At 58.3% G+C, this 559,270-nt stretch overlaps 13 protein-coding genes and 1 long non-coding RNA gene across 32 annotated transcripts in view; 6 read left to right on the plus strand and 8 right to left on the minus strand.

The window, feature by feature from the left end:
- Window positions 1-61,453: 61,453 nt before the first annotated feature.
- On the minus strand, window positions 61,454-64,201 carry LOC114815178 (histone H2B type 1-N-like). 2 transcript variants are annotated; one of them, XM_029076004.2, is made up of 3 exons: window positions 64,074-64,201; window positions 63,159-63,300; window positions 61,454-61,721 (listed from the first exon to the last, which is right to left on the minus strand). In XM_029076004.2, the coding sequence occupies exons 1-3, from the start codon at window positions 64,075-64,077 to the stop codon at window positions 61,508-61,510; spliced, it is 360 nt and encodes a 119-aa protein (XP_028931837.1). In that variant the 5' UTR covers window positions 64,078-64,201; the 3' UTR covers window positions 61,454-61,507. The 2 variants fall into 2 exon arrangements, with proteins under 2 accessions (XP_028931837.1, XP_028931838.1); XM_029076005.2 differs by having other exon boundaries at window positions 63,155-63,300; window positions 64,074-64,200.
- Window positions 64,202-69,506: 5,305 nt separating this feature from the next.
- Window positions 69,507-329,858, plus strand: MYO1D (myosin ID). Of its 4 annotated transcripts, none has more exons than XM_029074920.2 (22): window positions 69,507-69,621; window positions 142,494-142,702; window positions 146,264-146,357; window positions 147,814-147,979; window positions 152,956-153,009; window positions 154,346-154,441; window positions 156,517-156,633; window positions 161,111-161,314; window positions 162,641-162,786; window positions 162,995-163,109; window positions 165,084-165,254; window positions 173,326-173,396; window positions 176,987-177,061; window positions 178,090-178,222; window positions 190,153-190,319; window positions 195,240-195,447; window positions 219,210-219,433; window positions 220,793-220,937; window positions 222,654-222,758; window positions 239,070-239,183; window positions 249,093-249,247; window positions 327,592-329,858. In XM_029074920.2, exons 1-22 carry the CDS (start codon window positions 69,527-69,529, stop codon window positions 327,746-327,748), a joined length of 3,021 nt encoding a protein of 1,006 aa, XP_028930753.1. In that variant the 5' UTR covers window positions 69,507-69,526; the 3' UTR covers window positions 327,749-329,858. The 4 variants fall into 4 exon arrangements, with proteins under 4 accessions (XP_028930753.1, XP_028930754.1, XP_039769343.1 ...); XM_029074921.2 differs by lacking the exon at window positions 327,592-329,858 and adding an exon at window positions 282,111-282,460; XM_029074923.1 differs by lacking the exons at window positions 69,507-69,621; window positions 142,494-142,702 and adding an exon at window positions 144,057-144,126.
- Window positions 242,898-254,389, minus strand: LOC114815038. The gene is made up of 2 exons (XR_005660510.1): window positions 254,166-254,389; window positions 242,898-243,101 (listed from the first exon to the last, which is right to left on the minus strand). It is a non-coding gene; the product is annotated as an uncharacterized LOC114815038 (long non-coding RNA).
- Window positions 329,859-332,632: 2,774 nt separating the features above from the next.
- CDK5R1 (cyclin dependent kinase 5 regulatory subunit 1) lies at window positions 332,633-333,632 on the minus strand. The gene has a single exon (XM_007660365.3). The coding sequence runs from the start codon at window positions 333,604-333,606 to the stop codon at window positions 332,713-332,715; it is 894 nt and encodes a 297-aa protein (XP_007658555.2). The 5' UTR covers window positions 333,607-333,632; the 3' UTR covers window positions 332,633-332,712.
- Window positions 333,633-340,631: 6,999 nt separating this feature from the next.
- PSMD11 (proteasome 26S subunit, non-ATPase 11) lies at window positions 340,632-357,668 on the minus strand. Its single transcript, XM_029075525.2, has 14 exons — window positions 357,543-357,668; window positions 352,852-352,953; window positions 348,272-348,396; window positions 346,087-346,158; window positions 345,832-345,889; window positions 345,179-345,373; window positions 344,938-345,082; window positions 344,594-344,654; window positions 343,339-343,401; window positions 342,356-342,481; window positions 341,965-342,000; window positions 341,724-341,775; window positions 341,046-341,188; window positions 340,632-340,913 (listed from the first exon to the last, which is right to left on the minus strand). Exons 1-13 carry the CDS (start codon window positions 357,631-357,633, stop codon window positions 341,046-341,048), a joined length of 1,269 nt encoding a protein of 422 aa, XP_028931358.1. The 5' UTR covers window positions 357,634-357,668; the 3' UTR covers window positions 340,632-340,913.
- A 4,843-nt stretch (window positions 357,669-362,511) lies between these two features.
- Window positions 362,512-380,566, minus strand: LOC100080776 (ADP-ribosylation factor 2). Its single transcript, XM_029075929.2, has 6 exons — window positions 380,514-380,566; window positions 375,436-375,502; window positions 371,158-371,323; window positions 368,198-368,308; window positions 367,470-367,594; window positions 362,512-364,011 (listed from the first exon to the last, which is right to left on the minus strand). The coding sequence occupies exons 3-6, from the start codon at window positions 371,303-371,305 to the stop codon at window positions 363,850-363,852; spliced, it is 546 nt and encodes a 181-aa protein (XP_028931762.1). The 5' UTR covers window positions 371,306-371,323; window positions 375,436-375,502; window positions 380,514-380,566; the 3' UTR covers window positions 362,512-363,849.
- Window positions 380,567-391,973: 11,407 nt separating this feature from the next.
- Window positions 391,974-397,892, plus strand: SMARCD2 (SWI/SNF related, matrix associated, actin dependent regulator of chromatin, subfamily d, member 2). The gene is made up of 13 exons (XM_029075753.2): window positions 391,974-392,433; window positions 395,148-395,332; window positions 395,515-395,557; window positions 395,681-395,803; window positions 395,958-396,116; window positions 396,224-396,319; window positions 396,491-396,592; window positions 396,686-396,847; window positions 396,942-397,039; window positions 397,135-397,270; window positions 397,365-397,487; window positions 397,581-397,682; window positions 397,769-397,892. The coding sequence occupies exons 1-13, from the start codon at window positions 392,185-392,187 to the stop codon at window positions 397,820-397,822; spliced, it is 1,632 nt and encodes a 543-aa protein (XP_028931586.1). The 5' UTR covers window positions 391,974-392,184; the 3' UTR covers window positions 397,823-397,892.
- An 832-nt stretch (window positions 397,893-398,724) lies between these two features.
- PSMC5 (proteasome 26S subunit, ATPase 5) lies at window positions 398,725-406,991 on the minus strand. The gene is made up of 12 exons (XM_029075754.1): window positions 406,888-406,991; window positions 402,770-402,841; window positions 402,214-402,283; window positions 401,310-401,407; window positions 400,803-400,859; window positions 400,464-400,694; window positions 400,255-400,381; window positions 399,498-399,688; window positions 399,318-399,416; window positions 399,132-399,242; window positions 398,965-399,051; window positions 398,725-398,845 (listed from the first exon to the last, which is right to left on the minus strand). The coding sequence occupies exons 1-12, from the start codon at window positions 406,909-406,911 to the stop codon at window positions 398,792-398,794; spliced, it is 1,221 nt and encodes a 406-aa protein (XP_028931587.1). The 5' UTR covers window positions 406,912-406,991; the 3' UTR covers window positions 398,725-398,791.
- A 173-nt stretch (window positions 406,992-407,164) lies between these two features.
- On the plus strand, window positions 407,165-417,015 carry FTSJ3 (FtsJ RNA 2'-O-methyltransferase 3). The gene is made up of 20 exons (XM_029075752.2): window positions 407,165-407,306; window positions 409,429-409,534; window positions 409,657-409,703; window positions 411,874-411,953; window positions 412,160-412,259; window positions 412,355-412,549; window positions 412,657-412,773; window positions 413,145-413,251; window positions 413,395-413,495; window positions 413,618-413,698; window positions 413,801-413,974; window positions 414,100-414,235; window positions 414,345-414,520; window positions 415,014-415,161; window positions 415,266-415,555; window positions 415,901-415,983; window positions 416,067-416,166; window positions 416,253-416,436; window positions 416,537-416,631; window positions 416,729-417,015. Exons 1-20 carry the CDS (start codon window positions 407,240-407,242, stop codon window positions 416,919-416,921), a joined length of 2,580 nt encoding a protein of 859 aa, XP_028931585.1. The 5' UTR covers window positions 407,165-407,239; the 3' UTR covers window positions 416,922-417,015.
- Window positions 417,016-417,522: 507 nt separating this feature from the next.
- DDX42 (DEAD-box helicase 42) lies at window positions 417,523-447,077 on the minus strand. Its single transcript, XM_029076121.2, has 18 exons — window positions 446,972-447,077; window positions 438,865-439,097; window positions 437,658-437,856; window positions 434,765-434,826; window positions 433,005-433,041; window positions 432,030-432,179; window positions 430,689-430,793; window positions 429,097-429,216; window positions 426,699-426,875; window positions 425,510-425,638; window positions 423,245-423,344; window positions 422,529-422,576; window positions 421,625-421,722; window positions 419,794-420,070; window positions 419,393-419,619; window positions 419,158-419,268; window positions 418,532-418,630; window positions 417,523-418,203 (listed from the first exon to the last, which is right to left on the minus strand). Exons 2-18 carry the CDS (start codon window positions 439,083-439,085, stop codon window positions 417,523-417,525), a joined length of 2,841 nt encoding a protein of 946 aa, XP_028931954.1. The 5' UTR covers window positions 439,086-439,097; window positions 446,972-447,077.
- Window positions 447,078-454,332: 7,255 nt separating this feature from the next.
- Window positions 454,333-479,076, plus strand: CCDC47 (coiled-coil domain containing 47). Its single transcript, XM_029075561.2, has 13 exons — window positions 454,333-454,531; window positions 462,466-462,758; window positions 464,867-464,974; window positions 466,811-466,985; window positions 469,039-469,160; window positions 469,788-469,853; window positions 470,625-470,726; window positions 471,932-472,042; window positions 473,567-473,652; window positions 475,933-475,991; window positions 476,153-476,262; window positions 476,819-476,986; window positions 478,529-479,076. Exons 2-13 carry the CDS (start codon window positions 462,480-462,482, stop codon window positions 478,607-478,609), a joined length of 1,467 nt encoding a protein of 488 aa, XP_028931394.1. The 5' UTR covers window positions 454,333-454,531; window positions 462,466-462,479; the 3' UTR covers window positions 478,610-479,076.
- A 9,323-nt stretch (window positions 479,077-488,399) lies between these two features.
- Window positions 488,400-517,914, plus strand: STRADA (STE20 related adaptor alpha). 14 transcript variants are annotated; one of them, XM_029075463.2, is made up of 16 exons: window positions 488,400-488,492; window positions 490,561-490,689; window positions 491,747-491,829; window positions 497,190-497,276; window positions 501,706-501,763; window positions 506,701-506,729; window positions 511,378-511,452; window positions 513,085-513,187; window positions 513,573-513,694; window positions 514,101-514,209; window positions 514,325-514,448; window positions 514,924-515,095; window positions 515,921-516,025; window positions 516,176-516,417; window positions 516,789-516,831; window positions 517,059-517,914. In XM_029075463.2, the coding sequence occupies exons 4-16, from the start codon at window positions 497,241-497,243 to the stop codon at window positions 517,212-517,214; spliced, it is 1,374 nt and encodes a 457-aa protein (XP_028931296.1). In that variant the 5' UTR covers window positions 488,400-488,492; window positions 490,561-490,689; window positions 491,747-491,829; window positions 497,190-497,240; the 3' UTR covers window positions 517,215-517,914. The 14 variants fall into 14 exon arrangements, with proteins under 14 accessions (XP_028931296.1, XP_028931299.1, XP_028931301.1 ...); XM_029075466.2 differs by having other exon boundaries at window positions 497,190-497,252; XM_029075464.2 differs by having other exon boundaries at window positions 488,409-488,492; window positions 490,594-490,689.
- A 5,704-nt stretch (window positions 517,915-523,618) lies between these two features.
- LIMD2 (LIM domain containing 2) lies at window positions 523,619-526,165 on the plus strand. 2 transcript variants are annotated; one of them, XM_029075519.1, is made up of 5 exons: window positions 523,619-523,662; window positions 524,618-524,686; window positions 524,918-524,965; window positions 525,071-525,210; window positions 525,347-526,165. In XM_029075519.1, the coding sequence occupies exons 2-5, from the start codon at window positions 524,645-524,647 to the stop codon at window positions 525,507-525,509; spliced, it is 393 nt and encodes a 130-aa protein (XP_028931352.1). In that variant the 5' UTR covers window positions 523,619-523,662; window positions 524,618-524,644; the 3' UTR covers window positions 525,510-526,165. The 2 variants fall into 2 exon arrangements, with proteins under 2 accessions (XP_028931352.1, XP_028931354.1); XM_029075521.1 differs by having other exon boundaries at window positions 523,648-523,662; window positions 524,615-524,686.
- A 2,391-nt stretch (window positions 526,166-528,556) lies between these two features.
- The window catches only part of MAP3K3 (mitogen-activated protein kinase kinase kinase 3), a 33,541-nt gene continuing 2,827 nt past the window's right edge, over window positions 528,557-559,270 (minus strand). The window contains exons 2-17 of the mRNA XM_029075573.2: window positions 555,675-555,793; window positions 553,090-553,182; window positions 552,857-552,897; window positions 548,686-548,785; window positions 547,680-547,793; window positions 543,329-543,449; window positions 539,230-539,363; window positions 539,047-539,120; window positions 538,239-538,306; window positions 537,713-537,805; window positions 536,936-537,127; window positions 535,496-535,644; window positions 533,449-533,580; window positions 532,399-532,528; window positions 532,125-532,302; window positions 528,557-529,431 (exon numbers count right to left, since the gene is read on the minus strand). Of these exons, the coding sequence (XP_028931406.1) occupies window positions 529,203-529,431; window positions 532,125-532,302; window positions 532,399-532,528; window positions 533,449-533,580; window positions 535,496-535,644; window positions 536,936-537,127; window positions 537,713-537,805; window positions 538,239-538,306; window positions 539,047-539,120; window positions 539,230-539,363; window positions 543,329-543,449; window positions 547,680-547,793; window positions 548,686-548,785; window positions 552,857-552,897; window positions 553,090-553,182; window positions 555,675-555,793 (1,967 nt within the window). The 3' untranslated portion in view covers window positions 528,557-529,202. The remainder of the gene's footprint in view (window positions 529,432-532,124; window positions 532,303-532,398; window positions 532,529-533,448; window positions 533,581-535,495; window positions 535,645-536,935; window positions 537,128-537,712; window positions 537,806-538,238; window positions 538,307-539,046; window positions 539,121-539,229; window positions 539,364-543,328; window positions 543,450-547,679; window positions 547,794-548,685; window positions 548,786-552,856; window positions 552,898-553,089; window positions 553,183-555,674; window positions 555,794-559,270) is intronic.

A 559,270-nucleotide genomic window follows, 5' to 3' on the forward strand; every position in this document is an offset into this window, starting at 1 on the left:
GACGACCTAATCGAAAAGAGTCTCTGTCACCCACGCGGCTCCCAGGGGGAGGGAGAATGGGTATTTAATAATTCGTAATAATTAGGGCGTTTGTTAAGCGCTTAGCCTGCGTCAAGCGCTGTTCTAAGCGCTGGGGGAGGTGCGAGTTAATCAGGTCGGATACAGTCCAGGTCCCACGTGGGGCTTACGATCCAAGTAGGAGGGAGAACGGATATTGAATCCCTACTTTACAGACGAGAAAACTGAAGCACGGAGACATGAGGTGACTTGCCCAAGTCCACAAGGCACGCAGATGGCAGAGCTGGGATTAGGATCTGGATCTTCCGAATCCCAGGCCCGGGCTCTTTCCACTAGGCCAAGCTGCTTCCTTATATCAGCCCCATTTTATAGATGAGGAAACCAAGGTCCGGAGAGGTTAAGTGACTTCCCGTAGGGAAGTGGCAGGGCTGGGATTAGAACCCAGGACTCCTGACTCCCGGCCTTTCGCTAATTCTTTTAGGCCGCCCGCTTTCTGGGTGCAGAGCATCGTACCAAGCTCTCGGGAGGGTCCGAGGGCTAAACGCGATCCCTGCCCTCGAAGAGCTTACAGTTTAGTCAGTCCATCGAGAAGCAGCGTGGCCTAGTGGATACAGCACGGGCCTGGGAGTCAGAAGGACCCGGGTTCTAATCCCGGCTCTGCCTCTTGCTTGCTGTGTGACCTTGGACAAGTCACTTCACTTCTCTGGGACTCGGTTTCCTTAACTGGGGATTTAATACCTGCTCTCCCTCCTACTTCATTCATTCAATCGTATTTATTGAGCGCCGCGTGCAGAGCACTGTACTAAGCGCTTGGGAAGTACAATTCAGCAACAAATAGAGATAATCCCTGCCCACAACAGGCTCACAGTCTAGAAGGGGGGAGACAGACATCAAAACAAGTAAACAGGCAACAGTAGCATCACTGTAAACAAAAAGAATTCCCATCATTTTAAAAATAGAATTATAATTGTAAATATATATATATACACACAAGTGCTGTGGGGCGGGTGGGGATAGAGCAAAGGGAGCGAGTCGGGGCGATGGGGGTAGGGGGAGCAGAGGAAAAGGGGGGTTTTAGTCTGGGAAGGTTTCCCGGAGGAGGTGAGCTCTCAGTAGGGTTTTGAAGGGGGGAAGAGAGGGAGTTTGGCGGAGGTGAGGAGGGAGGGCGTTCCGGGACAGCGGGAGGACGTGGGCCAGGGAACAATGGCGGGACAGGCGAGAAGGAGGCCCAGTGAGGAGGGGAGCGGCAGCAGAGGAGCGGAGCGTGCGGGCTGCGATGGAGAAGGAGAGAAGGGAGGTGAGGTAAGAAGGGGCAAGGTGATGGACAGCTTTCTGTGAAGCCCACGCGAGACAGGGACTGCGTCTGACCCATTTAATTTGTACTCTCCCAGTGCTTAGAAAAGGTGTTTGAAACATAGTAAGCGGTTAACCAATATCATAAACAAAAACATACAAAATAAGACTACTTATCCAGCGCCTTCTGGGCATACAACACTGTACTGTTCATTCCAAGCGCTTAGTACAGTGCTCTGCACGTAGTAAGCGCTCAATAAATACTATTGAATGAATGAATTAGGTGCCTGGGAGAGTACCACAGAGCTAGTGAAGACGCTGCCTGGCCTCAACGGGCTTCATTACTTTTTTTAATGGTATTTGTTAAGCACCTAGTGTGTACCAGGCGCTACTCTAAGCGCTGGGGTAGACACAAACCAATGAGGTTGAATATAGTCCACGTCCCTATTCGGGCTCACAGTCTCGATCCCCATTTTCCAGAGGCGGGAACCGAGGCCCCGAAAAGTGAAGCGACCCGTCCGAGGTGACCCAGCGGACAAGCGGCGGAGCCGGGATTAGAACCCAGCGCCTTCTGAGCCCCAGGCCCGGCTCTATCCACTAGGCCACGCCGCTTCTCAGTCCGCCCCTCCCTCTGCTGACCCCCCGAGTCGTGGGCAGAGCCGTCCGAGTCCACTGTCCCCTCACCCCTCGGCCGGACGCTCACCAAACCAGGCGGATGACTCACCTTCTAGAGAAAGTAATATGTTCACCTAAGCAGAGCTGTGTGGAATATGACTAAGCCTCATATCTAATTCCGTCCGGGAAACACACCAGCTACTTGGCTGGGTTCGAGCTCTCTCCCCTCGTTACCTCTAACTTACAGTCAAGTTTGGGAGCTGCATACGAAAATGAAACCACCTCAGAGCTGAACTGAGCTCAGGGCAAGATTCTGATATCCGGTGATCTAGTTTTTTCTAAAAACTAGATTCGCTTTAGAGATGACTGGCTAGGTGTCTCGATCAGTTTCCCCCAGTAGAAAACAAAATGTTGTTTAAAGGGAATGTCGGCTCGGTTGGGTCAGATATTTTGGTTTAGGGGAAGGAGTTTTTATAAATTAATGTGAAACCGAAATATCTGCTTCAGTGGGTTTTTTTTTTTTTTTTTTTTAAAGAGAAATGTTCATTTAAACCTCGCTGTGGGGATTTGGGGCTTAGAAACCCTGCCCCAGGAATCAGAAGGGAATGGGGGTGGGGAATGGGGGCACGCTGGCAACAATATCCATGGATTACTCTAAATCTTTATGCCAACACAGTCAGAGAGAGAGAGAGAGTGTGTGTGTGTCCCCTTAGCGAACTGAATAATCCACCAGTTTAAAGGACTCTGAGCATTAAATCTCCTTCCATTCACCTGTAAAGATTCAGTCAGACTTACTGGATAAATGGTCATCATCAATGGTAATTGGTTAATATTTATTGAACATACACTAGGTACAGAGCACTGTCCTAAGTGTTGGGAGAGTAAAACAGAGTTGGCAGACTTGTTCCCTGCCCATAACGAGTTCCCAATCTAGAGGGGGAGATGGATATTAACACAGATAAATACCTTTATGATATATAATTTAAAGATATGTACATAAGTGCTGGAAGGCCGAGGGTGGGACGAATATCAAATGCCCGAAGGTCGCAGAGCCAGATGTATAAGCGATGCAGGAGGGAGAGTGAGCCGGAGAAAAGAGGCCTTAATCAGCAAGGCCTCTAATTAATCATGTTAATGATGGTATTTACTAAGCGCTTACTATGTGCCAAGCACTGTTCTTAGAGCTGGGGTAGATAGGCGGTCATCAGGTTGTCCCATGTGGGGCTCACAGTCTTAATTTCCATTTTCCAGATGAGGGAACTGAGGCACAGAGAAGTGAAGTGACTGTTCTAAGCACTGGGGTAGATACAAGGTCATCAGGTGGTCCCTCGTGGGGCTCACAGTCAATCCCCATTTTCCAGTTGAGGTAACTGAGGCCCAGAGAGGTGAAGTGACTTTCCCAAAGCCGGCATTAGAACCCGCGGCCTCCGACTCCCAAGTCCGGGCTCTTTCCACCGAGCCACGCAACTTGCCAACTTCAGACTCAAATAATCTTGCCTAATTCCTTTTACTCAGAGCACAAGGAGAAGCCCAAGCCCCCATAAGCAACATGGCCCAGGCCTGGGAGTCAGAAGGACCTGGGTTCTAATCCCGACTCCGTCGCTTGCCTGCTGCGTAACCCTGGACGAGTCATTTAATATCCACGGGCCTCAGTTTCCTCATCTGTAAAATGCGGATGAAATACCTGTTCGCTTTCCAATTTAGACTGGAAGTCCCGGGGGGGGCAGGAACCGCGTCAGACCTGATGATCTTTCCCCTATTCCAGCAGAGAAGCAGCATGGCCTAATGGCTAGAGCCCGGGTTCTAATCCCGGCTCCGCCAATTGTCTGCCGTGTGACCGTGAGCAAGTTGGTATTTTTTGTTAAGCCCTTACTATGTGCCGAGCACTGTTCTAAGCACTAGGGTAGAAACAGGGTAATCCGGTTGCCCCATGTGAGACTCACAGTCTTAATCCCCATTTTACAGATGAGGTAGCTGAGGCACCGAGAAGTGAAGTGACTTACCCAAAGTCACACAGCTGACAGGTGGCGGAGCCTGGATTAGAACCCATGACCTCTGACTCCTAAGCCCGGCCTCTTTCCACTGAGCCCCGCTGAGCAAGTCACCTTCTTCCTCTGGACCTCAGTTACCTCATCTGTAAAACGGGGATTAAGACTGTCGAGCCCCACGTGGTTCAAGGACGGTGTCCAACCTGACTAGCTTGTCTCTCCCCCAGCACTTAGTACAGTGCCCAGCACATAGTAAGAGCTTAACAATTACCACAGTTGTAATTATTATTACCTGGCACACAGAAAGCATTTAAATACCGTTATTATCATTATCATCATCATTCCTGGAAACAAATCCCAACTCCCTGTTCTGATCAGATCCTGGGGGGCGGGGGGGAAGCGTCGGGACACCGCACGCTGACGTATTTGCGGGTACAGGTTGAAGAACATCTTCAAGGGCCTCACTGTGCCCTGAGCACGGACTGATTTCTATTCGTAGATGGACCGTGTGGACCGAAAGGGGTGGCCACGGGCCCCATTCGGGGACGGCAGTCTGGCCCTGCTCGCTGCCGGTTGTGTGACTTCGAACCTCTCCGGTTATTTTTTTGTTTGTTTCTTTAACGGTATTTGTTAAGCACTTACTACGTGCCAGGGACGACACTAAGTGCCGGTAGTCAAGTTGGGCACAGTTTCTGTTCCACATGGGGTTGACAGTCTCCACCCCCATTTTAAGGATGGGGAAAACTGAGGCCCAGAGGAGTTAAGTGACTTAATAATAATGTTGGTATTTGTTAAGCGCCTACTATGTGCCGAGCACTGTTCTAAGCGCTGGGGTAGACACAGGGGAATCAGGTTGTCCCACGTGGGGCTCACAGTCTTCATCCCCATTTTCCAGATGAGGTCACTGAGACACCGAGTAGTTAAGTGACTTGCCCAAAGTCACACAGCTGACAAGAGGCCGAGCAGGGATTCGAACCCATAACCTCGGACTCCAAAGCCCGTGCTCTTTCCACTGAGCCACGCCGCTTCTCGACTTGCCTGAGATCAGCCGGCGGACACGGGGCGGGGCCAGGATGAGAACCCAGGTCCCTCCGCCGGCTCAGACTAGCCCACCGGGAACACAGGCACGACGACGGGTCCCCAGGGATCTGCCCGGGACGAGGCTGATGGAGAATCGCAAGATGTGGGTCTTGGTTTGGGCTAATAATAACAATCATTACTATTGTGATGGTACTTGTGAAGCACTTACTAGGCGCCAGGCACTGTTCTAAGCGCTGGGACGGATACAAGCAAATCGGGGTGGACGCAGTCCCTTTCCCATGTGGGGCTCACCGTCTCAGTCCCAATTCGACAGATGAGGTTAACTGAGGCCCAGAGAAGTGCAGCGACTTGCCCCAGGTCCCAAAGGAGACAAGTGCTTAGAGAAGCAGCGTGGCTCAGTGGAAAGAAGCGGGGCTGGCGAGTCAGAGGTCATGGGTTCTAATCCCGGCACCGCCGCTTGCCAGCTGTGTGACAAGCTTTGGGCAAATCACTTCACTTCTCTGGGCCTCAGTTCCCTCATCTGGAAAATGGGGATTAAGACTGTGAGCCCCACGTGGGACAACCTGATCACCTTGTATCCCCCCAGCGCTTAGAACGGTGCTTTGCACATAGTAAGCGCTTAACAAATACCACCATTATTATTATTATTATTAAGTGGCGGAGCCGAGATTAGCACCCATGACCTTCTGACTCTCAGGTCCGGGCTCCATCCACTGCGCCACGCTGTTCCAATAAGCGGTCCTGGCGGCAGAAGGAATTAAGCGGTCGTTTGGGCCGACGCACCGTGCTAGGGGCCGGAAAAAACAAAACAAAGTGACGTCTCCATCAGCTCGGCCGTCACGTCACCCTCCCTAAGCCCCTTGACTGCTCTGTGCCTCAGTTACCACATCTGCCAAATGGAAATAAAAAAGCCTGGCCCATCCAGGCCCTTCGGAGGTCTTTTAAACTATAAGCTCCCTGTGGGCAGGGAATGAGTCTACCACCTCCGTTAAACTGTACTCTCCCAAGCGCTCTGCCCACAGTTAGGGGCCCAATAAATAGCTCCTCGTAAGGAGGGAACGGGCCTCTTAACTCTGTTATATCATACTGTCCCAAGCGCTTAGTACGGTGTTCTGCACGCAGTAAGCGCTCGATAAATACCACTGATGGATTGATGGGGGTGAATGGGGTCATCAAGGGAACTGCATAATAACAATAACAATGTTGGTATTTGTTAAGCGCTTACTATGTGCACAGCACTGTTCTCGGCGCTGGGGTAGATACAGGGTCATCAGGTTGTCCCACGCGAGGCTCACAGTCTTCATCCCCATTTGACAGGTGAGGGAACTGAGGCTCAGAGAAGTGAAGCGACTCGCCCACAGTCACCCAGCTGCCAAGTGGCAGAGCCGGCATTCGAACCCATGACCTCTGACTCCCCAGCCCGGGCTCTTTCCACTGAGCTATAACTTGCCTCACGGACAGGCGTTCTTATGGTGTTTGTTAAACGCTGCCAACGTGCCGAAACGCCGTACTAAGCGCTGGGGAAGATTCAGATCGTCAGGCCGGAGCCGGTCCCCGTCCCACCTGGGGCTCGCAGTCTAGGCGGGGAGGAGAGCTGGGTTCCTTCCCCCATTTTACAGATGAGGTCACTGAGGCCCAGAGAAGTGAAATGACTTGCCCGCGTTAATACAACAGGTGGGTGACTGAGCCAGCATTAAAACCCAAGTCTCCCAACTCGCAGGCCCGGGGTTCTCGCCTCTAAGTGTGACATCATTTCAACAGACAAAGCAGCGTGGCCTAGTGGGCAGAGCCCGGGCCTGGGAGTCAGAAGGACCTGGGTTCTCATCCCGGCCCTGCCCCTGCTCTTTTGGGTGACCTGGGGCGAGTCACTCCTCTGGGCCTCAGTTCCCTCACCTGTAAAATGGGATTAAGACTGTGAGCCCCGTGTGGGACAGGGGTCCGACCCGATCACCTCGTACCTACGTAAGCGCTCAACAAATCCCGCTAGCGTTCTCCTTATTATTATCGATTATTCGGGTTGGGATGGAGAAGAGCGCAGAGGAGAGCACGAGGAGGAAAGAGTAACAGACGGTCCGACTCCGTCACCCAAGAGCGGCTTCTTTTCTTTAAGGCAGCATGAAAATCAGGCCAAAATAAAAGCGGCACATCGCCGACCCAACCACCAGAACCCCGATATCCTGCCTGGCTCAAGTCAAGCGTTTCCCCGTGACAGACCGGTCGGGTCCCCCCGGCTCTGCCGTTCCCCATTCTGGGCCTTCCACCACAAACCGACGCCCGAAGTTCAGGACTCCCGACGGCCCGACCCCGGGGGCCTCCGAGCGCCGACGGTCCCCTTGGGTGAACCGCCCCGCTTCCAGTTTAACTGAAATATTAAAATGAGGCCGACAGGAAGCATCTAAAACAACTGCGGTGGTGACTTATTAATCACGAAAGCGGCGCGCAGTTGCATTTTAAGCACAGCCAGAAAAATGCAGCTTTCATTCGACAGGGCGCCGTTGCCGGAGAAAAGCGCCCTGTTGACGAGCCGACCGAGGTGAACTCCAACCTCGACGTGGCCTGCATCTGGACCCCGAGGTTCCCTTCCGGCAAACCGCCACCGGCGGCGGCCGCCACCGGGCCGGGTCTCTGGCGAGGCCGCGTCCGAGCCGACGGGCCCGCTGGCTACCGCTTAAAACGATAAATATCCTATTAACCGTAACGGAGACGGGGGTGGAGAGGCGAAGGAGACGAAAGAGTCCCCGGCCAAAGTGTCGGACGGGAGCCGGTCCGCCGGTGTCAGAGACCTCCCTGAAGCGGCAGATCTCTTCGCCGCCTTCCCCTTCCCTCACCAGAACATCCACGGGAAAGCAGCCAGGCTCCGTGGATGGGTGACCTACTCTAATTCGGGGCCGGGACGCAGCAGTTGGACGACTAATTTAGCGAGCCTTCCCCTCCACAAAATGAAACAAACACCCCGGGCAGATGAGAAAAACAGTCAGCTTCTCAGATCAGACTCAAAATGAGGAACGGACCTCCAGCCGGCACGAAAAGTCACCTCGATCGGACATTTTCAATATGCCGGGGCGGGCGGAGAGGTTGCCTGTCCGCAACGACGCTCCCGCAGAACTTCACCCTCGACTCCGAGCCGAAAACCTCTTCACGATCTTCACGAATGAATTAACCACAGCCCCAAAGGAAATGATTTGGGGAAAGTAAAGCCTTGCCACAAAAGGCTAGCAACCGATCCCACTTCTACTTTCTGAGATTGTGTCCTATCCACCCTCCAATCCCAGGTCCGGGGCCACGTCCCCTTCTCCGCCGCCCGGGGAAGGTCCGTTGGCTCTCGCGCCGAGGAAACGGCGGGGCTCGTCGGATGGATGAGACCATGCTCCTGGAATTTTAGCTCCGTGCTATCTCCCACAGAGTTTTTGGGAACGGGCGCTGCCCCAGCCGAGGGAGTCTCGCCCTCTTCCCCGGGACCGGCGCGAAACCGACATCCACACCATCACGGTGTGGGCGGGTGGGGGTCCTCCCGGGGTACCGTTAGCGGAAAACGGCAGAGCTGGAAGGGGATGCCGGGGACCTTTCCTTTTTTTAAAAAAAAAAAAATGGTATCCGTTAAGCATCTACTTCGTGCCAGGCACTGTACTAAGCGCTGGAGTAGATACAAGCTAGTCAAGTTGGACCCGGTCCCGGTCCCACACGGGGCTCTCGGTCTTAATCCTCATTTTCCAGCTGAGGTAACTGAAGCACAGAGAAGTGAAGGTCACACGGCAGACTACTGGTGGAGTCGGAATTAGAACCCAGGTCCTCCTGACTCCCAGGCTCGTGCCCTACCTACTAGGCCACGCGGCTGCTCCTTCCGGTCCAGCCCCCTACCACCAGGCAGGTGAATGCCCTGACTAATAATGATCACGACGGTACCTATTCAAGCACTCATTAGGTGCCAAGCATTGTGCTGGGAGCTGGGCTCAGTCCAAGATAATCAAATCAGACACAGTCCCGGGGCTCATCCTAAACTTAAGTTCAGATGAGACCCCATTCCCGTCTTCGCGACTTCACTGTCTATCCAAGAAACGTGTCTGCTGTCCTCGCCCACAGTGCGCTGCACACAGCAAGGGCTCAATAAATGACCGACAATCAACCTGACATCCTGAAGTCTCCCTCCTGTCCTCTCCCGAGCGCTCAGTACAGTGCTCTGCGCGTGATAAGCGCTCAGTAAATACGACCGATGGATGTCCACCTGCGCTTACATCTACTGCGGTTTCAACCCGTTTTCTCTTGGGTGGTCCACTCCAGACACGGAAAGTTGGTCAAGATTTCCTTCCAACACCTTTTCGGGCGCATTTATTCCCTCAGCTCGTAGACGTCTCCGGTCCAGGCTAAATCACTCCGATCCCTTTTATTCAGCCAAGATCAATTCAGTTACGCACGAGCTTCAGTAGCAAACGTGGGTATAGATTCCGAAATCCGCTGACCATTCTCATTACCAGTCGACCGGCGGTATTTGTCGAGTGCTTGTTGGGAACAGAACACCGTACTAAGCGCTTTTACAATATGTATTTAAACAAAATATTTTTGTCACCTTTAAGATTCTCATTGGCCTTTCTGGTCCCTTCCCGATCATTCCCCATTTCTTCGCACGGTTCTTGATAAGGGCTTAATGTGTGCCAAGCACCGTACGAAGCGCCGGGGCAGATACAAGATAACCGGGGTGGACACAGTCCCCGTCCCACATGGGGCTCACAACCTGAGTAAGAGGGAGCGGGATTTAAGCCCCATTTTCCAGATGAGGGAACTGAGGCCCAGAGAAGCCAAGTGACTTACCCGAGTTCACAGAGCAGACGGATGGCGGAGCGGCGATTGGAACCCAGGGCTTCCGCCTCCCAGATCCGTGCTCTTTCCTCTAGGCCGCGCTGCTAGGCAGCTTAGCTCAGTGGGAAGAGCCCGGGCTAGGGAGTCAGAGGCCATGGGTTCGAAACCCGGCTCTGCCACTTGGCAGCTGGGTGACTGTGGGCGAGTCACTTCACTTCTCTGTGCCTCAGTTCCCTCACCTGTCAAATGGGGATGAAGACCGTGAGCCTCACGTGGGAGAACCTGATGGCCCCGCATCTACGCCAGCGCTTAGAACAGTGCTCTGCACATAGTGAGCGCTTAACAAATACCAACTTTATTATGTTCCTCCCACGGTGCCGGGGTTGTCGGACGCCACTTTAGCCCACCTCTGGGAGAGCACTTTTCAGAAACCCCCCGAGCGTGCTGTTGCTCCTAGACCACGGAGGGGGAGATGCCTGATTTCTCCAAAAGCTTCCTCTGAAGACAGCAGGGGCGGGGACGTCTAGGTGAGGATGGGGAGGGCAGTGTGGCTCCGTGGAAAGAGCCCGGGGCTTTGGAGTCAGAGGTCGTGAGTTCGAATCCCGGCTCTGCCACTTGTCAGCTGTGTGACTGTGGGCGAGTCACTTAACTTCTCTGTGCCTCAGTGACCTCATCTGTAAAATGGGGATGAAGACCGTGAGCCTCACGTGGGACGACCTGATTCCCCTGTGTCTCCCCCAGCGCTTAGAACGGTGCTCTGCACATAGTAAGCGCTTAACAAATACCAACATTATTATTATATACCCAACCATCCAGCTCCAAACCTCAACCTGTCTACCCCTCTTCATGCCACGTCCCTTGAGGGCCGAGACTGTGCCCACCAACCCTGGCACTTGCCCAAGTGCCCAGTACGGTGTTCTGCCTGCAGCAGGTGCTCAATAAATCCTAACAATTGATTGGCAGGAGTGGGGATGGGGGATGAGGGGGAAGGTCCTGCGACTTGGGGTGGGATGGGGAATTAAAAGGGGTCTTCTGGCTGAGAGGGGTGAGATTATTGTCACAGTATCTGTTCGGCGCCTACTATGGATCGAGCACTCTAAGCTCTGTGGGCAGTGCTGCACTCTCCCAAGCGCTCAGTACAATGCTCTGCACCCAACGAGCGCTCCATAAATACAAACCCCGGGGTGGATACAGATGAATCGGGTTGGCCGCAGTCCCCGTCCCACAGAGGGGGTCGCGTCTAAGTGGGAGGGAGAAAGGGGACTGAATCCCCATTTTACAGCTGGGGGAGACTGAGGCCCAAGGACACACTGCAAGCTTTGGGCAGACCCAGCCCGGGCTCTTACCACTAGGCCATGCCGCTCGAAGGAGGATTGAGGAAGGTTAGGGAGGGCTCCTGCTTAGGCTGTGAACCCCTGAGGGTCAGGGGCCGGGTCCAATGCCCAACTGTGGCTTCTTCCCCAGTGCTCAGTACAGTGCTCTGCCCTCAGTAGGCGCTTAATACATAGCGTTACTCCCACTCTGGCGGATGCTACTATTCCGGGGGAGGGAGGGTCGGATGAAAAAGGGGGTGGGGCAGCGTCCCCCGGCTGGGGATGGGATGGGGAGTTAGAGGGTGGGGGGTCAGGACGGGAAAAGAGGATAAAGATAAGAATTTGGGGATGGGGAATGGGAGTGGGGAATTGTCTGTAGGGGGACGGGAATGGCAGTTTGGAGGAGCAGGGCAGGAGGAGACGAGCCTGCAGCTCCGCACCTAGTAGGCGCCCAATAGATACGACTGATCGATCGACTGATTGATGATTGATTGATTGACACGCGCGGGGGAAGATGCTGGGCGCTGAAGAGGGAGAAGGACGGACCCCCACGCGGGACTGCCCACCTACCGGCCCCGGCCGTCCGGTCCTCGCCGCCCCCGCCGCTGCCGCTAAACGCTCCGCTCGGCGCCGCTCCGCTCCCCGGCTCCGGGCTCCGGGCCACGCCCCCTTCTGTCTTCGGCTCCCGGGACACGCCCCTTTCGAACGTCGGCTCCCCTGACCACGCCCCGTTCGAACTTTGGCTCCTCTGGCCACGCCCCCTTCGAACTTCGGCTCCCCTCGCCACGCCCCCTGCCGGTTTCGGCTCCCCTGGCCACGCCCCCTCCGAACTTCGGCTCCCCCCGGCCTCGCCTCCGATTGGCCCTCGGCGCCCCCGACCCCGCCCCTGATTGGCCCCCGGCTCCCCGGCCGCGCCCCCTCCCGTCTTCGGCTCCCTCGCGCCTCTCCGAACCCGCCTTCGACGGCGCCCGGCCGCCCGACTCCCTCGACCAATCGGACGGCCGGCAGTCTCGAGTTCTTGGCGGCCATTGGTCGGCCTCCTTCCCCCTCCCGCCCCCCGCCCCTACCAGAAATGGGAAAGGTTTCCGGCCCGCGCTTAGAGGGAAGAGGATGGGGTCGGCGCATGCGCGGTTGGCCGCTCGCCCTCTACCGGCCGCCGGCCTCCAGGGAGGTTACGGGAAGAGGCGATGGCAACGCGCATGCGTAGGGGCTCTTCGGCCGCTTCGGAGGCCTCGGAGGCCACGTGGCGGGGGGGAGGCCGAACCGAGCCCAGGCCTCATAGGCCCCAGTCATCATCATCATCATCAAATTATAATCATTATGATGATAATAATAATACTGATGCTATTTGTTAATAATAATAACAATGTTGGCATGTGTTAAGCACTAACTATATGCCCAAGCACAGTTCTAAGCGCTGGGAGAGACACCAGGTCGTCAGGTTGGCCCACATGAGGCTCACGGTCTTCACCCCCATTTTCCAGATGAGGTCACTGAGGCCCCGAGAAGAATAATAATGATAATGTTGGTATCTGTTAAGCGCTTACTATGTGCAGAGCACTGTTCTAAGCGCTGGGGGAGATACAGGGTCATCAGGTCGTCCCACGTGAGGCGCACAGTTAATCCCCATTTGACAGATGAAGGAACTGAGGCCCAGAGAAGTGAAGTGACTCGCCCACGGTCACACGGCTGACAAGTGGCAGAGCCGGGAGTCGAACCCATGACTCCGAAGCCCAGGCTCTTTCCACTGAGCCACGCTGCTTCCCCATGGAGGAAGCGTGAGGCTCCTATGAGGCTCACAGTCTTAACCCCCATTTTCCAGATGCGGTCACTGAGGCCCCGAGAAGTGAAGTGACTTGCCCCAAGTCACACAGCTGGCAAGTGGCGGAGCCAGGATTAGAACCCTTGACCTGTGGCTCCCAAGCCTGGGCTCTTTAGTGAGCCCTTACTGTGTGCCGGGCACTGTACCGAGCAACTTGGGAGAGTACACTATAACAAAATCCCAGACTCATTCCCTGCCCACAGCAAACTTACCGTCTAGAAGGGGAGGCCGACGGTGATATAAAAGTGCTGAGGGAAGTTGAGGGGGTGATGAATAGAGGGAGCGGGTCTGGGTGACGCGGGAGTGGAAGAAAGGGAAATGAGGGCTTAGCCGGGAAAGGCCTCTTACAGAAGGCGCGATTTTAATAAGGCTTTGAAGGTGGGGAGAGTGATTGTCTGTCGGATATAATAATGTTGGTATTTGTTAAGCGCTTACCATGTGCAGAGCACTGTTCTAAGCGCTGGGGTAGATATAGGGTAATCAGGTTGTCCCACGTGAGACTCACAATCTTCACCCCCATTTTACAGATGAGGGAACCGAGGTACAGAGAAGTGAAGTGACTTGCCCACAGTCACACAGCTGACAGGTGGCAGAGGCGGAATTCGAATCCATGACCTCTGACTCCCAAGCCCAGGCTCTTTCCACTGAGCCATGAAGGGGGAGGGAGTTCTAAACCAGAGGGAGAAGTACGGACGGGCGTGGGGAGAGACAGGAGGCGGGGAGGTCGGCAAGGAGGCCGATGCAGTAGTCACGGCGGGAGAGGATGAGTGTTTGGCTCAGCGCAGTAGCGATTTAGATGGAGAGGGAAGGCCGGAGTTTAGCAATGCTGTGAAAGTTGGATTTGGTGACAGGCCGAATATGTGGGTTGAGTGAGAAAGATGAGTCGAGGATGACGCCAAGTTTGCGACCTCCTGAGGATGATGGGGCTGCCTACGGTGACAGAAAAGTCAGGGGGAGGCCGGGGTTTGGGTGGGAAGATGGCGAATTCTGCTTGGGACACGTTCATTTTGAGGTGACCGTGAGGCATCCAAGTAGAGGTGTCCTGAAGGCGAGAGGAAATGTGAGACCGTGGAGAAGGAGAGAGATCAGGGCTGGAGAGGTGGATTTGGGAATCATCTGCTTAGAGAGGTAGTTGAAGCCGTGGGAGTGAATGAGTTCCCCAAGGGAGTGGATCTAGGTGGAGAACGGGATGAATAGAATCGTCAATCAAGGGTATTTATTGAACGGTTATTACATACAGAATACTGTACTAATCGCTGGGAAAGTAATAAGAATAATAAATCATAATAAATTCGGTATTTGTTAAGCGCTTACTATGTGCAGGGCACTGTTCTGGTTGTCCCACGTGAGGCTCACATTTTTTAATCCCCATTTTTACAGATGAGGGAATTGAGGCACCGAGAAGTGAAGTGACTTGCCCACAGTCACACAGCTGACAAGTGGCAGAGACGGGATTCGAACCCATGACCTCTGACTTCCAAGTCTGGGCTCTTAAGTGCCATACAGAGAGTTAGGAGGTGCAATCCCTGCCCACTAGGAGTTTACAGTCGATAGTACAGCGCCCCGCACACGGTGAGCGTTCAATAAGTACGATTGAATGAATGAATGATAGGGGGAGGCAGATATTAAAATTAATAATGCTCCACGCAAACCAGTGTCACCCGGTGGAAAGAGCGTGGGCCTGTGAGTCAGGGGACTTGGGTTCGAATCCTTCCTCCGCCACTTACCTTCTGTGTGATCTTGGCCAATTGACTTTGCTTCTCTGTGCCTCGGTTCCCTCCTTTGTAAAATGGGGGTGAAGGCCGTGAGACCCAAAGGGAACACGGACTGTGCCCAATCTGGTTACCTTCTATCTACTTCAGTGCTTAGTACGGTGCCCGTAGGAAGCGCTTAAGGAATATCATAAGAAGCGTCATCCTTCTAAAAACCTCGTGAACGATAGACCCTTTCTCAATCATTCAAGCAGTCGTGTTTATTGAATGCTTACTATGTGCAGAGCACTGTACTAAGAGATCCCTGTAATTCAAGAATTCTGCCACGTGACCTTAACAAATATCTTATTTTTTTTTTTAATCATCTGGCAGGAGGAGAGGGTGACCATTCCGACCCCCGTGTATTTGGGTGGGGGGGGGCGGAGATAAGGAGCAAGGCTTGGAATGTTTTAACCCAGGACCGTATTTCCCCAGCGTCCGAGTTGTCGGCATCCGCCTCCGGTCAGCAACGTAGCAGAATTCCTGCGAGATAACCACCCCCTAAAACAGAAAGAGCCCGCCCATCCCCTAGGTTTAATTTCAACCCAAGAATGAGATGGTACGTCAAGAGGGCCAAACTAATACAGTTTTCCGGCTCACCCCGCATCACGGCCGCCCCCCAGCCCCTTTTCCAGCCCCTCCCACAAAATAAGCATAATAACTATGTGCCAAGCACTGTCCTAAGCGCTGGGGTAGATACAAGGTCATCAGGTGTCCCACGTGGGGCTCGCAGTCTTAATCCCCATTTTACAGACGCGGTAACTGAGGCAAAGAGAAGTGAAGTGACTTGCCCAGAGTCACCCAGCGGACAAGTGGCGGAGTCGGGATTAGAACCCACAACCTCTGACTCCCAAGCCCGGGCTACTTCCCCGCCACGGTGGACTTCCTCACGTCTGACGTCACTCTAGGCCACCTGGGCTGAGTGGGACATATTACTCTTTATTCTCCTTCTCGTCTGGACTGCAAGCTCGTTTCGGGCCGGGAACGTGTCTGTTAATTCTCTTGTAGTGAACTCTCCCAGGCGCTTAGTACAGTTACAAAAGCTGTACAAATGTACAGCTTAGTACAGTTCTCTTAAGCGCTCAATAAATACCCCTGATTGATTGATTCCCTGAGAGCCTACTATTTGCAGACTTCTGTCCTGACTCTTTGGGAGAGTACCAGAGTGAGCAGTAATGGTATTTATTAAGCACTCACCATGTGCAGAGCACTGTACTAAGCCCTGGGAAAGAGGACCTAGGTGAGAAGTTAGGGTGGCCTCAAAGAGCTGACCGTCTACCGTCAGGGAAGCAGTGTGGCTCAGTGGAAAGAGCCTGGGCTTCGGAGTCTAGAGGTCATGGGTTCGGCTCCCGGCTCTGCCACTTGTCAGCTGGGTGACTGTGGGCGAGTCACTTAACTTCTCTGGGCCTCAGTGACCTCATCTGTAAAATGGGGATTAACTGTGAGCCCCACGTGGGACAACCTGATTACCCTGTATCTCCCCCAGCGCTTAGAACAGTGCTCTGCACATAGTAAACGCTTAACAAATACCAAGATTATTATTACTGTGTGCTGTGTGCTGTATTGGGCGGGTGGGGAGACGACAGTAGAGTCAACACCGTCGCTGCAGGGAGCAGGGTAATAAAATAATAATAATAATCTTGGTATTTGTTATGCGCTTCCTATGTGCAGAGCACTGTTCTAAGCGCTGGGGTAGATACAGGGTAATTAGGTGGTCCCACATGAGGCTCACAGTCTTCATCCCCATTTTACAGATGAGGTGACTGAGGCACCGAGAAGTGAAGTGACTTGCCCACAGTCCCACAGCTGACGAGTGGCAGGGCCGGGATTCAAACCCATGACCTCTGACTCCCAAGCCCGGGCTCATTCCACTGAGCCACGCTGTTTCCCATTCAGGGAATGAAGAGGGCAAGCTGGGGTGTGGTGGGGGAAGAGAGTGGATAAGGAAGCGGGAGGGAGCTGAACGAGAACCCCCTAAACCCAGCTGCAGGAAACACAGACTGTCCTGAAACTCAACCCACTCTGGAAAAAATGGTCCCCCCGGGGGGTAGATTCACAGGATTCCGTCGGCAGGCAGAGGCCGAGCTTGAAATAAAATAAATGAACTTTTACAGGGTGACTCATGTCCTGGAGAGGTGAGCCAAGCTCCGTGCCTGGAGATTTTCACTCTCGGGCTAGGAAGGCTTCTCTCTTCCAAAAAGTCTCCCGGCTGTTTGACGTACGGATTTCCAAAAGTAGATCTTCCAACCACAGAGAAGTCAGTTTGTCGGCCGGATCGATACCGAGCCGCCTCGGCTAGCCACGGCCCGACGCCTGGGAATAAAAGAATGATAATAATGACGGCATTTATTAAGCGCTCGCTATGAGAAGCAGCGTGGCTCAGGGGAAGAGCCTGGGATTGGGAGTCGGAAGTCATAGGTTCGAATCCCGGCTCTGCCACTTGGCAGCTGTGTGACTGTGGGCGAGTCACTTCGCTTCTCTGGGCCTCAGTTCCCTCATCCGTAAAATGGGGATTAAAAGTGTGAGCCCCACGTGGGCCAACCCGATGACCCTGTATCTCCCCCAGCACTTAGAACAGTGCTCTGCACATAGGAAGCGCTTAACAAATACCAACATTATTATTATTATTATGAGCTGAAAACCGTGCTGGGCGTTAGGGTCGTTGCATGAGGGTCGGTTAAGACAAGGCCCCTGACCCATACGGGGCTCACAGAAAGAGGGAGGGAAAGGGGAGATTTTTATCTCTTTCATACAGATGAAGAAACCGATGTCCAGAGAGGCTAAGTGACTTAATAAGAATGTTGGTATTTGTTAAGCGCTTACTGTGTGCAGAGCACTGTTCTAAGCGCTGGGGTAGATACAGGGTAATCAGGTCGGCCCACCTGAGGCTCACAGTTAATCCCCATTTTCCAGATGAGGGAACTGAGGCCCAGAGAAGTGAAGTGACCTGCCCACAGTCACACAGCTGACAAGTGGCAGGGCCGGGAGTCGAACCCATGACCTCTGACTCCCAAGCCCGGGCTCTTTCCACTGAGCCACGCTGCTTCTCGACTCGCCACGGACCACACAGCGGGTAAATGGAGAGCCAGGAGTGGAGCCTAGATTTCCTGACTCCCAGGTCTGTGCGCTTTCCACTTGGCCCCACTGCCTCCCCAGTGGGAATCCATTTCAAAATTTCAAATCCGAACCTATTGTCTAAATCCCTCTCCGTCCACTAAGAACACCCATCTGCACCCCCGAACGTTTTCCGCCCCATCACTCTTTCCATCCCCCGTCCTCTTAGGTTTCAAACCAAGGAAATGAAAACGAAAACTCTGTGAACATCCAACTGAAAGTTACATAATCCCTCCCCGATCTTTCCCTGGGTCGGCAGCCTGGCGATCGATCAATCGATCTCATTTATTGAGCGCTTATTGAGTGTAGAGCACTGTACTAAGCGCTTGGAAGGGTACAGTGCAACAGAGGTGGCAGACACGTTCCTTGCCCACAAGGTTCTAATCCCGGGTCTGCTGTGTGCCTCGGTTCCCTGTCTAGAAGCAGCGTGGGTCAGTGGAAAGAGCTCGGGCTTGGGAGTCAGAGGTCGTGGGTTCGAATCCCGGCTCTGCCACTTATCAGCTGTGTGACTGTGGGCGAGTCACTTCACTTCTCTGGGCCTCAGTTCCCTCATCTGGAAAATGGGGATGAAGACCGTAAGCCCCGCAGGGGACAACGTGATGAGCTTGTCTCTCCCCCAGTGCTTAACACGGTGCTTGGCACATAGTAAGCGCTGAACAAATACCATCATCCAGTAGGATAGTTTTAGTATTAGTAGTAGAAGCAGAAATAGTTATAGGAGGGAGGGGGCTCGGGGAGGGGCAGGGTGTAGCCTAAGGAATAGAGCCGGGGCCTAGGTGTCAGAAGGACCTGGGTTCTAATCCTGGCTCCGCCACCCGTCTGCTGTGTGACCTCGGGCAAGTCGCTTCACTTCTCCGGGCCTCTGTTACCTCATTGGTAAAATTCATTCATTCAATGGTATTTATTGAGCACTTACTATGTGGCTCAGTGGAAAGAGCATGGGCTTTGGAGTCCGAGGTCACGGGTTCGAATCCTGGCTCAGCCACTTATCAGCTGTGTGACTTTGGGCAAGTCACTTCACTTCTCGGTGCCTCAGTTACCTCATCTGTAAAATGGGGATGAAGACTGTGAGCCCCATGTGGGACAACCTGATTCCCCTTTGTCTACCCCAGCGCTGAGAACAGTGCTCAGCACATAGTAAGCGCTTAACAAATACCAACATTATTATTATTATGTGCAGAGCACTGGACTAAGCGCTTGGAATGGACAACTGGGCAACAGATAGAGACCGTCCCCGCCCAGTGACGGGCTCACGGTCTAAAAGAAGCAGCGGTCTATGAGAAGCAGCGTGGCTCAGTGGAAAGAGCACGGGCTTTGGAGTCAGGGCTCATGAGTTCGAATCCCAGCTCTGCCACTTGTCGGCTGTGTGACTGTGGGCGAGTCACTTCACTTCTCTGTGCCTCAGTTCCCTCATCTGTAAAATGGGGATTAAGACCGTGAGCCCCACGTGGGACCACCTGATTCCCCTATGTCTACCCCAGAGCTTAGAACAGTGCTCGGCACATAGTAAGCGCTGAACAAATACCAACATTATTATTATTATTATTATTAAACGGGGGAGACGGACGGCAGAGCAAAAGAGAACAAAACGAAAACAAGACAACATCATCAAGATAAATAGAATCAGGGGGATGTACACCTCATTAACAAAATAAGTAGGGTAATAAATGATATGTACAAATGAGCACGGCGCTGACGGGAGGGGAAGGGAGGGAAGCAGAGGGGGGAAGGGAGGAGGAGAGGGTGAGCAGAGGGAAAGGGGGGCTCAGTGTGGGAAGGCTTCCCGGAGGAGGTGAGCTCTCGGTAGGGCTTTGAAGAGGGGAAGAGAGTGAGTTAGGCGGAGGTGAGGAGGGAGGGCGTTCTGGGACGGCGGGAGGACGTGGACCGGTGGAAAATGAGACTATGAGTCCCTTAATATCCGCCCCAGCGCTTAGTACAGTGCCGGGCACATGGTAAGCGCTTAACCAATACCACGGTGATTATTATTATTAGTGGTACCAGTTGTAGCAATAGTCGCAATTGTATTATTGTATTGTATAATTGTATTATTATTTGAGAAGCAGTGTGGCTCAGTGGAAAGAGCACGGGCTTTGGAGTCAGAGGTCATGGGTTCGAATCCTGGCTCGGCCACTTGTCAGCTGTGTGACTCCGGGCAAGTCACTTAACTTCTCGGTGCCTCAGTTCCCTCATCTGTAAAATGGGGATTAAGACTGTGAGCCCCACGTGGGACAACCTGACAACCTGTGTCTACCCCAGCGCTTAGAACAGTGCTCGGCACATAGTAAGGGCTTAACAAATACCAGCATTATTATTAGCGATTAGAGTAGTAGGTTTAATAGTAGGAATAGGCATAGTATTAGAAATCATAAATGATAATTAGAGGGGAAGCAGCGTGGCTCAGTGGAAAGAGCCCGGGCCTGGGAGTCAGAGGTCGTGGTTTCTAATCCCGGCTCTGCCGCTTGTCAGCTGTGTGATTTGGGCCAGTCACTTAATAATAATAATAATAATGATGATGGCATTTGTTAAGCACTTACTATTTGTTCTAAGCCCTGGGGGGATACAAGGTGATCAGGTTGTCCCACGAGGGGCTCACAGTCTTCATCCCCATTTGACAGATGAGGCAACTGAGGCCCAGAGAAGTGAAGTGACTTGCCCAGAGTCCCACAGCTGCCAAGCGGCAGAGCTGGGATTCGAACCCACGACCTCTGACTCCCAAGCCCGGGCTCTTTCCACTGAGCCACGCTGCTTCTCTTCACTTCTCTGGGCCTCATCTGTAAAATGGGCATTAAGACTGTGAGCCCTAGGTGGGACAACCTGATTACTTTATACCCACCCCAGCGCTGCTTGACACATAGTAAGCGCTTAACAAATACCACAATTATTATTAATTTTTCCAGCGCTTAAAACAGTGATCAGCACATAATAAGCATTTAACAAATACTAGCATTATTATGATTAGTATCTGATAAACACTTACTATGTGGGGAAGCAGCGTGGCTCAGCGGAAAGAACCCAGTCTTGGGAGTCAGAGGCCATGGGTTCGACTCCCGGCTCTGCCACTTGTCAGCTGTGTGACTGTGGGCGAGTCACTTAACTTCTCTGTGCCTCAGTTACCTCATCTGTCCAGTGGGAATGAAGACAGTGAGCCTCACAAGCCGATGACCCTGTATCTCCCCCAGCGCTTAGAACGGTGCTCTGCACATAGCAAGCGCTTAACGAATACCAACATTATGTGCCCAGCACCGTTCTAAGCGCTGGGGTCGGTACAAGGTAAGCAGGATGGCCCGCGTGGGGCTCCCGCTCTTCCTCCCCATTTTCCAGATGAGGTCACTGAGACCCGGAGAAGCGAAGCGGCTCGCCCAAGGTCACACGGCAGACAAGGGGCGGGGCCGGGATTAGAACCCAAGACCTCCGACGCCCAAGCCCGGGCTCTTGCCGCTGAGCCACGTTGCTTCTCGTGTAGTGGTCGGAGTCATAGTTGTACTAGTGGGTATTAATAGTGAAAGTTTTAGTATTAGACCGTAAACTTGTGGGCTGGAGACATCTCTACCACCAGGGTTATATCGTCCTCTCCCAAGTCCTGAGCACAGTGCTCTGCACATAGTAAGGGCTCAATAAATACGACTGACTGGCGCTAGGATTAGCTGTAATCGTAGAAGGAAAAGAAGGAGTTGGAATATTATCGATCAGCGCTAAGCCCGTCGTTGGGCCGGGATGGTCTCTATCTGCTGCCGAAATGTTCATTCCAAGCGCTCGGTCCAGTTCTCTGCACACAGTGAGCGCTCGATAAATACGACTGAATTTATTAAGTGCTTACCGAGGGCAGAGAACGGTCCGCGGTGCTGGAGAGAATAATAATGACGGTGTTTGTGAAGTGCTGACTACATGCCAAGCACTAAGCGCTGGGAATATAATGCGACAGAGTTGGTCGACACGTTCTCTGCCCACAACAAGCTAACAGTCCAGAGAGTATTATTATTATTATTATTATTATTAATAGTAATAGTAGTTGTTGTAATAATATGGTGTTTATTAAGTAGTACGTGCCAAGCACTGTACTAAGCACCGGGGTGGATTCAAGAAATCAAGTTGGACACAGTCCCTGTCTCACGTGGGATTCTCAGCGGAAATAAGTGGGGGAACATTCATTCAGTCGTACGTATTGAGCGCTTACTATGTGCAGAGCACTGTACAGTTTTTTCATCCTCTTTTTACAGTGGAAGAAAATGAGGCACAGAGAGGCGAAGTGAGTTAGCCCAGGTCACACAGCAGGCAGGCGGCAGATCCAGGATTAGAACTCAGGTCCTCTGACTCCCAGGCCTGTGGCTCCTTCTACTGGGCTTCCCTAAATTATTATATTTTACTCCCAAGAGCTGCATACAGTGATCTGCTCCCAGTAACCGCTCAATAAATACGACTGCCTGACTGGCTGACCGGTAGTATTTACTGAGCGCCTTCTGCGTACAGAGTGCACTTGGGAGAGCACGGTAAATAGTCGCAAACTCTGATTGATTGAGAATATGAGCTTGGGTGTGATGGGAGAAGAGAGAAAACCATGTGGCATAATTCATTCATTATCCAGTATTCAGAACAGTGCTCTGCACCTAGTAAGCGCTTAACAAATACCAAATTATTATTATTATAATTATGTGCCGAGCGCTGCCCTGAGCCCCGAGGTAGACACAAGCTAACCGGGTTGGACACATCCCAAGTCCCACAGGGGGGCTCGCGTTCTTCATCCTCGCTTTACGGATGAGGGAACCGAGGCCCAGAGAAGTCAAGTGACTTGCTCAAGGTCACACGGCAGACAAGGGGTGGAGCCTTAATGAGAACCTAGGTCCTTCTGACTCCCAGGCCTGTGCTCTAGCCATTAGGCAGCGTGGCTCAGTGGAAAGAGCACGGGCTGTGGAGTCAGAGGTCATGGGCTCGAATCCCGGCGCTGCCACTTGTCAGCTGTGTGACTGTGGGCGAGTCACTTCACTTCTCTGGGGCCTCAGTGACCTCATCTGTAAAATGGGGATGAAGACGGTGAGCCCCACCTGGGACAACCTGATTCCCCTGTGTCTACCCCAACGCTTAGAACAGTGCTCTGCACATAGTAAGCGCTTAACAAATACCAACATTATTATTATTATTATTATTATTAGGCGATACTGCTTTCTCTCTTCAGCCACTACACCCCAGCTCATATTCTCAATCGATCCATCAATCAAGCAGATATCGATTGTGTTTATTTACTCTACTGTGCTCTCCCAAGCCCAAGTGGGAGGGAGAATGGGTGGTTCATTCCCATTTTGCAAATGAGCATAACTGAGCCGCAGAGAATAATAATAACGGTACCCGTTACGGGCCCGTACTATGCGCCAAGCACTGTCGACGCACGTTAATCAGGTTGGACGCGGTCCCTGTCCCACATGGGGCTCCCACTCGTATCCCCGTTTTACAGATGAGGTGACTGAGGCCCAGAGAAGCGAAGCGACCTGCCGGAGGTCACGCAGCGGCAGAGAGGCGGCCGGGAGCCCTCCGCCCTCCCCTCCCCGGACGAGTCAGTGGGCCGGAGGAGGAAGTGAAACGGTGGGCGTCCGGAGAGGGGCCGGAGTTCCTGGAATTCTGGTCGGCCGGAGATCGGGGCGGCTCCGGGGGTCGGTTCCCACTAAAGGAGCGGTCGGTCGGTCGCTGGGCAGCCGGGGGAGGAGAGGCAGCTCGTAGTCACGATGATGTTGGAAAAAACTTTCCTCCCCCCAAACTCCCACTTGAAGAGTTGGCCGTCCGCAGCTCATCGGGCATTCGGGGCAGGGAGCAGGGAGGGCGGGTAGGGGCAGGGCCTTCTTTTCGTATTTTATGGTACTCTGCCAAGCGCTGACTCTGTGCCAGGCACTGTGCTAACGTGCTGGCTTAGATACGAGCCTATCTGGTCGGCCATTCCTTCGTTCCTTCATTCGATCGTATTTATTGAGCGTCTACTGTGTGCAAAGCACTGTACTAAGCTCTTGGAAAGTACAAAAGAACAATGAACAGACACATTCCCTGCTCACAGCGAGCTCACGGTCTGCAGCAGAATGGCCTAGTGGACAGAGCCCGGGCCCGGGAGTCAGCAGATCATGGGTTCTAATCCCGGCTCCGCCACTTATATTTTAGCGTGGCTCAGTGGAAAGAGCCCGGGCTTGGGAGTCAGAGGTCATGGGTTCGACTCCCGGCTCTGCCACTCGTCAGCTGTGTGACAGGGGGCGAGTCACTTCACTTCTCTGGGTCTCAGTGACCTCCTCTGTAAAATGGGGATTAACCGTGAGCCTCACGTGGGACAACCTGATGACCCTGTATCTACCCCAGCGCTTAGAACAGTGCTCTGCACATAGTAAAAGCTTAATAAATACCAACGTTATTATTATTATTATTATATATACATAAATGGCATTTGTTAAGCGCTTATTATGTACAAAGCACCGTTCTAAGCGCTGGGGAGGATACAAGGTGATCAGGTTGTCCCACGTGGGGCTCACAGTCTTCATGCCCATTTTCCAGATGAGGTCACTGAGGCCCAGAGAAGTGAAGTGCCTTGTCCAAAGTCACCCAGCTGACGAGTGGCAGAGTTGGGATTCGAACCCATGACCTCTGACTCCCCAGCCCGGGCTCTTTCCACTGAGCCAGTGGCAGCGGCAGAAGATTAGAACCCACGTCCTCTGATCCCCAAGCCCGGGCTCTTCCCACTGAGCCATGCGACTTCTGCGATAAGTGCTCGATAAATGCCATTAATTGATGGTTCTAATGGGGGAGGCGGGCAAGAATTATTTACCATTAGCGGGAGCAGGAGGAATGATAATAATAATAATGTTGGTATTTGTTAAGCTCTTACTATGTGCAGAGCACTATTCTAAGCTTCGACTACCATCTCTACGCAGATGACACGCAGATCTCCATCTCCGCCCCCGTCCTCTCCCCTTCCCTTCGGGCTCGCGTCTCCTCCCGCCTCCGGGACGTCTCCGCCCGGATGTCGGCCCGCCACCTGAAACTCGACGTGAGCGAGACCGAGCTCCTCGTCTTCCCTCCCGAACCCGGTCCTCTCCCGGACTTCTCTATCACCGTGGTTGGCACGACCGTCCTTCCCGTCTCTCGGGCCCGCGATCTCGGTGTCATCCCTGACTCGTCTCTCTCGCTCTCTTCTCGTTAGAGAAGCAGCGTGGCTCAGTGGAAAGAGCACGGGCTTTGGAGTCAGAGGTCATGGGTTCGAATCCCGCCTCGGTCACTTGTCAGCTGTGTGACTTTGGGCAAGTCACTTCACTTCTCGGTGCCTCAGTTCCCTCATCTGTAAAAGGGGGGTGCAGACTGTGAGCCCCACGTGGGACACCCTGATTCCCCTGTGACTACCCCAGCGCTTAGAACAGTGCTCGGCACATAGTAAGCACTTAACAAATACCAACATTATTATTATTATTATTATTATTATTATTATTCACCCCACGCGTCCTATCCGTTACCGAGACCTGCCGGTCTCACCTCTACGATATCGCCGAGATCCGCCCTTTCCTCTCCACCCAGACGGCTACCTTACCGTTACGGGCTCTCGTTATATCCCGGCTAGACTACTGCGTCGGCCTTCTCTCTGACCTCCCTTCCTCCTCTCTCGCCCCGCTCCGGTCTATTCTTCACTCCGCTGCCCGGCTCATCTTCCCGCGGAAACGCTCTGGGCCTGTCACTCCCCTTCTTAAACAACTCCAGTGGTCGCCTATCGGCCTCCGCTCCAAACAAAAACTCCTCACTCTAGGCCTCGAGGCTCTCCGTCGCCTCGCCCCTTCCTACCTCTCCTCCCTCCTCTCTTTCCAGCGCCCACCCCGCACGCCCCGCTCCCCCGCCGCCCGCCCCCTCGCCGTCCCCCGGTCTCGCCCGTCCCGCCGTCGACCCCCGGGCCGCGTCCTCCCGCGGTCCCGGGACGCCCTCCCTCCTCGCCTCCGCCGGACCGATCCTCTTCCCCTCTTCGAAACCCTACTTAAAACTCATCTCCTCCGAGAGGCCTTCCCAGACCGAGCCCCCCTTCTCCTTCTACTCCCGCTACCATCCCCCCTTCACCTCTCCGCGGCTTAACCCTCTCTTCCCCCCATCTCCCTCCGCTCCTCCCCCTCTCCCTTCCCATCCCCTCGGCACCGTACTCGTCCGCTCGACTGTATATATTTTTATTACCCTATTTATTTTGTTAACGAGATGTACGTCGCCTCGATTCTATTTAGTCGCCATCGTTTTTACGAGATGTTCTTCCCCTCGACTCTATTTATCGCCATCGTTCCCATCCGTCCGTCTCCCCCGATCGGACCGTGAGCCCGTCAGATGGCAGGGACCGTCTCTATCTGTTAATAATAATAATAATAATGTTGGTATTTGTTAAGCCCTTACTATGTGCCGAGCACTGTTCTAAGCCCTGGGGTAGACATAGGGGAATCAGGTCGTCCCACGTGGGGCTCACAGTCTTAATCCCCATTTTACAGATGAGGGAACTGAGGCGCAGAGAAGTGAAGTGACTCGCCCACAGTCACACAGCCGACAAGTGGCAGAGCTGGGATTCGAACTCATGAGCCCTGACTCCAAAGCCCGTGCTCTTTCCACTGAGCCACGCTGCTTCTCAACTGTTGCCGACTTGTTCATTCCAAGCGCTTAGTACAGTGCTCTGCACATAGTAAGCGCTCAATAAATACTATTGAATAAGCGCTGGGGGAGATACGGGGTCATCAGGTTGTCCCCCGTGAGGCTCACAGTCCTAATCCCAGCTCTGCCACTTGTCAGCTGACTGTGGGCAAGTCACTTCACTTCTCTGGGCCTCAGTTCCCTCATCTGTAAAATGGGAATGAAGACCGTGAGCCTCACATGGACGACCTGATTACCCAGCATCTCCCCCACAGCTTAAAACAGTGCTCTGCACATAGTAAGCGCTTAACAAATACCAACATTAATATTAATCCCCATTTTAAAGATGAGGTAACCGAGGCCCAGAGAAGCGAAGTGACTCGCCCACAGTCGCACAGCTGCCAAGTGGCAGAGCCGGGATTCGAACCCATGACCTCCGCCGACTCCCAAGCCCGGGCTCTTGCCACTGAGCCACGCTGCTCTATCTGATTAGTATTATTATTCTATTATTATCATTATTGTCTCTGGCCTGTCAGGGGACCCCCCACCCACCCACCACGGGCCCCTGTGTCCCCCCACAGCTTTCGGGCCCCACCATTCTTGTCCTGTGGTCAGGTGGGGGGACGGGGGGGGGGTTGACCCAAGCCGGGAGAGGGTGATTCCCACGGGAAGGCCGGGGCTGGTGCCGTCCCCCAGCCGCCGGGACCCCGGGGGCCGAGGCCACCGAGCTCAGTAGCCTCGGCCCCGTCACCGACGGGATTGTTAAATGGACGGGAGATGCCCGCCCCCGGCCACCTAAGCAGGCTTGGTCTGCCGGGGCCTGGCTCTTGGGGATATTCAGGGATCCCAGAGGAATCTGGGAAACCCCAAACCTCGGGAGGTGGGAGAGGGGAGAGGGAGTCCGACTTTTCTCTCCCTCTCTTCTTCTGGGATGCTCCATTCCCCAGGAAGACCACCGGGATTCGCACTTCCGGCCAGGACCTCGGAACAAGGCAGGATTCTGGGAGGATGCTGGGGGCCAAAGAGGAAAGCAAGATGAAACGGAGATTCGATCCCCATCCTCCCTCCCACTTCTACTGGGAACCCGTGGGGGAACAGGAACTGGGTTTGACTCGATGATGTTGTATCTTCCCCGGAGGAGCGGTGTCTTGCCCCTCTTGAAGGCCCGTCTCTTCCAAGAAGCCTTCCCTGACTGCGCCCTCCTCTTCTCCCACTCCCTTCTGCGTCGCCCTGACTCGATCCCTTCATTCGCCCTTCCTCCCAGCCCCAAAGCACAGATGTATATATCTGTAATTTATTTATTCATCCATTTATCTATTTATGTGTATTAACGTCTGACCTCCCCTCTAGACTGTGAGTTCGTTGTGGGCAGAGGATGTGTCTGTTTTATTGTACTCTCCCACGCGCTCAGAACAGTGTTCTGCACCCGGTAAAGGCTGAATAAATACGACCGAATGAGAGAACGAATGAATAATAAAATAGTTGTGGGATTTGTTAAGCATTTAGGATGTGCCAAACACTGTACTAAGTGCTGGGAGGAGATATAATCAGGTCAGACACAGTCCCCATCCCACATGGGGCCTACAGTCTTAATCCCCATTTTCCAGATGAGGGAACTGAGGCCCAGGGAAGTGAAGTGACTTGCCCAAGGCCACAAGGCAGGCAAGTGGCAGCGTAGCCCAGTGGAAAGAACATGGGCCTGGAGTCAGAAGAACTGGGATCTAATCCCGGCTCTGCCAACTGCTTGCCTGGGGGGCTGGGAGCGGGGGATGAATAAAGGGAGCGAGTCGGGGCGGCGCGGAAGGGAGTGGGAGAAGAGGAAAGGGGAGCTTAGTCGGGGAAGGCCTCTCGGAGGAGATGGGCCTTCAGTTCGATTTTGGAAGGGAAGGGAGTCATGGTCTGTGGGATATGAGGAGGGAGGGCGTTCCAGGACAGAAGCAGGAGGTGGGCGAGAGGCCGGCGGGGAGATGGGCGAGACGGCGGTGGAGTGAGAAGGTTGGCATTAGAGGAGCGAAGTGTGCGGGCCGCGTTGCGGTAGGAGAGCAGCGAGATGCTGCTGGGGCCCCACCTTCCATCCCGTGCTTCTCGGCCACGCCGCTTCTCCGGGCGGTCCGAGCCTCGGTCCCCCGCGGTCCCCCCGACAGCCCCGGAGGAGTGACGGGTCCGGACGGTACGGATCCCCGGACACGCGGGCCCGAGGACGAGTTCGGGCAGGTGTCAGTCCCGGGCAGCCCGCCACGGGGTTAAGAAGCCGGGGAGGAGGACGACGCCCTAGAGCGCGTGTGACCCGGGAAGGAGCCCGGGATGGGATGGGATACCCGCGGGTGGGTACCCTCGTGGGGCACCCTCTCCCTATCCCGCCCCGCCGGCGCATTCCTCCTGGCCGGGGAAAGCGGCGCTGGGCTCTGGGCCGGCGGGGGCGGCGACGGTGGGGGTCAGATGGTGGTGACTCACCCCGCTGGCAGCCACCGGGCACCCAGCCAGGCCGGGGGCGCTGAGGACGGAAAGCCACTGCAAGCTTTACTCTGGGCACAGACAGGGAGAGGGACGGTGGAAGGAGCCACGGGGGGGGGGGGCCCGGCCGCAGCCCGGACCCGTCCGTCTCCGATCCCCCTGCCCTGGGGGCGGCTACCGGGGCCGCCGGCCACCTGTGCCGGAGCAGAGAGGCCAAAACCCAGGTGGGGCCCCGACGGAGCCGGGACGGCTTGCGGGCGGCCGTCGGCCTGGGTTGAGGAGAGGAGAACCTCGGGGGAGAAGTGGGTGTCGTCCCAGAGCTTCGAGGGAGAGGCGGCCACCGGCCCAGGGCCTTGGGGGAGAGGCGGCCGCCATCGCAGGGCCTCGGGGAGAACTGGCCGCCATCCTGGGGCCTTGGGGAGAAGCGGCCGACGTTTCAGGGCTTCAGGAGAGAATCGTCCCCGTTCCGGGGCCTCGGGAAGAAGAGGCCACGGTTCCGGGGCCTCGGGGAAGAAGCGGCTGCCGTCCCTGGGCCTCTGGGAGAAATGGCCTCCGTCCCGAGGCCTCGGGAAGAAGGGGCCATCAGCCCGGGGCCTTGGGGGAGAAGCGGCTGCCATCCCAGAGCTTCAAGGAGAAGTGGCCGCCGTCCCACGGTCTTGGAGGAGAAGAGCTGCCATCTCAGGATCTTGGGGAGAAGCGGCCACCGTCCCAAGACCCCTGGGAGAAGCGGCCGCCGTCCCGGGGCCTCGGGGAGAACCGGCCGCCATGCCAGGGCCCTGGGAGAAGCGACTGCCGGCTCGGCGCCTTGAAAGAGAAGCATCTGCCAACTCGGGTCCTGAGGGAGAGGTCGCTGCCATCTCAGAGCCTCGTAAAAGAAACGGCCGCCGTCTCAGAGCCTCGGGGAGAGCAGCCCGAGTTGCCCCTTGGCCCCGCACCAGGCCCGGGTCGCCTCGACTGGCAGCGTTTAGCGAAACCTTCCGGCTCTCTGCTCCATTTACGACCCCGGCTTCCCGTGCCGGCGTCTCAACCCCACCTCGTTGGATGGCCTGGTCCCACCGACTTGGATTTTTTTTTTGAATGGCATTTGTTAAGCGCTTAAAATGTGCCAGGCGCCATACTCAGCACCGGGGTGGATCCAAGCTAATCGGGTTGGACTGAGTCCCTCTTCCACATGTCTAAATCCCCATTTTACAGATGAGGGAACCGAGGCACGGTGAAGTTAAGGGAGATGCCTAAGGCAACACAGCAGACAGGTGGCGGAGCCGGGGTTAGAACCCAGCTCCTCTAACCCCCGGGTCCTTGCTCCGTCCACCGGACCACACGGCTTCTCCAAGGATTTAACCTTCGGGTTCTCCCTCTCCACCCCTCACTTAGACAAGGGCCAACTGGGAACCCAGTCCAAGGCTCCCGCACCCTCTGGGTCCCCCCTATCTAACGGGTGCATTCGTTCATTCAATTGTATTTATTGAGCGCTTACTATGTGCAGAGCGCTGTACTAAGCGTTTGGAAAGTACAGTTCGGCAGCAAATAGAGACAATCCCGCTCCAACAGTGGGCTAGCAATCTAGAAGGGGGAGACAGACAACAAAACAAAACAAAAAAACAAGTAGACAGGCATCAACAGCATCAACATAAATAAAAAGAATTATAGAAACATACACATCATGAATAAAATAAATAGAATAATAAACGTACATTTATACGAGAAGCAGCGTGGCTCGGGGGGCTGCGGAGGTCATGGGTTCGAATCCCGGCTCTGCCACTTGGCAGCTGTGTGACTGGGGGCAACTCCCTTCACTTCTCCGTGCCTCAGCGACCTCATCTGGAAAATGGGGATTAACTGCGAGCCTCACGCGGGACAACCTGATTCCCCTGTATCTCCCCCAGCGCCTACAACAGTGCTCTGCCCATAGTAAGCGCTTAACAAATACCAACATTATTATTATACACAAGAGCTGTGGGGAGGGGGGCAGAGCAGAGGGAGGGAGTCGGGGCGATGGGGAGCGGAGGAGGAGCAGAGGAAAAGGGGGGCTCCGGCTGGGAAGGCCTCCTGGAGGAGGCGAGCTCTCGGGAAGGCTTGGAAGGGGGAAACGGCGCTATTTTGGCGGATGTGAGGAGGAAGGGCGTCCCAGGTCAGAGGTGGGACGTGGCCCCGGCCCGTGTCCCATTGTTCCACCCCGATCCCGCGCCCCACCGGGAGCTTCCGCGGGCCAGGCCGGGCCGGGCTCCCGGCCCGCTCGGTGGGAATCCCCCACGCGGCTTCCGCTTGGCCCGGACCTTGGTGCTGGGGCTTCGGGCAACTCGGGCCAGAGGGAGGCGGGCCTTATTTCCAATCTCTCTGCCAGGCTGGCGGTGGCAGAGCCCGTCTCCGGCTGCCCTCTGGGTCCCCAAAGAGCCCCTGGAGAGGTGAAAAGCTGAGCTTCTGGGCAGAGAGCCAAGAGGCTGGTGGGAAAGGGAGGGAAGGACGGAGGGAGGGAGGGATGTCCACTCTCTCCTCCTCCCCCTTCCCCCTTCCCCTCCCCTCAGCTGAGCCCCCTTTCCCTCTGCTCCTCCCCCTCTCCCTTCCCCTCAGCACTCTGCTCATTTGGATAGATTATTTATGACCCTGTTTATTTTGTCAATGAGGTGTCCATCCCCCCGATCCCATTTATCGTGACTACGTCGTCTCGTCGTTGTCCGACCGTCTCCCCCGATTAGCCCGTGAGCCCGTCGTCGGGCAGGGATGGTCTCTATCTGGCTCAGTGGCAAGAGCCCGGGCTTGGGAGTCCGACGTCATGGGTTCGAAGTCCAGCTCTGCCACTTGGCAGCTGTGTGACTGTGGGCGAGTCGCTTCACTTCTCTGGGCCTCAGTTCCCTCATCTGTAAAATGGGGATTAACTGTGAGCCTCACGTGGGACAACCTCATCGCCCTGTATTTACCCCAGCGCTTAGAACAGTGCTCTGCACATAGTAAGAGCTTAACAAATACCAACATTATTATTACCTGTTACCGAACTGTCCGCTCCAAGCACTTAGTACAGTGTTCTGCACCTAGTAAGCACTCAATAACTACTAATGAATGAATGAATGTGTCCAACACTCTGGATTCAGATGGGGAAGACCGGAGGCCGGCCCTTGGCCCGGTTGGAGCCCAGAGATGCTGCCTTCGTTCTACCCCAGCCATACACCCCGACCAATCAGCCAGCCAGTCAATCATATTTATTAAGCACTTTCTGAGTGCAGGGCACTGTACTGAGCAATCGGGAGAGTACACCGTAACAATATAATAGACGCATTCCCTGCCCACAACGAGCTTACATTCTAGAGGGGGAGACAGACCTTCTTAGAAATAAAGAAATGACAGATCTGGGCATTAGAAAAGCAGCACGGCTCAGTGGAAAGAGCTCGGGCTTGGGAGCCAGAGGTCATGGGTTCGAATCCCGGCTCTGCCACTTGGCAGCTGTGGGACTGTGGGCGAGTCGCTTCACTTCTCCGGGCCTCAGCTACCGCATCTGTAAAACGGGGATGAAGACTGGGAGCCTCACGTGGGACAACCCGATGGCCCTGTATCTCCCCCAGCGCTTAGAACAGTGAAGCGGCGTGGCTCAGTGGAAAGAGCACGGGCTTTGGAGTCACAGGTCATGAGTTCGAATCCCAGCTCTGCCACTTGTCAGCTGTGTGACTGTGGGCAAGTCACTTCACTTCTCTGTGCCTCAGTTACCTCATCTGGAAAATGGGGATTGACTGTGAGCCCCACGTGGGACATCCTGATTCCCCTCTGTCTACCCCAGCGCTTAGAACGGTGCTCGGCACATAGTAAGCGCTTAACAAATACCATCATTATTATTATCATCGTGAGCGAGGAACGTATCTACCAACTCTGCTGCACTGTCCCCTCCCAAACGCTCAGTACAGTGCTCCGCGTATGGTAAACTATCAATAAACACCATTTGATTGATTGAGTGCTTACTGTGTGCAGAGCACTCTAATAATAATCATCATCACAATGGCATTTGTGCAGCGCCTACTCTGTGCCAAGCACTGTTCTAAGCACTGTATTAAGTGCTTGGAAAAGCACAAGAGTGGGGAGACTGGAGCCCTGCCTTCGAGGGGTTTCTGGTCCAGCGGTGGCCAGCGAGGTCACTGTCTGTGCCGCTGGGTGAGGGGACGGGACCCCCAACCCCCACCCACCATCCACAACCACCGCTCGCTCCCTTTATTCATCGCCTGAGAGAAGCAGCGTGGCTCAGTGGGAAGAACCCGGGCTTGGGAGTCAGAGGTCATGGGTTCGAATCCCAGCCCCGCCGCTTGTCAGCTGTGTCACTTGGGGCGAGTCACGTCACTTCTCTGGGCCTCAGTGACCTCATCTGTGAAACGGGGATGAAGAGTGTGAGCCCCACGTGGGACAACCTGATGATCACCTTGTAGCCCCCCTCCCAGTGCTTAGAACAGTGCTTTGCACATAGTAAGCGCTTAAATACAACTATTGTCACTATTAGGGATTGTCTCTATTTGTTGCTGAATTGTCAACAAATGCCATCATTATTATCATTATTATTATCCCTCTCCCAGCCCCAAATCACTTCTGCTCGTATCTGTCATTTATTTCTTTCCTATCTGTCTCCCCCTCTAGACTGTAAGGATGCTGTGGGCAGGGAATGTGTCCGTTTAGAATCATCCTGCACTCGCCCAAGCGCTCAGGACAGTGCCCTGCCCGCAGTAAGCGTTCAATAAATACGACTGAATGAATGAATAAACTGTCTTTCCTCTGACCTAAATCCCTCTCCCTGCCGGCTAACGGGGTCCTTTCCGCTCCAGTTTGGGTGGAGCTGAGGAACGGCCCGCTCTCCGGTAGCCCACCTGCAGGTGCAGAGGGGGAGACGGGGTCTCTGCAGGGTGGGATTGGGTGGAGCCGGGGGGCGCCCGGGGGAGTTGGGGACTCTTGCGGGGGCCCCTGTCGGAGGCACCAAACACCCCAGACACCACAAGCCCCCGACAGCCCCGATTGGGATCTCCGACCCGCTGGGGGTCTCTGAGGCCCCAGGCCGGGACCCCCGGGGGCCCCCAGAGGGTGGCGGGTTGGGGGGGGGGACGGGACCCTCGGGTGGGGCTGATGGTGAGGGTCCCCGCTGGGCCTCTCCCCCTCCACCATCACCACGGCACCTGGAGGCCCACAAAGCCCCGGCTCTGGAACGGTGGCGGGTCGCGGCCTCCCCAACTCCAAGCCCCAGGTTGTCAGTCAGTCAATCTTACTTATTGAGCGCTTACTACTACTAATAATTATGGTATCGTTAAGCTTTTACTATGTCCCAAGCTCTGTTCTAAGCGCTGGGGTAGATACAGGGTCATCGGGTCGTCCCACGTGGGGCTCACGGTCTTCATCCCCGTTTTACAGATGAGGGAACTGAGGCCCAGAGAAGCGAAGAGACTTGCCCACAGCCACACAGCTGACAGGTGGCGGAGCCGGGATTAGAACCCACGGCCTCTGACTCCCGTGGCCTTTCCACTAAGTCGTGTGGCTTACTGTGGGCAGAGCGCCGTACTGAGCGCTTGGGAGAATACAATAGAACAATAAACAGACGCATCCCCTGCCCACAGTGATCTTACAGTCTAAAGCTCCGGGATGGATCGGAGAAGCAGCGTGGCTCAGTGGAAAGAGCCCAGGCTTGGGAGTCAGAGGTCACGGGTTCGAATCCCGGCTCTGCCCCTTGTCAGCTGTGTGTCTGTGGGCGAGTCACTTCACTTCTCTGGGCCTCAGTGACCTCATCTGTCAAATGGGGATTAAAAGTGTGTGAGCCTCACGTGGGACAACCGGATGACCCTGGATCTCCCCCAGCGCTTAGAACAGTGCTCTGCACCTAGTAAGCGCTTAACAAATACCAACATTATTATTCTCTGGGCCTCAGTGACCTCATCTGGAAAATGGGGATGAAGACTGTGAGCCTCACGTGGGACCACCGGATGACCCTGGATCTCCCCCAGCGCTTAGAACAGCGTGGCTCAGTGGAAAGAGCCTGGGTTTGGGAGTCAGAGGTCATGGGTTCGAATCCCGACTCTGCCACTTGCAGCTGTGTGACCGTGGGCAAATGCCTTCACTTCTCTGGGCCTCAGTTCCCTCATCTGTCAAATGGGGATGAAGACTGTGAGCCCCACGTGGGACAACCGGATGCCCCTGGATCTCCCCCAGCGCTTAGAACAGTGCTCGGCACAGAGTAAGCGCTTTACAAATACCAACATTATTATTAGTAAGCGCTTAACAAATACCAACATTGTTATTCTTTCAGCGCTCCTTAAATACGATTGATTGAATGAATGAATGAATGAGGAGGCCCTCTTTCTTTCAGACTCGGGTGGGGGGGAAGGGAAGCAGGAATCCGGGCCCCTCGCAGTTTGGGGCGGAAGACGATTTAATCGCGGAGGTTTCCTCCAAGCCCTGCCAGGGCGGGCGGGAATGGCCGCCTCCCTTCCCTCAGGCGAGGCCCCCGACGTTATCGCCAGGAAACACATGGCCATGGCCGCTCCCGCCCCCCACCGCCCCCCAACCGAACCCGCGCATGCGCCAACTCCCCCTCTCGCCCACCCGGCCTTCCCGCCTCACGTCCCCGGCGTGCTCGTCCCCGCCCGGCTCGTCCCCCCTCACGTCCCCGGCGTGCTCGTCCCCGCCCGGCTCGCCTCCCCTCACGTCCCCGGCGTGCTCGTCCCCCCCCCCGTTCGCCCCCCTCACGTCCCCGGCGTGCTCGTCCCCGCCCGGCTCGCGTCCCTGGCGTGCTCGTCCCCGCGCCGGCTCGCCCCCGACTCCCGTCCCCTGCGTGCGCGTCCCCGTCCTGCCGTCCCCTCAGAGCGCGCGTGCCCGTCCCCAACTCGGGCCCGGGTCGGGCCCGGCCTTGTTGGCAGCGCGCTGACCCAGCGCTTGGCGCAGAGTGAGCGCTTAACAAATACCACAGCCCCTCCACTTGTCCCCCCTTCTAGACTCTGAGCCCGGCCTTGGGCAGGGATGGGCCGCAGGGGCAAGAGCCCGGGCTGGGGAGTCCGAGGTCACGGGTTCAAATGCCGCCTCTGCCACTTGGCAGCTGGGTGACTGTGGGCGAGTCACTTCACTTCTCCGGGCCTCAGTGTCCTCATCTGGAAAATGGGGATTGACTGTGAGCCTCACATGGGACAACCTCATTACCTTGTGTCTACCCCAGCGCTTAGGACTAGACCAGAGGTCTAGAACATGCCCCAGAGATCATGGGTTCAAATCCCACTCTGCCACTTGGCAGCTGGGTGACTGGGCAAGTCACTTCGCTTCTCTGGGCCTCAGTCACCTCATCTGGAAAATGGGGATGAAGACTGGGAGCCTCACGTGGGACAACCTCATTACCCTGTATCTCGCCCAGTGCTTAGAACAGTGCACATAGTAAGCACTTAACAAATACCAACATTATTATTATTATTGTCTCTATCTGTGGCCCACTTAGACTTCCAAGTGCCTAGTACAGTGCTCTGCACACAGTAAGTGCTCAATAAATATACTTGAATGAAGACAAATACATTATTTATTTTCTATTCATGTCTGTCTCCCCCTCTAGACTGTCAGCTCATTGTGGGCAGGGAATGGGTCTGTTATACGGTTGCAATAATAATGTTGGTATTTGTTAATCGCTTCCTATGTGCCAAGCACTAAGTGCTGGGGTAATGATAATATTCATTCATTCATTCAATAGTATTTATTGAGCACTTACTATGTGCAGAGCACTGCACTAAGCGATTGGAATGGACAATTCGGCAACAGATCGAGACGATCCCTGCCCACTGATGGGCTTACAGTCTAATCGGGGGAGACAGACAAAAACAGTAGCAATAAATAGAATCAAAGGGATGTACATCTCGTTAAAACAATAGCAATAAATAGAATCATAATAATAATAATGTGGGCATTTAAGCACTTACTATGTGCTTAACTAGGAAGCAGCGTGGCTCACTGGAAAGAGCACGGGCTTTGGAGTCAGAGGTCATGGGTTCGAACCCCGGCTCTACCACTTGTCAGCTGTGTGACTTTGGGCAAGTCACTTAACTTCTCAGTGCCTCAGTTACCTCATCTGTAAAATGGGGATTAAGACTGTGAGCCCCACGTGGGACAACCTGATTCCCCTGTGTCTACCCCAGCGCTTAGAACAGTGCTCGGCACATAGTAAGCGCTTAACAAATACCAACATTATTACATTATTATTATGTGCCAAGCACTGTTCTAAGCACTGGGGGTATACAAGGTGATCAGGTTGTCCCATGTGGGGCTCACAGTCTTCATCCCCATTTTACAGTTGAGGGAACTGAGGCACAGAGAAGTTAAGTGACTTGCCCAAAGTCTCACAGCTGACAAGCGACGGAGCCCGGATTTGAACCCATGACCTCTGACTTCCCAGCCCATGCTCTTTCCACTGTTGCAATAATAATAACAATGTTGGCATTTGTCGAGCGCTTCCTATGTGCCGAGCACTGTTCTAAGCACTGGGGTGGATACAGGGAAATCAGGTCAGACCACATGAGGCTGACAGTCTTAATCCCCATTTTACAGATGAGGTCACCGAGGCACTGAGAAGTGAAGTGGCTTGCCCAAAGTCCCACAGCTGACAGGTGGCGGAGCCGGGATTAGAACCCATGACCTCTGACTCCTAAGCCCGGGCTCTTTCCCCTGAGCCATGCTGCTTCTCTATAAGCGCTGGGGTAGATACAGGATAATCAGGTTGTCCCACGTGAGGCTCACAGTCTTCAACCCCATTTTACAGATGAGGGAACTGAGGCACCGAGAAGTTAAGTGACTTGCCCACGGTCATACAGCTGACAAGTGGCCGAGCCAAGATTAGAACCCACGTCCTCCGACTTCCAAAACCAGTACAGTTCTTGGATACTGTACCAAGCACTCGGGTAGGTACAATTCAACAATAAAAGAGTGGCAATCCCTTCCCACAACGAGATCACCATCTGGAAGGGGGGAGACAAACATCAATACAAATAAATAAAATGACAGATATAGACATAAGCGCTGTGGGGCTGGGAGAGGCGGGAAGAGCAAAGGGAGCGAGTCAGGGAGACGCAGAAGGGAGCGGGAGATGAGGAAAAGTGGGGCTTAGTCTGGGAAGGCTTCTTGGAGGAGGTGGGCCTTCAGTAAGACTTCGAAGCGGGGGAGAGTCGTCGTCCGTGGGATTTGAGGAGGGAGGACGTTCGAGGGCAGAGGCGGGACGCGGGCCGGGGGTCGGCGGCCAGGCGGGCGAGACGGAGGCCCAGAGAGGAGGCGAGCGGCGCCAGAGGACAGCGCGGCTCGGTGGAAAGAGCGCGGGCTTTGGAGTCAGAGGTCATGGGTTCGACTCCCGGCTCGGCCACTTGTCAGCTGTGGGACTGTGGGCGAGTCACTTCGCTTCTCTGCGCCTCAGTTCCCTCATCTGCAAAATGGGGATGAAGACCGTGAGCCCCACGTGGGACGACCTGATTCCCCTGTGTCTACCTCAGCGCTTAGAACAGTGCTCGGCACATAGTAAGCGCTTAACAAATACCAACGTTATTATTATTAGAGGAGCGGAGCGCGCCCGCCGCGATGGAGGAGGAGGGAAATGAGGTGAGGTAGGAGGGGGCAAGGGGATGGGGTGATACCTCTAAACTGTGAGCTCCTTGTGGGCAGGGAACGTGTCTGTTGTACTTTAGTCTCCCAAGCGCTTAGGAGAGTGCTTGGCACGCAGTAGGTGCTCAATAAATACAACCGAATGAATACCGTGCTTCACCTCCCTCTCCCAGGCCCTCTCCCAGGCCCACCCCCCGCAGCTCAGAGGGAGGGATGAGAGGGAACGGTCATTTAGTCAATCATTCATTAAATCGTATTTGTTGAGCGCTTACCATGTGCAGAGCACAGTACTAAGCGCTCGGGAAAGGACAATACAACAATAAAGAGTGACAATTCCGGCCCCCGACAAGTTTCCGGTCTAGAGGATGAGATTACAATCGTGTCTATTGATAGCTTACTACGGACAGACGACACAGACCGTAAGCCCGTCAAACGGCAGGGACCGTCTCTATCTGTTGCCCACTTGTTCATTCCAAGCGCTTAGTACAGTGCTCTGCACATAGTAAGCGCTCAATAAATACTATAAATACTACTGAATGAACAGACTGCTTGGGAGAGCGCCACACAACTATATAACTGACAGATTCCCTGCCCACCAGGAGCTTACGTCCTAGAGGGGGGAGAGAGACATTAAAATAAATCAATAGATTGTGGATATTGTCGTAAATGCCTTTGGGACCTAGGTCCTCTGACTCCTAGGTCCGTGCTCTTTCCACTGGGCCACACTGCCTCTCTGTAGATCTCCAGTTTGGCCTGGAGCCGGACGGCACGCTTCCTCCCCACTGTTGGAGCGATCAATCGACTGTAGTTGTTGAGCGCTTACTATGCGCAGAGCCCTGCGCGATTACTAAACAGTTGGGATTATTAGTAGTAGTAGTATTATTTTGAATCCCACAGAATCGAGGTACGGTGAGTAAATTGGCATCGGCGAGCACGTTGGGGTGTCGTAGGAGATTATATCGGGGCAGAAAGGAGGGAAGAGCGGTGATGGGGTGGTTTAAAGCCGACGGGGAGGCGTTTCCGTTGGATGCGGAGGCGGGTGGGCGGCCGCTGAAGGTTCGTGAGGAAGGGGGAGACTTGGACTGAGGTTTGGGTGTTTTTAAGAAAAATGATGCGGGCAGCAGAGTGAAGTAAGGACTGGAGAGGGGAAGGACAGGAGGCTCTTAAAGTAGTCGATGTGGGAATTACTGAGTGGTTGAATCCGCGTGATAGCAGTTTGGATGGAGAGGAAAGGGTGGGTCGTGCAGGAAGAAGCAACAGGATCTGGCCTCTCTGCCCCTTCTTCACCTCCCCTCAGCTAAGCCTCCTTTCCCCCCGTTTCCCTCTGCTCCTCCCCCTCTCCCTTCCCCTCCCCTCAGCGCTGTGCTCATTTGGATAGATTTTGATTACCCTATTTATTTTGTTAATGAGATGTTCATCTCCTTGATTCTATATATTGCTATTGTTTTTGTCTGTCTGTCCCCCTCCCGATTAGACTGTAACCTCGTCGATGGGCAGGGATCGTCTCTATCTGTTGCCCGATTGTACACTCCAAGCACTTAGTACAGTGCTCTGCACATAGTAAGCGCTCAATAAATACTATTGAATGAATTGAATGAATGAATACGAGGATTGAATGAGGGGAGGAAATGGAGGATAATGCCAAGGCTGTGGGCTTGTGAGATAGGGAGGATGGTGGTGGGGTCTACAGCGTTGGGAAAGTCTGGAGGAAGACAATATTTAGGCGGGAAAATGAGTTCTATAGATGCTCAATAAGTAGTCAAATAAGATCTCAAATAGTCATCTAGCCCGTCTACTTGCCTTTGCCCCCCACAACAGCCCCTATATATATATATGTAATAATGATGATGATGATGGTGTTTAAGGGCTTACTATGTGCCAAGCGCTCTTCTAAGCACAGGGGTAGATACAAGGTTATCAGGTTGTCCCACGTGGGGCTCACAGTCTTAGTCCCCATTTTACAGATGAGATAACTGAGGTACAGAGAAGTGAAGTGACTTGCTCAAAGTCACCCAGATGACAAGTGGCAGAACTGGGATTCGAACCCGTGACCTCTGACTCCCAAGCCCATATTCGTTCCACTGAGCCACGCTGTATATAGCTATTACTCTATTTTTACTGATGCCCGTTTACTTGTTTTGATGTCTGTTTTCCCCTTCTAGACTGTAAGCCCGGTGTGGGCAGGGATTGTCTCTCTTTATTGCTGAATTGTACTTTCCAAGAGCTTAGTACAGTATTGAGCACACGGTAAGCGCTCAATAAATACGATCGAATGAATGATCGATCAAATGCAAGATTGAACCGACGTAGGAAGAGAGGGGAGGAGCTTACCGCTTTGGTCTAGGGAAGCGGTGTGGCCTAGTGGAAAGAGCCCGGGCCTGGGAGTCCGAGGACCTGGATTCTAAACCTGGCCCTATCACTTGTCTGCTGTGTGACCTCGGGCAAGTCACATCACTTCTCTGGGCCTCTGGTCCCTCATCCTCAAAATGGGGATTCAATCCCCGTTCTCCCTCTTTCTTAGACTCTGAACCCCCTGTGGGATCCGATCATCTTGTATCTTCCCCCTCGCTTAATACAGTCCTTGGGACATAGTCATATTTACTGAGCGTTTCCTGTGTGCAGAGCACTGTACTATGCACTTGGAAAGTACAATTCAGCAATAAAGAGAGACCATCCCTGCCCACACCCGGCTTCCAGTCTAGAGGTGTAAGTGCTTAACGAATACCGAAGCCCGTTTACTTGTTTTGATGTCTGTCTCCCCGCTTCTAAACTGTGAGCCCGGTGTGGGCAGGGAAGGTCTCTCTCTATTGCTGAATTGTACTTTCCAAGCGCTTAGTACAGGGCTCTGCACACAGTAAGTGCTCAATAAATACGATTGAGTGAATTAAGGCGGATGCATCCCCCTCTTCCCCAAAGGGGCAGGGAGGTGCAGGGTTGGTTGGGTTGTTATTTACGCAGGCTCTACTAAAAGCCCACAATCTCAGTGTCATCCTCGACTCCGCTCTCTCATTCAGTCCACACATCCGATCCGTCTCCAAAACCTGCCTCTCTCACCTTCGCGACATCGCCAAGATCCGCCCTTTCCTCTCCATCCAAACGGGTACCTTGCTGGTTCAGCCTCTCATAATATCCCGACTGGATGACTGCGTCAGCCAACTTTCTGATCTCCCGTCCTCCTGCCTTTCCCCACTTCATTCTATGCTTCATTCCGCCGCCCGGATTATCTTCCTGCGGAAACGCTCTGGGCCTGTCACTCCCCTCCTTTAAAACCTCCAGTGGTCGCCTATCGACCTCCGCAGGAAACAAAAACTTCTCACTCTAGGCCACGAGGCTGTCCATCCCCTCGCCCCCTCCTACCTCTCCTCCCTTCTCTCTTTCTCCTGCCCACCCCGCACGCTCCGCTCCTCTGCCGCCCACCTCCTCGCCGCCCCCCGTTCACGCCCATCCCGCCGTCGACCCCCGGCCCGCATCCTACTGCTGTCCCGGGACGCCCTCCCTCCTCACCTCCGCCAAACTCAATCTCTTCCCCTCTTCCAAGCCCTACCGAGAGCTCACCTCCTCCAGAAGGCCTTCCCAGACTGAGCCCTCCCTTTCCCTCTGCTCCTCCTCCCCATCTCCCCGACTCCGTCCCTCTGCTCTACCCCCTTCCCCTCCCCACAGCACTTGGCTATATTTGTACATATTTACAGCTCTATTTATTTTATTAATGGTGTGCATTTATCTATGGTTCTATTTATCAATTTTGATGCTATCGATGCCTGTCTACTCGTTTTGTTTTGTTGTCTGTCACCCCCTTCTAGACCGTGAGCCTGTTGGTGGGTAGGGAATCGTCTCTCTGTTGTCGAACTGTACTTTCCGAGCGCTTGGTACGGTGTTCCGCACACAGTAAGCGCTCAATAAATACGACTGAATGAATAAAAGCCAAAGAAAGCCTCCTAGCCCCTTTCTAACCGCGCCGCCCGTCGGCTTCGGAGCCTTGGTCCTTCCACCCGGCCCGGCGGCCGGCCGCGGGGCCGGGGATGGAGCGTCGGCCCCGTGGGCCCCGTCTGACCGAGACGGTTGCCTGGCCGGGAGGGGCAGGTGGGGCAGAAAGGCAAAATTCCCGGGCCGGTAAGGTGAGGCAGCTCCACGCCCGCTGCCCACGCGTGCCAGGAGAGCCCTCACGCTCTAGCCCGGATGTCGCTGCCTGCAGGTTTCTGGAAACCACGGTGCCGGGGCCGATGCGATCTGCACCGTGTCAGCCGCCGGTTCGACCACATCCTCTCGGCAGAACCCCAGCCGGGCCGGCCGCCGGGCTAGACCCAGGGGCTGTGGTGGGGAATGCCCTAGGGCCTGCCCCGCCCCGGCCCCGGCCCCCACCCCCGCTCCTGCCCCACGGGAGGAGGAGTCGGAGGCCTTCCTCCCCCAGGGCAGAGTCTCAGCCGATGAACCCAAGGCCCTGGGGGCTTCTGGAAGAGGGAAGGCAGCAGGAAGGCCAGATGGAGGAGACGGGGAGGGAAGGAGGAAGAGACCGAGACAGGAAGGGGGAGAAGGGGAGAGAAGATTGAGGGCCACCTGAGCTCTCCGTTGGCATCTAGAGAAGCAGCGTGGCTTAGTGGAAAGACCACGGGTTTGGCAGTCAGAGGTTGTGGGTTCTAATCCCGGCTCCGCCACTTGTCAGCTGTGTGACTTCGGGCAAGTCGCTTCACTTCTCTGTGCCTCGGTTCCTTCATCTGTAAAAGGGGGGATTAAAACTGTGAGCCCCGTGTGGGACTATCTCTCCCCCAGCGCTTAGAACAGTGCTCTGCGCATAGTAAGCGCTTAACAAATACCAACATTATTATTATTATCTCTTCTTCCCTCCCTCCCTCCCAACCGGGGACCCCAGCGGGCTCCTGCCCCGGCCTGGAGCGGGCAGCCTGGTCCCCCGTCACGCCACCCTACTCCCCGTACCTCGACCTGTTGCCGAACCGTCCGTTCCGAGCGCTTGGTCCGGTGGTCTGCACATAGTGAGCGCTCAATAAATACTATTGAATGAATGAATGAATGAATGATCTCGTCTATCTCACCGCCGACCGCTCGCCCACGTCCTGCCTCGACTAGAGGGGGAGCGAAGGAGGGAGATAGTCGGGGGTTGGCGACCCGAGACGTCGCCGGGAGCAGAACCGTTCCAACATCCCAGGCTCCAGCACCTAGTCTTCAGTCCCCAGTCCGGCGAGGGCTGCTCTGAGCCCACCCACGTGCAGGCAGGGGGCTGGACCGGTTGACCTCTTGCGGTGCCTCCAGCTCTAAGAGGTTGGGATCCCGACCTCGCCGGGGCCTTCCCGCCCGGCTCCAGGGCTCGGGGTGGGTAAGGCTCCGGCCCCGCCGCCCCGGGCCTCCCCCTCCCCGGGACCTCACCCGGGCCACGGGGCCGTGAGCTCACGTCTGCTCAGGCCGGGCTCCCGGCCAGGGACCGCGCCCTGGACTCACGCGGGGGCGGTGGAGGCAGGCTGCCTGTAGTAGGAGGCCCCTAGGCTCAGCTGGGGCCGGGGGCAGGGGTCCCGGGGAGAGCGGAGGGGCAGGGGTCACGATTTCTCCTCGGGTGAAGGGAGTAGCGAGGAACAGCATGGCCTGGCGAATGGAGCCCGGGCGTCGGGAGGACCCGGATTCTAATCCCTGCCTCTGCCATGCGTTGGCTCTATGACCTCGGACAAGTCCCTTCACTTCTCCGGCCCTCAGTCACCTCATCCGGAAAATGGGGATTACGACTGGGAAGGATTGGGCCAGGGACCGTGTCCGACCTCATTAGGTTGTATCTACCCCGGGCACGTAGTCGGCGCCTAACGAATACCACAGTCCTTAGTTTTGGGGGGGGGGGGCAGGCGGCAGAAGGGAGGGGGTCGGGGCAGCTCCCGGGGTTCCGGCAAAGCCGGCCGGCCGGACCCGGGAGGCCTCTAGGTCCAGCCGGCCCGGGGGCGGTTTTCGGGGGCGTCCCCGGGGTGCTGGGTTGGGCTGGGGAGCCTTTCCAAACCGGATAGCGCTTTCTCCCACGTGGAAAGAGAAAGCCAAAGCCAGCTGGAGTGGGGGGCGGGGAAGGGAGGAGGGAAAGAGGGAGGGAAGGAAAGAGGGAGGGAAGGAAAGAGGGAGGGAACTTCCCCAGAACCAAGTCTGGCCCTTCCCCGCCCCAGCTCCAGCTGAATAATAACAAGAATAAGAATGAAACTAATTGGGTTATCTGTTGAATGCTTATAATGTGCCAGGCACCGTATTAAGCGCCCGGGTGGATCCAAGCAGATCGGGTTGGACACAGTCCCTGTCCCACATGAGACTCATTCATTCATTCAAGAGTATTTACTGAGCGCTTACTATGTGCAGAGCACTGTACTAAGTGCTTGGACGGTATAATTCGGCAACAGATCGAGACAATCCCTGCCTACTGACGGGCTTACAGTCTGATCGGGACTCATAGTCTCAATCCCCATTTTACAGACGGGCTGACTGAGGAACAGAGAAGTGAAGTGATTTGCCCAAAGTCACGCGGCAGAGAAGTGGTAGAAACGGGATTAGAACCCATGACCTTCTGACTCCCGGGCCAAGGTTCGATCCACTATGGTCCACACGGGCCTGGGAGTCAGAAGGTCATGGGTTCTAATCTTGACCTTGGGCAAGTCACTTCACTTCTCTGGGCCTCAGTTCCCTCAATTGTAAAATGGGGATGGAGACTATGAGCCCCAGGTGGGACGGGGACTGTGTCCAACCCGATCTGCTTGTATTCCCCCCAGCACTCGGTACAGTGCCTGGAACGTAATTAAGGGCTTAACAAATGACATAATAATAATTAGCATTATTATTATTAACTCCACCCTGGAGGGGAGAGTTCGCGAAGGCTTTTCTAAGGTAATGGTGGGCACAGCTGGGTCACAACTGGCACGACTGGCATGACTATTTACTGAGGACCTAAACTGCGCTGAGCAATGCCTTGTGCCGAACCGCACTGAACCCTGGAATTAGGATCCATCAATCAATCACTCGTATCTATTGAGCCCTCACCGTGTGCAGAGCACGGCATTTAGGCCTGGAATTCGAATCAATCAATCGTAAACTGTCCTCTAGACTTCAAGCTCCCTCTAGGCAGGGAATATGCCTGCTAGTTCTGTTGGTTTGTACTCTCCCAAGCGCTTAGGACAGTGTTCTGCACATAGTAAGTGTTGGATAAATATGACCGATCGATCGGCCTGCCAGGGACCCCCAGCCTGGCGTTAGCAATGCCCACGATGGGCCTCCGCCGCTCTCCCCATCCCCTGGTCCCCAAACCCAGCTGTCGGCCCTGGCGTGCCCGTCTCGCAGCTGCTCATTCGATTCATTTAATCATATTTTTGAGTGTTTACTGTGTGCAGAGCGCTGTACTGAGTGCTTGGGAGAGGACAACGCAGCGATAAGCAGACACGCTCCCTGCCCACAGTGAGCTTGCAGCTTCTCCTTCAGGGGGTCATCTTAGACCCCCATCCCAGGAGGCCATGTGACCCCTCTCCAGGATCAGGCCTCCCCCATCCAGGACCAGGCCCCTGCAACGAGGAGCAGGTGCGCCCCATCCAAGGCCAGGCGCCCCTATCCAGGGTCAGACACCCTCATCCAGGACCAGGACCCCCCCAATTCAGGGCCAGTGCTCCCCCAGTCCAGGGCCAGGCTTCCCCCATCCAGGACCAGGCCCCCCCCAGTGAGGAGCAGGCGCCCCCCCCCCCCATTCAGAGCCAGGCGCCCTCATCCAGGTTCAGACACCCCCACCCGGGACCAGGACCCCCAATCCGGGGCCAGGGTCCCCCAGTCCAGGGCCAGGTCTCCCCCATCCAGGACCAGACTCCCCCAACGAGGAGCAGGTGCCCCCCATTCAGAGCCAGGTGCCCCCATCCGGGGTCGGACACCCTCATCCAGAACCAGGACCCCCAATCCGGGGCCGGGGCCCCCCAGTCCAGGGCCAGGCCTCCCCCATCGAGGACCAGCCCCCCCCCAGCGAGGAGCGGGTACCCCCCATTCAGAGCCAGGCGCCCCCATCCAGGGTCAGACACCCTCATCCAGGACCAGGACCCCCAGTTGAGGGCCAGGGCCCCCCCAGTCCAGGTCCAGGCCCCCCCCATCTGGGACCAGGCCCCTCAACATCCAGGGTCAGTCGCCCCCCTTCCAGGACCGGGCGACCTCATCAGGACCAACTCCGCTGGGCTTCCACCGCCACCTGCTGGCCTTTACCTCCCGCTCCCTCGGCTCACCCGTTCTTCATCCTACTTATTGAGCGCTTACTGGGTGCAAGGCACTGTATTAAGCGCTTGGGAAAGGCGCCAGACCATCAAACCCATTCCCTGCCCGCAACGAGCTCACAGTCTAGAGGGGGAGACAGACAGTGATAGAAATAAATCGATAAATCGATTAGACTGTAAGCCCACCAATGGGCCGGGACTGTCTCTGTTGCCGATTTGTACATTCCAAGCGCTTAGTACAGTGCTCTGCACCTAGTAAGCGCTCGATAAATTCTACCGAATGATAAATAAATGAATAAACCACAGATCTCTACCTATGCGTCGTGGGGAAAGGACAGAGGGTGAACCAAGGGGAGAGTATGAGCGGCTCAGAAGGGAGCGGGAGAAGAGGAGAGGAAGGCTTAGGCAGGGAAGCCTTCCTGGAGGAGACGGGCCTTCAGTAAGGCTCAAGTGGGGGAGAGCGATTATCTGTCTGATAGGAGGAGGGAGGGCGTCCAGGGCCAGAGGTAGGGTGTGGGCGAGAAGTCGGTGGCGAGACAGACGAGACGGACGTACAGCGAGAAGGTAGGCATTAGAGGACCCAAGTGGGAGGGATGGATCGGAGTAATAATAATGTTGGTATTTGTTAGGCGCTTAATATGTGCAGAACACTGTTCTAAGTGCTGGGGGAGAAACAAGGTCATCAGATTGTCCCAAGTGAGGCTCACGGTCTCCGTCCCCCATTTTACAGATGAGGGCACCGAGGCATAGAGAAGCGAAGTGACTCGCCCACAGTCACCCAGCTGCCAAGTGGCAGAGCCGGGATTCGAACCCATGACCTCGGACTCCCAAGCCCGGGCTCTTGCCACTGAGCCATGTTGCAAGGGAACAGAGCCGAGTGGAAGGGTGACACAGGCAGGAGAGGGAGGAGGGGAAATGAGGGCTAGTTCAGGGAAGGCCTCTTGGAGGGGATGGGAGTTTTAATAACGTCCTGCGGGTGGGGAGAGCAGCGGTCTGGAGCGTATGGGGTGGGGTATCCCAGCGCTTAGAACAGTGCTCGGCACATAGTAAGCGCTTAACAAATACCGTCATTATTATCTGGGCCAGAGGCAGGACGGGGAAAGGGGTCGGCCCAGAGACTGGCAGAGATCAACGTCTGCCTCCCCCGCTATAGACGGTAAGCTCGCTGTGGGAAGGGAACGTGTCTGTTGTTCCACGGTCCCCTCCCCAGCTCCCAAGCGCTCCGTACAGTGCTCTGCGCACGGTAAGCGCTCGATGAATACGATGGGATGAATGATGGGATGAACGTAGGGGAAGCACCGTGGATCAGTGGAAAGAGCCCGGGCTTGGGAGCCGGAGGTCATGGGTTTGAATCCAGACTCTGCCACTCGGCAGCTGTGGGACCGTGGGCAAGTCACTTCACTTCTCTGTGCCTCAGTTACCTCATCTGTAAAATGGGGGTTAACTGTGAGCCCCACGTGGGACAACCTGATGACCCTGTATCTACCTCAGCGCTTAGAACAGTGCTCTGCACATGGTAAGCGCTAAACAAGTACCAGCATTATTATTATTATTATTATTATTATTATTATGAGTGAAGATAGACCAGATGAAGGTGTTGTGAGTAAGCTGTTGCCAGAGGAGGGAAGTGCGCGGGCCGGGCTGGAGTTGATCAGTGCGGGAAAACACGAAGGGGGTGAACTGATTGAGTGCCTTAAAGCCAAGAGAGAAGCAGTGTGACTTACCGGCAAGAGCCCGGGCTTGGGAGTCAGAGGACATGGGTTCTAATCCTGGCTCTGCCACTTGTCTTGTCTAGAGAAGCGGCGTGGCTCAGTGGAACGAGCACGGGCTTTGGAGTCAGAGTTCATGGGTTCGAATCCCGGCTCGGCCACTCGTCAGCTGTGTGACTTTGGGCAGGTCACTTCACTTCTCTGTGCCTCAGTCACCTCATCTGTAAAATGGGGATGAAGACTGTGAGCCCCACGTGGGACCACCTGATTCCCCTGTGTCTACCCCAGCGCTTAGAACGGTGCTCGGCACATAGTAAGCGCTTAACAAATACCAACATTATCATTATTATTGTCTGCTGTGTGACTTTGGGCAAAGCACTTGACTTCTCTGGGCCTCAGTGACCTCATCTGGAAAATGGGGATGAAGACTGTGAGCCCCACATGGGGTAACCTGATCACCTTGTATCTACCCCAGCGCTCAGAACGGTGCTTGGCAGATAGTAAGCACTTAATAGATACTATTATTATTAATCCTAGTCAGGAGTTTCATTAATGACGGTCAGGAGTTTCTGTCTGATGATGATAATATTAATAATGATGGCACATAGTACGCGCTTGCCGAGTACCGTCATTACTATTATTGTTAGACAGAAGCCCTAATGAGTTAGCGGCTAGAGAACCAGGGTGCAGGGGGGATTGGGAAGGCTTTGGGGGGCGGGGGGCGGGCAGCCTGTCTCAGTCATCCCCGGAATATCAGGAGCCCACCCAGGGCGGGCCGGTGGGAAAAGCCGGAGCCCAGTGGCTGTGAGCTTGTCCTCTAGATGGTAAGCTCATTGTGGGCAGGGGATGTGTCTATCATTGTATTGTCCTCTCCCAAGGGCTTAGTACAGTGCTCTGCCCACAGTAAGCGCTCAATAAATACGACTGACTGTCAAGGGCAACCAGCAGAACTTCCTCTGCAACTTCCATAAGGGCCAGAAACGGCAGGAAGACCCCTTCCACCGTCTCCAGCAAACGCTTCTCGTGGAGTTGGAACATCTCGGCCTCATACTTGACGGTCTGGCTGAGCCCGCCGTCTCGGAAGAAGACGTGGCAGTCGTCCACGTCGCCCACGACGCCCATCTGGAACTGCGGCTCAAACAGAGAGTACTTGGAGAGGCTCCCCGACGGAAAGAACCCGTCTCTTGGCTGCTCGGGGAGTTTATTAGAAGGAAGCTCTCTTTCCCCCCGGGGGGCTCGACAGCAAATCGGTCTCTGAGCCAGCAAGCACTTCCACCTCCCGCGTCCTCTCAGGTTGAGGAAGTCCACATGGAACTTCCCCGGGGGACCTCGGCTGGCACCATTCGTCCACGTGGGATGCTGAGTTTCTCGAGAACTTGGGGTTTCTCCGAGGAGGATGCTTTCGATTACGGGGCGGCCCTTCGGATCCACAGTCGCTGGCTCTCCCGGCCTCTTTGGCTGTCTCCTTCTCCTCCTCCTTCTTCCGGGCCGCAGGGCCCCCCTTGCAGAACAGCAACTCCTGGACCACCTTAGAGATGCTTTTGGCTCTCTGGCCCCAGCGGACAGTCTGAAAGTAGCCCTCCAGCACCTTGTCGGTGTACGACCTGTAAAACTGGGGCGGGGGAAAGGCCAGCTGGGATTTGAGCCTCCGTGGAGGCAGGTCTTTCCGCAGGCCGTCCGGGGCCTCGGGCTCCTGCTGCGGTTCCAGCTGGCGGATCAGTTGCTCTTCGTTCTGGCCGCGGTTCCAGCTCCGACGGGCCACACCCTCCTGGGGACGGAGCGAGGCAGGCCGTGTCCGAGGAGGGAAGGCCAGGAAAACCGGGAAGGAGCGGGATACGGAGGGGTGGGGGAGGACCGGAGAGGAGAAGAGATGGGCCACAGAGGGGAGGGATCAGTAGAAGGAATGGAGGGGGACAGGGCAGCGAGGGGAAGGGGAGCAGGTCAGGGAGGGAAAAGGGGTCAGGCCAAAGAGGAGAGGGAACAGGATGGGGAGGTTCAGCAGTAAGCAACCAGAAGAGCAGACTGAGATGAACCGGACTGGTCCCGCCCCGAACAAATTACTCAGAGGGTCTGGATCTTTCAGCAACTCTCCCTCCCGTCCCCACACTGAGGCAGTGGCTGGTCTTTCCTCCCCTGAGGGGAGGATCCCTCCCTGGTGGCCCACCCATCCCCTCTCCCCACGCGATGGGGACTTCGGGGGCTCCCCGGGCGGAAGCCCCTCCTGCCCGGCCCTACCGAGGTTCAGCGGTGGGGGCTCATCCGGCTGGCCCTCGGACTGTAGACTTCCGCTCTCTAAACCAAACAGGCCATTTCAGGGCCGGGGTGACGAGTCCCCGTCAGTGGAAGTGGAAGTGGCATCGGGGGTAGGGGGCGTGCACTTACCTTGAGGGGTGGTGGGTGGATTCGAAAGGGGTGCTGGGATTTGCGGGAATCGGCTCCCCCCCCGGTGACCCAACCAACCCTCTTCGGCCTCTTCCTACCCCTGGGGAATAGGGTGTCGTATCTGTTCCGGTCATCGACTTTTAGGAGTTCCAGGAAGCTTGTGCTCTCCTTTGTGACACAGCTCCCTGAGGAAGTAGAGGGCTCTATTGTCCGAGGTCGTCTCCGAAACCAGGTGTTTCACCTCTTCCCCCTTCAAGACCTTCTCCTGCAGCAGGTGGTCGGCGATTCCCTGGATATTGGCTTCCCTGGGCCAGTCAGAGAGTTCCCGCCTCTTGTCCTCGATGGTCTCTGGGTTCGGGGTCAAAGGGCAGGGCAGAGAGAGACCAGTGTGCAAGGCCTTCTCTTCCTCTTCCTTCCCGTCTTTTAATGGTATTTGTTAAATGCTCACTGTGGGTCAAACACTGTCCTAAGTGCTGGAGTAGATATAAAATAAAACAAAATAAATTTTAGTATTTGCTAAGGCGCTTACTATGCGTGAAACACTGTTCTAAGTGCTGGGGGGATACAAGGTGATCGGGTTGTCCCACGTGGGGCTCACAGTCTTCATCACCATTTTACAGATGAGGTCACTGAGGCTCGGAGAACTGAAATGAGCTGCCCAAAGTCACACAGCTGACAAGTGGCGAAGCCGGGATGAGAAACCACGACCCCCGACTCCCAAGCCCGGGCTCTTTCCACTGAACCACGCTGCTTCTCTAATTAGTATGGTTACAGTCCATTCACTCATTCAGGCGTACTTAACGAGCGCTTACTGTGTGCGGAACACTGTACTACGTCTTGGGAAAGTACCACATAACAATAAACGGGCACATTCCCTGCCCACAGCGAGCTGACGGTCTAGAGGGGGAGACAGACATTATTCCCTGCCCCCTTAATGATTAATAGTAATTGTGGTTTTTGTTCAGTGCTTACTAAGTGCCAACCACGGCTCTAAAAACTGGGGCAGATTCAAGATAATCAAGTCCCACATGGGATTCACTGTCCAAGTAATAATAATAATTGTGGCATTCGTTAAGCAATGAGGCAAGTGCCATTCTAAGCGCTGGGTGGACACAAGACAATTGGGTTGGATACAGTCCCTGTCCCACCTGGGGTGCGCAGTCATACATTCATTCATTCATTCATTCAATAGTATTTATTGAGCGCTTACTGTGTGCAGAGCACTGTACTAAGCCCTTGGAATGGACAATTCGGCAACAGATAGAGACCATCCCTGCCCGACGATGGGCGCACGGTCTAATCGGGGGAGACAGATGGAGAAAAACAGACAACTTAATCATGATAAATAGAATCAAGGGAATGGATACCTCATTAGCAAAAACAAATAGGGTAATAAAAATATATCCAAATGAGCCCAGTGCTGAGGGGAGGGGAAGGAAGAAGGGGAGGAGGGGAGGGAAAGGGGGCTTAGCTGAGGGGGGGGTGAAGGGGGGAAGGGGGAAGGAGCAGAGGGAACAGAGGGTAAAGGGGAAGCTCAGTCTGGGAAGGCCTCCTGGAGGAGGTGAGCTCTCAGAAGGAGAGCTCTTAATCCCCGTTTGACAGATGAGGTCACCGAGCCCCAGAGAAATGAAGTGACTGGCCCAAGGTCACACAGCAGACCAGAGGCAGAGCTGGGATTAGAACCCAGGTCCTTCCGAGTCCCGGGCCCGGGCTCGAGCCACTAGGCCACGCTGCTTTTCCCTTCCCTTCCTTCTCTTCCCACCTCTCCCGTCCAGCTGGGCTGCCGCCCCACAGCCCTCTCTGGGCTCCCTCAAGGGGAGCAGTGTGCGACCTCGTAGTCCCTGAGGTCAAAACTCCCTTATCCAGGCTCCTTCACTCTGGGGACCCAGACAGGGGTTCATTCATTCATTCATTCGTATTTACTGAACGCTTACCGTGTGCAAAGCACTGTACTAAGCGCTCGGGAGAGTATAATTCAACCACAGATAGACACAGTCCTGCTCACAACGACTCAGTCTAGAGGGGGAGCCAGACATTAATAGAAATAAGGAGAGTAAATAAATTGATAAATTACAGATCTTTACATATGTGCCGTGGAGATGGGACGGAGGATGAATGAAGGAGCAAGTGAGAGCGATGCAGAAGGGAGTGGGAGAAGAGGAGGGGCGGCTTAATCAGGGAAGGCTTCTTGGAGGAGATGGGCCTTCGATAAGCTTTTGAAGTGGGGGAGAGCAATTATCTGTTTGATAGGAGGAGGGAGGGCGTTCCAGGCCAGAGGGAGGATGTGGGCGAGAGGTCGGCGGCGAGACGGACGAGACGGACGTACAGTGAGAAGGTTGGCATTAGAGGAGCCAAGTGGGAGGGCTGGGTTGGAGTAGGAGAGTAGCGAGATGAGGCAGGAGGAGGCAAATTGGCGGAGGGCTTTAAAGCCACTTTAAAATGCTTTATGTACTTAGTGCAGAAACTGTCTCCATGACTCCTATCCAAGGTTCCTCGTAGGCGGCAGGGCGGCAGACCCTTCCACACACCTGGAAACAATCAATTTATCACCCTTACTGAGTGTTCAATCAATAATTAATCATATTTTACTGAGCGCTGCGTGCAGAGAGCCGTCCTAGGCGCTTGGGAGAGTACAATTCGCCAGAGTTGACAGGTTCCCTGTCCACGATGAGCTTACACTCTAGAGGGCAGGGAGCGAGGGCTAGCGTTCAATAAATACGATTGAATGAATGGATGAATGAATGAAAGTCCTTGGGAGAGGACAGTAGAGTTAGGTGGCAAAATTCCCGTCCCCAAGGAGCTCACTGTGCCCCGAGCACTGAATTCAGAGTTTGGGAGAGTCCAATAGTTAGTAGACACGATCCCTGCCCTCCAGAGCTTCCAGTCCAGTCTGTGCCGGACGCTGAATTGAGAGCATGGGAGTCTATCTGGGAGTCAGAAGGCTGTGGGTTCTAATCCTGACTCTGCCACTTGTCTGCTGTGTGACCTCGGACAAGTCACTTCACTTCTCCGTACCTCAATTACCTCATCTGTAAAATAATAATAATAGTAATGTTGGTATTTGTTAAGCGCTTCCTATGTGCAGAGCACTGTTCTAAGCACTGGGGTAGATACAAGGTAATCAGGTTGTCCCATGTGGGGCTCACAGTCTTAATCCCCATTTTAATAATAATAATAATGTTGGTATTTGTTAAGCGCTTATTATGTTCAGAGCACCGTTCTAAGCTCTGGGGTAGATACAGGGTAATCAGGTTGTCCCACGTGAGGCTCATGATCTTCATCCCCATTTTACAGATGAGGTAACTGAGGGGCCGAGAAGTGAAGTGACTTTCCCAAAGTCACACAGCTGACAGGTGGCGGAGCCGGGATTAGAACTCATGACCTCTGCCTTCTAAGACCGTGCTCTTTCCACTGAGCCACGTTGTTTGTCTAATAAAATCTCTAATCTTCTCTAATCTTCTCTAATCTCTAAAATGGGGATTAAGACGGTGAGCCCCATGAGGGACAGGGATTGTGTCCAACCCGATTTGCCTGTATCCACACCAGCGCTTAGTACAGCTTCTGGCACAGAGTAAGTGCTTAACAAATATCAGAATTATTACAGTGGGAACAAACACAATCCCTGCCCTCACAGAGGTTCCAGTCCGGGAGTCGGTTGCGGGGGAGATAAGCTTCCAGTGGGGCCGCTCCCTGTTTCAGGGGGAGCAGAGTCCCCCAGATCGGGTGATCAGCCAAGTGGCACAACAGCACGATCAGTGATAGAGCCGCAGATATCCCGCCCCGTCTCCACCACCTTCTGACCCAAAACGGCGCGCCAGTAGCTACGGTGGCCCCCACGGAAGCCCAGGGCGGCCTCGGGGTTAGCTCGGGTCGCCCCCCGCACTCCGGGCCTGCTGTCTGTTAACTAGAGACGAATCCATCTCGTCTCTCTCCTCTTGGGGCTAGTCATTCATCCATCCATTCATTCATTCGTATTTATTGAGCGCTTCCGGTGTGCAGAGAACTGTACTAAGTCCCGCAGGAGAGTACAGTACAACGATATAACAAGGCCCACAGTGAGCTTACAGTCTGGAGGGCGAGCCCATCGCTGGGCGGGGATTGTCGCTATCTGTTGCCAAACCGTACATTCCAAGCGCTTAGTACAGTGCTCTGCACATAGTAAGCCCTCAATAAATACGATTGAATGAGTGGAGGGTCTAGTGACCAGGGGCTCAGCAGCCTCACTGGCCCTCACTGATTCCTGGGGGGGGGGGGCACAGAGAAGCGGCGTGGCTCAGTGGAAAGAGCCTGGGTGTAGGGGTCAGAGGTCGTGGGTTCTAATCCCAGCTCCGCCACTTGTCAGCTGGGTGACTTTCAGCTAGTCACTTCACTTCTCTGGGCCTCAGTGACCTCATCTGCAAATTGGGGATTGAGATTGTGAGGTCCACTTGGGACAAGCTGATAAACCTGTATCTCCCCCAGAGCTTAGAACAGTGCTTGGCACAGAGTAAGCACTTAACAAACACCAACAGTATCATTATTATCACCCTCCGGCCACCTGCCTCAGAGGTGGAAAAGTAGGAGTGGCTGTCGATTGAGGCAGGGACTCTACTGCCCCCAGGTCTCACCCACGTTTTTTAAATTTTGAATGGTATTTGTTAAGTGCTTATTATGTGCCAAGCACCGCTCTAAACACTGGGGGAGATACAAGGCGATCAGGTTGGACTCAGTCCCCGTCCCACACGGGGCAAACGGTCTCAATGCCCATATTACAGAGGAGGGAACCACGGCCCAGAGAAGTGAAGGGACTCGTCCAAGGTCACACAGCAGATAAATGGCGGAATGGGGATTAGAACTTGGGTCCTTCTGACTCCCAGGCTCTACCCACAAGGCCATACTGCTTAATAATAATAACGATAGTAATAATTACGGTATTTGTGAAGCGCTTACTATGCGCAGAGTACTGTTCTAAGCGCTGGGGTGGATACAGGATAATCAGATTGTCCCACGTGGGGCTCACAGTTTTTAATCCCCATTCTTACAGATGAGGTCATTGAGGCACAGAGAAGCAAAGTGACTTGCCCACGGTCACCCAGCTGCCAAGTGGCAGAGCCGGGATTCGAATCCATGTCCTCTGACTCCCAAGCCCGGGCTCTTTCCACCGAGAAAGAGTTACTTCTCATTTCTGCAGCGGAGGCTGAGGCCGGGGGCGGGGGCCGGGGCAGGGGTCAGAGGTCGGGGTGAGGGCGCGGGCAGCGGCCCTCTTCCGCAGCCTTGACGTCTGCTTCGGAGCTCAGCCTATGGCCGTGTTTGTTTTCCCTCTCCGAGTGTAAGTTTGCCAAACCCCTTTCCCCTACTGGGCTCAAGTACAAAGAGGTTGGCGCCGGCCCCAGAGAAGAGCCCAGAGGGCAGTGAGTGCATGCGTGTGCTTGTGTGTGTACGTTTTGCTCACGCGTGTGTGTATGTGCGTGTTTGTCTTTCTGCACGCTTGCTTATTTCTCCCCCAGAGCCGGCTGGAGGTTTACGTCCCCTCGATTCTATTTATCGGGACGATGTTGTCTTGTTTTCGTTTCCTTCTGTTCCGCTCTGCCGTCCGTCTCCCCCGATTAGACCGTGAGCCCGTCACAGGGCGGGGATCGTCTGTGTCCGTCGCCGAATTGTCCATTCCAAGCGCTTCGTTCAGTGCTCTGCGCATAGGAAGCGCTCAGTAAATACTACTGAATGAAAGAAGGAACTCAGAAGGTGGTGAGACCATGGACACTGATTGACAGATTCATTCATTCGATAATAATTGTGGCATTTTTTAAGCTCGTACTCTGTGCCTGGCACTATCATAAGCGCTGCGTTGGATATAAGCAAATCAGGTTGGACACATTCCCTATACTTCCCCCCTTTCCCTCTGCTCCTCCAGCGTGGCTCAGTGGAAAGGGCCCGGGCTTTGGAGTCAGAGGTCACGAGTTCAAATCCCAGCTCTGCCACTTGTCAGCTGTGTGACTGTGGGCGAGTCACTTAACTTCTCTGTGCCTCAGATACCTCATCTGTAAAATGGGGATTAAGACCGTGAGCCCCACGTGGGACAACCTGATTCCCCTGTGTCTACCCCAGCGCTTAGAACAGTGCTCTGCACATAGTAAGCGCTTAACAAATACCAACATTATTATTATTATTCCCCTCCCCTCAGCACTGTGCTCGTCCGCTCATTTGTATATATTTTTATTACCCTATTTATTTTGTTAATGAGATGTACGTCCCCTTGATTCTATTTATTGCTATTGTTTTTGTCTGTCTCCCCCAATTAGTCTGTAAGCCTGTCGAGGGGCAGGGATCGTCTCTATCTGCTGCTGAATTGCATATTTCGAGCGCTTAGTACAGTGGTCTGCACATAATAAGCGCTCAAGAAATACTACTGAATGAATGAATATACCAAGTACTAAGCGCTTATCCACATCCTACTCAGCCTGGATACATCTGCACCCCATCCCCAACCGAGGCAGGGAAAGAAGGGGTGGAGCTGAAGGGGGAATTTTCAAGCCCTTTCCCCCATCTAATCATTCATGCATTCATTCAGTCGTATTTATTGAGCGCTTACTATGTGCAGAGCACTGTACTGAGCGCTTGGAATGGACAATTCGGCAGCAGAGAGACCATCCCTGCCCAATGACAGGCTCCTTGCCTTTCCCAAGAATCAACGGATCAGTGGTATTTTTTGAGCGCTTACGGCGTGCAGAGCACTGTATTAAGCACCTGGAACGTACAGTTCGGCAACAGACAGAGGCAATCCCAGCCCAGTAACGGGCTCCTTGCCTTTCCCAAGAGTCAACCGATCAGTGGTATTTTTTGAGCGCTTATTGTGTGCAGAGCACTGTACTAAACGCTTGGGAATAGTAAAAGAGTAAAGGGACACGTTCCCTGCCCACAGCAGGCTAATATCTAGAGCAGAGATGCGGTCCCTGCTCACAGCGAGCTTACAGTCTAGGGGGGAGACAGCACTCATATAAAGAAATAACCGTTAGAGACATAAGTAATAATGATTAATAAAAATTATGGTATTTGTTAAGCGCTTACTACGTGCGGACCACTGTTCTAAGCGCTGGGGTAGATACACGATACTCAGATTGTCCCACGTGGGGCTCACAATTTTTAATCCCCATATTTGCGGATGAGGGAACTGAGGCCCAGAGAAGTGAAGTGACCTGCCCAAGGTCACTCAGCAGACAAATGGCGGAGCTGGGATTAGAACCCCCGACCTCTGACTCCCCAGGCCGGGCTTTTTGCACCGAGCCACGCTGCGGGGGGTCGAGAGAGGGGTGGAAAAAAAGGGATCAAATTCAAGCGTATGGGTGACAGAGAAGGGAGTGGGAGAAGTGGAAAGGGGGCGGGGGGGGGCGCCTAGTCTGGGAAGGCCTCCTGGAGGAGACGTGACTTCAATAAGGCTTCAAAGGTGGGGAGAGCGATCGTCTGTCGTCCGCGAGGCGGGAGGGCGTTCCAGGCCAGGGGCAGGACTTGGGCTAGAGGTCAGCTGCGAGACAGACGGGATCGAGGTACAGTGAGAAGATAGAGCCCGGGCTCGGGAGTCAGAGGTCATGGGTTCTAATCCCGGCTGCGCCGCTTGTCAACTGTGGGCAAGTCACTTCACTTCTCTGGGCCTCAGTTCCCTCATCTGGAAAATGGGAATGAAGACTGTGAGCCCCATGTGGGACAACTGATCACGCTCTATCCGTGCTCACAACAGTGCTTTGCACATAGTAAGCGCTTAACAAATGCCATCATTATTATTAGCATTAGAAGAGCAATGTGATAATAATAATAATGTTGGTATTTATTAAGCGCTTACTATGTGCAGAGCACTGTTCTAAGTGCTGGGGTAGATACAGGGTGATCAGGTTGTCCTACGTGAGGCTCACAGTTAATCCCCATTTTACAGATGAGGTAACTGAGGCACAGAGAAGTGAAGTGACTCGCCCACGGTCACACTGCAGACAAGTGGCAGAGCCGGGAGTCGAACCCATGACCTCTGACTCCGAAGCCCAGGGTCTTTCCACTGAGCCACGCTGCTTCCTTAAGAGGATTGGATTGTAGTAGGAGAGCAGAAAGGTGATTGAGTGCTCTAATATTAATAATAATAATGTTGATGTTTAAATGCTTACACATATAAATATATATATACACACATATATACATATACAGACACACACACATATACACACATATATACATACATACACGGACACATACACACATACATATACATATACACATTTTTATATATATATATACACACACACACATACATATAGACATATACACATTTATATATATATATACATATACACATACATACATACACATACATACATACACACACATATACACACACATATAAACACACACGCATATATTATGCATATACACATTTATATATATATATATATACACATATACACACATATACATATACACATTTATATATATATATATATATATACACATACATATATACATATACACATTTATATATACACACACACACATATACATATACACATTTATATACACACACACACATATATATACACACACATATACATATTTATTGATATATATACAAACATATATATATACACACATACATCACATACACACACACACACATATATACATATACATATACATATTTATTGATATATATATACACACACACATATATATATATATTCACACACACACATACATGCACACACACATATATATGTATATATATATATTATATACACACATAGCCTCTTTATTTCTTCTCTCTCTCCCTCCTTTTATAAAGAGAGAAGAAAGAAAGAGGGTATGCGTGTATATAATATCTAAAAGAAAGATGGCAGTGGTCTTTCAGATACAAAGGCTGGGAAGGGAGTTCATTCATTCAATCAGACTTACTGAGCGCTTACTCTTTGCAGAGAACTGTACTAAGCACTTGAGAAAGTACAATAGAGCAATAAAGAGAGATATTCCCTGCCCACAAAGACAGGCAAGATGGGACAGAGAGGACATTGCTTGACTGGAGCGAAGAGGTTGAGCTGGAGTGTAGTGAGAGAAGAGGGTGGATAAGTAGAGAAGCAGCGTGACTCAGTGGAAAGAGGCCGGGCTTGGGAGTCAGAGCTCATGGGTTCGAATCCCGGATCTGCCACTTGTCAGCTGTGTGACTGTGGGCAAGTCGCTTCCCTTCTCTGGGCCTCAGTTCCCTCATCTGTAAAATGGGGATTAACTGTGACCCTCACGTAGCACAACATGATTACCCTCTATATACCCCAGTGCTTAAAACAGTGCTCTGCACATAGTGAGCACTTTATACCGACATTATTATTATTATTAGGAGGGCTGATTGAGGGTCTTAAGGTAGCCATCAGGAGTGTCTGCTTGATGGAAAGAGGAATAGGCAACTGCTGTGGGGAAATAAGTGCAGGAGATTTTAGAAAAGTGGTGGGAGCAGGAAGAGGACAGGCCCGGGAGTCAAAGGACCTGGGTTCTAATCCCAGCTCCGCCACTTGCGTGACCTTGGGCAAATCACTTCCCTTTTCTGTGCCTCCATTTCCTTAACTGTAAAAATGGGGATGAACTACTTGTTGCCTCTCCAACTCAAACTGTGAGTCCCATAAGGGACAGGGACCGTATCCAACTCGATTACCTCTATCAACGCCAACAGTGCTCAGAATAACGCTTAACAAGCGGTTAACAAATATAGTAAAAATTAATCCAAGAGAACGGTAGCAGGGCAAAGGCTGGACTAGTGACTCCCCTCTAGGTGGTAAGTTCGCAGAGGGCGGGGAACTTGTCTACCATCTCTCTTCTATTGTGCTCTCCCAAGGGCTAGTACAGTGCTCTGCACACAATAAGTGCTCAAAAAATACCACCGATCGATTGAAAGCGGGACGCGTCATCAAGACCAGGGAGGAGGCCACAAGGGAAGTTCCGCAGGGAAACAGCGTGGCCTAATGAAGGAGTCCAAACCCGGGAGTCGGACGACCTGGGTTCCAGTCCCTGCTCTGCCCCTCGTCTGCTCCGTGACCACGGGCAAGTTGCCTCACTTCTCCGCGTGCCGGCTACCTCCTCTGCCAAATGGGGATAAAGACTGAGAGTCCTTGTGGTGCAGGGACTGCGTCCAACCCCATCTGCTTGTATCTACCTCAGCGCTCAGCACAGTGCTTGGCGCACAGTAAGTGCTTAAATGCCGCAATTATGTTGAGGTAACAGAGGCCCAGAGAAGCAAAGTGACTTGGCTACGGTCACACAGGAGACAAGTGACACAGCCGGGATAAGGATCCAGGTCCTTCTGACTCTCAGGCCTGTGTTCTATTCACTAAGCCCCCGGGGCTCGAACCCAGCACCTTCTGCGTGTCCAACCTGATGGTCTTGCATTGACCCCAGAGCTTAATACAGGGCCGGGCACATAGTAAGCGCTTAAATACCATAAAAAAAAAAAAGATACCATCACCCCTCCCAGGCTCTGGAGTAGGTGCCCAGGGCTTACTTGGGGATTAAGACCGAGCCCCACGTGGGACAACCTGATTACCTCGTATCTCCCCTAGCGCTTAGAACAGTGCCTGGCACACCGTGAGTGTTTAAATGCCATCATCATCATGATCCCCTTCCTCCCTCACTCCCCATTTGTGAAACCAAGTTTTCAAATGGGCAGGGAATGTGTCCTCTGGTCATACTGTACTCTCCCAAGCATTTAATACGGTGCTCCGCACACGGTGAGCCTCCAGTAAATACGACTGAACGGACAGTTCACTAAAATGCCAAGAGCTTTATTCAGGAGGACAGGGATAAAGTGAGCGCCGTTAAGCGTCCCTCGTGGACAGCCGTTTCTTACTCTTCGACCAGCTCCGCCAGGACCAGTTCCAGAGCCCCTCGCACCTCCCTGCTGGTGACCGTCCTTCGCCGCTTGGAGTGGGTGAGTCTGACGGCCTCCCCGGCCACCCGTTCCAGCAGCTGGCCGTCCCGGGACTCCAGGTTGCCTTCCGCCCGGCCCCACCCACGGGGTTCGGGTTGGGTCTGCGGGAGAAGCGGGCGTGAGACGGCAGCCGGCCCCCGCCGCCGGCGGGTTGGTTCCGGATCGGGGTGAAATCCAGCTCCTGAGGGTGATCCGCCTCCCCATCCCGCAACTTTTTAGATTGAGCCCCACGAGGGACAGGAGCCGAGGAGGAGCGAACTGGAAAGAGTCCGGGCCTGGGAGTCAGAGGGTCATGGGTTCTAATCCCAGCTCCTCTTGTCTGCGGTGTGACCTTGGGCAAGTCACTTCACTGGGCCTCGGGTACCTCATCTGGAAAGTGGGCATTGAGACTGAATCCCACATGGGACGGGGCCCGTGTCCAACCCGATTTGCTTGCATCAACCCCCGCCCCTTAATACAGTCTCTGGCACATAGCAAGCACTTAAAATTCCACAATTATTCTTTATCCCCACCGCTTAGTGCAGTGTTGTGCCCACAGTAAGCTTTTAATAATATTCAAATATTAAATATTAAAATAATATAACACCTCTGTACTCACTTCTCTCAACCACCTGTCTGTTACCAATTTATACATTCCAAGCGCTTAGTACAGTGCTCTGCACATAGTAAGCGCTCAATAAATGCTATTGAATGAATGAAGGCCTTATGGACACATCCTCCCTCCTCTCCTGACACACTTTGCTTCTTCCTCTTACCCAGAAGGAATTTCAGCCTCCATCTCCCCCGCTAGACTGGAAGCCCCGTGAGGGAAGGGAATCATGGCCGCCCACTATTAGGGGGGCAACTGGTTGGGTTCGAATCGTGGCTCGATGTCGCTTGTCCGCTCTGTGACCTGGAGTACATCACTCAATTTCCCTGGGCCTCCGTTCCCGCATCTGAAAGAGGGGGTTTCGGTATCTGTTCTCCCTCCTGAACTGTGAGCCACACGTGGGACCTGATTATCTCCCAATTGCCTCAGAGCTTAGTACAGTGCTAAGCACTCAACCACCTTACTCCCTCCTAACCTCCTCATCTCGGCCTGCACGCTCTGCTCCTCCAACGCCAACCTTCTCACTGTACCTCCATCTCACCACTGACCTCCCTTTTCATCTCCGACAGACGATTTTATTCTCCCCCCTCCTTTAAAGCCCTACCGGAGGCCCGTCTCCTCCAGGAAGCTTTCCCTGACTAAACCATCCTTTCCTCTTCTTCCACTCCTTTCTGAGCGGCCTTGACTGGCTCCTTTTATTCACTCCCCCCGCCCATTCCACCCCTACAGCATTTTTGTTCAAATGTCATCTGTTTATAGTAACATCTTTCCCTCCAGACTTCAAGAGTGTCGCGGTCAGGGAACGTATGCTATCTTGTACCGTCCCAAAGGCTTAGTACGGGGCCCTGCACATAATACGATTGAATACGGAATAAAAGCAGTTGCGGAGACAGGAGCAGGAAGAAGCCTAGGGCCAGGGATCACCTCCCCGCTCCCCCGGCTCACTTGCTTGAGGACGTGAGCGATGTAGCTGGAATAAGCTTCCTTCTTCTTGCTCAGCGACGTCCTCACGCATCTGTACTCTTTCCTGGCTTCCACAGGGCCTTCCATCTCGGCTTCCGGGGCCACCGCTGGAGATTTCGTCTCGGTTTCTAGGAGAGAGAGAAAGCCTGGTCCAAGGGGACCACCCATCTGCCCCAAGTCTCCCACACCCCCTTCCTCCCGCGCTCCCAGGAGGTGCAGTTCCAGGCCGGCGATCGGGCAAAAAGAGAAATAAATGAAGAACGACCCCTCATCGACCGGGATGGGGTTTGGGAAATCAATCAACGGTATTTATTGGAATGGGCAGGGATGAAATTTCTCCTTCTGGGAGAGCATGATGGAATGGAAGAGGTCGAGTTCCGCACTACTGGAGATAGAGTTATCCGTAACTACCCCCGAACCACTAATTGATTGACCGGTCCCAGCTCTGCACCTGCCCTGCCAGGTGACCTTAGTGAAGTATGTTGGTATTCGTTAAGCAGTTATCATGTGCAGAGCACTGTTCTAAGCCCTGGGGTAGATACAGGGTCATCAGATTATCCCACATGAGGCTCACGGTCTTAATCCCCATTTTACAGATGAGGGAACTGAGGCACAGAGAAGCGAAGTGACTTGCCCACAGTCACCCAGCTGACAAGTGGCAGTTATTTCACCTCTCTGAAACTCGGGGTTCAACCGTAAAGCGGGGCAGATTAGATCTACCTCTCCCTGCCCCCTCAGAAATGGGAGACACTGTCTTAGAAGCACCTCAGAACCCGAAAGCCCTCGATGCACTCGAGGAATTATCGGGATGGCTCCAACGAGCATGAAATCGGCAACGTTCCTCTGCCCCGAGCCCCGATTCATCCTCCCTTCCTAGCCACCAGCACCCCCAAGAACTCACGCATTGGAAACCAGTGGCGAGGAAATTCAAAGGTCAGGTGCAAAAATCATACACAAGCTAAACGGAAGCCGGCAGAGACAGACGAGAACGAGTTCGAGCGGCACGGAGAGGGAAGGGGAGGTGAGTTAGCCTCAAATACTGCGGGGCTGATTGACCAAGTGGCTTCAGCTGACCATGGATCCTCCAAAAAGTCTTCCACCCCCTTAAAGAAACACCGCTTGGGGAGTCGGGAACGGGGCAGAACCCGCAGGAAGGGAAGAGAAGTGAATCAGAGAGGCCCAAAGAGAGAGCAGCAGAGGCAGTGTGCCCTAATGGGTAGAGCACGGGCCTGGGAATCAGAAGGACCTGAGTTCTAATTTCTGCTCAGCCACTTGTCCTCTGGGTGACCTTGGGTGAGTCGCTTCACTGTTCTGTGTCTCAGTTACTTCATCTGTAAAATGGGGATGAAGACTGGGCTGAATAATAATAATGTTGGTATTCGTTAAGCGCCTACTAGGTGCCGAGCACTGTTCTAAGCGCTGGGGGAGATACAGGGTCATCAGGTTGTCCCACGTGAGGCTCTCAGTCTTCATCCCCGTTTTCCAGATGCGGGAACCGAGGCACAGAGAAGTGAAGTGACTTGCCCACAGTCACCCAGCTGCCAAGTGGCAGAGATGGGATTCGATCAAGCCCGGGTTCTTTCCTCTGAGCTACGCTGCTTCTCTATCCAACTTGACGAGCAGGTTTCTGCCCCAGGGTTTAGTAGAACGCCTGGCACGTAGAAAGCGCTCAACAAATATCGGAAAGGAAAAGCAGCATATTCTTCTCCTCATAAAATAGAAATCCTTAGCTTTAAGGCACTCCATCCTCTGTCTGTTTCTTACCTCTCTGTGCCCAACCTGATTTGCCTGTAGCCACCCCAGCGCTTAGCACAGTGCTCAGTACATGATAAGTGCTTAACAAACACCCCAGTTACCCGGAGAACCAGCGTGGCCTAGAGGAAAGCGTACAGGTTTGGGAGTCGGGGGACCTGGGTTCTAGTCTCTGCTCTCCCGCTTGTCTGCTGTATGACCTTGGACAAGTCACTTCACCTCTCTGTGCTTCAGTTTCCTCATCTGTAAAATGGAGATTTGATATCTCTTTTCTTTATGTTATTTGTTAAGCGCTTGCTATGTGCCAGGCACTGTACTAAGCACTCAGGTAGGTACAACCTAGTCCATGTCCTACCTGAGGCTCACAGTCTTAATCCCCATTTTGCAGTAAAGGCCACTGAGGCACAGAGAAGTTAAGTGATTTGCCCAAGGTCACACGGCAGTCACGTGGCGGAATCGGGATTAGAACCCAGCTCCATCTGACCCGCCCAGGCCCGTGCTCTGCCCATTAGACCACCCTGCTTCTCCCTCCTACCTAACCTATGAGCCCCATATGGGACGGGGACCGTGTCCGATCTACATATAATAATAATAATGCTGGTATCTGTTAAGCGCTTACTATGTGCAAAGCACTGTTCTAAGCGCTGGGGGCATACAAGGTGATCAGGTTGTCCCCCGTGAGGCTCCCAGTCTTCATCCCCATTTTCCAGATGAGGTCACCGAGGCCCAGAGAAGTGAAGTGACTTGCCCACGGTCACACAGCCGACAGGTGGCCGAGCGGGGATTCGAACCCATGACCTCTGACTCCCAAGCCCGGGCTCTTTCCACTGAGCCAGGCCGACTCCCCGAATCAGCAGTGAGCAGGTTACCTATAGAGGAGCGAAGTGTGCAGGCTGGGCCGGAGTAGGAGAGCAGCGAGGTGAGGTAGGAGCAACGTGGTGTAATGGTTAGAGCCCGGGCCTGGGAGTCAGAAGATCGTTAGTTCTAATCCCGGCTCTGCCACTTGTCAGCTGTGTGACTTTGGGCAAGTCACTTCACTTCTCTGGGCCTCAGTTACCTCATCTGTAAAATGGGGAATAAGACCGTGAGCCCTAGGTGGGACAGGGACTGTATAATAATAATAATAATGTTGGTATTTGTTAAGCACTCATTATGTGCCGAGCACCGTTCTAAGCGCTGGGGTAGACACAGGGGAATCAGGTCGTCCCACGTGGGGCTCACGGTCTTCATCCCCATTTTATAGATGAGGTCACTGAGGCACCGAGAAGTGAAGTGACTTGCCCAAAGTCACACAGCTGACAAGTGGCAGAGCCGGGGTTCGAACCCAGGACCTCTGACTCCAAAGCCCGTGCTCCTTCCAGTGAGCCACGCTGCTTCCCTGTATCCAGCCCCATTTGCCTGTATCCATACCAGTGCTCAGTACAGTGCCTGGCACGTAGTAAGCGCTTAACACACTCCATAATCATTATCAATATTATTAGGGAAGCAGCGTGGCTCAGTGGCAAGAGCACCGGCTTTGGAGTCAGAGGTCATGAGTTCGAATCCCGGCTCTGCCATTTGTCAGCTGTGTGACCGTGGGCGAGTCACTTCACTTCTCGGTGCCTCAGTGACCTCATCTGTAAAAATGGGGATGAAGACCGTGAGCCCCACGTGGGACGACCCGATTCCCCTGTGTCTACCCCAGCGCTTAGAACGGTGCTCCGCACGTAGTAAGCATTTAACAAATACCAACATTATTATTATTCTTATTATTATTAATCCTGGCTCCGCCACTCGTCACCTGTGTGACTTTGGGCGAGTCATTTCACTTCTCTGTGCCTCAGTTCTCTCGTCAGTAAATTGGGGATGAAGACTGTGAGCCCCACTTGGGACAACCTGATAAACTGGTATGTCCCCCAGTGCTTAAAACAGTGTTTGGCACATAGTAAGCGGGCAGCATGGCTTAGTGGCAAGAGCCCGGGCTTGGGAGTCAGAGGACATGGGTTCTAATCCCAGCTCCCGTCACTTTTCTGCTGTGTGACTTTGGGCAAGCCGCTTCACTTCTCTGCGCCTCGGTTACCTCATCTGTAAAAATGGGGATTAAGACCGTGAGCCTCGTGTGGGACAACTCGATTATTCTATATCTATTCTACATCTACTCCAGTGCTTAGAACATAGTAAGCGCTTGACAGATACTATCGTTCAGTGCAGAGAACAGTGCTAGGGAAGTAGCGTGGCTCGGTGGAAAGAGCCCGGGCTTGGGAGTCGGAGGCTGTGGGTTCCGATCCCGGTTCTGCCCGCTTGTCACCTGTGTGCCTCTGGGCAAGTCACTTCACCTCTCTGTGCCTCGGTTCCCTCATCTGGAAAATGGGGATGAAGACTGGAAGCCCATGTGGGACCACCCGATGACCTTGTGTCCCCCAGCCCTCGGCACCTAGTGAGCTATTAAGAAACACCATCATTATGCCCTCATCTGTAAAATGGGGATGGAGACTGTGAGCCCCACGTGGGACCACCTGATGACCCTGTGTCGCCCCCAGCGCTTAGAACGGTGCTCGGCACACAGTAAGCGCTTAACAGATACCATCATTATGTCCTCATCTGTAAAATGGGGATGGAGACTGTGAGCCCCACGTGGGACCACCTGATGACCTTGTGTCCCCCCCCCCAGTGCTTAGAACGGTGCTCGGCACCTAGTAAGCGCCCTTAAGAAAGAGCCCGGGCTTTGGAGTCAGAGGTCATGGGTTCGAATCCCGGCCCTGCCCCTTGTCAGCTGGGTGACCGTGGGCGAGTCACTTCGCTTCTCGGGGGACCTCAGTCCCCTCATCTGTCAAATGGGGATGGAGACTGTGAGCCCCACGTGGGACCACCTGATGACCTTGTGTCCCCCCCAGCGCTTAGAACAGTGCTCGGCACCTAGTAAGCGCTACCATCACCATGATCATCATCACTATTAGTAGCAGCAGTAAGCGCTTGCCAAACAGCGTGGCTCAGTGGCGAGAGCCCGGGCTTGGGGGTCAGAGGTCACGGGTTCGACTCCCGGCTCTGCCCCTTTGTCAGCTGGGTGACCGTGGGCGAGTCACTTCGCTTCTCGGGGGACCTCAGTCCCCTCATCTGTCAAATGGGGACGAAGACGGGGAGCCCCACGTGGGACAACCTGCTTCCCCTGTGTCTCTCCCAGCGCTTAGCACGGTGCTCGGCACATAGTAAGCGCTTAACAAATGCCAACATTATTGTCATCATCATTATTATTATTATGGTTATCATGATCATTATTACTGTTCTGACTACCCTGCGGATGAGGGTGGCAGGAGCGGGCAGGGCCTTCCCGGCCGGTGGCGAGGAGCGGGGCCGTGAGCGGGCGGCCTCCAGGGGGCGCCGCCGCGCCGCTTCGACGCGCTCATTGCCCGGCGCGCGCGGCGCGTGTCCGCGCCCCCCCCCCTCCCCCCGACGCGCGCTCCCGGGCCCGCGGCCGCGCTCTGGGCCCGCCTTCCCTCCCCGCCCGCGCCTCTCAGGTGAGGAGGAGGAGGAGGAGGAGGGACAGGGGCAGGGGCAGGAGGAGGAGGAGGAGGAGGAGGGGCGGGGCGTCCCGGGGCGGGGTTGTCCGGGCCGGGGAGGGTCGGGGAAGGCGCCGCCTCGTCTTCTTCCCGGTCCTCGGCCCGTCCTGCTCCTGCTCCTGCTCCTGCCGCTCCCGTCTGCAGGCAGGTCCTTGCAGCCCGCTCTGCTCCTCCGAGCCCGCTCCTCACTGCCGCCTCCTCCTTCTCCTCCTCCCAGCCTCCTCTTCAGACCCTTCTCCTCCTCCTCCAAGCCTCCTTCTCCTCCTCCTCGGCCTCCTTTCCTCCAAGCCTCCTCCTCCTCGGCCTCCTCTCCTAACAACAGCCTCCTTCTCCTCCTCCTCGGCCTCCTCTCCTAACAGCCTCCTCCTCCTCGGCCTCCTTTCCTCCAAGCCTCCTTCTCCTCCTCGTCCTCCTTTCCTCCAAGCCTCCTCCTCGGCCTCCTCTCCTAACAACAGCCTCCTCCTCCTCCTCCTCCTCCTCGGCCTCCTCTCCTAACAGCCTCCTTCTCCTCCTCCTCCTCGGCCTCCTTTCCTCCCAGCCTCCCTCTCGGCCTCCTCTCCTCGAATCCTCCTCCTCCTCGACTTCTCCTCCCAGCCTCCTCTTCCTCCTCAAAGCCTTCTTCTCCTCCTCCTCCTCCCCTCAAAGCCCTCTCCTCCTTCTCCTCGGCCTCCTGTCCTCCCAGCCTCCTCCCCCTCGGCCTCCTCTCCTCGAAGCCTCCTCCTCCTCGGCTTCTCCTCCCAGCCTTCTCTTCCTCCTCCTCCTCTTCCTCGGCCTCCTCCTTTTCAGAAGCTTCTCCTCCTTAAAGTCTTCTCCTCCCAGCCTCCTCTTCCTCCTCCTCCTCCTCCTCCTCCTCCTCCTCCTCCGCCTCTCCTAAGAGCCTCGCCCTCCAGTCCTCGCAGCCTCCTGCTCCCCCTCGCCCTCCCGGGCCTCCTCCTGGTGCGGTCCTCGCAGGCCGTTCGTCGTCCTTCCGTGCCCGGTGGCCGGTACCTCCCCCGGGCCCCCCCCGGACCCCCCTTCAGGCCCCCCCCCCTCCCGCCCCCCCGGACCCCCAGGACCGGCCGGCGGCATGGCGGAGCAGGAGAGCCTGGAGTTCGGCAAGGCGGACTTCGTGCTGATGGACGCCGTCACCATGCCCGACTTCATGGCCAACCTGAAGCTCAGGTAGGGACGGACGGAAGGAGGGACGGACGGGCCGTCCTGGGGCTCCCCCCCTCCCCCCGCCCCCCAGCCAGGAGGACCGTCCCCGGCCCGGGCCTGGGGGGTGGGTGGGTGGGTGGGGGTGAGCGTGTCTGGGGGGGGGGGGGGGGGGGGGAGGTCGGGGGGTGGCCTCCCGGGCCGCCGCGCCGCCCCTCCTCGTTCCCTGTCACCTCCCGACGGGTCATTCCGCTCCCGGGCCCCTCCGCTTCCAGGCCCGCCCGCCGCCCACACTTCCCTCCAGACCTCTCTCCCCGTCCCGCCTTCCCTCCCTTCCTCTCTCCCTCTCCCTCCTTTTCTCTCTCCCTCTTTTCCTCCCTTCCTCTCTCCCTGTCCCTCCCTTCCTCTCTCCCTGCCCCTCCTTCCCTCCCTTCCTCTCCCTCTGCCCCTCCTTTCCTCTCTCCCTGTCCCTCCCTTCCTCTTTCCCTGTCCCTCCTTCCCTCCTTTCCTCGCTCCCTGCCCCTCCTTTCCTCGCTCCCTGTCCCTCCTTCCCTCCTTTCCTCGCTCCCTGCCCCTCCTTCCCTCCCTTCCTCTCTCCCTGACCCTCCCTTCCTCTCTCCCTGACCCTCCCTTCCTCTCTCCCTGTCCCTCCTTCCCTCCCCTCTCCCTGTCCCTCCCTTCCTCTCTCTCTGTCCCTCCTTCCCTCCTTTCCTCGCTCCCTGCCCCTCCATGCCTCCTTCCCTCGCTCCCTGTCCCTCCTTCCCTCGCTCCCTGTCCCTCCTTCCCTCCTTTTCTCGCTCCCTGTCCCTCCTTCCCTCCTTTCCTCTCTCCCTACCCCACCCTTCATTCCCTTCCTCTCTCCCTCCATCCTTCTCTCCCTTCCTTTCCCTCCTTCCCTCCCTCCTTCCTTCCTTCCTTCCCTCCCTCCCTTTTCTCTCCCTGTCCTTCCTTCCCTCCCTGCCCCTCCCTTCCTCTCTCCCAAACCTTCCCTCCCTCCCTGCCCCTCCCTTCCCCTCTCCCTGTCCTTCCCTCCCTCCCTCTAGTCCCTCTCCTCCCCTCCGTCAGTCGATCGACCCGTCCGTCGGCGAGACTTATCGAATGCCTGTGCGCGGAGCCCTGTGTTAAGCGTTGTGGGAGATGCAGTGCAGTAGAGTTGATTGACGAGAACCCCGCCCGCAAAGAATTCAGTCTTTCCATATGTCTTTCCTTTCTTTCCCCCTACAATCTTCTCGGACTTCCCAGACCCATTCCTGAAGGTGACGGGGGAGGTTACAGCACTTGCTGGGGTCGACGGGCCAATTGCGTTAAAGATATTATTAACGATCGTTATGATGACAGTAACAATCGAGGTATCGACACGCTCGGGACGTGACGATCGCTAGGGTTGGTACAAGTTAATCGGGTCGAACGCGGTCCCTCTCTCACGTGGGGCTCTCAGGTTAAATAGGAGGGAGGTCCCGTATCTTTACGGGAGAGGAGACCGCGGCCCGGAGAAGTTGGATGACTTGCCCGCCGAGGTCCCTTGGGGAGGCAGGTGGCGGAGCCGGGATTGGAACCCGGGTCCTCTGAATCCCGAGCCTGTGCTCTCCCCACTGAGCCACGCTGCTCGGGTATGCTCCCGCATACTGGCCGCAAAGGATTCGTTCAATATCTTTTGAGACGACCCCCTCCCCGAAAACTTGTCGCTCCTCTTCGGCCCAGATGGGATCTGTCCTGTCAACTTTTCAAAAAGGAAACCTTGGCTGGAACGCTTTTCCCTCCAGAACTCTAGATCGTAAACTCCTGGAGAGCGGGTATTTTGACCACCACCTCCCAGTGTGCTGTCCACGCAGTAGAAAATAATAATAAGAATGTTGGTATTGGTTAAGCGCTTACTGTGTGCAGAGCACTGTTCTAAGCGCTGAGGGAGATACGGGGTCATCAGGTTGTCCCAGGTGAGGCTCACGGTTAATCCCCATTTTACCATTGAGGTGACTGAGGCACAGAGAAGTCAAGTGACTTGCCCGCAGTCACACAGCTGACAAGTGGCGGAGCCGGGATTCGAACCCATGACCTGTGACTCCCAAGCCCGGGCTCTTTTTGCTCAGTAAAATACCACTGATGCACTGATATCTTTTTTTTTTTTTTTTTTGGAGAAGAAATTCTGACTTTCCTTTGCCCTATACAACTCTATCAGTACCGTTTCCCAAACTCTAGTCTCACTAGTGTAATAATGATTTTTTCGTTTTCATGGAATTACATCCCGAATGGGGCTGTCATCGCATTTTGAAACCATTCTGAATGGGGCATTTCGTATTGAACACTTGCAAAATGTTGAAATTCTCGCTGTCCCGCCTCTCCGTCCTGTTGAGATTCAAGAATCTGTGGCAAATACTTCCCTTTTTAATAAATCGAGCGAAACGTCGAGCCGTTTCGGGTCGCGTTTGGAAAATTCAAGTATGAGTAATACTGTGGTGAGCGCCTTGGGTACAGGGAACGTGCCATTTTTATTTTGCTCTTCCAAAACAAAATAAACGAAATAAAGTAAAAAAGAAAGTGCTCTGCGTTGAGAGCATTGAACCAAGTGGGCAGTCATTAGCATTCATTCATTCGGTAGTATTTATTGAGCGCTCACTCTGTGCAGAGCACCGGACTAAGCGCTTGGAATGGACGATTGGGCAACAGGTAGAGACGATCCCTGCCCAGCGACGGGCTACTCTGTGAATTGACGCGGCAGCCTGATCTGCTATATATTGCCACTCGAACTCCCATCTCAACTTTGTAACCGGCTCAGGGAAAATGGGGCATTAACCAAATTGCTACTTTAAAAGCTTAACGCTTACGAGATGAAAACAGATAGCTCGGCGGCGCTCGGCGGTGGAATTTGGAACGTACGGGCCGGGGTTTAGAGATTGCACGGCTGCTGCAACCTCTCGCGTCGGGTCAATCAGATTTACCGAGCGCCGACTGCGTACTGAGCAATTTACTGAGCGCTTGGGAGAGTGAGATATGACAGACACACTCCCTGCCTCTAGATCCTGAGCAGGGGGACTGTGCCCTATCGTTGTATTCTCCTAAACTCTTAGTACAGTGATCTGCACACGCGAGGTGCTCAATAAGCACGATGGGATGAATTGGCCACAGTGAGTTTACAGTCTAGAGGGGGAAAATAATTATGGTACTTGTTAATGATAATAATAATAATAATGTTGGTATTTGTTAAGCGCCTACTATGTGCAGAGCACTGCGAGGTCATCAGGTTGTCCCACGTGAGGCTCACAGTCTTCATCTGACAGATGAGGACGATGGCATCCGTTAAGCGCTTTCTATGCGCAAAGCACCGTTTTAAGCGCTGGGGAAGATACAAGGTGATCAGGTTGTCCCACGTGGGGCTCACAGGCTTAAATCCCCATTTGACAGATGAGGGAACTGAGGCCCAGAGAAGTGAAGTGACTCGCCCACAGTCACCCGGCTGACAAGTGGCAGAGCTGGGATTCGAACCCATGACCTCTGACGCCCAAGCCCGGGTTCTTAAGCACTTACTAGGTGGCAAGCGCTACTCGAAGCACTGAGGGGGATCCGGGTTCATCAGGGTAGACACAGCCCCTGCCCCACGTGGGGCTCACACTCGTAATCCCCATTTGACAGCTGAGTAACTGAGGCACAGAGAAGTGAAATGCCTTGCCCGGGGTCACGCAGCGGACTGGCGGCGGAGCTGGGATTAGAACCCAGGTCCTTCTGATTCCCAGGCCCGGGTTCCGTCACTGGGCCGTGCGAACGTGCTGCGGTAGATTTTTTTTATCAGAGTCTTTGGAGGGACGTATTGGCTGTCCCGATTCTTCAGATCCCCCAAATCCAGCACATGGCACAAGCCGGGTGCTCGAGTCGGATCCCCTTAACCAGCGCGGCTCAGTGGAAAGAGCCCGGCCTTAGGAGTCAGAGGTCATGGGTTCGAATGCCGGCTCCGCCACCTGTGTGACTTTAGGCAAGTCACTTCCCTTCTCGGTGCCTCAGCTCCCTCATCTGGGAGATGGGGATGAAGACTGGGAGCCTCCCGTGGGACAACCCGATGACCTTGTATTTACCCCGGCGCTTAGAACAGTGCCAGTGAGCGCTTAATAAATACCAGCGGTATTATTAACCACTTGGATACCTTGTGCTCCTCCACCCCTGGAGATAGAACAGGTGTAATTACTGCTAATCTTGTTTTCCAAGCAGCCCCGTGTCCTGAACATTCCCGTAGGCCAAGGTTCAGTCTGAATGACCATTAAGAGCTGTCGTTACCAGATCATCGGGCGAGAGCCCGATGAGGAAAAATCAGCCGCGGGGCCTGGCGGGGCTCTGGGACCTGGGTTCTGATCCCGGCTCGGCCCCTCGTCTGCTGTGGGACCTCGGGCGAGTCATTTCGCTGCTCTGGACCTCAGTTCCCCCATCTGTAAAATGGGAATGACGACTGTGAGCCCCAGGCGGGGCATGGACTGTGCCCAACCTGATTGCCCTGTATCTTCCCCAGAGCCGGGCCCAGAGTAAGCACTTAAGAACCATAAAAAAATAGGGTTTACAGCATGCCCCAAAGGTCATTCCTGTTGGCCTTTGATAACGTAGAAGAGGAAACTCTCTCCTTCCAAAACCCTCAGCGGAAGGAAGGGATGAACTAGAAAGTCTCAGTTTCGGGAGAAAGAGCAGACGGGATGAACTAGAAAGTCCGTTTCGGAACGATCAGGGGGATTTTTTCAGATTGCGATTGCAGCGTTGGGCCGACGACTGACTTTACAGATCTCTTGTCACGAGGATCTTTTCATGTCGAAAGCACTCCTGCTCCGTATCCGGCAAACCGATGCCAGGTCGTGGCATGGTTTCGGGACTGTTTGTAGTTCCCCGAAATACCGTCCCGTTTCTTCGAGATCGAATATGAATCGTTACGGGTTGGCCTCTCGAATTAAGGATCAGATGGCCCTTTCGGTACCCGTCGAGCCTTTCCGAAAGTGATTTTAGTAGGTCTGGGGTGATTCTGTTGAGGGTTACTTTCCGGAGAGAGCCGAAAAATAGCCGCCCACCTTTTGAATTCCGATTTCTCCTCCGCTGCTCACCTTCTCTGTGGATGCGGCGCGGCCTGAGTGATGGAGCCCAGCCTGGGAGTCAGAGGTTCTAATCCTGACGCCGTCACAGAACAATGATAACAATAATGTTGGTGTTCGTTAAGCGCTTACTATGTGCAGAGCACTGTTCTAAGCGCCGGGGGAGATAGAGGGTCATCAGGTTGTCCCACGCGGGGCTCGCAGTCTTCATCCCCATTTTCCAGATGAGGTAACTGAGGCACCGAGAAGGGAAGTGACTTGCCCAGTCACACAGCTGACAAGTGGCAGAGCTGGGATTCGAACCCGTGACCTCCGACCCCCAAGCCCGAGCTCTTTCCACTGAGCCACGCTGCTTCTCTGTAAGAGAAGCATGTTTGTCTCGCCACCCCCGGCGAGTCACTTCCCCGGGCCTCAGTCACCTCATCTGTAAAATGGGGATTGAGATTGGGAGCCCCATCTGGGACAGGGACCGCGTCCAACCCGATGAACCTGGATCTACCCTACTGCTCAGTACGGCGCCCGGCACGTAGTAAGCACTTAACGAGTACCGTAAAACGAGTCCCGCGGGTTTGCAAAGCCATCTGCGGAACGGAACGCTCATCCTGGCTCCCGGCTAAGCCCCCCTAGATCGGAAGCTCCCCGGGGGCAGGGATCCCGTCTACCAAATCGTGGCGAGCGTTCAGCCCAGCGCTCTGCCCGTAGTTAGCGCCCAATAGATACCCCGGATCGATCGACTGGTAAAACCGGCGTCAGGAAGCAGAAGCGGTGCGGGACTGCTCCAGAGCGACGTTAACCCCAGCCGGATTTGCCCGGGGCCTTCACCGCCGACGGTTCGGTTCTCTGGCCGACGTCGGATGGAATCTGCTGCCGAGGGTCCTCGGAGGCACTGAAAAATCGGCAGAGGGGAAATTGCCCGTCTGACTTGTGTGTCTCAGACGGGGATTAAAATGGAAATCGCTTTCAGAACTTCCATTTGGAGTGGCTCGGCCCCACCCTCCTTATCCCCGTTCCGCTCCGTGACAGAGTTCCAAGGCTATTTTTACGCGGGGTCATTTGTTTTCCCTGGCGGACGCCGCTGGATTTAGCTCCCAGATTGAGCCAGATGTGGGTGGAGGGGAGACGCTTGAAACCTTTTTTTTTTTTTTTTTACGGTATTCGTTAGGCGCTTACTCTGTCAGGCGCTGTACTAAGTGCTGGGATAGACGCCAGGTCATCAGGTTGGACACCGTCCCCGTCTCACATGGGGTCGAGTCTTAATCCCCATTTGACAGACGAGAGAAATGAGGCTCAGAGAAGTGAAGTGACTTGCCCAAAGTCCCACAGCAGACAGGCGGCGGGCCGAGAGTAGAACTCGGGTCCACTGACCCGCATTCTTTCCACTTGGCCACCCTGCTTCTCTGTGACGTCGGGTTCGTAGAGGGTAGACCTCCCTCATGGACGAGAGGGACATAATGATAATTAATAATGATTATGGCGTTTGTCAAGCGCTCACTACGTGCCGGGCGCCGTTCTAAGCACCGGGGGAGATGCGAGGTCGTCGGGTTGTCCCACTTGGGGCTCACGATCTCAGTCCCCGTTTTACAGATGAGGTCACCGAGGCCCAGAGGACTGAAGTGGCTTGCCCGAGATCGGCCGGGTGGCGGGGGCGGGATTGGAACCCATGACCTCTGACTCCCAAGCCCGGGCTCTTTCCACGCAGCCTTATGGGAGAAGGAGAAGGAAGGGAAAGGGGCGTTGGGAGGGATTGAAAGCGTTCGTAAATAGAGGCGCGACAGCAATCATCTTTTTCCCCCCTCCGCTAGTCTCCGGGACTCTGAAGCTCTCCCCGTGTGGTATTTGTGGCTATGGCTTCCTTTTCCGGGGGGTGACGGTTTTATTTCCCGTGGGAATGAATGAGGCTGTAGGTATTGCCGGTCCCTTTCAGGCAGGATGACTTCTCAGTGGGAACGACCGAGCTCACTCTTTAAGTAGAAAACACCTTGTTTCCGGTGAGGCGTGGAGCTACCTGGGCGTCACAGGTGCGTCAAAATAACGAGAAACCGATGGCTTGCCGGGAAGCCGCTTCGAGCTCGCCGAGCCCGTGAGGTGTCTCGGATTTCACCACGGCGGTGCTAACATCTGGATCCCTGTTCTCCGTACACAACTGAGGGTGTTGAAATGAAGGGACGGAAACAGCGTGGCTCAGTGTGGAAAGAGCCCGGGCTTCGGAGTCAGAGGTCGTGAGTTCGACTCCCGGCTCTGCCGCTCGTCGGCCGTGTGACCGTGGGCGAGTCGCTTCGCTTCTCTGGGCCTCGGTCACCTCATCTGGAAAACGGGGATGAACCGCGAGCCTCACGTGGGACGACCCGATGACCCCGTATCTCCCCCAGCGCTTAGAAGGGTGCTCTGCGCGTAGTGAGCGCTTAACAAATGCCAACGTTATTATTATTAAACGATAGCTTCCCGGATCCCCGGAGCTCCGCTCTGTATCGGGTTCGGAGACGGTGGGGGGAAATCACTCCGACGGGGAGCAGGTGGTCTGAGATTCACTGGAACGGTTAGAAGCAGCGTGGCTCGGTGGAAAGAGCCCGGGCTTGGGAGTCAGAGGTCGTGCGTTCGAATCCCGGCTCCGCCGCTTGGCAGCTGGGTGGCTGTGGGTAAGTCACTTCACTTCCCTGGGCCTCAGTGACCTCATCTGGAAAATGGGGATTAACCGCGAGCCTCACGTGGGACGACCCGAAGACCCTGTATCGACCTCGGCGCTTAGAACGGTGCTCTGCACGTGGTAAGCGCTTAGCAAGTACCAACATTATTATTATTATTATTATTATGAGTGAAGATAGACCAGATGAAGGTGTTGTGAGTAAGCTGTTGCTAGAGGAGGGAAGTGCGCGGGCCGGGCTGGAGTTGATCAGTGCGGTAAAACACGAAGCTGTGTGACCGTGGGCGAGTCACTTCACTTCCCCGGGCCTCAGTGACCTCATCTGTAAAATGGGGATTAACCGTGAGCCTCACGTGGGACGACCCGACGACCCTGTTTCTCCCCCCGGCGCTTAGAACGGTGCTCCGCACGTAGTAAGCGCTTAACGAATACCAACATTATTATTATTATAATTCTTGTTCTGATAATCACCGTTAAGCCCTTACTATGTATCAGCCACTCTTCCGAGCTCTGGGACGGATACAAGATAATCCCCCACAGGGTTTGCGGTCCCAGATGAGGAAACCGAGGCGCAGACAAGTGAAGCCACTTGCCCAGGGTCGCGCAGCGGACAGGTGGCGGGGTCGGAACGAGAAAGGTCAGCAGCGTGGCGAGCGGATGGAGCCCGGGCCTGGGAGTCAGAAGGTCACGGGTTCTAATCCCGGCGCTGCCACTCGTCTGCTGTGTGACCTTGGCCAAGTGGCTTCACCTCTCCAGTCCTCGGTTTCCTCGTCTGTAAATCGGGGATTAAGACCGTGAGCCCTATGTGGGACAGGGACTGTGTCCGACCTGATCATCTTAGATCTACCCCAGTGCTTAGAACAGTGTCTGGCACGTAACAAGTGCCATTATTAGTATTATTATTATTGTTGTTAGGTCCTCTGACTCCCAGGCCTGGGATCTTTCCTCTAGGCCACCCGCTCCATCTCCTTCCCAAGTTGTTGCTCTTCTTTGTACGCTTTGCCACCGTGAATTTTGTGTTTGCTTGCCTTCCCCGTTAGAGGAAGTTCTTAAAATATAATAATGATGACGATGGTATTTGTTAAGCGCTCACTACGCGCCGAGCGCCGTCCTAAGTGCTGGGGTAGATACGGGGTCGTCGGATTGTCCCACGTGGGGCTCACGCTTTTTAATCCCCATTTTTACAGGTGAGGTCACTGAGGCACAGAGGAGCGAAGCGACCCGCCCGAGATCACACAGCGGACAAGTGGCGGAGCCGGGATCAGAACCCGTGACCCCCGACTCCCAAGCCCGGGCTCCTTCCACCGAGCCACGCGGCTTCTAGTTCGTTACGCCCTGCTGACCCGCTGCCGGTAGTTAACCAGTGGAATTGAACGAGCGCTCACTGCGTGCGGAGCGCTGCGCCGAATCCCTGGAAAAATGATAATGACGGTATTTGTTAGGCACACCGTACCGAGCCCCGGGGTGGATAGAAGCAAATCAAGTTGGACCCAGTCCTCGTCCCGTGTGGGGCTCATAGTCTCCATCCCCATTTTCCAGACGAGGTAAGCTGAGGCCCAGAGACGTTAAGGAACCCGCCCAAGGGTACGCGGCGGGCAAGTGGCGGAGCCAGGATTAGAACCCGTGACCGTCTGACTCGCGGGCTCCGGACGACCCTCTCGGTGGGGTCCTTTCCCCCGGCGTGAACGGCGGGGGTGGGAGCGGGCAGCGCTCCCCGATCGGATGCCCGATCCGGCCGGCAGACGGTCGGCAGCCGTGACCCCGACGCTCGCGGCGCGGTGGCCTGCCTGTCCCCGCGCTGCCGATTCACGGCCTCTGGTGCGAAGCGGCGGCGGTGGTATTTTGCCAGACCTGTAAGATGTTTTCTGTATGTCGCTGACTTCTCCGTGCCAAGCGGCGAGCTTCTTTTCTTCTCCCCCTCCCGAAAAAGATCGTATCTGTCAGTCGCTTCCCGTGGGCCTGGCTGAGCCGGAGGGTAGAGAGGATTTCATCAGGTGGGACGCGGTTCCTCTTCCACGTGGGGCTCCCACCGTCCATCCCCAGTTTGCAGATGAATAATAGTAATGTTGGTATCTGTTAAGCGCTTCCTAGGTGCAGAGCACCGTTCTGAGCGCCGGGGGAGATACGGGCTCATCGGGTGATCCCACGCGGGGCTCACGGTCTTAATCCCCATTTTCCAGACGAGGGAACTGAGGCCCAGAGAGGCGAAGCGACTCGCCCACGGTCACCCAGCTGACAAGTGGCGGATCGGGGATCCGAACCCGTGACCTCTGACTCCCCAGCCCGGGCTCTTTCCGCTGAGCCGCGCTGCTTCTCTGACGATGAGGACACTGAGGCCCAGAGAGGCCAAGCGGCTTGCCCGAGGTTACGCGGCAGAGAGGCAGCGGAGTCGGGATCAGAACCCAGATCCTTCTCACTACCCCGCCTGGGCTCTCTCTGCTAGGCCGTGCTGGTTCTCCAGCTTCATGCGAGCTTAATAAGAATAAGAATAATAATTACGGTATTTTTTAAGCGCTTACTAGGTGCAGAGCACCGTTCTTAGCACTGGGGGAGATACGGGATAATGATAACAATGTTGGTATTGGTTAAGCGCTTGCTAGGTGCAGAGCGCTGTTCTAAGCGCTGGGGGAGATACAGGGTAATAATAATGATAATGTTGGTATTGGTTAAGCGCTTGCTAGGTGCAGAGCGCCGTTCTAAGGGCTGGGGGAGATACAGGATAATAATAATGATAATGTTGGTATTTGTTAAGTGCTAACTAGGTGCAGAGCACCGTTCTAAGCACTGGGGGAGATCCAGGGTCATCAGATTGTCCCCCGTGAGGGTCCCGGTCTTCATCCCCCTTTTCCAGATGAGGTCACTGAGGCCCAGAGAGGTGAAGTGACTCGCCCACGGTCCCCCAGCTGCCAAGCGGCAGAGCGGGGCTTTGAACCCACGACTTCTGACTCCCAAGCCCGGGCTCTTTCCACTGAGCCACGATTGTCCCACGTGGGCCTCACATTTTTTAACCCCCATGTTTGCAGATGAGGTCCCTGAGGCCCAGAGAGGTGAAGTGACTCGCCCAGGGTCACCCAGCAGACCAGCGGCGGAGCCGGGATCGGAACCCACGACCTCTGACTCCCAAGCCCGGGCTCTTGCCACCGAGCCACGCTGCCCCTCGAGCTTGTTCGGTTACCCCACGTTGGAATTAGCTAAGCCGCTCGGGCCCCCGGCAGTTTGGCCAGTTGGCCTCCAACTCAGGTCAGTGTTTTATTTTCCAACGGTCCAACGGTGTCGCAAAGACAACGCTAGACCTTTTTTAACGCAAGCTCACGGTAGGCGGAGGTCACGGGTTGGAATCGCGGCTCTGCCGCTCGTCAGCCGGGTGACCGTGGGCGAGTCACGTCACTTCTCTGGGCCTCAGTTCCCTCATCTGGAAAACGGGGATGAAGACCGGGAGCCTCACGTGGGACGACCCGATGCCCCCCCCCCCCCCCCCGCCTACCCCGGCGCTTACGACGGTGCCCGGCCCGTAGTAAGCGCTTGCCGAATACCGACGTTATCACTGTCGTTAAGCCTCTTCGCCCTTGGGTGTCAAGACCTTCAGCCCGCCGGCTTTTCCAAGCCCGTAATTGCCGGTGACGTCGGTCAGTTTGTTTTTCGGGCAGGGAGCGGGCGGGGAGTTTGTTTCCCAGACGCCGACTTCACAGTAAAAACAATAACGTAGTCTTTTCGCTCTTTTTCCCTTCTGGCCTTCGTTGAGCGCTCACTGTGTGCCGGGCATTGTTCGCAGCGCCGGGGTTAAAACGAGCTCGTCGGGTCGAACGCGGTCCCCGGCTCGCGGTCGCGATCCCGCTTCTACGGATGAGGTAACCGAGGCGCGGGGAAGCCAGGTGACCCGCGCAAGGCCACGCGGCGGACGAGTGGCGGAGCGGGATTAGAATCCAGATCCTTGGACCCGCTGGCCCGGGCTCCGTCCCCTGGGTCGTGTACGCGTCTCTGACGGCCTCATCGCCCTCTGGACTGGAAGCTAGTTGGGGGGAGGGGACGTGTCGACCGACTCTGTCGTAGTCACCCCTCCAGCGAGCGCTCAGTAAATAGTACCGATCGGTCTTCACCAGTAACCCGCTTCCAGCACGGGGCCTTTCCGGGCGGTTCCTCTTCACCTTTCTCGTATCCTCCACCGCACGCCTAGCTCTGCAGATCACGCCACCGGTCGGGAAACGCGGTCCGTTTCCCTCGCCGTCCGTGAGGGAGGACGAGGGGCCACCGCGTCCCCGTTGTACGGCTGAGGAGACCGAGGCTGGCGGAAGGGATTTCCTCAGGGTCGCCCGGCGGGCGAGCGGCGGAGCTGGGATCGCGAACGAGGCCTCTCGGCAACCGGGCCCCGCCGCGTTCTCCGTTGCCCGCGTTCTCGATCGGTGGTACGTGCCGAGCGCTTACCACGTGCAGAGCGCGGGACCGAGCGCGTGGAACGGACAGTTCGGCAACGGATGGAGGCCATCCCCGCCCAGTGACGGGGGCGGGGGGCTCGCGGTCTAAGCGGGGGAGACGGACGGACACCGTCGCGATGAATAGAATCGAGGGGACGGACGCCTCCTTAACAGAATAAATAGGGTAATAGATGATCTATCCAAATGAGCAGAGCGCTGAGGGGAGGAGCAGAGGGAAAGGGGGGAAAGGGGGCTTAGCTGAGGGGAGGGGAAGGGGGGGGGCAGAGAGGGAGCAGAGGGAAAAGGGGAAGCTCAATCCGGGAAGGCCTCCCGGAGGAGGTGAGCCCTCAGTAGGGCTCGGGAGAGGGGAAGGGAGGGAGTTTGGCGGAGGTGGGGAGGGAGGCCGTTCCGGGACGGCGGGAGGACGCGGGCCGGGGGTCGACCGGCGGGACGGGCGGGAACGCCGGACCTGTCAGCCCTGTGACCTTGGGCAAGTTACTCCGCCTCTCCGGGCCTCGGTTCCCTCATCTGTAAAACGGGGATCGAGGCAGCGAGCCCCACGTGGGACAGGGGCCGTGTCCAGCCTGATTTTGCCCGTATCCGCCTCCGTGCTTAGTACAGTGCCCGGCCCCCGATAAGCGTGCAACATTATTATTAGCGACGGCGTAATAATACCGGTACTCGTTAAGCGCTTACTATGTGCCGAGCGTCGTTCTAAGCGCCGGGGGAGATACAAGGGGATTAGGTCGCCCCACGTGGGGCTCACGGGCCTGATGCGCGTTTTGCGGATACGACAGCAGTCCCCGGCCACGGTCAACTCGCCGCCGAGAGGGAGAGTGTCCACTCGGGCTCGCCACGCTCGAAAAAGGGACGTGGAGAATTATCCGTTCGGTCTCTCAGTCGTCTTTATTGAGCGCTTACTGTGGGCAGAGCGCCGTGCGCTTGGGTAAGTACAATATAACATTAAACGGGGACCTCCCCTGCCCGCAACGAACTCACAGTCTAGAGCGGGGGAGACAGACATGAAGACGAGAAAATCAGGTGTTCAGATGTGTACTTGATAGTAATGTTGGTATCTGTTAAGCGCTCACTATGTGCAGAGCACCGTCCTAAGCGCCGGGCGAGAGACGGGGTCGTCGGGTCGTCCCCCCGGGAGGCTCACGGTTAATCCCCGTTTGACAGACGAGGGAACCGAGGCCCAGAGAAGCGAAGCGACCCGCCCACGGTCACCCAGCCGCCGGGGGGCAGAGCCGGGAGTCGAACCCGTGACCTGTGACTCCCAAGCCCGGGCTCTCTCCACGGAGCCGCGCTGCTTCTCCACGACAGTAGCGTACAGACGGCAACGCTCCCAAATCACCCCAGATGGGAGGGCGAGTGTGTGAAATCAGTCGGTGGCAGTTTCTGAGCGCTTACCACGTGCAGAGCACCGTACTGAGGGGCTGAGAGAGCGCAACGCGACGGTGGCCGGCTTCCCTGCCCGCGCCGAGCCGGCAGTCGGGCCGGCGGCCTCGCTCCCTCTCTCAGTCAGCCCAGGTCTCCGCGCGCACCTCCCGCTTGAGCCGCGAGCCGGAGAACCTGGGCCCGGGAGCCGGAGGACCCGGGTTCGAATCCCCACTCTTCCCCCTACCTGCCGAGGGACCTCGGGAAGGCCACTTCAATCTGCCGGGCCTCTTCCCCCCTCCAGACGGGAGCCGCCGAAATGAGAAAGAGCACGGGACGCGGGTCGGACGAGCGGAGGCTAAAGGACCCGAGGTTCCTCGGCCCGGAGGAGGGAAGAGCGGGGGTTTTTTGGGTTTGTTTTTTAAAAAGAGTGCCGAGCGGTTATCGCGCGCCTCCCTAGGGGATCGAACGAGAGGAGGTAGACTTCCATCTCGGCGGGAGGAAGGCTGGTCCGAGGGAAGGAAGCCCCTGTTCGCTTTTTGACTTCTGGAGCGATAAAATCAGGCGGCCAACCGAGAGAGGGTTGGGGGCGAGGGGGGCTCTCTCCGTCGTCTCCTTCATCTGTCCTGACCGGGAGCCCCACGTAGGGACAACCTGACGACCCCGTATCCCCCCCCGGCGCTCAGAGAAGCGGCGGGGCTCCGTGGAAGGGGCCCGGGCTTGGGAGTCCGGGGTCACGGGTTCGAATCCCGGCTCCGCCGCTTACGATAATAACGAGGTCGGTGTTTGTCGAGCGCTCACTACGTGCAGAGCACTGTTCTAAGCGCTGGGAGATCCAAGGTGATCAGGTTGCCCCGCGTGGGGCTCACAGTCAGCCGCCCCCGTTTTACAGATGAGGTCACTGAGGCACAGAGAAGTCGTGACTCGCCCCAAGCCACCCGGCTGGCAAGTGGCGGAGCCCGGGATTCGAACCCATGACCTCCGACCCCCCCCAAGCCCGAGCCCTTTCCGCCGAGTCACGTGGCAGCTGTGGGACCGTGGGCGAGTCCCTTGGCTTCTCTGGGCCTCGGTGACCTCGTCTGGCAAACGGGGGTGGAGACCGGGAGCCTCACGCGGGACGACCCGACGACCCCGGATCTCCCCCGGCGCTTCGACCGGTGCTCTGCACGTAGTAAGCGCTTAACGGATACCAACACTGTTGTCATTCTCCCTTCCGCTGGGCGCAAGCCAGGCCCTGGCCTAGACAACCTCAGGAGGCCTGGGCTGGACTTGGCCAGACAGCGGAGTAGCCGGGCTCAAAAGAAATCCAACAAGAGAATTGAAAGGGAACTAACGAAGAGCACGTGGGATGAAGCCATCAAAATGTGCGGGGGCTTATTCTGAGAAGCGGCGTGGCCTCATAACAACAACAACGTTGGTATCCGTTAAGCGCCCGCTACGCGCCGAGCACCGTTCTGAGCGCTGGGGGAGATTCGGGTCGTCCCACGTGAGGCTCGCGGCTCATCCCCGTTTTCCAGACGAGGTCACCGAGGCCCAGAGAAGTGAAGCGACTCGCCCACGGTCCCGCAGCTGCCGGGTGGCGGAGCCGGCATTCGAACCCATGCCCTCGGACTCCCAAGCCCGGTTCTCTCCACTGAGCCACGCCGCTTGGGGAGCCCGGGTCTGCAAGGCAGAAGGACCCGGGATCTAATTCCGGCCCTGCCACCGGGCTGTTGTTCACTCAACGGAATCTATTGGGCGCTCGCTACGTGCAGAGCAGCGGACTAAGCGCTTGGAATGGACAGATCGGCCACAGAGAGGGACGGTCCCCGCCCTCCGACGGGCTCACGGTCTAATCACGGCCTTACGGTCTAGTGCTGTGTGACCTTGGGCCCGTCTCTTAATTTCGCCGGGCCTCAGTTACCTCATCCGTCAAGTGGGGAGTAAGACGGGGAGCCCCAGGTGGGATGCGGACCGTGTCCGAACTGGTGACGATGTTGTTAATGTTGGGACCCGTTAAGCGCCTACTGTGTGCCGAGCACCGTTCTCGGCGCTGGGGGAGACGCGGGGGCGTCGGGTCGTCCCGCGCGGGGCTCACGGTCTTCACCCCCATTTTACAGATGAGGGAGCCGAGGCACAGAGGAGTGAAGCGACTCGCCCACGGTCACCCAGCTGACGAGGGGCGGAGCGGGGATTCGAACCCGTGACCTCCGACCCCCAAGCCCGGGCTCTTTCCACTGAGCCGCGCTACTCCAGAGCTTAGAACACCTGCCGTGACCGCTTAAATCTCCTCCTCCTCCGCCTCCTCCTCCTTTCTCAGGCTCCGATCCCCCGGGGCTGTGAGCTCACTGGGGGCGGGGTACGTAGAGAGGCGGCGCGGCTCGGTGGAGAGAGCCCGGGCTTGGGAGGCAGAGGTCACGGGTTCGGATGCCGGCTCCGCCGCCTGTCAGCCGTGCGACCGTGGGCGAGTCGCTTCGCTTCTCTGGGCCTCAGTCACCTCGTCTGTAAAGTGGGAATTAACCGTGAGCCTCACGTGGGACGACCCGATGACCCCGTCATCTCCCCCGACGCTTAGAACGGTGCTCGGCACGCAGTAAGCGCTTAACGAGTGCCGCCATTATTATTCTTATTCTCTGCGCCTCGGTGATCTCATCGGGAAAAATGGGGATTCAACAACGTGAGCCCCACGTGGGACGACCCGATGACCCTCTGTCCCCCCCGGCGCTTAGAACGGTGCTCGGCTCGTAGTAAGCGCTCAACAAATACCAACATCATTATTTCTACCAACTCTGTGTCATACTCCCCCACGCACTTTCATTTATCCGGTCGTGTTTAGCGGGCGCTGACGGCGTGCGGAACGCCGTACCAAGCGCTTGGGAGAGTACGGTACGACAAACGGGCACGTCCCCTTCCCACGACGAGCTTCCGGTCTAGCGGAAGCTTTGGTGATGATGATGATGATGATAACGTTGGTATCCGTTAAGCGCTTCCTCTGTGCAGGGCACCGTTCAAAGCGCTGGGGTAGATAGAGGGTCATCGGGTCGTCCCCCGTGGGGCTCCCGGTCTTCATCCCCATTTTCCAGATGAGGGGACCGAGGCCCAGAGAAGCGAAGCGACCCGCCCCCGGTCACACGGCCGACGAGCGGCGGATCCGGCATTCGAACCCGGGACCCCCGACTCCGAAGCCCGGGCTCTCCCCGCCGCGCCGCTTTAGGCCGTGAGCCCCTCGTCGGCCAGGGGCCGCCCCCCTCCCTCGCCCAACCGTCCGTTCCGAGCGCTCGGTCCGCCGCTCCGCACGCAGGAAGCGCTCAATAGGTAGCACCGAATGGCTGAACGGCGAGTCCGGGGCCGCGCACGCAGTAGCGGCTGGGCAAATACCGCCGACTGAGGGGTCTCTCTCCCCTCTGTGGCCGAGAGCTGTCACGGAACGTACTAGGTGAGTCGACTTTCCTTTCCCGGCCAACGGACGGTCGGGTGTGTGGCCTTTTTTTTTTCCATTTCTTTTTCTCCTCTGACTACTCGTCCTGGGAGCGGCGTGATTCATTCCCGAGGCATCCCGAAGAGTTAAGGAGGTGAGGGATTATATTTCAAAATCGCTTCGGCGCTCTCGCCGGCCGGGCACTCCCGTGGTGGGAAGCGAATCCGCCCCCACGCGGCGACGCGCCTCTCCGCCCCAGCGGCGGAGGTCGAGGTCTCGCCTCGGCGATTTTACCAGATGATTCAGATTCCGAAGGGCCGCCCCGGGCCCGGCTACGGAACGAGTAGGACGGAACTCCCGTTTCGGGGGAGAACCGTGATTTCGGAGCGGCGTTCAGCCCAGCGCCTGGCCCCTAAGCGCTAACCAGATGCCGTAATCCTTCTCCTCATCGCCCGAGCGGGGACGTCTCCAAGGGAGCAGCAAATCTCGGCGGCCTCCTTAATCCTTAGAGAAGCAGCGGGGCTCGGCGGAAGGGGCCCGGGCTTTGGAGTCCGAGGCCCTGGGTTCGAATGCCGGCTCTGCCGCTCGTCAGCTGACTGTGGGCGAGTCGGCTTCACTTCTCTGGGCCTCAGTTATCTCGTCTGCGAAATGGGGACGAAGACCCGGCCCGATTTCCCCTGTGTCTACCCCGGCGCTTAGGACGGTGCTCCGCACGTAGTAAGCGCTTAACGGGTCCAAACGTTGTCGTCGTCGTTATCCCAGCTCGGCCACCTGTCGGCCGTGTGACTGTGGCCAAGCCCCTCAGCTTCTCGGTGCCTCAGTTGACCCCATCTGGAAAACGGGGATTAACCGTGAGCCTCCCGCGGGGCGACCCGATGACCCCGTAGCTCCCCCGGCGCTTAGGACGGTGCTCGGCCCCTAGGAAGCGCTTAACAGATACCGACGTTGTTATTATCGATCTCTCTAGAGAAGCGGCGTGGCCCGGTGGCAAGAGCCCTGGCCTGGGAGCCGGGGGCCTGGGTTCTAAACTCCGCTCCGCCGCCTGTCTGCCGTGTGACCCCGGGCAAGTCACTTACCTTCCCTGCGCCGCAAGCCCCTCGCCTCTAAATTGAGAAGCGGTGTGGGGTAGCGGATAGAGCCGGGGCCTCGGGAGTCAGGAGGTCACGGGTTCGAATCCCGGATCTGCCGCTTGTCCGCTGCCCCGGAGCAAGTCACTTGATAACATTCGCGACGCTGATGGTATTTAAGCGCTTACTTTGTGCAAAGCACCGTTCTAAGCGGGGGGCGGGGGGCGGGATACAAGGTGAGCGGGTTGTCCCCCGTGGGGCTCCCGGTCTTCATCCCCATTTTCCAGGTGAGGTCACCGAGGCCCGGAGAAGGGACTTACCCAGAGTCACACGGCTGACAGGCGGCGGAACCGGGATTAGGACCCACGCCCTCCGACTCCCCGGCCCGGGCTCCTTCCACGGAGCCAGGCTGCCGCTTCGCCGTGCCTCGGTGACCTCGTCTGTAAAAGGGGGATTGAGACCGCGGGCCCCAGGTGGGACCGGGGGACGGTACCCGCCCCGATTTGCCCGTATCCACCCCGGCGCTCGGTACCGTGCCCGGCCCGGAGGAAGTGCTTAACAGATCCCGGAGTTATCATCGTTAAATCGGCGATAAAGACCGCGAGCTCCAACCCGATGACCTCGCGCCTACCGCAGCGCTTAGCACGGTAGCCGGCGCTTGGCGGACGCTTCCCAGAGACCGTGAAAAGTGAGGATCCGACCGCTCCGATGTTTCTTTCGGCCCTGCCCCGCCTATCCTTCCCGGCTCATCTCCCCCCAGCGTGGCTCGGTGGAAAGAGCCCGGGCTTGGGGGTCGGAGGGCATGGGTTCGAATCCCGGCGCTGCCGCGTGGCAGCTGTGTGACCTCGGGCGAGTCACCCGACTTCTCTGTGCCTCAGTTACCGCGTCTGTAAAACGGGGATTAAGGCTACGAGCCTCACGGGGGGGGACGGCCCGATGACCCCGTATCCGCCCCGGCGCTTAGGACGGCGCCCGGCCCACAGGAAGCGCCTCACAGATACCGACGTTATTATGATTATTAGAATCCAGCCCACGCACTTGGCTCCCGTAACGCTAGACCTCGCTGGCCCCTCTGTCTCGCCTTGGGCCGATCCCCTGCTCCCGGTCCCCTCCTCCGGCCCGGCACCCCCCCCTTCACATAATGATAGTAATGGGAACGGTGGTATTTGCTAAGCGCTCATTCTCTGCCAAGCACAGTTCCGTGAGCGCCGGGGTAGATACAGGTTGATGAGGTGGGAGGCTGTCCCTGTCCCACCTGGGGCTCCCGCTCTTCATCCTCGTTTTCCAGATGAGGCAACCGAGGCCCAGGGGAGTGAAGTGACCCGCCCAAGGTCACACCGCAGACAGGTGGTGGAGCTGGGGTTAGAACCCCGGCTCTTCTCACCCCCCCCCCGGGGCCTGGGCTCTCTACGCCGAGACGGCCACTCTGCCCGTCTTCGAAACCCGGCCCCCCAATCCCGTTTCCTCCGAAAAGCCTTTCCCGCCCCGACCTCTCATTTTTCATTTCCCCCCTCTCTTCTCCCTCCCTCCCGCGTCGCCGGTGCGATTGGGTCCGAGAGGCAGCGCGGCTCAGTGGCAAGGGCCCGGGCTCGGGGGTCGGAGGTCGTGGCTTCGAATCCTGCTCCGCCACTTAGGCAGCGTGGCCCAGTGGAAGGAGGCCGGGCTTAGGAGTCGGGGGTCGTGGGTTCGAACCGCGGCTCCGCCCCTTGGCAGCCGGGTGACTTTGGGCGAGTCACTTCCCTTCCCGGGGCCTCGGTTCCCTCCTCTGTAAAATGGGGATGAAGACCGGGAGCCTCACGTGGGACAGGTCGATGGCCCCGCGTCTCCCCCAGCGCTCGGAACGGTGCTCGGCCCACAGTGAGCGCTTGACAGATACCACCGTTGTTGTTGTTGTTACTGCTGTGGGCAAGTCACTTCACTTCTCTGGGCCTCAGTGACCTCATCTGGAAACTGGGGATGAAGACGGTGAGCCCCACGTGGGACGACCCGATGGCCCTGCGTCCACCCCAGCGCTTAGGAAGAGTGCTCTGCACGTAGTAAGCGCTTAACACGTACCGATATTATTATTATCATCTACCCCTCACCGGCTCTCCTTCTCACCCCCCAGGTACCATCATTTATTATTACTTTTATCACCCCGCCCCCGCAGCTACGTCCAGTTCCTTGTCCTTTGCTATTTCCCCTACCTCTAATTTATTTTGACGTCTGTCTCCCCGACTGGATGATAAGCTCCGTGTCTACCTACTCTACCGTAGTATACTCTTCCAGGTGCTCAGTAGAGCGTCCTGCACACCGTTAAGCACTTAATCGGTCGGTGGCGTGTATGGACGATCCAGCAGAATTAACGGACACGGCGGCCTAGAAGGACAGACTGTGAGTTGGATGAGCGCGGTGGAAGGAGCCTGGGCGTCGGAAGGACCTGTGTTCTAATCCCAGCTCCGGAACCTGTCTGCTGTGTAACCTTGGGCAAGCCACTTCACTTCCCTGCGCCTCAGCGCCCTCGTCTGTAAAACGGGGATTGAGACAACGAGCCTCACGTGGGACGGGGACCGTGTCCGACTGGATCTGCTTGTATTTCTCTCCCCGCTCACCCCCGGCCGAAACACTCGATACGATGCTTGGCGTAGAGTAGGCGCTTACCAAATACCGCGGTTGTTTTTATTACAGGCGAGCGTTGCCGCGGTTCGGCCTGGAAGGTCGGACCCTCCGGCCGGCGACTGAACGTCGCTCCTCCGAGCCATCCGTGAATCCGTCTTTTTAGGATCAGGCCGCGGATCACCCCGGTGGTTCCGCACGACGGGTTGCGGCTAGAGGTTTACCGCGGAAAGAGCTGCTTCCCTCCCGTCCCGTGGCGCGGCTCTTGCCTGACGTCACCCTGGGGAGCCTTGGCGTGCCCTGAAGTGGAAGTCCGTTTCCCGACCCACTCCGAGGATGCCGTGGCCCGGCCTATATCCCGTTTCTCCGTAAAAACCGCTCTTCCCCTCGTGCGCTCCCCCGGGTTACTGCGTGGGGCTTAGTTCGAAGGGCGATTTAAATGTCGGCAAATATTTTCCCGGGCTTGAGGTAAGTGAGAACTGTAAAATTGGGAATCGGGTTAGCCCCGGTGCGTTCGGCCCATCGGACCTTTCAGCCGTACTAGCAAGGTGACCTAATTTTCCCGGGAACGCCGCGAAGTCAGACTTCCCCGGAATCGCTTAATAGTCCTCTCGAGGGGTCTTTGGGAGCCTGTTTTGAAAACGGGCACCTCCCACCCCGCTGAAACAAAACAAAAACCCCCTCAAGTCTGTCCCCCCCGAGCAACTCTGCGTGCGTGGCCTCTCTACCTTGGGGGTTCACATTTCTGTCGCTCGCGTTATACCTCTCCTCCTCTAACGGGCATGTCGAGTCATCACAAAGAGCCACCTGCCCCCGTTGCTCCCGTCTGTCACTTATCTCTCAATTAAACCCGCAGTTAGCGTTTCTCCTGGTATCGGGCCAAACTCGCAGATCGAATAATAATCACGGTGGTATCCATTAAGCGCTCACGATGTGCAAAGCACCGTCCTAAGCGCTGGGGGGATACAAGGCGATCAGATGGTCCCACCCGGGGCCCCCAGTTGGAATCCCCATTTTACAGATGAGGGACCTGAGGCCCAGAGAAGTGAAATGACTCGCCCCGAGGCCACCCAGCTGGCGAGCGGCAGAGCCGGGATGAGAAGCCATGACCTGTGACTCCCAAGCCCGGGCCCTTTCCGCCGAGCCACGCCGCTTCTCGGTAGCGTCTGTAGTTTTTGAATCCCGGAGCGTCCGTCGGCCGGCACCGAAACGAAATTCATTCAGTAGTACTTATTGAGCGCTTACTATGTGCGGAGCGCTGTACTAAGCGGTTGGGATGAACAAGGCGGCGACAGATAGGGACGGTCCCTGCCGTTTGACGGGCTTACGGTCTAATCAGTCTAAACGAAATTAGAGCACGGCGTTAAAAGCGGCGGATGCCTGACGAAACCTCTCGTCCTCGTCCCGTAATTCTCTTCGCTTCTCTTCCGAAGGAAGAGAGGGAATCGCCGCCTCTCGCTCTCTCCGCCCGCCGACCCCTCGCTCGCGCCCCCCCCCCCCCCCCCCGCCCGGCGGACCGCTGCTCTCCCCGTCTTCAAAGGCCTTCTGAAACGACAGCTCCCGCCGGGGGGGGAGGGGGGGTCTCCCCCCGCCTCTCTCTCTCACCCGCCTGCCCCGGCTGCCCCCGGCCTTCGCTTCGACCCTTCCGCGTCACCCGAGCGGGTCCCCCGCCCTCCGGCTTCACGCTCTTCCGGCTCTCTCCCGTCGGACATCTATCCCAACTGGTTTGACTCCCCCCCCCCCCCCCCCCCCCCAGACTGGAAGCTCGTCGTGGGCAGCGAATGGGTCCGTTCAGCGTCCTGTTGTACCCTTCCCGGTGCTGAGTCCGGCGCTCTGCGCCCAGTAGGAGCTCAATAAGTACGACTGAACGAATGAATGTCTGTTTCCCTCGCTGGATGGTAAGCTCTCGCCAGGGCCCGGCTCAGTGTCCTGCTGGCGGAAACGGCCCGGGCTTGGGAGGCGGCGGTCGTGGGTTCGAATCCCGGCTCCGCCCCTCGGCAGCTGTGGGACCGCGGGCAAGTCGCTTCGCCGGGCCTCGGTTCCCTCATCCGTCAAATGGGGATTAACCGCGAGCCGCGCGCGGGACAACCCGCCGACCCCGTATCTCCCCCAGCGCTGAGAACGGTGCTCTGCACGTAGTAGGCGCTTAACAGATACCGACGTCATCGTTATAAGTACTCTCGATGGAAGCGTCCGTCCTCCGAGCGTCCTCTAGTGATAATTCTGGTCTTCGTTAAGCGCTCACCCTGGGTCGGGCAAGTGCCGGGGGGTGGATCCAGGCCAACGGGGTCGGACACGGTCCCCGTCCCAGAGGGGGCCGACGGTCTCGATCCCCATTTTCCAGACGAGGTAACCGGGGCCCGGAGAAGTGAAACGATTGGCCCGAGGTGACGCAACCAGGCCAGGGGCGGAGCCGGGATCAGAACCCGTGACCGTCTGACTCCCGGGCCCGGGCTCCGTGTTAAGCGCTCGGTGTGGGCCGGGCACCGTACTAAGCGCCGGGGTGGATCCCCTGCATCTCCCCCGGCGCTTAGAACGGTGCCCTGCGCGTAGTAAGCGCTTAACGAATACCGACGGTATCATCATCATCATCCAAGCAGATGGGGCGGGACACGGTCCCCGTCCCACGTGGGGCTCACCGTCTCAATCCCGTTTTACAGGGGGGGTCACCGAGGCCCAGAGAAGCGACTGCCCCGGGGGGGGGGGGTCACCAGGGGCGGAGCCGGGACGGGAACCCAGGTCCCCCCCCGACTCCCGGCCCTCTGCTCCGTCCGTCGGGCCGTGCCCTTCGCCTCCCCCCCCGAGCGATCGTATCTGAGCAGAGCAAAGCGACCCGTTTTGAAACTGAAGATCAAAGTCACGGGAAGCTCTCACTTCCCCTCCCCGGCCGATTTACGCTTCCGATGGCGATTTTGGTATCCGAAGGCCACCGCTTCGGGACGGATAGGAGCAACCGCTCCTCGGAACGGTAGCGATTAAGTTCTGTGGAAAACTGCTTCGCCGCGATGAAAAAAAAAAAACGCTATCTGCGCCCCCCCCCCTCCCCCCCCAGGTTTTCTGTAACATAGAGGTCTTCTCTGCAAATGAAAGGCCAGTTTCGCCACAGAAATTTCCCCGAACCTCCGATAATTCAAAACAGGATTACTCACCAGTCAAAAACACAGGCAGATTAGCGAGGAGACTTTCTAAAATAAGCTCAGGGGTCAGACGTATAATTTGCGGGCGACGGGCTTCGTGCTCGGAGAGCAGAGCGTCTCTTCCTCTGGGGACGGAGCCCGGGCCTTAGGAGGACCCGGGTTCTAATCCTCGCCCCGCGTCACATCTGCCGGGTGGCCTCGGACGAGTCACTTCGCCTCTCTGGGCCTCAGTCGCCTCGTCTGAAAAGGGGGGTGAAGACCGCGAGCCCCACGTGGGCCGCGTCCGCTCCGCCCGCGTCCAGCCCAGCGCTCAGTACGGGCCCCTTTCCGCCGGGCCGCGCCGCCTCCCCGGATCCGTCGCCGCGGAGTCGGCGGGCGTGTTTCCCTGCCCACAAGGAGCCTACGGTCCGGAGGGGCGGGCGGACGGACGGGGACGTCTCCAAGGACGGGAAGGGAAATAATTCATTTCGAGGGCCGCCCGGGCCCGTCTCGGTGCCGAAGACGGAGCGCGCTCGAGACGGCCCGTGGAAAGGGCGCGAGCTGCCCTGCGGGCGGCCCGGCCCCGCTGTGCCCCGACAGTGATGGTTACGGTATCTCTACGGTGCTTACCGTGGGCGGGTGCTGTACTGAACGCCGGGGTGGGACACAAGTGAATCGGGACGGACGCGGCCCCGGCCCCCCGTGGGGCTCAAGGGCTCGATCCCCGCTTTACGGACGAGGGAACCCAGGGAGTCGTCGTCGTGACAGTTAACGGTGCTCGTAAAGCGCTCGCTACGTGCCGAGCACTGTTCTAAGCGCAGGGTAATCCGATTGCCCCGCGTGGGGCTCACGGTCGTCATCCCCGTTTTCCAGATGAGGTCACCGAGGCCCGGAGAAGCGAAGGGACTCGCCCGCGGTCGCCCAGCTGCCGACCGGCGGAGCCGGGATCCGAACCCATGACCTCCGACTCCCAAGCCCGGGCTCTTTGCACTGAGCCACGCTGCTTCTCTTGGCACGGACTCTGTGCTAAGCACTGTTCTGCTGTCCTCTCCCGAGCACCTAGGGCGGTGCTGTGCGCACAGTAGGCGCCCAGTAAATGCCACTGATTGATTAATACATCTGTATCCGCGGGGCTCGGTGGAAAGGGTCCGGGCTTGGGGGAGTCGGAGGTCAGGGGTTCGGATCCCGGCCCTGCCACTTGTCAGCCGTGACCTCGGGCCAGTCGCTTTGGCTCCTCTGGGCCTCGGTTCCCTCATCCGTAAATTGGGGGTGAAGGCCGTGAGCGTCACGTGGGCCGACCCGATGACCCTGTATCTCCCGCGGCGCTTGGAACGGTGCTCGGCACGTAGGAAGCGCTTAACGGATACCGACGTCGCTATTTTTATTAACGTACAATTCGGCGGATAGAGACGATCCCTGCCCAACAGTGGGCTCGCAGCACCGTGGTCTAGCGGGTGGAGCCTGGAAGTCGGAGAATAATAATAATGATCATAAATTATTATTAATAACGAATACCGTTATCATCATTATGGAATTTAAGTGCTTACTGTGTGCCAAGCGCTCTCCTAAGGGCCGGGGTAGATACAGGTTTCTCAAGTTAGATGGAGCTCGGGGTCTTCACCCCCATTTTACAGACAAGGTAACCGAGGCCCAGAGGAGTTGAGCGACTCTCCCGAGGTCACACAGCAGCCGGGCGGCGCGGCCGGGATTAGAACCCGGATCCCCCCGGCTCCCGGTCCTGTGCTCCGTCCACTGGGTCGCCTCCCTCCTCGGAGGCCCTGGGTTCCTATGCCGCCTTCGCCACCTGCCCGCTCCGTGACCTCGGGCGAGTCACTTCCCTTCCCCGGGCCTCCCTCGGCCGCAACAGCGGGGAGCAAAGCCGCGATCCCCCACGAGGGACGGGGGCCGCGTCCGACCCGATGGGCCGCCGCGTGCTCCGGTGCGTGACGCGGGGCCCGGCACGGCGCCCGGTAGACACGATGGAATGAGTGGATGAAGGGGAAGGAAAGGGGGACTTGGTCAGCTGGGAGGCAAGGGATACTGGAGCCCGCCACCGGGAACGGGATCTCCCCCCCACTAGTCGTCCGACCCCAGACCGCGGGGCGCCCGTCTGCGTGGGCCAGGCGGACAAAGGCCGCCGCTCGCGGGCTCCGGGTTCGACCACAGCGGTAACACAGCCGCTTTCCTCCGGCAGTGCTCATCGAGCGCCTGCTACGCGCAGAGCGCCGCACCGAGCGCTTGGGCCACCGAGACCGTCCCCGCCCGGCGGCGGGCTCACGTCTCATCGGGCAGTCTGACGCGCGTTGGCGGGGTGACCTCGGGCCGCCCACCTCACGTCCCTGAGCCCCAGTTGCACCCGATTAGCTTCTATCTACCCCGGAGCTCAATACGGTGCCTGGCACAGAGTAAGCGCTTCATAAATAGCATTAAAAAAACAGAACCCCCCCCCCCCCCCCCCCCCCCCGACCTGGGTCTCAGCGCCTCCCGAGCGGAAGCGGAGCGCGGAAGCGTCCTGGCTTCGGCGCTTCACGGTTTGCCGTCCGTCGGTCGACTCGGGGGAGAGGAGAAATTTCAACTCTTACACCTCCGACTGGGCCCTAGGAAAGCCGAACTCACGGGCGGGGCTCCGCGCGGGGCAAGCGCTCGACAAGTACGATGGAGCGAGCGAGGTGAGAGCAGCTAAAAGGGAAATGCGACTGTGGGCGCAGTCGCTTCACTGCGCCGGGCCTCAGTTCCCTCATCTGTGAAAATGGGGATTAAGATTGCGAGCCTCACGTGGGACGAGCCCCGTGACCCCGCGTCTACCCCAGCGCTTAGAACGGTGCCGTGCACGTAGTAAGGGCTTAACGGATACCGACGCTGTCGTCGTCACAGGGTCACCGGGTCGTTCCGCGTGAGGCTCGCAGTCCGCATCCCCATTTTAATAATAATAGTAATGTCGGTATGCGTTAGGCGCCCACCGTGTGCCGAGCACCGTCTAAGCGCCGGGGGAGATGCGGGGTCATCGGGTCGTCCCGCGTGAGGCTCACGGTCTTCACCCCCATTTTAATAACGATGATGATGATGATGATGATGATGATGTTGGCGTTGGTTAAGCGCTCACCGTGTGCCGAGCACCGCCTAAGCGCCGGGGGAGATGCGGGGTCATCGGGTCGGCCCGCGTGAGGCCCCCAGCCTTCACCCCCGTTTTCCGGATGAGGTCACCGAGGCCCCGGAGGAGTGAAGCGACTCGCCCACGGTCCCCCAGCTGCCGAGCGGCAGAGCGGGGATTCGAACCCGTGACCTCCGACCCCCCCAAGCCCGGGCTTGAGGCTACAACAAGAAACGCACACATTTCCCGGCCACGACCAGCTCACGGTCAATAGAAACGGATGACAGATACGGCCCTCCGCGGGGCCGGGAGAGGCGCGACTGGCTCTACCTGTTGCCGAATTGTCCATTCCCAGCGCTTAGTCCAGTGCCCTGCTCGTAGTAAGCGCTCAACAGATGCTTCTGAATGAACGAACGCCTACATGGAGCGAGCCAGGGCGACGCAGGAGGGAGGGGGGAGAGGAGGGGGTAGTCAGGGAAGGCCCCGAGGCGGGGGACGCTCGGTGTCCGTCGGGCACGAGGCGGGGAGGACGCCCCGGGCCAGCGGCAGCGTGTGGCCGGCGGGTCGGCGGCGAGGCCCGTCGCGTTAAGCGGAGAAGCGGCGCGGCTCAGCGGGAAGAGCCCGGGCTTGGGAGTCCGGGGTCATGGGTTCCAATCCCCGCCCGGCCACCGGTCAGCTGCGCGGCTGACGCTTCCCCTCTCGGCGCCTCGGTTCCCAGCCCGGGCCTGGGAGTCGGAGGCCCCGGGTTCGAATTCCGGCTCCACCGCGTCCCCGCCGTGGGAACCTGGGCCGGTTGCTTAACTTCCCTGGGCCTCAACTGCCTTTTCTGTAAAATGGGGATTCGACACCCGTTCTCCCCTTTCAGACGGGGAGCCCCACGTGAGACGGGGAACTGGGTCTGACCCGCTTAGTCCCTATCCGTCCATCCCGGCACTTAGGACAGTGCCTGGCGTTCATTCGTTCGGTAGTATCTACTGAGCGCTTCCTAGGGGCGGAGCACCGGACCGAGCGCTTGGAGCGGACGACTCGGCCGCGGACGGAGGCCGCCCCTCTGTGGAGAGGGGAGCAGCGTGGCTCGGTGGAAAGGGCCCGGGCTTGGGAGTCGGAGGTCGTGGGTTCGAATCCCCGCTCCGCCAGCTGTGCGACTGCGGACGGGTCACTTCACCTCTCTGGGCCTCGGTTCCCTCATCTGGAAAATGGGGGTTAACCGCGAGCCTGCCGGGGGGACGGCCCGATGGCCCCGTATCTCCCCCAGCGCTCGGAACGGTGCTCCGCGCGTAGTAAGCGCTTAACAGATACCAGCGTTATTATTCATTATTATCCCTGCCCAGTGACGGGCTCCCGGTCGAAACGGGACGGCAAAGCAGAACGGAGCGGAACGAAAACAGACGACGTCATTGAGCTAACATCACTGAGAAGCAGCGGGGCTCGGTGGGAAAAGCCCGGGCTTTGGGGGGGGGGGGGGGGGTCGGAGGTCCTGAGTTCGAATCCCGGCTCCGCCGCCCGTCGGCCGTGTGACCGTGGGCGAGTCACAACTTCTGTGCCTCAGTGACCTCATCTGTAAAATGGGGATGAGGACCGCGAGCCCCACGTGGGACGGCCCGATTCCCCCGGGTCTACCCCGGCGCTCGGCACGGCGCTCTGCGCGTAGTAAGCGCTTAACAGCTACCGACGTTATCGTTGTTATTATTAGAATCAGGGAGATATACACCTCGTTAATGAAATAAATAGGGTAATAAATGAAATATCCAAATGAGCACAGTGCTGAGGGGAGAGGAGGGGGGGGGGAGAGCAGAGGGTGGGAGGGGAGAGGGGGCTCAGTCTGGGACGTAGTAATAGTAGTAATGATAACGTTGGTATCTGTTAAGCGCTTACTACGTGCAGAGCACCGTTCTGAGCGCCGGGGGAGACGCGGGGTCATCGGGTCGGCCCACGTGGGGCTCCCGGTCTTCATGCCCATTTTACAGATGAGGGAACCGAGGCCCAGAGAAGTTGTGACTCGCCCACGGTCACACGGCCGACGGGCGGCGGAGCCGGGGTTCGAACCCGTGACCTCTGACTCCGAAGCCCGTGCTCTTGCCACTGAGCCACGCACTTAAATACCGTTATCACTAGGACGGGTTCGATTCCCGGCTCTGCCACCCGTCAGCGAGCCACTTCACTTCTCTGGGCCTCGGTTCCCTCATCCGGAAAATGGGGATGAAGACGGTGAGCCTCCCGCGGGACGACCCGAAGACCCCGGATCTCGCCCCAGCGCTCAGGACGGCGCTCTGCGCGCAGGAAGCGCTTAACAGATACCGCCCTTAATTCTGCTTTCCCACATCCCGCAGTCTAAATCCCCGGCCTTCCCCCCGACCGCGTCTCCCTTCTGCGTTGTCCAACGCCTTCGGATCCGCGCCCGTCCCTCGGCCCCGCGGCCCCTGGGTACGTAGCTCCAAACGACCTAAGGCTGTCGATCGTCCGTCTCCCGCTCTGGACCGGCGTGGCTCAGTGGAAGGAGCACGGGCTTTGGAGGCAGGGATCGTGAGTTCGAATCCCGGCTGCGCCGCCCGTCAGCCGTGGGGCCGTGGGCGAGTCGCTTCGCCTCCCTGTGCCTCCGTTCCCTCATCTGGAAAATGGGGATGAAGAGCGGGAGCCCCACGTGGGACGACCCGACTCCCTCGCGCGTCCCCCCCCCCCCCCCCCCCCCCCCAAGCGCTTAGAACGGCGCTCTGCGCAGGGTCAGCGCTTAACGAATGCCAACATCATCATCAGACCGAAAGCTCGCCGGGGGGCGGGGGCCGCGGCCGTCGGCCCCGTCGGATCACGCCCCTCCGGTCACTTGGTACGGGGCTCCGTAGATGCCGTCGGATCTGCGGATCCCCCCGGAGGAGCCTAACGAGGGGACCTGGCGGCCGTCGCCGGACGCTCTCCGGCTAGGAAGCGCCGGCCCGTTGCCTTCGTGGGTCGAGGATCGGCCGCGGTTACGCCGTCACACCGATAACAGTCACGTTGGTATCCGTTAAGCGCTCACTCTGCGCCGAGCACCGTTCCGAGCGCTGGGGTGGACACGGGGGGAATCGGGTCGTCCCGCGTGGGGCTCCCGGTCTTCATCCCCCTTTTACGGATGAGGGAACCGAGGCCCAGAGAAGCGAAGCGACTCGCCCGCGGTCACGCAGCCGACGAGCGGCAGAGCCGGGATTCGAACTCACGAGCCCCGACTCCGAAGCCCGTGCTCCTTCCACGGCGCCGCGCTTGGAGACGTTAATCATCTTTTGCGGGTGCCTCACGAGGAGACCGTTCTTCGGAACTCGCATCCGAACGGCCTGTTCGTCCCGCCGAGGTCACCCACGAGCCGGGGAAACATCTGGGGAGAAGCCGCAGGTGGCGGCGATAGCGATAATGTGGGCATTTGCTAAGCGCTCACTGGGTGCCGTTTTAAGCACTGGGGGGGGCACGGGGTCATCGGGTCGTCCCGCGGGAGGCTCGCGGTTAATCCCCGTTGGACAGGTGAGGTCGCTGAGGCCCAGAGGAGTGAAGCGGCTCGCCCACGGTCACACGGCCGACGCGCGGCGGAGCCGGGATTCGAAGCCGTGACCAGTGAATCCACAGGGGCCAAGAGGACGGAACGATGATAACCGCGGGATTTGTTAAACGGTCACTCGGCGCCGGCCGCCGGACCGAACCCCGGGGTGGACGCGGGCCGGTCGGGTCGGACCCGGTCCCGTTATCCGGATGAGGTGACCGAGGCCCAGAGAAGGGACGCGACTTGCCCCGGGGTCACGCGGCAGGCAGGTGGAGGAGCTGGCTTCGGAACCCCTCCCCGTCTGACTCCCAGGCCCGTGTCCTGCCCGCTGTGCCGTGAGGGACCCCCCCCCCCCCCCCGGGGTCACCCGCGGCTTGGAATGGGTTTGAGGGGGCGGGAGGTCGGGGTGGGAGTCCGTGCCCCCCCCCCCCGGCTGAACAACCCGCGCCGCCGGCCGGGGATCGCGGAGGTCTGACCGACGAGCCTCCGAAGCCGGCGCACGGTGCCAGTCCATCGGATCTAGTGATCCGTCAACGGTAACAATAATAACGATGCTGATGATATCGGTATTTGTTAAGCGCTTACTATTCTTTCATTCAGTAGTACTTACTGAGCGCTTCCTACGCACAGAGCACTGGACTGAGCGCTCGGAACGGACGGTTCGGCAACAGACAGAGACCGTCCCTGCCCGGTGACGGGCTCCCGGTCTAATCGGGGGAGGCGGACGGACGGGAACGAGACAGCGTAATGGCGATAAATAGCATCAAGGGGATGGACACCTCACTGACAGCAATAACAGTGTTGGCATCTAAGCGCTTACTCTGGGCCGAGCACCGTCCCAAGCGCCGGGGGAGATACGGGGTCGTCGGGTCGTCCCCCCCGTGAGGCTCGCGGCTAATCGCCATCTTACGCGTGAGGGAACTGAGGCCCAGAGAGGTGAGGTGACTCGCCCACGGTCACCCGGCTGACGCGTGTGAAGAGAAGCAGCGTGGCTCAGTGGAAAGAGCACGGGCTTCGGAGTCGGGGGTCGCGAGTTCGAATCCCGGCTCCGCCGCTCGTCGGCTGTGTGACCGTGGGCGGGTCACTTCACGTCTCTGGGCCTCAGTGACCCCATCTGGAAAATGGGGATGAAGACCGCGAGCCCCACGTGGGACGACCCCATTCCCCCGTGTCCACCCCAGCGCTCGGAACGGCGCTCGGCACACAGTAAGCGCTTAACGGATACCGACGTTATTGGGATTATTATTAAGTGGCGGAGCGGGGAGGCGAACCCGTGACCCCTGACTCCGAAGCCCGGGCTCTTTCCACCGAGCCTCGCTGACGAAATAAATGGGGTGATAAAAATACATCCAAATGAGCACAGGGCGGAGGGGAAGGGAGAGGAGCAGAGGAAAAGGGGGCCCCGTTGAGGGGAGGGGAGGGGGGGTGTGTCAAGCACCGTTCCGTACGAGTTAATCGGGTTGGGCGCCGTCCCCGTCCCGCACGGGGCTCGCCGTCTTCGTCCCCATTTTGCGGATGAGGGAACCGGAGCCCGGAAAAGTTAAGTTCCTCTCCCCAGGTCACGCGGCCGACGTGGGAGGAGCCGGGAGGGGAATTCAGGTCCTCCCGACTCCCGGGCCCCTTCTCCGTCCACCGGGCCACGCTGCTTCTCAGACCCGCCTCCCGATTCCCACCCGGACTCCGCGAGACAGTCGGGTAGCAATAATAATAATAATAACGTTGGCATTCGAACCCGTGACCTCCGACTCCAAAGCCCGTGCTCTTTCCACTGAGCCACGCTGCTCCTCTAGCTCCTGACGCCCTCGGCGCTCCGCACGGGGCTCCGCACGCGGTGAGCGCTCGGGAAGTTAACGATCGAACGGATAACAGATAAATAAATAAAAGGCCCAGAGGCCTAATGTGACTGACGTGGCTAACGTGACTCCGACCGGCGGGGTCCTGGGTCCTGACCACCCGCCTCATCCCAGGGAAAATTCGGGAAGTTGTGCGGCCGCTCCCTCTGGGTCCGCCGGTGACTCGTCCCGTGGCCTTCGAGCAGATCGGTTTCGGTCGTCTGCTTCTCCTTTCCCGGGTCGTCACAGGTTTCTCTGGCGGGACGGGGCTGCCGAGGCGGAACGGTCGGCAGCCGGCGTATCTGTCGAGCGCCTGCCGCGCGCGGAGCACCGTGCCGAGTACCCGGGACGGTCCCGCACAACGGCCTCCGCGGACGCGTCCCCTGCCCGAGGGGAAGTGACTCGTCGTCGTGTCTGTGAAAGCGCCAGGGGAGGTGCGGGTTGACCGGACTGGCCGCGGTCCCCGTCGCCCTCGGGGCTCACCGTCCGAATAGCGGGGAGAACGGGGATTGACTCCCCCTCTTCCGGTCGAGGAAACCGAGTCCCGAGAGAATTGAAGCGCCTTCGCCTTTGATCGCGCGGCGAACGGCCGAGCTGGGAGTAGTAATAACGATAGTGATGTGGGCATCCGTTAAGCGCCTCCTACGGGCCGAGCACCGTTCTAAGCGCCGGGGGAGACGCGGGGTCGTCGGGTCGTCCCACGTGAGGCTCCCGGTCCTCACCCCCATTTGACAGATGAGGGAACTGAGGCACCGAGAAGTCAGATGACGTGCCCAGAGTCACCCAGCCGACAGGTGGCGTTAGAACCCGTGACCTTTGACTCCTAAGCCCGTGCTCTTTCCGCTGAGCCACGCTGCTCCTCACCGTTAAATATGTCGCTATCTGTTAAGCGCTTACTGCGTGCGGAGCACCGTCCTCAGCGCCGGGGGAGATGCGGGGTCATCGGGTGGTCCCGCGTGGGGCTCCCGGTCTTCGTCCCCAGTTTCCGGATGAGGCCCCTGAGGCCCGGAGAAGGGAAGTGACTCGCCCACGGTCACGCGGCTGACGAGCGGCGGAGCCGGGATTCGAACCCGTGACCTCCGACCCCCCAAGCCCGGGCTCTTTCCGCCGAGCCACGCCGCCTCTCGGACTCCCGGGCTCGGGGGCCGGCCAGTAGGGAAGCAGGGTGGCCTAGCGGACCGAGGCCGGGCTGGGCGGCGGAAGGACCTGGGTTCTGAGCCTGGCTCCTCCGCTTGTCTGCCGCGTGACCTTGGACGAGTCACATCACTTCTCTGCGCCTCAGCTGCCTCGTCTAAAATGGGGATCGGTCCTCTGAACCCCGTGTGGGCCAGGGACTGTGTCCAACCTGGATTTGCTTCTATCCCAGCGCTCGGGGCGGTTGCCTGGCACCCAGTAAGCCCTTCAGTACCACTATTATTATTTCCGGTATTGTTTTATCGATCGCAGGAGAAGGGTATCGACTCACTGGAGGGCGTGATGGTAGTCCCATCCACCTCTTCCGCTCCGTTAAAAAAATCTGTCGCCCCTGAGATTTCACATGGCCGCTCACTTCGGAGGACGGAATCATTCACCGGGGGACTAGAAGGGAAGCGGCGCGCGGCTTTGCGGCCAGAGCCCCGGTCTGGGATCCTGCAGGATCTGGGTTCTGATTCCCGCTCTGCCCTCGTCTGCCGCGTGACCCTGGGCGGGTCGTTGCACTTCTCTGGGCCTCAGTTTCCTCAGCTGTAAAATGGGGATTAAGAGCGTGAGCCCCGGGCGGTCCGGGGGCCGCGTCCGGCCCGATTACCTTGGATCCACCCCTGTGCCCGGTACGGGGGGCCCGGCACGTAGTAGGCGCTTGAAAGGTACCGCAGTTCTCACTGTTCTTGTGGCCTAAAGGTGAGAGGGATTAGCGGCAGCGGGATTCAGGGTGTGCCCGCGGGCAGCCGAGAGCGAGTCGCAGCTGCCTAGGTGCTCAATGTGCTGGCCAATTTTCGTCGGAGCCCCCCCCCCCCCCCCCCCCCCGGGTCTCCCGCTGTAAACATTTACATTCACGCCTGCGACACTCCACAGTACAGGAAAAGAACATTCGAGTGGAGCTCGCACAGTTTGAAAATCCTCCCGTGGTACGGGGCGTTTCGGCCCCCGAGAAAACGGCGATAATTACGCCATTTGAGCGCTCACTCCGTGCCAAGATAGGTATCTCGGTAGGTCCAAGGTGATCGGGTTGGACACGGTCCCCGTCCCACGTAGGACTCCCCGCCTTAATCCCCATTTCACAGATGGGGGAACCGAGGCGTAGAGAGGCGAGGTGACTCGCCCGAGGTCACGCGGCAGCCGAGCGACGGAGCCGGGATTAGACCCCGCGACGTCCCGGCTCCCGGGCCCGCGCTCTAGCCGCCGAAATGGTTCGGCGTGCGGCGGAGGTTCGACGAGCCGAAATGTCGCGCGGGCCCCGTCTCTCCCCCGTGCCTTAGCCGTCGAACGTTGCGACGACGGAGCCGTCGTCTTCATTCGGCTAGGGACGAATCCTTTTTTGGAATCGTTGGGAGGGAAGCTCGGATGAGCGGTCCCCGGGGTAAGATCTGAACGCCTGAGGCCCCGATACACAGAACGCCAGGCGGCGAGGACCGGTCCCCCCCCCCCGGGGCCCGGCTGCAAGTCGAGCTTCCGTAGACGCGGAGGTCGTCGCCGTCCCCCCGGGATCTGAGCCGATTGTGCCTTTGTGGGGACTTGTTTGGGCTTGAATCGAACAGTCTCACTGGGCGGAAGCCGTTCCTCTCCTCTTTCGACGTTACTCTTACCTGTTTGAGGGCGCCAGAGAATTCCGGCCTCTCGAAATTGGTTGTCATTTCTAGTTCTCTGGTCCGGTCATCCCTTTTTTTTTTTTTAATGCCCCAATCTCTGCGGATCCTGACCGTACAAATAAGTCATCTCATCCAGCAGAGAAAGGACAGACCCAAGGCGAGCTCTCACCTCAGGGAGGTTCAGTCCCAGAGAAGCAAGGTGGCCCGGTGGAAAGAGCCCGGGCTTGGGAGTCGGAGGACCCGGCTCTGCCAGCTGCTCGCTCGGTGACCTTGGGCAAGTCGCTTCACTTCCCTGGGCCTCAGTTCCCTCGTCTGGAAAGTGGAGGTTCGCTCCCTGCTCTCCCTCCTATTTAAAACCGTGAGCCCCCGCCCCCCCCCCCCCCCGCCCGGGGCAGGCGCTGTGTCCGCGAACTGACTCAGAATAACAACAACGTTGGTGTTTGTCAAGCCCTTACTACGTGCAGAGCACCGTTCTGAGCGCTGGGGGAGATACGGCGTCATCGGGGCGTCCCGCGTGAGGCTCACGGACTTAATCTCCCTTTGACAGATGAGGTCGCTGAGGCCCAGAGAAGTGAAGCGACTCGCCCACGGTCACACGGCCGCCGAGTGGCCGAGCTGGGATTCGAACCCGTGACCTCTGACTCCCGAGCCCGGGCTCTTTCCGCTGAGCCACGCTGCTCCTCTACCCCAGGATCTACCCCAGCGCTTAGAACAGTGTTTGTCACATAGAAAGCGCTGAACAACTACTCTAGAGCAAACGAACGAACAACAGACAGCTTCGTTGGGGCTGATGGGGTGGGATGCGGGGGGATTCCTCGATTCCCACCCGTTAGGGTTGTCCAGTTAATAACGTCGGTGTTTGCTAGGCGCCTACTACGTGCCGAGCGCCGGGGTAGACACAGGAGAATCGGGCCGTCCCACCTGGGGCTCGCGGTCTTAATCCCCCTTTTACAGATGAGGTACCCGAGGCGCCGAGAAGTGAAGCGACTCGCCCACGGTCACACGGCCGCCGAGTGGCCGAGCCGGGATTCGAACCCGTGACCTCGGACCCCCCCCCCAAGCCCGGGCTCTTTCCGCTGAGCCACGCTGCCTCTCGAGGTTTGCCTGGCCCTCTTCAACAGCAGGCCGTGACCAAGCCGAACTTCCATTCTGGGGGCCTCCTCTCCACCCACGGGAGCCCCAGGTCCCCCCGCGCTACGCCGGACGCGGGAGACGGGCCGGAACGGGCAGTTGTGCGCTAACAATAATGACAGTCGTATTCGTTGAGCGCTTGCTACGTGCCAGGCACCGTTCTAGACCGTAAGATCGTCCTCTAGACCGTAAGATCATCATGGGCAGGGAGTGTGTCTGTTTCCCGTTGTATTGTAATAATGATAATAATTGTGATGGTTAAGTACTTAACAACGGGCCAGGCGCTGCATTACGATCAGACCGTAAGCCCGTCAGACGGCGGGGACCGTCTCTATCTGTGGCCGACTTATCCATTCCAGGCGCTTAGTACGGTGCTCTGCGCGTAGTAAGCGCTCAATAAATACTATCGAGTGAATTCGGCACGGGGGCGGGTACGAGCAAATTGGGTTGGAACATAGCACCCGTCCCCCCCACGGGGCTCACGATCTTAATCCCCATTTTACAGACGAGAGAACCGAGGCGCAGAGAGGTTCAGGGACTCGCCCGAGGTCACCCAGCCGACAGGTGATAGAGTCAGGGGCTAGAACCCATGACCTTCTGACTCCCAGGCCCACACCCCGTCCGCTACGCCGTGCTGCTTCTCGGTGAGGACGGGCCCGTCGCCTCGCTCTAGATCTTTCTCGGTCTCCGCTCGCTTTCCCGACTTGCCTCCCTCCCGGAAGTACCGCGGGCGTTGTTAATTGCACAGCTAATCGTCTCCCATTATGTTATTTCCCCCCCCCCCGCCCCCCAACACGACCTTCTGACCTCCGGTTCATTATGCTTTTCCCCAAATAAAACTCGATCACCGAATGAAGCGGCAAGCCGGGAGCCCTCCCCACCCCTGGGTGCCGGCCAGGACCTTCCGGGCCCCCGGGGGAGCCTCGGTGACGCGTGGGAGAGATCAGACCGCCCCTCTCATCACCAAGGTGACCGGGAAAAGTTTTTTAATTCGGCTTTTACCCGCAGCAAGGGTCCAGTGCCCGTCTGCGGTCGGAGGAGCCCGTTCTGCCGGTGCATCGTCCACGCGCTCCGCTCTGCGCAGAACTCCCAGCGAGAGTAACTGCCCCGAACCGCCGTTTGGCTGCCTTAAGCTCGGCAGCTGTGGCCCTACGTGCGAATCACCACTTGGTCCAGGCCCATTAATGGGTAGAACGGGGAGAGGACACGCCTCCCTCCCTGCTCCCGTCCCTCCCCCCCCCCCCCCAAAAAAAAAAAACCAGGTCGGCCATCACCTGTCTCAGGTGGAACCCATAAGTGGCTTCGCAAAAATCTCATCCTCGTTCACGGGATCGCGATGACGCTATTTATCAAGCGCTTCCTGCGTGCCAAGCGCCGCTCTAACCGCGGGGGTAATAATAATGACGTTGGTATTCGTTAAGAGCTTACTATGTGCAGAGCGCCGTTCCGAGCGCTGGGGGAGATACGGGGTCGTCAGGTTGTCCCACGTGAGGCTCACAGCCCATCCCCATTTTCCAGATGAGGTAACTGAGGCACAGAGCAGTGAAGCGACTCGCCCAAGGCCACACGGCCGATAAGCGGCAGAGTCGGGATAGATAGAAGGTCATCAGGTCGCCCCCCGCCCCCCCCCCCCCAGTGGGGCTCCCGGTTTTCACCCCCGTTTCCCAGGTGAGGTCACTGAGGCCAGAGAGGTGAAGCGACCCGCCCGGGGACCCCCAGCAGACGAGTGGTAGATAGAAGGAGATCGGGCCGTCCCCCGCGGGGCGCCCGGTTTTCACCCCCGTTTTCCAGATGAGGTCACTGAGGCCCAGAGAAGTGAAGCGACTCGCCCGCGGTCCCCCCCAGCAGACGAGGGGCCGGGGCGGGATCGGAACCCACACCCTCCGACTCCCAGGGCCCGGGCTCTTTCCGCTAAGCCCCGCTGGTTCGCATAAACGGTCGTTGATACGGCAGCTTGCCGTGAGCTCATCGCAGCCGAAAAGAGGATTCGAAAGCGGCTCCGGAAAGCCGTTCACCATTTTCAGTCCTGTATTCATCGAGCTCCTACGTGCCCGACGGGCTTTAGGGATACTGTATTGAACGCGTTAAGAAGACGTCACCTCTGTCCTCCGGAGGCTTGCAGGCCAAGTTCCGGTTCTAATGATAATAATGACGTTGGTGTCCGTTAAGCGCTTGCCGTGTGCTAGGGCACCGTTCTAAGCGCCGGGGGAGACACGGGGTCATCGGGTCGTCCCCCGTGGGGCTCCCGGTCTTCATCCCCATTTTCCAGATGAGGTCACCGAGGCCCGGAGAAGTGAAGTGACTCGCCCACAGTCACACAGCTGACGAGCCTTACTTAATTACCGTTGGTATTTGTTAAGCGCTTACCGTGTGCGGGGCACCGTTCGAACCGCCGGGGGAGATCCGGGGTCATCGGGGCGTCCCACCTGAGGCTCCCGGTCTTCATCCCCATTTTCCAGATGAGGGAACTGAGGCCCAGAGAAGTGAAGTGACTGGCCCCACGGTCACACAAGTGGCAGAGGCGGGATCCGAACCCATGACCTGTGACTGCGCAGCCCGGGCTCCTTCCACCGAGCCGCGCTGCTTCTCTAGTTCACGCGGCCGGTGGGGAAGCGGCGTGGCCTAGTGGGTAGAGCCCGAGCCTGGGAGTCAGAAGGATCTGGGTCCGAATCCCGGCTCCCGCCACCCGCGTGCTGTGTGACCCTGGATAAGTCGCCTCATTTCCTCTGGGTCTCAGTTACCTCTGAAGACTGTGAGCTCAATGTGGGTTAGAGACTGTGTCCGACCCAGTTATCTCGTACCTACCCCGGCGCTTACAGCCTGGCGCGTAATGATGTCGGCATCCGTTAAGCGCTCACTACGTGCCGAGCACCGTCCTAAGCGCCGGGGGAGACACGGGGTGGTCGGGTCGGCCCGCGTGAGGCCTCCCGGTCTTCATCCCCGTTTTGGAGATGAGGGGACCGAGGCCCAGAGAAGCGAAGCGACTCGCCCACGGTCACCCGGCTGCCGAGTGGCGGGGCCGGCATTCGAACCCGTGACCCCTGCCTCCCAAGCCCGGCCTCTTGCCACCGAGCCCGCGCTGCTTCCCTAAGAGAGCGTCGCGTTGGCCGGGAGTCGAACCGGGGCCCCCCGCGTGGCAGGCGAGAATTCTACCACCGAACCCCCCCCGCGCCCACGAGTGCCCCGTGCGCTTCCGTAGTAAGCGCTTAACTCACTGAGCTCAGAGAAGCGGCGTGGCCCGGTGGAACGAGCCCGGGCTGGGGAGTCAGGGGTCGTGGGTTCGAGTCCCGGCCCCGCCGGCCGCGTGCCCTCGGGCGAGTCGCTTCGCTTCTCTGGGCCCCGGTGACCTCGTCGGGGAAACGGGGATGAAGACCGGGAGCCCCACGGGGGGCAACCCGATCACCTTGTATCCCCCCAGCGCTTGGAACGGTGCTTCGCACGTGGTAAGCGCTCGACAAATACCACCGTCATCCTTATCATCGCTAACGAATGCGACTGCTGTCATTACGAATAACCCCTTCCTCGGTGTCTCTCAACGCCAGACGACCAACCGAGGCCGCCCCAGCGGGCGCGTGAATACAGTCGCCCATCCCCTCCCGCCGAGTTACCGGCTCGGCCTCCTCGCTGACCTCCCGGCCTCCCGTCTCTCCCCCCTCCGGTCCGTACTCCACTCCGCCGCCCGGATAGCTTCCTACGGAAACGTTCGGGACGGGTCCCGAGAGAAGCAGCGTGGCTCGGGGGAGAGAGCCCGGGCTTTGGAGTCCGAGGTCACGGGTTCGACTCCCGGCTCCGCCACCCGGCAGCCGGGTGACCGTGGGCGAGTCGCTTCGCTTCTCTAGCGCCTCGGTTCCCTCGTCTGGAAAATGGGGATTAACCGCGAGCCCCGCGTGGGACGACCCGATTCCCCCGTTGTCTACCCCAGCGCTCAGAACGGTGCTCTGCGCGTAGTGAGCGCTTAACGAATACCAACGTTGTCATTATTCTCCGGGCCTCAGTTCCCTCATCTGTAAAATGGGGATTAGGACGGTGAGCCCCGCGCGGGACAACCTGATTCCCCCCCGTGGCTACCCCGGCGCCCAGAACAGCGCTGTGCACGTGGTAAGCGCTTAACAGATGCCGACGTTATTATTGCTCCTCACCGTCGCCTTTAAAACAGTCCGGCGCCTCGCCCCCCTCCTACCTCACCTCGCCGGGCCCCCGTCCCGCCCGCCTGGCCGCCGACCCCCGGCCCGCGGCCCCCCTCTGCCCTCGAACGTCCTCCCTCCTCAAATCCCGCGGAGCCTTCCACCTCCTCCGAGAAGCCTTCCCTGCCCGAGCGCCGCTTTGTCCTCATCTCCTCATCTAGTACAGTGCTCTGCACGTAGTCAGCGCTCAATAAACACTACTGAACGAATCTCCCGCTCCCTTCTGCGTCGCCTTTCCTCCCCCTTGCTCTCCCCCCTCGCCGCCCCGCGGCACTGATGTCTATTTCTGTCATTTTATGGATTTGCCTCGATGCCTGCCTGCCCCCCTCTAGACTGTGAGCTCGTCGTGGGCAGGGGACGTGACTCTACTGTTCTGCTCTACTCTCCCAGGCGCTCGCCACGGGGCTCTGCGCGCAGCGAGCGCGCGGTCGATGCGAGCGAATGGACGGATGAAGTTAGTCGGGGGTGATGCGGATCGCGGGGATCGGGGGGTTATCATTTTTAATCTGAGATTTAAGTTCATTCGTTCGTTCGGCAGCATCGATCGAGTGCTCGCTACGCGCAGAGCAGCAACGTTGGTGTCCGTTAAGCGCTCACTACGTGCGGAGCGCCGTTCTAAGCGCCGGGGGAGATACGGGCTCATCGGGTCGGCCCACGGGAGGCTCGCGGTTAATCCCCATTTTTACAGGCGGGGTAACCGAGGCCCAGAGAAGCGAAGTGACTCGCGGTGGCGGGCCCGGGAGTCGAACCCGTGACCTCTGACTCCGGAGCCCGGGCTCTTTCCACCGAGCCGCGCTGCTTGCACACAGGGAAGGTGTCTGCTAATTCTGCCGTAGCGTACACGCCCGAGCGTTCAGTACGGTGCTCTGCACGCCGTAAAGCGCTCGATAGATGGCACTGACGGACCGCGGTTCGTCTGGATCCTCCGTCTTGGCACCGGGAAGGAGCCACAGAGGTGGAAGGGGCTGCGGATCCCGGGTTCAAATCCTCCTCTCCTCCTTCCCCCGGCGGCTGGGAGGACTCCGGGGGGCAGGCTTTTGGGGAATAGTATTCGTTAGGCACTCACTGGGTGCCGGACGCTCTCCCGAGCCCTGGGACGGAGACAGAGGAGAAGCAGCGTGGCTCAGTGGAGAGAGCCCGGGCTCCGGAGTCCGAGGTCACGGGTTCAAATGCCGGCCCGGCCATTTGTCAGCTGTGTGACTTTGGGCAGGTCACTTAGCTTCCGGTGCCTCAGTCCCCTCGTCTGTAAAATGGGGATTAAGACCGTGAGCCCCACGTGGGACAAGCTGATTCCCCCGTGTCCACCCCGGCGCTTAGCACGGTGCTCGGCCCGTAGTAAGCGCTTATCATCGTTATTATTATTACACAGAGTAACCGGGTTGGACGCGGTCCCCGGTTCCCCCACGGAGCTCACGGTCTTGATCCCCGTTTTACAGACGAGGGAACTGAGGTAGAGAGAGGGCAAGTGACCTGCGTGCTTCCAAAACGGAGAAGCAGCCCGGTGAGGGCCCGGGGAGTCGGAGGCCCTGGGTCCGAATCCCGGCTCCGCCACTCGCCTGCTGCGTGACCTCGGGCGGGTCACGTCACGTCCGTGGGCCTCGGCGACCTCACCGCTGGGAACGTGTCTGCGCCTGCCGACTCTGTTCTCTTGTCCTCTCCCACGGCACTAAGCGCTGTGCTCTGCAGACAAAAAGCGCCCGGTATTCATTCGTTCAGTGGGGTCTGTCGGGCGCTTGCTCCGTGCGGAGCCCTGTGCTGAGCGCTTGGACCGGACGGTTCGGCAACGGATAGAGACCCTCCCTGCCCCGCGCCGGGCTCGCGGTCGGGAAGCAGCGTGGCTCAGTGGAAGGGGCCCGGGCCTGGGAGTCGGGGGCATGGGTTCGAATGCCGGCTCCGCCACTCGGCAGCTGTGTGACTGGGCGCGAGTCACTTCACTTCTCTGGGCCTCAGTGACCTCATCTGGAAAATGGGGGCGAAGCCTGTGAGCCCCACCTGGGACCGCCTCGTTACCGTGTACCTCCAGCGCTTAAAACAGTGCTCGGCACATAGAGAAGCAGCGTGGCTCAGTGGAAAGAGCCCGGGCTTGGGAGTCAGAGGTCGCGGGTTCGACTCCCTGCCCCGCCACGTGTCAGCCGTGGGACCGTGGGCGAGTCGCTTCGCTTCTCTGGGCCTCAGTGACCTCATCTGGAAGATGGGGATGAAGACCGTGAGCCCCACGTGGGACGACCCGATGACCCCGTGTCTCCCCCAGCGCTTAGGACGGCGCTCGGCACATAGGCGGCGCTTAACAGATGCCAACGTTATTGTCGTTAGCGAGTGCTTAACAGACGTCATCGTCGTCATTCTCCGTCCCTCAGTTACCTCCTCTGGAAAATGGGGATGGAGCCTGTGAGCCCCACGTGGGACAACCCGATCACCTTGTCTCCCCCCCAGCATTTAGGACACATAGGAAGCGCTTAACAAATACCGTTATTATCATTATTATTATTATTATTGAGCCACGCCGCTTTTCCACTCGACAAACTCCTTCACGGACGCACTCTCCGAGGAGACCTCAGGGGCGGGATTGGCTGGGAAATTGTTGCTGTGTGGAGCGCCTGCTTGTAATAATGATCATCATCATCATGCCGGTATTTGTTAAGCGCCGACTGTGTGCAGGGCACCGTTCGAAGCGCCGGGGTAGACGGAGGGCCATCGGGTCGTCCCGCGTGGGGCTCCCGGTCTTCATCCCCATTTTCCAGATGAGGGAACCGAGGCCCGGAGAAGTGAAGCGACCCGCCCACGGTCACACGGCTGGCAAGGGGCAGAGTCGGGGCGGCGGGCGGCGTAGGGACGACGCGGAACGGGCCTCGCCCTTCCCAACGTAGCCCACCCTCGACGGAGACCCCTTGCAGTCGCTGGACAAACACTTCCCGATACGGGCCTTCCCGAATTCGCCCGTAACGCGACGGAAACCGAGCCCCCGCAGCCTCCCCGCTTCCGTTCTCTTACGGCGTCCGTGAGGAATCGGAGCGACTCAAGGCCGCGGGCCCGTTTCCGGCGGAAAAATACGAAGGCCGGTTGTTCTCTTCTCAGCGGACTCTTTTATGGGGATGGCGGCGGACGGCGGACGACGCGGCAGGTCAGAAGATGGTCAGTGATGTCGTGGAGGCCTGGGCGTTTGATAGCCCGGACCGTTGCGTTTGGGTCGGGGAAGCGGCGTGGCTCAGCGGCAAGAGGGAGTCGGAGGTCATGGGTCCGAATCCCAGCCCTGCCACTCGGCAGCCGCGTGACCGTGGGCGAGTCACTTCTCTGGGCCTCAGTGACCTCATCTGGAAAATGGGGATTAACCGTGAGCCTCACGTGGGACGACCTGATTCCCCCGTACCTCCCCCCAGCTCTCAGAACGGTGCTCGGCACGGAGTAGGCGCTTAACCAATACCAGCGTGATCACTATCGTTGTGCGGTGTGGTGTTCATTTGCGCGTGCGCGCACGCACGCTCGCGATGCCGATCCGGCGGAAGGCCCGCCGTGGCGGGAATTCGATGGGTCGTATTTGTCGAGCGCTTACTCCGTGCAGAGCGCCGCACCGAGCGCTTGGGAGGATCGGCGGGCCCGTTGCCCGCCCGTAGCTTCCGGCTCATCTTCCCGCGGAAACGCTCCGGGCCCGTCACTCCCCTTCCTAAACACCTCCGGCGGTGGCCCGTCGACCTCCGCCCGAAACAAAAACCCCTCACTCTAGGGCTCGAGGCTCTCCGTGGCCTCGCCCCCTCCTACCTCTCCTCCCTCCTCTCTTTCCAGCGCCCGCCCCGCCCGCCCCCTCGCCGTCCCCCGTTCGCGCCCGTCCCGCCGTCGACCCCCCCGGGCCGCGTCCTCCCGCGGTCCCGGGACGCCCTCCCTCCTCGCCTCCGCCGGACTGACTCCCTTCCCCTCGCCCGAGCCCTACCGAGAGCTCACCTCCTCCGGGAGGCCTTCCCGCGCCGAGCTCCCCTTCTCCCTCTCCTCCCTCCGCCGCCCCCCCCTTCGCCTCTCCGCGGCCTAACCCTCTTGCCCCCCCCTTTCCCTCCGCTCCTCCCCCTCTCCCCTCCCCTCCCCTCGGCGCCGTGCCCGTCCGCCCCGTTTGTATATATTTTCTGTTACCCTATCTGTTCTGTTAACGAGATGCGCGTCGCCTTGATTCTGTCTGTCGCTACTGTGTTAATGAGACGTTCATCCCCTCGGTCCTATCGATCGCCATCGTCCCCGTCCGTCCGTCTCCCCCGATCGGACCGCGAGCCCGTCGATGGGCGGGGGACCGTCTCCATCCGTTGCCGATCTGTCCGTTCCAAGCGCTCGGTGCGGTGCTCTGCGCATAGTAAGCGCTCAACAGATACCGTTGAATGAATGAATAGCGCAGTGCCCTGCTGCACAGAGTAGGCACTGAATAAACACAGCCGAACGAACGAGATTACAATTCCGTGTTACTTCGGTTGGGAGGCGCTCGGAGAACTTCGCTTCCGGCCTGGAGTTTGCTCGGGAGGTAGAGCGCGGGTGTTGGGCTTATCGCGGGCCGTTCTCCGCCGGGTCCGTGGTATTGTAGTCCCCCAAGCGCTTAGCGCAGTGCTCTTCGCGCAGCGGGCGCCCGATGAGCGGCCTGGCCTGGTGGAAAGAGCCCGGGCTTGAGAGCCGGAGCGCCGAGGCTCTAACGTTGGCTCCCGACACGCCCGCTGGGTGACCCTGGCCGAGTCGCTTCACTTCTCTGGGCCTCAGTTCCCTCATCTGGAAAACGGGATCGTGACCGTGAGCCCCGCGTGGGACGGGGACCGCGTCCAAGCCGATTTGCCCGCGGCGCTTAGTACGGTGCCTGGCACACAGTAAGGGCTTAAAGATAGCGGTATTATGAATTCTTCGCATCGTTTTGGAGCCGCCTCCGGCACCGGGCAGGTTGGGAAGGGGGCGGTCCGGGCCGGCGCAGGGACGGGGGAGGTCAGTCCTGCCGACTGGAAGCTCATTGGAAGCAGGCGTCGTGTTTGCTTACTCTCTTTCATTCCTTGGTCCACTCGGTCGTGTTTACTGAGCGCTCACTGGGTGCAGAGCACTGTACTAAGCGCTTGGAAAATGCAGTTCAGCAACCGATAGAGCTAATCCCTCTCCAGCAACGGGCTCTCAGTCTAGAAGGGGGAGACAGACAGCGAAACAAAGCAAGTGGAGACAATGCCTGTGTACCGTACTCTCCCCAGCGCCTAGAGCAGTTCTCTGCGCCCCGTAAGCGCTCGGTAAATACCGCCGATTGATTGATCGATCGATTGCCGGGGCTTTCGACTGCGGTTCGGGCCGGGGTTTAGACCCGGGGTTCCCGACGTCGGCCTAGGACGTCCACTAGGCAGCGAGGCCTAGTGGAAAGAGCCCGGGCTGGGGAGTCCGAGGTCGTGAGTTCTAATGCCGCCACTTATCGGCTGTGTGATCCTGGGCGAGTGCCTTCACTTCTCTGTGCCTCAGTGACCTCATCTGTCAAATGGCGATGAAGACCGGGAGCCTCACGTGGGCCGACCCGACGACCCCGTATCTCCCCCGGCGCTTAGAACGGTGCTCTGCACATAGTAAGCGCTTAACAAATGCCAACATCATTATGACTCTCCCCGGGGTTGGATGTACCCCGCACACGGTAAGCGCTCAATAGATACTATTGGTCGATTGTTAAAATTCATTCATTCGTTCGTTCATTCATTCAATAGTATTTATTGAGCGCTTAATAAATACTCGCGGTCCGATCGGGGGAGACGGACGGACGGGGACGATGGCGATCGATAGGATCGAGGGGGTGAACGTCTCATTAAAACAGTAGCGGCAGACAGAATCAAGGCGACGCGGGGGGCGAGCGAGAGAGCCGAGTCGAGGACGACACCGAGGTCGCGGGCCCGAGAGACGGGGAGGACGGTCGTACCGTCCGCGGCGACGGGGAAGTCGGGGAGAGGACGGGGCTCGGGAGGGAAGACGAGGAGCTCGGTCTCGGCCACGTCGAGTTTCAGGTGGAGGGCAGGCATCCGGGCGGAGACGACCCGGAGGCGGGAGGAGACGCGAGCCCGAAGGGAGCGGGGGGGGGGAGGACGGGGGCGGAGACGTAGATCTGCGTGTCATCTGCGTAGAGACGACAGATGAAGCCGTGAGAGCGGATGAGTTCGCCGAGGGAGCGAGTGTAGACGGAGAACGGAAGGGGGCCGAGAACTGACCCTCGAGGAACCCCGACGGTCAGAGGATGGGAGGGGGAGGAGGAGCCCGCGAAGGAGACCGAGAACGGGCGGCCGGAGAGGTGAGGGGAGAACCGGGAGAGGACGGAGTCCGTGAAGCCGAGGCGAGATGAGGTGCGGGGGAGGAGGGGACGGTCGACGGCGTCGAAGGCGGCCGAGAGGTCAAGGAGGAGCGCTCCGGGACTGTCCGTTTAATTTGAATGTCGGTCCCGTGATTCCGTACGTGACCTCGAATCACCCTTCCCCCTGGTTTTCATAAATTCTTCCGCGCATCTAGGCGTCCGACTGATTAAAAAGACGAGGGGCAGACAAAGAAATGGGCCGGCAGATGTGCCTATAAAACGGAAATGAGGTTAAGCGCAATGGTACCCCAAGTGCCGGTCTCATCGTAAAAGTGCCTTGGCGTGAGGAGATTATCCCGCTGAGAGGGAGGAATGTATTTTTTTTCCCTCCTGAACATCTGAGAAGCGGTGTGGCTCGGTGAAAAGAGCGTGGGCTTCAGGAATCGGAGGTCGTGGGTTCGACTCCCGGCTCGGCCGCTTAGCTGCGTGACTGTGGGCGAGTCACTTCTCCGTGCCTCGGTTACCTCGTCCGTAAAATGGGGATTATCCGTGAGCCTCACGTGGGACAACCTGATTACCCTGTGTCTGCCCCAGCGCTCGGAACGGTGCCCTGCACATAGTGAGCGCTTAACGAATACCAACGTTATCTTTAATAGCCACTGGCGGGAAGTGGAAATAGCTTTTCGATATCTCCCGTCTGCGGCTTCGGACCTGTCCCCCTTCAGGACACGTGAGGGAGAGAGGCTCCTCCCTTAATCTCCTGTCTCCACAGAAAGACCGTGCCCCCCCCCTCCGCCCCCACCTCCCATTCATTCGGTGGTAGTCACTGAGCGCTTACTAGGTGCGGGGCACTGTACTGAGCGCTTGGAATGGACGATTCGGCAACAGATGGAGACCGTCCCCGCCCATTGACGGCCTTAGTCACTTAGGCCGGCGGACATCTGGGATGTTTTCCCTATTAATCAAGGAAACATCGGGGAAGTTAGGAAAATGTGATTTTCAGTCTCTATTCGTCACGTAGTTTGGCCCGAAAAATCGTCTCCCTACGATTTAGTTTTCACATTGGCAAAGCGAGGGTCAAAGTCAGCTTTCCCGATCTTGGACACTCTAGCGAGCCGTCCGCGGCCCGAAGGAAGGCAGTTTGGAATCCTCGAATCCCACCTGTCTGAAGTCACTTCAGATCTCATAGCTGCAGAGCGACCCGATGGAAAGAACCCGGGCCCGGGAGTCACGAGGCCCTGGGTTCTAATCCCGCCTCCGCCGCTTGTCCGCTGCGTCCCCTTGTACCTGTCAGGGTCCTCCTCTGTAAAATGGAGAATCAATAACTGTTCTCCCTTCCCCTTGTCGCTGAGCCGCCTGTGGGAGCTCAGTGGAAAGAGCCCGGGCTTTGGAGTCAGAGGTCATAGGTTCGAATCCCGGCTCGGCCACTTGTCAGCCGTGTGACTTTGTGGGCGAGTCACTTGACTTCTCGGTGCCTCAGCTCCCTCATCTGTCAAATGGGTACGGAGACTGTGAGCCCCACGTGGGGCAACCTGTTTCCCCTGTGTCTCCCCCAGCGCTTAGAACAGTGCTCGGCACATAGTAAGCGCTCGACAAATACCGACGTTATTGGGAGACAGAGGTCGTGGGTTCGAAAGCCGCCTCTGCCCCTTGGCAGCTGTGTGACAGTGGGAAAGTCGCTTCACTTCTCTGGGCTCAGTGACCTCATCTGGAAAATGGGGATGGAGACTGTGGGCCCCACGTGGGACAAGCTGATGACCCCGTATCTCCCCCAGCGCTCAGAACGGCGGTCTGCACACAGTGAGCGCTGAACAGATACCAACGTTATTATTATTATTGTTATCCGACTGTGTTGTATCTGCCCCGGTGCTGAGAACGGTGTGTGGTACATTTTTTTTTTTTTTTTTGTGGTATTTGTTAAGTACTTACTGTGTGCCAGGCACTGGACTAATAAGCACCGGGGTAGATCCAAGCTAATCAGGTTGGACACCGTCCCTGTCCCGCTAGGGGCTCAAGGTCTTCATCCCCGTTGAACAGATGAGGAAACTGAGGCAGGGAGAAGTGAAGTGATTCGCCCAGGGCCACCCGGCAGACGAGTGGCGGATCCGGGATTAGAATCCGGGTCCTTCTGACCTCCGGGCCCGTGCTCTATCCGCTAGGCCACGCTGCTTCTCCGGATCCCACGGTATATAATCCGGCCCAGTCCTCTTATGAAATGCCACGGGATTAACCCCCGGAATACTCTTCGCCCTGCTCCCTTTGAAATTTCGGAAGCCACTCCGAATTCTTTTGGCCTTGCCCCAAATCCGTGACTTCTCCCTTTCCGCCTGTATTCTCGTACATAAGAATTGCCCTCCACGGGAAGGCCCAGTGACATAACTAGTTCTCACCTAGCAGGGTTTCAAAAAAGCAAAGAACAGTTTCTCCGCAGAGAAAAAAAAAAAATCCAGGTTGGCTTCCGCTGGGTTCTTATCTGTCTGCTGGGCGACCTGGGGCCAGTCACGTCGCTTCTCTGTGCCTCAGCCACCTCATCTGTAAAATGGGGGTTAAGCCTGAGAGCCCCGTGTAGGACAGTGCCTGGGTCCAACCCGACTAGCTCGTATCTACCCCGGCGTTTAGCGCGCGGCGCCTGGCACGTAGTAAGCGCCTAATAGATATCACAATTATCGTTATTCTGCCACCCTCGGCCACGGTGCCCCCGGCTTCCCAGGTGGCATCACTCCCTGGTCTAAGAGATTCTGGGTTGATGATCCAAGAGCCCCGTGGGCCTCTTCTCGGTCGAACGGTGCGTCCCTTCCGCTAAAGAGGCGTGACGGCCGGCGTCGGAGACGGTGGGTTGCGGTCGGTGTCGTGCGCAAGCTCTGATCTTGAAAAAGGCCTCTGGAAATTCTGAGATCCACCGCGGACTTTTCCGGGGGGAGAAATCCGTCCCAGTCAAGGGGACCCGTCCCGTTCCCCGTCGCCTCCTATCTCCGTCGAACTCTCCGCGGGCTCGTAAAACGCTTCCGAACGCTCGGAAAGGACCCTTCTCGAATTTCCCAACCTGCCGTTGTAAAGTCTCGTAGATTCCCTCTCGCTTTTCTCAACTGTACTGCTTAACAGACACAGTTTTCGCTCCCTGCCCTGGGTATTTAAGGGCTTACTCTGTACTGAGTGCCTGTCTACTCGTGTCCGTTCGATTTGGTTGCCCGTCTCCCCCCTCCTAGACTGTGAACCCGTTGTCGGGTAGGGATTGCCCGTCTTTGTAGCCGAATTGTGCTTTCCCAGCTCTTAGTCCGGTGCTCCGCACACAGTGAGCGCTCGGTAAATACGACGGAAGGAATGAATGAGTGAGAGAATCCACGGGTGGGCATCACCCGTGGCTTCTGCCCCTCGGGGGGGGGGGGGGGGGGGCCTACGATCGAAGAGGGTGAGTGGGGAGAGGGGACCGGAGGCGGTAAGGAAACGTTAAAACCCGACCCAGCAAAATACACAGAATGGAAACAGAATCGGCCGTGGCCACCGGAGAAGAATTTCAGGTTCCTTGGGACTCGGGGTGGCCCAGCGGAAAGAGCCCGGGCCCGGGAGTCAGAGGACCGGGGCCCCGATCCCGGCTCCGCCGCTCGTCCGCCCCGGGACCTCGGGCGAGTCGCTCGGCTTCTCCGGGCCTCGGTTCCTTCATCCGCGGATTGGGGGTTCCGTACCCGTCCTCCCTCCTGATTAGACCGGGAGCCGCGGGTGGGACCCGATCATCCCCTGTCGATCCCAGGGTCTGGTACGGTGCCAGGCATTTAGCGAGTGCTTAGCAAGCGCCCCGATTCCTCTTCTTCTTATTGTCAGTCGGGGCTATTTCATTCATCCGTTCGTTCGGTGGTATTTATCGAGCGCTTAACGATGTGCAGAGCACTGGACTAAGCGCTTGGAATGGACAGTTCTCAGAGAGGCAGCTGTAAGAGGTGTAGCTGGGGTGACGACGCTGCTCTTTGAGTGTCTTGCCGGGCCCTCTGCACCTGCCCTGGCCTTTCTTCTGGTCTTCGAGCGTAGGTGGCAGGGATAAGAATAATAGCATTTGTTAAGCGCTTACTATCTGCAAAGCACCGTTCTCAACGCTGCGGGGGCTACAAGGTGATCAGGTTGTCCCACGTGGGGCTCACGGTCTTCATCCCCATTTTACAGATGAGGTAACCGAGGCCCAGAGAAGTGAAGTGACTTGCCGGCTTAGAACCCGTGACCTCTGACTCCCAAGCCCGTGCTCTTTCCACCGAGCCACCTTGAATCCGAATAAATGACCTCACCTCTCACCTCCACCGGAACTTTGACACCGAAGCCGTCGTCCGCAGCGTCCCCGGGGTCTTAGGGCTCCTTGCCACCCGCGTCTGCGTGAATTCTCCTGTTTCTCCCGTCCGTATTATGATTTTATAAGAAGTATGGCGTTTGTTAAGCGCTTACTACAGGCCAGGTGTTCTCCCAAGCGCTGGGGCGGATGAGCAGCGTGGCTCAGAGGAGAGAGCCCGGGCTGGGGAGTCGGAGGTCGTGAGTTCGAAGCCCGGCTCTGCCACGCGTCAGCTGTGTGACCGGGGGCGAGGCACTTCGCTTCTCCGCGCCTCAGTTCCCTCGTCGGTAAAGTGGGGATGAAGACCGGGAGCCTCACGAGGGACGACCCGATGACCCCGTATCTCCCCCGGCGCTCAGAACGGTGCTCGGCACGTAGTGAGCGCTTAACAGATACCGACGTTATTACAGCAAGTCGGAGACAACCCCCGGCCCACGTAGGGCTGAGGGAGAACAGGTGTCAACCCCCATCTTTACGGCTGCGAGGAAACCGAGGCCCAGAGGAGGTGGGCGACTTGCTCCAGGTCACGCAGCCGGCGAGCGGTGGAGCCGGGATTAGACCCCGGGTCCCCCGTGCCCCGGCCCGGGGCTCTTCCTGCCACGACGCGGTGCTCCCGGAGACCTCTAGCTCCCCGCCCCAACCGCCGTGATGCCCCTACACCCTCCCCGCTTCTCCCTCCGCCTCCCAGTTCGCCGCGGGAGAGTGAGTTCTGGTGCTTTGTCGTGGCATTTTGCGGTTAGCGAAGAGGTCTTTTGGCCCGCCGTTCCATCCCGGCAGGATAACCGACATTGTCGCGGTCACCTCGTGGTGAATTCCAGGTTGAAGAATCCACTGCCGTGCCGTTCGTTCTTCGGCCCTTCTCCAGTAGGGCCCGGGGTGAAGAGCCCGGGCTTGAGAGACGGAGGGCGTGGGTTCGAATGCCGACTCTGCCCCTCGTCAGCTGGGGTGACTGTGGGCGAGTCACTTGGCTCCTCTGGGCCTCAGTTCCCTCATCTGGAAAATGGGGATTAAGCCCGCGAGCCTCACGAGGGACGATCTGATGACCCTGTATCCCCCCCCCCTCAGCGCTTAGAACGGTGCACGTAGTAAGCGCTTCGCAAATACCACCATTATTATTATTATTATTTATTGGACAATCAGATCCTCCCCGGATCTGAAGCCCCGTTTTCGTCGGCTCGACCGAATCCTTTCGCGTCCCCTGACCTTCATCACTTTGGCATAAGAGAAAATTCCTAGGGAACAGAGTCACCACCAACCATCCGGTCTGGGGCCGAGAAGCCCAAGGACGCATTTCTGAAAAACTTCATCCCCCCCCCCCCCCGTTTTCCTTTATCCCGGGCCGAGGTGAACTAGAAGCCCCAAATTTGGGCTGTGGACTGACCAGGGATGGGCTGTCCTTCCCCCAGTGAAAGGAAAACGAAGCCCGCTTCCTTTCATTTTTAAAAAATGGTATTTTTGAAACGCTATGTTCCGGGCGCTTTATTGAGCGCTGGAGTAGATGCAAGATGATAAGGTCGGACACGGGCCCGGAAGTCAGAGGACCTGGGTTCCAATCCTGCCTCCGTCACTTATCTGCCGGGCGACCTCGGGCAAGCTACTTGACTTTCCTGGTGCTCAGTTACCTCATCTGTAAAATGGGGATTGAGACTGTGAGCCCTACAGAAGAGAGGGACTGTTTCCAACCCGATGATCTTGAATCTAGCCCAGCAGTCAGTACAGTGCCTGGATTTAGTAAGCCTTTAACAAATACCATGACCCTCTTCTCTTCCCACCCCCACCAAAGACTCCCTTTTTAATTTGGGATTCGGCTCTGCCCTCACTTGTCCCTAGATGTGCCCATCTATCGCGAAGGTGCAGTCCCCTTGCAAGCCATGCGGGCGATAAAATAAAATCCACGTCCTCCTTTGCCCTCCCAGAAAAACGGTCTGTCACTCTGGGTACGTGGCCCTTTGCAAGGCGAGAAATACGATGTATGACTTGTGTTTTTTATTTTTATTTTTTAGGTATTTGTTAAGTGCTTAATAATAATAGTAATAATAATAATGTTGGTATTTGTTAAGCGCTTACTATGTGCAGAGCACTGTTCTAAGCGCCGGGGTAGACACAAGGGAATCAGGTTGTCCCACGTGGGGCTCACGGCCTTCATCCCCGTTTTACAGACGAGGTAACCGAGCCACGGAGAAGTTGAGTGACTTGCCCAAAGTCACACAGCTGACTGTGCCGGGCCCTGAACTGAGCACTGGGGTAGATATGTCTATAATTCTGTTTATTTATAGTGATGCTCTTGATGCCCGTTTACTGTTTTTCTGTCTGTCTCCCCGTTTCTAGACTGTGAGACCGTCGTGGGCAGGGATCGTCTCTATCTGTCGCCCCGCCATGTTCTTTCCGAGCGCTCAGCACAGTGCTCTGCCCGTAGTAACCGCTCAGTAAATACGCCTGAATGAACGAATCCCAGTTAATTAATCGGTTGGACACGGTCCGTGTCCCGGTCTTTAATCTCCTTTCTACAGACAAGGGAACGGAGCCCCAGAGGAGTGAAGCGACTTTTGCCCAAGGTCACACAGCAGACAAGTGGCGGAGCGCGGATTAGAACCCGGGGCCTTCTGACTCCCAGATCCGTGCTCCGTCCACGAGGCCGTGCCGCTTGCGGTCGTCAGACGTTTGGCTGTTTAATAAAGTGAACTACGGAGTTCTTTGTGTTTACCTACTGTGGAAAACCCGGATCTTGTCCATCGGTGGTATTTATTGAGCACTAACCGCTTGGGAGAGTTGAATAAATACCCAGAGTAAGCAGATACTTCCCCTGCCCACGATGAATTCACTGTGCAATTAAATTCTTTCTTTCTCTCCTTATCACTCTTCCCTCTACCTCGTCCTCGTCTCTTCCTCCGTGTGTGTCTCTGTCCTTTCTCTCCCTCCCCGTTCCCCCCCACGTCTCTCCGTCATGATACTTCTGGTTGTCGCCCGTTTCCCGGCCCCAGTATTTACTGATCCTCCCGCGGACGGGGAAATGTACTTGGCACTTGAAAACGTGCCACAGTAATCATAATAATGAGAAGAATTATGGTCTTTAATGAGAATGTCGGTATTCCTTAAGCGCTTCCTATGTGCAGAGCACCGTTCTAAGCGCTGGGGGAGATCCAGGGTCATCGGGTTGGCCCGCGTGAGGCTCGCAGTCTTCATCCCCATTTTCCAGATGAGGTCACTGAGGCGCGGAGAAGCGACTTGCCCACGGTCACACAGCTGACAAGTGGCGGGGCCGGCATTCGAACCCATGACCCCTGGCTCCCTAGCCGCTTCTCTTATTTACAATTATAATTCTATTTATTTCTACTAATGATGTGTGCAGATCTATAATTCCTTTTATTTATGACGATGTTACTGATGCCCGTTTACTCGTTTTGATGTCCATCTGTCGCCTTCTAGACTGGGAGTCCATCGTGGCTCACGCGGGGCTCTACTTGTCCCTGAATTGTACTTCCCAAGCGCTTAGTACAGTGTTCTGCACACAGTAAGCGCTCAATACATACGATGGAATGAACGGATGACTAATAATAATAACAGTGGTATTTGTCAAGCGCTTGCTATGCGCCAAGCGCTGTTCTAAGTGCTGTGGAGGGGGTTCAACGCGACGAGGTGGTCCCACGTGGGGCTCCCGGTCTCCATCCCCATTTTACAGACGAGGTCACTGAGGCCCAGAGAAATGAAGTGACTTGTCCAAAGTCACAGCCGACAACAATAATAATAGTAATAATAATAATAATGGGATTTGTTGAGCGCTTACTAGGTGCAGAGCTCTGTTCTAAGCACTGGGGGAGATACAAGGTAATGAGATTGTCCCACGTGGGGCTCGCAGGCTTCGTCCCCATTTTCCAGAGGAGGGAACTGAGGCCCAGAGAAGTGAAGTGACTTGCCCCCAGCCGTGGGCGGAGCCGGGATTAGAACCCACCGCCTCCGACCCCCAAGCCCGGGCTCTTTGGGCTGAGCCACGCCGCTTCTCGTCAGTGAAGAGTGGCGGGCCGTGTTCCCTGCCCACAAGGAGCTTATGGTGCAGAAGGGGAGTTTAGGGTCGCGCTTGTCCCCCTCAGACCCTCTCGCTATTCCTTTTTTTATTTCCAGTTGCTCCGGTCTCCCTCCCGCCTTTCCCGCTTCCCTTTTTTGGGGTGTGCCTCCACCCCTTCCCTCCCCAGCATCTCCGATACAGGGAAGCAGGGTGGCCTAGTGGGTAGAGCCCGGGCCCGAGAATCAGAAAGACCCGGCTTCTCGTCCCGGCTCCGTCCTCTGCTGCTTGACCCCGGGCAAGTTACTTCGCTTCTCTGTGCCTCAGTGATGTCATCCGTCCAACGGGGATGAAGACTGTGGCCCCCCTCCCCCCCGTCCCGGCTCTCCCCCTTGTCTGCTGGGTGACCTTGGGCGAGTCCCTCTGCCTCTCTGGGCCTCGGTTACCTCCTGTGTAAAATGGGGATTGAGACTGGGAAGCCCAAGTGGGACAGGGACCGTGTTCAACCCGATCGCCTCGTATCTACCCCAGCGCTTAGAAGGGTGCCTGGCACCTAGTAAGCGCCCAACGAGTACCGTAAAAAAAAAAAGAGGCCGGGCTCGGGGGTCAGAGGTCACGGGCTCGGATCCCCGCTCTGCCGCTTGTCAGCTGGGTGACCGTGGGCGAGTCGCTTGGCTTCTCTGGGCCCCAGTTCTCTCCTCTGTAAAATGGGGAGGAAGACCGGGAGCCTCACGTGGGACGACCCGATGACCCCGTGTCTCCCCCGGCGCTTAGAACGGTGCTCGGCACATAGTGAGCGCTTAACAGATACCAATAATTATTCCGATCGTTTACTGAGTGCCTATTGTGTGCAGAGCATTCATTCGTTCAATAGTATTTCTTGAGCGCTTACTAGGTGCGGAGCACTGTACCAAGCGCTTGGAATGGACAGTTCGGCAGCAGATAGAGACCGTCCCTGCCCACTGACGGGCCCACGGTCTAATCGCACTGTATCACGCGCTCGGGAGAGGACAGTACAGCAGAGTCAGCAGACGCGTCCCCCCGCTCCCAGTGAACTTACAGTCTGCGGGGGGGGGGTGGGGGGGAGACAGAGGTTATTATAAAGAAATGCTTTATGATCTACCACTGAAAGAAATGTACTGAAGTTGGTATCTGTTAAGCGCTTACTATGTGCCGAGCACCGTTCTAAGCGCCGGGGTAGACACGGGGCATCGGGTTGTCCCTCAAGTGCTTTGAGGTAGAGGGTGGGGCGAATGTCAGATGTTCAAAGGTCACGTCCAAGTACACAGACGGTGCAGCGGGGAGAGGGGGCCGGAGAAAAGAGGCCGTAAGCCCGGAAGGCCTCTTGGAGGAGACGTGACCGTCATCATTCATTCAGTAGTATTTCTTGAGCGCTTACTATGTGCAGACCAGTCTACTAAGCGCTTGGAATGTACAGATCGGCAACAGATGGAAACAGTCCCTGCCCTCTGACGGGCTTACGGTCTAATCGGGGGAGACGGGCAGACGAGAACGATGGCAATAATGATAATACCAACGTCGGTATTTGTTAAGCGCTCGCTAGGTGCCGAGCACCGTTCTGAGCGCTGGGGTAGACACAGGGGAATCGGGTCGTCCCACGTGGGGCTCACGGTCTTCATCCCCATGTTACAGATGAGGTCACCGAGGCACCGAGCAGCTGAGCGACTTGCCCGGAGTCACCCAGCTGACGAGTGGCCGAGCCGGGATTCGAACCCATGCCCTCGGTCTCCAAAGCCCGGGCTCTTTCCACCGAGCCACGCTGCTCAGTGGCAATAAATAGAGTCAAGGGGAAGAACGTCTCATAAAAACAAGCCGGGGAGAGTGGTGGTGGTCCGGCGTTTCTGGAGTCGGGGGGGGGGGGGGGGGTCCCGGGCTAAGGAGAGGACGAGGCCAAGGGGTCGGAGGCGAGCCAGGCGAGGAAGGCGGCGAGGAAGCTGATGGTGGAGGAGCGGAGCGTGCGGGCCGCAGTAGGAAAGAAAATCAGGGAAAACTAGGCCCCTCTCCCCGGGGGAGTTACGTAAATCGGCGTCCCGTCTCCGTGGGGGACGGGGGAGGATGGAGGAGAGGGGCCGGAGATCCAGAGGTAAGGGGAAAGGCCGGGCGGGGCGACGTTCTCTGGGGAATCCTCCGTCCGTCCATTCATTCGACAGTAATAATAATAATAACGTTGGCATCTGTTAAGCGCTTACTCTGCGCCGAGCACCGTTCTGAGCGCCGGGGGAGATCCGGGGTCATCGGGTTGTCCCGCGTGGGGCTCCCCGTCTTCGTCCCCGTTTTCCGGATGGGGTCACCGAGGCACCCGGAGGTGAAGTGACCTGCCCACAGTCCCACGGCTGCCAGGTGGCCGAGCCGGGATCCGAACCCCTGACCCCCCAAGCGCTCAGTTTTTTAAAAAAGTGTACGGTATTTGTAAAGCGCTTACTACGCGTCGAAGCCCCGGGGCAGATGTAAGTCGATCAGGTTGGACATCATCCCTGTCCCGCCCGGGACCCACGGTCCAAGAAGGGGCGAGGACGATCGACTCTCCACTTTACAGCCGAGGAGACTGAGGCCCAGAGAAGTCAAGTGACTTAATAACGGTGGCATTTGTTAAGCGCTCACTATGTGCCGAGCACCGTTCTGAGCGCCGGGGGGGAGACGAGGTGACGAGGGTGTCCCGCGTGGGGCTCGCAGTCGTCATCCCCATTTTACAGAGGAGGCCACCGAGGCACAGAGCCGCGAAGCGACACCCGGCTGACGAGCGGCGGAGCCGGCATCCGAACCCGCGACCCCTGACTCCCGAGCCCGGCCTCTTCCCGCCGAGATCGCCCGGCGGGCAGGCGGCGGAGCCGGGATTAGAACCCGGGTCCTCTGACTCCCAGGCCCGGGCTCTTTCCGCTAGGCCACGCCGCTTGCCGAGCGCTTAGTGCAACGTTCCGCCCGCGGGAAACGCTCAGTAAGTACCGTCGACGGTGAGGATGATCCGTCGGCTACGAAGGGGGTGGGAAGAGGCGGGGATTTCCGAGCCTCGGGGGGGAAGCGCGCGAGCAGGAAGGCGGAGAGAGGAGAGGGAATCGAAATCCAGCGAGGAGGTCGAAACAGGGAAGCTCGCGGGCCGGGGACGCGTCTACCCACTCCGTTACGTCGTAGTCTCCCAGGCGCTCAGTACGGTGCTCCGTACGCAGGAAGCGCTCGGGAAATGCCAGCGACTGATAGATGGGAACGAGCGTTTGTTGCTTACACCCCGTGATCGGGAATAATCCGGCCCCTCCCATCTAGCAAACTACCTCCTTCCTGTTCTTCGCAACGCAAAGTCCACCGCCTCTACTGGCTTCGTGTCCCGGCTCCGCCCCTCGTCGGACGAGTGACCTTGGGAAAGTCGCCTCGCTTCTCTGGGCCTCAGTCGCCTTCACTGTAAATGCACTTCACTTCTCTGGGCCTCGGTTCCCTCATCTGGAAAATGGGGGTGAAGACCGTGAGCCTCACGGGGGACGACCCGACGACCCTGGATCTGCCCCGGCGCTTGGAACGGTGCTCTGCACGTAGTAAGCGCTCAACAAACACCAACGTTATTATTAGAGAAGCGGCGTGGCTCAGTGGCAGGAGCCCGGGCTTGGGGGCCGGAGGTCATGGGTTCGAATGCCGGCTCCGCCACTCGGCAGCTGTGTGACCGTGGGCGAGTCCCTTCACTTCTCTGGGCCTCGGTTCCCTCATCTGTAAAATGGGGCTGGAGACCGTGAGCCCCACGGGGGACGACCTGATGACCCTGGATCTCCCCCAGCGCTTAGGACGGTGCTCTACTAGGCGCTTAACAAATACCAACGTTATTATCATTATTATTATTAAGCGGGAGGGAGGCCTTCCCCGATTAAGCCCTTTGACTCCCGGCTCCGGCTCCCCTCTGCGACCTTTGGACGTTGGATATTCGCCCCCCCCCCCCCCCCCCCCGGCACTTATTGATTTCAGTGACTTATTCATTCGCATTAATGTCTTTCTCCCCCTCTAGACCGACAGCTCGTTCCGGGCAGGGAACGTGCCCGCTAATCCTGCTGCGTTAGACGCTCTCAAGTGCTCACCGCAGGGCTCTGCACACAGTGAGCGTGCAGTGATACGACCGATTGATCGATAGATCAGGTGTTTGATCCGGCGTGGCTCAGTGTGGCAAGAGCCCGGGCTTGGCCGTCAGAGGTCTATGGGTTTGAATCCCGGCTCTGCCGCTTGGCCGCTGTGGGACCGTGGGCGGGTCACTTCACTTCTCTGGGCCTCAGTGACCTCGTCTGGAAAATGGGGATGAAGGCTGGGAGCCTCACGTGGGACGACCCGATGACCCTGTATCTCCCCCGGCGTTTAGGACAGTGCTTGGCACCTAGTAAGTGCTTAACAAATACCAACATTATTATTATTATTATTATTATTGTTAAAACCATCAGCCACCTTGAGCACCTAGGGGCCTTTAATAATAATAATGACATTTGCAAAGCGCTTACTACGTGCCAAGCACTGTTCTAAGCACTGGAGAAGATACAGGTGATCAGGTTGTCCCACATGGGGCTCGCAGTCTTCGTCCTTCATCCATTGCCTTACAGGTGAGGCAGCTGAGGCCCAGAGAAGTGAAGTGACTTGCCCCAAGTCACACAGCTGACCTATGGCAATAATAATGATAAGGGTGGTATTTGTTAAGCGCTCACTATGTGCCAAGCACTGTTCTAAGCGCTGGGGGGGGATACAAGGCGATGAGGTCGGCCCCCGTGGGGCTCCCAGTCTTCATCCCCGTTTTCCAGATGAGGCCACTGAGGCTCAGAGAAGTGAAGCGACCTGTCCAGAGTCGCGCAGCGGCGGAGCGGGGATTAGAACCCACGACCTCTGACTCCCAAGCCCGGGCTCTTTCCACCGAGCCGCGCCGTACCCCTGCCTCGTGCGGTCATCGTTACACATTCAGTTATACATCCGGGTCGTTCCGTCTGTCGGTCTTTCCGCGTCGATCTCCCCGCCTGGAACGTAAGCGCCGTGGCCCTTCTTGGTTTCACATTTCCCAAGCGCTTCTTTCAAGCCCGCCTCACCCCGCGAGACGCTATTTCTCGGAGTGGCCTTTCCTAAGACGCCCAGGGGTGGGTAGATTTCACTCTTTCCGCCCCTCGCCGGCCTCGACGGTCTTATTTTCCATCCCGTTCCTGCCCGACGCCGCGCGGTCCTTCCTCTGGGGTTTCGTCCCGCGGCCCCAGCCGAGATCCCGGCCTTCGAATGAGCCGCGGGGCCCGCTCGGCCGGGGAGGGAGGGCTCGGCCGGCGCCAGGCCGAGACTTTCGCCGCTGCCGCTTCCGTGCCAACGTAGCCGGGTCCAACTGCACAGGGTTTCCGTCGCCGCGAGCACGGCTTTCCATTTTCAGACGTGCTTCTTCCGTGGAAAGAACCTGTTCTTATCCAGGCCGGGCCTTCAGCGTATCGCTTATTTTCTTTCGTTCCACTTCTGGCTTTTCACTTAGGAGCCCCACCGAGATGTTTGCGCGGGCCGGGCGGAACAGCGGATGGCGCTCTGAGCGAGAGGGTCCGGGTCCGGGCTGTGTCTGCTGATTCAGTTGCTGATAATGTTGGTGTCTGTTAGGCGCTCACTATGGGCCGAGCACCGTTCTAAGCGCCGGGGGAGATACGGGGTCATCGGGTCGTCCCACGTGGGGCTCGCGGCCTTCATGAGGGAACTGAGGCCCAGAAGTGACTTGCCCCTGGTCACCCAGCTGAGAAGCGGCAGAGCCGGGATTAATGATAATAATGATGAGAATCTTGGTATTTGTTAAGCGCTTCCTATGTGCAGAGCACCGTTCTAAGCGCTGGGGGAGATACGGGCTCATCGGGATGTCCCACGTGAGGCTCGCGGTCTTCATCCCCCTTTTCCAGATGAGGTCACTGAGGCCCAGGGAAGCGAAGTGACTCGCCCCCGGTCACCCAGCTGACAAGTGGCAGAGAGCGGGGATTCGAACCCATGACCTCTGCCTCCCAAGCCCGGGCTCCTTCCACTGAGCCGCGCTGCTGCTCCTATAATTATAATGATAATCGCCGGATTTGTTAAGCGCTTACTGTACTAAGCTCCGGGTTAGATACAAGGTAATTGGGTTGGGCGCAGTCCCCGTCCCCTATGGGGTTGTGTCGTCCCCTCCCAAGCGCTTAGGACAGCGCTGCGCACGTAGTAGGAGCTCGGTAAATACGAACGACCGAGCGGTCGATCGAGCTGGGTCCGGAGGGTCTCTTCGTAGACCCCCGGGGGGTGATACCGGCCCGTGAGCGGGGACCGCTCCTCTCCCAAGCCCTCGGTCCGGTCCGGTGCACCCAGGAAGCGTTCAGTAAATACCAGGGGCACGGGACACCCCCTCCCTCCCGACGCCGGCAGGCCGGAGGTCCCCGGGGACCCGGAAGCTGGCCCCGAGGCCCGATGCGAAGTACATGCTGTGCACGCAGCAGGCGCACGGTAAATGCGATCGAACAAACGAGTAAATGGATGGCCGGCCCCTGGGAGCGCACGTGTCTTCAGCGAGCGCTCAGTAAATACGACCGGAGGAATGAGTAAGGATTGGAAGGTGGGGGGAGTCGCCGTCCGTCGGACGAGGAGGGGGAAGGCCGGAGGCGGGATGGGGATAAGATACCGCTCGCTCTCTCCATTTTCCATCGCCAGCCTCGTGCGGCGCAGGGCCCGTATTCAACCCGAGAGTCCTGTGTGTGCCCCGGTGCTCAGCCCTGAATCCCGAATCTAGAAAGCTCTGAATAATGAATGGTGATATTAATAAAATTACGGGACTGATTAAGCGCTTACTCTGTGCCAGGCGCCGTACCAAGCCCTGGGGCGGATACAAGCCAACCGGATCGGAACACTACTCACTCTGGACACGCTTACTGATAATAACGTTGGTATTCGTTAAGCGCTTACTAGGTGCCGAGCACCGTTCTAGGCGCTGGGGGAGATACGGGGGAATCGGGTCGTCCCACCTGAGGCTCGCGGTCTTCGTCCCCATTTTCCAGATGAGGTCACTGAGGCACAGAGAAGTGAAGTGACAGTCACCCAGCCGACAAGTGGCAGAGCTGGGATTCGAACCCATGCCCTCTGACTCCCAAGCCCGGGCTCTTTCCGCTGAGCCACGCCGCTTCTCTGCCCCGAGTAAGCGCTCAACAAATACGACGGATCGATCGATTTGGAAGAAACCGATTTCACTCCACGTTCAGGGATCCACCTTGCCCGCCTTTGCTCCGGGACGCCAGGCCGCATTTTTTCCCCCTCCCGAGAGGTCACTTGGCTCGACTTCGATTGAACCCCAGATTCTCTTGGCGGTAATTTTTGCGCCGGGCCTGCAGATGTCGAAATAGTTGTTCCGTTCAGCCAAACGGTTGCTCAACTCAGAGCTGAAGCAATCGAATTCTCACTTAAGGAATTTCCTCCGCCCCTACGGGCTGGACTGAAGTTGGAATGAAGGGCATAAATCTGTAGTCCTTTGGCTCTGACCACAATCAAATGTGGTATTTGCAGAGCGCTCACTCCGTGCCGAGCACTGTTCTAAGCACTAGGGTGTCGAACTCCCCGCCGCCCGCCCCCGTTCGGAGCCTTAGTGGAGGCCCGTCTCCTCCAAGAGGCCTTCCCAGGCTGATCTTCACTTTTCCTCATCTCCCACTCCCTTCTACGTCGCCCCGGCCCGCTCCTCTTGCTCTTTCCCCCTCCCAGCCCCAAATTAATAGTAATGTTGGTATCCGTTAAGCGCTTACGCTGTGCCGAGCACCGTCCTAAGCGCCGGGGGAGATGCAGGGTCATCGGGCCGTCCCGCGTGAGGCTCCCGCTCTTCATCCCCGTTTTGCAGATGAGGGAACCGAGGCCCCAGAGAAGTGAAGTGACCTGCCCACAGTCACGCGGACTGACTCCACACGGACAGGCTGTACATAGGTATATATCTATATATAGAGATAGATCAGAGAAGCAGCGTGGCTCAGTGGCAAGAGGCCGGGCCTGGGAGTCGGAGGTCACGGGTTCCACTCCCGGCCCTGCCACTCGTCAGCCGGGTGACCGTGGGCGAGTCACTTCGCTTCTCTGGGCCTCGGTGACCTCGTCTGGAAAACGGGGATGAAGACCGTGAGCCTCACGTGGGACCACCTGATGACCCTGTCTCTCCCCCGGCGCTTAGAACAGTGCGCCGCGCATAGCAGGCGCTTAACAAATAGCGACATTATTATTATTAAATATATCATATTAGAGAGGCGGACGTGAGTGCCGGGGGGCCGAGGGAGGGGGGAATGGAGGGGGAAATTCCAAGTTGCGTGGATGGGATCGGACACGGTCCCTGTCCCCCGTGGGCCTCCCCGCCCAAGTAGGAGGGAGAGGTCTTCTGGCTCCCAGGCCCCGCCGGACGAAATAAATTGCGGATTGCCGTGTGGTGCCGTGAGGTCTGTCCGTGACAGCTGATAAGCCGCATCTCGCACTGTCGGATTCTGTTTGCGTGGGGGGGGGGGGTGTGTGTCTGTCGGGAAAAGCTAGTAAACCAAAACTGGCATTATCAGATGCTATTTGTGTGTCTGTCCGGAAAAGCTAGTAAACCGAAACGTGCATTATCAGATGCTATTTGTGTGTCTGTCTGGAAAAGCTAGTAAACCAAAGCTTGAGAAGCAGCGTGGCTCAGTGGAAAGAGCACGGGCTTTGGAGTCAGAAGTCATGGGTTCAAATCCCGGCTCGGCCATTTGTCAGCTGTGTGACTCTGGGCAAGTCACTTCACTTCTCGGGGCCTCAGTGACCTCATCTGTAAAATGGGGATTAAGACTGTGAGCCCCACGTGGGCCAACCTGATTCCCTTGTGTCTACCCCAGCGCTTAGAACGGTGCTCGGCACGTAGTGAGCGCTTAACAAATACCAACGTTAAGTCTGTCTGGAAAAGTTAGTAAACCAAAACTGGCATTATCAGATACTATTTGTGTGTGTGTGTCTGTCTGGAAAAGCTAGTAAACCAAAACTGGCATTATCAGATACTATTTGTGTGTCTGGAAAAGTTAATAAACCAAAACGTGCATTATCAGATACTATTTGTGTGTGTGTCTGTCTGGAAAAGTCAGTAAACCAAAACTTGCGTTATCAGATACCATTTGTGTGTCTGTCTGGAAAAGCTAGTAAACCAAAACTGGCATTATCAGATGCTATTTGTGTGTGTGTCTGTCTGGAAAAGCTAGTAAACCAAAACTGGCATTATCAGATACTATTTGTGTGTGTGTGTGTGTCTGTCTGTCTGGAAAAGCTAGTAAACCAAAACTGGCATTATCAGATACTATTTGTGTCTGTCTGTAAAAGCCAGTAAGACACAACTGGTGCTGTTGGATACTATTTGTATATGTGTGCGGGTCTATCTGGAAAAGCTAGTCGGCAAAACTGGCATTTTCAGATACTGTTTGTGTTGTGTGTGTTTGTCTGGAAAAGCTAGTAGGCAAAACTGGCATTTTCAGATACTATTTGTGTGTGTGTGTCTGGAAAAGCTAGTAAACCAAAACTTGCATTATCAGATACTATTTGTGTGTCTGTCTGGAAAAGTTAGTTACCCAAAACTTGCATTATCAGATACTATTTGTGTCTGTCTGACTGTAAAATAATAATGTTGGTATTTGTTAAGCGCTTACTATGTGCAGAGCACCGTTCTAAACGCTGGGGTAGATAGTAATCAGGTCGTCCCACGTGAGGCTCACAGTTAATCCCCATTTTACAGATGAGGGAATCGAGGCCCAGAGAAGTGAAGTGACCCGCCCACAGTCACACAGCAGACCAGTGGCAGAGCCCGGAGTCGAACCCATGACCTCTGACTCTGAAGCCCAGGCTCTTTCCACTGAGAGCCTCCAAAAAGTCAGTAAGCCACGACTTGTGCTGTTGGATACTGTTTGTATACGTGTGCGTGTCTATCTGGAAAAGCTAGTAGGCAGAACTGGCATTTTCAGATGCTATTTGTGCGTGTTTGTCTGGAAAGGCTAGTAAGCCACAACTTGCATTATCAGATACTATTTGTGTGCGTGTCTGTAAAAGCTAGTAAACCAAAACTTGCATTATCAGATACTATTTGTGTCTGTCTGTCTGTAAAAGCCAGTAAACCACAACTTGTGTTGTTGGATACTATTTGTATACGTGTGTGTGTGTCTGTCTGGAAAAGCTAGTAGGCAGAACTGGCATTTTCAGATACTATTTGTGTGGTGTGTGTTTGCCTGGAAAAGCTAGTAGGCAAAACTGACATTTTCAGATACTATTTGTGTTGTGAACGTTTGTCTGGAAAAGCTGGTAAGCCACAACTTGCATTATCAGATACTATTTGTGTGCGTGTCTGTCTGGAAAAGCTAGTAAACCAAAACTTGCATCATCAGATACCATTTGTGTCTGTCTGGAAAAGCCAGAAAGCCACAACTTGTGCTGTTGGATAGTATTTGTATACGTTTGTGTGTGTCTGTCTGGAAAAACTAGTAGACAGAACTGGCATTTTCAGATACTATTTGTGTGTGTGTGTGTGTCTGTAAAAGCTAGTGAACCCAAACTGGCATTTTCAGATACTATTTGTGTGTGTGTGTGTGTGTGTCTGGAAAAGCTAGTGAACCACAACTTGCATTATCAGATACTATTTGTGTGTGTGTGTGTGTCTGGAAAAGCTAGTAAGCCACAACTTGCATCATCGGATACTATTTGTATGAGTGTGTGTCTGTAAAAGCTAGTAAACCAAAACTTGCACTGTTGGATAGTGCGTGTGTGTGTGTTTGTGTAACGTGTTTGTCTGTAAAGGCTAGTGAGCCAGAATGCGCATTATCGGATACTATTTGTGTGCCTGTAAAAGTAAGCCAGAATTTACATTATGGGATACCATCTGTGTGTGTCCGTCTGCAAGAGCTGGTAAAGCCACAGTTTGCGTTGTTGGATAGTGTGTCTGTGTGTTTGTGTCATGCGTTTGTCTGCAGAAGCTAATAAACCGAAACCTGCATTATCGGCTACTGTCGCGTGTGGGTGCGCGCCTGTCTGGAAAAGCTGCCGAGCCACAACTTGCGCTGCGGGATAGTGTGCGTCTGTGCGTTTGTGTCACGTGTTTGTCTGCAAAAGCTAGTAAGCCAGAATTCGCGTTAGCGGATACTGTCTGTGTGGACGCGTCTGTAAAATGTAGTAAGCCAAAACTTGCATTATCGGATACTGCGTGGGGGCGCGCGTCTGTAGAAGCTAGTAAGCCACAACCTGCGCTGCTGGGTGGTGTGTGTCCGTGTGTAAAAGCCAGCGAGGCGAAACCTGTCCCGTGGCCTACCCTTGGTGTGCACGTGTGCGTCTGTAAAAGCGAGTAAGCCGAAACCCGCGCCGTCGGCCGCCCTTCGGCTCCGTTTCATACGCCGCCGGTTGTACGGAATAGGAAATGCCATCGAACCGGCGGCCGGCACCACTCCTTTCCGGGACGGGGTGGGACCCGGGGCCAGGACGGGGAATAAGGAATCCATTCACGCGCGGCCTTTGCGGCGGCCCCCGTGGGGGACGGCCCGGGCTCACCTGGGAGAAGCCAACCCCCAGGAAGGGACGGCAGGATGATAATGATGATAATGTTGGTATTGGTTAAGCGCGTCCTACGCGCAGAGCACCGTTCTAAGCGCCGGAGGAGATGCAGGGTCATCAGGTTGGCCCTCGTGAGGCTCCCAGTCTTCATCCCCATTTTCCGGAGGAGGGAACTGAGGCCCAGAGAGGGGAAGCGACTCGTCCACAGTCACCCAGCCGCCAAGTGGCCGGGGTCCGAACCCACGACCTCTGACTCCCAGGCCCGGGCTCTTTCCACTGAGGGCCACTCATTCATCCGGTCGTATCTATTGAGCGCCTACTATGTGCAGAGCGCCGTACGGAGCACTTGGAACGTGCGGTTTGGCAACAGGAGAGAGACGATCCTCCACCCGCTCGGACCGGAGCGAAGAAGGCCGCTTTGCCATTCAGTGCTCTGAGCCTCGAGTGCCCGTCGTTGGGCGGGGGTGGTCTCCATCTGCTGCCGAATTGTCCATTCCAAGCGCTTAGTCCAGTGCTCTGCACAGAGTGAGCGCCTGACGAATACCAACATTGTTATTGTTATTATATTATTATTATTACTAAATGCGATCGAATGAATGAATGCGTGGAGGGCGGGGGCAGGAGAGACGCCCGCCGGACACCTCGTTCGACTCACGCGTATTTCTCGACCGCCCTACCGTGTCCATCCCGGGCGGATGTTTTGAGCCGGAAAGGAGCGCACACCCGTATTACCCGGGAAAGGAAGACGCAACCGCGGGGGTGAAGAAAGCGACGGAGCCACCGGGTCCGAGGGTCGGTTTCTCCGACTGTCTCGATCCCGCGGCCTCCCAGACCGGAGGCGGCCCCTGGGCAGGGCGCTCTGCGGTATTCCCATCTCCCAAGGGCCTTGGATCCAGCTCCCGAGTGCTCAGTACAGTCAGCGCTCAATAAATGTGATCGAACGCACGAATCGATCGAGCACTTACTCCGTGCAGCGCGGCTCGGCGGAAGGAGCCCGGGCTTGGGAGTCAGAGGTCGTGGGTTCGAATCCCGGCTCCGCCGCCTGGCAGCTGGGTGACTTGGGGCAAGGCGCTGGACTTGGCCGTGCCTCGGTGACCTCGTCTGCAGAATGGGGATTGATAAAGGATAACGACGGTATCTGTTAAGCGCTCACTAGGTGCGAAGCACCGTTCCAAGCGCTGGTGGGGATACGAGGTGATCAGGTCGTCCCACGTGGGGCTCACGGTCTTAATGCCCATTTTACAGATGAGGGAACCGAGGCGCTGAGAAGTTAAGTGACCGTGAGCCCCACCTGGGACAACCTGGACGCCGTGTAGCCGCCCCGGCGCTTAGAACGGCGCTCGGCACGCAGTGAGCGCTCAACGGTTGCCGTCATCGTTCTTATTATTATTACCAAGCGCTTGGGAGAGCACGAGAGAACATTAGCAGCGCGGCTCAATGGAAGGAGCCCGGGCCTGGGAGTCAGAGGTCATAGGTTCGAATCCCGGCTCTGCCACCTGTCGGCTGCGGGGCTGTGGGTGAGTCACTTGGCTTCTCTGTGCCTCAGTTCCCTCGTCTGTAAAACGGGGATTAACCGTGAGCCTCACGTGGAACACCCTGATGACCCCGTCTCTCCCCCGGCGCTTAGAACGGTGCTCTGCCCATAGTAAGCGCTTAACGGATACCAACATTATTGTTAGAGAGACGCATTCCCTGCCGACAGCGAGCCGGTTCGGGGTGCCGGGCTTCCCGTGACGGTGACCTCTTCTCCGTCGAGGCGTTGCCCGTTTTCGCCTCCCCGTGTGCCGTGGCTACAAAGGGGGAAGGCGAGAAGGGCGGGGGGGGGGGGGGGCGACCCAGTTTCTCTCGGGAAGAGGAGCGGGAAACCGAGGGTTGGGCGGAGGGAAGCCGGGGCCGGCGTCCTGGGCCATTTCATGATTCTCCGGGCAGCGGTGAGAGAGGAGGGGAGAGTCGGGTGTGCTTTGAAGACTAGCGCTCCAGATCCATCCATTCATTCGATAGTATTTACTGAGCTCTTACTATGTGCAGAGCACTGTACTAAGCGCTTGGAATGGACCCATTCAGTCGTATTTATTGAGCGCTTACTGTGTGCAGAGCACTGTACTAACCATTTGGAAAGTACAGTTCAGCAATAAGGAGAGACAATCCCTGCCCGGGCTCACGGTCTAGAAGGAGCAGCGTGGCTCAGCGGAAAGAGCCCGGGCCTGGGAGTCGGAGGGCATGGGTTCGAATCCCGGCTCTGCCGCTCGGCAGCCGGGTGACCGTGGGCAAGTCGCTTCCCTTCTCTGGGCCTCAGTGACCTCATCTGTCAAATGGGGATGAAGACCGTGAGCCTCACGTGGGACCACCCGATGACCCTGTATCTCCCCCGGCTCTTAGAACGGTGCTCTGCCCATAGTAAGCGCTCAATAAATACTCCTGAATGAAGGAATGACTCTCTCTCCATCCACTCGCTGGGGCCTTGAGCGTTTCCGTGGACGTGATTCCCGTGGAGCTCTCGTTATTCGTTCATTCATTCATTCAATAGTAATAATAATAATAATGTTGGTATTTGTTAAGCGCTTACTATGTGCCAAGCACTGCTCTAAGCGCTGGGTAGATACAAGGTCATCGGGTCGTCCCACGTGGGGCTCACGGTCTTAATCCACGTTTTACAGATGAGGGAACTGAGGCCCAGAGAAGTGAAGTGACTTGCCCAATGTCACACAGCTGACCAGTGGTGGAGCGGGGATCAGAACCCACGACCTCCGACTCCCAAGCCCCGGCTCTTTCCACCGAGCCACGCTGCTTCTCAATAGTATTTATGGAGCGCTTACTATGCGCAGAGCACTGTACTAAGCGCTCGGAATGTACAAACCGGTAACGGATAGAGACGGTCCCTGCCCTTTGAAGGGCTGACGGTCTGATCGGGGGAGACGGACGGACGAGAACGACGGCGATAAACAGAATCGAGAGGAATAGAATCACGAATCATTAGTTGCCCTGACGTTCATCCCGCCGCCCTGTGAAAGCCTAAAGCAGAAAAGCAGCGTGGCTCAGCGGAAAGAGCCTGGGCTTCGGAGTCAGAGGTCACGGGTTCGATTCCCGGCTCCGCCCCTCGTCAGCCGGGTGACCGTGGGCGAGTCGCTTCGCTTCTCTGCGCCCCAGTTATCTCATCTGTCAAATGGGGATTGACCGTGAGCCTCACGCGGGACGACCCGATGACCCCGGATCTCCCCCCGGCGCTTAGAACGGCGCTCGGCGCACAGTAAGCGCTTGACGAATACCAACGTTATTCTTGTCGTAAAGCTCCTCAAATCCGCCAGACAGCGACGCTCCCCTCCTTCGAAGCCTTATACGGAAGGCCCGTCTCCTCCAAGAAGCCTTCCCTGACTGCGCCCTCCTCTTCTCCCCCTCCCTTCTGCTCCACCCTGCCTCGCTCCCTCCGTTCGTCCCCCCTCCCAGCCCCACAGTCCTAAGGTCGACATCCGTCGTTTATTTATAGCGACGCCTGTCTCCCTCGCTGTCTTTTATTTATATTAACGTCCGTCTCCCTCGCTCTCGACTGTAAACTCACCGTGGGCAGGGAGCGTGTCTGTCGTTGCGCTCTCCCAATCGCTTAGCACGGAGTGAGCACACGAGAGACGCGATCGAGCGACTGAGCCGAGCGGATGCAGTCGGCGTCCTCCAAATCCCGTCGGATCTGCCTCCGTCGAACCTTCGGCTGAGCCTCTCGCCACCGCGTCGGACCCCTGGGCCCTTGGCGGGGCTTCGTTCTGCCGGCGTGCGACGGGCTCGCGAAAGATGGAATTCGTAAAGGTTTCAGGAAGTTGACTTAGCTGTGGTTTCCGGCGGGCAGGGAGCAGATGCACGTGATGATGATTCAGAATTCGGTCGAGTGGGGTCCCTACGCGAACCTTTGTTTTGAGAAGCGGCCTGGCCTAGGGACGCAGCGAGGACCTGGGTCCTAGTCCTGGCTCCGCCTCTTGCCTGCTCTTTGACCCCAGGCAAGTCACTTCACTTCTCTGAGCCTCCGTTTTCTTCTCTGTAAAGTGGGGCGTCGGTCCCTGGCGCCTCGCTTCTCCGAACCTCCGTTCTCTTCTCTGTAAAATGGGGCGTCGATCCCTGGCGCCTCGCTTCTCCGAGCCTCCGTTCTCTTCTCTGTAAATTGGGGCGTCGATCCCTGGCGCCTCGCTTCTCCGAGCCTCCGTTCTCTTCTCTGTAAATTGGGGCGTCGATCCCTGGCGCCTCGCTTCTCCGAGCCTCCGTTCTCTTCTCTGTAAATTGGGGCGTCGATCCCTGGCGCCTCGCTTCTCCGAGCCTCCGTTCTCTTCTCTGTAAATTGGGGCGTCGATCCCTGGCGCCTCGCTTCTCCGAGCCTCCGTTCTCTTCTCTGTAAAATGGGGCGTCGTCACCTGTCGCCTCGCTTCTCCGAGCCTCCGTTTTCTTCTCTGTAAAATGGGGCGTCGATCCCTGGCGCCTCGCTTCTCCGAACCTCCGTTTTCTTCTCTGTAAAATGGGGCGTCGATCCCTGGCGCCTCGCTTCTCCGAGCCTCCGTTTTCTTCTCTGTAAATTGGGGCGTCGATCCCTGGCGCCTCGCTTCTCCGAGCCTCCTTTTTCTTCTCTGTAAATTGGGGCGTCGATCCCTGGCGCCTCGCTTCTCCGAGCCTCCGTTCTCTTCTCTGTAAATTGGGGCGTCGATCCCTGGCGCCTCGCTTCTCCGAGCCTCCGTTTTCTTCTCTGTAAATTGGGGCGTCGATCCCTGGCGCCTCGCTTCTCCGAGCCTCCGTTCTCTTCTCTGTAAATTGGGGCGTCGATCCCTGGCGCCTCGCTTCTCCGAGCCTCCGTTTTCTTCTCTGTAAAATGGGGCGTCGTCACCTGTCGCCTCGCTTCTCCGAGCCTCCGTTTTCTTCTCTGTAAAATGGGGCGTCGATCCCTGGCGCCTCGCTTCTCTGAGCCTCCGTTTCTTCTCTGTAAAATGGGGCGTCGATCCCTGGCGCTTCACTTCTCTGAGCCTCCGTTTTCTTTATTGTAAATTGGGGCGTCGATACCTGGCGCCTCACTTCTCTGAGCCTCAGTTTTCTTCTCTGTAAATTGGGGCGTCGATCCCTGGCGCCTCGCTTCTCCGAGCCTCCGTTTTCTTCTCTGTAAAATGGGGCGTCGATCCCTGGCGCCTTGCTTCTCTGAGCCTCCGTTTTCTTCTCTGTAAAATGGGGTGTCGTCACCTGTCGCTTCGCTTCTCTGAGCCTCCGTTTTCTTCTCTGTAAATTGGGGCGTCGATCCCTGGCGCCTCGCTTCTCTGAGCCTCCGTTTTCTTCTCTGTAAAATGGGCGTCGATACCTGGCGCCTCGCTTCTCCGAGCCTCCGTTTCTTCTCTGAAAATGGGGCGTCGATCCCTGGCGCCTCGCTTCTCCGAGCCTCCTTTTTCTTCTCTGTAAATTGGGGCGTCGATCCCTGGCGCCTCGCTTCTCCGAGCCTCCGTTTTCTTCTCTGTAAAATGGGGCGTCGATCCCTGTCGCTTCACTTCTCTGAGCCTCCGTTTTCTTCTCTGTAAAATGGGGCGTCGGTACCTGTCACCTTACTTCTCTGAGCCTCCGTTTTCTTCTGGGGCAAAGATACTGGTCACTTCACGTCTCTGATCCTCCGTTGTCTTTTCTGTAAAATGGGGCGTCAATACCTGGCACCTCGCTTCTCTGAGCCTCCGTTTTCTTCTCTGTAAAATGGGGCAAAGATACTGGTCACTTCACTTCTCTGATCCTCCGTTTTATTCTCTGTAAAATGGGGCGTCCCAGACTTCAGCCCCATTTTACAGATGAGGTCGCTGAGGCCCAGAGAAGTGAAGTGACTTGCCCACGGTCACACAGCTGACGAGTGACAGAGCCGGGATTCGAACCCACGACCCCTGACCCCCAAGCCCGGGCTCTTTCCCATGAGCCACGCTGCTTGTCGAGACGCCTGGGCAGATGGGCGGGCGTCGTAGTTCTCCCAAAGCTGGCTCCCTTCAGTCTATGTACTTTCTTCTCGCCTCCCAAGGTGACTCATGCCGTGTTGTACTTTCCAAGCGCTTAGTACCGTGCTCCGCCCGTAGTAAGCGCTCAATAAATACGATCGAATGAATTCAGCATGTCCCAATTCGGGCGACGGTACCAAACCCACCCCAGCGCCGCCTGCGGGTTTGGAGGCATGAGAATGCGAGTGGTTGGTTCATTCCAAGCGCCCTGTACAGCGCGCTGCACATAGTAAGCGCTCATTAAATACTATTGAATGAATGAATGAACGAACGAACGAACGGTTTCTCTCCTCTTTCCCTCTCTCCGCGTTTCAAATCGCGTTTCCGGGGAACGGCGACTCCTGGGCCCCCGTGTGGGCCGGGGGCCCCCGTCCGACCGGCTCATCCCGCGTCCGCCCCGGTGCTTAAGCGCGCGATCGACCTCGTCGCCGTCCCCGAGTCCGAGGCCCCCGGCCGCGTTCCGTCCCACGGCGGGGGCGCGCGAGAAGGGAACGTGTCCCCTCCCGAGCGCCCGGTCCAGCCTTCCGCCCGGAGCGGGCGCTCGGTAGGTGCCGCCGATCGGTGGGCTGCCGCGCGGATTCCCGACCGAGTAACCTTTCCTCGCCGGTCGCGTCCGCGCAGGTTTGAGAAGGGGCGGATCTACACCTTCATCGGCGAAGTGGTGGTTTCCGTGAACCCGTACAAGACCCTGAACATTTACGGGAAGGACACGATCGAGCAGTACAAGGGCCGGGAGCTCTACGAACGACCCCCTCACCTCTTCGCCATCGCCGACGCCGCCTACAAGGCCATGAAGAGGAGAGCCAAAGACACCTGTATCGTCATTTCCGGTAGGCCGGGGAAGCTCGCTCGGGACTCTCTGATCGGGACCCCATTCGATTCCCTGATCGTAATAATAACGTGGTATTGGTTGAACTCCTGCTACGGGCCGAGCACCCTAGGGTGGCCGCAAGACGATCGGGTCCCGCCGGGACGGTCTCGGGGAGGAGGAAGAATTCAATCATTCGGTCGTAGTCGTCGAGCCCTTCCTGGGTGCGGAGCGCTGTACTGAACGTCCGTCACTTCACGTCCCTCATCCGTCAAAAGGGGATGAAGACCGGGAGCCTCACCTGGGACGACCCGACGACCCCGCGTCTCCCCCAGCGCTTAGAACGGCACGTAGGAAGCGCTTAACAAATATCAACGTTGTTATCTGTTGAGTACGATAGAACAGTAGAGAGAGACGGTCGCTGCCCGCAGTGGGCTTACAGTCGAGAGGTGGGGAGAGAGACGTCAAAGCAGGTCAACGGGCATCGATGTAAATGAATAATAATAATAATAATAACGTTGGTATCCGTTAAGCGTTTACTAGGTGCAGAGCACTGTTCTAAGCGCTGGGGGAGATAGGGGTCATCACGTCATCAGTCTTCATCCCCATTTTCCAGATGAGGGAACTGTGGCCCAGAGAAGCGAAGCGACTCGCCCGCGGTCACCCAGCTGACGAGTGGCAGAGCCGGGATTTGAACCCGTGACCCCTGACTCCCATTCATTCATTCATTCAATAGTATTGATTGAGCGCTTACTATGCGCAGAGCACCGGACCGAGCGCTTGGAGCGGACAGATCGGCAACGGATGGAGACGGTCCCCGCCCATCGACGGGCTCGCGGTCCGATCGGGGGAGACGGACGGACGGAGACGATAGCGATCGATAGTTTCGAGGGGATGAACGTCTCATTAAAACAGTAACAAATAAACAGAACCGGGGCGACGTACGTCTCGTTGACAGAATAGATAGGGTGACGGAGATCTGTACGGTCGAGCGGACGGGTACGGCGCCGAGGGGGTGGGACGGGAGAGGGGGAGGAGCGGAGGGAGAGGGGGGAGAAGAGGGTTTGGCTGCGGAGAGGCGGAGGGGGGGGTGGAGGGAGCAGAGGGAGAAGGGGAGCTCGGCGTGGGAAGGCCTCTCGGAGGAGGCGAGCTCCCGGTGGGGCTCGGAAGAGGGGAAGAGAGCGAGTCCGGCGGAGGCGAGGAGGGAGGGCGTCCCGGGACGGCGGGAGGACGCGGGCCGGGGGCCGACGGCGGGCCGGGCGAGAACGGGGGAGGGCGAGGGGGCGGGCGGCGGAGGAGCGGGGCGGGCGGGAGAAAGACGGAAGGGAGGAGAGGTAGGAGGGGGCGAGGGGACGGACGGCCTTGAAACCGAGAGTGAGAAGACTCCCAAGCCCGGGCTCTTCCCAGCGAGCCCCGCCGCTTCCAAATAAGTGGCATTCCAGATCTGTACGTAAGCGCCGAGGGATGGGGCGGCCAGGAGAGCAAAGGGAGGGGGTGGAGGGGACGCGGAGGGGAGGTGGAGCCGAGAATCCCTCTCCCCTTATCTCCGGTGTGGTGGGGAAACTCGCTTAGGACGCTTGTGTCTGGGCTGGGTTGGATTCTCTCTTCCTAACAGTAACGATCTCCACAATTTCATATCGTATACACTATACCTAATAGTGACGGTACCGGTTAAGCGCTCACTGTGTGCCAAGCACCGCTCTAAGGCCTGGGGTAGATACGGGGTCATCAGGTGGTCCCACGGGGGGCTCGGTGGCTCCATCCCCATTTTCCAGATGAGGGAACCGAGGCCCAGAGAAGTGAAGCGACTCGCCCGCGGTCACGCAGCTGACCAGCGGCAGAGCCGGGATTAATAATAGCGATAATGATAAAAACAATAATGTTGGTATTTGTTAAGCACTTACCGTGAGCAGAGCTCCGTTCTTAGCGCTGGGGGAGACACGGGGTCGTCGGGTCGTCCCTCGTGGGGCTCCCGGTCTTCGTCCCCCTTTTCCAGATGAGGGAACCGAGGCCCAGAGAAGTGAAGCGACTTGCCCGCGGTCACACAACTGACCGGTGGCAGAGCCGGGATTATTAATAATTATTAATAATAATAATAATAATAATGTTGGTATTTGTTAAGCGCTCACTACGTGCAGAGCGCCGTTCTAAGCGCCGGGGGAGATACAGGGTCGTCGGGTCGTCCCACGTGAGGCTCGCGGTCTTCATCCCCATCTGACAGATGAGGGAACCGAGGCCCAGAGAAGTGAAGCGGCTCGCCCACGGTCCCGCAGCTGACAGGTGGCGGAGGCAGGAGTCGAACCCATGACCCCTGGCTCCGAAGCCCGGGCTCTTTCCACTGAGCCGCGCTGCTTCCCATCCACTGTACGATGAGATCACTGAGGCCCAGAGAAGTCAAGTGACTTGCCAAGGCCACCCGGCAGAAAGGGGGTGGAGTCGGGTTTCGAACCCAGGTCTTTCTGACCCCCCGGGCCCAGGCTCTAGCCACTAAGCCGCACTGCTGTCGATGCCCGTCTACGTGGTCGGTTTCGTTGCCTGTCCCCGAATTCCGGACCGCGGGCCCGTTGTTGGGGAGGGATCGTGTCTATCCGTTGCCGAATTGGACTCGCCCAAGTGACTTGCCCGGGGTCACCAAGCAGGCGAACGGCGGAACCAGGATCAGAACCCAGGTCTTCTGCTCCCAGACCCGGGCTCTACCCGCCAGGCCACGCTGTTCCTCGGGGACAGGCAACGTGCCTCCCAGCTCTGAGAAGCAGCGTGGCTCAGTGGAGAGAGCCCGGGAGTCGGAGGTCGTGGGTTCGAATGTCGCCTCCGCCACTTGGCAGCTGGGTGACTCTGGACAAGTCATTTCACTTCTCAGGGCCTCAGTTCCCCCATCTGTCAAATGGGGATGAAGACCGGGAGCCCCACGTGGGACGACCCGATGACCCCGTATCTACCCCAGCGCTTAGAAGGGTGCTCGACACACAGCGAGCGCCTAACAAAGGCCGACATCATTATTAATATTGTTATTATCCGCGGGGTTTTCTCGGTGAAAATCCAGAAGCGGTTTCGCCCGTCGCCTTCTTGCGCTCCGTCCTCTTGAGTCTCCGCCCTCGACCCTCTCCCGGGCCCCCGCCGCCCGGCGTGGGGGACTTCTGAGCGAGCGCTCGGCAGCGTGGCTCAGTGGAAAGAGCCCGGGCTTGGGAGTCGGAGGTCGTGGGTTCCGATCCCGGCTCCGCCGCCTGTCGGCTGTGTGACCGCGGGCGCGTCGCTTCACTTCTCTGGGCCTCGGTTCCCTCATCTGTCCAATGGGGATGAAGACCGCGAGCCCCACGTGGGGCGACCCGACGACCCCGCGTCTCCCCCGGCGCTTAGAACGGTGCTCGGCACATAGTAAGCGCTGAACAGATACCAGCATTATTATTACCATGGATCGACTGGTCAGCTGAGGCGGGGCAGGCGGGGGCCGGGTCGATTCCGATCGGATGCCCTCGGCCTCTCGGGGTGGCGCTCGGCGGCCGGGAGACCGGTGGGGATTTCGTTCTTCTCTCTCACGATCGCCCCGACCCCGGAATGAGTGGCGTGTGTCGTTTCTTTTCAGGTGAAAGCGGGGCCGGCAAAACCGAAGCCAGCAAATACATCATGCAGTACATCGCCGCCATCACCAATCCCGGCCAGAGGGCCGAGGTGGAGAGGTGGAGTCTCGTCCGTTGGGTCCCCGGGGGATGGGGGAGTCGAGGGGGGCGAGGGCTGGTGGGGGGACGGGGGTACTGGGGTTCACTCCAGAACCCCCCAGGCCCGGCCGAGTAATGATGATAACAATAACGTTGGTATTCGTTAAGCGCTCGCTACGTGCCGAGCACCGTTCTGAGCGCCGGGGGGGAGAGACGGGGGTCATCGGGCCGTCCCACGTGAGGCTCCCGGTCTTCGTCCCCATTTTACGGATGAGGTGACTGAGGCCCAGAGAAGCGAAGTGACCGGCTCGAGGTCACCCAGCAGACAAGTGGGATGAGAACCCGCGACCCCCGACTCCCAGGCCCGGGCTCTTCCCGGTGGGCCACGCTGCCTCTCCTTTACTGTTGCCAGTAAATACCGATGGCATTCATTAAGCGCTCACTCCGTGCCGAGCACCGTTCTAAGCGCTGCGATGGATACAAGGTGATCAGGTCGTCCCACGTGGGGCTCACGGTCTTCATCGCCGTTTTCCAGATGAGGTCACCGAGGCCCAGAGAAGTGCAGCGACTTGCCCAAGGTCACCCGGCTGACTGTTACTGCTATTACTGCTGCCTCCTAACAATAAGAATAATAATAATAATAATAATGTTGGTGTCTGTTAAGCGCTTACTGTAGCGCCGGGGGAGATACAGGGTCATCGGGTCGTCCCACGTGAGGCTCCCGGTCTTCGCCCCCATTTTCCAGCTGAGGGAACCGAGGCACGGGGAAGCGAAGCGACTCGCCCACGGTCACCCGGCTGCCGAGTGGCCGAGCCGGGAGTCGAACCCGTGACCTCCGACTCCGAAGCCCGGGCTCTTGCCACTGAGCCGCGCTGCTTCCACCGGGCACCGTCCCGAGCGCCGGAGTAGAACCCGGATCATCAGGTCGCCCCACGTTCTTAATCCCCGTTTTCCAGCCGAGGGAACCGAGGCCCGGAGACGTGAGGCGGCGTCCCCCGGCTGCCAGGCGGCGGAGCCGGGATCAGAACCCACCGCCTCTGACTCCCGATCGCGGCCTCTTGCCGCCAAACCACGCTGCTTCCCACTTGTACCTCTAGAGGAGCGGCGCGGCGGAAAGAGCCCGGGCTTGGGAGTCAGGGGTCACGGGTTCGAATCCCACCTCTACCACTCGGCAGCTGCCTGACTGTGGGCGAGTCACTTCACTTCTCTGGGCCTCGGTGACCTCACCTGGAAAATGGGGGTGAAGACCGGGAGCCTCGCGTGGGACGACTCGACGACCCTGTATCTCCCCCAGCGTTTAGAACGGTGCTCTGCGCATAGGAAGCGCCTAACAGATGCCACCGTTATTAGTAATACTTTGACCGCCTCTCCTCCGCTGCTCGTCTGCGCGGTTTTTGCTACAGTTTCAGGGCCCTGGACGTTTGGACAGTTCAGTCTGTGACTGCGTTTCCTTGTCGTTCCCCCCCCCCCCCCAAAGAGTGAAGAACATGTTGCTGAAATCCAACTGCGTCCTGGAGGCCTTTGGCAACGCCAAAACCAACCGCAACGACAACTCCAGTAGGTTTGGAAAGTACATGGACATCAACTTCGATTTCAAAGGGGACCCCATAGGTGGACACATCAATAACTATTTGCTCGAGAAGGTAAAGGACGTTTGGTGGCCGAAGATGGTGCTTTCCGGCTCGCGTCCCTCGCCCTTCCTCTTCACCCGCGGCTTCCTCTGATCCCGTTCCCCCACCTCTTTTCCTGCCTCTTGGTAGCCACTCTGGAGAGGAATTTTCTTCCGTCGTCGTCCTCCCGCCTCTATTTTCTTCCGTCTGCCTTTTGGGGCCGGTCCGGATCGCGGCCGCCCCGCTCCTCCCTTCAGGCTGAATGGCTCCTTTCCGGGTATCGATCCATTCATTCGATAGTATTTATCGAGCGCTTACTGTGTGCAGAGCACTGGACTAAGCGCTTGGAACGGACAGTCGGGCAACCGATAGAGACCGTCCCTGCCCATCGACGGGCTTACGGTCTGATCGGGGGAGACGGACGGGCCAAAGCAATGGCAGTAAACAGAATCAAGGGGTTGGACATCTCATCAACAAAATAAATAGGGGAATAAAAATATATACAAATGAGCAGTAGTAACGTTGGTGTTCGTGAAGCGCTTACTATGCGCAGAGCACCGTTCTAAGCGCCGGGGGAGACACAGGGTCGTCGGGTCGTCCCACGTGAGGCTCGCGGTCTTCATCCCCGTTTGACAGATGAGGGAACCGAGGCCCAGAGAAGTGAAGCGACTCGCCCACGGTCACAGAGCTGCCAAGTGTTACCGGTTTGTCCATTCCAAGTGCTCAGTCCAGTGCTCTGCACGTAGTAAGCGCTCAGTAAATACTACTGAGTGAAAGGTGGCAGAGCCGGGATTCGAACCCATGACCTGTGACTTCCAAGCCCGGGCTCTTTCCACCGAGCCACGCTCGGATGCCAGTTCTTGGGTGACGCGGGCGAGCTTTCTGACTTTTCCGCGGCCGCGGGCAGCCGGCTCCCATCTGGAGGCCGGGTTCCTCTAGCGGTTCCTCCGGTCTCCATTCTCTCGGCGTTCCTTACTTCCCGCCGGGGTGGCCTCCCCCCGGAGCGCGTTTGCGTGAGGAAAACCCAGCCCGTTTTTCCACGCTTCCCCGCCGACTCCTTCCCCCGGGCCCCCGGTTCGGTCCCGGCCCGTTTCGTCCCCTCAGCCCCGGAAGGTAGGTTCATTCCTTCATTCCTTGAGCGCTTACTGTGTGCAGAGCGCTGTTCTGAGCGCCTGGGAGAGTCCGAGTCACCGATAGACACGTTCTCTGCTCACGGCGAGCCTACGGTCTACAGGGAGGTTGCGCTTCGGCCCCTGTCGCAACGACGTCCGCAGGGCGTACAGTCGGTCGGGCGTATTTAACAATAATAATAATAATAATAATGATAGTAACAATGTTGGTGTCTGTTAAGCGCTTACTACGTGCAGAGCACCGTTCTAAGCGCCGGGGGAGATACGGGGTCATCGGGTCGTCCCACGGGAGGCTCACGGTTAATCCCCGTTTTACAGATGAGGTCACCGAGGCCCAGAGAAGCGAAGTGACTCGCCCACAGTCACACAGCTGACAGGCGGCAGAGCCGGGATACGAACCCACGACCTCCGACTCCCAAGTCCGTGCTCTTTCCACTGAGCCACGCCGCTTCTCTACATTTAGTATTTAGGGAGCGCTTACTGTGTGCAGAGCACTGGACTGAGCGCTGCAGCCCCTCCTCCCCATGTGGCATCGGAGGTCAATTCCGATAGGTGCCGAGAGCTCGCCTCCTCCGGAAGGCCTTCCCAGACCGAGCCCCCTTTGCCTCCGCTCCTCCTCCCCTCCCCGTCGCCCCGACTCCCTCCCTCTGCTCTACTTCCCTCCCCCCTAACATATTTATTATTTTATTATTCTATTTATTTTATTCACGATGTGTATCTATTTGTATCGACGCTGTTGAGGCCTGTCTACTTGTTTTGTTTTGCTGTCTGTCTCCCCCATCCTAGACCGTGAGCCCGCTGTTGGGTAGGGATTGTCTCTCCCTGTTGCCGAAATGTACTTTCCTAGCGCTCGGTACAGTGCTCTGCACGCAGTGAGCGCTCAATAAATACGAATGAAAGAATGGGAGTCCCCTCTAGACTGGAAGCTCGTTGCGGGCAGGGAATGTGTCCGCTAATTCATTCAACAGTATTTACTGAGCGCTTACTATGTGCAAAGCACCGCCCAGTGACGGGCTCACGGTCTAATCGGGGGAGACGGACGGCAGAGCAAAAGAGAATGAAACGAAAACGAGACAACTTAATCACGATAAACAGCATCAAGGGGATGTACACCTCACTGACAAAATAAATAGGGTAATAAATAATATATGCTAATGAGCACAGTGCTGAGGGGAGGGGAAGGGGTTGAATTCTGTCGGATCGTCCTCTCCCAAAAGCGCTCAGTCCCGTCCTCTGCACAAAGTAAGCGCTCAGCAAATACCGGCGACCGATGGATCGATGGGCAGGCGAGCTGCGAGACGCCGGCGCGTCCGAGACGGGGGAAGGAGCGGAGGGCCGTGCGGGATTTGGTCCACGGTGTTTTTCCGCGGAACGGAACGTCCTCGATCGTTGGGTCGAAGGCTGCGAGGGAACCCGCGCACCTGAAAGCCTCTGGGTGGAATTAGAACGGGGGAGCTCCGACTGCGGACCAGTTGGGAAAAAAGAGTTCCAGATCCCTCCTTTTTATGCTTGACGCCACGGGTGAGCTCCCACGGGGCTCGCAATCTACGTAGGAAGGAGACCAGAGACCGATTCCTTATTTTACTGTGGAAGAGTGAGGCACAGAGGAGGCGTTCAGTGACAGGATAATAATAATAATAATTGTGGTATCGTTAAGCCCCTACTATGTGCCGAACACTCTTGTAAGCGCCGGGGTGGATACGAGGTAAGCAAGTTGGCCACGGTCCCTCTCCCACACGGGCCTCACAGTTTTAGAACCTACAACCTCTGACTTCGAGGCCCGTCCTCTTTCCACTAGGCCACGCTCCTCCCGCTGTTCCTTTCCCTTCGCCTCTTCCTCCTCCTCTTCCTCCTCTTCTCCTCATTTTCCTCCTCCATCTTCGCCCTGAACGCGTGAAGGTGGAGGGCAGGGAGTGAGAAGTCGGGCCCCGGGGGTGTGGGGAGGAGGCCTTCCGGGTGAAGCCTGGAGACATCGGGGGATTCACGCAGTTAGGAAGCGGTTGGAAATTCCTGCTGTGGTCTGTCACTTCCCGTTCCCCAGAATAACCTGGGATAATAATTACCGTAGTCGTCGAGCGCTTGAGTGCGAAACGCTGGGGGCGGATCCAAGCACGTGGGGTTGGACGCAGTCCCTGTTTCCCGTGGGGCTCACGGTCTCGATTCCCGTTTTACGGATGAGGGGACCGAGGCCCGGAGAAGTGAGGTGACTTGCCCAAGGTCACACGACACACGAGGGCGGAGCCGGGATTACGTGGGCGGACCCCTCCCGGCTCCAACTGGGTGGTCCGTGACACTGCCGCGTGGGCAACTGGTGATAAAGGGGATGTGCCTAATAATAATAATGTTGGTATTCGTTAAGCGCTTACTATGTGCAGAGCACCGTTCTAAGCGCCGGGGGGCTACAAGGTGATCACGTTGTCCCTCGTGGGACTCACGGTCTTCATCCCCATTTTACAGATGAGGTGACTGAGGCCCAGAGAAGTGAAGTGACTTGCCCAAAGTCACCCAGCTGACGAGTGGCGGAGCCGGGATTAGAACCCATGACCTCTGACTCTCAAGCCCGGGCTCTTTCCGCTGAGCCACGCTGTTTCCCGCCGCAGCCTGGGCTGCGGGTGGCTTGTCAGTCGTGCAGTCGTCGTGCAGATGATGATGATGATGATGATGATGATGTTGATGGTATTCGTTGCGCGCTTACTATGTGCCCGGCACTGTTCTGAGCGCTGGGCTAGATTCAAGCAAACCAGGTTGGACACAGTCCCTGCCCCACGAGGGGCTCACAGTCTTAATCTTAATGGGGATGAAGACTGTGAGCCCCACGTGGGACAACCTGATCGGCTTGTATCTCCCTCAGCACTTAAAACAGTGCTCTGCACATAGTAAGCGCTTAATAAATGCCATTATCGTTATTATGAATCCCCATTTTACGGAGGAGGGAACCGAGGCACAGAAAGGTTAAGCGACTTGCCCAAGGTCACGCAGCAGACAAGTGGCGGAGCCGGGATTAGAACCCACGTCCTCTGACTCCCCAGCCCGGGCTCTTTCCACTGAGCCACGGAGCGCTTACTGTGGACAGGACACTCTGCTGAGCACTTGGGAAAGTCCAGAACGACAGTCTAACGGATACATTCCCCGCCTCCGATGAGCTTACAGTCTAGAGGGGGAGACCGACATTAATAAATGAAATGAAATGAAAATAAATTAAATTACAGATATGGACATAAATTCCGTGTGGTACTTTGGTCTAGAGGAGCAGCAGGGCCTAGTGGCAAGGGCTTGGGAGTCAGAGGTCGTGGGTTCTAATCCCGGCTCCGCCGCTTGTCAGCTGTGTGACTTTGGGCAAGTCGCTTCATTTCTCTGAGCCTCAGTTCCCTCATCTGGAAAACGGGGATTAAGACCGCGAGCCTCACGTGGGACAACCCGATGACCCTGTATCTACCCCAGCTGCCTAGAACGGTGCTTGGCACGTAGTAAGCGCTTAACAGATGCCATCGTTATTATTATCAGAGTATCTTGCTTTCTTGAGTCGGGAGGTTCTCACCACAAACAGCCCAATCTGGGAATGAGCCCTGTGCTGCCTCCCCGTCTCCCCCATCCCCTCACCTTCTGGAGACCCTGCATTTTTGGCGGGGGGCGGGGGGGGGGGGTGTCTCAAATTTGGAGGCAGAGGAGGATTTCCAGACCGTGGCCCCCCCGTGTAACCCAGAGCTCGGAATGCCCGTTTGCCTCGGCCCCTAGATCTTGCCCCTGGACACCCCAAAATGTGTCCGGAATAGAATCAGGGCCCCGGAATAACGAATGAACATTTCCGCCTCTGGCCTGCAGCTCACCCAAAGGGAAAACCCCGCTTCATGCCTCTGCGAATGTCTGTGTTTTTCCTAGTCTCGGGTGATTGTGCAGCAGCCTGGGGAAAGAAGCTTCCACTCCTTCTATCAGGTGAGTTCTTCTTCTGCGATAAAAAATAATAATAGTAGTACGTGTTAAGCGCTTTTTTGATACCATTAAAGAAAATGACTGAAGACGAATGCGTTGGCATTGACCCTGGAGGCTTTTCCATCATTTTTCCAAAAAAATCTGCTCCCCCTATCCAAGAGCAGATGCACTGGAGAGCATTAACACAGATAAAAGTGAGTACAAGTGGCCAGAGGGTATATATTTTTATTACCCTATTTATTTTGTTAATGGGGTGGCCATCCCCTCGATTCTATTTATCGTGATTAAGTTATCTTGCTTTTTGTCCATCCGTCTCCCCCGATTAGACCGCGAGCCTGTCACTGGGCGGGGATTGTCTCTATCTGTTGCCGAGTTGTCCGTTCCAAGCGCTTAGTCCAGTGCTCGGCACATAATAAGCGCTCAATAAATACTATTGAATGAATGAATGAATGAATGAATAGGGGTGAATTTCTTGTAACTGTTTTTTTGTTTGGTTTTCTTTTAATGGTATTTGTTAAGCACTTACTCTGTGCCAGGCTCTAATAATAATGTTGGTATTTGTTAAGCGCTTACTATGTGCAGAGCACTGTTCTAAGCGCTGGGGGAGATACAGGGTAATCAGGTCGTCCCATGTGAGGCTCACAGTTAATCCCCATTCGACAGATGAGGTCACTGAGGCACAGAGAAGTTAAGTGACTTGCCCACAGTCACACAGCCGACAAGTGGCAGAGCTGGGATTCGAACTCATGAGCCCTGACTCCCAAGCCCGTGCTCTTTCCACCGAGCCACGCTGCTTCTCATGACGCTGGCATTTGTTAAGCGCTTACTATGTGCCGAGCACCGTTCTAAGCGCCGGGGTAGATCCAGGGACATCAGGTTGTCCTACGTTGGGGCTCGCGGTCTCAAGCCCCAGTTTCCAGATGAGGTGATTGAGCCACAGAGAGGTGAAGTGACTTGCCCAACGTCACACAGCTGATAAGTGGCGGAGCCGGGATTAGAAACCACGAGCTCTGACTCCCACGGCCCGGGCTCTTGCCACTGAGCCCCGCTGCTTCTCTACGAGACGCTGGGGTAGATGCCAGCTAATCGTGTCGGGGACAGTCCCTGTCCACCTGGGGCTCACGGTCTTCATCCCCATTTTCCAGATGAGGGAACTGAAGCCCAGAGAAGTGAAGTGATTTGCCCAAGGTCTTACAGCAGACAGGTGATGGAACCGAGACGAGAACCCAGGTCCCTCTGACGCCCAGGCCCGGCCTCTAACCACTAGGCCCCGCTGCTATTCGTGCGGCATAGTTCAACCTTTGACTCAGGAAATCCTTTGCGTTTGAATCTTTTCCAGCTTCTCCAAGGAGGTTCTGAGCAGCTGCTGCGCTCTCTCCACCTCCACAAAGATGCCTCTTCCTACAGCTATGTCCGAGGTGGAGCTCAGCTGAAGGTGAGGGTTGAATCGGTCCACATTCGGCCGGGAAGGAAGTCAGCCAGTGAAAGATGCCCCCTGGCTTTCCCTTACTCCTTTTAATTGTTGACTTTTCCCGGTCTGCGGTCATCTCTGTCTCTCTCTTCCTCTCTGTCGGTCTCGGTCTTCCCTGCCTCTCACCCCCTTGGATTGGCAGCCACTTCTGGGATCTCTCCTTCCTGTTCCTCCTCTTCTTTCTCCTTCTTTCTCCCTCTTTCACCTCCTCTTCCTCCTTCCCCTCTTCCTTCTTTTTCTTCTTCGTCTCCTCCTTCTCCTCCTCCTTCTCCTCCTCCTCTTCCTCTTCCTCCTCCTCCTCTTTCTCCTCCTCCTCCTCCTTCTCCTTCTCCTCCTCCTCCTCCTCCTTCTCCTTGTTCTCCTCATCGTTCTCCTCCTCCTTCTCCTTCTCCTCCTTTTTCTCCTCCTCCTTCTCCTGCTCCCCCTCCTCCTTCTCCTCCTCCTCCTCCTCGTTCTCCTCCTCGTTCTCCTCCTCCTCCTTCTCCTCCTCCTCCTCCTCCTCCTCTCCTCCTCTCCTCCTCCTCCTCCTCCTTCTCCTCCTCCTCCTCCTTCTCCTCTTCCTCCTCCTCCTTCTCCTCCTCCTCCTTCTCCTCCTCCTTCTCCTCCTCCTTCTCCTCCTTCTCCTCCTTCTTTTTCGTCTCCTCCTTCTTCTTTTTTGTCTCCTCCTCCTTCTTTCTCTTCATCGTCATCCTCATCATCCTGGGCTCCCTAGTCTCCCTGCCTTCCCTCACCCCCGGGGTCTGTAGTCCGGGCTGCTGCCCGAATCCCATCCCGAAATCTCTTGCAGCACCCGTCTCCCCCAGCCTGTTCGGAGCCCCCTCCCCATCAGCCCTATCCCTGTAGACTACAACTGATTGAATAAATTGACTGCAAGCTCATCGTGGGCAGGGAATGTATCTGTTTATTGTTCTATTGTATTCATTCAGTGGCATTTATTGAGCGCTTACTGTGTGCAAAACAATATACTGAGCACTTGGGAGAATACAATATAACAGATCCATTCCCTGGCCACAAGGAGCTTTCGGTCTAGGGAGGGAGATGGACATTGATACAGATAAATTATAGATAAGTGATGAATGCCGAGGGGCTGGGAGGGGGGGATGAATAAAGGGAGCAAATCGGGGTGACGCAGAAGGGAGTGGGAGAAGGGGAAAAGAGGGGTGAGGCAGGGAAGGCCGCTCGGAGGAGATGGGCCTTCGATAAGGCTTTGAAGCGGGGGAGAGTCGTCGTCTGTGGGTTATGAGGAGGGAGGGCGTTCCGGGCCAGAGGCAGGAGGTGGGCAAAGGGTCGGTGGTGAGGTCGGCGAGATGGAGGGATAGTGAGAAGATCGGCGTTAGAGGAGCGAAGCGTGCGGGCCGGGTTATAGTAGGAGAGTAGCGAGGTGAGGTAGGAGGGGGGCAGGTGATTCCCTGCCTAAAAGTCAACGGTGAGGATTTTTTGGAAACACGGTCCGAACGTTTTTCTAAGCAAATGATCCGGGCAGCCGAGCGAAGTACGGACGGGAGCGAGGAGAGACGGGAGGCTGGGAGGTCAGCAAGGAGGCCGATACGGTAATCAAGGCGGGATAGAGTAAATGCTTGGATTAACGTGGAATCAGGTTAGAGGGGAAGGAAAGGATGGATTTTATCGATGTTGTGAAGGTAGGACCGACAGGATTTAGTGATGGATTGCATACGTGGGTTGAAAGAGAGAGAGGAGTCGGATATTCATTCATTCGTTCGTTCGGTCGTATTTATTGAGCGCTTACTGTGTGCAGAACGCCGTACTGAGCGCTTGGAAAGTACAAGTCGGCAACAGATAGAGACTATCCCCGCCCAACAACGGGCTCACGGTCTAAAAGGGGGAGCTAACGCCGAGGTTACGGGCTTGTGAGACGGGAAGGACGGCGGTGCTGTCCACGGTGATGGGAAAGTCACGGGGAAGACAAGGTTAGGATGAAAAGAGAAGTTCTGTTTCGATCCCTAAGATACGGAAACTCCTTAACCAAAACGGGTTCCCTCTCCCCACACCGCCCCCCGCCCATCCTGTTTTCGATCTAGTCGTCCATCAACGATGGGGCAGAGTTCAGGGCGGTGGCAGAGGCTATGAAAGTGATCGGCTTCAAGCCTGAGGAAATTCGAACAACTTACAAAATTCTGTCTGCCATTCTTCACCTGGTGAGTACTCGACTGCGTATCCCTGAAAGCCGCCGGCCGGTATCGTGCGGGTCGGGCAGGGAGCCGAAATTCGCACCCGGACGCTGGGAGTCGGGATTTTTACTCTGGTATCTGTTAAGCACTTCCCGGGGGTCAGGTTGTCCCCCTTGGGAGCTCACAGGCCAAGGAGGAGGAAGAACAAGTACCGAATCCCCGTTTTACAGGTGAGGAAACTGAGGCCCATGAAGTGACTTGCCCGAGGTCACGCAGCAGACAAGTGTTAGAGCCAGGATTAGAACCCAGGTCCTTCGGACTCCCAGGCCCACGCTCTAGACGCCGCCGCTTCTGTAATCGCGGTTCGGCCACTGGTCCGTTGCGTCATCTTGGGCGAGTCACTTCACTTCTCTGGGCCTCAGTTACCTCATCCGTGAAATGGGGATTGAGCCTGTGGGACGTGGACCTTTTCCACCCTTGTGTCTGCCCCAGAGCTTAGGACAGTGCATAGTAAGTGCTTAACAAGTACCGTTAAAAAAAAAAAAAAAATCGATGTTGTTTTTGTAGCTCTTACTTTGCGCGGAGCAGTGTACTAAGCAGTTGGGAGAGGACAGCCAACAGAGTTGGTAGACCCGTTCCTTGCCCACGAGGAGCTTTCAGACTAGAAGGGGAGACAGATATTGATATAAATAAATGACGGATATGGATATAAATGCTCTGGGCCCGAGGGTGGGGTGATTAAGAGTGCAAATTCCGGAGCGCGGAGGGGAGAGGGAGAAGAGGAAATGACCCTTTTAAGTGTTGTCCTGTGTTATGAAAACAGATATTTTCCCTTCTGTACCCGGAGTCCAAACCTGCCCCACTCTGCATTCAAAAGGCATCCGTCCCCTCGACCCGGCTTCACTCTGAACTTCCAAAGGAAGTTCAAAAGGAAGTCAGTACAGCCCCCGCTACATAGTAAGTGCTTAACCAACACCATTAAAAGCAAAAAAGGACTCCCGCTTAAGCAGACATCCACCCACCACCCACCCCCACTGAACTTCGCCGGGGGTGTTTCGGGGAAATACTCTCCAGCCGCAGCCTAGGTTGGATTTAGGACGAGAGTTTTGGGGTGACCCTTCCGTTTCGATTTGCGGACCCCCACGGGTAACCCCCGTCCCGCCGTCCCCTCCGGCCTCCTCCGGGCTTCGGTGGGGTGAACGGGTGTTCCGGTATTCCAGACGCATCGCCGATTTTACGCCCCGCTCCCCCGGCCGACGGTGCCATGAAACGCTGCCTGTCTGGTGGGCTTGGGCGTTTATTTTTAACGTTTCGTTCTTTTCGATGGTATTTGTTAAGAGCTTCCCCTGTCGTTCAGTCAGTCGTATTTATCGAGCGCTTCCTACTGCTAATGATGATGGTATTTAAGTGCTCACTACGTGCCAAGCCCTGTTCTAACGCTAGCGTAGATACAAGGTCATCAGGTTGTCCCACGTGGGGCTTGCAGTGTCGATCTCCATTTTGCAGCCGAGGTAACTGAGGCACGGAGAAGTGAAATGACTTGCCCACGGTCACACCGCAGACAAGTGGCAGGACCGGGATTAGAACCCATGACCTACTGACTCCCAGGCCCGGCCTCTATCTACTAGGCCCTTATTGTGTGCGGAAGCAGTCGGGAGAGCGCAGAGAAGCAGCGTGGCTCAGTGGAAAGAGCCCGGGCTTGGGAGTCAGAGGTCGCGGGTTCCGAGCCCGGTCCTGTGTGACTTCGAGCACGTCACTTCACTTCTCTGTGCCTCAGTTCCCTCGTCTGTAAAATGGATATTAAGACTGTGAGCCCCACGTGGGACAACCTGATGACCCAGTATCCGCCCCCGCTGTGCTTAGCACAAGTAAGCGCTTAACAAATGCCATTATTATTATTACAGCTATTGATTTATTTCTATTGATCTCTGCCTCCCCCCTCCCCAGACTGTGAGCTCGCTGTGGGCGGGGACTGGGTCTGCCCGTTGTATCGGGCTCTCCCAAGCGCCTAGAAGAGTCCTTTCCCCACAGTAAGCGCTCAATAAATAGCACAATGTAGGAGACCCATTCCCTGCCCGCGGCAAGTCACGGCCTTAAGCCCTGGGCTAGATCCAAGCCAGTCGGGTTGGGACATGTGGGACACCGACGTGGGGCTCACAGTCTTCATCCCCGCTTTCGGGGTGAGGGATCGGAGGACCAGAGAAGGGAAATGACTCTGCCGAGGTCCACTTGCAAAGTAGCATCCCTAACGAAGGGGTTTGACCTCCCTGGGCCAATTAGCGGAGCCTCCGGAACAGCCTTCTATTTAGTTGCCCCTTGATTCTGTTTAGTCGCCATCGTTTTTACGAGACGTCCTTCCCCCCGACTCTATCCATCGCCATCGTCCTCGTCCGTCCGTCTCCCCCGATCGGACCGTGAGCCCGGCGGACGGCGGGGACCGTCTCTATCTGTTGCCGACTTGTCCATCGCAAGCGCTTAGTACAGTGCTCTGCACAGAGTAAGCGCTCAATAAATACGATTGAATGAATGACTAAGAAACCACCGCCCGGCAGGCAGTAAACAGGGTAAATGAGAGAGACCACGGCCAAGGAGAAGGAGAGAAATGGTAATAATAAATAATAATGTTGGTATCTGTTAAGCGCTTACTAGGTGCCGAGCGCCCTTCTGAGCGCCGGGGGAGATACACGGTCATCGGGGCGTCCCGCGCGGGGCTCCCAGTCTTCATCCCCGTTTGACAGATGAGGGAACTGAGGCACAGAGAGGTTAAGTGACTTGCCCAGAGTGACCCAGCTGACAAGTGGCAGAGCCGGGATCCGAAGCCGTGACCTCCGACTGCCAAGCCCGGGCTCTTTCCACCGAGCCACGCTGCCTCTCTAGAACCCACGACCTTCCGACTCCCAGGCCCGGGCTCTATCCGCCACGCCAGGAAATCATTTATCGCCAGCCCCGGTTGGAGATATCCAGGCCGTACCTCAGCTGCCACGCAGAGTACGGCGACCCGACCCACTTAAAGGAGGCGTGTGGAGCGTTTCCCCTCGGCTGAAGGCAGAGCCCTTCTGTGACCCCGGAAACGAAGAACGTTTGAGAAGCCCCGCAGTCGGAAGGTCTCGGGTTCTAATCCCTGCTCGGCCGCCCGGCCGCCGTGTGCCCCCGGCCAAGTCGCTTCACTTCTCCGGACCTCGTTTCCCTCATCTGTAAAATGGGGCCTAAGACCGTGAGCCCCCGTGGGACGGGGACTGCGTCCAACCCGATCAGCTTAGCGCGCGCTTAAGGAATACCGTGAAAATGCCATTTCTGTTGTTATTACCCCGTGCGATTGCTGCATCGAGCGCGGGGTACTTTCCAAGCTTTTACGTTTTTCAAGGGTGTCTCCTTCACGGGAGAAGGAAGAAGGGAACGTGGCCATTTTTAGCGTTAGCGGGAAGGCGCTGAGGGGCCCCGTCAGTTTGGTTCTGTGTTTGTATCCTGTGTTAGAAGCGGCGTGGCTCAGTGGGAAGTGCCCGGGCTTGGGAGCCGGAGGCCGTGGGTTCGAATGCCGGCTCTGCCACTTGTCCGCTTTGTGACCGTGGGCAAGTCACGTAACTTCCCCCATCTGTAAAACGGGGGTTAACCGTGAGCCTCACGTGGGACGACCCGATGACCCGGTATCTCCCCCAGCGCTTCCAACGGTGCTCGGCACGTAGTGGGCGCTTAACAGATACCAACGTTAATCAGTTACTTAATGCTTGTCGGCTGTGTGACTGTGGGCAAGTCACTTAAATGGGGATGAAGATACGGCAACAGATAGAGGCAGTCCCTGCCCATTGATGGGTTTACAGTCTAATCCGGGATAGGTAAATGCTAAACTGGAATGTTTGCGGCGGATGTCGAGAACCTTCTCTCTCTTGTGAGCGGCTGTTGTGTTCTGTCGCCCAAAGGCGACTCCCAGGGAATGGGATAATAATGATAATAATAGTGTTGCTATCTGCTAAGCGCTTCCCGTGTGCCGAGCACCGTTCTAAGCGCTGCGGGAGATACCGGGTAGTCGGGTTGTCCCACGTGAGGCTCCCAGTCTTCATCCCCATTTAAGTGACTCGCCCGCAGTCACACAGCTGACAAGTATTAAGTAATTAATTCATGTTGGTATCTGTTAAGCACTTACTACGGGCAGAGCACCGTTCGGAGCGCCGGGGGAGATACAGGGTCAGCAGGTCGGCCCACGGGAGGCTCACAGTTAATCCCCATTTTACCGACGAGGTCACTGAGGCCCAGAGAAGTGAAGTGACTCGCCCACGGTCACCCAGCTGCCGAGTGGCAGAGCCGGGGTTCGAACTTGCCACTGAGCCAGGCTGCTTCTCCGGGGCGGGCGGGGATGGTCTCTCTTTATTGCCGAACGGTCCTTTCCAAGCGCTTAGGAACGGTGCTCCGCACGCAGCGAGCGCTCGGTAAATGCGACCCGATGACCGCAGGGCGGGAAACCCGCTCGGAGCCGCCAGGCGACTCCTCTCCCCGTCTCGCGCCCCAGGGGAATCTGAAGTTCGTCCTGGACGGGGACACGCCGCTGATCGAGGACGCCCGGGTGGTGTCTGCCCTCGCCGACCTGCTGTCCACCAGGGCCGAGCTGGTGGAGAAGGCCCTCCTGTTCCGCACCGTGGCCACGGGCCGCGACGTCATCGACAAGCAGCACACGGAGCAGGAAGCCACCTACGGCCGAGACGCCTTCGCCAAGGTGAGCGCCCGCCTCGGCCCCCGCACCCGGGCCCCCGCCGCGTGCTGACCGCGAGCCCCGGGGAGAGCGCGGGGCTCTGCGGGGGCCGAGCGCTCGATAGGTGCGGCCGAAGGAAGGGGCGAACGGCGGACACGTCCCCCGCCCCCGCCGAGCCTCCGGTTTCGCCGGCTACCGTCGGACCCGATCCCGTCGCCGCCGTCGATCCGGCGGGTCGTCTACTGTGTGCCGAGCGCTCGAGAAGCGGCGCGGCTCGGTGGGAGGGGCCCGGCCTGGGGAGTCGGAGGTCGCGGGCTCCAATCCCGGCTCCGCCGCTCGTCAGCCGCGTGACTTCGGGCGAGTCACTTGACTTCCCCGTGCCTCAGTCCCCTCGGCCGTCAAATGGGGATCGGTAATGATAATGTCGCTATCTGTTAAGCGCTTACTCTGCGCAGAGCACCGTCCTAAGCGCCGGGGGAGATACAGGGTCATCGGGTTGTCCCACGTGAGGCTCCCGGTCTTCATCCCCATTTGACAGACGAGGTCACTGAGGCGCGGGGACGTGACAGACGCTCAGCACAGCGCTCCGCACCCAGGAAGGGCTCGACGACCGCGACCGAATGACCGAATTCTCCCTCCTACCCGAGACCGTCAGCCCCCGGCGGGACCCGACCATATCCTGTGGCTACCCTAGAGTGCGGTGGAGAGAAGCGAAGTGACTTGCCCACCGTCACCCAGCTGACGAGTGGCAGAGCCGGGATTCGAACGCATGACCTCTGACTCCCAAGCCCGGGCTCTTGCCACTGAGCCACTCCCGCTTCTCTAGACTGTGAACCCCACGTGGGACCGCCTGCTGACCCTGAATCTCCCCCAGCGCTTAGAACAGTGCCCGGCACATAGTAAGCGCTTCACAAGTACCAGCGTCGTTCTTAGGGGAAGCAGCGGGGCTCAGTGGAAAGAGCCCGGGCTTAGGAGTCAGAGGTCATGGGTTCGACTCCCGGCTCTGCCACTCGGCAGCCGGGTGACCGTGGGCGAGTCGCTCCGCTTCTCTGGGCCTCGGCGACCTCACCTGGAAAACGGGGATGAACCGCGAGCCTCACGTGGGACGACCCGATGAGCCCGTATCTCCCCCGGCGCTTAGAACGGGGCCCTGCACGTAGTAAGCGCTTAACAGATGCCAACAGCATCATTATCACTAGGCGCTTGGAGGAGCACAGGGCGGTAGAACCGGTCGGCACAACCCCTGCCCAGGTGGAGCTCGCTGGCCGTAACCCACGCTTCAGTTGTTATTATTCCGGGGTGGAATCCGGGCGGGACTGGAATCGGTCGGGTCTCCCCCCCACCCCCCAGGCGATATACGAGCGTCTCTTCTGCTGGATCGTCACCTGCATCAACGACGTCATCGAGGTGAAGGATTACGACAGCACGGTCCACGGGAAGAATACCGTCATCGGGGTCCTGGATATCTACGGCTTCGAGATCTTCGACAACAACAGGTCAGTCGGCGGGAGAGCGGAGGGCGTGGGCCCGCTCCCTCCGCCCAGGCTCCGGATTCGTCCCTCCGCCCGCCCGCCGGCGTCCGGCGACCGCCGGGCGCCGCGCCAGGTGCCTGGGGGGGGACGACGGGAGACAGACCCGCTGCCCGCCGCGAGCCGGCGGGTCCGGGGGGGGCGAGCGAACGACCGTCTCTCTCCCCCTCCGCAGTTTCGAGCAGTTCTGCATCAACTACTGCAACGAGAAACTGCAACAGCTCTTCATCCAGCTGGTGTTGAAGCAGGAACAGGAAGAGTACCAGCGGGAGGGGATCCCTTGGAAGCACGTGAGCCGGGGTCGGAGGGCGGGGGGGGGGGGGGGGGGCCGGCCACCCCTCGCCCACCTGAATCCCGATCCTTCCTTCTAAAGGGGGAACGCTTCCTAAATGCCCCGGCTCCAAGACGTCGCGGGGAGCGGGCGTCCGGCCATTCGGTCGTGGGTATCGAGCGCCTACCGTGGGCAGAGCGCCGTACTGAGCGCCCGGGAGGGGACGACGGGACAGTAGATAGGAACGGTCCCTGCCCACAGCGAGCTGACGGTCTGGAGGGGGAGACGGAAAGAGAAATCCAGAAATGATGAGTGGCGTGGGGTTGTAGGCGCTTAACACACACCAACATTATTTTGAGGAGGGGGAGGGTCGTCGTCTGTGGGATTTGAGGAGGGAGGACGTTCCTTCCCGGCCAGAGGCGGGACGTGGGTGAGGGGGTCGGCGGCCGGATAGATGAAAGGAGAGATTTCAGTGGCACATTTCCAAGTTTACCCACACCGGGAGACGGGAGGTGTCGATTGCTCAGTGAACAGTCCAGACTGGTTTTTTTATTATTACGGTGCGAGTAATAGTAGTAATGTCGGTATTGGTTGAGCGCCTACTCTGTGCGCAGCACTGTTCTAAGCACCGGGGGAGACACGGGGCCACCGGGTCGTCCCGCGTGAGGCTCACGGTCTTCATCCCCATTTTACAGACGAGGTCACCGAGGCCCAGAGAAGTAAAGTGATTTGGCCAAAGTCGCACAGCTGCCAAGTGGCAGCTCCGGAATTCGAACCCATGACCTCTGACTCCCAAGCCCGGGCTCTTGCCACTGAGCAGATACCAACATTATTATTATTCCTGGATAATCTCTGCCCTCCTCCTTGTCCGGGGATGTGAGGAAGTTCCTTCCCGGCTCGGCCCGGGCGGCTGGGTCAGACCGGAGGCGTTCCGCTCGGCAGTGAGGCCTAGCAGAAGGAGCACGGGCCTGGGCGACGGGGGATCCGGGTCCTAATCCCGGCTCCAACCCGTGCCCGCCGTGTGACCTTGGGCGGGTTCCCTGCTTCGCCGGGCCGCGGGGGCCTCAGCTGTAAAATGGGGATGAAGACCGTGAAGCCCCGGGCGGGACAGGGACCGTGTCCATCCCGACAGTCTGTGAGCCGGTCGTTGGGCGGGGATCGTCCCTTTTTGGGGTCGAATTGTACTTTCCAAGCGCTTAGGACGGTGCTCTGCACACGGTCAGCGCTCAGTAATGCGACTGAATGATTATCTTGTAATAATAATAATGTTGGTACGTGTTAAGCGCCTACTAGGGGCCAAGCGCCGTTCTGAGCGCTTGGGTAGATGCAGGGCGATCAGGTCGTCCCACGTGAGGCTCCCGCTCTTCATCCCCATTTTCCGGATGAGGTCACTGAGGCCCAGAGAAGTGAAGGGACTCGCCCACGGTCACCCAGCTGCCAAGTGGCGGGGCTGGGATTCGAACCCACCCCCTCCGACTCCCAGGCCCGGGCTCTTTCCAGCGAGCCACGCTGCCTAGCGCTTAGTACAGCGCCTGGCCCCGAGAAAGCGCTTAATGATGATAGCGTCGGTATCCGTCAAGCGCTCACTCATGTGCCGAGCGCCGCTCTAAGCGCCGGGGGAGACGCGGGGTCATCGGGTCGTCCCGCGTGAGGCTCCCGGTCCCCATTTTCCGGGTGAGGTCACGGAGGCCACAGAGAAGTGAAGTGACCCGCCCACGGTCACCCGGCCGCCGAGTGGCAGAGCCCGGCATTCGAACTCGTGACCTCGCCACCGAGCTCTTTCCACTGAGCCACGCCGCCTCTCGGTACGGTGCTCGACGCACGGCGAGCGCCCGACAGATACGACCGGACGATGGGCCGCCCCTTCTCCCGCTTAGACCGTGGGGCCCGGGTCGCGCCCAGGGTGACGGTCGACCCGGAGGGCCGAACCGACGGTGTGGGCGCCGCGGCAGGCGCTTAACAGACGCCGTCGGCGTCGCTCGGTCGCCCGCAGATCGACTACTTCAACAATCAGATCATCGTGGACCTGGTGGAGCAGCAGCATAAGGGGATCATAGCCGTCCTGGACGACGCCTGCGTGAACGTTGGCAAAGTGACCGACGAGATCTTCCTCGAAGCGCTCAACGCCAAACTGGGGAGGCACGCCCATTTCTCCAGCCGGAAGGTACGCGTGGCCCGGTACGGAGGGGGCGCGGGCCTGGGAGGCGGGAGGACCTGGGTTCTAATCCCGGCGCCGCCCCCGGTCCGCTCCGCTGCTCCGCACCTCGGTCCCCTCATCTGTCAAATGGGGATTGAGACCGGGGACCGTCCCCGACCGGATTCGCTTGTATCCGTTCGTTCATTCGTCCGGTCGTACTGATTCATTCGTCCGACAGCGTCTATTGAGCGCCTACTAGGTGCAGAGCACCGGACCGGGCGCTTGGAGCGGACGAATCGGTAACAGAGGGAGACGGTCCCCGCCCTCCGACGGGCTCACGGTCCGATCGGGGGAGACGGACGGACGGGGACGACGGCGATGGATAGAATCGAGGGGACGGACGTCTCGTCAGAACAACGGCACCGTGCTAAGCGCTTGGAGCGGGCGACCGGGCGACAGATAGAGACCGTCCCTGCCCGGCGAAATCCCGGCCCCGCCACCTGTCAGCCGCGTGACCTCGGGCAAGTCACTTCACCTCTCTGTGCCTCAGCTGCCTCATCTGTCAGATGGGGATTAACCAACCGCGAGCCTCACGCGGGACGACCCGACGGCCCCGTATCTCCCCCGGCGCTTAGAACGGTGCTCTGCACGGAGTAAGCGCTTAACGGACACCGACGTTATCGTTAGTAATAAGCGCTCGGTAAATGCCGACGTTATCTTTATGATCAATTAAAGGGGGAGACGGTCGACAAAGCAAAACGAGCAGACGGGCATCACTACCATCAGAATAGATAGATAGACTCAGAGAACTGTAGACCTCATCGGTAAAATAAACGGAGCGATAAATGAGATATACAGATAGAGAAGCAGCGCGGCGCAGCGGAAGGAGCCCGGGCTTGGGAGGCCGAGGTCGTGGGTTCGAGTCCCGGCTCCGCCGCTTGGCGGCTGTGTGACCGTGGGCGACTCACTTCGCTTCTCTGGGCCTCGGTGACCTCATCTGGAAAACGGGGATGAAGACCGGGAGCCCCACGTGGGGCAACCCGATTCCCCCGTGTCTACCCCAGCGCTTAGAACAGCGCTCTGCACGTAGCGAGCGCTTAGCAGATCCCGACATTGTTATTCTCCGGGCCTCGGTTCCCTCATCTGGAAAGTGGGGAGGGAGACCGTGAGCCCCACGTGGGCCAACCTGATGACCCCGTATCTCCCCCAGCGCTTAGAACGGTGCTCTGCCCTTCGGGAGCGCTTAACAGGTACCAAATCCCAACATGATTAAATAGACACCAGTGCTGTGGGGAGGGAGTCGGGGCGATGGAGAGGGGAGGAGGAGCGGAGGGAGAGGGAGGGCTCAGTCCGGGAAGGCCTCCCGGAGGAGGCGAGCTCTCGGCAGGGCTCCGAAGAGGGGAGGAGCGTTAGCGTGGCGGCCGAGAGGTATCTCCCCCGGCGCTCAGTGCGGTGCTTGGCGCATAGAGAGCGCTTAACGGATACTTCTCCGCCGGGCACCGGGCCCGGTGCTCCGTCCCGAGAAGCGCCGACGGATGGGTGGGGTGACAAGCCGCCCGTGCGCTCCCTCTCCCAGGTGCTCGGGACGGTGGTCCGCGCCCGCCGGGCGCTCAATAGATGGTCCCGGGTGTGTGGAGATTTCCGGGCTTGGGAGGGAGAGTCCAGGAGAGGGCGCTCCAGACCGCTTAATACAGTGGCCCCAGAAATGGCCGGCCTCAGTGTCCCGAAGCCATGATGTCATCCGGAACCAATGGAGGGCCAGCCACATGATCCCAGCCTTTGCCTCCTCCCTGGAATAATGCGGCGGCGACGGGGAAAATGGCTCACGCCTTCGCCCGCCTCCCCGCCGGGCGTGGCCGGCCCGGCTTCCCCCGCTCACGCCCTCGCCGGCCTCCTCGCCGGTCCGGTTTCCCCCGCTCACGCCCTCGCCGGCCTCCTCGCCGGGCCTCGCCGGCCCGGTTTCCCCCCTCTCACGCCCTCGCCCGCCTCCTCGCCGGGCCTCGCCGGCCCGGTTTCCCCCCCTCTCACGCCCTCTCCGGCCTCCTCGCCGGGCCTCGCCGGCCCGGTTTCCCCCGCTGAGGAACGGGCCCGGCCCGGAGGCAGGCCGCTTCCCGCCTTCCCACCCGAAGGCGGCGGGTGGCGAAGGGGTCTCGCCGGCGGGAGGGGATCGGTTCCGAGGGATTCCCACCCCGGCCGAACGAGCCGGAAGCGGAGACTTCGGCCCGGCCGGCGGCCGGCCCAGACGGGGCCCCGGGTCCTCCGGGGCCGCCGGGGGCGGCCCGACCGCCCCGGGTCGCCCCGGACGCCGTGTGGGCGTCCGCGCCACCCCAGCACGCGGAGCCGGGCCGGCGGGACGTCGGACCCCGGGGACCCCCACGGGTCGGCGGGGGGGACTCGAGAGGGAGAGCGGCTCGCGTGGGCCCAACCGTCTCGGATAATAACGATGGTGTTTTGCGAAGCGCTTGCTGTGAGCCGAGCACCGCTCTAAGCGCCGGGGGAGATACCGGGTCGGCAGGTCGTCCCACGTGGGGCTCCCAGTCTTCATCCCCATTCTCCAGATGAGGGAGCCGAGGCCCCGAGAAGTCAAGTGACTTGCCCGCGGCCGCGCAGCTAATCAGTGAAGCCGTGATTAGAACCCACGATCTCTGACTCCTAAGCCCGGGATCTTTCCACCGAGCCACGCTGCTTCTCAGATGGGCCCCAGGGGTGTCCGCTGTGACCCCTCATAGAGCCGGGGGGGCCGGGGACCCGGGATTCTAGAGAAAGTCGAGCCCCTTTCTCTCATCTTCCTCTCTTAACCCTTCTTCTCGCCCACCCCCAAACACACACAGAAACACTGTCATTCTGGCTGTTTGAACCTGCTCCATTTTGGGGGAGTCACGTGGAGCCCGGCTGCGCGCCTGCTCAGCTCTTCAACAGCAGGAAGGGGCTTGAGTAGCGGCGCTTGCCTTGTGAAGAGAGTAGATAGGACGTTTCTCATTTCAAAACAGGCAGTCGGGTCGATTCTGGCCGTTTCAGCCTCTCCTGCCATCCGGAACCGAATATTTGGGCCGGAAAGATGATAATAATAACGATGATGTTGCTATTTGTTAAGCGCTTACTATTCATTCGGAAGTATCTATTGAGCGCTTACCATGTGCGGAGCACTGTACTGCGCGCCTGGAATGGACAGTCCGGTAACAGACCGAGACAATCCCCGCTCGCTACGTGCAGAGCACCGTTCCGAGCGCTGGGGTAGATGCGGGGTCATCGGGTCGTCCCACGTGAGGCTCACGGTCTTCATCCCCGTTCTGACGGCCGAGGGAACCGAGGCCCAGAGAAGTGAAGTGACTCGCCCACGGTCACACAGCTGATAAGTGGCGGAGCCGGGATTCGCACCCGTGACCCCGGACTCCCAAACCCGGGCTCTTTCCGAGATCTCCGGGCGCGGCGGTTGGCCTCACCGTAGGACGGGCCGACGGGGACGCGAAACCGGGGTCAACGGCGACACGCCACTGGGGTGGAAGGTCACCCGCAGCCGGGGTCCGAGGGGACACGCGACCGCGGTCGGCGGTCGCGCGGAGCCGGGATCAACGGCGACACGAAGCTGGGGCGGGTGGTCTCGCCCGGCCGGGACGCGGCGTCACCTGCAGCCGGGGCTAACGGTCGCGCGAAGCTGGGGTTCACCCTTCAGCAGACTTCCCGGACAGTGTCGTACTGCCGGAAAAGGCCAACGTTGTCGGAGGCGTCGCTGATCTGAAGAGTGCCCGGCGCGGGGCCGTGGGAGAGTCTACCGGTGAACTGGAGGGGATTTATCCTTTGATCCCCGATCCGAAATAAAGGACGGGGCGGGAGCTTGCCGTTCTGAATTCCCTCTTTCTAATAACGGATTAGAGGAAGTCTAATAACGGACTAGACTGGGGACAGGCGCCGGCAAGCGGGGTGGGGAAGCAGACTGCAGCTTCCGAGCGTCCGTTTTAACGATGATGATAACGTTGGCATTTGTGAAGCGCTTCCTATGTGCCGAGCACTGTTCTGAGCGCTGGGGGAGACACGGGGTCATCGGGCGGTCCCACGTGGGGCTCCCGGTCGTAATCCCCGTTTTACAGATGAGGTCGCTGAGGCACCGAGAGGTGAGGTGACTCGCCCGGGGTCACCCAGCTGACAAGAGGCAGAGCCGGGATTCGAACCCATGCCCCCTGCCTCCAAAGCCCGGGCTCTCTCCACGGAGCCGCGCCGCGGCTCATCGTCAGGAATCCCGTCGAGTGAGGGGTCCCTTGAAGTAACGGAACTCCGGGCAAGGAGGTGGCACCGAGTAGGAAACGGGAACAGCGGCGTGAAGCGGCGTGGTCGGGTGGAAAGGGCACGGGCCCGGGAGTCAGAAAGACCCGGGTTCTAATTGCGGCTCTGCCGCGTGACCTCGGGCGAGCCCACTTCACTTCTCCGTGTCTCAGTTCCCCCATCCGGGAAATGGGGACTAAGACGGTGTGCCCCCCCCCCCCCCGTGGGGGACGGGGACCGTGTCCGACCCGATCGGCTTGGATCTAGCCCGGTGCTTAGGACGGTGCCCGCCCTATAGAGAAGCAGCGTGGCAAGAGCCCGGGCTTGGGAGTCAGAGGTCGTGGGTTCGAATCCCCGCTCCGCCACTCGGCAGCTGGGTGACCGTGGGCGAGTCACTTCACTTCTCTGGGCCTCAGTCCCCTCATCTGTAAAATGGGGCCTGCGAGCCTCACGTGGGACAGCCTGATTATCCCGTATCTCCCCCAGCGCCGAGAACAGTGCTCGGCACGTAGTAAGCGCTTAACGAATACCAACGGTATATGGCGCGCGCTTAACCAAGGGCGGTTTTTTAAAAAGAGGCGAGAAGGTAGTACCGAGGAGGAAGCGGGAACAGCGAAGGGTCCCACTTTATCGCTTCCGTTCACCTCGCCAGGATGGCTCTGAGATCCGAAGGTCAGGAATTGTACGCTCTTACTCGATATAGCGCCCGTTTTCCTCTGGACCCGTAGGTTGCAGCGTCTTCGGTCGGTCATCGCGTTCACTGAGCGCCTACGGCGTGCAGAGCACTGTGTTAACGATGGAACGCTGAAACAGAAACACACCCCGCCCTTTGCTGGTTCTCTAGGAGAGCGACGGCAAAGTGTTTTCACATTTAGGGCCGGTGGGGTGTCGGGGCGAGGAAATTGGAGCTTATTAAACTCCATTTTGAGGATCCTGCCCCTGTGTGGGAAGGAAACAGAGAAGTGAAATGATGCCGGCCCTTGGGGTGGGAGTAAACCGCGGCCAACGATTTTCGCCGTCGTCGGTCTTCCTGGCACTCAAATCCGTAAGTCGCTTGTGCCGTTTTGGCTACCGATTAGCCGCCGGTAGTCCTTCGTTCGGGAAAAATGGGATCCCGGGAATGCCTGCCGAAAGCTCAGAGGCTGGATTCGGAGGTTGGGGGAAGAAGGGAGGGAATCACTCGCCCGGGGGCACTGACTGAGCGCCTACTGAGCGCTCGGGAGAGTCTGATGCAACAGAGGTAATAAGGTTAATGATAATAATGATAATGTTGGTATCTGTTGAGCGCTTACTATGTGCCGAGCGCTGTTCTAAGCGCTGGGGTAGATACAAGGGCAATCGGGATGTCCCACACGGGGCTCACGGACTTCACCCCCATTTTACAGGTGAGGGAACTGAGGCACGGAGAAGTTGAGTGACCCGCCCAAGGTCACACAGCTGCCGAGTGACGGAGCCGGGATTAGAACCCGCGACCTCCGACTCCCGAGCCCGGGCTCTTCCCGCTGAGCCACGCCCACCCTCTCCGTCCACAACAAGGCTAAGGTCTAGAGGGAGAAGGGCAGGTATTCCGTGATCGGTAACATCTTCGTGTGTCTGTCCGTGTTCTGGTATTCGTTCGGGGGCTTCCTACGTGCCAGACGCTGTACTGAGCACTGGGGTGGGTACGAGCTGACGCGGTCCCCGTCCCCCTCGGCGCTCGCGGGTCCCCGGCGCCGTTTCGCAGCCGAGGCGACCGAGGCGCAGAGAAGTCTAGTGACTCTTGCCCCGGGTCACGCAGCCGACGAGTGGCGGGGCCGGGATTAGAACCCAGGCCCCTCTGACTCCCGGGCCCGGGCTCTACCCACCAGACCGCACTGCTTCTCTGGGTTTGGGAAACGAGAAGCGGAGGGCTCTGAGCTGTTCTTTGGAGGTGGCAGGGCAAGTCTCTGAAGGCTTCCTTTGTCCTTGAGCATTTAGCAATTAGCATTTAGCATTTATTCATTCATTCAGTAGTATTCATTGAGCGCTTACTCTGTGCAGAGCACCGGACTGAGCGCTTGGAATGGACAGGTCGGCAACGGATAGAGACCGTCCCTGCCCATCGGCGGGCTTACGGTCAGAGCATGGGCTTTGGAGTCAGAGGTCATGGGTTCGAATCCCTGCTCGGCCACTCGTCAGCCGCGTGACTTTGGGCAGGTCACTTAACTTCCCGGTGCCTCAGTTCCCTCATCCGTAAAATGGGGATGAAGACCGGGAGCCCCACGTGGGACGACCCGATTCCCCTGTGTCTACCCCAGCGCTTAGAACGGTGCTCGGCACATAGTGAGCGCTTAACAAATACCAGCATTATCATCATCATTATCATTATTAATCGGGGGAGACGGACGGACGAGAACAGTGGCAATAGAAAGAGTCCGGAGCACCTTCGGCAGAGGCGCTCGATAAAACAGTCGACGACAAGGAGAGCCTCTGGAGAGCCCGTTTGCTCTCCGGATGCCCCCCCTGGCGTTGGGGACTATTTACTAAGCACCTCTGCTCTCGCCCTCCCCCTTTGACGGAGCTCTTCCGGGCGTTTTCTTTCCAGAAAAAAAGAGCCAGAGTCATCGAGGGTTAGAAATCGCCATCCTCGCCCCTAGGAGAAGCAGCGTGGCTCAGTGGCGAGAGCCCGGGCTGGGGAGTCAGAGGTCACGGGTTCGAATCCCGGCTCTGCCCCTTGGCAGCTGGGTGACCGTGGGCGAGTCACTTCGTGGCTCAGTGGAAAGAGCACGGGCTTTAGAGTCAGGGCTCATGAGTTCGAATCCCAGCTCTGCCACTCGTCGGCTGTGTGACCGTGGGCGAGTCACTTCACTTCTCTGCGCCTCAGTTCCCTCATCTGTAAAATGGGGATTAAGACCGTGAGCCCCACGTGGGACCACCTGGTTCCCCTATGTCTACCCCAGCGCTTAGAACGGTGCTCGGCACTTAGTAAGCGCTTGACAAATACCGACATCATTAGTATTATTATTATTATTATTACTTCGCTTCTCTGGGCCTCAGTTCCCTCATCTGTAAAATGGGGATTGACTGTGAGCCTCACGTGGGACAGCCTGATTATCCTGTATCTCCCCCAGCGCTCAGAGCAGTGCTCCGCGCGTAGTAAGCGCTCAACAGACACCATCATTATTATCCTGTTTCTGACCAGATCACTGGTCTTTCAAGTGGTGACAACGCCCAGCGATGTCGGCGACTCCGGAGGAGAAACGGTCCACGGGGCTCCGGCTCTTTAGGGATCGAAAGGGATAAAGCCCCGGGGATCTTTTAAAAGTAACCACCAAAAAATCCCCGAACGCCCCCAGGGTGACAAGGGGGGAAGATGAGGGGAGAAGTCAGAAGGAAAACCCGTCTCTCTCGCCGCCCCCAGATCCCCCACACCCAAGAGGGACTTAACGTTGGTATCTGTTAAGCGCTCGCTACGAGGCCCGGAGAAGTGAAGTGACTCGCCCGCGGTCACGCGGCCGCCAAGTGGCCGAGCCGGGATTCGAACCCTTGGCCTCCGACCCATGACTTCTTCTCAAAACACTGACGATCCGTGAGCCGTCCGCCGGCGGGGGCGACCGGCTGCCGCGTGACCGCGGGCAAGTCACTTGGCTTCTCTGGGGCCCCAGCCCCCTCCTCCGTAAAACGGGGATGAAGACTGGGAGCCCCTCGTGGGACGCCCCGATCACCAGCTTGGCACCCCGTAAGGGCTTGAGATCATCGGCACCATCGGCGTCGGGCCACCCTCGCTAGTTTCCTATTGAGGAGGAATAGAAAAGGAGCCCACCTTGAGGAGAGTGGAAGGATGCGTGCAACGATAACGATCTCTGACGTCTCCTCCCAGCTCTGCGCCACAGACAAGATCCTGGAGTTCGATCGAGATTTTCGGATCAAGCACTACGCCGGAGACGTGATGTGAGTGCCCGCGTTCCGGATCCGCCCTTCCGACGCTCCGAACCTCGCCCGGGAGGATCCGGCCGCTAGGGGAGGTCTCTTCCAGGCGATCCCTCGGGCTGCTCCTTTTTTCCTGGATGACTCTAAATTGCATTTCTCCCACCATCGTGGAGAGACCTCAGCCTCCGTTCGGCCTTCCCGGGTGGGATTAAATACACAACAGGCTTATCCCACACTGTATCATTCATCGGGGCTTTAAAACCGGCACCAGTCGGCTTAGAAAGGCTCCCGGCGTAACCCGGGGAAACGATCGGTCGAAGATACCGGAAGCCGACGGCCGAAGCCCTGATAGCGACGTGTCGGGTAAAAACCCGCGGCCTCAAACGGCGCCGCTCCGAACGGCGAAGCGCGTAGAGCTCTTCATTCGTTCGTTCATTTAATCGAATCCACTGAGAGTTTACTATGTACTAAGCGGTTGGGAGAGGACAGCGTGACGATGAACGGACGCGTTCCCCGCCGGCTACGGGCCTGTAGTCGAGAGGGGGAGACGGACGGGATTGGGAATAAATAAATGACGGATCTGGACGTAAGCGCCGTGGGGCTGGCGGGGGCGGGGGATGGATAAAGGGAGCGAGCCGGGCGGCGTAGAAGGGAGCGGGAGGAGGAGGGCTTAGTCGGGGAAGGCTTCCCGGAGGAGAGGGGCCTTCAGTGAGGATTTGAAAGGGCGGGGAGAGCGAGCAGCGTGGCTCGGCGGAAAGAGCCCGGGCTTCGGGGTCAGGGGTTCGACCCCCGGCTCCGCCACTCGTCAGCTGCGTGACCGTGGGCGGGTCACTTCACTTCTCTGCGCCTCAGTGACCTCACCTGTAAAATGGGGATTAAGACCGTGAGCCCCACGTGGGACGACCTGATTCCCCCGTGTCTACCTCAGCGCTTAGAACAGTGCTCGGCACGTAGTAAGCGCTTAACAAATACCAACACCACTATTATTACTGTCCGTGGGATTTGAGGAGGGAGGGTGTCCCGGGCCAGAGGCGGGACGTGGGTGAGGGGTCGGCGGCCGGACAGAAGAAGATCGGAATTAAAGGAGCGAAGTGTGCGGGCTGGGTGGAGTTAATAATAAGAATAAGAATGATGATGTCGGTGTTTGCTAAGCGCTTACTCTGTGCAGCGCACCGTTCTGAGCGCTGGGGGAGATCCGGGGTCATCGGGTCGTCCCACGGGAGGCTCACGGTTAATCCCCATTTTAGAGATGAGGTAACAGGCACAGAGAAGCGAAGCGACTCGCCCACGGTCACCCAGCTGCCGAGTGGCAGAGCCGGGAGTCGAACCCACGACCTCCGACTCCGAAGCCCGGGCCCCTTCCACTGAGCCACGCTGCTCCGGTCGGACGATCGGCGGGGAGTTACGCGTTCCGGCATGAAACGAATTCATTCATTCAGTCGGATTTATTGAGCGCTTACTGTGTGCCGAGCACTGTACCGAGCATTTGGGAGGGCATAGTGCAGTGATAAACAGGCGTGTTCCCTGCCCACGGTGAACTTAGGGTCTAGGGTCCGGGGGGGGGGGAAGACAGATATCGATATAAATAAATGATAATAATAACGTTGGTATTTGTCAGGCGCTTACTATTCATTCAATAGTATCTATTGAGCGCTTACTATGTGCGGAGCACTGTACCGAGCGCTTGGAATGGGCAGATCGGTAACCGAGACGGTCCCTGCCCTTTGACGGGCTTACGGTCTGTGTGCCAAGCGCTGTTCCAAGCGCCGGGGTGGACGGGGTCATCAGGTTGTCCCACGTGAGGCTCACGTTTTTTAATCCCCACTCTACGGATGAGGCCGCTGAGGCACCGAGAAGCGAAGTGACTTGCCCAAGGTCACCCAGCTGCCAAGCGGCGGAGCCGGGATTCGAACCCACGACCTCTGACTCCCGAGCGCCCGGGCTCTTTCCACCGAGCCACGCGGATACGGGCGTAAGCGGTGCGGGGGGGGGGGGGGCAGGACGAAGGGAGCAAGTCGGGGAGATGCAGAAGGGAGTGGGAGAAGAGGAAAGGGGGGCGCTTAGCGCGGGAAGGCCACGTGGGGCCCGTGGTCCTCGTCCCCATTTTACCGATGAGGGAACCGAGGCCCGGCGGAAGTGAAGTGACTCCCCCAAGGTCACCTCGAAGACGAGTGCCGGAGCCAGGGTTCGAATCCAGATCCTCTGACTCCCAGGCCTGGGCTCCGCCCAAGGGACCGTGCCGCGTCTCACGCCTCTCACGAGTTCCCCTGAGGAGTGACACCCGCCCCGGCCCCGCGGCGCTTAGCTACGCTTCCTCATTCTAGACTCTGGGAAGCGGCGGGACCTAGCGGAAAGAGCGTGGGCCCGGACGTCGGAAGACCCGGGTAGCGGACGCGTTCCACGTTAGATTTCCGGCACTCTTTAGATGGTCAGGCCCCTGCGGGTCACGGACCGGGTCTGATTCCCGCCTCCGTCTGGTGCTCTGCGGCCGGGAAGCGCTTAGTACGTTGGTTCAGTCGTCTTCATCGAGCGTTGGCTGTGTCCTAAGCGCTTGGAAAGTACAACGCGGCGAAAGGTGGAGACGATCCCTGCCCGCCAACGGGCTCACAGTCTGTGATGATAACGATGACGTTGGGATCTGTGAAGAGCTTACTATGGGCGGAGCGCCGTTCTGAGCGCTGGACGTCAGGTTGTGCCGAGCTGGGATGTGGCCGGGAGGCTAGAGATACGTATCATCGCCTCCGCTTACTTCCCCTCTAGGCTGTGAGCTCGTTGCGGGCCGGACGTGTGTCCGGCATGCTGTACTCTCCCGAGCGCTCCGGACGGTGCCCTGCCCGACGGGAGCGCTCGGTAAATACGGCGGGGACTGTATCTGTTGCCGACTTGTTCATTCCAAGCGCTTAGTGCAGCGCTCTGCACGTAGTAAGCGCTCAATGGATACTGTTGAATGAATGAATAAATACGACCCGCCTGACCCGAGGGGAGGGGACTTGGGATTTTTGAACTGCGGCGTGCTGTCCGGAGTGCTCAGCTCGACGTTCTACGTGTAAAATCGAGAAGCGGCTCGGCGGAAAGAGCCCGGGCTGGGGAGTCGGAGGTCATGGGTTCGAATCCCGGCTCTGCCACTTGGCAGCCGGGTGACCGTGGGCGAGTCACTTCGCTCCCCTGGGCCTCCGTGACCTCATCTGGAAACTGGGGGTGAAGACCGCGGGCCCCGCGCGGGACGACCCGATCGCCTCGTATCTCCCCCAGCGCTTAGAACAGCGCTCTGCCCGTAGTGAGCGCTTAACCAACGCCCGCATTGAAAATGGGGAAGCGGGATGGTCTGGTGGATAGAGCGTGGACTGGGAGTCAGAGGGATCCGGGTCCTAATGCCTTGGGCCGGTCACTTCACTTCTCCGGCCCTCAGTTGCCTCATCCGTAAAATGGGGATGAAGACCCCGAGCCCCCTGGGGGACAACCCGATTATCTTCTATCTCCCCCAGCGCTCGGCACGGCGCCCGGCACGTGGTAAGCGCTTAACGAATACCACCGGCGCTATTAGCGGCCTCCCTGCCCGGGACCGACGAACCGCACCTTTGTTTCGCTTCTGCTTTTTTTTCCCGAATCAGCTATTCCGTCGTCGGCTTCATCGACAAAAACAAGGACACCCTATTTCAAGATTTCAAGCGCCTCATGTACAACAGGTGAGACGGGATTTCCGTTCCCTTCTCCGTCGGACGGGTCCCCCCCCGCCGCGGGTGCGGAGACACCGTCGTCGGCTCGGTCCGTTCGGCGGAGGGTGTGGGGGTTATCCGGGAGATTTGCTCCGTTCGGGCAGTCCGGCTGAATAATCCGAGGCGGGAAATCAACCCGGCGTTCGGAGTTGCCGGGGGGGGGGGGGGTGGCGAGAGGCGACCGGGCGGCAATCTCCGACGCGCGGTAACCGGAAGGAACCGAGTGCAGCCGGTGTCTCGGAGCGCGAGCCGTTTTTAAATCGAGGGCCATTTCCGGTCCACTGGGCCGCGAGTCGCTCCGGAGAAAGGTCTCTCGGGCGGCGGCGTGGCCTAGGGGAGGGAGCCCGGGCCCGGCAGGCGGAGGCCCCGGGTTCGAACGCCGGCCCGGCCCCTTACCGCCGTGTGACCTTGGGCGAGGTGCTTCGCTTCTCTGGGCCTCAGTTCCCTCATCTGGAGGCGGCGTGGCTCAGTGGACAGAGCCCGGGCTCCGGAGTCGGCGGTCACGGGTTCGACTCCCGGCTCCGCCACTCGGCAGCCGCGTGACCGCGGGCGAGTCGCTTCGCTTCTCTGGGCCTCAGTTCCCTCATCTGTAAAACGGGGATTAATCGTGAGCCTCCCGTGGGACGGCCCGATGACCCCGTATCGCCCCCGGCGCTCAGAGCGGCGCTCTGCCTGTAGTAAGCGCTTAACGAACACCGACGTTGTCATCTGCAGAGCGGGGATTCCGTCCCCGTCCTCCCTCCCGATTTAGAGCGGAGGTCCGCCGTGGGGCCGGGCCACCTCGGGTGGGATCGTGTCGACCCCGTCGTTTCGTACGGCGCTCGGCGCACGGTGAGCTCCTAAATACCGCCGTTCCTTCTCTGTTGTTATTTACGGAGCCACCGGAAGCCCTTCCAGAGTAGGTCTGGGGGATTCCGGGCTGCAGAACCGCCCGGGCCTCGACGGGGTGGCCGAGCGGTGGGGACGACCGGTCCCTTTTCCCTCCCTTTGCCTTCCAGCTCCGATCCCGTCCTGAAGAAGATGTGGCCCGAGGGCAAACTGAGCATCACCGAAGTGACCAAACGACCTCTCACCGCCGCTACCTTGTTTAAGAACTCCATGATCGCGTTGGTGGACAACTTGGCCTCCAAGGTAATCCGTTATCGCCCCGGATCCTGAGCGTCCGCCCGGCGGTGGGTTTGGGATGAGAACGCCGCCGGAGGCAGAGGGCCCAGGGACACCGGGGAAAGGGGAGCTCTACCTTTCCGGCCCCGGGGGAGGGGCCGGGTCCGTCGGGCGGCCGATCATTTACTGAGCACTTGCCGCGCGCCGAGCCCTGTACTTTTCACTTGGGTGAGCACGGAGAAGCGGCCTGGCTCAGCGGAAAGAGCCCGGGCTTGGCAGTCAGAGGTCATGGGTTCAGATCCCGGCTTCGCCACTCGACAGCTGTGTGACCGTGGGCGAGTCACTTCACTTCTCTGTGCCTCAGATCCCTACCCGACGGCGGGCTCATTCATTCATTCAACGGCATTTAGTGAGCGCTTACTATGCGCAGAGCACTGTACTAAGCGCTGGGAATGGACAGTTCGGCAACAGATGGAGACGGTCCCTGCCCACTGACGGGCTCACGGTCTGATCGGGGGAGACGGACAAAAACAACGGCAGTAAATAGAATCGAGGGGACGGACGTCTCGTTAACAAAATAAACGGGGCCATAAAAATAGATACAGATGAGCAGATGGAAAGCAAAGGACACCCGTGAAAAGGGACGAAGCGGGGAGTCGGACGACGATGAACTTTTCTGAGCTTCGGTTCCCTCATCTGTCAAATGGGGATTCAGACCGTGAGCCCCACGTGGGACAGCTTAATTACCCTGCGTCCACCCCGGGGCTTAGAACAGTGCTTGGCACATAGTGAGCGCTTAACGAATACCGGCGTCGTTATTATTCTCGGTGTCGGTCTGCGGTCAGAGGAGGCCTCTCTGCCGACGGTTCCGTCTGCTTCCGAGGGCCGCTGCCGTCGAGCGCTGGGCTCGGCGTGCTCCGGGCCGGCTTCTGCGCACGCTCGGGCTCCTCCAGGCGCCCCCGTCTTCCGGCGGGCCGCCCCCCCCCGGCCTTCGGAGGGGTCGCCTTCTGTCGGCCCCGGCGGCCGTGGCCCGTTGCCGGGTAGAACGGGGAGAGACAGGCATCCCTCCCGCCCTCGTTCCCCCCAGATAAATGGCCGGCCGTCGCCCGCCCTCAAGTAAGGCCCATCTGGACCTTGGCGGGGAATCTGGTGCTTGTTAATCATTCGGGGATTTTTACCGACTGCTTCGGGAAGCGGCGTGGCGCGGTGGGAAGAGGCCGGGCTTGGGAGTCGGAGGTCATGGGTTCGAATCCCGGCCCCGCCACTTGGCAGCCGGGCGACCGTGGGCGAGTCACTTCACTTCTCTGGGCCTCAGTCTGTAAAATGGGGATTAACCGTGAGCCTCACGTGGGACGACCCGATGACCCTGCATCTCCCCCAGCCCTTACAACGGTGCTCTGCACATAGTGAGCGCTTAACAGATGTGAATATCATTATTAAAAGATACAGATTCAAGTGCCTAGCTAACACTGAAGGGAGAGGGAGTAGAAATGAGAATTTAGTCGCGGAAGACCCCCTGGAGGAAGTGTGATTTTAGTGAGGGTTTTGAATCGAAGGTGGGAATCCCCCCCCAGGCTGTATCTACCCCGGCGCTTAGAGAAGCAGCGCGGCTCAGGGGCAAGAGCCCGGGCCTGGGAGTCGGAGGTCATGGGTTCGAATCCCAGCTCCGCCGCTTATCAGCCGGGTGACTTTGGGCAAATCACTTCACTTCTCCGGGCCTCAGTTACCGCCTCTGTAAAACGGGGACGAAGACCGTGAGCCCCACGCGGGACAACCTGATGACCTCGTGTCTACCCCAGCGCTTAGAACAGCGCTCTGCGCCTAGTAAGCGCTTAACGAGCGCCACAATTAATCTCCAAGCTCGGTAGCACTTCGGGCGGCATCCGAAGTCCCGGAGACAGACAGCGTGCAGAGGATCGTTCCCTAGTAACTCACCCCCGAGAAGCCATGCGATGGGGAAGCGGTGCGGGCTAGCGGCTAGACCCCGGGCCCCGTAGTCAGAGGGCCCTGGGTTCGGATGCCGCCTCCGCCGCTTCACTTCTCTGGGCCTCATTTTCCTCATCTGTAAAATGGGGATGAAGACCGGGAGCCCCCTGGGGGAGGCGGACCGGGTCCCACCCGATCGGCTCGTATCTACCCCGGCGCTTAGGACAGAGCCTGCCTGGCGTACAGCGAGGGCTTAACAAATACCGTTGAAAGAATAGCACCGTCCGAGAACGCCCCGCCAAACCGCCGGACCGTAGTTTGGGAGAACATCGTGCACGAGGCATTTTGGGATTTCCGGGTCTTTAAAAACCCGACTCCGTTCCTCCCCCGAAACAACCCCTGAACGCAAAACCCCGGCGCGTTTTCCCTCGAGGGCGAGCCTCTTCCCCCGGCGGTCTGAAAGATGCGTCCCCTTTCCGAACTCATTTTATTTTGCAACTGACTTTGGCTCCAAGACCCACGTTGCCAACGTATTTATTCCGCATCAACACACCGTCTTGGACCGTCTTGCCTACGCTGCGGTCTTAATTAGCTTCCCGCTTTATCACTCAGGAAGGTTAATTAGCTAAGTAGACCAAAGTGGAAACCAAGAACGGAAAACATAAACTAATATTTTTAAAGCCGTCGACTCGCCCACCCGAAGCCTAAGCGCTAGTTAAAGCGTGAATCGCAATCGAGACGGTGTTGTTGAAATAACGACGCCGACGTTCCGTAAGAAAGGGCTCTCATCGAGGCTATCGAGACAACCGCGACGCGACGGGGAGGATAGTGGTTTAGGACTTCAAAACGGCATGGTCTAGTGGACGGAGCCGAGGCCCGGAAGTCGGAAGAACCAGGTTCCGATCCCGGCTCCTCCACCTCTCTGCTGTGGGACCTCGGGCAAGTCACTTCACTTCCCCGGGCCTCAGTTTCCTTATTCGTAAAATGGGGATTAAGAGCGTGAGCCCCACGTGGGACAGGGGCCGTGCCAACCCGATCAACTCGTACCTACCCCAGCGCTTAGAACAGTGCTTGACACGTCGCGAGCGCGTAAGAAATTCATTCATTCGATGGTAACTCTTGAGCGCTTACTATGTGCAGAGCACCGGACCGAGCGCTTGGAACGGACAGATCGGCAACGGATGGAGACGGTCCCCGCCCTTCGACGGGCTCGCGGTCCGATCGGGGGAGACGGACGGACGGGGACGATGGCGATGGATAGGATCGAGGGGAAGGACGTCTCATTGAAGCGATGGCAAATAAACAGAACCGGGGCGACGTACGTCTCGTTGACAGAATAGATAGGGTGACGGAGATCTGTACGGTCGAGCGGACGGGTACGGCGCCGAGGGGACGGGACGGGAGAGGGGGAGGAGCGGAGGGAGAGGGGGGAGAAGAGGGTTTGGCTGCGGAGAGGCGGAGGGCGGGTGGAGGGAGCAGAGGGAGAAGGGGAGCTCGGCGTGGGAAGGCCTCTCGGAGGAGGCGAGCTCCCGGTGGGGCTTCGGAGAGGGGAAGAGAGCCAGTCCGGCGGAGGCGAGGAGGGAGGGCGTCCCGGGACCGCGGGAGGACGTGGCGAGACCGGGGGACGGCGAGGGGGCGGGCGGCGGAGGAGCGGGGCGGGCGGGGCGGGCGGTGGAAAGAGAGGAGGGAGGAGAGGTAGGAGGGGGCGAGGCGACGGACAGCCTCGAAGCCTAGAGTAAGCAGGCTTCTCACTACTATGTGCAGAGCACTGTGCTAAGCGCTTGGGATGTACAGATCGGCAACAGGGTCGATCCCTGCCCATTAACGGGCTCACAGTCTAATCGGGGGAGGCAGACAAAAACAATAGCGATAAATAGAATCAATCAATCGATCGATCATATTTATTGAGCTCTCGTGACATATCTTTAATTCTGTTTATTTTGATGCTACTGATGCCTGTCTACTCGTTCTGTTTTGTCATCTGTCTCTCACACTTCTAGACCGTGAGCCGGTCGTTGGGCAGGGATGGCCTCCATCTGTTGCCGAATTGCACTTTCCAGGCGCTCAGTAGAGTGCTCTGTGCACAGTAAGCGCTCAATAAATACGATTGAAGGAGGGAACGAATGAATAATAATGTCGGCATTTGTTAAGCGCTTACTACGTGCAGAGCACCGTTCTGAGCGCTGGGAGAGATACAGGGGAATCAGGTCGTCCCACGTGAGGCTCACGGTTAATCCCCATCTGACAGACGAGGTAACTGAGGCCCAGAGAAGTGACGCGACCCGCCCACGGTCACGCGGCTGCCAAGTGGCAGAGCCGGGAGTCGAACCCATGACCTCCGACTCCCAAGCCCCGGCTCTTTCCACTGAGCCACGCCGCTTTAGAAACGCCAACTGCGTCCGGGAGCCGGTGGGCCTGCCGGGCATTGCCGATGCTCTCCCTAGCGCTTAGTACGGACGGGGTTGGACAGGTAGTAAGCGCTTAAGGAATCGATCAGTTAGTCGGTCAGTCGTATTTATCGAGCTCTCACTGTGCACAGAAACGCCAGGTGCGTCCGGAAGCCGGCGGGCCTGCCGGACGTCGCCGACGCTCTCCCTAGCGCTTAGCACAGCGCTCTGCACGCAGTAAGCACTCGATAAATAGGACCGACGGACCGGTGCCTACGCTAGGCCCTTCCACGGTCCCGAGCCCCGAGCAGCGGGGTCGGGGGGGGGTGACCACCCCAATTTCCCTCCGAGCCTTCCCCGCAGGGCTCGCCCAGCCGCAGTCTACTCCGACGGGATTTTTCGCTCCGTCCTGACATTCCCCCGCGCTCCTCCCCCCGCGGCTCTGTCGTTCAGTCTCCGTAAGGCTCCGAGACGTTCCCGGGACGATTCCCAATTAGATGTCAACGAAATGAAACCCGGGGGAAAGTTTAGAAGCCGAAGATCTCCAGGGAACGCCGCGGAATTTCGTTCTGCAGCCTCCGAATACTCTGGAGGTTTGCCTTCTCCACCCCCTTAAGTCCCTTCGGAGACCTGCGGCCGCGCAGGTGAACGAGAGAGGAGAGGCGAGGCCTCGTGGAAGGAGCCCGGGCCTGGGAGTCCGAGGTCATGGGTTCGAATCCCGGCTCTGCCACTCGTCGGCTGCGTGACCGTGGGCAAGTCGCTTCACTTCTCTGCGCCTCGGTTCCCTCATCTGGAAAATGGGGATTAACCGTGAGCCTCGCGTGGGACGACCCGACGACCCTGTACCTGCCCCAGCGCTTAGAACACAGTAAGCGCTTAACCAATACCGACGTTATCGTTATTGTCATCCTGCCTTCGCCCCCGATCTGCTGTGCGACCCCAGACGAGTCACCTCACTTCTCTGGGCCTCGGTGACCTCATCTGGAAAATGGGGATCGAGACCGTGAGCCCCACGGGGGCGACCCGATCACCCCGTACCTACGCCCGCGCTTAGAACGGTGCTTACCGTAAGCGCTGAACAAATGCCATCCTCATCCTTAGGATTCCCGCTCCTTAGTATGAAGGGGGAGTTCCAAGGCAGAAGGAGGTGGCGGACAAGGGGTCGGCGACGCGAGGGATGAGCTCGAGGTAGAGAGAGTAGGTTGGCCTTCGAGCAGCCGAGTGCGCGGGCCGGGTCGTAGGAGGAAATCAGAGGGGGGGACGTCAGCAGGAGGGGGCAAGTCGATCGAGGGCAAATCAGAGGGGGAGATCAGATAGGGAGGGGCGAGCCCATCGAGGGCAAATCTGGGAGGAGATCAGATACGAGGGGACGAGCCCATCGAGGGCTTTAAAGCCAACGGTGAGGACATGCTGTCTGACGCGGAGGTGGACGGGCGACCGCCGGAGGTTCTCGAGGAGCGGGGAGACGTGGACCGGACGGTTCTGTGGAAAAAACGACCCGGGCAGCAGAGTGAAGCGTGGCCCGGAGCGGGGAGAGACGGGAGGCGGGGAGGTCGGCGAGGAGGCCGACGCAGCGGGCCGGACGGGGGGTAGGATAAGTCCTTGGGTCAGCCCGGTGACGCTTGGGATCTCAGAGCCCATTTTAGCAATGTGGCGAAGGTGGGACGAGCGGGATCGGGTGACCCATTGAACGTGGGGGTTGGGTGAGAGACGAGTCGAGGAGAATGCCGCGGCGAAGGGCTTGCGAGACGGGGGCGGGCGGGGTCGTCCGAAGTGACGGAAGAGCCGGGGGAGGACGGGGTGTGGGTGGGGAGGTGAGGCCTCCCGTTTCGGACGGGTCCGGTCGGAGGTGTCGTCGGGACATCCGACAAGGCTGGGGGGGCGGGGATGCGAGCCCGCAGAGGAGGAGAGAGGGCGGGGCCGGAGCGGGAGATCCGGGAATCATCCGCGTGGAGATGGCGTCGGACCCCGGGAGCCAATGACCTCTCCGAGGGAGCGGGCGTAGGCGGACAGGAGGAGGGGGCCCGGGACTGAGCCTCGAGGGACCCCCGCGACCGGAGGGGCCCCACCGAGAGACCGAGGAGGAACGGCCCGAGGGGCAGTGGAGTCAGAGTTAGCTGACGTTTCCGGCAGAAGGGGGCCGAGGGGGGCTAGGATGGAGTGGGGGCCGTTGGATTCGGCGAGGAGGAGGTCGTCGGCGACCTCGGAGGGGCCGGGTTCCGTGGCGCGGAGGGGGCGGGAGCCAGGCCGGGGCGCCGCTCGCCTGGTCTCGGGCTGCACGAGAAGCGGCCGAGAAGCCGTACGGCCTAGCGGGAAGGGCGCGGGCTGGGGAGCCGGAGGACCTGCCGTGTGACCTCCGGCGGGTCGCTTCGCTTCTCTGGGCCTCGGTCTCCTCACCTGTAAAATGGCCATTAAACCCCCCCCCCCCCCCCGCCTAGCCCGTGAGCCCCCGTGCGGGGGCGGAACCGGGTCCGACCTGACAACCTTCTCTCTCGCCCGATCCTCAGAACGGTGTTCGGCGCGTAGGAAGCGCGTAACGGATATGATGATGATGCAGAGGTACGTCGGTACGATTTGGGAACTTAAATTCAGCATTAAAGGACCTTAAGGCCAGCGGGCGGTTTGGGGGTCAAAAGTTGTTTACGGCTCTACAGTTTCCCTCCACTCGGTGGGCTAGAATTATAAAATAAGAATTCCCGCGTAACCAGGTAACCGTGTCCCCGGTTACAGGACAGCTGTCTTCCTATTCTTAATAAAACGTCGCGCAGCAGGCCAGCTCCTCCTCAACGTCTCCGTGCGTCTTCCAACTCCTCTCTTTTCGGGTTTTCTTTCTCGGTCACGTTGGCAGGTTTATCCGCGTCTATTCGCGTCGCTTGCCGTGTGACCTTGGGCAAGTCACTTCGCTTCCCCGGGCCGCGGTTGCCTCGGCCGGAAAATGGGGATCCGATATCCGTCCCCGCTCCTCCTTCGGACGGTGAACCCCCATGCGGGCCGGGGCCCGGGTCTGTAGGCCTCGTACCTACCCCAGCGCTTAGGACAGTGCTTGACACATAGCCAGTTCCGAACAAGTCCCGTTGATGATGATGATGATGATGATGATGTTGGTACCTGTTAAGCGCTTACTATGTGCCGAGCACCGTTCTAAGCGCTGGGGGAGATCCGGGGTCATCGGGTGGGCCCACGTGAGGTTCACGGTCAATCCCCATTTTACAGATGAGGTCACTGAGGCACAGAGAAGTTGTGACTCGCCCACACTCACACGGCTGACAAGCGGCCCAGCCGGGATTCGAACTCATGACCTCTGACCCCCGAGCCCGTGCTCCTCCCACCGAGCCACGCTGCTTCTACAGACAGGCGAGAATTCCCCAGAAGAGAGCCGGTGGTTGAGAAATCTGAATTTTTTCAATAAGGCTAATGGTGGTATTCGTTAAGCGCTTACTACGTGCAGAGCACCGTTCTGAGCGCTGGGGGAGGAGATACAAGGTAATGAGGTCGTCCCACGTGGGGCTCACCGTCTTCATCCCCATTTTCCAGATGGGGGAACCGAAGCGCAGAGAAACGAAGCGACTGGTCACACGGCTGACAAGCGGCGGAGTCGGGATTAGAACCCATGACCTCCGACTCCCAAGCCCGGGCTCTTGCCACTGAGCCGCGCCGCTTCTCCAACCGATTACGTCCCCGTTATTTATTCTAGTGCTTCATTTCTATTAATGTCTGCCTCCCCCCCTAGACCGTGAGCTCGTCGTGGGCAGGGAATGCGTCAGTGTATTGTTCCCTTGTACTCTCCCAAGCGCTTAAGCACCGTGCTTTGCGCACAGTGAGCGCTCCATCGGTACAGTCGAACTCCTGAGCTCCTGAACAAATAACCCGAGCGCTTAGTACAGTGCTCTGCGCACAGTAAGCGCTCAATAAATACGGTCGAATGAACCTTTTATAGAAATAAAATTAATAGAGGAAATAGTGAATCTGCCATCACCCCTTATCTCTGCAATTGATCTTAGTGCCCTTCTCCCCCCCCCCTCTAAACTGTAAAATCCTTGTGGGCGGGGGTCGTGCCCATCAAGTCTGTCGGATGGTGCTCTCCCAAACGCTTAGTACAGTGCTGAGCGCACAGTAAGCGCTCGGTAAATGCCCTTCAACGGTCACACGTGCCGCCGCGTGCTGCGGTGAGGGAACGAAATACACGGGTGCCGAGAGGATGGGGATTGCGGGGAACCGACCCGGCGTGAGAAGCAGCGCGGCCTCGTGGCTAGCGTCCGGACCCGGGAGTCAGAAGGACCCGTGTCCCCGTCCCGGCTCCGCCACCCGTCGGCCGGGTGGCCCTGGGCAGGCCGCTTCGCTTCTCTGGGCCTCGGTCCCCTCGTCTGGAAAATGGGGATGAAGACCCCGAGCCCGACGGGGGACCGGGGGGGGGGGGGGGGGGCCGGGGGGAGCCGTGTCCAACCTGATCCGCTTGGAACAGTGCCTGGCACGGAGGAGGTGCTTAACAGATACCAGAGTTATTATTGTCGTCGATCCGGGAAGGCGTTCCGGAGAGGGGGAGATTGGGCGGGGGCGGGGGGAGGATGGCGGGGAAAAGGGCCCACGGTCCGTCCGTTGGGGATCATCCTCCCCCGCCTCAAAGCCTTAGCGGAAGCACGCTCCTCCAAGGAGCCTTCCCTGACTGAGTCCTCCTTCCTTCTTCTCCCGCTCCCTTCCGCATCGCTCCCTCTCCTCATCGCTTACGTCCACGTCCGTCATCTCTTTCTATTCACGTCCGTCTCCCCGTCTAATAATAACGTCGGTATCCGTTAAGCGCTTACTCCGTGCAGAGCGCCGTTCTGAGCGCCGGGGGAGACACGGGGTCATCGGGTCGTCCCGCGGGAGGCTCGCGGTCGATCCCCGTTTTCCAGCTGAGGTCACCGAGGCACCGAGAGGCGAAGCGACTCGCCCACGGTCACCCGGCCGACGAGGGGCGGAGCCGGGAGTCGAACCCGTGACCTCTGACTCCGAAGCCCGGGCTCTTTCCGCGGAGCCGCGCCGCTTCTCACTGTATCCATTTATTGTTCCGTTGTCCCCTTCCAGCTGTTAGTACAGTGCCCCGCACACAGTGGGCGCCCAGTAAATGCGGTTGAATGAATGAGAGATCGCTAGAGTTATCGGCCCGTTCCGAGGCGGAGGGCTGGAGCTCACGGTGTCTCTGACTTCCGTTTGGCTCTCGGAGTCTCTGACCGACGGCAGAGGGATCCCTCCCTGTGGACCGAAGATCCGGGGTGGGAGTGGAAGATGGTAATAATGATAATATTACTAATATTCATTAGAACCCAGATTAATGATAATGATAATGGCATTTGTTCAGTGCCCTCTGCCAAGCGCTGTTAATGATCATAATAATGTCGGTATCTATTAAGCCCTTACCGTGTGCAGAGCACTGTTCTAAGCGCGGGGGGGAGATGCAGGGTCATCGGGTGGTCCCACGTGGGGCTCCCGGTCTTCGTCCCCGTTTTCCAGATGAGGGAACCGAGGCCCAGAGAAGTGACGTGACTCGCCCAAGGTCACACCGCTGACAAGCGGCGGAGCCGGCGTTCGAACCCGGGACCGCCGACTCCCCAGCCGGGCTCCTTCCGCTGAGCCACGCTGCTTCGTCTAAGCTCTGGGGTAGACGCCGGCCAGTCGGCCCGTCCCGCGCGCGGCCCACGGTCCTAATCCCCGTTTCTCGAGGTCACTGGGGCCCAGGGAAGTGAAGTGGCTTGCCCGAGGTCGCACAGCGGGCAAGTGGGATTAGAACCCACGTCCTCCGACTCCCAGGCCCGGGCTCCTTCCACTCGGCCACGCCGCTTCCCTCGACGGGGACGGCTCGAGGCCGTGCAATTAAACGGACGCTTAGCCTTTTTGGGCCGATCCCCCGGCGGGGTTCGGCAGCCCGCCCGTTTGTTTCCGAAGAAAAGACACCCACCCGCTCCTCGGCCGCCCTTCCCGCCCGGGGATACTGTCGGTCTGTGACTCACAGACGGTTAAACGTAAACATCTTGATGTCTGAAGACGCGGCGTTCGCCGACCGTGAGGACTTAGTCATCCGACCAGATTAGTCAGGGAAGAGAATTTGCCGAAACCCCACGGAGAACTCACGGGGCTCCCGCAGGCGCTCCCGGGCCACGTCGATTGCGCCGAGGGAGCCGGTACGCGCCGGAGACCGTGAGCTCGCCCGCCCGCGGGCGGGGAGCGTGCCTTCGGATCCGTCGTGGCCCACGGTCCGCGGCGCTCCGTCCGGGGCCCCGGCCGGAGTCGGCAACCCAATGAGCGCCGTCGATGGACAGGCGAGAGGTGCGATCTGAGCCTCGGTGAAAACCCGGGGGAGCCTCCCGTCGTCGACGTGATCGGACGCAGTCCCTGTCCCTCCTGGGGCGCGCATCGGGATGAAGCAGCGGAACGGATAACCCCAGTTTCTAGCGGAATAAAATGAATAAGGGCGCTGGCCCACTCCCCATCTCTGCAATTGACTGTAGCGTCCTTCTCCCCCTCTACTAATTATAATAATAACGATAATCACGGCGTCGGTCAAGCGCTCACTGTATGCCGGGCTGCGTACTAAGGCGGCGTGGTGGATGCGAGTAAATCGGGTTGGACACCGTCCCACGTGGGGCTCACCGTCTCAATAACGTGGCCCACGTGGGGCTCACAGGCTGGGTCCCCATTTTCCGGGCGAGGTCACCGAGGCACAGGGAAACCAAGTGACTCGCCCAAGGTCACGCAGCAGACGAGTCGGGGATTAGAGTTTATGACCTTCCGACTCCCGGCCCGGGCCCCAGCCCCTACGCCGCGCTGCTTCTCGAGACCGGGAGCTCCTCGAAGGAAGGGCCGGGCACGATCCTGTCGTGCTCTCCCAAGCGCCCGACGATGACGGTGGTAAGGGCGGGATCCGTTAAGGCCCTTCTTCGGGCCCGACGTTCATCCAGTCGTGTTTATCGAGCGCTCACCGTGCGCAGAACACCGTACCGAGCTCTCGGGAGAGCACGCTACGACGGCGGACGCATCCCCTGCCCACGGCGAGCTCACAGCTAGGCTAGACACGAGGCCGTCGGGTCGGAAACAAGCCCCCGTCCCACCTAGAGCTCAAAGTCGAAAGGGGCGGGGGGGGGGGGGGGAGACGGGCTTGCAATTCCCATTTCTCGGATGAGAAAACGGAGGCTCGGCCGACTTGGGGGACTCGCCCGGGGTCGCGAAGCCGGCGGGGGGCGGGGCCGGGATTAGAACCCGGGTCCCCGGGCTCCCAGCCGGCGCTCCTTCCGCTGGGAAACGCCGCTCCGGTACTTTCGAAGACTTCTCCGTCGACAGCTTAAGCAAGGGGATGTGGAGGATTCCCCAGGGGAACGTAGCCCGGGAAGGTTTCCTCCGACGTAGCCGGCCCCGCGGAGCGAAAGTGGGCCCCGGGGTGGACGCAGGCAAACCGGGCCGGCCGCGGTCCCACGTGGGGCCCCCGGTCTTAATCCCCCTCTTCCAGACGGGGGGAACCGAGGCCTCCCGACTCCCGGGCCCGTCCTCTGCCGCCGGGCCAGGCCGCCTGCCTCGTGGGCCCCCGGGGCGGCCCCGGGTGGGAGGCGCCGCCGCCCCTCGTCCCCCGCCCCCCTCCCGGAGGCTCACCGGCCGCGACCCCGTCGCCCGCAGGAGCCGTACTACGTCCGCTGCATCAAGCCCAACGACAAGAAGTCGCCGCAGCTCTTCGACCCCGAGCGCTGTCGCCATCAGGTGGAATACCTCGGCCTGCTGGAGAACGTCAGGGTGCGCCGGGCCGGGTTCGCCTACCGCCAGACCTACGAGAGGTTTCTGCTCAGGTGAGCGGAGGGAGGACCTTCCTTTCCCTCTCCGGCTTCCGTCTCTCCCGCCTCCTCCTCCCCGCCTGACCTGCAGCTCTCCGAGGGCGGGGATCCTCTCCGTTCTTTCGGTCGTATTTATTGGGCGCTTACCGCGTGCAGAGCGCTACCGACTCCGGTCGCAGGCGACTCCCCGTTTCCCCGACTTCCGACCTCCCTGCCTGCTCGCTTCCTTGCCCGCTTTCCTGCCTAGCGACCCGCCCGTTCGAGACCCGGCTCCCCTTCCCTCCTTCGGGACCGAAAGGGCGGAGAACCGTCGGTCCATGAGTGTTTATAATAACAGTAATAATGATAACGTTGGTATTCGTTAAGCGCTTATGACGCGCGGAGCACCGTTCTAAGCGCCGGGGGAGATACGGGGTCCTCGGGTCGTCCCGCGTGAGGCTCACGGCTAATCCCCATTTGACCGACGAGGGGACTGAGGCCCGGAGAAGTGAAGCGACGCGCCCACGGTCACACGCCGCCAAGTGGCAGAGCCGGGGGTCGAACCCATGACCTCCGACTCCCAAGCCCGGGCCCCTTCCACCGAGCCACGCTGCTTCCCTGTTTATTGAGCGCTTACCTTTGCTCGCTGTGAATCCTGGGCAGGCCATCGCCGGTGGACAGTAGTAAGCCCAAATCGTGGTTAGCCTTCCCCAGGGGCGTAGATGATGGTGTCTCTTAAGCGCTTACTCTGTGCCGAGCACCCTTCTAAGCGCCGGGGGAGGGACAGGGTCGTCAGGTTGGCCCACGTGGGGCTCGCGGTCTTTAATCCCCATTTTCCAGACGACGACGTAAGTGAGAGACTCTTTCATTATTTACACCGGTGGGATCATTTCACTCTGGTGAAATTGCTTATTACGCTATTGATTTCATCTGTAAATCTTATTCAGAGACCACATCCATCGCTATCGCGGGAGCGATTCGTTGGCCAATTCTCCGACGCAGGAGATTGCCCTGCAAGAGCCAACTTCAGTTGGCCGCTTTTCTCTTTTGACCCGAAGGCTCTGTTTCTTTCGCTCCCCGGGTCCCCTTTCGTTGCGGGCTGGGCCCGGCTCTCTTTACTGCTGTATCGTCCTCTCCCAGACGCTTAGGACAGTGCTCTGCACGCGGTAGGCGCTCGATCAATCCAACCGAACGAATAAATGAATGACTGAAAGGTCGGCCTTCGGAGAGCCCATTTAGCCTCGAAATTTGGCCGAGAAAGTCAAACCGCGCCCCGCGGTTTCCCCGGACGGACGGATACCGTCATCGCTGATTCTCCTATTTCTATTACTGCTACCGCTGCAGGGTTGGTTCTTTCTTTGGTCCTGTTTATCGAGCGCTTACTGTGCGCGGAGCGCTGTACCCGAAAGCTTGGAAAGTACAGTTGGGCGACAGAGAGAGACCGTCCCCGCCCACAGCGGGCTCACGGTCGAGAAGCGGGGAGACGGACGGCGAAACGAGTCAGCGGGCATCAACGGCATCCATATAAATAAATAGAATTGTAGATAGATGCACGTCCTGTAGGGGATAGAGCCCGGGCCTGGGAGTCAGACGGTCCGCCACCTGTCTGCAGTGTGACCTTGGGCAGGTCGCTTCGCTTCTCTGGGTCTCAGTTTCCTCCTCCGGAAAATGGGGATTGAGACCGTGAGCCCCAGGTGGGACAGGGGCCGGGTCCAATCTGATTCACTTGGATCTACCCCCTGCTTGGAACGGTGGGATGAGCGCTTAACGACCAGAATCATTATTATCATTACTTCCCTTACAGTTGTTATCACTGCCGTTATAATTATTATCATTATTTTATGCCTCGAGCCTCTACCTAAGCAGCGCGGCTCAGTGGAAAGAGCCCGGGCTTCGGAGTCAGAGGTCATGGGGTCGACTCCCGGCTCTGCCGCTCGTCGGCCGTGTGACCGTGGGCGAGTCGCTTCGCTTCTCTGGGCCTCAGTGACCTCATCTGGAAAATGGGGATTAACCGTGAGCCTCCCGCGGGACGACCCGATGACCCGGTATCTCCCCCGGCGCTTAGGACAGCGCTCTGCACATAGTAAGCGCTTAACCAATACCAAGAGTATTATCATTATTATTATTATTACTCCGTATCAAGCGCTGTTCTGAGGGCTGGAGGAGCTAGAAGTCAGGCAGATTAGACACGGTCCCTGTCTCACACGGGGCTCACGTTCAAGGCAGGAGGGAGAATGGATGTTTAATCCCCATTTTTCAATTGAGGAAACTGAGGCACAGAGAAGTTAAGGGGCTTGCTCAGGGTCCCCCAGCTAGTGGTGGGCAGAGCCGGGATTAGAACCCAAGTCCTCTGACTCCTAGGCTTGTGCTCAGTGACCTCGTCTGTAAAATGGGGAAGAAGACCGTGAGCCCCACGTGGGACAACCTCATCACCTCGTATCTATCCCAGCGCTTAGAACGGTGCTCGGCACGAAGTAGGCGCCCAACAAATGCCATCGTCGTTATTATTAATATTATCGAGCCCGGCCCCGGGAGTCAGAAGGGCCTGCGTTCCAATCCCGGCTCCGCCACAGGTCTGCCGTGTGATCTCGGGCAGGTCACTTCACTCCTCTGGGCCTCGGTTGCCTCATCCGTAGAATGGGGATTAAGAATGCGAGCCCCACGTGGGACGGGGACTGTGTCCAACCTGATTAACTTGTATCCATCCCAGTGGTTAGAACAGTGCTTGGCGCGTAGTAAGCGCTTAACAAGTACCATCGTTATTAGGATGGGTTTGGGCTTTGGAAAATAAAATTTTCCTTCCCCCTTCTGTCTTTAGGACTCCACAAACCAGCCCTTACCAGGGCGTATTAGCCGGGTGGGACGAAGGCATTCCGAATTTGAGACATTCCTGGTTCTTAAATATCTTCTATAAAATGTCTTCAGAGCTCCTCTTTGGTCCTCGTCCCGGGTGAAAAAATGGGAACGAAATGTCCCTCAGCCCCGTCCCCCCCCCCGCCCGTCACCCCGCAGTTCCCTGTCCTTGAATTCTGGCCTCTAGACTGCTAACTCATTGTCAGCGGGGACCATGTCTGTAATAATTAATAATAATGATGGTACCTGTTGAGCGCTCACTACGTGCCAAGCACTGTTCTAAGCGCTGGAGTCGATACAACTTAATCAGTTGGACACAGTCTATCTAATCTGTTACATTATAGGGAAGCAGCGTGGCTCAGTGGAAAGAGCCCGGGCTTGGGAGTCGGAGGTCGTGGGTTCTAATCCACTTGATGATGTTGGTGTCTGTTAAGCGCTTCCTATGTGCCGAGCACCGTTCCAAGCGCTGGGGGAGACGCAGGGGGAGCGGGTCGTCCCACGTGGGGCTCCCGGTCTTCATCCCCATTTTCCAGACGAGGTCACTGAGGCACCGAGAAGTGAAGTGACTCGCCCCAAGTCACCCAGCTGACAAGTGGCCGAGCCAGGATTCGAACCCATGTGACTTTGGGCAGGTCGCTTCACTTCTCTGGGCCTCAGTGACCTCATGTGGAAAATGGGGATGAAGACTGGGAGCCCCACGTGGGACGACCCGATCACCTTGCATCCCCCCCCCCCCGGCGCTTAGAAGGGAGCTTGGCGCATAGTAAGCGCTTAACAAATTATCATTATTATTATTATTACCCTCCCAAGTGGTTAGCCCAGTCCCCTGCACGTAGTAAATGCTGAATGAATATGTCTGAGGGATCCATCAGTGGTATTTATTGAGTGCAGACTGTGTTGGGAGCGCCGTGCTCAGCTCTTGGAGAAGTAGAATAATATAAAGGAGTTGGTAGACCCGTTCCCTGCCCTCCAGAAGCTTACGGCCCAAAGGGTCCTGGCCTGTGTGGTCTACAGTCTGGAATGATGGATCGATCGGCTCGTCGACCCGACCTGCTTTTGACACGGCGAGAATTTGGACACCCCTTGGACCCTAGGCTGGGATGGGAACGCGCCTCCCGGGAGCGTGAGATGAATAGTCATCACCATCGTCGGTGGTACTGTTTGTCCAACGCCTACTTTGCGCCCGGCACCTTCCTGAGCACCGGGGTGGATTCAGGCGAATCGGACGGAACACAGTCCCCGTCCCACCTGGGGCTCACAGTCGTAATCCCCATTTCACGGATGAGGGAACTGAGGGCCAGAGAAGCGAAGGGACTTTCATTCAATCGTATTTATTGAGCGCTTACTAGGGGCAGAGCGCTGGACTAAGCGCTTGGAACGGACAGCTCGGCAACAGATGGAGACCGTCCCCGCCCAGTGCCGGGCTCACGATCTCATCGGGGGAGACGGACGGACAACAACAAGACGACGTAGTCCCGATAAATAGAATCAAGGGGATGGACACCGCATTAACAAAATAAATAGGGTCATAAATAATCTATCCAAACGAGCGGAGTGCTGAGGGGAAGGGAGAGGGGGAGGAGCAGAGGGAAAGGGGGGAAAGGAGGCTTAGCTGAGGGGAGGGGAAGGGGGAAGCAGAGAGGGAGCGGGGGGAGCAGAGGGAAAAGGGGAAGCTCAGTCTGGGAAGGCCTCTCGGAGGAGGTGAGCTCTCAAGGTGACTTGCCCAAGGTCCCACAGCAGATCCCTCCGACTCCCGGCCCCCCGAGCTCTCTCCGGTAGGCCCTGCCGCTTCCCGGGGACGAGCGACGGAATGAATGAACGGGCGATAACGGTGTCTTGGGCAGCAGCGTGGCTCAGGGGAAAGAGCCCGGGCTGGGGAGTCAGAGGTCATGGGTTCGAATGCCGGCTCCGCCACTCGTCAGCTGGGTGACCGGGGGCAAGTCACCTCTCTGCCCTGGGCCTCAGTGACCTCATCCCTAAAATGGGGATTAACCGTGAGCCTCCCGTGGGACGACCCGGTGACCCTGTATCTCGCCCAGCGCTCAGAACGGTGCTCTGCACCTAGCAAGCGCTTAACGAATACCGACATTATTATTCTCCCAGATACAAGATGCTCTCCAAGTTCACCTGGCCAAATCACGACCTTCCTTCCGACGAAGAAGCCGTGAAGAAACTCATCGAGTGCTGTGGGTTTCAGGACGACGTGGCTTATGGGAAAACCAAGCTTTTCATCCGCACTCCCCGGACCCTGTTCACCTTAGAGGATCTCCACGCCGAGATGCTCGTCAGGATCGTCCTGTTCTTACAGAAGGTGAGCTTGGCTCTCCCCGGTTCCTCACTCGCCGGGACCTTCCGCGGAAGGGCCCCCCCCGCCCCGTGACCGCCGGTTCCGTTGCGGTCTCGGACGGTCCGTTCTCAGTCGCGATAGTAATGGCGCTGGTGTTCATTAGGCGCTTACTTTGTGCCAGACACTGTAATAATAATCGTAATGTTGGTATCCGTTAAGCGCTCACTACGTGCCGAGCACCGTTCTAAGCGCCGGGGGAGATACGGGGTCATCGGGTCGTCCCGCGTGAGGCTCACGGTCTTCATCCCCGTTTTACAGGTGAGCCTCACGTGGGACGACCCGATGACCCCGTATCTACCCCGGCGCTTGGTACAGTGCTTAGCTCAGTAGAGAAGCAGCGCGGCTCAGTGGAAAGAGCCCGGGCCTGGGAGTCAGAGGTCAGGGGCTCGAATCCCAGCTCCGCCGCTTGTCAGCTGTGTGACCGTGGGCCAGTCACTTCACTTCTCTGGGCCTCGGTTCCCTCATCTGGAAAATGGGGATGAAGACCCTGAGCCCCACGTGGGGCCACCTGATGACCCTGAATCTCCCCCAGCGCTTAGAACAGTGCCCTGTGCATAGTAAGCGCTTAACAAATACCAGCGTTATTATTATTACGAATAAAGGGAGCGAGCCAGGGTGACTCAGAAGGGAGTGGGAGAGGAAGAAAGGAGGGCTCAGTCGGGGGATGTGGAGAGAGCGGAAGGCTTAGTCGGTCGGGGACGTTTGATTCTTTGAGTTGTGTGGCTTTGTGTAGATCGATGAGTAAAACTCTGTACGAACGAGCTCGTGAGCGATTCCCCGGGTTGCAACAGGGAGTCATCGACTCTGTTAAGGAAGACGGAGAGCTCTTGTTGGTATTTGTTAAGCGCCTACTATGTCCGAGCACCGTTCTAAGCGCTGGGGGAGATGCAGGGTAATCAGGCTGTCCCACGTGAGGCTCCCAGTCCCCATTTGACAGATGAGGGAACTGAGGCACCGAGAAGTGAAACGACTTGCCCAGAGTTCTTCGTCTTTGCCGAGGGGTCAACGGGAAGGAGTGGAGATATCCGTCTCCCCGTCCCTCCCCAGACTGTGAGCTCGTTGCGGGCAGGGAATGTCACCGTTGATCGTTGTGTCGTGCTTTCCCAAACGCTCTGTGCGGTGCTCGGCGCACAGTTAGCGCTTAATAAATACGACTGCCAATGAATGAATGAAGGGCCTCCTGCTTGGCGTGAAGGGGGGCTGCTGAGGGAGGTAGTCAAATTGAATTCTTTTTTTTTTTTTAACGGTATTTGTTAAGCGCTCTCTATGTGCCGGTCACTGTTCTAAGCGTGGGGTGGATACGGAGTAATCAGGGTGTCCCCCGTGGGGCTCCCGGTCTTCATCCCCATTTGACAGATGAGGGAACCGAGGCCCAGAGAAGCGAAGCGACCGGTCCCAGGTCCCCCAGCGGACAGGTGGCGGAGCCGGGATTGGGACCCAGGTGCTTCTGATTCCCAGACCCGAGCTCTGGCCGCGAGGCTACGCCGCTTCTAAGGAGCGACGTCTGGAAAGCTTCCGAAAGGCTTTCACGTTGGTGGGGAGTTCCCTTTCTTAAATTACGCCCTTCTGTTGTATTGTTCCCTTCTTAAATTACTCCCCCGGGCGCGTGCAAGCGTTCGAGTCCTCGGATAAAGCTGTGAGGCATCAGTAGAGCGGGCGTGATTTGGAGTACGTCGTAGCCCTCGTCGATTTTCCCCCCTCCCTCCTCCTTCCTTTTGATTTCTCCTATTCATTCATTCATTCAGTAGTGTTTATTGGGCGCTTACTGTGTGCAGAGCACTGGACTGAGCGCTTGGACCGGACAATTTGGCAACACATAGAGACCGTCCCTGCCCGGTGACGGGCTCACGGTCTAATCGGGGGAGACGGACGGACAAGAACGAGACAACGTAATCGCGATAAATAGAATCAAGGGGATGGACGCCTTGCTAACAAAATAAACAGGGTAATAAGAAAGAGGGGCCCGATGGGCTAAAGGGAGAATTTGGAGGCCGAGAGATTCAGCGGAGAGCAGGACGTCCGGATGACGACGAAGGTATTCGTTAAGCGCTCGCTCTGGGCCGAACACCGTTCTAAGCGCCGGGGTAGATACAGGGTGATCAGGTTGTCCCACTTGGGGCTCCCGGTCTTAATCCCCATTTGACAGATGAGGGAACTGAGCCCCAGAGAAGGTGAGTGACTCGCCGCCACAGTCACACAGCTGCCAAGTGGCAGGGCTGGGATTCGAACCCATGACCTCTGACTCCCAAGCCCAAGCTCTTTCCACTCAGCCACGCTGCCGCTAACGTCTCCAGCGAGCTCCACGGGGGAAAGGGCGAGTCGATGCAGGGGGTTGGCGATCGGTAGCTGTTTCGAGTGGCCCGCCTGTCGAAAAGGTTCGGGCGTTTAAAAAATAATAATGATGATAGTACATTTTAAGCATTTAAGTGCGTGCCAAGCACCGTTCGAAGTGCTGGGGCACAAAGAAGGTAATCGGGTTGGATGCAGTCCCCGTCCCATGCGGGGCACCGCAGTCCTTATCCCAGTTCGTTCATTCGGTCGTATTTATTGAGCGCTTACTGTGTGCAGAGCGCTGTTCTAAGCTCTCGGGAGAGGACAGCAAGTAACGGAGACATTCCCCGCCCACAACGGAGCTTCCAGCCAGGAGGCAGACGTCAGTACAAATAATAATCATAATAACGTTGGTATTCGTTAAGCGCTTACTACGTGCGGAGCACCGTTCCGAGCGCTGGGGGAGATACGGGGTCATCGGGTTGTCCCCCGTGGGGCTCACGGTCTCCGTCCCCGTTTTCCAGATGAGGTGACCGAGGCTCAGAGAAGCCAAGTGGCTTGCCCGCAGTCACACGAGAAACGGCAGATACGTACCTAAGTGCTGTGGGGCCGGGGAGAGCGAAGCGAGTCAGGACGACGCAGAAGGGAGTGGGAGAAGAGGAAGGGGGGCCGAGTCCGGGAAGGCTTCCCGGAGGAGACGGGCCCTCCGCAGGGCTCTGAAAGGGGGCAGAACAATCGCCTGCGGGATTCGAGGAGGGACGGCGTTCCGGGGCAGAGGCGGGCCGCGGGCCGGGGGCCGGCGACGAGACGGGGGTGACGGAGGCCCCGTGAGAAGGGTGGCGTTAGAGGAGCGACGTGGGCGGGCCGGGCTCTCGTAGGAGAGGAGCGAGGCGAGGTAGGAGGGGGCGAGGGGATGGACGGCTTCGAGGCCAGCGGCGAGGGGTTTCTGTTTGCTGCGGAGGTGGATGGGCAACCCCTGGAATTTTTTGAGAAGCAGGGTGACGTGCCTTGAACGTGCCGCTTGTCAGCGGCGTGACTGTGGGCAAGTCACTGAACCTCTCTGTGCCTCAGTTCCCTCATCTGTCAAATGGGGATTAAAACTGAGCGCCCCACCTGGGACACCCTGCGCCCCTTGTATCCCCCAGTGCTTAGAACAGTGCTCTGCACGTAGCGAGCGCTTAACGAATGCCAACATTATTATTATCATTATGAAGAATCATCCGGGCAGCAAGAGTGAAGTAGGGATTGGAGTGGGGAGAGACAGGAGGTTGGAAGGTCAGAGAGGAGGCTGATGCGGTCATCCAGGCGGGAGAGGGTGAGTGACCCGTATTAGCGTGGTAATGGATAATGAGTAACGGTACTTACCCCTCTGTAAAAATCCCCGTTTTACGGATGAAGTGACCGAGGCCCAGAGAAGTGAAGGGACTTGCCCAAGGTCACGGCAAACAAGTGGCACGGTCAGCATGCGAACCCAGGTCCTCCTGACTCCCAGGCCCGTACTCCATCCACCAGGCCGTGCTTCTTCGGCGTGGCTCAGTGGAAGGAGCCCGGGCTTGGGAGTCCCAGGTCATGGGTTCTAATCCCGACTCCCTCACGTGTCAGCTGGGTGACTTTGGGCAAGTCACTTCACTTCTCTGGGCCTCCGTTCCCTCATCTGGAAAATGGGGACCGTGAGCCCCACGTGGGTCAACCTGATGACCTTGTATCTACCCCAGCGCTTAGGACAGTGCTTAGCACAGAGTGAGCGCTTAACCAAAAGCCAACGTTATCATTATTGTTATGTCCAGCCCAGTGCTTAGAACTGTGCCTGACCCATAGAGAGCGCTTAAATATAATAATAGTAATAACGCCAGTCCTTCCCGAAATGCCTTCCGGGAACAATACGGGTTTTGGAGAGAAGCGGCGTGGCTCAGGGGAGAGAGCCCCGGGCTGGGGAGTCAGAGGTCATGGGTTCAGATCCCGGCTCCGCCACCTGTCAGCTGTGCGACTGTGGGCAAGTCACTTAACTTCTCTGTGCCTCAGTTACCTCATCCGTAAAATGGGGATTAACTGTGAGCCTCCCGCGGGACAACCGTGTATCTCCCCCAGCGCTTAGAACGGTGCTCCGCACGTAGTAAGCGCTTAACCAATACCAACGTTATTATTATTATTATTATTATTGATTTTTGGCGTCCCGGCTCCTTCGTTTGATTTAAAAAAACAAAATCGGGGGCAGGTCCTTGCAAACGGAATCTCTCCGTGCTGGTCCACCCTCATCCAAAACGGTGGCGAGATTATCCCGAGGCCTGGAGTTTCGACCTTCGTTCCCCCTTTCCCCATTCCTTGCCGTCCGACTGTCTAGAGGAGGAGGCAGACGTTAATCAGTCAGTCCATGGTGCTTTTTGAGCGCTTACCTTGTGCAGATCACTGGACCAGATGTTTGGGAGAGCACCGTTGGTGTTCCCTGCTCGCAACGAGCTTACAAATAAATTCCGGAGATGTTTCCCCGAGCCCGGCGGAAGGGAAATAACCTCTTCCTCTCCGGCGGCAGTAGGTTCATTCGATGGTATTTATTGAGCGCTTACTATGTGCAGAGCACTGTACTAAGCCCTTGGAATGGACAGTTCGGCCACAGATAAGAGACCATCCCTACCCAACGATGGGCTCACGGTCTAGTCGGGGGAGACGGACGGCCAAAGGCAAGACGACATCATCACGGTAAATAGAATCAAGGGGATGGACACCTCATTAACAGAATAAATAGGGGAATAAAAATCTATCCACATGAGTACCGTGCCGAGGGGAGGGGAAGGGAGAGGGGGATAGCAGATGCTAGACGCTGAGAAAATGAAGAAAATTGCCATTGGCACCGACAAATACGATCGATTGACTGAATTGATTGATTGGGAGAGGAGCGGTTTCCATTCCGTCAAACGCCGTTCACCGGAGGGGCCTCCGCCTTGGGCCCAACCAGCCGTCCTTTCTCTCTCTCGGGACTCACTAAGGAGCAGTGACCGTCCCTCGGTAAAGTGATCATTCAGTCGTATTTATTGAGCACTTAATCCGCGCAGAACACCGCACTGAGCGCTTGGGAGAGTCCAGTATAACAGAGTTGAAAGACCCGTTCCCTGCCCACGGCGAGGTTACAGTCTTGAAGGGGAGACGGACATTAATGGAAATCGATAAATGACGGATATAGATATAAATGCTGTGGGGCTGAGGGAGGGGAGGATAATCCGAGGCCAGTTCTTCAGCATCAATGTCAGCTCGTTGCGGGAAGGGAACGGGCCTGGTTGTTGTTCTGTCGTACTCTCCCGAGCGCTCGCTACATTGCTCTGCACCCGGTGAAGCGCTCAATCAGTACGATCCAGAGGGTTTCCCGAAGGTCGGGGAGCCGCCGGAGCGACATTTTAGCCGCCAAATGTCACCACCTCCCTGCCCCTACCCTCTCCGGCTCCTTCCCACCATCTCCTCCTCGTCACGTCCTCCCCGGCCCCTAAGTAGTTGCCTTAAATAAAAAGGAAGAGCCACCGGGAGAGAGGCCGACACTCCGTCAGGAATAAGCGTTTCTTATTTCTCCTCTCTGAGCCGCCTCCTGTAATTTTGTTCTTTACCCCTTCTCCGAGACTCCCTCCTCCTCAGGTCGGAAGGCAAACCGATTCGCTGTCTTGGAAGCGGCAACCGGTTAGTTGCCCTGGCGATTTCTCATTACCAAGGCAACCGATCCGGGGCCTCAGTGTTCCTCCCGGTCGACAACCGAAGTGGATTTGAGGCCCAAGACACACACGGTTAGGCTCCGCTAATAGAAGCTCCGACGTGGGTCCGGAGGGAAGCCATTTGCAGGTGTGAGGAAGACGGTATTTTCGCTCCCGTCACCCTCGCCCCCTTCGGAGCCGGCCCGGGCCGGCCCGGTTCTCGGAGCGCGCCCGGTCCCGGACGGTCCCCCTCCGAGACCTGTCACTCGTCACCCTGCAGCTGTGGTCTCCATGGCAACAGTCTCTAGCCTCTCCCGGTGATACGGGGGCGAAAAAAGATGGAAGAGCCCAAGGCTGACGCGACACAATGTAACGTTCCGTGCTTCCTTTCCTCTCGTTACCCCGGGGTTTCTAGGGATTTGGTCAGAGAGGGCGCTTCCGTGGCCTAGCGGAAAGAGCCCGGGCCCGGGGGTCAGAGGATCTGACCTTCTCGTCCCGGCGGTGACCTTGGCCAAGTCACGTCACTTCTCTGGGCCTCGGAGTCCTCATCTCCGAACTAGGGATTCACTACCTGTTCTTCCTCTTACTTGGGCTGGGAGCCCCTCGTGGGACAGGGACCGTGTCCAAATTGATCATCTTGTGTCTCTCCGGGGCTTAGTAGGGTGTCTGACACATAGTAAGGGCTGAAGCCGTACCACAGGTATGATTACAGTGCTCTGCACGTAGTAAGCGCTCAATAAATACCTTTGAATGAATTATTAGACAGAAACCTGGACTCCGGTTTCCCGGAAGTATTTTTGCAGGAGCCCGGCCTAGTGGAAAGAGCCTCGGCCGCTTGCCTGCTCTGCGACCTTTAGCAAGACACTCGGGGATTAAATTAGGGATCCGATGCCTGTTTGCCATCTATCCATCAATCAAGCAGTGATATTTATTGAGCGCTTACTGTGTGCCGAGCACCGTACCAGGCTCTTGGGAGCGTCCGGTACAACAGAGTTAGCAGACACGTTGGCTCACTGTGGGCAGGGAATGTACCTGGTTATTGATAAAAATAAGAGTGGTGATGATAGTTGGTAAGCGCTTATTACGTGCCAGGCACTGTTCTAAGCACTGGGGTAGATAATCGGGGCGGACAAGGTCTCCGTCCCACTTGGGGCACACAGTCTTAACCCCCATTTTACAGATGAGGGAACTGAGGCACAGAAGAAGTAAATGACTTGCCCGGGGTCACACCGTAGCCTCCCAACTTTTTAATACAGTGCTCAGCGCACCGAAAGGGCGCATTAAATACGATCGAACGAATGCCCACAACGGGCTTATCGTCGAGAGGGGGTGACAGACATTAATAGAAATCAGTTATAGTACAGTACTTAAAAAAGATAGATATATATATATATAATTATGGTATTTATTAAGCGCTTCCTATGTGCCGAGCACTGAGCACTGTTCTAAGCACTGGGTGGATACAAGGTCATCAGGCGGTCCCACGTGGGGCTCACAGTCTTCATCCCCGTTTTACAGATGAGGGAACTGAGGTGCGGAGAAGGGAAGTGACTTGCCCAAGGTCACAGCTGGGATTAGAACCTGTGTCCTCTGACTTCCGAGTCCGGGCTCTTTCCACCAAGCCACGCTGTTTCCCATATATGTATGGGCAAGTCACTTCCCTTCTCTGTGCCTCAGTTACCTCCTCTGTAAAATGGGGACTAAGACCGTGAGCCCCACGTGGGACGACCCGATGACCCCGTATCTCCCCCGGCGCTTAGAACGGTGCTCTGCTCCTAGGAAGCGCTTAACAAATACCGACATTATTATTTATTCTTTAGCCCAGCGCCTAGAACAGTGCTTGGCGTATAGTAAGCACGAAACACGTACCACAATTATTATTATTAATATTTCTATTACTATGCCAGCGCAACATAGCTTTTTAGCTTCCCCCCTCCTTGGAGTCCTGGGATAAAGGGAAAGAAGAAAACAGCAGTTTTTTTGGTAAAAAAAAAAAAGAAGGTGGTCACCCATAGATCGGCCAGGGTTCCCCTGATTCCAACTCCCATTTTCAAGGGAGATTTCAGCCGGGTGTTTAATTTACGTTTAGCTATGGAATCTTTACTTTGAAGCGTGAAAGAGAAAATGGCCATTCTAAAGGCTGACTCGTCATAACGTAACGTTTCACCACTGCACAGCCGTTTGTCCCACACGTCTCTTTTTCAAAGAGAAATCAACTGGAGCACCGGACGTTTCAAAGTCGCGTTGAAAGGCCCCAGCCCATAAACACGATGCCCCCTCCGTCCACCGCCTAATGGTGAGGGCGCGACGCCCCACGTTTCTGAAGGCGTGAGGGTCGAGGCGCCCCCAGTAGCCACGTCCCCCGACTTTCTCTCTGTAACCGGCGTAAGTACCTTCCACCCAAAGGACAAGAACGCGGCAGAAACCAATCGTCTCCTTCGTCGCACGGAATTCGGGGTCCGTGTTCCCTTCGGGGCGACAAGCCGCCCAGGGAGATGAAATCAGTCCGCCGCCTTGACTACGCGCGGAGCATCGTCCTAAACACTTGGGAGAGTTCAGGATAACTATAAACAGACACATTCCCTGCCCACCACGAGCTTCCGGTCTAGAGGGGGAGCCGGACATCTTTGTTTCCCTCTTAATTTTATCTGTTAAACGCTTACTATTTGCCAGGCGTCGTAATAATAATAATGGGGCTATTTGTTGAGTGCCTCCTCTGTGCCGAGCACTGTTCTAAGCGCTGGGCTAAATAATAAATAATAATGTAGGTATTTGTGAAGCGCCTACTATGTGCCGAGCACTGTTCTAAGCGCCGGGGGAGGTACGGGGTCATCGGGTCGTCCCACGTGGGGCTCACAGTCTTGGTCCCCATTTCACAGATGAGGGAACTGAGGCACAGAGGAGTGACCTGCCCACAGTCACACAGCCGACAGGTGGCGGAGCCGGGATTCGGACCCACGCCCTCTGACTCCCAGGCCCGGGCTCTTCCCACTGAGCCCCGCTGCTCCTCTACCATACTAAGCGCTGAATATTCATTCAGTAGTATTTATTGAGCGCTCACTACGTGCCGAGCGTTTGGAACGGACAAACCGGTAACAGAGGGAGACGGTCCCCGCCCTCCGACGGGCTCACGGTCCGATCGGGGGAGACGGACGGACGAGAACGGTGGCGATAGATAGAATCGAGGGGATGAGCGTCTCATTAAAACGATAGCAAATAACTGATAGCTGAGTAGATACGGGCTTATTGATTTAGACCCGGTTCTTGTCCCAGATGGGGTTCCCGCAGCCTCAGCCCCCGTCTTACAGATGAGGCCACTGAGGCTCAGAGAAGGGAAGTGACTTGTCCAAGGTCACACGGCAGACAGGCGGCGGAGCCGGTCGGAGAACCCCGGGTCCTCTGACTCCCAGGCCCCGGCTCTTTCCACTAGGCTGCCCCTCTTCCCGATAATATCGATAAATAATTAGAGGCGCGTACTTGCGTGCCGAGGGCCCGAGGGTGGCGTGACCGTCAGATACCCGAAGGGCGTACCCATTCGTGTGTACGGACAGACTCTTGAACGTACAGAGAAAGCACTCCAGACACATCCGCTACTCCAGGAATTGAATTCGAGTGATGCGTTTGTTCTCTCCGCTCCCGTTGGTCGCTTTAGTGCCTGCCCGTGGTTTTGGAGAAGGTCAGTGGTCAAGATAATAATAGTAACTACTATTATAGTTAATAAGTGCCCAACAAGTGCCCTAATAATAATATTAACAGTATTATGGTACTTGTTAGGCGCTTATTATGTGCCAAGCACTGCTCTAAGACCCGGGGTAGATATAAGTCTTGGGAGAAGCAGCGTGGCTCAGTGGAAAGAGCCTGGGCTTCGGAGTCAGAGGTCATGAGTTCGACTCATTCATTCATTCGATAGTATTTCTCGAGCGCTTACTATGTGCAGAGCACCGGACTGAGCGCTTGGGACGAACAAGTCGGCCACAGATGGAGACGGTCCCCGCCGTCCGCCGGGCTCACGGTCCGATCGGGGGAGACGGACGGACGGGGACGGCGGCGACGGATGGAGTCGGGGGGAAGGACGTCTCGCGAAAACGATGGCGACCGAATAGAATCGAGGCGACGTACGTCTCGTTGACAGAACAGATGGGGTGACGGAAATATATACGGTCGAGCGGACGGGTACGGCGCCGAGGGGACGGGAAGGGAGAGGGGGAGGAGCGGAGGGAAAGGGGGGGAAAAGAGGGTTTAGCCGCGGAGAGGCGAAGGGGGGGCGGCGGAGGGAGGAGAGGGAGAAGGGGAGCTCGGTCCGGGAAGGCCTCTCGGAGGAGGTGAGTTTCGAGTAGGGTTCCGGAGAGGGGAAGAGGATCGGTCCGGCGGAGGCGAGGAGGGAGGGCGTCCCGGGACCGCGGGAGGACGCGGCCCGGGGGGGTCGACGGCGGGACGGGCGCGAACGGGGGACGGCGAGGGGGCGTGCGGGGCGGGCGCTGGAAAGAGAGGAGGGAGGAGAGGTAGGGAGGGGGCGAGGCGACGGAGAGCCTCGAGCCCTAGAGTGAGGAGTTTTTGTTTCGGGCGGAGGTCGACGGGCGACCGCCGGAGTTGTTTAAGAAGGGGAGTGACGGGCCCGGAGCGTTTCCGCGGGAAGATGAGCCGGGCGGAGGAGTGAAGAATAGACTCCCGGCTCTGCCACTCGTCAGCTGTGTGACCGTGGGCGAGTCACTTCACTTCTCTGGGCCTCAGTTCCCTCATCTGGAAAATGGGGATTAAAAGTGTGTGAGCCCCACGTGGGACAACCCGATCCCCCTGTATCTCCCCCAGCGCTTAGAACAGTGCTCGGCACCTAGTAAGCGCTCAACAAATACCAACATTATTATGAGTCAAGCAGCCGGACACAGCCCCTGTCCCACATGAGGCTCCCATTCTTTTTTTTTTTTGAATGGTATTTGTGAAGCGCTTAACTATGTGCCAGGCACTGTACTGAGCGCCGGGCTGGATACTGGCTCGGTGGAAAGATCCCGGGCTTGGGAGTCAGGGATCATGGGTTCAAATCTCGGCTCTGCCATCTGTCAGCTGTGTGACTGTGGGCGAGTCACTTCGCTTCTCTGGGCCGCAGTTACCTCATCTGAAAAATGGGGGTTAAGACTGTGAGCCCCCCTTGGGACAACCTGATGACCCGGTATCTACCCCAGCTTAGAACAGCGCTCTGCGCATAGTAAGCGCTTAACAGATAGCAACTTTATTATCATTACGCAAGCAGATCGGGTCGGACAAAGTCCCTGCCCCACATGCGGCTCACAGTCTCGATCTCCATTTTCCAGATGAGGTCACCGAGGCCCAGAGAAGTGAAGTGACTTGCCCAAGGTCACCCAGCAGACGAGTGGCACAGCCGAGATTAGAACCCGTGACCCTCCGACTCCCAGGCCCGGGCTCTATCCATCACGCCGGGCCGCTTCTCTCGTTAAATCCCCATTTTACGGATGAGGGGACCGAGGCCTCGAGAAGAGAAGCGACTTGCCCAAGTCGCTGCAGACGAGGGGCGGGGCCGGGATCAGAACCCGGGTCCCTCTGACTCCCAGGCCCCGGGCCGTGTTTAGTGAAGCGAGAAGAGATGTGGGGGGCACGACGTTTCAGAAAAACGATCTGGATGGCGGAGCGGAGGGTGGAACGGAGAGGGGGGAGACTGGAGGAGGAGGCCGATGCGGTAGCCGAGCTGGGGTCCGACCGGTGCTCGGGCCGGGACGGGGCGGGGAGAAACGTCCTGAGAGACCCGGCAGGATTCAGCCGTCTGTCACTCACTAAATAGCCGTGGTTGGGTAGGGATTCTCTCCACCTGTGGCCGAATGGTACTTTGCAAGCGGTTAGCGCGGTGTTCTGCGCCCGGTAAGTAGCACAGGTAGGGAGGCAGCGTGGCTCGGTGGAAAGAGCCCGGGCTTCGGGGTCCGAGGGCACGGGTTCGACTCCCGGCTCTGCCACCCGTCGGCTGTGCGACCGTGGGCGAGTCGCCTCACTTCTCTGGGCCTCGGTTACCTCATCTGCAAAATGGAGCTTGACCGGGAGCCTCACGCGGGACGACCCGATGACCCCGTATCTCCCCCGGCGCTTAGGACGGTGCCCTGCGCGTAGGAAGCGCTCGACAAATACCAACATCGTTATCATTCTTATTACCGTCGGATGACCGAGTGAATTGAAAGAGAAGGAAGAGTCTAGAACGGTGTTGACGACGTCGGTGAGGCCGACGGGGACGGAAAGGATGGGGGAGGAGCGGATGTTTGACGGGTAGACGAGGAGTTCCGTCGTAGGGGTGGCGAGAGCCGTCTTAGTGGGCTCGGGTTCCAGCGGCCTCATTTTCCTTCACAGTGATGATAATAATGGTAATAACGATGATGGACGTTAAGCGCTTACTACGTGCCAGACTCTGTTCTGAGCACGGGGGTTTCATCCACTGGCCCGCTCTTAATCCCCGTTCTCCAGACGAGGGAACGGAGGCGTGTGACGGAGCCGGGATTAGAACCCAGGTCCTTCCGACTCCCAGGCCCCACGCTCCCTCCGCCGAGCCACGCCGCTCCTCGCTCGCCCCCTCCAGTCCGCGGTCTTCAAATGCCACTGAGCAGCAGCTGCCTCGGTGGCTCTTGTGCGGGTCCTTAAATAGATCAGGACGCGGGAGCGTGAAGCGGAATGTAAACAGACCGCCGAACCACCGCCGGCGGCCCGGCGCGTGCCGTGCGAGGGCCCAGCCGGCTCTCCTACTTAGGACTCGCCAAACCGAACCGGGGGGCGGGCGCGGAGGCTGGGGGAGGGAGGGGGAACCCACCAAGGAGGAAGCCGGCGACCTTAGTTTGCTGCAGCCGACATCGTCGAAGACTCGGGCGGTTTTCGTAAGATGCGTTCGAGTGAATAGTGTAATAATGATGACGATGGCGTCTGTTAAGCGCTTACTACGTGCGTGGCACTCTTCTAAGCGCTGGGGGAGATAGGAGGTGATCGGGTCGTCCCGCGTGGGGCTCACGGTCTTAATGGTCATTTTCCAGGTGAGGTCACCGAGGCCCGGGGAAGCGAGGTGACTTGCCCCGAGTCACCCGGCTGACAAGCGGCGGAGCCGGGATTCGAACCCATGACCTCGGACTCCCCAGCCCGGGCTCTTTCCACCGTGCCACGCCGCTTCTGCCGGAGCCCCTGTTACGATAATCCCCTTAGGGGGGCTCTTGGCTTAATACGCCCTCAGCCCTTAGAGTGGCTCGTCGGCTCAGTGGTTCGTACCGCCCTTTGGCTCGATAGATTAAGCGCTTAGTACAGTCCTCTGCCCACAGAGAGCGCTCCAGAAATGCCACGGATCGAGAGGGCTTACTGAACCGTGATCTAACACGGGAAGGAAATCTCGGCGACGCCAATCCGGGGCTAAATCAACCCGGGTGTTTAGGAGTTTGTCCGGGAGTGAGAGGGTCGTGGGTTCTGATCCCGGCTCCGCCGCTCGTCCGCTCTGTGACCTTGAGCGAGTCACTTCTCCGGGCGTCGGTTCCCTCATCTGCAAAATGGGAATGAAGAGGGGACAGGGACCGCGGCCAACCCGATTGGCTCGAACCTGCCCCGGCGCTCAGTACCGTGTTTTGGCGGGTAGTAAACGGGCAACAAATACCATAATAAAGGTTTAAAAAGACCCGAAGGAGCCGAAGGGAAATTTGTCCTGCCGGGGACGGGAGCTGAGATCGGCAAGGAAAGCGGGGCCCCGGGGACTCCAAGCCTAGCGGGCTTCACCCCGAAAATGTCGGGCGGCTCGTCGACGGCTCCGAAGCCGCAGCGGCCCGTTTTCATCCGATACTGTTTACGATAATAATAACGTTGGTATCTGTCAAGCCTCTCTCTGTGCGAAGCACCGTTCTAAGGGCTGGGGGAGATCCAGGGTCATCAGGTCGTCCCACGTGAGGCTCCCGGTTAATCCCCATTTGACAGATGAGGGAACCGAGGCACCGAGAGGTTGTGACTCGCCCACCGTGACACAGCTGACAAGCGGCGGAGCCGGGATTCGAACCCATGACCTCGGACTCCCCAGCCCGGGCTCTTTCCCCTGAGCCACGCTGCTTCTCTAGAGCGCTTAGTATGTGCAGAGCAATGTACTGAGCGCTTGGAATGCACAATTCGGCAACAGGTAGAGACCGTCCCTGCCCAGTGACGGGCTTATCTGCGACGCAGCTCTTACGTGCTCGGGGAAATTATCTTTCTGTCCGAGAGGAGTGTCCACCTCGTGTCACATGGCTTTTCATTCATTCTTTCGATCGTATTCATTGAGCGCTCACTGTGTGCAGAGCACTGTACTAAACGCTGGGAAAGTACAATTCGTTTTCTCCCTTGTCGGTTGGCACGTTAGTAAATAACAACGATAATAATAGCGATGGCATCTGTTAAGCGCTTACTGTGTGCCAAGCACCGTTCTCAGCGCTCGGGGGGGGCGGGGAATACAAGGTGATCAGGTCGTCCCACGTGGGGCTCACAGTCTTCATCCCCATTTTCCAGATGAGCTCACCGAGGCCCAGAGAAGTAGACCGTAAGCCCGTCGCTGGGCAGGGACCGTCTCTACCTGTTGCCGATCTGTCCATTCCGAGCGCTCGGCACAGCGCTCTGTACGTAGTAAGCGCTCAGTAAATACTGTCGAATGAAGCGACTTGCCCCAGGTGACACAGCTGGCAAGCGGCGGAGCCGGGATTAGAACTCACGACCCCCGACTCCCAAGCCCGGGCTCCTTCCACTGAGCCACGCCGCTTCTCTTTAGAGTACTAAGTCAGCGCTTAAGGGATATCACAGTTATTCTTATCGATCATCATTATTATTATGAAATATATAATAACATTATCGATCGCGTGTTGTTATTCCCGCCTCCGCCACTTGTCAGCTGTGTGACTGCGGGCAAGTCACCTAACCTCTCTGGGCCTCGGTCGCCTCGTCGGTAAGATGGGGATTAACCGTGAACCTCCCGTGGGACACCCGGATCTCCCCCAGCGTTTAGAACAGCGCTCGGCACATAGTAAGCGCTCAACAAACGCCGACATCGTCATTATTATTATTACTTTTAGTCGGCCCCGACGCGCCGAAGCCCACCGGATTCCCCACTGGCTTTTTGAATAGCCGGGGGGACAGACGGTCCCGGGCCGCGGTCCCGGGCCGGGGCTCCTCCGACAAGGCTCCCTCTGCCGCCCGGGAAACGTCCCCGTCGGACGGGAGGCGACGAAGCCGCTTCCCTCCGGGAGACCCACGGGGCCGCGGGAACAAGAGTCCCATTGCGGCGTGGCCGCCCCCACGGAGCCCGGGGCGGACGGGGACGGGACGGACGAGCGGCGGGACCCGGGTCCTGATCCCGGCCCCGCCACCCGTCCGCGGGGGGGGGGCCTCGGGCGAGTCGCTTCGCTTCCGTGGGCCCCAGATCGCCTCATCCGGAAAATGGGGATTGAGACCGTGGGAAGAGGTCGGGCTTGGGAGTCAGAGGTCACGGGTTCGAATCCCAGCCCCGCCGCTTGTCAGGTGGGTGACTGTGGGCGAGTCACTTAACCTCTCTGTGCCTGTCACCTCATCTGTAAAATGGGGACGAAGACCGCGAGCCTGATGACCCTGTGTCTCCCCCAGCGCTTATTCATTCATTCATTCGATAGTATTTATCGAGCGCTTACTATGTGCAGAGCACCGGACTGAGCGCTTGGGACGAACAAGTCGGCCACAGATAGAGACGGTCCCCGCCGTCCGACGGGCTCACGGTCCGATCGGGGGAGACGGACGGACGGGGACGACGGCGACGGATAGAGTCGGGGGGAAGGACGTCTCGCGAAAACGATGGCGACTAAATAGAATCTTAGAACTTAGAACAGCGCTTAGAACAGTGCTCTGCACGTAGTAAGCGCTTAACAAATACCAACGTCATTATTATTATTATTATTAACTCGGGATCTACCCCGGCACCCACTATGGCGTCTGGCACGTAGGAAGCGCTTCACAGTGACCGCAGTGATTATTTTTATCACCGCTCTTAATTATTAAGCATTTTCTACCCGACCCATTTCCCCCCCCCGCGGCCGGGCCAACGGGCCGCTGCCGAGGCCCCGTGTTTTCGCGCCGACCGTGCTTCGGCCGACCGGTCGCTCGATCGGTGGTATTTATCGAGCTCTTACTCTGTGCGGAGCACTGGACTGAGCGCTTGGGAGAGCGCAGCGCAACGGACTTAGCAGACGTGAGCCCTGCCCACGCCGAGCCTAAGAGGGGGCGACGGACGTGATAATGTGGTACGTCCCCGGCCTTCCAGGAAATAGTGATCGATCGGCCGCCGTGTGACCGTGGGCGAGTCACTTCCCTTCTCTGGGCCTCGGTTCCCTCATCTGGAAGATGGGGATGAAGACTGGGAGCCCCACGTGGGACGACGTGATGACCTTGTATCTCCCCCAGCGCTTAGAACAGTGCTCCGCACGTAGTAAGCGCTCAACGGATACCAATGTTATTATTACACGTGCCGGACCACCCCTCGCCCCACCTTCAAAGCGTGGCTCAGTGGCAAGAGCCCGGGCTTGGGAGTCAGAGGTCACGGGTTCGAATCCCGGCTCTGCCACTTGTCAGCTGGGTGACCGTGGGCGAGTCGCTTCCCTTCTCTGGGCCTCGGTTTCCTCATCTGGAAAATGGGGATGAAGACCGTGAGCCTCACGTGGGACGACCCGATCTCCCCCAGCGCTTAAGACGGCGCTCTGCGCATAGTAAGCTCTTAACAAATACCGACATCATCATCATTATCATTATTAAGGGCACGCCTCCTCCAAGAGGGCTTCCCCGATTAAGCCCGCTTTTTTCCCAGCTCAGTCTCCCTTCTGCGTCATCCGTGCGCTTGGATCTGCGACCTTTAGGCGTTTGATATTCGCCCCATCCGCCGCCCCACGGCACTCACGTCCTCATCTTTAAATTACATATTCTAAATGACATTTATTCCCCTTAACGTCCGCCTCCGCCTCTGAGCCCGTTACGGGCGGGGAAGGTGTCTGACGATTCCGCCGTGATTGTATTATCCCAAGCGCCCGGTACAGTGTTCTGCACGGAGTAAGCGCTCCAAAAATCCCCTTGGTTGATGGGAAGGGGCCAAATGGGGAGTGTAGAAAGTCAAACCTGGTTATTCTGGCCAGTTCCTCCCCGTCGGGGTAAGATCCACGCAGCCGGGTTTGGTAGCCCGTGTGGTTCCCGGGAGTTTCTGCATTCCAAGAGAAAAACATAGACTATTAAACTATCCCTTTCAGCCGCAAAAATTCCAGGGGAAAAGAAAAAGGCGGTCTCGTGCATCCAAAAGATGCCCAGGATGAGATGGGAGGCAACTCTCCTGCCTCAAGACTTCAAAGTTACACGGTGGACCCGTGGGTTGCCACTTTAGTGTATGTAAACAGTGACCAGAGGGAATAATAACAATAATTATTATTATTATTATCATAATGGTATTTGTTAAGCACTTACTGTCTGTCAGCGTGGCTCAGTGGAAAGAGCCCGGGCTCGGGAGTCAGAGGTCACGGGTACGAATCCCGGCTCTGCCACTTGTCAGCTGTGTGACTGTGGGCGAGTCACTTCTCTTCTCTGGGCCTAAGTCCTCTCATCTGTCAAATGGGGCTGAAGACCGTGAGCCTCACGCGGGACCACCCGATGACCCTGCATCTCCCCCAGCGCTCAGAACGGTGCTCGGCACATAGGAAGCGCTTAACAGATACCAACATTATTATTATTATCCTCTGTAAAATGGGGATTGAGCCTGGGAGCCCCACGTGGGACAACCAGATTGCCTTGGATCTTCCCCAGCGCTTAGGACAGTGCTCTGCACATAGTAAGCGCTTAACAAATACCAACATTATTATTATTATTACTACACCGTGCCGCTTCCCGCGACCCGACTGAGCAGTCTCGTTTTCGCTTGCAAAATCGCCCGCTCGTCTCTACGAGTTCCTAAGTGGCACCTTTCCAAAATCCCTAAAAGGGTTCGAAAAGTGCAAGCCAACCGTTTGCCAGCAGGTCGGACTGTAGGGTGTCCGGCTCCCTTCCTTTGACGAAAGTGCGGTTGAAAAGAAGAAAATGGAATTTTTGGAAGTGATTGAATGGCGCGGACCTTCGGCCCCAGACTTTTGTGGTTTGGACGGTCAGAGAAGCAGCGGGGTTGAAGGAGCGGGACCCCGGCATCCGGGCGGAGAGGCCACCCACCCTTCCGCCGGCGACATCGGGAGAGAAGGGGCATCCGCCCCTCGGCCTAGATGTCGTCGGACGGCCGACGCCTCGCCGAGCTTTGGCCTTTCCTCCTGCGCGGCTCAGTGGAGGGAGGCCGGGCTTGGGAGTCGGAGCTCATGGGTTCGAATCCCCGCCCTGCCACTCGTCCACTGTGTGACCGTGGGCGAGTCACTTCTCTTCTCTGGGCCTCAGCGACCTCTTCTGTAAAATGGGGGTGAAGACTGGGAGCCTCACGTGGGACAACCTGATTACCCTATATCTACCCCAGCGCTTAGAACAGTGCTTGGCACGTAGTGAGCACTCAATAAATGCGATTGAATGAATGCGTCTTGGTGATCGGAGCTGTGGTTTGACTTCTACTACTTGGGAGAGTGCAATGTAGCGATAAACAATAATCGATCATTATTATTGTCGGTCTGCGGTCAGAGGAGGCCTCTCTGCCGACGGTTCCGTCTGCTTCCGAGGGCCGCTGCCGTCGAGCGCTGGGCTCGGCGTGCTCCGGGCCGGCTTCTGCGCACGCTCGGGCTGCTCCAGGCGCCCCCGTCTTCCGGCGGGCCCCCCCCCGGGCCTTCGGAGGGGTCGCCTTCTGTCGGCCCCGGCGGCCGTGGCTCCGCGCGGCCGTCGCTGCTTGGTCCGGGCCCGTTGCCGGGTAGAACGGGGAGAGACAGGCATCCCTCCCGCCCTCGTTCCCCCCAGATAAATGGCCGGCCGTCGCCCGCCCTCAAGTAAGGCCCATCTGGACCTTGGCGGGGAATCTCCCTTGTTGTTCGCGGGGTCACCGTCATGAATAAGGCAGCTCGCTGTGGGCTCCCCACAGCAATTCCTGCCTACAAGACGCTTACCATCTACAAGAGGGACAGACGTTAAATTACCAACAGGGGAAAAAATAGGGAATAATGATGGGATTTGTTAAGTGCTTACTATGCGCCATGCCCTCTTCTAAGCGCTGGGGAAGATACAAGGCAATCACGTTGGCCCACGTGGGGCTCCAGGTCTCAATCCCCGTTTTGCAGAGAATAATAATCATAATAATGTTGGTATTTGTTTAAGCGCCTACTGTACGCGGAGCACTGTTCTAAGGGCTGGGGGAGATAAAGGGTCATCGGGATTGGGCTCACAGTTCTTCATCCCCGTTTTACAGATGAGGGAACTGAAGCACAGAGAAGTGAAGTGACTTGCTCAGAGTCACACAGCTGACAGGTGGCAGAGCCGGGTTTCGAACCCATGATCTCCGACTCCCGAGCCCGGGCTCTTCCCACTGAGCCACGCTGCTTCTAGCAAAGTGACTCGCCCGAGGTCGCACAGCAGACAAGTGGCGGAGCCGAAATTAGAACCCACAACCTCCGACTCCCAAGCCCGGGCCCCTGCCACTAGGCTACGCCGCTTCCCTAATGATGATATTCTCCCCCGTTTAGTCCGTGAGCCCGTCGTTGGGCAGGGACGGTGTCTATCTGTTGCCGAATTGTCCGTTCCTAACGCTTAGTTGGGTGCTCTGCACATAGTAGGCGCTCAATAAATACTGTTGAATGAATGAATATTCACGTAAGCACCGCGGGGTCCGGGTGGGTATCAGACTCCTAAAGCTCCACTGGACGGTTGCGAAGAAGAGATCGAAAACTTCCTTTCGCTCGGGACGGACATTAAAATCAAGTATGGACAGGGGAGATAGTAGGGAATAATGATTTATTAATTGATAATAATTTACAAGAGCACCGAGGGACCCGGCGGGGTATCGAACTCCTAAAGCTACCCCTCCGCTGGAAGGTTGCGAAGAAAAGATGAAAACCTTCCTTTCGCTCCCACTCGGCAGCGGTAGGGAGAGTCGGGAAGAAAAAATGGGGGATATTCATTCGTTCGCTCAATAGTATTTATTGAGCGCTTACTATGTGCGGAGCACTGGACTAAGCGCTTGGAATGGACAGATGGGCAACAGATAGCGACGGTCCCCGCCGTTTGACGGGCTTACGGTCTGATCGGGGGAGACGGACGGACGAGAACAGTAGCAATAAATAGAATCAAGGGAATATGTGTCGCGTCCCCCCGCGGTCACCGATTCTGCAGGGGACGTGTCTGTTCATCGTCGTATTGGACTCTCCCAAGCGCTTAGTACAGTGAGCTGCACACGGTAAGTGCTCAGTAAACGCGATTAAATGAGTTGAACGCATCAGCCAGATCCGATTTGCCAAGGTTTCACTGCATCTCCCACGGCCCCTCCCCGGCGTGGGACGGTGTTTTGGGAACATCGACGGAAATAGGAGATTTACGGGAATGGGAAGGAAGAGAGGCTGAAGGAAGGGGACAATCCAAAGGGAGTTCCCAGATTTTGCCTACGATGAAGAAGACATAGCGGTAGGCCTGCGAGCGGCAGAGTGAGGGATCGGATGGGTGTTAGGAAGTCTAATCTCCCTTTCCTTCATTCAGTCAGTCGGTCGTATTTATTGAGCGCTTACCGTGTGCCAAGCACTGTACTGAGCGCTTGGGAGAGTACAGTGTAACAATAAATGCATTCCCTGCGCAAAACAAGCTCACCTTCAAGTTTGAAAAGCCTCACGCCTCGGGGAATCTGTCGACCCTGTCGTCCTTTACTCTCCCGAGAGCTCGGTACGGTCCTCTGCGCCCAGGCAGCGCTCGGTAAATAGGGAAGCAGCGTGGCTCAGTGGAAAGAGTCCGGGCTTGGGAGTCAGAGGTCAGGGGTTCGAATCCCGGCTCTGCCACTTGGCAGCTGGGTGACTGTGGCCGACTCACTTCACTTCTCTGTGCTTCAGTTCCCTCATCTGTAAAATGGGGATGAAGACTGTGGGCCTCACGTGGGGCCACGTGATGACCCTGTATCTACCCCAGCGCTTAGACCAGTGCTCTGCACATAGTAAGCGCTTAACGAATACCAACATTGTCATTATTACTATTTAAATACCATTGATGGGTCGGTTGACGCGGCCTTAGTTTGCTTGGGTGTCTGGGCGACAGTGAGGTGACAGCAGCCATCAGTCAGTCGGTCGATCAAAAGATGGTATTTATAAATCCATGGGAAATGCGGTAAAACCTTGGCAGAGCGGATCTGGCTGATGCATTCACTCATTCAGTCGTGTTTTCTGAGTGCTTACCACGTGCAGAACACCGTACCGAGCACTCGGAAAATTACATTAGAGTAGGTGCATTCGGGTTTGCGTCCTCTGTTCGCCCCTTCCTCAGTCCCACAGCATTCACGTACGTATCCGCGATTTCTTTCTTATATTCTAGACCGAAAGTTGGCTGTGGGCAGGGGACGTGCCCGCCAACTCTGTTATATTGTTCTCTCCCAGGCGCTTCGTACCGTCCCCTGCGCACAGTTAGCGCTCAATAAAAATCACCGGATTTTTAAACCAGTAACAATCTGAATAAAAATAAAGGATGGACAGGGGAAATTGTAGGGAATGATGATTTATTAATGAATATAATTTACATACGCACCAAAATGAAAAATTAAACTAAAACTGATAATTGAATAAAAATCCGGGAACTCCCTTTGGATTGTCAGGGCAGGGATTGTCTCCATCTGTTGCCGAATTGTCCATTCCAAGCGCTTAGTACAGTGCTCTGCGCATAGTAAGCGCTCGGTAAATACTATTGAATGAATGAATGGGCTTCCTTCAGCCCACCTTCCTTCCCATTCCCGTAAATCTCCTATTTCTTTTTGATTTTTAATGGATCGATCGGGTTCAACCCCTGCCCTCGAGGCGCTTACGGGCCAGAGGGGGAGACAGAAGTAAAATAAGTGACAAATGGATATGTCGGGAGGGCGGAGTGAAAATCAAAGCGCTGAGGGGTTACAGCCCCGAGCGCGTAAGGCTGCACAGAAGGGAGGGTGAAGGGGGGAGGCGAGGACTTCCTCGGGGAAGGCTTCTTGGAGGAGGTGGGATCTCAGTGATAATAATAATGTTGGTATTTGTTAAGCGCTTACTGTGTGCGCAGAGCACCGTTCTAAGCGCTGGGGTAGACACACGGGAATCAGGTTGTCCCACGTGGGGCTCACGGTCTTACTCCCCATTTTACAGATGAGGTCACTGAGGCGCAGAGAAGTTAAGTGACTCGCCCACAGTCACACAGCCGACAGCCCGGCAGCCCGACCGATGCTGCTTCCGGCTCGGAAAGTCAGAGAGCCAGGGTCGCTGTCGGGTGTCTTCCCGCAAGATGTAAATCTCCTCTCTTTGTCGCTCCCAGATATAGTCATTTGTGGGTGGTTGAGCAGTCCGCCAGAATTAAAGCAGAATTGTGAAAATGGAAAAATAACCTCGTCACCGGGCCCCGCGCCACCAAATTGCGTTCGTTCATTCGTATTCGTCGGGCGCTCACCGGGTGCAGGGCCCTGTACCGAGCGCTTGGGAGAGGACCGTGTACCGGTAAACGGACACGTTCCGAGCTAAGTTCTGGAGGCTGAAACTTGAAGTGTGCTTTCATGGGTATTGTTCGCTGAGCTACCTCAGCAAATGCACAAATATAAAAAAGCCAATGCACAGGAAAAGTCACCCGCTTCCGATTTCCCCAGTGTCTTTCATCCGTTCTGAGCTCACCAGCGAGATTCCCCGTCTGCTCCGATGAGACTCGTGTGTTTAAGTACGATTCCTTAAACACACCGATCTTTTTAATCTTTCAAAAGAAACTGCTTTTCGTTGTTCGAAGAGTGGAGTGTTTTTAGACGCCGCCCGCCCCCCCCCCCCCCCCCGCCTTCCAGCTGCGAGCTTCGTAAACTCCCCCAAAGCAATAATCCATCAATCAGTGGTATTTATTGAGCGCTTAATGTCTGCAAAGCACTCACACTTCTCTGCCGTGTGACCTTGGGCCAGTCACCTCACTTCTCTAGAGAAGCAGCGTGACTCAGTGGAAAGAGCCCGACCTTGGGAGTCAGAGGGCACGGGTTCGAATTCCGGCTCTGCCACTTGTCCGCCGTGTGACTGTGGGCAAGTCACTTGGCATCTCTGGGCCTCAGTGACCTCATCTGGAAAATGGGGATGAAGACTGGGAGCCTCACGTGGGGCAATCTGATGACCCGGTATCTCCCCCAGCGCTTAGAACAGTGCCCTGCACATAGTAAGCGCTTAACAGATACCAAGATTTTTTTTCCTCTGGGCCTCAGTTTCCACATTTTTGAAATGGGGGCGAAGACTGAGAGCCCCACGTGGGCCAGGGACGGCGATTATCTTGCGTCTGCCTCAGCGCTTAGAACGGCGATGGTGACGACGCTGATGATGGTGGCATTTGTTAAGCGCTTACCGGGTGTCGAGCGCCGTTCTAGGCGCTGGGGAAGATAGAAGCTGATGAGGTCGGACCCAGTCTTTGTCCCGCACGGGGCTCTCAGTCTTCATCCCCATTTCACAGATGAGGGAACTGAGGCGCAGAGGAGTGAAGTGACTCGCTCGAGGGCACCCGGCAGGATTAGAGCCCACGTACCTCTGATTTCCAGGCCCGAGCTCTGTCCCCTAGGCCACGCTGCTTCCCCGCCGGTGCTTGACGCAGAGTGAGCGCTTCACAGGCACCATCGCCGTCACCGTGCTTCTCCTCTGACGATGTCTCCCTCCTGCCGTGGACCAGGTATGGCGAGGCACCCTGGCCCGCTTACGGTACAAGAGGACCAAGGCCGCCCTCGCCATCATCCGCCACTACCGCCGCTACAAAGTCAAGGCCTACGTCCGGGAGGTGGCCCGGCGCTTCGACGGCCTCAAGACCATGAAGGATTATGGGAGACACGTCAAGTGGCCAACCCCTCCCAAAGTCCTGTGGCGTTTCGAGGAGGCCCTGAAGGCGATTCACCTCAGGTACCCGGACCCCTTCCCCCTGGCCTCTGGCTTGGCCCGTCCAACCCTCGAGACTATTAAGTCGCCGGAGCCGGGTGCGGTTTGCCGGGCGGAAGGGATCGGAGGCCGTTGGGGTTAGGTTCTGCTCGAAGTCTCCGCCGCGGTGACGGCCATTTTCTCGGGCACCGTCGCGTCACCGGGGCTTTTCCACACCGAACCTAGGCCGAGAGAGCCCCCCGAGACGCCGGTGGACTTCCCGGGCCCCGGTCGGCCTCCTCGGAGTCCTGAGGCCCGGCGGATCTCTCATTATTTCCCCGCAGGTTTTGGGGGAGTCCTTCTCACCGCTCCCCGAGTCCCTCCACCCCTCTTGCTGCCGCTATAATAATAATGTTGGGATTTGTTAAGCGCTTACTATGTGCAGAGCACTCTTCGAAGCGCTGGGGGGGGGGGATGCGGGGTCATCACGTTGTCCCACATGAGGCTCACGGTCTTCGTCCCCATTTTACAGGTGAGGTTACTGAGGCCCCGACTCGCCCACAGTCACACAGCTGACAAGCGGCAGGGCCGGGATTCGCACCCACGACCTCTGACTCCCAAGCCCGGGCTCTTTCCACTGAGCCACGCCATGGCTTCCGGCGTCTCTCCAAGGCGTCCGGGTCTATCAACCCTTGAGTACAGCACTGCGGCCTAAGTGGCCACAGCCCAGCCCTGGGAGACGGAAGATCACGGATTCTAGTGGCTCGGTGGAAAAGAGCCCGGGCTTCGGAGTCAGAGGTCATGAGTTCGACTCCCGGCTCTGCCACTTGTCAGCTGTGTGACTGTGGGCGAGCCACTTCACTTCTCTGGGCCTCGGTTCCCTCATCTGTAAAATGGGGATTAAGACCGTGAGCCCCGCGTGGGACGACCTGAGTCCCCTATGTCTACCCCAGCGCTTAGAACAGTGCTCTGCACATAGTAAGCGCTTAACAAATACCAACATTATTAATTCCGGCTCCCGCCGCTTGTCTGCTCTGGGACCTTGGGCAAGTCACTTTACTTCTCTGGGCCTCAGTTCCCTCATCTGTAAAATGGGGATCGAGACGGTGAGCCCCATGTGGGTCAGGAACTGTGTCCAACCCGATTTGCTTCTATCCACCCCAGCGCTCAGAACAGTGCCTGGCACCCACTAAGCGCTTAACAAATACTATATTATTATGATTATTACACAGAGATAAATATGATCTTTTCCAGGATGTAGCGCCTGCAGAGAAAGCTTAGAAAGTGGGGCTGTCCCCTCTTTTTTCTGCATCTACCTGATCCTACGGTCACTCCCGATCGCATCGCCTTGCAGATCTCCGGGGTTTCTTGCCTCGACGTCCACGTCTTCTGGTTTTCTTCCAGGTGGAGGGCAACTCAGCTCATCAACAGTCTCCCCCCCGAAGACCTGCCCCAAGTCAGGGCCAAGGTGGCCGCCATGGAAATGCTCAAGGGTCACAGGGCGGACCTCGGCCTGCAAAGGGCCTGGGAGGGCAACTACCTCGCAGCCGTGAGTGCCGGGAGATCAACTTCAACTTTCCCTCGTTCTCTTCTGCAAAGGGAATAGATGTGGGAAAAGCTGTCGGGAACGTGAAGAGGGAAAGGTTCGCCGAGCCTCCCGGCGGAAACTGTAGAGGAGCAGGGCGGTCTAGTGGACGGAGCCTTGGCCTGGGAGTCAGAAGGACCTCGGTTCTGATCCCGGCTCCGACACCTGCCTCCTGTGGGACCTCGGGAGAGTCACTTCGCTTCTCTGGGCCTCGGTTCCAAACGGGAATTAAAACCGGGAGCCCCGTGTGGGACCGGGACTCGGTCTAACCTGATTAGCTTGTATAATAATAATGATAATGGTGGTATTTCTCAAGTGCTTAGTATGTGCCACGATACAAGCACGACGAGTTGGACACAGTCCCTGTCCCACCTGGGGCTCACAGTCTCCATCCCCATTTTACAGATGAGAGAACTGAGGCACGGACCTGCTCAAGGTCACACGGCAGACAAGTGGCAGAGTCAGGATTAGGACCCATGACCGTAAATCCCAGCTCCGCCACTTGTCAGCTGTGTGACTTTGGACAAGTCACTTCACTTCTCTGGGCCTCAGTGACCCCATCTGTAAAATGGGGATTAAGACTGTGAGCCCCACGCGAGACAGCCTGATCACATTGTCCTCCCCAGCGCTTAGAACGGTGCTTTGCACACAGTAAGCGCTTAACAGATGCCATCGTTATTACTGTTAGTTAACCGATCCCGTATTGTAAAAAAAACCGAAACCCGTCCAGGAGGCCCCGATCAAGAACCCGTTGGAAGGAATTGCCCTTGGGCTGGTGGTTTGCCCGGGGCCGCTCCCTTGTCTCACCCCCGCGGGGGTGTCGGGGGGGGGGGCATCGGCGACCTCCTGGGGGTGAGGCGGGGGAGGGCAAAGCTCTCCGGGAGCAGGGCAGAGGTGCGGGCCTGGAGCCGAGAGTAGAGGTCGGGGGGGGGGGGGGGGCACGGACGGCGGACCGTGTTAGACACGGAGGGCCGGAGCTCAGTTGAGCCGTTCCGTGGGAGCGACGGGCCCGCTCATCCCTCGGAGGTGCCCGGGGCCCCGCTAGCCTGCCTGGGGAGGCCGGGGCCGGACGGGGGGGCCGGCGTGGATACTGGAATAACAATAATAATAGTGACGGTGTTTGTTAAGTGCTTACTATGTGCCAAGCACTGTTCTAAGCTCTAGAGTAGATACAGGGTCATCAGATCGTCCCACGTGGGGCTCACGGTCTTCACCCCCATTTTACAGATGAGGGAACTGAGGCCCAGAGAAGTGAAGCAGTTTGCCCAGGGTCACACAGCGGATGAGTGGCGGAGCCAGGATTAGGACCCACGACCTCTGACTCTCAAGCCCGGGCTCTGGCCACTAAGCCACACTGCTTCTCTTAGAAGGAGCCGCCCCGTGCTTATTCTTCCCTCATCTCGCGTAACCCTGGTCTGTATCCCCCCTGAAGGCCCGGGGTAAGGAGGGGATTGTCATCATCCCCCATCTTAAATTCAGACCGCGCCTCAGTTACGGACTAAGTAGCTCCCCTGTGGATTCTTGGAGGGGCCCATGGGATTTGGGCGAGTCATTTTTGTAAGACGCCCCTCTCCCCGCCCGCCCACGGGAAGCGCTCGATAAATGCGACCGATCGACCGGGCGCTGGAAGGATTCCCCTCGTCTCCAACGCCAGCCCACCCCCTTTCATTTCCCTTCCAGAAGCCGGACACGCCTCAGACCCCGGCCTCTTTCGGCCCCGTCGCCAATGAGCTGAAGCGGAAGGACAAATACATGAATGTTCTCTTCTCCTGTCACGTCCGTAAGGTAAACCGATGACGGGGGTGCCGGGTTCTAGCTCCGGAGGCCTAATTGAGTTTCCCTGGGGCGCGGGGAGTGGGGAGGGGGAGGTACGGGGAACCTCGCTGCGCCCCGAGGTTCGATCGCCGATCGCCGCCTGCGGTCCCGGACTACGACCTTAAGATGGATGGACATCACCGGCCTCTTTTTTATTTTTTTTATAGTATGTGTTAAGCGCTTACTATGTGCCAGGCACTGTACTAGGTGCTGGGGTGGAGAAGCAGCCTGGTCTAGCGGATAGAGCACCGGCCTGGGAGTCAGGCGGACCTGGGTTCTAATCCCGGCTCTGCCGCGTGACTGCTGGCTGACTTCGGTCAAGTCTCTTAACTTCTCTGTGCCTCCGTTAACCTCGTCTGTAAAATGGGGTGAATGATAATAACGTTGGTATTTGTTAAGCGCTTACTATGTGCAGAGCACCGCTCTAAGCGCTGGGGTAGACACAGGGGAATCAGGTTGTCCCACGTGGGGCTCACAGTCTCAATCCCATTTTCCAGATGAGGTGACTGAGGCACAGAGAAGTGAAGTGACTCGCCCACAGTCACCCAGCTGCCAAGTGGCAGAGCCGGGATTCGAACCCATGACCTCTGACTCCAAAGCCCGGGCTCTTTCCACTGAGCCACGGTTAAGACTGTGAGGCCCGTGTGGGACAGGGACCGTGTCCAACCTGATTAACTTGTATCTACCCCAGCGCTTAGAGCAGTGCTCGGCACATAGTAAGCGGCTTAACAAGTACCATCGTTAGTATTGTTCGGGACAAGGTAATCAAGTTGGAGAGAGTCCCTGTCCCACGTGGGAATCACAGTCGGGGAACTGAGGCACAGGGAGGTGAAGTGACTCACCCAGGGTCACGCAGCAGCAGGCACGTGGCAAAGCCGGGATTAGTACCCGGGTCCTTCTGACTCCCGGGCCCGGGCTCTACCCACTAGGCGACATTCCTTGGACCACCGCATGCTGGAGAGAGCACGCGGCCGCCCTTCAGTTTGGGCCAGTCCGAAGAGGGAGGCGAGATCTGGGGAGCGGGCCTATCTTTTCCCGGCAGCCCCGACGCCAGGGACAACTCGTTTCTTGTCCCCGGGTGCAGTTTGCCGTGCGGAAGGTACCGGAGGCCGTTGAGGTCCTGCTGAAAGTCTCCGCCACGGTGACGGCCGTTTTCTCAGGCGCTGCGGCGTTACCGGGGCTCTTGGGCGACGAATCTAGGCCGAAAGGGCCCCCCGAGACGCCGGTGGACTTCCCGGCCCCCGGTCGGCCTCCTCTGAGTCCTAAGACCCGGCAGATCTCTCGTTATTTCTCCGCGGGTTTTGGGGGAGTCCTTCTCACCGTTCCCCGAGCCCCCTCTCCCCTCTTGCTGCCGCTCCGGCTTAAGGTGTCTCGCCGAGGCGTCCGGGCCTACCGACCGACTCCGTTACCGACTCGGTCCTATCGTACTCTCTCAGGCACTTAGTACGGTATGTTTATTTATTCCTCCTACTGTCCGTCTCCCCCTCTAGACTATAAGCTAGCTGTGGGCAAGGAATGTGTCTCTTTATACTGTTATATTCTCCCAAGCACTTGGCACAGTGCTTTGCACACCATAAGCACTCAGTAAATACGACTGAAGGATGAATGATGTGGCTCGCCGCCCACGGCCGCCCATCCCCTAAAACCCGCGCTGGACCTCCCCCCTCGTTTTGGCTCACCCCAAGATGGAGAGAACTGCTCCTTCCAGCTCGGTGAAACGCCCTAGAGCTGGGTGTGATAGTAATAATAGTAAAAAAACAAATAAAAAAATACCTGAGATATTTGTTAGGCCCTTACTATGTGCCAGGCACTGTACTAAGCACTGGGCTAGATACACGTCGATCAGGCCGGACGTCCCCCGTTTTCCCGATGAGGCCCAGAGGAGTGAAGTGACTGGCCCGAGGTCGCACGGCAGACAAGTGGCGGAGCCGGGATGAGAACGCAGGGCCTCTGACGCCCGGGCCCGGGTTCTTTCCGCCGGACCACGCTGCTTCTGTGGGGTAAAATCAACTTCGACCTTCCTCTGATCCTCGGCAAAGGGAAAGACGTGAGAAGAGGCATCGGGAATATTAACGGAGTCTCCCGAGGGAATCTCTAGAGAAGCAGCGTGGCCGGGCCTGGGAGTCAAGTCAGAAGGACCTGGGTTCTAATCCCAGCTCCGCCACTTGCCTGCCGGGTGACCCAGGGCAGGTCACTTCACTGCTCTGGGCCTCAGTTTCCTCGTCAGGAAAACGGCGATTAAAACTGCGAGCCCCACGTGGGACAACCCGATTAGCTTGTATCTACCCTAGTGCTTAGTACAGTACTTGGATCTTAGAAGACTATTTAAAAATGCTGAGCTCTTGGGAGAGTAAAATGCCAGGGAGTTAGTCACGTTCTCCGTCCGCAGAAGCTGTGAAGCCCTTGAATTTGGGAGTTCAGTGATACAGAAATAATCTCACCGTTGGGCCGTCGAAGCCTTAGCTCTATTTCTTCCGTTGAACCCAAATCCGACAACCGTTGGGTGGAGCGGATAGGGAGGATTTTTTTTTTTCTCACAAAGATGCCGACGGAGTAAGGGTTAAAACGCCGTCATCGCTCCGAAGCCATTAGAATTTGAAAATTGTTCAGGGACGTCTTTTAAAGAGTCATTTAAGAGTAATTATAGATAAGTAGAAATTGTCAATTCGTTTCCTGGAAATTTTTCGCTGAAACGAACGATGGAGTCCCATTTCTTGGTGACTGGATTTTTCAGTTATCTTTTCGCCACTCGCTAAAAGGTCACTATTCCGTATCCTCGCCATTTCGATTGGAAGCCAGACTCAGGTTAAGAGGTGTAAGAATGGGAGCCTGTTTTTCGCTAAGTTTAATTTAGCTGAAGTATTTAACTTTGAAATTATTACATAAGTGCCTTCCTACTCAACTTGATTCATCTCTGAAGGACGAGCAGCGTGGCCTCCCGGAAGGGGTTTGGGCCTGGGAGTCGGGGATCTGGGTTCTAATTCCGGTTCCGCCGCGTACCTCCTGTGTGACCTCGGACAAGTCATTTAACTGTGCCTCAGTTTCCTCATCTGTAAAATGGGAATTAAGACCGCGAGCCCAACCTGATTAGCTCGCGTCCACCCCAGGACTTAGTACGGTGCCCGGCACACAGGGAGGGCGTAGCGTATATCATTTCAAAAAGGAAAAGGTTTAGGGGCTGGGACGGAAGAAATCCATTTTCCAAAATAGCAAAGAGCAAATACCGTGTTCTTTGCGGATGCCCTGGCGTCAACTGGGTACAGTTCAGATCCCCGTGCGTTCCGGAAGCAGCGGGGCCTGATGGAAAGAGCGTGGGCCTGGGAGCCAGACGACCTGGCTTCTAATCCCAGTCCTCCCACTTCTCTGCTGTGTGGCCCGAGCCGAGTCGCTTCACTTCTCTGGGCCTCGGTTCCTTCACCTGCCGAACGGGGAGTCGGTGCCTGTCCTCCCTTCCGCTTAGACCGTGAACTCCTCTCAGACCAGATCGAAAGAGCCCGGGCTGGGGAGTCAGAGGTCGTGGGCTCTAATCCCGGCTCCGCCGCTTGTCAGCTGGGTGACCTTGGGCAAGTCACTTCACTTCTCTGGGCCTCAGTTACCCCATCTGGAAAGTGGGGATGAAGACCGTGAGCCCTCCGTGGGACAACCTGATGACCCTGTATCTCCCCGAGCGCTTAGAACAGTGCTCGGCACATAGCACTTAAATACCAACATTATTATTATTATTCATTCAGTCGTATCTATCGAGCGCTTACTATATGCAGAGCACTGTGCTAGGTGCTTGGAAAATGCAGTTGGGCAACAGAGACGATCCCTGCGTAACGACGGGCTCACAGTCTAGAAGTGGGGAGACAGACGGCAAAACTAAACAAGTAGACAGGCATCAAAACCATCAAAATAGATAAATAGAATCATAGATATTTACACATATAGCTCTATATTTTAGAGAGAGAGAGAGAGAGAGATTTTGTATCTACCTCAGTTCTTTGTGCAGTGCTTGGCACATAGTAAGTGCTTAATAAATACCACAGTTCTCGTGGCTCAGTGGCAAGAGCCCGGGCTTTGGAGGCAGGGGTCATGGGTTCGAATGCCGGCTCGGCCGCTTGTCAGCTGTGTGACTTTGGGCAAGTCACTTAACTTCTCGGTGCCTCAGTTCCCTCCTCTGTAAAATGAGGATTAAGACTGTGAGCCCCACGTGGGACAACCTGATTCCCCCGCGTCCACCCCAGCGCTTAGAACGGTGCAAGGCACATAGTAGGCGCTTAACAAATGCCAACATTATTATTAGCAGTAATAGAAGTATTATCATTCTCACAGGGAGAATTGGAGTGAGCAAAGAGGTTGCCTTCCCAGGGTTACACCCGCAGATCAGTCAATCAATCGGTACTCAATAAGTGCTCAATAAATACCACCTCCCGTGTGCCGAGCACTGCGGGTGAACCCGGGAACCCCACTGGAAGTTCCGTCCGTGTGCTCCGCTGCATTTGACCCTCACCTTTCCTAGCGGCAAACTGTTCCATGAGAGGACGGAGCAGCTTCTTCACGCGCATTTTGTTTCGGACGGGGAGAGAAGCAACCCGGCCTGGTGGACGGAGGCCGGGCCTGGGAGTCGGAAGGACCTGGGTTCTAATCGCCGCTCCGCCACGTGTCCGCTGGGTGAACTCGGGCAGGTCACTTCACTTCTCCGGGCCTCGGTTCCCTCAGCCGGAAGAGGGGGATTAAGACTGTCAGCCACATGGGGGATGTGGACTGTGTCCAACCTGATCGGCTTGCATCTAACCCAGGGCTTAGTAAAGTGCCTGGCACGTAAAAACCACTTAACGAACACCATTTTTTAAAAACACACACACACACACACACACACACACAGACGGCGCTGGGTGGGGGAGAGTGGCGGGGCTGCTAATTCCGTGACTTCTTCGTAGCAACGGGAGCCGGCCGGCAAGACCGGAGGACAGCTGTTTGTCGGTATTGAGTTTCGATGCAAAAGCCTCTACCTTCATGGTCCATTTCCAACCGTTTGATGATGAGGTTGGGGGGCGGGGAGGGGTGGAATGGGTGGGGGTCGGTATTCCTTATCCCCCCCCCGACCCCGTTCCCAGTGAGAGCCACTGCGGGACAGCGACCCGCTGGCCAGGGCTGTTTGCGTGCAAAATTACTCCCGGAGAGTTTCGGTCATCTTCACCCCGCCTCCCTCCCTGTTATAATTGTGAATCGCCAGACTCTACCTCTTCCAAGCTGGAGGTTGGAACCCAAACCCTCCAAGGTGAGGGGAAAGAAAGGGAACCCCTTTCTGAAGATGCCCCAATCCCACAACGCTCGTGTAAATATCTTTAAATGATATACTATGAATGATTCATTGATCTCTATTAAAGTCTGTCCCCACCCAGCCCACTAGACTAAGTTCATTAGGAGCAGGGAACGCGACCGCTAATCCTGTCGTATCTCTCCTCTCCTCTGCTGCCGCTCACCTCCTCACGGGGCCTCGTTGCCCCCCGTCCCGCCGTCGACCCCTGGCCCACGTCCCACTTCTGGCCCGTAACGCCCTTCCTCCCCAAGTCCATCAATCCCGCTTCCCCCCATCGAAGGGGGGCCTCCTCCAGGAGGCCTTCCCAGACTGAGCCCTCAACTCCCCCTGCCCTCCGCATCACCCCGACTTACTCCCTTTGCTCTACCCGCCACCCCCCGCCGCCCCGCATCACTCTGGTAGATATGTACATATCTATAATTCTATTTATATTAATGCCTGTTTACTTGTTGGATGTGTGTATCTCTATAATCCTATTTACTTCTCTTGCTGCTATTTACACCTCTTTACCTGTTTTGATGTCTGAAGCAGCGTGGCTCAGTGGAGAGGGCCCGGGCTTGGGAGTCAGAGATCATGGGTTCGGATCCCGGCTCTGCCGCTTGGCAGCTGTGTGACCGTGGGCGAGTCACTTCACTTCTCTGGGCCTCAGTCACCTCATCTGTAAAATGGGGATGAAGACTGTGAGCCCCACGTGGGACGACCTGATCCCCCTGTGTCTACCCCAGCGCTTAGAACGGTGCTCGGCACATAGTAAGCGCTTAACAAATACCAACATTATTAGACTGTAAATCCACTGTGGGCAGGGATTGTCCCTCTTTATGGCTGAACTGTACTTTCCAAGTGCTTAGTACAGTGCTCTGCACACAGTAAGCGCTCGGTAAATATGAATGAACGAATGGACATGAGTGGTGTGGGGCTGGGAAGCAGGATGAATAAAGGGAGCAAGTCAGGGCGCCGCAGAAGGGAGCGGGAGAAGAGGGAAGCGGGCTTAGTCCGGGAAGGCCTCTTGGAGGAGACGGGCCTTCAGTAAGGCTTTGAATAATGTTGGTATTTGTTAAGCGCTTACTATGTGCCGAGCACCGTTCTAAGCGCCGGGGGAGATGCAGGGTCATCAGGTCGTCCACGTGAGGTTCACAGTCTTCATCCCCATTTTATTCAACAGTATTTACAGGTGAGGTCACTGAGGCCCAGAGAAGTGAAGCGACTCGCCCAAAGTCCCACAGCTGACAAGCGGCCGAGCCGGGATTCGAACCCATGACCTCTGACTCCCAAGCCCGGGCTCTTTCCGCTGAGCCCCGCCGTTTGAAGCGAGAGGGAGAGGAAGGAGGAGTCACAGCGCCTCTTACCCCAAACCCTACCCCCTCCTTTTCCTCCCGGGGAGTCTCCACTGTGGGCCGGAGGGAGGCTGGTCTTCCAACACTGAGCCGCAACCTTTCCCCTTCCCCAGCGCTTTCAATCAATCAATCAATCAATCAATCAATCAATGCTATTTATTGAGCACCTACTATGTGCAGAGCCCCCGTCCTAAACGCTTGGGAAAGCACAGTACAAAAGAATTAGCAGATACGTTCCCCGCCCTCAACGAGCTTACAGGAGAGAGGGGACTTATCGCCACGCTCCCTTTCGGCCGCCAGAACCTCCCGGAACCTTTCCTTCGGAGTCTTATTTTCCAGCCCTTTAATCTTCCTCGTAGGTTGTCTTGGAATCTTCTCCCGATTCCCCTCGTCCTTCTTGAAACGGGGAGCCCGTCAAAACGGGCCCTTCCCTCCTAACGGGATTTCCCCGGACTACGTGCGAAGATTCGGAGAGGCAGCGTGGCTCAGTGGAAAGAGCCCGGGCTTGGGAGCCAGAGGTCGTGGGTTCGAATCCCGGCTCAGCCGCTTGTCGGCTGTGGGACTTTGGACAAGTCACTTCACTTCTCTGGGCCTCAGTTCCCTCATCTGGCAAATGGGGAGGAAGACTGCGAGCCCCACGTGGGTCGACCTGATCACCTTGTATCCACCCCAGCGCTTAGAACAGTGCTTGGCACGTAGTGCTCTGCCCAGAGTGAGCGCTCAATAAGTACTACTGAATGACTCCCCTTCTCCCCTCCCTCTTTGCGGTCAGGGTTCGAGCCGGGTCCGGTGGGGATTCACAAAGGACGGGAACGCGAGGCTCTGGACCCTAAGGGGTTTGCCATCCGATCCGACCACTGAATTCAACTTTCCCGAGACTAAGTTGCCTGGGTGACTCCAGTTGAGGGGACTGTGACCTTTGTCTTTTTCTGTCCTCCCCTTTCCTGTCCGGATCCTAGAACCCAGAACCCATCCGAGAGCAGTTAGGATCCGTGGGGGACAGTTCAGTGCTTCGCGCACCGGAAGCGCTCAGTAAATACGATCGAATGAATGCAGCCTCGAGTAGTGGACTGAGGAGAGGAGTGTGGTTTTCAGTTTTACAGCGACGCTTGATGAGGAAGAGACCAATTAGTTTGCTCATTAACCGATAATAATTATTATTATGATTACGGTATCCGTTAGGCACTTACTGCGTGCTAAGCTGTGTGTCCTAATAGAGCCCAGGCCTGGGTATTTGTTAAGCGCTTATTATGTGCAGAGCGCTGTTCTAAGCGCTGGGATAGACACAGGATGATCGGGTCGTCCCGCGGGAGGCTCACGGTTAATCCCCATTTTACAGATGAGGGAACTGAGGCCCAGAGAAGCGAAGTGACTCGCCCACAGTCACACAGCTGCCGAGTGGCAGAGCCGGGATCCGAACCCATGACCTCTGGCTGCCAAGCCCGGCCTCTTTCCACTGAGCCACGCTCCACTGAGCCACGCTGAGGACCGACCTGGGTTTTAATTTCGGCTCCGCCCCCGTCTGCCGTGAGACCTTGGGCAAGTCACTTCACCCCTTCTGGGCAGAAGCAGCGTGGCTCAGTGGAAAGAAACCGGGCTTGGGAGTCAGAGGTCATGGGTTCTAATCCCGGCTCTGCCACTTGTCAGCTGTGTGACTGTGGGCGAGTCGCTTCACCTCTCTGGGCCTCAGTCCCCTCATCTGTCAAATGGGGATTAACCGTGAGCCTCAGGTGGGGCGACCCGATGACCCCGTATCTCCCCCAGCGCTTAGAACAGTGCTCTGCATATAGTAAGCGCTTAACAAATACCAGCATTATTAAAAGAAGCGCGTAACAACCAACACCATAAAAATTTAACAAAAGCATCACACCGAGCGCGGAAGGTTGATACAGGAGAGGCTGACGGGATACGGAGCCTGTCCTACGTGGGGCTCACGGCCTAAGGCAGGAGAGAATAGGTGTTTAATCCCCATTTTACAGAGGAGGAAACTGAGGCAAGCGAGTGGCAGACCTGTGATTTCTCCTCCAAGCCAGGCTGTTTCTGTGGCTTTGAGCCATGTGACCCTTTATTTAGAACCCCCATCAAGAGACTGCACCGGAAATGACAGAGGAAGTCAAACTCCGGGCAGTTTTGCTGGCGAAAAACAAACAAACGCAGCGGAGACGGTCGATTGAAACTGTTGGGCTTGAATGAAGTTTTTTAGTAGATGAATTTGTCTCCCAGTCCTTGTCCCCCATTAGCGCAATTAACCGATAGATGGCTAAGGTTAATTCTCTACTCATTCTCCGCCTGACCTCTTTTAAACTCATTCATTCAACAGTATTTATCGAGCGCTTACTATGTGCCGAGCACTGGACTGAGCCCTCGGAACGGACAAACCGGCAACAGATAGGGACGGTCCCTGCCCATTGACGGGCTCTACAGTCTGACGTCGGTATTCGGTAAGCACTTACTCTGTGCAGAGCACCGTTCTAACCGCTGGGGTAGACACAGGGGAATCAGGACGTCCCACGTGGGGCTCACACTCTTCATCCCCATTTTCCAGACGAGGTCACGGAGGCACAGAGAAGTGAAGTGACTTGCCCAGAGTCACACAGCTGACAAGTGGCAGAGCTGGGATTCGAACCCATAATCTCTGACTTCAAAGCCCTTTCCACTGAGCCACGCTGCTTCTCGGCCTGACTCGTTTCGGTTGCTCCGTTCGCTCGCGTGGCTGGGGCAGTGTCTCTCGTGGATTCACTTTTACCTTTTCAAGCTTCTCGCCAAGGATTTTTTCGCCCCGCCCGAAGAGAACGTTGACTTCACTCATTTCTGTCGCGACGGTTTAATTCTGTTCGAAACCAAAATAATCCTGTTGTGGCTGAAGATGTTTGGGGGTCGCTTTTATTATTTTTAGCCCTTCCTTTCCCCATCCTATTCGCCCTGCCCTCTGCACTGCCTGTGAACTTGGTCTACACCCTTTAGGCACTTTGGTTTTTTTATATATAGTAATTGTTGAGCGCTTACTATGTGCCAGGCACTTGACGGAGCACCGGCGCAGATGGAAGCTAATCCGCTATCCCACGTGACCCTCACAGCCTTAATCCCCATATTGCAGATGAGGACACTGAGGCACAGAGAAATGTGGTGACCAGCCCAAGGTCACACAGCAGACAATCAGACATAATCGGGATTAGAACCCAAGTCCTCTGCCTCCCAGGCCCGTGCTCTTTCCACCAGGCCATGCTGCTTTGATTCCTACCTTCTGGACTGTGAGCCCGTCGTTGGGTGGGGATTGTCTCTTTTTGTTGCCGAATTGTACTTTCCAAGCGCTTAGTACGGCGCTCTGCACACGGTAGGCGCTCAGTAAATGCGATCGAAGGAATGACTGACTGACCGAACGAATACCGACTTCCAGCAGTTCTGTCGGACTCCTTACGTCGTCGTCATCATCATCATCAAAGGTATTCGAGCGCTTACTGTGTACGGAGCACCGTACTAAACAGCACGGTCTAGCGGATGGAGCCCGGGCGTGGGAGTCAGCGGGACCTGGGTTCTAATCCCAGCTCCGCCACGTGTCTGCTGTGTGACCTTGGGCAAGTCACTACACTTCTCTGGGCCTCAGTTCCGTCATCTGGAAAATGGCGATTGGGACGGTGAGCCCCACGTGGGCAGGGACTGTGTTCGACCCAAATATCTTGCATCTACCCCAGTGCTTACAAGAATGCTTGGCACCTAGTAAATGCTTAACCAGCACTATTATCATTATTATTACTATTAAAACTTCCAGTTGGCTGACTAGAATGGCCCCAATTTTTCTGCTTTAGTTCTTCCCGTGCTCTCTTCCAAGTTTGTCCCCCAACCCTCTCTTCGTCAAGCGCCTAACAGAGGCAGAAGTGCTGAGGTGAGGATAATAATAATAATAACGTTGGTATTTGTTGAGCGCTTACTATGTGCCGAGCACCGTTCTAAGCGCTGGGGGAGATACAGGGTAATCGGGTCGTCCCACGTGAGGCTCACAGTTAATCCCCGTTTTACAGATGAGGTAACTGAGGCACAGAGGAAGTGAAGTGACTCGCCCACGGTCACCCAGCTGTCAAGTGGCAGAGCTGGGATTCGAACTCATGACCTCTGACTCCCAGGCCCGTGCTCTTTCCACGGAGCCATGCTGAGGATCTGGGGATGGGCAGCCAGAATTTTGACAAATCCAAATGGCCAAAGAGAATGGCCCCAGTTTTTCTGCCCTCATTCTTCTCGTGCTCTCTTGCGCGTTTGTTCCCCAACCCTCTCTTCCTCAAGCGCCTAGGCGGTGCGGAAGCGCTGAGGTGAGGATTTGGGAAAGAGCGGCCTGAATTTACAAATCCAAAACTTTCAAATGGCCAAGAGAATGGCCCCTATTGTTTTGCCTTCATTCTTCCCATGAATGATTAGTTCATTCCTTCCTTGGGATGCAGCATGGCTCCGTGGAACGAGCACAGGTTTGGGAGTCAGAGGTCATGGGTTCGAATCCCAGTCGCGCCGCTTGTCAGCTGTGACTTTGGACGAGTCACTTCTCCGTGCCTCAGTTATCTCATCTGTAAAGCGGGGATTAAAACTGTGAGCCCCGTGTGGGACAACCTAATTACCCTGTATCTAGCCCAGCGCTTAGAACAGTGCTTTGCACATAGTAAGTAAGTGCTTCACAAGTGCCATCGTTATTATTCATTCGGTCGTAATTATTGAACGCTCACTGTGTGCAGAGCACTGTCCTAAGCGCTTGGAAAGTGCAACTGGGCAACAGATAGAGGCAATCCCTGCCCAACGACGGGCTCACAGTCTCTCCGTCGGTAAATCAGCGGTATCTATTGAGTACTTACTGTGTGCAGAACATTGTACTAAGTTCTCGGGAGCATCCAATGCAATGAAGAACAGGTAGCTGGCCTACCTGAGAGAGCGACTTCCGCATAGAGAAGCGGCGTGGGTCAGCGGAAAGAGCCCGGGCTTGGGAGTCAGAGGTCATGGGTTCGAATCCCGGCTCTGCCACTTGTCAGCTGTGTGACTGTGGGCGAGTCACTTCACTTCTCTGGGCCTCAGTTACCTCATCTGGAAGACGGGGATTAACTGGGAGCCTCACGTGGGACGACCCGATTCCCCTGTGCCTACCCCAGAACGGTGCTCTGCACATAGTAAGCGCTTAACAAATACCAACATTGTTATTCTTATCTAATAATAATAAAGGAGATGATTATGGTACTGGGTGAGCGCTTACTATGTGCCGGGCACTGTTTCAAGCTGGGGGAGATGCAAGTAAATCAGGTCGGACGCAGTCCCCGTCCCACGTGGGGCTCCCCCTCTTAATTCCCATTTTACAGATGAGGTATCCGAGGCCCAGAGACGTTAGGTGACTTGCCAGAAATCCCACAGCAGACACGTGGCAGAGCCGGGATTAGAACCCAGGTCCTTCTCGTTCCCCGGCCACACTGTACCTCCCAGATTTACCGCATCTGCTCAGCGGGTTTAGCCCACCGCAGATAGATCTTTTTCACGGTATTTGTTAAGCGCTTACCAGGTACCAGGCACTGTACTAAGCACTGGGGTGGATACAAGCTAATCAGGTTGGACACAGTCCCCGTCCCACGTGGGGCTCACAGTCTTAGATTGGCAGCCAACAGGCAGGTAATGAACCTCTTCATTATACGTTCCGCCACCTCTGATGTACCGCGTTCTCCCAAGCACTTAGAACAGTGTACTGCACACGGTAAGCGCTCAGTAAATGCCACCGGTGATGACGATCCAGGTCCAGGGGATTTTCTGGTACGGTATTTAAGCGCTTACTCTGTGCCAGACACCGTACTGAGCCCAGGGAGGGACAAGAGCCCAACGGTCCGTTTCCGACGGGAGCCTCGCGGTCCTCAACCCCATTTTACGGATGAGGGAACCGAGGCCCGGAGAAGTGAAGCGACTCGCCCGAGGTCACACAGCGGACAAGCGGCAGAGATGGGATTAGAACCCGTGACCTCCTGATTCCCAGGCCCGGGCTCTATCCACTCCGTCGTGTTGCTTCTCTTGCGTCCTCCAGAGAAGCCTTCCCAGGACGAGCCCTCGTTCCCTCTGCCCCCTTTCCCTTCTGCGTCGCTCTTGCACTTGGATTCCCCCTTTTTTTACCCTTCCTTCACCCTTCCCTAGGTCCCTCAGCACTAATATCCAGATCTGTCATCGATTTATTAATATTAATATCCGTCTCCCCCTCTAGACTCTAAAGTCCTTGTGGGCAGGGAAATATGCCTGTTAAAATGTTAGATTGTCATCCTCCGAGCTCTTAATAGCGTGCTGTGCACAGAGTGAGCACTCCGTAAATACAACCGATTGACTGGGGGATCTCCCTTTGGGGGATAATAATAATTATTATTGTTCTAATAATAATTGCGGCGTGCTTACTCCTAGGCCAAACACTGAACATAAGTGCTAGGGTAGATACCGGATCATCGGGTCCCGCACGGGGCTCACAGAGAAAGTAGGAAAGAGAAAGGGTATCGAATCCTCATTCTGCAGATGAGGCTCAGAGAAGTTAAATGACTTGCCCAGGGTCACACAGCGAGTAAGTGGCGGAGACGGGATTATAAGCCAGAATCCTCCGCCTCCCGGGCCTGGGCTCCTTCCGCTAAGTCCGCGCCGTTTCCCAGCCCGGATCGGTGATATTTCATGGAATTCCACAGGATCTGTAATTGGCTTCCCAAATCCGAATCGGGAACTCTTAATTCGCTCCAACCAGAGTGGAAACCGACCGGAGTGGCATCTGCCAAATGATCGACTTTCCGTCTCACTGACTCCGGGAATTGTTTTGTGCTTTCCCCGGGCTTGCAGAAATAACACAAATCCATCCTGTAAATCGAGGCCTCCGTTCTATAAGAAATGGAAAAGGCAGAAGTCATAAACTATCAGAGGCTACATGCTTGCCAAGTAATCTGGTCTGTAAGACAAGCAGCGTGGCTCAGTGGCAAGAGCCCGGGCTTGGGAGTCCGAGGCCATGGGTTCGAATCCCGGCCCTGCCGCTTGTCAGCTGTGTGACTGTGGGCGAGTCGCTTCACTTCTCCGTGCCTCAGTTCCCTCATCTGTAAAATGGGGATGAAGACTGGGAGCCTCACGTGGGACGACCCGACGTCCCTGTATCTCCCCCAGCGCTTAGAACGGTGCTCTGCACGTAGGAAGCACTTAACATATACCATCATTATTATTATTACTATTATTTGCATTTTCTAGATTACCACTGAAGTCGAAAATGTCACGAGTCAAGCAAATGACTCCCTGTTTCGCAATGCGCTTCGAGGAAAATTCCAAAACCCCCCCAAAATGACCTTTATCCTGAGTCCTCGGGACCGGGCTAGGTAGCAGATAAAGGAAGGCGTCACCCGGCTCCGTTCTGTCGGCCTGTTGCCGAATTGTACATTCCAATCGCTTAGAACAGTGCTCAGCCCACAGTAAGCGCTCAAAAATACGATAGAATGAATGAATGACTCTCCCAGCTGCTTCGTACAGTGCTCTGCACAGTAAGCCCTCAGTTAAAACCAGCGATTGGCTGATGGATTGATCTTGCTCTGTGGGATAATAATAATCCGAATCAATTGTGCCGTTTCTATTCGTTAAAAATATTCATTGTTTTACTCAATCGCATTTATTGAGCGCTTACCGTGTGCAGAGCACCGTACTAAGCGCTTGGGAAGTAGAGTTCGGCGACGAACAGAGGCGATCCCTGCCCACAGCCGGCTCCCGGTCTAGAAGGGGGGGAGAGAAAATACGACAGACTCCCGACCTGTGCGATTTTCAAAGGGAGATAACATCGGCACCGAGAGTTGGATGCTGTGACAGACGTGGAGCATTTTTTTAAAAATCTTTGACTCCCTGGCCCATGAGATTTGCCAAGAGAGATAACATCGGCACTTCGGAGCATTTTTGAAAAAACACTTCGCTTCTCGTACCCTTTCCCCCGTTTGCCGCGGGTGACTTTAACTGGAGGAACATGTAGCTTCATGAAGGGGAAAGAAGAAAAGAAGGGCAAGAGGCCCCTCGGAGGAGGGGAATTGAAGAAGTCGGGAAAGGGGAGACGATAATCGGAGGGGGTGAGGCAATGGAGGACGTCGGTAGAGTCCCGAAAGGTGACCAGGTCCTGACCTTCCCTGCCTCCAACTTCCTCCTTTTCCCAGGGCCGAAAAGGCATCCGTAGGCTACATTCGTTCGTTCGCTCACTCGTTCAATCCTGTTTATTGATCGCCTACAGAGCCCTGTACTAAGCGCTCGGGAAGGTCCACTAGAGAAATAAACGGGGACGTTCCCCGCCCACGGTGAGCTTAGGTAGGTAGCAATCGTTCAATCGACGGGACTCCGTGAGCGCTTCGAGTGTGCTCTCGGGAGAGGACGGTACGATAGGGTTGGTAGACGCAACTCCCGCGAGGTTGCGCGCCAGTGGAATATTCACTTCCTCCTCTCCCCAACCTCCCGCCGTCCTACCCTGCCCCTCAATTCAGGCCCGGGCCCCCTCTTTCCTCGCCCTTCCCCGCTGCATTCACCCCCAAAATGAGTCCAGGTGTGGAGCCGATCGGTCAATTAACGGTATTTATCGGGCGCCTATTGTGTGCAGAACCCCGTACTGAGCATTTGGGAGAGTACGATAAGCCCGCTGCGGGCAGGGAACGTTCCTGCCAACACCGTTATATTCTGCTCTCACAAACGCGTAGTACGGTGTATTTCGCAGGGTGAGCCGCTCGGTAAATACCATCGATGGATTGATTGAGTTCTACAGTACGACAGAGTGGGTAGAAACGTTCCCCGCCCACCATGAACTTACAGCTTCGAGGGGCAGATGGATATTAATATAAATAATTTCATATATAATTTATAGATAGGATAATAATCACCTCTCGGGGTCACACCTGGAGGGTTTCCAGTCCTCTACCAGTCCCGACTACGGGAGGGAGAGTCAAGCGGAGGCCTGTCCAGTCCTTTCCCAGCTTGGGCAGTGGCTAGGGAGGGGGAGGCCGTCTGCTCCGGGTCAAAACTCACCCGTACTGAGCAGCAGCGGCCCGGGAGAGAGTCGAGGGCGGAGATTCAAGCTTACCGCGCGGAAGGAGGCGACGGTTACCGAGAAAACTCCGGATCCGCTACCGGGGCGATCGCAGATGGAGGTGGGGCCTTCTGGGAGAGATGCGCCCTCGGCGTCGCTATGGGTCGGACACGACTCGACGGCGTAAGACGACAACATAATGATAAGAATGATAATAACGGTATTTGTTAAGCGCTCACTATGCGCCAGGCACCGTACTAAACTCCGGGGCGGATACCAGCCAACTGGGTTGGACACGGGGCTCACCGGCTTAACCCCCATTTTCCAGATGAGGGAACCGAGGCCCAGAGAAGCGAAGCGACTCGCCCCAGGCCACGCCGCAGACACGGGGCGGAGCCGGGTTCAGAACCCACGACCCTCTGACTCTCAGGGCCGGCCTCTAGCCGCCTCACCGCGTACGTACGTCAGCGCTTTGGGGCAGAGAGCGGGGCGAATATCAGACGCCCGAGGGTCACAGATCCACGTGCGGGGACGGCGCGGAAGAAGCCGACGACGGTATCCCACTTTGCCCATCTCCGAGGGGTCGGGGCCGGAACGGTAACGGAATCCCTCCCGTTGTGTTCTAGGTCAACCGATTCGGCAAAGTGGAAGACAGAGCCATTTTTGTGACCGACCGTCATCTTTATAAGATGGACCCCACGAAACAGTACAGAGTGATGAAGACCATCCCCCTCTACAACGTAAGTACCGGGGCGGGGACTGCCAGGCGCCTCCCCACTCCTGCTCTCCCCGAACGATCGATCGAACGAACGCGTGAACGGATGGCTGAGTGATAATAATGTTGGTATCTGTTAAGCGCTTACTATGTGCAGAGCACCGTTCTGAGCGCTGGGGTAGACACCGGGTGATCAGGTCGTCCCACGTGGGGCTCACAGTTTTAATCCCCATTTTACAGATGAGGGAACTGAGGCACAGAGAAGTGAAGTGACTCGCCCACAGTCACACAGCTGACGAGTGGCGGAACCGGGATTCGAACCCGTGACCCCTGACTCCCAAGCCTGTGCTCTTTCCACTGAGCCACGCTGCCTCTCTGAGTAACGACGATGGGGTGTGTTAAGCGCTTGCTCTCTGTCAAGCACTGCTCTAAACGCTGCGTGGATACGAGCTCATCGGGTCGGCCACAGTCCCCGTCCCTCCTGGGGCTCACGGTCCTCGATCCCCATTTTCCAGACGGAGTAACTGAGGCCCAGAGAAGGGAAGCGACTTGTCCGTGGTCCCAGAGCAGACGAGTGGCGGAGCGGGGATCAGAACTCGGGTCCTTCTGACTCCCAGACCCGTGCTCTGTCCACGAGGCCACCCCGGTTCTCCGCGTGCTTGGCACGTAGTAAGCGCTGCATAAATGCTTGTTATTATCGCTCCCAGCCACCCGCTCGGTTAGTCAGTCGTATTTATTGAGCACATACTGGGTGCTGGGCACTGTACTGAGCGCTTGGGCTGGAGAGAGGGCTGTAGTTTGTATATCCGTCAATCAGTTAACCAGTGGGCAAGTCACTTCGCTTCTCTGTGCCTCAGTTCCCTCATCTGTAAAATGGGGATTAAAACCGTGAGCCCCACGTGGGACGACCCGATCACCCTGTATCTCCCCCAGCGCTTAGCACGGTGCTCTGCACATAGTAAGCGCTTAACAAATACCAACATTATTATTATGATTATTATTAGGCCAGGCACTTCATCTGCCAGTCTCGTCCCCCCACTCTACTTCCTGAAATCGGGACTCGGTACCCGAACGTCAATCAGTCGATCGGTTGAGCCTTTGCCGGGTGCAGAGCGCTGCTTGGGTGACTACACTATAGCCGAGTTGGTGGACGCGTTCCCGGCCCACAACGAGCTTACGGTCTAGCGGGCGAGGACAGACGTTAATGTGAATTAAGGAATCGCGGGGAGTAGGTGGGTGTTGTGGGGCCGAGGGAGGGGTGGACGAAGAGCGTGGCTCAGTGGAAAAGAGCCCGGGCTTCGGAGTCAGAGGTCATGAGTCCGACTCCCGGCTCTGCCCCTTGTCAGCTGTGTGACTGTGGGCGAGTCGCTTCACTTCTCAGTGCCTCAGGTCCCTCGTCTGTAAAATGGGGATTGACTCACGTGGGACAACCCGATTACCCCGTATCTCCCCCCAGCGCTTAGAACAGGGCTCTGCCCGTAGTAAGCGCTTAACAGATACCAACGTTATTATTATCATTATCATTATTAAAGAGAGAAGCAGCATGGCTCAGCGGAAAGAGCCCGGGCTGGGGAGTCAGAGGTCATAGGTTCAAAATCCCGGCTCCGCCGCTTGTCAGCTGACTTTGGGCAAGTCACTTCACTTCCCTGCGCCTCAGTTACCTCAACTGTAAAATGGGCTTTAAGACAGGGAGCCCCACGTGGGACAAGCCGATCGCCTTGTATCCTCCCAGCGCTTAGAATGCCATCATCGTTATTATTATTAAAGGGTGCAGACCCGAGGGCCAGGGCGACCCAGAAGGGGAAGATTCGGGCTACCCTCTTACGCCCTTTAAATCCGGCCTGCGGAACGGGCTGTGGCACCGCCTGGCCCCCGACGGCCTGAGGGGGTTTCGACCTCCCGTCGGGTCGAGGAGCCGGAAGGGCGTCGTCGCAAGGGTCGGCCTCCTGCCGAGGTAGCCGGTGGCCGGCGTCCAGCACGGGAGAGTCTCCCTCCGCACCTCCAGCTGAGGCTGTTGGCGGTTAAGGCCCAGGCAGATCAAGTCTTCCCGGAGGCCTAACAGACTCTCTCTTGTTGCAGAATAAGTCCGTTTCCCCTAGGGTCCTCGGCCGCGGAGAACAACTGTTTAGTGTCTAAGCCTCTTGCGAGCCCTTCAGAGACTTGAAAGCAGTCATTCAGTCACCTCTCAGCCTCCTCTTCCCCGGGCTGAACAACTCCGATGGATCCCTTCCGTCCTCCCTCAGCCGCCCCGCCTCCCGCGCCCCTCGACGACGTCCCTTCCCCTCCCTTTTCTGAGCCGGTGCTCCGGGTCCGGGGTCCCCGCTCGCCTTTTCCCGAGGTCCCGACCGGTTCGGCCGAAGGGAAGGGAAGGAGCAGCGTGGCGCCGTGGATAGAGCGGGGGCCTGGGAGTCAGAAGGAAAGCAGCGTGGCTCAGTGGAAAGAGCCTGGGCTTCGGAGTCAGAGGGCGTGGGTTCGAACCCCGGCTCTGCCTCTTGTCGGCTGTGTGACCGTGGGCGAGTCACGTCACTTCGCCGGGCCTCAGTTCCCTCATCTGTGAAATGGGGATTAAGACCGTGAGCCTCACGTGGGACAGTCCGATTCCCCTGTATCTACCCCAGCGCTTAGAACAGTGCTCTGCACGTAGGAAGCGCTTAACAAATACCAACGTTATTAGGGACCTGGGTTCTGATCCCAGTTCCGCCCGCTCCCGTCTACCCTGGGAACTTGGGCAGAGGATTTAGGGCAGGGGAGATGAGGATTTATCCATTGATTCATTCGATCATATTTCTTGAGCGCTTACCGGGGGCAGAGCGCTGTACTAGAGAAGCAGTGTGGCTTAGCGGAAAGAGCACGGGCCTGGGAGTCAGAGGGTGCGGGTTCCGGTGCTGGCCCCATCACGTATCGGCTCACAGCTGACGAGTGGCCGAGCCGGGATTCGAACCCATGACGTCTGACCCCTAGGCCCGGGCTCTTTCCACTGAGCCACGCTGCTTTCCTATCCAACGACGGGCTCACGGTCTAGAAGCGGGGAGACAGACAGCGAAACTAAACGAGTAGACGGGCGGATCAGTAGCAGCGCTCGGGGTGGATGGACGCAGTCCCTGTCCCACGTGGGGCTCCCAGGCTTAACCCCCACTCTACAGATGAGGGAGAATGAAGCAGAGAGAGAAGTGAAGAGACTCGATCGAGATCACGCAGCCCTCAGGTGGAGGAGACGAGATTAGAACCCAGGTCCTTCGTGCTCCAGCCAGTGGGCCTCGCCGCTCCTCCCTTCACATCAAGACAGTCCAGTTGTCTTCCCGTGCCGGGAGTGTCCCACCTCTCCCCCGATCAGACCGTGCGCCCGTCAGAGGGCAGGGGCCGTCTCCATCTGTTACCGATTTGTCCGTTCCAAGCGCTTAGTCCAGTGCTCTGCACCTAGTAAGCGCTCAAGAAATACTATTGAATGAATGAACTTCTCCGGGCCAGGGATTTCAAGGAGATAAAAATCAGGCTGTCTAATAGCGTGGCTCGGTGGAAGGAGGCCGGGCTTGGCCGTCAGAGATCATGGGTTCGAATCCCCGCTCTGCCACTCGTCGGCTGTGTGACTGTGGGCGAGGCACTTCACTTCTCTGGGCCTCAGTGACCTCATCTGGAAAATGGGGATGAAGACCGTGAGCCCCACGTGGGACAACCTGAAGACCCTGTATCTCCCCCAGCGCTTAGAACGGTGCTCTGCACGTAGTAAGCGCTTAACAAATACCGACATCGTTATTATTATCAATACTCTCCAGCTCTCCCTTTTAGCCGCCTGTTACTAAGCAGGTGGGCTCCCGTGCTGGATTAGAGCTCCGATTGCCGTCCTCTGGGAGTTTCGGAGAGGGCTCGGGGGTCCGAATTCGAAGGTCTGGCGAAGCCCGGAGGCTGAAGGCTCTTTGCGGATACGGTGAATGCTTTCTACTAGCTGAAAGCCAAGAAGAAAGATGAACAATTAATAGCATGTTGTTGCTTGTGTGGGCCTCTCAGAGTTTGAATCCCCTCGGGGAAATCCTCGAGAATGAACCAGAGGGACGCACCCCAGTACTGAGAAGTGCGGCTCAAATAATAGCCCGCGGCCCCGCCCGTTCCGTAGAGGCCTCGGCCCCGCCGAGCCCGGGCGAGGTGGAATCGATCGATCGTATTTATGGAGCGCTCACCGCGTGCGGAAAACTGAACTAAAGACCCGTACGATACAACGGTGTTGGTAGCCACGTCCCCTGCCCACAGCGAGCTTACCGTCCAGAGGGGGAGACCAACATGAATAGAAACGAATAAGTGACGGATGCGGATTTCAAGTTCCGCGGGGCTGAGAGAGGGGTGCGGGGAAGGGAGAGGATCGCCAGTGTTAGGGTTCGTTGGCGCCAACGTGAATTCTCTCGCGCGCCTTCTGGTCCGACGGGACTGTTCAAATTAAATCCCAGCTCCCGACCCGGACTCGGCTCCCTCGCGCTCTCCTTTGGCCCGTAATTCTGATTTTTCTTTAAAGACGGTGTTTGGGAAGCACCTGCTACGTGCCAGGCACTGTACTAAGCACCGGGGTGGACACGGGCTAATCGGATTGGACGCGGTCCGTGACCCACACGGGGCTGGAGGTCACGATTCCCATTTTCCAGATGAGGGAACCGAGGCAGAGAGACGCGAAGCGACTCTCCCCAGGTCCCAACGTCAGGCGAGTGGCGGAGCCGGGATTAAAACCCAGTTCCCCTCTCTCCCAAGCCCGGGCTCGATCCGCTAGGCCACGCTGCTTCTCTAAGTGTTTCACCTTCCCTTGAAGGGATGTGAAAAGTCTGCTCGTTAGCATTCGAGATGTGCGCGTCTTCTCAAATTCTGATCTAGGTGGCAAGTCTAGGAGTCCTTTTTATATCAGTAGGCACTGGATGGTTGAGGAAGGAGCCAATTAATTACACAAATACTCCTTTCTGTTCCGCGAAGGCAGGGGACGAGAGAGAGACGGACAGACGGACGGACAGTTATCCGGTCCGATAGGAATGTTCCGTGGCGGTAAATGGACGGCAATTACCCCGGCTGTGGCGCTTTATTACTCCATTTGGCGCGTCTCGCTCGAAAGATACGTTTGCGCCCGGGAGATGGATCGTCCTCGTCGTGTGTACGGGGGTGAAGCCTGCTGAAATTTATCTGCCTGCCAGCGATTCTCGCCATCCCCCTTTCTAAAGCGCCCTATCCACATGGCCGGATCCCAAGGGATGGGGTTTCCATGGTAATCTCGACGGAGACAGTCGGTCGATGTCTGGTACCGCCTCGTCTCGTATGTGCTCGGGAGAGAGCATCGTTTAGCTCGCTGGCTCTCACCCTCCCCTCAGCCTTTAAACTCTATTTATTACTCATCTAAAATGGGAAGTATATAATCCCTTAATGTCAGACCGATTACCCCACGGCAGGCCCGGGAAGCTGTATCCTTTTGAATATCTTCTGTAAGCGGGCGCCGAGATTTTGCCCGGCGTAACGGAACCGTTTACGAAAATAACCAACCTTCCGGAACGCTATTCTGGGGCCAATCGTGATGGGTTCGGTGGAGGGAAAGTGACGGGAACAAAGCCAGGGAAATTTAGAGGGGCCCGGGTGGCGGAGGCTGGAGGGAGAGGGGGCGGGGGGCTTCCAGGATCTTTTTTCCCGTTCATTTCGTGGGGAGCGGGGGGAACCCACTCCCTTTGGACCCCTTCCTCCTGAGGTTATTTTTCAAAGCAGCCATTTTGTGATTCTCGGGTGAAATGAGCGACGGGCTTTCGAAAGGCTCGTGGGGAAGCTGTCCCGGGCACTTGGCCTTTTCCTGGCCCCCGCTTCGTAGGTGGGGAAGAAAAAAAAAATGTTGGTATTTGTTAAGCGCTCGCTATGTGCCGAGCACTGTTCTAAGCGCCGGGGGAGTTACAGGGTGATCGGCTTGTCCCACGAGGGGCTCACGGTTTTAGTCCCCGTTTTACAGATGAGGTAACTGAGGCACAGAGAAGTGAAGTGACTCGCCCACGGTCACACGGCTGACAAGTGGCAGAGCCGGGATTCGAACCCATGAACTCTGACTCCCAAGCCCGGGCTCTTCCCACTGAGCCACGCTGCTTCTCAAGAAGAAGAGAAGCAGCATGGTCTAGTGGAGAGAATCCGGGCCTGGGAATCAGAAGGTCAGGGGTTCTAGTTCTAGGGACTAGTAAGCACTTAACAAATACTATTATTATTATCATTATTATTATTATTATTATTATTAAGCCCTCTCATTTGGCCAGACCACAAACGGCCAGTGGCAGAGAAAGGCAGAGGGTCTTCTCCTCCATGGGACGTTGGAGCAGTGAAGCGGTGTGGCTCAGTGGAAAGAGCCCGGGCTTGGGAGTCAGAGGTCATGGATTCTAATCCCGACTCTGTCACTTGTCAGCTGGGTGACCGTGGGCAAGTCACTTAACTTCTTGTGCCTCAGTGACCTCATCTGTCAAATGGGGATAAAGACTGTGAGCCTCACGTAGGACATCCTGATGACCCTGTATCTACCCCAAGCTCAGAACAGTGCTCTGCACATAGTAAGCGCTTAACAAATACCAACGTTCCCGCCCTCAGACCAAGAGGCTTTTCCGGGAGTTTCGGTTACGCTCAGTTCTGGGGCCGGTTGTCATGGTGAGCAATTACAACCGATTGGTGAGAAGCAGCGTGGCTCAGTGGAAGGAGGTCATGGGTTCTAATCCCGGCTCCACCGCTTGCCTGCTGTGTGACTTTGGGCCAGTCACTTCACTTCGCTGGGCCTCGGTGACCTCATCTGGAAAATGGGGATTGAGACTGTGAGCCCCACGTGGGATGGGGACTGTGTCCAACCCGAGCTGCTTGGATCCACCCCAGCGCTCAGTACAGTGCCTGGCACATAGTTAAGCGCTTAAAAAATGCCGTTCATTAATTCCAGGCTCAGCACAGAAGTTTATTTCGAATCAAAACAACCCCAGAGGTATATGTTATTTGAAGAGACTTCGCAACGCCCATTTTAGACAGCGCTCGAGCGTTGGTTTCTACCGTACTGCTGGCTAAACGGCATTCACGAGAAGATTACCTGTTTTTTGTTGGTTTTATCTGTTAAATACTTACTAAGTGCCAGGCACTCTGCTAAGCACTGGGGTAGATACAAGCCAATCAGATTGGATACGGTCCCTGTCCCACATGGGGCTCACCGTCTTAATCCCCATTAATAATGATGGCATTCGTTAAGCGCTCACTATGTGCCGAGCACTGTTCTGAGCGCCGGGGGGATGCAGCGTGATCAAGGTGGTCCCACGTGGGGCTCACAGTCTACAGACGACCCCATTGTACAGATGGGGGTCACTGAGGCCCGGAGAAGTGGAACGACTGGACCCAAGGTCACCCCGCAGACTGGTGGCGGAGCCGGGATTAGAGCCCCGGGCCTTCCGTCTCCCAGCCCCGTCTCTAGCCACTAGATCACGCTGCTTCTCGTCCGTTCTGGACGCCGCTGGCCTCCTACAGCAGCTTAGCTAATTAGCGATTTTTAAAATAGGCTTTTATAGAATTCAGTGACTAACTCGGCTTCGTCGTTTCCCCCCCACGCCGGTTGCGCACCGAAAACCAAGATAGCATCAATCGGCGAAGTCTTGCCGTGTGCCTCGAGTGATACTGAAGCATATGCACATTAATTCTGAAGGGTGTCGGGTGCCCCAGGAGAGAATACCACTTCCACCCTGTGAATCTGGGTGATTATGACTCGCAGATTTATCTTTATAAGTTGTTTTTTTTTTCGCAAGCAGTCACGGGACTGACCCGTCAAGAATACCGTACTGTATTTGAGGTCAGTGACGTGGCGGAGGCTTAGAGAATGATCTGACTCATATAAAACAATGTGACGCCCCGGATCTTTTTTCTTCCCTGAACTTTTTGGTGTGCGAGGTAGTCACGGTGCTTATTAAGTGCAGAGCACTGAACTGAACGCTGGAAAAAAGTACAGAATGATGTAGACACTGGGAAGACCAGAGACCACTGTAGCTTCTAGAAGGGATGCGTCTTCCCCGTCCCCCGCTCGCGAAGCCCACGAGAGCTCCCGCTTGGGCGAAATCACGGTCTGAGGCCACAGACTTCGCTCACGTGGCCACCGACCCTTTTTTTTATGGTATCTGTCGGGCATTTACTATGTGCCAGGCACCGGGGCCGACACGAGCCAATTAGGTCGGACGGAGTCCGTGTCCCACGTGGGGCTCACGGTCTCAATCCCCATTTTCCAGATGAGGTAACTGAGACACAGAGGAAGTGAAGTGACTTGCCCGAGGCCACGCAGCGGACAAGTGGTGGAGCCGGGATTAGAACCCAGCTCCTCTAACTCCCAGGCCCGTGCTCTCTCCACTGGGCCGCACTGCTTCGTATCTGAAAGACCATCACTTTCCCCACCTTCACAGCCTTATTAAATTCACATCGCCTCCGGGAGGCCTTCCCCGATTAAGCCCTCATTTCCTCTTCTCCCTCTCCCTTCTGCGTCGCCCCTCCTCTTGGATTTACCCGCTTTAATTCACCCCTCCCTCGGCCCCACGACACTTACGTCCATATCTGTAAGTTATCTGTAATGTCTGCTTTCCGTCCTGCCCCGTAAACCCGCTGTGGGCGGGGAACGTGCCTCCCGTCTCCGTTGTTCCGTACTCTTCCGATCGCTTAGTGGAGAGCTTGGCGCACAGCAAGCGCTCAGTAAGTACGATGGATTGATTAAGCACTTGCCATACGCAGAGCACTGCGCTAAGCTCTGGAAGAGAGTATAACTAGGTTTGTAGGGGGGATGCCTGGAGACCCACACATCAGGAGCGACGAAACAGTAAAGCGGCATGAAGGACAAGGAAAAATATATGTGCTCGGGTAATCTCAAGCTCTCAGTGCGGGGCTCGGCATGCGGAAACGTTCTGGGCACGTCAGCCCCCTCCTCAAAAATCTCCAGCGTTTGCCTATCAACTTTTATATCAAGCAGAAACTCCTCACTCTTGGCTTCCAAGCCGTCCGTCCCCTCGCCCCCTCCTGTCTCACCTCCCTTCTCTCCTTCCCCATCGCAGCCCGCACGCTCCGCTCCTCTGCCGTCGCTCGCCTCCTCCCCGGGTTTCGTTCTCACCCGTCCCGCCGTCGACCCCGGCCCAGGTCCCACCTCCGGCCCGGAAGGCCCTCCCTCCTCAAATCCGCCAAACGATCCCACTTCCCCCCTTCAAAGCCCCACAGAAGGCTCGCCTCCTCCAAGAGGCCTTCCCGGACTAAGCCCCCCCTTTCCTCAGTTCCCCTCCTCTCCGCGTCACCCCACCCCGCTCCCTCTGCTCTACCCCTCCACCCTATAGCACTTGTGTACATATGTACATATCTATAATTCTATTTATTTATATTAATATTATATATTTAAATTTCTAATTAATATAAATTCCTAGTATTTATTTGTATTCATATTAATTCTATTTATATTATATTCATTAATTAATTAATCGAGAAGCAGCGTGGCTCAGTGGAAAGAGCACGGGCTCTGGAGTCAGAGGTCACGGGTTCGGCCACCTGTCAGCTGTGTGACTCTGGGCAGGTCACTTCACTTCTCGGTGCCTCAGTGACCTCATCTGTAAAATGGGGATTAAAACCGTGAGCCCCACGTGGGGCCACCTGATTCCCCTGTGTCTACCCCAGCGCTTAGAACGGTGCTCGGCACATAGCAAGCGCTGAACAAATACCAACATTATTATTAATGCCCGTCTACTTGTTTCGATGTCCGTCTCCCTCCTCCTAGAATGTAAGCCCGGCGCGGGCGGGGATTGTCTCTCTTTATTGCTGAATTGTACTTTCCAAGCGCGTAGTACAGTGCTCCGCACACGGTAAGCGCTCAATAAATACGATGGAACGAATGAATGGATGGATGGAAGGAAGGCTCAGTAAATACGATCGATCGATTGCCGGTTTCTCTTTGCAGTTGACTGGATTGAGTGTCTCCAATGGGAAGGACCAACTTGTCATCTTCCACACCAAAGACAAAAAGGACCTGATTGTGTGCCTTTTCAGCAGACAACCAACGCATGAGAGTCGGATAGGAGAACTCGTCGGCGTCCTGGTGAATCATTTCAAGAGGTAAGATTCGACCCGGACCTCCTGAGGCAAATCGAACCCTCTTCCCCCTTCTGCCTCCCGGTGAGCCTGGTCTTCCGCTGGTTTTAATTGGTAAAATGGTTTCCCGCCGTCTGGGTGACTGGTTTCGGGGTAAGAAAGTTTCTCACAAAATAAGATCCAGGTCCCGCCCGCCGTCCCTGCAGACGGCGCTCCCGTGAATCGGCGGGGAATTTGGTCCCGAAGGCAGACGGCCGTCGCCTATAGTTTGTGTCTCAGAGTGTGTCCGTTCTGTTGTTGTGTCATACTCTCCCGAGGTCCGGGTCGCGGCGTTTGGTCTGAGTCGTTGTATTCGCCGGTGCGAAGTTGAGGGTTGGGGCTGATTTTCGGTACTTGGCATAGAAGAAAACCCCGGGAAGCCGTCTGGCCTAGTGGAGAGAGCACGGGCCCGAGCGTCAGAGGACCAACGTGTCCTCTAGGTGACCTTGGGCAAGTATTTTACTCAATAATAATAATAATAATAATAATAATGGCATTTAAGTGCTATGTGCCAGGCACTGTTCTAAGCGCTGGGGTAGATACGAGGTCATCAAGTTGGACACAGTCCCTGTCATTCATTCATTCATTCATTCATTCAATAGTATTGATTGAGCGCTTACGATGTGCAGAGCACTGGACTGAGCGCTTGGAATGAACAAGTCGGCAACAGATAGAGACGGTCCCTGCCGTTTGACGGGCTTACGGTCCCACCTGGAGCTCCCAGTCTTCATCCCCATTTTACAGACGAGGGAACTGAGGCTCAGAGAGGTGAAGCGACTCGATCGCACAGCAGACGAGTGGCGGAGCTGGAATGGAACCCGTGACCATCTGGCTCTCAAGCCCGAGCTCTATCCACTACGCCACGCTGCTTCCTCTGAGCCTCGGTTTCCTCAGCTGCAAAATGGGGATTCGGTACCCGTTGTCCTTCCTATTTAGACCGTGAGCCCCATGTGGGGCGGGGACTGGGTCGGCCTGATCTAACCCCACGCTCAGAACAGTGCTTGACACATAATAAGCGCTTAATAATGTTGGTATTTGTTAAGCGCTTACTAGGTGCAGGGCACCGTTCTAAGCGCTGGGGGAGATTCAGGGTCATCAGGTCGTCCCACGTGAGGCTCACAGTCCTCATCCCCATTTTACAGATGAGGGAACTGAGGCACAGAGAAGTGAAGGGACTCGCCCACAGTCACACAGCTGACAAGGGGCAGAGCCGGCATTCGAACCCGTGACCTCGGACTCCCAAGCCCGGGTTCTTTCCACTGAGCCACGCTGCTTCTCTAAGCATTTAAAAGGAGAAACAAAAAAGAGTTCCTCCTACTTCGTTTGGACCTGCAGAGGTTTCCACCAGCTGAACTTTCTCTGTTACCGTCCTCCACTTCCTACATACTAAAAGCGAGAGCAGGAAAATACTGCGTACAGTCAAACCGAGAAACTCAAATTTCCTTAAAACCTCCCCACCTCCCTCCCCCAAAAATAGTGATGGAAAGTGACGAGTGAGTCTGGGGACATTTTGGAAACCCACCTCCAGAACGTCCTGGTCGACCAGGTTTTTTTGTTCTGTCTTGTTTTCGTTTTTTGTCTTTTTTTGTTAAAAGCGCTTACTATATGCCAGGCCCTATAATTCTATTTATTTATTTCGATGCTTTCGATGCCCGCCTACTTGTCTTGTTGTCTGTCTCCCCCCTTCTAGACTATGAGCCCACTGATGGGTAGGGTTTGTCTCTATCTGTTGCCGAATTATACTTTCCAAGCGCTTAGTACGGCGCTCTGCACCCGGTAAGCGCTCAATAAATACGATCGAATGAATGAATGAACTATACTAAACACCGGGGGAGATCCAAGCTAATCAGGTTGGGCACAGTCCGTGTCCCGCATTGGGGCTCGCGGTCTTAATCCTCATTTGACAGATGAGGGAAACCGAGGCCCAGAGAAGTGAGGTGACTTGCCCGAGGTCACACAGCAGACCAGGGGCAGAGCTGGGATGGGAACCCAGGTCCTCCGACTTCCCAGGCCCGGGGTCTATCCAGCCGACCACGTTGCTTCTCTTGCTGGTGACGGGCGGCCGACCCCAAGAACCTGCACGGATAGAATAATAATTTGGTGTTTGTTAAGCGCTTACTGGGTGCCGAGCACTGTTCTAAGCGCTGGGGGGAGACAAGGCGATCAGGTTGTCCCACGTGGGGCTCACAGTCTTCATCTCCATTTTCCGGATGAGGTAACTGAGGCACAGAGAAGCGAAGCGAGTTGCCCACAGTCACACAGCTGCCAAGCGGCAGAGCCGGGATTAGAACCCACGACCTCTGACTCCCAAGCCCGGGCTCTTTCCACCGAGCCACGCTGTTTCTTGGATAGAAGCGGGGAGAGGTGGGGGACGCAGGAGGAACGCAGGTCTCAGTTGAGAAGCAGCGTGGCTCAGTGGAAAGAGGCCGGGCTTGGGAGTCAGAGATCGTGGGTTCGAGTCCCGGCTCTGCCGCTTGTCAGCTGTGTGACCGTGGGCACGTCGCTTCACTTCTCTGTGCCTCAGTTCCCTCATCCGTAAAATGGAGATGAAGACTGTGAGCCTCACGCGGGACAACCCGATGACCCTGGATCTCCCCCAGCGCTTAGAACAGTGCTCTGCACATAGTAAGCGCTTAACAAATACCAACATTCTCATTAACCTCCGGGCAGGGGTTAAGAAGAATCAATCCTTTGTCATTATGCTACTGGGTCACGAGCCTCTGCGTATCATCAGAAATGACTCTGAGGACGTTCGCTCATCATCGGGAAATCTGTCAGCGTTCCGGGCCGGGCGTTTATCTTTGTTCGGGGAACCTGTCAGGATGAGGTTGAAGCAGGGGAATTTGGGGAAGGGAAGTTAGAAACTGAAAACGGCGACAAGTGACAGCCAGAACTGTCGATGCCATTCGCCGATTCCATTTCCATCTGTACCCGGGAATAAAATTCCTTCAGCCCCTGGTGCTCACGAAGGGTCCAGCGAGGAGAAATCTGGGACTCGAAAGAAACCGCGCAGTAGGGAGAAGGAGCGGAAGAAGCACGGGCGCGGGAGTCAGGAGGACCGGAGTATGTACTGAGCGCTTCCTGGAGGCAGAGCACCGTACAGAGCTGGGAATTCGATGCGGTTCCTGCCCTTTTATCGGACTCACGGTTTCAAAAGTGCTCTATTCTGCTCGATCGTATTTATCGAATGCTTACTGTGTGCCCAGCTCTGTACTGAGCACTTGGGAGAGCACGGTATAACGGATTCCCTGCCCCCGGGGCGCTTACGGTCTAGAGGGGAAGCGGACCTGAACAGAAAGAAAGAGATGACAGATACGGACATAAGTGTTTGGGGCCGGGAGAGGGGATGAAGGGATGGTCTCTATCTGTTGCCGAATTGGACTTTGCAAGCGCTTAGTACAGTGCTCTTCATATAGCCAGCGCTCAATAAGTACGATGGAATGAATGAGTGAATGAAAGATGGAAGATTTAAAGGGGAGGCGGGCGTCCCGAAAAGGGTCAGAGGCAGGAGAGATGAGAGTGATGGAGACTGAGAAGGGTCTTTTAATAATAATAATAATATCGGTATTTGTTAAGCGCTTACTATGTGCAGAGCACTGCTCTAAGCGCTGGGGTAGACACAGGGCTATCAGCTTGTCCCACATGGGGCTCCCAGTTTTATTCCCCATTCTACAGATGAGGTAACGGAGGCACAGAGAAGGGAAGTGACTTGCCCGCAGTCACACAGCTGACAAGTGGGGCGTGGGGAGCGTAGACTGCGGGGGGGGGCCAGTGAAGAAGGCCGATGACTACGGAGACGGGGCTGACGGCGGTCTTTGAAGCCGCTGATCAGGGGCTTTGCAGAAGGGGAAGCGGGTTGTGGCCTAGGAGGTGGAGCCCGTGCTTGGGATTCAGAAGGACCTGGGTTCTGATCCCAGCTCCGCCACTTCATCTCTCTGTGCCTCAGCTACCCCCTCCGGCAAATCGGGATTAAGACCGCGAGCCCCATGTGGGACGGGGACTGCGTATCATCTCACTAGTTTGCCTCAGCATTGAGTACAGTTAGAGAAGCAGCGTGGCTCAGTGGAAAGAGCCCGGGCTTGGGAGTCAGAGGTCATGGGTTCGAATGCCGGCTCTGCCACTCGCCACTGTGGGCGAGTCACTTCACGTCTCTGTGCCTCCGTGACCTCATCTGTCAAATGGGGATGAAGACTGTGAGCCTCATGTGGGACAACCCGATGACGCCTGTATCTCCCCCAGCGCTTAGAATAGTGCTCTGCACAGAGTAAGCGCTCAACAAATACCATTATTATCATTATTATTATTATTATTATTACGGCGCCCGGCGCAGAGTAAACAGTGGGGGGTTGGGAGGTCTTTGGAGGTTTGGGGGCTGCCGAATCTCGGACAGAACGAGAGAGGAAGAGAAAACCGGGTGATCGTCTGCCCTCCCCGAGGGAGAACGCCCTCCCTCGTAGGCCCGCCCTTCCCACATCCCTCCCGACGGCATTCCGAGCAGGACGAGGGTCGGCGAATTGGATTCCGTCAACAATCCCCCCCCCCCCGGCTGAATCCCTTCCGTGTTCGCCGCGCTGAGCGGAGCGTGAAAACCTCGCACGATTTCTCCACCCGTCGCCCGCAAGGAACGTAACTCGTGGCCGGGACCCAGCGGATCTTGTGTACCTTTCTTGGTGAAACCCCCCCGCCCCGTGCCGGGAAGCCCTGGGGATGTGGACCGGCTCCAGAGAAAATCGTAACTGTGCCTCAGTTCTTCCGCACGCACACCCCCCTTCCTACCCGCCGCCTCTCCCCCTCCGTCCCTGCCAAAACTCCCCAGGGCTTCCCCCCGCCCGGCTCCGCCGCGCGCCGAAAACGTTCGAGAGAGGACTCAGGACCCACCGGCAGCCGGGGAATGAGTCATTACCTGCGCGTTGGACCGAAATGAACTTGGGGCACGAGGTCTGAGATCTTCTGGGGCCTCTGAAGAGAGTCGGGGATGATGGCATTTCTAGGAGACGGCAGGGGCCGCTTCGATTAGCTCACGCGTTTTCCGGCCAGATGGGTTTGGCCCGTCGTTAGGGTATCGGGGGGACATCGCTCTCTCCCCCCGCACCGCGGCTTGGCCGGGTGAGCTCGGCGCTGGCGATCTGAAAGGGCCAGAAACCCACGTCACCTCTAACCTGGAGTCATCCGGACTCCCGTAACCTTAGTGAACGCGTAGTGAGCTCTCAATAAATACGGCTGAATGAATGAACGCAGGAAGAGAACCTGCTTTCGATTCGACCGCTAATAATAGTGGTATTCCTTAAGCGCTTACTGTGTGCCAAGCGCTGCTCTGATCGAGAAGCAGCGGGGCGTGATGGATGGAGCCCGGGCCTGGGAGTCAGAAGGTCACGGGTGCTAATCCCGGCTCCGCCGCTGGTCCGCTCTGTGACCCCCCGGGCGGGTCACTTCACTTCCCTGCGCCTCAGTTACCTCATCTGTAAAATGGAGATTGAGCCCGCCGAGCCCCACGTCGGACGGGGACTGTGTCCAACCCCATTTGCTTGAATCTACCCCAGCGCTTAATACAGTGCTAGTGAGAGTTTAACAAATATCACGATTATCATTAGAGAAGCCCCCTCGACTGCGGGAGGTCCCCCTCCCACAGGCGAACGACAGCAAAAAAATAGGCATAGAAAACAACTCCCAACGGCGCGGGTTACAAATTCATTCGTTCATTCATTCAGTCGTATTTACCGAGCGCTTCCTGTGTGCAGAGCACTGTACTGAGCGCTTGGAAAAGTACAATAGGGCAGAAGAGAGAGACGATCCCTGCCCACAGGGAGCTCCCAGTCTGGAGGGAGTGGGAGACAGACATCAATACAGGCGAACAGACAGCAATAAGCAGCGTGGCTCAGTGGGAAGAGCCCGGGCTTGGGAGCCAGAGGTCATGGGTTCGAATCCCGGCTCTGCCACTTGGCAGCTGTGTGACTGTGGGCAGGTCACTTCACTTCTCTGGGCCTCAGTTCCCTCAGCTGTCAAATGGGGATTAAGACTGTGAGCCTCACTTGGGACAACCTGATGATCCTGTATCTACCCCAGCGCTTAGAAGAGTGCTCTGCACATAGTAAGCGCTTAACAAATACCAACGTTATTATTATCATAAAATTAGAGATCTGGACATAAGTGCTGGGGGGCGGGGAGAGGGGGAAGAGCAAAGGGAGCGAGTCAGGGTGACGCAGAAGAGAGTGAAGTCAGTGTTTTATCTGCAGATGGTAACCGCTTAACAAATAATTATTGTCGTTATTAATATTAATATTATTATTAATAAGAGCCCAGTTGTGTATAGGGCTGGTCCGGGGGCTAGGACGGTGCTACGTCAGGGGCTGGGTTTGATTGCGTTCTTCGCCCTCGTTCCCGACATTTCAGAGCACTTACTTCGGAGAAGGCACTGAACTTTCTTTTTTGCTCAGTATGGTATTTGTTAAGCACTTACTACATGCCGGGCACTGTACTAAACGCTGGGGTAGATACGAGCTAATCGGGTTGGACATAGTTCGAATCCCACACGGGGCTCACATTTTCCAGAAGAGGTAACCGAGGCGCAGAGAAGTGAAGCGACCCGCCCAACATCACGCAGCGGACGAGCGACGGAGCCGGGATTAGGACGCAGGGCCTTCCGACTCCCGGATCCTGGCTCTTTCCTCTAGGCCATGCTGCTTCTCTGGGCGCTGAGCTTTTATAAACAAAGGAGCAGGCCGGTTGCTGGAAAGCGAAGGCCTCCCCCTAAAGAGGAAAAAAAAAAGGAAACCATTATCTATCATCTAGAGAAATCTTCAAAATGTTATTTTCTTCTGCTGGTGATTTCCAACCCAGAATATCCCATTTCTTTCGCTTGGCATTCTTCACACAAGTGCGTCCTGTTGCTCCTAACCCCACATCAAAAATAGAAAGCGTTTATGTGCCGAACAAAGATGCCCATTCAGTTTAGGGGATATCCTTTTAAAAATAAACAAGGCATGTTTGGTTACCAGATAGCCCCTCCCGCTTCATTTCTCCATTTGTGAAAAAGCGAGAAACTGGCTAGGCACGCCGGCCGGAACCCCGTCCGTTTCCTCTTACCGTCCCGCCGGGAAAGAACTTCCGTGGACCCCGCGGGGGTTCCAACACAGTTACAACACAGTGTTTTGGCATGTCAGCTCTGTCTGATTTAAGGATGACTTTTCCTTTGTCCTGCTTTCTCCCGTTGAGGATTTCCTGCTTCTGTTTCTCAGCTCTTCCCGGCACCAATTCCTTGCCTTTTTTAAATAGTTTTACGATATCTGTTAAACGCTTTTCCTCTTCCCCCTTTTTCCTCAGCTCCTCCTCCCCTCCCCATCAACTCCCTCCCTCTGCTCTACCCCCTCCCCCGCCCCACGGCACTTGTGTATATATGGACGTATTTATTATTCTCTTGATTTTAGTCATGATGTGTATATATCTATAATTCTGTTTGTTTATACTGATGCCACCGATGCCCGTCTACTTGTTTTGCGTTGTTTTCTTGTCTGTCTCCCGGCTTCTAGACTGCGAGCCCGTCGTTGGCTAGGGATTGTCTCCGTTGCCGAATCGTAATGATGATAATAATGTCGGTATTTGTTAAGCGCTCACTGTGTGCCGAGCACCGTTCTGAGCGCTGGGGTAGACACGGGGGAATGGGGTCGTCCCACGTGGGGCTCACGGTCTTCATCCCCATTTTACAGATGAGGGAACTGAGGCACCGAGAAGTGAAGTGACTCGCCCACAGTCCCACAGCTGGCAAGTACTTTCCAAGGGCTTAGTACAGCGCTCCGCACACAGTGAACGCTCGATAAATACGACTGAATGAACGATTGAGTGATAGGGGAGGAGCGTGGCACAGTGGAAAGAGCCCGGGCTTGGGAGTCAGAGTTCATGGGTTCGAATCCCGGCTCCACCGCTTGCCAGCTGTGTGACTTTGGGCGAGTCACTTAACTTCTCTGTGCCTCAGTTCCCTCATCTGTAAAATGGGGATTCAAACTGTGAGCCCCACGTGGGACAACCTGATCACCTTGTATCCCCCAGCGCTTAGAACAGTGCTCTGCACGTGGTAAGCGCTTAACGAATACCACCATTTGAAACACTTACTATGTCCCAGGCACTGTACGAAGCACCGGGGTAGATGCAGGTTACTCAGGTTGGACCTAGTCCACGTCCCACATGGGGCTCATGGACCTGATCCCCATTTTACGGATGAGGTAACTGAGGCCCAGTGAAGTGACTTAGCTAATGCGAACCTTCTCACCGTGCCTGGACCTAGCTGATCTCGCTACCGACCCCTCAACCACGTCCCGCCTCTGGCCTGGAACGCCCTCCCTCCTCAAATCCCACAGACAGTGACTCTCCCCTCTTTCAAAGCCTTATTGAAAGCCCCTCTCCTCCAGGATGTCTTCCTAGACTAAGCCCCAGCCTTCCTCTTTTCCAGCTCCCTTCTGCGTCGCGGACTTGCTCCCTTCGTTCTTCCCCTCCGCCCGGCCCCACACCACTTGCGTCCATATCTGAAGAGAAGCAGCGTGGCTCAGTGGAAAGAGCACGGGCTGTGGAGTCAGAGGTCGTGGGTTCGAATCCCGGCTCGGCCACTTGTCAGCTGTGTGACTTTGGGCGAGTCGCTTCACTTCTCGGTGCCTCAGTCACCTCATCTGTATAATGGGGATTAAGACCGTGAGCCCCACGTGGGACGACCCGATTCCCCTGTGTCTACCCCAGCGCTTAGAACAGTGCTCGGCACACCGCGCTTCACAGATGCCAACATTATTATATCTGTCATTGATTTATTTCTATTAACGTCCGTCTCCCCCCCTCTAGACTGTAAGCTCGTTGTGGACAGGGAATGAGTCTCTCTGTCATTGCAGCGCACTCTGCCAAACGTTTAGTACAGTGCTCTGCACACAGTAAGTGCTCAATAAATACAATTGAATGCATGAATGAATAAATAAAGTCACCCAGCAAACAAGTGACGGGGCTGGAATTAGAACCCGGCTCCTTCTGCCTCCCAGAAGTGAAGTGACTTTCCCAAAGTCACCCAGCAGACAAGTGGGGGAGCCGGAATTAGAACCCAGGTCCTTCTCACTCCCGTTCCCAGGCCTGGGCTCTAGCCACTCGGCTTCTCCTGCTTGGGAGAGGATAATATAACAGAGTTGGTTGACACATTCCCTGCCCACGGGGAATTTATAATCTCGAGGACTCCTGCCCGCTCCCTAGGTGGTGGGAGATCGACACTAAACTAAATTACAGATGGGAGAACCTCCCCAACATCTCTATCCCAGCGCTCAGAACAGTGCTCGGCACAGAGTAAGCGCTTCACCAGTACCATAATTATTACAGAAAAACGCCTGATTTTCAGCCAGTAGTTTTCCCTCTCTTGGATCTGTGAAACAGAGGGACTTTTCTCGGCTGTCCCCCCGCACGCGCACCTTTCCCTTCCCAGGCGTCCAGGGACAGCGACCTTTTTCTCCTTTTCTTTTGAAAGGCGACAGGTCGCTTTGTCAAACTCAAAGCTCTTTTCCTGGCATTTCCTGGAGAGTGAACCGCGTTTGCCTCCCTTTCAACGCCTCTAAAGTTCTGGAAAAATTGCCCTGCCTGTAAATCACGCCGCACTGGGACGAATCGGAACAACCGAAAAGGGGTTGAGAGGAACTTAGGCCAAGGTTTTTTTTTTTTCTCTTCTAGTTGATGTTTTGTCTTTCCCGGCCAACTGTAAACACCTCTTCTTTGATCTCTCCTTTCAACCCGGAGGAAAACACCCCCACCCCCCCCCCCCGGGATTCTTGGATTCCTTTGGCCTGAAGGGATGTGAGACCCGAGTGGGGAATTCTCCTCTTTGAAGCAACGGATTTAGTGAATAATAAATTAGGGTAGTGTTATCTGGGGGGAGCCTGGGGCCTAGGGTCCCCCACCACCCCCAGCAGAAGATGCTAATGGCTAAAGTGAAGAAGGTGGAATAAAAGAGAGACGGAGACCAGCCAGAGAGGTTGGAAACCGTAATGAAACACATGAGGGGAGGAGAAACTTGGGTATAGAGCCCGAATAATAATAATAATAATCGTATTTGCTAAGAGCTTACTATGTTCCAGGCACTGTCCTAAATTCTGGGGCGGAACTCAATCCCACAGTCTCAATCCCCATTTTACAGGTGAGGTATCTGAGGCCCAGAGAAGTGAAGTGACTGATCCAAGGTCACACAGCGGACAAGAGGTGGAGCCGGGATTAGAACCCACAGTCTCCCGACTCCCAGGCCTGGACTCCATCCACTCCGCCGTGGCGAAGATGGGAGCAGTCTACAAAATAGATTTTTACGTTTGTCTCCCCTGTTATAGACTGGCTGCTCCTTGTGGACAGGGAGTCGATCGGTAGATCCATCGTCTTTACTGATTACTTAGTGGGTGCAGGACGTCGTCATCAGCCCTTGGGACGGTACAAAACCAGAAGAATGGGCCTTTTGTACTCTCCCAAGTGCTTAGCACAGTGCCCTGCACAGAGTAAGCGCTCGATAAATACGATGGATTGATTGTGGTATTTGTGAAGTCAATTAATCGATCAGTGGTATTGATTGAGCGCTTACTATGTGCCGAACACTGTACTAAGGGCTGGGGGGGGCGGACAAAAGAATTAGCAGACACGTTCCTGCCCCTAAGTTAAGTCCTTTATTCCATACCAAGCACTGTATTAACTGCTGAAGGAGCGTGGTTCCGTGGAAAGAGCACAGGCTTGGGAGTCAGAGGCCTTGGGTTCTAATCGCGGTTCCGCCACTTGCCTGCTGTGTGACCTTGGACAAGCCGCTTAACTTCTCTGTGCCTCAGTGACCTCGTCTGTAAAACGGGGATTAAGGCTGGGAGCCCCACGTGGGACAACCTGATTACCATGTATCTACCCCTGCGCCTAGAACAGTGCTCTGCACATAGTAAGCGCTTAACAGATACCTTAATTACTCATTATTAGACAAGATAATGAGGTCAGACTCAGGCCCCATCCCCTGCGGGGCTCACAGTTGAAGTAGAAAGAAGAACAGGTATTGACAGAGGAGGAAACTGGGGCACGGAGAAGTTAAGTGACTCGCCCAAGGTCACACGGCAGGCAGGCGGCAGAGCCGGGATTAGAATAATAATAAGCAGCGTATTATTATTAATAATAATAATAAGCAATAGAGAAGCAGCGTGGCTCAGTGGAAAGAGAAGGGGCTGGGGAGTCAGAGATCACGGGTTCAAATCCCGGCTCCGCCACTTGTCCGCTGTGTGACTTTGGGCAAGTCGCTTAACTTCTCTGGATCTCAGTTACCGCATCTATAAAATGGGGATTAAGACTGTGAGCCCCACGTGGGACAGGGACTGCGTCCAACCCGATCTGCTTGGATCCACCCCAGCGCTTAGTACGGTGCCTGGCGCATAGTTAAGTGCTTAACAAATGCCATAATAAAAATTATTATTAACAATAAGAATAATAAGAATAATAATTGTGGTATTTGTTAAGCGCTTACTATGTATCAAGCACTGCTCTAAGCTCTGGGGAAGATCTGAGTTAATCAGGTCAGATGCTTTCCCTGTCTCAGATGGGGCTCACAGTCTAAGTAGGAGGGAGAACAGGTTCTTCCCCTCGACTCTCTTTATCGCCGTCGTTCTCGTCCGTCCGTCTCCCCCGATTAGACCGTAAGCCCGTCAAAGGGCAGGGACCGTCTCTACCTGTTGCCGAGCTGGTTCATTCCGAGCGCTTAGTACAGCGCTCTGCACATAGTAAGCGCTCAATAAATACTATTGAATGAACAGGTATCGAATCCCCATTTACTAGATGAGGTAATGAGGCACAGAGAAGTGAAGTGACTCACCCAAGGCCCCACAGCAGGCGTGGGGCAGAGCCAGGATTAGAAATCAGGTCCTCTGATCCTCTCATGATATTAAGCCCGAAAGTCCTCAGACAGGAATGTCCACATTTTGTCAAAGTAGACACAGTTTTCATTCTCTACGAGAAGCAGCGTGGCCTAGGGGATAGAGCCCGGGCCTGCGAGCCTGAAAGACCTGGGTTCTAAACCCGGATCTGCCTGGCGTCAGCTGGGTGACCTTGGGCAAGTCACATCACTTCTCTGGGCCTCAGTGACTTCATCTGTAAAATGGGGATGGAGACTGTGAGCCCCACGTGGGACAGGGACTGCGTCCAACCTGATTCGCTTGTATCTGTTCCGGTGCTTAGAACGGTGCTTGGCACATAATAAGCGCTTAACAAACCATTATTGCTATTATCATCATAATTATTCTGTCCCTTTGTTTTCAGCTTCTTAAAAATGAAATGAGTTTCTGCACCCTGGCTTCTGGTGGCTCATAAATGCTATTTCCTCCTTCCTTAGTACTCAGGTGAAAATGTGTGGACTCGTTTATTTTGAGCACACCGGCTATAAATATTTTCACGTTCATCTCCCCCGTTGGAGTGGGTAATGAAGCTGTCAGATATTCCAGACTTCCCAAACGTCTAGTACAGTGCACTCTACCAAGTGGGCACGTGCAGTAAATCCTGCTACTACTCCTGGTAAATCTTAAATACTTTAAGAGCAGGAATCTCATCTGTTAAGTCTATTATACTCGCCCAAGCATATAAGTACGGTGTTCTCCACCCAGCAGGCACTCAGTAAATACTGTTGATGGATTAAGGGTGGATGATGGATGGAGTGGATTCTTTTTAATAGGAAAAGGTTTGGCCCAAGCAGAACTGGGGCACCGGAGCCTTTTCCAGCCACCGGGATGCCATCTCCCTCGTTTTATGGCACCCTTTTGAAGGTTCGATTCGAGCTCCCCTTTCAGAGAAGGACGGTCAGGAAGCGAAAGCCGAAGGGAGCGTACCAGCGACCTAGTTAAAATTCTCGCTCCTCTTCCCCGCTGAATGTGAATCCCGGAATCGGCTGCCTGTGTGTACCTCAAAGCCGAACTTCACAACTGCAGTTCCCATCACAGCCCCTCTAGACTGGAAGCTCATCGGGGGCAGGAAACGTTCATGCATTCATTCGATCGCATTTATCGAGCGCTTACTGTTGGGAGAGTACAACAGAACAGTAAACGGACACATCCCCTGCCCACAACGAGCTTACAGTCTCCGGCGGGGGCGTCTCTCCCATCTCCGTTGGATTGGACTCTCCCAAGCCCTTTAGTTCGCTGTTCTGCACATGGCAGTCACTCAATAAATACCATTGATTCATTGATTTACTGAATGATTCCTAGCCCTAACCCAGGCCCCTGTGGTTAAGAAGGTCTGCGTTCAGTAGCGACGGTTAAGAGTCTCGTCACAAGACTGGAGACTTGTTTACAGTTTACCACCAGAAGGCTTGATATTTCCTCTCATTTCAAGTTGTCGAGAGGACGGGAGAGAGAGAGAGAGAGAGAGAGAGAGTTACAGCCGAAGGTCTAAAAAGTGCAATTAAGTCCCAGGTCCTATTACTCTTCTGAGTCAAGCAGAAGTGGCTTTTTCAACACCTCATATATTAGGGGGTAATTGCTGAACAATAATGACCAAGGCCCAGGATCTTCCTTGAAAATAAATAGCAAGTCGATAGCTGTCCAAACACCCAGCCCAAAAGCATTTCCAAACTCCCCGGGGATGAGACGGGACATCGTCGTGACGGGTTATGGAGGGAACGTTCAGGATGAAGACGGGAAAACACGGGACATTAAATGATCAGCCCCGATATTTTAGGACGTCTGTCCGGAAGAACAACTCTGACAGATTCATTTAGGCTTCTCTGGGCCTCAGTTACCTCATCGGTAAAATGGGGATTAAGAGTGTGAGCCCCATGTGGGACAGGGACCGTATCCAACCTGATTAGCTTGGATCCACCCCAGTGCTTAGAGCAGTGCTTGCCACAGAGTAAGTGCTTAACAAGTACCACAATCATTATTATCGGTATTATTATTATTATTATGGGAGTCAGAGGACCTGGGTTCTGATGCCGACTCCTCCACTTGTCTGCTGTGTGACCTTGGACAAGTCGCTCTACTTCTCTGTGCCTCAGTTCCCGCATCTGCAAAGTGGGGATTCACCACCCGTTCTCCCTCCTTACTTTTAACCTGTGAGCTCCCTGTGGGACCTGATTACGTTGCATCCACCCCGGCGCTTAACGCAGTGCAGAGCACGTAGTAAGTGCTTAACATATACCACAATTATGATTATTATGCGTAGTTTTACACATACCTGCCCCTGTAAAGTGTCTTTGGTCAGAAAAGCCGAAAGCTCAGATTCTATCCTTCTAAATTCTATAACCACGGGATTCTTAGGACACAGCCTGGAGGAAAGATGACGATCAGTGGTATTTATTGAGTGCTTCCTGTTGTTTAATACTATGCTCTGCACACGGTAAGTGCTCAATAAATGTGATTAACTGATTGATGGATTACGGAACACTCCATTAAGCACTAGAGAGAGTACAATCCAACAGAGTTGGTAGACTAGTTCCCCGCCCACGATGAGCACAGTCCAAAGATGATAAGACAGCCTGGGTCCTCACTGCACGTATCTAGTTCCCAAAGGAATAATGATGGGCCATTTTGGATATTGTGGAATAGATGGAAGCTCTCATCCTCCAAAGAGAAAACCACCATATAGCATTGGAAGTTTCATCGTTTTGCGTTCCACATAAATACTTCCTTTGGCCCTGGTAGAAATGTCCAGATTTCGAGGTTGAAATCTGCAGCTTGTTTAGCCTCGGCTCGCTCAGCCCCGGGGCGCTCCTTACATCATCATTATTATCATCATTATTGTTAGCATTATCATCATTATGCTTACTAAGCGCTTACCGTTTCCAACTATTGCTAACTTTTTAGACTAACTTTCTTAGAAGCAAATCTCCCTAGCCCGTCAAGGGGTTTGGAGAGCAACAGACGGTTCTTCGTGGCAAAAAAACACTATAATGTGCTTGAGGAAGAAGCACATCCTTCCAGATTTGGGTCACCTGATTTTTTTCCAGACGGAACCTTTTTTAACGGTATTTGCTAGGCGCCTACGTGCCAGACACCGTCCTAAGCGCTGGGATAGAGACGAGATCATCAGGTTAGACACAGTCCAACCTGGGCTCACAGTCTTCGTCCCCACGGACGGATGAGAGGACTTAGCACAGTGCCCTGTACACGGTAAGCGCTCAATAAATACGATCGAACGAATGACCTGAGGCCCAGAGAACTGAAGTGACTCGCCCAAGGTCACACAGCAGGTGAGCGGCGGAGCCGGGATGAGAACCCAGGTCCTCTGACTCCCAGGCCCGGGCTCTTTCCACTGGGACACGCTGCTTCTCCTACTTGATCTCCTTGTTTGGTCTCTAAATCAAGACATTCTCGTAAAGGTGACGCATCATCTTCGTCCGAAAATGTCCCAGTTCCTTAGCCTTTGCCCATAAATCTGATTTTCCTGACCCTCCAAAGACGGGGCTCTCGTCTGAAAGGACAGTGGCCAGTTGACAGATGATATTGATGGTACAACTGGTATTTCCCTGGGTTCCTTTGCCTGGCACTCGCTCTGCGGTGTATCTTGCCGGGGTGCGTATGTGAGCGTGCGTGCGTAGGACGCTTTCCACCTGACTTCTGGATCGATGCCTTGGGAGGGGAAAAGATCATCACAGAAGGAAGACAATGAATCGCCACGTTTGGGTGTGCACCCGTTGCTCACTGTGTGGGAGGCGAGACTTTCCTACGTCGGGCCGGGAAAACTTTCCACCCGGCCTCCCCGGCTTCGGGCGGTGACTGTTGTCGGAAGCTGGTTGGGCGGGGAAGGAGCCTCAAGGATCCGTGGACGGGACGAGCTCCCTCGTAAAACGGGACGCCGCGGAAGGGTTGGCCTCTGCGGCCCACGGTAGCCTCCGGTGGCTCGAGGGCTCGTGGGTCTGGGGAGACCCGGCAGCTCGTTTAGCCTCGGCCCTCTCAGCCCGGGGCATTCCTGACGTCTTTATTATCATCATCATTATCGTTAGTATTATGCTTCTTAAGCCCTTACTATTTCCAAGCCCCGATCTGAGCACTGGGGTCGATACGGGGCCTTGGTCACTCTCCCACCTGGGGCTCGCCGTCTAAGTAGGAAGGAGCGGGTTTAACCCCCATTTTAGAGATGAGGAAACTGAGGCCCAGAGAGGTTAAGTGACTCGCCCAAAGTCACACAGCTGACAAGTGGCCGAGCCGGGATTCGAACCCATGACCTCTGACTCCGAAGCCCGGGCTCTTTCCACTGAGCCACGCTGCTTATCTGGAACACCTCGAGGTTTCCATGACGATAACAGGAAAGAGCCCGGGCCTGGGAGTCAGAGGATGGGGGTTAATAATGAATAACGATGGAGGTATTTGTTAAGCACTTACTACGTGCCAGGCACTGTTCTAAGCACTGGGGTGGATACGAGCAAAGCGGTTGGACACAGTCCCCGTCCCCTGTGGGGCTCGCAGTCTCCATCCCCATTTTGCAGATGAGGGAACTGAGGCCCAGAGAGGTGAAGTGACTTGCCCTGGGTCACACAGCAGACAAGGGGCGGCGTCTGAATTAGAACCCGCGACCTTCTGACTCCCAGGCCCGTGTTCTTCCCCCTATGCTGTGCTGTTTCTCGTCCCGGCTCTGCCACTCGTATCTACCCCAGGGGTTAGAGGAGGGGCTGGCATAGAGTAGGCACTTAACACGTACCACAATTATTATTGTTATTGCGATCGTTATTAATATTAATCATAATAACGAGGGTGAAGATGGTCCGCGGATCTCAAAAACCAAATCTCCCTCTCTGCCATCCTTTGGCAAATCTTGTGTGTGTGTGAGAGAGATGACTTTGAGAAATACCCTCTGGTCCAACTGAAATAGGTTCTGTTTATTTTGGGATAATAATAATCGCACTCTTTAAGTGCTTACTACTAATAATAATAATTAATAATTACAGTATTTGTTAAGCGCTTACTGTGTGCTGAGCACTGTTCTAAGCGCTGGGGTCATTCAGCAATACAGGGTAATCAGATTGTCCCACGTGGGGCTCACTTTTTTTTTTTAATCCCCATTTTTACAGATGAGGTAACTGAGGCCCAGAGAAGTGAAGTGACTTGCCCAAAGTCACACGGCAGACAAGTGGTGGAGACGGGATTAGAACCCACGACCTCTGACTCCCGAGCCTGGGCTCCTTCCGTGTGCCAAACTCTGTACTAGGCACCGGGGTAGATACAAGGTAGTCAGATCAGAGACCGTCCCTGCCCAACGGGGGATCCCAGTCTAAGTAATAGAATAATAATAATAATAATAATGTTGGTATTTGTCAAGCGCTTACTCTGTGCCGAGCACTGTTCTAAGCGCTGGGGTAGATACAGGGTCATCAGGTCGTCCCACCTGAGGCTCACAGTCTTAATCCCCATTTTACAGATGAGGGAACTGAGGCACAGAGAAGTGAAGTGACTTCTTGTCCACAGTCAAACAGCAGCCAAGTGGCAGAGCCGGGATTCGAACCCTTGACCTCTGACTCCCAAGCCCGGGCTCTTTCCACGGAGCCATGCTGCTTCTCTAATTATAGAAGTAATTATAGCAGGGGTTAAACGTTTCCTCGGTGTCAGGTACGACTTTAAGTGGTGAAATACGTAAAAGTTAATCGGGTCGGACACAATCCCTTGCCCTACGTGGGCTCACAGTCTAAGTAGATGGGAGAACAGGTTTTAAGCCCCCATTTTACAGGTGAGGAAACCAAGGATTCCCGGCAGCGAAGTGACTTGCCCAAGGTCACGCAGCAGGCACGCGGCAGAGCCGGAATTAGACCCCGGCCCTTCCGACTCGCCGGCCCGGGCTCTTTCCCCCAGGCCACGCTGCCTCTCCCTTCCTCGCGTTCTGTCTTCAGGAGAGATGGAGAACTCCCGTTCCCGATCCTCTGTGGAATAAACAGCGTGGCTCGGTGGAAAGAGCCCGGGCTTGGGAGTCGGAGGTCATGGGTTCGAATCCCGGCTCGGCCACTTGACGGGTGTGTGACCGTGGGCGAGTCGCTTCACTTCTCTGGGCCTCGGTTCCCTCATCTGGAAAATGGAGATCGAGACTGTGAGCCCCACGTGGGACGGGGACGGTGTCCAACCCGATGTGCTTGGATCCACCCCAGCGTTTAGTACAGTGCCTGACACATAGTTAAGCGCTTAACAAATACCATAATAATAATAATAAGTTAAGGGTGACAGGAAGGCGAAAAGTCCCTCTAGACTGGAAGTAGGGAACGTGTCTGCTGACTCTGGCGGATCGTCCTCTCCCGAGCGCTTAGTACAGTGCTCTGCGCAGAGTAAGCACTCAATAAAGACTATCGATTGATGAATCGATCGAAAGGACGCGGGAAAGAAAGTGTCAGGAAAGAGCCCGGCTTCCCCTTCCCAATTCTGCTCTCTCCCATGCTGGACTGAAAGCTCACTGTGGGCAGGAAACGTGTCTATTACTGTATTGAACTCTCCCAAGCTCTTAGTGTTACGCACACAGTAAGCGCTCAATAAATACGACGGAGTGAATGAACGAATCTCTCATCTCCCCTTCCCCAGAGGGCTCACTGAGGAACGAAAGAGCCTCTCCTCCATTTTGTTTTTTTTAAATGGCATTTGTTAAGCACTTACTACGAGCCGGGCACTGTCCTAAACGCTGGGGTAGGTAATAATAATGTTGGCATTTGTTAAGCGCTCACTCTGTGCAGAGCGCCGTCCTAAGCGCCGGGGGAGATACAGGGTCGTCGGGCCGTCCCACGTGAGGCTCACCGGCTTCATCCCCATTTTCCAGATGAGGGAACTGAGGCCCAGAGAAGTGAAGCGACTCGCCCACGGTCACACAGCTGACAAGTGGCAGGGCCGGGATTGGAACCCGTGACCCCTGACTCCCAAGCCCGGGCTCTTTCCACCGAGCCACGCTGCTTCCCGATCTAAGCGCCTGCGAGAGTATAACAGAACATGTCCCCGACCGCAAGTTTACAGTCTAGGGAGCCACACTGTACTGAACGCTGGAGTAGACACAAGCTAATCCGGTTAGTCGGCCCCCGCCCCACACGCGGCTCACGGTCTCAATCCCCTTTGTCCGGATGAGGTCGCTGAGGCCCAGAGAAGTGGAGTGCCTTGCCCAAGGTCACACAGCGGACAAGCGACAGAGCCGGAATTAGAACCCATGACCTTCTGACTCTCGAGACGCGGGGTCGATGGTGAGGGAGGCCTGGGAAACCCTCCAGAGGCTCTGACAAACAGCCGGGCTTGGGCCGGCCCTGCCCCCCCACCCCCACCCCCCCCGGCCACCGTTCCGGAGTCGGGGGACGGAGGTGACTCATGATGAGGTTTTGGGGTTTTTGGTTTGTTTGTTTTTTTCTGTGGTATTTGTTGAGCGCTCGTTAATAATGTTGGTATTTCTTAAGCGCTCACTATGTGCAGAGCACTGTTCTAAGCGCTGGGGGGAGATACAGGGTCATCGGGTTGTCCCACGTGAGGCTCACCGGCTTCGTCCCCATTTTCCAGGTGAGGGAACTGAGGCCCAGAGAAGTGAAGTGACTCGCCCACAGTCACCCAGCTGACAAGTGGCAGGGCCGGGATTCGAACCCGTGACCCCCTGACTCCCAAGCCCGGGCTCTTTCCGCTGAGCCACGCTGCTTCTCTCTGTGCCGGCCGCTGTACTAGACGCCGGGCTAGATACGTTTCCTCATCTCCCATTCCCTTCTGCGTTACCGTGACTTTCTCCCTTCGCTCTTCCCCCCCTCCCGGCCCCAAAGCCGTCGTGTACATATCGGTCGTCTTATTTCTCCTTTCGCTCTTCCCCTCTCGCGGTCTCCAAACACTTAGAGAGGCAGCGTGGCTCCGTGGAAAGAGCCCGGGCTTGGGAGTCAGAGGTCGTGGGTTCTAATCCCGGCTCCCCCACTTGTCGGCTGGGTGACCTTGGGGAAGTCACTTCACTTCTCTGGGCCTCCGTTCCCGCATCTGGAAAATGGGGATGAAGACTGTGAGCCCCAGGGGGGACAATCTGATGACCCTGCATCTCCCCCAGCGCTTAGAACAGTGCTCTGCACATAGTAAGCGCTTAACCAACACCAACATTATTACTTAGAGAGGCAACGTGGCTTAATGGCATGAGCCTGGGCTTGGGAGTCAGAGGTCACGGGTTCTAATCCCGGCTCCCCGACCTGTCAGCTGGGTGACCTTGGGGAAGTCACTTCACTTCTCTGGGTCTCGGTTCCCTCATCTGGAAAACGGGGATGAAGACTGTGAGCCCCATGTGGGACAACCTGAGTATCTTGTATCTACCCCAGCGCTTAGAACAGTGCTTGGCACGTAGCAAGCGCTAAACAAATGCCATCATAATTATTACTATTATTATGTGCATATCTACAGTTTTATTTATTCGTATTGATGTCTGTCTCACCCCCTCTAGACTGTAAGCTCGGCGTGGGCAGGGAGCATCACTGTTTACTGTTGCGTTGTACTTTCCCGAGTGCTTAATACAGTGTTCTGCACCCACGAAGTGCTCAATAATAATAACAATGGTGGTATTTGTTAAGCGCTTACTATGTGCAAAGCACTGTTCTAAGCGCTGGGGGGGGGGGGATACAAGGTGATCAGGTTGTCCCACCCTGCTTCTCTATAAATACATAGAGAATAAATGATTGAATGAATGAGGAGCAGCATGGCTCAGTGAAAAGAGCCCGGACTTGGGAGTCCGAGGTCATGGGTTCGAATCCCGGCTCCGCCGCTCGTCAGCTGTGTGACTTTGGGCAAGCCACTTCACTTCTCTGGGCCTCAGTTACCTCATCTGTCAAATGGGGATGAAGACTGTGAGCCTCACGTGGGGCAACCCGATTACCTTGTATCTCCCCCCAGCGCTTAGAACGGTGCTCGGCACATAGTAAGCGCTTAACAGATACCAACATCATTATTATTACCGATGAATGACTGAATACGAGATAGGTTGGACACAGTCCAGGTCCTTACTCATTACTATTATTATTATTCCTCTCCCAGGTGCTTAGCCCGGTGCTCAGCTGGGGCTCACGGTCTTCATTCCCCATCGAGGGAATCGCGATCCGGGTTTTTCGGCCCGAGACCCCCTCCGTGGGGTCCTCTGCCTATTTTCTCCTCCTTCCTCCACCCCTCTGTGTCCTCGGGATCCAGAGCCAGAAAACAGGCCGGGAGACTCTCCTCTCCCGCCTCAGCCAGCGCTGCTCTAAAACCCTCTTCCAGTTTCCCGGACCGGGACAGAGTGACGGAGTGGATAGAGCGCAGGCCCGAGTGGCAGGGGGTCATGGGTTCTAATTCTGCCTCTGCCACCTGTCCGCTCTGTGACCTTGGGCAAGTCACTCCACTTCTCTTGGCCTCAGGGACCTCGTCTGGGCAAGGGGGATTGAGACCGCGAGCCCCGTGTGGGACGGGGACTGGGTCCGACTTGATAAACCCGTCTCTGGTCTTTTACGATCTCTAGACCGCCAGCTCGCCGTGGGCGGGGAACGTGTCTACCCACTCCGTGGGTGGAAGCAGCGCGGCCCAGTGGGTAAAGCAAGGGCCTGGGAGTCCGCAGGATCCGGGTTCAAATCCCGGGCTCCGCCACTCGTCCGCTGCGTGACCTTGGCAAGTCACTTCACTTCTCCGGGCCTCCGTGACCTCATCTGGAAAATGGGGATGGAGACTGTGAGCCCCACGTGGGACAATCTGATGACTTTATATCTACCCCAGCATTTAGAACAGTGCTTGGCACATAGTAAAGGGAAGCATCGTGGCTCAGCAGAAAGAGCCCGGGCCTGGGAGTCGGAGGTCATGGGTTCCAGTCCCGGCACTGCCACTTGTCAGCTGTGTGACTGTGGGCAAGTCACTTCTCTGTGCCTCAGTTCCCTCATCTGTAAAATGGGGATTAAGACTGTGAGCCTCAGGTGGGACGACCTGATGACCCTATATCTACCCCAGCGTTTAAAACAGTGCTCTGCACATAGTAAGCGCTTAACAAATACCAACATTATTATTATTATCATATTAATGCCTCTCTCCCCCTCTGGACCGTCAGCTCATTATGGGCAGGGAGTGTGTCTGTTGTTACACCGTCCTCTCCCAAGCGATTAGTAAAGTGCCAATACGTAGAATGCCGGAAGTGCTCAATAAATATGACAGACTGACTGATCGACCGACTTCTCTTCTCCGGGCCTCAGATCCCTCATCTGCAAAATGGGGATTCAATCCCTAGCCTCCCTCCTATTTAGACTGTGAGCCCCACGTGTGACAGGGACTGGGTCCGGCCTGATTAACTTGGACCTACCCCAGCGCTCAGTACAGCGCTCGGCACAGGGTAAGCGTTTAACGGAGAACACAGGTATTCATTCATTCATTCCGTCGTATTTATTGAGCGCTTACTGTGTGCAGAACACTGGACTAAGCGGTTGGAATGGACAATTCGGCAACAGATAGAGACGATCCCTGCCCAACGATGGGCTCACGGTCTAGAAGGGGGAGACAGACAAAGCGAAACAAGTAGTCAGGCATCGATACCATCAAAAGAGATAAACGGAATCAGAGATATATACACATCATGAATAAAATAAAGTAATAAATAATACATACAAATATACACACACCAATGCTGTGGGGAGGGGAAGGGGGAAAGCAGAGGGAGGGAGTCGAGGCGATGGGGAGGGGAGGAGGGGCAGAGGGAAAGGGAGGGCTCAGTCTGGGGAGGCCTCCCGGAGGAGGTGAGCTCTCAGTAGGGCTTTGAAGAGGGGAAGAGAGGGAGTTTGACGGAGGTGAGGAGGGAGGGCGTTCCGGGACGGCGGGAGGACGCGGGCCGGGGGTCGACGGCGGGACGGGCGGGAACGAGGCCCAGTGAGGAGGTGAGCGGCACCAGAGGAGCGGAGCGTGCGGGCTGCGATGGAAAAAGAGAGAAGGGAGGTGAGATACGAGGGGGAGAGGGGATGGACGGCTTGGAAGCCAAGAGTGAGGAGTTTCTGCTTGATATAAAAGTTGATAGGCAAACGCTGGAGATTTTTGAGGAGGGGGGTGACGTGCCCAGAACGTTTCTGTAGAAAGATAATCCGGGCCGCGGAGTGAAGTATAGACTGAAACGGGGAGAGACTTGTCAAATATCTGCTCAGCCAAGATGGTGGTTGAGACCGTTTCTGAGGCCAAGCCATCACCCCGCCGAGGTGATCTCGCTCGGTGGGATTCCCTTCGTGTGTCGGGGGGTGGGACGGAGGGAGGCGTCTGGCCATAGTGTAACAATCTGAAAGCATTCTTACCGTGGTGCCTCGGTATCTCTCCGAGAGGCCTTCGGTCTGACAATTGACAGGAAACTCAGAGGTGGGTTTTTTTTCTTTTAAAAACAAAGAATGAAACAAATCTGGAATTTCCCCGCTTTAGAAGATACACTGGGGGTGGTTTCACATTGGAAAACTGGGAAAATTCCCCGAGCGGGAGGGGATTATGTAAGAGTGGGTGTTCTTTGGTCTTTTTTTTCCCACAATAAAATATATTGATGCTTTTTAGCTCAGGCACGAAGCCGAAAAATATCACTCGGTTAGGGGATTGGACTTCCAAGCGTTCTCTGAAAAACATGCCCCTCAGCATGGAATGATGAAATTATAGGCTTAGAGCGTACAGTAAATAGAGACCCAAATGCCCAGAATTAATCTGTTTGGGGCCGAGAGGGAAGGTGCTGTTCGTATCTTATGTGGCGCTAAGTTGAAAGGCAGGCGGCAAAAGGGAATTTGTCAGTGTTCTCCATCATTACTAAGTACGGGGCGTCACTCTGAGAGGGAGGGTGTCCGCACCTGACCTAGTTTTCTGAAAATGACGTTGTACGGGAGAGTGACCGAAAACCAGCGTTTCCGCTTCGCTTCCAGATTTTACCAAGTAGTCTGGATATCCAGATGAGGGATGAGGAGAGGGAAAGCACACCAAGCTTTTCTCCCCTCAGCCAATCCCACCATTGGATGGGAAGTGACGTTTGAACGGGAGAGTGACAGAAAATCAGCGTTTCCGCTTGGCTTCCAGATTGTTCCGAGAAGTCAGAATATCCAGAGGAGGGATGGGAAAAGGGGAAGCCTACCAGGCTTTTTTTCCCTCGGCCAATCCCACCGATGGATTGAATAAGGGCTGGCCCTCCTGATCCCATCACCCTAAAGTCCGTATTTTGACTGGGCTTTTGATGGTAGGTGGGAATGTTGTATGGTTTAAATGGGGTTCTTGGAAGCTAGTCGCTTCCAAAATGAAATTTCCAGTTCCTGGGAAGGCCATCCAGATTTGGCCCTTTCTAGAAGATCAGAAGGTCTCTTCAAATAAGAAATTATATGCTCAATGTGAATTGTTTTATAGTATTATTATCATTATTACTATAATAATAATAATAATAGTTATTTAGAAGCAGTGTGACATAGTGGATAAAGCGTAGACCTGGGTTCTAATCCCAGCTCTGCCATGGATCTGCTGTGTGACCTTGGGGAAGTCATTTCACTTGTCTATGTATAGATATATATATATATATGTATTTATCTGTTTATTTATATTAATGTCTGTCTCCCCCTCTAGACTTTGAGCTTGTTGTGGGTAGAGACTGTGTCTGATGTCATATTGCACTCTCCCAAGCACTTAATACAGTGCTTTGCATACAATAAGCACTCAATAAATACAATTATTAATAATAATAATAATAGTCTGTGCCTCAGTGACCTCATCTGTAAAATGGGAATTGAGACCATGAGCCCCATGTGGGATACGGACCGTGTCCAACCTGATTACCTTGTATCTGCCCCAGCGCTTAGTACAGTTCAAGGCACATAGTAAGCGCTCTCCCTGTAGAATGTAAATTCGCTACGGGCAGGGAATGTGTCTGCTATTTCTGCTGTATTTTACTCTTCCAAGAGCTTAGACCAGTGTTCTGCATAGAATAAATGTTCAGTAAATACCACTAATTGACTGGTTGATTAATAAATACCATAAAAAATCATCAAAATTACGGTATTTGTTAAGCATTTACTATGTGCCAAACACTGTACTAAGTCCTGGGGTAGATACAAATCGATCAGATCAGACCCAGTTTGATATCAATACCTAGTTATAAATAATACCTCAGAGATTTAATAATGTTGGTATTTGTTAAGCGCTTACTATGTGCAGAGCACTGTTCTAAGTGCTGGGGTAGATACAGGATGATCAGGTTAACGTTCGTCTCTCCCTCTAGGCTGTAAGCTTCCTGTGGGGAGAGACTGTGTCTTCCAACTCCGTTGAATTGTTCTGTCCCAAGCGCCTAGTACAATGTTCAGGACACCGGAAGCACTCAATAAACGCGATTGATGATGAGGATGCTGACGCAGTCCCTGTCCCCTCAGTCTGACTAGGAGAAAGAACAGATACTGAATCCCCATTTTGCAGATGAGGGAACGGAGGCACAGAGAAATGAAGTGAGTTGCCCGAGGTCACGCTTACTGGGTGCAGAGCACTGTACTAAGCCCCCGGGTGAGTACCACGCAACATTAAACAGACACGTTCCCTGCCCCCAACAATTTATTGAGTGCTGCCTGGGTGCGGAGCCCTGTACTGAGCACTTGGGAGAATACAATATATAACAGTCCGTCACATTCGTTCACTCAATGAATGAGACACACAGTCTTAATCCCCACTTGATAGATGGGGTAACTGAGGCACAGGGAAGCAAAGTGACTTGCCCAAGGTCACCCAGCAGATAGGTAACAGAGCCGGGGTGAGAACCCAGGTCCTTCTGACTCCCAGGCCCGGGCTCTATCCTCTAAATCACGCTTCCCCATTTTTTTTCTTTTCTTTCTGGGCCCTCTCCCATCTTTCTACTCCCCCACACGACCACCTCCCACCTGCCCCCACTCCCATCTAATAATAACAACAGAAGTCCCCTTTGAGTGCTTTCTACGTGCCCGAAAACGTACTAAGTGCCGGGGTAGACGGAAGATAATCAGGGTGGACCCAGACCCCATCCCACACGGAGCCGGCAAATTAAGGGGGAGGGGAGGTATTGAACCCCCATTTTACAGATGAGGCAACGGAGGCACAGAGAGGTTAAATGACTCACTCGAGATCACACAGCAGGCAAGGGGCGGAGGCGGGATCGGAACCCGGGACCCCGACTCCCTGGCCCATGCTCCTTCCGCAAGGCCACGCCGCTTCTCTAAAATGACGGGAACTAGGACAGGAGAGCCCTTCCTTTCCCCCTTCCCCACTCCTCCCCAGCCTCCTCACCTTCTCCCTCCATCCAAAGCAGGGTGCTTGAAGAAGGCACCGTTAGTGGCAAAATTCATCTCTGGGGCCGGGGTGGGGGGCGGCTGTGTCTGAAAATCTGTTGCTGATTTGTACATTCCAAACGCTTAGCACGGTGCTCTGCACATAGTAAGCGCTCAATAAATACACTTGAATGAATGAAAAAGCCAACAGGAGGGGGGAGGAGGGACGCACAACTCCAGCGACATTGTGCTCACACCTAGGTCGCCCTCTCTCACGCCGCCACGTTTCTTCATGGCAGCCTGGCGGTACCTGGGCTTCTGTCTCGTCGTGTCACGTTCCGTACGGAGCCTCCGCTCCGAAAGAGCCGGTCCTTTCCCGCCGGCAGGGTGCCAGGCTGGTCCGCCGGGACCAGTTTCCCGGATCTAGGCGGAGCCCGAGGCGTCATCGGAGGTGCTGCGTAGCGCGTCCTCCCGTCCCCCTTGCTTTCGCTCTCTCAGTTTGAGCTCGCCGCCGTCCAGCAGCCGTCCGGGCGGCCTGCCGTCGTCGCCCGTTCTCCTCTCGGGTCCGACGCCGCCAAGCTGGGTCGGGGCGCTCGTCGCTTCCAGGCCGAGAGACTGACCTGGTTTCCCTCTGATCGCCGTCACTTAACTCAGAGCGTGACCTGTAAGAGGTGCTGGTGAAACCACTCCAGCCTGATGACGGGGTAACTGTGAGAGGGGCTCGCAGCTGTTTGGGGTTTAATTTATGGCATTTGTTCAGAGCTTACTAAGGCTGAGGTGGATACAAGCTAATCAGGCCCAACACAGGCCCTTTCCCCCTTGGGGCTCCGGGTCTTAATCCCCATTTTACAGATGAGGGAACTGAGGCCCACAGAAGCGAAGTGACTTGTCCAAGGTCACAGAGCAGACAAGTGGTGTGTCGAATCCCAGGCCAGGGCCCCTTCCACTAGGCCCCGCTGGTTCATTCATTCATTCAATAGTATTTATTGAGCGCTTACTATGTGCAGAGCACTGTACTAAGCGCTTGGAATGAACAAGTCGGCAACAGATAGAGACGGTCCCTGCGGTTCTCGCCGTAGAGAGGGTTGGACAGCAGCACCGCTCCGTAGACCGGAGTTTGGTCTGGACCTTCCCCTATAGGACGTCCTGACCTTCTTCATTGGCTTCCCTGCCTCCTCAACTATCCTAATCCTGACCGTGACATTCACACGGGCCGGATTTCTCCTCCCCGGCAACAATTTCTACCCACTCTGATTAATTTTAACACCTGATTACAAAGTAAGCTTTTCTCTCATTTTCACTTTTTAACTTGTCTTTTTAGCCCAAAAAACAATGGAACCTAGAGTTTAGTGCAGATCATTTTAACAAAGGCTTATGACCGCTTCTTGTAGCTATTTCAAGATCATTTATGAATGGTCCTTGGTCCTTTTGACACTGGGCCCGCTTACTCAGTGGAAAGGGCCTGGGCTACGGAGTCAGAGGTCATGGGTTCGATTCCCGGATCTGCCACTTGTCAGCTGCGTGACTGTGGGCAAGTCGCTTCACTTCTCTGGGCCTCAGCTACCTCAGCTGTAAAATGGGGATTAACCGTGAGCCTCACGTGGGACAACCTGATCACCCTGTATCTCCCCCAGCGCTTAGAACAGTGCTCTGCACATAGTAAGCGCTTAACGAATACCAACATTATTATTACTTACATACATCATAAAAAAACACATACACATTCTTTCTCTCTCACTAATTCCTGCCTTCCCACTCTGATTTTTCTGCACCAAGCAGAAGAGTCCTCTAAAATGCAAGCTCACTGTGGGCAGGGAATGTATCTACCAACTCTGCTATATCGTACTCTCCCAGGTGCTCAGTACAGCACTCTGCACACAGAAAGTGCTAAATAGATACGATTCATTGATTGATGAATGCGAGCTCCATGTAGAACAGTGACAAGTCACGTCTAAGTCCCACCTGGGTAGTCTTCCCAGTCCTCACAACAGTGTTCTGCCCATAAAAAGCATTCAATAAATACTATTGCTAGAAGCAGCGTGGCTCAGTGAAAGAGCATGGACTTGGGAGTCAGAGGTCATGGGTTCAAATCCAGGTTCCGCCACTTATCAGCTGTGTGACTTTGGGTGCCCCAGTGACCTCATCTGTAAAATGGGGATTTGAGACCGTGAGCCCCACGCGGGACAACCTGATGACTTTGTATCTACCCCAGCGCTGAGGACAGTGCTTGGCACATAGTAAGCGCTGTACAAATACCATCATTATTATTATTATGATTGTCCTGTCAGTTCTACAGTCCTGTCGGTTCCGACTCCTGTCAGTTCTACCTTCACAACGTGGCCAAAATCCAGCCCTTCCTCCCCATCCAAACTGCTGCGACATTGATCCAACCACTTATCTCAGCCCCTTGCTGACCTCCCCGCCTCCTGCCACTCCAGCCCATACTCCACTCAGCTGCCCCAGTTTCCTTCAAAAACATTCAGACCACCTTTCCCCCCTCCCCAAGAAACTCCGGTAGTTGCCCATCCGCCTCCGCGTTAAGCAAAATCTCCTCGACGTTGGCTTTAAAGCACTTAACCACCTTCTCCCTCCTACCTCACCTTGCCGGCGCATTTCGTTCCGCTGGGGCTAACCTTCTCCCTGCACCTCCGTCTCGCCTCCGACCTCTCGCCCACATCCTCCCTCTGGCCTAGAACGCCCTCCCTCCTCCTCTCAGACAGATAATAATAATAATGTTGGTATCTGTTAAGCACTTACTATGTGCAGATCACTGTTCTAAGCTCACAGGCTTAATCCCCATTTTACAGATGAGGTAACTGAGGCACAGAGAAGTTAAGTGACTCGCCCACGGTCACACAGCTGCCAAGTGGCAGAGCCGGGATTCGAACCCACGATCTCTGACTACCAAGCCCGGGCTCTTTCCACTGAGCCACGCTCCTTCCCCCACTGAGGCACGAGTTGCTGTCATTATCGAAGGAGCGTCTTATCGAAGGAACATCTCCTCCAGGAAGCCTTCGCTGACCGAGCCCTCCTCTCTTCTTCTCCCACTCCCTTCTGCGCCGCTCTCCCTTCCTGCTTCATTCGCCCTCCCTCCCAGCCCCACAGCGCATACGTAGAGATCTGTAATTTATCTGTTTATTTATTTATATGAGTTCGCGCTGGCCAGGGAGTGTGTCTGATGTTCTGTTGCGGTCTCCCAACTGCTTAGGACCGTGCTTTGCACACGACGCTTAATAAAATGATTAATAATAATCACTATTATTATTATTATTGATACATCTGTGCCCTCTCAGCGACCGGAACACCTTCACTGTGCTCGGGATTGGAGGGTCGGGGTCCCGTGGGACCATTTAGCCTCCAAGATCAATCGATCGATCAGTCAATCAGTCGGGAGCACTCAGGTCCTTCTGACTCCCGGTCCTGGGCTCCACTGACTAGGCCGCATTATTTCCGTCAGCGGCATTTATTCACTCATTCAATCGTATTTATTGAGTGCTTACTGTGTGCAGAGCGCTGTAGTAAGCGCTTGGAATATACAATTGACAACAGATGGAGACAATCCCTGCCCCAAAACGGGCATTTATTGAACACTTATTGTACTAAGATTGTACTATTGTACAATCTATTGTATTGTATTGTATTGATTGTATTGTACTATTGTACTAGAGAAGCAGCGTGGTACAGTGGAAAGAGCGCGGGCTTGGGAGTTAGAGTTCATGGGTTCGAATCCCGGCTCCGCCACGTACCAGCTGTGTGACCTTGGGTAAGGCACTTAACTTCTCTGTGCCTCAGTTACCTCATCAGTAAAATGGGGATTAAACCTGTGAGCCCCACGTGGGGCAACCTGATTACCTTGTATCCCCCAGCGCTTAAAAGAGTGCTTTGCACATAGTAAGCACTTAACAAATATCACCATTTATTTTTTATTTATTTACTAAGCCCTGGGGAGAGTACAGTGTGACAGAATTGGTAGGTGAGATCCCTGCCTCCAAGGAACTTACAGTCTAAGGGGCATCAGTCGATCCATCCAGTGGTATTTATGCAGCGCTGATTATGTGCAGAGCATGTCTCCCCCATTTAGACTGTGAGCCCGTCACTGGGCAGGGATCGTCTCTGTCCGTTGCCGAATTGTCCATTCCAAGCGCTTAGTACAGTGCTCTGCACATAGTAAGCGCTCCATAAATACTATTGAATGAATGAATAATAATGTTGGTATTTGTAAAGCGCTTACTAGGTGCCGAGCACCGTTCTAAGCGCTGGGGTAGACATAGGGGAATCAGGTTGTCCCACGTGGGGCTCACAGTCTTAATCCCCATTTTCCAGATGAGGGAACTGAGGCACAGAGAAGTTAAGTGACTCGCCCACAGTCACACAGCCGACAAGTGGCAGAGCTGGGATTCGAACTCATGAGCCCTGACTCCAAAGCCCGGGCTCTTTCCACTGAGCCACGCTGACAATGTACTTACGCTTCCGTGTAAAAGTACTTACGTCCATATGCCTAATTTAGGTATTTCTATTCATGTCTGTCTCCCCCTCTAATAATAATAATAATGGTATTTGTTAAGCACTTACTATGTGCAAAGCACTGTTCTAAGCCCTGGGGCGCTACAAGCTGATGACGTTGTCCCGCGTGGAGCTCCCAGTCTTAATCCCCATTTTACAGACGGAGTAACTGAGGCACCGAGAAGTGAAGTGAGTTGCCCAAAGGCACACAGCTGACACCTGGCAGAGCCGGGATTTGAACCCATGACCTCTGACTCCCAAGCCTGGGCTCTTTCCTCTGAGCCACGCTGCTTCTCTTCTAGACTGTAAATCCCTTGGGGGCAGGGAACATGTCATTTTATTGTTGCATTGTACTCTCCCAAGAGCTTAGTGTAGTGTTCTGCACACAGTAAACACTCAATAAATAGGCCTGAATGAAAAAGGCCATGGTAGTACGATGTCTCAGTGCTTAGTACAGTGCTGGACACATAGTAACAATTACCGTGATCACTATTATCGTTACAAGAGCTGCAGCCCAGAGTCCCATGACTCCTGTCCCGAAAACCCTGACCACCGCTCCAGACTATCAATCAGCTGATCGATAATAATAATAATGATGGCAATTTGTTAAGCGCTTATTTGGTACCAAGCACTGTTCTAAGCGCTGGGATAAAGGCAAGGTAATCAGATTGTCCCACGTGGGGCTCACAGTCTCAATCCCCATTTTACAGATGAGGTCACTGAGGCCTAGAGAAGTGAAGTGACTTGCCCAGGGTCACACAGCAGACAAGTCCGGGCTCTTACCACTAGGCCATGCTGCTCTTAATCCACCAATGGTCTTTATTGAGCGCTGACTATGCGCAGAGCACTGTTCCAAGGGCTCGGGAGAGTACAGTACAAGAGAGCGGCCCTTACGTTCCCCGGGTGGCTGATTTCTGATACAGAGAAGCAGCGTGGCTCAGTGGAAAGAGCCCGGACTTGGGAGTCAGAGGTCATGGGTTCTAATCCAGGCTCCGCCACTTGTCAGTTGTGTGACTTTGGGCAACTCACTTAACTTCTCTGGGCCTCCATTTGGAAAATGGGGATGAAGACTGTGAGCCCCACGTGGGACAACCTGATGACCTTGTATCCCCCCAGAGCTTAGAAAAGTGCTTGGCACATAGTAAGCGCTTAACAAATGCCATCATTATTGTTATTATTATTATTATACCCCAGGCTCAGGTACCAGTTAAGAAGCACTGAGGTAGTTGAAGAGGATATAGTAATGTTAAGCGTAGAGAAACAAAAGACACAAGCAGACTAAGTCTTTCCTCTTCTCCCACTCCCTTCAGCTTCATCTCCCTGACTTGCTCCTTATTATTATTATTATTATTATTATTATTATTATTATTGTTCACCTTCCCTCCCGGCCCCACAGCACTCCTGTCCATATCCATAATTTATTTCTATTCATGTCTCTCTCCCCCTCTAGAGTGTAAGCTCCTTGTGTGGGCAGGGAAATATGTCTGTTTATTGTTCTTTTGTACTCTCCCAAGTGCATAGTACAGTGCTGGGCACACTGTAAGCGCTCAATAAATACGATTATATGAATGAACGAACTCTGTTATATTGCACTCTTCCAAGCGCTTAGTACAGTGCTCGGCACACAGTAAGCACTCACTAGTAAGAAGCAGCATGGCTTAGTGGATAATGATAGTAATAATGTCGGCATTTGTTAAGCACTTACGATGTGCCGAGCACTGTTCTAAGCGCTTGGGGGGATACAAGGTCATCAGGTTGTCCCACGCGGGACTCACAGTCTTCATCCCCATTTTACAGATGAGGTCACTAAAGCCCAGAGAAGTGAAGCGACTTGCCCAAGGTCACAGAGCTGACGAGTGGTGGGGCCAGGATTAGAACCCATGACCTTCTGACTCCTAGGCCCGGGCTCTATCCACTACGCCAGGCTGCTTCTCTAGCCCAGACCTGGGAGTCGGAAGGACCTGGGTTCTAATCTCGGCTCTGCCACGTGTCTGCTGTGTGACCTTGGGCGAGTCACTTCACTCCTCTGGGCCTCAGTTACCTCATCTGCCAAATGGGGATAAGCGCGTGAGCCCCATGTGGGACGGGGACTGTGTCCAACCTGATTAACTTGTAGCTACCCAAGTGCTTAGAACAGTGCCTGGCACATAGTAAGCGCTTAACAAAGACCATCATTATTATTATTATTAGAAAGACCACCGATTGATAGAAGTAGAAGCAAGAGGCCCTTAGGACGACCCCCATTTTCCTCCATCTTCCCGAAGAGGCCCCTGTCCCAGTTTGAACTGAAGAGGATCCTAGTCTGGGGACTTTTTATGGTTGTCAGCGGTGTCAGTCAGCCGCGAGGCATCGAACGCGAAGAGGTCTTGTCTGCTCTTTTCAAACCACAGGTATGAACTTGTGATGTTAGCAGAACACTGAGCGCCGATTCAATGTTTATCCCGCAGTGGAGAAGAGCTCGTACAGTGTATTTCCAGAGGAAAAAATAAAACAAAAACGGGAAAGAAAACACTCTGTCCCTCCTTCACCCCAAAGGTTCTTACACTCTGCCGCTTCGGCTTCCCAGGAAATGTTTACAGTTTCCTGGCCCCGGGAGGTTTTTTTCCAGGGTCAATGCATAATGCATGAGAGGCAATCTTCAGGCTTTCCCCAGGGCTGAAGTGCTTGAGGAAATCCCTTCAAGAAATCGGTGGCCTATTTCACAAGCTGCTTCCTGAGGCCAGAGGTTATGCCCTGGAGCCCCTAGGAAGAAATTTGGATGTGATCTGGGTCTCGGGTTATATCTAAGCTCCGTTACCGCATTGCAGAAACCCCAAATTTACCATCCTTAGCAGTTTATGCTCCATTTTCCTCTGCACTTCCCTTCTAATAAAAGAATGAAATCAGACAATTACTAGTCATCTGGCATGCCTTTTGTCCTTGGAGAGTGGCTCGTTACAGGCTCATCTGCTGGCGGTTCCTCAATTTCTCGGGAATATTTGTCTCGTCGTGGGCAGGGGACGTATCTGCTAGTTCTAACTGAGTGTGATATTCGTTAAGCACTTACTCTATGCCAGGCAGTGTGAGAAGCGCTGGGGGGGGGGGGGAAGAATACGAGCAGATGGGGTTGGACACAGTCGCTGTCCCACATGGGGCTCACGGTCTTAATTCCCATTTGAATGGTGCTCTCCCAAGCGCTTAAGGACAGTGCCCTGCACATCATTTGACTAGTCACCACTGCTGGGTGTCGGATTGCTAGAAATCTCTCAGCCCCAGGTCTGCCGACCTGAGGAGCCAAGATTAATTTCTCAATCTGAACACACCAAGCGTATAGTGTATTCATTCATCCATTCAATCGAATTGATGGAGCGCTTACTGTGTGCAGAGGACTGTAATAATAATAATGTTGGTATTTGTTAAGCGCTTACTATGTGCGGAGCACTGTTCTAAGCGCCGGGGTAGACGCAAGGGAATCAGGTTGTCCCACGTGGGGCTCACAGTCTTAATCCCCATTTTACAGATGAGGTCACCGAGGCACAGAGAAGTGAAGTGTGACTTGCCCACAGTCACACAGCTGACAAGTGGCAGAGCAGGGATTCGAACCCATGACCTCTGACTCCCAAGCCCGTGCTCTTTCCACTGAGCCACGCTGCTTCTCTGTACTACGTGCTTGAGAGAGTACAATAGAACGAAGAGACCCATTCCCTGCCCGCAACGAGCTTACCGTCTAGAGGGGGAGACAGACATTAATATGAATAAAGAAAGAAAGAAATTACAAATATATATAAAAATGACCAAAGTCGGGTCTTTGCTCCTTCCTGTCAGTCTAAAGTGGAAGTCGTGGCCTATGGTAGGGGTGAGGTGGGAGGAGGGCCCGGAATTCCAAAGCCACCTTCAGAATAATAATAATAATTATGATATCTGTCAAGTGCTTACTATATGCCGTAATATTTAGTACTAAGCACTGGGGTGGATACAAGCAAATCAGGTGGAACACAGCCTCATCCATCGGTGGTGTTGATCGAGTGCTCACTGTGTGCCGAGCACCGTCCTAAGCACTTGGGAGAGTACAATAAAACAATATAACAGACACATTCCCTGCCCACAAGGAGCTTCCAGCCTAGAGGGGGTCAAAACGGGCTCTTCCCTCAGGAACGGGGATTCAGGGATCATTAATAGGGGTGACTCAAGCAAGATGTTTGCTTTTTAGGTATTTGTTAAGCACTTACTAAGTGCCAGGCGCTGTTCTAAACACTGGGATAGATACGAGCTAATCAGGTTGGACCAGATCCCTGTCCCTTATGGGGCTCACGGTCTTAATCCCCATTTTACAGACGAGGAGACTGAGGCCCGGAGAAATGAAGTGACTTGCCCAAGGACGCACAGCAGACAAATGTCAGTGGAAAGAGCACAGGCTTGGGAGTCAGAGGTCATGGGTTCGAATCCCGGCTCTGCCACTTGTCAGCTGGGTGACCGTGGGCAAGTCACTTCACTTCTCTGGGCCTCAGTTACCTCATCTGGAAAATGGGGATGAAGACTGCGAGCCTCACGTGGGACAGCCTGATGACCCTGTGTCTACCCCAGCTCTTAGAACAGTGCTCTGCACCTAGTAAGCGCTTAACAAATACCAACGCTATCATTATTATAATCAGAGTGGCACAAAGTAAATACTTAACAAATTCTATAATTATTATTAGTAATAGCACTAAGGATGCTCTTCCAAGAGGCCTCCTTTCCTCCTCTCTCCCGCCCCTCCGCGTCACGCTGACTTGCTCCCTTTATTCATCCCCTCTCCCAGCGTCCATATCCGAAATCCATTTATTTCTATCAACGCCTGCCTCCCCCTCTAAACTGTCAGTTTGCTGTGGGCAGGGAATGTATCTGTTTATTCTTCTATCGTACTCTCCCAAGCGCTTAGCCCCGTGCTCTGCACACGGTAGGCGTTCAATAAATGTAACTGAATGAATGAATGAAGTGCGGAGGCGCCGTAGAAGAAGGGAGGGAGAGACGGGGAAAAGAAGGCTTAGCTAGGGAAGGCCGATTAAGTTGGTGCGCGATCGTCGCCCCGAGAGAACCCGTCTGTGCCCCCCGGATCTCCCCATTAACCTTAAACTTGCCCACGGGACTCCTGGCTCTTGTTGCCACTCTGCTATTATCATTTTATTCTCTTGGGTCTCTCCTGTGATGACCCAATTAAAATAAGCCGCTTTCCTCTAATCGTGACTACGTTCTTAAACCTTCTGGCAATACGTTTTTTTCCCCCAGACTCACTGTGGGGTCTGCTTCGCGGAGAAACCTGAATTATCTGGATTCCCAGGAACGGGATCTCGATATCTTTCGCTAGCATCGGAAGGGGTGGCGGACTTCTGAGAGGCAAAACCGAGCGTGTTTTGTTCCGACGTATCGTCCGATCGCCCCCGCCCCCAGCAACTCTCCCCGACCTAAAGCCTTCTGGCACTTGGGTGGCTTAAAAGAGATCAGGCCTGCAGAATCTCAGGAGACAAGTGAGATGGGAAAGATTCCCGGGCAGCGCCGAAGTGATTATAACGGGCAGCTGGGCATTTCCTGCTGTTGCCCAGAGCTTGGAAGGGGGGGGACACCATGAGGGGCAGCTGTTGTCCTGAGTGCCGCCTTGGGCTGAGCGGGATAAAAGATCAAAGAGGAGCGGCGTGGCCTAGTGGAAAGAGCCCGGGCCGGGGAGTCAGAGGAGTCAGCTGTGTGACCTTGGGCAAGTCACTTCACTTCTCTGGGCCTCAGTTCCCTCATCTGCAAATAGGGATTAAGATGGTGAGCCCCATGTGGGTCGGGGACTGTGTCCAACCTGATGAGCTTGGATCTACCCCAGGGCTTAGAACAGTGCTTGGTTCATAGTAAGCGCTTAACAAGTGCCGTAATTATCATTATTATTATTCTTCGGGGCCTGGGCTGGAGGGCTCATTGGTCTGACCCTCTCCTAGGGTTGCTTAAGTTTTTACGATTCTTAATCTCGGGACCGTCTAATCCCTGAGGAGAGGCTTCAGGCTGTGGTGAGAAGCAGCGTGGGCTAGTGGGGAGAGCCCGGGCCTGGGAGTCAGAGGACCTGGCTCCTCCACTTGCCTGCTGGGTGACCTTGGCCAAGTCGCTTCACTTCTCTGTGTCTCAGTTCCCTCATCTGCCAAGTGGGGATCCGCTACCCGTTCTCCCTCCAATTTTTAATCCGTGAGCCCCATGCGGGACCCGATTATCTTGCATCTGCTATCAGCATTTAGCACGGTGTTCTGCACCCAGTAAGTGTTCAATAAACACGATTGACTGACAGACTGACCGAGAGGAATTAGCACTTGAGGATCTGCGGCTGAAGGGTTTAATATGTAATAAGTTCTTTGTGGGCGGGAAATGTGTCGGCTTAGTGTTGCATCGTACACTCCCAAGCGCTTAGTACAGTGCTCTCCACACAGGAAGCGCTCAATAAATAATGACTGAATGAGTGACCGATTACTCTAGCTGAGTTCCAGGTGGAAGAGTGGATGTTGGGGTGAGGGCAGGTGAAAGTGGGGATGGCTATGAAATTGCCTAGAAAGTCAAATATCCTGAACTGGGTGACAGACAGATTTGCTCTAGCACGGGCTCCTCTCCGCTTCTCCGGCCTTAAGAATGATGTCATTATTACCAGAAATTATCGAGACTTGAAACGTGCCGCGTTAACCTTTGGTATTGGTATTACGGGTATGAAGTAACGCGGTAGATGATCAATCTTTGCAGCAAATAGAAAATTCTTGCTCTTTCGTCAAGTTTAGAATAAATGAGCCATGTAAAAGGGGGGAAAAAAAAATCATCTTTTGCTTCCGGATCCAAGGTGGATCGTGGATGACTGAGGCGACAACGACTGAGGCCTGGATCGTCAAGTCTCCGAATTACGTGTCGTTTGTGTCCTGATTCTTTACAGTGTAAGCTCCTTATGGGCAGGGAAGAGGTCTGCTAATTCTGTTGTATTGTACTGTCCCAAGCCTTTAGTTGCATACAGTAAGTGCTCAATAAATACCACTGATTGATTGATTGACTCTCCAGAGAGTACTAGGTTCTGTAGGGGACATGCAGAAAGAGGTGGTCCCTGATTTCTGGGAGGTGAGAGTTTGGGGTTTGGGTTTTTTTAATAATATTTAAGTGCTTACCATGTGGCAAACACTGTTCTAAGAGCTGGGGAAGGTACACGTGAATTAGGTCAGACATTGTTTCTTGTCCCGCATGGGGCTTAGAATCTAAGTAGGATGGAGAACAGGTATCTCCATTTTACAGTTGAGGAAACCGAGGCCCAGAGAAATGAAGTGATTGCCCAAGGTCATACAGCAGTCAGGTGGCAGAGCCAGGATTAGAACCCAGATCCTTCTGACTCCAAGGTCCGGGTTCTACCCACTAGGCCACGCTGTTTCTTTGGGAGTTACAGTGACTTATGCTTTTTCCCTTCTAATCAGTCAGTCGGTAGTATTTTTTGAGCCCTTCTCTGTGTAAAATTCTGTAGAATTGCAAGCTCCTTGAGGGCAGGGATTCTGCTTGCTAACTCTGTTGTAAACTCCCAAGTGCTAGTACAGTGCTCTGCACACAGTGAGCACTCAAGAAACGCCAGGGATTGACCGACTAAACCTTGGAAGAGTGTAGTAGTTAGAAAACTCAATTCCTGTCCTCAAGGAGCTCACAGAGCAGGGAGGGTGACAGACACTAAAGCGGATTGCAATTTGCAATCGCGAGCGAAACAACAGAGTTTAAAAAGCGGGACAAAAGGGTTTTGATGGCAGAGTGGGAGGAGGTAAGGGGGAGTGTGGAACCCAGTGCTTAAGCCAAGTTCCGGAGTGGCGATGGAGGGGAGACAAAGGGGGAGCCATTAATCGAGGGGAAGCGACTTCACAGAGGAGCAGCACGGCTTAGTGGAAAAAGCCTCTAAACCTGGGTTCAAATCCTGCCTCCACCCCCTTGCCGGCTGTGTGACCTCAGGCAGGTAATTTCACTTCTCTGTACCTCAGTTTCCTCGATTGTAAAATGGGGGTTCGATTCCTGGTCTCCTACTTAGACTGTGAGCCCCATGTGAGCTTTGATGAACTTGTCTCCACCCCAGGGCTCAGAACAGTGCTCGACACAGAGCGCTCAATAAATACCCTGCTTATCGCTGTCATAATTATAGTTGGGAAGAGAGAGGGAATTTTCTTCTTTTCCTGGACCTTCCCCGTTGCTGACGGGATATCCTGGGAGGCTAATGACTTGGCCTTCAGGGACCTCGACAGAAAAGGGAACAGGAGGTACTCCTTAGAAGAGCATCCCTGACCAAAAGAACGGCTTTGATCAGCCTTTCCAGGAATGAAGCTGGACGGGAAGCACAGCATTCCAGGATTCCAGAAGGGATGGGAGGAAGCGAAAGGGACAACTCTATCCGGCCAAGACCACGAGTGGAGTTTCTCCTTGCACCGCTTCTGAGGGTTGTGCTCGGTCGTAGTGGCTTTGGGGTGGTCGCAATTCGGGGGCTGGAGCACAACCCCAGGAGAGGGGGAGAGAGAGAGAGAGGAGAGCCAGACACATGCACACACACACACAGGCTCCCCTGAGCAGAGGACCGGTTTCCATGGCAATAGCATCAGCATCTGAATGACTTTCTGTCACAACAAGTTGGTGATTTAATGAGTTCATTACCGAATTCCAAAGGAATAAAAAAAAACCCCAACGTGAAAGTGGATGAGCCCCTTCCCCATGCTCCGAGAAGCCAGAATCCGTAGAGAGGGAGCCATTTATAAGCCAGGCAGCATTCAGAGGCAGGTTTCAGCCTAAACCACAACTGCAACGCTTTTCCTTCCCAGCGAAAATTTCGGTCGGATCTGCCGGACCTTCCTAGGAGCTGAATCCGAGGGGACCCGCGTGTCAAGGGGAAGGGGGAGAGCCGGCAGTATATTCCCCTGCGGTCTCTCGGGCCTGCTGTGATTTATTTGAGCCTATCTATTGGACCTTTCATTTGGATTTGCTCTCTTCATTCACTCCCACCTCAGCCCCACAGCACTTAGGTCCCTCTCTGTGATTTATTAAATGTCTGCCTCCCCTTCTAGACTGTAAGCTCCTTGCGGGCAGGGACCAGGCCTACCAACTCTGCCGTATTGTACTCTCCTAAGCGCTTAGTCCAGCGCTCTGCCTGTGGTAAGTGCTCAGTAAATTCCACTGATCGACCGATTGATATAATTACATCACAACAAGCACCCAGAGGCCACGGTGGGCCTGGTTTAGAGCAGAGAAGTTGAACGGCTGACGGCGGGAGGGATTTTGGATTTCACATACACGCACGATCAACCGACAAGAGCTCCGGAAGAGCAGCTGCAAGGAAGAGGGGAGAATACAGTACAAGAAACAATACATTCCCTCCAGTCCTGGGGCTTTGTGCAGAGAGAGACAGACAGAGAAAGAGAGAAAGAAAGAAAGATTGTGTCAAACGAGATTAGCATTTTACAGGATCAGGATTGCTTTTAGAATGAGTCTTATTGGGGCAATTTACATATGGATACTGAATCTGTGAATAATAATAATAATGGTATTTTTTGAGCCCTCACTACGTGCCGGGCACTGTACTAAGCACTGGGGTGGATACGAGCAAATCGGGTTGGACACAGACCCTGTCCCACATGGGGTTCACAGTCTTAATCCCCATTTTAGAGATGAAGAAACTGAGGCCCAGAGCAGTTAAATGACTTGCCCACAGTCACATGGCAGCAGACAAGTTGCTTAGTGGAAAGAGCCCGGGCTTGGGAGTCGGAGGTCGTGGGTTCTAATCCCCGCTTTGCTTCTTATGAGCTGTGTGATTTGGGGCAAGTCACTTTACTCCTCTGGGCCTCAGTGACCTCATCTGGAAAATGGAATTGAGACCGTGAGCCCCACGTGGGACAACCTGATTACCTTGTATCTATCCCAGAGCTTAGAACACTTAAGCACAGTATGTGCTTAACGAATACCGTCATCAAGTGGAAGAGGCGGAATTAGAACCTGGATCCTTCTCACTCGCGGGCCCGTGCTCTCTCCATCAGGCCGTGTTTAAAGCACACTTACAAGTCCAGCTGAGTACGCGAACACAGCTCCTTTGAGCCGGAGCAAGAGAGAGACTGGCTTAAGGGAAAAGTCTCAAATTCCCGAATGGATAATGCAGCTGCGTCTCGGAGCCCCGCAGAGGTGGATGTAAAATTTGGGCAGGAGGAATCAATCCATCAGTGCGATTTCCGGAGCTCTAACGTTGAGCACAACGCTGTACTGAGCACTTGGGAGAGCCCAATAGGGTTGGTACCCTGCTCTTTTGGAGCTTATAAGGAAGCTAGCCCTGCTGTTGGATGCAGGGAACAGAAGCAGAGGGGGCCTAGTGGAAAGTCAGAGGGTCCGGGTTCTAATCCCGGCTCCGCCGTTTGTCAGCTCTGTGACTTTGGGCGAGTCACTTCACTTCTCTGGACCTCAGTGACCTCATCTGTAAAACGGGGATGAAGCCTGTGAGCCTCACGTGGGACAATCTGATCACCTTGTATCTCCCCCAGCGCTTAGAACAGGGTTTTGCACATAGTAAGCACTTAACAAATGCCATCATCATTATTATTATTAATCTCGGCTCGGCCACGTATCTGCGATGTGACCCTGGGCAAGTTGCCTAACTGCTCTGTCCCTCAGATTCCTCATCTCTAAAATGAGGGTTAAATCCCACTCCCTCCTATTGTGAGCCCCATGTGGGAAAGGGCCTGCCACATGGATCTACCCAGTGCTTAGAACAGTGCTTGGCACATAGTAAGCGCTTAACAAGAGCCATAAAAATAATAACAATAGAGAAGTAGCTTGACCTAGTGAATAGAGGCCGGGCCTTGGAGTCAGAATGACCGGGATTCTCATCCTGGCTCTGCCACCTGTCTGCTGTGTGACCTCGGGCAAGTCACTTCACATCTCTGGGCCTCAGTTCCCTCATCTGTGAAATGGGGATTAAGACTATGAGCCTCATAGGACTCTGTCCCATCCGATTTATTTGTATCTACCCCAGCGCTTAGTACAGTGCCTGGCACATAGTAAGCGCTTAACAAATACCACAGTTATCATTATGATTGTCATTTAATTAAGGAGCCCCTACGCGCTCCATCTCCTTCAACCTCCTCAATCCTCCTCCACCAAGCTCTTCCCAGAGCACGGAGCGATCATGACAACTGGGAGGGATCTCTCGCTCGCATTTGTTTTGCCCTGATGAAAAGGCTCAGGGATGTCAGGGAGAGGCAAAACCCACATACTCCACGAAAACTCATCTAGCAATCAATCGGCCGAATTTGTTGAGCGCTTCCTGTGCGGGGAGCACCGTACGAGCAGATGGTTTCAACCTTTTCCCTCAAAAAGCCTTTCTCCCGAAGCTGCTAAAAAGGAGCAGAAAAGCCGATTTGCGTTCCGTCTCTTTTTAGCTTCCCTGCCTATCATCTTGTGGGATGTTAAATATACATACGTACGCACACGCCCACACGCACACACACGGGGAGCCTCAAAAGCAGAGCACGGTGCCAACGTGCCATCCGAATCGAGAGCACTTGTAGCCTCCAAACTTGTGTGAGCTCTGGCCGTACCCCAAGGACCACTTACTGTTCTAAACCGCTCACTCCAACTCCGCCTCGATGGGAAGCAGCAGGACCCAGTGGATAGAGCTCGGGCCTGGGAGCTAGACCTGGGTTCTAATCCCGGCTCCTCCGCTCGCCCGCTGGGTGGCCTTGGACCAGTCACTTCACTTCTCTGGGCCTCGGTTCCCTCGTCTGTAAAACGGGGATTGAGACTGGGAGCCCGGTGTGGGACGTGGACGGTGTCCAACCTTGTATCTACCCCAGCGCTTAGAACAGTGCCTGGCGCATAGTAAATGCTTCACAATACCATTAAAAAAAACCACAAGAAATCTTCCTGAACGATGGACCTTCCTTGCCGCAATACCCATAAAACTTTAATTTGATGTACCTTAAGAACCCCTGGCAAATTCAGGCACTTCCCTCTCTTTATTGATTTGCTGGTTGAGGAAACCGTCTCTTTTTGAGAGTCACCTGAGCTTGTGAAGTTTGTTCAAGAAATTATGTTTGCGATGTGATTTTGAGTGACAGCCCCCGGGGCTGAGAATAACTGTCCAGGGTCATGGACATGGTCACTGAACCTTTGAACCCCTTTTGGTATTTTCATCTCACCCCAGCCCTACCCAGTGAAAATTTGTCCTGGTTTTTTTTCCTCCAATTTACAAGGCCAGCAAGTCTGTAATAACAATAATAATAATAATAGTATTTATTGAAGACTTATTTTGTGCCAAGCACTTTTCATTCATTCAATCCTATTTATTGAGCGCTTACTGTGTGCAGATCACTGAACTAAACGCTGGGGTACAGTACAGTACAGCAATAAACACACATTCCCAGCCTACAATGGCTTACAGTCCGGAGGGGGAGACAGGCATTAATATAAAGAAATAAATGACAGATATGGGCGTAAGTGGTGTGGGGCTGGGAGAGGGGATGAATAAAGGGAGCGAGTCGGGCGACGCGGAAGGGAGTGGGAGAAGAGGAAAGGGGGTCTTAGTCAGGGAAGGCCTCGTGGAGGAGATGGGCCTTCAATAAGGCTTTAAAGGCTGGGGAGAGTCAGTGTCTGTCGGATTTGAGGAGGGAGGGCGTTCCGGGCCTGAGGCGGAACGTGGGCGAAGGATCGGTAGCGAGAAGGATGAGTTAGAGGTACGGTGAGAAGGTTATAGTGAGAAGGTTAGCGTTAGAGGAGCGAAGCATGCAGCCTGGGTTCCAGAGAAGTGAAATGACCTGCCCTAGGATGGACACAGTCCCTGTCCCACATAGGACTCACTTCCTTCATCCCTATTTTACAGATGAGGGAACTGAGGCACAAAGAAGCGAAGTGATTTGCCCAGGGTCACAGAAGAGACAAATGGCAGAGCCGGGATTAGAACCCAGCTCCTTCTGACTCCCAGGCCCGGGCTCTATCCACTGGGCCACGCTCCTTCCCTGTTGGGCCACCAAGGGAGAACAGCTTTGACCACCGAGACCTTTCGCCTCTCTTTGAACGTCTAAAACTCGGGGGCACCAAAGGCGACTTTTGGGAGAAGTGAAACGTTAGCGAACTGCTCAGCTTGAAACTGAAATGAGACTTGGCTGGGAACCCAGAGGAAGTAAGGCACACCGCAGTCACTCGAACATTTTATGGCAGGCGGGAGGGAGGGTGTTACAGGCTCGGACAAGTTGTTTGTGGTGAAGATAAGGCAGGATGCAGGTCAGGCCAGGCTCCTAGGCCTCACAGAAACAGGCAAAGCAGCCGTTTCTCCGGCCAGTGGCTAGGAAATGTTCCCCTATGTGGTCGGAAGACTATTTAGTACGAGGAGGATTTATTTAGTACGAGAAGCGGCGGGGGCTTCGAGGCAAAAGCGTGGCTCAGTGGAAAGAGCACGGGCTTGGGAGTCAGAGGTCATGAGTTCGAATCCCGGCTCCGCCACTTGTCAGCTGTGTGACTATGGGCGAGTCACTTCACTTCTCTGGGCCTCAGTGACCTCATCTGTAAAACGGGGATGAAGACTGTGAGCTTCATGTGGGGCAACCTGATGACCCTGTATCTACCCCAGTGCTTAGAACAGTGCTCTGCACATAGTAAGCGCTTAGCAAATACCAACATTATTATTATAATTAAAAGCCCAGGTTTGGGAGTCAGAGGACGTGGGTTCTAATCCCGGCTCCGCCACTCGTCTGCTGTGTGACCTTAGGCAAGTCATTTCACTTCTCTGAGGTGCCCTCATCTGTAAAATGGGGATTAAGACCAGGAGCCCCACATGGGACCCCCTGATTACCTTGTATCTACCCCAGCGCTTCGAACAGTGCTTGGCACATAGTAAGCGCTTAACAAATACCATCATCATTGTTATTATTGTCATCTAGCCTGTAAGCTCATTATGGGTAGGGAACATGTCCGCTAATTCTGTTGTTCTCCCCCAAGCGCTTAGTGCAGCGCTCCGCACAGAGTAAGTGCTCGATCAATATGCTCGATTGATGGGTGGCATCTGTCAAGTGCTTACTCTGTGCAGAGCACTGTACTAAGCGCCGGGGTCGATCCAAGAACATCAGGCCGGACAGAGTTTTGATGCGGGAGGGAGTCTGTCCCTAGGGACGGATCGGTCGGTCGTCGCTGCCGAGGAAAAGTTAGACTGTAAGCCCGTCAAACGGCAGGGACTGTCTCTATCTGTTGCCGACTTGTTCATCCCAAGCGCTTAGTACAGTGCTCTGCACATAGTAAGCGCTCAATAAATACTATTGAATGAACTATTGAATGAAAAGTTCAGTGGGTTCGGCACGGCACCGGAAAGGATGAGCGAAAGGCAGAGAACAGCTGACCAAGTCCTTTGAAAGCAGGGGAATTTTTGCCGCTGCCCTGTTGACAAGCGCCTGAGCTAATATTAATCTCTCCTCTTGGGCACGCGGGCCTCTAGAACCGAACCGTGGGCTGTCTTTCCCCCCTCGCCCCCACCCCGTCGATGCACTCCGCGCGCTTTGGGATTGTCGAGCCGGTTCGGGGCGGGGGGGGGGGGAGGCGCCCACCCACAGGAGGAGAGGGAGGGGAGCGAGGGAAGAATATGGTCGAGCAGCAGAAATCCCAGCTGCCAGGACGCATTCGGCAGGGTACAGCAGGTGTCGGCTCAGGCGGCCCGCGCCCGCCTCTCAAAATAGAGAATCGGAATTTCAAAAAACAAAAGTCCTCGGAGAGAAACAGTGGGCTTCGCTGCCTCCCCCCACCCCCGAGGCAGCTGGAACCAACTGTTCTGGCCTGGACTGGCCCCGCAGTTAGAAGGGAGTCTCATCTGTCTTTCCTTTTTTTCTGGGATTTGTTAAGCGCTCACTGTGCGCCAGGAACCGTTCTGAGCGCCGGGGTAGATACGGGGTAATCGGGTCGGACCCGGCCCCCGGCCCACGTGGGGCTCAGTCTTAATCCCCATTTTACAGACGAGATGACGGAGGCACGGAGAAGTGAAGTGACTTGCCCGAGATCGCCCAGCGGACAAGCGGCGGAGCCGGCATTAGAACCCAGGTCCTTCTGACTCCCGGGCCTGTGTTCTATCCACTAGGCCGTGCTTTAACCACCCCGGTGCTCAGTACCTTGTTTGGCCTATAGTAAGTGCTGAATAAATACCACCATTATGATTATTACGATCGTTATTATTCCTGGATGAAGAGCAATATGGGAGCGAGCCTCTGAATGACAGAAGGCGGAGACGAGCGTTGGCAGGAGGCTGGGCTACTTTTCCCATCCTAATACTTTGCGGTTTCCATCTAATAACCAGAGGGTTTTCTTTCGCCGAGTCAAATCGGCTGAGAGAGGGCGGCCCTCCTTTTGGGAGAACAATCCCAAACTTCAGCCGAGGAGAAAATTGAAAATGCACGCACATCCGAAAAAAGCCCCCCCAAACCTTGGTAAAATTTCATACTCGGGCGCCTGCTGAATGCAATTCAGAGAAGTAGCCTGGCCTAGTGGCAAGAGCCCGGGCTCGGGAGTCAGCGGACGTGGGTTCTAATCCCGGCTCCGCCGCTTGTCTGCTGTGTGACCTTGGGCAAGTCGCTTCGCTTCTCTGGGCCTCGACTATCTCATCTGTAAAATGGGGATTAAGACCGTGAGCCCCACATGGGACAATCTGATGACCCTGTAGCTACTCCATCACTTAGGACAGTGTTTGGCACATAGTACGCGCTTAACAAATATCATTATTATTATTTCTCCTGCTGTAAATCATGTGGAACCACATTCCATTCTAGTAGGCCTGCTCCGTCATTTTGAAAAGCCCTGTCTCCCACCCCTCTACTCTAAACTCCTTGAGGGCAGGAATAATAATAATAATAATAATAATGTTGGTATTTGTTAAGCGCTTACTATGTGCAGAGCACTGTTCTGAGCACTGGGGTAGATACAGGGTAATCAGGTTTTCCCACTTGAGGCTCACAGCTAATCCCCATTTTACAGATGAGGTCACTGAGGCACAGAGAAGTTAAGTGACTTGGCCACAGTCACCCAGCTGACAAGTGGCAGAGCCGGGATTCGAACCCATGACCTCTGACTCCCAAGCCCGGGTTCTTGCCACTGAGCCAAGCTGGTGTATATCAACTCCATTGTACTCTCACAATCAGTCAAATCAATCAGTGGTATTAACTCCTCACAGCACTTCCGCACGAGGACTATGTCTGTTTATTGTTGTACTCAACGAAGCGTTTAGTTCAGGACTTCGCACACAGTAAGCGCTCAATAAATACGATTGAATGAATGAAAATCAGTAATTTATTTATTTCTATTAATGACTGTCTCCCTCTCTGGACTGTGAGCTCATTGTGGGCAGGGAATGTGTCTGTTTATTGTCGTAGTTTATTTGCCCACGCTCTAGTGCAGTGCTCTCACACAGTAAGTGCTCAACAAATACCATTAATCGACTGCAGAGCACTGTACTAAGGTCAGCCGAGAGTAATAATAATAATAATAATAGTACTTGTTAAGTGCTTACTATGTGCTAATCACTGTTCTAAGCGCTGAGGTAGATACAAGTTAATCAGGTTGGACACAGTCCCTGTCCCGCTTAATCCCCATTTTTTAAAGATGAGGTAACCGAGGCACACAGAAGTGAAGTGACTTGCCCAAGATCACCCAGCAGATAGGTGGTGGAGGCAGAATTAGAATCCAGGTCCTTCTGACTCCCAGGCCTGGGCGCTGTACGAAACAATAGAATAGATAGACATACCGATTTGTACATTCCAAGCGCTTAGTACAGTGCTCTGCACATAGTAAGCGCTCCATGAATGAATGAATGAATGAATGAATATTCCCTGTCCTTAAGGAGTTTACAAACTAGTGGGAGAGACAGATGTTGATATGAATGACAGCAAGGGGAAATGTGGAGGGTGTAAATTCAGTCATTCATTCAATCGTATTTATTGAGAGCTTACTGTGTGCAGAACACTGTACTAAGCGCTTGAAAGGGACAGTATGGCAACAGATATGGATATAAAGATATGGACATAAGGGCTGTGGGGTGAGGGAGGGTGGGGGTGAGGAGCAAAGCGCTTAAGGGGGTAAGCAAAGGGCCAGATGGGGAAGTTAGGGAAACAAAAGGAATCGAGGCAGGGCCTGGTGACCCCCCATCATTCCCGCCACCTTCCTATTTCCTCTGGCGGAGAGGGTTGGGCTTGGATTAAGTAAATTCAGGACCGTCTGGGTCACCTTCTTGAATAAACACACCCAAATCACCTCTAGCTACTGCAACCTCACCACCCAACCAAATCCCTCCCCGGCCCCCCTCCCTGCCCGCCTTCCTCGGCCTAGTTGGCTCCGTTTCTCCTCTGTGTGACGGAGGCACCAGAGATTTCAAAATATCCTCCTCTCGGATAGCTCGCCCCCCTCTTTACCCCCCCATGTAGGAGAAGACACAACCGATAAGTCACGATGTAGACACGGTATCCATCTCATCCACGTTCCTTGAAAATCCCAGGGCCGGGCCGTCGTCGGTTTATTCGACACTGTAGAACTTGCCCTGGAAAAGCGGAAGGCTTCAGGTTCCCCTGCTAGGAATCGGCCGGAGAGCGCTTTATGCCCCTCCACCGCCTTGACAATTTCCAGTTTGTCTGGACCAGAGGCCTTGGCTAGCTCTTCCTCTGACCCCGCTGACCGCTCCGAGGTCAGAGAAGCAGCAGGGCGTAGTGGGTAGAGCCCCGGGCCTGGGAGTCAGAAGGCCACGGGTTCCAATCCCGGCTCCGCGTCTTGTCAACCGGGTGACCTTGGGAAAGTCGCTTCGCTTCTCCGTGCCTCAGTTCCCTCATCTGTCAAATGGGGATCGAGACTGTGAGCCCCACGTGGGGCAGGGACCGTGTCCAACCCCATTTGCTTGTATCCACCCCAGCGCTTAATACGGTGCCTGGCACATAGTAAGTGCTTAACATATACCACAATTATTATTATCATTATTATTATTATTATTGGCTCAGTGGCGCTGAATGCGATTCTGCATCATTTCTCTCCTTTGACTAGACTGTATTAATATCCTTCTCCCCCTCTAGACTATAAGCTCATTGTGGGGAGGGAATGTGTCTGTTTATGGTTGTATTGGACTCTCCCAAGCGTTTAGTACAGTGCTCTGCGCACAGTAAGTGCTCAATAAATACAACTGACTGACCGATTTACAGTCCCTCTAGACTGTAAGCCCGTTGTGGACAAGGAACGTGCCTACCAGCTCTATTGTATTGTTCTATTGGACTCTCCCAAGCACTCAGTACAGTGTTCTGCACACCGTAAGTGCTCCATAAATATGGTTGATCGATCGATCGATTGGACAAATGGCCTTCTCCTTCCATCCCTGCTCCGAGGTCAGGAGGGCTTCGTCCTGAGACACTGAGGAAGATAGTTACGAGAGCTCTGGTTTTTCTGGTAAAAACTCAGCTCTCCAAATGAGCCACTGTGTGGATTAGCCAGGGTGGAAAGCAGCGTGGCCTAGTGGAAAGAGCCCGGGCCGGGGAGTCACAAGATCTGGGTTCTAATCCTGGCTCTGTCACTTGTCTGCTGTGGGACCGTGGGCCATTCACTTCACTTCTCTGGGCCTCAGTTCCCTCATCTGCAAAATGGAGAATCAAAACCTGTTCTCCCTCCTACTTAGACTGTGAGCCCCATGTGGGACCTGATGATCTCCTCTCTTCCCCAGAGCGTAATACAGTGTTTGCTGTATATAGTAAGTGCTTAACAAATACCACAATTATTAGTAGATATTCTAGTTAACGTTAACAATATAATGTACAAATGTGAACCTGCTTTTGTCCATCTCTCGTCTCAATCGGCCTATGGCCGATCGTCTTTATGGAGCACTTGTGGTGTGCGGAGGACTGTGCTAAGCGCTTGGGAGGGTAGACGTATTCCCCACCCACAGCGAGCTTACGGTCTACTGCTACATACTACAGGATGGACAGCCTGACACCCCTTACCCAGCTGTGAGCGGAGGGTTAAAAAAACACCACATTGCGCTCCACACTGGAACCTCTCACGGGAGAAAATGGGTCAAGGAGGAGTAACCACCTCCAAGATTTCACTTGGGAACCATGGGCCGCTGGCTAACTTCACCCCCCTCCTCCCCGCGTGTCCCTTCAGAGAAATGGTCTAGCGGCCAGAGTCCGGCCCTGAAAGTCAGAAGGACCTGGGTTCTAATCCCGCTCTGCCACTCGTCTGCCTTGTGACTGTGGGCACTGTGGGCTTCTCTGGGCCTCAGTTGCCTCATCTGTAAAATGGGGGTTGAGAGTAGGAGCCCCACATGGGACAGGGACTGTGTCCAACCCGATTAGCTTGTATCTACCCCAGTGCTCAGTACAGTGACTGGTGCATAGTAAGCACTTAACAAATATGACAACTCTCTTTATTGTGATGATGATTCTCTGTCACGGATGCAAGGGACAGTTCATCGTATCCTCCCGGTTCAGCCGTCTTGGAAAACCAAGCTGGGCGATTTGAGTTGGAACAGTTCCATATGCACAAGGTGACTGTCACCCAACCTTTCTGGACTATCTAACCTTGTTCATAGGCCTTAGGGGAGCAGCTTGGCCTAATGGATAGAAGAACCTGGGCCTATGAGTCAGAAGGATCTGGGTTCTAATCCCGGCTCCACCACTTGCCTGCTGTGTGACGCTGGGCAAGTCGCTTCACTTCTTTTGCCTCAGTTTCTCATCTGTAAAATAGGGTTGAAGACGGTGAATCCCGTGTGGGGCAGGGACTGTGTCCAACCTGACCCCAGCGTGCGGTTCGGTGCCTGGCACATAGTAACCGCTTAACCAATAGTATTTCCAAAAAAAAAAAGAGGAGGTCGAGGAGCAGAGAGAGGATTGTTGTTTTGGCCACCCAGGGATTAGAATTACAGTGCGTTTTCTCGATGAGCAGCTTTTTGCTCCCGGAGTGCCCTGAAAGGAGTCCAGAGTTCAGGGAGACGGTCAGTCGATCGTATTTATTGAGCGCTTACTGAACCCAGGGGAGGGTGGGAGCTAATGAGAAACCAGGAACGTTGACGGCTCCATTCCCTGATCTGCGGGGATGTGTCTGTCGTATTATTACAGTGTCCTGTCCCACGCGCTTAGTACGGTGCTCTGCGCGTCGGAAGCACTTAGTAAATACCATTCAGTCAGTCAATCGATGATATTGACTACTAAACGCTAGGGAGAGTCCAAAAGAACAGGAGTCGGCGGACAAGTTCCCTGCCGTCAACGAGCTTACAGCCTAGATGGGGAGATGGACATGAATAGAAAGGAAGAATTTATAATAACTAATTTCTAGCTACGTACAGAAGCGCTGAGGGGCTGAGGGAGGGGAGGCTATCAGACCATTGACTGACTGATGGAAATGCCAGAAGGAGTTCATGACTGTGAGGTGTAAATAAGCAGTTTGTCTCCACTGAAGATCAAGAGGCTTCAACGGGGAAACTTGGAGATTGGGCCGTCTCCCCAGGTGGCAGCCATTCTCCAACTGCAAGCCCTTGGGTGGGCTGGGACACAGAAGGCCCCCAGGAATGGCTCCTTTGTGGCTAGAACCCGGGGCCGGGCGTCAGAAGGACCTGGCTCCTAATTCCGGCTCTGCCACTTGTCTGCTGGGTGACCTTGGGTCCGTCACTTCACTCCTCTGGGCCTCAGTTCCCTCATCTGGAAAATGGGGATCGAGACCGTGAGCCCCACGTGAGACAGGGACTGTGTCCAAACTGATTTGCTTGTATCCACCCCAGCGCTTAGTACAATGCCTGGCACATAGTAAATGCTTAAAAATACCACAATTCTTATCATTGTTATTATTATTATTATTATCATTTCCTTCTCCCCTGACCACCCGCAAATGAGGGAGGGAAGGGTCCCAACTTCCCTCCCACCCTTCCTTTCTTGATCAATCATGGGTATGTATTGAGCTTTTACTGTGTGCAGGGCACTGTACCAAACACTTGGGAGAGTACAATAATAATAATATAATAATGTTGGTATTTGTTAAGCGCTTATTATGTGCAGAGCTCCGTTCTAAGCGCTGGGGTAATCAGGTTGTCCCACGTGAGGCTCACAGTTAATCCCCATTTTACAGATGAGGGAACTGAGGCACAGAGAAGTTAAGTGACTTGCCCACAGTCACCCAGCTGACAAGTGGCAGAGGCGGGATTTGAACTCCTGACCTCTGACTCCCATGCCTGGGCTCTTTCCACTGAGCCAGAGTTGGTAGACACGGTCCTTGCCCAGCAGGAGTTTACAGTCTTAGAGGGCAGAGCATTATTGCAAGGAGGGAGAGGACAATATGAGAGCTGGTAGACATGTTCCCTGCCCACAAGAACCTTGCAGTCTAGGGAAGGAGACGGGCCTTAAAATAAATTACGGATATGGGCGTAAGCGCTGTGAGGATGAAGGTGGGGCGAATAACGTGTGCTTAGAGGGGAACATGATCCAAGTGCGTGGGAGATGGAAAGAGAGAGGGAGGAGGGGAAATGAGAGCTTAGCTGGGGAAGGCCTCTTGAAGGAGGTGTGATTTGGGAAGGGCTTTGAAAATGGGGAGAGTGTCGGACGCGAAGCGGAGGGGAGTGTATAATAATAAAAATAATTTATCATCAAGTGCCGTCGAGTCGTTTCTGATTCACAGCGACTCCATGGATATATTTTCTCCAGAACGTCCGTCTTCTGCCGTAATCCGTAACCTTTCTGACTGTTCTTCCGTTATCGTCGTTATGGTCTCTATCCATCTAGCTGCCGGTCTGCCATGTTTTCCCTGGGCTTTTCCTAGCATTAATGTCTTCTCCGGGGTGATTATGATTATGATTATGTGTCCACAATATGCTTATCTAACTCGAGTCATTCGGCCTTCCAAAGACCACTTTGGCTTAATTTGCTCCGAAATCCATTTGTTCATTTTTCGGGGAGTCCGTGGAATTCGCCAAAGTCTTCTTCTCCTACACCACATTTCAAAAGAATCGATGTTCTTTCTATCCTCTTTTTTTCACTGTCCAGCTTTCAGATCCTTACATCGTCACTGGAAACACCATAGAATTGTCAATTTGTATTTTTATAATAATGACAATAATAGTGGTATTTGTTAAGTGCTTACCACGCGCCAAGGTCTGCTCTAAGCGTTGGGGTAGATACTAGGTAATCAGGTCAGACACAATCCCTGTCCCATATGGGACTCACAATCTTCATTCCCGTTTTACAGATGAGGGAGATGAGGCACAGAAAAGTGAAGTGATTTGCCCAAGGTCACACAACGGACAAATGGCGGAGCTGAGATTAGAACCCAGGTCCTTCTGACTCCCAGGCCCGGGCTCTATCCACTAGGGAGCACTGCTTCTGATCAGTCAGCTGTGTGACTGTGGGCAAGTCACTTAACTTCTCTGTGCCTCAGTTACCTCATCTGTAAAATGGGGATTACCTGTGAGCCTCACGTGGGACGACCTGATGACCCTGTATCTACCCCAGCGCTTAGAACAGTGCTCGGCACATAGTAAGCGCTTTACAAATACCAACATGATTATTATTATTATTATCCAGCTGAGCCAGAAAGGTCTGGCTTCGACGCAGAGAGCCCCCACTCTCCCTTCCTTCCCACTCCCGGGCCGGGCCGCCTTCCTTCCCACTCCCGGGCCGGGCCGAGTTCCCGGCTCTGGGATCGGAGCCGTTTTCCCCTCATCTTCCCAGAGCTCCAGAGGCAAGATGCTGTTTGGACTTTCATTCATTCATTCAGTCGTATTTATTGAGAGCTTACCGTGTGCAGAGCATTGTACTAAGTGCTCTGAAAGTACAATTCAGCAATAAAGAGAGACAATCCCAGACCGCACTGGACTTAGAGTCTGGAAGGGGGAAGACAGACATCAAAACAAGTAAGCAGGCATCAATTTAAATAAATAGAATTATAGATATATACATAATTGCTGCGGGGCAAGGGGAGAAGAGCAAAGAGAGCGAGTCGAGGTGACACGGAAGGGAGGGGGAGCTGAGGCAAAGGGGGGCTTAGTCTGGGAAGGCCTCTTGGAGGAGGTGAGCCTTCAGTAGGGCTTTGAAGGGGGGGAAGAGTGATCGTTAGGCGGATTTGAGGAGGGAGGGCGATCCAGGCCAGAGGTAGGACACGGGCCAGGGGTCGAGGGAGGGACAGGTGAGATGGAGGCCCAGTGAGAAGGTTAGCGGCACCAGAGGAGCGGAGTGTGCGGGCGGGATGGAGAAGGAGAGAAGGGAGGTGAGGTAGGAGGGGGGCGAGAGGATGGAGAGCTTCGAAGCCAATAGTGAGGAGCGTCTGTTTGATACGGAGGTTGATAGGCAGCCACTGGAGATTTTTGAGGTGGGGCGTGACACGCCCCGAACGTTTCTATAGAAAGATAATCCAGGCAGCAGAGTGAAGTATAGACTGAGGGGGGGGCGGGAGGTTGGGAGGTCAGAAAGGAGACTGATGCAGTCATCCACTCAGGACAGGATGAGTGATTTTACTAACACAGTAGCAGTTTGGATGGAGAGGAAAGGGCGGAACTTGGCGATGTTGTGAAGGTGACGATTTGCAAGTTACAGAGCGTTTTGATTTTCTTTTCTGTTTCATCCGGTGGCTCCTTTTGTTCCCTGCCTCTTGGACGTTTGCTTGCGGCCTGGGGTGGAAACGGCTCCTAGAATGGGCTCTGTCTACAACCCGGCGCCTCCAAATCAGAGCGAGGGCCAGCTCTGAAAAGGTCTGGTGAACGGACGATCCAAACCTGAATCATCTTTGCGAGTTATGCAAACTGGGCATGCAAATTAGTCTATCACGTATGTAAAGCTCAGGGAGGCGGGGGCGGGGAGCCCTCCTCTCTTCATCCCCCTGAATAACCCAGAGCTCCAGAGCAAGTTGCATGATTCCTCTGCCAGGCCTCCAACTCAGTGGGCCTGGAGTCCCCGATGACACGCATTAAAAAAAACAAAAAGGTATTTGTTTAGCCCTCACTCTGTGCTAGGCATTTTACTAAGCTCTGGGGTAGATGGACAACTCGATTACCTTGTAATAATAATAATAATGATGTTGGTATTTGTTAAGCGCTTACTACGTGCAGAGCACTGTTCTAAGCACTGGGGGAGATACAGGGTCATCAGGTCGTCCCACGTGAGGCTCACAGTCTTCATCCCCATTTTCCAGATGAGGGAACTGAGGCCCAGAGACGTGAAGTGACTCGCCCACAGTCACACAGCTGACAAGGGGCAGAGCTGGGATTCGAACCCATGACCTCTGACTCCTAAGCCTGTGCTCTTTCCACGGAGCCACGCAGCTTCTCTACACCTCATTATTAGCATCAGGCCATTATTAATCCTCTAAATTGTAAGGTCGTTGTGGGCAGGGAATGTGCCCTTCCTATTGTTATATTGTACTCTCCCAAGCGCTTAGTACAGAGCTCTGTCTGTAGTAAATGCTGGATAAACACGATTGACAGATTATTATTAGCCGGTAAATGTCATTTGAAGTGTTAGTAAATTGGGTTGTGTTTCAGTGTCAGTTTCGGTGAGAAAAGCAGTTGTCCAAAATAGTGCCTTTTCCCCACCTCTTTCCTTCCCGTCTCCACTTCTCTCTTTTCCTGTCTCTTTCTACATTCATTTGAGCAATCACATTTGTTGAGCGCTTACTGTGTGCAGAGCACTGTACGAAGCGCTTGGAAAGTACAATTCGGGAACAGATAGAGACAATCCCAACCCAACAACAGGCTCACATTTCTACCTACCTCCCCGCCTCACTTGCTCTTGCCTTTCTCTTCCGTCCGTCCCCCGAAACCCCCTAAAATGATTAATTAACCAAATGCATCACACCCTCTCCCCATCCTCATCTCCCACCTAGATTTTTCATTTGGGGAATACTGGCAGACCTCTTTTCCCCACCTCCAGCTACCCTTGACATCAATCGATCAGTCAGTGGTCATTAATATTAATTAATAGCATTATGGTATTAGCTGAGCGCTTACTATGAGCCAAGCACTGTAATAAGCACTGGGGTAGATACAAGGTCATCAGGCTGTCCCACAAGGGGCTCACGGTCTTAATCCCCATTTTTACAGATGAGGTAACTGACACCCAGAGAAGTTAAGTGGCTTGCCCAAGCACACACAGCAGACGAGTGACAGAGCGGGGATTAGAACCCATGACCTAGCTATGCTGCTTCTCTGTTGAGCACCTAACTGTGTGCAGAGCACTGTAGTAAACACTTGGAAGAGTTTACTCTCCCAAGGAGAGGAGGAGACAGACGGAAATTAAATTAGTAGCTCATTCGAACGTATTTTACCGATCACGAACCGTGTGCAGAGCATTGTACTGAACACTTGGGAGAGTAGACTAGAACAATAAACAGACGCATTCCCTCACCACAACGAGCTTCGGGTCTAGAGATGACAGGTAGGGGAACCGTCCTACCAGCCAGGCCTCCTTCTCCCCCTCCCCAGTCGATCGATGGATCAATCGATGAGGTTCTCCCGCTGTGCGGCCAGCCCGAGGAACCAAATCCGTGTGGGCCGGCAAGGAGGACCGTGAAAACCAACCCGGAAACCCCCGGGGGGCAACTGCTGGATGGCAGAAGCTGCTGGGTTTCCACCTAACGTAAGCAGGCCCCGTGGTGGGGGTCAAAGGGGTCATGGGGGTGGGAGGGAGGTCACGGGGCATCTCCTGCTGCCCTCGCTAAGAGAATTGCCCATCGAGGACCCCCCGCCCCCCCCCCGGAAACGGGAGATTTCAAAGGGGAGAGGAACCGGGAAGAGCCCCTAGAGTTTTGCCCCTAGGCGAAGCTCAGCTTGGAGCCTCATCATCAGTCAGCCGATAGTATTTATTGGGTGCTTACTACGTGCGGAGCACTGTACTGAGTGCTTGGGAGGGTACAACAGAGTTGGTAGATACCTCCCCTGACCAGAATGAGCTTACAGTCTAGAGCCTGAGGGGTTTTCGGAGGGGGTGGAGCGATGACCCCCCCGAGTCTGCGTTGCCTGCCCGGGCCCGACTCCTCAATTCCTCCCCTCCAGCCCCCCCGGTTTCTGATCTGGAGCTCACCGAACCCACCGAAAAAGCCTCGGCTCTCCCTTCGTCCAGGCTTTGTAGGCTCCGCCACCAGTCCTCTGGGTGACCTTGGGAGAGTCACTTCACTTCTCTGTCCTCAATTACCTCATCTGGAAAATGGGGATTAAGACCGTGAACCCCGTGTGGGACAGGGACCGTGTCCGACCTGACTACCTTATATCTCCCCCAGCGCTTAGAACGGTGCCTGGCACATAGTAAGCGCTTAACAAATACCATCATCATCATCATCAACTCATACTGTACTCTCCTAAGTGCTAGGTACCATGTTCTTCACACAGTCAGCGCTCAGTAAATACCATCGGTGATTGAGGGGGAGAGAGAGACGTACACCCCTCTCTGGGTACACACCATGTTAAAAAAAAAAAGGGAGGGAGCAAAAGGGTGGCAGGGGGTCGCCTCGGCCTAAGTCTGGGACTACCACCAGGTCTGAACCGGATAGAGAAGCAGCGTGGCTCAGTGGAAAGAGCCCGGGCTTGGGAGTCAGAAGTCATGGGTTCGAATCCCAGCTCTGCCGCTTGTCAGCTGTGTGACTGTGGGCGAGTCACTTCACTTCTCTGTGCCTCAGTTACCTCATCGGTCAAATGGGGATGAAGACTGTGAGCCTCAGGGACGACCTGATGACCCCGTATCTCCCTCAGCGCTTAGAACAGTGCTCTGCACATAGTAAGCACTTAACAAATACCAACATTATTATTATTATTGTATCCCGAAACCCGGATTCCTCTGAGCCGAGAATTTCCCATTAGCCGCTGGGATCGGGAGAGAAGGCGGCTCCCCTTGGGATGAGATGACTCTCTGGTCTGAGTCATAGTCTCGGGCCCCAGGCGGCGAGCAAGCGGCAGGCGAGACAGCGGAGCGGGTCATGGCTGTGTGACGGCAAGGTGACACCCTCTCCCTCCCCCGGCCCCGGAGCCGGCCCAGGAGGAAGCATCTGCCCCAGCCTGGGCTGGGCTGCACCTCTAGAACCCGCCTCTCTGGCCTTTGTTTTCTTAGAGGAGGCATTTGTCGCTCTGAAGCAGGGCCCCCGCTTGGCGAGCTGGGCGAGGTGAAATCCCTGTCCAGTCAGCTTCCTGTTGCCATCAGGAAAACTTCCTCTTGGGAAAGTCACTTTCCCAACCTTCATTCCTTAACGATGCCTTTCCCCACATCTCGTTTCCCACCAGTACTGGGAGGGAGGGAGAGGAAGGGACCTAAAACAATCAATCAATCAGTGGTATTTATTGAGCGCTAACCACGAGCACCGTACTAAACTCTTGGGAGAGTAGAATACAATTCATTCATTCATTCAGTTATATTTATTCATTCAATCAGATTTATTCATTCATTCAATAGTATTTATTGAGCGCTTACTATGTGCAGAGCACCGTACTGAGCGCTTGGAATGGACAGATCGGTAACAGATAGAGACGGTCCCTGCCCTTTGACGGGCTTACGGTCCGATCGGGGGAGACGGACGGACAAGAATGATGGCGATAGATAGAATCGAGGGGAGGAACATCTCATTAAAACAATAGCAAATAAATAGAATCAGGGTGATGTACATCTCATTAACAAAATAAATAGGGTGATGAAAATATATACAGTCGAGCGGACGAGTACGGTGCCGAGGGGAGGGGAAGGGAGGGGGGGAGGAGCGGAGGGAAAGGGGGGGAAAAGAGGGTTTAGCTGCGGAGAGGTGAAGGGGGGCGGGTAGAGGGAGCAGAGGGAGAAGGGGAGCTCAGTCTGGGAAGGCCTCTCGGAGGAGGTGAGCTTTAAGTAGGGTTTTGAAGAGGGGAAGAGAATTAGTTTGGCGGAGGTGAGGAGGGAGGACGTTCCGGGACCGTGGGATAGGCGAGAACGGGGGGACGGCGAGGAGGCGGGCGGCGGAGGAGCGGAGGGTGCTGGGTGGGCAGGAGAAAGAGAGAAGGGAGGAGAGGTAGGAGGGGGCGAGGTGATGGAGAACCTTGAAGCCTAGAGTGAGAAATATTTATGGAGTGTTTACTGGGTGCAGAGCACTGTACTAAGCGCTTGGGAGAGTACGATGTAACGATACGCAGACACATTCCCTGCCCACAACGACCGAGCGCTTATTGTGCACAGCACTGTACTAAACGCTTGGGAGAGTACACTATAACAACTGACAGACACGTTCCCTGCCCGGAACGAGCTTCCAGGCTGAGGTTATAATCTCCAGTCGCCATTCCCGTCTGTAAATGATTCCAGGGTCTAGTTCCCCTGCTCAGCAATCCGTGGTATTTATTGAGCGCTTATTGTGCGCAGGACACTAGACTAAGCACTCGGGAGAGTTCAATGCGGTAATGTTAGATTGTAGTGGCTAGAGCCCGGGCCCGGGAGTCAGAAGGTCCTGGGTTCTAATCCCGGCTCGGGCCCTTGTCTGCTGTGTGACCTTGGGCAAGTCACTTCACTTCGCTGGGCCTCAGTTCCCTCAACTGCAAAACGGGGATTGAGGCCGTGAGCCCCACGAGGGACGGGGGCTGTGTCCAACCTGATCTGCTTGGATCCACCCCAGCGCTTAGTACAGTGCTTAGCACATAGTACGTGCTTACCAAATACCATAATCATAATAAACCAGGTTGAAGCTCCTTGAAGTCAGGGAGCCACTGTCATGTCTACCACTTCGGGCCCCCGTCCTGCCTGGGACTCCCTCGCCCTCCAGACCCGGCGGACCACGGCTCGCCCGTCTCCATCTGAGGTCACATCTCCTCCAGGAGGCCTTCCCTGATTAATCGGTCATCTCTCCCGCCCTCTACCCCCATCCTCCACTTCGGCACTCAGGGACATGACCCTGTCCAATCGACCTATTGATGATATTCATTCAGCACTTCCTCGGTGCAGAGCACTGTACGAAGCGCTTGGACGAGAACAGTGCAGCAGAATCAGCAGGCGCGTTCCCCGTCCATAACGAGCTTACAGTCCAGAGGGCCTGTCTGTCATTTATTTTAGTGCCTGCCTCCCCTCTAAATCGTCAACTCCTGGAGGGATGAGATCCAGCACTTAGTAAGCGCGTGGCACATGGTAAGTGCTTAGCAAATACTATTATTATTATCGTGTCTACAAATTCTATTCATTCATTCATTCAATAGTATTTATTGAGCGCTTACTTTGTGCAGAGCACTCTATTAAGTGCTTGGAATGTACAATTCGGCAACGGATAGAGACAATCCCTGCCCAATGACGGGCTCACGGTCTAATCGGGGGAGGCTATTGTACTCGCACACGTGCCTAGTTCAGTGGGCTGCACAAAATAGGCTCTCCATTCGTTCCGTCGTATTTATTGAGCGCTTACCGAGTGCAGGGCGCTCGACTAAGCACTTAGAAAATACAGTTCGGCAACAATGAATACCGTCGATCGATCGACTCCCCCACAGGAATCAAGCTTCCTGGGGCAGATCAAGAGAAGCCAGGAATCGGAGCCGGGAAAGGCCTCCAGCACCCCGGGCGATTCTAGGTATTCTCTAGGGTGCTCGGCGTACCGTCTCAGAAGCCAGGAGCGGGAGGAGAAATTGGTGATTTCACCACTTCCTTCCGAGGGGAAGAGGGGAGAGAGAGAGAGGCTGACTTCCTTGACCTAATCTTTCTTTCTCTTTCTCTTTCTCCTCTCTCTCTCCCTCCCTTCCCACCTATGGGATCCCACTTCTGGTCTCTCAGAGGTCTTTTTTTTTTTAAATGGTATTAGTGAAGCGCTTACTAGATACAAGCAAATCAGGTTGGACGCGGTCCCTGTCCCACCTGGGGCTCACAGTCGAAATCCCCATTTTGCAGATGAGGGACCTGAGGCCCAGAGAAGTGAAGTGACCGGCCCAAGTCACACAGCAGACAGGTGACGGAGCCGGGATCAGACCCCAGGTCCTTCCGACTCCCGGGCCCGGGCTCTATCCACTGGGCCACGCTGCTTCCCATCCCATCACCGGGCTACAAGGGAGAGGAGATCTGTGGATCCCCGATCCCCACCGCCTCGAAAGGAGGAGCGTCGGGCGCCCGAGCTGGAGACCGTGGCCCAGGCGGCGATCTGAACCGAGGTGGCAGCCGGGACCCCCTCAAAAACAATCCCTTCCTGCGGGGTCACGTCCGATCCTCACCCCCTGCACCCGGCGCCGTCGTCCCCCCGGCTCCGACGCCTTGGGCTCCCCTCTTTTTGAGGGGGCAGGGATTGGATTTGTCTTAGAGAAGGATCTGGGTGGGTTCCCACCCCGCAGACCTCTCCCCGAAGGGTTCCGTCTGAGCTTCCCCCACCTCACGCAGCACCATCATTCTCCCCCTCCAATTGGGCGGCAGAAATAGGAACATCACACGGAATAGTTAATGCCCAGGTTGCCATGGATAGAAGGAAAGGCAGTAGCTTCTGCTCTTATCAATCTCTTCCCTATTTCTCGGCCTTCCCCTCCCCCTCCCGCCCATCTCGTTGGGTCTGAGCATCGCTCTCCCTCCCTCCCTCCCACCCTCTCCCGCTGGCACCGTGTGTCATCTCAGAGGGGGAGGGGAGAGGCCCTCCGTCTGCCGAGTCAGCTCATCTGGCACCAGATGTTCCCCGGGACGGCCGAAAGCTCCCCATCAAACGCTCCGTCTGTAGTCTCGGGGCCTCGAGCGAGATGTGTAGGGAATGGAATAGAGGAGGCCCTGTTCGCCGCACGGCTGGCGGCGGCGCTGAGGCGATTCGGGGAAGATCGCACCCGCTTGGGAGCCGAGCCAGCACACACACCCTCCCCCCGGCCTGCGAGTTGCCGTCGTGAACAATAGTGCGCAGGCTAGGGGAGGGGGAGAAGGCGGGGAGAGAGGGGAGAAAGAGGGAGAGAGGGTGGTGGGCTCCGTGTGGGCAAGGACCGCCACTCGTCGGCTGGATGACCTCGGGCGGAGTGAGAAGCAGCATGGCGGAGGGGCTGGAGCCCGGGCCTGGGGGTCAGAAGGTCAGGGGTTCTAATCCCGTCTCCGCCACTTGTCTGCTGTGGGACCTCGGGCAAGTAAGAAGCAGCGTGGCGGAGCGAGAAGCAGCACGGCGGAGGGGCGACAGCCCGGGCCCGAGAGTCAGAAGCACCTGGGTTCTAATCCTGGCTCCGCCACTGATCTGCTGTGGGACCTTGGGGAAGTCACTTCATTTCTCTGGGCCTCAGTGACCTCGTCGGGAAAACGGGGTTTGAGACTGTGAGCCCCGCGTGGGACAGGGACTCTGTCCATCCCAATTTGCTTGTACACACAGTGCTTAGAACGGTGCCTGACACGTAGTAAGCGCTTGACAAATTCCATAATTATTACTATTCTTAAGTCACTTAACTTCTCTGTGCCTCATTTGCCTCGTCTGTAAAACGGGGATGAAGACTATGAACCCCATGGGGGACAGGAACTGTGCCGAACCTGATTATCCTGTATCTACCCCAGTGCTTAGAACAGTGCCTGGCACATAATAAGCGCTTACCATCCTCATCGTCATCGTCATCGACTCTTATACGTACTCTCCCACGTGCTGAGTACCGTGCTCTTCACACGGTAAGCGCTCAATAAATACCACTGATTGTTTGAGAGGGGGAGAGAGATGTAACACTCCTTTTAGGCAGGGAACGTGTCTACCAACTCTGTTGTAGTGCAGTCTCCCAAGTGCTTAGCACAGTGCTCTGCACACGGGAAGTGAGCACTAAATACAGTCGATTGATTGAGAGGGGGAGAGAGGGAGAGAAATGTGCATTCCTTGTGGGCAGAGAAAGTACCTACCAATTGACTTACATTGCATCCTCCCAAGCGCCCAGCGTAGTGTTCCGCGCACAGTTAAGCGCTCAATAAATACGACTTATTGATTGAGGGGGGAGAGAGACGTATACTCCTCGTGGGAAGGAAACTTTTTTTAATGTTATTTGTTAAGCCCTCAGTATGTGCCAAGCACTGTACTAAGCACTGGGGAAGATACAACAGCGTGGCTCAGTGGAAAGATCCCGGGTCAGAGGTCATGGGTTCGAATCCCAGCTCTGCCACTTATCAGCTGTGTGACTGTGGGCAAGTCACTTCACTTCTCTGTGCCTCAGTTACCTCATCTGTAAAATGGGGATTAAGACCGTGAGCCCCACGTCGGGCAACCTGATGACCTTGTATCTACTCCAGCGCTTAGAACAGTGGTCTGCACATAGTAAGCGCTTAACAAATACCATAATTCTTATTATTCAGTCATTCATTCGATCGTATTTACTGAGCACTCTGTCCTATTGTACTCTCCCAAGTGCTCAGTACAGTGCTCTGCACACAGAAAGTGCTCAATATGTACAGTTGATTGATCGATTGAGAAGGGGGGGAGGGAGGGAGAGAGAAAGGGAGAAGTGTAGAGAGAAAAAGAGGGAGAGAAAAGGGGGGAGAGGGGGAGAAAAGGAAGAGGGAGGGAGAGGGAGAGAGTAAGAGAGAGAGAGAGTGTGAAAGCTGCCTCTCACCTGAGTCATGCCATAAATAATAATAAATAAATAATGATGGAATTTGTTAAGCACTTACTATGTGTCCAGCACTGTTCTAAGCACTGGGGGGGGGGGGATACAAGGTAATCAGATTGTCCCACGTGGGGCTCGCAGTCTTAATCCCCATTTGACAGATGAGGTCACTGAGGCCGAGAGAAGTTAAGCGACTTGCCCAGTGTCACTCAGCTGACAAGTGACGGAGCCGGGATTAGAACCCACGACCTCCGTCTCCCAAACCCGTGCTCTTTCCGCTGAGCCTCGCTGCCACGACCGACGAGGTCGCCACCGAGCTGGGGTTTGGCTGGCTGACTCCGGTGGGAAGTCAGGACTTTGACCCCACCCGGCTCGGCTCGGGGACCGGGGCCCGGGATTAGTTGAAATTCCCGGGAGCATCGAGCGGAGACATGATACTGTGCAGCAGTTTCTCTTACCATCTTTGTTGTGGTGATGGGGTTGGGAGTCGAGAGTCAAAGCTCGTATGGAATCCAAACCTAAACATTCCCCTCCATCTGCCCTGGGGAATCCGTCACTGTCCCCGACCGGTCCCCCGGGTCCCCCGAAAAAGAATGCCCGGATGCTCCTTTCCTCTTCTCCCACTCCCTTCTGTGTTGCTCTGACTCGCTCCCTTTATCCATCCCCCCTCCCAGCCCCACGGCACTTACGTCCTTATCCGTCACGTATTTATTTCTATCAATGTCTGTCTCCCCGTCTAGATTATAAGCTCGTTGTGGGCAGGGAATGTGTCTGTTTAGTGTTACAGTGTACCCTCCCAAGCACTCAGTACAGTGCTCTGCACACAGTAAGCACTCAATAAATACGATTGATTGATGGACTGACTGACTGACTAGGAAATCGCTTATCCCAGCAACCCGGGGCTGAGACTGAGCCAGAAAGTCAAAAGTTTGGATGAGCTTGGGGGGTCTCGGACCGGTCCCCCCGCCCCATTTCGTTGGGCTGTGGGAACCGAGGGGGACGAGGGCGGACCAGTTCAGATGGTACCCCGGGGCTGAAATGCACTTCTCTTTTTAGACGATAATTTGCCTGCTCAGATCCGGCCCCGCCTCGTTCGCCTCGTTCGTGTCCTCTCCTAACTCTGACCTAAAAGCCGCCGGGTGAAGCCACTCGGCTGCTGGTGGAAAACGAACGAGCCACCGGCCTTTAGACTGGAAGCGCGCTGTGGGCAGGGAATGTGATTGCTAACGCAGTTCTACCGTACTCTCTCAAGTGCTTAGCACAGTGTGCGCTGCAGGGTAAGCGCTCGATAAATACCACAGATTGATTTGATCGCTAACCGAGGCTCGGCCTCCTTGCGGATTGGCCTGAATGCTAATCGGGTCCCTGATTTTAGTAGTAATAATAATAATAATAGTAATGTTTTTTGTTAAGCCCTTATTATGTGCCAAGCGCTGTTCTAAGCACTAGGGTGGGTACAAGCAAATCGGGTTGGACACAGTCCCAGACCCACAGGGGCCTCGATTGGGAGAATGCCAATGAAACTCAAATGCCAAGGTGGAGCTATGGAATAGAAGTCTTCCAATCTGGAAAGATTGGGCTTCGGTCGTAGACACAGCCAAAATGCCAGGTTCCCCAGTTAGAGCCCCCACCTGCAGCTAAAATAATAATAATAACGATAGCATTTGTAAAGTCCTTACTATGTGCCAGGCACTGTACTAAGCAGAGGGGTGGGTACAAGCAAATCGGGTTGGACACGATCCCTGTCCCATGTGGGGCTCACAACCTTCATCCCCATTTTACAGATAAAGTAACCGAGGCACAGAGAAGTGAACCGACTTGCTCAAGGTCTCACAGCAGACGAGTGGCGGAGCCAGAATTAGAACTCTATCTCTTAGGCCACGCTCCTCCTCAATCCTGTTGTACTCTCCTGGAGGAAGGGCTTAATAAATGCCATTGATTAATTGATTAATAGCCGGTCCAAGGGAATCAGAAGGTGGGGGAGAAGGTGGTGGGGAGGGTGGCCAATGACCCGGACCTGCGATGGGACTCACTGGTAAACAGGACTCAGTTCTGGGCGATGGATAAAGATTGAAGTCGATTACCTCCGCCCGCTTTTACTTCAACGCAACCCGGCAGGCAGTAAATAGCATCTGAATTAGGAGTCGGTGGGTTAGAAATAGACCCAGCAGGAATATTTGCTAAATCGCCCACAAAGATAGCAAAAAGCAATTGGTATTCTAATAGCCCCAACGTCGGGCAGAATTCAGTCTTAAACAATTTGGAGGTATTCCCAGTTGCCGAGGAGGTCAAAGGGAGGCCTAGCTCGGGTCCGGCATCTTGATGGATTTTTCGATCAATCAGTGGTATTTATTGAGCACTTACTGTATGTAGAGAACTGTACTAAGTGCTTGCGAGAATATGATAGAACAGAGTTAATAATAATAATAATTATGGTATTTGTCAAGCGCTTACTGTATGCAAAGAACTGTTCTAAGCTCTGGGGTAGATACAGGTAATCAGGTTGTCCCATGTGGGGTTCACAGTCTTCGTGCCCATTTTACAGAGGAGGGAACTGAGGCACAGAGAAGTTAGTGGCTCGCTGATGGTCACACAGCAGACGAGTGGCGGAACCGGGATGAGAACCCGCGTCCTCTGACTCCCGAGCCCGGGCTGTTTCCACTAAGTCGCAGATGCGTTCCCTGCCCCCACAGTCAGCTTATGGTCTCGAGGGGGAGACGGGTATTAATAGAAATAACTAAATTACGGATACGGACATGGGTGCTGTGGGGATGAGGGAGGGGTGAGTAAAGGGGGCAGATCAGCAGAAGGGAGATGGAGGAAATGAAGGCTTAGTTGGGGAAGGCCTCTTGGAGGAGATGGGCTTTTAATAAGACTCTGTTGGGGTCTGGGAGGCAGTTAAAAGCACTAGGAGGCCCAGAGTCCCTATCCACTCCCCCACCCCAACCCGCCAGCCAATGGGCCTCGGCCCGAGCCTGGGAAAAGAGCAGTAGCCACAGATTCCAGAATCCCTCTGAGTCTTTGAGCTATCTGCCACCAAAAAGGCCTTTCTCTGATGTGGAATTCCTATCCATTCCGATCTGGTCTGCGGACACCAAATCCCCTCTCGTCAGATGGACGGAAATAGATGCCTCAAGGAAAAGATTCTCTATAGGGTGTAATTTATTTATTTTCTGTAAATGTCTGCCTCCCCCCTAGACTGTAAGCTCGTCGTGGGCAGGGAACGGATCTACCGACTCCATTCTGTCCTACTCTCCCAAGCACTTAGTACTGTGCGCGCTGCCCACAGTAAGCACTCAGTAAATAGCTCCTGTGGGCAGGGAATGCGTCTACCAACTCTGTTCTATTTTACTCTCCCAAGTGCTGAGTACAGCGTGTCGCACCCAGTGAGCACTCGGTAAATACAGTTGATTGACCGATTGATTTTTAAATGTTATTTGTTCTCTGTGCCTCAGTGACCTCATCTGGAAAATGGGGATTAAGACTGTGAGCCCCACATGGGACAAGCCGATTACCTTGTATCTACCCCAGTGCTTAGAACAGTGCTCGGCACGTAGTAAGCGCTTAACAAATACCAACATTATTAGTGTTATTATTATATGCTGAGCACTATTCTAAGCGCTGGGGTAGAGACAAGTTAATTAGGTCGGATACAGTCCCTGCCTCACGCGTACTATTGTACTCAGTCTAAGGAGGAGGGAGAACCGGTATTGAATCCCCATTTTGCAGTTGAGGACACTGAGGCACAGAGAAGTGAAGGGACCTGTCCAAGGTCACACAGCAGACAAGCGGTGGAACTGGGATTAGACCCCAGGTCCTCCGGCCACCCACGCTGCCCCCCCCCCCCCGTGATTGATTCGGGGCTCTCGGTCCGTGGAATATTATCCCTCTCTGCCGGGCAGGACTGCGGAACTCCTCGTTCCGGGGGCGGTGGCCACGACGGCAGCCGGTGAGTTTGAAAACCGACGCGTTCTGTCCCCTCTGAAAATAGCAAACGCAGGATCAAAAAGCCGAGCTGTGGGCAGAACTATCGATCGGAAGACCTCCTTTATGAGAACGGTAACCGGCGTGAGCCCGAGGCTCAGAGGACAGCAAGGGTTTCCATTAGAACCGAGAGGGAGGTCGATATCTGCCCGAAAGAATGAGGCCAAGTGACTTTCATGGCTCACGTATCTGGGCGTGGACCTTCCCGCCCCCTGAGCTCGTAGAAGACGGCCCTCAGACCGATGAACCGCTTTTGTGGGGGGTCTGGATTTCCTGCCATGTTAACCACAGAGACTAAAAAAAGCTTAACTCTAAGTTCTCAAAACTCCAAAGAAAACCGCCTAGCTATTTGGGTCTCTGGGCAGAATGCTCTCTCCTCTCTCTCTCGGGAACCGTGGCCGGTTGTCTGGCCCCCGGCTTACCGGACAGCGGGCGGCGAGAACCTCCTGACCAGCTTCTTATCGGCGGCAGAGAAAGGACTCTGTTTGAGGGCAGAAATCGGGGGAGGAGCCACCGGCCCGAGGTAACTCGGAGAGCCGAGGCCGGGGTTTCACCCGATTTCATAACGGTGAAAGAGGCAGGAAAGTCTCAAACCCGTTCTTAGAGGCATCCAGGAAAAGCAGTTGGCCCTCAGGGCTGAGCATCCTTATTTTTTTAATGGCATTTGTTAAGGGCTTACTATGTGTCAAGGTCTTTTCCAAGTGCTGGGGTAGTCCGTCAATCAATCGTATTTATTGAGCGCTTCCTGTGTGCAGAGCACTGTACTGAGCGTTTGGGAGAGTACAATATAACAACAAACAGACACATTCCCCGCCCACAACGAATGTATAGTCTAGAGGGGTAGACAGATGGTTACAAGTTAATCAGAGCGATCCAGTCCCTGTCCCACATGAAAAACAGGTATTGAATCCCCATTTTACAGTTGAGGAAACTGAGGCACAGAGAAGTGAAGTGCCCAAGGTCACATATCGAACACGTGGCAGAGCCGGGATTAGACCCCAAATCCTCTGACTCCTAGACCCGTGGTCTTTCCATTAGGCCACACCGCTTCCCTGCACGGTTCAGGTCTTCCCTACGGGAGGCCCCCCCCCCAGCAGTGGGGCTCCGGCAAACCCATCGCCAGCCTCGCCTGGGAGGGAGGGGCTCCCTCTGTATCTTGTCCCCAGTGCGGGGGTAGGGGAAAAGCAGAGAGAGGATTCCTGCTGGAGGAAAGAGGGTGTGGGGCAGGGTTTGGCCTACTGGCCATTAGCCTCCTTAAACTATTCCTGACCTCCCAGTGATAAATTCAGGTGCTGAGCTATTGCTGGTATCACCGCATCTGTTTTCTAGGAGATGGACCCAGCCTCTCCTCTCCTCAGGAGATGCAGCCCACCTACTCTTCCTCTCCTCAGGAGCTGGAGCCCACCTCCTCCTCCTCTCCTCAGGAGCTGCAGCCCACTTCCTCCTCCTCCTCTCCTCAGGAGCTGGAGCCCACCTCCTCCTCTCCTCAGGAGATGCAGCCCACCTCCTCCTCCTCTCCTCAGGAGCTGGAGTCCACCTCCTCCTCCTCTCCTCAGGAGATGCAGCCCACCCCCTCCTCTCCTCAGAGATAGAGCCCACCTCATCCTCTCCTCAGGAGATGGAGCCCACCCCCTCCTCTCCTCAGAGATAGAGCCCACCTCATCCTCTCCTCAGGAGATGGAGCTCACCCCCTCCTCTCCTCAGGAGACGCAGCCCACCTCCACCTCCTCTCCTCAGGAGCTGGAGAACACCTCCTCCTCCTGTCCTCAGGAGATGCAGCCCACCTCCTCCTCTCCTCAGGAGCTGGAGCCCACCCCCTCCTCTCCTCAGAGATGGAGCCCACCTCATCCTCTCCTCAGGAGATGCAGCCCACCTCCTCCTCCTCTCCTCAGGAGATGCAGCCCACCTCCTCCTCCTCTCCTCAGGAGATGGAGCTCACCCTCTCCTCTCCTCAGGAGATGGAGCTCACCCCCTCCTCTCCTCAGGAGATGCAGCCCACCTCCACCTCCTCTCCTCAGGAGATGGAGCTCACCCCCTCCTCTCCTCAGGAGATGCAGCCCACCTCCTCCTCCTCTCCTCAGGAGCTGGAGCTCACTCCCTCCTCTCCTCAGAAGATGTGCCCAGCCTCGCCTCTCCTCTCCTCAGGGGATGGAGCTCACCCCCTCCCCTCCTCTCATTCATTCACTCAATAGTAGTTATCGAGCGCTTACTATGTGCAGAGCACTGTACTAAGCGCTCGGAATGTACGATTCGGCAACAGATAGAGACCATCCCTGCCCATCGACGGGCTCACGGTCTAATCGGGGGAGACAGACGGACGAAAAAGACAACTTCATCGCGATAAATAGAATCAAGGGGATGGACACCTCGTTAACAAAATAAATAGGGTAATAAAAATCTATCCAAATGAGCAGAGTGCTGAGGGGAGGGGAAGGGAGAGGGGGAGCAGCAGAGGGAAAGGGGGGAAAGGGGGCTTAGCTGAGGGGAGGTGAAGGGGGGAAGGGGGAGGGAGCAGAGGGAAAAGGGGAAGCTCAGTCTGCTGTATCGTACTCTCCCCAGCACTCTGCGGTACTCTGCACACCGTAAGTGCTTAATAAATACCACTGATAGATTGAATGATCGAATATGGGAGAGTGGATCGAGGCCCGGATCTTGCAGTGGCAAAGGAACGGGGCCCGAGTCGCTGCCAACCACCACGGTCAACTCCCGGGGAAGGAGGAGAGAAAAGGAGGAGAGCAGAAATGAGTGGAGACAGTCAATCTCGGGCTGAGTCAACCATCTAATTGTCTCCGGGAAATCCAAACTGCTCAGCAGAATCCAGTGGACCGGAAAGCAGGTCGGACCGGGTAAATGAGGAGCAAACCGAGATGGGCTGGGTGGATTTGCAGGGCAAGGGGTGAGTAGGTAGCTAAGCCCCAACCCTGTTCCGCCTCTCTCCATTAGTGATCTGAAGGGGGAGTAAATAGCATAATGCTAGTGATCTTCACAGATGGTGCTAAATTGGGAGGTGTTGTCAGCACAGGGAAGGACTAAGAAAGGGAGAGGGAGAAATGTGGGAAGGAAGCAACCAGAATTGGAAATGCCGCTGATGTAACAAAGGGAAAAGAAATAGAGCGCGGACATTTTCTGGGAGAAAGAGACTTAGAAAGCGCTGGTAGCCTAAAGGACCAGCAGGTGCCGGGGCCCCTTTTTTTTTGGCGGGGGGAGATATTTGTTAAGTACTTATTAGGTCAGTCGGTTGTATCTGTTGAGTGCTTCCTGTGTGTTTAGCGCTTGGAGGAGTATAATCCAATTTAAAAAAAAGACACATTCCCTCTCCACGATGAGCTCACAGTCTAGAGGGCCAGGTACTGTACTAAACACCGGGGCGGATACAAGATAATCAGGTTGGACACAGTCCCTGTCCCTGTCTTAATCTCTATTGTACAGATGAGGGAACTGAGGCCCAAAGAAGAGAAATGATTTGCCCAAAGTCACACAGCAGACAAGTGGCAGAGCCGGGATTAGAACCCATGACATCCTGACTCCCAGGCCCGTGTTCTATCCACTGGGTCACGCTGGTTTCTCTCTCCCCTTTGCCCCCTCCCCAGGCAGCGATTCTGGGGTTGGGGGGCGGGGAACGGGACCGGGGCCGGGACCCCTCGGGAGGTCCGGCCTCGGGGGTGAGGACGGTTTTGGGGGGCTGAACTCCCGACGTTGCAATGCTAAGCCCACCCACTCGATCCCCTCCCCTGCCCCTTCCGGCTGCCATCCCATCTCTTTCTTCCCAAGCCTGACTCGCTCACCAGCTGGGCAGATCCATCTGCTGCCTTTATTTCTTCACCCCTGCCTCCCTTCATAATCATCATCATCATCATCATGAGATAGTCACTATCATAATGACATCGCTATTACCTTGAATCAACCCCAGTGTTTAGTACTGTGCTCGGGATATAGTAAATGCTTAACAAGTACCGCCGTTATTATTCTTAATCTTATTAACGATGATGATGGCGATAGTATTCATCACGCGCCTACCGAGAGCCAAGAGCCGCGCGAAGCCCTGGGGAAGATGCAAGATAATGAGATCGGACACCGTCCCTGTCCCCCAAGGGGCTCAGAGCCCAAAAAAAGCAGCCCGGCCTAGTGGAAAGAGCCCGGGTCTGGGAGTCAGAGGACCTGGGTTCTAATCCCGGCTCCGCCACATACCTGCTGTGCGACCTCGGGCGAATCACTCATTTCCCTGGGCCTCGGTCTCCTCAACTGTAAAACGGGGATCCAGTACTCGTTCTCCCTCCCGGCTACACCGCAAGCCTCGTGTGGGACAGGGATCGTGTCCATCCTGATGGATTTGCGTCTCTCCCAGTGCTTAGAACAGCGGCCGACACATCCTGAGCGCTTGACAGATAACATTAAAGAAAAACATGGGGGAGGGAGAACAGGTAGCGAAGCCCCATTTTACAGCTGGGGAAACTGGGGCCCAGTGAAATGAAGTGACTTGCCTAAGGTCACACAGCGGGCAGAGGGCAGAGCCGAGGCCCGAACCCGCTCCTCCCGACCCTCATTCCCGCTCCCGTGCTCTTCCCACCAGGCCCCACGGTTTTCCTTCTCGTCCGGCGACCAGGCTCCCTGCCTCTGTCCCTCATCCCTCTCCGGGGAAGCAGCTCTCTCTGGACCGGGTGACTTTCTTCCTCCCAAATCCGACGACCTGCTCCCCATTCTCCACCTCCCGGATTCCCCTGTGGGTGAAGGAGGAGCGGTCGCCATTCAGCAGGGAGCGTTCCTCCTCCCCCCTCTACACTGAATTGTACTTTCCAAGCGCTTAGTACAGTGCTCTGTATACAGTAAGCGCTCAATAAATACGATTGATTGAATGAATGAATGAATGAATGGAAGCTCACTGCGGGCAGGGAAAGTGTCTACTCACTCTACTGTATCGCACTCTGCCAAGCGCTTAGGAAGCAGCGTGGCTTAGTGGAAAGAGCCCGGGCTTGGGAGTCAGAGGACGTGGGTTCGAATCCCAGCTCCACCACCTGTTTGCTGAGTGACTTTGGGCAAGCCACTTAACCTCTCTGTGCCTCAGTTCCCTCATCTGTAAAATGGGGTTAAGACTGTGAGCCTCACGTGGGACGACCTGATTACCCTGGATCTACCCCAGCGCTTAGAACAGTGCTTGGCACATAGTAAGCACTTAACAAATACCATCATTATTATTACAGTGCTCTGCACACGGGAAATGCTCAATAAATGCCATGGATTGACTGAGAAGGGGAGAGAGGGCGAGCGATGTACACTCCTTGTGGACAGGGAACGTGTCTACCAACTCTGTTATATCGTACTCTCCCAAGCGCTTACTACAGTGCTCTGCACACAGTAAGCGCTCAATAAATACCATTGATTGATTGATTTAGAGAGAGAGATGAACACTCTTTTTAGCCAGGGAACGTGTCTACCAACTCTGTTGTATTGTACTCTGCCAAGCGCTTAGTATAGTGTTTTGCACACGGTAGGCCCTCAATAAATACAAGTGATTGATTGATTGATTGGAGGGGCGGAGGAGAGAGGGAGAAAGATGATTATGGGGAGGGGATGCGCCTGCTAACTCCGTTGTATGCAACAGACACAGTCCCTGCCCACGGCGAGCTGACAGTCGAGAGGGAGAGACAGACGTTAGTAGAAAGAAATAGATGACAGATACGGACATAAGCGCTGCGGGGCTGGGGGGAGATGAGTAAAGGGAGCAAGTCAGGGCGACGCAGAAGGGAGTGGGAGAAGAGGAAAGGGGGGCTCAGTCAGGGAAGGCCTCTTGGAGGAGATGGGCCTTCAATAAGACTTTGAAGATGGGGAGGGTCATTGTCGGATACCGATCGTGTTGTCTTGTTTTTGTCCGTCTGTCTCCCCCAATTAGACTGTGAGCCCGTCATTGTGCCGGGATGGTCTCTATCTGTTGCCAAATTGTCCATTCCAAGCGCTTAGTACAGTGCTCTGCACATAGTAAATACTATTGAACGAATGACTACGAGGAGGGAGGGCCAGAGGCGGGAGGTGGGCCAGGGGTCGGCGACGAGATAAGCGAGATGGAGGCCCAGGGAGAAGGTGACCGTTAGAGGAGCAAAGCGTGCGGGCCGGGCTGTAGCAGGAGAGTGGCGAGGCGAGGTAGGAGGGGGCGAGGGGATGGACGGCTTCAAAGCCAATGGTGAGGAGTGTCCGTTTGAAACCGCTAGGGCTCTCCCCGCCGCTCGGGAATGGCTTCAGCCCCAGTTTCTCACCTCGCCCCAGTCTCTTATCGGTCGTCGTCTTTGGGACCCCCACCCTGGGATCCCTGCCCCACCCAATCGATCGATCGATGGTACTGACTGAACGCTTACTCCGCGCAGAGCACTGGAGGGTGAGCTAGAACAGAGCGGACAGACCCGTTCCCTGCCCACCACGCGTTTACAGTCTACAAGTACTAAGCATGTCAAAAACTGAGCTCTTCCTGCCTCCCCACCCCCCAACCGAACCCTCCCCGTCATGCCCCGTCCCCTTGCACAATCAACGCGCCCGTTGCACCACTCGGAAGTCCTCTTTGACCTCTCCCACCCTCCTTCCTTCCCACCTCCCATCCTGTTCTCTCTTTCTTTCCTCCTCTCTCCTTTCCTCCTTCCTTCCCTCCCTCCTCGTCCCCCTCTCCTCTAGTTTAATCCTGAGTCCCCCTGATTTTTCCTCCAAGCATTTCACTTTTCCTCACCATTCCCCAAATCCCTGCCTACATCCTAACCATCTTACCTTCCCCTTGGATTCTGGCCTACCACCCAGTGGGTGTCCCATAAATACCTTTACCCCTCCTCCTCTTCCTCCTTTTCTTCCTCTTCCTCCTTCTCTTTCTCCTGCTCCTCCTCTCTACTGAGCTGTTTTAATATAAAACCACTCAGAATGCATAGAAGGGGATCCCTGTCCTTAGTAGATTTTGTTCAAAATCTCCCCGCATTTACTCTTTTGTCCCGTCCACGTGGCCAGCTGGGACCCAACTCAGTAGCCACTGCGGACCAGCGTAGTCTCCTGGTTGGGTGGGCTGGAGGGTTCTACCACGTTAACTTCAAAAACGTATCCTCCTGCCTGTGGGGCCAGGGCTCGTTGCGGGCAGGGAATGTGTCTGTTGATCGTTGATTTGTCCTCTCCCAAGCGCTCGGTACAGTGCTCTGCCCCCAGTAAGCGCTCAGTAAATACGGTCGAGTGAATGAGTAAGGCTGTGGTCACTGCAGCTCGGAGCCCCATGACTCCTGTCCCGAGAACCCCGACCGCCGCTCCAGACTGTCAGTCGACGGATCCATCCATCGATGGTATTTATTGAGCCCTCACTACGTGCACGGCACCGTACTGAGCGCTTGGGAGAGGACAATACAGCAGAATTCATTCATTCAATTCGATCGTATTTATTGAGCGCTTACTGTGTGCAGAGCGCTGTCCTGGGCGTTTGGGAGAGGACAGTAGGACGACAGAATGAGCAGACGCCTTCCCCTGCCCATAGTGAGCTGATAGTCTAGAGGGCTTGAGGACTAGAGATGAGTTTGGCAGTGCCAGGCAAGAGGGGTCTGCTGTGTGACCTTGGGCAAGTCACTCAACTTCTCCGGGCTTCAGTTCCCTCCTCTGTAAAATGGCAACTGAGCCTGGGAGCCCCGTGTGGGACAAGGGAAAGTGTCCGACCCGATTGGTTTGGATCCGCCCCGGTGCTTAATGCAGTGCCCGGAGCATAGAAGACGCTTAAGAAATACCATGATTATTATTACTATTATTATTACTTATTATTATTAAGGGGCCTGCAGAGGGAGGGAAGAGTGGGGGCGTGGGGGAAGACCGGTGCAAAGCCCCGGCCGGATTTGTGTTCTGGAGGGTCCCCCCTCTCCCCCTCGCAGCCCCCTCGCTCAAGACAGCGGTGCAGCCTGGTCCCCCCGGGGCCCGGAGCAGAAGCTGAAGAAGCATTTCTTCAGGCAGGATTTTGAAAGGGAGGCATTTTGCGGTCTGACAGCTCCGCCGACAGCTCCGCGCCATAAACCTGCCGGGGAGAGGAAGTGGAACTCGGGTCGTAAACAAAACTCCCCTCGGTAGAGGAAGCGTGAGTGTCAAGAGAGGGCTGTGGGAGCCAGACGGAGTCCCGGGCGGCAGAGGGGGACCGCAACCGACCCAGGAGTGAGCGGCGGCCACCGTTGCGCACCGTGGCGTAGCCCGGGCCCGGGAGTCAGAAGGTCGCGGTTTCTAATCCCGGCTCGGCCACTTGTCTGCTGTGGGATCTCGGGCAAGTCGCTTCCCTTCCCTGGGCCTCAGTTCCCTCATCTGCAAAATGAGAATCAAGGCCGGGAGCTCCGTGTGAGACAGGAACCGTGTCCAACCCAACTGGCTTGTACGGCGCTTAGTACGGGGTCTGGTACGTAGTAAGCCCTTAACAAACACCGGAATTATCATTATTCCTTTTAGCTTCGTGCTTCGCGGTGAAGCCCTCGGAGCAAAACCGTACAGGAAGCTCACCCCGCCCGCCAAATGGCGATCCGCCTCTAGGAGTGAGTTTGCTGACCGAACACTCCTCCTTGCCTTATTTTGATGTAAATCAAGAAAAATCGCAGGAGACCTGTCTAATTTCCCTTCCCGACCCACGTAGGTTTGGGAAGCGAGGACTCTCGGCTGGGCAGCGGCGCTGGGAGTCGGGCTGCTGCCGGTCTGCGGAGCCGGACCGACTCACTGCCGGCGCGGGGATCGGTGCTTCACAAATACCATTATTATTAATAATAAAAAAATAATAATAACCGCGGTGCTTGTCAAGTGCTCACTCTACCAAGCGCAGGGGCGGACACCAGCGAATCGGCTAGGACACAAAAGTCCCGGTCCCACCGGGGACTGGCAGTCTTCGTCCCCATTTTCCAGATGAGGTAACTGAGGCCCAGAGAAGCCAAGTGAGCCGCCCACGATCACCCAGCGGACAGGTGGCGGGGCCGGGGTTAGAACCCAGGACTCCTGCCTGCCGGGACCCCCTGCCGTCCCCGTCCAGGCCCGGCCTGTGACCCGGGGAGCGCCCCCGGCCGGGTTCCCCTGGGTCCCGGTTGGGAAGGAGGAGGCCCGGTGGGCTCCGGGGCCCCGGCCCGCCTCAACCGGCCGGCCACCCCCGGCCGGCCAACCCCGACGGGCCACCCGGTGACTCAGGGGCGCGGACATTAGTGTGGGAAAATTAGTGAGTAATTGAAACAGACAAGAGCAGGTAAGGGCAGTTCTCCCAGGCCGGCCCGCGTTGGGGCCTGGACGCCCCCACTCCCGGCCTCTCGCCTGGCTCTTCCCTCCCCGTCTTCCTCCTCCCTCGCCCAGGCCCGTTCACTCTCTTTTCATCCTCCTCCTCCACCTCCTCGTCCCCGGATCAGGCCCGTGTACTTTCTTGGGAATAGGCAGGCAGCCCCTGGGCTTCATGAGTGTCCCGGTCCCACCCATCGGTGCGTGCCCAGCCCGGATCCCAGAGGAAACGGGGCCAAGCCCCAGGGAGAGCACGCTCTGGGATGAAAGAAAAATGGCGAGCCGCAGGTCCCGAGACAGGGGGATGCATTGCGCTTCCCGTCCTCTCGGGTGGCTCCGAGAGGTTCCCCCCAGCGGGCGGGTTGACGGCGGGCGTGGCCGACGAGGGGGCGGGGGCCGACGAGGGGGCTTTGCGGAGGTGAAAGACGGTCCGCAAGGGCCACCGGGGCAGAGACGGTGCTCACTCTCCATTCGGCGGTATTTACTGAGCTCCTGCTGGGTGCCGAGCGCTGTATTAAGCTCCCGGGAGAGTCCAATAGAAGCGTAAACGGACACCTTCCCTGCCCACGACGAGCTAAGAGTCTAGAGGGGGAGATGGATGTTAACGTAACGTCTGGCCTACATCTGGGTGGCAACCTTCTCCCCCACCGCCCCCAGGATTCCCTGCCCCAGCACCCCCAAACCCGGGACCCCCTGCCCGGGACCCCCAGGCCCAGGGCCCCAGGGAAGTCCCGACGGTTCTGGCAAGGAGCCGCCCTGGACTCAGGGTCCAGGGACAGGGAAGTGGGGCTGTAGCCGGAGAGCGGCGGGAGGAGGAGGAGGAGGAGGAGGAGGAGGAGGAGGTAAAGGAGGAAGAGGAGGAAGAGGAGGAAGAAGAAGGAGTGGAGGAGGGGGAGGCAGGCTCCTTTTCCCGGGCCCATAGACACTGGCAGGCAGGGCCCCTGGGAGGAACCTGTGTCCCCGCGGCCCGTGGTAGCCGGCTTTGCTATTTTTGAGGCCGGCCCTAATTAAAATAGCTGCCTAAGCCGGGGTCTGAGCGGGCGGCAGCTGACTGGGCCAAGTATAAATTCAGCTCGAAAACCAGGTTCTCCACGTGCCACTCCCGTGGACCCTCCCCCCGAGGCCCCGGGCCCGGGCCCCCAGACCCCAGACCCCGGCCCTCGGGCCCCGGGCCAGCTGGGAGCATTCGCTCCCCGGGGCTCGCCCGACAGACCCTGTTTCCGCTCATCTTTTCCCCCGGCGCCCCGCGGCCCGGTTTCCGAGGGGCTGGGTCAGGACCCCACTCGGCGCCGGCCCCCTCCTCCCCACCCGGCGGCCCCTCACCCGCCGGTGCCCCCGACCTGCTTCACCCCCTGCGCTCTCCCGCCCTGCCCGGCCTGCCTCCCGGGGCGGGGGGATTCCCTGAAATCGGCTTGTACCCCCCCAGCCTCGGCGGCTGACCCCGCAGGAGGCCTTCCCCTTCTGAGAAGCAGCGTGGCTCAGTGGAAAGAGCCCCCGTTTGGGAGTCAGAGGTCATGGGTTCTAATCCCGGCTCCGCCGCTTGTCAGCGGTGTGACTCGGGGCAGGTCGCTTAACTTAGTCAAGTTGCCTCATCTGGAAAATGGGGATGAAGACCGTGAGCCCCACGTGGGACAACCCGATCACCTTGTATCCCTCCCAGTGCTTAGAACAGTGCCTCGCACATAGGAAGCGCTTAACCAATGCCATCATTATTATTATTCCTCCCTCCTCCGTCTTCCCTCTTCTTCCCCTCTCCCTCTCCTTCCTCCTCCTCCTCCTCTCCCCTTCTCCTTCCTCCTCTTCCCACCGCTCCTCTCCTCCCTCATCTCCCCGGGGCCCATCCGGGGCCCACAGACCCGCGTTCCCCGGGTGCGGGCGTCCCCGGGTGCGGGGCCCTCCCGGCCGAGGTCCCGGGCTCCGGATCGAGTCTCGGGGCGGGGGGACGACGACCCTCGGCTCGCCGTCCGACCCCGCGCCCCCAACCGCGTCTGGGTTTTGTCCCCGCAGCGAGAAGCGCCACCTGCCAGTGACCGTGACGAACCCGGTGCGGTGCCACATGAACGGCAAGACCTGCACCGTGTCCGTGGAGACCCGGACCGACCAGCCGCAGCCCCACTTCACCAAGAACGGCTCCGGCTTCGTCCTCAGCGTCCCCGCCAACTAGGCCCCGCCGCCGCCCCCGGAGAGCGGGCCGCCGCGGGGCCTCGGACTCTCTCCGTTTGCAGGCCCTCGGCCGCGGCTGGCCGCCGCGCTCTCCGGTCCCAACCCCATCTGCCCCAAATCCCTCAGAGCCTCTGCTTCTTCGTCTTAGAGAGCCCCTCGCTAAGAACGGGACTGGTAACGGCCGGCCCGCCGGGGGCCGGGGCTGACCGTCTCCTCGCCTGCTCCTTCCAGAGTGCCTTTCCCCCTCTCCTCCCCGGCTCCTCTAAGCACCTTCCCTGCCTCCTTCCCGACTGTCCCCCCAAGTGCCTTCCCCGTCTCCTCCCATGCTTCCCTTCGAGGGCCGCCCGCACCTTCTTCCCTCTCACTCCCGATCTCTCCCCTGCCGCCATTCCTTCTGCTCCGGGGCCCCTTGGGTTTCTCCCCGCCGTTTCTCGCCCGGCTTCCCCCTGCCTCGTCCGGAGGAGCGGGAGACCGGGGGGCGGCCCGGGGAGGCCCCCGCTGGAGGCCGGACCCTCCGGAGAGGGCGGTTTCCAGGGCCGGGCGGGGGTCGAGAGTGGTTTTCGGGGATGCCGGGCCCCCCTTCCTGCTCGGCCCGGCAGGGGAGGGAACCCCGGCGAGGGCACCTGGGGGAAAGTAAGGGGATTCCGCTTTCAGGGGAGCCGGCTGGGCCCGCCCGCCCTCCGTCCCCAGAGCCCCCGGCCCCGCCACCCGCAGCCCCCCGGAGTCACCGCTCGGCCGCTCTGCGCACGGAGGCGTGCGGAGCGCGGGATGGGGCGAGGGGGTAGGCCCGCCCGGCCTGCCCTGACCCGCGCCTCCCGAGCCAGGGCCTCCCGAGCCTCTCCCCTTCTCTGCGAGGGGCCGGGAGCCCCTTTCCCACCCGCCCCCCACACCCGCGGCGGCCGCCACGGCGACGGGACCGGCCTCGGCCCTGCCGGTCGGGGGGGGCGGAGCGCAAGCCCTCTTATTTAGGTGGCTCCGCCTTGCCGTTCTCCGTTGCACGTAGAAGCGTGGACCGTCTAGCGGAGCTCTCTGGAGCAGACGCCCCTTGACCGTCTCCCCCTCCTCACCATCTTCGCTGCCGGGGCCGTGTCCTCACTGGGAATTCGCTAAGTTGCAAGGGGGTGGGAGGGGAACACACCGTGTGTTTTGTTTTTCCCCCTTTGGCGTATGCCGGGCGAGTTTAGAGATGCACGGGTGGGCCAGAGGGACACAGAATAAGGAGGGACCTTACCTCCCCCGATCCCGGGGGCTCCGGCCCTGGATCCCCGCTCCGCTGGTCAGGGCTCGGCCTTCCGTGCCACCGCCGCGCTGGCCACCTGGATCCAGGGGGCCGGCAGGGTCGCCTCGCGCCCGAGGAGCGCATCCGTCGGCCCGGCGACCCCACTCGCCCCCAGCCTCCTCCCGTCACCCCCAGCCTCTCCCGAACCTCCACCAGCCGCCCCGATCGAGTCCCGTAAGCCCCCCGCCTCCCCCAGACCTCCGCCGGCCTCTCCTCTGCTTCCTCCGACCACCCCCCCCGCAGTCTTCCCCCGGCTCCCCTCAGCCTCCCCGGGCCTGCGACTCCCGAGGAGCCTGGCCAGCCCTCTGGGGCTGAAGAGGCCATCCAGCTTCTCTCCCGCTCCCCGGGCTGACCCGCGGCCTTGACGCGCCGACCCCGGCGGCGACGGGAGAGATCTGCTGTCTGGAATGGCGGGCGGGTGGGAGCGGGTGGGGGGTCAGGTGCGGGGGTGGGAAGGGAGGAGGGCTTAAGGGAGATGCTCTTATCGTGACCAAAGATGCCCGAGGCGGGAGGCCGCTTTCTCCCGCCCTCCCCCGCCCCCCCCCCAGCCCCAACGACGTGTCTTTCAAGCCAACGGTGCCAGGCCCGGGAGGGCAGAGGTGAGAGCCGCTGCCGGATTAGCACTTTCTCAAGGTGAACTCAAACATCGCAGCCCCGGGGGGAGGGCGGGGGGAGGGAATCGTACGCGATACGTTTCTCTTGATTAAATTAAATTAAATGCAGTTTCTCGGTTGGGTGCATATATTCCTGTTTTCCATTAAATTAACACTTTATTTCTAAATTGCATTTTGATTTGCCGCCGCGAGCAATAAAGCCTTAAATCTTCTCGTAACGCCGTCCCCGTGGTGTGTGAGCGTCTCTCCGACGTCCGGCTTCTCGGCCTCCCCCCTCGCCCGGGACGGACGGGGGCCCGGTAGCCTCGGGTCCGGACCCCGTTCACCCCGTCCGGGGGCCGCCGGGGCCGGCGCGGGCCGGGGCCGAAGCCGGCGAGGCCGGGCCTCTCTTGCCATGGAGAGGAACCGGCTCCCAACGTCCGTCTGGGACCCGGGCCCCATCAGAGCCCCCTCCAGCCTCCTCCTCGGGCCACTTCCCGCCGCCTCTTGGGGTCAACGGCCCGCCCTCTCGGCTGGTGCGGCGGAGCCGGCCAGGCGGCGTCGCCCGTGGCTCTCTCCGACCCAACCCTGAGGGGGACTGGCAGAGGAGGGGGTGGGCGGAGGGGAGCGGCAGGGGGCCGGGGAGGGCCGGAGCCCGACGGGGCGGGCAGCCACCGGCCCCATCCACGCCGTCGGAGGGGGAGCCGCTCCTCCCCCGCCGTCGGGCTGAGTCACGCCTCGCTCTCGCTCTCCGGTGGAGCCGAGCCCGAGGCCCCGTAGCCCCCCCTCCCCGCCCCCCCCACGACCCACCTCCCCCCCGACGGGCCCGAGCCTCCGGGTCTGGGCGATGGAGCCAGCGACCGGAGCCGGGCAAGGCGCCGGGGCCCCAGAGTCAGCGCCCCGGAGCTCTGGCCCGGGCCGCGCCGGGGAGCCGGGCCGCAGAACCGGCGGCTGGGGCCCGGAGCCCGGGCCCCGGAATCGGCGAGCGAGCCCCGCCGCGACCCGGCGGCCCGGAACCAGCGACCGGAGCGGCGCCACGAAGCCGGCGACCGGAATGGGGCCGCCCCCCCGCCCCCCGAACCGGTGCCTTAAGCGGCGGGTGCCCCGGTACCGACGAGCGGCCCGCTGTCCCGGAACCGGCGACCGGCGCGACGCCGCTTGAATGACCTTAACCGTGGCGAAGGCCCGTCGCCTTCCGGCCGCCCCCGTCTCCGTCCCCCGGAGGCCGACCCCGTGGCGGTCCGGGGGCCCGCGGCCTCGCCGCGAGGGTGCCCCCGGCCCCGCCCGCCGCCGCCGCCGCCGCCGCCGCCCGCGTCGCAGAAAGACCGACCCGGCGAAGGGAGCCCCGGGGGGAATGGATGGCCAGTGCGTTTTATTCAATCAGCACAGTACAAAAATAAATAAAAATAAGGGAAGGGAATTAAATTACAGCCAGACCGAGCCTCGTGACTTTGTCGGATTATAAACCACACATACTCACAAACACGCTACACACATACGAAAATGAGACAGATATAAATTAATAACCTTAACGATACCCACGATTTGGTCAGAGAAGGTCTACGGAAGAGATTGCACTAAAAAAACCAACAGACATCGTACGTGAATCGTTAGCAGATCCCGATATACAGCTAGGAATCATTTCGAGTCGGGGGGCCGGGGTGGGGGGCAAGGGGGGGAGGGAAATGGCACGTTTTCCATCAGCAAGTAGAACGACCGTCGGAAGAGAACTAAAGGCTAGTGGAACCGCCTGAGAGGAGGAGGAGGAGGAGGAGGAGGAGGAGGAGGAGGAGGAGGAAGAGAGAAATCAAATACCGAGCTACCGTGAGCCTTGCTTTGTGCGCGGTGAAATTCTCCCAGCCATCTGTTCTAAGATTATTTTTTTTTTTTCAGAAGACACAAAATGCCCGATCCGCATGCACAATACCACTGGAAAAGCAACGCTGAAAGAATAGATCAAAGGAGGTGGGTCTGTCGTCGTCTCGGTGGTGGTCGGTGGTCGGTGGTGGTGGTGGTTTTTTGTAGGTTAGTTTCTTTTTTTGTCTTTTTTCTTTTGTTCGAAAAGTATTCTTCATAGCAGCATGGAAATCGTGTGAATCGCTTGCTCGCTCAAGTATACCAGTTTCTCCCGTCCACAGTCCCGGCCGTCGGGGCCGCGAGGAGCGTGGGAACGTTTCACGTCGGTGGGGCGAGCGGGGCGCGGCCTTCCCCCCGTCCGCTCCCGCCGCCGGCCCCGCGGCCCGGACCTCCTCCGGGGATGAATTAACCCCAGGGAGGGAGGGGACGGAAGAGGAGGCCGCAGCCCGGTGGAAGGGCGGCCGGGGCCCGCCGGGGTTCGGGGGGGAAGAGTACGTACGAGGCCGGCCCCGCGCCCGGGCGCCGTCTCCCAGACCGGGGGCCGGGCGGGGGGCGGGAGGGAGACGCCCCGACGGCTCCAACCCCGCGGGCCCTCGGCCCCCCGGGTCCCCTCGGCCGGCGAGGTCCCCGCGGCCCGCCGCCGACCCCTCCGCGGGCCCGACCCCGCCTTCGCAGCTCTCGGTTCCTTCGGCGCCGGGGAGACGCCGCCGCCCCCGCCGGGCGGCCCCGGTCCCTCTGCGCCCCCCGGCCCGGTGCCCCCGGGCGGCCGCGCTCCCGGCCGGAACGCCGAGGCGACGGTGCCCCGGGGCCGAGCCGCCCCCGACCCTCGGACCGTCCGGGCGCCGGGCGGGCCGGGCCGGCCGGGCCGGCCGGGCCCGGGGAGCCGCCCGTCCGGCGAGCGGGGCGTCCGGACCCTCGGTTTCCTCCCGGATCCGAACCTCCCGCTCGGTCCCGAAAGGAGGCCGGGGAAGGGGCCGTCCGGGCCGGCGCGTGGCTCCCGCGCCGCCCTCGACGACGACGACGACGGCACGTGGCTCCCGCGCCGCCCTCGCCGCCGCCGCCGCCGCCGCCGCTTCTGCGGCCCGGCCGGCCGGAGAGGCCCGGAGGGAGCGGGGGGGGGGGGCGGGCCCGGACGCGTCCCCCGACCCGCCGTCGCCGGGGGCCGCGGACGGCGACGACGGGCGGGGGCGGGGGGGGGGGGACCGGTCCGGGGAGAGGGGCCGGCGGCGTGTCGGTTCACCGGTCCGGGCCGGTCAGGAGCCCGTTCCGCTCGTCCCGGTGGCACTCGTTCTTGAGGTCGGCGAAGACCTGGGTGAAGTAGTGCGGGTCGGCGTTGATCTGCAGCATCTTGGGGCTCATGAGGTCGATGATGGAGAGGCAGCGGTCCCAGAAGGCCTCCTTGCAGGTCTCCACCAGGAAGGGCTTGAGCGGGTAGGAGATCTCGTTGCCCATGTAGGAGTAGGACAGGTAGAGGCAGGTGAGCAGGACGGCCTGCAGCTCGTGGTCGGCGGCCAGCTCGGGCGACACCACGTCCCGGCAGAGCATGTAGAGGAAGACCACGTTGGCGGGGGTGACGAAGCCCTGGTCCTGCCAGCCCTGGAGGAGCAGGGCCCGGTCGACGCCGCGCAGCCAGAGGACGGGGTCGGCGGGGGACAGGTGTTTCAGTCGGAAGCAGCGGCGGCAGAGGAACTCGCCCAGGCAGCGCAGCAGCTCGCTGGTCGACGCCTGCACCACCACCCTCTTGGGGGTCCCGGGGGGCGCGGCGACGGCGGCGGCGGCGCGGGGGTCGTTTTCGGGGGCGGCGGCGGCGGCGGCGGCGGCGGGAGCCTCGTCGGCCGAGGCCGGGGAGGGCGGCGGGCGGGCGGGCGGCGGCGCGAAGGTGGACAGGTTGGCGCAGGACAGCGACTTCTTCAGGTTCTCATGGTTGAGGTGGGTGACGTTGTCGCGGTAGCCGGCGGCGGGCGGCGCCTTCTTGGAGCCCTTCTTCTTGGCCGACGCGGCCACCAGGCGCTTCCAGGGCAGCGCGGAGATGAGCGAGGGCCGCTTGGGGCCCTTGTCCTTGGCGCCCTTGCCGTCGTCGAACGGCGGGGCCTTGCGGTAGCCGGGCGACAGGGACAGGACGGTGCCCATGGCGGCCGCCGGCGGCCCCGCCGCCCGCCCGCCCGCCCGCCCGCTCCCTCCCTCCCTCCCTCCCTCCCCGGGCTGCGGGGACTCACCGCACTGCGGCCGAGGATGCGGGCGCCGGCCGGGCCCCGGGCGGAGCTCAGCTTCTGTCCAAGGTTCTGCAGGGCATCGCCGCTCCGCCCCGACGACGACGACGACGACGACGACGCCGCCACGCACGGGCCGCGGGAGGAGGAGGAGGAGGAGGAGGAGAAAGGACCGACCGGGATGCGGGAGGAGGAGGGGGGGGAGGGGGGGGGGAGCGGGAGGAGCGGAGCGAGGGCGGCCGCCGGACAACAGCGACCTCTCGAGGCCGCCCGGCCTCGGCACAGCCCCCGCCGCCGCCGCCTCTTCTCCCCTCGAACCCAGAACCCCCAACGAGCGCCGCGCGGGGGCCCCGCCCCCTCCCCGACGGCCACGCCCCCCGCCGGGTCTCGGCCAATAGGCGGGCGGAGGAGGAGGAGGCCCCGCCCCTCGGGCCCCGGCGGAGGTGGCCACGCCCCCCGCCGGGTCTCGGCCAATAGGCGGAGGGGGAGGCCCCGCCCCCTCCCCGCGGGCCACGCCCCCCCGGTCCGGGGCCCGGCCAATAGGCGGGCGGGGGAGGAGGAGGCCCCGCCCCCCGGGCGCGGCCCCGGCCAATGGGCGAGCGGCGGGGGCGGCGGGGGCCGCGGGGGGGCGCCCGCGGGCGCCTTTTGTCCCCGCCGCCGCGCCCGGACTCCCGGCCCCGGGCCGCCGTTGGGGGAGAAGGAGAAGGATCGCGGAGGGGGGTTTGTTCAGCGCTGTTCTAAGCGCTGCGGGAGATGCGGGGCCAACCGTGAGGCTCCCGGGCTTCATCCCCGTTTGACAGTTGATTCCTTCGATAGTGTTTCTTGAGCGCTTCCTAGGTGCAGAGCACCGGACTGAGCGCTGGGAATGAACAAGTCGGCAGCAGAGAGAGACGGTCCCTGCCCTTTGACGGGCGCACGGTCTCTAATCGGGGGAGACGGGCGGACGAGAACAAAGACAGATGAGGGAACAGAGGAGTGAAGCGACTCGCCCACGGTCACCCGGCTGACGAGGGGCAGGGCCGGGGTTCGGACCCGTGACCCCCGACTCCCAAGCCCGGGTTCTTTCCGCTGAGCCACGCTGCTTCCTTATGAATGATGGCATTTGGGACGGGCTATGTTTTAAGCGCTGGGGAAGATAGAAGGTGATCAGGTTGATCCACGTGGGGCTCCCAGTCTTCATCCCCATTTGACAGATGAGGGAACTGAGGCCCAGAGAAGTGAAGCGACTAGCCCACAGTCACACAGCTGACAAGTGGCAGATTTGGGGTTCGAACCCATGACCGCCGGCTCCCAATAATAATAACGATGTTGGTATCTGTTAAGCGCTTACTATACGCAGAGCACTGTTCTAAGCGCTGGGGTAAATACAGGGTCATCAGGGTGTCCCACGTGAGGCTCACAGTTTTAATCCCCATTTTACAGATGAGGCACTGAGGCCCAGAGAAGTGAAGTGACAATAATAATGTTGGTATCTGTTAAGCGCTTACTCCGTGCAGAGCACCGTTTTAAGCGCTGGGGTGGACACACGGGAATCGGGCCGTCCCACGTGGGGCTCACAGTCTTCATCCCCGTTTTACAGATGAGGTCACTGAGGCACCGAGAAGCGAAGCGACTCGCCCCCGGTCACACAGCCGACGAGTGGCAGAGCCGGGATCCAAACCCGTGACTCCCGACTCCCAAGCCCGGGCTCTTTCCACCGAGCCGCGCCGCTTCCCTACGGACGATGGCATTTGGGACGCGCCACGTTTCAAGCGCCGGGGAGGATAGAAGGCGATCGGGTCGTCCCACGTGGGGCTCCCAGTCTTCATCCCCATTTGACAGATCGGGGAACTGAGGCACAGAGAAGTCACTTGGGGCAGGTCACACGGCCGACAGGCGGCGGAGTCGGGATCAGAACCCACGACCTCTGACTCCCCCGCCCGGGCTCTTTCCACCGAGCCCCGCCGCCTCTCAAACCGGTAGAAAGCGGCGGGGGGGCGGGGGCGGCCCCAAACGGGCCCTCCTCGATGGGGCCCAACTCCCACCGGGGCCCCGGGCCCGGAGAACCCCCGGGAGAGCTAAGCCGGCCACGCGGGACGGGGGCGGGAGGAGAAACCGGCGGCCTCCGGCCGGGGTCGGGAGGTCAGACGCTGCCGGGGCCGTAGGCCCGGCGAGGCCCAGGGAGGCGAGCGAGGCCGAGGCCCGAAACGCCTCCTCCTCCTCCTCCTCCTCCTCCTCCTCCTCCTCCTCTTCCCCTTCCCTGGCATCGTCCGAGGCGGCCGAGACCAGGCGAGCCGGCCGCAGCCCCGGCCCCGGGCGGCTTCCCTTCCCGGGAAGGGCGGCGCGAGGAGAGGCGGAGGGTCCCCGAGAGCGGCGAGGGGCTTTTGCGCGGCGGAATCGGCCTCCGCCCCCCCCCGCCCCACGGGCAGGGGCCCGGCCCCCTCGGAGGAGCCTTTCCCTCCGCTTCTCGGAGCGGATCCCGGCGCCCTTCCCGTCGGCTCCTCCCGCCGCCGAGTGGAGCCGGGCGACCCCGGGCCGAGCCGGGGCCCATCTCCGGAACGGCCGATCCGGGCCCGCGCGTCCTTGCCGGGACACGAAGCCGAGAGACCTTCCGAACCGCGAGCCGGACGAGGCCCGCTCTGGGCCCGACGCGGGAGGCGTCCACGTGGCCGCCGCCGCCCTCCCCTCAACCTTCCGATTCGCGGCCCCCGGCCCGGGAGCGGGAGGATCCCGCGGGCGGACGGGCTCCCGACCGACCCTACGGCCGGGCCGCTGGGCTAGTGGGGACCTGGGGAAGCCCCGGAGCCGGAGCCGCCAAGAGAAGTGACCGGCCTCGGTCGGTCGCTGGTATTTAATGAGCGCTGACGGCGCGCGCTGTACCGAGCGCTCGGGAGAGTACGAGACGCCGGAGTTGGCGGCCCCGGCCCCGGCCCCTACCCTCCTCGCCCGCCCCTCGGTCCCGCCGTCCGGCCCGGTCCGGGTTCCCAACTCCTGCCCCAAGGCGAGCCCTTTATTCGTTCATTCATTCAATGGTATTTATTGAGCGCTTACTATGTGCAGAGCACCGGACTGAGCGCTTGCGACGAACAAGTCGGCCACAGATGGAGACGGTCCCCGCCGTCCGCCGGGCTCACGGTCCGATCGGGGGAGACGGACGGACGGGGACGACGGCGACGGATGGAGTCGGGGGGAAGGACGTCTCGCGAAAACGATGGCGACCGAATAGAATCGAGGCGACGTGCGTCTCGTTGACAGAACAGATAGGGTGACGGAAATGTATACGGTCGAGCGGACGAGTACGGCGCCGAGGGCACGGGAAGGGAGAGGGGGAGGAGCGGAGGGAGATGGGGGGAAGAGAGGGTTAAGCCGCGGAGAGGCGAAGGGGGCGCGGCGGAGGGAGGAGAGGGAGAAGGGGAGCTCGGTCCGGGAAGGCCTCTCGGAGGAGGTGAGTTTCGAGTAGGGTTCCGGAGAGGGGAAGAGGATCGGTCCGGCGGAGGCGAGGAGGGAGGGCGTCCCGGGACCGCGGGAGGACGCGGCCCGGGGGTCGACGGCGGGACGGGCGAGACCGGGGGACGGCGAGGGGGCGGGCGGCGGGGGAGCGGGGCGTGCGGGGCGGGCGCTGGAAAGAGAGGAGGGAGGAGAGGTAGGGAGGGGCGAGGCGACGGAGAGCCTCGAGCCCTAGAGTGAGGAGCTTTCCTTTGGAGCGGAGGTTGACCTTTAACCTTCCGGCACGCTGCCGAAATAGAAAGCGGCATGGCCTAGTGGATGGAGGGTGGGCCTGGGAGTCGGGAGGTCACGGGTCCTAATCCCGCCGCCCGCCGCTCTTGATGACGGCGGGCGAGTCGCTTCACATCTCTGGGCCTCGGTGACCTCATCTGTAAAATGGAGATTGAGACCGGGAGCCCTACGTGGGACAGGGACCGTGTCCCACTCCATTTGCTTCTATCCACCCGCAGCGCTGAGGACGGCGCCCGGCCCATAGCAAGCGCTTAACCAAGAGCCCGGGCTTGGGAGTCGGAGGTCACGAGTTCGAATCCCAGCTCCGCCCCTTGTCAGCTGGGTGACCGTGGGCAGGTCACTTGACTTCTCTGGGCCTCAGTGACCTCATCTGTCAAATGGGGATGAAGACCGTGAGCCTCACGTGGGACGGCCCGATGCCCCCCGTATCTCCCCCGGCGCTTAGAACGGCGCTCTGCCCTTAGTGAGCGCTTAACAAATACCAACATTATTATAAAAAAAAATACCGTAGACGAATGGCACCTCGGTTTTTCTAGAGCGCTTTCATTCCTAAAGCCCCCTCCCAGTCCCCATCGCGTATCTCCCTCCCCCCCCCCCCCCCGCCCCGACACACGACAGTCACTTTCCCGTGAGGTAGGGAGCAAAGGCAGGCATCGGCAGCCCCCGCTCTGCGGACGAGGACGCGGAGGTAGAGGGAGGTGAGGTGAGCGGCCCGGGGTCCCGGCCCCCGCACCAGAGAGGCAGCGTGGCTCAGTGGAAAAGGCCCGGGCTTAGGAGTCAAGAGGTCGTGGGTTCTAATCCCGGCTCCGCCGCCTGTCGGCCGTGCGACTCTGGACACGTCACTGAACCTCTCCGTGCCTCAGTGACCTCGTCTGGAAAACGGGGATGGAGACCGTGAGCCTCACGGGGGACAAACCCGTCGCCCTGTACCCACCGCCGTGCTCGGCCCAGAGTAGGCGCTTCACGGACGCCGACGTCATTTTTTATTTAGCGACCCGGGTGTCGGGGCCGCCGGCGGGGGCCGGTCGGTCCGCTTCGCCGCCGAGTCGGGCGCGGGAAGGGGGGACCCCGACTCCGCTGACCCCGGCCGGCCCCCGGTCCGCGCAGGCGCGCTGGCTGCGACCGTCCCTCCCCCCCGACCCCGAGAAGCGTCACCACGTGCCCCCGCCCGGGCCCACCCGGCGGGGCAACAGCACGGCGTAGTGGACGGAGCACGGCCCTGGCCTTCCGATCCCAGCTCCGCCGCTCGTCCGCGGTGTGGCCTTGGGCAGATCACTTCCCGTCTCCGGGCCTCGGTGACCTCACCCGTAAAAGGGGGATGGAGGCCGCGAGCCCCAGGCGGGGCAACCTCGTTACCTTGTCATCTCCCCCTAGGGCTTACAACGGTGCCGGGCGTACGGTAAGCGCTCAACACCTCGTCTTAGCGACGCCGCGGACGCCTCTCTCCCCCGAACGTCCCACCTCCGCCTGCCATCGTTCCGGGGGTGGATCCACAGGGCTTTCCTGGTCAAGATACAGAAGCGGTTGACCGTCGCCTCCTTCCGCGCCGGGAATCCGCGCCTCCGCCCTCGGCTGTCTCCCGGGCCGCCGCCGCCCGGCCCGGGCGCGTACCGCGGCGATCGTCGTCGCCGCGGTCCCCCATCCTGCCTCCAGCCCTCCTCCCGCTGACCCCCGGCGGGCCCCGGACCCCGACCCCGCTACTCGACGACACGGGCCGTTTGAAAAAAAAAAAAAAAAAATTTATTGGAACTCATCTGAACATCAGATATACCGGGTGTTGGTTAGCGAGAACCGTTCGTACATTTGATATTGATGGTGCCAAAACCCAAACAGTGACCGGACCGGGAAACGGGGAGGAGGGAGAGGGGCGAGGGTGAGAGTCGGGGGCGGGCGCCGGAGGAGAATACTACCGAGGAGAGGAACGGGACCGGGAGCGGGGAAATTCAGCCAGTCAGATGGAGGGAGGATGCGAAACTTGGTACGACGGAATCATTTTACAAAATATAAATTTATTAAGAAAACCTGGAGGGGGTGGGGGAGGGCAAACTGGGGCGGGGGAAGAAAGAAAGGGGGGAAAGGAGGCGAGAGAAGAGAGGTGGAGACGGGAGAGACCGGAGACGTGACGGAGACCGGAGGGGAGGGGAGGGGCGAGAGGTCGGCACATCCGGGGTGAGAAAGCTCCCGCTGCCCACGTGGCACTGAAACCTTGCTACCGTTTGACTGAAAAACAAAACATGCCAGATAACAGTGCTCTGCCCCAACACATTTCACACTTCAAGGGGCAAATGAGGAAACTCCCAGGGAGGGCGATTCGACGGAGAGGGGGGAGGGAGAGAGACGGAGAGGGCGCGGACTCGAGTTGGAGGCGGTCCCAGGGCCCCCCCGCCCCCCGTCTCCGACGACGCTCATCCTCCTGAAAGGAATAAATCCAGGCGACAACAGCGGCGGTACCCGGGGAGAGGAGGAAGAGGAAGACACGGGGGGGGGGGGGGGAGGCGGCCGCTGTTGCGTCTCTGCCTCCCGACCCACGGCGGGCTGTCGGCGTGCAGCGGGAAGGAGGGCGGGGAGATCAGAGGCCGGGTGGTCTCCGGGCCCGGGGCGGGCCGGGGCGGCGAGAACACGGAGGGCCGACCCGGCTTCTCCACGGCGTGGGTTTCACGTGCCCGGCGGGGGCCCGCGTCCGTCTGTCGCCACCCGGGACCCCCTCGCTCCCCCGCCCCCCGTCGGACGGGGGCCGGGCGGGAGGGTCTCCTGTCCCCCAACCCCCCGGGGGGGGGGGGGGGGGGAGGGGAGGCTCCTCTCCCCTCCCCCCGCCCTCCCCCCCCGCCAGGGGTTGGAAGCATCTTCTTAAGGACGGGGCTGGGGCGGGTTGGGGAGGTGGGAGGAGCTGGGGGCAGCACAGGGGAAGAACTAGGCCGAAATGCCTCCTTCAAATAAGAAAACAGCAGTGTCCGCGCCGTGGTTTTGATTTTTGTGTTTCCCTTTGCTTCGGTACAAACAGAATAAAAAGTCGGCTGCTTTGGACGGTCAGGAACTATCCCGGTCGGGAGCGGAGGAGAGGGGAGGGAGATCCCAAGCGCGGGGAGCCGGGCCCAGAGCCGGCCCGGGGCCGGGGAGGGGCCGGAGGTGGGGAGGGCGGGGAGACGGGGGGCCTGACCGGAGACCCTCCCAAAACCAGGCTCCCTGGTTCCTCTCCAGCCGGCCGGCAGGCAGGCAGAGAGCAAGCCGTAGAGTGTGAGCCCGTTTCTTTTATTTCGCGCTGCTGCTCTGGGGCCCGGCCGTCGACCCCGCCAGGAAACGTTACACGGGAACTGGGACGCCTTTCGGCCGGGATACAGACGCACCGGGGTGAGGAAGTTTAAAAACTTTCCGAGCGAAAAGTAGAACGGAAGAACGGAAGGGGGGGGGGGGGGGAGGAAAAAAAAGAAAAAATAATCTCCTAGCAGTTTTCCCCAAAGGTTTCACTCTCCTCCACACACACTCTCCAAACGACAGCTACTACATCCAACTCTGCAAAAGAAGACAAAGTCTTGTCACTGCGAGGGGAGGAGGGGCAGGCGGAAGGGGGGGGGGGGAGAGGGAGGAGGGGGAGGGGGAGGAGGGGGAGGGGAGGGGAGGACGCCCCTCGACCCTCCCGCTCACCTATGTCAGCTTCTTGGCTTTGTTGTAGAGTGAATCCACCACTTTGCTCATGTTCTGAATGGTCTCCAGGGCGGCTTCGTACGTTTTATCTACAGGCGGCTCATCGAAGATGATCAAGACTCCTTCCCCTTGGTCCAGAATTCCTGGGGAGACGGAGGCCCGGCGTCGGGCGGGCGTCGTTCACTCGACCGCATTTAACGAGCGCCTACTGCGCGCAGAGCGCCGTACTGGGCGCTTTTGGGAAAGCGCGACGCGACGATACGCGGCGGCCCCGCCTGCCCGTAAGGAGTCTACGGGTCTGGAGGAATCCTACCCCCCCCCCCCCCCCCGGCCGGGGACCCTTCCGGACCACCCGGTGACTCTGACCGCGACGACCACGGCTCTCCCGCCGGGGGGTGAGGACGCTCGGCCCCCCGGCCCCTCTGCTCCTCTCCCGCTTCCCGGATCACCCGGAGCCCGGCCCCGGCGAGGTGGACCGCCCGGGCCCGTCCCCTCCGCCCTCGGCCTCCGCCCGGCCCCCGTGGGCCGTGGCAACCGGGGCCGGGAGCCCCACCGACCCTTAAGCCCATTTCGGAGAGGGGAGGGGAGGGGGCTGGGACACGCTCACGGGGGCTCCCGAGCAGCGGGCCCGCGGTGCCCTCGCTGCGGGGCCCCGCCCACCCCGGTCCCCTCACTCACCGTGGAACTTCTTGTCCAGGATCATCTGTGACAGTTTCCTTTCCACGTCGGCCTAAAAGCACGGCACCGCACGGCTGCACGACCGGGCGGGAGATCCGCCGGCCCCATCCGGGCCCCCGGCCCCCGCCCCTCCCCCGTCCGGCCCCGCCGGCCCCCGGCCCCCGGAGCTCGGCCCCGGCGGCGGTCCGGGGCGAAGGCGGGGAAAGGAGCGGGTCTCCCGGCCCCGAGGGCGACAGCTCACCTTCGAGAGTTTGATGAGGCCGGATATGTGTCCGATCTGCAAGGAGAGGGAGACCCCCGCCGAGGCTCGGGCGGAGAACCGGACCCGCGCCTCCCCGGGGAGCCGGCCCGAGAGCCGGGCGTCCCCGCCGCCTGCGCTCGGCTCCGGCTCCGAACCCCGCCCGGAGCCGGGAGGCCGGGCCCACCTCGCCGCCGCGGCGAGGAACCCCAAGACGGGGGAAGGCCGCTCCCCGGGCGTCTAAGCCTCGGGCTCGGCCCAGGCGGGATCCGCCTTCCCGGCCCCCCGAGGCCCGGGCATCCCTCCGAGCGCCCGGGAAGACCCCCAGAACTAGGAGAGGGGAGCGGGCCCGCCGTCCTCCCGGCCCCCGACGGAGCGGCTCCCCTCGCCTGACCTGTACTCTGGAGAAAGGTTCGATGACCCGGATCAGGTTCTGTTCCAGCAAGTTGTCATACAGCTTGGCCAGGTGTGTGTTGATGATGGGGTCGTCCCGGAGCTCCGCCCGGTAATCCGTCAGCGCCTGCGGGGGCCGGGAGGTCGGAGGAGAGGAGCGGGGGGCCCCATCGCCCCCCGGCCCCTGGCCCGAGTCCCTCCCTCGGCTCTTCCCCCGGCCCGGCCCCACCGCGCTTCTGTCCGGATCTGTAATTATTGATTCGTCCCGACGTCCGGCCCTCCCCGTCTAGACCGGAAGCTCGCCGTGGGCGGGGGGACGTGACCATTTAGGGCCGCACAGTACTCTTCCAAGCGCTCTGTACGGCGAGCTCTCAATAAATTCGAGCGAAGGAACGAAGGAGGCGGCATCGGCGCCCCGAGCCGGGGCTGGCCGGCCCACCCGGGGGAGTAGGGGAGGCCCCCCGGGGCTGGGCTCCTGGGAGGAGAGGGGCAGGGAGGGCCATTCCCGGCGGCGCCGGTGGAGAAGGCGGGGCCGGGCCCCGCCACGGGTCACACTGACCACCCCCCCGACGCCCCCACTGGCTCGCGCCCTCCCCGGCCCGTAACGCCGGCCGGCCCGCGGCTCTCCCTGCCTCCGCGGGCCTTCCCCGGGTCACACCCTCCTCTGCCAGGCCCCTCCCCGACGTCGACGAGCTCCCAGCCCCCGGAGCGGCCCTCTACCCCTCCGGGGGCAACTTCCGCTACGTCGACGCCCCACCCCGCCGGCCGGTCCGGCTCCCCCGTCTCCTTTCTCCTCCTCGGGACCATCCACTCCCTAGCCGCTCCCCCCTCCCACCCCCCCCCCGGGGTGGATCGTAAGCTCCTCCGAGGCGGGGCCGGGGCCTCGGACCCGCTCTCCCCTCCCCCGGCGCTCCGGACGGAGCTCCGCGGCCGTTGCCATCCGGGCAGCCCCCCACCCTCTCCCGCCACCCCCGGCCCGCTCACCTTCTCGAAGTCGGCCAGCGACCGGTTCTTGCTAGCTTGGGCCACGCATTTCAGGGCTTCCGTCTGCGGGACAAGGAAGACCCGCCCGGCTGAGTGGGGGAGGCTCCGGTGACCGCCCCCCCCCCCCCCCCCGGCACCAGAACCTCGCAGGAGCCCAGCGGCCGGGGACCGGGCCTTCGGCCCCGGCCGGGGCGGGGCGGGGACGGGCAGGTCGGCAGGGTCACGGTCGTAACCGTCATCGGAATCGTCACGACGGTGGCCGTCCGGCTCTCTCTCTCCGCCGAGCACTCCCTTGAGGCACCGAGGTGGGTCCGCTGTAACGACCGCGTGAAGCTCGGTCCCCGCCCCGGAGGGGGCTCACAGCTTAAGGGGGAGGAAGCCCGGGTACCGAGCCCCCGATTTCCCTGCGGAGGGCTGGCCGTCTCCACCGATCCGCGCGGGGGATGAGAAACGGGGAAGATGGGGCCTGCCGTCCGACCCTCCTCCAAGGAATTCTCTGGAAAACCTCCTTCGCACGTTCAGGGTTCAGGAGGGGCTGCGTCGGTCGGGTGGGCGGCACCCCCGCCGGCCGGGCCCCCGATCCCGGGGCCGGGCTACGGTTCCTGAGGGGAGCGGGCCCAGAGGGCCCGGGGCTGGGGCTCCCCGCGGTTCTACGGCATCCGATGCATCTACCTGTTGCCGGGTTGCCCATTCCAAGCGCTTAGCGCGGTGCTCTGCACGCAGTAAGCGTTCAAGAAATGCTACTGAACGAATCCGCGTCGGGGACTTGGGCTGACCGTTCTGACCTCCCCCACGGCCCCCAAGCGGGCAGGTCCGGAGCGGAGCGGAGCGGGTGCGAGGGCCGAGCGGGCCGCCCGCCGCCTGTCCTCGACCGACTGCGAAGGGCGGCCCGGGGCAGTCAGCGGGCCCACGTACCCTATCTGACCGCTGCCGGCTCCACGGGGGGAGGAGGGGAGCATCCAAGACACCGACCCCAACCCCCGATTCCACGGCCCAGGCGACTCGGCCCCGACCGATGTCCGGAGTCTGGCCGCCGGCCCCCCGGGTGGGCACGGGACAAGCTGGCGCCCGCCTCCAGACCCGGCTCCGCAACGCGGCGACCGCGGCCGGAGAGAAGAAGCCAAAGGGGCCCGGGCGGCGCGAGCGAGCGAGAGGGCGGGGTGGGCACGGAGGGTGTGCCCGGGCCCGGGGGCCCGGCCCCACGTCGTGGGGGGGGGGAGAGGATGACGTAGCACGAACGGGAACGGCTCCCTACCTGCCTCCCTGCATAGCGCAGAGCCAGCTTCCCGCTCACCAAGGCCTGCACGTCTTCCGGCCTGCACACGAGAGACCCGTCGGCGGCCGGGCCCGGCCCCGGCCCCGGCCCCGCGCTCCCCGGGGTCGGGATCTAGGCCGGACGGGCGGGGTCGCTCCCGCGCCCGGGGTTCGGGGCGGCGGCGGGGGCCCGGCGTCGAACCGCGGGCCGCCCGCCGGTCCTCAAGGGCGGGGACCACGTCCCCCGGCTCCACCGGGCTCTCCCGAGCGCCCGGTCCGGGGGAGGGAGCGCTCGGTAAACGCCCGCCGACCGACCGACCGGCGGCTACGCTGGCCTCGACGTACGTGTTGAGCATAATTTTGCAGAGCAGCATGTACTTCAGGGCCGTGATGGCCTTGGGACTGTCGATAGAGTCGTAGCCCTCGAACGCCTCGTAGAAGTACGAGTACGCCGTTTTCCAGTCCTTCTCCTCCGCGGCGTGGATGATACCTGGCACGGAGGGAGAGGGCGCCGTCGGGGAGCGGCCCAGCGGCGGGGCCGCGGCCGACGGACGTCCGGGCTCCCGGCTCCGGGCCCCGGGGGTACCTGACTGCATGTCCAGGGTGGCCTGGAGCTTGGGGGGGCAGTAGATGGCGTTGGCGGTCGTCCGGGCAGAGGTCAGGGCGGCGCGGGCTTTGGGGAGGTTGCTCAGGGCGTGGTAGGTCTTGCTCTCCAAGAGCTGCACCTCCACCAGGAGGGCCTTGTCGTCCATCTTCTTCAACTCCCGCAGCAACTGCGAGCCTGGGGACGGCAGGCCCCGCCGGCCCCGCTCAGGACGCCGCCCCCCGTCTCGGCGGCACCCTCCGGTCCCGGGAGCCGAACCGGGGGTCCGGGATCCGCCTTCTTCCTCCCCGCCGGTCCAACAGGCCGGCGGCAGGCCGAGGGGCCGGGCCCGGCAGCCCCAAGACACACGGCCCGGGCCGAGCCCCCGTCCCGGGCCGGGGGCGGGGGGGGGGGGGGGAGGGGATCCGGGATCCGAGCTCCAGGGGCCGGGAGGAGGCCCCGGCTCCGCTGGAGGGGAGCCGCCCCCCGGGGAATTTGGGGCGGAGGGGCCCCTCCCGGCGAGCCCGCCCGCCCCGGGGCTCGGAGTCCAGCCGCCCTCCGGCCGGGCCCCCCCGGACCCGGGGGGCCGGAGGGCGGCCGGGGATGGCGGGGAGGGACTGACCCCGGACCTGGGGCTAGCGGGCCGGCCCACTCACCCAACTGCAAAGCCTCCTGGTACCTCTTGGTGTCAAAGTAGAGAGACACCAGCCGGGCCTGGGAGAGACGGAGGAGGAAAAGGCGATGAGGAGAGGAGGAGAGAACCCGACGCCGGTCACCGGACCGGCCCCCGAACGACGGTCTACGGCCCGCCTCCGCCAGGACCCACCCTGAGGGGTGCCGGGGGGAATCCGTCGGGGCGGGGGCTTGGCGGGGGCAGGGGAGGAGCCGCGCCTCCGCCCCCCGGCACGTACCTCGAGGGCCTGACGCAGGAAAGTCCTCTTCTCGGACTTGGCCCACTCGATGCACTCGAGGCACAGATCCACCTGCGGCGTGAGAGGGAGGGAGGGAGGGAGAGGGAGAGGGAGAGAGAGAGAGACAACACACGAGGGCGCGAGGCCTCACTCAGCCCCACCAGGACCTCCTCTCCTCGGTCGAGCCGGCCGGGGCCCGGGGCCACGCCTAGCCGTCTCCGAGACATCGCGACACCCTCCCCGGACGGGTCGGCTGCCTCCAGGGACACCGTGCCACGCGCCCTCGCCGGGTTAGTTCCAGCGGGGCCCGGGACCGGGCCGGCTTCTCCGGAGAGGCCGTGACCCGGGTACCCATCGCTCCACCTCTGTTCCCCGCCCGTCCCGGGACCGTCCCCAGGGGTCATCTGAGAGAGGCCGGGTGACCGGGGGCGGACGGAAAACGGCCCCGAACGCTTGAGGGGAACGGAAGGGCTCCGGGCCGCCCCCGTTTCTCAATCCGGTCCAACGGGGGGCTGGTCACCGGACACCCTCACCTCCGCGGGGTGGGCCTCCTGTCTCTCCTCACTTCGGTCTATACTCCGCTCGGCTGCCAGGATCATCTTTCTAACAGAAACGTTCTGGGCACGTCACCCCCGCCCCCCCTCAAAAATCTCCAGGGGTGGCCCATCAACCTTCGCATCAAGCAACAACTCCTCACTAATGGCTGCAAAGCTGTCCATCCCCTCGCCCCCTACCTCACCTCCCTTCGCTCCTTCTCCATCCCGGCCCCCACGCTCCGCTCCCCTGCTGCCGCTCACCTCCTCACTGGGCCTCCTTCTCGCCTGGCCCAGGTCCTCCCTCCGGCCCCGAAGGCCCTCCCTCCTCAAATCCGCCAAACGATCCCACTTCCCCCCTTCAGAGCCCTACTGAAGGCTCACCTCCTCCGAGTGACCTTCCCAAACTAAGCCCCCCCTTTCCTTCTTGCTCGCCCCCATCGCTCCCACTTGCTCCCTCTGCTCTACCCCCCATCCCTACGGCACTCGTGTTATCTACGTACGTACGTATAATCCCACGTATTCATATTAACGACACGTACGTATCTACGATTCTATTTCCATCGATGCCTGTTCACTTGTTTCGATGCCCGTCTCCCCCCTTCTAAACTGCGAGCCCGCTGCGGGCGGGGATCGTCTCTGTGGCCGAAAGGTACTCTCGAAGCACTCGGTAAATCCTCTCGGCCGGATGCCGTGGACAGAGGCCCGGCCCCGGGCCCGCTGACCACGCAGCCTCTCAGAAAACCCGCCTGGCCTCCCGACCCCTCTCCCCGACCCCGACCTTCCAGCCCGGAAGCTGTGGAGCTCCCTGGCAGGTTGGGGAGACTCTTCTGCTTGGCCCCCCCCGGTTCCAACGAGCGGCGCCGTCTCCCCACTGTCCTCACAGGGTTCTCCTCGGCCCCCACCCCCTCTCCCCCGCGCTCCCCCGCTGCCAACGCACACGCCAGGCCCCCTCTGGCGCACGTCCGGCGCTCAGTTTTACCCCATCTCTACTCCCGACCCCCGTGATCGGCCGGGCAAACGGAGACCCCCCCCCCCGGGACGGGGCCCGGGGTGTCCGAGACGCACGCGGGGCACCCGGCGAGGCAACACGGAAGGGTCGTCGCCCCTCGGCGCCGCGGGCGACCGCCCGGGCAAACGCCGCGGGGCGTGCCCACGGGGCTGAGGGGAGGGGGATCTCCAGACACGGGCCCCGGCCACCTTCCCCGAACGCAGCCGAGCGCCGGGGTTGTCGGAGTCCCCTCGCCTCCGCCCCGAGAAGGGTCAGCGGAGTGCCCGGGCGACCCCTCCCTGAAGGACCGGGGAGGAGAGCTCGGCCGGTCGCCGAGACGGTTCCGCTTCCGGCCGTAAAGGCGCGGGATGAGCGACCGGCGCACTGAGGGAGCGCTCGCCCGGGTGAGTCCAAGAGAAGCCCGGGACCCGGTGCCCGAGGAGCTCCGGCGCCAAAGGGGGAGACCGCCGTGAAAAAAGCCCGACGCGATGGCAGTCCGTTCGTCCTCAGGTGGGGGAACGGGAAGCTCAGAGGCGGCGGGGGGCCGTCCCCCGGCCAGACGGGTCAGCCGAAGGTCAAACCCTACAGTGACGGGACCCGGGGAGCCCCGAGCGGGGGTCGGGGTCGGCGGGCCCGCTCTACTCGTCTGTCCCCAGCTCACCTCCTGTCCAGTAGCGGCCTCCATGTCCAGGAACAGGTCCAGCAGGGACCGGACGAGGCGGGCGGCCTTGGCCTTGCTGATGGAGTTCAGGAAGGGCCGCACGTATTTCAGGAGGCCTCCGAGCTCTGCAAGGCAAGGCCACGGAGACGCAGCGGGCGGTCAGCCCCGCCGACCGGCACGGCGGGGCCGCCCGAGGCCGCCCGTCCCCGGGGGCGCGGGCGGGGGCGGTCGGAGGGAGGACTGGAGCCGGGCCTCCGAAGGCAGGGGGACCTAAGGGGGGCCCACCCCTCTTCCCTTAGCGCCCGCCCACCGGCGGGAAGGGTGAGCGCTCACATCCCGCCCCCAGCGCAGAGAGTCTAGAGATGCTCCCCGCCAGAGCAGACCCCCACAGGGGGCCGTCCGAAAAGTCCGGAAGGCGCTCGGAGCAGCTGGGCTCCCCTCGGGGGGCGAGGGCCCGGGCTTGGCCACGGCCGCGGGGTCACCCCGGGACACCGCCCGCCGGAGGGAGAGCCAAAGTCACCTCACCTGCGCCCCCCTCCACAGCCGAACTTTCCGCTACTCCGAAGCAGCCAGACGGACCGGCTGGCGCCGCGGGCCCGCTTCCTTGTCCCGCTCGCTATCTGCCCGCTATTGGCACGGGCGGAGGGGGAGGCGGGGCCCCCCAAATGGCCGGGAAACTGGACGACGGACCCCTGGACGCAGACGACCCGCCCAAGGAGACCGCAGCGGGGGCTGGCGGAAAGAGCGCGGGCCGGGGGGGTCAGAGGACCCGGGTCCCGATCTCGGCCCCGCCGCCGGCCTCCCGCGTGACCTCGGGCAGGTCCCCCGACCGCTCCGTGCCTCGGTCTCATCTGCGGAGTGGCGACTCGGGGCCGGTTCTCCCTCCCTTTTAGATCCTGAGCCCCGCGCGGGGCGGAGGGACTGGGTCCGACCCGCCTCCCCTGAACCCGCCCCAGAACGTGGCGCCGGGCTTGACCCCCAACTATCACCGTGAATACACCGGTATTACAGCAGAGCAAGTAAGCGGGCCGCCTGTCTCCCAGCCCCGTGTTCTTCCCCGGCCGCCCGTCGCTGATCCGACTCGGGCCCCCGCCCCCCCTTCCGCAGGCCGTCCCCCCTCCCCCTCCCGGGGAACCGTCACCCTCACCCTGAAACGTCTGCCGAGCGTGGACGCGGTCGGGGCTTGCCCTTTAGGAATTCCCAAACCGAGCGGCTACGCGGACGAGCGGCCGGAAACGACAGCCCGCCCTGAGCCCCCAGCCCCGACTCCGCCACTCAGAGCCACATTCGATTCTCCCTCCTCTCTCCGGTCGCTCACCCTCAGCCTCTTCCGCGGGCTCCTCCTCTGCCTCCCACCCCCCGTGTGGGGCGGGGGGGGGGGCGGGGGGGTCCCCTCGAGATTCAGTTCTGTGGTCCCCTTCCCTTCTCCATCTACACTCACTTCCTTCGCTCCCCCGGCTTCAACTCCCGCCTCGACCTGGATGATTCCAAATCTCCACCCCCAAGCCCCGATCCCCCTCCTTCTCCGCAGCCTTGCATTTCGCCCTGCCTTCGGGACGCCCCTACTTGGACGTCCCGCCGCCGCCTCCACCTTAACGCGTCCCAAAACGCAACTCCTCGCCTTTCTATCCAGACCCTTTCCTTCCCATCGCCGTAGACGCCGCCGCCGCCCTCTCTGCCCGCCGGGCCCGTGACCTCGGCGTTATCCTCGACTCAACCTCTCCCGTTCGGCGCACGGGCTTAATCCGTCATCGAAAGCTGTCGGTTCTACCTTCCTAACGTCTCTAGGGATCCAAACCGCTCCGCTGAGCCAGACGTTTACCCTGTCCGGCCTCGACTTCTGCGGCAGCCTCCTCGCTGACCTCCCTGCCTCCCGTCTCTCTCCGCCCCAGTCCATACTTTGCCGCCCGCTTCATTGTTCTTCACCACCACCACAACAAAATTCAGTCCACGTCTCTCCCTTCCTCGAGAACCTCCGGTGGATACCCCCGACCCCTTCCGCAGCAAGCGGAGACTCGTCGCCGTCGGCTTTTGGGGACTCAGATCGGCTCTCTCCTCCCTGCCTTACGTCACCGATCACCTCCTGCGAAACACACCGACCCGTGCTCTCTGCTCCTCTACCAACCTCAATCCCAACTGTCTGGCCGCCTACCCCTTGCCCACGGCCACCCTCCGCCTGGAGCTCCCTCCCCGCCCCCCCCCCCCCCATATGGTGTTAGCAGCTTGGTTCGGCGGGTAGAGCCGGGGCCCGGGAGTCAGAAGGTCATGGGTTCTAATCCCGGCTCCGCCACTCGTCTACTGCGCGGCCTTTACCTCTCTGAGCCTCGGTTACCTCCTCTGAAGAATGGGGATTGAGACCGTGAGTCCCACGTGGGACAGGGCCCGCGTCCAACCCGGCTTTCTTCTACAATAATGTTGGCATTTAAGCGCTCACCACGTGCAGGGCACCGTTCTGAGCACTGGGGTGGGTACAGGGTCATCAGGATGTTCCACGTGAGGCTCACGATCTTCATCCCCATTTTACAGAGGAGGTCACTGAGGCGCAGAGAAGCGAAGTGACTCGCCCACGGTCACCCAGCTGACAAGGGGCAGAGCCGGGGTTCGAACCCATGACCTCTGACTCCAAAGCCCGGGCTCTTGCCACTGAGCCACGCTCGCCGCTTCTATCCACCCCAAGCGCTTAGTAGAGTGCCAGGCACATAGCAAGCGCTTAACAAATGCCGCAATTATTATTATTTCCGACAGAACACCACGCTCTCCACTTCAAAGGCCCGCTAAAGTCAAACCACCTCCGAGGAGCCTTCCCTCATTTCCTCCACCCGCCCGGTCCTTGCCTGTGCACCCCTTAAACTCTTAAACTCTAGAGAAGCAGCGTGGCTCAGCGGCAAGAGCCCGGGCTTTGGAGTCGGGGATCACGGGTTCGAATCCCGGCTCTGCCCCTTGCCTGCTGTGTGACTTTGGGCAAGTCACTTCTCTGTGCCTCGGTGACCTCATCTGTCAAATGGGGGTGAAGACCGTGAGCCCCACGTGGGACAACCCGATTCCCCTGTGTCTACCCCAGCTCTTGGAACAGCGCTCTGCACATAGTAAGCGCTTAACAAAGACCAGCGTTATCATCATCATCATCATCGACAGGCGCTCCGCCCCAGGTTCCGCAGCACTTTTGTCTACGTCCTTATAGTCTGCCATTCCCCTTATCTGGAAGTTTATTTTCGCGACAGGAGGAGAGGGCCGCCTCGGGCCGACCCTCCCGGAGGGGCCGCCGCGGACCCCTCGGGCCCTTAGAGAAGCCCGCGGCGCGATGCGATTTTCTTGAGACTGGGAGAGAGGCCGGCCGGCCCCGATTCCGCCCCTCCCCTAAATAGGAGCCGGGGCGGGGATCAAAGCCTGCCTCTTCAGCCAGCTCTTGCACCTGCTGCCCCCTGACCGCCCCCCTCCCCGGGGGGGGGGGGGGGGGACCCGGGCAGGCCCGAGCCCTGCCCCCCCAAACCTGGCCAGTTGCTGGGCCCGCCCCGGCAACCGGAGCCAAACGCCCAGCGGACCCAGCGGGCGACGGGACCTGGACGCTCGTCCCGGCTCCGCCACCGGCCTGCCGTGCGACCCTGGGCAAGTCGCTTCCCCGAGCTCCCTCGCCCGTAACGTGGCGATCCGACGCTGCTCCTCCCTCCCACTTAAGACCGTGAGCCCCGGCTAGGACGGGGACCGTCTCCGATCTCCGTATACCGAATCTATGCCGGGCGCTCAGTGATAACCCCGCTCTCGTCTTATGCCGTCGAGTCGCCTCCGACCCACGACGGCGCCACGGACCCCTCTCCCCCCACCCCCAACGGCGGGGGAGCCGCAAGAGTTCTCCCGGGAAAAATAGCCACGCCGTTTACCGCCGCCTCCGTCCGCCCAGTAAAGGTGAGTCTCCGTTCTCGGGTCTCTCCCGTGCCGCCGTCGCCCACGATACTTGTTACGCGCGTATGTGCAGAGCACTGTTCTACACGCTGGGGCAGATACCCGCTCATCGGGTCGGACCCGGTCCCTCGTCCCGCGTGGGACTCACGGTCGTCACCTCCATTTTCCGGATGAGGTACCTGAGGCCCAGGGAAGCGACGCCACTCGCCCGAGGTCACGCAGCAGACAGGCGGCGGAGCCGGGATTAGAACCCGGGTCCTTTCGACTCCCAGGCCCGGGTTCTAGCCACGCCCTTTAACTGCCACCGTTCTTATCATCGCTACTGCTGGGGGCTCGAGAGAAGAGCCACCGGAACGGTCACCACCTCCCGGGACCCCCAACACGGAGAACGAAGAGCCCCCAGGAAGAAGCGGCCGCGGGCGTCCCCGTATTCCCACTTCCCCTTCTCCCAGGGAGAGTCGCCGCTGTGGCCCGGCAGTGCCCGGGGGGCTGGACGGAGGCCTCGGGGGAGGGACGGGAAGACCGCCCCCCACTCGACCTCCCGCCCCGACGACCGGGGACCCCAAGACCGGGGGCCCGAGACGCGGCAGCGGGGGGCCGCGCGCGTACGCGCGTTCTTCCGGGCCCGCCCGACGGCCTCCCGACTCTCCGCGGCCACGCGCGTCTCGGGGCCCACCTACCTGCCGCCTGTCCGGTCTTGGCCAGCAAGGAGCCCAGCTCCAGGATGCTCTGCTCTTTGACCTGCACCGCCTCCTCGTCATTCTCCTGGATGTCGCGCTTCACTGGGAGAGACGGAGGACGAGTCCTCTGAGCGCGGGGCGGTCGGAAGGGGCCCCGAGGACGGACGCCACCCCCGGCCCGCTCCGCGGCGGAGCCCTCCGGATCGCCATCTCCCCGCCCCGTCCGGGCGACGGGCGGAAAAATCCGGTCCGAAGCTCCGATCCGCCGCCCCCCTCCCCGCACGCGCCTCTGGTCCCCGTCCGATGTACCCGGCCGCCCCCGGGGGCCCGAGGCGGCCGGACCGGGAGCCCGGCCCCCGCCCGGGCCCCACCCGTCGGGGCGTCGGCCGCGGCAAGACAACAGGGACGAGGGTGTCCCCCCCCCCCCCCCGGGCACGGCCCGCCTGCGGGGGTGCGATCCGTGTCCGGTGCCGACCGCTCCGCGAGCCCGGCCGGCCCTCCGGGGTCGGGGTCCGTGGCGAACGTGCGACGACCGAGCGCCCGGGGAAGCGCCCGGGAAGAGACGAAACCCAAAAGAGTGACCGGCGGACGGACGGGGTCCCGGGGAGGGAGCGTCCCGGCCGGCCGCCCCGCTCAAGAGACCTCCGGTCGGGAAGGGGTTCGGGAAGAGACAGACGACCCTGCTTCTCTCTCTCTCTCTCACTCACACCCACCCACCCGTAATACAAGCAGCAATAATTCCGGTCTTCAAGTGCCTACCCTGCGCCAGGCCCTGTACCGAGCACCGGGGTGGATCCCGGCAGGCCGGGTCGGACGCGGTCCCGCTCCCACGAGGGACTCGGAGTCGTCGGTCCCCGTTTTCCAGAACTGAGGGACAGGGAGGCGACTCGACCAGGGCCACGCGGCAGACGAGGGGCGGAGCGGGACGAGCCCCCCCCCCCCCGCCCCGGCCTCCCGACTCCCAGGGCCGCGCTCTACCCACTAGGCCGTACTGCTCCTCCCCCCTCCACCCAGACTGACGCAGACACACACAGACACCCCCGAACCATCCACCCGTGACCAAAAACCCACCACCGCGTAAGAGTGAGCCTGCCAGGGGCCGCAGACGAACGGCGGATCCTCAGCCCTCCCCGGCCTTCGGGGGATCGGGGTCCGGCCGGGGCGGATCCTCCCTCGCTGCGGGAGACCGAGACGGACGGCGTCGCCCCAGTTCCACCGAAACTTTCCAGGGGTCCCGGCCGGAGACCCCCGCGGCCGCCCCGCGCCGGACCTGCCGTCCCCTTCCACCCGGGGCGGCGGCCCCCTCCGCGGACGCGCCCGGGACGGCGGCTTGAAGGGCCCGCCCCAGCCCCAGCGGACTGCGGTCAGCCCGGCCCGACGACCGGACGTTGAACGTTTAAACACCGGCACCGATATGGCTATTTATCTTACTAGCGGCAAGAGCCCGGGCTTGGGAGTCAGAGGGCGTGGGTTCTAATCCCGGCTCCGCCGCCCGTCAGCTCTGTGACCTCGGGCGAGTCGCTCACCCTCTCTGGGCCTCGGTCCCCTCATCCGTAAAACGGGGTTGAAGACCGGGGGTCTCGTGTGGGACCACCTCGTTACCTTGGATCTACCCCAGCGCTTAGAACGGTGCTCGGCACCTAGTCAGCGCTTCAAAAAACCACCGTTACTTAATTAGTGGCAAAAGCCAAGGCTTGGGGGTCAGAGGGCGTGGGTTCTAATCCCGGCTCCGCCGCCCGTCAGCTGTGTGACCTCGGGCGAGTCGCCTAACCTCTCTGGGCCTCGGTGACCTCAGCCGTCAAACGGGGTTGAAGACTGTGAGCTCCCCGTGGGACCACCTGACGACCGTGTATCTCCCCCAGCGCTTAGAACAGTGTTCGGCACCCAGTAGGCGCTCAACAAATACCATCATCATCCTTACTATTAATCAGTGGCAAGAGCCAGGGCTTGGGAGTCAGAGGACGTGGGTTCCCATCCCACCCCCGCCACCTGCTGCCTGCTGTGTGTCCTTGGCCGAGTCATTTCCCTTCACCGTGCCTCAGTTCCCTCATCTGCAGAATGGGGATTCGGCCCGTGACCCCCCCCCCCCGCCGATCGACAGTGCTTGGCGCACAGTGAGCGCTTAGCGATCCCCAACGTCGTCTCCCCCGGCGCTTAGTTCCCTCATCTGCAAAACGGGGACGGGGCCCGTGACCCCCCCCCCCCCCCGTGGGACGACAGCCGGTGAACAGTGCTCGGCACCCAGTGGGCGCTTAGCAAATAACAACCTTCTTACCTACCCCGGCGCTTAGTTCCCTCATCTGTAAAATGGGGCTTCAGCCCGCGAGCCCCCCGTGGGACGAGCTGACGAGCAGTGCTTGGCGCACAGTGAGCGCTTAACACATACCAACATCATCATCTCCCACAGCGCTTATTCATTCAGTAGTATTTATTGAGCGCTTCCTATGTGCACAGCACTGTACTAAGCGCTCGGAAAGTACAATCTGGCAACAGGTAAAGACCATCCCCGCCCAACGCCGGCCTCACAGTCTGAACGCTTGGTTCCCTCATCGGTACAACGGGGATAGAGTTGTGATCCCCTCTGGGGATACCAGCTGATGAACAGTGCTTGGCGCACAGTGAGCGCTCAGCAAATCCCAACATTATTACACATCCCAGCGCTTAGTTTCCCCCATCTGTAAAATGGGGAGTGGGCCTGGGACCCCCTCGTGGGACACCAGCTGACGAACAGTGAAGCGAGTGGCTCGGCGGAAAGAGGCCGGGCTTGGGAGTCAGAGGTCGTGGGTTCCAATCCCGGCTCCGCCACGTGTCAGCTGGGTGACTGCGGGCGAGTCACTTCACTTCTCGGTGCCTCACTCATTCAATAGTATTTACTGAGCGCTTCCTATGTGCAGAGCACTCTACTAAGCGCTAGGAATGGACCTCAGTGACCTCATCTATAAAATGGGGATGAAGACTGTGAGCCCTCCGTGGGATGACCTGATTGCCTTGTGTCTCCCCCAGCGCTTAGAACAGGGCTCGGCACTTAGTAAGCGCTTAACACATACCAACATTATTACTACTTAACTTCTCTGTGCCTCAGTTCCCTCATCTGTCAAATGGGGATGAAGACCGGGAGCCTCACGTGGGACGACCTGATGACCCTGTATCTCCCCCAACGCTTAGAACAGGGCTCGGCACCCAGTAAGCGCTTAACACATACCAACGATATTATTACTTCTCTGTGCTTCCGCGCTTAGAACAGTGCTCGGCACCTAGTAAGCGCTTAACAAATACCAACATTATTATTATTATCTGCCAAATGGGGATGAAGACCCGGAGCCTCCCGTGGGACGACCTGATGACCCTGTATCTCCCCCAGCGCTTACAACAGGGCTCGGCACCTAGTAAGCGCTTAACAAATACCCACATTATTACCAGTGGCTCGGCGCACAGTGAGCGCTTAGCAAATCCCAACCTTATTTCGCATCTCAGCACTCGGTGCCCTGGGCTGTAAAATGGGGATTGACCCGTGACCCCCTCATGGGACCCAGCTGATGAACAGCGCTTGGCACATAGTGAGCGCTTAGGAAATCCCAACTTTCTTCCACATCCCGGCGCTTAGTTCCCTCTTCTGTAAAATGGGGATTGAGCCTGGGACCCCTTCATTCATTCAATAGTACTTATTAAGCAACGTGGCAGAGAAGCGGCGGGGCTCAGCGGAAAGAGCCCGGGCTTGGGAGTCAGAGGTCACGGGTTCGAATCCCTGCTCGGCCACTTGTCAGCTGGGTGACCGTGGGCGAGTCACTTCACTTCTGTGCCTCAGTTCCCTCATCTGTAAAATGGGGATTAACCGTGAGCCTCACGTGGGACGACCGGATGATCCTGTATCTCCCCCAGCGCTCAGAACGGTGCACCGCACATAGTGAGCGCTTAACCAGCACCGACTTTATTCTTCTCTGGGCCTCAGTTCCCTCATCTGTCAAATGGGGATGAAGACTGGGAGCCTCACGTGGGACAACCGGATGACCCTGGATCTCCCCAGCGCTTAGAACAATGCTTGGCACATAGTAAGCGCTTAACAAGTACCAACTTTATTATTATTATCTGTCAAATGGGGATTAACTGTGAGCCCTATGTGGGTCAACCCGCTGACCCTGCGTCTCCCCCAGCGCTTAGCCCGGTGCCCTGCACATAGTGAGCGCTTAACAAATACCAACTTTATTACTCTCTGGGCCTCAGTCCCCTCCTCTGTCAAATGGGGACGAAGCCTGGGAGGCTCACGGGGGCCCACCCGCTGAGCCTGCCTCGCCCCCGGCGCTTAGGACGGCGCTCGGCACCTTAACTGAGCGCTTAACAAACACCAACCTGATTATTATTACGCGCCTCCTGGGTGCGGGGCGCGGTACCGAGCGCTTGGAGGAGGGGGGGCAACAGAAAGGGCCGGTCCCTGCCCCGCGTCGGGCTCCCGGCGGAAGGGGCCAGCGGCCGGTGACCGGCGCTTGGCAAACGGCCCCCTTCGGGAGCGCCCCGCCGACGGGCGGGAGGCTGAGGAGCGGGGAGCGAGCAGGGAGGCCGGCGGGTCGGGGCCTCGGCCTCCCCTCACGGTGAGTCAGCAGCGCCCCCGGGCCTCCGGGCCTCCGGCCGCCCGCCGCCCCGCCCGGCGCGGCCCGCCGCCCCCCCGCCCGGCCGCCCCGCCGCCGGGCCCTCACCGATGGAGTGCAGGATGTCGATGGAGGCCTCGCGGTCGGTGCTGAGCAGGGACTGGGCTCTCTGGAACTCCACCACGGCCGCCGCCGCCATCTTAGCGCCTCTCGCTGCGGCCCCGGCCCGCGCCGGAAGGAGGCGGCCGGAAGGCCCGCCCCTCCGCCGGCCCGCGGGGCATCTCGGGACTTGGAGTCCGGGAGGCCCGTCCTGCCGCCGCGCCGCGGGGCATCTCGGGATTTGGAGTCCGGGGGGGGGGGGAGGAGGCCGGAAGGACCGTCTTTCCGCGGAGCATCTCGGGACTTGTAGTCCGGCGGGGGGGGGAGGCCGGAAGGCCCGTCCTGCCGCGGAGCCGCGGGGCATCTCGGGACTTGTAGTCCGGGGGGGAGGCCGGAAGGACCGTCTTTCCGCGGAGCATCTCGGGACTTGTAGTCCGGGGGGGAGGCCGGAAGGACCGTCTTTCCGCGGAGCATCTCGGGACTTGTAGTCCGGGGGGGAGGCCGGAAGGCCCGTCCCGCCGCGGAGCCGCGGGGCATCTCGGGACTTGTAGTCCGAGGGGAGGGGCGAGGGAGGGGGCGGGGCCGGCGGCCTCATTCACTCTTTCCTTCGCTCCTTCGTTCATGGCGTGGTTGGAGCGCCTGCCGCCGGCGCGGCCCTGCACTAAACGCTGGGAAGCAGCGGGGCTCGGGGGGAAGAGGCAGGGGGTTGTAGCTCGGTGGCAAGAGCCCGGGCTTGGGAGGCAGAGGTCGTGGGTTCGAATCCCGCCTCTGCCCCTTGGCAGCTGGGTGACCGTGGGCCAGTCACTTCTGAGAAGCAGCGTGGCGCAGTGGAAAGAGCCCGGGCTTTGGAGTCGGGGCTCATGAGTTCGAATCCCAGCTCTGCCCCTTGGCAGCTGTGGGGCTGTGGGCGAGTCGCTTCACTTCTCTGGGCCTCGGTTCCCTCATCCGTAAAATGGGGATGAAGACCGGGAGCCCCACGTGGGACGACCCGATTCCCCTGTGTCTACCCCAGCGCTTAGAACAGTGCTCGGCACATAGTAAGCGCTTAACAAATACCAACATTATTATTATTATTATTACTCTCTGGGCCTCAAGTTCCCTCCTCTGTCAAATGGGGCTGAAGACCGTGAGCCTCACGCGGGACCACCCGATGACCCTGGATCTCCCCCAGCGCTTAGAACGGGGCTCTGCACATAGTAAGCGCTTAACAGATACCAACATTATTATTATTAATCCCCGCCACCACTTGGCAGCTGGGTGATCTTGGGCAAGTCACTTCACTTCTCTGGGCCTCAGTGACACCGTCTGTAAAATAATAATGTTGGTACTTGTTAAGCGCTTACTCTGTGCAGAGCACTGTTCTAAGGTCTGGGGTAGATCCAGGGTCATCGGGCGGTCCCACGTGAGGCTCACAGTCTTCATCCCCATTTTCCAGATGAGGTCACTGAGGCCCAGAGAAGTGACGTGACCTGCCCACAGTCACCCAGCTGACAAGTGGCAGAGCCGGGATTCGAACCCGTGACCTCTGACTCCCAAGCCCGGGCTCTTGCCGCTGAGCCCCGCCGCTTCTCTAAAATGGAGATGAAGACTCTGAGCCCCACGTGGGGCAACCTGATCACCTTGTATTCCCCCCAGCAACGCTTAGAACAGTGCTTTGCACATAGTAAGCGCTTAACAAATGCCATCATCATTATTATTATTATTATTATTTTTATTAATCCCCGCTATGCAGCTTGGCAGCTGGGTGACCTTGGACAAGTCATTTCACTTCTCTGTGCCTCAGTGACCCCATCTGCAAAATGGGGATGAAGACCGTGGGCCCCACGTGGGACAACCTGATCATCTTGTATCCCCCCCAGCGCTTAGAACAGGACTTCACACATAGTGAGCGCTTAACAAATGTCATTATTATCATCATTGGACGAGGTCAACGCCACATTAAACAGTCACATTCCCGGCCCACATACTCATCCATTCATTCAATCCTATTTATTGAGCACTTACTCTGTGCAAAGCACTGTACTAAGCGCTTGGAATGGACAACTGGGCAACAGATAGAGACGATCCCTGCCCAATGACGGGCTTACGGTCTAATCGTGATGTTGGTGTTTGTTAAGCGCTTACTACGTGCCGAGCACCGATCTAAGCGCTGGGGTAGATACAAGGTCATCGGGTTGTCCCGCGTGGGGCTCCCGGTCTTCATCCCCATTTTACAGAGGAGGTCGCTGAGGCACGGAGGGGTGAAGTGACTTGCCCAAAGTCACACAGCTGACAGGCGGCGGAGCGGGGATTCGAACCCATGACCTCTGACTCCTGGAGTGGGTACATGACAATCAGGTCCCCCTGGGGTGGGGGGTGGGGGGCTCGATTTAAGCAGGAGGGAGGACGGGTATTGAATCCCCATTTTACAGATGAGGGAATCGAGGCACAGAGAAGTTCAGCGATTCTCCCGAGGTCACGGAGCTGGGATAATAATAATTGCGGTATTTAAGCGCTTCCTTACGAAGCGCTGGGGGGGGGGGGGGGGGAGGCAAGCAGATCGGGTCGGACGCAGTCCCCGTCCCACGGCCCGGTCTCAATCCCCATTTTACAGCCGAGGTAACCGGGGCACAGAGAGGTGACCTGCCCAAGGTCCCACAGCGGAAACGCGGCGGAGCCGGCCTCAGGACCCGGGTCCTCTGACCCCCCCCGCCCCCCCCCAGGCCCGCGCTCAGATCCAACCGGCCGCTTCTCGCGGGCCATCCCGATTTGGAGCCCTTTTGAATGTTTCCTAGAAATCTTGTTTTAAAAAATTGAAGGCGGAGTCCCCCTTGGGCTCCGGGGCTCTGAAGCAGAAGCGGCCCGGGCTCCCAAACGGAGACCTCGAACCTCGGGCCAACTTGAGGCCGGAGCCTGGGCAGGAGGCCGAGATTCCCAACTCTCCCCCTCCCGCGGGTACCTCGTCGTGCCAAGTAGGATCCGTGCAGATGCGTTCCGCCGGCTCTCTCACAGGCCCGCCGGCCCCGGACGGCCAACTCGCTGTGGGCCGGGAATGTGTCCTTTTATCGTTGGGTTCTCCCAAGAAGTCAGCGCAGGGCACCGCGCAAAGTGAGCGCTCGATAAATCCGACCGACCGATGGATAACAACGTCGGTACAGAGCCAGGATTCAAACCCGTGACCTCTGACTCCCAAGCCCGGGCTCTTCCCACTGAGCCACGCTGCTTCCCCTGATAATGTTGGTATTTGTTAAGCGCTTACTCTGTGCAGAGCACTGTTCTAAGCGCTGGGGGAGATACAGGGGAATCAGGTCGTCCCACGTGAGGCTCCCAGTTAATCCCCATTTGACAGATGAGGTAACTGAGGCCCAGAGAAGCGAAGCGATCTGCCCACGGTCACACAGCTGCCAAGTGGCAGGGCCGGGATTCGAACCCATGACCTCTGACTCCCAAGCCCGGCTTCTTTCCGCTGAGCTACGCCGCAAGTGCTTCTAGCTCCAGCCGAGTGACTCCAGCGCTGTGAGTGTTTAACAAATATCATCTTTTTTTTTAAAAAAAAAAAGAGGGTTACACGCACCGAGTCTGAATATTCAGGTTAAGTCGGGGATGAGTTTTTGCCCAGCCCACCCCGGCCTCCCAACCTAAGCGGGAAAAGACCTCTTTGGTTTGTTGTCAATAGTGGGGGATTAAGCGCTTACTAGGTGCCAGGCCCTGCACTAAACACTGGGGCGGACACAAGGTGATCGGGCCGGACGCAGTCCGCGGCCCACGGCGGGGGGGGGGGGGGGGGTTCGCAGTCTTAATCCCCCCCTTTGGCAGATTTGGTAACTCAGACACAGAGGAGCCGAGCGACTTGCCCGAGGTCACACAGCAGGCAAGCGGCGGAGTCCGGATCAGAACCCGGGTCCCTCGTGGGGCTCGGAGTCTCAATCCCCATTTTACAGAGGAGGCAGCCGAGGCCCAGAGAAGCGGCTTGCCCAAGGTCACTCAGCAGACTGTCATAATGACGACGGTATGCGTTAAGCGCTTCCTAAAATAAATGGTGGTATTCGTTAAGCGCTTACTATGTGCATAGCACCGTTCTAAGCGCTGGGGGATACAAGGTAATCAGGTTGTCCCACGTGGGGCTCACAGTTTGAATCCCCATTTGACAGATGAGGTAACTGAGGCCCAGAGAAGTGAAGTGACCTGCCCAGAGTCACACAGCTACGCACCGAGCACCCTTCGAAGCGCTGGGGGAGATACAGGGTCATCAGGCCGTCCCACGTGAGGCTCGCCGTCTTCATCCCCATTTTACAGCTGAGGGAACTGAGGCCCGGAGAAGCAGCGCGGCTCGGTGGCAAGAGCCCGGGCTTGGGAGTCAGGGGTCACGGGTTCGAATCCCGGCTCTGTCACCTGGGTGACTGTGGGCAAGTCACTTCACTGGGCCTCGGTGACCTCTGGAAAATGGGGATGAAGACCGGGAGCCTCACGCGGGACAACCCGATGACCCCGGATCTCCCCCGGCGCTTAGAACGGTGCTCTGCGCATAGCGAGCGCTTAACAAGTACCAAAATGATGATGATTAAGCAGCTTGCCCAAGGTCACCCGCAGCAGACAAGGGGCAGAGCCGGGATTAGACCCCACGTCCTCCGACTCCCAAGCCCGGGCTCTTTCCACCCAGCCCCGCTGCTTCCCCTGAGACCCTCTAAGACCGTAGGCCCCGTGCGGGACGTGGACCGCGTCCGGTCCATCGCCCCGGCGCTCAGAACAGCGCCTGGCGCCTAATAAGCGCTTAAGAAGCCGTTTTAAAGAAAGACAAAAAAAGAGAGAGACGGCCGAAGCTGGAGTTAGTTATTTTCAGGGTTCGGCCGAGATTGGGAAACCCGCCCGATCCCGCCATTCGGGCTCGGCTATCGAGAGTCCCGTCCCGCCGCAACGAGAGCGGGCCGGTGTCGCGTCGGAAGCTAAATGAAGCAGCGGCCCCGCCGCCTCCCTCGGCGCCTTCCGCCAACACGGTAACTTCAAGACGAGTTCTTTATTACGCGGTGCCGCCGGCAGAAATCACAACACGATTAAAGGGGAAGACCGAGTGGAGATTCAAGGGGCCGACAGCTCGCTGAACGTGGGGGGTCAGTCGGACGGGGGGGAAAAACGTCGGTCGACACCAAACTCCCGCCTGGCGGGACTTGATTTTACGCACTAGACGTCCAGGTCCTCAAGGATGACCTCTACCTACCCTCCTCCCGCCCCGTCCCCCAGATGGCTGCGGGCGAAGATGTGAAATTAAAAGATTGGAAAAGGCAAAAATGCGGGAGGCCACCCGCAAACCGATCTGGCCGGTCCCCGGGCGGCACCTTCCCGGGTGAGGGCGCGGAGGGAGATCTAATCTAAGCTCACGTCGGGAGCGGAGGCGGAGACGCGCACACATAATTTACAGAGAAATACGCACACACACCTCAGAGAAGTAAATACTACGGAACCCGACGCGCGCGCGCACACACACACACACACACACACGCATCCCTCACGGAGAAGTAAATTCTACGGAAACACGTGTTCTAAAAAGTGGCCCGGGGCTCCGGGTGGGACGCGGGCCCGAGGACGGGCTCCCCCGCCGACACGACCCTCCGGGCTGCCCCCGCCGTCGTCCCCCTCCCCCCCGCCCGCTGCCGGCTCGGATCTTCGGTTCCCCGAATGGAAGCGAACCTCGGGCCGTGAGGGAGGGCGCCGTCAGCGCCCGCCCTCTGACTCCGACCCCCTTTCCAAGCCCTCGGCGGACGCCCGGCCCCGAGCGGAGGCCCCCGGAGACCACCACCCGCGTCTTCGGGGGGCGCGCCCCTTCCGAAGGGCTTCCCTTCGGGCCCGGCCGGGGGGAGGGTGCGGAGAGCGGACGGCCCGTGCGAGTCGGACACCCTGGGGGGGGGCCGAGCCGTTACGCCGAGAGGGGGAGAGACGGACCCGACCTCCACCGCGGCTGCGGGCCTCCCTCCTCGCCCCGGGGGCCTCCGTTTCGGGGGTTCGGAGTCCGGAGAAGGGAGGACCGAAAGGCTCGCGTCCCTCCCGCCGGGCCCCGTCCGACCAGAGGCTCGCGGGCCTCAGCGTCTCGACTCCCGTCTTCCTCCGCCGCGGCCGGCCGCCTTCGGCTCTCACCCGCCCGTCCGGGGGCGACGTTCGAAGCCGTCGAGGTGGAAGGTAGCGTTCCGAGTGCGAGGGTGGTTTTTTTTCGTTTTTTTGGTGGTTTTTTTTTTTTTTTTTTTTTTTTTTTTACAGCGTGTAGAAGGCACAGTGTGTGAGAAAGATGGTCCCCTCCCCGGGCCCGAGCAGAGGCCGGGCCCGGGGACGGGGCGGTGGGAGGGGGTCACTTCTGGTTCTTGAGCTGGTTGGCCAGCCAGTCCAGCCCCTCGTAGAGCCCGTCCCCGCTGGTGGCGCAGGTGGCCTGGATGTACCAGGTCCGGTGGCGGAGGGAGTGAAGGCCCAGCTTGTCCGTGATCTCCGCCGCGTTCATGGCGTTGGGCAAGTCCTTGGGGAGAACGGACAGGCGTCAGTCGGGGCCCCGCTCGTCCGTGACGGGACCGGAGAGCCCACGCCGCCGCCCGCCGCCCCCCCCCCCCCCCCCGGGGGGCCCGAGGCGGGGCCCGGCTGCTCTGAGTCCATCAACCGGGGGTGTTTACCGAGCGCTTACGCCGCCCTACGCAACCGAGAGCTCACCTCCTCCTCCGAGAGGCCTTCCCAGAACCGTGCCTCCCCTTTCCCCTCGGCTCCCCCTTCCCCTCCCCTCAGCCGAGCCCCCTTTCCCTCCGCTCCTCCCCCGGCCCTTCCCCTCGGCACTCTGCTCGTTTGGATAGATTTTTCTGACCCTATTTATCTGGTTAAGGAGGAGTCCATCCCCCGGATTCGCTCTCTCCCGATCGCGCTGTCTCGTTCTCGTCCGTCCGCCACCCCCGACTGGACCGTGAGCCCGCCCTTGGGCGGGGACTGCCTCTATCTGTGGCCCAATTGCCCGTTCCAAGTGCTTAGTCCACTTGGCAGCTGGGTGACTGCGGGCAAGTCACTTCACTGCCCTGTGCCTCAGTCGCCTCATCTGTAAAATGGGGATGAGGACCGTGAGCCTCACGTGGGACGACCCGCTGACCCCGTATCCACTCCAGCGCTCGGAACGGTGCTCCGCACGTAGTAAGCGCTTAACAAATGCCAACGTTATTATTAGCGCGGTGCTCCGCTCACAGTAAGCGCTCAGATACCATCGCATGAACTGGGAGAGCCCAACCGAGTCGGTAGACACGTTCCCTGCCCGCGAGGAGCGGGCGCGCGTTCCGTCCTACGTAGCGAGCCCTCCCTGCGTGCAGAGCACTGTGCTAAGCGCTGGGAAAGTCCAATTCGGCAAGAGAGAGACGATCCCGGCCCCGCGGCGGGCTCACAGTCTAGAAGGGGAGCCAGGCATGGTCCCCACTTCACTCTGCTGCCCGGCTCGTCTTTCTCCAGAGAGACGCCGAGGACGGGTTTCCCCACTCCTCAAGCGACCGCCCCTCCACCTTCTCAACGGAAACCCCTCAACCCTGCCTTTAAAAAAGTCACTTCGCCCCTTCCCACCTCGCCTGGCTACTCTCCTCCTCCGATCCGGCCCTCCCCGTCGCCCCGCCTCCCTCCCCGGGCACGTCCGTCATCTACCTATCATTCATTTTATTGACGACGTGCACGTATCTAAAGTTCCCTATTTTGATACTAACGATACCCGTCTCGTGGGCCGCCTCCCCCTTCTAGACCGCGAGCCCGTCGCCGGCTAGGGACGGTCTCCGGCTGTCGCCGAGCTGTACCTCCCAAACGCTTAGTACAGTGCTCTGCACACGGTGAGCGCTCAGTAAATACGGCCGAAGGCATTTCGCTCCTCTAACGCGAACCTTCGCATCGTACCTCCACCTCGGCTGTCTTTCCCCGTCGCCCCCGTCCCGCCCTCCCTCCTCAAATCCCACAGACGACGACTCTCCCCCGCTTCAGAGCCTTATCGGAAGCCCACCTCCTCCAAGAGGCCTTCCCTGCCTGAACCCCGCTTTTCCTCATCTCCCGCTCCCTTCCGCGTCGCCCCTGACGTCGTTCGCCGCCCCCGCTCCCGGCCTCCCGGCGTTTACGTCCAAACCTGTACTTCAGTGATATCGACGTCTGGGTCCTCCTCTAAACTGTAAGGTCACTGGGGGGAGGGACTGTGACCGCTCAACGTCATCTTCTACTCCCCCAAGCGCTCAGTACAGCGTTCGGCACGCAGTCAGCGCTCAGTAAATACGACTGACCCACCGACGGCTTTGGGGCTGAGGGAGGGGGGGGAATATCAGGCGCCCAAAGCGTACAGATCCCACCGCATCATACTAATAACAACGTTGGTATTTGTTAAGCGCTTACTACGTGCAGAGCACCGTTTTAAGCGCTGGGGGAGATACGGGGGTCATCGGGTCGTCCCTCGTGAGGCTCGCGGTTAATCCCCATTTTCCAGATGAGGTCACCGAGGCCCAGAGAGACGGAGCGACTCGCCCACGGTCACGCGGCTGCCAGGTGGCCGAGCCGGGAGTCGAACCCATGACCTCTGACTCCCAAGCCCGGGCTCTTTCCACTGAGCCCCGCTGCTTCCCCGACTCTCGGTACACAGTTAGGTGAGCGCTCTCTGATGGACCGAACAAAAGACGACCCTTGGGGCAAATCATTACGATGATGACGGCATTTGGTAAGCGCTTACTACGTAGCAAGCGCCGTCCTAAGGGCTGGGGCGGAGATGAGGTAATCGGGTTGTCCCCCGTGGGGCTCACGGTCCTCACCCCCACTTTCCAGATGAGGTGACCGAGGCCCAGAGACGGGAAGCGACTGGCCCGAGGTCGCCCAGCAGACAAGCGGCGGGGCCGGGATTAGAACCCACCACCTTCCGACTCCCGAGCCCCGGCTCCTTCCGCTGAGCCACGCTGCTTCTCCTTGGTCTCCGGTTGCTTTTTCACGCTCCCCTCCCCCGGGGGCGGACGGTTAAGGATGGAGCGGTGTGGGCCTGGTGGAAGGCGCCAGGGCCGAGGAGTCAGAGGACCTGGGTTCTAATCCCGGCTCCGCCATTTCTCTGCTCCGGGTCCCTGGGCAAGTCGCCGCTCCGCGCCTCCGTTGGCTCATCTGTAAAATGGGGACGCAGCTCACGCGACGGTATTTGTCGAGCGCTTACTGCGCGCGGAGCACTGTACTAAGCGCTCGGAACGGACAATCCGGCGACAGACGCGATACCGGTTCGACCCCCTACTTGGCGTGGGAGCCCCAGGTGGGACAGGGTCCGACCTGAGTGCTCGGCCCATGGTAAGTGCATCACTAATACTATTATTATTATTAATTAACAAGGAAGACGCGAGCGCTACCTTTCCTGTGGTATTTCTGAAACGGCGACTGTGTGCCGGACACCGTACTGAGCACTGGGGGAGATACAGAAGCGGCGCGGCTCAGCGGAAAGAGCCCGGGCTGGGGGGGGTCAGAGGGCGTGGGTTCTGATCCCGGCTCGGCCACTTGTCAGCCGTGGGACGGTGAGCGAGTCACTTCGCATCTCCGGGCCTCGGTTCCCTCAGCTGGAAAACGGGGACCGTGAGCCCCACGGGGGACAACCCGATGACCCTGGATCTCCCCCAGCGCTTAGAACAGTGCTCGGCGCATAGTAAGCGCTTAATAAATGCCAACATTATTACTATTATTATTATACAAGCTAATCAGGATGGACCCAGTTCCTGTCCCACAGGGGACTCGCAGTCTTACTCCTCGTCGTTCAGAGGAGGGAACCGAGGCCCCGAGAAGCGAAGCGACTCACCCAAGGTATCGCGGCGGACGAGGGGAGGAGTCGGCGTCGGAACCCGGGTCCCCCCAACTCCCGGGCCCCGAGGCCGCGACCGTCCCGCCGGTCCGAATGCCCCTCGACCCTTAAGCCGAGGGGCAGGTGAGGGTTTCGGGGTAACGGAAGCGTGGCCGTACCTGCTTGTTCACAAACACGAGCAACACCGCGTCCCTGAGTTCGTCTTCGGCCAACATCCTGGTGAGCTCTTCTCGGGCCTCGTTCACCCGTTCCCGGTCATTGCTGTCCACGACGAAGATCAGGCCTGGGGGGGGGGAGGGGGGGGGGACACAAGGCACCGAGACGGTCGGGGAGCGGGGGAAGGCCACCGGGGCGGGACCTCGGCCGGGCAGCCCGGACGGAAGGAGCGGAGCCGGGAGCGGAGCCGGGAGCGGAGCCTTCCCGCCTGTCGCCCGGGAGGCTGGCGTTCGACTCCCCGCCGGGGAGGCACGCTCAATTTTCCCTCTCGACCGTCGTGGGCGGGGAACGGGTCCGCTTACTGTCCCGTCCTCTCCCAAGCGCTCAATACGTGCCCCGCTCCCAGCAGGGTGAGAAGCAGCGTGGCTCAGTGGCAAGAGCCCGGGCTCTGGAGTCAGAGCTCACGGGTTCGAATCCCAGCTCCGCCACGTGTCGGCTGGGTGACTTCGGGCGAGTCACTTCCCTTCTCTGGGCCTCGGTGACCTCGTCTGCGAACCGGGGATGAGGACCGCGAGCCCCACGTGGGACAGGCCGATTCCCTCACGCCTACCCCGCCGCTTACGACGGTGCTCGGCCCACGGTAAGCGCCTGGGAAACACCAACGTGATCATCGTCAGGCGCTCGCTAAATCCGACCGGACGCCCGAACCGCCGCCGGAGGCGACGCTCACCTTGCGTGTTCTGGAAATAGTGACGCCACAGCGGCCTGATCTTGTCCTGGCCGCCCACGTCCCAGACCGTGAAGCTGATGTTTTTGTATTCTACCGTCTCCACGTTGAAACCTGGGCGGGGGGGGGGGTGGACGCAGGGGCCGCGCTCAGTTCCGGGCCCGGCTGACCAAACGCCGGGCGCGGAAGGGGGAAGCGTCGGCCAGGCTCGTCTGCCAACGCGACGGGGAAACGCACTTCAGGCGCAGAGAACGGGTGGGCTCTTTTGGGGGGTTTGGACGGGGGCGGGACACGGGGCCCGAGCTCATGGGGCCCGGGCCCGCGGGTCCCGAGGCCGTGGGTTCTAATCCCGCCTCCGCCACTCATCTGCCGGGTGACCTCGGCTAAGCCGCTTGGCTTCTCCGGGCCTCGGTTCCCTCGTCCGGAAAACGGGGATTGAAACCGTGAACCCTGCGCGGGACGGGGACTTTGTCCGACCCCATCGTCTCGCCTCTAACCCAACGCTTAGGAGAGCGCTTGGCACATAGTAAGCGCTTAACGGATACCGTAATTATGTGTTTTTTTTCCGCCCCACCTCTGCCACTTGCCCGCCGCCCGACGTCGGGCAAGTCCTTTCGCTGGGCCTCAGTTTCCTCATCTGTAAAACGGGGAGTCGAGACCTGTTCTCCCTCCTATTCAGACTGGGAGCCCCATGTGGGGTGGGAACTGGGTCCAGTGGGATTAACTTGGAGCTACCCCAACGCTCAGCACAGTGCTTGACACACAGGAAGCACTGAATACCCTAATTGTTGTCTTTTCATTGTTCAATACCCAGCGGGGCCTAGTGGCAACAGCCCGGGCTTGGGAGTCAGAGGACATGGGTTCGAATCCCGGCTCCGCTATTGTCAGCTGTGTGACCTCGGGCAAGTCACTTCACTTTTCTGTGCCTCAGTTCCCTCATCTGGAAAATAAGGTCGAAGACCGTGAGCCCCACGGGGGACAACCGGATGACCCCGTATCTCCCCCGGCGCTTAGGACAGTGCTCGGCACGTGGCTCAGTGGAAAGAGCCCGGGCTTTGGAGTCAGAGGTCACGGGTTCGAATCCCAGCTCTGCCACTTGTCAGCCGGGTGACTGTGGGCGAGTCACTTCACTTCTCTGGGCCTCAGTTCCCTCATCTGTCAAATGGCGATGAAGACCGGGAGCCCCACGTGGGACGACCCGGTTCCCCTGCGTCTACCCCAGCGCTTAGAACGGTGCTCGGCACATAGTAAGCGCTTAACAGATACCAACATTATTATTAAATACCGACATTATTATTACTGTCTGCCGTGTGACCTCGGGCAAGTCACTTTGCTGCTCCGGGCCTCGGTTGCCTCAGCTGTAAAACGGGGATCAAGACTGTGAGCCCCAGATGGGATAAGGGCTGTGGCCAACCCCACTGCTTTGTATCTATCCCAGCATTGAGAACAGTGCTCGGCACATAGTAAGCACTTAAATACCATTATTACTAATTATTATTGTTATCATCAACTGCCAGAGGAAACACGCCTACCCATTCCTCGGTCCCGCAGTACTCAGCGTATTCCGCTCTACCTGAAATCGGGGATTTTGACCACTCCAGGGGTAAATATTTTTCCGTCTGTCACCCGCTTAGGATGCCGGCTTCTTGCGAGGTGGAAATGAAATCACTTCTTTACCCTGTCCAGTGCCCTGCCCGAGTAGGTGCTCAATAAATCCACTCAGAGGAGCAGCTCGGCCTAACGGAGCACAGGCCTGGGAGTCGGAGGATCTGGGTTCTAATCCCCGCTCTGCCAGTCGTCCGCTGGGTGCGACCCCGGGCAAGTCACCTCCACTTCTCCGGGACTCGGTTCCCTCATCCGCTTATTGGGGACGGAGAGCGGGAGCCCCGGGTGGGACATGGACTGCGTCCAACCTGACGAGCCTTTAATACGGTGCCTGGCACAGGGGCAGCCCTTAAATACCACAGAGAGAGAGAGATAAATAAAATGCGTAAATACTCACATGCACGGCCTTAGGTGAGGGGCAGGCCCGGGGCAAAAACGGAAAAGGGGTTGGCTTGGTGCGGAAACGCAAGCAGGCCCGCAAAACGAGAGGCGGTATGGCCCGGTGGAAAGAGCCCAGGCCTGGGAGTCAAGAAGACCTGGTTTCTAATCCTGCTTCCCGCACCTGACTGATCTACAACCTTGGGCAGGTGGCTTCATTCAAATGATTGATTACTACTACTACTACTAATATTAGTTGTCAAGCACCTACGTGTCATGCCCTCTGCTAAATACAAGTTAATCACACTGGACAGGGTCTAAGTAGCAGAGAGATCGGATATTTTCCCCCCATTTTACAGTTGAGGAAACGGAGGCCCGCAGAAGCGACTTGCCCGAGGACAACTACCAGGCAAGTGGAGGGGTCGGGATCAGAACCCAGGTCCCCTGAGCCTCGGGCCCCGCCGCTCCCCTTCGCATCTCAGTGCCTCAGTTTCTTCCCCGGCGGAAAGAGCCCCGGCTTGGGAGTCAGGGGTCACGGGTTCGAATCCCGGCTCTGCCACGTGTCAGCTGTGTGACCGCGGGCGCGTCACCTCGCTTCTCCGGGCCTCAGCGACCTCATCTGGAAAATGGGGATTAACTGGGAGCCTCGTGTGGGACAACCCGATGACCCTGTATCTACCCCTGGCGCTTAGAACGGGGCTCTGCACATAGGAGGCGCTTAAACACCAACATTATTATTATTAAAATGAGAATTCAATCCCCGGGTTGTCCCCCCAGCCCCCGACCCGGACCGCGTCCGACCCGACGGGCTTGTCTCCCTCTACCCCGGCGCTCGGTCCGCGCTTCCCGACCGCCGCGGTTACCGGTCAAGGATCTCCAGGCAACGCCCCCGGCGACCCGAGCGCCGGCGGCCCGGTGACCCGAGAGGGGAGACGAGTCCCCGGGGCGGTTTGCGGGGGGTGGGGGAGCCCCGCGGGTACCTATGGTGGGGATGGTGGTCACGATCTCGCCCAGCTTCAGCTTGTACAAGATGGTGGTCTTCCCGGCCGCGTCCAGGCCCACCATAAGGATCCGCATCTCCTTCTTCCCGAACAGGCTTTTGAACAGCTTCTCGAAGACGTTCCCCATCGTGGCGCGTCGGGGCTCCTGAGGAGAAAGGCGAGAAGCCGCTCGACGGGATTCTGCTCGGAGGGAGAGTGGCGGAAGGGGCTCCTCGGCTCCCGGATCCAATCGCCTCCTAGCTACTCGGCGTGGGGAACGCAAATGCTAAGAACAATTAATAACTGTGGTATCGGTTAAGCGCTTACTACGTGCCAAGCGCCGATCTGAGCGCCGGGGGAGATACAAGGTCATCAGTTTGGACACAGTCCCTCAGGGAGCTCACCGTCTTGATCCCCATTCTTACAGATGAGGGAACTGAGGCAAAAAGAAGCCATTTGCCCCAAGTCCCCCTGCAGACGTGTGGCAGAGCCGGGATTAGAACGCGCGACCTCTTGGCTCCCAGGCCCGGGGTCTTTCCACTAGGCCCCACCGCTTCTCAACAATAACCGTAATAATGATGGTGGTATTAAGCGCTTACTACGTACAAAGCACTGTTGGGATACAAGGTGATCAGGTCGTCCCACGTGGGGCTCCCAGTCTTCGTCCCCATTTTACAGAGGAGGGAACTGAGGCCCAGAGAAGTGACGTGCCCACAGTCACACGGCTGGCAAGCGGCGGAGCCGGGATTAGAACCCGTGACCTCTGACTCCCGAGCCGGGGCTCTTCCCACTGAGCCCCGCTGCTTCTCGAACAACAAGGACGATGATGATGGTGGGGGTGGTTTTTGTGAAGAGCCTACTATGTGCCAAGCACTGTACTAAGCGCCGCGGTACATACGAGATCATCAGGTGCCACGTGGGGCTCACGGTCAAAGGAGGAGGGCGCACGGGGATTGAATCCCCATTCTGCAGATGAGGGAACCGAGGCCCGGACAAATGGCTCGCCCGAGGTCACACGGCAGACGAGCGACGGAGCAGGGGTCGGAACCCAGGTCCTCCGACTCCCAGGCCGGTGCCCTTTCCACTAGGCCACGCTGCTTCCCGAGGGATTTTATCAATAATAAATAATAATGTTGGTATGCGTTAAGCGCTTACTAGGTGCCGAGCACTGTTCTAAGCGCTGGGGGGGATCCAGGGTCATCGGGTGGTCCCACGTGGGGCTCACACACTTTTCATCCCCGTTTTCCAGATGAGGGAACTGAGGCCCAGGGAAGTGAAGTGACTCGCCCACGGTCACCCAGCTGACAAGGGGCAGAGCCGGGAGTCGAACTCACGACCCCTGACTCCCAAGCCCGGGCTCTTTCCGCTGAGCCCCGCTGCTTCTCCTGTCAAATCCTGTCGTCGCCACGCCGCCGATCCTCCTCCCCCTCGTTCCCGTCGCCGTAGACACCACCACCATCCTCCCGGGACCTGAACCTCAATCCCACAACCCCGGCATTACTCATTCATTCAATAGTATTTATCGAGCGCTTACTAGGTGCGGAGCACTGGACTAAGCGCTTGGAATGGACAAGTCGGCAACAGAGAGAGACGGTCCCTGCCCTTTGACGGGTTTACGGTCTAATCGGGCATTAACCTACACTCCTGTACGGAAGGGGCCTACACTTCTCTGACACATCTTATGCATCCTAATACGGATGCGGCAACTCTCGGGTACGTCCCCCTTTCCTTCTTCCTCCTACTTAATAACAATAATAATAATAATAATAATAATAATGGTGGTATTTGCTAAGCGCTTACTCTGTGCAAAGCACCGTTCTATGCGCTGGGGGGGCTACAAGGTGATCAGGTTGTCCCACGCGGGGCTCACAGTCTTCATCCCGAGTTCGACTCCCGGCTCTGCCACTTGTCAGCTGTGTGACTGTGGGCAATTCACTTCGCTTCTCTGGGCCTCAGTTCCCTCATCTGTCAAATGGGGATGAAGACCGGGAGCCTCACGTGGGACGACCTGATGACCCTGGATCTCCCCCAGGGCTTAGAACACTGCTCTGCACACGGTAAGCGCTTAACGAATACCAACGCTATTATTAGGCGGGGCCCAGAGAAGTGAAGTGACCTGCCCAAAGTCACACAGCTGACAAGCGGCCGAGGCGGGATTCGAACCCTTGATCTCTGACTCCCAAGCCCGGGCTCTTTCCACTGAGCCGCGCTGCTTCTCTAATGATAATAGCCGTATTTGCTACGCGCTAAGTGCCGAGCACTATTCCAGCGCCGGGGCGGACACAAGGCAGTCGGGGTCCCACAGAGGGCTCGCGTTCTAAGAGGGAGAACGGGTCGTAAACCCCCCCTTCTGCAGATGAGGAGACTGAGGCAAAGAAAAGCGACCCGCCCCAGGTCACCCAGCGGGCAGGTGGCCGAGTGGGGACGGGAACCCCAGTCCGCTGACTCCGAAGCCCGTGCTGGCGGCGTGGCTCGGTGGGGAAGAGCCCGGGCTTCGGAGTCAGAGGTCATGAGTTCGACTCCCGGCTCTGCCACTCGGCAGCCGGGTGACCGCGGGCGAGTCGCGTCGCTTCTCTGGGCCTCGGTTCCCCCATCCGTCAAATGGGGATGAAGACCGGGAGCCTCACGTGGGACGACCCGGTGACCCCGGATCTCCCCCCAGCGCTTAGAACGGCGCTCTGCACAGAGTCAGCGCTCGACAAATACCAACATTATTAGCATTATTACTAGGCCACACTGCCCCAGAACCCTCGGCGCTTAGGAAAGTGCTCTGCACGCAGTAAGCGCTTAACAGATATTCTTATAATTTATCGTTAACGCTGCCGACCTCATCATCACCTTCAAGACGAAAGGAGCAAGATGGGAACTTTATTAATCAGTCGCATTTCTTGAGCCTTTCGTGCGCAGAGCACCGTCCTAAGCGTTTACGAGAGTACAATCCGACAGACACCATCCCTGCCCCGACACATCTCAGAGAAGAAAATATATAGAATTTGCAGGTATTTCCTGAGCACCTGCTGTGTGCAGAACCCTGCACTGAACGCTTGGAAGACCATGCTGGCTAGCAGGCAGGAGCCCTGCCTGAAATGGAGGCTTTATTAAGTTATTTTAATATCAAAAAATAAAATAAATACAGACCAGTTCCTCCATTTGCCTGCCTTGTGACCCTGGGTGAGTCACTTCTCTAGGCCTTAGTTATTGGGAAGCAGCGGGGCTCAGTGGAAAGAGGCCGGGCTTGGGAGTCAGAGGTCATGGGTTCGAATCCCGGCTCTGCCACTGGGCAGCGGTGGGACCGTGGGCGAGTCACTTCACTTCTCTGGGCCTCAGTTCCCTCGTCTGGAAAATGGGGATGAAGCCCGCGAGCCTCGCGTGGGACAACCTGATGACCTTGTATCTACCCCAGTGTTTAGAACGGTGCTCGCCACATAGTAAGCGCTTAACAAATACCAACATTATTATTATTATTATTATCATCTCATCTGTAAAATGGGGACTGGGAACGCGAGCCCCACGTGGGACAGGGACTGTGTCCGTCTGGATTATCTTGTATCTAACACGGCACTTAGTACACAGCGTCTGCCACATAGTGAGTGCTTAAATACCATCAAAAAACCAAAAACGAACAAAAAGAGAGAAACTCAAGTGTGGTCCTGAGCTCTGGACTGAAAAACCTACCAGAACAACAACAACAACATTGGTATCTGTTAAGCGCTTCCTATGTGCCGAGCACCGTTCTAAGCGCTGGGGGAGATCCAGGGTCATCGGGTCGTCCCACGTGAGGCTCACGGTTAATCCCCCTTTTCCAGATGAGGGAACCGAGGCCCAGAGAAGTGACGTGACTCGCCCACGGTCACACGGCTGACAAGGGGCAGAGCCCGCATTCGAACCCACGACCCCTGACTCCCAAGCCTGGGCTCTCTGCACTGAGCCACGCTGCTTCTCCTACCAGAACCACTCTTCACCCCCAATTAATGGGAATGAGAAGCGGAATCCCAGTGGACAGAGCACGGGTCGGGGAGTCAGAGGACCCGGGTTCTAATCCCGCCCCTGCCACTGGTCTGCTGGGTGACCCCGGGCAAGTCGCTTCTCCGTGTCTCAGCTCCCTCCTCTGGAAAATGGGGATGAAGACCGTGAGCCCCACGCGGGACAGGAACCGCGTCCAACCCGATTAGCCTGTATCTACCCCAGCGCTTAGTACAGTCCCGGGCACAGAGCAAGCGCTTGACCAAGGGGAAAAAAAAAAAAAAAAAGCCAAAGGAGGAGTTCCATGATACGCACCCTCGATGGAGTGTCCTACGCCGGCAGGGTGGGCGAGCTTCGATCCGCAAACTTCAAGGCAGAGCACCTGCAAAGGTATAATAATCGTGGTATCTATTACACACACAGAGCACCGTACCGAACGTCGACACGTGACAGTCGGATGGAACCAGTCCTGTCCCGCCGGGGGCGGATGAAGAATCTCGTTACCGCTGAGGGGCTCCGCGCGACGGATTTCTAATAATAATAACGTTGGTATCCGCTAAGCGCTTACTAGGTGCAGAGCGCCGTTCTAAGCGCCGGGGGAGATACGGGGTCACCGGGTCGTCCCACGCGCGGCTCCCGGTCTTCATCCCCATTTGACAGATGAGGGAACCGAGGCCCAGAGAGGTGACGCGACTCGCCCACGGTCGCACGGCTGCCGGGCGGCAGAGCCGGGATTCGAACCCGTGACCTCCGACTCCCCAGCCCGGGCTCTTTCCGCTGAGCCCCGCTGATTTCCGCTAGAAGCGGTACGGCCTAGTGGCTAGAGCCCGGGGAGTCCGAAGGTCGCGGGTTCTAATCCCGGCCCGTCACATGCCCGCTGTGTGACCCGGGTGCAAGGCACTTCGCTTCTCTGGGCCTCGGTGACCTCCTCGGGAAAATGGGGATTGAGACCGCGAGCCTCACCTGGGCCAGGGACCCGGGGACCCAACCCGACTGGCCCGTCTCCGCCCCGGCGCTCAGTCCAGTGCTTAGCACACGGTAAGCGCCTCACAGATGCCATTATGATTATTCCGTTCTTCGGAATGAGAAACCAAATGTTCCGTGACAAACACGGAGCTTTTAACTTGAGTTTTCCCCTCGGGTGAAATGCAGGCTGACACCAGATGTTCACTTAGCAATAATAATATCAATTGTGGTTATTATTATTGTTAATATTAATAACAACAACAGTGTTGGTTAAGCACAGGGAAGAAGTTAATTAATAGTTAATGTGTGTCCCATTTGGGGCTCGCACTCTTAATCCCCATTTTACAGATGAGGTAACTGAGGCCCAGAGAAACGCAACGACTTGCCCAAGGTCACCCAGCAGACGGGGGGGGGGGGGGGGGAGCCGGGATCGGAACCCAGGTCCCTCTGACTCCCAGGCCCGGGCCCTAGCCACGGAGCCACTCTGCTTCTAGGAGAAGTCACAGCCTTCCTTTGCGTATCTTTAATACTCAAAGCAGCGTGGCTCAGCGGCAAGAGGCCGGGCTTGGGAGTCGGGAGGTCGTGGGTTCGAATCCCAGCCCCGCCGCTTGTCAGCTGTGGGACCGTGGGCGAGTCGCTTCACTTCTCTGGGCCTCAGTTCCCTCACCTGGGAAATGGGGATGAAGGCCGCGAGCCTCACGTGGGACCACCCGATGACCCTGCGTCTCCCCCGGCGCTTAGAACGGTGCTCGGCACCTAGGAAGCGCTTAACAGATCCCAGCATTATTACTATAAGGTTGTCCCAAATAGGGCTCACGGTCTTCTTCCCCATTTTACAGATGAGGTCACTGGGGCACAGAGAAGCGACTTGCTCAAGGTCACACAGCTGACAAGCGGCGGAGCCCGGATTCGAACCCATGACCTCTGACTCCCAAGCCCAGGCTCTTTCCCCGGAGCCAGGCTGCCTCTCACTTTACTTTCCCAAGCGCTTAGTACAGTGCTCTGCACACAGTAAGCGCTTAATAAGTGTGACTGAACGAATACTGAGTTCTCAGCCCGATTTCACCACTCGCCTGCTACGTGTTCTTGAGCAGGTTAATCGGCGCGCCTCAGTTTCTGCGTCTGTAAAGCGGGGGGGGGGGGGTTAAAGACCCCATCTCCTACCCTGAGAGCCCCAGGGGGGCCAGGGACTGCATATCCTGTACCACGGCACATAGTAGGCGCCGGCTCAGCGGAAAGCGCCTGGGCTTGGGAGTCAGAGGTCATGGGTTCGAATCCCAGCTCTGCCGCTTGTCAGCTGGGTGACCGAGGGCGAGTCGCTTCACTTCTCTGGGCCTCGGTTCCCTCCTCTGTCAAATGGGGATTAACTGTGAGCCCCACGCGGGACCACCCGATGACCCCGGATCTCCCCCCAGCGCTTCGAACGGTGCTCGGCACATAGTAAGCGCTTAACAGATACCAACATTATTATTATTACAATTTGCATTATGGTTACTGTTATTACGATTTTCTGGGCTTGGATTCATTCAAAGACGAGGGGATCGACTAAAACTCCAAATCAACGGCATCTGAGTATTTTTTGTGCGTAGAGCGCCGCGTGGCTCAGTGGAAAGAGCCCGGGCTTGGGAGTCAGAGGTCATGGGTTCGAATCCCCGCTCCGCCACTTGTCCGCCGGGTGACCTTGGGCAAGCCACCTCACTTGTCTGGGCCTCAGTTCCCTCATTTGGAAAATGGGGATGAAGACCGGGAGCCCCACGTGGGACAACTCGATGACCGTGTATCTCCCCCAGCGCTTAGAACAGTGCTTGGCACGTAGTAAGCGCTTAGATACCATCAGTATTATTATTATTACTGCACAGTTCTCAAAACTTTAAGCTCCTCACGGGCAGGGGAGCGTGGCTCAGCGGAAAGAGCCCGGGCTTGGGAGTCAGAGGTCGCGGGTTCGAATCCCGGCTCTGCCACTCGTCAGCTGGGTGACCGTGGGCGAGTCACTTCACTTCTCTGCGCCTCGGTGACCTCATCTGTAAAATGGGGATGAAGACTGTGAGCCCCACGTGGGACATCCTGATTCCCCCGTGTCTCCCCCAGCGCTTAGAACGGTGCCCGGCACATAGTGAGCGCTTAACAAATACCAACATTATCTACCAGCTCTGCTCTACTGTATTCTCCCATTAATAATAATGTTGGTATTTGTCAAGCGCTTACTACGCGCAGGGCACCGTTCTAAGCGCTGGGGGAAGACCCAGGGTCATCAGGTGGTCCCACGTGAGGCTCGCAGTTGATTCCCATTTTACAGATGAGATAACCGAGGCCCAGGGAAGCCAAGTGACTCGCCCACGGTCACCCGGCTGCCGAGTGGCAGAGCCGGGGATTCGAACCCATGACCTCTAGACTCCCAAGCCCGGCCTCCGGCCGCTGAGCCGCGGTGAGCGCTCCACACGTACCACGGATCGAACGGAGCGCGTTCCAAGCATCAAGGGCAGCGCTCAGTAAATGCCAGTGGCGATAATTAGCGATCACTAAGTAACGATGACGATTAAGCCCTCCATCGCCGCTCTCCGGGAGTTCACCGGCCCGCAGGTCGTCGTCGGATCGAGGATCAGGCCGGCCCCCGGCCCCGCATCCCGCTTCCTCGACAGGCCCACCCTTCCCGCTCGGGCTCCCGGCAGGAAGGGCGGGAGGGAAGCGCCAGGTTTCGGGAGGAAATCCGAGACACGTCTGCTCCCTCGCCATCTCCGGCCGGATCCCCGCCACCCGGCCAGGCCTAGCGCAGGAGCGTGGGCCTGGGAGGGCTCCGGGTTCTACTCCGGGCTCCACCCCTCGTCTGCCGCGTGGCCCAGTCACGGCCCTTCCCTGGGCCTCAGTGACCTCATCTGGAAAACGGGGGTGACCACCGGGAGCCTCCCGTGGGACCTCCAGCCCCACAGCACGTATGCCCAGAATAATAATAAAAATAACGGTATTTGGGTGCTCATTAGGGATCCAGCACCGTTCTGAGCGCCGGGGGAGATACAAGGGGATGAGGTCGTCCCCCGCGGGGCTCCCGGTCTTCAGCCCCATTTTCCAGATGAGGCCCAGAGAAGTGAGGTGGCCGGCCCCAAGTCACACAGCGGCCAGGTGGCGGAGGCGGCATTCGAACCCACGACCTCTGACTCCCCGGGCTCTTGCCCCCAAGCCATGCGGCTGTCCATCTTCCCCTCTAGACCGCAAACTCCCCGTGGGCAGGGAATGCGTCTGTTACATTGTTACGCCGTCCTCTCCCAAGCGCTCAGCACAGTGCTCCGCACGCGGTAAGCGCTCCATAAACACCGGCTGAATGAATGACTGTCTGTAAGCTCGTTGTGGGGAGGGAATGGGGCTGCTACGGGGCCCCCTCCCCAGCGCTTAGCCCAGCGCCGTGCACCCAGTAAGCGCTCAGTAAGTATCGACTGAATGAATGAATGACTGGAAGCTCGTTGTGGGGAGTGGGCCTGTTATAGGGTCCCCTCCCAAGCGCTCAGCACAGTGCTGTGCACCCAGTCAGCGCTCAATGAACACCGAACTGTCCTTTCCCAGCGCTCGGTCCGGTGCTCTGCACAGGGTAAGCGCTCAATAAATACTACTGAATGAATGAAGGACGAGCAGCTCGTTGGGGGGGACGGGGCTGTTATAGGGTCCCCTCCCAGGCGCTCAGCGCAGTGCTCTGCACGCAGTAAGCGCTCAATAAATACCGACTGGATGAATGAATGCACGCCCGTAAGCTCGTTGTGGGGGAGGGACTGGTCCAGGGTCCTCTCCCGAGCGCTCAGCACAGTGCTCTGCACACAGTAAGCGCTCAATAAATACCGACTGCATGAATGAATGACGACCAGCTGGTTGGGGGGAGGGACTGGTCCAGGGTCCTCTCCCGAGCGCTCAGCACAGTGCTCTGCACACAGTAAGCGCTCAATAAATACCGACTGGATGAATGAATGACGACCAGCTGGTTGTGGGGAGGGACTGGTCCAGGGTCCTCTCCCGAGCGCTCAGCACAGTGCTCTGCACACAGTAAGCGCTCAATAAATACCGACTGCATGAATGAATGACGACCAGCTGGTTGTGGGGAGGGACTGGGGCTGTCGCAGGGGCCTCCCCCGAGCGCTCAGCACAGTGCTCTGCACACAGCAAGCTCTCAATAAATATTATTGAATGAATGAAGGACGAGCAGCTCCTTGTGGGGATGGGGCCGTTACAGGGTCCTCTCCCGAGCGCTCAGCACAGTGCGGTGCACACAGTAAGCGCTCAATAAATACCGACTGGATGAATGAATGCCTGGAAGCTGGTTAGGGGGAGGGAATGGGGCTGTCGCAGGGGCCTCCCCCGAGCGCTCAGCACAGTGCTCTGCACACACTAAGCGCTCAATAAATAGGAGCGAGTGCTGAGCAGAAGGGTGGTGGTCGAACACTCACCGTCCTCCGCCGCCCAGCAGGTCCCGATCCCGGCGGCGTCTGCGGCGGCTTTTCCCGCAACAAAATGGCGTCGGGCGTCGGGGGCGGGAGCAGCGGCCAGCCAATCCCCGCCCTCCCCCGCCCGCCCGCCCGCCAATCGCCTGGCGGATCCCTGAGTGACGGGCGCCGCCGTCCAATGGGAGGCCGGATCTCGGCGGGGGGTGGGCGGTGCCCGGCGCCGCCTAGGTGACGGCGGAGAGCGCCGGCGGCCCCGGCCCGGCGTCCAATCAGAGCCCGGCGAGGCCCGACCCGGGGGGAGGGGGGGGAGGGGGAGGAGGGGGCGACGCCTCGTGACGTCCCCGCCCCTCAGCGGAGGCAGCCAATGGGAAGCGGGGCGGCCCCTGATTGGCTCCGGTCCGGCCCCGGGGGCGGATCCCATTGGCTGGCCCCGCCCCTCCTCGGGGGAATAGACCAATGGCCGGGGAGCTGGGCGGGGCCGCGTCTCCGCCACTCCTACTTAAGGAAAGTTACGAGGGCTGCGCTAAAATTAGAAACGCGGGATCGTAATCCTCGTCGCCGACGGGGCATCTATTAAGCGCTTACTATGCGCCGAGCACTGTTGTAAGCGCTGGGGGGATACGAGGTGATCAGGTTGTCCCCCCGTGGGGCTCCCAGGCTTCGTCCCCATTTTCATCATCATCATCCTAATACTGATATTTGTTAAGCGCTTAAGCCGCGGGGCTCAGTGGCAAGAGGCCGGGCTTGGGAGTCAGAGGTCATGGGTTCGAATCCTGCCTCCGCCACTCGTCAGCTGGGTGACCGTGGGCGAGTCACTTCACTTCTCTGCGTGGCGCAGTGGAAAGAGCACGGGCTTTGGAGTCAGGGCTCATGAGTTCGAATCCCAGCTCTGCCACTTGTCGGCTGTGTGACTGTGGGCAAGTCACTTAACTTCTCTGTGCCTCAGTTCCCTCATCTGTAAAATGGGGATTAAGATTGTGAGCCCCACGTGGGACATCCTGTTTCTCCTGTGTCTACCCCAGCGCTTAGAACAGTGCTCGGCACATAGTAAGCGCTTAACAAATACCAACATTATTATTATTATTCTCTGGGCCTCAGTTCTCGCCTCTGGAAAATGGGGATGAAGACTGGGAGCCTGTGTCCTCCCCCCAGCGCTTAGAACAGCGCTCTGCACAGAGTAAGCGCTTAACAAATACCAGCTTTACGTGCCACAGGGCGCAGGGAAGGTGGAGCCGGGGAATGGGCCCTGCTCCCGCGTCCAGAGCACTCAATAAATACCATTCATTCCATCGTGTTTGTTGAGCGCTTAACAGGTGTAGAAAAGCAGCGTAGCTCTGTGGCAAGAGCCCAGGGTTAGGGGTCAGAGGTCATGGGTTCTAATCTCCACCGGCCACCTGTCAGCTGGGTGACTTTGGGCAAGTCACTACACTTCTCTGGGCCTCAGTTCCCTCATCTGGAAAATGGAGATGAAGACCGGGAGCGCTTAGAACAGTGCTCCGCACATAGGAAGCGCTTAACGAATACCAACATTATTATTATTATTATTATTACTACGTGCCAAGCACTGCACTAAGCACTTGGAACGGACAATTGGGCAACAGAGGGAGACCATCCCTGCCCAACGACGGGCTCACGGTCTAAAAGGGGGAGAAGGAATGAACGATGGAGTGGATGAACGACTGCGTCCATTCGTTCATCCATTGAATGAACGAATAGCACCATTTATTGTTGTACTGTACTCTCCAAACGCTTAGTGCAGTGCTCTGCACACAGTACACGCCGGAATGAACGAATAAATAAGTCCCCTGCCAATCTCTGCTAAGGAATTCGTGCACCCGGACAGACACGGAGGGAGTAGTAATAGTAATATTTATTAAGTGCTTACTGCTCTCCTCTGAATCAACACCTTACTGTTCATTCAACACTATTTATTGAGCGATTCCTAAGTGCGGAGCACCGTACTAAGCGCTTGGAATGGACAATTCGGCAACAGACGGAGACAATCCCTGCCCATTGCCGGGCTTACGGTCTCTTCCCTGCCCACAGAGGGCTTACGGTCTAGAGAGGGAGGCTGACGTTAATAAAAAATTACTGTAAATCAATAATTGTTCCTACATCATTTAAAAATATGTGCATTGATGCTGTGGGGGTCGAGGACGGGGCGAATATCAAACGCACAGGGGTCACAGATCCAAGCGCTCGGGCGACGCTTCCCGAGCGGGTGCTCAATAAATACTATTGATTGATTGATTTGGCTGCAGTCAAATCGAGCATTTACTTTACCTGCGTATGCTAAACTTTCAAGGAATGAGAGAGGCAACGTGGCCTAATGGACAGAGCACGGTGGGGCCGCAAGTCAGAATAATAATAACGATAATAATAATAATGTTGGTATTTGTTAAGCGCTTACTACGTGCAGAGCGCTGTTCTAAGCGCTGGGGTAGACACAGGGGAATCAGGTTGTGCCACGTGAGGCTCACAGTCTTAACCCCCATTTGACAGATGAGGGAACTGAGGCACAGAGAAGTGAAGTGACTTGTCCCCAGTCACACGGCTGACAAGTGGCAGAGCCGGGATTAGAACCCATGACCTCTGACTCCCAAGCCCAGGCTCTTTCCACCGAGCCGGTGTTACTAAGTGCCAGACGCTGTAGTAAGCACCGGGGTGGATAAAAGCCAATCTAGTTGGACACGGTCCGCGCCCCACACAGGGCTCGCATTCTTCATCTCCGTTCTACCGACGGGGTCACTGAGGCCCAGAGAAGTGAAGCGGCTTGCCCAAGGCCACACAGCAGACAAGTGGCAGAGCCGGGATTGGGACCCGTGACCTTCTGACTCCCAGGCCCGGGTTCTACCCACCGCACCGGGCCGCTCCTCTAAGAAGCACCTGGGTTCCAATCCTGCCTTCACTACTCGTCTGCTGTGTGAACTCGGGGAAATCACTTAGCTTCCGTGCGCCTCGGTGACCTGTAAAATGGACCGTGAGCCTTATTCATTCAGCCATTCATTCAGTGGTATTTATTGAGCGCTTACCGCGTGCAGAGCCCTGTACTGAGCGCTTGGAAAGTACATCTCGGCAACAAAAAGAGACCATCCCTGCCCACAGCGGGCTCACGGTCTAGAAGCGGGGAGACAGACATCGAAACAGGTAAACGGGCAACAGGAACCTTACGTGGGACGGGGACTGTGTCCAACTCACTTGCCTTGTATCTACCTCAGTGCTTGGTACCATGCTTGGCACCTAGTAAAACACTTAACAAGTACCACAGTGATCATTTTTATTATTAATAATGCCATCGATGATGATGGTGGTGAGTACTGTATTGAAAGTTTGGTTTAGCTAGTAGACGTTAGTGAGTTACCATCTAGGGGAGAGTCAACACTAAAATAATTTAGGATCGGGTGGAAGAAGGAAAGGGGATATTTAGGTTGGTGCAGAGTTCTGACATGGGAATTGCACAAAAAAAGCAGAAAGGGGGCGGGGGGGGGGATTTAGCTAACGATAATAAGGTTGGTATTTTTTAAGCGCTTACGACGTGCAAAGCACTGTTCTAAGCGCTCGGGGGAGATACAGGGTCATCGGGTCGTCCCACGTGGGGCTCCCAGTTTTAATCCCCATTTTACAGATGAGGTCACTGAGGCCCAGAGAAGTGAAGTGACTTGCCCACGGTCACCGGGCTGCCAGGGGGCAGGGCTGGGATTCGAACCCATGACCTCTGACTCCCAAGCCCGAGCTCTTTCCAATGAGCCACGCTGCTTCTCTAGACTAATTCAGTGTCCGTTCTACTCCACTCCACCTAAGGCAACCACTTCATTAGTGTCCTAATGATGGTTAAATTCCGAACACGACCGAAAACCTCTCTCTCCAAAACCTGGAAATATCAACGCGGTCGATGTTTTTCTTGCCTTCCTATGAATCAGCTTCCTTTCAGAAGGGCTGGTGAGTGTGAGTCACTGATAAAGTGGGGAAGTGATCCAAAATTCTCCTCCGAGGTGAAAAACGACGATCCGCTGCTGATTGACCGTACGGAGGCGGGCGCCATTTGAAAACTCACCACCACAACAGTCCAAAAAGTTAGATTTTTGTGGTTTTTTAAATGGTATTTATGAAGCGCTCACTAAATGTCATGCACTCTCCTAAGCGCCGGGGTGGATACGAGTTGGTCAGGTTAGACGCAGTCTGGGTCCCGTACGGGATTCACCGTCTGAGAGGGAGGGAGTAGGATTTAATCCCCATTTTACAGTTGAGAAAACCGAGGCACAGAGAAGAGAAGCGACTTGCCCAAGGTCATTGACGAGCAGTCGGCAGAGCGGGGATTAGAATCCAGGTCCTCTGACTCCCAGGTCTGGACTCTTCCCACTAGGCCACGCTGCTTCTCATCCTCATCATCAGCACTATTTACTGAGCGCTTACTGTGAGCAGAGCACTGTACGATACACCAGAGTTGGCGGACCGTTTCCTGCCCGTCGTGAGCTTCCGGTCTAGAGGGGAGACGGACATTAATGTAAATAAATGATTTATAACAGTGGCTCAAGTGACTTAGTGGAAAGAGCACAGGCTTGGGAGTCAGAGGTCATGGATTCTGATCTGTGGATTCGAACCCATGACTTCTGACTCCCAAGCCTGGCCTCTTTGCCCCGAGCTACGCTGCTTCTCTGAAGACTGTGAGCCCCACGTGGGACAACCTGATCTCCCTGTAGCTATCCCAGTGCTTAGAACGGTACTTGGCACATAGTAAGAGCTTAACAGATACCAACGTTATTATTATTATTATTATTATTATAATTTAAAGAAATGTACAAACGCAACTCAGTTCCCACTTCTGTAAAATGGGGATTAAGAGAGTGAGCCCCATGTAGGACAGAGCCTGTGTCCATCCTAATTAGCTTATATAATAATAGTATTAACGATAATAATAAAGCACTGTTCTAAGTGCTGGGATAGATGCAAGTTAATTCATGAATTCATTCATTCGTTCAATAGCATTTATTGAGCGCTTACTATGTGCAGAGCACTGGACTAAGTTAATCAGGTCTGACACATACCTTGTCCCACATGGGACTCACATTCTTAATCCCTATTTTACAGATGAGGTCACTGAGGCCCAGAGAAGTGAAGTGACTTGTCCAAGGCCACACAACAGACAGGTGGCAGAGCCGGGATTAGAACCCGGTTCCTTCTGACCCTCGGGTCCGGGCTCTCTCCACTAGGCCTTGCCGCTTCCCCAGTTCATCCATTCATTCAATAGTATTTATTGAGCGCTTACTGTGTGGAGAGCACCGTACTAAGCGCTGGGAACGGACGAGTCGGCAACTGATAGAGACCATCCCTGCCCAACGACGGGCTCACGGTCTAATCGGGGGAGACGGACGGACAAATACAAGACAACTTAATCGCGATAAATGGAATCAAGGGGATGGACACCTCATTAACAAAATAAATAGGGTAATAAATCATATATACAAATGAGCACAGTGCTGATGGGAGAGGAGCAGAGGGAAAGGGGCTCAGCTGAGGGGAAGTGAAGGGGAAAGGGGATGCTCAGTACAGTGCCCGGCACCTAGTAAGCATTTAACAAATACGATTTAAAAAAAAAATACTACGTCTACTCGGCTATTTGCAAAGACTGTGTCCTCTTTGGCTACGACCGGATGGAATTTCAGTTCTCCCTTAATAGACACACTTCAGAACCCAGGACCACAATCCTGAAATTCTTTCAAGGTTTCATCTGCCACCAGAAAGTGTGGGCTGGGGAAGCAGCGTGGCTCAGTGGAAAGAGCCCGGGCTTCGGAGTCAGAGGTCATGAGTTCGACTGCCGGCTCTGCCCCTTGGCAGCTGTGTGACCGCGGGCGAGTCGCTTCGCTTCTCTGGGCCTCAGTTCCCTCATCCGTCAAACGGGGGTTAACTGTGCGCCTCACGTGGGACGACCTGATGACCCTGTATCTCCCCCAGCACCTAGAACAGTGCTCTGCACATAGTAAGCGCTTAACAAACACCAACATTATTATTATATTAAGTACAGAACTATAATTTTGTTTATTTGCATTGATGTCTGTCTCCCTCCCCAGGCTCCTTGTGGGCAGGGACGGTGTCTGTTATAGTGTTTTGTCGTACTCTCCCAATCGCTTAGTAACGAGCAGTGTGGCGTAGTGGGTAGAACACAGGCCTGGGAGTCAGGGGTCGTGGGTTCCGATCCCGACTCCACTGCGTGTCTGCTGTGTGGCCTTGGGCAAGTCGTTTCACTTCCTCTGTGCCTCAGTTCCCTCCTCTGGAAAATGAGGACTGAGACAGGGACAGGGACTGGGTCCAACCCAAATTGCCTGGATCTGCCTCAGCGCGTCGTAGAGTGCCTGACACATAATACTAATAATGTTGGCGTTTGTTAAGCGATTACTATGCACCGAGCACTGTTCTAAGCACTGGGGTAGATACAGGGGAATCAGATTGTCCCACGTGAGGCTCACAGTCTTAACCCCCATTTTCCAGATGAGGTCACTGAGGCCCAGAGAAGGGAAGTGACTTGCCCAAAGTCCCACAGCTGCCAAGTGGCAGAGCCGGGATTCGAACCCATGAACTCTGACTCCCAAGCCCGGGCTCTTGCCACTGAGCCGCGCTGCTTCTCTAATAGTAAATGCCTAACAAATAATGTTGGTATTTGTTAAGCGCTTACTATGTGCCGAGCACTGTTCTGAGCGCTGGGGTAGACACAGGGGAATCAGGTTGTCCCACGTGAGGCTCACAGTTAATCCCCATTTTCCAGATGAGGGAACTGAGGCCCAGAGAAGTCAAGTGACTCGCCCACGGTCCCACAGCTGACAAGTGGCAGAGCCGGGAGTCGAACTCATGACCTCTGACTCCCAAGCCCGGGCTCTTTCCACTGAGCAACACTGCTTCCCACATAATGTTGGTATTTGTTAAGCGCTTCCTATGTGCAGAGCACTGTTCTAAGCGCTGGGGTACATACAGGGTCATCAGGCGGTCCCACGTGAGGCTCCCAGTCTTCATCCCCATTTTCCAGACGAGGTCACTGAGGCCCAGAGAAGTGAAGTGACTCGTCCACAGTCACACAGCTGACAGGTGGCAGAGCCGGGAGTCCGAACCCATAACAAATGCCATAGTAAGGGCTCAATCTATATGAATGAATGCACGTCGAAGTACACGAACACACACGCATGTGCACATGTGTCACACGTGCATATACCGCCCCCCCCCCACCGCCGGCCAGCGCGGCGCTCCCTCCTGCCGAAAGGGGGCAGCAGCGCGCTCACCGCGCGCGTGCGCGCGCGCGCTCCCAGCCAGTCTCGTGGTCCGGCGCGAGGCGGCCGCGCGCGCGCCACCGCCCCTCCGCTCACGGAACTACAACTCCCATGGGCCTTTGCGGGGAAACCCTCGTCCCGGGTCACGTGCCGGGTCCAACTTCCGGGTGTCCCCTCCACCACTTCCGGCCCCTCGGAGGGATGATGGGCGGTTTTCCCTTCCGGATCTGAGACGGGGGGGGGGGGGGGGGCCGGAGCGCAGGCGAAGGGTCTGACCTTTGACCTCCCCTCAGGGTCAGAAGCTGGAAGAGAGGTGGGGCCTCGGGCGGTTCCTTCCCGCCAAGTCACTGTTAATAGCAATAATAATAATAATGATTGTGGTATTTCAGTGCTTACTAGGTGTCAGGCACTGCTAAGCTGTGCCACGAGAAGCAGCGTGGCTCACTGGAAAGAGCACGGGCTTTGGAGTCAGAGGTCATGGGTTCGAACCCCGGCTCTGCCACTTGCCACCTGTGTGGCTTTGGGCAAGTCACTTAACTTCTCGGTGCCTCAGTTCCCTCATCTGTAAAATGGGGATTAGCTGTGAGCCTCACGTGGGACGACCTGATTCCCCTGTGTCTACCCCAGCGCTTAGAACAGTGCTCGGCACATAGTAAGCGCTTAACAAATACAAATACCAACATTATTAAGCTCTGGGTGGATGCAAGCAAATGGAGTTGGACACAGTCCCTGCTCCCCCCCCCCAGGGCTCACAGTCTTGATCCCCAATTTAATAATTTATGGTATTTGTTAAGCGTTACTCTGTGCCGAGCACTGTTCTAAGCGCTGGGGGAGATAATAATAATAATAATGTTGGTATTTGTTAAGCGCTTACTATGTGCCGAGCACTGTTCTAAGCGCTGGGGTAGACATAGGGGAATCAGATTGTCCCACGTGGGGCTCACAGTCTTAATCCCCATTTTACAGATGAGGGAACTGAGGCACAGAGAAGTTAAGTGACTTGCCCACAGTCACACAGCCGACAAGTGGCAGAGCTGGGATTCGAACTCATGAGCCCTGACTCCAAAGCCCGGGCTCTTTCCACTGAGCCACGCTGCTTCTCTAGTGGTCCCACGTGGGGCTCACATTTTTTTTTAATCCCCATTTTTACAGATGAGGTAACTGAGGCACAGAGTTAGTTGCCATTGTTTTTACGAGATGTGCTTCCCCTCGACTCTATTTATTGCCATCGTTCTCGTCCGTCCGTCTCCCCCGATCAGACCGTAAGCCCGTCAAAGGGCAGGGACCGTCTCTACCTGTTGCCGACTTGTTCATTCCAAGCGCTTAGTCCAGTGCTCTGCACATAGTAAGCGCTCAATAAATACTATTGAATGAAAAGTGAAGTGACTTGCCCAAGGTCACCCCGCTGACGAACGGCGGAGCCGGATTGGAACCCATGACCTCTGAGACTCCCAAGCCCGGCCTCTTTCCACTAAGCCACGCTGCTTCTCGATTTATCTCAATTTACAGATGAGATAACTGAGGCCCAGAAAAGTGGTGGAAGCAGGATTAAAACCCAGGTCCTTCTGACTCCCGGGCCTGTGCTCCATCCGCTCTGCCATGCTGCTTCTATCAATCTCACTGATTGAGTGTTGACTGAGTGCTGCACTAATTGTAGTATTTGCTAAGTGAGTACTATGTGCCAAGCACTACACTAAATGTAGGAGTAGATACACAATCAGCTGGTCCCACACAAGAGTCACAGTCTAAGTAGGAGGGCAAGCTGGTGTGGGATCCCCATTTTTTATATGAGGGAACTGAGGCACAGAGAAGTTAAGTGACTTGGCCAAAGTCAACCAGCAGGAACGCTTGGCAGAGCCAGATTTAATAATGGTGGTATTTGTTAAGCGCTTACTATGGGCAGAGCACTGTTCTAAGCGCTGGGGGAGATACAGGGTGATCAGGTTGTCCCACGTGGGGCTCACAGCTTTAATCCCCATTTTTACAGCTGAGGTAACTGAGGCACAGAGAAGTGAAGTGAATCACCCGCAGTAACACAGCTGACAAGTGGCAGATCTGGGAGTCGAACTCATGACCTGTGACCCCCAAGCCCGGGCTCTTTCCACTGAGCCGCGCTGGCCCTCCGACTTCTGTTCCCGGGCTCTTTCATTCACTCATTCACTCGTCTTTTCACAGTCTCAATCCCCATTTTTCAGAGGAGGAAACCGAGGCCCAGAGACGTGAACCGGTTTGCCCGAGTTCACCCAGCAGATGAGTGACAGAGAGAGGATTAGAACCCATAACCTTCTGACTTCCGGGCCCGGGCTCTATCCGCTTCGCCATACAAAAGAGTTGGCAGTTATGTTCCCTGTCCACAACCCTTAGATGGGAACGCAAACTGCTCGCAGGCGGCGGGGTGGGGGGGGGGGCGGGGGGCGGCCCTCTTGACTGGGAGCTGTAAAGAAGCAGCGCGGCTCAGCGGAAAGAGCACGGGCTTTGGAGTCCGAGGTCGTGGGTTCGAATCCCAACTCGGCCACTCGTCAGCTGTGGGACTTTTGGGCGAGTCACTTCACTTCTCGGTGCCTCAGTTACCTCATCTGTACAATGGGGATGAAGACCGTGAGCCCCACGTGGGACAACCTGATTCCCCTGCGTCTACCCCGGCGCTTACAACAGCGTTCGGCACGTAGTAAGCGCTTAACAAATACCCACATTATTATCATTATTAAGCTCACTGTGGGCAGGAAAGTGTCTGTTAGTTGGGAAGCAGCACGGCCTAGTGGATCTAACACGGGCCTGGGAGTCGGAAGGTCATGGGTTCTAATTCCCACTCCTCCACTAGTCTGCCGTGTGACGTTGGGCGAGTCACTTCCCTTCTCTATGCTTCGGTTACCTCCTCTGGAAAATGGAGAATAAGATTGTGAGGCCTAAGCGGGCTAGGGACCGTGTCCAACCCGATTTACTCGTATCTACCCCAGCGCTTAGTACCGTGCCCGGTACTTAATAATAACGGTGGTATCTATTAGGCGCTTACTATGTGCCGAGCACTGTTCTAAGCGCTGGGGGAGATACAAGGGAATCCGCTCCAAGTCTTCATCCCCATTTTCCTGATGGGGTCACTGAGGCCCAGAGAAGTGAAGTGACTTGCCCACAGTCACACAGCTGACATGCGGCAGAGCCGGGATTAGAACCTAAGCTCTTAATAAATATTATTATTATAGTGTCCTCTCCCAAACGCCTAGTACAGCGCTTTGCACCCAGTAAGCGCTCAGTCAATAGGGCTGAATGAGGCTGCCTCCTCCAGGGCGCTGGGCCCCTTAGGCAGCCCGACCCCAGTTGACCTCTGAACTCTGACCTAGGCCAGCTCCCTGGCCCAGGGAAGCGGGAGGGCGGTTCGGTTGGATTGTCCTCGCCCGAGCGGTTAGTACAGTGCTCCGCACACCGCGAGCTGTGGGCAAGTCACTTCTCTGGGCCTCAGTTCCCTCATCTGTCAAATGGGGATGAAGACTGGGAGCCTCACGTGGGGCCACCTGAGGACCCTGGATCCGCCCCAGCGCTTAGAACAGTGCTCGGCACGTAGGAAGCGCTTAACAGATACCTACAGTATTATTAATTCACTTCTCTGGGCCTCAGTGACCTCATCTGTCAAATGGGGCTGAAGACCGTGAGCCTCCCGTGGGCCAACCCGATGACCCTGTATCTCCCGCAGCGCTTAGAACAGTGCTCGGCACCTAGGAAGCGCTTGCTAAATAGCAACATGATTACTGTTATGATTAAAGCCCGATGATTGACGGCTGGATTCCCGCCCGGGCGGCGGGCGGTTTGGGGGCGGTGGGCGGGGCCCGAGGGGGCGGGGCCTGCGGGGCGGCCGGTGATTGGTCCGGGCCGGGAAGGGGGCGGGGCCTCGGCGCGCGCCGCCCGGAGTTGGTGGCGGCGTCGGGGAAGCGGAGCCCGGAAGCGGATTCGGCCGCTCGGGAACGGAGCCAGCGGCCGCGGACTCCAGCCGCCCGGAGCCCGGAGCCCGGAATCCGGAGCCGGAGTCCGGAGCGGATCGAGAAGGGTCGGAGCCCGAAGCGGATCGGGAAGGTCCGGAGCCCGGAGTCCGGAGCGGATCGGAAGCGGATCGGGAAGGTCCGGAGCGGATCGGGAAGGTCCGGAGCCCGGAGCCCGGAGTCCGGATCGGAAGCGGATCGGGAAGGTCCGGAGCCCGGAGTCCGGAGCGGATCGGGAAGGTCCGGAGCGGATCGGATCGGGAAGGTCCGGAGCCCGGAGCCCGGAGCCCGGAGCGGATCGGAAGCGGATCGGGAAGGGCCGGAGCGCGGAGCTCGGGTCGCAGAGCCCGGATCCCGGATCGGATCGAGCGGGCGCGGCATCCCGGAGCGCGGCTGGCGGATCGGGGGTCTCGGAGGCCGGCGCCCGGTTTGGTCCGTCCGGGGCGGATGTCGGGGCGCGGCGCCGGCGGGTTCCCGCTGAGCCCCGGGGGCGGGGCGGTGGCCGCGGCGCTGGGGGCGCCCCCTCCCCCCGCGGGGCCCGGGATGCTGCCCGGCCCGCCCATGCGGGGCCCGGGGCCGGGGCCGGGGCCGGGGCCCGCCGGGCCCGCCGGGGGACCCAACGCCGCCGCTGCCGCCGCCGCCGCCGCCGCCGCCTTCCGCCCCATGGGGCCCACCGGGCCCACTGCTCCCTACCAGGTGAGGACCGGGGGGCGGGGGGGATGGGCTACGGTAGAAGTGCGGGGCAGGAGGCGATCGGGTAGGGCCGGGGGGCGTAGGGTAGAAGTGGGGGGCAGAGGGGATGGGGTAGAAGTGGGGGGGCAGGAGGGCATGGGGAAGAAGTGGGGGGGCAGGAGGGGATGGGATAAAAGTGGGGGGCAGGAAGGGATGGGATAAAAGTGGGGGGCAGGAAGGGATGGGATAGAAGTGGGGGGCAGGAGGGGACGAGGAAGAAGTGGGGGGCAGGAGGGGACGAGGAAGAAGTGGGGGGCAGGAGGGGATGGGATAGAAGTGGGGGGCAGGAAGGGATGGGATAGAAGTGGGGGGCAGGAGGGGACGAGGAAGAAGTGGGGGGTAGAAGGGGATGGGGAAGAAGTGGGGGGCAGGAGGGGACGGGGAAGAAGTGGGGGGTAGGAGGGGATGGGATAGAAGTGGGGGGCAGGAGGGGACGAGGAAGAAGTGAGGGGCAGGAGGGGATGGGATAGAAGTGGGGGGCAGGAGGGGATGGGGAAGAAGTGGGGGGCAGGAGGGCATGGGGGAGAAGTGGTGGACAGGGGTAGAAATGGGGGGGGCAGGAAGGGATGGGGTAGAAATGGGGGGGGCAGGAGGGGATGGGGTAGAAGTGGGGGGCAGGAGGGGATGGGGTGGAAGCGGGGGCCAGGAAGGGATGGGGTAGAGGCAGGGGGCAGGAGGGGATGGGGTGGGGGCCGGGGGCAGGGCGGGACGAGGAAGAGGCAGGAACAGGGAAGTGGGGTAGAGGTGGGGCTGGAAGGGGACGGGGGACGGGGCGGGGCGGGGCAGGGGGGCAGGAGGGAATGGGGCAGAGGCGGAGGGAGGCAGGGTGGGGGAAGGGGTGGGGAAAAGGGCCGGTAGGCAGAGCTGGGGAAGAGGCGGGGGCAGGAGGGCACGGGGGTAGAAGAAGCCGGGCTGTTTTGCAGAGAGGAGGGCGGGTGGGCCGCAGAAGCCTCCAGCGGCAGATGGCGTGGGGGCGGCCTGGCCTCCGAGGATCCGGCGGACGCCGTGGGGAGGGGGCCGGCCGGCCCCGGACCCCCGACCCCGCTCCTCCCCGCCGCCCCGACGGCGTCCGGCCGGGAGAGCCGGCACGGGGTCGGCGGAGGCCGGAGGGGCGGAGGGGAGGGAGCCGGCCGGTGCCGGGGGCGGCAGAGGGGCGCCTCGCCCGGGGAGGGGGGCGCCGTGCCCGGCCGCCGGGCGCCGCCGGGATCCGCGGCCCCGCCACCCGCCCGAGGGACGGGCGCGGGGGTCCGAGGCCACCCGGCCCCCGTCTCCGGCCGGGGGACGGCGGGGTCCCCAAGCCCGGGTCTCGCCGGGCAGGGTGGACGCTCCCCCTGCCCCGCGTCCATCTCCACCCGCCGGCCGGGTTCCCCCCGCCTGAGCCCGGCCCTGGAAACCCCCTGGCCGGGCAGACGGTCGCATTTCGTGAGCGTTTACCGGGTGCGGAGCACTGTACCGAGCACTGGGGAGAGTACAGCATGGCAACACGAGAGACACGTTTCCCGCCCTCCACGAGCCCCCTCTCCCCGTCGCCCGCCCTCGGCCCCGGGCGGCTCCCCTCTCCGGCCCGGAGGACGATGACGATCATCACGCTATCGGTTAAGCGCCCGCTGTGTGCCGAGCGCCGTCCTTAGCACCGAGGGAGACGCGAGGTCATCGGGTTGTCCCCCGTGGGCCCCCGGTCTTCATCCCCGTCCTCCAGAGGAGGGAATCGAGGCCCGGAGAAATGAAGCGACTGGCCCGGGGTCACGCGGCGGACGCGTGGCGGAGCCGGGATCGGAACCCACGACCTCCGGGCCCGGGCTCTCGCCGCTGGGCCAAGGAGAAGCGGCCAGGGATCTCCGGCCGGCCCGCCTGCCTCCCCCCACCCTCCCGCCCCGCAGCCTCTTGGGCTCCGCTGCCCGGTTTGGCCGGTTTAACCGGTCGCTCCATCCCCGGCCCCGGCGGGGCCGAGAGGGGGAAGCTGCCGGGAGGGGGGGGGTCGGGCCCTGCTCCGCCCCCGCCTCCTCACCCCCTCTCCCCCCTCCGGCCGCCGCTCCCCCCGGTGCCCCGGGAGAGGCGGGGGGCGGTCGGCCCCGGCACGGCCGCGGGGTCCTGACCCCACCCCACCCAAGTCCTCCAGCTGCCCCGGGTGGAGGGGAGGAGAAAGAAAGGGGACCAGTGACGGGCGAAGCGAGGGGCGCCCCGACCCCTCCCCAACCTCAGTCCCCCACTCGGCCCGTCCCCGTCTCCTCCGGGATCTGGGCGGCCGCCGGGGCGGGGACGGGGTCGCTCGGGTTTTGACCCGTCGGCCCCTCGCGAGCCAGGGAACGGGCCGCCTCTCTCCCGCTCCCCTTCCTGAGCCCCCGTCCCCCGGGCGCGGGTCCGGCCGGGGCAGAGAGAGCGGCCGAGAGCCCTGGCCGCGGCCCAGACCGGGCCGGATGGGGTGCGGCGGTGGGGAGGAGGGGAGCAGGTAGCAGAGCCCGCTGGCAGCCCGAGAGATGGGGCGGGCCCACGGGAGAGCAGGGCGGGCGGTCGGCTCCTCCCGACCTCCGCGCTCCGACCCGGCCTCCCCCCTCCTCGGCCCCGGGCACCGCCGCCTCGGCGGTCGGCGAGGGCGGGGCCGGGGGATGCCCCGTGCCGCCGCCCCCCCCCCCCCCCCCCCCGGCTACCCGGCGACACGCGCCTCCTCTCTCCCCCAGCGGCCGGGCATGTCGCCCGGGAGCCGCATGCCCATGGGGGGTCTGCAGGTGGGGCCCCCCGCCGGGCCGCCGTTCGGGACGGCCTCCCCGCTGCGCCCCGGGATGCCGCCGGCCATGATGGACCCGTTTCGCAAGCGCCTGCTGGTGCCCCAGGCCCAGCCCCCGCTGCCTCCCCAGCGCCGAGGGTGAGCGCCCAGCCCTTCCTCCCCTCGCCCCCTTCCCCCTCCCCCGTCCCGCCCGGGCCCGCCGGGACGTCGGGGTCGGGGACGGAGAGGGTGGCCCGCGGGACCGCCGACCGGCCCACGCGCGCGCGTTTTCCGCGCTTGTGTCTGATGTCCGCGCGTGCCTCTCGTGTCCGGAAGCGCAGCCTGAAGAGAAGAAAGATGGCGGACAAAGTTCTACCTCAGCGGGTGAGCCCCTCCTTCCCTCCCTCAAGCCCCGGGCTGGAGGGGGGAGGGACCGTGGTGACCTCCGGGTGACGGGGTGAGGCGAGGTCCCGACGGCGGCCCGTCCGTCTCCTCCTCGGCTCCCAGATCCGGGAGCTGGTCCCGGAGTCTCAGGCCTACATGGACCTGCTGGCTTTTGAGCGGAAACTGGACCAAACCATCGCCCGGAAGCGCATGGAGATCCAGGAGGCCATCAAGAAACCCCTCACGGTGAGGCGGCCCCCCCCTCCCGCCCGCCTCTCCCCGGTCCCTCCCGTGAACGGGAGGGCCCGGGACGCCCCCGGCCTCGGCCCCGTGTCGGGGGGAGGGGGCCGACCCCGCGGCCCGGCCCCGGTGACGCGGGTGGTCTCTCCGGTCCCCGCAGCAAAAGCGGAAGCTGCGCATCTACATCTCCAACACCTTCAGCCCCAGCAAGGCGGAGGGCGAGGGGGCCGCGGGCACGGCCGGGGCGGCCCCGGGCGCGGCCCCGGGGGACAAGGTGGCCTCCTGGGAGCTGCGCGTGGAGGGGAAGCTGCTGGATGACGTAAGCGGGGCGGGCCGGGCCACGGGGGGGGGGGGGGGGTGTTGGGGGGAGATGGGGAGGGGAGCCGGGGGGCCCTCGTCCACCCTCGCCCGCCCGTCTCCCTCCAGCCCAGCAAGCAGAAGAGGAAGTTCTCTTCCTTCTTCAAGAGTCTGGTCATCGAGCTGGACAAGGAGCTGTACGGGCCCGACAACCACCTGGTGGAGGTGAGCCGCCGGTCGGGCCGCCCCTCGCCACCCCCCCCCCGGCTCTGCTGCTCCAGGGGCTGGGGGGTGTCGAGGCAGCGGGGAACTTGCAGTTTTGGGGCGGGGGGCGCCGACGGGGAGCTCCTCGGGGGCCGGGCCGGTGATGGGTCCCGCCTCCCCCTCCCGCCCCAGTGGCACCGGATGCCGACGACCCAGGAGACCGACGGCTTCCAGGTGAAGCGGCCGGGGGATCTGAACGTCAAGTGCACCCTGCTGCTCATGCTGGACCACCAGGTGACCGCCCGCGCCCTCCCTCCCCTCCCCCGGCCCTCCCCCCCCCCTCCCCGGCTAACCCCCAGCCCGGGCCTCCCCGTCTCCCCTCCGCAGCCCCCCCAGTACAAGCTGGACCCGCGGCTGGCCCGGCTGCTGGGCGTGCACACCCAGACCCGGGCGGCCATCATGCAGGCGCTGTGGCTCTACATCAAACACAACCAGCTGCAGGACGGCCACGAGCGAGAGTACATCAACTGTAACCGCTACTTCCGCCAGGTCCGTCCCCCCCCCCCCCCCGGCCCCCGGGCCCCCGGGCCCCTGGGCCCCCGCCCCCCGGGCTCCCCTGACCCGCCCCCCGCCTCCCCGCCAGATCTTCAGCTGCGGCCGCCTGCGTTTCTCGGAGATCCCCATGAAGCTGGCGGGGCTGCTGCAGCACCCGGATCCCATCGTCATCAACCACATCATCAGGTGGGGCCGGGCGGGGGGCCGGCGGGGCCGCGGGGGGCCGGAGGGGCCGCGGGGGGCCAGGCCCCGGCCTGACCCGGCCCGGCCCGGCCCGGCAGCGTGGACCCCAGCGACCAGAAGAAGACGGCCTGCTACGACATCGACGTGGAGGTGGACGACCCCCTCAAGGCCCAGATGAGCAACTTCCTGGCCTCCACCACCAACCAGCAGGAGATCGCCTCGCTGGACGGCAAGGTCAGAGCGCCGGGGGGCCCCCCGGACCCCAGCCCCCGCCCCCTCCGGCCCCCGTGACCGGCGCCGCAGCCGCTCCCCTCCCGTCCCCCGGCAGATCCACGAGACCATCGAGTCCATCAACCAGCTGAAGACCCAGCGGGACTTCATGCTGAGTTTCAGCACGGACCCCCAGGACTTCATCCAGGAATGGCTGCGCTCCCAGCGCCGCGACCTCAAGGTCGGGCCGGGCCGCCGGGCGGGCCGGGGAGGGGCCGGAGGGGGGTCGGCGAGCCGTCTCTCAATTCCCCCCCCCCCCCGCCCCCCGCCCCAGATCATCACGGACGTCATCGGGAACCCGGAGGAGGAACGCCGCTCTGCCTTCTACCACCAGCCCTGGGCCCAGGAGGCCGTGGGCCGCCATATCTTCGCCAAGGTGAGCCGCTGGCCTCCCGGCCCCCCCGGGGGAGATTCTCCGCCCGCGGACCCCCTCCCCCCTGAGCCGCTTGCTTCCTCCCCCAGGTACAGCAGCGCCGGCAGGAACTGGAACAGGTGCTGGGCCTCCGCCTGACCTAACGCCCGCGGGGACCCCACGCCTCCCCCTCGCGTCCGGCCCCGCCGACCCCCCCCAACCCCCAACGCCCCCCCACCCGGGGCCGGGGGCCGACTTGTTAGTTAGTGACGTAGATGTAGGAAGGGGGGGGGGGGGTCAGCTGCTCCGCCCCGCCTCCTCACCCACCGGGGCCGCGGTCCCGGGGGGCCAGAGCTGGGGAGGGGGTGCTTGGTGTACAAGGGGTGGGGGTGGGGGGGCCGGCAGCGGCACGGGGCGGCGGGTGGGGGGGGTCGGGGGAGAAGGGGCCGGGCTACGACTCTGAAACGGAGAACTTTTCCTTCTGAACCAAAGGCGGCGAGTGAGTGTTTACAGGCCCGGTGCAGCCTGCCGGGGTGGGGGGGGGCCGGGGGCGGGGGGCGCAGGGTGCGGGTCCCTGCCCCGCGGGATTTTCTAAACCAAAGATCTGGGCCGCCCCGTACCCCTCCCCACCCCGCGGGTCTCTTTCCTTCAGGTATCTGCTGCACTATCGGGGGAGCGAGGTGGGGGGGCGTGGGGGGGGGCGGTGGCGGTCAGGAGCCGGGGCGGGGGAGGCGGGGCGTGGCCACCCGCCCCCCTCCCGCAGCACTTCTTTCCTCGATCTATGCAAGCGGCTCAGGGCCGCCGGCCCCGGCCCCGCGGGGACCGGGGCGGTTGGGGGGTGGGGGGCGGCCGGGGGAGGGGCGGGCAGGCTTCAGCAGGGATGGGGGGGGGGGGGGGGGCTGGGGCCGGATTGATCCTGGGCAGCGGGAGGGCTTTAGCAGGTGCCGGGAGGGGCTCGTTTGGAGTTTTTTTTTTCCAATAAAAATCCTTTTGTTTACTTGTGGGCCTGGTCACTGGGCCGGGAGGAGGAGGGGCCCCACAGCCAACCAACCAGCCGACCACCGCGTCCACGCACGTCACAGAGCTTTATTGGGGCCGGACGCGCGGGCGGCCCCCGGACTCCCCGCGGCCCCTCATTTCCACAGCTTCTTGATGGACATGTTCTTCTCGCTGTCCTTCTGCATGACCTGCAACGGACCCACACGGGGGCTGGGAGCGGGCCCGCGCCCGGCCCCTCCCGGTCCTCCGGCCCCTCCGGTCCCCCCGCCGAGCCCGTCCTGCCCCGGCCCCCCCCCCCCCCCTTTACCTTGGCCACGGCCATCTCGAAGTCCTCCTGCGTCACGTGGACGCGCCGTTCCCGCAGGGCGTACATCCCGGCCTCCGTGCACACGCCCTGGGGAGCGGGAGGGAGGTGAGGCCCGCCGGGCCCGCGCCCGGTCCGGTCCGTCCCGCCCCCCGGCCCCGGCTACCTACCTTGACTTCGGCCCCCGATGCCCCCGGCATGAGCTCGGCAATCTTGCGCAGGTTGATGCCCCGCGTCAGGTTCATCTTCCGCGAGTGGATCTTGAGGATGTCCAGGCGGGCCTGGGGCCGGAAGGCACCTCAGTGCCCGCCTCCGGGGCCCGGCCTCCGCCCCCGCGCCCCCCCAATCCTTCCTACCTCCTCATTGGGTGGGGGGAACTCAATCTTCCTGTCGATGCGGCCCGGGCGCAGCAGGGCCGAGTCCAGGATGTCGATCCTGTTGGTGGCCATGATGACCTGGGGGCCGCCGCAGCGTCAGGCCCCGCGGGACGGGCGAGGGGAGCCCCCGCGGCCCGGCCCCCGCCCCCGGCCGCCTACCTTGATGTTCTTGGTGGCCTCGAAGCCGTCCAGCTGGTTGAGCAGCTCCAGCATCGTGCGCTGCACCTCGCTGTCGCCGCCGGAGCCCCCCTCCAGGCGCGAAGAGCCGATGGAGTCGATCTCGTCCATGAAGATGATGGAGGGGGCGTGCTCCCGGGCCATCACGAACAACTCCCGCACCATCCGGGCCCCTGGGGGCGGGCCGGGGAACCCACCCCGCGAGAGCCGCCGTCAGCGTGGGGGGGCCGAGCCCCGTGCTCGGGGCGGGGGGACGGGACGGAAGCCCGGCCGGGCCCAGGGCGCCGAGGGGAACCGGGCGCTCCATCCGACCCGTCAATCAGCGGTGGCAACCGAGCACCGTCCGGAGCGGAGCGACACGCTGGGCGCTTTATGGGGGGGGGGGGGGCGACGGAGGGAGCGGTGACGACGGTAACACCGGCGGAATCCGCTGAGCGCTTAACCCCGTGCCGAGCACTGGGGGAGACGCGGGACGACCGGGTGGGACGCGGTCCCTACCCCTACCCGGGGTGCCCGGTCCGAGGAGGGAACCGAGCCCCAGACAAATGGCTCGCCCGAGGTTACAAGTAAGCGGCAAAGCTGGCGCCGGACGCCAGGTCCTCCAACCCCCCCGGACCCGGGCTCTTTCCACTGGGCCGCGCCACCTCTCCCCTCTCGCGGCGTGCGAGCGCCGGGGCCCGGCTGGCGGACGGAGGCCGGCGTGAGCGGGGAGGGCCGCCCGGAGGAGAGGGGCTCTCACCTTCTCCGATGAACTTCTGCACCAGCTCGGAGCCCGAGACCCGGATGAAGGTGCAGTCGGTGTGATGGGCCACGGCCCGGGCCAGCAGCGTCTTCCCGGTGCCGGGGGGGCCGTACAGCAACACTCCCTGGGGCCGGGGAGGGGGGGAGGTCAGCGGCGCGGCGGGCGGGGAGCCCCAGCGGCCCTTCGCGGCCGGCCCCCCCCCTCACCTTGGGCTGCGCGATGCCCAGCGCCTCGAAGAGCTCGGGGTGCTTGACGGGCAGCTCGATGACCTCCTTGATCTCCTTGATCTGCTTGTCCAGGCCGCCTATCATCTCGTAGGTGGAGTCGGGCACCTTCTCCACCATCATGAGCGACACCAGGGGGTCGACTTTGTTGGGCAGGATCTTGTGCAGGGTGTAGCTGTCGTTGCGCAGGGCCACGCGGCAGTTGGGGGTCACCTGCCCGGGCGGCCCACCACCAGGCTGACTCCTGTGGCCCTCCGCCCCGCCCCCGGCCCGATCCCGCCTCCGCAGACGCCCCCGCCCCGCCCCCGGCCTCCAACTCACGTCGTTGATGTCTATGTTCTTGTCCACGTCCACCACGAACTTGCCCTCGGGATGGACCTACACGCGAATAATAATAACGATAGTGACGGTATTTGTTAAGCGCTTACGAGGTGCCAAGCACCGTTCTGAGCGCTTGGGGGGGGGGGACGGGGGGGGGGGGACACAAGCTCATCAGGTCGTCCCAGGTGGGGCTCACACTCTTGACTCCCATTTTACAGAGGTGGTAACTGAGGCTTAGTAAAGTGACTTGCCTACAGCCGAAAAGTGGCGGAGCCGGGATTAGAACCCACGACCTCCCACTCCCAAGCCCGGCCTCTTGCCACTGAGCCACGCTGCTTCCCTTAAAGCACGTGAATGTGTACAGGCACAGACCCGCACACGGAGAAGCTCGGCGTGGGGCTTCCGGCCACCACGACGGGGGGATGTGGGAGAGGGCTGGGGGGCAGCGGAGGGTGTCGGGGGGCTGCGGCGCCTCCTCCTCCCCACCCCGTGCCCCAAAGGCCATACCTTGACCAACACCTTCTTCTTGTCCATGGCCCGGACCACCTCCCCGACGTAGGAGCCCTGCTCCTGCAGCAGCTGGAGCTCTTCCCGTAGCAGCCGCACTGAGGACCACCATAATCGGGGGGCATCCCGTAAGCACTTGCTACGGGGCCGATAATGTCGACAGATACTAATAATCGGGGCATCTGTTAAGCGCGTGCTATCTGCCGAGCGCCGTTCTAAGCGCTGGGGGAGATTCGAGTCGACTGGGTTGAACGCCGGCCCTGGCCGACACGGGGCTCGGTCTCCATCCCCATTTCACGGGCGGGGTCAGCGAGGCGCAGAAACGCCCGGCGACTCGCCCGAGGTCGGGCGGCAGATGGGTGGCGGGGCCGGGATTCGCACCCGCTCCCTCCGTCTCCCGGGCTCCATCCACTGGACCGCGCGCCGGGCTGGATACGAGACGGCCCGGCGCGGTCCCTGGGCCCTCGTGGGACTCCCGGTCTAAGGGAGAGGACGTATTTGACCCCGTTTTCCAGAGCGGGAGACTGAGGCCCCGAGAAGTGACAGAACCGAAGTCACCCAGCAGCGGAGAGGCAGAGCTGGGATTAGAACCCGGGTCTCTGGACTCCCAGGCCGCGCAGCTCCATCCGCCGGGCCGTGCCGTGGCAGCCGCCGGCTTGGGGAAGGGAGTCTGGTCTCCCGTCGGGTGGCTCTGGGCCGCTAGACTGCAAGCTCCTCGTGGGCGGGGATCGGGTCTACCCGCTCGGTTGTACCGGACTCTCCCGAGCGCTCAGTACAGCGCCCCGCACTCAACAAGCACCGCAGATCGATTGGGGGCCCCCTCCGGTTTTCCCCGCAGTCCCTCTCCGGTTGGGAGAGAGTCGGCCGCAGCGGGAGAGGGGACTCCCGGGCCGGGCCCGCTTACCCTTGGCATTCAGCTCGTTTCTCTGGGCCTGCAGTCGCCGCAGGTTCTGGCTCTTGTCGTTTACGATCAGCTGTTGGAGGGGGCAAATGAATCCGCTGCACCGGGGACCCCCCTCTCTCGACAACCGCGGGGACCGCCGACCCCGCTCACCGGGCCCGGGACGCTCTTCTCCCCCTTTTCCGCCACGGCCAAAGCCCGTCCTCTCCCTCTAGACCGTGAGCTCCTTTGTGAGCCGGGACGGGTCTGTTAATACCCTCTCAAGCGCTGAGTTGCTCGGCACGGGTAAGCGCTCAAGAAATACCGCTGATGGATTGATGTCCCCCACTTCCAAGCCCGACCAGGAACCCAGCCGCTCCAGGAAGTCTCTTCCTCCTCCTCCTCCCGCCCGGGACCGGCTCCGGCGGTGCCGTGACCGGGGCCTGCTCGCTCTGGAAGCTCGCGGTGGGCAGGGAACGCGCCTGCTTATCGTATCGCACGGTCCCAAGTGCTTACTACAGTGCTCTGCCCCCAGTGAGCGCTCACTGAATGAACGGGGCCCCCCCCGGGGGGCACTCACCTGCAGCTCCTCGATCTTTGACAGGTAATACTGGCGGAGGCCGCTGCCCACCTTGCCCTCCTCCAACTCCATCTGCAGGCAGAAGGCACCGCCGTGTCAGCCCGGGGCTCGATCGATCGGATCGATCGAGCTCCCTCTAGACCGGAAGCTTGTTGTGGGGAGGGGACGCGTCTACTGTGTTCATTCGGTCGGATTTATTGAGCGCTGGCTGCGTGCAGAGCACTTCACTACGCGCTTGGGAAGTACAATTCGGCAACAGATAGAGACAATCCCCGCCCAACGACGGGCTCACGGTCTAGAAGACCCCCCGATGAGACCGTAAACCCGTCAAAGGGCAGGGACTGTCTCTATCTGTTGCCAATTTGTACAATCCAAGCGTTTAGTCCAGTGCTCTGCACGTAGTAAGCGCTCACTAAATACTATTGAATGAATGAATAGAAGGGGGAGCCTGACAACGAAACAGATAGACATCAATCGCCTCGAGTGCTCTCCCAAGTGCTCAGTTGAGTGCTCTGCACACGGTGAGCGCTCAGTAAATACCACTGACGACCTTACAGTCAGTGTACTCAGAGAAGCAGGGTGGCTCGTTGGAAAGAGCCCGGGCTTGGGAGTCAGAGGTCGTGGGTTCTAATCCCGGCTCCGCCACTTGTCAGCTGGGTGGCTTTGGGCAAGTCACTTCACTTCTCTGTGCATCAGTGACCTCATCTGGAAAACGGGGATGAAGACTGTGAGCCCCATGTGGGACAACCTAATTACCATGTATCTACCCAGCGCTTAGAACAGTGCTTGGCACATAGTAAGCGCTTAACAAATACCAAAATTACTATTATTACAGTCGCTCTACATTGTAAGGTGACCGTGGGCAAGGAAAGTGTCGCCAACTGTTATACTGTACTCTCCCAGGAGCTCAGGACAAGCGCTCCAATAAATGCGACCGGCCCGGGGCTAATGGACCAGGGTAGCTTGGAGAGGGGGAGGCAGGTTGGCCACCTGTGGGAGAAGCAGCGTGGCTCAGTGGAAAGAGCACGGGCTTTGGAGTCAGGGCTCATGAGTTTGAATCCCAGCTCTGCCACTTGTCGGCTGTGTGACTGTGGGCAAGTCACTTAACTTCTCTGGGCCTCAGTTCCCTCATCTGTAAAATGGGGATTAAGACTGTGAGCCCCATGTGGGACAACCTGATTCCCCTATGTCTACCCCAGCGCTTAGAACAGTGCTCGGCACATAGTAAGCGCTTAACAAAAATACCAACATTAAATACCAACACCAGTTCAGCCTGGGACGGCGAGGCAGATTCATAATATTTTGCCCCCCTCCCTCCGGTGCTTATTTTTGGGTAGGGATACTGGGACGGGGGGGACGGGGCGGGGTTGGGTGGAAGAAGCACCTGCCCCCCACCCACAGAGCCACTGACACGGGGACCCCTTCGATAAACACCGCACAGTGACACCCCACAAGCTACCCCTGGCAACTACTTGGGGCAGTTTGGATCTGCGATACCGATGGGCATTTGATATCCACCCCACCCTCAGCCCCACGGCACTTATGCACATTCCTATTACAAAACACTTTACAATCTGTGTATCTAAATGCCTCCCCCACGAGACTATAAACTCACTGGGGTCAGGGTATAGTGCTCCGCACACAATAAGCGTAAACATGCAGGGGACACGTCTGTGAGTTCATTCAATCATTTAATCATATTTATTGAGCGCTTTAAGGTGTGCACAGCACTGTTTCAAGTGCTTGGGAAAATACACTATCGTGATAAGCGATCGTTATAATACAATATAGAACTATAACGATTCTGTTGTATTGCTCTCTCCCAAACGCTTAGTACAGTGGTCTGCACACAGTAAACGTTTAATACCAGTGACTGACTGATAGGCGGTCACTACCTGATGAAGTACTTATAATAATAATAATAGTATTAAGTGCTTACTATGTGCCAAGCACCGTTCTAAGCGCTGGGATAGATACAAGATAATCGGGGTGTCCCACATGGGGCTCCCAGTCTTAATCCCCATTTTACAGATGAGGTCACTGAGGCACAGAGAGGTCAAGTGGCTTGCCCAAGGTCACAGAGCTGACAAGCGGCGGAGCCGGGATTAGAACCCACATCCCCTGACTCCCAAGCCCGGGCTCTTTCCACGAAGCCATGCTACTTTTCACGTTGTTGGTACTCGTTTACCAACTCTGCTTTACAGTGCTCTGCCGAGCGCTTAGTATCCCGTTCTCTCCGCAGTAGGCGCTCAATAAATACCACTGATAACCACACAGTTGCCCACCGACAACGCAAACTCTTCCTCCACTCCCCCTCTCTCCATCTTTCCCACCCACCCCTCTCTCAAACCCCTCTAAGCTGTAGCCTCCCAAGCGTTTCGTTCAGTGGCCTGCACAGAGTTAGCGCTCCATAATAATAATAATGTTGGTATCTGTTAAGCGCTTATCATGTGCAGAGGACTGTTCTAAGCGCTGGGGCAGATACAGGGAAATCAGCAGCATGGCTTAGTGGAAAGAGCCTGGGCTTGGGAGTCAGAGGTCGTGGGTTCGAATCCCGGCTCCGCCACTTTTCTGCTGCGTGACTTTGGGCAAGTCACTTCACTTCTCCGGCCTCGGTGACCTCATCTGGAAAAGGGGGATGAAGACTGGGAGCCTCACGTGGGACAACCCGATGACCTTGTATCCCCCCCTGCGCTTAGAACGGTGCTTGGCACATAGTAAGCACTAAACAAATGCCATCATTAGTATTATTATTAAAATGGGGGTGAAGACTGTGAGCCCAATGTGGGACAACCTGATGACCTTGGATCTATCCCAGCGCTTAGAACGGTGCCTTGGCACCTAGTAAGTGCTTAAGTAATACCATCATTATTATTAAAATGGGGGTGAAAGCTGTGAGCCCCACGTAGGACAACCTGATGACCTAGGATCTATCCCAGCGCTCAGAACGGTGCTTGGCACCTAGTCAGGCCTTAACAAATGCCATCATCATCATCATCATCATTATTAAAGTGGGGGTGAAGGCCATTATTATTATTAAAATGGGGGTGAAGACCGTGAGCCCCACGTAGGCCAACCTGATGACTTTGGATCTCCCCCAGCGCTTAGCACCTAGTCAGCGCTTCACAAATGCCATCATCATCATCATCATCATTAAAGTGGGGGTGAAAACCATCATCATTATTATTATTATTATTAAAATGGGGGTGAAGACCGCGAGCCCCACGTAGTCCAACCTGATGACTTTGCATCTATCCCAGTGCTTAGAACAGCGCTTGGCACCTAGTCGGCGCTTCACAAATGCCATCATCATCATCATCATCATAAAGTGGGGGTGAAAAACCATCATTATTATTATTAAAATGGGGGTGAAGACCGTGAGCCCCACGTAGGCCAACCTGCTGACTTTGGATCTCCCCCAGCGCTTAGCACAGCGCTTGGCACCTTGTCAGCGCTTCACAAATGCCATCATCATCATCATTATTATTAAAGTGGGGGTGAGGATCATCGTTATTATTATTAAAATGGGGATAAAGACTGTGAGCCCTAGGTAGGCCAACCTAAAGACTTTGGATCTATCCCAGCGCTTAGCACAGCGCTGGGCACCTAGTCGGCGCTTCACAAATGCCATCATCATCATCATCAACATCATTATTAAAGTGGGGGTGAAAGCCATCATTATTATTGTCATTATTATTCATTCATTCATTCAATAGTATTTATTGAGCGCTTACTATGTGCAGAGCACTGTACTAAGCGCTTGGGATGAACAAGTCGGCAACAGAGAGAGACGGTCCCTGCCGTTTGACGGGCTTACAGTCATATTAAAATGGGGGTGAAGCCTGTGAGCCCCAAGTAGGACAAGCTGATGTAGCCCAGCGCTCAGAACAGCGCCTGGCACCTAGTCAGCGCTGAGGCCATGGCACGATGACGGTGAGGAAGATGATCCGAGCCCCGGGGAGACGCCAACCCCGCTCTCCCAAGCCCCGGGCGGGTCGGACGGGGGTGTCGGGTTGGTCCGGGACGGGTCGGGAAGGGTCGGGAAGGGTTGGGGAGGGGAGGGCCGGGCCGGGCCGGGCCGGGGGCGGGGGAGGGGGGGGAAGGGGGAATCCCCTCACCTGATCGGGCCCGTCCAACGCCATCTTGGCCGAGGGCGCGCGGCGGGCGGCTTCTCCCTCAGGCCCGCCCGCGCCTGCGCGACCACCCGCCCGGGGGCGGGGCCGGCACGAGGACTTCCGGGTCGGGCGGCCCGGATGACGTAAGCGGGGAGGGGAGGGGAGGCCGAGCCGGAAGTGCGGGGGGGCGCGCGGGGCCGCACGTGCGCCGAGGAGGGGGCGCGCGGGGCCGCACGTGCACCGAGGAGGGGGCGCGCGGGGCCGCACGTGCGCCGAGGCGGGGGAGCGCGCGCCGCCGTCGACGGGTAGGGGAGCGCGCGCGCCCCGCGGCCTGCAGCCCCGAGGCCCCGCCGCCATGGGCAAGAAGGGCAAAGTAGGGAAGAGCCGCCGGGACAAGTTCTACCACCTGGCCAAGGAGACCGGTGAGCCCTCGTCCTCCTCCCTACCCACCAAATGACTATAATTATCATCATGTTGGTATTTGTTAAGCGCTTCCTGTGGGCAGAGCACTGTTGGAAGCGCTGGGGGGAGAGACAGGGGCATCAGGTGGGCCCACGTGAGGCTCCCAGTCTTCATCCCCATTGTCCAGGTGAGGGAACTGAGGCCCAGAGAAGTGAAGTGACTTGCCCCCAGTCACACAGCTGACAAGGGGCAGAGTCGGGGATTAGACTATGAGCCCGTCAGAGGGCAGGGACCGTCTCTATCTGTTACCGATTTGTCCATTGCAAGCGCTTAGTCCAGTGCTCTGCACCTAGTAAGCGCTCGATAAATACTATTGAATGAATGAATAAATACGATTGAATGAAAGTGGCAGGGGCGGGATTAGAACTCACGACTTCCGACTCCCAGGCTCTTGCCACTAAGTCACGCTGCTTCTCTGCAATACCCCACCCCTCCTTGGTGTCCACCTGGGCCGTAGCCCCCACCAACACCAGCAGGCTCCTTGAGGGAAGCGGTGTGGCCTAATGGAAGGAGCCCAGGCCTGGGAGTCAGAGGACCTGGGTTCTAATCCCGGCTCTGCCGGGTGACCCTGGGCAAGTCGTTTCGCTTCTCCGGGCCTCAGCGATCTCATCTGTAAAACGGGGAGTAAGACGGGGACAACCTGATGACTTTGGATCTACCCCAGCGCTAAGAATAGTGCTTGGCACAGAGTAAGCGCTTCACAAATACCCCAACTATTATTAACACGTAGGCAAGTCCCTGAACTTCTCGGTGCCTCGGCTACCTTTCATTCATTCATTCAATAGTATTTATTGAGCGCTGACTATGTGCAGAGCACTGGACTGAGCGCTTGGAACGAACAAGTCGGCAGCAGATAGAGACGGTCCCTGCCGTTCGACGGACTCACGGTCTAATCGGGGGAATCTGTAAAATGGGGATTAAGACTGTGAGCTCCACGTGGGACAACCCGATTCCCCTGTGTCTATCCCAGCGCTTAGAACAGTGCTCGGCACATAGCGGGCACTTAAATACCAACATCATTATTATTATCCTCGCGCTTAAATACAATTATTGTTAACACATATTCATTCATTCAATAATATTTATTGAGCGCTTACTATGTGCAGAGCACTGTACTAAGCGCTTGGGATGAACAAGTCGGCAACAGATAGAGACGGTCCCTGCCGTTTGACGGGCTTACGGTCTAATCGGGGGAGACGGACAGACGAGAACGATGGCACTAAACAGCGTCGAGGGGAAGAACATCTCGTAAAAACCGATGGCGACTAAATAGAATCGAGGCGATGTACAATTCATTGACAGAATAAATAGGGTGACGAAAATATATACGGTCGAGCGGACGGGTACGGTGCCGTGGGGATGGGAAGGGAGAGGTGGAGGAGCGGAGGGAAAAGGGGAAAATGAGGCTTTAGCTGCGGAGAGGTAAAGGGGGGATGGCGGAGGGAGTAGAGGGGGAAGAGGAGCTCGGTCTGGGAACGCCTCTTGGAGGAGGTGATTTTTAAGTAGGGTTTCGAAGAGGGAAAGAGAATCAGTTTGGCGGAGGTGAGGAGGGAGGGCGTTCCGGGACCGGGGGAGGACGTGACCCGGGGGTCGACGGCGGGACGGGCGAGACCGAGGGACGGTGAGGAGGCGGGCGGCAGAGGAGCGGAGCGTGCGGGGTGGGCGGTAGAAAGAGAGAAGGGAGGAGAGGTAGGAAGGGGCGAGGGATGGAGAGCCTCGAAGCCTAGAGTGAGGAGTTTTTGTTCGGAGCGGAGGTCGATAGGCAACCACTGGAGTTGTTTAAGAAGGGGAGTGACAGGCCCAGATCGTTTCCGCGGGAAGATGAGCCGGGCAGCGGAGTGAAGAATAGACCGGAGCGGGGCGAGAGAGGAGGAAGGGAGGTCAGAGAGAAGGCTGACACGGTAGTCTAGCCGAGATCCTCCAAGTGTTCCCCAGGGCACGCGTGCCCTCCGTGAGCCCCCCCACGATACACACACCCCTCTGGGCCGCCTCCCAACACAAACACACCCCCTTACGCCCCCGTGTCCCCGACATCGCCACCGTGCCGCCGGCCCCGCTGACGTCCTCCTGCCGTTCCCCCAGGTTACCGTTCCCGCTCGGCCTTCAAGCTGATCCAGCTCAACCGCCGCTTCCAGTTCCTGCAGAAATCCCGGGCCCTGCTGGACCTGTGCGCCGCGCCGGGGGGATGGTACGTGTCGGCCCCACGGCCCGCCCCGTCCCCCTTTGCCCCCCGGGGCCCGACGGCTGGGTGGGTCGGGGCGAGCGGGGCGGGTCGGGTCGGGGCCCATCCAACGTCTTCGCTCCCCTCAGGCTGCAGGTGGCTTCCAAGTTCATGCCGGTGTCCAGCCTGGTAGTCGGTGAGTAGCCGGGGAGGGAAGGATGGGGCTACGACCAGCGAAGCTCGGGGTGGGGAGGGGACAGGAGATTCATTCGATCCTATTTATTGAGCGCTGACTACGCGCAGAGCCCCCAACCGAGCGCTCGGGAGAGACAAGTCGGCAACAGAGAGAGACCGTCCCTGCCCGCCGACGGGCTCACGGTCTAAACGGGGGAGACGGATAACGAAACGAGACAGGCGTAAATGTCATCGAGATAAATAGAATCGCATACGCGTATACGTCGTTAACAAAGTAAATAGACTAATAACTTATACAAATATAGAGAAGCAGCGTGGCTCAGTGGAAAGAGCCCGGGCTTAGGAGTCAGAGGTCGTGGGTTCTAATCCCGGCTCCGCCACCTGTCAGCTGGGTGACTGTGGGCAAGTCACTTCACTTCTCTGGGCCTCTGTTACCTCATCTGTAAAATGGGGATTAAGTCCGAGAGCCTCACGTGAGACAACCTGATGACCTTGTGTCTCCCCCAGCGCTTAGAACAGTGCTCTGCACATAGTAAGCGCTTAATAAATACCAACGTTATTATTCTCTGTACCTCAGTGACCTCATCTGTAAAGTGGGGGTGAAGTCCGTGAGCCTCACGTGCGACAGCCTGATGACCTTGTATCTCCCCCAGCGCTTAGAACAGTGCTCTGCACATAGTAAGCGCTTAACAAATACCAACGTTATTATTCTCTGTACCTCAGTGACCTCATCTGTAAAGTGGGGGTGAAGTCCGTGAGCCTCACGTGCGACAACCTGATGACCTTGTATCTCCCCCAGCGCTTAGAACAGTGCTCTGCACGTAGTAAGCGCTTAGCAAATACCAACATTATTAAATATGCACAGTGCTGTGGGGAAGGGGAATGGAGAAGGGAGGAGGAGGAGCAGAGGGAAAGGGAGGGCTCAGTCTGGGAAGGCTTCCTGGAGGAGGTGAGCTCTCAGTAGGGCTTGGAAGAGGGGAAGAGAGCTTGGCGGATGTGAGGAGGTGCATAGAGCGGGGAAGCCGGGGGCGCAACTCTTCAATCAGGGGTATTTATGGAGTGCCTATTGTGTGCAGAGCAGTGTACTGAACACCTGGGAGAGCGCAGTAGCGTTGGTCGACGTGCTTCCTGGTAATAATAATAATAATTGTATGAAGCGCCTACTACGTATCAAGCGCTGGCGAAGCTACAGGACCATCGTCAGGTCAGGCTCTGTCCCACCCCGGGCTCGCGATCCAAGCTGGAAAGAGAGCGGGTGTTGAGACCCCATTTTACAGTTGCGGTAACGGAGGCACAGAGAAGTGAAGCGACTCGCTCCAGGTCGTAGAGCAAATGAGTGGCGGAGCTGGGGTTGGAACCCAGGTCCTCTGACTCCCAGGCCCGTGTTCTTTCCACTTGGGCCATGCCGGAGCTTCAATCTCGGTGCGGGGAACAGACAGACAGACAGTCAATCGATCGATGAATGGTTTTTGTCGAGCGCTCACTATGCCCAGAACACCTTTTTCAGTGGTTGGGAGAGGACAGTACAGCGGAGTCAGCAAACACGCTCCCCCCTCCCGCAGTGTGTTTACGGACTAGACGTTAGATTAGATTTCGGACAGGGGAAGCATCAGAAGGTAAGGATGCGGACATAAGGGCTGAGGGGGCTGAGCTGCGTATCAGAGTGCCTAAGGGGAACAAACCAAGCCAACGGGCGATGCAGGAGATTGGGTGGGGAGGTGAGGTGCTAGTCAGGGAAGGCTTCCTGGAAGAGGTAGCTTGGTTTTGTTTTTTATGGTATTTGTTAAATCCTTACTACGCGGTCGGGGACGGCACTGAGCGCTAGGATAGATGCAAGCTAATCGGGTCGGACACGGGGCTCTCCGTCTTCATCCCCATTTAACGGACGAGGGAACAGAGGCCCAGAGAAGTGAAGCGTCTCGCCCGAGGTCACCCGGCAGACAGCTGGTAGAGCGGGGTTAGAATCCAGGTCCTACTGACCCCCGGTCCTGTGCCCTATCCGCTAGGCCAGGCTGCGTCCCTGGCATTAAAGCGCTTAGCGCGTGCCAGACACCGCAGCGAGCGCTGGATATAAGGAAATCAGGTCGGACCCCGACGCCGGCGCCCTTGGGGTGGCCGAGGGAGGGCGGCCGGGGAGGGTCTCGGGCAGGTCGAGACTGCGCTTTCTCCAGGAGTGGACCTGGTCCCCATCAAGCCGCTTCCCAACGTGGTGACCCTGCAGGAAGACATCACCAGCGAGCGTTGCCGCCAGGTATTTCCTCCAGACCCCGGGCCGGGGCGGGGCCCCGCTTCCCTCCGCCCCCCGCCGACGGCCTCCGTCCTCCCCGCTCCCCCGGAGAGGAGGGCGGGAGTTGCGGGGTACGGGAGAGGCTCCTCGCCCCGGCACCGCGGGCTCGCGCGGGTCGCCCCCCCGCGTCGCTGGGAGAGGCGACGAGGGGACGTCCTCCTTCCCCCCAGGCGCTGCGGAAGGAGCTGCAGACGTGGAAAGTGGACGTGGTCCTCCACGACGGAGCCCCCAACGTGGGGTCCAGCTGGGACCACGACGCCTACTCCCAAGGTGCCGGCCGGGGCGGGTGCGGCGGGCCGGTCCGCGGGGTCCCCCACCTCCCCCGGGCCCACCCCCAACGCCCGCGGCCATCTCTTCCCCCGCAGCCCACCTGACCCTGCAGGCGCTCCGCCTGGCCTGCGACTTCCTGGCCCGCGGCGGCTGGTTCATCAGCAAGGTGTTCCGCTCGCGCGACTACGCGCCCCTGCTCTGGCTGTTCCAGCAGCTCTTCCGCCGCGTCCAGAGCACCAAGCCCCAGGCCTCGCGGAACGAGTCGGCCGAGATCTTCGTCGTGTGCCAGGGTGCGTGCCGGGGCCGGGCCGGCCCGCGGAGGGGGGCGGGCCCGCGGGCCGTACCTCGCCTCCAGAGCCCCGCGGTCCCCCCCGCGTCCAACCCGCTTTGCCCCTAGGTTACCTGGCCCCCGACAAGATCGACGGCAAGTTCTTTGACCCCAAGTACGCCTTCAAAGAAGTGGAGGCTCAGGCCAAGACGGTGACGGAGCTGGTGACCAAGAAGAAGCCAAAGGGTGCGGGGGAGCGTCGGGGCGGTGGAGGCGGGAGAGGGCGGTCCCCTCTCCCCGTGCCGCCTCCGGGCCTCCGCCCTCCGCCGGGTTTAGGCCGACCCGCAGCCGACCGGCGGTCCGCCCGGGCCGGCGTCCCCGGGCCGCCGACGGGGCGGGCGGGACCGGCGGGCTTCCCGGGCCTTCCACGCGGTTGGCCGTCTCGCTCGCTGGCGGCGCTCCCTCCCCCCTCCCCGGCGGCCCCGGAGAGGGCGGCCCGGGGGGAACCCGAGACCCCGTGGCCCCGACCGTTTCTCCCCCTCCGCCCCCGCCCCGACCGGGTTCTCGGGCGCATCCCGTTCCGTGACCGGTCGTATCCCGCCGTCCGCGCCGCCAGGCCGAAGGCTACGCCGAGGGGGGACCTGACCCTCTACCACCCGCTTCTCACTCACCGACTTCCCTCCGGGCGCCCAACCCCGTCGACTTCCTCTCCAAGGCCAGCGAGGTGAGCGAGGGCGGGCGGGAGGAGGCCGGCCCCCGGGGGCCCCCCCCCCCCATCCGGGGATAGGGTGGGACGGGAGATGGGGCGGCCGCCCCCCGCCGCCCCCCCGACCCCGAGCCGCTGCCCGACACCCCTCCTCCGGGCAGATCACCCTGGACGACCCCGAGCTGGAGAGCCACCCGGCGACGAGCGAAGACGTGCGCGAAAGCGGCCGTGACATCCGCGTGCTGGGCCGCAAGGAGCTAAGGTGGGGGGGGGGGGGGCGGGGCGAGAGGTCGGTCGGCCGTATTTACTGAGCACTCGCCGCGGGCGGAGCGCTGTCCCGGGCACCTGGGAGAGTACGGTAGAACGGACACGTTCCCCGCTCAGGTCCCTGCTCCACTGGAGGACGAAGCTGCGACGCTTCGTGGCCAAGAAGCTCAAAGAGCAGGCGAAGGCACTGGCCATCAGGTGAGGCCGGACGGGGGCGGGTCTAAGCGGCGGACGGCGCACGGCGGACGGCGCAGAGCGGTCCCCGGGGCTTCCCCCGACGCCCTCTTCCACCCGCCCCAGCCTGAGCTCCGGGGAGGAGGACGCAGAAGACGAGGAGCCGGACCGGAAGGCCGCAACCGCCACCCCGGCGCGGCTGGGGGCCGAGAGGAGGGAGGAGGAGGAGGAGGAGGAGGAAGAGGAGCTGCACCGGAGCCTGGCGGAAATGAAGGCCCAGGAGGCGGCCGAGCTGAAAAGGTGCCCGGGGAGCCCCGGAGGGGCCGGGGGGACCCAGAGGAGCGGTCATCCAGGGGTGCTGAGCGCTCCCTCCCCCCGGCCCCCCGGGGCCCTCCTCCTCTTGGTCGTCCCCCGCGACCCTCCAGGAAGAAGAGGAAGCTTCTGCGGGAGCAGCGCAAACAGCGGGAGCGCGTGGAGCTGAAGATGGACCTGCCCGGCGTCTCCATCGCCGACGGCGGCGACTCCTCTCTGTTCTCCCTTACCGCCGTGCGCGGCCAGCGGGTACGGGGAGAGGGGCCCGCGGGGCTCGGGGGCGGGGCCCCGGGGCGGCGCGGGGCCCCGGGGCGGCGCGGCCCCCGCCGAGCTCCCCCCTCCCCTCCCCCGTCCGCAGCTGCTGCGGGAAGTGGTCCGAGGTGACATGGGGGCGGCCGACGCCTTGCTGGCCGAGGCCCCGGACGGGGACGTGTACCTGTCGGACGCGGAGGGGGAGGACGCCGACGACGACCGGTCCTCGGACGGCGACCCGGATCCGGAGGAGCGGCCCGAAGCCCGGAGGCCCCGCCGGCGGTGAGGACGGGAGGTCGGCCGACGGAGGGGCGGGGGGAGGGAGGGAGGGCCTGCCCGAGCCCGGCGTGGGCGGCGGGACGTTGGGGGCGGCGGGGGTCGACGTCGGTCGAGCCCGGGGGTGGGGGGACGTGGGTCAGAGGTGGGGCTGGCTCCCTTCATCTCTCATCTCCCCACCCCCATACATAGCCCTTGAACTGCCCCGGAGGGTTACGCACCCCCCCCCCCCCCCATCGCGTTCTCCTGCCTCCCATCTATCTCATTTCACGCCCGTCCCACTGAGCCGGGCACAGGCTGTCCCGGGCCTACGGCCCTCTACCCGCCGCGCGGGCCCCACCGAGGACCGACGGCTCTGCACCCGGCGGGCCCCCGGCCAGCGGCAGCGACGATTCGATGGATAGACTGAGCGCGGGGGCTCCTCGGCCAAGCTGTCCGGGTCGGGGGGGGGAGAGGGGGCGGGCCCGGGGCGGCTCGGACAGCTGCTCTCGGGTTGCAGGGCGAAGCAGCCGGGCAGCAAGAAGCGGGGCAGGGAGGAGGAGGAGGAGGAAGAGGAGGAGGAGGAGGAGGAGGAGAACCCCCTGCTGGTGCCCTTGACGGACAAGGCCACCCTGCAGGAGCAGCAGACCAGCCTGTGGTTTTCCAAGGTGAGGGCGGGGGTCCGGGGGTGGCTCCGGCCGGGCGGAGAGCGGACCCGCAGGCACCCAGCCCCCCACGCCAACTCCCATCCCGTCCATCGCTGCCCCCCCAGGGCGCCTTCGCGGGGATCGAGGACGACGCGGACGAGGAGCTGGAGGTCCAGCAGAGCCAGATGCTGCTCTGGGCGAGTCGGGCCCCCCGGCCTGCCGCCAGAGGGAGCCGCAGGTCCGGGAGGGACCCGCGGGAGCCCCCCGAGGGCGGGCCCGGGCCGGGGGGAGGCGGGGACCCGGGCCCCCCGGCGCCCGGAGGCCAGACCGGCCCCCCGGGGGCCGCCGAGGCAGCGGCGGAGGCCGGCGGCTCGGAGAGCGACGGCGACGGCAGCAGCAGCAGCGAGGAGGAGAGGTGAGCGGCGGGAACACGGGGGCCCCCCGGCCCCGGGGCCGCCCTCCGGTGGGGCGGGGCCGGGGTGGAGCCCCCTCGGCCCCGTCTGGCACGACGGCGGAGAGGGCCCGGGCGCGGGAGTCAGAGGTCACGGGTTCCGATCCCGGCTCCGCCGCCTGTCCGTCGCGTGATCCCGACTTGACGCGGCTTCTCCGCGCCTCGGTTCCCTCGCCCGCAACGTGGGGACGGAGACCGTGAGCCCCGCTCGGGACAGCCTCGTCACCTCCCGTCCGCCCCGGCGCTCAGAACGGCGCCCGGCCCGCGGGGAGCGCTGGACGGACACGGTCGTTATCATCTTCACCTCAGGGAGGCACCGCGGCAGCGGGCCCAGGAACGCGGCCGGCGGGAGGCGGATGACGGATTCGAGGTGGTGCCCGTCGAGGACCCGGGTGAGGGGGCGGGGAGGGGCCGGGACGGCCGGGGCCCCGGGGGCGGGGAGGCCGAGGCCCAGACGTCTCCTCTCCGGCTCCAGGGAGACGGCGGGTCCTGGACGCCGAGGGCCTGGCGCTGGGGGCCGTCGTCGCCACCTCCCGCCGCGCCCGCCGCGACCTGGTGGACGACTCCTTCTGCAGGTACGGGAGGGCCCGGGCGGCGGGGGCGGGGGGGGAGGGGGCGCCGCGGCCGGCCTCCCGCCTACCCGCCGCCCTCCCCCCGGCAGGTACACGTTCGGCGAGGAGGCGGAGGAGCTGCCGCCGTGGTTCGTGGAGGACGAGCGGCAGCACCGCGCGCGCCTGCTGCCCCTGGACCGGCAGGAGGTGGAGCGTTACCGGGCCCGCTGGCGGGAGATCGACGCCCGGCCCATCCGCAAGGTGGCCGAGGCCAAGGCCCGCAAGAAGCGCCGGGTGAGTAGGGCCCCCCCCCCCCCCCGCCCCGCCGGGTCCCCCCCGAACCCGGCCCCGGCCCTGACCCCTCTCCCCCCCCCCCGTCCGTCCCCCGCAACAGATGTTGAAGAAGCAGGAGCAGACCAGGAAGAAGGCCGAGGCCGTGGTGGGGGCCGTGGACGTGTCCGACCGAGAGAAGGCGGCCCAGCTCCGCAGGTACGGGCCGGGGGCCCGCGGGCCGGGGGGGGGGGGGGGGGGAGGCCGAGGCGGGGGTCCCCCCGACCCTGACCCGGACCGCCGTCCGCCTCCCCAGCCTCTACAAGAAGGCCGGCCTGGGCAAGGAGAGACGCCAGGTCACCTACGTGGTGGCCAAGAAGGGAGGCGGGGGCCGCAAGGTGCGGAGGCCCGCCGGCGTCAAGGGGCACTTCAAGGTGGTGGACACGCGGATGAAGAAGGACCTGCGGGCCCAGCGGCGCCAGGACCAGCGGAAGAAACGGAAGAAGTGAGAGGCCGCCGGAGGCCCGGGGCCCTCTCCCTCCCCTCCCCGCCCGGCTTTTTGAAAGACACAAATGAAAAGCGGAGAGACGAGTTTAAAAAAGAGCTGAGGTTTATTGTTTAATTTAGGAACCTCGGGGGCGGGGGGCGCCGCGGAAGGCGGGGTGACTCTCCCTCCCCGACGCCCCCCCGCCCCGGGCGGGGAACCGGAGGCCGAGCACGGCGGGGAGGGGTCGGGGCCGTCCGGAAGCCCGCCGGGCCGCGGCTCCGGCCCCCGGCCGGGTGGGAGGCGGGGGGGACCCCCGAGGGAGTCAGGCTGAAAACGGAACCGAGGTCAAAGCGGTCGCCCCGGGGACGCTCCGGGGATTCTCTCTCTCTCTCTCTCTCTCTCTCTCGGGCGGGGCTTCCCACCCCCGCCAGCCTGGCTTGCCCACCGGGGGGGTGGGGTGGGGTGGGGAGGGGGGACCCCCAGGTCAGCAAGAAATCCTAAAATGAAATAAAGAAACAAAACGGGGGGCGGGGGGGAGGGTCGGGTCGGACACGCACACGCCCGGTTCCCCGCTCTGGCACGCTCGCACACATACACGCAGACAGACAGACACGCTCACGCCCTTAACTGTCCCACCGGCTCTTCTTGCGCCTGGGCGGCTCGGGGACGGCAAAGCCGTCCGACCCGTCCGTCTTGCCGTCGGGTCCGTCGTCCGCCCCGGGTTCCGTCTCGGCCTCCGGCCCGCCGTCCCCCTTGCCGGGGCGGCCGCAGCCGTCCCTCCCGTCGTCCCCGTTCCTGCCGTCGCGGCCCTCGCCGTGCCTCCCGCCGGCCCCGCCGCCCGGGCGGCGGTCGTCCCCGTGCCGGCGGCCGTCCCCGCCGTGGCGGCCGCCGCCCCCGCCCTCCCCGTGCCGCGGGCCGTCGCCGTGGCGGGCGCCGCCGTCGCCGTGGCCGTGCCGCCCGCCGCCCCGGGCCTCGCCGTGGCGCTCCCTGGCGCCGCCCGTCGCGGGGGCCGCGCGGTCGGGGTCCTGGGCGCCGGGCCCGGGGTGGGCCGCGGGCACGCCGCTCAAGGTCCCGGCGCTGGCGAAGCCCGGGATGCCCCTGGGGGCCGGGGGAGGGGGAGGGGGGCCGTCGGGGCCCGGGTGGGCCGGCTGCGAGGAGGAGGAGGAGGACGACGAGGACGAGGAGGAGTTGGCGGGGACCGAGTTGAGGCTCCCCGCGCTCTTCCAGCCGCTGGCCCCGGCGGCGGAGCTCCCGGCCTTCTGGTTGTTTAGACTGGCGGCCACGAAGTGGCTCTTGTACTGCGACTGTCGGGGGGGGGCGGGGTGGGGTGGGGTGGGAGAGAAGAGCCGAGCCGTCAGAGGCCGGACGGGGGGTGGGGGGGGGGGGGCGCCTCTCTCCTCGCCCGCCTCCCGCTCCTCCGTCCGCTCTCCGCCCCTCAGAGCGTTCTCCGGGGGTCTCGGCGGGTATCGCCGGAGGGGCTTCTCCCGGCGCTCCGCGCGCGGGCGGACCCTCGGACGGCCCCGCCCCCGAGGCTCCTCGCTCACCCCGCCCCTCCCCGCGTGGGCCGCCGGGGCCGCCCGACGCCTCCCGTTCGGATCCCCGGCCCCGACGGGTCCGGCCGCGCGCCCGGACCTGAAAGGCCGCCTTCATGGCGGTCAGCCTGTCTCCCATGGCCCCCGCGGCCGGCTTGTAGGCCTCGTAGTTGCTCATGACGTTGCTGTTCCCACGGTCCTGCGGGGAGAGGGGCGGAGCGACGAGGCTGAGGGCCGGCCCGCGCGGGGCGGGGGGGCCCGGTCTCCCGCCTCGGGCGCTCTCCCGGGCATCCGCTACAAGGCCCTGCCCGCCGCAGGGGCTCGGGTAACCGCCGCCGCCTCTTATTAATCGGTTCTCGCGTCTCCCCCGGCTCCTCCGCCGGTCCCCCGGGGCGGAGACCACGCGCGCTCTCTCCCCGCTGCTCTTCCGGGCGCTCTCCGCTCTGCGGGCCCTCCCCGACCCCTCTCGGGCCGGGAAGGGCCTCGGGCGGCCCCGGCCCGCGGCTCCCCGCCCCCCCCCCCCCCGGCCCGTTCCCGCCGCCTCGGACCGGGGGCGGGGACGACGACGCGCGCGGCCCGTCTACGGTCGCCGGCCGCGTAAGATCCGGCCTCGGGCCGGGGCCAACGGGAGCGAGGACGGATGACGCGGGGCCCGGCCGGGGTGGGGGGTGGGGGGGGGCGGTCGCCGGTCCCCTCCGGGCGGCCCGGCGCGGCTCCCGGACTCACCGCGTTCTCCGAGCCCAGGCCCGGCCGCTCCCGGTAGCCCAGGCCCCCTCCGCCGATGTTCAGCTTCTTGCCCTTCCCTCCTTTGAAGCGGGATTTCCGGAACCAGGCGTTCTGCACGGGACACGAGACCTCTCGCTCGGACCCGCCGGAGGCGGCCCCCGCCGGAGGCGGCCCCCGCCGGCCCCCGGGCTTTGTCGGGGAGCCCCTCCGGGCCGGCGTCGCCCCGGCGCCCCACCTGCATGGCCAGATCGAGGAGCTCCTTGGACACGTGCTGGTTGGCCCCCTCCATGTTCCTGACGAGGTCGCCGGCGAAGTTGCTGTCCTTGGGGGTCAGCAGCGTGTAGGCCACCCCCTTCTCGCCCGCTCGGCCCGTCCGGCCGATCCTGTGCGTGTGGGTGTCGATGTCCCTGGCCACGTCGTAGTTGATGACCGTCTTGATGGAGGGGATGTCCAGCCCCCGGGCTGAAACGGCCGAGGGGACTCGCTCGAGACCCCTCGGTCCCCGCCCCCGGCCGCCCCCCCCCCCCCCCCCCCCGCGCTCGGGACCCGCCCCGCGCCGGCCCCCGGTGCCCGGCCCTCGGCCGGTCCCCCGGGCCCCCTCGCGCCCCGCGCCCGGGAGGGCCGGCCTCTCCTCACCTGCCACGTCGGTGGCCACCAGGACCGGGATGCCCTTCTTCTTGAAGTCCGAGATGACCCTGTTCCGCTCGCTCTGGTCCATGTCGCCGTGGAGCAGGCCCAGGCTGTGGCCCTCCTGCCGCAGGTTGTTGGCCAGCTCGTCGGCGTTGGCCTTCTTGGTCACGAACAGGAGGACGCTGCCCGAGGACGTGAACTCCACCAGCCGGCGGGTCAGCCAGTTCCACTTGCTGGGGCCCGAGTGGAGAATCTCCACGATCTGGGTGACGTCTTCGTTGGCCTGCGGGAAGCGGTCAGCTGCCGCCACGGTCCTCCGCGCCGGAGGCTCACTTCCTGACTCACAGGCCCGTGCCCTACCCGCCACGCCGTGCTGCCTCTCGACGGCCGGCCCGTCGGCCTCACGGGGACTCCCCGCCCCCGAGAATCGGGGCCGAGGCCCGAGACGCGCCTCCCGCCGGCTAGCCTGGAAGGTTCCCGGCGGGCGGGGGACGGGCCTTCCGTCGCACCCTCCCTGGCGCTCGGGACGGTGCCCCGCCCACGGTAAGCGCTCCGTAAATGCCACCGGCGGACCGACCCATCGGCTCTCGGGAGGGCGCGGCCTCCCTCGGCTTCCCGAGCCGGGCGGAGGAACGGGTCCGCTCGGGGCCCGACGGGAGGGCTCCCCGGCGGGTTCTACGTGGGGCGCCAACTCCGGCAACCGTTTTCGGCCCCGAGAAAAATTCCGCGGGTCCCGCTTTCCGCCCCTTTCCTCGCAGTTCCTCCCTCCCGTCGGTAAGCCGCCTTTCTCTTTCGCGGCGCTGCTCGAGATGTCGGACTTCTTGCCCGCAACCGGGTGGCTCCCCAAGGGAGAGGAACTCGACCTCCAGCTCTCCGCCCGTCTCTCTCGCACCCCCAACCACCCAACCACGCGTTACTGCTCTATGCCAGGCCGGTCTGGATAAGCAGCGTGGCTCAGGGGAAGGAGCCCGGGCTCGGGAGTCTAGAGGACACGGGTTCTAATCCCGGCTCTGCCACCTGTCTGCCGTGTGACCTTGGGCGAGTCGCTTCACTTCTCTGTGCTTCGGTTACCTTATCTGTAAAATGGGGACGAAGACCGTGAGCCCCACGTGGGACAACCCGATGACCCTGGATCCACCCCGGCGCTTAGAACAATGCTTGGCACAGGGCGAGCGCTCAATGAACACCGTAATTATTATAAGCGAAGATGGGGCAGGCGACTGCGAGCCCGCCGTGGGCAGGGACTGGCTCTCCCTGTTGCTGAACCGTACGTCCCGAGCGCTTCCTTCAGTGCCCTGGACGCGGTGAGCGCTCAGTGAACGCGACCGACGTCCCAGATGAGCCGGCGAAATAGGGGTTTCTTCTTCCTTCTCTTCCTCTTCCGCCTCCTCGCACTCCCCCACTCTATCCTACGGTCCCCGAAGGCAGGGATCGTGTTTTCTGATCGTCCCCAACTTTCCCGACCCCTCAGCGGGGGAAGCGGCCCGGTGTGGCGGACGGAGCACGGGCCTGGGAGTCTGCCGACCGTCTGCCTTGGGCCACGGAAAACTATAAATCCTCGGAGGGCGGGATAGGTAGAGTCTGCTCCATCTCCCGTGCCCTTCCAAGCGCGCCGTACGCTTCTCGGCCCGCACCGCCATTCCGGCGATGGTATTTATTGAGCGCTGTGGGTGGAGGACTGTACTGCGCACTCGGGAGAGTACAAGAAAACGGAGCTGGCGCTTAATAAGACGGGCAAATCGTCCAACCCGTTTCCCGAGCCCGAACACCCGTCCCGCGGCGACCCGGGGCCGGGGGTTGGGGGGGGGTGGATTTGGGGGCATGCGGCCACGCGTACCTCGCCGATGTCGCCCTGCACCACTCGGATGGGGTCGATCAGGATATCCCGGGCAAGTTTTTCGATCTTCTTCCGGAAAGTGGCACTGAACAACAGAGCTGGAGACAAGGGAAAGGCTTCGGGGGTCCCGCCCGCTTCCCACCTCCCCTCCCTCGGTTCACGACCCGCCATCCGCCCGTCCGCAGTCGGGGGAGGAGAGGGGCTGGGCCCTGTGCGCGTCGGGTCGGGGGGAGGAGGGGGTCTGGCAACCTGCAGCTTCAGAATGGCAACAACGGGGCCCGCCGGATGCTCCCTCCGCCCCCGGCCCGGACGACGGGCCCCGGATTGACGGTGACCTCGGGCAAACCCGAGCCTACAGACCGGGTGCCCTGACCGGCCCCGGGCCGCACACGGCCGGCCACGTTTAAGGTGTAAGGCTCTCCGGGCCCCTTGGATCGAGTCCTACTCGGGCAGCACGTTAACGGGAGGGGAGGAGAAGGCAGGCATTTCAAGGCGCTCCTCCCTCCCGACCCAAGTGGCCCGACGCTCCACGACGCTTCTGGGCCCGGACCGCCCAGTCGTTCTTCCGCCCGCCCGCCGGACGCGCCGACCCGGACTCCCTGGACCCGGACGTGGCGGCGGGCCCCGGCGGGCCCATCGCGGCTCCCCCCACCGCCCGCCGACATCCTCCGTGGCGGGAGCGGCCCAGGCCGAGGGGACTGCCGTGGAGGCGGGGACCGTCACCCCCGGGACCCCGAAACCAGGAGGGATCGGTGTCCGGTCAAGGACTCACCCTAGGGACCCCCGGAACCCACCACGGCGACCCAGGAAACCCTAGAGCGCCCTGCTGGTGCGGCGGACCCCGGGGACCGAGCTCCGTGACCCCGGGGCAAAGGCCGGGCCGGACGGGCGGTTTCGTACTTACTCTGCCGGTCGGGGCGGACGTGGCTGGCCACGGATCGCACCTGGTACTCTAGAAGGAGAAGAGCCGGGGTCGTTAGACGGTCCCCTCCGCTGGCGTGGCCATCGGGGGCCGGGGAGCGCTTATCGCAAAGCCTCGGGGACAGAGAAGCCCGGTGGGCCCGGGGCATCGCTGCTCCTCCCCGGAAAGCACCTCCCGAAACCCCCGCTCCGGGGACGGGTGGGGCACCGCGGCACGGTGGGCACGACCGGCCTCCGACCGGCCTCGGGGAAGGACGGTGAGCCGAAAGATGTCGCGGTCCGGGCGAGGAGCAACAACTCCCTCCGGGACGGGGTTGAGCGAGGAGGAAGAGGGGAGAGAAACGGCAGGGCCTGCCTCAGTCTTCCCGGGCTCCGCTAGGGGGCTGCTCGTCCGGGAGAAAACAGCCCCCCAGTGACCAATCTACTGCCCTCCCCTGAGACTCCGTGGGCAGGGAATGTGTCTGTTATCCTGCACTCCCCACGTACAGTGCTCCGCACAGAGTAAGCGCTCAATAAATACGCCGGACTGAGCACCGCTGGGAATTAAACAGGTCGCGTTAGAAGAACTCCTGTATTCCCATTTCTCTGAAGCGCCTCCCTCGGCAGATTTCCTTTGACACAAATCTCAGAGGCAGTGGGAAAATTCGGGAAAGGAGCACGGCGCGGGGAGGGCGGAGGACACCGGTACGCGGCACCTACCAAAGCCCATGTCGAACATTCGATCGGCTTCATCGAAGACCAGGTACGAGACCCGCTGGAGATTGGTGGCTTTCTTCTTCACGTGGTCAATCAGCCGGCCCTGGGGCACGTGCGAGAGAAAACCGGCTTCAGAGACGACCGTGCCGGGGGACCCCCCCGGCTTCGGGCCCGGGACAACCGCCCCGGAGGGGACGGGTCACGGAGCCCAGGCCGGCCCGGGCCTCGACGCCCGGAGACATCCCCCTTTTCCCACTGAGACCCAGGGAGAAGGGGAAAGGGGAGGGGAAGAGGGTTGGGGCGTCCAAGCCGCCAGCTCCGACTCCACTATCAGCTATCACCTCCGGTGTCCGGAGAGTCCCCCGGGGAGATCCGTTTGCGGCTCGGGCATTTTTTTAAAGCCACCCCAGGCTTTTTTTTGGGGGGGGGAGGGAACTAGGGTCTCCCTTATCGTAAACAGCCCGCAAGAGCTGAAGAGTCCGTCTCGGGCCGGATAGCCCAGCCCCGTCCCCCGGCCGGCCCGAGAGCTCAGACGCCACAGATGCCCTTCCAACACGCAGGCAGGCCACTCCGGACCCCTAGAAGTGAGTCTCCGGGTCACTCTGGGTCGCTTCTGGTCCGGCGGGGCCGCGGCCCGGACCCGCCACGGGCTGCCTGATCCCGGGCTCACCAGGCGGGGCTCTGGACCGGCCGGACCCGACTCCGCCAGGAGACGGCAGTTTCCGCGGGTCGTCGTGTGGCCGCGGACGCGGCGAGGCCGGAGAGAGACCGGTCCGGGGGTAAAGGCGGGACCCACGTGATCCCCCCGTCCACGTTCATCGACGGACGTTCGGTTGGATTCCCGACCGGCCTCTCTCCTGATGTGCTCCAAACGCTGGGAACCCCCGCTCCAGGGTAACTAGGCGGCTCAGGGGGCTCGGGGCTGACGTCTCCTCACGAAGAAGCCAGGAGGCTATTCTCTTTTCACGAACCCACTCGCTGCCTCTCCTAAGCAGCTAGACTGTAATCTCTTGGAGGGCGGGTAAGCGCGCTGGACTTCTACCGGACTCTCCCGGGCGCCCTGCGCACGGCAGGCACTCGGCTACAACTGAGGAACTGACAGGACCGAGCTAAAGTTCTCGGGAGATCGGGCTTGCGCCCTCTCACCTCCTGTCTCCCTCCGTAGGGGGGCCGACCAAAAACCCTTCCACTGCCGGGCGTGACGACGACGACGACGATAATAATGATAGACGGTATTTGTTAAGGGCTTGTACATCCGACTTGTACATTCCAAGCGATTAGTACAGCGCTCTGCGCATAGTAAGCGCTCAATAAATACTGTTGAATGAAGGGCTTACTATGTGCCGAGCACTGTTCTAAGCACTGGGGTAGATACAAGGTACTCAGGTTGTCCCACGTGGGGCTCACAGTCCTGATCCCCCTTTTACAGATGAGGGAACTGAGGCACAGAGAAGCGAAGTGACTTGCCCAAAGTCACAGAGCTGACTCTGCGTGCGGCAGAGCCGGGATCAGAACCCACCACCTGTGTCTCCCAAGCCCGGGCTCTTGCCACTGAGCCAGGCTGCTTCTCCAAGAGTGAGGAGGGAGGAGGCAGGACACTCTAGAATTCAACTGCCTGAGAGCCCGACAGCCCGGAAGCGGCAGGCCCTCGGAATCCGGGCTCCGTTCGGATCCTCGTGTGCTAGGGCTTATCACCCGATGCTGGACAAGGTTCCCAGAGGGGTCTGGGAATGGCCCCGCAGAGAAGGGAAGAACACTTGCCCCCAAAACGAACTCGTCCGCTGGCCGGACCGGGCTCCTCCGGACCCGCCGCGGCCCCGGGGCCAAAGCCCCGGCCGACCGGCCGGCGGTGCCCCACGTGGGCGCCCCCCATCGAGGCCTTACTGGACACGTCTCCTCCAAGAAGCCTTCCCCGACTAAGCCCTCCTTTCCCCTTCTCCCGCTCCCTCCTGCGTCCCCCCGACTTTCTCCCTCTATTCACCCCCCCCCCCCCCAAGCCCTGAAGCGCTTATGTCCGTATCTGTCATTTATTCATCTCTACCGTCTGTAGACTGTAAACTCGCTGCGGGCAGGGAGTGGGTCTGCTTATTGTTGGACTGCTCTCTCCCAGGCGCTGAGTACCGTGCTCGGCGCACAGTAAGCGCTCAGTAAATACCAATGCCTGACTGGGCCTCTGTCAAAGCCGAAGGCAAGGGGGGAGGGGTCGTGACTCCACACAGTTCAGAGTCCCGGCGGAGCCGCCCTCCCCTCGCGGCCGGCGCTCCTCACCGGGGTGCAGACGACGATCTCGGCCCCTTCCTGCAGGGCCTTGGCTTGCTCCCACATGCTCCCGCCGCCGTACACCGCCACGGACCGCAGGTTGTAGGCTTTCCCGAACCGTTTGCACTCGGCGTGGATCTGCAAGGGACCGAGAGCGGCTCGTGGGGTCCCCGGGGCGCGCCCGGCCCTCCCCGGATGGCGGCTCCTCGCCGCTCCCGACGGCGGAGGGCAAGCTGGCGCCTGGGCAAAGGGGCCCACTGACCTTTTAAACCTCTGAAAAAATCGTCGTCCCTAATGCTGCTTTTGGATCTGCGTCCTTCCCTCTTTCCTCTCCTGCCTGTCTCCAAACCTCTCTTCACCTCATTCTTAGGCCCGTGAGCCCCCGGAAGACTGGGAAACCAGTCGGCGTCTCTCGACGTCCACACGGTGCTCAAGACCCTCCAGAAACCCCATCTCCCCCAGGAGGCCTCCCTCCCTCGCTAAGCCCTCCATCTCCCCTCTCCGCCCTCCCCTCTGCCTCGACTCTGCGCTCGGCCGGGCACCCCTCGAGCTCTCTGACACTCGAGCCGGCCCCACAATATTCACGCCAACGCTCTTCTACTCTACTGCTTCCCCTCTCCCCGTAGCCCGTAGGCTCCTTGTGGGCAGGGATCGCCCCTTCCGAATCCGTTGTCCTGCCCTTCGCCAAACGCTTAAGACAGTGCTCTGCGCACGGTAGGCGCTCTACAGATACCATCGATTGGGCGACCGATTGATAGGAACGGCTCTAGACTGTACGCTGGTTACGGGCAGGGAAGGTGTCTGCTAATTCTGTTCTAGCGTACTCTCCCGAGCGCTCAGGAGAGTGCCGTGCACCTAGTGAGCGCCCGACAAACACCCTCGATTGAAACGGTTAGGCTCTTCGGCGCGGCGACTGCCTCGGTTCCTCCTGCCCTCCCTGCTCTTACCCGGGCACCTCCGCTGTACCCACGCCGTACTCCGCCCCAGCCTAGGCACGGAGCATCTTAAAGCTCCGCACTCGAAGTCGGAGAAAGCGAGGCGGTAACTCCTACGGTGAAGGAGGGGAGGGGGGGAGGGGCCGCGCCCCCGCTCTTTACCCGACGCGGAGCCCGCGCTCCGAAGGCCGGGGAATCTCGGCCGGCTCCCCCTCCCCGGGACGAGGAAGCCGCGCCGCCCCACGACCGACCGACCGACCGACCTGCTGACAGAGCTCCCGGGTCGGGCAGACGATCACCGCGATGGGGCCGTCTCCGGGCTCCAGCTCCTTCTGATCCATGATGTGAATGAGCATGGGCCAGATGAAGGCCGCCGTCTTCCCGCTGCCCGTTTTGGCGATGCCGATCATGTCTCTGCCGCTCAGGGCCACTGGAACGCCCTGAGAGATGGACGGCGCCACGCTGACCCACCCACCCGACCGACTCCGGACACGCACGCAATCCCTCCCGGCCTGCGCTGCTCTGTGCCGGCAAGATCACGGCCTCCGGGGTGGAGTGACCCGAGGAAGCTCTCCAACTCCCTCCGACAGCCGAGCGGGGCGAGGAAGGAGAGGACCAATTCTTCCTCACACCACCCTCCGTCTCCCCACCGAGAGAACGCCCTCCTGCTTCACATCTGGCAGACCTCAGCTCTCCCCTCCTTCAGAAATCACATCTCCGCCAGGCTTTCGGATTCACTTCTCCACCTCGCCTAACAACTGTGGAATACGTTAAGCACTTACGACGTCCCAGGCACCGTATTAAGCGCTGGGTAGACCCAAGGCGATCGGGGCGGACGCCGCCCCCGCCCGCCACGTGGGGCTCGCAGTCTAAGTGGGAGGGAGAACAGACGAGGAAACCGAGGCACCGATCAGTGGAGTCACTTGCCCAAGCAGCGGGCAGGCGGCAGAGCTGGGATTCGAACCCAGGTCCTCCGGTCCCCAGGCCCGGGGCTGTCTGCCGGACGCCTCACGACCTCCGCTACATTAGGCCCAGCTCACATTCACATCCCCTTTCCCTTCTTCCTAGTCTTCGTGAATGACTTTTAATGTCCGTCTCCTCCGCCGGTAGGCCGCAAACTCCTTGAAGGCGGGGGGTCGCGTCTACCGACGCCGTGTTCTCTCCCAAGGGCTCAGTACAGTGTTCTGCACACTGTAGGGGCTCAAATGCTACTGTCTGCACACTTCCGGTGACAATGGTGGCTACTGAGAAGCAGCATGGCTCAGTGGACAGAGCCCGGGCTCGGGAGTCAGAGGTCATGGGTTCTAATCCCGGCTCAGCCGCCCGTCAGCCGGGTGACCGTGGGCGAGTCACTTCACGTCTCGGTGCCTCAGTGACCTCATCTGGAAAACGGGGATGAAGACTGTGGGCCTCGCGTGGGACAACCTGATGACCCTGTATCTCCCCCAGCGCTTAGAACAGTGCTTGGCACAGAGTAAGCGCTTAACAGATACCGACATTATTATCATCATCATTATTATTATTATTACCAGCCCAGGTCGCCCACATCGCTCGGGCAAGAAGGGCTATGATATCCAGAACTGCCCCTTGTCAGCTGCGTGACTCTGGGCAAGTCACTTAACTTCTCTGTGCCTCAGTGACCTCATCTGGAAAACGGGGATGACGACTGGGAGCCTCACGTGAGACCACCTGATTCCCCTGCATCTCCCCCAGCGCTTAGAACAGTGCTCTTCACATAGTAAGCGCTTAACAAATACCAGTGTCTCTCTCTCTCCGGGAACTGAATGAAGGCTTTCGAGCTAAGTTAAATGAGGCGTCTAGACTGTAGGCTCGTCGCGGGCAGGTATCGTCTCTGCCGACTCCTCTGTACCCTACTCTCCCGAGCCCTCAATAAATACGACTGATCGATTGATTAAACGACTTTTAGGAGGGGAGGAAATGGGCTCAGTCTTTCCCAGCACCCTTGGCGACATAATCCCGCGCCCAGCTAGGTGACAGCCTCCTTGGGTGCTGAGCCGTGTCCTCCTCGGTCGTCCTCCGACCCTCCCGCGACCGAGATGAGGGCAGTCGATCACTCCTGAGTCTGATCGTGTTGTTTTTTGGGTTTGTTTGTTTTTTTTTTTTTAAATGAATGGTATTAAAGTGCTTACTATGGGCCGGGCACTGTACTAAGCGCTGGGGTAGACACAAGCTAATCGGGTTGGACAACGTCCCTGTCCCGCAAGGGGCTCGCACTCTTCACCCCCATTTTACAGATAACCGAGGCCTAGAGAAGAGAAGGGACTTAACCAAGGTCACACAGCAGACAAGTGGCGGAGCTGGGATCGGAACCCATATCCTTCGAAGGGAAGACCCCTCGGACCAGATTTTCTAACGCAGTAATTGTGGTATTCGTTGAGTGCTCCGTGCCAGGCACCGTACTAAGCACTGGGGTAGACACAAGCAAACGGGGCCGGACACAGGGTCTGCCCCACGTGAGACTCACGGTCTCAATCCCCACTTTACAGATGAGGTAACTGAGGCACGGGGAAGCGAAGTGACTCGCCCAAGGCCATACAGCAGCAAGCAGTTAAGGGGGAGGGCAGACCCCAAGCCCCCTTTTCCGGCACCCTCCGCCCGCAGACGGCCCGCAGGACCCAGCCCCGGCCCTCTCCGGCTCACCTGGCACTGGATAGGAGTAGGCTGGGTGTACTCCGATTTCCGAATCTGGTGCATGAGCTGCTCGTCAAAACCGAAGTGAGCAAAACTGCTGCCTGGCCTGGGCGGGGCGGCCCCCGACACCTAAAACCGAAGAGGAGGCTCGGGCAGGAGGTGACGTGGACCGGCGAGCGGCGTCGCGAGGGAAGGGAAGCCGCCCGCGATCCCCGGCGGCCCGCCGCCGCCAAGCGGTCCGAGTCCGGCTCGGGCCCCTCCCCTCCGGAAGAACCGTCGATCCGCGTCTGTCCTCCCGCCCGGCGGCACCCAAAACCCCGGGGTTCTGCGGGGAAGAATCCCGGGAACGGGACCGGGGCGAAAGAGGGGGAAACTGTCAAACCCCTTTAAGGGGCGGTCCCGCTCGGGTCCCGTCTCGCATCCCAGGGGTCCCCAGGAAGGGGCCCGCTGGCCTCTAATCAGGTCCGGAGGCTAAAAGAGCGACAGCTGTCCATGTTCATCGATGAGCAGGACCGCAAACGTGATCCTGTCCTAAAGTGTCAGGAGCCAGGGGACCAAGACGGTGAAGTCGAGACTATTTCCTGGGACTTCCAGTCTGGTGACACCCTATTTCCTCCTTGCTGGTGAATGGGGAGGGGAAAAGGAGAGAGAGAGGGAGGGAGGGAGAGAGGAAGGAGGAGGGGAGAGCGAGAGAAAAAGGGGAGGAATCTACGGATGGACACGATATTTAAATGACGGGTAGAGAGGGAGGCTGGTATCGGGGAGAGGAAACCTCTTCTCGACAAACAGGAAGATGGAGAGGGAAGGGGGGGGAGAAGGATTTCTGGGCTGCAGGTGCGCCTCTTCTGCTAGACCGGAAGCTCCTTGTTCACTCCACCATACTCTCCTAAGCGCTGACCGGAGGGCTCCGCACCCAGCAGCCCCGCAAGAAAGACGACGGACTGGACCGAAGGAGAGGACGAGCTGCCCAAGTGGGGCGAGGGGGAGGCAGGGGTCCACCGTTACAAGGTCCGGGGACCGGCAAGAAAGTCAACTGACGGCAGCGGACCTGCCGACCTTCCATTTCTAGCGCGGGGTGGGAAAGAGAGGCTATTTGGGGGATCGGGGCGGGGACTTGGAGGGGACGGGCTCCCGAGGGACCACGGGCCGGAAAAACACCCTCTTTTGGGGGGCCGGGGGGGGCCTCTTCAGCCCCAACTGGAAACGCTGAGGAAGGCTGAGTTCAGCTCAAAAAAAAAAAAAAGAAAGTCCACAGGGGTCTCCCGACCCTCGCCTCACCCCCGTGGACCAAAGAGAAGGGACGCTGTCATCGGCAATGGGACGGAAGGGGCCTCGGCCTGCCCCATGTAGGCCCAGGAACTCAGGAGACGGGTTAACCTTGGGGCCGTCGGGAAGGCACAGGGTGCTACGCGACAGAGTACAGAACAACTCCACGCGTTTGGGGTTAGCTTGAAGGGGAGGCAGGGAACCCCTCTGGAAGATCGTAAGTCTGCTCCATTAAAACGCCCCGGGCCGGGATCCGCGCCGGACGGGCCACTCCGAGGGCGCGGGATACCGGGCCCCGGGCGGCACCTCCCTCGGAGAATCCGCTCGGTTCTCACCCGCAGGTTGAGCTTGTGCCGCAAATCTATCACTTGCTGTGGAGTGAGGCCGCTTATCTCCTCGTGCTCATTGTAGAAATTCTTCTCGAATGGGGGATATTCAATCTGCAGGCCCAAATACTCAGAGTTAGTCTACGACGCGCGCGGGGCCCCTCCAGGTTTCACTTCGCCACTGAGGCTTCGGAGCCATCGCGGAAGCACGATCCTAACTCCGGGAGCGTAGATCTGAAAAACCCTTCGGTCCCCGTCTCCCCACCCTTCCGAAACCTCCGGGGGTTGCCCACCCACCTCCCCGTCAGACAGAGATTCCTGACCTTCGGCTTTAGAGCACTCGTTCGGCTGGCCCCCTCCGACCCTACCTCGCCGCTCCCCTCCCGTAGCCCGGCCCGCACACTTCCCTCCTCCGACGCCAACTTACTCACTGTGCCTCCATCTCACCTACCTCACCGCCGACTCCTCACCCACATCTTGTCTCTGGCCTGAAACTGCCCACCTTCGTATCCAAGAGACCACCCCCCTCCCCACCTTCAAAAGCCCCCTATGACCGCATCTCCTCCGAGAGACCTTCCCTGATTCAGCCGCCATTTCCCCTACGCATCCTCTCTTCTGGTTCGCCCCTGGACTTGGTGTACCCCTGATGGACTCTGATATTCCCCCCCAAGTCCCACAGCACTTAGATACATTTCCTTAATCTCTATTTTCCCCTCTCTGTAATTGATTTTAACGTCTGTCCCCCCCCGTAGACCACAAGCTCCTTGTGGGCAGAGACGAACCTACCAACTCCGCCGAGATGGCTTTCCCGAGGGTTTACTACAACGCGCCGCACACGGTGAGGCCTCGATAAATACCTCTCCCTTTCCTCTGCCCACCGCCTGCCGGGGTCCGCGGAGGCTTCCTGCCTCGCCGCCCCGTGGGAAGTCCCTCGACATCCCCAGAGTCTGGGCTGCCGTGGCAAAGTTGGAATTTCAGAGCAGCGGAAGAACCAGAAGGGGACGGAGGCCCCCACTTTGGAGGGAAGGGGCCGGGAATGGTCTTTCCACACTGGGCTGATCGGGACAGGCACCTGGAAGGACGCGGGTCTTCCCGCCTAGATGCCAGCCTGGCACTCGGCCGCAACTCTCCCGTCCCCTTCCATCGACCCGTCCGAAAACCCCGAGGCCACGGGGCGCTTCTGAGCCAAGAGCTCTGGAGAGCCCCCTCCCAGCCCCACGGCGCTCGTGTCCCCGCCTGTCATTTATTCATTTATTTCTGAGTCTCCCGAACCTCGGGAGACGAGATTCGGCTGGAAACCGGGCCGCCGCGCTCCGGGGCCCCTCGGCTCCGGACCCGGGGGACGCCTACCTCCGAGTGGTCAATGGGAGGGAGAGGGTCGATGACTTTCTTGGAAGGGGCGATGGGGTTCCCGTCGCTGTCGTACTCCAGGTTATCCTCCTCCTCCTCCGGGACCACACCCGCCGTCGGGTTCTCGGCCATGTAGCGGAAATAGGCCTCCTGCAGGAAAACACAGGGGTAAGATCGCACCCCCGTCGGACGGGGGACCGCTGTCTGCTCGCCCCTGAAACCTGCAAATGACGTGAAGGCTCCCTTCCAACGCCCACGAGGTGGGACGGGACGGACCGGCGGCGGCGATCCCGCCGTCGGAGAGGTGATCCCGGAGGCCGGGCGGGGGACCGCCGGAAGGCTGGAGGGGAGTGGCCGAGACGCTCGGTCAGCGCCCCGGCCGGAGAGGACGCCCGGCGGGGCGGCCCCACGGCCCGCCTTCCCGGAGGCCGAGGGTCGGGTCCCGCCGCTGGACGGAACCCCGACTTGGGCGGCCGCCGCGGAGCAGGATCGTCACCCGCCTGGCGGAGCAGGGGGTGGGCGTAGGGTCTCTTCCCGAGCTCCCTCCCCCACACCGCCCTCCCGGCCCGTCCGGTGGGAAGAAACGACTGCGGCGACGAGAGCCCGACCCACCGGGCCGGAGACACCGACGGACGCCTTCGAGAGAGACCCGGACCCAAAGTCACCGGCCGATCGGGCGGCCGGCTGTAAAAATCCCACGACGGGCCGTGGGCCCTAACTAGACAGTCCCTTGGGGGATAGAGAGGAGCGAAAAGCCCAGTGCTGTTTCGGAGCAACTTCTTCGGCGTGTGGGGACGAGCCGGGGGACCACCCCCCGCCGGCCCCCAAGTCTCTACTCCTCTGGCATCGGGAGGAGGACCCCTCGCCGGGTCGCAGAGCCGGGTCCCTCTCCCGAGGCCGCCGACTCTGGCTCACCCCGCTGCGGGCTTTTGGGGGGATACGCATAAAAGGTAGAAATACTGCAGAGGAACTCACTTGGTCATCTTCCTCTTCAATGTCATCACGAATACCCCTGGAAAAACAAGCGGAGAAACAAACTTCCCTGCAAATGTTCCACAGACCCAGCTCCGCGCTCCTAGAAGGCTTGCGTGGCGTTGCGCTCGGCTTGGGGAGGCCCGGCCCAGACCGTGACCGACAGCGAGGCGAGCCCTAGGAAGCTGCCGGCCCGTTCCGGGGGCTAACGGCCCCCGCCGACCGACTGCCTTTCCACGGGGCTTTCCCGGAGGCGGCCTTCACCGTCGGGGGCTAACGGGAGACTCTCTCAAGACCCTCTCGGAAGGGCACGTAGGCCGCCCCGGCCCCCGCCACGCCGTCAGGAAATCCCAGGCGGTCACGTCAGGCGGCCGGCGGCGGGACGGAGGGACACCCGCCTCCGCCGGGCCCCCGAGGATGGCGGGTCTTTAGCGGGAGGGGCGACAAGCCTCCCCACCCCAGCGCTCTGATTTTCTTGCTGTCCCGGAGAGGAGAGATCCCGATAAGCCCTAACAGCCACAGCGGGACCGCAAGTCCCACGACCAGCCATCTTGGGGAGAAAAGCAACCGAAACGCTTCCTCTTTCGGGACAGCAATACGCAGAGAGACGGGGCCCACTCCAGGGCTCTGCACGGGGGCTCAGGTGCGTCCTCCTCCCCTCTTCAGGAGGCAGAGTATTTACTGAGCGCAGGGGCAGCCGCAAGCGGGCCGCTCCGTTCCGCTCCCGGTCTTCCCTCGGCTCTTCCCGCCCCTGGTCCCGGCAGCGACACCGGACCGAGAGCTCTCTGTCGGCAGGGGACGTGTCTCCCACCTCCGCCATACTGTCCTCACCCAAGCGCTTAATACAGTGCTCTGCACACAGAAAGCGCTCAATGAACACTACCGATGGATTACACCAGACAGTGAAGTGGTCAAGAGAGGCTGCAAACGTTCACGGAGATTGATGATAATAATAATGACGTATCTGTTCAGCGCTGACGATGCGCCAAGCACTGTTCTAAGCGCCGGATGAGACCCGAGCGTGGCCCCCGCGCCCCTCGCAAGGTCCGTGAGCTTCGGTGAGACGCCCGGGCTCTCTCGGGCAAGGGTCGGGGTGACGGAACGGACCCCCAGAAACTCCGTCCACTGGCGTAAGCGTTCCGGTGGGGAAATCGGGCCATCGGTTCCACCCCTGCCCTTCGAGGATTTTATAATTACTACTATTGATAACTGTGGCTATCTGCTAAGTGCTTACTACGTTCTAAACAGTTCAAGCACTGTTCTAAACGTCTGAGGTAGATACAAGATCGCCAGGTCCAACGGGGGGCTCGCGGTTTAAATAGGAGGGAGAAAAGGGACCGAACGCTCATTTTGCAGATGAGGGAGCTGAGGCCCAGAGAAGTGAAGCGACTTGCCAAGAAGGCAGGTGGCGGAGCCGGGATTAGAACTCAGGCCTGACTCCCAACCCCACGCTCTCTCCCCTAGGCCGCCACGCTCCTCTCCGGGCTGAGGCTGCTTCGGCACAGCCCGGCCCCGATCCCTGACCCCCAGCTAAGTCGACGTCAATCCCTCCAGAGGCGGAGAAAACGGCGGAGAAAAGAGGAGACGGTGACGCCGGCCGCTCCCGGGGCCCGGCCTGTCCTGCCCACCCAGGCCGCCCTCAGCGGGGACGACCCCGCTACCGGTTTGGAGCGGAGCGAAGAAGCGGTTCGTGAATTCTGAGCGTCTGCCAGAGTGCCGGGCCGTACGTGGGTACCCTCGGTGGGGCCGGGGAGGCGACTTACTTGACGTTTTTCTTCTCCTTGTCCTTATCCTCGAGTCTCTTCATGTCTCGGGCCGCCTGATCCTGAGGGAACAAGAGAGGCCGTAGGCCGTGAGCTCGTTGTGGGCGGGGAACGCATCTGATATGCTGTACTCCCTCAAGCGCTTCGGACGGTCGTTCGTTCATTCAGCAGCATTTATTGAGCGCTTACTATGTGCGGAGCACTGTACTAAGCGCTTGGAATGGACAAATCGGGAAGAGATAGCGACAGTCCTTGCCCTCTGACGGGCTTACGGTCTAATCGGGGGAGACGGACAGGCAAAAACAATAGCAAATAAATAGAAGGTGATGAACATCTCATTAGCAACCTAAGTAGGGTAATGATCCTATTACCTTGGCACAAAGCAAGCGCTCAGTAAATACGACCGACCGACCGACCATGACGGCACCTACCGCCTCGGGAGAGGAAGTGTTTTCGAGGAATGTTTTTTTAAGCGCATTACCTTGAAAGTAAATTAGCACGAGCTAAAAAGAATTCCTCTCCTCATTCCCGTGAAGGGATGTGCTCCTTGTGGGCAGGGACCGCGTCTACCAACTCTGTAATTACGTATGCTCCCAAGTGCTTAGTACAGTGCTCTGCACACAGAAAGCGCTCAAGAAATATCACTGATTGACTAATTCCAAGGCTCCATCGCCACTCCATCCAAGATCCGGTCCCAGCCGTGACCTTGGGCGGGGGGACGGGGACGACGACTTTTCCAGAAAACAGAGTGCTAGTCAGACGTCGGCTTGTTCCGAAGATTTATTCACTTGTGGATTAGACATCACCCAGGCAATTCGATTTTCCTAACGTTTCCAAGAGAAGCAGGCCCAGCGGAAAAGACACGGGCCTGGGAGTCGGAGGACCGAGGTTCTCATCCTGGCTCTGCCATTTGCCTGCTGTGGGTCCTCGGGCAAGCCCCTTCACTCTGCCTCAGTTTCCTCAACTATAAAACGGAGGATTCAAAAGCCGTCCTCCCTCCTCCTCAGACGGGGAGCCCCGAATGGGGCAGGGGAGGAGCCAGACCCGATTATCTTGTACCTACTCCAGTCCTTAGTACCGTGTTAGGCACACAGAAAGCATTTAAATACCACAGACGTTACAGTAACTCTTTCGTGTATAAGGCTGAAAAATAGTAGGCAAAAACCTCGTCCCGGTTCACAGATCGAGTGACCCTATTTCTCCGCCCCTCCCTTATCACCTCCCAGCGAAAGGTTACGCAGCGTTCGACAACCGAGGTATGAAGGCTTGCTCAAGTCCTTCGGTAAAGAGGAACTCCCCCAAACTCTAATAATAACAGTGACGAGATGCTGAATTTGCCCAGCACTTTGCCGTTATTCCTCGGAACGGCCCCGTGAAGGAGGGAGAGGCAGGTGTTATTCTTATCCGCGTTTCGGAGCTGAGGCGACCGAGGCCCAGAGAGGTGGAAGTGGCTTGCCCAGAATGACCCGGCGGCCCGCTGGCCGTACCGGAACCAGAACCCAGGTCGCCTGGCTCCCGGATCCCACGTTCTTTTCCCTCAGCCGCAAATTTGTCGGCAAAGTCCGGTTTCGTTCCAAGCAGGGCTGAGTTTGGAAAGAAGAAACCCACCACCTTTTTTAAAAAGGCAGGATATTTCTAGTTCAGGATTCTTCCTGAAGGGAGGGGAAAGAAGAATTCGGATTACTCTGGTTGTAAATACAGTGATGACTGTCTGCCCCGTCAATAGCCCAATCGATAGTATTCCTTGAGCACTGTGTGCAGAGCACTGTGCTAAGTGCTTGGGAGAGCGCGATATAACAGTCGGTTTCCCGCCCAAACTAAATTACGGTCTAGAGGGGGAAACAGATATCACCATAAATAAAATACAGATCTGCACATACATGCTGGGGGCTGAGGATAGGGTGAATAGGAGGGTACAAATTCAAATGCAAGGGTGACACCGAATTTTTCGGCACGCCTGCGGCCCCGAAAGCCCAGAAGAGCCTGACAAGCCGGGCTGTTTGGGGGCACGATTCAGGGTTGCGTGTGTTTGGTGCCATTTGTTTAGAGCCTATGAATAAAAGTCTCCGTGACCTCTCGCCCACGTCCTGCCTCTGGCCTGCGACGCCCTCCCTCTCCATATGACAGTTTCTCTCCCCACCTTCGAGGCCCGACTGAAGGCTCATCTCCTCCAAGAGGCCTTCCCTGACTAAGCCCTCCTTTCTTCTTCCCCCACTCCCTTCTGCATTACCCTGACTTGCTCCCTTTACTCACCCCGCCTCCCAGCCCCAGAGACGTACGTACACATCAGTCATTTTACCTACATTACCGTTTGTCTCCCCCCTCTAGACGATAAACTCGCCGCGGGCAGGGAACGTGTCTGCTGTATTGTTACGCCGCGCTCTCCCGAACGCTTAGTACAGTGTTCTGCACCCACTAAGTGCTCGATAAATACAACTGACCGAGTGAACCCGGACCGGCAGCGGGCTGGGGACAACCTCCCCGCCCGACTCCAAAGGGACGGCTCGTGATTCGTCGGGCAGGCGCTCAGATGCGCGACTTCAGTCCTCTCCCAAGCCCTGAAGACTAAACCTCAGGTGCCATCTGGGACCCTTTAGACCGTCAGTTCGTCGTCGTGAGCAGGGATCGTGTCTGTTTATTGTTGCAGGGTTCTCTCCCGAGCCTTTAGTGCAGTGCTACGCACACGGTAAGCACTCAGTATCGACAACTGACCCACCCGTGGGACCCGGGGGGGCCCGGGACGCACGCTAGCCCGGAAAATCCAGGCCCGGGGGGAGGGAGCGGCAACCCAGGGGCAAACGCCTCCAACCCAAACTCGCCGAGAGGGCAGCGCCCGTGTCGTCCCCCTCCCGCCGCCCACCGCCCGCGCCCGCCCGCGCCCGCACACACCCACCCCGGCTGCTCCCCGAGTAAGAGACAGAGCCGCGGGCTCCAGGCTTGCCTCCACTTCGGCCATGAACGCTTCCAGGGGGTCATCGTCGCTGTCCGAGTCGGCCGACTTGGAGTGGAACTGCTGGCGGGTGGGCGAGTTTTCGGCCGGGATGTAGGGCAGGTCGACGTTGCTGGAGTCTTCTTCCTCGTCTTCGAAATAGCTGCGGGGAGAGAAGCGGTCCGGCAGACGCTCTTCCGGCCCTCCCCGACCCCCCCCCCCCCGCGGGCCCGGTTCTGACTCGGGCAATTCCCCATCGGATTTCTCGGGTGCTTACTGTGTGCAGGGCACCGAACCGAGCGCTTGGGAGCGTACGCCAGAACAGAGGTCGTAGTCACGTTCCCCGCCCCCAACTACTTTCCGGTCTGGAAAGGGACAGGCCAAGAGAGGAAAAGAAAAACTGCCCGGAGACCGTGCTTCTTTATACGGACCCTCAGGTGGGGGAGTGGGCGGGGGAGGGCAACAGGGACGACGGCAGCTCCTCCCGACCCTACACCCCGGGGCGGCCGGGGGCTGAGCACGGAAGCCTGCGGGAAGACCAACTTGGGGTTTCCTCTGAGGCTCTGCACCCCATCCCCAAGCTCGGGCTGTTCAAAAGGGAGCAGGCCCTTCCTCCTCCCTGACCTTGGCCATTCCTGGAGGATTGGGTGGCAGGGAGAGAGACTGTCTCCTGACTCCTCCTGTCCCGTGCTCTCCCGGGCACTCAATCCGGTGCTCAGCCACCGTCGGCACCCTCGAAGGACCGATCGATCGACGGGGCCTCAGGTGTCCCGAAGGCTCGGATCTGTTCTCCCCGCACTGCCAGCTCTCCTGTCCTCACCCCCGACCCCGATTCTTGACTCGAACCTCCTTCGGCCCCTCGCCTTCGCGTCGCCCACCGTTCCTAGGATGCCCGAAGGACATCTCCTGGACTCCAGCTAAATTCGAGGCCACTCGGAAGGAGCAAGAGCTAAGTTCGAGGCCTCAGAGTCGGAGGCCACTGGAGGAGATGACGTGCCCCTGGATTTCAGGCCCAGATTCTGGAACGGGTGCAGCCCCGAGACACGGCAGAGGCCCCGATCCGGGCGGCCCAAGCCACAGGCTCGCCTGCGGACTGAGTCCGTCCCCTCTCTGGGCTGACCGGACGCCCTGAAGCCCTGTCGCGGTTCCCCTCCCGCGCCCCACCACTCACGCGTTCTCCTCGTCGAAGTTGGCCCGCTTGGAGCCGATTTTGTAGAAGGAAGGGAGCTGCGGGGCAGCCGCCTTGCCCAGGCCAGCGGCAGAGCCCGTGGCCCCGAAGGCGCTGTGCGACGGCTGAGGCAGCTTCGGCTCCTCCTTCTTCCCGGCGGCGATGGCGAAGCCGCCGAAGCCGAAGCCCCTCTTCGTGCCGGGGCCGCCCTTGTTCCAGTTCATGATGCGGACGATCTGCCGAGGGGCGGGAGGCCTTCAGCTCTCTCACGGGGAGCGGGCCCTCATTCCCCCACCCGCGCCCACCCCCGCCTACCGGAATCACAGGAACGCTAAGAATCGCGGTACTTGTTGAGCGCTTACTATGGGCCAAGCACCGGGGCAGATACGAGCCAGTCGGATCGGACACAGTCGCCGTCCCACACGGGGCTCACGGTCTTCATCCCCATTTGAGATGGGGGAACTGAGGCACAGAGAAATGAAGTGATATGCCCAAGGGGTTAGAACCCAGGCCCTCTGACCCGCAGGCCCGTGCCCTTTCCATTCGGCTTCGCCGCTCCCCCGGTCCGGCCCTTCCCGGTCAAACGGGGCCTCCCCGACTTGGGCTCCGGGCTATTTCCCAGACGGGCCTGGGAATTAACGTCTCAACGTTCGGGAGATTTCGCGACGGTTTCCGAGAGGCCTCGCCTGGCAATCTGCCGAGTCCTTGCGCGCGCCCTCCCCGCGGCTTGGAATTGCCCGTCTCTCCGTCGTTCGGCGGGCTGGTGGTCCCCCCACCCCCTGGGTCATCAAAATCCTACTAAAACCTCGTCTCCCGCAGGAAGCCTTCCCGGATTGATTTCTCATCTACCCACCCTAAACCGCTTCCCCCCCCCACAGCCAACTGCCCCTTCGGCACTCGAGAACTCACACTCGGACGCCCGCCACCTCCCCCCGCAAAACACGGCACTTCGGTACGTATCTTTACAGTCTGCTATTTGCCCCTTCCAGTAATTTACTTTAGTTTCTGTTTCCCCCACCCCCTGGGCGGTCAGGTCCTTGAGGACAGAGATCACGCCAACTAGCCTGCACTCTCCCGAGCGCTCAGTCCAGCGCTCTTCACAGATCAAGTGCTCAGTATATAACGCCGACGGATCGACCGAAACGTGCTCTTCCATCTCGGTCCACGACCGCTTCTCGGACGCCCCCAAAACGTCACCGGCCCCGGACGGTCGACGTTCCGGAGATTTTCCAAGTTTTGCAAAAAATCTCATCTCTCCCTCCACCGAGCCCCTGCACGCACGCCCTCCCTTCTGCCTGAAACTGCCTCGCCCTCCGTCGCTCAGCAGGTCAGGGCTCTCCCCGTAATCATAATAATAACGGTATTCGTTGAGCACTTACTACGTGTCAGGCACTGTACTAAGCGCTCGGGTGGATACAAGCAAATACACAGCAGATAAGCGGTGGAGCCGGGATTAGAACCCATGACCTTCTGACTCCCAGGCCCGGGCTCTATCCATTAGAGAAGGAGCATGGCCTAATGGAGAGCCCGGGCCTGGGAGTCAGAAGGTCATGGGTTCTAATCCCGGCTCCGCCTCTTGCCTGCTGGGTGACCTTGGGCGAGTCATTCATTCAATAGTATTTATTGAGCGCTTACTATGTGCAGAGCACTGTACTAAGCGCTTGGGATGAACAAGTCGGCAACAGATAGAGACGGTCCCTGCCGTTTGACGGGCTTCACTTCTCCGGGCCTCGGGTACCTCATCTGCAAAATGGGGATTAAGACCGCGGGCCCCCACGTGGGACGGGGACTACGCCCAACCCACTTTGCTTGCGTTTCCTCCAGAGAATCTAGGACGGTGCCTGGCACATAGTAAGCGCTTAACAAATACCACGACGACGACGACGACGATCAGACCCCACTGTCTCTGTCTGAGAACAAGACGTGAGCTGTCGGGAGGAAGAGAAACGGGCACAGTTCAATGGGGGCACTGACGGGCCAGTTCGAGGGGAACAATCGGGAGCCCCGGATCGATCGATCGATCGTGTTTATTGAGCGCCTACTAGGTGCACGCCCTGTACTGAGCGCTTGGGAGAGAACACAACAGAATTAACAGACCCGCTCCCTGCCCGCAGGGAGCTCAGAGCCAGGCGGGGGGACAGACTTTAATAGAACCCCCCGATGTCATCCGATTTAAAGATATGTACGTGACTCCCGCGGGGGTGGGGCGTACAGCGAGTGTCCAAAGGTCACGGATTCGGGTGCGCAGATGATGCAGAAGGGCGAAGGAGCCGGGGAAAGGAGGGCTTAATCGGACGGCTCGCACGGGGAGTGGCGGGGACAAACCGAGAGGAGCGGAAGCTCCTCGCTCCCTTGGATTTCCAGGAATTTAGAGTGCGGCCGCCCTTCGGGCGTAGAGAAGGCCCCGGCGGTGCGCGGCTGGGCCCCTGAAGCCCGACGTGAGCCCGACCATCTCCTGGGCAAGCGTGCCAGTCTGCCCGAGCCCGGGACCATCCTTTCGGCCGGGTGGGCTCGGCGACCCTCGCCCCCCTCGGCTTGCCGCATCCCAGGTTGGCCTGTGGAACCTGTAATTTATTATTTATTATATCTTCAATGTATTATATCCGTAATTTATTTAACTATTTAACTCTTTATTTGTTCATATCAACGTCTGCCTCCCCCTCTAGACTGTGAGCTCGTTGTGGGCCGAAGTGTGCCTGCCTGTGATTGTACTGAACTCTACCAAGTGCTCAGTACGCTGTAAATGCTCAATAAATACGACCGAATGAATCAACGAGCCTCCCCGCCTACTGTCTGCTGAATCCAAACTGTACATTCCAAGTGTACGTTCCATAGTAAGCACTCAAAAGATATTATTGAATGAATCCGGGTTTCACCGTACCTCGCTGGTGCTGATTAGGCCTTTCCTAATAATAATAATATCAGCACTACTGATTATGGTATTTAAGTGCTTACTATCCCTACCCACGGTACTAAGCGCCGGGGGAATAATGATAATAATGTCGGTATTTAAGCGCTTCCTATGTGCAGAGCACTGTTCTAAGCGCCGGGGGAGATACAGGGTCATCGGGTGGTCCCACGTGAGGCTCCCCGTCTTCATCCCCACTTTACAGACGCAAGCTAATCAGGTACATGTCCCCCGGGGGCACGGGCTCGGGAGTCAGCGGACGCGAGTTCAGATGAAGCGGCGTGGCTCAGTGGCAAGAGCCCGGGCTTGGGAGTCAGAGGTCATGGGTTCGAATCCCGGCTCTGCCACTTGTCAGCTGTGTGGCTGTGGGCAAGTCACTTCACTTCTCTGTGCCTCAGTGACCTCATCTGGAAAATGGGGATGAAGGCTGTGAGCCTCACGTGGGACGACCAGATTATCCTGTATCCTCCCGGCGCTTAGAACGGTGCTCTGCACATAGTAAGCGCTTTACAAATACCAACATTATTAACATTATTATCCCTGGTCCCCCACTTGTCTGCTGTGTGACCTTGGGCAAGACACCTCACTTCTCTGGGCCTCGGTTACCTCACCTGGAAAGTGGGGATAAAGACTGGGAGCCCCGGGTGGGACAGAGCCCGCGTCCAACCTGTGAAACGCCCGGAAATGCTTCGAATCGGCGCCCCCCTCCCCCCCCACCCAATTTTTACAGAGGGGAAAAACGTGAGATTAACTTTTCCGTATTTTCACAGTATCCTTTCCCACAGTAAACCGGACGGCTTCATCACACTCCAACTGGCTCGGCCGTAACAGGCTTCGAATGCTGTTACGGTCGACTGAATCGAGGCCCAAAGAGTGTTTATTACTACCGAAAACGTTGAAAGATTTGGGGTTTTTTTGACAGGAGTGCCTTGAAACAGTAAGACAGTTCACTGAGAAAAGCAATCCGTAGCAAAGGAAGCCAATGCCTTGAGCTTTTTTTACAAAATTTCTCGTGGGGCTGAGATCGAGAAAGTCCTTTGGCCAAATTCCTTCACGCCTCTTCGGTAACAGCTTTCAAGAATACTGACAATATTAAAATAAAAACAATCAAAAATATCCCAGCATGGGTTAGGTTCTAGGAAGACGGGGAAGCAGCGTGGTCTAGTGGAAAGGGCCGGGTTCTCATCCCCATTATGGCCCCTGCCTGCTGGGTGACCTTGGGCAAGCCACTTCACTCCTCTGTGCCGCGTTTTCCTCATCCGTAAAATGGGAATTCTGTACCCCTTCTCCCTACTCAGGACGGTGAGTGCCATGGGGGACAGGGACCGCAGCTGATGTGATTATCTTGTATGATGACAATGACGGTATTCAAGCCCTCACTTTGTGCAAAGCACCGTTCTAAGCGCTGGGCAAGGTGATCAGGTTGGCCCACGTGGGGCTCACCGTCTTAATCCCCATTTTCCAGATGAGGGAACTGAGGCCCAGAGAAGTGAAGTGACTTAAGTCACACAGCTGCCGAGCGGCGGAGCTGGGATTAAAAATAATAAGAATAATGATGTTGGTATCTGTTGAGCGCTTACTACGTGCAGAGCACTGTTCTAAGCGCTGGGGGAGATACAGGGTCATCAGGTCGTCCCACGTGAGGCTCCCAGTTAATCCCCATTTTACAGATGAGGTAACTGGGGCACAGAGAAGCTAAGTGACTCGCCCACAGTCACACAGCTGACAACTTACTTTTGCTAAAATTACCAAGAATGCTGTGACCAAGAACGGTGTTAGATTAGAACCCACGACCTCCGACTCCTAAGCCCGGGCTCTTTCCACTGAGCCACGCTGCTCCTCTTGTATCCGTCCCAGCGCTCGGTACAGTGCTCGGCACAAAGTAAGAGCTTAATAATAATTAGAGAGGCGTCAATGGCAGGCCGTGTCCGTTTCCCCTGACCCACAGAGCTGCGCGGATTCCCTTCCCCCCCGTCGTCGTTAGACTATAAGCTCCTTGTGGGGGGGGGTCGAGTCTACCAACTCTGTCGCCCTGTCCTCTCCCACGCATTTGGCACGGTGCTCTGCACACGGCAGGCGTTCAATAAGTACCTCTGACTGACCGATTAATCGACCATCACCTAGGCTGCCCCTTCCACATCATAAGCGAACAGTCGGAAGCGGCGTTGCCCAGGGGCAAGCTCGTGGGCCTGCGGGACGGACGGACCCGGCGCCGCCGCCTGTCTGCCGGGTGACCTTGGGCCAGTCACTTAAGTTCTCTGTGCCTCAGTTCCCCCGTCTGTAAAATGGGGAGGAGGGCCGGGAGCCCCAAACGGGCACAGGCACCGCCGTCCGACCCGAACAGCTCCGGTCAACTCCGACGCGTAGATCGGGGCCTGGCACCTAGCGCCTAACAAATACCGTAAAAACAAAAAAGGACCCGGGTAGACACCTGTTGAGAGTCACCTCCACGTGAATGGGTTCTAATTCGGGCGTGTGACCTTGGGCAAGTCACTTCACTTCTCTAGATCTCAGTGACCTCATCTGGAACATGGGGATCGAAACTCTGAGCCCCACAGGGGACGGGGACTGTGTCCCACCCCATTCGCTTGCTTGCATCCAGCACAGCGCCCGGCACACGGTGAGCGCTTAACGAATACCGCCATTATTTGCTTCTCGATCTCGCAGGCGCGGTGGTGCGCGCCCTGTCCGGCTTCCTCCGGGCCTCCTCGCCCACCCTCCTGAATCCGGGACCGCCCCCGGGGCAAGACTGACGAGCACGAAAAGATGAAATTAGGACTTGGGGTCAGAAAAGCGCAGGAGGACGTGCAGCCCATTTTCCGAAATCCGATGTAGGTGAGTCTCGAAAATAGGTCAGAGAGGCCCCCTCCGGCGGCTGGCGCAGCTTCGACCTCGGCCCTTCTCCTCCCGCTCGCCTCGGGATTAATGATGGAGGTTGTCAAGCGCTTGCGAGGCGCCGGACGCCGCCCTGAGCGCCGGGGTGGACGCAAGCAAATCGGGTTGGACGCGGTCCCTCTCCCACGTGGGGCTCACGGTCTCAATCCCCATTTTACAGATGAGGTAACTGAGGCCCAGAGAAGCGAAGTGACCGGCTCAAGGCCAAGCGGCGGAGCCGGGATTCGGACCCATGACCCGCTGACTCCCCAGCCCGGGCTCTTGCCGCCAGGCCGTGCTGCTTCCGTATCCGCCCAAAGCGGTAGAGCGAAGGGGCCGGGGAAGAGGCTTCGCCACCGTCGGAGCAGAGAATAATAATAATTGCGTAAAGTATTATAATAATAATAATAATAATAACATTTGTCAAGCATTTACTACGTGCCAGGCGCTGTTCTAAGCGCTGGGATGCATCCAAGCACACCGGAAGCCGCGTGGCCTAGTGGACAGGGCCCGGACCCAGGAGCCAGAAGGACCTGGGTTCTAATCCCGTCTCCGCTACTTGTCTGCTGGGTGACCCTGGGAAAGTCTTGATTCTATTCAGTCGCCATCGTTTTTACGAGACGTTCTTCCCCTCGACTCTATCTATCGCCATCGTTCTCGTCCGTCCGTCTCCCCCGATCGGACCGTGAGCCCGTCGGACGGCGGGGACCGTCTCTATCTGTTGCCGACTTGTTCATTCCAAGCGCTCAGTCCAGTGCTCTGCCCCTAGTAAGCGCTCAAGAAACACTATCGAATGAATGAATGAAAGTCACTTCACTTCCCTGAGCCTCAGTTTCGACATCTTTAAAACGGGGATGAGGACCGTGAGCCCCGTGGAGGTCAACGGACTGCGTCCGACCTGACCAACCTTGGATCTAACCGTGGCCAAGTCCCCTACCTGCTCTGGTTTCCTCATGGGTAAAAAATAAAAATCCATTTTTTAAAGTAAATTCCTATACTTTCTTCAACTAAGACTGCAAGCCCCTTGGGGGAAAGGGGCTGTGCCCAACCAATTTGGTTGTCTCCTGGTACAGAGCACGTAGAGAAGCAGCGTGGCTCGGGGGAAAGGGCTTGGGAGTCCGAGGTCATGGGTTCGAATTCCGGCTCCGCCGCCGGTCAGCTGCGTGACTGCGGGCGAGTCGCTTCGCTTCTCTGTGCCTCAGTTCCCTCATCTGGAAAATGGGGGTGAAGACCGGGAGCCTCACGTGGGACCACCTGATGCCCCTGTATCTACGCCAGCGCTGAGAACAGTGCTCTGCACATAGTTTGCGCTTAACAAATGCCACCATTATTAACGAGTACCGTTTTTAAAAGGTGCTTCAGTGCCCCAGTTTAGATGATGATTATTCACAACCTTGATCTGGGGCCTGCTATCCCATTCTTTCAGCGAGCACAACGCTGGGGGTGGAGGGCTAAAAATGGAGGCGCCGTGATGGGATTTTTTCGAATTGTATTTGCAAGGCTGTCGCTTAAAATTCACCACCTCTCCCCTACCGTTTTCCACGGCCTAGTGGGAAGCGTTTTTTGAACTCCCTCCGGGCGCAAGGCGCCGCACCGAGCGTTTGGGAAAGGACGGTTGAGTCGGTAGACAAGATCCCTGCCCGCAAAGAGCTTCCTCTCCAGAGTGGCCCATTTCTCTCCCGCCACCGGTCCCTTAACGGCGCCCTCCGGCTTCATTCTTTCATTCAGTCGTATTTCTCGAGCGCTCACTGTGCGCACAGCCCTGTGCCAAGCGCCTGGGACGTACGATTCGGCAGCAGATCGAGCCAAATCCCCGCCCAACGACGGGTTCGCGGTCTAAAAGGGGGAGACAGACGGCAAAACAGGTTCCCCCGTGGCAGGGGCCCTGCCGCACACTCCCTCCGAGAACTTTCCCCCGACGAGCCGAGGTCTGATTCCGGGCCCGCCCTCTGAAAGGGGCGCCTGATACGTTCCTATTTCTCCGTCGCGCTATTTACCGAGGACTCGCCGTGTGCACAACCCTGCGGTAGCCGCTGGGGAGAGAGCACACTGCGACGGAGACGGTAGACACGCGCCCCGCCCACGGAGGGCTTACTGTACTCTCCCGAGCGCTTAGTACAAGTGCTCTGCACACAGGAAGCGCCCGATAAATACGCTTAGTAAATAGGGAAATAATGCAGTCTAGCCTCTTCTTGTATTAGGGGGACCGCAGGCCTTACTTTCCTCAACGGGCCATCGAATCCTACGCGGAAGGGTCCCTGTATGCCGTAAGCTCCTTGAGGACAGGGGCCCCAGCTACTATCTACTGAACTCTCCCCAAGCACTTACCGAGGCGCTCGGCGGGCGCCCGATAAATACTACCCGCTCGACCTCAAGGACGGCGTGGCCCGGTGGACGGGCCGCGGCCCGCGTTCTAACCCCGGCTCCGTCGCTTGCCTGCTGCGTGACCTCGGGCGAGTCACTTGACTTCTCTGTGCCTCAGTTTCCTCATCTGTAAAAAGGGAATCGAATACCCGTTCACCTTCCCCCACCCTCCGGCCGCGACCCCCCGCCCCACCGTCGAGCCGGACCTGACCGGACCGTAACCGCCCCAGCGCCCGGCAGGGAGTCGGTGCTCAAACGCCACAGAGAGAGCGCCGTCGAAGGAAAACGACGTCGGGCGACGGTCGTCCCGCGTGACCCCAACGCGGTCAGGGCTTTGCCTTCTTCAGCCCCGGAGGCGCGTGATCTCGGCTGAATTTCACCGTCTCTGGAGACTCGGTGACCGGACGAGAGCAGGAGCCGGTGGGTCCGCCGGCTACCGGCGAGACAGCTCCCCATCCCCGAGGAATCAGCTCACGATTCGAGGGGCGGCCGCCCCTCGCAGAAATCACGCAAACACAAACCAAAGCGCCCTCCGCTCCCTCGCGCCAAGACGACAAAGGCAGAGAGGCACGGGTGGTGGACAGAGCGCGGGAAATGGAAGGACCGAGAAGCAGCGCGGTTCAGTGGAAAGAGCCCGGGCTTGGGAGTCAGAGGTCGTGGGTTCGAATCCCGGCTCCGCCGCTTATCAGCTCTGTGCCTTTGGGCAAGTCGCTTAACCTCTCTGGGGCCTCAGTTACCTCATCTGCAAAGTGGGGATGAAGACGGTGAGCCCCACGTGGGACAACCTGATCACCTTGTCTCTGCTCCGGCGTTACAGAGAGTGCTTAACAAATATCACTATTACGATTACTACCCCAGCGCTTAAAACAGTGCCGGGCACATAATAAGTGCTTAACAAATACCATCGCTATTATTATTATCCCAGCGCTTAAAACGGTGCTGGGCACATAATAAGTGCTTAACAACTACTATTATTATCATTATCCCAGCGCTTTAAACAGTGTTGGGCACCTAAGAAGTGCTTAACAAACAGCATCACTATCACGATTATTACCCCAGCGCTTAAAACAGTGCCGGGCACATAATAAGTGCTTAACACCTACCATTACTATTATTAGTATCCCAGCGCTTTAAACAGTGTGGGGCACATAAGAAGTGCTTAACAAATATCATCACTATTACGATTATTACCCCGGTGCTTAAAACAGCGCCGGGCACATAATAAGTGCTTAACAGATACCATCGCCATTATCATTATCCCGGTGCTTAAAACAGCGCTGGGCACATAATAAGTGCTTAACACCGACCATTACTATTATTATTATCCCAACGCTTTAAACAGTGTTGGGCACATAAGAAGCGCTTAACAAATACCATCACCATTAACATCCCAGCGCTTAATACAGCGCTGGGCACATAATAAGTGCTTAACACCTCCCATTACTATTATCATCCCAACGCTTTAAACAGCGTTGGGCAAATAAGAAGAGCTTAACAAATACTATCACCATTATTATTATCCCAGCGCTTCAAACAGTGCTGGGCACCCAGTAAGCGCTCAACACCGACCACGACCATCATCATTATTACTTTTCTAATCCCGGCTCCATCCCTTGTCTGCTGCTGTGTGACCTTGGGCAAGTCACTTCACTATGGCCCAGTCACCTGGCCTGGAAGATGGGGATTAGGGCTGTGGGCCCCCTGTGGGTCCAGCCCCGTCTGCCTGTAATAATAATGTTGGTGTTTGCTAAGCGCTCACTATGTGCCGAGCACTGTTCTAAGCGCTGGGGGAGGTACGGGGTCATCAGGTCGTCCCGCGTGAGGCTCCCGGTCTTCATCCCCATTTGACAGATGAGGTCACTGAGGCCCAGAGAAGTGAAGTGCCTGTATCCACGCCAGTGTTGGGGGCGGTGCCTGGCACAGAGTGATTAATTAACAGATACCACTATTATCAGTGGTAATAGCAATACTCGATCAGGGGCAAAATCAGAATAATAATGACGGGATTTGTTAAGTGCAGGAGCAGAATCAGAATAATAATGAAGGGATTTGTTAAGCGCTTACTATGCGCCCAGCACTATTCTTTGGAGACGCAGCGTGGCTCAGTGGCAAGAGGCCGGGCTTGGGAGTCAGGGGTCAGGGGTTCGAATCCCGGCTCTGCCACCTGTCAGCTGGGTGACTGTGGGCCGGTCACTTCACTGGGCCTCAGTGACCTCATCTGTAAAATGGGGATTAAGACCGGGCGTCTCATGGGAGACAACCTGATGACCCTGTATCTCCCCCAGCGCTTAGACCAGTGCTCTGCACATAGGAAGCGCTTCACAAATACCAACACTATTATTACAGAATTAGAGAAGCGGCGTGTCTCGGCGGAAAGGGCCCGGGCTGGGGAGTCAGAGGTCGTGGGTTCGAATCCCTCGTCAGCCGGGTGACTTGGGGCCCCGCTTAAAACAGTGCCGGGCACATAAGAAGTCCTTAACGAATACCATTATTATTATATATTGTATATATACATTATATATATTGTGGAAGCAGCGTGGCTCACTGGAAAGAGCCCGGGCTGGGGAGTCAGAGGTCGTGGGTTCGAATCCCTCGTCAGGGGCCCCGCTTAAAACAGTGCCGGGCACATAAGAAGTCCTTAACGAATACCATTATTATTATATATTGTATATATATATATTATATATATTGTGGAAGCAGCGTGGCTCACTGGAAAGAGCCCGGGCTTTGGAGTCCGAGGTCGTGGGTTCGAATCCCGGCTCGGCCACTTGTCCGCTGGGTGACTTTGCGCAAGTCACTTGACTTCTCGGGGCCTCAGTTCCCTCATCTGTCAAATGGGGATGAAGACTGGGAGCCCCACGCGGGCCCTCCCGATTCCCCCGTGTCTCCCCCAGCGCTTAGAACAGTGCTCGGCACCTAGTGAGCGCTGAATAAATACCAACATCATTATGATTATCTCAGCGCTTCAAACAGCGCTGGGCACAGAACAAGTGCTTAACCACCACCATCGCTATTATTATCATCATCCCAGCGCCGGGCACGTAGTAAGTGCTTAATAACTACCCTCACTATTATTATGGTTATTGTTATTCCGGTCGCTTGACTTCCCTGGGCCTCAGTGACCACATCTGTCAAATGGGGATGAAGCCCGGGCGCCCCACGAGGGATCCCCCCCCCGCCCCAGCGCTTGGCACAGAGTAGGCGCTTAGGAAAGAGCCTCGTCTCTCTAGAAGGCCCTGGGGGGGGGGAAGGGGGGGTCCCCGCCTCGACCCCCATTTTGCAGACGAGGCCACCGAGGCCCGGGGAAGCGAGGGGCTCCGTCCCAAGGGGGGGGGGGCGGCGGGCGGGATTCGAACTGGGGCCTCGGCCGCCCCGGGGCTCTTTGTCGGGCGAGGCCCAGGCTTCGGGGGCGGCGCTAGGCCGCGAGGACGGGAACCGACAGAACGACGGACCAACCTGACCGCGCCGCCCCGGTTCCCGCTGCTACACCCGCGCCGCTCCGCTCCGCGCCGCGCCGCGCCGGGGATCCGGGCCGGGCCGGTCCTTGCTCCGCCACCGGCGGCGGCGGCGTCGGCGGGCCCGTTGCTCGGAGGGGGAGGGGCGGGGGCGGGGAGGGGGACGGGGGAGGGGCACGGGACGCAGCGGGACATGCGCACTGCGCGCCGCGCCCGGGGGAGGGAGGGGGGAGCGAGGGGGGAGCGCGAGAGAGAGCGCGCGAGGGAAAGGGGCGGGGCCGGGGGACGAGGCGGCGCGAGGCGGGGGCGCGAGAGAGAGAGAGAGAGGGGGCGGCGCGAGGGGGGAAGGAGAGCGCGAGAAGGAAAGGGGGCGGGGCCGGGAGACGAGGCGGCGCGAGGCGGGGGCGCGAGAGAGAGAGAGAGAGAGGGGGCGGTGCGAGCCGGGGGCGGGGCCGGGAGACGAGGCGGCGCGAGGCGGGGGCGCGAGAGAGAGGGGGCGGTGCGAGTCGGGGGCGAGGGGGGAGGGCGGGAAAGGGGCGGGGCGAGGACAGGAGGGAGGGCGGGGCGAGGACAGGAGGGAGGGCGGGGCCGGGAGGGAGGGGGGTGTGGGAGAGAGAGAGAGAGGGGGCGGGGCCGGGAGACGAGGCAGCGCGAGGCCGAGGCGCGCGAGGGAGGGGGCGGGGCCTGGGCCAGGAGGGAGGTCGGGAAAGGGGCGGGGCCTGGGGAGGGAGGGCGGGGCCGGGAAGGAGGGAGAGAGAGAAAGAGAAAGGAGGGGGCGGGGCCGGGAGAGGAAGGGGCGCGAGGCGGGGGCGGGGCCGGGAGGGAGAGAGAGCGCGCGCGCGCGCGCGCGGGAAAGGAGAGAGAGAAAGCGCGGGAAAGAGGCGAGGGGAGCGCGGGGCGGGGGTTGGGGGGGGACCCACAGCCCGGCCCTGCCTGGCCGGAGGCCTCTTTCACTCGCTCATTCACTCAGTCAGTCAGTGGTACTTCTTGAAGAACAATGTTGGTATTTGTTAAGCGCTTACTATATGCCGAGCACCGTTCTAAGCGCTGGGGGAGACACAGGGGAATCAGGTGGTCCCACGTGGGGCTCACAGTCTTCATCCCCATTTGACATGGTGATGATGGTATAGGTTAAGCCCTCACTCTGTGCCAAACACTGTTCTAAGCCCTGGGAGAGATACAAGTTAATAATAATAATGTTGGTATTTGTTAAGCGCTTACTATGTGCAGAGCACTGCTCTAAGCGCTGCGGGAGACACAGGGGGCTCACAGTTAATCAGGTTGTCCCGTTTGGGATTCCCAGTCTTCATCCCCATTTTACAGATGAGGTCACTGAGGCACAGAGAAGTGAAGTGGCTTGCCCAAGGCCACACAGCAGACACGTGGCGGTGGCAGGATTAGAACCCACTTCCTCTGAGTCCCAACCCGTGTTCTTTCCGCTAAGCCACGCTGCTTCTCGGGAGAAGGACACGGTTTCTAATCCCTACTCTGCCACGTGTCTGGGGTGTGATCTTGGGCCAGTCACTTCACTTCTCTGGGCCTCAGTTACCTCATCTGAGAAGCAGCGTGGATCACTGGAAAGAGCCGGGGCTTTGGAGTCAGAGGTCATGAGTTCGAACCCCGGCTCTGCCACTTGATGATGTTGATGTTGGTATTTGTTGAGCGCTTACTATATGCCGAGCACTGTTCTAAGTGCTGGGGTAGACACAGGGGAATCAGGTGGTCCCACGTGGGGCTCACAGTCTTCATCTCCATTTTCCAGATGAGGAAACTGAGGCCCAGAGAAGTGAAGTGACCTGCCCACAGTCACACAGCTGACAAGTGGCCGAGGCGGGATTCAAACCCATGACCTCTGACTCCCAAGCCCGTGCCCTTTCCACTGAGCCACGCAGCTTGTCAGCTGTGTGACTTTGGGCAAGTCACGTAACTTCTCGGTGCCTCAGTTCCCTCATCTGTAAAATGGGGGTGAAGACTGGGAGCCTCACGTGGTACAATCTGATTACCCCATATCTACCCCAGCGCTTAGAACAGTGCTCGGCACATAGTAAGCGCTTAACAAATACTAACACGATTATTATTATTATCATCTATAATTCTTTTTATTTATATTGATGGCTGTTTACTTGTATTGATGTCTGTCTAAACCCTCCTCCCTCAGCGACTGTGAGCCTGTCGGGGGCAGGGATGGTTTATTGCTTATTACAGTATTGTTTATTATTCTTTATTGCTATATTGTACTTTCCAAGCACTTAGTACAGTGCACGGCACGCAGTAAGCCCTTAATCAATACGACTGAATAAATGAGTAAAATGGAGATTACGATTGTGAGCCCCATGTGAGACAGGGACTGTGTCCAACCCCATTAAGCGCCCAACCTGAGAAGCGGCGAGGCTCAGTGGAAAGAGCCCGGGCTTGGGAGTCAGAGGTCACAGGTTCGAATCCCGGCTCTGCCACTTGTCAGCTGGGTCACTGAGGGCAAGTCACTTCACTTCTCTGGGCCTCAGTTCCCTCATCTCTAAAATGGGAATGAAGACCGTGAGCCTCACGTGGGACCTGATGATCTTGTATCTCCCCCAGCGCTTAGAACAGTGCTTGGCCCCTAGTAAGCAGCGTGGCTCAGGGGCAAGAGCCCGGGCTTGGGAGTCAGAGTGACCTCGAGTTCGAATCCCCGCTCCGCCACTTGTCAGCTGTGCGACTGTAGGCGAGTCACTTCGCTTCTCTGGGCCTCAGTGACCTCATCTGGAAAATGGGGGATTAACTGGGAGCCTCACGTGGGTCCACCTGATGACCCTGTATCTCCCCCAGCGCTTAGAACAGCGCTTAAGCACATAGTAAGCGCTTAAGAAATACCAACATTATTAGTAAGCGCTTAACAAATACCATCGTTTACTTTCATTGAAAGAGGTGGTGGTGCGGGAGAGGGCGGGTCCGAAGCCCGGTTTGTAGCACGGTCAGAAGGATGAGCGCGCGAGCCCCCTCTCCCATTGCACGCGCCACCCACGCGCTTTAGCGCTTCTCCGCCCGTCTATAGCGCGCTCACGTGTCCGGCCCACGAGGTCCGCCCTGACGTCGCCACGTCCTGGCGTCACGGCGCCCCGACGCAGGCCCAGCGATGCGAGGGAAGGAGGGAGCCCCAGCGGTCACGCCCGGAGGGAGGCCAGAAGGGGCCGCGGCCCAGCCCTCTCTGCGCAGGCGCGCCGGGCGGCGGTCCAGCGGCCCCGCCCTCTCTGCGCAGGCGCGCCGGGCCGCAGCTCAGCGCCCCCGCCCTCTCTGCGCAGGCGCGCCGGGCGGTGCTCCAACGGCCCAGTCCTCTCTGCGCAGGCGCGCGGGGCTTGGGGGGGGAGGGGAAGAGGGTGTCCAGCGGCCCAGCCCTCTCTGCGCAGGCGCGCGGGGCTGAGGGGGGGGGGGTCCAGCGGCCCAGCCTCTCTGCGCAGGCGCGCGGGGCTTGAGGGGGAGAGGAGGGTGTCCAGCGGCCCCGCCCTCTCTGCGCAGGCGCGCCGGGCGGCCCTCCATCGCCCCCGCCCTCTCTGCGCAGGCGCGCGGGGCTTGGGGGGGGAAGAGGGTGTCCAGCGGCCCAGCCCTCTCTGCGCAGGCGCGCGGGGCTGAGGGGGGGGGTCCAGCGGCCCAGCCTCTCTGCGCAGGCGCGCGGGGCTTGGGGGGGGAGAGGAGGGTGTCCAGCGGCCCCGCCCTCTCTGCGCAGGCGCGCCGGGCGGCCCTCCATCGCCCCCGCCCTCTCTGCGCAGGCGCGCGGGGCGGCGGTCCAGCGGCCCAGTCCGCTCTGCGCGGGCGCGCGGGGCTTGGGGGGGGAGGAGGGGAGTCCAGCGGGCCCGCCCTCTCTGCGCAGGCGCGCGGGGCGGCGGTCCAGCGGCCCAGTCCGCTCTGCGCAGGCGCGCCTGGCCGCGGCCCACGTCGAGCGCAGCTGCTTAGGGTGCGGGACTGAGCGGCCCCGGCGGCCAGGACAGGACAGGACCGGCCCGGCCTGGCCTGGCCTCAAGCGGACGGGACCGGCGGCGGTCAGGGGAGGCCGACCAGAATTAGCGGCGTTGCCGGACCTGCCTCTGAACCTCCGGTACGCTCGGGGAGGCCCGGGGGACCTGCAGGGGTTCGGTCAACGGCGACCTTGTCCTGTTTCCTCTTATCCCGCCCTGCCCCGCGCGCCCTGGTTGGCCTCTCTCTCCCCTTCCCGTCCCCCTTCCCGTCCCCCTTCCCTTTCCCCTTCCCTTTCCCCTTCCCTGTCCCCTTCCCTTTCCCCGTCCCTTTCCCCGTCCCTGTCCCCTTCCCTTTCCCCTTCCCTCTCCCCTTCCCTCTCTCTCCTCCCTCTAGGAAAGCAGCCCGGCCCCGTGGCTAAAGCCCCGGCCAGGGAGCCAGAAGGGCATGGGTTCTAATCCCGGCCCCGCTGTGTCACCTTGGACAACCGTTGCCCAGTGGTCCATTCCAAGCGCCTACTACAGTGCTCTGCACACAGTAAGCGCGCAGTCAGTACGATTGAATGAAGGAATGGCTGAAGTCGCTTCGCGGTGCCTCACTTCCCTCATCTTAAAATGGGAGGAAGGCTGTGAGCCCCAGGTGGGACTGGGTCCACCCCGATTGGCTTGTAATAATAATAATAACGTTGGTATTTGTTAAGCGCTTACTATGTGCCAGGCACTGTTCTAAGCGCTGGGGAGGATACAAGGTAATCGGGTTGTCCCACGTGGGGCTCACAGTCTTCATCCCCATTTTCCAGATGAGGGTAATAGTAATAATAATTTGGTATTTGTTAAGCGCTTACTATGTGCCGAGCACTGTTCTAAGCGCTGGGGGAGATACGGGGTCATCAGTTGGTCCCATGTGAGGCTCCCGGTTTTCATCCCCCCATTTGACAGATGAGGGAACTGAGGCCCAGAGAAGTGAAACGATTCGCCCACAGACACACAGCTGACAAGTGGCAGAGCCGGGATTCGAACCCACGACCTCTGTCTCCCAAGCCCGGGCTCTTTCCACTGAACCACGCTACTGAGGCCCAGAGAAGCAAAGTGACTCGCCCAAGGTCACGCAGTTGACAAGAGGCATAGGCGGGATTAGAACCCATGATCTCTGACGCCCAAGCCCGGCCACTGAGCCTGATGATGGTACTTGTTAAGCGCTCACTATGTGCCAAGCGTTGGTCTAAGCGCTGGAGGAGGTACAAGATAAGGGCGTCCCACGTGGGCTCACGGTCTTCATCCCCATTTTCAAGATGAGGGAACTGAGGCACAGAGAAGTGAAGTGATTTGCCCAAGGTCACACAGCTGACAGGTGGCGGAGCCGGGATTGGAACCCATGACCTCTGACTCCCAGGCTTGTGCCCTTGCCTCTGGGCCGTGCTGCTTCTAGCCACCCCGACCTTTACTACAGTCCCTAGCACAAAGTAAGCGCTTAACAGACCCCGTGGTTATTGTCGTTATTGTTACTTTTAAGAAGGTGAAGGAACGAGAGGCAGCGCGGCCTTATGGAGAGAGCCCGGGCCTGGGAGTCAAAGGTCCTGGGTTCTAATTCCGCTCTGCTAATTGCTTGCCGGGTGACCTTGAGCAAGTCATGTTTTAATGGTGTGTGTGAAGCGTTTCCTACGTGCCTGGCACTGTACTAAGCGCCGGGGAGATACAAGCTAATCAGGTTGGACAAAGGCCATGTCCCCTCTAGGGCTCACGGTCTTAGTCCCCGTTTTACAGGTGAGGGAACACGGCAGCCAGGTCACTTCACTTCTCTGGGCCTCAGTGACCTCCTCTGTAAAATGGGCATGAAGACTGTGAGCCCCACGTGGGACAACCTGATTATCTTGTATCTCCCCCAGCGTTTGGAAGCCAGGTTCTTCTGACCTCCCTGGCCTGGGCTTTATCCACCAGACCACACTGCACTTCATTTATCCGTGCCTCGATTTCCTCAAGTGTCAGGGGAAGCAGCGTGGCTTAGTGGAAAGAGCCTGGGCTTCGGAATCAGAGGTCATGGGTTCGACTCCCGGCTCTGCCACTTAACGTTGGTATCTGTTAAGCGCTTCCTATGCGCAGAGCACCGTTCTAAGCGCTGGGGTAGATACAGGGTCATCAGGTGGTCCCACGTGAGGCTCACAGTTAATCCCATTTGACGGATGAGGGAACCGAGGCAGAGAGAAGCGAAGTGACTCGCCCACAGTCCCACAGCTGACAAGGGGCAGAGCCGGGATTCGAACCCGTGACCTCTGACTCCCAAGCCCGGGCTCTTTCCGCCGAGCCACGCTGCTTCCTCACCCTCGTCAGCTGTGGGACTGTGGGCGAGTCACTTCACTTCTCTGGCCCTCGGTGACCCCATCTGTGAAATGGGGATGAAGACTGGGAGCCTCCCGGGGGGACAACCCGATGACCCCGTATCTACCCCAGCGCTTAGAACGGTGCTCTGCATGTAGTAAGCGCTTAACAAACACCAACATTATTATTAAAATGGAGAACCCTGTTCTCCCTCCTACCACCCCTATGCAGGACAATGTGCGTGACCTAATGAATTGGTACCTACCCTAGCCCTTAGAGCAGTATTTGACATATAGTAGACACTTAATACCCTTCATTCAGTCGTATTTATAGAGCACTTACTGTGTGCAGAACACCGTCCTGCAGCCCAGCGTGAAACAGGTACATTCCCTGCCCACGACAAGCTTACAGTCTAGATGAGGGAGGTAGATCTCAATGCAAATAAATAAATTAAATAAAAAAAAATAAATGTTGGTATTTGTTAAGCGCTTACTATGTGCCGAGCACTGTTCTAAGCGCCGGGGTAGACACAGGGGAATCAGGTTGTCCCACTTGGGGCTCACAGTTAATCCCCATTTGACAGATGGGGTAACTGAGGCACCGAGAAGTTAAGTGACTTGCCCAAATTCACACAGCTGACAAGTGGCCGAGGCGGGATTCGAACCCATGACCTCTGACTCCAAAGCCCGTGCTCTTTCCACTGAGCCACGCTGTGGACCTAAGTGCTGGGCGCCTGGGAGGGGGGAAGAGTCAAAGAAGCAAGTCAGGAAGACACAGAAGGGAGTGGGAGAAGAGGAAAAGGGGGATCGGGAAGGCCTCTTGGAGGAGATGGGCCTTCAGTAAGGCTTTGAAGAGGGAGGAGAGTCACTGTCTGTGGGATTTAATAATGTTGGCGTTTGTTAAGCGCTTACTACGTGCAGGGCACTGTCCTAAGCGCGGGGGGAGATCCAGGGTCATCAGGTTGTCCCACGTGAGGCTCACGGTTCATCCCCATTTGACAGATGAGGTCACTGAGGCCCGGAGAAGTGAAGTGAGGCGCCCCCAGTCCCACAGCTGACAAGCGGCCGAGCCGGGAGTCGAACCCATGACCTCTGACTCCCAAGCCCGGGCTCTTGCCACTGAGCCGCGCTGCTTCTATTTTGAGGGATTTGAGGAGGGAGGGCGTTCAGGATGGGTACCTGACAGAGACAGGAATCACCATTAGAAAAGAATAAAAGGCTGGAGTCGGGGGGGCAGGGACCAGTAATAACAATGTTGGTATTTAAGCGCTTACTGTGTGCAGAGCACTGTTCTAAGCGCTGGGGGAGATACAGGATCATCGTGTGAGGCTCACGGTTAATCCCCATTTTCCAGGTGAGGTCACTGAGGCCCAGAGAGGTGAAGCGACGCCCACAGTCACCCAGCTGACATGGGGCAGAGCCGGGACTCGAACCCATGACCTCTGACTCCCAAGCCCGGGCCCTTGCCACTGAGCCACGCTGCTTTTACCCTCCACCCCCAGATGTGTAGCCCCAAGGGGGAAGCCCTTCCCTCTGCCCACCCAGCACTGTACTGAGCTGTGTACTGAGTACCGGGGTAGATAGAAGAGAATCAGTTTGGACACAGTCCGTGTCCCGCTTGGACTGTGGGATTATCCCACGTGGCTCGCAGTCTTCACCCCCATTTTACAGATGAGAAGACTGAGCCCAGAGAGGTGAAGTGACTTGCCCGCGGTCACGCGGCGGACAAGTAGCGGAGCCGGGATTAGAACCCGGGTCCTTCCGACTCCCGGGCGTCGGGAGCTGATCTGTCACGGCGCAGCCGGGAGGAGGGTGTGGGATCTGATCCCGGGGCTCGGCCGGGCCCTGCCAACGGACCTCCACGGGATCGAATGATAACAACGGTCGTATCTGTTAAGCACTTACTATGTGCCACGCGCCCTTCTAAGGGCCGGGGAGGCTCAGTGGAAAGAGCCCGGGCGGGGGAGGCAGAGGGCAGGGGTTCGAATCCCACCTCTGCCCCTTGTCCGCTGTGTGTACGTAAAGGGAATATGAATACTCGAAATTAAGCTTTAATTTATGAGAAGCAGCGTGGCTCAGTGGAAAGAGCCCGGGCTTTGGAGTCGGAGGTCATGGGTTGGAATCCCGGCTCAGCCACTTGTCAGCTGGGTGACTCTGGGCGAGTCGCTTCACTTCTCGGTGCCTCAGTTCCCTCATCTGTAAAATGGGGATTAAGACCGTGAGCCTCACGTGGGACAACCTGATTCCCCTGTGTCTCCCCCAGCGCTTAGAACGGTGCTCTGCGCCTAGTAAGCGCTTAACAAATACCAACGTTATTATGATTACAGGCGAATCGGGCTGGACCCCGTCCCTGTCCCACGTGGGGCTCCCGGTCTCAATCCCCATTTTACAGGGAAGTGAGGCCCAGAGGAAGCGAAATGACTTGCCCAAGGTCACACAGCAGACAGTGCCGTGCTGGGTCTCCAGCTAGACACTCCCCGCTTGTGCCTGCGTCTTTGGGAGGAGACCCCAGTCGGTGGCATCGGGGGATTTGAGGAGCCATCGTCTCTGGGCCTCGGTTACCCCATCTGTAAAATGGGGATTAAGGTCGAGAGTCCCGTGTGGGACAGGGACTGTGTCCAATCTGATCGGCTTCCATCTACCGTAGCACTTAGTGCGGTCCCTGGCATATAGTAAGCGCCTAACAACAGTCCTTAAGAAGTTAGAGTCGTCTAGACTGTAGGCTTACGGTGGGAAGGGAGTGTGCCTGTTTATTTTTATGTTGTACTCTCCCAAGTGCTTAGTCATAATAATAATGTTGGTATCTGTTAAGCGCTTACTATGTGCAGAGCACTGTTCTAAGCGCTGGGGGAGATACAGGGTCATCAGGTTGTCCCACGTGAGGCTCGCAGTTAATCCCCATTTTCCAGATGAGGTCGCTGAGACCCAGAGAAGTGAAGCGACTCGCCCACGGTCACACAGCTGACGAGCGGCAGAGCCGGGATTCGAACCCATGACCTCGGACTCCGAAGCCCGGGCTCTTGCCACTGAGCCACGCTGCTTCTCTGCTCTCAGTACAGTGCTCTCCTCTCAGCGCTCAATAAATACGACTGACCAGTACCATTAAAGAAAAAATATGCAGTAAGGCCTAGTGGAAGGCGCGGGGGCCCGGGAGTCAGAGAACCTGGGTTCTAACTATAATAATACTAATACCTGTGGAATTTCGGTTCTTTCCCTGTGCCGGGCACTGTACTAAGCGCTGGGGTAGGTTCCAGGTACTCAGTTTATAATAATAATAATGATGATGGTATTTGTTAAGCGCTTACTATGTGCCGAGCACTGTTCTAAGCGCTGGGGGAGATGCAAGGTCATCAGGTTGTCCCCGTGGGGCTCCCGGTCTAGAGGGGGAGATAGACATTAATATAAATAAAGAAATTACAGATATATACATATGTGCAGATGAGGGAACTGAGGCACAGCGTGGCTTAGTGGAAAGCGCCCGGGCTTGGGAGTCAGAGGGTCATGAGTTCTAATCCCGGCTCCGCCATTTGTCCGCTGGGTGACCGTGGGCGAGTCACTTAAGTTCTCTGTGCCTCGGTTCCCTCATCTGTCAAATGGGGACGAAGACTTGCGGATCGGTTTTCTGCCGAGCCGGAAAGGCCGTCTGGAGAGACTGGCTGAGGTGGTGAGGTAGCCCGGAAGAAAGGAATCGGGTGAGCAAAAGGTAGAGTGGGAAGATCATGGCGGGCAGGGAATCATAATAAGAATGTCGGTATTTGTTAAGCGCTTCCTATGTGCAAGGCACCGTTCTAAGCGCTGGGGGGGGGGGGGGTTACGAGGTCATCGGGCCGTCCCACGCGAGGCTCACGGTTAATCTCCATTTTACAGATGAGGTCACCGAAGCACAGAGAAGTTAAGCGACTTGCCCGTAGTCACTCAGCTGACGGGTGACGGAGCCGGGATAGGTGTATCGACTCCGTTGCGTCGTGGTCGCCCAAGCGCTTAGCACACTCCTTAACCTCCCTGGGCCTCAGTTCCCTCATCTGTGAGATGGGGAGAAGATCCCTGGGCTCCTTCCCTGCTTCCCAGATTGGGAGCCCGGAGTAGGACGGGGGCTTCTTATTTTCTCCAGGTTTAAGTGTGTGCTCTCTTCTTCTTTCTCCCTCGCTAAGCCGTAATAATCGTCATGATTATGGTATTTGTTAAGCGCTTACTATGTGCCAGGCACTGCACCGAGCGCCGGGGTGGATCCAAGCATAGCGGGTCGGACACGATCCCTGTCCCGCGTAGGGCTCCCGGTCTCAGTCCCCCTTTTCCAGATGAGGTAGCCGAGGCCCGGAGAAGTGAAGTGACTCGCCCACGGCCACGCAGTCGACAAGGGGAAGCAGCGTGGCTCAGTGGCAAGAGCCCGGGCTTGGGAGTCAGAGGTCATGGGTTCGACTCCCGGCTCGGCCACTTGTCAGCTGGGTGACTGTGGGCGAGTCGCTTCACTTCTCTGGGCCTCACTTACCTCATCTGTAAAATGGGGATGAACTGTGAGCCTCACGTGGGACAACCTGTTGACCCTGTATCTACCCTAGCGCTTAGAACGGTGCTCTGCACATACTAAGCGCTTGACAAATGGCAACATTATTATTATTAATATTATTAAGGGGCGGAGCCGGGTTTAGAACCCGTGACCCTCTGACTCCCAGGGCCGTGCTGCCGGGGCCATTCCGCTTCTCCCGAAGGAGCGACCCTTGTCCCCGCCGATCGACTTCCTGGTCCCGGGAGCTGTTTCTCCGACTTGTCGGGGTCCTTCGGAATTTCGTCAAAGCGGCGGCGTGGCTTAGTGGACGGAGCCCAGGCCTGGGAGTCGGAAGGACCTGGGTTCTAATCCCGGCTCCGCCGCGCGTCTGCCGGGTGACCGTGGGAGTGGATTGGCGGGAGGAGGGAGAGACAACCGATATTACGGAGTGTCCAGTGACCGGCGGAGGGGAGAGCGGGACCGTGTGCTGGGACATAATCGATCGTCTATATTGAGCGCTTACCGTGTGCAGAGCGCCGGGGGCTTACGGTAGAACAGTATAACGGAGTTGGTTGACGACTCTCCCCCAGCGAGCTCACGGCCTACAGCGGAAGACAGATTCGTGGAAATAAATTAGGGATATATGGAGGGAAGTGCCGAGGGGCCGAGCGAGGGGTGGATCGAGGGGGCAGAGCCGAGGACGGCGGAGACGCGGAAGGGAGCGGGAGAAGCGGAGAGGACTTAGGGAAGACCTCCTGGAGGAGATGGGCTTTCAGTAAGGCGCTGAACGGGGGGAGAGTCATCGTCGGGGGGATATGAGGCGGGAGGGAGATCCGGGCCAGAGGTCGGAAGCGGCCGAGAGGTCGGCGCGGAGACGGACGAGAGGGAAGGACGTGAAGGTCGGGGTTGGAGAAGCTGATGGAGTGGTCAGGATGCCCATCCGGTGTCACTGAGCGGCGGGGCTTAGTGGATAGAGCGAGGACCCGCACGTCGGGGGGTCGTGGGTTCTAACCCCGACTCCGCCGCTTGTCGGCCGGGCGACCTCGGGCGATTCAGTTCACGTCTCTAGACCGCGCTCCCCTCCTTCGTAAAATGGGTATCGCAACCGTGAGCCCCCCGTGGGACGGCGTCCGACCCGACGTGCTCAGTATAGCGTCCGGCGCCCAGTAGGCGCTTAACGGGGCCCGGCGGGCGGGCGGGGGCCTGACGCAGGCTAGGGGCGGGCCGGGGCCGGGCCGCCGAGCGGAGCCCGACGTCCGGTCCCTCCGCGGTCCAGGGCCGGCGGCGAGGATGGGCGGCCCGGGCCTCCCGCGCGCCGCGCTGCTGCTGCTGCTGCTGCTGCTGGGCCGCGGCGCCGAGGCCAAGCTGGACGACTTCGAGGACGGCGCCGACGACCTGGCCGACTACGACGACAACGACTTCGCCGAGTTTGAGGACGGCGGGGAGGACGCGGGCCCGGACGCGCCCCGGCGCCCCACCGCCCCCGAGGACGACGAGGACGACGAGGCCACCGTGGAGCTGGACGGGCCCGCCGACCACCAGGAGGACTTCGAAGACGCCGACGTACAGGTGACGGATAAATCGGCCGCGCTCTTCGAGCGCCGACGGGGCGCCGGGCCCCGCGCCGAGCGCTAAGGCCGGTGACCGGTGCCCTGAGGGAAGGGCCGGGGAGGCCGGGGAACCAGCTCACTGAACCGCGCACTTGCTGGGTGCCCGGCGCCGTCCCGAGCACCTGAGAGAATAAGGAGCTTGTCTGCTAATCCTGCTGTATTGTAGTAATAATAACATCAATGACGATGGTACCGCTAAGCGCTCGCTATGTGCCAAGCACCGTTCTAAGCGCTGGGGTAGACACAAGGCAATCGGTTTGCCCCACGTGGGGCTCGCGGTCTCCATCCCCGTTTTCCGGACGGCGTAACCGAGGCCCGGAGAAGTGAAGTGACTCTCCCGATATCACCCAGCAGACGGGCGGCGGATTAGAACCCACGTCCTCTGACTCCCAAAGTCCGTGTTGTGGCCATCGGGCCGTGCTGCTTCTCTTGTACTTAATTGTACTCACCCAGGTGCTCAGTACAGTGCTCCGCACGTAATAAACCCTCGATAAATGCCATCGAGCGAGCGGGAGAGGGGAATAGAGTAGGGCGAGTGGCCCCCGTCCCTGCAAGGATTTAGATCCCAGCACGGATGACAGACGCTGGAATAAGCATCCCGAGGTAGGAGGAGGATCTATAAGTCGATAGTATTAGAGTGCTCACTCTGTGGCGAGCACTGGGCTCCGCACCTGGGGGAATCGAATACGACTGAGGTGGTCGACCCGATCCGCTGCCAACAAGGAGCTCAGAGGCTACGGGGGATAATTAGCCCGGCCCGGTAGAAGGAGCTCAGGTTTGGGAGCTTGGAGACCCAGATTCTAATCCCAGCCTCTCCGCTTTCATTCGTTTATTCGTTCGGTCGTATTTATTGAGCGCTCACCGCGTGCAGAACACTGTACTGAGCGCTTGGAAAGTACAATTCGGCAACAGAGAGAGACGATCCCCGCCCGACGACGGGCTCACGGTCTAGAGGGTTTTCTTTAAATGCTGTTTGTTGAGTGCTTACCTTGTGCCAAGCACCAGGGTAGTAATAATAATAATCGTATTTATTGAGCGCCTACTGTGTGCCAGGCGCTGTCCTGAGCACCAGAGTAATAATTATAATAATCATATTTATTGAGCGCTTACTGTGTGCCAGACACTGTCCTAAGCACCAGGGTAATAATTATAATAATCGTATTTATTGAGCGCTTACTGGGTGCCAGGCACTGTCCTGAGCACCAGGGTAATAATTATAATAATGGTATTTATTGAGCGCTTACTGGGTGCCAGACACTGTCCTGAGCACCAGGGTAATCATTTTAATAATCGTATTTACTGAGCGCTTACTGGGTGCCAGACACTGTCCTAAGCACCAGGGTAATCATTTTAATAATCGTATTTACTGAGCGCTTACTGTGTGCCAGACACTGTATAAGCAGCAGGGCGATGATAATAATCGTATTTATTGAGCGCTTACTGGGTGCCAGGCGCTATACAAAGTGCTTGGGAAAGTAGAATATAGCATCGGACGCTTTCCCTGCCCACAACAAGCTCACAGTCTAGCGGGGGAGATAGACATTAATCTAAGCGCTCTGCACACAGTAAGCACTCGATAAATACGATCGAATGAATGAGTAGAGAAATAAGCACAAGTTAGTAAGTTTGGATACTCTCCATGTCCCACGTGGGGCTCACGGTCCTAATCCGTATTTTCATTCATTCAGTCGTATTTATTGAGCGCTTACTGTGTGCAGAGCGCTGTACTGAGCTCTTGGAAAGTCCAACTGGGCAACAGAGCGAGACGGTCCCCGCCCAACGACCGGCTCAAAGTCAGGGAGACGGACAGCGAAACAAGTAGACCGGCATCGCTGTCGTATTTTCCAGTCGAGGGAACCGAGGTCCGGAAAGGCGAAGTGACTTCCCCCGGGTCACACAGCAGACAGAAAGCGGTGGCGCGATCGGAACCCAGGGCCTCTGACTCTCCGCTGAGCCTTGCTCCTTCTCCATCCCGTGCCCCCCTTCCCCGCCATCTGGGGGTCTCGGGGGGCGGTTTTCGGCCGGGGCCAAGCGGTCTGACGCCGGGTCCGCTCTCTCTCTCTGCAGGAGGGAGACGCCGAGAGCGAGCCTTACGACGACGAGGAGTTCGAAGGTTACGAAGACAAGCCGGACGTGTCTCCCAGCAAAAACAAAGATCCCATAACGATCGTCGACGTGAGCATACGGGCGGCCGAAGGCTCGGGACCTCGGACCTCGGAGGGGGGCGGGGGCGGAGGGAGGCGCGTCCGTCGATCGGCGAATAGTACCGACCGAACGCTTCCCGTGTGCGGAGCGCCGAGCGGCGGGGAGAGCGCGCCGGGGTCGGCAGACACGACCCCTGCCCTCGAGGAGCTGAGAGTCTAGCGTGGGAAACAGGCGTTAAATTAGGGGAGGGAGGGAGTGGTGGAGTCTGGGCAGCAGAAAGGGCCTAATGCAAAGAGCCCGGGGCTGAGCGCCAGGAGGACCTGGGTTCTAATCCCGGCTCCGCTGTCGTCTGCCGTGCGACCTCGGACTGATCGCTTCCCCGGGCCTCGGTTCCCCCCGTCCGTGGAACGGGGATTAAGCCCGAGGCCCCCGTGGGACAGGGGCTGCGTCCGGCCCGATTGGGGCGCGTCGATCCCGACACTCAGTCGGGCGCCTGGCACGTCGTGAGCGCTTAACTATAATTCAGAAATAAAAATAGAGAACTGCCGTGGGCTCAAGGGCCCGGGTAGCACAGAAGTGCCGAAGCGAGAGGCGGGAGAAGAGCTGAGGCGGGGCGGTTGAACTTTCCGTTAACCTCGGGGCCGCGGTCACGGGTTCTGATCCCGCCTCCGCCACCCGTCTGCTGCGGGGCCTCGGGCGACTGCCTCTACTCCTCTCGGGGCCTCGGTGTTCTCTCCCATCTGTACAGTGGGGATTGAGACCGTGAGCACCAAGTGGGCCGGGGACCGTGTCCAACCGGATTTGCTCGTATCTGCCCCGGCGCTTAGTACGGCACCCGGCACGTGGTCGACGCTCGACACGTACCACGGTTACTATTACTGGAGATAGGGCGGGAGGACGGACTTCCGTCCCGGCCCCGGTGAAGTGCAGCGGTTACTTCCGCTCAGGCCCGGGCTTCCCGTCTCTTCGGTTGGATTTCTTGCCTGTTTCTTGGTTTTTGAGGAGGGGTTGTGCGGGGAGGGCATCGGGAGCCGACCCCCACCGGCCCGTGGTCACCATTCGTTCATTCATTCAGTAGTATTTATTGAGCGCTTACGATGTGCAGAGCACTGTACTAAGCGCTTGGAATGGACAGGTCGGCAACAGATAGTCCCCGCCCTTTGATGGGCTTACGGTCTAATCGGGGGAGACGAGAACAATGGCAATAGAGTCAAAGGGAAGAACATCTCATAAAAACAGTGGCAGATAAATAGAATCAGGGTGACGTACATCTCATTAAACAAAATAAAATAAATAGGGCGATGAAGATCTATACAGTCGAGCGGACGAGTACGGTGCCGAGGGGGTGGGACGGGAGAGGAGCGGAGGGAAAGAGGGGAGAAGAGGGTTTAGCTGCGGAGAGGTGAAGGGGGGGTAGAGGGAGCAGAGGGAGAAAGGGGGGAGCTCAGCATGGGAAGGCCTCTCGGAGGAGGTGAGCTTTAAGTAGGGATTCGAAGACGGGAAGAGGATCGGTCCGGCGGAGGCGAGGAGGGAGGGCGTCCCGGGACCGCGGGAGGACGCGGCCCGGGGGTCGACGGCGGGACGGGCGAGACCGGGGGACGGCGAGGGGGCGGGCGGCGGAGGAGCGGAGCGTGGGGGGTGGGCGGTGGAAAGAGAGGAGGGAGGAGAGGTAGGAGGGGGCGAGGCGACGGAGAGCCTCGAGGCCTAGAGTGAGGAGTTTTCGTTTGGAGCGGAGGTCGATAGGCGACCACCGGAGGGGTCTAAGAAGGGGAGTGACAGGCCGGGAGCGTTTCCGCGGGAAGACGAGCCGGGCGGCGGAGTGAAGACTAGACTGGTCACCATGGCCACCCCTCCCCTCCTCCCCAGGTCCCCGCACACCTGCAGAACAGCTGGGAGAGTTACTACATGGAGATTCTGATGGTGACCGGGCTGCTGGCCTACATCATGAATTACATCATCGGCAAAAATAAAAACCACCGCCTGGCCCAGGCCTGGTTCAACACCCACCGGGAACTGCTGGAGAGCAACTTCGCCCTCGTCGGTGAGTCGGGCTGGTTCCGGGGGCGGGCGACCCCCACGTCCTTCCCCCCCGGGCCCGCTGAGGGGCGGCCCGGACCGGCTGGACGGAACACGTGGCCCCGGGAGCCATCCGTTCATCGTTCGGTCAGATTTATCGAGCGCTTACCGTGTGCAGAGCACCGTGCTGAGCGCTTGGAAAGTTCCGTTCGGCGACAGGTAGAGATATTCCCTGCCCAAAGACGGTCTAGAAGGGGGAGACAGACAAATCGAGTAGATAGGCATCAACGGCATCAAAAGAAATAGAATTATAGTTATATACACATCATTCGTAAAATAAATATGTACAGATATACACCAGTGCTGTGGGGTGGGGATGGGGGTAGAGCAGAGCAAAGAAGTAGGGGCGATGGGGAGGGGAGGAGGAGCGGAGGACCTGGGTTCAAATCCAGGCTCCTCCACCAGTCTGCTGTGTGACCTTCAGTCGTATTTATCGAGCGCTCACTGTGTGCAGAGCACTGTACTGACGGCTTGGAAAGTACCATTCGGCGACAAATAGAGACAATCCCTGCCCTCCGACGGGCTCACGGTCCAGAAGGGGGGAGTCAGACATCGAAACAGGTAAATGGGCATCAGGGGCATCGATATAAAGAAATAGAATTATAGATATATGTACACATCATTAATAAAATCAACAATAATAAATATGTACATATATACACGTGCTGTGGGGCGGGGAGGGAGGTAGAGCAGAGGGAGGGATCCGTGGCAATGGGGAGGGGAGGAGGAGCAGAGAAAAAGGGGCGAGTCACTTCACTTCTCTGTGCCTCAGTGACCTCATCTGTAAAATGGGGGTTGAGACCGTGAGCCCCACGTGGGACAGGGAGCCTGTCCGACCCGATTTGCTTGGATCCGCCCCGGCGCTTAGTACAGTACCTGACACATGGTAAGCGCTTAACACATACCATAATTAATAATATTATTACTCTTATAATCTGGCCCTGCCACTCTTCGGCTGAGGGACCTTGGGCAGGTCACTTCACTTTTCTGGGCCTCAGTTCCCTCATCTGTAGATTGGGGGGGGGGGGGCACCCTGACTCTGATCGCCCTCCTCCTTAGACTGTGAGTCCCGTGGGGGACAGAGACGAGGTCGGGCCTGATCATCTCCTATCTCTCCTAGTGCTTGGCACGTAGTGAGTGCTTATCAAAAAATAATAATGACAGTAATGATGATGATGGTATTTGTTTAGCGCTTACTGGGTGCCGGGCACTGTTCTCAGCGCTGGGGGAGGTACAGATTAAGTGGACTGAACACAGCCCCCGTCCCATATGGGGCTCACAGTCTTAATCCCCATTTTCCAGATGAGGGAACGGAGACACAGAGCGGTGAAGTGACTTTGCCCAAGGTCACACAGTAGACTAGTGACGGAGCAGGGATTAGAACCCAGGTCCTTCTGACTCCCAGGCCCGGGCTCTAGCCACGAGGCCTCTCAACTGAACCGGTTAACTTCCGTGCCGTCCCGGGGCGGCAGACGTTGACGTCCCCCACCGGCCTCGGCCTCCTCGCTCTACGGCGGCCCCGCCGGCCCCGAGAGAAGGAAATCCAATTCCCTAGAACTTCCCTCCCCCCGGTTTTCATCCCAGACCCTCGTGAGGAGCAGCGGCCAGAGCGCGGGCCTGGGAGCCCGAAGGACCCGGGTTCCGATCCCGGCTCCGCCGCGCGTCTGCCGGGTGGCCCGGGGCAAGTCGCCTCCCTTCTCGGGGCCTCGGTCACCGCGTCTTGTAAAATGGAGATGAAGACTGTGAGCCCCGGGTGGGACGGGGACTGCGTCCAACCCGATCAACCCGGATCTGCCGCAGCGCTTAGGTCCGTGCTTGGCACATTGGAAGTGCTAAACGAGTCCCTTCATGATTCCTATCATTGTTAGTAATAAAAATAACAACAACAACAAGCAGCGGCGGGTTCTCAAGCAGAACCCTGCCTGGAACCTGTTGGAAAGGCAGACAGAATGGGGATGGAGGGCTTTTCGTCTTTTTAAAGCGTATCGCGCGACACTGATGAAGTTGGGTCTCCCCAGGGGATGATGGCACCAACAAAGAAGCCACGAGCACGGGGAAGCTGAACCAGGAGAACGAGCACGTCTACAACCTGTGGTGTTCGGGCCGTGTGTGCTGTGAGGGCATGCTTATTCAGCTCAAGGTGAGCGGCGGGGGCCGGGGACGGGCGCGGTGAGGCAGGGTGGGCGGCTTTCATCTTCCCACCCCTCCCTCCTCCTGGTTTTTTGGGGTTTTTTTTTAATTTATGGTATTCGTTAAGCCCTCAGTATGTGCCAGATACTGTCCTAAGCGCTGTGGTAGATGCAAGCTGATCAAGTTGGACACCGTCCAGGTCCCCCGTGGGGGGCTCACAGTCTTATTGCCCGTTTTACACATGTGGGAACCGAGGCACAGAGAAGTGAGGCGACTTGCGCGGGGTCGCCCAGCGGACAAGTAGCGGAGCCGGGGTTAGAACCCGGGTCGTTTGGACTCCCAGGCCCGGGCTCTATCCACCAGACCGCGTCGTTCCCCTCCCTTCTCCTTCTGTTCCCTCCATCCTCCCCTTGTCCCCCTCCCTCTCCTCTTCCCCTCCCTCCTTCCCTCTTACCCCTTGCCTTTTTGCCTTGGGAGAGCCCAGCGCAGGTCCATCCCATCAGCTGAGGTTGGGGGCCGGGGAGGTGACGCCGGAGGGAGGGATGCTTGTCCCCAGGAGGGCTCAACCGCCCAGCCGGGAGAGAAGGGTCTCTCGGCGCCGTCGCCGTAGCCTGACCTGCCCCTCGCCCTCTTTCAGTTTCTCAAGAGACAAGACCTGCTGAACGTCTTGGCCCGGATGATGAGGCCAGCCTGCGACCAAGTGGTAACGACAGCGATAATTACAAATTGTGGCGTTTAAGTGGGCTTACCATGTGCCGAGCACCGCACTAAACACTGGGGTGGATCCAGGCGGATCGGGTTGGACGCGGTCCCTGGCCCATGTGGGGCTCCCGGTCTCCGTCCCCGTTTTCCAGATGAGGGAACTGAGGCCCAGAGAAGGGAAGTGACCTGCTCAGGGTCACCCAGCAGACACGTGACAGACTCGGGATTAGAACCCGTGATCTTCCGACTCCCGTGCCGTCAGCCTGGCCTCGCTATTCCCGCCACGGGCCGAGAGTCGGCCCTGCGGTCTTCCTGCCCGGCTGTCCGACAGTAAGCCCTCTCTGCCGAGACAGGGCCCCGATGTCCTCTGGGACACGGGTTAGGGCGCCCGGAGAGGACAGTAGAGTTAAGAGACACGACCCCTGCCCTCGAGAGGCTTTCGGTCTAGCGCGACTCACGATCCTTTTCACTGAACCGTGGGTGTTTCCCGGGCAGAGGGCTTGGGAGAGGACCAGCGAACCGGTCAAGATAAAATGACTTCTTCAATCTCAGCTGAAAAAGCCTCTCTGTCCCTTTTCCCGCTGGGCACGCGGTGGTATTTTTTGGGACCGTACTAACCGCTTGGGAGAGTACCGGCCACGCCCCCTGCCCACCGCCAGCTCCCGGCGTAGAAACTCTTTCGTTCAACCCTCACACCCTCCGAGCTGGGCCGTTCGGAGGCTCGGACGGTGCCTCGGCCTTCTCAGCGGGGAAACCCTCCCTGTCCTTTCAGCAAATCAAAGTCACGGTGAACGACGAAGACATGGACAGCTACGTGTTCGCCGTCGGGACGCGGAAAGCTCTGGTGCGGCTGCAGAAGGAGATGCAGGACCTGGTACGTTGTCGGAGGGGCGGTAGGAACGGCGTCGACCGGACGCCGAGCCGACCGGGTGCCGCGCGCTGTACTAAGGACTTGGGAGAGTAGAGCGGGAAAAAGCCACACGTTTCCTCCCGGGAAGGAGCTCCCACTCTAACAGGGAAGACGGACGGGGAGGTGTTGGCCGGTGGAATGGCCAGAAGAGGTAGTTAAGAATGCAGTTTTAATTCTTATGGTATTCGTTAAAGCGCTTGTTACGTGCCAGGCGCTGTACTAAACCCTGGGGATAGATTCAGTCTGGAAGCCCGGACTCAGTGGAAAGAGCCCGGGCTTGGGAGTCATAGGTCATGGGTTCGAATGCCGGCTCCGCCACGTTTCAGCTGTGTGACTGTGGGCGAGTCGCTTCACTTCTCTGTGCCTCAGTTACCTCATCTGTAAAATGGGGATGAAGACTGTGAGCCCCACGTGGGGCAACCTGATTACCCTGTATCTACCCCAGCGCTTAGAACAGTGCTCTGCACATAGTAAGCGCTTAACAAATACCAACATTATTATTATTACTTGTTTTGGTTTGTTACCTGTCTCCCCCTTCTAGCCTGCGAGCCCGTCGTTGGGTAGGGATCGTCTCTATCTGTTGTTGAGTTATACTTTCCAAGCGTTCAGTGCAGTGCTCTGCACACAGTAAGCGCTCGATAAATACGATCGAATGAATACGGTCCTTGTCCCACGGGGGGGGGGCTCACGGTCTCAATCCCCATTTTCCAGATGAGGGGAATGACATGCCCAAGGTCACGCAGCGGCGGAGCCGGGATCAGAGCCCAAGGCCTTCCGACCCCCAGGCCCGCGCTCTGTCCACTGGGCCACGCTGCTTCTTGAGATAGACACCCCAGTGCTAAGGGTGGGTTTATTCAATAGTATTTATTGAGCGCTTACTATGTGCGGAGCACTGTACTAAGCGCTTGGAATGGACAAATCGGCAACAGATAGAGACGGTCCCCGCCCTTTGACGGGCTTACGGTGTAATCGGGGGAGACGGACGGACGAGAACGATGGCGATAAATAGAGTCGAGGGGAAGAACATCTCGTAAAAACAGTGGCAAATAAATAGAATCAGGGTGATGTACATCTCATTAAACAAAATAAATAGGGCGATGAGGAGCTATACAGTTGAGCGGGCGAGTATAGTGCCGAGGCTCCTTCCCGTCATCCCTCCTTCTCCGCAGAGCGAGTTCTGCAGTGACAAGCCCAAATCCGGGGCAAAGTACGGGCTTCCTGACTCGTTGGCCATCCTGTCAGAGATGGGCGAAGTCACAGAGGGAATGATGGACACCAAAGTAAGTGCCGCCGGAGAGGAGCCGGGATTGGGGGGCGGGCGCGGGGGAGCCTGGCGGAGGGGTGACCCCAGCTGTGGGGGTCCCTCGGGGTTCAGCGCTGGGTCCCCTTCTATTCTCCATCTGCACCCGCTCCCTTAGAGAACTCAGTCGCCCTCCTGGCTTCACCTACCACCTCTATGCGGATGATTCCCAAACGTTCCTCTCCAGCTGAGATCTCTCTCCCTCTCTGCACTCTCACTTCCCCTCCTGCTTCGAAGACGTCGCCACTCGACTGTCCCGCCGGCACCTCAAACCTAACGTGTTCCACGACAGAACTTCTCATCTTCCCACCCAGACCCTGTCCTCCCCCTCCTTCCCGTCCCACAGGCCCGTAACCTTGGCCTTATCCTTGCCACCTGTCTCTCTCATTCAACACACGGATTCAATCCATCACGAAACCCCGTCGGTTCCACCTTCACAGCATGGCCAGAATCTTCCCCTTCCCAACTGCTCGTTAATACAGACACCCTCTCCCGCCTTGATTACCCTATCGACCTCCTCGCTGACCTCCCGGCCTCCTGTCTCTCCCCCCTCCGGTCCAGACTTCACTCCGCTGCCCGGATCATTTTCCTCCAAAACCGCTCGGGCCGTGTCTCCCCTCTCCTCAGGAATCTCCAGTGGTTACTCATCCGCTTTCGCATCAGACAGAAACTCCTTACGATCGGCATTAAAGCAGTCAGTCCTCCCGCCCCTCCTACCTCACCTCGCTACTCTCCTGCTCCAACCCAGCCCGAGCACTTCGCTCCTCTGATGCCAACCACCTCACTGTGCCTTAATCTCATCTGTCTCCCCGCCGACCTCTCGCCCCCATCCCGCCTCTGGCCCGGAACGCCCTCCCTCCTCGTATCCGACAGCGACTCTCCCCCACTTCGAAGCCTTATTGAAAGCCCACCTTCCCTGACTAAGCCTTCCTTTCCTCCTCTCCCACCTCCTTTTGCGTCGCCCCCGACTTGCTCCCTTTATCCATCCCCCCCGCCCCCAGCCCCCCAGCACCTAGATCCGTATCTCTAACTTAACGTCCGTCTCTCCCTCTAGACCCTTAGCTCGTTATGGGCAGGGAATATGTTTATTGTTGTATCGCACTCTCCCAGGCGCTTAGTGTGCTGCACACAGTAAGCACTCAATAACTACAAGGGACCGGCTTGACAGGTACCATTTTGAAAAAAGCAAACGTCCGGTTCCCGGCCGGCAGGGATCTGACCCGCTCATGGGGGAGGCGGACCGGAATACTCTCTTCAAGTCGGTTACCGACCAAAGGAAGGAATTGCAGTGTACAGACTCTGTTCCGTTTCCTGTTGCCGTTGTCTTTCCTGGGGGACGGGACGGGACGGGGGGCTCATAGCCGGAGAAGGGGCCCTTTTGAGACCGCCTCTGCTATTGGACTTTTGAGATTTGGGAAAGTGAGTGGAGGAGGAGGAGGTGGGGAAGGTCTGTGGGGCAAGCGATGAAGCGAAACCAGCTCTGAGCACGGATTCTCTCTCCCAGATGGTGCACTTTCTCACGCACTACGCCGACAAGATCGAATCCATCCACTTCTCAGACCAGTTCTCCGGTCCCAAGCTAATGCAGGAGTAAGTACGAGGGAGGAGCTCCCCGGGCAAACGCTAGCCGTGCGGGAGCTCGGAGCCGGGCCCCCGAGAGAGGTCCGACCGCCGGATCCGCCCCGCGGCCCGGACGCCTTCCCGGCCACCCTCCCCAACGCTCGGAAGCCAACGCGAGGCAGCCGCGTCGGCCCGTCCTGCTTTTATGGGCTGCCCCGCCGGGAGGAGGAGAGGCGCCGCTTAACGGTTAAAGCCCCGGCCTGGGTTCTGATCCCGGCTCCGCCGCTTGTCTGCTGCTGGTGACCTTGGGCAAGTCACGTTACATCTCTGGGCCTCGGTTCCCTCATCTGGAAAATGCCGTTTGAGGCTGGGAGGCCCAAGAGGGATGTGGAATGTGTCCCACCCGATTAGCCTGTAACTACCCCGGCGCTTAGAACAGTGCCTGGCACACAGTAGGAGCTTAACAAATATCATAAAAAAAAAAAAAAAAACCAACTTCCGGGATGGGTCTGTGCTGAAAACCAGAGAGGGGGAGGCAGTGGGGTGGGAAGGGGGCGAGCGGGGGGTCTTCCCTTTGTGGATCAGGCCCTGACTTCCAGCTTTGAAGCAGGATGAAAACATCCCCCTCAAAACTAATAGGGTCCCCTGTTTTGCGTGGGGACCAGTGAACCGAGTCGCTCGATGAGCCAGATGGAGAATTTTATTCCAGAGTTCTGGTCGGTCTCCATAATAATCGGTAGTAATAATAATGTTAGTATTTGTTAAGGGCTTTCTACGTGCAGAGCACCGTTCAAGGCGCTGGGGGAGATACGGGGTCATCAGGTCGTCCCAGGTGAGGCTCCCCGTCTTCATCCCCATTTTACAGATGAGGTCACTGAGGCCCAGAGAAGTGAAGTGACTTGCCCACAGTCACCCAGCTGACGAGTGGCAGAGCCGGGATTCGAACCCATGACCCCTGACTCCCCAGCCCGGGCCCGGGCCACACGTCTGGGGCTTGCAATCGAGGGAGGAAGAGAGACTCTAAAATTCTTCTCCTGAGAGGAAGGAGGGGGATATTTCAACGAGTGAGAGCGTAAGGAATGGAGGATGAACAAAAGCGCTTGCAGATGGGAAGCAGCCTGGCGTAGCGGCTGGAGCCCGGGCGGGAGTCAGGAGGTCATGGGTTCTAATCCCGGCCCCGCCGCTTGCCCGCTGTGTGACCTTGAGCGAGTCACTTCCCTGCGCCTCGGTTCCCTCAGCTGGAAAATGGGGATCGAGACCGTGAGCCCCACGTGGGCCAATTTGCTTGTATCCAGGTGCTTAGTACAGCGCCTGGTATGGAGTAAGCGTTTAACAGATACCGTTACTATAATTAAGTAAAGCGTGTGACTGGAGGACGGGAGTAGGAGATAGGATAAAGGAAGTAGTGTGGCCTAGTGGATAGAGCACCGGCCTGGGAGTGGGAAGGACCTGGGCTCCGATGCCGCTGTGCCGCCTGCCTGCCGTGTGACCTTGGGCGAGCAGCTGTGCCTCGGCGTCCTCGTCTGTCAGCTGGGCCTTAAGACCGTGAGCCCCATCTGGGACTTGGATCTGTCCCGGCGGTTAGTACGGTGCCGGCCACGTAGCAAGTGCTTAAGAAATACCATTAAAAAAAAGAAATAATAGCCGAGGCGAGAGAGCTGAATCGGGAACGGCCTCCCGGAGGAGATGTGGGAGTCAGTTGTATTTCTTGAGTGCTTACTGTGTGCGGAACCCTGTACTAAGCAGAAGCGGCACGGCTCAGTGCGGAGAGCCCCGGCTTGGGAGTCGGAGGTCATGGGTTCGAATCCCAGCTCTGCCACTTGTCACCTGGGTGACTCTGGGCAAGTCACCTCACTTCTCTGCGCCTCAGTTCCCTCATCTGGAAAACGGGGATTAAGATTGTGAGCCTCACGTGGGACAAACCTGATGACCCTGTATCTACCCCGGCGCTGCTCTGCACGTAGTAAGCGCTTAATAAATACCAACATTATTATTACTAAGCGCGTGGGAGAGGACAGTATAACAGACACATTCCCTACGCACAACCGGCTGCCAGTCTAGGGGGGAGAGAACCGTCGCCCGGGAATTAGGAAGCGAGTGGGGGCTCCAGTTGGGGAAGGGCGAGAGCCAGGGGTCGAGCTGGGAGAGACGTGATGGAGGCCCACCGGTTACCGTAGCTGGAAGGGGCAGAGAGCGCAAGCTGGGGTCTGGAGGAAGAAGAGAGCGGGGACGGGGAGGGTGTCGATGAAAATCACACCTGAAGTGGGCCAGGTCCCTCTCTAACCCGCCTCCTCTTCTCCCGTCCGGCAGGGAAGGGCAGCCGCTAAAGCTGCCGGACACGAAGAGGACGCTACTGTTTACATTTAACGGTGAGCGGCGGGGAGCCGGGCCCCCCGGCCGCCCGTCTGGAGCCCGGGGGAGACACCGGGGCATGGGCCGGGCCCGCGGACCCGAGTGGAGGCGGGCGGGGAGGGGCTGGCCGCCGGGGCGGGGAGCGGGTCCCCTGACGGGCGGCGGCTTGGTCTTCCAGTGCCCGGTTTAGGGAACACGTCCCCGAAGGACATGGAGGCTCTTCAGCCGCTGATGAACATGGTCATCTATTCCATCGACAAGGCCAAGAAGTTTCGGCTTAACAGAGAAGTGAGCGCCGCCGGCTCGGGCCGCTGCCCGCGGCTCCGTCGGGGCGGGGCTCTCCCGAGCGCTTAGCACGGTGCCCTCTGCCCACCGTGCGAGCCCGCCGAAAATCAGTCCGCCGGCGGGATTTATCGAGCGGCAGCGTGGCTTGGCGGGTGGAGCCCGGGCCTGGGAGTCAGAAGGTGGTGGGTTCTAATCCCGCTCTGACATTTATCTGCCGTGTGACCTTGGGCAAGTCTCTGCTCTGGGCCTCGGGTCCCTCCTCTGGAAAACGAGGATCGAGAGCGTGAGCCCACATGGGACCGTGTCCGAATCCGATTCGCCGGTATCCACCCCGGCGCCTAGGCCGGCAGCCGGGCACGTAGCGAGCGCTTAACAGACACTGTAATTATCATTATTGCCGCGTGCAGAGCACTGAACTGAGCGCTTGGGAGAGCACGATCTATAATAAACGGACACGTTCCCCGCCCCCGACGGACGGAGGTGGCGCGGTTCCCGCGGCTGGGCCGAGCGGGGCCGCCCGCCCGGTGGCTGAGGCGTCCCGTTTTCCCCGGGGGCGCAGGGCAAGCAGAAGGCCGATAAGAATCGGGCCCGCGTGGAGGAGAATTTCCTGAAGCTGACTCACGTGCAGAGGCAGGAGGCCGCCCAGTCTCGCCGGGAGGAGAAGAAGCGGGCCGAGAAGGAGCGGATCATGAACGAGGAAGATCCCGAGAAGCAGCGCAGGCTGGAGGTAGGAGGATCGCGGCCGGGGCCGCGGCCGGCTGGGTCCCCGGGGGGCGTCGAGGCCGGCGACCGGGCAAGGAGGCCCCGAGTGGCCGCTGGCTTGCCCGCCCGGGCGTCCTCGGGCAGTTGGATCCGGAGGCCGTCGCGCCGACAAGGAGAATGATGAACGCGTTGGCGGGAAGAGGCCGAGCCGGGGAGACAGAAGGACCCGGGTTCTGATCTCACCTTCTCCGCTTGCCTCCTGTGCGATCTTGGGCCAGTCACTTCTCTGCGCCTCAGTTACCTCATCTGTAAAATGGGGATTAACCGTGAGCCTCACGTGGGACAACCTGATGACCCTGGATCTACCCCAGCGCTTAGAACAGCGCTCTGCACATAGTAAGCGCTTAACACACACCAACGTTATTATTAATATTATTACTGTGTGCTAAGTAGTGGAGTAGATGCCAGTTTCTCAGACCCGGTCCCTGTCCCGCACGGAACTTGCGGTCTGACTTTGGCCCATTTAACAGTGGAGAAAACTAAGGCCCAGAGAGTACTAGTAATAGTATTCATTAAGCACTTTCCTTGGGCGGAGCACTGTAGTGAGCACCGAGGACGAGTACGCAGGTGGGCGTTGGAACCGGACCCCTGACCTCGGAGGGGTTCACAATCTATGAACGTAGGGAGGGGGAGGAGGAATTAAGTAATAAAAATAAGAATTGCGGTGCTATCTGTTAAGCGCTTGCTACGTGCCGGGCGCTGTACTAAGCACCGGGGTAGTTACGAGGTCATCGGGTTGGGCCCAGTCCCTGCTCCACGTGGGGCTCGCACGTTTTCCAGAAGAGGTGACCGAGGCCCAGAGAAGTGAGGGGACCTGCCCGGGGTGACACTCGAGGCCAGCGGCAGAACGCGGGCCGCCCGGCGCCAGGCTCTTCCTACCGGGCCTCGCTGTTTCCCCGGCCCCCGGCACCTCCCCGTGACGGCGAGCCCCCGCCGCAGCCCCGTTCCCCAAGGCCGTAGCCTCGGAAGCCCGGGGCGAATTCAGCCCCGGACAGAAGGGGCCGGACACCGGGGAGCCGCACCGGCTCGGCTCCGAGGCCGCGCCCCCAAACCGTGGTCTGGGGGTGACGCCTGCGGCACGTTTCCCCACCTCCTCCCCGAATAGATTTTGGGGCCGAGAGCGGAAGGGAGGGACGTGCCGTCCGCGGCCCCGGCCGACGGGCCGAGCCGGACCTTGGCGGTCGGGCCTGGGTCCGGGCCGGCGGGAAAGAGTCTACGAGGAGCTGGGGGCGGGAGGGGGTCCCGCCTGCCCCGAGGAGCGGGCGCACGCGGAGGCCGAGGACCGGAAGCGTTTGGTCTTCCCGTCTCCCACCCGGCGAGGTACCCGACCGATCCCCCCCCGACGGGCGGCGCCGGCTTCGCCTTTCGGGTCCGAGCGGCGTTGACTCGGGTCCCCCGGGGGCGGACGGTTTCCGGCGTCTCCCCCGCGTCGCGGACCCTCGGGGAGGGCGGGACGGCGGGCCTCAAGCTCCACCCGGGCCCCCCCCCCGCCTCCTTCTCCCCGCAGGAAGCGGCTCTGCGGCGGGAGCAAAAGAAGCTGGAGAAAAAGCAGATGAAGATGAAGCAGATCAAAGTGAAAGCCATGTAGACTCCCGTCAGGGAGCCGGACCGCCCGGGCCGCGTGGAAACTCGGACCTCACAGGGTACCAAAAACCCGTCCCCCCTCGACTTCCGTCAGACGCTCTCAGCCCCTGGGCTCCCTCACTACACCGGGCCGGCTTAGGCGGCCGGCCGGACCCCCGCAAGAGACACGCGGGCCCCCGCAAGGGCCCTCCGCCTGGGTATTTTTCTTCCGGACGATCAGATTATTGCCGTGTATTTTTTTAAAAGGAACGCCGTCGACTCTCTCGGTTCTCCGGGTTTGGTCTTTACTCGCCACGCGATCCCGCGGCGCCGGCGCGGTCTCGGCGCTCTGCCGGCGCCGAGTCGGCGAGGAAGCGGCAGGCGAGAATTTGCAAGCGGGTGGCTCTCCCACCGGATCCCGACCGGGCTCTACACCGAGATCCTCAAACGGGGTGTTGAGATTGAACAATAAACGGTTCTTGGTCTTTCTCTTTTCCGTGTCGCCGTCCAGCTTGCGAAAGAGCGAGACCCGAGAGCCTCGCCCGGAGCCTGGCGCATTCGGAGATTCTAAACACGTGTCGTCCCGGGCGCTGTTTTTGAAGGTTTGGGGCCGGGGGTGGGAGTCGGGGGGGAGCCGCGTCGACAGTGTCAGGGGGCTTCTGCTCTGAAACGAGTCGGTTCTACGGGGGGCTTGGTGTGCCGATTTAGAAAATTCCGGACTGGCGGTCAGCTCCTGCCTCCTCAAGCTGGTGCCGGTGCGAATGCGGCGTTTTTAGGGGCGGGAGGGTGTGTGGTTGCGTATGTATTATTTTTTTTTGACCGGCAGCAGTGCATGAGAAATCGGTGGCGTCACCCCTCAGATCGTTTCCGCTCTTGATAGCTCACCCGTCCCCCTCACCCCCTTCAGTTTATACATTCATTGGATCGTATTTATTGAGCGCTTACTGTGTGCGGAGCACTGTACTGAGCGCTTGGAAAGTACAGTTCGAGTAACTTTTTCTGCTAGTTTGCTTGTCCGGAGAACACGAATCGAGAAGCCCGGATCTCCTCCCCCAGCCGGTCGGGGCACCCCGCGCCGCCTTCCCCTGGACGCCACGGCCAGGAAGCCCCTCGGAGCTCGCTCCCAAGGAAGCGGCGTCGAAGGGGAGGCGGGGGCGCGCACGGGGTCGCCGCGTTTTACGGAGCCTTCCCGCGTCCTCCCGGTGCGTGGCATCCGTCCCATCCCCGCTCGGACTGGGCGTTTCTCGTTGGGGCTGGGGGCGCGGCGGGGACGGACGTTTCCCCCCCACACACACACACCCCGGGACTCTGGAGGGGCAGATCGGGTCTGAGGCGAGAACGGCCGGTTGCTAGCGGAAACAGTCCACACCGCATCGGTGGCCGCCTGGATACTCTTCGCCGGTCTTTGGTGGTGGTTTTTTTTTCGATCCGAGCGAATGCAGGTATCTGTAACGCGAGAGGTTGCGAGTGTGATGTTTTTTAACGATCCGTAGGGATTAAATTATTAAAATCGCTTCGAATGACATGGAATCGAACTCTTTTAACGCCTTCAATAGCATCAGCACTGTTTCTCACCTTTAACCCTTGGTAAAACAACGCTTGCTGCTGACGTAGCTCCAAGGAAAGCTTCCTGAAGGCCCCCTTCCGCTCCCTCGGCTACGAGTACCTGAGGGAAATCCCCGCTAACTGATTAAAATCACTGACGGTCAGTTCTTTATTTTTTTTTTTCCTCCCCGGCTCCTCTGCCGGGAGAATGTCCCGGCTATACTACGCCCCGCCCGTAGCGTGGCTCAGTGGAAAGAGCACGGGCTTTGGAGTCAGGGCTCATGAGTTCGAATCCCAGCTCTGCCACTTGTCGGCTGTGTGACTGTGGGCGAGTCACTTAACTTCTCTGGGCCTCAGTTCCCTCATCTGTAAAATGGGGATTAAGACTGTGAGCCCCACGTGGGACAACCTGATTCCCCTATGTCTACCCCAGCGCTTAGAACAGTGCTCGGCACCTAGTAAGCGCTTAACAAATACCAACATTATTATTATTATTAGCGGAAGCCGGCGGTGAGACGGTCGGTCGAGTGTCTATCTACTGAGCCCCCTTCGTGGGGAGGCGCACTACGTTGGATGTTTGGGAGGTTGCCGAGAACGGAGAGGGAAGCAGAGTGGCTCAGTGGAAAGAGTCAGAGGTCACGGGTTCTAATCCCCGCTCCGCCCCTTCGGGCAAATCACTTCTCTGTGCCTCAGTTCCCGCATCTGTAAAAGGGGGATTGAGATTGTGAGCCCCACGTGGGACAACCTGATCACCTGTATCCCCCCCCCCCCAGTGCTTAGAACAGTGCTCGGCACGTAGTAAACGCTTACTCGATGCCATTATTATAGGCTCACAGCAAACAAAGGTGGCCTAGTGGGGTGAAAATCTGATTTTAGCGTCGGTCTCCCCGTAGACCGCAAGCTCCTTGCGGGCGGGGGATCGGATCTTCCGCGGTTATATCGTACCTTCCTAAGCGGTCAGTCCGGCGCTCGGCGCACGGTAAACGCTTGGTAAATATCACCGATGGATCGACGGTCTCGGCTCTACCCTTGGACGGTCACTTGAGAAGCAGCCTGGCGCAGTGGAAAGAGCACGGGCTTTGGAGTCGGGGCTCATGAGTTCGAATCCCAGCTCTGCCACTTGTCAGCTGTGGGACTGTGGGCGAGTCACTTCACTTCTCTGGGCCTCAGTTCCCTCATCTGGAAAATGGGGATGAAGACTGTGAGCCCCACGTGGGACGACCCGATTCCCCTGTGTTTACCCCAGCGCTTAGAACAGTGCTCTGCGCATAGTAAGCGCTTAACAAATTCCAACATTATCATTATTATTATTATTATCACTCAACCTCTCTAGGCCTCGGTCTCCTCTGCAAAATGGGCCAGCGCCGCCCGGCCCCTTCCGTGAGCGTCGGGTGGGTCGGGAACCGCATCCGGTCTCTTCAGCCCGTGTCCACCTCCGCCTGATTCCCGAGCGATCGGAAGGGAGCGCTTCGTAAAGACGCGATTCTTCTCGTCTTGGTTTTTTCCTCCACATTTCCTGAGGACTGCAACCTTCTGGAAGTCGGAGATCTTCCGTGGTCTGCCTTTGGGTCTCCTGTTACGGCTCATTCAGCAGTTCTAGCACTTCACAGCCGCTGAGTGTTATATAACCCCTCCATTTGCCCTTTTTTATCACGGGGTCAGACTGCTTATCGTAATGATAACTTTAGTATTTAGCCGGTGACTTTTGAGGAGTTCAAAGCCCTCTCCTCTGATAGATAGTGATTATCTTCTATCCCAACACTCCAGGCAGTGCTTGGCACATAATCGGCACTTAATAGATACCGGCATTGTTTTTCTTATCATTTTACTCAGGACATAATGGTCGGAGTGGGGGTGATGATGATGGCATTTGGTAAGCGCTTACTATGTGCCAAGCACCGTCCTAAGCACTGGGGGGAATATATAGCGATCAGGTTGTCCCACCTTCATCCGCATTTGACAGATGAGGGAACTGAGGCCCAGAGAAGGGAAGTGACTTGCCCACAGTCACGCAGCTGACGAGTGGGGGAGCAGGGATTAGAACCCACGACCTCGGACTCCCAAGCCGGGCTCTTTCCACCGAGCCACGCTGCTTCTCAGGAGGTCCGGAGTTCTAATGCCGGCTCCACCGCTTCTCTGCTCTGTGACCTTGGGCAAGTCACTTCACTTCTCTGGGCCTCAGTTACCTCATCTGTAAGATAGGGATTGAGACTGTGAGCCCCACATGGGGCAGGGTCTGTGTCCAACCCGATTTGCGTGTCTCCACCCCTGCGCTTAGTACAGTGCCTGGCACCTAGTAAACGCTTAACAAATACCATAATTATCATGCAAGCTAATCAGGTCAGAGACGGGCCAGGCTCCAAAGAGCAAACAAGCCAGAAAGCTCCCAACGGGGGGCGTCTTTTGGGTTCTGATTCCAGGTCACATAATGATAATAATGGTGGTATTTGTTAAGCACTTACTATGTGCCAAGCACTGTTCTAAGCACTGGCGGGATACAAGATCATCAGGTTGACCCAGGTGGGGCTCCCTGTCTTCATCCCCATTTTCCAGATGAGGTCACCGAGGCCCAGAGAAGGGAAGCGACTTGCCCGAAGTGAAGTGACTTGCTCAAAGTCGCACGGCCGGCAAGAAGAGCGGGGATTAGAACCCACGACCTCGGACTCTCAAGCCCGGGCTCTTGCCGCTGAGCCCCGCCGGCTTCTCTGTAGGCCGGGGGCTGCGGTTCAAGGAGCTGCGGGGGCGGAGGGGGTCCCCATTGCCCCTCGCAAAGCGGGCACACGTCCGTATGCCGGGTTTCTCTCACACCACTCGGTGCATCTTTCTCCGGCGGCCTTGGAATCAGACTGGGCAGAGGAGCCTCTGTCTGTCAGCTGGCTGAAAATAGTTTCCCTTTGGCCTGCTTTTCGGTGTTGGCTTCTGGTGCCCGGGTGCCCGCCAGCCCGCCGCCGAAAGGCTGCTCTGTGGCGGGACCAACTGCCCCGCTGGTTTCCGAAGGGCCCCGGGCGCTGCCGGGCAGAGGGCAAAGATCCCCGTGGCGGCGGGGGAGGGTCGCGATTCCGCGCGACACATCCAGAGAGGCGGCGGGGCCTAGCGGAGAGAGCACGGGCCCGGGAGTCCGAAGCCCTGGGTTCTAATCCCAGCCCTGCCACGTGTCTGCTGGGTGACCTGGGGCACTTCTCTGGGCCTCCATCACCTCATAATAATAATGTTGGTATTTGTTAAGCGCTTACTATGTGCAGAGCACTGTTCTAAGCGCTGGGGTAGGCACAGGGTAAACAGGTTGTCCCTCGTGAGGCTCACAGTCTTAATCCCCATTTTATAGATGAGGAAACTGAGGCCCAGAGAAGGGAAGTGACTCGCCCATAGTCACACAGCTGCCAAGGGGCAGAGCCGGGATTCGAACCCATGACCTCTGACTCCCAAGCCCGGGCTGTTTCCACTAAGCCACGGGATTAAGACCGTGAGCCCCAGGCGGGACCGGGACTTGGTCCAACCTGACGACCCTGTATCCACCCCAGTGCTTAGTACGGTGTCCGGCCCACGGGAAGCACTTAAGAGATACCATCAAAAATATCATTATCTTTATGGTATCTGTTAAGCCCGTACTGCTGTTCAAGCTCCGTTCTAAGCGCTGAGGTCGATCATCTCGCTGATTCCGGTTCCTACCTTGGCGTTCCCAACGGACTCGTTCACCACTTCGAATCCCGGCTCCGCCGCTTGTCAGCTGTGTGACTGTGGGCAAGTCAATTAACTTCTCTGTCCCTCAGTGACCTCATCTGTCAAATGGGGATGAAGACCGGGAGCCCCACGTGGGACAACCTGATTCCCCTGGATCTCCCCCAGCGCTTAGAACAGTGCTCTGCACATAGTAAGCACTTAACAAATACCGACATTATCATTATCATCGACCTTTCTGAGTCTGTCCTTGGGGAAGTAGAAGCAGCCTGGCCTAGTCGGTCAGTCCTATTTATTGAGCGCTTACTGTGTGCCCGGCACTGTACTAACTAACTGCTCGGGGGAGGGCAGCACGACCATAGGGCAGACACGTTCCCTGCCCATAACGAGCCCTGCGGCGTAGAGGCCTAGCGGAAGGAGAGCGGGACCGGGTCTTAGTACCGACCTGGACTCCTGCCTGCCGTGTGGCCCTGGGTTCCAATCCCGGCTCCGCCGTATCTCCGCTGTGTGACCCTGGGCAAGTCACTTGACTTCTCTGTGCCTCAGTTCCCTCATCTGTCAAATGGGGATTAAGGCTGTGACCCCCACGGGGGACGGGGACTGTGTCCAACCCCGGAGGCCTTCTCCGACCCAGTCTGCCACGGTTTCCCCAACCTGGTCTCCTTCTAGACAGAAGGCTCGTTCTGGGCAGGGAATGTGTCCGCCAACTCTGTTATATAGTACTCTCCCAAGGGTTTAGTCCAGTGCTCTGCACACAGAAAGAACTCAATAAATAGGATAATATAATAAAAAAGAATATTATTATTTAATAATAATCCATGGTTGTAATTGTTCCGTTTCATTAGGATGATTCTAATAGTTATATTAATATGATAACGACAATAGAGTGAATAACAAAATAATAAAAGGTGTCTTCCAATGCTGTTATCTAGTACTCTCCCAAGTGCTTAGTCCAGTGATCGGCAAACAGAAAGAACTCAATAAGATTGATTGATAATAATAATAAAAACATGTACTTATTATGTCAAGCATTTTTTAAAGTAACAATAATTTTTAATGATTATCATTAATAATTTAAAAAATAATGTATTTTTTAAGCGCTTATTATGTGCCAGTCACTGTTCTAACTGCTGGGGTTAGATACAAGCAAATGGGGTTGGACACAGTCCCTGTCCTACATGGGGCTGGATCCCCATTTTACAGATGAGGTAGCTGAGGCACAGAGAAGTGAAGTAATAATAATAATAATAATGTTGGTATTTGTTAAGCGCTTACTAGGTGCCGAGCACTGTTCTAAGCGCTGGGGTAGACATAGGGGAATCAGGTTGTCCCACGTCGGGCTCACAGTCTTAATCCCCATTTTACAGATGAGGGAACTGAGGCCCAGAGAAGTTAAGTGACTCGCCCACAGTCACACAGCCTACAAGTGGCAGAGCTGGGATTCAAACTCATGAGCCCTGACTCCAAAGCCCATGCTCTGTCCACTGAGCCACGCTGCTGAAGTGACTTGCCCAAGGTCACACAGCAGGCAAGCGGCGGAGCCGGGGATTAGAACCCAGGTCCTTCTGACTCCCAGGCCCGGGTTCTATCCACTAGGCCACGCTGGAGTTGGGTACCGGATAACCGGGTTGGACATGGTTCCCCCGTCCTACATGGGGTTCACAGTCCAAATGGGAGGGAGTAGGATTTCATCCCCATTTTATGACAAGGAAACTGAGGCCCAGAGAAGTTAAGTGTCCTGTCCCAGGTCGCGCCGTAAGCAAGTGGCGGAGGCAGGATTAAAACCCGGGTCCTCTGCCTCCCAGGCCCAAGCTCATTCCACCAGGTCCCCCCGCTTCCCCTCGAGAAGAGGAACAGAGAAAGGGGTAGAGGGAAAATGAGAAAGGAGAAGAGGGAAAGCAGGAAGAGGAGAGTGTAATGGATGCCCCTTGCCCTTCGCCCTCTTCCCTGGGGCCGGGCCCGTGCTTCCTTTGAAAAATGGGGTGAGGAGACCCACCTGGGTTTTCATCCTGAGTCTGCCACTTGTCTGATGAGTGATCCTGGGCAAGTCATTTCACTCAGCGCGGCTCAGTGGCAAGAGCCCGGGCTTGGGAGTCAGAGGTCGTGGGTTCGAATCTCAGCTCCGCCCCGTCAGCTGTGAGACTGTGGGCAAGTCACTTAACTTCTCTGTGCCTCAGTTCCCTCATCTGTAAAATGAGGACGAAGATTGGGAGCCCCAAGTGGGACAATCTGATTACCTTGTATCTCCCCCAGCAAGAAGAGTGCTTGGCCCAGAGTAGGCGCTTAACAAATACCATCATTATTTTGGAGAAACAGCGAGGCTTAGAGGAAAGAACCTGGGCTTGGGAGTCAGAGGTCAATCAATCAATGGTATTTTTTGAGCACTTACTATGAGCAGAGCACTAACATTAACAGCATTAACAGTCACGTTCCTCGTGGGTTCTAATCCCGCTTCTGCCACTTGCCAGCGGTGTGACTTTGGGCAAGTCGCTTCACTGGGCCTCAGTTCCCTCATCTGGAAAATAGGGATGAAGCCTGCGAGCCCCACGTGGGACACCCTGAAAATAATAATCATGGTATTTGTTAAGCGCTCCACTATGTCTCTTCCAAGCCCTACCGCGAGCTCACCTCCTCCAGGAGGCCTTCCCAGACCGAGCCCTCCCTTTCCTCCTGCCCCTCCTCCCCTCCCCACAGCCTTTGTGTAAATTTGTATATATTATTTATCGCTCTATTTTATTAATGATGTGTATATGTCAGTGATTCTATTTATCTCGATGATATTGACGCCAGACTACTTGTTTGGTTTGTCGTCTGTCTCCCCCTTCTAGACCGTGAGCCCGTCGTTGGGCAGTTGTCCATTCCAAGCGCTTAGTTGCCATCGTTTTTATGAGATGTTCTTCTCCTTGACTCTATTTATCGCCATCGTTCTCGTCCGCCCGTCTCCCCCGATCAGACCGTAAGCCCGTCAAAGGGCAGGGACCGTCTCTATCTGTTGCCGACTTGTTCATTCCAAGCGCTTAGGACAGTTCCCTGCACAGAGTAAGCCCTCAATAAATACTATTGAATGAATAATAATAATGTTGGTTTTTGTTAAGCGCTTACTCTGTGCAGAGCGCTGTTCTAAGTGCTGGGGGAGATACGGGGTCATCAGGGTGTCCCTCGTGAGGCTCCCAGTCTTCATCCCCATTTTACAGGTGAGGTCACTGAGGCCCAGAGAAGTGAAGCGACTCGCCCACGGTCACCCAGCTGACAAGGGGCAGGGCCAGATTTCGAACCCATGACCTCTGACTCCCAGGCCCAGGCTCTTTCCACGGAGCCACGCTGCTTCTCTCAGTAGAGTGCTCTGCACACAGTAGGTGCTCAATAAATATGACTGAATGAATGAACTATGCGTCAGGCACTGTCCTAAGCGCTGGGGTGGATACAAGCAGAGGGGGTTGGACCCCCGTCCCTGTCCCCTGTGGGGCTCACCGTCTCAACCCCCATTTTCCAGATGAGGCAACTGAGGCCCAGAGAAGTGAAGCGACTTGCCCCAAGTCACCCAGCTGGCAAGTGGCAGAGCCGGGATAATAATAATGATGGCATTTGTTAAGCGCTTACTGTGTGCAAAGCATTGTTCTAGGTGCTGGAGAGGGTAGAGAAGCAGCGTGGCTCAGTGGAAAGAGCACGGGCTTTGGAGTCAGAGGTCATGAGTTCGAATCCCCGCTCGGCCACTAGGCAGCTGGGTGACTTTGGGCAAGTCACTTCACTTCTCGGTGCCTCAGTGACCTCATCTGTCAAATGGGGATGAAGACTGGGAGCCCCACGTGGGCCCACCCGATTCCCCTGTGTCTCCCCCAGCGCTTAGAACAGTGCTCGGCACCTAGGAAGCGCTTAACAAATACCGACATTATTACCACCTGATGACCCTGTGTCTCCCCCAGCACTTAGAACAGTGCTTGGAACGTAGGAAGCGCTTGAGAGATGTCAACATGATGATGATGAGAAGCCAGCGTGGCGCAGTGGAAAGAGCCCGGGCTTTGGAGTCAGGGCTCATGAGTTCGAATCCCGGCTCTGCCCCTTGTCAGCTGTGGGACTGTGGGCGAGTCACTTCACTTCTCTGGGCCTCAGTTCCCTCATCTGGAAAATGGGGATTAAAAGTGTGTGAGCCCCACGTGGGACCACCTGATTCCCCTGTGTCTCCCCCAGCGCTTAGAACAGTGCTCGGCACCTAGTAAGCGCTTAACAAATACCAACATTATTATGATTATTATGGTGCAGCTGTACGTTAAGCATAGCAAGCGCTTAACAAATACCAACGTTATTATTATTGTAGGTTGGGCAGGGGGGAGGACGATGGTGGGGCCGTCGCAGGCGCTGAAGCCTGCAGGCGCCACGGTTGGCTGGGACGCTTCCCGTCGTGGGGGTTGTCGTGAGCGCCCTTTGGGCGTCGCCTCAGAGGGCGGGGGGGGGCGGGGGCGGGGGCGCGCGCGCGGGGGGGGTCGCGCGGCCGGGGGCGTGGCCCCGCCCTCGCGCCGCGCGCACTGCGCATGTCACGCCGCGTCCCCTCCCCTCCCCTCCCCTCCTCCCCCCCCCCCCGGCCCCGGCCCGGCGATCGACACGGCGGCGGCGCAGGCGGGGCGGCGTGGGCGCTCAGAGCCGCTCCCAGCCCGAGGCGGCGCGGACGCCCGGACCCACAGCGCCAGGTACGGGGGGGCCGGGCCGGGCCGGGCCGGGGGCGGGGGGGGAGGGGGGAACGACCGCCACCCTCTTCCGGTGAGCCTCCTCCGGGAGCCCCCTCCCCCCTCCGGACCCGCGGCCGGACAGACCCCGCCCCGTCCTCGCCCCGCCCCCTGACGTCACCCCCAGACCCGCCCCTCTTCAGACCCCGCCCCTGGGCGTCACTCCCCGGATCCCGCCCTCTTTCCCACCCCCCCGCTCCTCCTCGGGCCCCGCCCCCTGACGTCACTCGCCAGACCCCGCCCCCTTCCTTTCCCGCCGCTCCTCCTCGGGCCCCGCCCCTGACGTCACCCCGCAGACTCCGCCCCCTTCTCCGCCCACCGTCCCTCTTCAGACCCCGCCCCCTGACGTCACTCGTCAGACCCCGCCCCCTTCTCCCCACCGCTCCTCACCAGGCCCCGCCCCTGACGTCACTCCTCAGACCCCGCCCCTTCTCCACCCCACCAGCCCTCTTCAGACCCCCGCCCCCTGACGTCACTCCTCAGGCTCCGCCCCCGCCTCCCTGCCCCCCACCGTCCCTCCTTAGACCCCGCCCCACTGCACCCCGCGGGGTGGCTCCTGCAGGCCACGCCCCCTGACGTCACTGTTCAGACCCCGCCCCCTTCCCCTCCCCCGCCGTCCTCTAGGCCCCGCCCCCTCCATCCCGTGAGTGGTCCCCTCCGGTCCCGCCCCTGACGTCACTCTCCAGGCCCCGCCCTTGGGGCCACACTCCGTGACGTCACTCTCCAGACCCCGCCCCTCTGACCCCGCCCACTTACGTCACCCTTCAGGTCCCGTCCCCAAGGGCGGGGGGGGGGGGCTGACCCCTCTTGGTTGATATTTGTTAAGGGCCTACTATGTGCAGAGCACTGTTCTAAGCGCTGAGGTAGACAGAGGGGAATCAGGTTGTCCCACGTGGGGCTCACGGTCTTCATCCCCATTTGACAGATGAGGTCACTGAGGCCCAGAGAAGTGAAGTGACTCGCCCACAGTCACACAGCTGCCAAGGGGCAGAGCCGGCATTCGAACTCATGACCTCCGACTCCCAAGCCTGGGCTCTTTCCACTGAGCCAGGCTGCTGAGAACCATCCCCCTTCCCCCTTTCCTTGCAGACCCCAGCCCCAATTTTGCCTCCCCAGTTCCCCGCCGCTGCAAGTCAGGAAAGAGACATCAGGGTCAGGTAAGGTGCCGGTTCAGTAGTTCATTCATTCAGTCGTATTGATTGAGCGCTGACTGTGTGCAGAGCACTGTGCTAAGCGCTGCAATTCAGCAACAAATAGAGACAACCCCTGCCCTCAACGGGCTCACAGTCTAGAAGGGGAGAGACGGTCATCCAAACGAGTAAACAGGCAGTATTTCATCATCACCCCCAAGGCCCGTCAAGTCCCGGGGACTGTCCGGCTTGGAGCAGGAGCGAAAGGACAGGACTTCCCTCAGCGCCTGGCATCTTGGATAATAATAATAATAATAATAACGATGGTGTCTGTTAGCGCTTACTGTGTGCCAAGCACTTTTCTAAGCGCTGGGGTAGTTACAGTATAATGTCTTAACCCCCATTTTATTGCTATTGTTTTTGTCTGCCTCCCCCAATTAGACTGTAAGCCCGTCAATGGGCAGGGACCGTCGCTATCTGTTGCCGATTTGTCCATTCCAAGCGCTTAGTACAGTGCTCTGCACATAGTAAGCGCTCAATAAATACTATTGAATGAATTTTACAGAGGGAACTGAGGCATAGAGAAATGAAGTGACTTGCCTAAAGTCACACAGCTGACAAGTGGTGGAGCCAGGATTAGAACCCACGATCTCTGACTCCCAAACCCACGCCCTTTCCACTTAAGCCACGCAGCTTAAGAGAAAACACCCCAGAGTATTCACAACTATTCTGTTCAGTCTTCACTAGATTTTTAAACCGGCCCCCTGCCAACCGGGCCTCCACCTCTCCCCTACCGATCTGGCCTTGGAGGAGAAGGAGAAAGGTTTGAATGACTCTCTGCTCCGTCTGTCACTAATATCTTTGGCCGAGCACTGTCATTTGGATTTTTTTTTCCCTTCAAGGACACTAAAACAACCCTGATTTCCTTCTCCGAGATGCCCAAGGTTCCTCACGGCGGTTACCGATAAGGAACTGAAAAGCGTGCCGCTGAATCCGAGCTGAGGAGATTCTCAACCAGTCCATCAGCTCAGGTACAGACGTAATATAAGTATTTATTAAGCGCTTACCGTGTGCCAAGCGCTGTATTTGGTGCTGGGAAAACCCGCGGGTGGGAATGAGACGCGCTCACTTGGTCCCCAGGGGGTTCACAATCTAAGGACGGAGGAGGGGCCGAGGGGGGGAAAACAGTAAAAGCACAAATATAAAAGACCGGGGCAATGATGAGGAGAATAGTTGCTATAGGTTACTACGCCTAGAGGAGAAGAGTTCCAGGCTCCTCGGGGATCAGAGTCCATCTGTCACAGTTATGGCCTGTCGAACTTTCTGAATCGGCTGCTGCTGATTTCTCTCCCTTCCCCGGGCTGGAGCAGAGGCGGGCGGGAAGTTCTGATGGCGTGGGGGCTAGGCAGCTTCCCTCCTGAGCCTGCAGAGCTCCGGGCCGGTGATGAAGTCTGTCCTTATCCTCCTCCCCTTTTCAGTCGGGACGCGGGCCGCTTGAAGGCCTTAGTGGAGAGCCCGTGGTTGTGATCTCTAAAGTGAGATGGCTCTGCAAATCACAGAGGAAATCCACCTTAGGCACAGAATTAGAAGGCAAAGTTCAGAAACCGACGCCAAGACCTTTCAAGAAAAGACTTCCCTTTTCCACCTTTTTCCGCCACGTCTACAGCATGTTGCCAGAGGGAGAGAGTGGGTCATCCTTAGAGTTTCGATCCCGGGATTCCGTAGCGGCGCGGCCTCCCTCTGGAGCCTCGTTAGAAGAACCGCGTATTTCGATGTTCACTAAAGTCTGTCCTAACTCTCGTTTGCTTGTTTGGATGGAGTCATCGAGCACTGGGGTTGGGGGAGGGTGGCGAAAAAGGAGGGCAGGGACACGAGGGGGAATGGGTACTGGGAGGGGACAGGCTTCAAAGAGCCAAGAGGCCAGAAAACCAGCCCCGCTGGAGGCTTTAGAGTCTTGATAGGACACTCTCGGGTCTCGGTAGAGACCTGGGGCGAGCCAGGGTGGGAATCCACCTCGAACATCCGGAAGGGCCAGCGCCCCGGGAGGGGGAGTGAACCCTCCTAAACTGGGGCTCGTTCTCCCCACAGCACCGGCCTGCTTGACGCTGGCGAGCAGTGCCGCTGTCGTCACTGCTGGTGGCCTGGTGCGTGGTCGCCCACTGTCCAAACAGGTGAGTACCAGTCATCCCGAACCCGAGGTTTTGCAGAGAAGACGGTGGGGAGATAGTTGGCCTTGACGCTCAAAGAAAGCACAGTTGACAGGGAAGTTCCCCTCCGTGTGCGTGTCGGGGGGGTGGACCGGGGCTGAAAAGGCCAACTTGGGCCCCGCAGTCCCATTGAGGAAGTAGCGGTCCCTCCTCCAGTGAAATCTGGAGGGCTGCCGTCAGCACTGTCCTCTCCCAAGCGCGTAGTATAGTGCTTTGTACTCATTAAGCGCTCGGTAAATACGATGGAACGAACGAAGGAAAGAATGAATCGAAGATTCACTGGGTTTTTAAACCGTGCCTCATAGAAGCTAAGTTTGCATTCCCATTCCCCCCCCCCGCCATCAGGTTTTTATTCACAGCATCATATCGGAGCCCCAAAATGAGATTTAAACACTCATCTCTGGCATACTCCGGATTTACCTTGGACCCCCTAATCCCGAAAAGAATTTGCCTTCCTTGTGTATAGGTCTTTGGAGAAGGAAATTTCCCCAGTTTCCTTTGGTAACCAATTCGCGTGTTTAACCTCACTCTCTGTCCGGAAGTTGTCACCCCCACGGGCAGCGTCGCGCTGAAGTAGACGCGTGAAGCGTGTCCGTGTTAAAGACCAGAGGTGATCCCTGCCCCTTTCGGCTGATTTCCTCTTATTCTGTCCGTCTCCATCCTCGGCCTTCTGTTCTCTAGGCCCTTCTCTGAATCCTCTGGGCCCGGGGTAGCCGTAGAGGCCTGTCCTGCCTGTCTACTGCTGTGGACAAGAGGCATGGTCGATCGGGACTCGAGATTGCTGTTTGTCTGTTTCCCCCGCCCGTCACGGCCCCCTTGGAAGTTCACTGTGGGCCGGGAATGCGTCTGTTCTATTGTACTCTCCCAAGGGCTGAGTATAGCGTTTTGCACGCAGTGAGCCCTCAATAAATGTCATCGAGTGAATGAAAGGAAGCCCCCCCCGACTCTTCTGGACCTGGGCCAGGATGCTGTCTGTCAGTTGACAGATGGTGGGGGGTTGCCAGGGGTGAGCACTGGAGTGGAGGGCTCCAAACACACCCAAACACACACACAGCTTCCCAAAAACTTGCTTCTTCTTCTGTCCAGCCGTGGGCGAGTTTTGGAGAGCGGATACGATGCGATTAGCCAGGCACCTGGTTGGTCCAGCCTTGTTGCCCACGGCCGTCTGGGGCCCGTAAATTTCAAGGCCCGCCTTCCCAATCGTGCCTCCTACCCTCTTTTTACGTAATAGCACTCCTTTGCCACCTTTTTTTTTTTTAATGGTATTGGTTAGGCGCTCCCTATGTGCCCTGCAATGTAGCTGGGATAGAAACATGCCAATCAGGTTGGGCACAATACCTGTCCCACGTAGGGCTCACAGTCTTAATCCCCATTTTACAGAGGAGGGAACTGAGGCACAGAGAAGTTAAGTGACGTCCCCAGAGTCACTCAGCAGATAAGTGGTGGAACCGGGATTCGAACCCGGGTTCCAGGCCCGAGCTCGTTCCACTGGGTCATGCTGCTTCTCAGATGAGCTCTGCTCAGCTTAGGGCCTTAGGGCCTCTAGACCCTTTCACGCCTTAGAAACTTCAAAGTTACTCTTGATCATCCTGAGGGTATTTGACTGGTACTTAATAAGAATAATAATAATAGTAGTGGTGTTTGTTAAGCATCTACTATAAGCCAGGCACTTTACTAAGCGTTGGAGTGGATACAAGTAAAACAGGCTGGACACAGTCCCTGTCCCACATGGGTGTCATAGTCTGAATCTCCATTCTACGATGAGGTAACTGAGGCCTAGAGAAGTGAAATAATAATAATAATAATAATAATAATAATAATAATGATGGTATTTGTTAAGCGCTTGCTAGGTGCCAATCACTGTTCTACGCACTGGGGTAGATACAAGGTAATCAGGTTGTCCCACGTGGGGTGCTCAGTTTTCATCCCCATTTTCCAGATAAGGTAACTGAGGCACAGAGAAGCGAAATGACTTGTCCAAAGTCACACAGCTGACAAGTGGCGGAGGCGGGATTAGAACCCATGACCTTTGACTCCGAAACCCAGGCTCTTTCCACTGAGCCATGCTGCTTCTCTAAATAACTTGCCCAGGGTCACACAGAAGACAAGTTAATGACTGAACGTACAGGGTGGTTTTGTTTCTTGTCTTTTTTCCTCCCTAGTCATTTAGTCAGTGGTATTTGTTTTATGGTATTTGTTAAGCGCGGACTTGATGCCGGGCACTGCGGTGAGCCCTGGGGTAGATGCAAGCTAATGAGATTAGACCCAGTCCCTGTCCCATGTGGGGCTCACAGTCTTAATCCCCATTTTACAGGTGGGGGGAACAGGCCCAGAGAACTGAGCTGACTTGGCCAAGGTCACACAGCAGACAAGGGGCAGAGCTGGGATTAGAACCCAGGTCCTCCGACTCCCGGGCCCGGGCGCTTTCCACCAGGTCACGCTGGTGAGCCTGTTTATTGAGCGCTTATTATGTGCAGAGCTGTGAACTCGGCGCTCGGGAGACTATAATACGACAGAGTCGGTAGACGCGATCCCTGCGCTCGTGGGACTTTGCAATCTTGGGAAGGAGATGGATGGGAGAATAAATTGCAGATAGGAGAAGTAGCAGAGAATAAGGATATGTACATAACTGCAGTGGGGGGCGGTGGGGTGAGAAACTGTTTAAGGGGTACCCACCCGGGCGTAGAGGACTCAGAAGGGAGGGCAAATAGGGTGGAGGACTGACAGGTCAGTCAGGGAGGGCTTCTTGGAGGAGATGTGATTTCAGGAGGGCTTTGAGGACGGGGAGAGTGGTGGTCTGTCCGACAGGAACGGGGAGGGAGTCCTGGGCCGGTGGGAGGACGTGAGCCAGGGGTTGGCGGTGAGAGGGACGAGCGCTCTATTTATTCTACACTCGCCCCCCCCTTAACTTCCTTCTTTTTCTTCATCCTCTTCTCCAATTTGTCCGGGTCATTTTGAAGTCTCCGCGGTACTGGTCACTTCAGTCGGATTTATGGAGCGCTTACTATGTGCAGAGCGCTGTACAAAGCGCTTGGAATGTACAGTTCGGCAACCGATAGAGACAGTCCCTGCCCGACACACAGTCTAAACCTGTCTTATCGTCCTACGTCCTTCCCTTCCCCTCCCACATGCTGCCCCCGTGAAAGCAGGTTGGACGTGCTCTTTCTACGCTACTACAAATGATAATCATGAGGGCTCTTGTTAAGCGCTTACTGTGTGCCAAGCACTGTTCCAAGCACTGGGGTAGACACAGGTTAATCAGGCTGGGCACAGTCCCTGTCCTAGATGGGGCTCACACTCTTAGGCCCTATTTTTTACAGATGAAGTAGAGGCACAGAGACGTGAGGTGACTTGACTAAGGTCACACAGCAGCTGTGGCAGAGGTGGGATTAATAATAAGAAGAATGGTACTTGTAAAGCGCTTACTATGTGCCCGGCACTGTTCTAAGCACTGGGGTAGATACACGTTAACCAGGTTGAACACAGTCCCTGTCCCACAATGGGCTCGCACTCTCAGTCCCTGTTTTTTACAGATGAGGTAACAGAGGCACAGAGACGTAAAGTGACTTGCCTGAGGTCACACAGCGGACAGGTGGTGGAGCCGGAATTAGAACCCAGCTCCTTCTGTCTCCCGGGCCCCGGCTCTGTTCACTAAGCCACACTGCTTCTCTCCTTATGGGCAGGGAACATAGCTGCTAATTCTGTTGGATTGTACTCTCCCAAGCTCTTAGCCTAGAGCTCTGCGCATAGTAAGCGCTGCATAAATACCACTGATTGATTGATGACTGTTTTGAAGAACACGTGAACCCCGGCTCCAGGACTGTTCGGAACCGAACGTGTCGAGCTTCTTCGTCCTGGTTTGGTCCCAGGGTGTCCCAAAGACCCGGGCACCCCCCCCCCCCCCCCCCCCCCCGTGCCGGGGGTGGGAGGGGGGGATGGGAAGCAGCAGCATCGTCAGGGTGGACCATTCCTCAAGTGACCAGCCCGTCTCAAAGTGAACCTTGCTCGTGCACAAGCGTGTCCAATCAATCAGTGGTATTTTTATGCCGCGCTTACTATGTGCAGAGCACTTAGTCCATCAAATTCAAAATGGCGATGCTACGCCGGGAAACGAAATCAAAAGCCTCGCCGAATCAGTGAGGTTTCGATCTATTCCATCTGCCGTTCGACGTTTGGCTCTGTCGTCGGAGATTAGATTAGCCTGGATTTGTCCTTCCCCAAACCCTTCTGGTTATCGTCCAGAATCCTGCTGTCATTTGGTCATTTTGGTAATTGGTCATTTTGGCCTTTTGATCATCATCATCCCTGGTGTTTATTGAGCGCTTACTATGTGTAGAGCACTGTAGGAAGCTCTTGGGAGACTACAATGCAACAGAGTTGGCAGACACGTGCCCTGCCCACAAGGAGCTTACAGCTCAGAGGGGAGACAGACGTTAACATAAAATAAATAGCATAGACTATAAAATTTCAAAGATATGTACATAAGTGGTGTGGGGTTAAGGGTGGGGTGAATAGCGAATGGCCAAAGGTCACAGATCCAAGTACACAGACGATGTAGAAGGGGCCTAGAGGGATGAATTTGTTTCCTTATATTTTCTAGAAGTTAGGTTCTTGCCGTCTCCCTTTTCTTTCTCATTTGAATAAAACTACCGATCTTGGCCAGTTGTACTTTCTTCTGTGGCGTTCGAGTTCCATCTGGGACGAGGATTTTATGGAGGAGGGTGGGGAGAGCAATTGGTAAGGATTTATGTGCTTTCTCTTATTTCATTCATTGAATAGTATTTATTGAGCTCTTACTATGTGCAGAGCACTGTACTAAGCGCTTGGAATGTACAGTTCGGCAACAGATAGAGACCATCCCTGCCCAGACGCTCAAATCAGGGGAGACGCCAGACAAAAAAAAACAAGACAATGTAATCACGATAAATAGACAAAAACAAGACAATGTAATCAGGATAACTAGAATCAAGGGGATTGACACCTCATTAACAAAATAAATAGGGTAATAAAAATCTATCCAAATGAGCCCAGTGCTGAGGGGAGGGGAAGGGAGAGGGGGAGAAGCAGAGGGAGAGAGGGCTTAGCTGAGGGGAGGTGAAGGAGGGAAGGAGGAGGGAGCAGAGGGCAGAGGGGGAGCTTATTTGGTGATAATTTCCCAGATCGTTCACTTTCCCTTTTTTGAAGACAGAGCCCCTTGGATGGCCTGTCGGTCTGCCCCTTAAGTAAGTGGTCAAGAGCACCTTTTTTAAAAAAACAATTTTCAATGCTTTCCTCTAGCATCCAGGACTGTGACTCATGAAACCGTGTTTCCCTTTCAATTTCAGGACTCTGAAAAATATTTCTGAAATTGGAGTTGGCCTACAAACTAGGAGCCCATGTCTTTTCTTGTAAGTAAACCAGAGCGAATTAGGGTGAGTTTCAATCCTTCTGCCTTTTCTCAACGTTTTATGTTTTGTTCAAAATGGGAGGTTTTTATTGTATTTTCCAAAAGACAGCCCCTATGGTGCTTGGTGGGGGGGGGGGGGATGCCCAGAATTAGCCTTCAGTGGGCGGGTGGGAGATGGGAGAAGTTGTGTGGCAATTTCAACTCAGTGGAGAACTGAGTCAGAGGTGGGGAACGGAGCCGATAGCCCGTCGAGAGAGAGTAACCCTATTTCTAGCCCTCTAAGGCCTTTCCCTCTCAAAAAAATAAAATAAATAAATTATGGTACTCATTAAACGCTTACTATGTGCCGAGCACCGTTCTAAACACTGGGGTAGATACAAGTTAATCAGTTTGGACACAGTCCCTGTCCTATATAATAATAATAATAATGTTGGTATTTGTTAAGCGCTTACTATGTGCAGAGCACTGTTCTAAGCGCTGGGGTAAACACAGGGGAATCAGGTTGTCCCACGTGGGGCTCACAGTCTTAATCCCCATTTTTACAGATGAGGGAACTGAGGCACAGAGAAGTTAAGTGACTCGCCCACAGTCACACAGCTGACAAGTGGCAGAGCTGGGATTCGAACTCATGAGCCCTGACTCCAAAGCCCGTGCTCTTTCCACTGCGCCACGCTGCTTCTCTAGGCTCATGGCTCTAGGCTCTAGGCTTCTCTGAGGCTCATGGTCTTATCCCCATTTTCCAGATGAGGTAACTAAGGCCCAGAGGTGTGCAGTGGCTTCCCCAGGGTCACTTGGCAGACATGTGGCGGGGTTAGAACCCAGGTCCTCCTGACTCCCAGGCCTGTACTCCGTTCACCACGCCCCACTGCCCAAAATAATTGTGGTATTTGTTAAGCGCTTACTATGTGCAAAGCACTGTTCTAAGCGCTGGGGGATACAAGGTGATCAGGTTGTCCCACAGGGGGCTCACAGTTTTTATTAATCCCCATTTGACAGATGAGGTAACTGAGGCACAGAGAAGTTAAGTGATTTCCCAAGGTCACACAGCTGACTAGCGGCAGAGCTGGGATTAGAACCCATGACCTCTGACTCCCAAGCCCGCGCTCTTTCCACTGAGCCACGCTGCTTCTCCGAAAAAAAGATATGGGCTCTCCCGGGAGTTTGTTGACCTAGGGGAAGAAGCAAAGTGCTTACGGGTTTTCCTTGCCTCTCATTTTTGACTCAGTTTTGAGGTGTTTTGTGATTTCTTTCAAGTAGTCCGTGCAGAAATCTAACCCATCCCTACCTGGGGAAAGGTTTTTCTAAGATTGTACTAGCTATTCAAAGTTCAAGCTTTTAATAATAACAATAATAATAATGTTGGTATTTATTAAGCGCTTACTATGTGCAGAGCACTGTTCAAAGCACTGGGGTAGATACAGGGTCATCAGGTTGTCCCACGTGAGGCTCACAGTCTTAATCCCCATTTTACAGAGGAGGTAACTGAGGCCCAGAGAAGTGAACTGACTTGCCCACAGTCACACAGCTGACAAGTGGTGGAACCGGGATTCGAACCCATGACCTCTGACTCCCAAGCCCGGGCTCTTTCCATTGAGCCACGCTGCTTCCCAATAGGCTATTAGGCTTAATAATAGACTTTTATGAGCCTATTGGTGCCAGAGAGAATGCATTGAAACTTTCATGTTAAATGTGGAGCTCTGAAACCCCATGAGCTCGGAGGATCACAAAACAAATGGAAACATTTCCTTCTCTGCAACTCTCCAAACCAGTTTCTAATTTTTCTTTTTCTGGTATTTGTTAAGCGTTTACTATGTGGCAGATGCTATACTAAGCACTGGGGGAGATAAGAGATAACCAAGTGGTACGGGATATTCCGATGGCCCATTCCCACATGGAGCTCATAGTCTTAACCCCCATTGGAAGACGAGGTAACTGAGGCATAGAAAAGTGAAGTGACTCGTCCAAGGTCACACAGCAGACTGAGGGTGGAGCCGGGATCATAGTCCAGGGCCTCTGACTCCCGGCTCCAGGCTCTTTCCACTAGGCCACACCGCTTCTTTTTTCAGAAAATATTTCAGAGCCAAGTGCTCTACTGAGGTCTTCTATTTGGTATCTCTTTTTTTATGCCTAGGCCAGAGATTCTGAAGTAGAGGGGATTAAGCCCTTCTTGCCAAAAATCAATAAACAAAGTGGGTTTTGTGATGCAGTAAATTCGATTTTTTAAAATCATATTTTCAGCCGAGTTATTTGTGGAATGAAACTGCTGCTGCACTCCTGGTCATTAATGTGGGTGTGAGTGTCACCGCCGCTTGATTTACAGATTTAGGTTCCTAATTTCTGAATAGTCCATATTCCCCTTTTCCTGGGCACTTTAAAAAGTTGAGTATTATTAAACTTGAAAGAAAACCCAGCAAGAGCGAGACCTTTCGCTCCTTGGCTGGTAGGCTGCCTGCTGGGAAGTAAAATGCCCAGATAGAGCATTCCTAGAGAGAAATCCCTGTCCTGAATCGTTCGTCTCATCTCCCTATCCACCTCAGGACAGTGGGATGGGCACCAGCACTTTAGAAAGCAAATCGACCTTTGCAAATGGTCAGCGGGATTTTTTTGTTGGGTTTTTTTGTATTTTTTTTAATGCCATCTGTTAAGCACTTGCTAGGTGCCAGGCACTCTAAGAAATAAGAAATGCTGGGATAGATACAAGCTAATCAGGTTTTACACAGTCCATATCCTGTGTGGGGCTTAATCTTAATCCCCATTTTACAGATAAGGTAACTGGAGCCCAGAGAAGTGAAATGACTTGCCCCGGGTCTTGAAGCAGACAAAGCCCCGGAGCCGGGCTGAGAACCCAGGTCCAGCTGACTCCCAGGCCCGCGGTCTAGCCACCAGGCCACCCTGCTTTTCTTGTCAGACCGATCAGTCCAAGCAATAAAATGGGGTGTCTGGAGGTAGGAGGCCAGCGGTTCTGGACCTCCTTTTGATGTGTCATGTTCAAAGCGGGCTTCGGGGCCTTTCACATCACAGTCTGGTGATGGGGAAAGAACGAGTCAGTCCGCAGGACTTATTGAGCACCTACTCTGTGCCTCTGTAGTAAGCACGTGGATGGGTGCGATAGAGTTAATAGACACCAGCCCTGCCCTCAAGGAGCTGACACTCTAGCAAGGCAGGTACCATATAGATGCTAAGACCTAATTCCGCATTCTTATTCTCCCACCGCCCCCCAGTAATTTTTTTATGGTATTTCATTCATTCAATAATATTTATTGAGCGCTTACTATGCGCAGAGCACTGCACTAAGCACTTGGAATGGACAGTTCTGCAACAGATAGAGACAATCCCCGCTCGATAACGGGCTTGTTAAGCTCTTACTATGGGCCAGGCACTGTGCTGAGCACTGGGGTAGATACAAGCTAATCAGGTTAGACCCAATCCATGTCCCACTTGGGCTCTCGGTCTTCATCCCCATTCTCCAGATGAGGTAACTGAGGCACAGAGTGACGTGGCTCAGTGGAAAGAGCACGGGCTTTGGAGTCAGGGCTCATGAGTTCGAATCCCAGCTCTGCCACTTGTCGGCTGTGTGACTGTGGGCGAGTCACTTAACTTCTCTGTGCCTCAGTTCCCTCATCTGTAAAATGGGGATTAAGACTGTGAGCCCCTCGAGGGACGACCTGATTCCCCTATGTCTACCCCAGCGCTTAGAACAGTGCTCGGCACATAGTAAGCGCTTTACAAATACCAACATTATTATTATTATTAAGTGTGTTGCCCAAGGTCGCACAGCAGTCAGGTGGCGGAGCTGGGACTGAAACCCAGGTTTTTCTGACTCCCAGGCCCGGGCTCTATCCACTAGGCCACGCTGCCTCTCCACGGGATCACATTCATTCATTCATTCAATAGTATTTATTGAGCGCTTACTATGTGCAGAGCACTGTACTAAGCGCTTGGAATGGACAATTCGGCAACAGATAGAGGCCATCCCTGCCCAATGTCGGGTTCGCAGTCTAATCGGGGGAGACGGACAAAAACAAGACAACATAATCACGATAAATAGAATCAAGGGGACGGACACCTCATTAACAAAATAAATAGGGTAATAAAAATATATACAAATGAGCAGCCTGGCCCAGGTCAGCGGGCCTGGAGCGTAGGACTTGGGAGAGGGACTTTCTCCCCAGTGCCCACCAGAAGCTACAGAGCTTCCATATTTTAGTGTCCATTTAGTGTCAACCCGGAGGACTCAGAACCGGGAACCATCCCGGGGCAGAACCCAGACCGGGAATGGGGAACATTTCCTCGGTAAACTTTGATCAGTTGCACCTTTTCTAATTTTGCCAAGTAAATGATGCCTAACCGCTCCGTGTGATTCGGTTTTCAGGTTTGTTTTTGTTGGCCTGGAATGGCCGAACTATGGATTGTCTAGAAAAATGACTAATTCTCTTTGGGGTTTTCCTCCTTAGCGGTGGGTCTCGGAAAAGTTCATTGTTGAGGGCTTAAGAGATTTGGAATTATTTGGAGGTAAGTTTTTTTTGTGTGTTTGTGAGAGTGTGTGTATGTATATATGTTTTTATACATAGCATTCGGTCATTTCAGGGGAAATCTCATTGATTCTGTGTTGAATAAATCAGTCTGTGGGATAGGCTTTGAACCCATTGTTGGGTAGGGATTGTCTCTATCTGTTGCCGAATTGTCCTTTCCAAACGCTTAGTACTCTGCACCCAGTAAGCGCTCAATAAATTCGATCGAATGAATGAATTTTGCAATCCCGGGGACAGTAGGCGCAGGGATTATGTGGCTCTTTAGAAACCCGTGGCTGACATCCGGAGCGGTAATCCAGTTGTTTGTGATGCCGGGGGTGGAGCTCTGCTCTCACCTCGACTCAACCCTGAGGAAACTAATATTTGTCCAGTTGAATGTAAAGGTCGTCTTCAAAACGGGAAACAAACTTTTGGAATGATTCTGTCTGTAAAGTGTTTTAACAGTCGGGCGAGAGGTCACAGTATTTCTGATCAAGAAGCAAGGGTTCCATTGCCTCGTGGCGGGAGCCGATAAAGCCGTCGGCGGAGGGAGGGGGACCCGGAGCGGTCGCTTATCTGGCCGAATCACCCTACTCTTCCGCCACATCCTCCCGCCCCCGTGAGGAAGCGAGTGGATGGTTGGTGGGCGGAGGCCCCCGTCACCAACCGCTCCCGGGACCCGGGCCGGACTCCCCTCAGGTCTCGCTTGCCACTGGGTTCTTTTGGTTTGGGTTTTTAATGGCATTTGTTAAGAGCTTCCTACGAGCCAGGCACTGTACTAGGCGCTGGGGTAGATCCAAGCTAATCAGGTAGGACACAGTCCCTGCCCTCCATGGGGCTCAACGTCTTAATCCCCACATTACAGATGAGGGAACTGAGGTACAGAGAAGTGAAGTAACTCGCCCCACGTCACAAGGGGAGGAGCCAGGATGAAAAACCAGGTCCTTCTGATTCCCAGGCCTGTGCCACTAGGCCACGAGCTCCTTCTGTATTATACAACGTTGTCTGATTATACTCTCCCAAACACCCGGTACAGCGCTTTGCACACAGTAAGCGCTCAATGAGTACGTTTGACTGACTGGCGCCACCGCTCCCAGGCCCCCAGTAGCCAACCCCACCGATGGCACCCAGACACCCGCCCCCACTGCCGAGTTTCAGCCCCCTCCCCGTCCGACTTGAATCAGTCGATCCATCAGTGGTATTTACTGAGCACTTACTTTACGCAGAGCACTGTTCTAAGCGCTCGGGAGAGTCCAGTACAAAAGAGTTGGTAATAATAATAATGTTGGTGTTTGTTAAGGGCTTACTATGTGCGGAGCACTGTTCTAGGCACTGGGGGAGATTTACAGGGTAATCAGTTTGTCCCACGTGAGGTGCACAGTCTTCGTCCGCATTTTACAGATGAGGGAACTGAGGCCCAGAGAAGTGAAGTGACTTGCCCACAGTCACACAGCCGACACGTGGCAGAGCCGGGATTCGAACCCATGATCTCTGACTCCCAAGCCCGGGCTCTTTTCCCTGAGCCACGCGTCCCCCCATCCACAACAGGTTTACAGACTAGAGGACTTCCCCTCAGCAGCCGCCACTCCACCCCTGGCTCGGCACGGCCCCAGTCCGCCCGGCGAATTCAGCCAACGGTCAAGCCACGTGGGGCCTAAAGAGGCCTGCAGCGGCAAATTATAGCGTCCTGGCCCTCAGGAGCTCACGGTCTAACGGCGGGCCCAAATGATCGCCAAATTGTAGAAGCAGAAGAAAAGAAAAAGGATACTCTTGAAGGAGGTGTAATTTGGGGAGAGTTACTCCAGCGGACTTCCTGGAGTTGTCATTTGGGCTTCCAAGGAGAAGAAATTGGAGCCTGCGCTTGCATTAGAGAGGAGCCCACACTATAGTAGTCATTGTCTTCCACCTGAATTGCTCACTGGGCTTTTCTTGCCCCCATCAGAAGTGGGAACCCAATTTAATGATAGTAAAAATTGTGATATTTGTTAAGCACTCATCTTGTGCCAAGCACTGTACTACCAAAAATAATGATGATGGTATTTGTTAAGCGCTTACTAGGTGCCCAGCGCTGGGGTAGATACAAGGTAATCAGGTTGTCCCGCGTGGGGCTCACGGTCTTCATCCCCATTTGACAGATGAGGTCACTGAGGCCCAGAGAAGACAAGTGACTCGTCCAAAGTCACAGAGCTGATAAGTGGCGGAGCTGGGATTAGAACCCACGACCTCTGACTTCCAAGCCCAGGCTCTTTCTACTAAGCCATTTTATAGATGAGGAAACTGAGGCACAGAGAAGTCAAGTCACTCGCTCAAAGTCACAGAGCTGATAACTTCCAAGCCCGGGCTCTTTCTACTAAGCCGCGCTGCTTCTCAGCGCCGGTGCAGATACAAGGCCAGCAAGAGCTCGCAGTCTAAGTAGGAGGCAGAAGAGGTATTGATTGAGTCCCCGTTTTGCAGATGAGGGAACTGAGGCCCAGAGAAATGAAGCGACATGCCCGTGGTCACACAGCAGACGTGGCGGAGCCGGGATTAGAACCGAGGTCCTTCTGGCTCCCAGGCCCGGGCTCTTTCCACTAAATCACGCTGCTTCCCTTATTTTCTGTGATTCTGGGGTATGGAGGGAGTTGTTTGCCTTCTCCGTGCCTCAGTTGCTTCATCTGGAAAATGAGGATGAAAACTGTGAGTCCTAGTGCTTAATACAGTGCCTGGCACATAGTAAACACTTAACAAATACCCCAATTCTTAATTATTACTGAGATCCCTGAGGGGGAATATATAATAATAATGTTGGTATCTTTTAAGCGCTTTCTATGTGCAGAGCACTGCTCTAAGCGCTGGGGGAGATACAGAGTCATCAGGTGGTCCCACGTGAGGCTCACAGTCTTCATCCCCATTTTACAGATGAGGTAACTGAGGCCCAGAGAAGTGAAGTGACTTGCCCACAGTCAGCTGCCAAGTAGCAGAGCCAAGATTTGAACCCACGACCTCGGACTCCCAAGCCCCCGTTCTTTCCACTGAGCTGTGCTGCTTCCCTTCTCTAAATTGACTTGCCCAAGGTGTCCCAGAAAGTCAGGATTCAGCCGGTGGAAGTAGCATCCACTGGGTGCTGTGCACTGTACTAAGCCCTTAGGCGAGGGCGGTCAAATTAGTAGTCTCGATTCCCTGCCTTCAAACTTACAGTTTAAGAGGGGAGACAGACAGTGAAATAAAGGAGAGGTAGGAAGAAGGAAAGGGGATGTGGGCTGAGTGAGTGCTTAAGTAATAGGGTGCGTGGGTGGCCGAGGATGGGGAGATTAGCAATTAAAAGGGGAAGGCCTCCTGGAGGAGATATGATTTCAGCTGGACTTGGGAAACGGGGTGGGCGGCGGGTCCGGCCGATTTAAAGGGGAGCGGGGAAGAGGGTGAGAGGGAGGTCCAGTGAGTAGGCAAGCTCAAGAGGAGCGAAGAGTGCGAGCTGGGGGGGGGGCGGGAATGGGAGGAGAGAGTAAGTTGGTAGGAGGGAGAGTGCAGGCCAGCTGGCCATTCGTAAATGAGCGGTCCATTTGGAAGTGCACCATCTGTCCACAGCACCTTATTCCTCTGTTGGCTCAGAAAAAGTCTCCGACTTCTTGGCAGCATCCGACGTCGCAGAATCCCGGTCCCGAGGATCTCGATCCTGGTGGTTAAGGCGCCAATCCTTCAGTGCCATTTAGTGAGCGCTTACTGGCGCAGTGTACCGTACTAAGCGCTTAGGAGAGTACAGTCCAACAGAAGTTGGACGACACAATCCACGAGGAGCTTACAGTCTAGTGGGAGAGACATACATTAATTACGAACGATCACGGATATGGACATAAGCACGGTGGGGCTGAGGGTGGGGTGAATAGCAAGTGTTTAAAGGGTGAAGATCCAAACGTAGAGATGACGCAGAAGGGAGAGGGAGTAGGGCAGGTGAGGGCTTAGTTGGGGGAGGTGGGATCTGGGGAGGGTAGGTCCTGTGGGCTTCCTCGTTTACTGGGCTAGGGAGTTGTCATTTGGGCTTCCAAATGGGAAAAAAAAACCTCGGTCCACCGGTGCCTCTGTGCTGGGAAAAGTGGATTCCTTGCTGCTTTCATTCATTCATTCAATCATATTTATTGAGAGCTTACTGCGTGCACAGCATTCTACTAAGCACTTGTACAATGTAACAATAAATAGTGACATTCGCTGCCCACAACGAGCTCACAGTCTAGAGGTGGGGAGACAGGCATCAATACGGATAAATAAAATGACAGATATAGACATAAGAGCTCTGGGGCGGGGAAAGGGGAGAGCGAAAGGGAGTGAGTCAGGGCGACGCAGAAGGGAGCGGGAGATGAGGAAAAGTGGGGCCTAGTCGGGGAAGGCCTCTTGGAGGAGGTGGGCCTTCGATAAGGCTTTGAAGCGGGGGAGAGTCGTTGACTGTCGGATTAGAGCGGGGAGGGCGTCCCAGGCCCGAGGCGGGACGTGGACGAGGGGTCGGGGCCAGTCAGGGGAGTTGGAGGCACGGTGAGAAGGTTAGCGCCAGAGGAGCGGAGTGTGTGGGCTGAATCTGTCGATCGTATTAATTGAGCACTTACTATGTGCATAGCACTGTACTAAGCGTTCGGGAGAGGACAGTACAACGGAATTAGCGGGCACGTTCCCTGCCCCTAACGAGCCGACAGTCCGGGTGAGGGCGTCGCGGCCTGGGAAAGTCACGTGGCTGTGATAGTTTGGAGAAACCTGCTTCCCAGAAGGAGCAGATTTCCACCCAGTTCCCCCTCCGTCTTCTACATCCCGGGTGTGTGTTGGCGTACGCCTCGGGGCGTGTCCCATATCCAGCGTTCCTTATTTTGATGTTGAAGCGATTTCTGTGAATATTCGTGGGTTTTGGTGTTCTTGAATGTCGGGGACGTCCTTTGCTAAGAAACACCAAGCCAACCATAAATTTTTCTACTCCAGAGCAGCCTCCGGGTGACGCTCGGAGAAAAGTAAGTGCCTCGGCAGGTAGCGGTGTTGTGGCCGTTGCATGGCAATGTGGACGTTTGTGTACGTGTGTGTTTGTGTGTTGTGCGTTCACCGCTCCTTGCCGTTACGTATCCGTCACCCTGCCGTCCGTGTCTCCGGGGTTAGTGACGTCAACGCATGTTTCACCCTGGAAAGGTGGCCCAGTGGGAGGTTGAAAATGGGGCTTCACGATTAAATCTGGGGACGTTTCCTTTTTAGGCAAGCCCCGCTTTGCTTTCTAATAATAGTTGTGGTATTTGTTAAGTGCTTACTATGTGCCGGGCACTGTTCTAAGCACTGGGGTGGGTACAAGCAGATGGGGTCAGACTCAATCCCTGTCCCACATGGGGCTCAGAGTCTTAATCGCCATTTTCCAGATGGGAGAACTGAGGCTCAGAGAAGTGAAGTGACTTGACCGAGGTCACGCAGCGAGCACGTGGCAGAGCTGGGATTAGAACCCAGGTCCTTCTGACTCCCAGGGCCAGACTCTATCCACTAGGCCACGCTGCTTTCTAAAGGGTCTTTCTCCCGAGGAGCTCTAAGCCCTCTTGTTCACACAGGCGAGGCCTCCCCCTTTCTCCGGAGTGAAAAAGGAAAGGCAGAAACAGCCTAAGATTGGCCATTCGGATGTCTTCCTCTTTCTCTTGGTCCCGGACCCCCTTTTGTTACTGTTGTTTTCACCTTTGGATCCAACGAGGTAAAATAAACCTCGAGAGACTCTCTCCAAGACCCCAAATCTTCTGTCTTTGCCAAAACCCTTGGAGGGGGAAAAAGGACTTCCCGTCAGAAAGAGCTCTAGGACACCGAATAATAATAATAATAATAATAATTATAATGTTGGTATTTGTTAAGCGCTTACTACGTGCCGAGCACTCTTCTAAGCGCTGGGGTAGATACAGGGTAATCAGGTCGTCCCACGTGAGGTTCACAGTTAATCCCCATTTTACAGATGAGGTAACTGAGGCACAGAGAAGTTAAGTGAAGACAAGTGGCAGAGCCGGGATTCGAACTCATGACCTCTGACTCCCAAGCCCGTGCTCTTTCCACTGAGCCATGCTGCTTCTCTGATGTCCATCTGGATCCTAAATTCCAGAGCCCGGGCCTCCCCAGTGGGCTTGTCCAGTGTGACCTGATAATAATAACACTAGTAATTATTATGATTATAATAATAGTAGTGGCTTTGACGTTTACTAGGTGCCAAGCACTGTACTAAGCGCCGGGGTAGATACAAAACAACCAGGTCAAAAGCAATCTCTGCCCCACGTGGGACTTCCGGTCTTAGGGGGCGTGTGTGTCTGGAGTTATTCCCATTTTACAGATGAGGAAACTGAGGCCCAGAGAAGGTAACCGAGTTGCCCAAGGTCACAGAGTGGGTGGGGGGCAGAGCCGGGATTAGAGCCCGAGTCCTCTGACTCCCAGGCCACCCTGCTGAGTCCAGCGCATTGTGTGGGTGAATGTTTGGGAACATGTGTGGGTGTGTGTACACATATATACTATGTGCATATAAACCTGCAGACGTACGCATGAAGCGGGAAGACAGTGAAGATCACCTGTCAGCAGTGGGGCAGGGTGGGAGCGCAGACTCTCCGAGGGGAGGGTCCCGACCCATTCTCAGTCAGCGACCTCATCTGCCAGCCGGTCCCGAAGTCGAGCGACGGAGCCGACTGTCAGTTAGGGATTCCCGAGTCGGGGGGGGGGGGGGGGGGGGGGGGGGGGGGGGGGGGGGGGGGGGGGGGGGGGGGGGGGGCCGGCCCGGGCCGTAGGAATCCTCCAGCTCTCCAACTCTCGGCAAAAATGGACCTGACTCGCACTTCGCCTCCGGGCATTGCCTGAAATGGCTCCCTGGTGAAGGGTCGGGGCCTCGTCCAAGAGTCGCCAAGCTCACCCTGAGCCTTCTCCCGTGTGAAACCCCAGCAGGGGTGGGCCCGGGCTCTCTTCATTCGCCTCCCCCGAGCCGTAGCTCTGTTCCCGACAGATCAGTGGTTTGGGGATTTTAGGGCTTCCATCTTTGAACCGAGGCCTCTTCTGTCTCGATCTCCTCTTGCTAATAGCCTCCCGCCTCCCCTACCGGCTTTACGGAGAGAAAGTGCTTCTAGTGGGGGTGGGAAATGAGCCGAGCTGGCCTTGGATGGCCTCTCTCCGGTCAAGGCGGCCGTCTTCGGGTAGGGCACGATTTCATGGACAAAAGCTCGCCGTGTTGAAACGAGAGCGTTCAGTCCAATGTAGAACATCCTCGCTTGACGTTCACCTTGGAAAACTCGGTTTCCCCGCAAATTCCCCAGAGGCTATTATACCTAGCGATGGCGTTCAACCTTGTGGGGGGAGTTCCAAGGACCGAGGGATGACATCACTGGCCGTTGCCTTCTGGCCGTTGTCCGTTACTCAACCGCAAAGCTGCTGCCGCGTCCCTTCTGCCTGGCTGCCGGGGGCCGGCTTCCTCTCCTCTCCCTCTTGCTCCTCTTCCTCCTCCTCCTCTGTCCCCCAGACCTCCCCAGTCCCCCTCCACTGCCTCCTCCGTGTCTGCACACCTGGACAGCTGCTTCTGTTGTCGCCTTTGGGAAAAAGAGGAGGTAGTGGGGCTAGCGGTTGAGAGGAGCGGGAAGTAAGAGTCACGGTGCAACGGGAAAGGGGAAAGCAGAGAGGTCAGGGAGAGAAGGAGCAGCCAATCCGCTGCCTGGTCCCAAAAGCTAATAATAATCTTAGTGATATGGTTATGATAATAGTAATCGTGACACTTGTTTGTTTTCGTTTGGGGTTTTTTTTTATGGTATCTGTTAAGCGCTTACTATTTTCCAGGCGCCCGTCCTAAGCGCCGTGGTAGTTACAAGTTAATCAGGTCGAACACAGTCCTTGGCCCACGAGGGGCGCGTAGTCTTAATCCCCGTTTTTCCAGATGAGGTAACTGAGGCCCAGAGAAGTGAGGTGACGCCTCCAAGGTCACACAGCAGATAGGTGGCGGAGCCAGGCGCGCTGCTTCTCAACAATATTGCTTAAGCGTTTATAATGTGCCAAGATAAGCAGGTCGGACGCCATCCTTGTCCCATGTGGGGTTCACAGTCTTAAAGGGGAGCTCCATTTTACAGATGAGGAAATGAAGACCTAGAAAAGGGAAGTGCCTTGCCCAAGATGATTCTCGAGTAAGATTAAAAGCCTATTCTCCCGGCTCCGGGCTCTTTCCGTCAGGCCACATCCCTTTTGGGCACAATTTTTGGCCGCTGGCCTCCTTCCCTCAGTCGCTCCAACCAGGCGCTGCAGTGTTCGTTCATCTTCGCCTCGGAGCCGGTGGCTTTTGCTGAACATGGAGCCGGCCTCGTGCGCTGACAAGATCCCGTCTCCATAGAACTAGATCACCAAGCTTTAAAAAGATTAGACTCATCTTGGCCGAGCTTTCCCTCCGGGAGCTCCTCCTATTCCGAGTGACTGTCGGCCCCGGATGGAGCCGGTCCGACAGTAATGAGCGGGAATCTTAATCCATCCGTCAGTGATATTAATTGAGCGCTTACCAGGGGCAGAGCGCTGAACTGAGCACTCGGGAGAGTACGCTACAACGGAGTTGGTGTCCTGTTAGAGGACGAATGGGCTCCGTCGGTGCCCTGCCGTTTGAACGAGAGTGCGGAGACCTGAACCTAAGTCTGGGGCCCTCAGATGACGTCCCTCCCCTCTTCTTTATTGTACTTTTGGGGTCCTCTTTCTCTCTGAGTGAAGAAGAAAGCTCCCCACCCTTGGCTCTCCAGAGGAGCTGGGATTTATCCTCTGCGAAGAGAACTCACTCGGGTTATTCCCGTCTCTGCCATCGCAAGTCGCCCACGCCGCGTTTTCTCTGAGCCGAATGAGTTCAGTAAGGAGAACTCGCTCTCTTCCTTTGTCCTTTTCATCCCAACGAGTGACAGCTCAAAAGCTTAACGGTATTGGTTAAGTGTGTACTGTGTGCCAGGCACGGTACTAAGCGCTGGGGTGGATACAGGCTAATCAGGTTGGATGCAGTCCCTGTCCCAGAGAGGGCTTCCAGTCTCAATCCCCATTTTACAGATGAGGTCACTGAGGCCCAGAGAAGCCAAGTGAGTTGCCCAAGATCCATAGCAGACAATAATAATAATAATAATAATAATGATGGCATTTAAATGCTTACTATGTGCCAGGCACTGTACTAAGCGCTGGGGTGGGTGCAAGCAAATTGGATTGGACACAGTCACTGTCCCACGTGGGGCTCACCGTCTTAATCCCCATTTTACAGACGAGGGAACTGAAGCACAGAGAAATGAAGTGACTTGCTCAACTTCACCAAGCAGACAAGTGATGGAGCCGGGATTAGGACCCAGATCCTTCTGACTCCCAGACTCGGGCTCTAGCCACTAGGCCAGGCCGCTTCCCTGTGCCCAGCTTTCTCCGTAAAACGGTCTCAGCAGCCTGTCCTGGGATGGGGTTGGGATGCTCCGGTTCTCTGCCCCGGGGGGAAGGGCTGGGGTTTGTTCTGTGGCTTATTTGGGAAGCCAGAGTGGAAGCCCGTGGGCAGAAATGGACACATCAGTGACTTTGAGGCCAGGTTGCCCAGCCTGTGGGTTCAGGCCCCAAAACTCATCCTTAAGTGAGGGCGCAGAACTTTCCCTGAGCCACCGCTTTTCCTTCCCACAGTCAGGGAAAAAGGGTGACGGGGGAGGTTTCCAGCCAGCAGAAAATGGAGCAGCCGCTTGCAAGGCGGCCAGCCAGGTAACCCACCTCTGAGCAACTGAGGGTGAAAGTCTGTCCCCACTTCTGTCCTCACTGCCAGCTCAAGCCCAGTTCCACAGTGTAAGAGGGGGGAGGGGCGGCTCAGTTTGGTTCCTTCCCCCCAACCCACCCTCCCGACCCGGCCAACAGGGCCCCAGTGAAAGTGGTGAGAATAATGAGTTGGAAATCAGCAGTTTCTTTCAGATTGGGGCCTTCCTTTAGGGACCCCAGGGTGAGACTTTTGCCTTTCACAAGGCTGATGTTCCAGGACCAACTGCCTCGGGCCCCTCCCGTTGTCCCCTCAGGGTCTTCCGGTTGGGAAGCCGAGAGGGGGGGTGGGCCGGGACCGCCTCGTGCCCTGGGGGGGAGTCTCTTCCATCTGGATTAACCAACCAAAGCCACTGGGGAAGACACGGGAATGAGGGTGGGGTTCCGTTTCCAACAGCTTAGGACACCCCCCTCCATCCTTTCACATTCCAACCCCAAATCCCGGCCTCTCCGTGATGGGTTGCCAAATCCGAAGAAGACATAATAATGTTGGTATTTGTTAAGCGCTTACTATGTGCCGAGCACTGTTCTAAGCGCTGGGGTAGATACAGGGTAATCAGGTGGTCCCTCCTGAGGCTCGCAGTCTTAATCCCCATTTTACAGATGAGGTAACTGAGGCACAGAGAAGTAAAGCGACTTGCCCACAGTCACACAGCTGACAAGTGGCAGAGTCGGGATTCGAACCCATGACCTCTGACTCCCAAGCCCGTGCTCTTTCCACTGAACCACGCTGCATAGATTCAGGGCCAAGCACTGGGACGAGGGTTGGCGGCCGGAGGACTGGGTCCGGTAGGCGGATCCTCGCCCAGTCAGAGGGCAACCATCAAACACTTGCCCTGAGCTGGCCGCATCAGTAGCATGACTCAGAAGCGCCATTTCTCTCAGCGTTGTTCGGGGACAGGTGAAGGTTAGAGGGAAAGAGTCACACTCCTCCTGGCGCCAGGACCCCAAACCATCCCACCTCCCGCCCTCTGGTTGCCCTCCGGTCCCTCAGGCGGGCAGGCGTGGCCAAGCCGAGCCGGGCTGGCTTTAGTCTCTCGGGGCTGCTCATCCCGTAACCCGGCTTTCAGCCCGCGGGAAGGTCGAGCACAAGAGACCGTTGCCTTCGCTACTCCCTGTCGTTGAGCTCTGGGGCTCGGGCTGCCCCCTGCCCCGTCTGGAAAGCCGGGCCCGGGCAACCTGCCTGCTCTGTGTGGCCGGGAGGCCCCTTTCCCGCGCTCTCCCCACCCCATCCCACCCGCTGCCTCGCTGTGACGTTGCCCGGCTGGCCAAGGGGCAGGACTCTTCCTCAGGCGGGTGGGCGGGTGGAGGCCGGCAGAGAGGGGGCAGGGGCTTCTGGAGGGGGTGGGGCTCATGGGGGGAAGATTCCCGGTCCCCCGAACCTGGGAAGAAATTGGATCCGAGCAGCTCGGGGCGGGTTTGCTTTGGAATGGGTGGGGCGGGCCTTTCATTTCCAGGCGGGTGGCCCGGCCGACCATCGAGGGCTGCTCGGTGGCCTCGGTCTCGGGGATCCTCTGGCCGAGGCCGGGCCCCGGGGGGTTGGGGACTCCTCTCTTGCTGACTCAGTTTCTCTTCTCTCTCCAGACCAATGAAGCGAGCTCAGAGTCGATAGCGCCCTCCCCGAAACGGGCCGCCATGAGCAGCTTCCTGCCGGAGGGAGGGTATTACAAGTTGCTCACCATCATAGGTAACGGCGGGGGGTGGGAGTTGCGGGGGGACTCGGTGGAGGGCGGGAAGAGCCCAGGGGAGCATTCCCACCTGGACCGGCTCCCAGTCGGCCGCCCCCGACCCCCGGGGGAGCGGCAGTCCAGTTCTCCGGTGCTTCCTGGGGGTGGTGGCGGGTTGACCACGCCGGAGACAGCTCCGAGAGCCTCCCCCCGGGCCCTCGGGGACACCTCTCGCAGGCGGGTGCCCTTCTAGGGGTCTGTGGCCCGTGCCCACCTCTGCCTGCCCAGTCGGAGCCGTCTCGGGGTCACGGAGGGCGGGGGATGCACGGCCTCGGGGGGTCGGGGCTCCCCCTGGAAGCCCCCGCCCGCTCAGGGGTGCCCCGCGCCCCCCGCTTCGTCCCGCAGGCAAAGGGTTTGAGGAGCTGATGACGGTGAACCTGGCCAGGTACAAGCCCTCCGGGGAGTACGTGACGGTCCGCAGGGTTAACCTCGAGGCCTGCACCAACGAGATGGTCACGTTCCTGCAGGTAACCCCACAGTCGCCGCCGGGCCCGTGGGCGAGGGGGACCGGGGCACGGGATGAGGGGAGCCGGGCGAGGCTGGGGCCGAGGGACGAGGCCGAGCGGACCGAGCCCCTCTCTGCTGCCTGGGGTCCCGGGCCCCGGCGACTCCTGGGAATTACGTGGCCTGGAGACGGAGTCGGATGTGGCGAGGCGGGGTCGTTGCTCGCCTGTGGCTCGGTGGTCTCCACCGGGCCGACTGTACGGATCAGTGCCCGCGGCGCCCTCTCTCCGACCCCTCCGCGTTGCGAGAGAGTCCGGCGATAGGCCGACCCCCGGGCGCCCGCCCTCCCGCCCCGCTGCCCGCCTCGCGGCGGGTCGGGCTCCCGGAGCCGCCGGGCCCCGCCCCTCACGGCCGTCTCGTTGCCCTCAGGGGGAGCTTCACGTCTCCAAGCTCTTCAACCACCCCAACCTCGTGCCCTATCGAGCCACCTTCATCGCCGACAATGAGCTGTGGGTGGTCACCTCCTTCATGGCCTATGGTGAGCTGTCCCGGCCCCTGGGGGCGGGGGGCGGGCCGGGGGTGGGGGGCGGCTACCTGTGGGTTGGGCTCGGGCCCCCTCCCGACCCTGCCCCCCATCCCGGCCCGCCCCTCAGGCTCAGCGAAGGATCTGATCGGCACGCACTTCACCGACGGCATGAGCGAACTGGCCATTGCCTACATCCTGCAGGGGCTGCTGAAGGCACTGGACTACATCCACCACATGGGTTACGTGCACAGGTACAACCGGCTGGGGGGCGGGGACGGGGAGGTCGCACTCACGAACGACCCCGGGCCGGGGCGGCCGGGCCGAAGGGCACCGGACCGGGAGTCGGGAGTCCGGGACCTGCGTCCTCGCCTGCTAGGGGGCCTGTCTCCCCGCTTTAATAGTCTGGGTCACGTTTCCCGCCTGTCCCCTCGGTACCCCCCCCTTCCCCTGCCAGAGTGAGGACTCGTGACCCCAAGTCTGTACGGAGCCACCTCTCTGCTCTGCTGTAGGAGGAGGTGATTTCCCATCCCGAGCCTGGCCCCGGATGCGAGGAGACAGGGGTGGGGCAGCGGGGTCAGCCCCTGTTCGGGTCGGCCCTCCCTCGGTCTCTTGAGGAGGGGGTGTCAGAGGCGGCGCGGGCGGGCCGGGGAGGCCCCGCGGTCCTGGACGAGAGAGGGTGCCGGGGTCCCTCTGACGGCGGTGGGTCGGGGGGTCGTCCCCGGGCAGGAGCGTGAAGGCGAGCCACATCCTGATCTCGGTGGACGGGCGGGTGCACCTGGCGGGCCTGCGCAGCAGCCTCAGCATGATCAGCCACGGTCAGCGCCAGCGCGTCGTCCACGACTTCCCCAAGTACGGCGTCAAGGTCCTGCCCTGGCTCAGCCCCGAGGTCCTGCAGCAGGTACGGGCCCCCGGCGGCCGCCCCCCAGCCGACTCCCCCCGTCCTCGCCCCTCCCCGCCCCTCCCCGCCCCCCGCACCAGAGAAGCAGTTTAGCCTGGTGGATAGAGCCTGGATCTGGGAGTCAGAGGTCCTGGGTTCTAATCCCGGCTCCACCACTTGTCCGCTGGGTGACCTGGGGCGAGTCACTTCACCTCTCGGGGCCTCATCTGCAAAATGGGGATTAAGACAGCCCCACGCGGGACAGGGACTGTGTCCAACTTGATTATCCCGTATCTACCCCAGCGCTTAGAATAGTGCTTGACACATAATGAGCTCTTAACAAATACTATTATCATTACTAGAATTATTATTGTTATCTCCGCCCCACCACCCCGGGGAGCCGGGGAGGGCAGGGGCCGGCGTCAGCCGGTCCAGAAGGTGCTTTTAGCTGTTAGCCAGCGGCCCGCCTGGGGCTCCCGACCCTCCCCAGGTGACGAGGGGTCCCGTCGCATCCTCTGGGCTCACCCCCTGGGCCTCGGGGCCCCCACCCGCCCTCCCCCCCACCACTGAGGAGGTCACTGGGACCACCCACGTGGGGACGCCGTAGCCATTGGAGAGGGAGGAGCGAGCCCTCCATAGAGCTCAGGCGAAAGGGGCACGGGCCACCCGTCTGAGGCGTCTCCACGACGGCAGGGGACCGGCCGTTGGGCCCGAGCGAGTGGTCTGCGGCCGGTGGCCCTGAGGGCCGGAGGACCCTCCTTTCCCTCCCTCCGGGCCCCAAGCTTCCTCTCCGGACCCCAGGGGAGCAGGGACCGTGTGACCCGCGACCGTTCTCTCCCGCCACAGAATCTGCAAGGCTACGACGCCAAATCGGACATCTACAGCGTGGGGATCACGGCCTGTGAGCTGGCCAACGGCCACGTCCCCTTCAAGGACATGCCCGCCACCCAGGTGAGGGGGCGGCCCGCCCGGCCTCGGCTCCGCCTTGTCACCTCCCCGCCCTGCGGCGGAGAAGGGCGGGCACCCGGTGGGCCCCGGGGGCGGGGGCGGGGGTCCCGAAGGGGCCGGGGCCCTGCCGGTGACGGGTCCGGTCGGCCCCAGATGCTGCTGGAGAAGCTGAACGGGACGGTGCCCTGCCTGCTGGACACCACCACCATCCCCGCCGAGGAGCTGACCATCGACACGTCCCGCTCGGGAGCCAACTCGGGCCCGGGCGAGGGCCTGGCGGCCAGCGGCACCCGCACCTCCAATGGGGACTCGCCCCTGCACCCGTACCACCGCACCTTCTCTCCCCATTTCCACCATTTTGTAGAGCTGTGTCTGCAGCGCAGCCCCGACCTGAGGTAGTGTGGCCCAGCGCGCCCGGGGGGGTTGGGTCGGGGGGCCGATGGGCCGGGAGAGCGCTCTGTGAAATGGTTTCCCCTCTCGCCAACCCTGCTGCCCTGGACCTGGCAGGGGGGAGGGGGGAGGGTCCGCCCAGGGGAGGATCCCCGGACCTGCAACCCGCCAAGATGCCCGCAGGGAAAGCTCCGGGTCCCAGAATTAGCGGCCGCCATCTGTCCCTCCTCTGCCCGATTCCTGCTCTCCTGGGCCCGGGGGGGTCGGGGCCCGGGGGGGTTGAGTGCCGGGGGCTCTTTGGGCGGGCCAGGCCACTGGGGCTGGGTGACGGACGCGGTGACTTTGGTTTCTTTCTTCTTCTGTGCCCTCTGTCCAGGCCAACCGCCAGCACCCTCCTGGGCCATTCCTTCTTCAAACAGGTACTGGAACGTGCCCCCCAGCCCCGCCCCCCTACCACGACGGAGACCTGGAGGGCCGAGCTCCGCCAGGCTCTGGCTCTAGGCTTGCGCTGGCCTATCCTCCCCCCTCCCCACCCCGAGCCGGGGAGCGGGTGCCCCCCGGCCCCGGCACGGAGCCCCGCCCGCCCCCGGCCCTCGCGCGGCCGTCCGCCCGGCCGTCCGGCGTTGCAGCTCGTCTCCTCCCCCAGATCAAGCGCCGCGCCTCCGAGGCCCTGCCGGAGCTGCTCCGTCCCGTCACCCCAATCACCAGCTTCGAGGGCGGTAGTCAGCCCCAGGACCCCAGCGGCATCTTCGGGCTGGTGTCCAGCCTGGAACAGCTGGACGTGGACGACTGGGAATTCTGAGCCCCTCGGGGGTAGGGGATCGGGGGGGTGGCCGGGCCTCTCCCTGGAAGGACCTCACGGGGGTCTGATCCCTAGGACTAGCGTCTCGACCCCTCCCAGCGGGAAGCCGGCTGGCCGGGAAAGGACGGCTTGGCCAGGCGGCCGGACGCTCCCGGGGCAGGGCAGGGCCCTGCTCTTTCCTATCCGGTGCGGCCAGGGGGCTGGGGAGGCCCCGGCAGGAACCCGAGGGTCGGCAGGAGCCCACACCGTGGCCCCCGCCGGCTGCCGCGGACTGGATCCGAGGGGCGGTGATCGAGTTCGGCCCACCTTTGCCCCTTGGGGCTGTGCCCTCTGGGCAACTGTTGGGGGGAGGTGGACCTGCCCAGGGGGAGCGTAATGCTGCCCCGCTGCCGCTCTAGCCCGGAGCAGAGAGCGGCACCCGGTCCCTTCCAGGCCGGGACGGGGTGGCGGGGGGGAGATGGGAAACGGACCCTCCTCGCCCCGCTGCAGTTGGGCCGGGGCCCTGTTTCATCCAGCTGACGGGCAGGCTCGCGCCCAGGTGCTGTGGGGGGGGGGGGGTGTCTCCTCTGCCCGCCCCCACCCAGCCCCCTCCTCTCAAGCAAACTAAGATCCCGAGACATGTTTTCCCCGGACTCTCCCGCAGGCTGGACCCCCCCCCCGGCTCCAGAACAGATTAAAGTTGCCATTGGTAGAACCCGGCCGGGAGCCTCCTGGTCTTTTGGCCCCAGCTCGGGCCCGGGTCGGTGAAGTGACGGAGCTGTGGGGCCTGGTGGGGGGACGGGGGTGCCCGTCCCGGGCTGGGGGGGAGCCGGGCACCCAGAGGGCGCGGATGGGGGCTGGGCAGCGGGGTGAGACTTTCTAGGTCTGAGCTCCCCGGCAGCATGGCTTCGTGGAAAGAGCCCGGGCTTGGGAGCCAGAGGACGTGGTTTCTAATCCCCGCTCCGCCGCTTGTCTGCTGTGTGACTCTGGGCAAGTCACTTCACGTCTCTGCGCCTCGGTTACCTCATCTGTAAAATGGGGATTTAGACCGTGAGCCCCACGTGGGGCACCCTGATCGCCTCGTATCTACACCGGTGCTTAGAACGGTGCTTGGCACGTAGTAAGCGTTTTACAAGTACCGTGATGATTATCGTTATTACAGATCACCCCTTTGTCCCACCTTAGCCCACATCACCTCAGTTTAGAACAAGAGACCACTGCCTTCTGACTGTGCCCCAGCTCCTGCCTCCCGGGTCGCTCAGCCGGCCCTGGCCCCCGGGGGCGGGGGAAGGGGCAGCTAATCACCCTCAGCCTGGCCCCCCTGAGCTCAGGATCTGGCCGGGCAGGGACGTCCCCTTCCCCTGGACCCTCCCCCCTCAGCCCACCGTCGGCTCCGCCTCTGGCCTCTTGGTCGCCCTCGGCCTCGGCTGGCTGGAGCCCGTGAGGTCTCCCGACCTCCTAGGTTTGGAGATGACTGCTGAAAAGGGAGGCCAGGGTCCGGAGGGTGGTCCCACGCGGGCCCCGCCGCCTGCAGCCCCCACCCTCATCCAGAACTGCCATCGGCCACCTCTTCTTGCCCAGGGCCACCTCGGTCCCCCAGGATCTCCAGCTCCTCTTGAGAGCCCGGTCCAGGAACTCCACCCCCACCTCCTCCTCGCCGCGGCCGTTGACCTCACGTCCGACCTTCTGCGGTCGTGGAAATAGCATCTCCGCCGTGCCCGCCGCCTGCCACGCTGACCGAGCCCTGTCCTCGGCCCCCGTGAAGCAGAGGCCCCGGCGGCAGCCTGACCGCCATTCTTCCTTGTTTCCCTCTTGACGGGGGAGAGGAGGCAGCACCCCCCACCCCCCCAATCACCCGCCCCTCCAATTTCCCCATCAGGAAAGCCCCCCCCGTCCCCCGATGCGTGGCAGCCCATGGGTGATGCTTTGCGTGCGACTCTGCTCCTGCTGTTGGCAGAGTGGGGGAGAGGGGCGTGGGCACAACCTATGTTTAGATTTGCCTGCCTGACGGAGACGGCAGCCCTCATCCACCCCCGCTTCCCCGACGATGCTTGTCAGAGTCCCCTGGGGGATTGAGGGGGCCCCCAGCCCCTCCGAGCCCGTCAGAGATAACGGTCCCCCCTCCTGACCTGGCTCTTGGAAAAGCTCGGGGCCCCAGGGTGGGGAGGATGCGGGGAGGGGCGTGGGTTAGTGCTGTCTCCCAAAGGATGGGAGAGGGGCACCCGCAAGACCGGCGGCCTTCGGCCCACCTTCTCCCCAGCTGGACCAGGCCAGGCTGCCGTTTGGTTCTCCAGTCAATCTGGGGTTTATTGAGCGCTCACTGGTGTGGAGGAGGGTCCGGGTCCCTTGGAACAGCAGCTCTTGGCCGTCGGCTGTACTCCTATAACCCAGCCCGTGCACCCGGCCTCCTCCAACGCCAACTTATTCTGTACCTTGATCTCGTCTCTCTCGCCTCTGCCCCCTTGGCCAGCCCTCCCTCTGGAGTGGAACTCCTCCCCCTTCTCTCCCCCAAATACAAAAGACCAGCACTCTCCCCACTTTCAAAGTTGTACAAAAATCGCATCTCCAAGAGGCCTTCTCTGTCTAAGCCCTCACATCCCCTAGTCTCCCTCCCTTCTCAGTTGGCTGTATCTATTGAGTAGCTACCGTGTGCAGAGCACTTGGGAGAGGACAGTACGACAGAGTTGGTGGTGGACGGGTTGCCCGCCCACCAGGAGCTTACAGCCTAGAGGGGGACAAGCATTAAAATGCGGATATGTACGCAAACCGCCTTGGGCCCGAGCGTGGGGTGAATAATCCAAGTGCCAGGGAGAGGCGGAAGGGAGTGGGAGTTGGATAAATGAGGGCTTAATGGGGGAAGACCTTTTAGAGGGGATGTTATTTTACTAAGGCTTTGAAGGTGGGGAGAGCGGTGGTCTGTCAGATGTGAAGGGGGAGGGAGTTCCAGGCCAGTGACAGGATGTGGGCGAGGGGTGGGCGGTGAGAAAAAAGAGATTGAGGTACCGGGAGTGTGTTGGTGTTAGAGGAGAAAAGCGAGTGCCCTGCGATCATAGTAGGAAACCGAGCAAGCTCCTGTGGGCAGGGAACAACGCGTCTGCCAATTCTGTTATTGGGTACTCTCCCAAGCGCTTAGTACAGTGTTCTTCACGCAGTAAGTAGGCGATGAGTAGGTTTGATCCGAGGGGGCAGGGTGATTGAGTGCTTTAAAGGTGATGGTAAGGACTTTCTGTTTGATGTGGAGATGGGTGGGCGACCACCGGAGGCTCTCGACGAGTGGGGAAACGTGGACTAGAGCATTTCTGTAGAAGAATGATCGGGGCACCAAAATGAAGTGGGGAGAGACAGGAGGCAGGAAGGTCGGCAAGGAGGCCGATGCAATAGTCCGGGGAGGATAGGATAAGTGCTGGGATCAGAGAGGGTAACCTTAAATGGTAAATAACTGCGGCATTTGTTAAGCACTCACTGTGTGCCAGGTACACTGTACTACGCTCTGGAGTGGATGCAAGCAGATCGGGTGGGTCACTGTCCCTTTCCACATGGGGCACATAGTCTTAATCCCCATTTTACAGATGAGGGAACTGAGGCCCAGAGAAGTGACTTGCCCATGATCACACGACAGACAAGTGGCGGAGGCAGGATCAGAGCCCAGGTCTTTCGAGTCCCAGGCCTGTGCTCTTTCCTCTCGGCTAACTTCTCTGTGCCTCAGTTCCCTCATCGGCAGAATGGGGATTCGAAACCTGTTCTACCGACAGGGACTGTGTCCATCCCGCTTAACTGTGTCTACCCCAGGCCTGAGAACAGTGCCTGACACATAGCAAGTGCTTCAAATATCTTCAAAAGTAAGTGCTCTAAAAATCCACTGATCGATCGATTGATTGAATGAAGACACTGCTCATGGTAGAATCCATTGATGAAGGTGTATGCAGCCGAAAAGGCAAGGCGGGACCACGGTCCAGACCCCGTTGTGCACCCAAAATGGCCTAGTGAAGAGAGGTTGGGCCTGGGAGTCGGAAGGACCTGGGTTCTAATCCCAGCTCCGCCACACGTCTGCTGTGTGACCTTGGGCAGGTCACTTAGTTTCTCTGTGCCTCAGTTACCGCTTGTAAAATGGGGATTAAGACGGCGAGCCCTATGGGGGACAGGGATTGTGCCCACCTGATTATCTTGTATCTACCCCAGCGCTTAGTACAACGCACGGCACATAGTAAGCGCTTAACACCACCATAATTATTACTAATACTCCTTGCTTGCAGTGCCTAGAGCATTTGAAACTTTGGCTCCAAGAGAGTTTACTCCCCTCCGTCCTCTCCTTGTTGACGTCGGTGCGGGCCACGGGGGTCTGTCCTCGGCAACTGCCCCGCCGCTCGCCGCCGGGATGCCGTGCCGTCCGGGGCTTTGATTTTTACTCTGACCCTTAAAATGGTTCCTCTGCCCCAGGCCCGGATGGGCAGCGTGGCACAGTAGCTAGAGCACGGGCCTGGGCGGCGAAAGGTCGTGCGTTCTAATTCCGCCTCTGCCACACGCCTGCTGTGTGGCCTCGGGCAAGTCACTTCACCGGGCCTCGGTTCCGTCATCTGTAAAACGGGGATGGAGACCGTGAGCCCTGCGGGAGACAGGGACTGTGTCCAACCCGATTACCACGCATCTACCCCAGTGCCTTATTTTGGGTATTTGTTAAGCGCTGACTATGTGCCAAGCACTGTTCTAAGCTCTGGGGTAGATAGAAGGTAATCACATCGTCCCACATGGGGCTCGCCGTCTTCATCTCCATTTAACGGATGAGGCCCAGAGGAGTGAAGTGAGTTAGCCCAGTGCATGGCGCATAGTAAGCGCTTAACCAATGCCATGGTTGTAATTATGGATGGCAGGTCGGCCGGGGTGGCGGGGGATGAACGTGGCCGGGCCCGGCTGGGCCGGGGAGGAGAGGAGGAGGGGACGGCCTCGGCCTGGGCGGGGCTGAAGCCGGGGGTCGTCGGTGAGGCGAGGGGGGATGAGAATAATAGCGTTGGCATTTTTAAGCGCTTACTATGTGCCAAGCAGCGTGGCTCAGTGGAAAGAGCCCGGGCTGGAGAGTCCGAGGTCATGGGTTCGAATAACGGCTCTGCCGCTTGCCAGCTGTGTGACTTGGGGCAAGTCACTTCTCTGGGCCTCAGTTCCCTCATCTGTCAAATGGGGACGAAGACTGGGAGCCCCACGCGGGACAACCTGATCACCTTGTATCCCCCCCAGCGCTCAGAACAGTGCTCTGCACATAGTAAGAGCGTAACAGATACCACCATTATTATTATTAAGCACTGTTCTAAGCGCGGGGGGAGTCCCAGGGTCATCAGGTGGTCCCACGTGGGGCTGCCAGTTTTCATCCCCATTTGACAGATTTGAGGCCCAGAGAAGGGAAGCTTCCAAGGCGCTGCTATTCCGGCGACTGTGTAGAGAAGCAGCGTGGCTCAGTGGAAAAGAGCACGGGCTTTGGAGTCAGAGGTCATGAGTTCGAATCCCGGATCTACCACTTGTCAGCTGTGGGACTGTGGGCGAGTCACTTCACTTCTCCGGGCCTCAGTTCCCTCATCTGGAAAATGGGGATGAAGACTGTGAGCCCCACGTGGGACAATCTGATGACCCTGTGTCTCCCCCAGCGCTTAGAACACTGCTCTGCACATAGTAAGCGCTTAACAAATACCAACAAAGATCACGGGCTTGGGAGTCAGAGGTCATGAGTTCGAATCCCGGCTCGGCCACTTGTCAGCTGGGTGACTGTGGGCGAGTCACTTGACTTCGCTGGGCCTCAGTTCCCTCATCTGTAAAATGGGGATTAACTGTGAGCCTCAGGTGGGACAACCTGATGACCCTGGATCTCCCCCAGCGCTTAGAACAGTGCTCTGCACATAGTAAGCGCTTAACAAATACCAACATTATTATTATTATTATTATTATTAAGACCCCGGTCCTGACGGCCTGACTGACTGACTGATTGACAGGCCCCGCCGCGCGCGCGCTTCGCCCCTCCCTCTCTCCCTCCTCCCCCCCCGGCCGTCACGTGACGGGGCGGGGAGCGTCCCGATTGGCTGCGGCCGCGGGGCCGCTCGGCGGGAGGGGGGGGGGAGGGGCGGCCCATGACGTCACGGCGCCGGGCGGGAGCAGCGGGAGGGAGGAGCGCGGCCCCTAGCGGCGGGACGGGGCGCGGCGGGGGGCGGGGGTCCCGGGGCGGGGGCGGGACCGGGGGCGGCGGGGAGACAAAGAGGGGGGTCTCGGGCCCGGCCCCGAGGCGGCTCCGGGGCCCGGACCGGCCAATGGGCGGGAGGGCGGGCGGGGGCCCATAAAGCGGCCTCCCGGGAGCAGGAGGAAGAGGAAGAGGAGGAGGAGGAGGAGGAGGAGGTGGTCGTGGGGAGCCCCAGGCAGCCCCCCGCCCCACCCTCCCTCCCTCCCTCCCTCCCTCCCCATCTCGGGCGGCCGGAGCCGAGCCCCGGCCCCGGTGAGAGCCGCGGGGGGGCACCGCGGGCTGGGCGCCCCTCCCCCTCCCCCCTCCCGCCCCGGGCAGCCGGTCCTCAAGGCGCCGGGGAGGGGGCGTTGCTAGGGGCGACTTGTTGCCAGGCAAGAGGAGGGGCGGACGGGGGGATGCTGGTGGGGGGCGAAGGCGGGAGGGGCTCGTGGCCGCAGGATGAGGGCAGAGGGGTCCGGGCCGCGGGGCGCCGCCCCCCGGGTCCCCCGCGGGGACCCCCGGGCCGGGCCGGGCCGGGCCGGGCCGGGCCTGGGGGGCGAAGCCGCGGCCGGGCCCGGGTCCGCCCCCTCCCCACCGGGGTCACCGAGGGGCCGGGCCCGCCCCCCCTCCCGTCCCCGGACGGTCCGGGCCAACTCGGGGTCACCAGCTTCTCTTTTCCGCTTCCTCCTCAGGCCCTGGGAACCGGGGCCCCGGGCCGGCCCCAGGGGGACCGGGCTGCGGGGGTGGGGACGGGGGTCTTAGCCGGGACGGGGGCCACCGTGGAGCCTCCACGGGGCCGGGGCCGGGGCCGGCAGGGCTGATGTGGGGAGGGGGCCTCCTGGGGTGGGGGAAAACGAGGGGGCTCGGGGGGATTGGGGAAAGGAAGGCCGATGGGGTGGTCTGCTTGGGGGGGCTCAGACGGGAAGGGGAGGGTCCGGAGGGGGGCTGGGATTGGTCACCAGCCACCTCCCCCAGACCCTCCGCCCCTGCTCCTTCTCCCTTCCATCCAACCCCCCACCCCCAAGACCCCTCCGACCCCTTGGGGCTCCTTGCAAATCAGGAAGTCACCCAACCTGCCACAGGAAGTGTCTTAGGGAAAGTCCCAACCGCAGCCCCCCCTCCCCACCCCCCAACCCCAGCCCGAGCCGTAAACAACCCCCCAACCCCGGGGGCCCCTGGGCGGGCGGAGGGAGGCTCGCCCCCTCCGACCGACTTCTCCTTCCAGCAGGGCCTGAAAAACCGTCCCGTCGCCGCCATGTTCCAGGCCGCGGGGGCCGCCGCCACCCCCGTCTCCCACGTAGGTGCCACCCTCGGGGGGCGGGAGGTCGGGCCGGGGCGCGGGGCCCCGACCCCCGGACGGCGTCCGGAGAAGGCCCGGGAGAGCGGGAAACGAGACCCTTCGGGGGCAGGAGTCGTCCTGCCCGACGGGGGTGGGTAGATGGACCGGCCTCCGGGGACCCGGTGGCGGTGGGGGGCTTCCGCGTCGGGGGGGGCCTCCCCTCAACGTCCCCTCCCAATCTCTCCCCAGGAGGCTAAGGGCGGCCCAAGCGGCGGCAGCACGGTCCAGCGGTCCAAGGTACCGGGCCTGGAAGTCGGGGAGGAGGGATGGGCCCGAGGGAGCGGGAGCTGGGGGGGACGGGGCATCCCGGCCCCTGACCGATTCCCCCCCGACCCCCGCCAGTCGTTCAGCCTGCGGGCCCAGGTGAAGGAGACCTGCGCCGCCTGCCAGAAGACCGTCTACCCCGTGGAGCGGCTCGTGGCCGACAAGTTCGTCTTCCACGCCTCCTGCTTCTGCTGCAAGCACTGCCGGACCAAGCTCAGGTACCCCCTCCCGCGTCCCCGCCGGCCCGCCCGGGGCCCCGGCTCGCCCGCCGCTTCCTCGCGTCCCCCCGCCGCCCTCCCCTCCTTCCTCTGCCCCCCGCGGGGTCGGCGTCCCTGACGGGGGCGTCCGTGGCAGCCTGGGCAGCTACGCGGCCCTGCACGGAGAATTCTACTGCAAGCCGCACTTCCAGCAACTCTTCAAGAGCAGAGGCAACTACGACGAGGGCTTCGGCCGCAAGCAGCACAAGGAGCTCTGGGCCCGCAAGGAGCCGGACGGCGGCGACGCCAAGACGGCCTGAGCGCCCCCCCCCCCCCTCCCGCCCCGTCCCGCTCCAGCCCTCGGGCCCCAGGGTGGGGGTGGGCGGGAGGCCTGGAGGGTGGCCGGTCGGGCGGGGGAGAGGGTCAAGCTGTTCAAAACTCAGGCTGCGCGGCCCCGGGCTTGCCCGGGGCGAAAGGGTTCCCGCCTGCCCCACTGGGATTCCTCAGGTCCGTCCGGATGCCCCTTTCAGGGGCGGGTCCCGGATTTAGGCTCCTCCCTCCCCTCCCCAAAGGTGCCTTCTCTCCAACCGGGAGCCAGTCCGCCCTCCTCCCTCCCTCCCTCCCCCCCGCTCCCCTCGCCCCCTTCTCCCCCGGCCCCGCCACCGGCCGCTGCCATCTACCTCCGCCCGCCAGCGGGCTGTGGACCGGGGAGGCCGGGAGGGGCTCCGGCTCCACCTCCTGGGGTGGATTTTACAGCCGGCGGGGGCACGGCCGGACCCCGCCGGACCGGGCCGGAGCCGGGGAGCGCGGAAGCCCCCCCGAAGCCTTGGGGAAGCTCGAGGGCCGGTAGCCGTAAACGCCGGCCCGAGGGCTAGAGGCGGGTGGCACCCGAGCATCCCCGCCCCGCCTCCGCCCGCGTGGTGCCCGTCGTCGTGACCGTCGTGGCCTGTTTTAACAAAACACATTCCCGAACTCCTGCCTGGCTCTGTCCGTTCTGGGGAGGGGGGGCCGGGGCAGCCCCTCGGGGGGCGGCTCGGCGCGCGCCCGGGGGGGGAGCGGGGTTGTTCGCCGGGGGAGGAGCCGCTCCTTCGCATGCCGGCGCGGGCGTCGGGTGCGGTGGGGGGGAAGAGGCGGGAGGGGAGGGTTACGGACCGGGGCCTCGTCCCCTCCGATCCCCGGCGCCGTCCCCCGGCCGCCGTGGGCCGGGTGCGGGGGGCAGAAGGGGCGACAGCCAAGTGGAGGAAGTTTGGGCTTCTTTCCCCTCCCCCTCAGGCCAGGCCGAGCAGCGTGGCCCGAAGGCTAGAGCCGGGGCCCGGGAGGCAGAAGGACCTGGGTTCTAATCCCAGGTCCGTCTGGGTGCTGGCTGGACTCGAGCGAGTCCCTTCGTTTCCCTGTGACCGTTTCCTCGTCTGAAAACTAAGGACTGAGAGCGTGAGCCCCACGGGGGACAGGGAACGTGCCTAACCCCATGAGCTCGTATCCACCCCAGCGCTTAATACAATGCCTGGCACACAGGAAGCGCTCAACAGATGCCTTAAAAAAAACCCCCACCGCTCGATCACGGCGGCTGGCCGGGGGGGGTCAGGGTCCTGGGGTCGATTCTCCCCCTTCCACCTCCCCAACCCCCCCCGGGGCCCGGTGCCCCCTGAACCCGGCGGCTCTGGTGCGGGGGGCGGGAGGGCCGCGGGCGGACGCTCCCTCGTTCCCGGCCGGGGACGGGCGATGTCTTCCCTCGTTCCGTTGGACGGCACGCTGCCGACGCTCAGTCCAGCGCTCCGCACATAGTAAGCGCTCGGTAAATGCCATCGATCGACTTCTCCCCCCCCCACCCCAGCCTGACGGAGCCCCCCGGGGAGGGGGGGCAAGCAGCGCAGCCGGAGCCGGTCCGTATAAATGATCATTTATTGGAAAGAAAACACGCTACGTTGGCTTTGCACTGCAAGCCCTTGGTCGGGATATAGTCAGATAAACTACGGCTGTGAGTTCTCCCGCCTCCCCCCGAACCCTGACCTCCGACCCCCGACCCCCGGGGGAGCGGCTCCTCGCCGGCCTCCCGCACCAGAGCAGGGCCTCGGCGGGTCGGAGCCCGGGTTGGGGGTCGGGGGTCAGGGAGGGCAGGCGGGCTCCGGCCGCGGGCCCGGCCCAGGTGGCCCTCCAGCCCCAGACAGTGGCCCGAGGTGAAGGGCGCAGGGGAGGCGCCGCTCCCCGCCCCTCCGCCGCCGGAGACCGGGGGGAGGCCGGGGGAGCCCCGGGCCCCCGGGCCCGGGCCGCGGGCTTCGGATAATTTAATACAAAAATAATAAATTAAGCAGCAGCAGCAGCTCAGTCGAGCCTGAGGCTGCGGGTCCAGCGCCTCCACAGCGTTTTGGCACAATCGTCAAGTGTTTTGGGGAGCGGGGTTTTGGTTTTTTTTCTGATGTTGTCTTTTTCCCTTTGAAACCCAAACCGATTAACCGCTTCCTGCCCGTGGCGCTCGGGGCCCGGAGAGATGCCCCCGGCGGGGGCCGAAAGGGAGGGCGGGACGGGCCCGTCCCCTTCTCCTCCGGCAGCGCCCAGCTCGGGGGAAGGGGAGGGGATGGGGCGGGGAGGGGGAGACCCCCACCCCAAGCCCCTCAGCCAAGCTGACACAGCAGCTTTGGTCCAGAAAAGATGCCCCTAACCGGAGTCGGGGCGGTGGGGGGGGGGGGCGGGGGGGAAGGGGGTCGGGGGGCTTGGAAGGCCCCGGCCGCGGGGCGGGGGGAGGGGAAGAGGCAGGAGGTCCGGCCGGAGCCCCCCGCGTCAGAACCGGCGGCCGACGCCGCAAGAAACCGGCCCAGGCGGGTCGAGAGGTGTCCGTTGGGGGAGAGGGTCGGAGCCGGGAACGGCCGGAAGGAGCCGAGCGGGCGCTACGGACGACGTTGGGGAAAGTGCATCGTCGACGACCAAGGCGGGAACGGGGGTCGGGGATGGGGGACGACTTTGGCTTATTCCGGTCCGCCTCGCGGCGGACCCGCCCGATCCCCGGGGCGAGGACCCCCCACCCTGCGCCGGGCGTTTTGGCTTCCTTCACTTTAGCTTTAAGCCCAAAGGAGTGGGGGGGCCGGGGGGAAGAGGAGGTGGGCTTCTCCGCTAGGCACGTGTGTGGGCTGGGGGCGGGGGGGCGTCCGGGGCTGAGGTAAAACGTGGCAGCTTGAAGCCGCTCGGAGGCTCCGCTCCCGTCCCCCCAGACCCATCCTGGGCCGAAGCGGGGAGCCGGCGAGGGGGCCCGGGGGGCTCACCCCACCGGCCGAGGGGGATCGGGGGAGGGCTACCGGGGCCCGGAGCCGGGAGCACGACCTCCGCCTCCCCCCTCCCCCCCCCCCCCCAGCTCCTTCCTTCCTTCCTTCTCCCCCAACGCCCGGGGAGGGGGAGCTGGGGGAAGGTAGTCCCTGGGACCCCCAGGGTGGGGGGAGAGGGGAGGCAAGACGGCACGGCCAGGCCTCCGGCTCCCCCAGCCCCCACTCTCCGCCCCGCGTCGCCTGGCGGGCTCCGCCCGCTCCGTCCGGGCCCGGTCGGCTCTTCCCTGAATAAGGCAGCCAAGATTTTTTTCCATTCATCTTTGGTCAGGGGAGGGGGCGAGGGCAGAGGGGGACGGGAGCCGATCCCCTCCTTTCCTCCCCGGCCCCCTCCGTGGCCGGGGGAGGCCGCGAGCCCCCGGGTTCTTCTCCGGGAAACGAGCGACGCTGCACGGCCCGCCCGGCGGGGCCGGGGGCCGCGGGGGAAGGGGGTGGGCGTCCCTCCTCCGCGCCCCTCCCCAGAGCGGGTCGCGAGTCTGCCGGGCCCGGTTCCGGCCCTCGAGCGTGCAGTCGCCGCGGCCCGGCCCGGCCCAGAGGAGACTCGCGCCTGCGGGTCAGACGACTCGGTTCCGGGCGGGCCGGGGGGAGGAGCCTCCCCGGGGGCGGTGGCCGCGGGGGCCCGCGGCCCCCTCTCCGCCCCTCCGGGGGCCGAGGGCCCGCAGGAGCTCGGGCCGCGGCGGCCTCGGTGGGCGGCGGGCCTCAGTACGCGAGCTGTGCAAAGTGGTGTCGGAGCAGCTCCTCGGCCGAGGGCCTGTGCCTCGCCTCCACGAAGATCCTCCGTAGGAAGTCCCGGCCGTGCTCGGAGATGTGCGGGGGCAGCTGCGGGTTGGTGGGCTGGGTGGCGATCTTGAAAATGGCGGCCATGGCTTCGTATTCCGCCCAAGGGGGCTTCTCCGTCAGCATCTCCACCACGGTGCAGCCCAGGCTCCTGGGGAAGACGGAGGGCGGGGGCGGGGAGGTCCCGTGAGCGGCCGGCCCGGCCCTCGTCACCCCCCACCCCCCGGCTCGGGAACCGGGGGCGGGGGAGGTCCGCCGCCTCGGTGGTTTCCGACGTCGCCTCTCCGCGGGGTCCCCGGGCCCCCGTCTCTCCTCCTCTCCTCTCCTGCCGGCCTCCTCCGCCTCCTCCGTCTTCCAAGCCCTTCTGAGGCCCCATCTCCACGAGGCCTCCCCCGATTAATCTCTCCGAGTCCGACCCTATTTCCCCCGACTGCCGTTTCGCTTCTGGAGGGCCTCCGGGGGTTTGCCCGTCGCCCCCCGTCGAACGGAAACCCCTCGCCGTTGGCTTTAAAGGACCCGACCCCCCCCAGCCCCTTCCTACCTCACTTCCTCTGCCACCACGGCCCCGCCCGCGCACCTCGCTCCTCGCGCTCCACTCCGACCCCCTCGCCGAACCTCCGTCTCGCCCATCCCGCCACCGACCCCTCACCCTCCCTCTCCCTCCCCGTATGACCGACCGCCACCCTCCCCACCATCGGAGTCTTCAGATCTCACCTCCTCCAAGAAACCTTCCCCGATCGAGCCCTCATCTCCCCTACTCCCTCTCCCTTCTGTCACCTCGGCACTTGGGATCCGCACCCTTCAACAACCTGACTCTCCCAAAACACACTTACGTACTTGGGTCCGTATCCGTTGTTCATTTTTAACGTCCGTCTCCCCCTCTAGATTGAAAGCCACTTGTGGGCAGGGAACACGTCTACCGACTCGTCTAGCGGTGTTCCCTCCCAAGCGCTCGGGATTATGCTCTGCACGCAGTAAGCGCGCAGTTAATACTACCGATGGATCGATCCAGTGTCTCCGCGTCACGTGGGCACTTGACTACTTCCCACCTGCGGATTCTTCCCCCGAACTTAGTACACTGCTCTGGACAAATACCATTACTGATATCCATATCCCATTGCACTTATCTCCATATTTTTACACTATATTACTTCCCGTTAACCCATCGATGATATTAAGCGTTTACTGGGCGCAGAGCGCCGTACTAAGCATCTGGGAGAGTACGATAGAGTTGATGATGACGACGATAAACTTTCTCCGTTCATGAGGAGTTTACAGTCTAAAGGGGGAGACGGACGTCACCGTAAATCTCAGATGGTTCTGCAGGTAAGCGTCGTGGGATCGAGGGGAGAAAATCAAAGCGCTTAAGGAGAACGGACACAAAACGCACAGGGGATGCAGAAGGGCCGGAGAGCAGAGTGGCCTAGTGCACAGAGCAGGGGCCAGGGGACTTGGGTTCTAGTCCCAGGTCTGCCGCTCGTCTGCTGTGTGACCCCGGGCGAGTCACTTCACTTCTGTGTACCTCCGTCTCTTCATCTCTAAGATGGGGACTAAATCCTACCCCTTCCTACGTAGGCTGTCAGCCCCGGGTGGGAAAGGGATTGTGTCTGACCTGATTATTGTCTATCTACCCCAGCCCTTAGTAGACTGCTTGCCACACAGTAGCCCTTAACGATGATCTTAATAATTATAATTACTAATATTATTATAGGGAATGCTCAATATGGTAATTATTATTATTATAGGGAAATGAGGGCTTAGTTGGGGAAGGCCTCTTGGAGATGAGATGAGATTTTAAGAGGGCTTTGAAGGTGGGGAGAGTTGGCCATTAAGGGGGAGGGAGTTCCGGGCCAGAGGGAGGACGGGAGGCAAGGGGTCGGCGGGGACCACCCGGATTACCGCATCGGCCTCCTCGCCGACCTCCCGGCCTGCTGTCTCTCCCCGCTCCAATCTACGCTTCACTCCGCTGCCCCGGTCACTTTTCTACATAAACGCTCAGGACACGTCTCCCCGTTCCTCAAGGAGGTCCGGTGGTTGCCCGTTCACCTCCGCGTCAAACAAAACCTCCTCACCACTGGCTTTAGAGCGGCTCCCACCTCGCCTCGTTCCTCTCCTTCTACAACCCAGCCCGCACGCTTGGCTCCTCTAGTGCCGCCATCCTTCTCACTGGGCCTCCATCTCTCCTGTCTCGCCCCCGACCCCCGGCCCGCGTCCCGCCCCTGGCCCGGAACGCCCTCCCTCCTCAACTTCCACAGACGACGACCCTCCCCGCCCCCTTCAAAGCCTCATCGAAGGCCCATCTCCTCCAAGAGGCCTTCCCAGTCTAAGCCCCACTTTTCCTCATCTCCCCCTCCCTTCCGCATCACCCTGATTTGCTCCCTTCGTTCATCCCCCCTCCCGGACCCGTAGTACTTACGTGCAGATCTCTAATTCTTTTTATATTAATGCCTCCCTGCCCCACTACGGACTGTAAGCTCGTTGCGGGCAGGGAACGGGTCTGCTTACTGTTGTACCGTCCTCTCCCAAGCGCTTACTTTCAGTGCTCCGCACACAGTGAGCGCTCAATAGATACGACCGAATGAATGGATGCAAGGGAGGAGGTTGGTGTTAGGAGAACTAAGCGTGTGGGTCATTTCGGTGTCCATCTCCCCCGCTGGACTGCGTGGTCCTCGGGGGCGGGAATCGTGTCTTCCGATTTCACTCTCCCGGCCGGTCGGCAAAGAGTAAGCCCTCAAGTAGGTAGGGTCGATTGGACGCTTGCTTGCTTGCCTCCCGCCCCCCCGTCCCCCCGGGTCCCCGTGAGCGGACGCGCCGTCCCTCCGCCGGGGTCCCCCAGCACCTCACCAGACGTCGGCCTTCCTGCCGTAGCCCTCGCCGCTGATCACCTCGGGGCTCATCCAGTAAGGGGTCCCGGTGACGGAGCGGATGCCGGTGCCGGACACGCAGATGGTCTGCAGCCGCTTGCTCGCCCCGAAGTCCCCCAGCTTCACGTTCCCGGCAGAGTCGCGGAGGATGTTGGCGCCTGGGTGGGCGGCGGCAGCTGGAGCTCCGCTCTCCGAGCTCCCCGGCCCGCCCCCCAGCCTCCCCTCGGCCCCCCGGCCCGGGGGGCGGTCCTCACCCTTGATGTCCCGGTGCACGATCATGTTGCTGTGCAGGTAGGACACGCCCTCGAGGATCTGCCGCGTGTACTTGCGCGTCACGTTCTCCGTCAGGGCGCCGTAGGCCTTCAGCTGGTCTTTCACCGAGCCCTGGGAGACGGCACGGGGAAGGGCGGGGGCCGCGGGTCGGGGGTGGGGGTGGGGGAGGTAGCCGTCCCCCGGGGATCCTCGGGCAGCACCCGAAGGGTGCTCCGAAGGGACCCCACCTTCCTCTGTCTCTCAGCCGCCCTCAGGGGAAGGGGGGGGGGGGGCGCGCACAGGCCTCATCCCCATTTTACAGATGAGGTAACTGAGGCCCAGAAGTGAAGTGACTTGCCCCAAATCACACAGCGGACAAGTGGGGGAGCCGGGATTCAAACCCATGACCTCTTGACTCCCCAGCCTGGGCTCTTTCCATTGAGCCATGCTGCTCGTGGCCAGGGAACGGGTCTAAGCCGGACTGTACTATATAATAATCGTGGTATATGTTAAGCGCTTATTATGTGCCAGGCACGGTACTAAGCGCTGGGGTGAGTACAAGCAAATTGGGTTGGACACAGTCCCCGTCCCGCGTGGGACTCACCGTCTTAATCCCCATGGCCAGGTGAGGTATCTGAGGCCCAGAGAAGTGAAGTGACTTCCCCAAGGCCACACAGCAGACAAGGGGCAGAGCCGGAATTAGAACCCACGATCTTCCGACTCCCGGGCCCGCGTTCTAACCTCTAAGCTACGCTGCTTCCTTCTATCTTATACACACACGATCGTATATACTACACAGTGCTTAGTACGGTGCTCCGCCCACGGTAAGTGCTCAATAAATGTGGCCGATCGACAGCTGTCGCGCCGAACCCTCCCGACCGCCGAGTGCAGTGGTAAGCCCACGGTAAGCGCTCGATAAATAGCACCGCTTGGTTGACCGGCTGACCGACGGGGACCTCGGGTGGGGCCCGGGCAGCTTAGGTCCTCCGTCCCGCCGTCCGTCCGTCCGTCGGCCCGCCCGCCCCCGGGGTGTCAGGGTCCGGGCGGCGTACCCCCGGCATGTACTCCATGAAGATGGTGAGGGTCCTCTGGGCGCGGTCCCGCAGGCAGCCGTAGTACTGGACGATGCGCTCGTGCTGCAAGTTCTTCAGCAGCTGGATCTCGCACTCCAGGGCGCTCACCTCCTGCGGGGGCGGGCTGCCGTCAGGCCGCGCGCCCCGGCCCGGCCCGGAGGACCCCCGCCCCGAAGCGGGGACTCCCCGGCCCAGGCCGGACCTCCGGCCTGCCGGTCTCCCTCGGGGACCCCCCTCCCACACGGCCGCCCCCAGCCTTGGTGCCCCCCTTCTCAGCTGGTTGCCGGGGGAGGGGAGGGACGGGCCAGCGCTTCCCAACCCGGGGCCGGGCCCGACCAGGGTCCCGGCCTCCATCTGGGGGGGGCCACGCGGCCTCTTTTTTAATGTATCAGGCACCGTTCTAAGGGCTGGGATAGATACACGTTAATCGGGACGGATGACGTGGCCCACGCGGGGCTCACCATCTAAGCGGGAGGGAGAACAGCTATCGAATCCCCATCCGACAGATGAGAAGACCGAGGCACGGGGAAGCCGTGATCTGCCCAAGGTGACGCAGCAGGCAAGCGGCGGAGCCGAGATCAGATCCCGGCTCCTCTGGCTCCCGGCCCCGGGCTCTTTCCACCCGGCCTCGCCGCTTCCCCGCCCTTCAAGGTGGGATGGGGGGCGGGGGGGAGGGTCCGACGGAAAGAGCCCGAGGCTGGGGGTCTGGAGTTCGAATTCTAGTATCGGCTCGGTCTTCGGACAAGTCGCTCGCCTTCTCTGTGCCTCCATCTCCTCATCTGTACAATCGGGGTGATACGCCCGCCACCCCCCACCCCCCCCCCTTCCCCCCCGGCGACCTGCCAGGAGCCGCCATCTTCCCCGACCTCCGCCCGGCAGATCCCAACCGTCCGGGACTCCGGGGAGACGGCCGGGACCCGGCCTCTCGGACACCACGGTCCGTCTCTCCCCGTCCGCCCCGTCGGCTCCACTGGAAGGCCCCGGGGGAAGGTCGTGGGAGAGCGGAAGGGGGATGCGGATGCGGCCGCAGACGCCGGGCGGGACACTGAGCCGGGGGAACCGCCCTCGACCCCCACCACCCTCGACCCCCTGCCGGGTTGGGCCCAGCCGAGGTTGCAACAGGGACTGCGGTCTGGCCTCTCGGGCATGGGGTGGGGAGTAAGGGAGGTGGGACCCGGGGCACCTCCAGAGGTGGGGGCGGGACACTGAGGTATCACTCCAGAGTCAAACCAAGTCAACGGGCCTCACGCTCTGTGAAGCGGGGCCTGCCTGAAAGAATTCATTAGTATTATTAATAATGATAATAATAGTATTTAAGCCCTTGGTATGCGCCAGGCACCGTACTAAGCGCTGGGGTGGATACAAGCAAATCCGATAGGACCCCAATCTCTGTCCCATGTGGGGGCTCACAGTCTCAACCCCCGTTTTACAGATGAGGCGACCGAGGCCCAGAGAAGCGAAGCAGACAAGTGGTGGAATCGGGAGTAGAAGCCATGACCTTCTAACTCCCAGGTCCGTGTTCTATCCCGCTGCTTCCGTGCCGCTCGGAAGGACGGAGGGGAAGGAACTCGAGGGAACCGGGGCAGGGGCTAGTGGCTAAATCTCCAAGAGAAAGGACAGGAGAGGAAGGAGGGACAGAGGCCTCCACCACCCTTTAGACGCCGCGGCACTCCCAATTTCAAAGGCCCAGCCAACCGGGCTTCTGGACTTGCAGAAGCTCGGGACCCCGGGGACCCGGGATCCCCCAACCCTGACTTCTCTCTCTGGTTCTGGGGCCTCTGGAGGGATGGTAGCCACCTGCCCAGTCCCTCCTGGCACGTTATACTTGGTCCATGAGACTCGCCCCTTCTTGACCTCACCCTCCAAGCTCTGTGGCAAAGCAGGAAGTTGGAGGTTGAGGGGTGGGGGAGAGAGGGCGGAAGGAAAGAGGGGAGGAGGAGGAGGAAGAGGAGTCCAGGTAGGGATGCCCGGTCGCCGGGGCCAGCGCGGCCAGCGGGAAGCCGGGGGAGAGGCGCTGGGCCGGTACCTTGCTGGTCTCGGGACTGTCTGGGTCAAACTGGACCTGCTTGGAAGCCAGCTCCCGCCCGGTGTCCACGTCGTAGCACAGGTAGACCTGGCCGAAGGCCCCCTGGCCCAGCAGCTTCCCTCGGCGCCAGTTGATGGGGGCGCTGGGGGCTGCGGGGAGAGAACGGGGTAGAGGCCTGAGCCGACGCCCCCCCCCCCCGGCCCCGGCGGAGCGGGGCGGCCGGGAGCCCGGCTCGGGGGCCTCTACCGGCCGCCCCTCTCCGGCTCTCGGCGTCGTGGGGAGCCGGGGGAGGGTTCGGCGTGACCCCGGCGGGCCGTCCCTCCGGCTCCAGTGTCCGGACTGGGGGCCCCGAGGGGTGGGGGGCAGCGGGAACCGCTAGGTCCAGGGTCTCGGCTGGCCAGGGCTCTAGCCGCCTCGGGAAGGACGGGGGCGGGGCCGGAGGGGTGGAAAGAGGAAGGGGAAGGGGAGCGAAAGGGCAAGGAGGAGGAGGGCTGGGCCCTTGTCTCTCCGGGGCACGACTCGGGCACGGGCCGGGGGGAGCTTCCGGGGCCAGCGGTTCCTGGGTCCTTATTTTTTATGGTATTTGTTAAGCACTTACTATGGGCCAAGCATTGTACTAAACGCTGGGGTAAATACGAGGTAATCAGGTTGGACACCGCCCCTCTCCCCTGTTGTGGGCAGGGAACGTGTCTGTTTATTGTTCTTTTGTGCTCTCCCAAGCGCTTAGTACAGTGCTCTGCACACAGTAGGCGCTCCATAAATCCGACTCACGGTCCATGTCCCTCAGAAGGCTCACGTTCTTAATCCCCATTTTACGGATGAGGAAACTGAGGCACAGAGAAGCTGAGGGACTTGCTCAAGATCAATCAGCGGGCAAGCGGCGGAGCTGGGATCGGAACACAGATCCGTCCGAATCCCAGGCCCGTGCGCTAACCCTTAGACCGCCCTGCTGATCCTGACTGGCTGGGGCTCACCTCCCCACATGAGCCCTCCCTCTGGCTGGGCTGCTGAGCGTTTGGGAGCGGGGGAGGAGGCCTAATAACGACAACGGTAATAATGATGATGGTATTTGTTCAGTGCGCACTGTACTAAGCGCTGGAGCGGATACGAGCAGATCCGGTTGGCCCCACGTGGGGCTCGCGGTCTCAATCCCCATTTTACAGATGAGGTCACTGAGGCCCAGAGAAGTGAAATGACTCGTCCAAGGTCACGGCGGACAAGAGGCAGAGCTGGGATCAGAACCCAAGACCACCCGACTCCCAGGGCCGGGCTCTAGCCTCTTCGCCACGCTGCTTCCCTAAACGGGGCAGACCCCGAGAAATGGTGGCCAGAGCCGGGCGTTCGTCTCCCCTCCGTCCCCCGAGCCCCCGTCCTCCGCCGCCTTCCCTCCAGGACGGGGTCCCGGGGTCCAGCGCCCACCCGCCCCGCCCCCGAGCTTACATTTGGTGGGCACGTTCCTCTCCTGCACCGAGAGGGAGTTCTCGCTGTCGGCGGGCCGCAGGCGGCCCCGGGGGTCCAGGTACTGCACCGCCAGGCCCAGGTTCTCCCCGTTGGTGCTCAGGGAGCGACTGGAGGGCACCAGCGTGAACAGGTTGCCTTGGTGACGTCGTATCCGGGGAAACGTCCTCCGGCCTGTGGGGTCGGGCAAGGCGAGGGGGGAGCCGGGTCGGGCGCCGGCTCCCGGGGTCCCCCGCTCACCCCGGGGAGGGTCGCCTCCCGCCCTGTCTCTGCCCGGGCACCCCGGTCTGGCCGAGCTCGGCGCGGGCAGGGAACGTTAACGTTCACTGTCGTATCGTCCTTTCCCAAGCACGTAGCACGGTGCTCTGCGCACAGTAGGCGTTCAATAAATCCCACTGACTGACCCGAACGAACGACTTGGCAGAGGGGCAGAGTGGCTGGGCCCAGCAGGTCTGTGCCCACGGCACCCGGCCGTGTCGGGGCCCCCGGGGACAAGTGGCAGAGGGCCCGCCGAGCCAGACACGGGAAGCGAGGCCGGGGGGGCGGTGGTCCTCGGTTTCCCATCTCCCCCACTCCTTTCCCCGCTCCCCCCGCCTGCTCAGGCCGAGACCCATCCTGGGGGAAGGGGAGCGGGGACCCCAGGGCCCGCCGTCGCACGGGGACGTCCGCTCGGGGAAAACGCCGGAGAAGGGGGGCGGCCCGGGCCAAGGTCCTGGGGGGACCGGGAGGGGCAGGGCAGCGCGGGACCCGGGAGCTCACCGTCGTTGTAGTCCTTGTGCTGCACAGAGACGTGGTAGCGCCTTGGGTAGGTGCCGCCCTTCACGCCCTTGTCACAGAGCTGCGAGTCCCGATCTGGGAGAGGCACGGGAGAGGCTGGGGCCGCGGGGGCCGGCCCCGGCCTCTTCCCCGTCCCGGGCTCTACCCGCGCGGAGGCCCCACCCCCTCGGGGCAGGGTCCCGCAGACGACCGACTGTTCGACTCAACCTGGGACAGGGCGGTCCGGCGGGAGGACCCGAGCCCCGCGCTCGGGCAGCCTCCGGTCTGACTGGGGGAAACGGACCGGGAAGTCATTGACCGCCGGCACCGAACGGGAGCGAAGGGATGCGGCCCGGAGTAAGTACCTCCACAGCCGTGGGGACGGGCTCGTCTGTGTGGAAGTGCCCTGGACACTCGCCTGATTGATAGGTTCCTCCCCGCTGCCCTCTTCCCTCCGCCCTGCCCCGTCAGCCCCTCCCCGCTCCTCTTCCACCCCTCCTCTCCCAACCCGCGTGACCCGGCGTCCTACCGGAACATTCCCGCCTGTTATCCGGGAAACTCTGGGCCCTGGACATCCGAGACTTTCGGAAGGAAGGACTGGGGAAGCGAACACAGACAAACGACGGGCGTCCTTCAGAGGGCTTCCCCGAGGAGCCGGCTGGGGCCGCGGGTCACTCCCCGCCGGCCCGCCGGCAGCCACTACGAGTGGTATTTACCAAGCGCCTACTGTGTGCAGAGCACTCGGCCGGGCACTGGGACAAAAATACACCCATAATAATAATAATAATGTTGGTATTTGTTAAGCGCTTACTATGTGCCGAGCACCGTTCTAAGCGCTGGGGAAGACACAGGGGAATCGGGTTGTCCCACGTGGGGCTCACAGTCTTAATCCCCATTTTACAGACGAGGGAACTGAGGCACAGAGAAGTTAAGTGACTTGCCCACAGTCACACAGCTGACAAGTGGCAGAGCTGGGATTCGAACTCATGACCCCTGACTCCAAAGCCCGTGCTCTTTTCACTGAGCCACGCTGCTTCTCCAGGGAAATCAGACACGGCCCCTTGCCCTTCGGGGGTGCGGGGAGGGCTTATAAACTGAAAACAGGAAGGGGAAAGGGGAACGGATTCGGATTTCCCCGGTTTTCTCGGCGGCCCACAAATGGCCGAGGAAACTCGGCATCGTTCTCCAAGTGCCGAGGGCGCCCGGGTAGCGGGCGGGGCGGGAGGCCGTCCGGGAGCCGGGGCGGCCGAGCGCTGAGCGGAGCCTGCCCACCCGCCCGCCGCGACCCCAACCCTCCGGTCCCCGCCTCCTTGTGGGGGGGGCCCCTGCAGTCCTACCTGTCTGCTGACCTCTCCAGAGACTGGCAGCTCCCCGACATCGAGTTCTCTGCACTGCTCAGGGGGTCCAGCATCTGGAAGGCCAAGACACAAACCCCAGGGCCCACTCGCCCCTGCCCTCCACCCGCCTGCCCTCCGGGACCCGGCTCTCCGAAGACCCCCGGCCCCCCCGGGACTACTCACACACTGTTCGTTGGCTTCCGGGATGAACTCGCCCTCACTGTTGATACTGGTGTAAGAGCCCTGGCGGGCAATGCGCTGCTGCCGCTCGGGGACGTAGCCCGGGGGAGGGGAGCTGCGGCCCGTGTTCTGGGAGCCTGGAACGCACAAGCCCGGGGTGGCCCTGGAGAACCCGGCCCGGAGAGAGCGACCGGCGGGCGAGGGGCGGCGTGCCCGCCCGCGATCCCCGGCTGCCCCCTCCCCCGCCGCCCCTGGTAGCCCCGGTCCAGGCGGGGTGAGAGCGGGCCAACGAAGATCCTCGGATCGGCCACGCACGCTTCCCTCCGGCCCCGGCGGGCCCGAAAAGACTCGGCAAATCCCTGGCCAGGAGACCCAGGAAGGCCGCTCCACCTCCACAGGTGACATTGGCCAACCCGGGGGCGGAAGAGGGGCACCTATGACCACCTCGGTGGAGACCAGACTTCCGGGAACCTCGGCGCCCCAGCCTCGGCCACCAGACGGGCCTGGACGACGGGGATGATTGGCTCCCGGTGGGATGGTGGTCAAACCGCCCCCCCCCGGGAGAGGAAGATTGGAGGGGGGAGGAAAAAACAAGGCAAGCCGGCACCTCCCCTTGAGGGAGAGCAGAGGCCGCCCTCAGGCCCTGGGGGCCTGATCTAAGCCTCCCGCCCCCAGCCCAGGGGGCGGGGAGGGGTGGACGGACGGTCGGGGCTCCCCCGTTGGCCTGCCTTCCTGAAACCTCTGGTTTCCAGAGGTCAGTAGGAGGGTCAGATGGTGATGGCGGCGAGGTGGGGGCGGGGGAGGTGACCCAGTGGTGAAAAGAGGATCTGATCCAGCCTGGGGCCCCTTCAGTGGACTGCACTTTACCAACAAATGAGAAGGGGAGGTCGAGGCAGTTAACGTGACCACCCAAAGAGAAAGGCGGGGAAAGGGCAACAAACGTAACTGCCGAGGAGAGGGGCGGGTCAGGGAAACAAATGTAATGAGCAAGGAGAGCGGCTGAATCAGGGCAGTAAATGTTACCAGCCAGTGAGAGGATCTGGGGCCGAAAATGCCTCCCCCAAGTATTGTGGAGTCAGGAAGAAACCACTAGATTGTAAAATCCTGGAGCGCAAGGATGATGTCTTCTTTCCCTGGTGTCCTCTCCTAACGCTCTGTACAATACGATGCACCCGGCAAAAGTTCAATAATTACCATCGACCGAACGAAGGGACTCGGGCTTGACCAGCTTCTGGGGGAAGGCACACAGTTGTGCGGGGAGGTGGCCGTCCAGAGGGGAGCCGGGATGGCCGGGGACGTTGCCCCAACGCTAAGCCCGGCAGCGGAGCCGTCCGGCTCCCGGGATGCCAGAGCCACAGACTGAGGTGGGCGTGGGGGCTTGTGACCAGAGGCCGCCGGCTGTCTGCGCCGGCCTGGCCGGCCGAGGACCGCGATCCTCAGATAGGGCAGGGCAACAGACTAGCGGGGAGGGCTGGAAGGCCAGTGGGCCGGGGGCGAGCCGGGAAGAGCCGTTTTGGGGGCCAGGGCGTATCTGGCGCCTGTGTGTCCCCGTATGAGATGACCAATGTGGGCGGCTGGATTAGGGAGCGGGTGGATGGGAGCCGGGGAGGCCCCTGGGATTAGAGCGGCCGGGACGAGGGCCCGGGAACTATGTGGAGATGTAAGGAACCCGTCTGGACGGCAGTGACCAATCAGTCGTATTTATTGAGCGCTTACTATGTGCAGAGCACCGTACTAAGCCCTTGGGAGGGTACGATATAAAAGAATCGGTAGATACGGTCCCCGCCCACGACGAGCTTACACTCTAGAGGACTGCGAGGTTAGAGTCTAGGGGACACGGCAGAGTGGCGGGCCAATGGAAGGGTCAGCAGCCTGGGGCCGCTCATACTCATACTCTACGCTCGGGGGGCGTGGAGGGAGCATCCACAGGCTGAACGGCGGTGCGAGGCCCCAGCAAGATTTCCGATGGAACTGGCAGGTGGGCGGACGCTTGGGTCCGTGGGTGAAGCCAGGCTGGGTCATAGGGCACGGAAACCCTGACTGATCCAGGGGAGCCCAACTCCTGCCGCTGGTCAATGCCTGCCGGGGAGGAGGCGGTTGGGTGGGCCCGCGCGTTCTGCCATAGGTTGGATTACTGAACGCTTCCTGGGTGCAGAGCAAAGTACTGAGCGCTGGGACCCTTTCCTCTTCTCCCACTCCCTTCCGCGTCGCCCTGACTCGTTCCCTTTGTTCATCCCCCTCTCCGGGACCCACAGCGCTTACGTACCTAGCTGTGGTGGTGTTTTTGATATTAATGTGTGGCTCCCCTCGTCAAGTCTGTGAGCTTCTTGTGGGCAGGGAATATGTCTATTATCGTATTCTCCTTTCCCCAAATGCTTAGTACAGTGCTTTGCACACATTAAGCACTCATTAAATGTGACTGACTGAATGAAATACAAGGGCTAAGAGGCTGAGCCCTCATTTCCCCTATCCACCCACCCCTCTGCGTCAACTCTTCTCTCGGCCGCGGGCGCAGGTTGAAAACTCACCTTAGCCGTGTCTATCCTTCTACTCTATTTCCCATATCTGTCAATCCTTTCGATGACCGTTTTCCTCTGTGGACTGCGAGGTCCGTGTGGGCAGGGACCACGTCTACCCCCTCTGCTGTTCTGTACTCCCCCCCAAGCGCTCAGTCCAGGGCTCGGCCCAGTGAGCGCTGAATAAACGCCGACTGATCGATAAGACCCGGTCCCCGGCCCCCAAGGGGCTCGCCGTGGGGCGGCCTCACGTGAGCCCGGGCCGGCGGCCCGGGGGGCGGGGGAGGCTGGGGGGGGGGGGTGGGGGAAGCACGGGGGACCTTTCGGCTTTTATTTCCAGCCGGGACTTTCACTTTTTCCAATACAACGCTGCGGCCCGCACAGAGCCGGCGGCTATCTGATGGGCCACGGGCCAGAGGCTATTGTGGAAAGACCTGCGACTCTGGGCAGGAAACGGAAGTCTCCCCGAATCAATGTCTATCGGAGGAAGTGAACGGAAAAACCGAGAGCTGGCCCGCCCGCCTGCTGTCCCCAGAGCGTTTTCGATTCTGTTTCCGCCTCAGCTCCAGGAGCGGCAGAGGTCTGGGCGCGGGACGGGGCCGGCGAGGGGCCGGGCGTCCGCAAACGTTCAGCTAGCGTCAGCAGTGGCAGAGGCTCCTCGAGGTAGGGCGGGGGCCAGGCCTTCTGCTCCTGGAGTTTCCCTGAGCTCCTGCGACGGGCCCCGGGCCCACCGGAAGCTCAGGGAGCGGGGAGTCCTAGTGTCCACGGGTCCTCGTAGGAGAGCTCTGGCCAAGGCCTCAGCACTCCCCCCTTTCCAGTCCCTCCCCGATGACCCGCTCACGGAACTGAAGCCCCTCGCCCGGGGGGCGGGGAGGCTAGGCCCAGGGAGCCGACCCGCTGCGGCTCTGCCCGTCCCGAGAGGTTGGCAAGAAGGAAACGACCACGATATTCCCCTCCTTCCCTCCCTCAGCTGGCCTCCCCTCCTGCCGGGATCTAGGATCTCCCCCTTGGCCCGAGGCGAGCCTACCACCACCACCTCCCCGAGAGGTAAGCCAACAGACTGCGCCACTGGCCGGACTCCCGCTCGAGGATACGGGGCGGTGGGAGGAGGCCAAGCCTCCACGTCCACCCTCCGGCTCCTCCAAGCGGCACCGGGCCCGGCGAACCTCGGCACGCTTCGGTCCGACCGCTCGAGCCGAGTGGGCGAGGGTAGGGCCGGGCCCTGCTATCCGATCGTTTTCCTTCCCCCGTCGTGGGCGGCCCGACCGACTCTTTTCCCCGAGGAGAGGTCCCCAAGCGGCCACCTTGGCTCCCCAGAACGGCAGCCCCGGCCCTCCCGGGAGGCCGCTTCCGGAACAGCGGGGCCGGGGGCCGCAACCCACTGAACTGTCGCCGGTCGAGGCCTCGGCCAGCACCTCCCGCCTGGAACGGACGCGAGGCAGCGGTGTCCCCGCGCTCCTCACCAGCACCTCCCGCGGGCAAGGAGTCGGGGGGGACGGGCCGGCCAACACTCCGAGCACTCGGATCCCTCCGCCCCAAACGCCGGTGCCCCTAGAGAGGCACAGAGGCGAGCGGGCGATACTCACTGACAGAGAGGTGCCGGCTTCTGGGCTCTGGAGGCTGGTACGCCGTGTTAACGTCCGCCAGAGACTGGGAGGCCTTGATCCGCACCTGCTTGGGCCCCCCGGGGTGGGGCGAGGAGCCGGTCTGCGGGCGGAGCGAGATGAGAGCGGCCGGGTCAGGGGTGCGCGGCCTCGCCCTCCCCGAGCCCCCTTCCCGGGGGCCGGCGGCTACCCTCCTCTCGACGGAGGCCCAGGGGCCCGTGCCGAGGGGAAGCCTCGGCTCGGCAGCGAGAAGGGACCCTCCGAGGGGGCAGGTGCCCCCCTCTGTTGGGAGGCCGGCTTCCCGGGGCACCCGGGGAGGGGTGAGGAGGGTGCCAGTCCCCTCCTCTAACGGGTTCCCACCTCCAGTGGACGCCTCACTAGAGTTGAACGACTGCGGCAAGAAGAAGAAACCGAGTCCCGCGTGCCGGTCCCAGACGTATCCCCTTTACGATCAGAGACTTGGCGAAGATATAAGCGGGGTGCCCACGGGAACACCCCACCAAGTTCCCTCATCTGTAAAATGGGGACTGAGACTGTGAGCTCCCTGTGGGACAGGACCGTGTCCAACCCGATTTGCCTGTACCCACCCCAACGCTTAGTTTAGTGCCTGGCACATAGTAAGCACTTCAGAAATAACACTTTTTTATCATCATCATCATCATCATTATGATTATTCCACTGGGCTCAAAGTCTTACTCTCTATGCGGTAACTGAGGCCCGGAGAAGTGAAGTGACTTGCCCAAAGTCACCCAGCAGACAAGCGGCAGAGCCAAGATTAGAACCCGAGTCCTCCTGACTCCCAGGTCCGCGCCGAATCCACTAGGCCACGATGCTTCTCCGCTTGGAGAACATCCCTGGGCCTCAGTGGCCTGTGAACGGGAAAGCCATCCGGGAAGCCACGTGGTATCGTGGATAAGGCAAGGGCCCCGGAGTCAGAAGGTCCTGGGTTCTAATCGCGGCTCTGCCGCTTGTCTGCTTTGTGGCCTGGGGCAAGTCACTTCTCTGGGCCGTCTTTTCCTCATCAGTAAAATGGGGATTAAGGCTGTGAGTCCCACGTGGGACAGGGACTGTGCGCAACCCAATTTGCTTGTCTCCACCCTGCGCTCAGTACAGTCCCTAGCACATAGCGAGCGCTTAACAAGTACGACGATTACTTTTTTTATTAGCAGCCCAAACAAGCGGTCTCAAAGGTCCCGGGAAGGCGGGCGACCGGACCGAACAAACACCGTCTGGGCCCCAGTTCCTGCCGTGGCTCAACCCTCTCCACTCCTGCGACCCCCAGGCCCCTCACCCTCCGGCAGCAGGGGAAGACCCCTGAGCTCTTGCCCCCAACAAACTCCGCATCCTGTTCTCCGGGAAAATTGCTTCCTGCTCGAGGGGGCGAACTCCGCCTCCGGGCAGCCTCCCCCAGCCCACCCCAGCCGCCCAGGCAGGGCCGTCTTGACCGACCGACAGGAAGCGAAGCTCTGAGGGGAAGTTGGAGCTCTCTCACTGAAGCCTTTGCCGCGCAGCAGCAGCAGTTTTACGCTGTCGGAGAGGAAACGACTGCCAGGGCCGGGCGCCAGGCCGGGGGGAGCGGGCGGGCGATGGGGGAGGGGTCTGCCGCCCGCTTCTCTTGTCTGCCGGACCACAGTCACCGAGACGCCCGGCGAGGCGAAACCCCTCCAACCCACGGGCCCCCGGAGCCTCGCAGGGAAGCCTGGGGTTACCATGCTGAAGGGGGGAGGGAGGCGGAGGGGAACGGATGACCGTCTTTAGGGTCCGTCTCCCTGGGGACTGGTGAGGGGGTCCTTTCTGACGTCCTCCTCTTCTAGCGGGGGCCGGCGCGGCTTTGGGAGCGGCGCCCCGGTTCCAGTCCCAGCTCTGTCACCCGCCTGCCAGGCGACTTTGGACAAGCCACTCGCCCTCCCCGGGCCTCAGTTTCCACATCAGCAAAATGGGGAGAAGATACCTGCTCTCCCTCCTGAAAACGTGTAAGCCCCTTCCGATAATCTCGTTTTGGCTCCAGGGTTGAGCGCAAAGACAGCGCTTCATAAATAAATACCACGACAGTGATTATTACCGCTATGGTCTATGTGCCTTGGGTGTTAGAATGCTTTCAAACTGTTTAGCACCTCCTTGAGAGCACTAAATGTTCTGGACCAGGGGGTCCACCTCCCCGTCCCTGATGATTATTATTACTACTGCATTTGTTAAACGCTTACTAGGAGTCAAGTATTATTCTAAGCACTGAGGTAGATAATTAAATCGGTCCCTATCCCACACGGGGCTCGCAGTCTAAGCGGCGGGGAGAAGAGCCAGACTGAATTACTCTTTTTTACAGATGAGGGAATAGAGGGTCAGAGAAGGGAAGTGTCTTGCCCAAGGTCATACAGCAGGCATGAGGTGGAGCCGGGCCGCAATGCTTCTCACTGCCCCCAAGAACCTTCCTCCCTGGGGACGCTCACGTGGAGCGGGGACCGCCCGCTGCCATCCACGGCCCCCCGACCCTCCGGGGTCCGGGGACCCCAGCCGCCTCCTGCATTTGGAGATTCAAGGGACGCTGGAGTGGGATGGGTTTTCCCAGTTGGGGTGGGAGTAGGAGGAGAAGAATGGGGGCGTGGAAGAAGAGGAGAGAATGTTCTCCTTCCTCTAAAACGCCTCCCCTCTGCCATCCCCCAGCCCCCTCCTGCCCTCCCCACCCAGTCGTGTGGGCCGCATCCCAGATCCTAAACAGAGGGGACCCCACCCCAATGGAAATCTAGTGTGTGTGTGTTTTGGGGGGGGAAGTCTCTTCGCCCCCCTCCGCTCCTTTAACCCTCTCCCCCCAAATGAGGACAGCATTTCAGCCAGACACCCATTGCCGGCAGCAACAGCAGCAGCAACCGCTGCCCACGCGACCGCCAGGGACCCCTCGGGACACGCAAGGGCGGGAGGGCTGCCCCGGCAATCGCCTGCCCGGGATGTGGGCGGCGCCCGGGTGAATCACGGGCGACCGTCCAGGCCTCCGGGCTCTCTTGCATCCAGCACAAGAAGGTTTCCTTCCTGCATGTGCCCTGGGGGAAGGAAGAAGCCCGGGCAGCCGGGAGAGCCGAGATCGGCGGGCTCCACGGGGCGCTGGGGATACCGATCCCGGACGCTTGTGCCCGAGGCGAGCAGCGCCCCGTCTTTCCCGTCTGCTGCTTCTTGGGATAGAACTGGGAAGCGGAATGGAGGGAAGGGCACAGGGCAGGGCAGGGGGGCTTTTGGGTGACTGCCGTTTTCCCTATTTTTTATGGTTTTTGTTGAGCGCTTACTCTGTGCCAGGCACTGTACTAAGAGCTGGGGTAGACGCAAGCTCATCAGGTTGGACGAAGTCCCCGTCCCACCAAAGGCTCACGATCTTAATCCGCGTTTTACAGATGAGGTGATGGAGGCTCAGAGAAACGAAGCGGTCTACCCGAGGTCACGAAGCAAAGAAGTGGTGGAGCTGGGATTAGAACCCAGGTCCTTTCGACTGCCAGGCCCGGGCTCCAGCCACTCGGCCTCGCTGCTAACCTGCTTCCCTTCCTCTCCAACCCCAGGTGCCGCGGCCCCGACGCGATCCAGCCAGCTCAGGCCGACCTCAGCCCCGGTTGGAGTCAAAAACCACGTCTTGGCCCTCCCCGGTCTGCCTGGCCTTCCCAGGGCCCGGTGCCCCCGCCGGGCCCAGAGAGCCGGGACGGTGGCATCCGAAGAGGGACCCAATCCTCACTTTTGAGAAGGAAGAGAAGGCCGTGCCAGGCCCAGGGTCGCCGGTCTCTGCCAGGTGGAGGAAGCAGGACTCCAGCCACCGCGCTGAACCGCTCTGGCCCAAATTAGTGGGGCGACGCCCAGGGGCACCAGAGAGATGCCTGAGCATCCCAGGCCAGCGCTTCCTTGGATTTGGGGCTCTTTTAGGGTATTTATTAAGCGCTTTCTATGTGCCAGGCACTATACCAAGTGATGGGATAGATCCAAGCTAATCAGGTGGGACTCAATCCGTGTCCCACGTGGGGCTCAAAGACTCAACTACCATTTTGCAACTGAGGGAACTGAAGCCCAGAGAGGGGCCCACGGAGTCAGGAGGCCGACTCGGGTCTTCGCAGGCCCTGCCGGGGGCGTCGGCACCCGGGATCTCCTGGGGCCGCTTCCTACGCTGGAAAATAATACCCCCCCCACCGATTTCCGACTCCGTTCATACGGGGCTCCGGCTCCAGGGGCAGCTGCAACCGGCCTGCCGGGGATGCCCGGGTCCTCCCTGAAGCCCTCTCCACTCCACCCTCAACAAGTGCGAGCCCAGGGGGCCGAGGAGCCTCCGAGACGAGGTCCCCTGCAGCGGGCTGGGACCACTCACTTGGTTACTCTCCTGGGACAGCAGCAGTATCCTAAGGCTCTTCATGTTTGAGCTTCTATCCAAGAGGTCGATGGCTTTATCCAGGTCATCTTGGTTTTTCAGCGGGATGGAGAGCTGGAAGACGGGGCCGGGAAGAGATGGCGGTTTAATAACTGGCCGTGGATGCGGTCGGCTTTCCGGAAGCGCGGAAACAGAACGCGTCCGGGAGGAGAGCGGAGGGCGGGCCCGGGGGCTTTCGGCAAAGGCCGGCCCCCGCCAACCCGCCGCCGCCCCTCGCCTACAACCCACCAACCGACAGCTCACGCTAACCCCGGGAACCCTTCGCCACCCCCAGGCGCCGCCCCGGGAAGCCGCTCGAGCAGCTGGTTGGAGTCGTGGACGTCGTCTGACGAGGCACAGAGCTGGAGAGGGATCGGGGGAAGTAGGGTGGGGGTCTCCGAGAGGGACGGCAGTTCGGAGGGCATCGGTCCGCCCCCAGAAGCCGGGCCTTCAGGAGCCAGGACCCCCGCTTTACCCTCCTCTCACCTTCTCCTCCTCCTCCCCTCAGAGGGACACAGACTGCGCGGGACCCTCAAATGGAGCCCGACTTCTTCCCAAAGGGCAGAAACTGCTCCCTCTGAACTCCGGGGCCCCGGGAATGCTGGAGCCCCGCCACGGTGGATAAGGCAGTCCCAGTGGCTCAAGGGGGAGGAAGCAGAGGCGGGCACTCCTTCAATCGATCAATGGTATTTGTTGAGCACTCACTGTGTGCAGAGCCCGGTACCGATCACTTGGGAGAGTACGACAGAGTTGGTAGACACGATGCCTGCCCACAGGCAGTTTACAATCAAGAAGGGGACACAGACATCAAAAGAGAAGCAACAGAGTGCAAGGCCAAGTACATGAGTGCCTTGGGGGACGGGGTGCACGCCAAAGTGCTTCGGGGGAAGGGAGGGGAGTCCACGGGTGTTGCCGAAGAGAGGGAGGGAAGGAGGGAGACCGTGGTGGGGAAAGGAGACGCCCTCACCTCGTTGTTCATATAATGGAGAGCCAGGGGCTGCCCGAATGCCGTCTTCACTTTCTGTTCCACGTCTTCGTAGCTCACGGGCCGGCCGAACGGGATGATTCTGGGAAGCGGAATGGGGCCCGGTCAGCCAGCACACCGGGGAGGGTGTGGGGGCGTCCCGTGGGCCGGCCGGCGTATTGGCTGCTCTGTCGAGCGGGCCCCGGGGACCGCCCGCCTTCTCTTCTCCCCTGGAAGCCTACTGGGCAGCAGAACGCAGCCCCAACGTCCTCACCTCCCTTATCCCCGGACACTAGCCAGTAGAGGGAAGTGGCTCAGCCCGGGGTCCAGCTCAAGGTAAGGGGGAAGGGACGGAACCTATTCCAACCCCCTTCGGCCTCCCGAGACCCGCCTCCCCGGCCTGGGCTACAACGGACCTCGGGGACTAGGGGAGGAGGTGGGCGGCCCAGTGGAAAGAGCCCCCGACTGGGAGTCAGGAGAGGCGGGTTCTCAGACCAGCTCTTCCGCTGGCCTCTGCGTGACCTTGGGTCAGTCACTCTGCCTTCCCGGGCCTCTGTTTCCTCATCTGTAAAGTGGGGGCGAACACTGCTCTCTCCACCTCGGACTATGGGCCCCGTGGGGGACCGCGACTATTTCCTATCTGATCGTTCTGTACCTACCCCAGGACTTAGCGCAGGAAGCGATTAATACATGCCATCGTCACTATCGCCATCATCATTATTATTATTCTGGCGACAATAACGACGGCGGGGCCGATGGGGGACGCCGGCCTTGGGCCACGGGCTCAACGCCGGACACTTCTACTGTCGAGCCTGGGCAAAGGGGCCACTTGCCCGGTGGATGTTCACTGGGGGCTTCCCCGGACAAGTGGGAAAATGTCTTCCGCTTCCAGACTCTGTGGAGTTCCGGAGCTCAGCTCGGACTTGGGGCCCTTTGCTGCGCATCCCAGCACGTGGCCGAGAAGCAGTGGGGCCCCGTGGGGAGAGCCCGGGGACCTCAGAGTCCAAGGACCCGGGTTCTAATCCCGGCCCCGCCACCTGGGTGACCTTCTCGGGTCTCAGTTTCTTCTTCTGCAAAATGGGGGTTAAACACTTATCCTCCCTCCTGCTTAGACCGTTAGCCCCATGTGGGACAGGGACTGGATCCAGCGCTCAGTACAGGGCTTGACGAAAACACAATAATTAAAACGAGGATTATTATCGTTCCTCTCCCCAGAACGGGAGCCAGTGGGTGTTTCCGAGGCCAAGAGCCCCGCGGCTGCTGCCCGGGTTCCCAGTCCGAAGTCGAGAGGAGCCACGACCTGGCGTGTGTCTCATTCATTCAATTATATTTACCGAGCGCTTACTGAGCGCAGAGCACTGTAGAAAGAGCTTGGAAAGCACAATCCGGCAACAGAGAGAGACGATCTCTGGCCACGACGGGCTCAGGTACAGATTGGAGTCCCTCAGCAGAGGCCCTGAGGCAATTCCTTTTGGTGCGGGGGGGGGGGGGGGGGGGGGGGGGGGGGGGGGGGGGGGGGGGGGGGGGGGGGGAATCAACCCCTGGAGGGAACTCGGGCTGAACTTAGGGGAGACCCCAAAGGGGTCCAGCCGGGTCCGGGCCGGGAGAGGACTTACCCCTCCGTCCCAGGCCTGGGACACCGAGCCTCCCCCCCGGCTCTCTCTGATCCGGTGAGGTCCGAAGACTCCACCGTTTGCTGTCCCGAGGGAGACGAGAGCGTCTCTCGGGCTGACGCCTCACCCAGGAGGGCCTCTCCGCCCTCCCCACCCTGGGCTTCCGCACCGGCCCTCCTCCCTTCTCCAGGACAGAGGGCCGGGGCTCCAGATGGGAGAAGTCTGGACCGAGCAGGCAGGCTAGCCAGCAGCAGGGCTGGCAGGCAGAGTCCCATATGCTTGTCCCCTGTCTGTCCTGTGGACCTGTGGTTTGCCTCTCGCTCCTCTTCCACATGCCAAACGTCCGCCCTCCGGACCAGCGGCCCTCGGCCGGACACAGCTCGCCCTCCCCGCGCCAGATAAAAAAAGTCCAGGACGACCCCGAGACAGATCCCTGAGAAATCAAACCACCAAACCGGAGTCTCTGGGTACCGGAATCTTGGACCTGGCTGGGCGCCGCTGAGGTTTCTGACAGACGCTCGAGTTCCCCGGCCCCTGAACCTAAACGTCGAGGCTCCTGGAACAACCAGGCCCAGGTCTGGACCCAGAGCCCCCGGACCACCTTAAATACCTGTGCTTCCTCCGGGCGGCTTCTGAAAGCAAACGTGCGCACCCTCGCTTTCTCTGGGCAAGCCCCCCTCCTCGTCACGGCTGACCGTTCCGGGAACGGTCGACCAGCACCCGGGTCACCTTTGGATTCCGGCTGGCCGGCCCGGGTCGCCGGCACCGGCGGGGTCAAACCGAACTTCCAAGGGGCTTGGAACACGGCCCTCCTCTCCATATTGGTGGGGGGGATTATTTCTCTGTTCCCCGGGGGGGGGGCTGCCGCGGGCTAGCAACCCGGGAGTGCTCCGACAACTTGTACCGTGGGCCTAGGCGGCCAGAGCACCGCATCTCCCTCACCCAGAGCACTGCGGGCCCCGGACCACCTTTTCTCGGCAGCCGCAGCCCCCGGGCTCCGGCTCTTCACTCTTCCTCCTCCTCTGGAGCTAATGGCTCCCAAGTCACGTGCCCGCTAACTTGTTTCCCCTGCATTCTTAAGGCAGGAGAGCTGAACCTGTTCCAAGAATCCTAGCAAGGATTCCGGTAGGAGATAGACTCCAAAGCCAGGCCAGGGATATCGGGGGTGGCGCATTGCCAGTGATTATATTTCACCGGAGAAACCTAAATTCTGAGGTTCAGACCTAGCGATACCCCCTTCCCTCCCCCGGCCACGGTGTGTCAGGCAATTGAGGGACAATCCAAAAGCAAAAAATTCCATATCCGAAGAGGAAGCGGGGACTCGCGGAGCGTGGAATCAAATCACTCTGGCTACCGCTCTGTCAGAGTAGTCTCTAAAACCGTTTGAAATTCTCGAGTGGAAGAGTCTCGTTGATTGTTGCCTCGATAACAATATTAACTGAGGTACTGGTTAAGCGCTCGTTCACTACGTGACAAGCACTGTATCGAGCACCGGGGGAGACACGAGATAATAGGGTCGGAGACACGGTTCCTCGCCGCCGGCCTTGCGACACCAGGGCCCGCAGGGGAAGAGGCTGCGTAGCAGGAATAGCAGTAGAATGTATTAATTGCTAACTGTGGACAGAGCACTCTACTAACACTAATTGTGGTATCTGTTAAGCGCTTACCATGTGCCAGGCACTGTACTAAGCACTGGGGTGGGTACGAGCAAAGCGGACTGGACACAGTTCCTCTCCCACATGGGGCTCACAGTCTCAATTCTCATTCGACAGATGAGGTCACTGAGGCCCAGAGAGATAAAGTGACTTACCCAAGGTCACACAGCCCACAAGAGGCAGAGCCAGGATTAGAACCCAGGTGTTTAGACATGGTCCCTGTCCCTCGGGGGGGGGGGGGCTCCCGGTCGGAGAGTACGAGTGGGGAGAAGGGCCTGGAGACGGACACTCGGGAAGGATGCAACGGTAAAGCGGGCCTGGTCGGGACTAGATCTGCGCCCCATCCGAAACCCTGTCACGTGCACGGGGCTCCAGCTGACTTCCGGGTCCCTGGGGAAGGCGCCCCCGGGGGAAACTGAGGACAAGATTCTGGCTCTGGCCCTGGGACTGGAGGCGGTCCTCCAACTGAGGGTCCTGAGATTGGCCTGGCCCTGGGGGAGATTTCTGCTCTACCCCAAACCTTGAGAGCGCAGGGGAGGTACGGCTCTCTTTGACCCCGGGGACCCCGGGTGGAGCGGGCGCTGCGGGAGCACCCAGGGGGTTGTGGCCCAGGACTCTCACCTAAGGCTGCCCGGGGTCCGGGGAGGGGATGCCCGTCCCCAACTGGACCCTCCGACGGGGGTCGCAGATCGCCTGGGGGAGCGGCGTGTTGGCTGCCCTCCTGGACGGCCACCCCGCAGGGAGGGAGAGAAGGAGACCTTCAAGCCCTGGAGGGACCTGGCTGGGCAAAATAACCCACTGGCTCGACTCCGTGAGCCGCGGCCCCCATCGCCAGGGCCGGAGGGTTACAGCAGCGTGGTCAGAGAGCTCTCTTCCCACACTGCGGAGGTGGGGATCAACTCTTACCGCCTCTCCCCGCTGTGCTCGAACTTGATCCTCACGTCGGCCTGCCAGAAGAGAGGCGCGGACAGGTTAGGCTCCTCTTCCGGTACCTCTGGTCCCCAGGCAGGCCCTTCCGCCCCCGAGAGCCACTGAGAGCCCAAGCCCCCGTCCACCCAGCTGTTCCCGTCCTTCCTCCCATCCCTCCCTCTTCCTCCCCTCCTCCCGCTTCCACACGGGTCGCCCAGTGGATCCCTCACCGAAATTTTCTTCTCCTTGCTGGCTCCGGCGCAAGGGCTTGGTGTTATGGTGGTGCCGCTCCCGAGGCCTGGGCTGCTGGGGCTGTGTTTCTTCTAAAGAGACAGAAACCCCGCAAAACAACCAGTAAAACCTTCGATTCCTCGAGGCCAGCCCGGGGAGGCGAACTCACGGATCAAGAGGGCGTCCGGGCAGGCAGATTATGGTTTCTTGGCCACCGGCTAGTCCTTCCTCCCAAGAAGCAGATTCCCCGAATGCCCCTTTTTCGCCTCCCCGGGCAGGCGGAGAAACGGGTCTCCCTGGCTGGGGGTGGCTCACGGGGACCAGGAATCCAGGTCCAGAGGACCAGGGGACCGAGCTCGGGCCGGGCTTGGGCTCCTCCCCGGCCGCCCCGACCCTCCCCCGGCTCCGGCCCCCACGCTCCCCTCCTTTGGCAGGCTTCCTGGGCCGCGACCCAGCCAGTGGGGCCCGCCGCCCCCGCCCGCTCACTCCCGTGGGTTTCTAGGATTTCACAGGCCTCCAGAGCAAATGGGTCTCCCCAGGAGCAGCCCTCAATCCCAGCCTGGCCTCGGTAGCTAGGCCCAGGCCAGTTAAGGGCTGGGGTCGGGGGCAAGGGGAGTTGGGAAAACTCTCTTCCTCCCTCTTTCTCTCGTCTGCTTGCCGCAGAGATCACGCAGGCTCCTCCGGTTAAACAGGGAAGGGGCTTTAGACGCACCGCCGGCACGCTGCCTTCCGTCCTCCTCCCGGGGCCCCAGAGACCTCTCCCCCTCGGGGTCCCGCACCCTCCAGCCTTTCCGTCTCCCCATATCTGGGAAGTCACTTAACTTCTCTGTGCTTCAGTTTCCTCAGCTGAAAAATGGGGATTAAATCCTACTCCCTCCTACTAAACTGTAAGCCCCATGTGAGACAGAGGACTGTGTCCAGCCTGAACATGGATCTACCCCAGTGCTTAGAACAGTGCTGGACACATAGCAAGCACTTAATGAGTACAACACAATAATAATAATAATAATAATAATAACGATAAGCCCCTGCTTGTCATCTGGCAACAGTCCCTTCTCTTAGCACCGCCTGGACAGGAAGGCTCAGGGAATGTGACCAAAGTGCACTAGGGAAGAGACCCGACCCCGGGTCTAAGGCCGGGGGAAGGGGCCTCTCTTAGGAGAAATGACAAATTATTTTTTTTTAATGGTATTTTCTAAGCACTCACTCTGCGTCAAGCATTGGGGCGGATGCAAGCTCACCAGGCAGAACACCCTCCTTGTCCCACATTCTAAGTAGGCGGGAGAACAGGTATTGAAACCCCATTTTATACAGTTGAGGAAACGGAAGCACAGAGATGTGAAGCGACTTGCTGAAGGTCACACAGCAGCAAAGTGGCGGAGTGGGATTAGAACCCAGGTCCCCCGACTGCCAGGTCCGTGCATTTTCCACTACGCCACGCTGCTTTCTAGGCTACTTCTGAATGGGGCTTTCAGTCCCGGACTTCTAAGGGAGATTCTGCCCTGACCAGCTTAGAAAAATACCCCTGCCACTCCTAAACAGTATGCCCTAGTGGCAAGAGCACGGGCTTGGGAGTCAGAAGACATGGGTTCTAATCCCAGCTCCGCCACCTTGTCTGCTGTGTGACCTTGGGCAAGTCACTTCACTTCTCTATATCTCAGTGACCTCATCTATAGATGAGGATTAAGACTGTGAGCCCCTTGTGGGACAACCCGATGACCCTGTATCTACCCCCGTGCTTAGAATAGTGCTTGGCACCTAGAAAGCGCTTAACAGATACTTTTATTGTTATTAATTATGGTATTTGCTGAACACTTACTATGCGCCAGGCACCGTACTAAGCGCTGGGGTGGATACAAGCAAATCGTGTCGGACACAGCCCCTGTCCCACATAGGGCCCACGGTCTTAATCCCCATTTTACAGATGAGGTATCTGAGGCACAGAGTAGTGACGTGACTTGCCTAAGGCCGCACGGGAGACAACTGGTGGAGCCGGGATTAGAACCCACGACCTTGTGACGCCCATGCTCTATCCACTATGCCACGCTGCTCCCCAGAGGCTTGCACTCAACGGCTCACCCTGGCTAGGTGGGTCCTTGCGACCCTGGGCTAACAGGACTTGGAAACCAGTAGCCTTCAAGGCGGGGAAGGGAATTCTCCAGCAGCGGGGCCCGGGGCATCCCGCTTCCCGGCAGCAATGTGGCAGGGCAGTCGTGCCCGGTGAGGACCTGGACCCCCACAGCTGGACGGAGCATCTGGGGGCCAGTTTCCATCCGTCGGGCAGAGGCTCTCTGCTTCGGTAGCCCCCGCCCCCTCTTCCGCTTCCCGAGGAGGGGGGCCCCGGGCGGGTGGTCCCGACCCCAGCGGGAAGCCCTCCAGGAGGAGAGAGGCGCCTCGGGCCCCCGACCCCGACGGTTCGTCCGCGCAGGCCCCGAGACATCAACGCCCTCTGCCTCCGGGAGCTGACGCTGTTCCGGGGGGACGGAGAGGATGAGCCCGAGTCCAGGAAGAGCGTTGAGCCGGCGGAAGCTCGGCCCTCTTTCCGGGGTGTCCCGGCCGTCCCCGTCGCCGGGCGCGCACCCACCTGCCTGCTCGGGTGCCCGCCGTCTTTGCTCTTCACGGCCTCGAAGGCCGGCAGCCGGCGTCGGCCCATCTGGAGGGCCACCAGGTCCTTCATGATCGAATTTAACGCCTCCTGTTCGTCTGCAACGAAAGAGAGTTCGGGAACGGCACTGCCCCATCCATTCGCTGTCAGGTTTATCGAGCCACCGCTGTGCGCAGAGCACCGAACCAAGCACTGGGAGGGTACGCTACGACAATACGCAGACACGTTCCCCGTCCTCAGTGACTTTACAGTCTAGAGGGGGGAGACGTATGTTAATAGAGATCCCGCCAGGGACCGGGCTGGGGCCAGAGGATGGAGGTCAGATGGGCCTCTGTGTGCAGAGCATTCTGCTCAGTGCTTGGAAGATAATATACAATGGAATTGGCAGACACGATCCCCACCATCAAGGAGTTTACAAAAGTTAAAATAGTCAGGAGGCAAATGGCAAAACCAGAGGCAACAGAAGTGAGGAAGAGGACACATACAAACATCCAGAAGGAAAAAAAACAACCGCACGGGCTGGGGTTGGGGCGGAAAAAGGGGCCAGACGGGGCAGAGATGGGTTCCCAATCGCGAGGTAAAGGAGCGGAGGGGCAGGGAATGACCTCCGGGAGGGGTCGGGCCGTTCCGAGCAGGTCGACTAAGGGGTCGGAGGTGGGAAAAGGTGGGCTGCGAACCTGGGAGAGGAAGCAGATCGGAGGGTGACCAGAGTGGGGACCGGGTTGGGGGGAATGGGCTGTTCCTTCAGATCAGGCCTGGTCGTGGACGGCCTGCCGCCGGAGGCGGCTGAGGCCAGCCGGTCGCGGGGCCGGCGGCCGCCGATGAAGATGACCAATCTGGGTTAGGGAGAGGCCAACGGGGAATCCTGGGGGTTGTGTCTCTGCCGGGGAGAACGCCGGGAAGGTCTCGCAGACAGCGAAGCTTCGGGTTTGCGCGAGGGGTGGGGGGAGACTCGAGAGTCATCCCTCTACGATGGGAATTGAAACCACGAGTGTACTGTCCCCTCCCAAGCGCACAGTAGGTGCTCAATAAATACCACCGGATGACTGACTGATGAGAGTGAATCGGCTGCCCAAGGCGGTGTGTAGATAGTGGAAGGAAACTGGTCCTGGAGGGGGAGGTTGGGGAGGAGGAGGGCGAGCTGGTGACGGAGTGAGAAGGAAATAGGGAAAAGGATCAGAGCAGAAGGGGCGTTTTCTGGAGAACCAATCCATCCATCCATCCATCGGTGGCATCTGCTGCACGCTTACTCTGTGCGGAGCACTGCGCTAATGTAGGAGGGTGGATATAAGAGAGAGCCTTTGGATCTGATCCCAGGGAAGCCTGGGGGTTGGAGAGGGGAGACAGAGTCAGTGGGGGTGGGGAGGGGCAGAAGCGAGGTGGGCCGGGATTCAGAAAGGAGTCCGAGGAGAGGATTTGGGAAACGGCAGGAATAAACGGGGGAGAGAGCTAGGGGTTGGCTGGGTCGACTGAGAGTTCTTTGAGGACAGGAAAAGGGAGTAAACGGGCGGAACTGGAAGGGGAGAGACAAGTTGGAGCGGGCCGGGGGAGAGATAAGTGCCGGGGCGACTATCCCCGAAGACGAGAAGTAGCAAGATCCCCCGGAGCCCCGAGCCCTGTACTAATACAAAATAATCAGGTTGGACACAGTCCCCCTGCCACACGGGACTTCCAGTCTTCCCTTCCTTGGCTTCGGTTTCCTCGGCTGGAAGAAGGGTATCATGACACCGGCCTCTCCCTGCCTCGCGGAGATGTCGGGAAGACAAAATGAGATAAGTGATGTGAAAGCGCTTTGGAAAAACGCCACAGAGATGCAACATTATTATATTCTCGTGATTATGGCACCTGGAAGATGAGATTCCTTCACAATCCTCCCAGAAATGTCGCTGCCCTATACTTCTAGGGTCTCGTTCCTCTCCGCCCCCCGATCCCCGCCTGAAGCGGAGGCTAAATCCTCTACTTACAAAGCTCATCCATTCTCACAGAGGCGGCACCGGCCAAGCCCCTCATCAAAGAGAGGGTCTCCGTCTCGCCTCAGCTCTTCAGTCGCTAAGGAAGCCGACGCCGCGCCTGGTCCGACCCCGAGGAAAAATCAGTACTGGATTTTGAAAATCGAGCGGTCCAACCCAGCGGCGGCCTCGTGGGAAGGGCCCGGGAGCCAGGAGACCCAGGTTGGAATCTCGGTTCTGCTGGGTGACTCCGGGCGAGTCGCTTCACCTCTCTGGGCCTAGGACTCCTCATCTCCTGTTCTCTCAGAACAGAAAACGCCTGTTCTCTCTCAGACCGTGAGCCCCACACACGGCTCCAACGCCAAACCGAACGCCCCAGCCCCGAAAACCAAAGTCCTGGACTCGGAGCCGTCCGATGTCACAGCTCATTCATTCGGACGTATTTACTGAGCGCTTACCGTGCGCAGAGCACTTTCCTAAGCAAGAGGAAAGTACAATTCAGCAACCGATCGGGACAATCCCTACCCACCCACGGGCTCACAGTCTAGAAATACAGCTGTAGTGGATGACGGGGCCGGGGGGGGGGGGGAACAGGTCAGCTGAAAACCAGACGGTCGCCAGGGTAACAGATCGGACAAATGGCCACCCCATCTGGGACCAGACTGTACGCTCTTTGAGGGCAGTTCTAACGTCCGTACTCTTTCACCGGCTCAGGACCGTGCTCTGCGCACAGGAGACTGCACGCTCTTTGAGGGCAGGGAGCCTGTCTACTAAGTCTCTGATCCCCTCCCAAGTACTCGGTACAGCGTCCTGCCCACATCAGGCGCTCCAATACCACCGACTGCCGAGCGATATGGGATTTAATCAGTGCCGTTTCCCAGTGGTATTTATTGGGCGCTTACTAGGGGCAGAGTGTTGTCCCGCGAGCACGATACAGCAGCCTCGGCAGGCACACGATCTGCCCGTAACAAACCTACGGTCTAGAGGGAGAGACGGACGTTAACGCGAAAAAGTCATTTAGAATATATGATTTACCGATCCCTACACAAGTGCCGTGGGGTTGGGGCGAGTAGCAAACGGCCAAAGGTCACGGCTCCGGGGGCGTCGAGGACGCGGACGGGAGAGCGAGCCGGGTACCTTGGGGTACCCTGTCTCCGGCGGCCCCGGCGGCCTCGTTTCGATCCCGGAGCTCAAAGGGTTTAGCTCGCGAACCAACGGCCACCTTCCCATCTCTCCAAATTCCCCAAATCTTGCCCAATGAAGTCTGGGGGGGGGGGGGGGGGTCGGTTTCCCTCCTCGTCCCACCCTCGCTGCCCCCCGCCATCTGAAGGAACGGTGACGGAGCAGCTATCCCCCTTACGGCCCACCTCCAGTCCTGTGGAACAAAGCCACCCTGGCCAATTTTGTTTTTACGCTATTTGTTAAGCGCTGTGTGCCGGGGACTGTATTAAGCGCTGGGGTAGACACTAGCTAATCGGGTGGGACACGGTCCACGTCCCCCACGGGGCTCACAGTCCCCATCCCCATTTTACAGAGGAGGGAACCGAGGCACGGAAAAGCGAAGCGATCTGCCCAAGGTCACGCGGAGGGGCGAGTGGCGGAGCTGGGATTAGGACCCAGATAATA

The sequence above is a fragment of the Ornithorhynchus anatinus genome, chromosome 11 (genome assembly GCF_004115215.2).
Source record: "Ornithorhynchus anatinus isolate Pmale09 chromosome 11, mOrnAna1.pri.v4, whole genome shotgun sequence".
Taxonomy (NCBI): Eukaryota; Metazoa; Chordata; class Mammalia; order Monotremata; family Ornithorhynchidae; genus Ornithorhynchus; species Ornithorhynchus anatinus.

What these genes read in the sequence shown, in the direction of transcription:
- LIMD2 (XM_029075519.1), top strand. Translation starts at nt 524,645, where the DNA reads ATGTTCCAGGCCGCGGGGGCCGCCGCCACCCCCGTCTCCCAC. An exon ending in CCGCCACCCCCGTCTCCCAC is followed by an intron (nt 524,687 to 524,917) that starts GTAGGTGCCACC and finishes ATCTCTCCCCAG; the next exon opens with GAGGCTAAGGGCGGCCCAAG. An exon ending in GCACGGTCCAGCGGTCCAAG is followed by an intron (nt 524,966 to 525,070) that starts GTACCGGGCCTG and finishes GACCCCCGCCAG; the next exon opens with TCGTTCAGCCTGCGGGCCCA.
- PSMC5 (XM_029075754.1), bottom strand. Translation starts at nt 406,911, where the DNA reads ATGGCGTTGGACGGGCCCGATCAG. An exon ending in GCAGAAGTTCATCGGAGAAG is followed by an intron (nt 399,689 to 400,254) that starts GTGAGAGCCCCT and finishes GCCCGCCCCCAG; the next exon opens with GGGCCCGGATGGTGCGGGAG. An exon ending in TCCCCCCACCCAATGAGGAG is followed by an intron (nt 399,243 to 399,317) that starts GTAGGAAGGATT and finishes TTCCGGCCCCAG; the next exon opens with GCCCGCCTGGACATCCTCAA.
- LOC100080776 (XM_029075929.2), bottom strand. Translation starts at nt 371,305, where the DNA reads ATGGGGAACGTCTTCGAGAAGCTGTTCAAAAGCCTGTTCGGGAAGAAG. An exon ending in CTATTTCCAGAACACGCAAG is followed by an intron (nt 367,595 to 368,197) that starts GTGAGCGTCGCC and finishes CCCCCCCCCCAG; the next exon opens with GCCTGATCTTCGTCGTGGAC. An exon ending in TCGTGTTTGTGAACAAGCAG is followed by an intron (nt 364,012 to 367,469) that starts GTACGGCCACGC and finishes GTTCTCCCCAAG; the next exon opens with GACTTGCCCAACGCCATGAA.
- MYO1D (XM_029074920.2), top strand. Translation starts at nt 69,527, where the DNA reads ATGGCGGAGCAGGAGAGCCTGGAGTTCGGCAAGGCGGACTTCGTGCTG. An exon ending in AGGGGATCCCTTGGAAGCAC is followed by an intron (nt 163,110 to 165,083) that starts GTGAGCCGGGGT and finishes GGTCGCCCGCAG; the next exon opens with ATCGACTACTTCAACAATCA. An exon ending in TGGACAACTTGGCCTCCAAG is followed by an intron (nt 178,223 to 190,152) that starts GTAATCCGTTAT and finishes CGTCGCCCGCAG; the next exon opens with GAGCCGTACTACGTCCGCTG.
- PSMD11 (XM_029075525.2), bottom strand. Translation starts at nt 357,633, where the DNA reads ATGGCGGCGGCGGCCGTGGTGGAGTTCCAGAGAGCCCAGTCCCTGCTC. An exon ending in CGACATCCTGCACTCCATCG is followed by an intron (nt 352,954 to 357,542) that starts GTGAGGGCCCGG and finishes CGTCTCTCCCAG; the next exon opens with TGAAGCGCGACATCCAGGAG. An exon ending in GCCTCATCAAACTCTCGAAG is followed by an intron (nt 341,776 to 341,964) that starts GTGAGCTGTCGC and finishes CCGTGCTTTTAG; the next exon opens with GCCGACGTGGAAAGGAAACT.
- SMARCD2 (XM_029075753.2), top strand. Translation starts at nt 392,185, where the DNA reads ATGTCGGGGCGCGGCGCCGGCGGGTTCCCGCTGAGCCCCGGGGGCGGG. An exon ending in TCGCCTCGCTGGACGGCAAG is followed by an intron (nt 397,271 to 397,364) that starts GTCAGAGCGCCG and finishes GTCCCCCGGCAG; the next exon opens with ATCCACGAGACCATCGAGTC. An exon ending in CCCAGCGCCGCGACCTCAAG is followed by an intron (nt 397,488 to 397,580) that starts GTCGGGCCGGGC and finishes CCCCCGCCCCAG; the next exon opens with ATCATCACGGACGTCATCGG.
- STRADA (XM_029075463.2), top strand. Translation starts at nt 497,241, where the DNA reads ATGTCTTTTCTTGTAAGTAAACCAGAGCGAATTAGG. An exon ending in GTAAACCAGAGCGAATTAGG is followed by an intron (nt 497,277 to 501,705) that starts GTGAGTTTCAAT and finishes TTTCCTCCTTAG; the next exon opens with CGGTGGGTCTCGGAAAAGTT. An exon ending in AGATGGTCACGTTCCTGCAG is followed by an intron (nt 513,695 to 514,100) that starts GTAACCCCACAG and finishes CGTTGCCCTCAG; the next exon opens with GGGGAGCTTCACGTCTCCAA.
- CDK5R1 (XM_007660365.3), bottom strand. Translation starts at nt 333,606, where the DNA reads ATGGGCACCGTCCTGTCCCTGTCGCCCGGCTACCGCAAGGCCCCGCCG.
- CCDC47 (XM_029075561.2), top strand. Translation starts at nt 462,480, where the DNA reads ATGGGCGGCCCGGGCCTCCCGCGCGCCGCGCTGCTGCTGCTGCTGCTG. An exon ending in AGAAGGAGATGCAGGACCTG is followed by an intron (nt 470,727 to 471,931) that starts GTACGTTGTCGG and finishes CCTTCTCCGCAG; the next exon opens with AGCGAGTTCTGCAGTGACAA. An exon ending in GCTACTGTTTACATTTAACG is followed by an intron (nt 475,992 to 476,152) that starts GTGAGCGGCGGG and finishes TTGGTCTTCCAG; the next exon opens with TGCCCGGTTTAGGGAACACG.
- DDX42 (XM_029076121.2), bottom strand. Translation starts at nt 439,085, where the DNA reads ATGAACTGGAACAAGGGCGGCCCCGGCACGAAGAGGGGCTTCGGCTTC. An exon ending in AACTTCGACGAGGAGAACGC is followed by an intron (nt 437,857 to 438,864) that starts GTGAGTGGTGGG and finishes CTCTCCCCGCAG; the next exon opens with CTATTTCGAAGACGAGGAAG. An exon ending in TTACTCGGGGAGCAGCCGGG is followed by an intron (nt 434,827 to 437,657) that starts GTGGGTGTGTGC and finishes TTGTTCCCTCAG; the next exon opens with GATCAGGCGGCCCGAGACAT.
- LOC114815178 (XM_029076004.2), bottom strand. An exon ending in TACATCGCTCACGTCCTCAA is followed by an intron (nt 61,722 to 63,158) that starts GCAAGTGAGCCG and finishes CTTCTCCCGCAG; the next exon opens with ACCCAACCCGAACCCCGTGG.
- FTSJ3 (XM_029075752.2), top strand. Translation starts at nt 407,240, where the DNA reads ATGGGCAAGAAGGGCAAAGTAGGGAAGAGCCGCCGGGACAAGTTCTAC. An exon ending in GATCTTCGTCGTGTGCCAGG is followed by an intron (nt 412,550 to 412,656) that starts GTGCGTGCCGGG and finishes CTTTGCCCCTAG; the next exon opens with GTTACCTGGCCCCCGACAAG. An exon ending in AGCAGCAGCGAGGAGGAGAG is followed by an intron (nt 415,556 to 415,900) that starts GTGAGCGGCGGG and finishes TCTTCACCTCAG; the next exon opens with GGAGGCACCGCGGCAGCGGG.